Here is a 528,156-nt window from a genome sequence, read left to right on the forward strand (position 1 = left end):
TAAATAGTGAAGAATATAAAAATTAACCGCAAAACTGATTGAAAATAGATTCCATTCGCTAAAAATCTGTTACCAATTCCACTGATGAAAGAGTTACTCTGTACCTAAAAACAGATTCTGCCAAAAGAAATTTCTCTATATTATAAAAGAAAATTATTATATTTAAAAAAAAAGTATTATCCTTTGAGTTTCATAACAGAAGTTATTTAAATGTATTCCGTAACATGTTCCGTACGATTGTTTGATATTAACAGAATTAATTGTAAACGGTTCTTACCCTCTGAGTAAAGAGGTAAGCAGCTACAAAACGACGGCTCTTGTCCCCGTCGTCAAGAACGCACAGTTTTTACAGAGTGCTCTATTGGTGTCTATATCAATCTTTTGTAGCTACACCGTTTACTATACTATGCTGTACACTACATGAAGTATTTATTTATCTTTCCCGTTCTAGACTCCGGTAACAAGAACCGTGGTTAGAGGCAATAAAACTTTTTTGATATATTTTCTTATTATTTTTTCCAAAAAAAAATATGACATATTCTCGTAAAAACTATTTGTTATACAATACTTTTATCGATAAACAAAAATTCGTCATTAGCTTTCATTAGTAATCATCATTAGTATTATTATTATTTTTTTTGACAACACACTTTTATTAAAAATAAACCGGTAAATACATTTAAAGCGTCTTTAAGATAAGAAGCGAAATAAAATAAAGTTATATAAAAAGAAACAATAAAAACGCAGTAAAAAATAACAGTTTTTCATTAATTTTTAAATTACCGACTTTCTTCGTATTTGTTTTTCAAATTCATAGAACATGAATTTAATTTATTTTTAGTTTTTCTTATAAAGTTCTTTTTTTAGCCTCCTAGACCACCGTCAGGTATTGTTGTCAGAGAATGAGATGGAATGGTAATTTTGTATCGTGTGAAAAAATGCCATTCCTGACCGAGATTCGAACTCTGGATGAAAGGCTGAGACCGCTACCACTCGCGCCACGAACATTCGCTAAGTCTTATTTAAAACAGATAAATCCCAACAAAAGTACTATTGTAAGAAAAAAATTTACTTAAAAGAAAAGGAAGGCGACGTTTTAATAACAAAATAATAAAATGGCATTCTGACTAAGGCAAGAACAAGGATGAGAGATGTCTTTTCCCAAAGTTTATATATATATATATATATATATATACATATACATATATATATATATATATATATAAATTCTGAACTGACGGTGGTTTTATTTTGGGATCTGGGGTTGTGAAACGCGAAGATATGTGGAAATTTTCCAGAAATCAAATCATGGTACCCATTACAATAGTTAGCTTTGTTATGAAATCTACCTAAAACATTAGATTGTCCAAAAATATAATGAAATAAACTATTTTGTAATTTAGTGGGTTTTACCCATTTACAACCCCCTCAAAATTGCATGATTCATTCGGTTTGAAAAATAGATATTTTACGTAAAAATAAAAACAATAAATTATTTTTAATTATTAAAGATCTTTTACTGATTTTAAATAAAAGTCCATTTAAAACCATGACCTCGTTTATATTAGATTATACATCGGACCTTTAATTATTAAATACCACGTCATTATTTGCAAGTCATTTAAAAATTAAGTGATGCGTTGATATTAAAGTGCAAGCTGATCTATCCTATTCGTATTGCATTATAATATAATATTAAATTTAATATTAAATTTTATGTTAAATTTAAATACGTATATTATTCATATTTTTTTTATAAATTTCGTTTTTATAGGATAGGCATTTTTAATGTTATTACGGTCTATTAAATAAAATGTTTTATCTCTTTAATTTTTAAATAGCAAATGTAATAATATCTTTTATTACTTTAGACCGGAACGCTGGTTTATAATTCTATTTTGTAATATGTCGACATTAGAAAATAAACAACAAATATATATATATATATATATGTGTGTATGTAAGTAACCTTTTACTTCAGGGCTATTATCTTTTTTTCTATTTAGCCTCTGGAACTACCGTATACCTCAGAGAATGAATGAAGATGATATGTATGAATGTAAATGAAGTATAGTTTTGTACAGTCTCAGGTCAACAATTCTTGAAATGTGCGGTTAATTGAATCCCAACCATCAAAGAACAATGGTATCCACTATCTAGTTTTCAAATCCGTAAAAACGTTATTCTTGCCTTTGCTAGGATTTGAATCTTAGAACTCTCGACTTCGAAATCATCTGAATTATTGTAATCGCGAAAAATTTCAGATTTCAACGTAAATATCCATTTTGACCATCCTTAAATCCATTTTGACTAGTTTTGGCGTGATGTCTGTACGTACATATGTACATCGCATAACTCAAAAACGATTAGCCGTAGGATGTTGAAATTTCATATTTAGGACTGTTGTAAGATCCAGTTGTGCACCTCCTAGTTTGAGTGCAATCGACTGAACCAAAAGTGTCCAAAAAAGCCCAAAATCCAAAAAAAATTGAATTTTGGATTTTTTCTTAGCTGCAGTAATAAGCTCTCATTGAGATATTTTCAACGATATATCATAAGTGGTACTTATTTTCATTGGTTTCAGAGTTATACCCAATGAATTTATAATTAATGAAATATTTGGATCTTACAAGGAGAAGGCACATCGGTTCGAACCTGACTTCATTTCCCATTTTTTTTAACTTTGTTTTTTTTAATGTATTGATTTATTAATAATTATTCACCTCTGATTGTAAAAAAAAGTTTTACAATAAATAATAATTCAATAACAATAAAAAAAAAAAATTAGAAGTTATTAGTGAAATAAAATTTGATGTACTTTTAAAAATGTATATATGTAATTTAATAGGCATACAAGCAAGTCATGTGGTACCCACATCAGATTTTTTTTTAATTTATGCTTATTTCTATAAATTACAGGTTTAAAAAATTATTCCAGAAACATTTCATAAAATTTATCAATCAATTATAAAAATAACAGTAATATAATGCTTCTCTTTTTAAACTGTGTGAAAATTCTGCGAACTTTAGAAATATATTTTCAGTAATTGTTATTGGTTAATATTCAATATTAAATGACAGTTTTTTCATCAGATACTTATAAAAAATAATTTTGATTTCGTTAAATTATATTAAAGAATTCTTGTGTAAAATACTGCTTACGTTACAAAAATATTTAGATCATATTTACCATTAACTTCACAATACATGTTAAAAGTGATTTGCTTCACATATAGCTTGTTAGAAGTTTCATTTCATTTGCAGCCACTTTTCATTATATTTATTCACTCGGTTTGAAATTTTACTTTCATGTTACTTTAGAATAAGTAATGTTTTGAAGAAATAAACTAATATCCCTAAAGATCTAGAGGTTTTAATAAACAGGTTTTTTAAGATAAAGTGATGACCAAAACTTCTTACATTTCATTAAAAATATGAAGTTTAAGTGTAATAAACTGCGGGACTAAGACAAAACAAACTTCTTTTTTTTTAATGCTTTTATTTAGTCGCATCAACAATTACAGTCATTAGCAACTAAAGTTAGTAACACCACCAGGTAGTGTTACATAAAACAACAAAAACCACAAACAACAAAAATAAACATAGACATGTAACAAAAACAAATACAAACTAAAATACATAAATCAAACAAAAACCACTAAATTGTATTCTTCATTCCACTGTAGGAGAGGAACCACAACACATGTTTTATACCTTCTTTCCGGTTTAGTAGAAATTTCATATCTGATCCCAGGTCTAAGTTTTGCAAACGGTTCCAAAGATTGAGCAATCAAAGAGCAGATGGTGCACAGACCATTTGACCATGCAATCCTCACAGATCTTCTGAGGAGAGCCAAATAATGAGCATGGATAAGCCTCGTGTGTCTAATCCTTAGCAGAGTTAAGATGACTTGGTCTCTTCTGTTGCTTGGGGAAAGAGGTTTCTCAAGCACATTCTCCCGGATGTTATGTAATGCCATGGGAGGACTCAACAGCCAGAACCTATTCCACTTAGCCCGCAATATTACACGGACTGATCTCATGAAGTCTCTATCACATGTTGATTGTACTCAGAATGCCATTTATTGCAGCTCTCTTGGCTGCTTCATCAGCCTGTTCATTCCCGAGGATGCCACAATGGCCAGTGACCCATACCAGTACCACAGTCTTATTTATCCTTGAAAGGACATCGTGAATAATCTGGACGATGGATTCAGAACGTCTGCAGTTCAAGCTCTCAAGTACACTCCTAGAGACAGTAATTATTAGGAAGCTGTCATCGCTATGGGTTTTGATAACTTACAAGGTGGAGTAAATCGCATAAGCCTCGCAAAAGAACACCGAAGAACAGGCATTAAGCTTATATAATATCTCGGTGTCAGGGAGAACAATAGAACAGTCACATAAAACAAACTTAATCATCTTCAGTTTAAAAAAATAAAGGACTTACTACATAGCAGCAGAAGATTGTATAGCAGACATCTATTTTACATGTATATGGTGATAATTTCATGAAAATTGTAGATTTTTAGTACTTTACATATAATTATTTTGATAGCATAATTCTCATAACCACCTACATGTAACTAAGCCTCCTGACAAAAATAAACTTGGACCAAAACCTAAATCCTATATTTATCAGTAAAAGAATTAACAAAAACAATTTTGTGAACTTTTTCACGGTCTGGATTTTAAATTCGTAAAAAATACTATTGTGGTAAGTATGAAATTTTAATTTTTTTTTGTTCTCTTGAATGAAGTAGCTGTTAACTTCTCAATTTGGAAAAAAACAGAAAATGTGAGTTTTGTAAGCATAGTTTTCACACAGGTTGGAAGAGGTATTTTAGATGTGGGCAAAGGAGATATAATGTTGCTGCTTCAAAATACATAAATGAACTCATCTAACTGTATCTTTCTTTCTTTCTTTAACTGTAGCTGCCAGCAAAAGCCTGTCATCTCACCCCATGGCTTTGTATTTTTGTGTAATACTTATTTACATTTTATATTAGTTTAAGTTCCTTACTGAATTACTTATTTTGTATAGTATATTTTTATTTATATACATTATAATAATAATATTTATCTCATACAAAATATTTAGCCAAGATATTTGTTATTTACAATAACAACTACAACAGTGTGTGAATTAATCTGAACGCAGATGTTATTGAATAAAAAATAACTTAAGAAAAAAAATCATAACTGTACAATTTGTGAATATCTAGTAATTAAAATGTCTTCCTTTATTCTTAACCCCTTACCGGTTATGTATTTTCACTTAAGATTTTATTTTATTTTTTACTTATAAACTTTTTTTGACTCATAAACTTTATTTTAATCATGATTACAATACATAAAATACAATTCATGCAAAACATATTTTATTATGTTTAAAAAAACCTTATTACTTAACCTCGTTGAACATGTTAATGATTAATGATCTTTTCATCTTACCCATAAATATCACTAAATTATACTTTATACTGTAATTGAAATTATTGTCTTTACTACTAAAAGTTTTATTCTATTGCGATTATTTTTAATAGTTTTTTAGTATATGAAATATTTTAAAACACGGAACTACACACAGTCCAACACGCACTCCGTATACTGGTATCTTGAGTCTTTCTGCTTTTTATTGTGTGAACACACTACACATCTTCTTGAAGCATTTGCTCTCTTTCTGTTTTTTAGGTACGTACTCTGGAAAGTGCCTTTCCTTCAACCTCGGAGGATTCTCTTCTGGTTATGGTTTTCCTCTTTTTAGTTTGGCTAAAAAATGTTTTTCAGCAATTGCTTTTACCAAAGCCTTTCTAAATGCAGATGAGCCTGGTGTGTCTAATCCTTAGCCATGTTAAGATGACTTGGTCTCTTCTGTTGCTTGGGGAAAGAGGTTTCTCAAGCACATTCTCCGGGATGTTATGTAATGCCGTGGGAGGACTCAGCAGCCAGAACCTATTCCACTTAGCCTGCAATTTTACACGGACTGATCTCATGAAGTCTCGCTCACATGTTGGAATTAATACTGTCAAATGAATTACATGTTGAAATTAATTAATACTGTCCTCCACATTTTTGCTGCAAAATATGTGCATTGAATATGCACATATTAAGGAGGTGTTTCAATTCCTTTTTGTACCAAATTTTATGCCTTTTTCATTCAAGAGAGTATGCCCCAAGCATTTTATCAATAGATCTATTTTATCAATATCCCCTATATAAACGTTGTAATTATTTGTAACTGTATATATATAATGGATTAAATGAACACAAATTAAAGTTTTATAAGACATTAAAAATATGGTGTACGGACCACGCTTTCAGGTTAGCTCTAGGAGCTAGTAAGGACACTGATTGCTAAACTGTTTCGAGGCTCAATAGCCATTTGTGGCACAGACATTCAGTCTTATGCTTTAGGAAGACCGAATGGGGTGGTGGCAGGAGAAATATCAAGCAAACCAAAACATTAAAAAACTGAACATTACAGAACTTAACAAAATTTAACCTTTCCGTTTTTCCCTCTTCCCTTTTTTCCTTTTCCCCGTCTTCTCTTTCTCACTATTTCCCTTTTTCAATTTTTTGCAAAAATTTATTTTCATGTAACTAATATTTATCCTTAATATGAGCCAAATCAGACCATAAATGCAATTTTTCCAAATAACTCAACCCCAGCGCCATCTGGCGGGTCCATTTTTTGCAGAGGTATTTCTTTCCATATAAATAACACATATTCTGAATACACAGAGTCCAATCATATCATAAATACAATTTTTCAAAATACTCGATCCCAATGCCACCTAGCGGGTCCAAACTAATTCAGAAACCTTCGTGAAAATGGGCTTCGCCACTCATTAACAATAACAAATTTTCATTTTCTTCAAAAATGGTAAGCATTCGTCGACAAAATTGTAATCGCTGGGTGAAATCTTGATCGTTTAACTGCTGCACGACGACTATCTTGTAAGGATGGAAATGCAGGTCTGTATGCAGAATTCGTCTTACCGTACTTGTGCTCATTTGAAGCGCTGCTGAATGCCTCTGAATAGAGCGGCGTGGGGTTCTGACATTAGCTTCCCTTACTCGTTTTCGATGTTCTCCGGAGTGCTAGTAGTTCGTCGGGGACCCCGTTTTTTTTCGTCAATATTGAACCGCTTGTTCGAAGGTTGTTCACCCATCGCAATATTGTGTTACGAGAAGGGACACTTACATTACGATGGATATTAAACTGACGGCGGAAATCTCGCTGAACAGCAGTTACGGATTCGTCATTTCACACAAAACTGTCAAACGCGTACAGGCGTTGGTCTAGCGTCCACGGCTCCATCTCAACGACTAAAATGTAAATGCTATGAACAAAGGAAACGTCAGACACCAGCCACGTGCCCCTCCCACCACGAACGCCCGAGTACAACCTTCAATGTCTTATCTTTCAAAGAAATAGGAAAATCCTGACTACAATAGAAATCATCGGAATACACACAATATACCATTTGAAGCAGGTCATGCATCAAAGTAATTCAACATTTGTTGCGTGCCTGTAACTTGCATTATGGGTTAATTCTCTTTCACTTTCGGTATACAAAAGTAGGTTATTATACATCCTGTCTTTGATTCAAACAAAACATAGATTTTGATGCCAAATCTAGATTGGTTGTTTCTTATATCTGGATGACAATCAATCTTCCTTTTCATAACAAAAGGCTTTCTTTGATACTTTCCTCTCTGGTGTGTAAAGAGAAAAAAATTTTAATTTTCATATTCTAAGACAGGTTTTATATCTGTAATCTTTTGTTTTTTTTTAGGTGGAACACTATTTGCAGAATTAAAAATCTAGATAAATATTTCAAAATTTTGTGTACCATAGCATCCAAAAAACCTGAGGTAGCAAATAGTAGTTTTTTAAAATAATATTTATCAATTTGGGGTTTCCAAATCATTCCATGCAAAATGTAGACTTAGTAAAAATATTTCATTTCAATCTGTTGGTTTTTACCCGTGTAATCATAAAAACTGCTTCAGAACTTTATTTGATGGAAAATTATCAGCATATATATTTGTTTGGATTGTAATTAAATCAACCAATTCATCAGTTATAATGAGATTAAAAATACTAAATACGTTATTTGGCTGAGGATTAACAAAATTTATGCCTGATTGTCCACTAAATTTAGAGGGCCTACAAAAGGAATTGGAGCGATATAATTTACCCATTTGATATTGCTTGTATGTTTTTGAATAGGCCTATTTACATCATTTGCACCAACCTCATTAGCATTATCATCTTAGGTGATAATAACAACAATATGTCTTTACATGTATCACTAACCTATCACTATTATTATCGCTATCAGATTGTAACTGGTTAAAAATGTCAAAATATTCATTTTTTTTAAGTAGATGCCATCTTAAACATAAGAAAACAACTTACATAAAGGTATTATAAAAAAAAACCGCGAAAACTAGCGGTTATTAGTTTATAAATTAATTTATAAAGTGTAGAAATAACATTCAATTTCAAAGACAAGGGTACAACCCGAAATAAACATTTAAAAACTCGTAAAATCACTCATGAACAAGATGAAAACAAATCGCCATACAAACCGTTCGTGGTGTTTTACGTATGATCAAAATACCTTAGAATGTTTTGAAAACTCATTACTAACATAGTGTACTACTGCGGAATAATGATCAACTACATTGAAAAATATTCACCAGAATATTATGACAACGAGTGAATTAAAATCAGACAGACACTTAACATCGGAATATTCTGACAAAGGACTTTTCATATTTGCTACTTCAGAATATTCCGTCATAGTCCAGATAGGGGTTAACATTCATCGAACTCATGGACTACTTTAGTAACTATCTAACCAGAATAGGAAATCCGATAAAAATTAAACTAATGACAACAGACATTAACTCTTCTGCATTTAAGATTACACTTAACATTCACAGATTACTTCAGCAACTACGTAATCAGAATAATAAGACCGAAAAAATTAAACCAATGTCAACAGACATTCCCTCCTCAGTATCTAAGATTTCTCATAAAATTTACCACCCTCAATGATGACTTCAGTCACTATCTAATCAGAATAGGAAAGCCGATAAAAATTTAACCAATGACAACAGTTATTGACTCTTCAGATTACCCCTAACATCCACTGCCCTCAAAGATTACTTCAGTAATTATTTAATGAGAATATGAAAGCCATAAAAATTAAAACAATGACAACACACGTTCACTCTTCAGTATTTTATATTACATTTAACCTCTTACCGGTTTTGTATTTTAACATAAAATAATGATATCTTGATCTATTCTTTTTTTTTACTTATAAACTTTATTTTGACTAATGATGGTCCAGTATACATATAATAAATGGTAATTTTTCATTCAAACACATTTTATTACGTTTACAGAAACCTTATTTGTTTAACCTCCCTTGAACCATGTTAATGAATAATGATCTTGTTTTATTGCCCATAAATATCACTAAATTATATTTAGCTGTAATCAAAATTATTTGCCTTTACTACAAAAAGGTTTTGTAGTAATATTGTGATTGTTTTTAGTAGTTTTTTAGTGTATGAAACATTTTAAAACATGGAGCTACACACAGCCCAACACACACTCTGTATACTGACTGGTCTTTATGCTTTTTATTGTGTGAACACACTACACATCTCCATGAAGAATTTGTTCTTTTGAGATGGATTTTATCAATATTGTAAATTACTATTTATTTTCTTTAATACAAATTTCTGAAAATTATCAATATTAGTTTTTTGTTAATTCTTGGATGATCTTTGCTTGAAATTCCATTTGCTACTAATTGATTTTCTTCCATCAATAATTTTGTTAATATGTAAAGTGATATCCATAAAGATAAACTACACAATCCTGAATGTAATATTCAGGAATTTTCATTAGATATGTTTTTAAATATAATCATAATGTTGCATTTACTTTGACTTAATAAGTTTTACTGATTTGTCTAACAAGCGAGTCACTTTTGGTTAAGACATTTTGAATTAGAATTAAAAAATGCCTTTTTCTGTAATATTGAAAAGACCAGTAAAGTACAATAGACAGACACAGTAACAAGCAATGCAAAATGATTGAAAACTGAACATTTGTCTTCTACCGCATAACAGTTCATTCCCCTCTCTATCCTATACTGACTGTCACTATGCCACGCATTAACATCAACATATATCCAAAGGGAAGCAAAATGAACTATTGCATTTTAACAAAGTACGGTTACAAAAGTTAGACTTACCCTGTCTTTTTAAGTACTCTGTCAAGTTGAAGGATTGTGTTTATGTGTATTTTTCATAACAGAAGGGAAAATTAATCCATTGTTTTTTCCACTATCTGTTCCATTCTTATGATTTGCTGTCTTTATTATAGTTGCTATTTAAGTAAATTATCTGAGTTACAGTACAAACTAGTAAGTGTTACTTTCTCTGAGAATAATAATGGTCGCTATACAACCAGTCCTTGGGTGAACAGAGTGAAAGTGTCACTTGAAAAGCAAAATATAACTTGCATTTTTTTTGTGCTTAGCATACTGAGATGCAACTGTATATCTGGCTAAGTGAAGATTCCAATAGTAAATCACTTTAGTCTGAAAGCTTGGCATGAGTTATTTGTTATTACTGAGAATGGTTATGTGATATCGGTACTGATCTGTAAATCATGTCAAGCTGCAGTATGTCGCTTGATGTAAACTTTCTACTAGAGTTTCTAGATGAGAGAGTTAAACACTCTTTTATGTTCTCAAGAACTTCTGTGGTATATGTTGGTAGTTGACATGGGCCCTTTTGATTCTGTAAATACCCACTCATGAAATTTATATATCAAATATAATGTTTTTTACTTATTAGGAACTATAGATCGGAGAAGTTTCAACTGAAACTCATCTTTCACATGTTTAAAAGATCTATACATGAAATAGGCTACAATTAATACACACTCATTTGTATAAATAATCATATGGTTGACACAAAATAAAAAAAGGATACTGAAATGACACTTGTGACAAAGTTATTAGTGCGGCTTAATCCTGAGCACAGGGTTTATATGTGATTTAAGATAACGCAAGACTACTTTTGCTACAAGTTATACATATTCTTATAAGATCTGAATTCTTTTTTAAAATACTTGTTAGCATAAATAATAAATCTTAAGGGAAATGTAAAATATTAGACATAATTACATAGCGTATTATATTATATTTTAAATTTCAACATTATATTTTAAATAAATAGTTACAGTAAATACATTCACATAAACATAGAATTTATAAATTTTTTTAAACATAAATATTATTGCATTGATATTTGATTTATATATTATACATCATTTCTACATTAATAACAAATTTATTATTTACAAAGAATATACTTTATATCTTTGGTATTTATTATCACATTGTTTTTTGTTTTTATAACATTATATTTTAATAGGTAACATTTATTTATTTATAATTTAAGAACTAATCACTATTATATTAAGTACAGAACAACTTATTGTAGGCCTGAACTGGCCCACTGACACACTATCTAATATTTTCTTGGCTACATACCTAAAGTACTTCTACTCGGTCATAAAATCTTTTTGATCCCCCTTTCTGTTTCTTTAAAAGTTTCAGTCAATTTATTTGTAACAATATTAACACTCTTGGTAATCCTGGTGATCTGTAAACAATCCAAATCACTTGTGTTTCAGAGAAATATTCTACTGTTAATTTTATTAAATTTTTCAAAATTTAATCGTAACATTACAATTTGTGTAATTTCTAGAAGACCTTTTAGAGCTGCATAATTAGGTCAGTAGAACCTGTCACATTTTTCAATGGCTCAAATATTGTACATAAAAATTTGTTTACTGATCAGTGGGTTACGTAGTATAAATTCTACATAAAAATTACACTGAACTTACTTTCTTTGAAGAATTACAGTGAATCCTCTGCCTTATAATCCTGCATGAATGACCTTATGAAATGTAAAACATGCTAAAATCTTACATAGAAAACAGAATGTCTGTTTGTATGTGACACAGTAAATTTGTAATCCTTTAATCAACTGATACCAAAAATAGAGCCTAATATTGACAAAAAACTTATAAATATACTTCTAATATCTTTGTACATTATAGAGTTTAATTTTTTTGAATAATATTTATAATTACTAGTATATACTACCGGTAAATATGGTAGTAGTAGTATGGTAATATATATATATATATATAAAATAACATAACATGTTGTAATTCATAATTATTGCCCAGCAAAAACTACTGATAAATTGATGGAAATTTGTACACATCTTCTGATGAAGTAATTGCACAATAAGAACATTTTTTTGAAATTCTGAATTTAAAGGGTTAAAATGGGGTAACAGAATGAAATTTATTTCATTACTATTTTATTATTTTTTGAATTTCTCAGTAACAAATGAAGATATCAACTTCATTTTTGGTGTGTATAATTTTTATGTGAATATCTGAAAATCAATTTCTAGTTTTCTGAAATTGATCTTGAAAGGGGTGAAGAAAGGTAAAAAAATTTTGAACAATGATTGCAAATTTCCTTTTTTCTGACTATACTAAATGAGATATTCAGTACGTTTGGGCTTGAAAATACTCTTCAGATAAATATCTAAAAACCATTTTTGGATTTTTTGAATTTTATTTTTTAAGGAGTGCGATGGTGTACAGCACAGTGACTCAACCATCACAACCACTGCCACTGCCACTGTATATTTGATACAATTTGCTGCACCTGCCTCTGGTTATTTGACTTAAAACATAAAATAAAATAAAAAATTGATCATGACGGGAAATACAAGCAACCATATATAGCAGGCAAAGCCGGAAAAGGATGCTAGTATATAGTATATATATAATATCACCAGTAAGTGATATGCAATACACATATGCTAGTTCCCTATTCTACATCTGCACCAAAGACGACATTTCCCATGGGCATTGGTAGTTGAAATTTTACTGATGCATTACTTCTAGTGCAAATGATTCTTATTATCTTTTCTTTTTGTTAATTTTTTAAACATAATGTTTTATAAAAAGATAATATGTGACTAGAATGTTAAGTTTTTTCACATTTCATATTAATAATTTATTTTTTATTTTTTATTAGTAAAGCCAAATAGTTGTAGTTCCTTTACTGATCATACTCATTTCAAAAGTAATTTAAAAATAGTTACTGATTTTATTAATATTAAAAAAATAAGAAAATGTACATAAAATTCAAGGGCTTTTACAAAAAAACAAAAAATTGCTAAACTTTCTTATTAAGTAAAATATCGAATTTGTTTTAAGCCCTTACAATTCTTCGGATAAGAGCCTAAAACTTATCCAAGTAAAGTTTTTTGATATCATTAAGCATTGGCCCAGGGAGTGGAAAAAATGGGGTTTAAAAGACAAAAAAAAACTCATACATCCCTTAATAGGCACAGTATTGAATCTGTTTAAAGTGGTTGTTAGACCCTAAACATTTCCTAAAATTTTTGTCTGAAACAATTTTTGATATGACCAACCCTTACGACAAGGAATGACCAAAATGTTGCTGGAATTGTAAGATGGGACTTGTCATATGCTAAACTTTTGAAACTTTTTTCACATGCAACCATTGTCGTACTGAGTAAATTTGAAGTTTTTCTAAACTTTAAGGTGGAAATCTTTTTTATCCCCTTCTTAACACCAGTGAAATCTACCTCTGCCTTCTGGCATGCCGAAAGGGATTTTTTTTATTTTAATTATAACACTGAAATGAAATTTTATTCTCACATTTTTCTAAGTATATTATTGCAGTTACAATTTTAAAATGTAATAAAATAATAAATAAATAGAAATAATATAACACTTTGACTAAAAATTTGAGCTGTTCTGCACATTTATATACATACTTTAAGAATATGACAAAATGAAATATTTCTCACAATTGCAAGCAACCATTTTGAATCCCTCTTATACTGCATGCAGTAGAGCTTTCTGTATTTACTTTTTAAGTTGTTCTTTCATTATTGATTTCTTAATGGGCGGGAATTAAGCCTGACACCCTTTAATTTATTTATTAACTATTCTTCTTATTGTCCCAGTTCAGGTCTGCATTTTTTAAAATTAAAAACAAATAGTTAAATTTCTTACATATATATATATATATATATATATATAAAATATAAATCTTGTTGCAGAGCCTTATAGTACTGCTAATCTATTTTTATATCAAATATAATTTTTATTTCTTTACACGTTATAGACAAATTACATTTTTTTCTTACTGAAAGTGAATCTGAAATCAGAATTTTTCCATCAACTTTCATTAAAAAAAAAAATAACATTCAAAATTTAACATAATTGCTAGTAATCATATTTTTTAATTGTAAGATTATAGTTATAAATGATATTATACTATCTCAATACAGTATCATTATTTGAAGTGAATAAAATTTGTGAATTGTTTCATTATTTGTCATTCATAAATGAAATGGTCAGTTTTTTTTTAGAAGTTATATCGTGATAAATTGGTAATAACATTACAAGAGAAAAACAATTCATTTTAATAAAATAAAACTAAAACTGACATAAAAAAGAATACACTAAAAATAAAAAAGTAATAATTTTTCAATTATTCTTTATGTTTTGAAGCTAGCACCAATTTATAAAAAAGGCTAATAAGAGGATGATAGTTCTTAATTAGGCATAGAATTGTAAAATATAAAGATAAAAGAATTAAACTATTTTTTCCAGTTGATAATGTAACTTTTTAATTCTGCTTTATTTTATATCTTTTTAATTTTATTTTCATTTGCCAGTTTGGATACCAAGAATATTATCAAAAAATTGCTTATATATAAAAAAATAAACAAGCAAGAACTACTTAGGCAATGCAAAAATTACAAAGATGAGAAACCTATATCTTGATAAACATAAAAGAGAAATGCACAGGAATGATATAAAGAGACTCTGAAATGTAATATAATACTTTATTTACTCTTGCATTACTTACTGTATTTTGATAAACATAAAAAAATGAATGCAGAATGATGAAAAGATAGAGGTTATACAGAATGTGAGCCAAGACCAACTGGAATACATATTTTACTTTTACATTGTTCTCTAGCTAATCTTCACATGGAAATATTTAACATTGCAGTAACACCTGGCTATATATCATAATACTGCAATAATTATAAAAATAAAGCCAGTAAAGAGTTGCATAAATTTCCTGACTAAGTTATCCCATTCCAGCTACTAAGAGTTTCACCTCTGACAGATATTGAGGAGGAGAATTACAAATACAATTAATAGCTGCGCTACATGTAACACCACTACGGAAGGAGTTGCTAATTAATTTTGAAAGATCTCTTAGAAAAAGTTTAAGTTTTCTGAAAGTGAGCTGTCTAATAATTAGTATTTTTTACACTTCGTTATGCTATTCCATTTATTACTTATTAGTCTGAAGAGAGAGAGTTTTACATTAATACTGTAGAATAATGAAAAAACACGAAGAATTAAAATTTACTGTGGACTGCTTGGTAGAAACATACTTTAACAACTGGGATTAAAATCATTTAAAAGCTTTTAAAAGAGAGTTTAGAATTTTGTTTGTAAAATAGAAATTTCAAAAATTATGTGATGGAAAAAAATTAAAAATGAGATTTGTTAAAGATGTAATGTTAATTTCTTTGTTCAGTGATGTAAAACTTAATTCTTGAACATATGTTTAAATTTTCTGGGCTTCAAATTTCTAATCACAAAGTTATTAGGGTATCTTGGAAATATTTGTTATTTTATACACAGCTAAGTAATTTAATATACCTCCATTCATTTTGCATTTCACATTTGGATATTTCTTCAAATTCTGGACTAAGTAGGTGATGAATACAGTAAATGTCTTGGCGAGGATTATTTCCATAAAGGAAAATCAATACAAATCTGTATGGAAGAGATTAGTTTAGACTTTAATTCCTGACATTTCTAAAGGAGTAAATGTGCGTCGATAGAAAAGTTTTAAAGAAAATATAAATACTGGTGATATTAAATAACAATAATTTTGTAAAATTTTAATTTTTTTTTTTTTAAAAAGAGTACTGAAAAATTCTGTTTACAGATTTATAATCTACAAAAAAATGAATGTAAATAAAGGTATTACCACACAGAGAAACACTGAACAATTTTATTTTGCATGGTACTAATAATTAAATATTTTAAGGTAAAAAGTAACATCATTCTTTATTTGCTAACTCTGGCTTTCCTTCAGGAAACAAATCTAGGCATGTCTAATGCTGCTAAGTCAAACTATAGCCCAACTAATTTCCAAATCAAATTGGTTGTACAAAATAAATGACTAGAAGAGGAAAGAAAATTCTACATTAGAAGTTAAAAAAGTATTCATTCAATGAATTGTAACCAATTAACTTTAAATATATTTTAAATTGTTGCAATGTGCTTTTCACGTAATGTAAAATTGCTAATCACATGTGTAATATTCCCATACCATTCCGATTACTAGTTAATTCATAATTAGTTTTCAAAGCACAGAAATGGATTCTCAGATCTCTGTTTGGGTTGTAAATAAGATTTTAGTAGGTCAGATCAATTTTTAGTAAAGAATTTTGACATTTTCATGTTTATTAAATGCATGAAACTTGTAAAAAAAGAAAAAAAAGATTAATAATTTACTTGTATGAAACCAGATAACAAAACTATATCCATATTACACAACCTCCACTTTAATTGGTACGAAAAGATTTTATTTTACATCAGTTTCTATTTTAAATAAACAAATTGGTGATTTAAAAAATTTTTGTGTAGATTAATTTAAAATTAAATTAAAAAAATTCTTCTTAAAGTGTGTTTGTTTTTTAATTAGTTTAAAACAGTTCTATTAAGATAAATTTAAATATTTTGTGAGAGTTGAATGTATTCTTAAATATTTTTGCATAAATTCAGAATCTAATGCTTTTAAAATTGTTATGTTATTCTGTAAAAATTTTTTTTACTTACTTCAGTAGCTGTATCAGCATTTCATAAAATTATTATTTTTATGCATTAATATGGACTATAATCCCATTAATATTTACTATTTATCAATCTTATATATTGTAATGATGTTCCAACCAAGGTTTTTCAATAATTTCCCTTAATCTTTCTGTAGAAATAATGGAGCAATTATCATTGGAACAGTCTTTCCTAATGTTATCTATATAAGGCATAATTATATTATTATTTGATTAAAGTAATTTATTTATTTTATTTTCTTTCATTTCTTCTCATGAAAAAAATTCTTTTTATTGTTTTTTTGTAATTATGTTTACAGATGTGTTTCCCAGAATCCAATAGTTATGTTTTGCAATTTTTTGGTACATCTAGATTTTTTTTTTATCAATCTGATACTACTTAATTGATTCTATTTTTTAATGGAAGCCTCTAAAAAAGAGTTTAATCTTGCAATAAAATTTAAGATTCTTACTGAATCAAACATAAAATGTTTGGTTTTAGTCAGTAATACTACTGACAAAATTACCTAGATGACTTATCCAATAATAATTTGCATGTATTTTTTTTTAAAGCTATATTGAATTAACCTTTACAGTAATAAATAATATACTGCCATCATTTGAATTAACAGTTTTTGACACTTTGCACATTTTTTTGCATTAATTTTTTGTCTACTAAAAAATATCTACGTTACATATCTCTTCCAAATTGATTTTCATTTTGTTTTATTTGGATAAAGAAGTGTTTAACTGCATATGAATAGAATATAAAATTATATTACTACATACATATAAAACATTATACTAATATTTATATACCTTATGAATTTATTTTAAATACATTAATATTAATTATACAACAGTAATGAAATAATTCTATATTTTTATTTTATTAGATTAGATTGTCTAGTAGTCAGTACAACATTATAGTATTATAAAACTAATTTATTTTTCTTATCATGATGTATTTACAAGATCTGATTTGAAAAACTAATTAATTTATAAAATAAAGACACTTCCTCAAAATTATTATTAAATAAATTGGAATTATTCAATAGATCCAGAAATAGGGGTGTAGTAAGGGCAGATCATATCCAGATTAGATTTTAAGTAATAATTTTAACTAATAATAAAATCCAGATATTAAGGAGTAAACAATTATTCATAACATTTGTGGACTTTAAAAGGCTTATGACTCAATCGGTAGAGAAATCTTATTTAAAACTACATGGAATATAGCATTGATTACAAGACTATTAAAATCAGACTAAAAGAATTAAAGACTAAAAAAAAAAAATCTATTAAAATTAACCTTAACCGAAACACTTTTAAACAAAAATTTATAGAAATCCATGACCCATTTTAGATTTTTACAGGTCTAAGACAAGGTGATGATTGATCACCACTGCTTTTCAGTTTGGTGCTGGATAAAATTATGAAAAAGCTTTTAGAAAAAGAATATTAGTCACATACAGTTAGGACCTAAAAAGATAAAATGAACATAAGCTGTTTAGCTTTTGCAGATAATCTGTCTCTTTTAGCAAGCTCTGAGGAAGAAGCAGTTTCTGATGTAAGTACTTAAAAAAAAATAGCATAAAAGGCAAGCCTTCAGATATCCTTCTCTAAAACAGAAATAATGACAAATATAGAAAATTATTCTCAATAATATAAATACAAAATACAGATAAATAAATCTGGTTAAAAAATGTAAATATCTGGGTAAAATTATCATGAACAATGGTGTGGGTAAAATAGCATTAAAAAACAGAAATATTAGTCTAGAGAAATAAATATGTTGACAAAGGACATCTATAAAAAAAGAATCTTTCAATCAATGCCAAACAGAGACGTTACAACAAAGTGATAAAACCAATAATAAAGTATGAGATAGAACAGTTAGTATGACTAAAATAGAGAACGTACTAAAAATAAAAAGAAGGATTCTGAGAAAAAGTATATGGACCAAATAAGACAGAAGAAGGTTAAAGATTGAAATCGACATTGAAATTTATAAAATCAGTAAGATTTAGAAAAAAACATTTTAAAGAGAAGATTATGTTTCTGGGTCACATGATCTGAATGGATCCAGAAGAATTAAACAAACACTTTTTATTTAATTTTGGCATCCTAAACATTTATGTGGGTATATTAAGAACTGAAGAAAAGTAACATTTCTAAAAAAACTATCATATAAAAAGAAATTTAGAAAATTAGACAAAATACAGAAATTCCTATTGTAGAAGAGAAAGATCAGAAATATGAATGGTCTAAAAACAGAACAGAAACCAAAGTAAAGTGATGAGGGAAATATCTAAGAAAAGAAAAGGAGAATTGAAATGATATTCATGAGGTTCTTAGAGAGCCAGTTTGTGGAAAAAAATATTTAAATAATCGATGTATGGCCAGACTCCAGTCGCATTATATTTACTATAGCTATCCAGCAGGAATGATGATGGAACCGTTTAAGATTGTGTTTTGTCTTCATAATTATATTCCAATACAGAGTTTGTAAAGTTCATGCCTGTTAATTCTGTTTACTATAAGTGTACTTAGTAATAAAAACAAATATTTTCAAAATATAAATTTTACTTTGTTGCAACATGTCCATTTAACATTGAATAAAATAGGATTTTATTGGCTATTAATTTCTATTTATAAACAATTATGGTAGTCAAAAATGATAAAAAATTCAATTTTACTAACATATGTTTAAAAAAAAAAATGGTTATAAAATATGATCACATAAATAAACAAATAAGCATATATAGAAATAATCAATCGGTCAGCAGAACTCTAATAAATAAAATTAAGATTATATAAAACATCTATCATTAAAATAAAAATAACCTTTACAAAACTAATTTCTTTTGAAATATTAAAAATAAAACTATATTTAAATTCACTCTAAAAGTACAAACAAAAGCTTTAACCACTCAATTTGTTTTAAAGTGTTCTCTCAAGTATTTTTATATTACTAGGTGATTTATTATTTCTTATATAAAAGAGAATGTCCTGATTGATTCACTGACTCATAATCAACGTACAACTAAAACTATTATAGGTAGAGACTTGAAATTTTCAGGGTACCTTCATATCTTTAAGTAGGCATGCACTAAAAAGGATTTTGAGAAATTTTGATTTTAAGGCGTTCAAATCAATAAAAAACTAAATTTTGTGTTAACAGCACTATCTGTTGGATGTAAAAACAACATACGCTATACTAAATATTTTACGATTCCATTGCAGTGATTCTGATATGTGTGTCTACTATAGACTAAAAAACTACTGGACCGATTTACACTTGGGGAAGAAGAGAGAAAGAGAAAAATTGGAAAAGGGAAATAGGGAAAAATTGAAAAAGGTAAAAGGGAAGAAGGGGAAAATGGAAAAAGGGGAAAATGGGGAAAAAGAAAGACAGGAAAAGGAAATGTAAAGGGAAAAGAGGAAAGAGAAAAGGAGAAAGGGAAATGGGGGAAGAGGAAGAGGAAAGGGAAGTAAGGGAAAGAAAAACAGGAGAAGGGAAGGGAGAGCAAAGCGAGCCATGACCCTCTGATCGTGACGGGAAGCGCAAGTAACCATAGAGCATGGATGAAGCCACGATGGGGATGCTAGATTTGGGATTGAAATAAATTTTTTGTTTATCTTTATTGGACTTTTATATTGAATTATTTTAATTTATTCATAAAATGGATTGGTCTAACAAATATTGTTCAATTTTCTTATCTTCCTTTTTTTGTTCTCCTTTATTTAAATTTTGGGCAACAATTCATTGTTTATTGTATATTCCTTCAGTATTTTTCATAAAAATTTTTATTTACTGTTTTATCAGGATTTAATGAAAATGAAAATATAATGTTGTTGATTAAATATTTTTTATTTATAAAAAAATAAGTTTGCTATTAAAAAAGCATTGCAAGTGAAGCTACATCTATATTGTGAGTGAAGTTGCAAAGGGGTATGCTAGTAATGTATATTTTTAAACAATTAACCCTTTGTTATTTCTCCTTCTACTTTTATAGCTATGGATATTGATGTTATGTACAGTTAAAACAATAATTTTGTTTAACATATTTTGACATGTGCAGCAGAAGGAATTTGCCTAATTGCGTAAACAGAATTACAAATAATGCATATTTAATCAATGAAAGGTCTTAATTAAGCACAGAGGAGTGCTTTCTTGGAGATTTATTTTGAATTAACACCTACAAACACTGTTAGAAAGTGTAGGATAACTCAACACACTTATGCTTCAAGAAACCAACCACCCGCCATAATATAATAATGTCTGTGGATGCCTTGAGGCATTCATGTTGTCACCAGGCAGTCATACAAACAAGAGTGCAGTGTATAATTTGGTGAGATTGTTCTTCATTATAAAAAATGTAAATAATAGACAAAAAAATATATAAAAAAAATTAATTTAGAGAAATAATTTAAAAAGCAAACGTTTTTTGGATAAAAGAAGAAAGAACATCAGAAGAAAATTGACAGACGAAGAAAACCGAATGCATTCTGAGAAAATGAAGGATATGTGGATAAGAAGATAAAAAAGCAATATTAATTTCCAATCACCCTAACCAGTAGGCGTCTTCAAAATAAAAAAAATATATTATATTTTCAATGGAATGATAGAGATGAAATATTCAACTCCTTGAAGATACATTAAAGAATAATTTAAAACGGGATATTCTCATGTTGATGTCTCAGGAAAGAAAATTATATCTTATGCATTAAAAAAACTGTGTTTGAGATATGGCTTAGCTTCACTGAAACCATTTTGTTTATACAATGCTTTCGGAAAGTCACTGTGTAGAATGCTTTAGAATTATGTGGTGCATTCTGTATTTTCGGTATTAGGTTGGCTGCTCTGTGGGTTCGTTGGGCGTTGCTCAGTAATAAACCAAGACGTCAGTTGTTGAGTTGCGATTAAACATGCTTTGTTTCATCTCATTTATTGGAATCAATAGTTACGAGATATGTAATGGTTCTTTCGGTAGAGGAATGCATTTTTCTCATTGAACACTTTTTTTGTGAAGATGACAAGTATACTGATTTAGTAAAGTTTTCTATGAAATTTCCAAATACTCCTGCTTCTTACCGCAATGCATTATGAACTCTCATTAAAAACTTTCAGGCAACATGCTCTGTTGAAGACGGTGATTGAAGTGAAAGACCACCTAAACGAACAGAAGCTGCTTGATATTTCAAAAGTCCATTAAAGTCAATGCGTAAGTTAGCACAACAGCAAGATATCAGACTTGATACCGCTCGTAAAGCTGTAAGAAAAGAACTAAAACTTTTCCCCTACAAAGTAATATGTGTTTAAGAAATGAAACCTACAAATCATGTAAAAGGCTAAGTTATTGTCAATAGTTTTTAACACATGAAGCGTGGTTTCATCTGGGAGAGCATATTAATTCACAAAATACATGACTATAGTCGGCACTAACACCCATGAATTACATGATGTGAGTAAAATGCGCATTGTGGATCCAATCTTTTTTGAAAATGCAATTAATACTGATCCTTATTGTGCTGTTTTAACAAACTTCATTAGTCAGTTACAGAAATGTAAATCAATCATGGCTGGTTTCAACAAAATGGCGCCACAGATAACAAGTCAATGACTTTTTATAAAATGTCTTTGGTGAACAATCATTTTGAGGGGTTTGTGGCTTGCATAATCCCCCGATCTAACACCCTCAGATTATTTCTATGGGGGGCAGGAAAACTAGTAGTGTATTGAAAACAAACTATGCACGATTGATGAAATAAAAACTGCAATAATGGTATATGTACGAGACATTCCAGTACATCAGCTGGTTAAAGTGTTTGAAAACAAATTGAAAAGTTTACAATGTTATATTGATGAAATATTTGTTATTAATAATTATTACATATAGTAACATTAATGAGCTCTGTTATTTAAGTTGTTGAAAACAGTCTGTAAAGTGAAGAGTTGGAATAACATCGATAAGTTGTAACAATAGTTGATCTGTGACATAGCAGTACCAATATTAAAAAAAATCAGAACTCTACATTTGAATGACTGTGACACTTAAGTAATTTGGCAGTTGGTGTTCAACTAAACAAACTATCTCAAGACTGATCTGCATATGTGTAATTAAACCCAATCACACAATTGTTACTAGTTTTATATTCTGTTAAATACATTAAAAAAAAGTTTTTAATATTTTGTTCTGAATCAAAGATCTAAAAAAAAAGGTTTTTTCAGTTACATGCATTCAATAAGGCAATTCTTACAGTATTTCTGTGCTGATTTCAAATCTGAAAATCAAAACTGAATACTGCGAGGGGGGGGGGGGTTATAACAGAATTAAAGAAAACCTAAAAATAAATAAATATATAATTTAAAATCTTATTGTATTATTGTTTAAAAATATAATTAAAATGAATATTTATCATCTTTCAATTTGAAATTTACGTACCTGTAAGAGAAAAAATTAAAAAGAGAAATTACTTTTAGGAGAAAAAATTAAATTGTTAAGATTTGCTAATAAAACTGATCTAAAAGAAATCTTTTTTCAGTTACATGGATTCAATAAAATGTGTCTTGTGGTATTTTTTTGCACCAATTTCAAATCTGCCAAGCAAAATTGAATGGAAAACAGAATTTTTAGGAACATGGATTTAAAAAAAACCTTTTTTTTCTTTTAGGAATTATATAGCCTATAATATAATATTATCTTTCTTAATATCTGATTTTTTTTGAGTGTTTTTTTTAGTTTTCTTTTGCATTAAACTTCTGAAATGTCCCTTTTCAGTCTCTAGCAGTAATTGGGAAGCATATTCAGCATCCATTTTCTCTGGTAGCATGTTTCCATCATTGATATATCTGGTGAAAGCATTCACCATGCTCATCACTACATCGCCAAGGTTATGTGGAAAAACTCCAAACATGAATGCAACATGTGTCTTTTTAAACATATAGCATCCCAGTTTTTTTATAGTTCTTAAAATCATTCACCAATCCTATACAGCTTTTTATTACCCAGGAATGATTTAACAATATTTTGAAATTGTATGCTTGCTTTTCTCTTAAAATCCAAATCCTTTATTAGTTTACATATCTGTGGCCCAACAATTATTCCTTATTTGATTTTTGCTTTGCTGTTCCTATCAAACTTACTATTAAGGTATAAAAAATCTTGGCAATTACGATCCACTGCTTTAGCAAAAAGTGGCTCCCATTTAGCCAGCTGCTTAGTAAAGTTCCACAAGAATTTCAGCCGATATGAAGGGTTCAAGACTTGTCTTCATCTCCTATTTTACATCCAGACTGGAGTTCACGTGATTTTTAACTGAAGGAGTAGTACTTCATCATTGAGATTTAAAAGATAATTCATACACAAGTGAATGGTTAGGATGATTTACATAATTATGAGGCATATATAAAATTTCAAACAATACACAAAAAACAATATGTACAAACACAAAAAAAAAAATACATGTTTCTGTCAGGAATAAAACAAAAGATCAAACTCGTATTGGTATTTACATGAAAATCATAATGAAACTGTTTCTCTGGTCTCAGTTATTCCACAGTACAGGCAATGACTGAAATGATTACATAAATTATGATGTCATTAATAAATACTATTCATTAAATCAATTAATTTTATAAATTTACTTCTCCTAGAAGAAATGGGTGTAAACAGTTAGTACTGATATCATTTTGTGTTATCTGTTATCAGTGTGATTAATATCACACTGATAAATCACACTCCTCCAAATTATTCCACTTTGAGCCAATTTTAAATAACTTCAGACATTCATATTTCATTATTAATATAGTCATTGACTCACAATAAATCTTTATATTGTTTAATAGAGAAAATAAATTGTTTTAACAATTTTTATTTTTTTACAAGTGACAATTTCAAAAAAATGTCCTTAGGACGAATTTTAAGCGTGATATTTACATTCAAAATAAAAAAAAATATATATAAATAAACCAAAATACATAAAGAAGATAAATACGAATAAGGCAAAATTATTTGTATAACAAAACTCTTGTAAACCTGTTATTCAGCAAGTAGATTATATCATTTTTAAATCTTATTTGTAGTCAAATAAATTATAAATACAGTTGCTATAAATATAATAGATATAGGCATCTGGGCATGAGATAAAAATAGTTATTCTCAAGAATAACACACATCCCATGCCAGGCTTAATAGATAAGTGATATTCCATTGATCAGAATCTAATACACACCATGACAAGACTACTGAATTGATAGTAATATTCAACCCGAAAAGAAACACCTTCATTCTACTCATCATATGTACTATGAATTGACTGTATAATGAACATCATTACTCTCAGAGAAAGAAAATCAGAATAATGTCACTTATACCTTCAGACGGTCTACATACATCACATTATAAAGAAAGACTGGGACAGATAGTGTAAAACAACAAAGTAGTTTACTCCTTTCTATGGGAAAACAGTGGATTAGGTATACACATACTGTAGTCCACTCAACAGAGAAAACAAAAAATATTAAATTTAGTTTACATTAAGATCTTGTATATACATTTACAAAATATACTAAACAGGAATGATTACTATTACTATTATTATTACCTTCACTATTACTATTATTAGAAATATTAGAGGTAATAACAATGAAATTATTGGAGGAATCATTAGTATTATTATCATTACCATTATCCAATACATAAAACATTTAATTTATGGTATATTTATTAAAAATATTATTACAACAATTTAAATTATAAAATAGTATATATGTATGCATATATACACAAATAAACGGTATATCTATACACATAACTCTATGAATTGCACTCTTACTGCAAAGTATTGAAGTAGTGCACTATATTGAATTATGATGAGTGCCTTAATAGCATTTCAAACATGGTTCATATAAATGTCAAAATTTGGATGGTAATACTAGCAGTGAAAAACATTAAATAATAAAATGAAATTTTATCAGAGAAGATAACTGAAATGCTGACAGACAATATTTCATCACTGTAAAGAACCTGTTTTATAAAGTTGTGTCAGTCACTGGTCTTTGTCATTTGTGTTAATCACCTCTCAACTAATTCTTTAATTTTACCTTTTTTTTTATTAAAGTTAATTTTGTAGATTAAGAAAAGCTATTAAGTATTTATATATGCATATAAAAATAAAATGTTGCACAAAGCAACAGGTGCTGCCCCATCTTATAGTTTCATTTCCTACAACTAACATTCCAAAACTTGTTGACCCACACCTTTTCTTTTTCTACAAGCTGCTATTGTTTTGGAGTCGAGTACGCCTGCTATGTCAAAGTGTCTAAAACTACATGCAGTGAATGAATTTTTCATAGCGGAAAAAGTGAGTACTATTTTCATTCATTGTCACCTAAAATTCATTTATGATGATGAAACTGTTGAATGAAGTACTGAAAGTAGGTAGGCAATAAAACTTGTGAATCATAAATTAACAGAGTAAATATTGAGAATGAACATTGTAGTGGTCTACTGGTTTCTGTGAGTGATAAGAAGTGCCAACAAGATATGAATGAATTGATTCAAAATGACCAACGCTTCATATAACAACATTTCACCATGCAGATGGGCAAATCAAAAGAACGAGTAGAACACATATTGCACAACTGGGTTACCATAAAATCTGTTCATGGTGGGTGCTCTTGTGAAGTTATAATTTGAACCTTTTCCACATCCTTCAAATTCACCAGTTTTGGCTACCTACATGTTTAATTTATTTTTGAAATTATAAATGATATCAAGGATATTTATTTCAACATGGATGATGTACTGAAGGGCACAGGAAGGGCATTAATCAAACAAAGACTGCCAGCATTCTTCATTGAGTAAATGAGAAAACTGATTCATTGTTGGGAGAAGTTACGGCTTGGTCTTTATCTCTTGACATAAAATTATTTTTTTTTAGTTTGTAGTTAATCTGTATATGAGAGTTGTACAGAAAACAATATTTGTTTGGCCATGATCCTGGCAAATTCAAGTTTAGGTAGTCTCAGTAACTTGTTTGAATTTTTTGCTCTACAATTATTTTGAGGCTGTTTTATTTTTATGGTGCCTTTTTAAAATTTTAATAAAGTTGAAAAATCCCTGGGGTTGTAGAATAGTAATTTCTGCAATACAATTTCTTAATGGCATTAATACATGTCTAATAAATTTCATTAACATATTACAGAAGTTTATAGTGATATATGAATGAATCAAAGTGTGATGATGGTGTTAAATATTTAAAGGGGAAAAGAAAAACATAGTGAAAAATAATTTGATCACTTCTCTGTCATTATGGATGCTGTGCTGCATCATGTTGGGGATAACTTCATCAAGTAATGTCTGAATCACACGCTTTATAAAGTGTTTCATAATTGTTATTACGTTCATGAAAAATTCCCATCAATTTTTCACATGAAAATTCACAAAATTGTCACTCTTCTAGGGTATTTAAACACTTAGATGGGTTCCATCCATAGTTACTGATTAATACAAAGAAAATACTATATGTATAACTGAAAAGGAGATACATTTAATACGACATCTTTGAGATGGGGAAATCCCATCTTTGAGAATTATAGGAGAGGCTATTGTCTTCTGATGTAATCAATAAAAAAGCACTAGGTTTTAAACAGTTGGAAAAAATGACTCCTTGAACACCCATTCATTCTGCGTAGCTAGAACTGAATGGCCATTTTTTCACAAACTCATTAGGAGGGGTTCACTATGTGAGTGACTTAAGAGTCGGTATTTTCAAATGACTGAAAACAGATGAGTGTGGAGAGGGTATACAAAAACATATTATACACTATGATAAGTTTCTAAATGTACAAGATGGAAATAAAAAAATTATATGATATAAAGAAGGAAAATAAAAAGCATAGTTAAGAAATTATTTACTATTTTTTTATTGTAAAATGACCATTACTTTTGGCTTGTGCTTGTACATGAAAAAAAATTCAAAATAAAATTATTTAGTGTAACTTTTAAGAAAACATTTTTCATTGTTTAAAATATTGTTCCAGTCTTCTTGGTAAAACAGTATTGTATGATTTGGTCAACCATGAAAAATTTTTGTTTAAAAAAATTTATGATTAAAACTAAGTATATTACGTTTGAAAAAATAAACCATTTTCCGAATTTCAAACTTAGGATAAAATACTAAACATGATCCTGAAATAAAAGTTATTAAAAATTGTATTGTGAATTAACCTTCTGTAGTGTGTTAGTGCTACAGAAAGGGACAGCCAAGAACCCATGCTTATCAAAAATATTTATATCACTTTCTGTGATTAGTACATGTTATAACTGTGTAATTATACAATGGTTTTTCAGTGGAATAGTATTTATTGACAGATTATAATCTAAAATGTTTATTTATTTATAAAATTAAAAATCTTACTTTCATCTATCAGGTGGTGCAAAAGTAAATCTGACTGAAATGTGTAAAATGTGAGTTCACTTTAAAACTGTTATTAGTTTGCAGTTTTGCTGGCAATTTATTTTCACTTCTTAAATTCACCATTGCATAACATTAAAAAACCGATCAAAGTATACCTGAAATTTGTCTGTTATTATTTATATTTAGAAAATAGCGTTTTATTCGTTACAAAGTGGAAACAATAAAAAAAATGAACATATTTTTAGCTTAAATACTGGAACTAAAATGGTTTAATAGAATAATTGTTGAATTAAATAATTACTTACACCATATAAACCACTTAAAGAAATGTTTTGAATAGTATAGTTCAGTTGCAGACTCCACAAGAGAGGAAACTACAATTTAAAACTGTAACAAGAGAGGAAAACTGACAGTTTTACAGACAGTCATTCAGAATCCAGAAAAAAAATGGCAAGAAGGCTTGCTATAGAACAAGAGGTTTTAAGATCTAGTTTGTAGTTTTGGAGAGTTATAGTAAGTTGTAATTTTCAGACCTGATGTTAAATGAAGCAAAATCTCAACTTGTTTTGTAATAACATTTTTTTCATAGATGAAGCAACCCTTAAATTATCTGCCCAAATAAATAGGCACAATAATTGTATTTATTGATATACAAAAAACAACCATTAATTTTGAAACTCTATTAATCCAGTCTGTTGAAATAGTTTTGGAGTGGAATATCCTGCAAAAATGTGCTCAGATCATGGTATTTTGAGTTATAGTAACAGAAGAAATGTAACTGGAACTATTAGTTACTTATACTGTTCTACAGCCAGAATGAGTTTTGATAATTTATACTTTCACCATGTTGACACTCTCTTATCATGGTTGCATTACTATATTAATGAAATTTTTGACAGCAAAGTGATCGGATGACAGGGGTTCATAGAAATACCACCAAGATCACCACACTTCATGACCTATAGACTTTTTGTTTAGAGTGTTGCATAAGATAAGAACATGCCGTAAACCAAACCACACTTGAGAACTAAAAGATGCAATTATTGATCTCATGGAAAAAAATTAAGATTGTAGACTTGTTAAACAGATTGCTCTTGCTGAATATTTCACAGTGTCTACAGTAGTCTGTAAATAAATAAGGAAGACAGTTTGAATACAAATGTCAGTCAAAGTAAATTGTATGTTGGTTTCATTCACTGGGTAGGAATTTTGTAACAGTTTGTATGTTAAAAATTAATTTTATACTGCATTTAATTAATGGTAAACATTCAAAAAAACAAATTAATTTAATGATTCTACAGAAGCAGAATGTGAACTAAATATTGGTAAATTAGATCTATGTTTATAACTACTGCTTAGAGAAGATGGTATTTCTTCAATACGTTCAAGGTCATGTGCAGCACCAGCTGAATTCTGTTTAAATAATCTTGCTGACTGCATATTATGAGATGATGATTTTATATTTTGCGGTTCTGAACTTAAAATATCTTCTCTATCCATACTAAACTGTCTTTTTAAAAACCTAGATGATAGATTACTTGTGCGTGTACCACTGGTAATACTTTTACCGTTACTTGGTGATAAACAACGGTAGTGGTTGTATGGTGTACTTAGATCATTCACATCAACACCGCTTCCTCCAGTAACACCACCAGTACTGCCTATACGTCTATGACCTAAATTCATTGAAGACAGATTCGATGAACTTTTTGATGTATTTACAAATGAAACACCAAGAATATCAACATTAAAATCTGATGTAGATAATGGTGTAGATATACCTGACCGTATACTTGTTGATGAGCGAAGTTCATTATTTATATTACCTTTATTATTACTGCTAGTAATATCTAAACTATCTGATGTATTTTTAATAACAGATAACACATTTTTATTACTACAAAAACGTTGATCGTCTTGATCAAAATTATGTCCACCCATCATAGAAGAACTACTTCCGCCATGATCAAACGTCATCTGCCGTCTAGAACTCCATCGTTTACGATTATTAATATTTGAACAACTATTGTTATCGATAGATAATAATTCATTATTATCATTATTTTTATTAATCTTATTTTCGACTAATAATCCAGGATCTAATGATAACTGATATATTAAATTGGGACGACTTGATTTATCTTTTTCTTTTGTCGGGGTCAATGTAGTTTGATTTATGTTGAGTACATCGTTCAATTCGAATGAACTATTACTGTCTTCTGATTTAAATTTCTTTGGTGTGCGTGCTCCTGATGAAGATGTTCCTGCTGCTTCAACTGGACCACCAGTACGACCATATAATATTAGACGTTCATCTAATCTAAAAAGAAAAAGAAAAAAATATTAATCAGAAAACTGTAATGTGAAAGATGTAACCACCAAGTCAACTTCTTTGGTGAAGTGCTAGTATTTTTGTTTTTCATCTGGAAAGTTCCAGGTTTGAATAAATATGAGTTGGCACTGGAATTTTTATCACTTGGTACAAAAATTCAATTGCATATCCCATCCGTAAGTTTCAGGGTTATAAGATGTAAACTATAAAGAAATAACTCACATTGGAACAACAATCCATATTTAAAAAAAAAAACAAATTATAATTCTTATGAAACACAAACATAAAGAACAAGCCAATCATATGGTATTTCTTTGGCATCAGAACAAATACTTTGTTGTCCCAGGTGAAGTTCCTGGGACAACAAAGTATTAAAAGTATAAATATCTGTGAAGTTCCTACATAAGTGATAACTATTTGTTTCTGGAAAAATCTTGTATCTGTTTACCCCTTCACAGATATTTCTTTTTTGTCATAAAATTATGGTTATAAAATATTTTATAATATTTTTGGACACACACGTATCTATCTTGATTCTAAATAACCACAATAAAAGTGCAGATTTTCATTGGATTTCTAGCCTTGTTTGAATCTATGGAAATGAATGAACTAATCTAGCCACCAAGAAATATTCCACTTGCTCAACCATATTAATATCATGAGTGGGTGATCTAGTCCAATTGCACTGGCTGTGAAAAACATTAATTAAAGAGGCATGTGACAATGATTGCCATTGCTGACAATAAGCTACGGCAAATAAAAGATATTCTATAGTGATGTTAATTGTTAGTGACAGCTGCTGTGCAGTAATCCATCAGCTGAAATTAGGATACAATGGGTAACTCTTTAATTTTAACGATAGCAAGATTAATTTTTGTATTTTAAAGTATTATTTTAAGAGGGACATTTTCTATACTATCATTTTCAGATTATTTGTATTTATGATTTTGGTTGTTTTTAATGTATTCCATTCTTTAATTTTTCTTAATGATTTTTCAATGACTTTTTTAGCACACAACCGAGTTTCTTGTTTTTTTACATCTGAGGGAGTCACTAAAGAATCATTTATTATGTTTTACTCTTTTGTCTTTGTGTGCTGTTGTAGAAAAATTTAATTTTGTAAGTTGAGGCTACTTCCAGTTAGAGTTTTATTCAAACTATTATATCTTCTTGTTTTCAGAATAATAAAAACCTGTTTAATGGTTCACCACTTTATTTAGGAGAGTGTGAGTTCATCTTAAAGACAAAACCTTTCAACTGATATAAAAGATGCTGCATTTGATCCAAGCGCTCAAATAACAAACTTAACTTACATAATTTTTTCCTCAAATAACAGTTCATATCAATGCGGATGATTAACATTTGAATTCTAGTTCAATCCAGTTAATGATATTTACTTTTAATAGTAGCATTACGTTTAATTGTATTTGTTAATTTACTTTTAATTGAATTAGAAAACGCATGGTACCAGTTTATTATATTTTAATCAACAGAGTTTTTAATTATTCTCACCAGATTTGGATTAAATAAGCATAATTATTGTGAGGTATTATTGACAGGTACTATTGTGAGGTATTAAAATCTCAAAGTCAAATTTCATTAAGCATGACATTAAGTATGAAAAATAAACTATAATTCCAGATAATAAATTTCTCTTTAAAATTACTCCTTTTAAAGAATTTCACTTTAACAGACCTTATTATTCGTTTCATTTTATACCATTATTTAAATGAATGAGTAAACGTTTTTTTTTTGTAATTTCAAACTTACTCAGTAACCATTAATAAATTAATATATGCCAGTTCTCAATAATATCAAGCAAGTAAAAAATTTACTTCTTTATTATTAAACTATAGTTATTAAAATATACTTACCCATGACTTTCTCTGGAAGCATGTAAAAAATAAACATGTAAAAATAAATTTTGATAACAATTATAGTTAGAATCACACTTTAATAATCTAATCTTAATTTTGTTTGCAAAAAATGAAGTTAATTATGAGTCAAATTGTAACGCGATGTCATGTCATGCAGTGTTATAATGTATCTAAAACCATCGAATCCTAATCAGGGATTGCAATTTTTCATATATAAAATTTCCATCCCATATTCCCACTTAAAAGCTTTGAGCTTATGTGGTGAATTAATCATTACCCAATCAAATTATTGGTTTATTAGTTGATCAAGCATATAAGCCCATTTTGAATGTTATTTGTCTAATTATTGAAGAATCCTTGTATTTTGATTTTATTTTATTATATGATTAATTTCAATGTTGATTATGTGAAGATTACTTTTTAACATAATATGTAATAACTATTTTAATTGTTTTACTGATGATGCAAATGAGGACTTCAAAAATATTACAATAAAGTATTTTGATAGTACTCAAACAAAATGTAAATAAATGAATTTTGATAGGTTTAAAAAAAAAAAATACTCTGATAAATTACCCAATAGGTGGTGGAGAAGGTAATTCTTTATTAAAACCTTGTTTTCCTAGTAACCAGTACGTATGCATTTTCCCTTTTCCTTTAAGCTCAGTTTCACCACGATACTCCAAACAATAACCGCTAGCTTCATCCAATTTTTCCTTTGTGGCTGCAGATATATGAATTCTCCATGCTGATCCTGAAAATAAAGAAGAAAAAATTAACTAACTGTTAACATTTAAAAACCTTTTTAGTCTATATTTAAATCTTTGACTGAAAAAAAATAAAAGTATGTTAAAGCAAGTAGCACTTACAACATTAAATCTGCTATAAATTCTGTATATTTTTTTCCAATCAATTTTTATTTTAAATACGAATACTTATCACAATTTTAACATATTGCAATGCAAAGACTGTAATTTAATCTTTTAAGTGTGGGCTAATTTCTAGACAAGTGTTTTAGATTATACTATTTATTTTCAGACAAATTTTTATAAAAGCTAATAATTAAGTAGATTAAAATCTAATAAATCTAATTAAAAGTTATCTTATTAAAAGTTAGTTAGATTTAAAATTAATTAAAAGTTACCTAAAAATTTTACACCTCTTCTTTACAAAAAAAAAAAAAAAAAACATTAAATTTTCAGTAAATTATAATAAATTTATTACTTTTTTATAAAATTATAAACAAGAAAACATAAAAAAAGACCACCTACATAACATAAAAATAACTCTAACAAAAAAAATAAATCAATTAAAACCCTGTAAGATACTTGTGATTAAGCTTTACAAGTGATGAAGAGCAGAAGGAAGCAGTTCTGTTTCTGAATGGATTGCCTCATACCTTTACTAATTTATTTAATTTATATTAAATTTATCTTTTTTGTAAAAATAACTATACAGTACCTGACGATTCCATTCTTGATGCCGTGTTAACTGTGTCACCAAACAGGCAGTAACGAGGCATTGTCAAACCAACTACACCAGCACAACATGGTCCTTGAAAAAAAAAAATAAATAAATAAAGCAATACAAAAGAAATTTTGATAAAGGAAGGTTCAAAATTAATTTACTAAATTCAAAATACATCAATTTATTAATAAAAAAATGCATTATATATGTATATGAAACTGGCTTAAGCTGAGTCCAAACTTTTGGACTGACTTTATGATTGTTTTTTAATATAAAAACCATTAGAAATGTTATTTATATTGGGAAACAATTGACAGTTTTCTTAAAAAATAAATTACAATTATAAAATTATCATATTTATTTGATTAATGAATTAATTCATTACAAAAGCTTACAAATAAGCTAGTATGAGGGAAAAGGTACCATAATATAAAAGTAACGACTTTCAAATATTTTTAGTTTTATAACAAGGAAAAATTCAAAGCTCAAAATTCAGGTTAAAAAAGTTCTACTTCAGAAGTGAAATCAAAGAAAACACATTTTTAGTTTTAAAATTTACCTGTATGAAGACCAATTCGAAGACGTAAAGGTGTATATGGTAAATGTCTTATTTTAAATTGTCCACTTTGATGTAAAAGATCTAATGCCATTGTAGCTACTTGATCAGCATGATCAGTTATTCTTACAGGTAATCCACCAACAACCATGTACGCATCGCCAATTGTTTCAACCTACAAAAATATTAAAACCAAAACCTACTATTAGTCTTTTGATACGATTATACTTTAAATTGTTAAATGTAAAATTATCATTATCTAATGATAATTAAAAGTTACCATTGATAATGTTAATTTTATATTTAACATTAATATGTGGTGTTATTAGATCCTCCATCAGACACCTCCCCAGGTGGTGAATAGGGCAAAGCCTTCCAGATATGGATGGTACTGGGGAAATGAAATACTAAGAGCAGACCAAATACTACATAAATCCACCAGTGTCTGTTCTGGTATCCAGTGGCTAGTGGTCAGCACTGTTCACCTAGTTGGTGCGGCTGTTCTTAATCCTAGAAGTCAATGTTATTAATCCTAGAAGTAGCAGTAGTAATGTTCTCTATTGATAGGATGGGATGTTTATAGAATTTTGTAATTTTTTAATTAGCTTTGGCTATTTGCATATATATATATATATAAGTAGTATAACAATCTTTTTAAAATTAATTTTCTTGAATTTTTTTAAATAGTAGGTATGAAAGTTTTATATATTATCTGTGATAATTAAAATATAAAATAATATAAATATATAACAAATTTGTTTTTTGAAATTAAATTGAAAATTTATAACTTTGAATACAAAAAGAAAATGATAGATACATTTTATAGAGCACATTTTCGTGGTTACTTATCTAAAATTTTACAGTATTTGAATGTGTGAAGAATAGATTATAATTTACAATAGAAAGAGAATTTTTGGTGGACACAAACTCATCACTAAAGGTTTGTGATGGTATATGTTACTAGGGCAAACATCCACTACACAAATATCTAGGTTCTTATTTCCAAGTCTAATCTAATCTTATTTCCAGGTGGGATTACTTCATTCTGTGTGTAATTTTTTCAACAGATTACTATCACTGTAAGTATATAAATTCATACTATTGTCTCATAAATAACCTAAAATGTATTCAGAAATAATTTCAAATTCATAATTTCTGACATAGTCTTTGAATATGTGGAAGTGTTTCTGTCAGTATCTGAAACATCTGAATTATTAGTTTCATTGTCACTACAGTTGAGCAGTGTAAATAGAATATTATATACTTTTAATGATTCATTAAGCATTTTAATAAATAAATAAATAGTAAAAAAAGAAGAAAACGGAAAATAAACCAGTTTATACGATATGATGTTATCACCACAATGGCAAATATGCATGTGAAATGCAATCTTTTTTTTACTAACAACAGCTATTACATTAACAGCTTTAAAATATTCTCACTTGCATAAAAATACAATTACTTCAATAAAAATATGTTGAATCAAGACTACAAATAAAGAAAATGCCATGATATCTACCGTTTGTGCTTCTAACTTTTAGAAATAAAGATAAATATGTTGATTTTTTCAGCAGTTACATTTCAAAAAATATACCATATGAGGGGTATTTGATAAATCTATGTATTCAAGATGTGGTGCTTGTAGTATATTAGTGAGCTCATTCTCTCACTTCTGCTAGAAGTACACGTAAAATTTCAATGAGATACATTCATAATTCCGCTGTTGCCAGTCTTTTGTTCAATCAAGAGTTATGATTTCGGTAAAATGTACAAAATAAATTTTGTGATTAAACAATACTTTTTGTAAGGTAAAACTGGCCTTTATAAAGCTAACTGGCCTATATATGTACATATATATAAATATACTTATATCAAAAAACAACAACTTAACTACCAAAACACAGTAACAGAAAAACGTAAAAAAAATAATACCAAAAGTCAACTTTCATGAGATCCCACATCATTAGTTTGTAAATAATTCTACAATTGCATCCAAAAACAAATGAGAATTAAAAACTAAAAAATGTTGAAAAATAAACCCTAACAACCACAAAACTTGAACAACACAACTACACTGCCAGTTCCAGTTGGCAGTGACCAGTTGGATTCCAGTTTTTAAGTTTTTATTTTTTGTTTTTGTTTTTTTGATGTAATTGTAAAATTATGTACTGACTGATGATGCGGGATCCTGTGAAAGTCAACTTTTTGTATTATTTTTTTAGGTTTTTCTGTAACTGTGTTTTGGTGATTAGGTTTAGGATTTTGAGTTTAATTGGCACAGTTGTCAGATTGTTGATAAATTATTTGAATTTTTAGAAAGCTCTATATATATATATATATATATATATAATGGTAAGTCAGTTCCATTAATTAGAAAATTTTAGAAGCGTTTTGGTTATTTTTTGAGTGGCCAATAAGCACAAATGATCCAGATGGCCTGTTGAAATTGCAATTGCTGAGAATATTGAAAAAAATCATTATATGGTGATGAAAGATAAAAAAGTAAACGTGCATGATATTGCTAATAGGCATCGCAAATGAATGGGTGTTTTTCAAGAATATATTAAAAAACTGCCTGCAAGTGGGTGCCGTGTTTGCTCACAATTGACCAAAAGCACGAATAAGTAAATATTTCTAAGGCTGGTTTAGGGCTGTTTCAGTGTAATGAAGACAAATATTTTACCATTTCATAACAATTGATGAAAGCTGGTTGCATCACTACTGGCCTAAACTAAGGAATAGTCAAAACAATGGATTGCAGTTGGATAAATCGTTCCAGAAAGTGTTTTGTCAGTAAGAAAGATGATGACCATTGTCTTTTGGGATGTTCATGACATAATCTTCATTGGCTATTTGGAGAAGGGTAAAACAATAACTAGGCAATATTTGCACTATGCTGGATTGTCTGTATGAGGAAATTAAAGAAAATGTGGGAATATGTGATGAATCTGAAGATTCTTTTTCTATAAAACAATATACCGGCTAACTCTTTTGTGATTATAACAGCAAAATTATTCAAATTACATAACAAAATTTTCTGAATCTCTCCCTCCTCACCATCGAATCATTATCTGTTTCTAAATATGAAGAAGTGACTTGCTGGAAAGAGATTTATTCATAACAATAAAATTATTGCTGAAAAATCTGCCTATTTTGAAGACTTGAATTAATCATACTATAAGTATGAATAAAAAACTTGAGCATTACTGGACTAAGTGTATTCATTTAAAAAGAGATTAAGTTGAGAATTAAAAAATATTTTTCTTCAAAAACTGTCTTCTTTATTTTTGCATGGACTTATCAAACACATCTTGTATTTATAAAAAAATTGACACAGGATAAACACATGCGCGCGCGCGCGCACACACACACACACACACACACACACACACACACACACACATTAAAAGACATTACACATTAACATTTTCATTAAAAGAGTAGAAATGTCAATTAAATGTAATCTTTCCTTTATTCAAAATGTTTTGTATCTATTTTATTCTAATACAGTTTAAGGTATACAATAACTAAATATCATTCTATGAATTTTTGCATGGGCTATTTTTTTACCTCATAATATTCTTATTTGTTTTTTACTTATTTTTTATTTTTATTCTTAGGGCACAGTTTTGCTTAATTTTTTCAACATTAATTTGTAAATTAATCAGCAGTCTTTTTAATAATTTTTATATTAGCACCTGTTTACCAACAACTAGTTTAACTACTGCATTGGAACTAACTGCTTTGTTCACATTATGAGTTTCTGAAAACCAAACTCTGAGAAGGATGATTAAATGGAAGCCAGGCTCTAACAGCCATGCCACTCCACCTATTGTGCAAATGCAACAATGAAAAATAGACAGTCTCACTTGCAGCTTGTATAAAGACAAGACTTCAGGACCTAATTATTAGAATTAACAATCATTGATAACTCAAATAAAATTATAATAAAATTCACCTTATATACATTGTAGGCATTAATCGTAGCATCAAAACAAGTGTACAAATCATTAAGCAGATCAACTACTTCAAATGGTGTGGAATATGCAGATATTGTTGTAAACCCAACGATATCAGAAAAGTATATAGTTACTTCACTAAAATCTTCTGGATCAACTGGCATTCCCAATTTTAATTTTTCAGCGACTGAACTGAATTTCAACATAAAATAACATAAATTTTATTATTACATGAAATTCTTATAATAATTATCACTAATACCGAGGTCTGTTCAAAAAATACGTATACTAATGTCATAAAAGAAAATGTACTTTAGAAGTTACTTGTCTGGGTCCCCTTCAAAGTACTCTCCTCCCCGAAGCACACCCTTATCCCAACGGTGTTTCCACTTTTGTAAACAGTCCTGGAACACTTCTTTTGTGATGTTCTTCAGTTCCTTCATCGCATCTGCCTCGATCTTGGGAATTGTCTCAAATCTTGTTCCTTTCAAAGGTCTTTTGAGTTTGGGGAACAAGAAGAAGTCACAAGGAGTGAGGTCAGGCGAGTAGGGTGGATGGGGAAGAACAGTGATTGAGTGTTTGGCCAAAAACTCACGAGGTCTGAGGACTGAATAGGCTGGAGAGTTGTCATGATGGAAAAACCAGTCACCACTCTTCCACATTTCTGGCCTTTTCCACCGGATAGCATCCTGCAGACGTTTGAGAACTTCAATGTAGTAAGTCTGGTTCACTGTGGAGCCTTAGGGGAGGTAGTCATGGACTACGCCCTGAGCATCAAAAAAAACTATCAACATCACCTTCACATTGAAACAAATTTGGCGAGCTCTTTTTAGTCTAGGAGATGTTAACCCGCCCACCGGGACGATTGAACCTTCGTTTCGATCACCCAAGATTCATCACCTGTTATGATCCTCGACAAGAACTTTTCATCTTCTTCTGAACGTTCAAGCAATTCTCGACAAGCCTGGACACGATGGGATTTTTGGTCGTCCATCATCAGGCGTGAAACAAATTTCGTAGCAACACGGTGCATCTTCAATTTTTTGGTCAAAATCTTGTAACATGATCTAACTGATATCCCACGCTCTTCAGCAAGCTCTCTGATGGCCAGATGTCGATTTGTCTGAACGAGGGTGTTGATTTTATCTATGTGTGAGTCTTCAGTTGACATGGAAGGACGTCCAGGACGCTCGTCATCTTCAATCGACTGATAACCATCTTTAAAACATCCATGCCACTTAAAACATGTCACACGCTTCATAGCAACGTCGCTGTAAGCCATCTTGAGCATATCAAAAGATTCACTCGCAGATTTTCTGAGTTTAATGCAAAATTTCACAGCAACTCTTTGCTCGTTCAAGTCGCTCATTCTAAAATCCATCAAACAAAAAAACACACTTCACAAACAACCGCGTAGCTAAGCGACCAATAATGATATTTGCAATCAAAAAACAGCATTGTATTGTAATCAGCTGATCTGTATGAACATAGCGACGCCAAGCGGATTTGACTGGAACCAACTGGACCTGAGCAATTCAAACATCTACGTATTTCTTGAACAGACCTCGTATATTACAATATAATTTATAAGTTATTTTTTAAAGAATAAATAAATGTAAAATAACTGTTGATTTAACTTTGAAGTATGAAATATTACGGTTCTATAGCCATTTTTAATATAAGTTAAATTACTAAACATTTGAAAAGTTTTTTCACTAATTTATTTAAAATACTCGTATAATTAAATAATTTTCTTTAATGGAAAAAATATCTATGAATTTTTAAGTATTAGTATTGAAAGAAAAAAAATCCCTGATTTTTCTCTATACCATCCAATACATATGTAAATATGTGCTCTAAGTAATTTTTAGTAGCATCTTCTGAATTGTGAATTATTATGTAGTCATTTTTTAATAATTTTTAATTTAATATATTTTATGTTGTAAAATATAATTTTTATTGTAATTCTTATCGTTATTTCATGTTTATATTTAAATAATTAATATACGCTTTAATCATATCTACTTTTCATCTTATAATTAATATTTTTATATTTACTATTTATCTTATAACAATCTGATTTGTAAAATGATTATTATGTTCAGATTAAAATAAAAGACTTATTTATTTGATACAGAATGGTTCAGGTATCACTGGATTATAAATTTTTTAACTGTTTGCAATAAAGTTAACAATAACCGATGAGTATTGCTGCTTGTCGTGTAAATGGGTGACCTTAGGAAACATTAGGAAACATACAGTAATGCATTCATTGTTCTACCCAACAATGTGCACTAATATCAGTTGGAAATGTCAATCTATTCATTGCAAGTATTATGCAAGATTATAAAGTTGCTCTAATCTTAAGAAGATTAGACATAATGTGTAAATCTTAGTGATGGTATTGCTTGCCATGCAGGTGGAAGCATTGTTCATGGTTGGGATTGGCAGAACATAATGAGGAGGTGATCTACTCTGCTTCAGTCATACTTGATGGGCCAGCAAGGACGTTAGTAATATTCTAATTTAAAGATTTTTATTATTTTAATCATTATATCTGACACTAGTAAACAGTGATGAGATGTCTTCAGCAATGAAGTGGCAGTTAACAATTAACTTAAGTAACTGCAGGTTTACAGAAAAACAGTAGGAATTTGGTGAATATCATCTTTTTATGGAAGTCATAAAAAGGTTTGTACAAGGTCAAATCATGTTGTATGAACTGATCACAGAGTTGGTTGAAGTAAACCAGCGATACAAAATCAAACTAGTTTGAATTTGAAGTCATCACACTAGGCCTCTGAGTAAACCGTGAGCTGCACTTACACTGCTTGATGCTATCTATATATTTGACATGACCCTATTGTATTTCTCATAGGGGCCCTTTAGAACAGGCTTATGTTCACAGTAGGAATATTAAGTGGACTTAAATCTAGTAGCTATTACATTAAACACACAAGAATGAACTATGATTAACCGAATACGTATACGATACTTATTTACAAACTGTTCCTACAACTCACTATACAGAGGCAACTCTGCAACATGTGTCCTAGAGTGTTGTAGCTATACTGTCATAACTAGTAGCGCTAGTGAGCCATGAGAGAATCTGAAATTTCCTAAACCCTTTATTATTTGGTCCTTTCTCGTAAGCCAAAATATTGTGGTGTTTCATAAAAACAGATCTGCGGTCTGGTTTGACAGAGTTGAATATCGCTATTTTTTTAGAAATAAGTGATTTTTTTTTTAAGCAAAGGTTTCAAATCTAAACAAAATATAAGCACATACAGGATTCAGAATTTTTAATCTACTGAAAATAGAAAAGTATACGTCAATGTTAATTTGGGGTTTAAACATGTTAAAAGACCAGATTTGTCTTAATGAATGTATATATATTATGAGTCTTAAAAAAAAAAACTATAACTGTATTTTCATCTTTGTTTATAACATACCTTGGTAGCATTCGATTTAACAGTTGTTCTGTTTTCTTTTTTTCCATATCAAGTTGTTCTGTACGTTCTCTTATAAGATCTTCAAGATTATTTGAATACTTCTCCAACATTTGAAACATTGTATCAACAAAATTTACCTTCCTGTAAATAATTTGATATTTTTTATAGATCTTCTTTCATCAAGAGAGGCAGCAAACACATACATGCATATAATTATATATCTATATATAAAAAAAAACTAAAGATAAAATTTAACGTGTAAATAATCTGGGTAAATAAAAAAAATATTTCAAAATTGACTGTGTATCAAAAAAAAATCATCGCATTTCAAAAGGCATTTTTTTTTAAATGAATGAACATAAAACCTTGTGGTGAATTATAGAATACATGTTTAAATATGAAATTTTACTTAGAATTTTACAAATGCTCAATGTGACCTCTTCTTGATGCACAGGATATATGTACACAGTATTTAAACTCACCCCATATTTGAGCAATCATTTCTGTTAATCCAACAAATTTTCAAATTCTTTACACTTGGACTTAATCTAATTAGACATTCACTTTTGTTGTTTCGTTATAATGTGTGAAATATTTTATTTTCCCACTTTCTCACTGATTAAAATCCTTTGTGTTTTAGATTGATTGTTTGTAAATTTTACTTTTATATTTTGTAGATCAGAAGAAATATTTTTTGAGAAAATTCTTTGTTGTTTATTTTTAAAAAAAATAAATATTAAAGTGGCAATGACTGTGAATGACGATAGCAATTAACAAGTGCCAACAACAAGGCGTGAAAAAATACCAGTGTTGTTTGATTTCAATTATCTACAAAAACTTTTTCAATAATCATGTTTTAGTTTCTGATATTTCTTCCTTATTCATTCCATTCAACTTCCAAGATACTAACTGATATATTTTATATGTTTTAGAACAGTCAAATTGAAAGAAGTTTACTTTCTTGTTAACGATGGGGAAATTATCTAAAGTCAGTGACTTAAGTCAATTTTTAAGAACTGTACAACAAGTATATTATAAAAGCATTGCTAATTTACACTTACCGGCCATGATTAAGAGTTTTAAAAAGATCATATACAGCATTCATATCAGGTCTCATATCAGCTTGTTCCGCCCAACATTGACGCATTATATTGATCGCTTCAGGTGGTGCTGCACCTTTACTAACTGAAGGCCTTATCAGTGGAGGTGGCTTTTTAACTTTTTCAATGATTTCTATAAAAATATTCATAAATTACATTTTAATATAGGCAACCTAAATATAAGCTATTGTTATATTATAGCTGTAAAATATAAACATGAACCTACCTGCAATGTCTATCATATTATTTCCAGTAAGTAAAGTTTAATATTTTTATGCGATTCTATAACAGAGATGCAATTTTAATTTCATTTTCTATTGAAAGAGATGGAGCAATTTAATAAGACTTAATTATTTTGTATAATTATTTATCAATATTTAATTTAACGGATGAGTTCAACAGTTAAAATCAATTCAGCCATTAAATAATGAAATAGATTTAATGAAATTATTTAGGAACAAAACAATTGAATAGTACCAACATTTTGTTTAAGCACTTAATTTCTGTATTGCTGAAAGAATGGAATGATCTAGCAATGACTGAAATAATTTCTAATAGTCTTCTTTTAGTATGATCTTCAGACTTGATGCTATATTTAAATAAAGTTTTCAATATTATCAAAATGATACTCTTTAAAATGGGGTAGATGATTGAGCAATGTTTATTCTTAGAAAAAATGCCTAATAACTACTAAACAAGTACATTATTGTGAAGAAGGAACTGTATCAGCAAAAAACCAAGAAGATATCTTCTAATTGTACTTCCTCTACTTCTACAATTTGGGAACAGTTCTCTAAAATTTGGGGAATTGTTTCTTTCAAAGAAACAATTTGAAAGAAATCTAGACTGTCTTAACTTTAAAAGTTTCTTTACCAGTTTTTAATCATACAAACAATCTGAATATTTGTGCATAAACATTTTTTTCCTACACTTTTGCCTCATCAAATAAATAATTTAAAATAGCATTTGATATTTGCTCTCTGTTCTATAGCACCAACATGACAAGTTTCTCATTGACTAGACAGCATGGAATCATCTGAATGGTGATTAAGTTAAACTAGATGATAGAAGACTGAAAAATAAGGTCAGCAATGAATTGCATAACTTTCCTTGTTATGCTGGTCAAGTTATGGAATTAATTTTTTCAATTTAATCATAAAGCTCTACTTGTATCTTTATGATAAACTATTCCTTTTTATTGAAAAACAATAACCAAAATTATGAATTCTTTTCCTTGTTCTATGCAAAAATATTTATTTCCAATTTTATGATACATAGTTAAATAAATAAATAAATACAAAAAAGTGATTATTTCTATACTTGTAGAGGACTTGAAAGTTGAAAAAATGTATTTTTTAAATAATTTGGAAACTCCGCCATCAGTGGATAGATATTAAATTACGAGTATTTTAGTGACTATTGTTTAACAAAATATGTTTTTAGCGTTAAACATTTTAAAATGCGAATATTTTTTTTCATTTTTGGGGCTCTCCCATACTCAAAGGGAAACATTCAGGTAAAACTACTTTTTAAGAAAATAATCATTAAGTGGTGATAAAAAATATAAAAAAAAATTTTTAAATTGTTTATAAAATATAAAGATATAGCCATTGTTCTAAATAACAAACTTGTAATTTTTCTAGGAAGGAGGTAAAAGGTTTTGGATAATTAAAAAAAAAAAATTTCTAAAGATAAGGGTTACCAAAATATTAAGGTTTTTATATTTCAAATGTGATGGGTATCTAGTGTTGATTTAAGATACATTTTAAAACAATTTTTTTATAGTTAAAAGTATGTTTTTTTGTTATTACATACCATTGGAGTGGGATGGGTAAAATGCTTTATAATAGTTTGAAGGCCTACTGATGTAGAAAATATAGATTCAAAAAACTCTCATTTACTCCTTTTCTAAAGCGAGATAAAGCTAAAAAAGAAAAAAATATTTAAATTCATTTTTTGGGGATTAAATAAAAGTTTGTTGTAATTTATGATCTTGATAAAAAACCTTCAACTTCTGTATGAAAAATGTTTTCTGAAGTGCCCCAGTAAAGATAAAAAACTGAAATTTTATTCTGAACAAAACACCCCTATCTCTTCTTCTAATATTTTTATTTTTTGGTTGATGATTTACACAGAAGCTCTGAAGCTTGCATGTGGAATATAGAAATTTGTGCACATGAAAAATGCCTTGCTTAATTAGGATTCAAAACCTAGAACCTCTGGTTGAAAGACCAAGATGCTACCACTCCGCCAAGGAGATGGGCAAAATTTTTATAAAAATTAATTACCTTCTTTTGAAGTTGGTACATCTACTAAATTTGAAAAAAATTGATCAACTGAGTCCAAAGACTAAATACAGGCCAACAAACATACGTACGTACATACACTCAAACATCTGTCTGACAAAAATAGATATTTTGGACTTAGAAAAATTGAAATAAAGTTTTTTGCAAATTATTTACAATTTATTTAAATCTAATTTTTTTGTTAAACATCTTTTTTTTATGTCTCCTTAGTAAAACTTAAAACACAAAATTTAAAAAAAAAAACAATTTTTTAGATTTTTTTTGACAATATATATACTTTCTTGTTATGGCTGCAGTGCTATAGCAGTACATATCACTTAGCCTCCGGTAACTACCGTTTAGATAATACTTCAGAGGATGAATGAGGATGATATGTATGAGTGTAAATGAAGTGTAGTCTTGTACAGTTTCAGTTAGACCATTCCTGAGGTGTGTGGCTAATTGAAACCCAACCTCCAAAGAACACTGGTATCCACAATCTAGTATTCAAATCCAAATTGACTTTACTAGGACTTGAACGCTGGAACTCTCGACTTCCAAATCAGCTGATTTGGGAAGACACGTTCACCACTAGACCAACCAGGATACTAAACATTGTGTCTTTTTCTGTTCTCTCAGCAAAAAACATCTTAAAAAAATAAAAGTTTAAAATCACTAAATGCAAAATAAAATTATGTAAATTTTGATAAAATTAATTAATTTAAAATCAAGTGGATAATTTGCTTTTTATATGGCTTCAAACTTGAGAACATATAATTTCTACACTGACAGTAACTACTAACATTTTTTTAAAATTAAGGTTATCAACTTGCTTTCAAAACTACAAAAATTAAATAAGATCATAAAACATATTAATTAATAAAAAACAACCAAGAAGTACAAAAGTTTATAGCAATTCATTAAATGCTATATAGGAAAGAGTGGATGTACATTCACAACACATAAATAATATACAAATTTTAATATACTTCAACATTATCAAATTTACAAACATAATAAATTGATATAAACAAGATATTAAATGAGCAAACTTGTATAAATCAAATATATCACTTTACATAGTACTTGCTAACCTTTTTAAAGCGCAATGCTACTAGTAAATTTACTGAAGAATGAGCAGCACAATAAGTTCTGAAAAATCCTTTAGAATAATAATTTCCATGCATTTTGAAAATGAAAATGTTAATAACTATTTTCTTTATTTAAGTTGTTTTTCTATTTTAAAAAGACTTGAAAACTGAATATTTAGTACTGCATGTACAGTAATAATTTTTAACAATAACAACTTACCTTCAGGTGAAAGTGCCAGCATACAAAATGGTTCACCACGTACTACAACTTCTTGCATTATAATCCCAAAACTATAAACATCGCCTGGTTGTGTACCTTGCAGTCTAAGAGATTCACTTCTTAAAAGTTCTGGTGCTGTCCATAGAAGATCTAAAAGGAAATAATTAAACATCATATTTTTTATTTAAGGATTTTCAGTATTCATAATAAAAATTCAATTATTTATAGCAAAATGATTAATATTAATTAAGAAATTACGTAAATGAGCATGATTCACATGAGTAAAGAAATATGAAAGAGTTGGTCAAGTCATTAATTAAAATAATATTATTAATAAGTATGGTATTAATCTGAAAGAAAAAGAATGAAGTATGCTGTTCAGATTTGTTGTCAGAATATGAATAATCTTCGATAGAAAGATAACATCAATCTCTTTTGGAGTCATCAGTCAGCCAACTGACCGATTTGATCCTACTGTCCATTCTGATTGTGTTCTATTTTTTCAACCTCAGCATAATTAGTACATCATACATCTTCAATCATCTGTCTTATACATTGTAGTTTTTGTCTTTCTTTACAGTTTTTCTTTTCTACAAATCCTTCTAGTACCAAATTATATGGATTTTTAATACACAGCCTAATTTATCTTTATAAGAGTCCGCCAATTTCTTTCTTCTTAACAAATTTTGTTTTAAGACTTCTTCATCTTAAATTTTATTGACTCAATTAATTTTCTACATTACTTTTCAAAGGCCTCTATTCTTTTTTTGTTTGTTTTTCCTATTTCCATGTTTCACTAACATAAGATGCTAAACTTCAGAAAAAAAATTTAGATTAATTCATTTCTAATTCTTAGATCTATATTGGGTACTAACATACTTCACTTTTGTATGAAATCTCCCTTTGCTCATGCAAGTTTGATTTTTATAATTGCATTACTTTAATATTTTATTTCTTTATAATTCTACTTCATAAATAACTAAATTCTCCTACTTTTGATGTATTGTGTTTACCTGTCCTAGTATTTAATTCCTTATTATTCTCCTTTCTATGACATAACATAACCTTTGCTTTATTTTTATTAAATTTTAGATAAAAAGTTCTTTCCTAGTAATGAAACCATGGTTTTCAGTATTTCTTCTGACACATCTTTGATTTCTGCCAAAAACATGGTGTTATATTAATGAGTCGTAACATCTTTTCTTTTTTCTCTTTGGATAGTTTCTCTGTTCTCAAGTTTTTCATCAGTTCGTGTATTGTTTCTTCTCTATACAAACTGAAAAATTTATAATTTAAAAAAATTTGTGATAAAAATTCAGTTGAATATAAGCATAGGAAAACAAATTTGAATATAGAGACTATTTAAATCAACTTGTCAATACAAGTTGATTTAAACAAGATGATTTCATCAATATCTTATGAAAATGTAGCTGCAAAATCATCTAGTTATTTTGGAATGCTTGATAGAGAGTGAGAGAAAAAAAGAAAGAAAGAGAGAGAGCGAGTGAGAGAGAGATTGATGGAGAAGAGAGATTGAGGGAGAAGAGAGAGAGAATGTGTGTGTACAAAAAATTACTAAACTTAAACCAAATTTATTTATAAAAAACTACCTCCATTAAGCCAATATGTAAGAAATGAATTATGACAACCTTGAAATACTGAGTTACTATTATATGAATAATTATACGATATATTCATAAATTTCATTAAAGATGAATCATACTTTCTAATGGCTCATCAAATTTATTTTAACAATCAAAGTTATTCATTAGTTTTACTCTGTAGTAACAGAGATATCTGACAAAAGGAAATGTGGTTTAAAGATCTGATCAAATAATTGAGTGACACATGATTTCTATAAATAATGTGTTATAAAACACAAGTTCAAACAATTTTGATTTATAAATTTGAATAATTAATAATTCTTTTTTCTTTTAAGAACTAAACTACATCAGTTTTCAATCCTGGTTTATTTTTTTAACATCAGTCACCTGCTTGATTTGATGCCTTCTGTATCTTCTACTCTCTGATTGTCTTTTAATTCTACCACCTTACATCTTTAGCTATTTGCTATATGTATTCTTTGTAATCCCCTGCAGTTCTTAACTTTTACACTTCTTTCAATTAATAAATTAATGAACACTGAATTCCTTAACATCACTAACTCTTTACAAGATTAGTAGGCCTTCTGATCTAGCTCTTCTAAGCATAGCATCTTCTAAGTAAGCATTTGTCACAGGCTTCTTTTTTCCCCACTTCATCATAAAATCTTTTCATTTTGGACTTTGCCAACCAACTTAATTTTCAATATACTTCTATAGTAGTACATATACAACACTTTGTTCTTTTCCTTTCTGGCTTTCCTACTGACCATGTTTTACTATCATACAAAGCTGCATTCATTATAAATATTATTGAGAATTTTTTTCTACCAACTAAACCTATGTTTCATACCAGTAAATTTCTTTGCTAGATAAAAGTAATCTAGCTTTGTATATTTTGCTTAACAATTTTTATTTACTTCACCCTTATTTGTAGTTTTACTACTTAACTAAAAAAAATTCTGTAACTACTAAATTATTATATTTTATATTCAAAATTCTGATTATCTTCATTTTGTTGCGTTCTATTATCTTTATTTTATTCATCTTAGTAAGTAGTAGATATGTTTAATAAAAGAAGAATAATAAATTTAAAAAACACTTCAAATTTCAAAAACGGTATGGATTCATCGACGAGGAAAATCTAATTTGAAAATAAATAGTGTAAACAAAGGTAATAAAATGTGCCAAAGAAGATAATAATCTATTATAAATTACGATAGGTTTTCATCTACACATATTCTTTCAAAGCGAATTTTTTTCCCAGCATTGAATCCAAACCATTTACCACTTTTTCTCAATTCGCTCTTTTGTTTAGGGAAAATAATTAAAACATCAGCGAATTTTAACCCTTTGGGAGCCAAGTAGGATAAACTGCTGCTAGAGGTACAGTTTACAATTAATGCAGATGACTAAACGTTAATCCCAGTTGAGTTATGTCTGTTTATTAATCCTTATTTACCGCTTACTAGATCCATGAAAGTCATGTATGCAGATAGATATTGCTCTTACTGCACAATATTCTGGGAGTTTGTGATAGTGATTGGGAAGGATCTGAGATCACTTTGTATTTCGATAAGTGAGATCTGAAACCTAACCCAACTGTGACATAACCCCTGAAGTATCTTGATGTGATACTTGATAGAACCCTAACTTAAAGCAACATGTTATAAATACCGCTGCAAAATACTTGAGGTAACATAATTTGTAAGCTGGCAGCAAATTTATAATTAAATGCAAGCATACTTTCAACATCAGTATTAGCAGTATTCTGTGATTAAGTACTGTGCACCTGTACGGTTGAATAGCTGCCATACTGGTTCCCTGGATATTGAGTTAAATAAAATCATGAGAACAATTTCTGATACAATCTCCTCTACCCTGAATACACAGCCCCTATTACTAGCTAATATACTTCCATCACATCTGAGAGGCCAGAGTGCCCTTGCACTATACTGGAAAAAGATTACCGATGGCAGTCCATGAGCAAGTGCTGTGCTTTAGTCTACCAAGACAGTTGTGGTGCAGACTTAATCGTGTAAGAACTGAATATGATAAATGTACTTTATGAACAGGTGGGGCATGTCACCTACACTGGTTCTGAGTGTGATGAGCCATTCCAAACTGCTGAAGATCTTCCCACTGTGAGCTTATACAAGGGAGATCCACAAGATGTATATTATGCTACCCCACCTGGAGTTGAATGGCTGAAAAATTGAATTTTAATTTGTAGCTATAATGAAACTTTTAATTATGCCTATGTAAATATTATATATAATTTGCTATTATAATTGTTTGAATATTTAGTTTTAATATTTTTGACACAGCTGATCTATGTAACACATGATAAATAAATAATCCTTATTTCCTCTTGATTTTTACAAAAAAATTATAAATAAAACATATTTAACATCTACATAAAACATTTTTTTCATACATGTAAGATGCAGAAACAAAATGAAGAAAAAAGAGGTAATTAAAGTTTGATAACATATAAATGTATGGATAAAACAACTTTTTCTATGGGTGTGAACATGTTGGTACACCTCTTTTTACTGCTTTGTATCTACTGTACTATTCTTTTGACAATTTTAAATAACTATTTCCCAATATACAGGTTATACTCTTTTCAAATATATATGAGTTAACAAAGAAAAACAAATCAAACAAAATTTTTTAATTTTAATTAGATTCTATTAATGAAGTAAATTTATCATATAAATTTTTAGAGGAAAATTATTTTTTTAACATCATATCATTCTTTTTTGTATTGATGTATACTGTATTGCACCAACTGCAATAAGAAATTAATATTTTGTAGTATTAAATATAATAATAATATTAAATTGACATCTAAATGTAATCTGTAATTTTAAATATTCAAACTAAATACCTCTTGCTGTTTTTTGTGATGGTGCAATATTTTGACTAGCGTAAAATGAAGGAAGACAATAATCAGTCAATTTTAATACCCAGCGAGCATCAATTACACAATTTCTTGATGTTAAATTGCCATGGACACGATGAGGTACTGAATGTAGATATCTCAATCCCTGCAATAGAGATATTTAATATACTTTTTACATAAATGAATATCACTAATGGATGAGTTTATAATTAATATTAAATAAATGATAAATATTTAATACAGAACACTGTTTCAAAAATCTGTCAGGAGTTTCACCCATAAAACTAGTATGATCCAAGTTTTATTTGTAAGTCATTCGTTATTAATGGCAACAGTTACATCTAAGACTGCAATCTAAAGACAAAAATTCGCAGCAGGAGAGCCAATACTTTCTAAGGACAAAGAAGCTGAGGCAGGTCAGGAGAGTAGCATCATTTTATTTATCACAAAATTGTATAGTAATGAGTCAGTCCCTTTGGGGTCACATTGCTGGCAAGTTCTACTGTAAAATTTTGAAGTATACGAGAGAGCAAAGAGTATACATTTGGTGCAAATGGCCTGAAATTTTGGCATAAGGGCGATTGGATCTTCTATCACAAAAATGTTTCTGACTGCACAGCTTAAAAAACATGTGAATTTTTTGACTGCAATTTTATTCCAATGTTACGATTTATCCAGAGCATATAGATCATATAAAAGTGTATATAATCTTTTTTAAAAAATTGTTAAACTAGCTTAGATTATGAAGTTACATAGCTGATATAGAAAGCTAACTAACTATAGAATAAGGTAGAGCAATTCATTTGAAAGCAATCCACCTTCCATAAATTTCATAGGCTCCTGTACATCATGAAAACAATAAATACAAAATATTAAAATTGCTGGTCTTTATATTTTACTTATAGAAAAAGTATAAATTACCTCTTTATCTTTGACAACAGATGTTTGAAGTGAACTCCCTGAGTATCTATAGATGTTTGGCATCAATCAGACATACTCAGATGCATATGATATAGTTTAGAAAGATTTAAAGCCTGAACATCATTTGTGATACTACTTTTCAGTTCATCAAAATTTTTGTTGTAAATTGACACTTAAAATAATTTCAGAGGTAAAAGTCACATGTAATAAGGAAATATTTATGTGTCTCAAGAAAACAGTATTTTAGCGAATAAAAGAATACAACTACTTTTGCCACTTATGGAAGACTGATTAACTAATTACAGTCTGTTACACAGGTATAGCCATGACTTTGTTTATTGATGCTCACACATTAGAAGATAAAATAAACTAATTGAACCAAGATTCTTTTGTGAGTCTGGTATATAAAAAATAATGATATTGAACTAACAAATACTCAGACATTAAAAAAAATAAAAATAAAATTGGCATGATAAACACTTACTCTAACCAAATCTGTTAAAAGAGAAAGACGAAAACTCCAATCAAGTTTTATTTCATCTTGTATAAGTACATCTTCCAAAGAACCACGACTGCACCATTCCCAAACTAAAGCAGGCCTTGTTGGTTCCATTAAGCAACCAATAAGAGGATTCAGATTTTCATGTCTTAATCCATGTAACTGTTTATAACAAAAAATTAAAACACTATGAGCACAAACATTTAAAATCACTGGATAAGGAAAAAGTAAATATTTTTTAGGGGAGAGAAATTATTATTCAAAATAAGTTAATGTTTTACTCAAAGCGCAAACTGTAATAAAATATAGCTAAAGTGTTATCAAATATACTGATAGATAATTTTGAAAGATTAAAATTGTACTGAAAATGAAAAAAATTGTTTTTCCACTCCAGACTCAGTATAATGAAACTTATTTTTTAAAGCCAACACCAAATTTTATATTATGTCTGCACAAAATACAGATAACAAAAATTTGATTGAATTTGTGCAATTATAAAAATATATATATTTTATTTTATTTTTTTAAATTGAGCAACTTAAAAGTTATTTTACTCTTTTCAGTTTCTCAAAGCTGAAATATGGGCAGGCCTATAAAACAGACAGCTCATAAAAAAATAATATTCTCTTGAAGCAAAACAGGATCGATCATTTTTGCCCATTACTTTTTTCAATTGGTTACTACAGTTAAGTGATGGAACTAACCACTGCTAACAATTCATCTATCAATTAAAAAAGGAAATTGTCATAATCAAAGCCTCTAATCAAAAGTTTTGCCAGGATAACATAAAAACATAATACCTGTCATAGTTTTTCACCCATTATTTTTTTAAATGATCCAGCATTGTTTAAAAAATATTTCACCCAAATTGGTACATTGGTGAAAAGTTAGTACAAGAGTAAGTGTGCATATGGCTACACTTGGTATTTTTTGCCCATTACTTTTTCAAATAGCCTAGTACAATTAAGCAATGGAACATAACCATTGTTAGCAACTAACATAGAAATTAAAAAAAAAAAATCATTAAAATTTAAGCTTCTGATCAAAAGTTATGCCCAGATAAAATATATATATATATTCGGCTAAAGTTGATTACTTCCTCTTTTTGAAGTAAGATCTTCAAAAACAAACCCTTTATTCAAAATGATAGGAATTTTATGTACTACACATTGTGTGTATAATATTGATGCAATTGAGGAATCTCAGGAATCCATCAAAACTACCAAACGATGTAATTCCAACAGAATCAACAATTGTGATGATCTTTTACACGTAATAAAGTTAGCGAAGGGGGTTGTAAGTAATGTGCACCTGTCAGTGACAGTCTCGTAAACAAAGATGTGGATATAGTCAAGATATTCAAATGGCCAGCACTTAGGAAAGACCAGACAGATGATGGAGAGCAGCCAGATGCTCTTTAATGCAATTTGATGATGTCATTATTTTATAAACAGAATGAATACTTAAGCTTATAACAAAATTTATAATATGTCATAAACATTATTAAACTTGCTCAAATTATTTAACTGTAAATCTTGACTCTATGACAGAATCATAGTATCTCTACCTTTCATCCGGAAGGTTCTTGGTTTGAATACTGGTCAGGTTTGATCATTTTTCATATTCTACAAAACTGATTTCTTATCATATAAAAAAAAATAGAGGTAGATGCAACTGGACATAACTGCAGTCATTGGAATATGAAATAAATAAGAGAAAAGAGAGTATGAAAATGATGAAGTAATTTATTTGTATAACCACCAAATTAGTAAAATATCCACTCACCTTAAAATGTTGGTAGCACTTATGTGTTATTGCAGTAAGGCTTCAGCTGAATGATTCATTTTAAAATGGAGGAAAATTTAATTTTAAAAGTGTTACTAAGTATAATAAAGTTATAATAAAAAAGTTATAATAAAAAAGTTATTATAAAAGTTCCTTTTTATAATAAAATTTATTATTTGGGTGAAAAACACTGTAACAGAATGAAAACACTGCCAATACTTTAAAGTGCGTGGGTTATTTTACTGATTTGTTGGTTGTACTGACATATTATTAATTTGTTATGTTAGTTTCTGTTCAATAAAAAAAAGATAAAAATTAAAAAAAATAAAAAATATAATAATTTGTAGTAATAAATTATTAATTTTTAATATTATTAATTAATTATTAATTTGGTACTTACAGATATCAAAACATCCATTGATTTATTTTTTAGTTCAAAAGTTCCACCTTGACAAGGAAGCGCTTTAAGTTGAACTAAGTCACCCTGAAATAAATAAAACTGTAAATTAATAAACAACTGTCAGTAATATCAGTTTAAAGAGACGAAAACTCAATGAAGTTAAGGCATATTTAATACATGAAATTTTTATAACCTTACAAAAAGGGTTACAAAGACAGACTTACAAGGCCTTACAAAGAGGAAGGCCTTGTCTTCCTGGTCACTTTGAAATAAATATTCATTTTATTAATGCATTTTATTTGTGCATTATATAAGTTGAAAAGTTACTCCATTATCTCAATTGTATATTTGATGATGTATTATTATACAAAAATAATGTTTGCCCCAATTATTCTGACACACTTGCTACCAAAATTAGTGTATTCAAAATTTTAAGAAATTTTGCAGGAAAGTTCTTGTTAGGAGAAATGACATGTAGTAATGACTTTTCATAGAATTTTTCATTTCAAAAAGATAGTAATCTCTCTTATGCAGATGTGAAAGGTGCAGTGGAGGGTGTACTGCTGCCAAGTCACAGCTGCTGACAAACTGAAAAATCAGCCCCACGTCCATACCTGATATTACCAACCATTTTCAACCAATCTCTCAACATTATGAATATTTTACTCTTAATGTTTTACTTTATCTTTAAGCCTAATATTTATCACTGAAACTATTCTATATTATATAGCATCATGTACTTTTCATTAAACTATTAAATACCTAATCTTTTGTCAGTTGTAAACTTACATAATTTCCCACTCAAATATATTTTATAGAGCTATTGAAAAAATACATAAAAAGTGTAGGAATTCAGTGCAAGTACCTTCTCAACATTTATTGGTCAATTATATCAAGTTTTCCTGTTAACAGTGCTAATAATATTGCTGCTAATAAAGCAAGATTATTTTTGGTACTGGCTAAACCATCTACTGTTAATTACGATCGACAGTTGTGTTTTGAACTTCATTTTAATAATCAGTTTATTAATTCAGTTTTGTTGTGGAATTCAATTTGTAAAATTCACTAAGACAAAATGACTGAGATTTACACCTCAAAGAACTACAAAGTATATGTATTTTTTTCCAGTAAAGTGCTTCCTTGGTGAGTAAAAATCAAAATATTTTTCATAGCCAGAAGTTGAGAACACTCCATGAATATTTAATGTTTAGATTAAAAGAAACTTAACTTACATCTATGATTTTTCATAGATTTTTTCATAGTTTAACTTCTATGATTTTTCATAGAATTGACTTTAATAAATCCTGCGATACTGATTAATATCAAATTGTTCTGGAATGATACATCAACAAATAAATGTACAACTGGGATAAATGGGGTAACTTTTGAACTTATATAATGCACAAATAAAAATGTATTCTGTCAGTATATATATATATATATATATATATATATAATTCTAGGTGGCAAAGCCAATATGAAAACTGAAAATTTGGTGAAATAAATTGGTTTGTATGAATCTGATAACTTTAATAACTATACTAGTGTAGATATTATCTAAAAAATATAATCATTTCATGATAAACAGACTGCGATAAAGTTTTTTTACATCATTGTGCAATATTTATTATTTTCAGGAATGATGCAATATTACATATAATTTTATTTATTATTTTTTTAAATACTTTATTAAAAAAAAATTAAATTGTATGTATATAATAATGTGTGTTTACAATTTAATGATTCAGTTAAATGAAAAATAAAATGTGATAGTAACTAATCTACGAGGGATATCTCTAAAGTAAAGACCGCTGGGAAATTTCTCTCCTTGAGGTTGGTGAACCTATGTTGTTCATGGCCATGCTAGTAATGTACTCACTGCATTGTTGGCCATACACAGCAACCAAATGCCCATGCAACCAACTGCTTCATGGGCAGTTGGTTGTTGTGTATGATAATGTAATGTAATGAATAAAATAATGATAAAAAATGATAATGTAATGAATAAAAGAAACGCCCGAAAATGGTGTAAAAGGTTTAGAAATAACAGACTTAATGTGTATGATGAAGAAGGTTCGAGGAGGTCCTTGATAATCACTGAGGACTTGTTGAAACATGTCGATGATAAAAACAGAAAAAATCATTGCTCAACAATTTCCGACTTGGCCCTTCTTTTTCCTGATGTTTCAACAGCTGTTATCAGTCGCATTGTTCATGACCATTTAGGCTTCAGAAAGGTTGTGCATGTTGGGTGCCGTAAGTCTTAACAGAACATCACAAAAAATTCCGAATGGGATCTGCTTTGGGATTTTTGATGCGCTACACAGAAAAACATTATGAGTTCCTTAATTCAATTGTTATCAGTGATGAAACATGGATTTCGTATTACACGCCAGAGTGAAAACAGCAGTCAAGTGAATGGCGTCATCCTCAATCATCAATCAGACTGACAAAGGTCAAGCCACAGCCATTTGGACGCAAATTGATGGCCACAGTCTTTTGGGATCAGTTTAGCATTCTGTTGATTGATTTCATGGCACATGAAACGACTACAAATGCAGAATCCTACTACAAAATTCTACGTATGTTGTGGTGCGCCATTCAAAATCGGCGACGTGGGTGGCTGACTGACGGCGTCACCCTGCTGCATGATAATGCACTTCCACACATTGTAGGTCTGACATGTGATTTAGAGAATATTCAGATGAGAAATTTACAATCATACACCATATAGTCTGGAATTAGCTCCTTGTTTGGGAAACTGAAAGAATATTTGAGTGGTAAGCAATTCGCATGTGACGATGAACTTTACAATGCTGTTAATCAGTGGCTAAATGTACTAGTGGTAGAAGAATATGATGAGGGTATATTGAAGCTGGTGTATTGCTATGATAAATATCTTAATTCACGTGGCGATTATATAGAGAAGTAGTATAAGGTATCTAGTTTAACAGAAATAAAAAATATTTTTACTATGAAACTGTCTTTAGTTTAGAGATAAGCTCTCGTATTTTACATAACAAATAAAGACTATTTAATGCAATAATTTTGAATAATATGCAGTATATAATAACAATTATGACATTATCCAATTAACCATTAAAAGCAACAATATCATTTTTTACAAGATTCTTTATCTCAAGAACATCTTAAACAGGATTAATGCTGTGCCCTTATCTGGATAAATACTTAGCTTTATCACATTATATATAGTATTTTATTTAAAGAATTAAAAAACCTGTATACTTACATTATACCTAGCTCGTGGATCAGATATAACAGGTTTATTCAAGCTATGAACACTATGAAGCGATCCAACAGAACCTTTTAATAAATCAGGTTTCTCTACTTCGGGTCCACCAAATTCTTGTAATTGTTGTAACCAACAACATAACATCGTTTCAATTCCTTCATCAACCTAAAAATAAATAAATAAGAAAATATAAAAAAAAAACTTATTCATTATTAAACAAAAATATAATTAAAATTGCTGTTTATAATCTTTCAATTACCTCCTTTAAAAGGAGAAAAATGAGAAGAGAGCAGTTATTTAAGGAGAGGAGATTAAAATCTTAAGATTTGCTAACAAGACTGGTTTATAAAAACGTTTTCTCTGTTATATTTCAGTAAGGTGTGTCTTTAATATCTTTTGTGCTGATTTCAAATCTCACTTTTCAATATTGTGATGGGAGATGAAACTCGGATGCATCATTACAACCCAAAAGAAAAACCAACAGAGAGCACTGAATACCAGCACTATGGTACACCACAATAAAAAATATTCATAACACAACCTTTTGCTAAAAAAAATCTTCTGTTAAAACACTTTTGGAGATTTGTGCCTGACAATCCACAGGGCCGATAATTCTGCAGCTTCATAATGCTCGGCCATACACATCATGTACAACTGCCGCAGCTCTTGTGAAGTTGAAATTTGAACTTATTTCACACCCTTCATACTCACTTGATTTTCACTTCTTTATGCAATTAAAGAAGGTATTCATTTCACCAGAGATGATGAACTGAAGGATGCAGTGGGTTGTGTATTAAGGAAAGACTGCCAGCATTCTTCATTGACAAAATAAGAAAACTGGTTAATTGTTGGGGGAAATATATAATGTATTTCACGTCACATGAACAAGGTTTCATTTATTTAGGCATCATAATTTGCTTGACACCAGGTATTGGATGACTGAAAGTTATCACCAGATGTTTGAGGTCGACTTCACGGTGAGAAAACCAGTTTATAGTGATTGCTGTTTCTGATAATCATGTAGCTGGGCCAATATTTTTTTAACTGGAGAGTCAATACAGAAGTGTGCTGAACAATTTTTTAAGAGTTCTACTCTAGGTAACAGATCGGAATAAGAATACGGATTCTTCCAACAAGATAGAGTAATGTGACACACATTAAGCGATTCACTAGTGTGCATTCATGGTTTTTTTTACAGAAAATGAATGGTCAGAAGAGGATGATGGCTTTCGCATTCCCCAGCCATGTCTAGTTCAATTTTTTCTTTTGGATAAAGTTCATGAATCAAATTATTACTTGTGGATCCAGGATAGAGTACATGAATCAAATTCTCACACTGTTGATGATCTGATAGTGAACACTAAACAAGAAACTGATGGTATTGATCACAATGTTTTGCATCATGTGACTCTCAATGTATAATTCAAACATAAAAGTGCATTGTAACGCAGGGCACTCAATTTGAACATATTTTATAAAAATAAGGTAAATACACAAAATTTTGTTAATGTAAACACAGAACTTAATTTAATTTTGTTTTAATTTCTTTTACAAAATGTTACTTGTGCAACTATGTCTACAGTAATTTGGTTTAACAAACATTATTCTGAGTATAAAAAAAATTAAATGCTTAATATTAAAAATACTTAATAGGATAATCCTGAAAGTCATACAATTATAAAATTAATAAACCCCAATAAAGCTACTGAAGCATTTGATTACACACATTAAACTAATCTAATAAACAAATTTAAATTTATATTAGAACAGAAAAGGAAATCATGATTAAAAAAAGAATACTTTTTTGATTTTTAGTCTCTCCAACTATACAAGAATCTGGATCTGAGATGTTGATTTCAGATATAACAAATTTTAATGCATCCTGTATTTTGGTAGTACTATAAATAACTCTTCCTACGCTTCTTTTGACTTTCTTAGAATTTATTCATAAAAAAGTGGTCAATAGGAAACCAAAAAGAAAGAATGAGGTTTTTGAAAAGTGATGCTATTAGAATGAAGCTTGTTCTTATGAAGCTATTTTATTAATTTCTTAATTTATGATATAGGATTCAACCTTTATTATTTCCTTTAAATAGCTGAAATTATTTTGTACTGATAAATAACATTATTCTCCTTTTGTGCCTGACAATCCACATTTGTAAAAGCAATATTCATGAAAAGATTTTGAAAATTATTTATTTTTATTTTCCTGGCTACAAAACAATGCTGATTTATTGCTATGCTGCAGCAGCAGCAGCAGCAATAAGCTATAGCCAAGAAAGTATAGCAATTAGCAAAATTTTGGTATCAACATTTCGGAAATACTGATATTTCAATAACCCTTAATCCAAAATAAAGTTACAGAAAATCCAGATTATAAATGATTATATGTATATGTGTTGGGCTGTATTTTGATTAATATCTCACACTTGGTTCAATATTAATCCTTCGAAAATGACTCAAAAGAATTTTATAAATTGGGAATTTATGGCATTAAGTTTTGGAAAAAATTAAAAAAGGGAGAGGTGTAGTTTCACCATTTTTAATTTTTAAGTTTTTGTACAATTATTGTAGAAAATTGAATTTTAATATGATGAAAGTACAATTAAATTATTTGAATTCCAGAATTTTAAGTCAGTTGGAATTATGGATGGGAATATTCATATATTTCAAAACAATTTTTGCCTGATATTTCAAAAACCATTAGGTCAAAAAAATTGAAATTTGGTGCAAATATTTGGCTATGTATATATATCAGTTTATTATATATATCAGAAGTAAATAATTATTCTATTAAATAAATTTTTAAGCCCTAAAAAAACAAGGGAACTGAATGAGATCTGAACTTAAAATGTCAGTATTTTAAAATTGTAATTTCAAGTTTCATAATCGAACTGTATAAAGTTGGATTTTCAATCTTAATTAATAAATAAATATTAATTTAAACGATATGGACACTTTCTTTGTTTAAAAAACAAAGTCCCGTGCAACTTGATGTAACAATTTAAAATTTTTTTATATTTTTTTATAATTTCTGATAATTTATTTGTATTTCAAGTTGTTGTTATTTCAAATGTTATATGAGGTAGCTGTAAAGCAAGGGGGTCAAATAAGAACCAATTTACTTTATTAAAAATGTCTATCATTTTTTTTATTTTTAGCAATTATACTCAAAATAAAAAAAATTTCTAAGAATTTTAATTCTTTTCTCAAAAATTATTTTAATACTGCATTATTTTAAAAGTAAAATGTCATTTGATTAAGGGGTATTATTTATTATTAATTTTTTAACTTGCAGAACATGCATACCTGTACATAGTTATCCCAAAGTAGAACCATTTTTATTTTTTTTTTATAAATTTTCATTTTACCTTCAAAAATTAATTTTCCTTTTGTAAGGTAATATACCTTCCAAAATTTTAAAACAAAATTTATTTTATTTTGAGTTTTTACAGGTTGAAAGAGATTAAAGTTGTAGGATATTGCCACTAGAAATTTTGTTTCTTTTTTCTAACAAGGTACGCAGTTGAATACCACCTATTTGTTCTACCTTTTATTTATCTTCGTTTTAGATCTGGATCTTCATATTATGTAACCACCCATTGGGGTTAAGGACCATCATCAGTATGTTCTGCTATTTAGCTGGTCCTCCTCATACAGCATTGGCTCTCCATTCTTTTCTATTTTTAGCCAAGCTTTTTGTAAGAATATAACTTCTTTCTACTTTAATATCATCAAATAATTTCCATTTTTGTCTTTTTTCCCCTTTCTTACCATTCACTTTACCCTCTACGACAAACCTTAATGAACAATCCTTCCTTAACACATGCCCAATCCAGTTTCTTTTTCTTTCTCTCAAAGTCCGGAAATGATCTACCCAGTCCAATTCTCTCTAATATCTCATTATTACTAATTCTGTCTGTCCACTTTATCTTTTCCATTCTCCTCCAGATTAACATTTTGAAAACTTGTAATCTTTTCTCATCTTCCTTTCATAAAGTCCTCATCTATGCCCCGTATAATGCTACACTCCATACAAAACATTTGGCAAGTCTTTCCCTCAGATATTTATCAAGCTTACTACATAACAAGCTTCTCTTTCTATTGAAAACTTGTTTTGCCACTGCAATTTTAGTTTTTATTTCCTATGTGCGTATCATATCATTAGAGATAATGCTCCCAAGATATTTAAACATTCCAACTGTCAATTTCTTCTTCTTGTAGTTTAACTATCTTTTTTTTTATCCTTGTCAACCATCATACATTTAGTTTTCTTACTATTGATTTTCATATGAATGTCCTTGCACACTTTATCTAAGTTCTCCAGCAATCCTGTAAGCGCCTTGATATTTTCTGCTAGCAATACAATGTCATCAGCAAATCTGATGCATTATATTCTCTTTTTTCTAAAACATGCAGCTAACTTTCCTTTCCTGTACTTCCTATGATCTCCTCAAGGTAAATGTTAAATAGGATAGGTGAAGACAACATTCCTGTCTTACACCTCTTCCAATCTTGCCTTCCTCCATTAAGTGATTAGGAAATGACTTAACAGATTTTCACTTCTCACACACTCAAACTTTCACTTCTTGTTCAAGGTACAAACTAATTATTATTAGCTTTCTTTCCTTTCCAGTCAAAGGTTAAGGATAGGTGTTATAAATGTGAAACATTTTGTAATTTTTCAACGGGTGGACAAAGTTTGATGGGAAGTAATTTTAAGACGAAATTAAATTATGGTAACATCTTTTAAGAATAAGTTTAATGGAATTTGTCAAGACACTGAGAACTGTTAATTAATTTGTAACAAACATTACTACACCAGATAAAATTTTAAGGAAAGAGAAAGATTAGAAAATATTAAAAATATTTAGGATTTAGTAACAAGTAAATATTTTAGAGTTAAAAAATAAGTATAGAACAGAGATTTAATCGAGAGCTGTATGAAACCACACAAGAAAAAAAAAATAAATGTGTATATACCCTTCTTGTATCAGATCCATGTGGAAAAACAAAGTCAGCTGGAGTTAATAGAATTTTACAAGGTCCTTTTGACATTTGTTTTTTCAGATATTGTCTCCTGAAACAAAATAATAAATTAATCAACTGGTAAATAACTAAGTTAGGTTCTAAAATAATTGTTTTTCAATTAAAACTAAGAGAAAATTGACTTGATAATTGTACAAACCGTGAAAAAATTCTTGATTAAATAAATTCTTCCACTTTTTTAATATAAATTATATAATGTTTAAATTACTTTTTAAACATTATGAAAAATTATAAATACTTTTTTTAAACTAACAGTGTCTTGGCCTTTCATCTTGACATCCTGGATTCAAATCCCAAAATGCATGGATTGGATTTTTCATACACTACAAAATTTCTATTTCATATTCCCATGCTCAAGCTTCGAGCTTATATGATGAATTAATTATCCAAAAAAAAAAAAAAATTGAAATTGTTCTACTAAAAGATCTTTTGCAGCTAATTATGCAGCTTCATCTTCGGTGGAGTTATCTTTACAATTGTAGTTTAAGATGCCCATCTTTAAAAATCTCTTTAATATAAAGTAAATTAATATGTTTAATCTTCTGTTTGTAATGGTTCTTCATTTAATATATATTTTTTTTGTAAAATTTAACGCATTTGTAAATTTCATAATTTTAAATTGATTTAAGATCTCAGTTTATATTCTATGTGAAAAGAACACAATGTTGTTTTAATATTAATAATTTATTTTGTAATGACTTGATCAATATAATGTATTTTAATGTTCTGATCAAGGAAAAATTTATTTAATCAAAATCATCTGATCTAGTCAGTGTATGCTAACCACTATAGTAACCAACCAGTCTGTTAATAGTAACTAGTTTGTGTCAATGAAATTTATTTCTTGTTTATATATTTCTTTAATGAATACTTTCCCTGTTGTTTATAGTTAACTTTGATTACTTGTTACTTTGTAACAAAGTATAAAAGTGCTTTGTTACAAAGTACTTACTGGATAAAATGCTTACTTTGTTATTAAAAAGTAATTTTTTAATTTGTTATTTTTTATACTCAATAAATTTTGAGATTCATATTTCAATAATAAGAAAGATTAATTCAGCAACTTTATTGTCGATTGAAGAATTAAAGTATTGAAAAGTCAGATTAGGGCTTGCTGGTTTTTTTATTTTTAACCGTGTACAGCATAAAATTAATCTTTTTTTTAATTAAGTTGAGTCATTATTTCCATGATATCATGACCAACAAGATAACAAAATACAACAATGCAATATTAAAGTAATATTTTATGTAATAATTAGTAAAAATAACAAAAACTGGTAATGTAAATATAATAATAATAAAATTTAGAAGATTTGACTATAGTGAATTTGCCATCACTAACTATTTCTACTTTAATAACTAAAAAAAAAAAATTGTATTTTAAAAATTACTTTTTTATTTTAAAAATTACTGACTTAGCAATGAAACAAATTATTGAAACTGCCGATGATTACAGAAAATATAGTAAATGCTATATAATGTGATCACGATGATGTTATGAAGTCAATATTATTAATAATTTTGGCTAAGTCACGATCATCTGTATATTAGAAGGAAGGAAATATTTTGCTTATAAAAATCAAGCTTTAATTAACTATTCTCTGCATTTGTCTTATTGATAACACAATCATAATTACTTACCAATTAAATTCTAAGCATTCAGTTTGTGTTATTTGCGTAAGGTGGTACAAGGATAATGTCATGAGAACAAAGACCACATAATTGCGATATAAATGAAGGAATATTAATGGCCTATTTATGGGCAGTACAAATCATACTAACTTTACTTTGATTTGACTCTACATTAGAGTTTAATGAGCTCTTGTATGTATGAAGTTAATCAGCTGTATTTCAGAATCTGTGAATATAAATTGTGTAGTGTGTTTACTGTATTGTGAAATTTCATTTTAATTAGACCAAATTTGTAGTTATATGTTGTATAGATTTGTTGTTATTAGTAGTCCATTAGAACTATTATAAAGGATTTTTGCTTTGATATTTATAATATTTTATTTTTTGTGTACCAGTAGCCCTAAACTACAGCAGAAATGGATTTACAAAAAAAGTGCACGATTATTAATCCAAAAAAAAGAATGAATTTTAGAGTGTTTAAATCACACAAAATAAATCAATGTACAAATGACCTAAAACAGCCAGTGCAGTAAAAAATGTTGTGTCCAGCTTTAAATAAAATTTAGAAAAATTATAAATGATGACATACAAGGTCTATAAATAACGCAAACTTTCTTTTTCCATAGTAAAGAACTATTCACCTTGTCTGAGCCAATACTGTAGCACATTACTGACCTGCTCATTGTTGGCGAACTCAGTGCCACGTAAAAATGCTTTGAGAGGATCAAACAAGCAAACATTTAATGATGTGGCGTAGGAACTGTAAGGTGGATTTGGTAACACCTCTCCTCATTTTGTATGGTTTGGGGGTGAGTGTTTTCTTGCAGAAGAATTATGCCTTCTGAGAGAAAACCAGGACGTTTTCCTTCTATTGCGGGTTTCACTTTATTTTCCTCCATTTCACAATATGTTTACTGTTGATTGTACGTTGTTGTGAATAATAAAAATAAATTAATCCTTTAAAGTAACAAAACACCTTTAGCATCGCTTTACTGATTGGCAAATAGATTTAGAATTTTTCCTGGCGGTCAAACTCAAATATTTATACTCTGTATTCTATGTTTGAATTCCAGTTCAAAGTGATGAATCCAAATTTCATCACGTGTTATTATAAGTTCTAAGAAAACCAGAGCTTCTGCAAAATACCTTTTTTGGACTTCCATGCAAATGTGAATTCGGGAGCCTCTATGATTTTTGACTTCACTTGGAACAAATTTTTTTTATCATGGATAATGAAATATATTGTGCTGATAACCACATTAAATTTTTCAGATATTTCCAAATCTTTATTCATTTGTTCTTATGAATAAAATCATTAATGCAATTTTTCAAAGCATCTACCTCCCGGAACCAGATCCCCAATTAAGCATGAACACGGTTCCCGGAGGTGCCTTTGCCTCTAGTCGCCAGACGAGGGAAATGCCGGGCCCGACTATGCCGTTCCCGGCATCCATCACCCAGCAACCGGGACTTGGTCTTTTGTGCTTCGCCTCTAACGGGGACACCCCCGGAGTAACGGCCCCGCCGGGACTCAGTCTTTTAGCTCAGGGACTCGAGAGTCTCCGCACTTCATCACCACCGTTCACCCGTGTAAGCACGGGCGAACGGCAGTTCCGTACGGAGCTGTCCCTCACCCCCTCGCTTCACGATATTTCAGTTGCAGTATTCCCGAAACAAACCCCGTCACAGAATTCCACCGGACTTCGTAACATCGTTCCAACGATGGTCCCCATCTCGAGATGCCCAGTAACGGCAGTACAGTCGCGGCGTTCCTCGTCCCACTACGGGCACTGGAATATCACGTGTTCCGGCCTGTCTAACTCTCGACAGTAGGGGTAGAAAGGGTCTTCAGCTCTTCTTCGTCCACAAAGGTATGAACGAAAGACCCGATGGCCGGTCAGGAATTGTGCCAGCTAGAATCCCAGTTCGCCAAACTTCCTCTCGGCTCACGGCTCAATGAGCGCGATCAAACGATGCGTCCATTTCCCTTTCGTGGATGCATCCCACCTGGCTTGCCAATCCCGGTAGACAGTTGTGTTGGCATCGTTCTTAGACACACCCTGATAAATTTGCACACGAGCCGCCACCAGCTACTGTAGTGGCGGCATGCCAGTCACCACCAGCACCGCCTCAGTCGAGACAGAGGCGTATGCCGACGCCACCTTAAGAGCCATACGGCGCTGTACTCCCTCCAACAGTCTTCTGTTACGCCCTATCGCCATAGCTCTCTTCTACACTGGTGTACCATAAAGAAGAATTGAGTTCGCCACATGCGCGTACAGCCTCATCTTCAAGGTACGAGGCCCTCCAACGTTCGATAGTAACATAACCAAATTCTTGACAGTCTGTCCAGCTTTCTCACTCACCGCCTGGACGTGACGAGTGAATGACCGCCTACGGTCCAACCACATTCCAAGATATTTGGCGGCCTCTCGTGATCGGACCATCGCTCTTTCCATCGAAATCGGGAAAGGCATCAGTCGCAGCCTTCCCGCCATTGAGAGACAAGTAGAGATTTATCGCAGGACAGATGGAGTCCCACCCCGGCCATCCACTCACCGACCATCGCGGCACGTGTCACCTTCTCTTCGGTCTTTGCCATCACGACCAGGGCTAAATCATCAGCGTAGGCGATAAGGGTGACACCCCGCGGGTATCGCGACCGGAGGACTTCATCAAACACGATATTGCCTTGGATTATACAGCACATAGATCGGTGTTTGACCAGGAAATATCACCGAAGAAGAAAAGAAAACAACTGAACGCGAAATATAAGCAACTGTAATGGATACTGAGGAGAAACTTGCCACTCACATTGTTAAATAAAATTCTGATATACAAAGTTGTCCTACTACCAATTTGGATTTACGGTGTGAAGTTGCGGGAAACAATTAAAACTAACGTCGTTTATCATACATTTCCAAAACAATGTAATGAGAACAATTACGGAGACGCCGTGGTTCTCATGGAACGATGAGATACACGAATACCTAGAACTTCCCTCTGTTGGTGAGGTTGTGAAATAGTATAGTATTAAATACCAACGATATTCAGAAAATCACGTCAACCACCTAGCAATCAATCTGCTTGATAACAGCGAAGACGCCCGATCGATGAAATGTCTCCACATGCTAGACTTAGGGAATACTGGACGACAGATTGCAATTATTATTACCAATGCTATTATTATTGTTTAGTTATTTACTCTTTAGTTAATTACTATTGTTACTATGTCACTTTATTATGTGTTTATTGACTCACTAACGTAGTTTATTGAGCTTATTTACATACAAGTGTACATACGTGTTCACTCATTTATTTATGTGATAGTTTGTGTATTTTTATTGATTATTTATTTGTTCATCGTTTATTTTTATGAGCCGTGGAAATGAATGCGGATATATATTTGTACTTATGAATTTTGCTTACTGTTAACTTTAGTTATTTTTTTTATCCTTAAGTATTGATAGAATTATTACAATAGTTCATTAAGTACCCCCGTATCATGTGATTTGGTTCCATTTTAGGAACAGATTGTAAATAAACTAGCTGTGGTACAAAAAAAAATAATTTGCACGGTTAATACACTTTTTCGCCACTCTTTTAACATCAGCGAGTGAATTATGCGAGTGAATCTTATTACAACATGCTATTCTTCCACGGTAAAATAAACAAAAGAGGTTATAATATTGGACATTTTTTTCTATCAGTTGATATTTTTTTATATCAGGGTGCCAACTTAACATAAAAAGTATCTTTTTTATAACATAAGTTAATGAAACTGAAGGAATACATTTAAAGCAATAAATGTGTAAAATAATAAAATATATAGATTAATTTTCATTATTTATATTTATGAAAAACAAGGGAAGTATTTTGTAGTTTCTCCACGATTATTTGTTTTCTTGGCTGAGATTTCATTATGACAACGCAAACGTTAGGATAGAATGGTTTTGATAGAACGACAAGTGTACTCATAACCTATATGAAACCGTAGGCTGTGGCGTACAGAAAGCTTTATTACTTTCATGCTCCTGTTTTTATCAGATACGCTAGATCAGAATAATCGTATATCAGATAGACAAAGTTATAGTTGATATCAACCAATGTTTCGTTTCAATTTAATGCTATAATCACTGAAATATATATATATATAAATATAAATATATATAATAAATATATATATATATATATATATATATATATGTAAATGCTTTGTCAGTTTAAGCTTGTCATCTATATACAGAAAAAAAATGTTATTGTTTATCATCATTCTTGTTATGTAATTTGGGAAGTAAAATTACTAAAGATGGACGAAGCAGGAGCGATATAAAATGCCGAATAGCACAAGCTAAACGAGCCTTCAGTAAGAAATATAATTTGTTTATATCAAAAATTAATTTAAATCTCAGGAAAAGATTTTTGAAAGTGTATGTTTGGAGTGAAACTTTATATGGAAGTGAAACTTGGACGATCGGAGTATCTGAGAAGAAAAGATTAGAAGCTTTTGAAATGTGGTGTTATAGGAGAATGTTAAAAATCAGACGGGTGGATAAAGTGACAAATGAAGAGGTATTGCGGCAAATAGATGAAGAAAGAAGCATTTGGAAAAATATAGTTAAAAGAAGAGACAGACTTATAGGCCACATACTAACGCATCCTGGAATAGTCGCTTTAATATTGGAAGGACAGGTAGAAGGGAAAAATTGTGTAGGCAGGCCACGTTTGGAGTATGTAAAACAAATTGTTGGGGATGTAGGATGTAGAGGGTATACTGAAATGAAACGACTAGCACTAGATAGGGAATCTTGGAGAGCTGCATCAAACCAGTCAAATGACTGAAGACAAAAAAAAAAAAAAAAAAAAGTTATGTAATTATTTTGAAATAATGTTGATAGCAAGGTAGACTGGAGATAAATTGGTTTAAGTGAGACTTTACTGCACTCTCAACTTAATTTATACAAAATATTCTCGTCTTGTTGTAATATACGAGGTCAATTTTAATGAATGCCGTAATAACCTAGATTTTCTAACCTAAAAAAATATAACGTTTTTCTATTCCACTATACTACTCCAACATTAATTTAAATGTTTATACTGGATGATCTGCTTCATTCCTTTTAATAGTTCAATTTAACTTTAATTTAATTTTTAATCTTTAGTTATTTTTTTTTTTATGAGCTTACTTCATGTAAATAAATACTGATTTCATCTAAATGAGGAATGGAATGGAATGCAAAGTTGGCGGGAGTTTATTACTCCCTACTTTATCGCAGAACCTGGACAGAGTCCCTTGCTGCTGGATGATTCTAATCGGGCTTGGTTTTTAAAAGGGTTATTTTATATCTCGGATCTAATTTTTTCAGGTTTTGTGTATTATTATTTTAGTGAATTTAAGACGGATTTAATTGCATTCCAATCCGTTGTTGAACCAGCGTTATCGAACCCATTTCATGGGCCGACCGCGGAAGGCTAGGCTTTTAAAGCCTGTCCTCCCGACGTAATTCCCCTTCAGACCGTCCACTGAAGTCCTTTCGGTGCTAACTCTTAATAGGCTAAATGAGGAATAATTTGATATTTTTAACAGTAGTTTGACATCAATCATCTGAGTCCAATCTTTTTTTTTGAATCAAACTGATATACGCCTTTTTTAAATGAATATAAACGATTGGGGAAAACGTTTCATTGTATTTTAATCCAAAAGTAAACGTTTTTTATATTTCAAATGAAGTTTGTTAAACCAAATATTTTCCATCTTTATATAGCCATTTTCGGGGTAAAATCATAATCCATTACTGTAAAACGTTTTGGTCCACTGTGATTTCCGGACGAAAAACTGTAATAAGTGATTTTCACACACCTCTTTTGAAATCAATTTTAAGAGTTTTATAGAGAAAGAAGCAGATGGTAGTCTAACGGTTCAAGGGCAGGACTATACGGCGGATACATCAAAACTAACCGGCTAAACTCTAACAATATTCGAGAGGTCAAAGGATGTACGGGGTCTGACATGGTAGTGATAGAATACGTAAAAATTTTCCTATCGATCAGTTCTATCGATTATCTCGATCGCTTGGTACAATCCTTCCGGTTAATGGCGGTTCCGCTGCAACAACATCGGGCCATTCGACGAGGGATGCATTGTAGAGCGGATGCTTCTCTCAGAGTCCGGTTGGAATGCTGTATCCAAGATGTGTTACGATATTCTGAAAGTGAAGATAACTGAAGAAAACCGGCGTGGACGTGTCTCTGCGTGAGGAAGATTCGTTGGATCGCTTGAGAGAGGTGGACAGCCGGGCAGCTGAGGCATGGGGGTCCTACAGGGTCGCCTCTGTCGAAGAAGCTGTCGGGACTCCATTGAACTCGGGCAGAAGATAAAAGACAACCACGATGTGGATGAGTGTGTATGGGTGTACAACTGTGAGTGGAGCAAGTAAGGTTCGACTGTGGTCGTTATTCTTTTGGAAAACAGGCTTTTAAGCTTATACTAAGCTGCGTGAGGCTTTGGATTACTTAAGTTCTGTCTCTGTAATGGGATACAGGCTTGTTGAAGTCTAGCGGCTAAGGCATCTACGCTCTTTAAATTTGTCTTAGTGTTGCCTGGTCGCTGGGGCTGGGATCATTGTGGTTTCGGTTCTGTGCGGCTTGGCTTCCTTCCTCCAGACGTCTGTTGACGCAGTGAGGCGATATGTTCCGAGTGATGCCGAAAGGTTGGTAACGAGCATGCCGCTGACAGGGGGAGGTTTTAGTCGGTCCTGGCTCGATCGACCCGGGTCGGTCTGGCTGGAACCTGACATAACCACATACGGGCGCGTTGTGGTATCTACGAGCAGATTTTTTGGCCTTCTCCTACGTTAAACGCCCCCCCCCCCAAAAAAAAAAAGTTGTTGACAGTAGAGGCTAGAATCAATCGTTTGACCAGGCGACAGCAGCTCATACTGAACAATTCCTTTGCTATTCCATTATACGTAATACAGAATCACTTCTTAGAAATGTGGTGCTATAGTAGAATGTTAAAAATCAGATGGGTGGATAAAGTGACAAATGAAGAGGTATTACGGCAAATAGATGAAGAAAGAAGCATTTGGAAAAATATAGTTAAAAAAAGAGACAGACTTATAGGCCACATACTAAGGCATCCTGGAATAGTCGCTTTAATATTGGAAGGACAGGTAGAAGGGAAAAATTGTGTAGGCAGGCCACGTTTGAAATATGTAAAACAAATTGTAGGGGATGTAGGATGTAGAGGGTATACTGAAATGAAACGACTGGCACTAGATAGGGAATCTTGGAGAGCTGCATCAAACCAGTCAAATGACTGAAGACAAAAAAAAAATAATTGTAATCGTAATTGTAATTGTAAGAAATGTTTATTTTTCTATTTTTATCCGTTTTCAAAGCTCAATAACTTTTAAATAAATAAATTAATGCGATCATGACCTTTCTAAAAATACTCGGCGATATGTTCGCTTTCAAAAGCACTCAAATGTTGACAGATTTGATTAATATTATCAGAGTTATGCAACCCTAAAACAATCTATCGAGAGAATTCAAAGAAACATTTTTCCCAACCCCGATATTTCATTAAAAATAAACAAACAGAAATTTATTAAACCTGTAATAAATATACTGTAATTACAAAGTATGTTATTATAATAAAATACGATATCTCAGATTACAGTTTAATATAATATAAAATTGACTTTAAATCCGTTTATAAAACAATATAATGGTGATATGTATTATTTAATAAAGAGGAGGAAAGTGATGTACTGTGTATAAAGGGTGAAGTGGTGGATTACTGTGATGGAATGAGTTGTAACAGACAGTATGTGACTGACACAATGGATTTACTAGCAATTCAAGAGGGTTTATTGAGATTTATTTCCCTTCTAACTTAGTCTATACTGTCACCAACAGAACGTTATTGTCTCTCACATGGCATAAATTCAAATTTCAATATTTTTGTTTATATATATAAACATTAATTTTAATTGTGTTCTATATATATAAATATCCACGCGTAAAACAATAGTACAGTTAAGTCATCTATTTCAGTGGTTTTCAAATTTTGTTATATACGTATAATAATACAGTAAATTTTGTTAAGTGAAAAAAATTAAAAAAAAACAAAAAAAACCGATAATTTTTTCTACCATTTTGTATAATTCATTGTAGAGTATACAGAGAGTATCATAATTTTCTTAGGAGTTACAAAAATTCAGTACAAAAAAAGTATTTCACTTACATAAATGAAAGTTGTACGCGGTGATGCAGGGAGTCAAAGATTTTTTGTTAAAATCTATAAATGTTCAATATGTGCTCCTCTGGTGACACGGAACAGATCAACATGAAAGTCTAGCTCTTGCCAAACTCGTTCTAACATGTAATTTTCGATAGAGTTGATCGCATAGATTATGCGATCGTTTAGCTCAGCGATATCGTGCGGCATCGGTGGGGTAAACACTTTATCTTTCACGTAACTCCAGAGAAAGAAATCACACGGCGTGAGGTCTGGTGATCTTGATATATATTTCGCATATATATCGATGTATAATAAAATAACAAGTATACACCTGTTCACCACGAGACATGCACTAAAAAATCGAGATTTTCCGCTAGTGATCGGTACATTCCGGTACTAAACTAAGGGGAGCGAACACACAACAGACACACATACAAATGCCGTTTAATAGGGTAGGACAATAAAATACAATATCCCAAATTACAGTTTAATAAGGCGACATCCGATTTTAGGTTTTTTTAATTTTCTTCTAATAACATTATTCAAATTTGTAGTAAACCGTGAAATTTACTTAAAATGTTACCTTATAAGGTAATCATACAATGGGTTACTGATTTTTACGCCGATTAATTTTTAATTGGTGTATTCGGTACCTTGCATCACCGAGTAAATTCATCAGAAGCTCCAGAAACACTCTGCGGAAATCGATTTCTAAAATAATTTACTAAATTCGTTATTTAAAATCGATTTCCAAAATCATTTGTCATTATATAGGGTTATCATAAAAGAATGGTGCGGTTTCAGTAATTCATAGGAAGATTTTAGGGAAATTTCTAATGTTATATTGGTATCCCTGAAAGCCTCCAACCCAAAAGTTTGTTTATCAGCAGTTGTAACCACAAAGTCAGTTCTTATATTGTTGTTGCGGTGATTTTAGCGAGTTACTATGTTCTCGGATAAAGACAAAGCAAAGTGTATTTTATTGATGGCTGAATTAAAATCCGTAATTTTAGTTCAACGTGCGTTTCGACGTGAATTCAGAAGAGATCCACCACGCAAAAATAACATAACACGTCGGTTCAAACGATTCGAAGAAACCGGATCGGTTAAGAAACAGAAATCAACCGGCAGACCAGTGTACCGGACGAAACGGTTGAAATAATTAGACGATCGGCAATTAGAAGTCCTGGGAAGTCCATCCACCGTCGAAGCGTCGAATTAGGTATTCCAAAATCAAACAGTTCACCAAGTTTTACATAAAAAACTGAAATTACACGCTTATAAAATCCAGATACTGCAAGAATTAAAACCTGATGATGGTGTAAAACGTTACGATTTCGCTGTTGAATTGTCGGACAGAATAACTGAAAACGAATCATTTTTAGACGATATAATTTTTACAGACGAAGCTACATTCCACGTGAATTGATCCGTTAACAGACACAATTCACGAATATGGGGCTCTGAAAACCCACACGCAATTATTGAGAAACAACGCGATTCGCCTAAAGTTAATATTTGGTGTGGTGTGAAAAATCGTGTAATAGGGCCTTTTTTCTTTGCTGAAAAAACAATTACTGGAGTTGTGTATCTCGAAATGTTAACCGATTATTGCTTTCCTCAGCCGGATGAACACGAAAACATTCATCGATTTCATTTCCAACAAGATGGTGTTCCTCAATGCATCGGTCACGGACGCTTTGAACGAAAAATTTGGAGATCGATGGATAGGCCGGCAAGGACCCGTACTTTGGCCTCCAAGGAGTCCAGATCTGACACCTTGCGATTTTTTCTTGCGGGGGTACATCAAAAGCGTTGTTTCTATACAAAAAATTCGCGACCTAAACCGCTTAAAAAACAGGATTAATTAAGCAATGACAACCGTTAACGAAGAAATGTTAACTAATGTTTGGAGAGAAGTTGAGAATCGTTTGGACATTTGTCGAGCGACTAAGGGCGCACATATTGAAATTTATTAATCATGTAAAAAAATGTTTGAGACGACAAATTTGAAAAATAAAAAACATAAACTATAAGTAATTCTGGTTTAATTTAAACCATGTTCAAAACCGCACCATTCTTTTATGATAACCCTGTATTTCATAATTTATTTGATCGATTTTAAGTAAAAACAAAAGTCATTGATATTTAAATTTCCAATACCAGCTTTGAAATAAAAAAGCTGTTATAAAGTTGTTATATTTTACTAGCACTGATTATTTATTCCCATATAGTGGAAAAATTACGGTACATGAAAAAAGTTTAAAAAATTCTTTTTATGTTAAGATTTTTTGGGGGGAGGAAGAGATGAATTATGATTAAATTTTATTATACAGTAAAACTTCCCAATATTGGACACGGCTGTTTATTTTTCTGTTTAGCCTCCAGAACCATCGTAAGGTATTACTTCAGAGGATGATATGGATGAAATGAAGTGTAGTCTTGTACAGTCTGAGGTCGACCGTACCTGAGATGTGCGGTTAATTGAAACCCGGCCATCAAAAAACACCGGTATCCACGATCTAATATTTAAATCCGTATAAAAGTACACTAGAATTTGAACTTCAGAACTCTCGACTTTGAAATCAGCTGATTTGCGATGACGAGTTCACCATTAGACCAACACGGTGGGTTATTGGACACAGCTCGGGAACAACAATCTGTCCGTTATTTAGAGGCGTATGCTATTAAGAAAAATATAAATATAGTATTATGTTAGGTTATCGAACAGAAAAAACCCTTTGACAGGATTTTGTGTAGATTAAAATTAAAAATAATTTAGTCGCTAACTAAAACGACTTTGTAAATTCAATTATTTTTTATTGTCTCTGAAAATAAAACACCGACCTCTTAAATTCATATTTGAATAATATAACGAAAATACTACTGCTGTAATCAACCGATAAAATAAGAGAATAAAATTAACTGCTAATAGAGAATTTCCTTCTACACGGGCACCAAATTGTCATCGAAATCACCACCATCACCGCAAACGTTTTTATATGAAACGTTATGTCTAATTCGGAATTTATCTAAACGACCCCCTGACGCTTTAAATTCATCGCAACCGAGTTCTTTAGCAATTTTTAGGGCTTTCTCTCGTATGAAAGTTCTAGAGACTAGAACGTTATAAGCACGAATCCTATAAAACCACTCATAAGTCATATTGTCAACCGCTATGCCCAGCGTTTTAGGAAATGTCTGTTTGCTTAACCGATTGTCATTTTCATTCCACGACTAGAATATCAAGTTTGCTTTTTAATGTAACGCTTATATGTGTTTTCCCATCATCAAACGTTTTGCCGTATCGTGCACACTGAATATTTCATTTTCGTAAACATTTAAAACCGCTATTTTTTTCTTTTAATGTCAAGCGTTTACAATTTTGAGATATTTTAAGTTGCGGTAACGATTTTTATAAAATAACTGAAAGTAACCGTAAAAAATGTACTAAAGAAATCAAAACAGTGATATACCGTAACAAAAATATTACAAGCGTTCAATTTACAGTATACATTTGCACAACTGAAGACGAATCAGGCTGGGTGAGGAATTGATTAAAATCATAACATCAACGTCTAAGCGAGTTGTAACACATTTCACAACAGATAAACAAATTAGACGCAATGAATATAAAGTAAAAAAAGGAAAATTACATTTTTTATTCCTGCTATCTGTTTTTCAGAATTGAATGAACAGTTTTTACAGGTTAATTCATTGTCTGTGTCCTTATTTAGAAGTACTTTATCCATTAATACCGATGTAAAACTGGCGGAGTTCTAAAAGTGTCCGGTATTAAGAGAAATCCGTTACTGTGAAGTCTCCGTTAATGGAAGTTTCACTGTAATTAATTATTAAAAGTTTAAATGAAGTAAACTTTTTAAAAATTCAAACATCATTATTTTTAAAATTTTATTGGCTCCCCCATCCCGAATCTTGCCCCCAATTTTTTTTTGAGCACTTGCACTATTACTACTTTTTGGAGAATCTTAGCGACATAAAATTCTGTTAAATCTTAGGAAAGTATGAAAGAATCGGTTAAAAATACGCAACAAATAAAACGATAGCTTTTTCGATTTTTGGGGAAAAGTAGAATTTGGGAGCATAATTTGTTTTAAAATGATAGAATAAGCGTATAGGAATGTATAAAGTGAGGTTATCTTCGAAAAATTTTGAGAAAATTGATCCCAAAGAAATTATCTTCCCCGTCCCCTGGAACTACTGACCCCAAACTTTTACCGACAAATTGTCCCGTATACACGAATCTGTATGCCAAAATTCATCAACATCGGTCGATTAATCCAAAATTTATTAAACTTCAAACACATACGAACATAACCTCCCACTTTTTTTGTTTTTTGGATCTCTGGGTTATGAAAGGTTGAGACGTGCAAAAAAGATCCTTACCTCATTTTTTAATGGAGTCGAACAAAACATCGACCACAAAACAATTTAAACCATCTGAAGAAGTCCGGATGTAAAAAAACATTTTGATTGGACGTCACATGTTTTAACAATGAAAAATTTATAGTATTTAATTTCCGTCTTTAAATCGTTGTTAAATGGAATGAAATCGAACTATTTTTGAATCGGCTCATTATGTGCAATGAAAAATGGATCACGTACGACAGTAATAAACGGGAAAATCCGGGTAATGTCAAATTTTGAAAATCAAAGCGACTAATGAAACGTTTCAATCACAAATGCGACAAAAACCGAGTTTCATTGTTGAAGTAAAAGGCATTGAAGGAGTTTTTTTTTTAATGTTAATTTACTTTAAAAATGAATTTAATGGAAGTAAAGTTTGAATCTACGTAAATAAAAAAATTCAATTAAGTTGCTTTATAATTGATTGTTAACACTCCACATGTATAATGATTTTAATAATCTGAAAATAGCGGATTTGTTTTTGGATTATCTGAACTGGTTTTTAACATTTTTTTTTTAAGCTTTGAACTTGGAAGAACTTTTCTACAACAATTTATTAACTATTATATTTCACCGCTAATTAAATTAATTTAATAATAAATTCATTTATTTTCAAATTAGTGATTAGTAATCTCATTAGTAATAATGAGATACTTAGATAATATTAATCCGTATTAGAATATAGATTCAACATTCAGTACGCATTAATCAATAATTACAACATCTAAAATTAACAGATTGCAGCGATAATGTAAACCTATCTCTAACTACAGTCTGAGAAAAGAAAGAATGCATCTAAATTTAGACTTCAGTAATTTTTCATAAACCATCTTAAAAATATGCAATATATACCGACAAAGTTGTTTCCCGTCTACAATATTTAATAAACAACTTATTCAAACAATAGTAAACGCAATGCTTACATTCTCAAGGAAAATGCAGGAGACAGCTTTTTTTATTGCTTGCTTTTCTTTAACTCGCAATGTTGTTTTTCATGTTTGTCCTCAAATCTTTCATCCTTAATCTAACGTACTTTCTGACATTGCCGATCGATAAAATTTTGCAAAGTTACTAATGTCGGGTGACAATACAATGTCCCACCATTACGTTTGCAAACATCGGGGATAATTTAAGGGTGCAAGTGTAATAATTTAATGTATTTCCTGACATTGCCTATTAATGAAATTACGCACAGTTACTAAGGTAACTGTGAAAATAAAATGAAATAAAATATTCCACCATTACTTTTGCAAACATCCCCTGTACGGGAGTATATTAAGTTTGTAAATTAAGAGTGCAGATGTAATAATTTAACGTACTTCCTGATATTACCGATCGATGAAATTTTGCACAGTTACTATGGTCGGGTGACAATACAATATTTTACCTTTACTTTTACAAACATCGCCCCCCATACGGGAGTAAATTTGTGAAATGTATAATCGACAAAAAAAGTTTTGTTAATTTACAGTTGAATTTCAATAATCAAAAACTTCACTATTTCGTTGCTTTGTATAGTATTTGATTGAAAATTTGTTTGATATTTTATAATTTCAATATATGATGTTATCTTTTGAAATCCATATTTACCTTCTAATTAAACTCGTGCAATGTATAATAATAATTTGACTAAACTATTACTAAAAATTATAAAGCAAGTTTTTAAAAAGTATTTTAAATTTTTGTAATATTATTATATAAGTTATTTTTGGCCACAATAGAGCGACTGGTTTCCGTGATGTAACTTACAGGTTTTTACAAAGATTTTAGACTTAAAGATATACAGAGTAGCTGATTATAAAGGTTAATCGGCTACTATTATTTACTCAAAAAAGTGTCAAATGTTTTAGAAGTTCTCACTGAATTTCAAAATTCTCACTTTTGATTTGTGCAGCATTAACATAAAACGGTAAACATAAATGAATATTCAACTAAAGAAAAACGTTTTCACATGTTTTGGTGCGTGAGTGTACAGATGCAAATGAAAACTACGAAAAGGAATAGATTCGCTCAGCGTTTTGGTAAAAAAGCATCCGTCAGTATTAACACTCTGAAACTGGAAGGGGGCGAAATTTTCAATACACTCGATTTGAAATGATTTGGACATCTTTCCATCGATTGAAAAGCTGATATTGTAAAGGAAATCTATTAATGATCTCCTTTTAAGTCAAATATTCGCCGTCAGCAAAGTCAAATATAGGTAAAGTATTCACCGCTCAACTGTTAAGAAAATAATGAAAAAATCTGAGGTTTAAACTCTTAAGTACTCGTATTAATGAGCTTTCTGTTAGGCTCGTGGTTTTAAAATAAACTTGTTGCAAAGTTCTTCTTAGGTAGTTTTTCGTTTAATAATGAAAATTAGTTTTCTTGTCTGATCACCAAGTAAGTAATAGATCTTAGAATTTATCTCAGTAATAGTTACTGGAAAGTGTATTTTTGCCGCAAAGAAAATTCACAATTTTATAAGAATATCATAAAACGAATATTCTTGTTAACCAAGCAATTGCTTATAGAATTTCACACTGTAAAATGCTCAATAATTATTTTATTTATCGATTTAGTATGACTGGTTTGGTATGGAGTGAACTACACTTTTATAACGAGGTAGAGCTCTAAATTATTGTATTTAGTCATATTTTATTTAGTCGGTATGAACATTTCGAATGGTAGCAGCTCTGAAATTTGGTGGCCGTCTAAAAGTAGACTTAAAAACGTGTGAAAATTCCTTTCGAGGGATAATGAAATAAAAAATTTTCATTTACAACTAAGGATTATTGTCAACTAAAAACTGCTATTTTAGTATGTTTTTATGACTTTGATACTTCAACATCGAAGAGATTGTCTAAAGGCGCTTGGCAAGTTATAAAACTGTTGGTAGACAAATAAGGAGCTGTTGCATATGCAATTTAAAGTAAGTTTTATTTGTAAAAATATTAAATATCTAACGGCAAAAAATTCATGTTTATTTCTTTATATGGAAAATAACTTTTTGGTCGAGGTGAAAAATTTGGATAGCAAGTTTTGTAGATTGTGCGGTTTACATTGGAAGCAACTCTACATTCTATCCAATTCGGTTGATCCAACCGACCAATTCCCTCGCACGTGACAGATTTGAAGCCAGTCTACATCCCACAATACTTCTAATACAACTTGTCAGTTGTTGAGTCCATTGAATGAACGCTCTTTATGTCATTGACTCAGTCTAAATTTCAAAAGATTGAAATCTCATTAACTACTTTAAATTTCACTTCAGGCTCGAGAAAGAAACGAAAGGTTTTTCAAAAAATCTCATGTGGATACCACATGACTTCCTTGTACGCCTATTAAATTACATATACACATTTTTTTTAAAATGAAAAGAACGTAAAATTTTATTTCATTAACAACTTCTGGTATTTTTTCATATTTTTTTTATTATAACTGAATTATTATTTATTGTAAAACTTTTTTACAATGACAAATTATTAATTATTATTAAATCAATATATTTAAATTAAAAAAAAGGAGATGTAGTTGGATTTGAACCGATGTGCCTTCCCTTTGTAAGATCCAAATATTTCATTAATTAAAATTTCATTCGGCTATAACTCTGGAACCGATGAAAATAAATATCACTTATGATATATCGTTGAAAAGCTATCGATGACGTCTGATTACTGCAGTCAAGAAAAAGTCCAAAATACAAATTTTGTTGGATTTTGAGCTTTAGACACTTTTGGTCCAGTCGATTGCAATTGAAAGAGGAGGAACACAACTAGATGTTACAGAAATCCTAAATATAAAATTTCAACATTCTACGGCTAATTGTTTTTGATTTATGCGAGATACATAGGTACGTACAAACGTCACACCGAAACCAGAAAAATGGATTCAGGGATGGTTAAAATGGATATTTCCGTTGAAATATGAAAACCAAAATTTTTTGCGATATCAAAATTTCCTTTACTTCGTACAAGGAAGAAAAAAAACGATAGGGATGTTTTAAGTGTAAAAAGTGGAACACCACAACAACCGGGACGTGAAAAAGAGGTTTATTCCTGAGATAGAACCGTGGCTGGGGAGGAAACACGGCGACGTGAAGTACTACTTGTCACAATTCCTCTCCGGTCACGGAGGATTTGGTGTATACTTACAAAGGTTTAGAAGAAGGGATCCCAAATTGCGTGTACTGCGGTCAAGAAGACACTCCATGCCACAACGTTTTTGAATGTGCACCTTGGGATCTAAAAGCAAGGTATAACGTACAAGAGATTATCCCGGAAACTACAACAAAGTATATGCTGAGAGGTAAAGAAGAATGGCTGACAATAGAGAGATTCGTGGGTGGGGTTATACGAGCAAACGAAGTGGATTACAAGAAATGGGAGGAGTTACTTTAAGAAAAAAAATGTAAGATGATTTTACTATTAGTAGTAACACGTTTCATAAAATATATTTTTACGTAGAAAACTAATTTTTCTAAAAAAATAAGTATTCTTTGGCATTTAAATAATGTTTAACATCAAGATTCAATTTTTAAATTGTAATCAAAAAAAATAAACTGAATTTATATTGATAAATTTTTTTTTTGTTTCAGTCATTTGACTGGTTTGATGCAGCTCTCCAAGATTCCCTATCTAGTGCTAGTCGTTTCATTTCAGTATATCCTCTACATCCTACATCCCCAACAATTTGTTTTACATACTCCAAACGTGGCCTGCCTACACAATTTTTCCCTTCTACCTGTCCTTCCAATATTAAAGCGATTATTCCAGGATGCCTTAGTATGTGGTCTATAAGTCTGTCTCTTCTTTTAACTATATTTTTCCAAATGCTTCTTTCTTCATCTATTTGCCGCAATACTTCTTCATTTGTCACTTTATCCACCCATCTGATTTTTAACATTCTCCTATAGCACCGCATTTCAAAAGCTTCTAATCTTTTCTTCTCAGATACTCCGATCGTCCAAGTTTCACTTCCATATAAAGCGACACTCCAAACGTACACTTTCAAAAATCTTTTCCTGACATTTAAATTAATTTTTGATGTAAACAAATTATATTTCTTACTGAAGGCTCGTTTAGCTTGTGCTATTCGGCATTTTATATCGCTCCTGTTTCGTCCATCTTTAGTAATTTTACTTCCCAAATAACAAAATTCTTCTACCTCCATAATCTTTTCTCCTCCTATTTTCACATTCAGCGGTCCATCTTTGTTATTTCTACTACATTTCATTACTTTTGTTTTGTTCTTGTTTATTTTCATGCGATAGTTCTTGCGTAGGACTTCATCTATGCCGTTCATTGTTTCTTCTAAATCCTTTTTACTCTCGGCTAGAATTACTATATCGTCAGCAAATCGTAGCATCTTTATCTTTTCACCTTGTACTGTTACTCCGAATCTAAATTGTTCTTTAACATCATTAACTGCTAGTTCCATGTAAAGATTAAAAAGTAACGGAGATAGGGAACATCCTTGTCGGATTCCCTTTCTTATTAGGGCTTCTTTCTTATGTTCTTCAATTGCTATTGTTGCTGTTTGGTTCCTGTACATGTTAGCAATTGTTCTTCTATCTCCGTATTTGAACCAAATTGGTCTTCTCCTAACACTTCTTCCACTCTCCTCTCAATTGAATAAATTGAGAGGAGAGTGGAAGAAGTGATAAATTAAATTTATTTAATTGATAAATTTAAAAAAAAATATTTTGTAATGCTTTCAGTCACCATGTAAGTTTGCAAAATCAACTGAGAATTTTATAATGAAAAAGTTTAATAAATAATTTCTATCTTATATTCTAATATTTTCTATTCTTATTTTTATAATAAAAATTTAAAAACTTCAAAGAACGGTTTTATTTACACGCTAATTTGAAATAAATTGTTTGCATAAAATTTTAAACAACTTTACAGAGGAAATGTTTGATAATTTGTACACAAAAAAGAAAAAAAAAAAAAAATTTAAACGGTTATTGAAGCGAGAAAAAGGAGAGGGTAAATAGAATGAAATATTTCTAGTATACATAATGTTAATAACTAAAAGAAAAGAGTAATAAACGATGAAAATGTTAGCAGAAAAGTTGTTCATTATTTATATACACGTGCACGTCATTTAGATAACGTAATGTATATAAAAATCTGATGGGTACAATACATCACTTCCTTATACTTCTATTAAATTATATTAATACATTTTTTTAAAATGAAAAGTACATAAAATTTTATTTCATTAAAAACTTCTGATATTTTTTAATTTTTTTTGTTATTATTGAATTATTATTCACCGTACATTTTTTTTACAATGAGAGGTTAATAATTTAATCAATATGTTTTAATTTAAAAAAAAAATTAAAAAAGGAGATGAAGTCGGATTTTAATCGATGTGCCTTTCCCTAAGATCCAAAAATATTTCATTAATTAAAATTTTATTTGGCTACAATTCTGAAACCGATGAAAATAAGTACCCCTTATGATATATCGTTGAAAAGCTCTCGATGAGGGCTTATTACTGCAGTTAAGAAAAACTCCAAAAACCGATTTATTTTTTAATTTTGGGTTTTTTTGCACACTTTTGTCCAGTCGAGGTGCACCAGTAGATGTTACAACAATCCTGAATCCAAAATTTCAACATCCAACGGCTAATCGTTTTTGAGTTATGCGAGATACATACGTACGTACAAACGTCACGCCAAAACTATTCAAATGGATTCAGCGATGGTCAAAATGGAAATTTCCGTTGAAATCTGAAAACCGAAATTTTTCCCGATCACAATACTTCTTTTACTTCGTACAAGGAAGCAAAAATACGTACATGTAATATGTTTTATATTAACAATTCAAAATGGAAATTAAAATAACAGTACATTTATAATTTAACCGATTAATAATTAAAATAATTTACCTCGCTAATATAGCTGCAAATATTAAAATTATAAGAGATAAAATGCTGCAAACGAATATTGAAATAATATGTATCCCTCTAGGAAAAATACCTGCAATCAACATCAACACACAAAGTATATTAATTATTTAACACAATCATCATTATTTAATAAATAATACAACTTGACAATGCTGTATTGCTCATTTTATATAATATACATGCGTATAAATATAAATATATATTTTTTTTTGATTCAATGCTGTGCGTAAATTAGGATGACTTATTTTTTAGTAAAAGTAATTAAATTCTAGGTCAGATTAATTTACCAACATGAAAATGTAAAAGGAGGTTCTCAATCGAATCAGTATGAATGTATATTGCTCTTATAGGCATGAATAAAGATCACAAATGATTTGACCGACATTGTATCGTAGAATATCTTGAGTATATATGTATAGAAATAGAATAAAAATGTGTATTTTATTTTCCTGACGATATACAGTACCCTAATGAAAAGGAATTAAACTAGATAAAACAAATAATTACGTTGAAAAAAGGAATATGATCGTATCTCACATCTTTTCCTTCCTTTTCATTCTTTATTTTGGAGATGCTACTTCTGATATCGTTCAAAAGAGTTGTAGAACCGTTAATAACTTATTAAATTACATTAAATTATAATCGGGTCATTAAACGACTGAACTCTAATTTAACGGAGTTGTTGCTCGTTAAAACAATTTAAAATTAATTAAACGATAATACATCAACGATTTATACGGCTCTGAATCTCTCCGCAATAATAGTTTAGTAGAAAAAAATAAAAAGATTCCTACGGAAATTCTTCCTGCTTATAAAAACCAAACAAACCTGGAAAATACAAACTGATGATAACGTAAAGAAGAAACTGAAAAATTCTTAATATCGATTAAAAGGAAAAAAATTCAATTTTATAATCGCTTTAGAGAATTAATAATAATAGATTAACAAAGAAAATAATAGATCGCTTCTTACATAAAAAAACGGAACAAAATTGTTCTCAGTAACATCTAACGATTTAAAGGAAAAAAAATTGATCGTAAAAGATATTAAAAATAGAGAAAAAATTATAAAAAAAAAATGAAAGGATTCGACAATAAATACTTTCCAAGAAAATAGTAGTAAAATAAACACAAGAATGATGAAAAAAATCACTCGGAAAGAACGAAAAAATAGGAAAAACATCTTTACAAAAAAAAAAAAAAAATAAATAAATAGTGAGAGTTGGCGCACAGTTCTTTATTTTGCCAAAATAAAAAAAAAAACACACTAAACATCAATATTTTTCTCACTTTTGGTACACACAGCTTTTTATTTATTAACACGCTTACATACGTGCATATATGTGTTGATATGTATTTGGATACATGCGTGTAGGTATAAAATATTAATCGATATTAGTCCGTCGCTTTGCATCAAATAAAACGGACGATGTTAGGAGGTTGTAGAACAACGATTAAAGGTAATAAAGCTGAATATATTAATAAATAAAAAACAAAAATTAAGAAAGAAATTACCGTAATAATTTCCTTCGGCACAAACTTCATCTTCACAGAACGCAGGATCATCAGTATTATAACTACTATAATGTACCGTCGAAGCCATCTGATTTTTTAATCTCGCCCACTCTCTCGATCTCAATACTAGTGGTTCTACCCTAAGTTCTACTCTTTTACCGTTACCGCTGTTGAACAAAAATGAATAAATTATAATTTAAAATTTTATTAGTTTAAAGTAAAAAAAATATAATATTATGTATAATACCTGAAGCAGGTGTACCAACAGGCACACAAGTACACCTTAATCATAACAACGATAAGCAAAAATTCACATTAATTATCTGTTTTTCTTATCGGCGAGTACGTACGTAATTTTCAGTATTTTGCTTTAAATTTTCTGGAAAAATAACTGACTTCTTGATAGAAAATGTAACGGTACACTCGCCGTACAGTTCGCACTACTATGGACATGCTCCTGGATTTTTTCGGTGAAAGAATCATTTCGAAAGGATTGCAGCCATCGAGATACCCTGATCTAACCGGTTCAGATTTCGTTTTGCGGGATTACTTAAAAGAAATTGTTTATAGGAGCGATCCTCACACCATATAGATATACACCTTGTAGGAATAAAGTCGTGTACTTGAAGACTTTAATACGGCTTTTATGTATAAAGACCGTGTAATCAGCCGAATAAGAGTTCACAAGTACCTAAGTGTAATGTTTGATGAAAAGATGATGTTTAGCTACCGTACCAAACAAATAGTGGCGGAGCCGTCTCTGTGATGCACAAGTTTATGAGAATTGCACGGGAGGACTAGGGCTGCCAGTTGTACACGGTGTACCGAAGAGTCTTCGAATGTATGACCACTTACGCGGCGGCCGTACGAGCGCATAGTTTGGAAAGAAATAGAGTACTTATTCTAAATTTAAGGAGAGTTCAGCGCAGAGCTCTCATTTTATGCACTGGTGTTTTTAATACGACCTCCTACGAGGCTTTTACTTTATTGGGAAAAGCTCTTCCAATCGATTTATTGGTAAAAATTTCGGGCAGTCATGTAGAAGTTACGAAGAGCTCTGGAGGCCAAGGTGTTTGGGATGCGGTTGTGCACCGGAGTGGGACGGTGCTCACAATGCTCTTTGATATAAATTTCGTACAGTTGTCCAACTTCTGCTTGCGGAGGAGGCTTCAGAGTTTCGCGATGGAAGCACGGCAGCGTGAATGGAATACCACGACTAAGAAGGTCTTCGTATAATTTTATACAAGACTTGGGTGAATGATACCTTCGAGATCATTTTTAAGGGCAAGGAAGGCTTAAGAGCTCCCCAACGAAGTAAATTTGAAACGATATTTCTTCAGGTTCCAGCCTTCCAAGGCTTGGGCCGCTCTGAAACTTAGAGGTCAAGGAGAAAATTGACCACACATAAGCAGCGAGTCATTGTGGCGTGAGCCGCACTGTCGGACCGTGTGGGAGTCCTTGCTGCAGTTGCGTTGTTCAACAGGAATCGATAGTTTGCTTAAGGGAGGATTCTAACCGCATCCCTGGAAGAAGATACCCTTGAGTAACGATCGACTATCGATCTATAGCTCCAAGGAGCTATAAGGACGGACAGGTACTTGCTGGCATACAGCGTCCAAGGCGCGGCAGCGAAGAATTGCTGTCTTTATTTAATTAAATCGACGAGATAAATTTTTGATTTACGACGCTCATATATTTTATTATAATACGGGGTGCGAATTCCCGTTTAGAAAATGTATGACATGTGAACGGCTGAGCACACAAGCAGCTGACGTAGGCTGTGCTTATACCGTTCGCACAATTAGGTTAGCTCCAGTAGCTATTAGAAACTAGGTCGCTTAAACGTTTCAAGGTATAGTAGCTCTTCGAGGCACGGATGTTCGGTCTCATGATTTAGGGCGACCGAATGGGGTGGTGCCGGGGGAAAGGCCAGTAAATCCAATACACCTTATAGGAATTGAAGTCGATCATTACCGATGTCATCAAAGCAAATAGACAGGGTACAGCTAGCACCAGTAGCCAGGAACACGGAAAAATGGGTCGAAGCAGACAGGTATCATTTTCAACATATTCTGACAAAATTATGTGTTTGCCGATAAACTATTATTTACAAACTAAACTACGTACCTTTCGGAAAAAAATAACGTATTAAAATTTTGCAAAAATTGGAAAAACGGGTGGGGTATTTTGGTCAAAATAATATTACAAATCGGGGAATTTTAGAAAAAGGTTTTTCTTACAAAATTTGTAGCTTTTTTTAACAAGGTCACAAATTACAAAAAAACTTATTTTATATTCATCCTTCTCCACAAAAAAAATTAATTCGCTACTTATATCTAGTTTCAGAAAAGAAGTTAACGGAGTTTTACATCTATATTTTCTACATCGATAGGCCTTCAAACCGTTATAAAAGTATTTTTCCCGATGAAAACCGGTCAACTTCCAATGGTGGTAACAAAAATATTATTTTTTTAATTTATAAAAAACTTTTTAAAGTTCATTTTAAAACTAAATCCGACTCGCAAGTTACCTGTACCATTTAAAATGTAAAAACATTAATTTTTCAATAACTCTTATTGTTTAGAAATTCGTGAAAAGAAATTAGCCAAAGATGTTCACCCTCTTCCTAGAAAATTACATGTTTATTTATTTAGAATTGTGATTGTATCCTTGTATTTTTTAACGATTTTAAAAAGTAAATTTTTACTTCCTTTTACTTCGTATTATGAAAACAAAAAAAATTTATGTTTCCAGATTTCAATGGAAATATCCATTTTTACCATATCTGAATCCATTTTGACTAGTTTCGGAGTGACGTCTGTACGTACGTACGTATCTATCTCGCATAACTCAAAAACGTTTAGCCGTATAATGTTGAAATTTTGGATTTAGGACTGTTGTAACATCTAGTGGTGCACCTCCCCTTTTTATTGCAATCCACTGGACAAAAAAAAACCAAAATCCAAAACATTTAGATTTTGGACTTTTTTTTTAACTGCGGTAATAAGTCCTCATTGAGAGCTTTTCAACGATAAATCATAAGTGATACTTATTTTCATTGGTTCCAGAGTTAGAGCCCAATAAGATTTTAATTAATGAAATATTTGGATCTTACAAGGGGAAGGCACATCGGTTCGAATCCGACTTCATCTCCTTTTTTTTTAACTTTTGTTTTTTTAATTTATATATATTGATCTATTAATAATTATTAATCTCTGATTGTAAAATATCTTTACAATAAATAATTCAATAATAACAAATAATAAGAAATATATGTAATTTAATAGGAAGTCATATATGGTGTAAACGTCAAATTTTTAAAATCTATTTTCACCGCTTTGAGATTAGTTTCTTAAAAATTAATATTAACCTAACGCTTGCCATTGAGTACGGGAACCCTTCATTAACATAAGAAAGTTTTAATTTTCTAAATACTAGGGTGTCCTATATAAAACGCAACCCAACCTTATAGGTATTGAAAACCTTATAGGTAACCTTGTAGGTATTGAAATAATAAAAAGGCATGTGTAAATGTAAATGTAATTTTTATTATTACCATCCATTATCTTACATGTAGAGTAAATGTTGGAAGTGGCCGCCATCTTCTTGAATACAAGCTTCAATTCTTTTTACAGCGTTTCTTGCAACTTTTTTCAAAGTCATTATTGACTTTCAATTGTTCAAGTGTTCGTGGTTTGTTGCTAGTCATTATTGACTTTCAATTGTTCAAGTGTTCGTGGTTTGTTGCTGTTGGCTTTTTCTTTGAGGTAACCCCATACAAAAAAAAATCTGCCGCAGTCAAACCTGGAGATCTTGGTGGCCACAAGCCTCGACCGATAACACGATTACCAAAGAATTCCTCGACGAAATCAGAAGTTGAACCTGCGTAGTGCGATGTCGCACCGTCATGTTGTAGCCAGCAGTGTCTGTCTTCCTCTTCCAAGAGTGCAATGAACTGAAATAAAATATCCTGATATCGTTTTGCATTAATGGTGCACTCGAAAAAAATAGGACCGATTATTTTCTTCCGCGATATCGCGCACCACACGCCCGACTTCAGCGGATGTAATAGTTTTTCGCGATAAACGTGGGGATTTTTAGCACTCCAAATTCTACTGTTTTGGCTGTTTACATAGCCGTCCAAATGAAACCGTGGTTCATCTGTAAAAAATAACGAATCCATAACATTAATTCTCTCACGTAGAAATCGACGGAACCGTCGACAATATTGTAGTCGTTTTTCTTTGTCGGGCTCAAGAATCCATGAACCGTTAGAATGCGATAAGGTCGTAATTGTAATCGTTTGGTCGCCCGACAAACAGTCGATTTAGACAAATTAATTTCAGCAGACAAACGTCTGATCGATTTATTTGGCGAGGCGAGTAATCGGTCTTTGATTTCAGCGACTGTATCTGTATTCAACACTGACGCAGATCTTTTGTGTTCCTTGTTATTAACAGAACCAATCTCTCTAAATTTTGCGACTAACCTTAATACTGATGTTTTGTTAGGAGCCGGTTTATCCGGGTACTTATGGCGAAACAAATCTTGCACTGCAACCGCTGATTTCCTACTGAAATACAACTCTACAATGAAAACACGTTCATCTAGCGAAAACACCATCTTGTCCCTAGCAATACACTGAACGTTATGATTGCATTGTTGTTACTATCGGTAGTGTTCTACTGCGTCGCCGCGATGTTCAGATGTTGGACGAGTCCATTTCAGTAACGAGTAGGGGAGCAAGCTTGCTTTTTGAAATTTCATAGATGAGTGATTGATGGGTTGCGTTTTATATGGGACACCCAATTGTTTTTATTTTATCAATTCTACATCAACGTTAGTTTTTATTTTGTGTCGTTCTCATATATAGAAGTTCACGGTTATTATTATCTATACAGTTAAAAAAAATTACAACAAACATTTATGATTGTATTTTATTTTTAGATTTCGCATTCTGTTTTCATAATTTATTAACAATTTCAAAGGAAGGTGAATCCGTATATAACGGTAGATTATCCCAAAAGCCTTCACAGAAATAAAATTTTTGTTTTAAATAGTAATAAAATTGAAAAATTTTAATTTTACGATTATGATTTGTAAGAAATAAAAAATAAACTACGAGAGTAAAATAAATAATTTTATTACCAAGTTGAAACAAAGATTAAAAATTTTTAAGTTACAAATACGGAATCTAAAAAAAAAAATGATAAAAAAATAAGTTTAAATAAATATATAACAATTACATTCTACAAATAATCATTTTTAAAAGAATAGTTTCACAGAAGCACAAAATGTTTTAATCGAGTAGGAAAACAATACGTAAACAAATGAGCGTATAAAAAGAGAGTAAGTTGTACTGATGTGCAGTTTTATTTTCATGGGATTAAAGCATCAAAGCCAAATGAAATTATACAGTTGGGAAATAAAATCGTTAAAGCAATCAAGGGGGGAATCGATTTAGTCATTAAAAGAGTTAAAAACACAAACCGTAACCTGTAACCAGAATAATGTACAAAATCTCCACTTAAGATAAACCACTTTTTTCAAAATGTAAAATGTAACTCCAACTCAATATTATTTTAAAAAGATTTAAAAAAAATTCTGCCTTCATTTATTTTGATTTCACATAAGGTGTAATGAAATTAAGTTATTTTATCTTCAGTGATTTGACTGGTTTGATGCAGCTTTCCAAGATTCCCTATCTAGTGCCAGTCGTTTCATTTCGGTATACCCCCCTACAACCTACATTCCTAACAATTTGTTTTACATATTTCAAACGTTGTCTGCCCGCAAAATTTTTTCTGTCTTATGTCCCTCAAATATTAAAGCGAATATTCCAGGATGCCTTAATATGTAGCCTAAAAGTCTGTTTCGTCATTTAACTATCAATTAATAATATTGATAGTCATATATGTTTTAGTAGTTGACGGGGTTCACCTACTAATTTTAGTGATATATGACAAGTGGGCGGTGGGACAAGCAAGCGAGTGGTATATGGTACCACGCTTATTCCGCTGACGCTTTTAGGTTAGCTCTAGGAGCTATTTAGGACACTGGTCGCTAAACTGTTTCGAGGCTCAGTAGCCGTCTTTGGCACAGAAATTCGGTCTTATGTTTTAGGGCGACCGGATGGAGTGGTGAAGGGAGAAATTCCAAGTAAACCAAAATTTCAACTGTATTTTTCCAAATGATTATTTCTTCATCGATTTGCCGCAACACCTATTCATCGATTTGTCACTTTATCCATCCGTCTGATTTTTAACATTCTCTTATACATCCGCATTTCAAAAGCTTCTAATCTTTTCTTCTTAGGTAATCCGATCGTCCAAATTTTACTTCCATATAAAGCTACGCTCCAAACACTTACCTTCAAAAATGTTTTCCTGTCGTTTAAATTAATTTTTTATGTAAGCAAATTTGTGAACCTTTGGACCTTTCTGAATCCTAATTGATCGTGAACGATGCGACTGATAACAGTTCTTAAAACATCAGAAAAAAAAGGGCCAAGTCGGAAATCGTTGAGCGACGATCTTTTAAGATCACTAGCGGAAAATACCGATTCGTTATACATATCTCGTGGTGGTCAGGTGTATACTTGTTATATTATTATATATCGATATATCGCATATATATCGATGTATATGGAAAATATAGACTAATAATATATTTTTTTATTTACGTGATTGTTTTTGTTCATAAAGTAATGAACTATAACCAAAAGGTAGGCAACAGAATGAACCGATCGCTAGCGAAATTCCCGATTCTTCAGTATCAATTTCTGGAGTTAAATTTGTTATTTAACTTTCGTTATTCAAATTTCATCATTCAAAAGAAAATTTTTTACACAAGAGGTATTCAATTTTGCACACGTAATAATCCTATTCCAAGACGCCGCCCGCTAGGGCAACCCGCCCGGAGGGCCAAGCTACAGAGGTGTACCTTAGCCACGTCCTCCACATTTAGTAATTAAATAAATAAATACAAAAAAAAACGGATCATTTCTATACTTGTGGGGGACTTATTGAAAATTGAACGGTGGACTATGTTTTGTGATGTTTTTTTTCCAACAGTTATAAATTGTAATTACGGTAATAAATGTTAATGTTATCCATTTAAAACAAATAATTATTAAATATAAAATTACTTATCTGATTACTTTTAAATTTTCCTCAAAACCTCAAAAAAAAAAAATAAATAAAAAAATAAAGCAAAACCAACATTTTTTAATATTAGTATATTAGCGTCATATTTAAAAAAATATGTTTTCGACTTCTTGAAAATTTCGGAGCTCATGGAGCAGGGAGCTTTTTTTAAATAAAGTATTCACTAAATTGATTTTAAATAAATTAAAAATTTCTTTTTTAAATCTAAACATTCTTTTTCATATTCGGGAGCTTTCCCAGCAGGAGAGGGCTATTAAGTTATTTTAATGACTTTATTGTTTAATAAAATACATTTTGAGCATTTAAAATTGCAAAAAAAATTCATTATGGGGGCTCCCACGTTTAAATAATCAACGTTTAAATATTCAAGGGGAAGCATTGGGAAAAAATTGATTTTTAAGAAAATAATCCCAGAGTGGTGATAATAAATTAAAAAAATCTGATGTGGACACCACATGACTTCCTTATACGCCTACTAAATTTACACATTTATGTTGCACTACTTAATACACATTTTTGCTGCACTTCATTTAAACGTATTTCATTTGAAAGTGAGATACGATCCAAAACTTCTTTAAGAATGTGGACAGTTACTCAATTGCATTGTAGTGGACACCACATTGCATCACATTTTTTTGCGGTGTCCGTATCAGCATTTTATATTGGTTTATATATTACTTTTTTTTCACGTCGCTGAAGTAGTTATGTGGTGTAAGCGAGAAAATGTCGGATCCGTAACCATGGACACATCGGTTCGAATCCGACTTCATATACGTACATTTCTTTTACCTTTTTTTTTTTTAATTTAATTTTTTATTGATTTATGAATAATTACCTCTATAAAAATGTTTCAATTAAAATGAAAAGTAGATAAAATTTTATTTCACTAATAACTTTAAACACTAAAAACTAATATTTTTATTTTTATTGTTACTATTGAATTATTGTTTATTGTATTTTTTTTACAATCAGAGGTTACTAATTATATGTAAAAAGAAAGTTACAAAATGAAAATGAATATGAAATCGGATTCGAGCCAATGTACCCATGTAAGATCCAAATATTTCATTAATTAAAATTTCATTAGGCTATAACTCAGGAACTAATGAAAATAAGTACCACTTATGTCGTTGAAAAGCTCTCAATGTAGACTTATTATTGCAGTTAAAAAAAATTTAAAAATCCAAATATTCTAGATTTTGGGCTTTTTTTGGCACTTTTGGTTTAGTCGATTGAGATCAGAAGGGGAGGTGTACAACTAGATGTTACACAGTCGTAAATCCAAAATTTCAGCATTCTACGGCTATTTGTTTTTGAGTTATGCGAGATACATACGTACGCACAGATGTCACGACGAAACTAGTCAAAATGGATTCAGGGATGGTCGAAATCGATATTTCCGTTGAAATCTGAATACCGAAGTTTTTTGCGATTACAATACTTCCTTTACTTCGTACAAGGAAGTAAAAATGATATACAACTTCTTTATACTGTAATTTTATATATATATATATATATATATATATATATATATCTCATGTAGATAAAAAAGTAAACTCTCAAGAATCAGTTGAATTTGATTTCAATTTATTCCAGTGGTAATAAAACAAACAAACTGAGAGGAAATACTGATGAGCATTGTAGAACTCTACAAGTGTTGGGCTTACTTTAGTTAACTCAACCAAAGAGAGGTAATGTGTGTGTGTGAATTTGTGTATGCATGTGTGGGCGTGCGCTCATGTGCACGACGGTGTGTGTCCGTTAGAAAGAGAGAAAACAGACAATCTTAAGAGAAAGATGAGGCATTGTGGTACTCCAATAAAGTAAATACACAAATACGATGAAATGAAAAGCACTGGATGATAACTGATAGGCGATTCAGTGAACTCAATTGTCCTGTGTCACAATGACTACGTAACAGAATTTAAAGGTTGCCATGGTAACCGTAATGTAACTGCACTTTGTCTACCCGAGGGTATTCAATCATCCCTTCTCGTTTAATTCTTCTACTGTAGTCGTTGGTACCACTGCAATTCTAGGTGAATATATTACCGTTCATAATTTTACAGTAATTATGATACATTAATCGGCATTTTAGTACTTAGTAGTAAATACTATATAAAAGAACACACATTCATTTCATTCATGTCTGTACAAACACACATTATTATTATTATGCACAATTCATATATATATACATACATACACAGTATAGAATATTAATTAACCACAAAACATCAAATCATTTACGGTAAACCAACAAAAATATTATCCACTAAGCATAAATATATACCGACGGTAATAAAAGAGAATTAAACAGTTATAATAAATTATTTTTTCATACGACGGCTGTTCGTTTTCAACCTCCGATTGGCTGTAAAAAAAAGGACACGTAAACATAACCAAATGATTTTATTACTAAAAGTTGAGTATTAGCTAAATTATTTTTCTACATAATAGTCAAAACGATTGAGTCATTTGTCGTATCGTGACACCAGCTTTCCGATGCTTTCTTCACAGACGTTTGCCGCCAGTGAGGTAAGGTACGTCTTGACAGCCTCCTCAAGTTCTTCGTTGGTGGTGAAGTGTTGTCTGCCCAACCGTACCTTCAATTCTCGAAAGAGATGGAAATCGCTAGGTGCTATGTCTGGACTATACGGTGGATAGTAAAAACTTCCCGATTTAATTATTTGAGAAGGTCTTGTGTAATGTTGGCACAGAGCGGTGGTAGATCAAAAAACCGTATCGGACGAAAGCATTCCTCTTAGTTTTTTTGCTGGTCGCTCTGCGGAGGCGACGTAAAGATTCACAATAAACTTCCTTTGTTATTGTTGTCCTCTGCTCCATAAAGTCCACCAACAAGACTCCTTTGTGGTCCCAAAAAACTGTAACCGTTGTTTCCCGTTGCTCAGTGTCTGTTTGAACTTTTTCGGGTTTGGAGAAGAAGGATGCATCCACTGCTTACACTATTCTTTGGTTTCTGGATTGATATACTGAATCCAATTCTCATCGCCAGTAACGATAGACTTTAGAAACTCTTCCTCCTTATTATCGTAACGCGTGAGAAACATTAAGGCTGACGCCATTCGCTGCGTTGCGTGATCGTCACTCAATATTTTTAGACTCAACGTGTACACAGTTTCCGGTATCCTAGGTCTTTAATAAGAATTGTGTATAGAGAAGACCCTGAAATTTCTGGAGAAAGTTCACTTATAGTAAACCTTTGTTTGTCGCGGACAAAATCATCAACACGCTCAACCAGGAGGCGTACAGTGCGACAGACTTGCGTTCCTACCCGCCTTCGTCATGGACATCGATTCGCCCTTCTTTAATTTGAGGCTACACCGTTTCCGTAAACTACTATCGCTCATAAAGTTTTCATCATACACTAGGCTCATTCTGCGATGGATTTCAGCAGCTATACATCCTTCTGCTTTAGGAAAACGTATCCCACTTTGCAAATCACACTTGACAGTAGCATCGATCGTAGCGGCCATGTTCAATCGCTCGTAGCTCGGCTCAGACTGTTGAAATGAAGCCGATAATGGGAGAGGTTATGGTGGAGGGGTAGCGCAATTGTACCGCGCGCAGACCTAGTTCCCGTGTATTTATTGTTTTCTTAGTTGAACAGTCAGACGTTGAAAAAACAATAGCCCTCGTATTTAACGATAAAAAAGCTGGCAAATTGACTTTCTCGGTCGTCCGATCAAGTTACCAAAGTAAGATTTAACCATCAACATTCCCAAATTTTGAATAAAAAGGTTTTTGAATTTTAGGGGCTTCCTTACTCTATGAGGAATATTTTGGGAAAGTTTATTTGTGAAGAAATTATCCGTAACTAAAATAAAAAATAAAGTGAATTAATTAAAAATATTGAAAAAGTTACGTGTAATATTTATGAAAGTAATGAAGAAAGAAAAATTGTTTGTCATTTTGGAATCAAAATATAATATAGCCGCCAACGCTACTTCAATTCTAATATCCCTTTAGGCGATAAAAAAAAATATTATTAATTAATTAAAATTCGGCCAGAAAGACCGAGAATATATTTTTCAGACGTGGGGAATAAATTTTAAGAAAAGCTTTTTTAAAAATATTTAAATATAAGTTAAACTAAACAAATTTGCTTAAAATTTTCTCTAAATCTAACACCCTTACAATATAGGTCGTATCTTGTTTCTTGCTTGATGATACTGGAAGTTTTTCAGAAAGGGTACACGGAGTATTGGCAGTAACTACTAGAAGAGGAAGGTAGTAACTAATTTTTTTTCAGCCCGTTTCAAACAATTTTTAGTATTCATACTATCGTGATAATCGCCACTTTTTGATTTGACTGCCCAAGTTAACATCGTGTTTGGAATAAAGCCCGTTTCATCTCCGGCGTGAATTATCATTAAGCGTTCACCTTTATTTATCGGTAAATGAAATACTGCAACACTGTTGTCAGCCCATGACTTTGCACGGTGAACTGTGGTGTTTTCATGGTGTTTTCACGGTGTCACTATGACATTGTAAACAGGGTCTATTCCTGTTTAGAGTGATGGACAGACTTAGGTCTCACTTCGCTCTGGGCTGATATCACCTGTGTTATTATGTGTTTGGCATGCTGATACGCAATAGCATATCAACATATTAAGCTGATATTCAAATCAATATGTGATTCTTGACTCTGTTCTGTTCTTCACTCTGTTAATAGTAATTACCTATATAACAAACATCATTTATTTCAAAGGATGCTTACTACACCCTTTGTACATTAAATGCTTTATAAATATCACAACCGTAAAAATATAGAAATATATGGTGTAATTCAACAAATTAATAAACCTCTTTCTGTTGGAAACGATGAATTATACATGTTGTTTGTACTCTGTAGGGGAAAAAAACATAATTGTTTATCAAGTGACATTTTTTTTATTTCTAAAATCATGAAAAAATCGGGTGGGGCTGTGTCGTGTTGCACGGCCGTTAGTTTAACGTAAAAGGTTACAGACTTTGGATGAAGTTCCTCCGAGTTATAGAACGACCAATGGGAGAGCCACCACCGTATTTTTTTACCAGAACTGAAAGTCACTGATGGAAAATTTTAGTTCTTTCATTTGGCCAACTTTACAGATAAATTGATCATCGGTATGTCAGCGAGTCACTTTTAGTGTATCGGATTGAAATAAAAACGAGACATTGACTGCGTACTAAATTTAATTTTAACATAAAACAGACACTAAATGGGACATGATATTTATTTCGACGACATATTTGTTCAACATCGGTCTGTGATATGAGAAGTAATAGACATGGCATAATAAGCAGCGGTAGAGGTGCTCGCGCCGTCGGCGTCGTTAACTGAGCGCGCCGTGCCAACTTTGCGACGCTCCCGAAACAGTTTCGCTCGCTCGGCACCAAAAATTGGGGTACTTGTGAGTGGCACCTTCCCTTTTCAACGATATGCGTAATTTATATTTCCAACTGGCTTTTACGCGGACTGAGGCTGACATATTGAATTTGTACACGTTTGCTTTAATTTTTTACGCATAAATATTGTCCAAAATACACTTATTATTACTTAAATCTATCTTGCGAATCACTGCGCTATCGTGTCTAAGTCGTGAGGTACATCGAGTGGAAATAAGCGAGAGCGCCAGTTTTGGCCGATCTGCGCTGTGCCCCCTCCCCACCAACCCACTCGCCAGTGACGCAAACTCAAAGTCGTATCGACGAGCTGATCATGTAAGTTATAAAATGACACCGCATGAGACTAATAGTTAGGAAATTATTAAGGCAGGACGATATAGACCTTTTCGTTACGTTAAAAATTTCTGTTCTGGTACCCGAATATTTCGGTGTGATTTTAAAAACGTTTCACGTCAAAAAAATATTATAAAAATAAAAAAAAAATACCCGATTTTCCCGGAAAAGCGAGTATGTTAAAACGTGATGGTCTTAATGAGCAAAAAATATTAACGTCATATAAAATTTATCAATTTAAATAGTATGTAATTTTAACTTAATTTTCTTTTTTTAATATTTTGAATTTCATTTAAATATATATATATATATATACATTCTTTCTTTGCAATCATTAGTGTTTTTAAAATTACAAAAAAAAATTAAATTTGTCAAATTATCATGCACTCATGCTTCTAATTGTGTCATAATTTACTAGGAGGGGTTGAAATGTAATGCTCAGTAGTTCATAATTAGCAAAAGAAAATATACATAGTCAAATGAAACGAATATAACTTAAAGAGCATTTTATTTGCTACAGAAACTTACATTTATTTTTCAACAATTCAAAAAATTTTTTTCGTGGTGAATCAGTATTATCATTTCGTCAATGAGTAATGCCGGCAGTCTTTCCTCGATCCATGACTTTACTGCGCCCTTCACTTCAACAGTGGGGTAGAATGAATATATTCAATATCCCTTTTATAATTGTGGAAAAAAATGAAAATCACTGGACACCAAATCTGGTGAGTATGGAGGGTGTGGAATAATTTAAAATTCTAATTTCACAAGAACCTCGGCGGTTGTAGGTGACGTGTGCGGCAAGCATTATCGTGTTAAAGAATTATCGGTATCGTGAATTGTTCAACATGACACACACGTCTCCTAATATGTTTTACTATTTTTACTATAAACTGCTGTAAAATCTACTGGCTGTAAAATTTAAAGCCAGTCCAGCTTCCAGGTACAGTCGGTCACTCACAGTTGGAATCAAGAGGACTTTTTTTTGCAGAGTTATGTTTTGAATTTTTTTATTATGGCAACCATATTTCCGGTATTACATGTTCTATCGCTTTTTTCTGAGTCATAATGATGCGACCGAGTTTTTTTACCTTTACTATGTTGAAAAAATGTGATGTGGACAACACATCACACTACACTTCCTTTCTTTCTTTTTCCTGTTTAGCCTCCGGTAACTACCGTTTAGATAATTCTTCAGAGGATGATATGTATGAGTGTAAATGAAGTGTAAGTCTTGTACATTCTCAGTTCGACCGTTCCTGAGATGTGTGGTTAATTGAAACCCAACCACCAAAGAACACCGGTATCCACGATCTAGTATTCAAATCCGTGTAAAAATAACTGGCTTTACTAGGACTTGAACGCTGGAACTCTCGACTTCCAAATCAGCTGTTATGGGAAGACGCGTTCACCGCTAGCCCAACCCGGTGGATTACATCACACTTCCTTGTACGCCTTTTAAATTACATTTACACATTTTTTTTAAAATGAAAAGTATATAAAATTTTATTTCATTAAAACTTATGATACTTTTCATATTTTTTTTTATTGTTATTATTGAATTACTATTTATCGTAAAACTTTTTTTACAACGAGAGGTTAATAATTATTAATAAATCAATATATTTAAATAAAAAAAAAAAAAAAAAAAAAAGTCTCATTCGAACCGATGTGCCTTCCCCTAACATCCAAATATTTCATTAATTAAACTTTTATCAGCTATAACTCTGGAACCGATGAAAATAAGTACCACTTACATATTGAAAAGCTTTCAATGAGAGCTTAGTACTGCAGTTAAGAAAAAGTTCAAAATCCAAAAAAAAAATGGAATTTTGCCTTTTTTTTGGACACTTTTGGTTCAGTCGATACATACGTAAGTATAGACGTCACGCCGAAACTAATCAAAATGGATTCAAGGATGTTCAAAATGGATATTTCCATTGAAATCTGAAAACCGAAATTTTTCCCGATCACAATACTTCCTTTACTTCGTACAAGGAAATAAAAAAAGTTGTCTCCTTCGTCACGGTAACGTTTCAGAAACTGTTCACAAGTTTTTCTTTATTGTTTGTTCTTTACTGTGAGTTTGCGTGACACTCTTCCTGAAGCGTTCATACGTTTTCTTAGTCGTGCAAAAATGTATAACACTCGTTCATTCGATATGTCTGTCTGGGTGTCGATGCGACGGTAATTTTGAATCGATTTATCCACCTCCTTTTGATATTTCTCATCGATCCCAGAAACCGATCTATTATTGCGATGTTCATCCTCGATATTCGCTTTAACCGCTTCGGGCGCACGAAATTATATTTCCCACTTATACACAGTACTTTGACAATTTCATCACCATAAACGGCTTTTAGATTACCGTTCATTTTTTTCGTCGTTAAAACTTTCATCTCAGGAATGGTTGGCCTGAATCTGTACAAGGCTTATACCTAATTTACATATCATACAAACCATATTCGGACAATGCTCAGAAATCTGCGAAATAAACCGTAGATTTATACCCCATCTCATTGAGCCGTTCAGGGGTTGTTACTCGATAGTTGAACAGATCACAACGTATACATTAGGAAATATAAATAAAATAATTCGCTGCATATTGTTTTAGAGTCATCGACTAGCCGGCGTACTTAACACCATTACAATCGAAACAGAGAAAAAATAAGATTTTGCGAGTAAAAGAATTTTAGAATGTTAAAAATTGAGGAATGACACTACAAGATGGCAACAGTTGTCGCTTTGTGCAATATTTCGTTCTTCTGTTACGTTCTAGTGCGCATTACATTTCAGCCACCCCTCGTATTTTTATCTTAAAATAAATTAAATAATAAAATACTGAATATGATACTTACACGAAAGTATCGGTTTTTGACCAATCCAATACTATAAGGGATCTCCATTTTCCAGTAAAAGATCCGAGCAGTGATAAATTTTCTTTTTGCAAAATAATTTCAGTCTTATTATTATTACTATTACTACTATTACTATTATTATTACTATTATTAACTTCCAACCAGTCTAAAAGAATATGCCTTTGATTGTTCAATAATATCGTATCGGAAATATTCCCTGAATTATTATTGTTATTTATTGTATAATTTAAAGCTGTAATTGAATTCTTCAGTAAACACCAGTATCCCAGATGAGCCTAAAACAAAAATAATCATAATTAAACTATTTATTATTTCTTTTTAAGAGAGCATTAAAAGATTTAAATGGCAGAAAGGCTCCTGGAATAGACGGAATACCTGTAGAATTACTGCGCAGTGCAGGGGAGGAGGCGATTGATAGATTATACAAACTGGTGTGTAATATTTATGAAAAAGGGGAATTTCCGTCAGACTTCAAAAAAAGTGTTATAGTAATGATACCAAAGAAATCAGGGGCAGATAAATGTGAAGAATACAGAACAATTAGTTTAACTAGTCATGCATCAAAAATCTTAACTAGAATTCTATACAGAAGAATTGAGAGGAGAGTGGAGGAAGTGTTAGGAGAAGACCAATTTGGTTTCAGGAAAAGTATAGGGACAAGGGAAGCAATTTTAGGCCTCAGATTAATAGTAGAAGGAAGATTAAAGAAAAACAAACCAACATACTTGGCGTTTATAGACCTAGAAAAGGCATTCGATAACGTAGACTGGAATAAAATGTTCAGCATTTTAAAAAAATTAGGGTTCAAATACAGAGATAGAAGAACAATTGCTAACAATTACAGGAACCAAACAGCAACAGTAATAATTGAAGAACATAAGAAAGAAGCCGTAATAAAAAAGGGAGTCCAACAAGGATGTTTCCTGACCCCGTTACTTTTAATCTTTACATAGAATTAGCTGTTAATTATGTAAAGAACAATTTGGATTCGGAGTAACAGTACAAGGTGAAAAGATAAAGATGGTACGATTTGCTGATGATATAGTAATTCTAGCCGAGAATAAAAAGGATTTAGAAGAAACAATGAACGGCATAGATGAAGTCCTACGCAAAAACTATCGCGTGAAAATAAACAAGAACAAAACAAAAGTAATGAAATGTAGTAGAAATAACAAAGATGGACCGCTGAATGTGAAAATAGGAGGAGAAAAGATTATGGAGGTAGAAGAATTTTGTTATTTGGGAAGTAGAATTACTAAAGATGGACGAAGCAGGAGCGATATAAAATGCCGAATAGCACAAGCTAAACGAGCCTTCAGTAAGAAATATAAGTTGTTTACATCAAAAATTAATTTAAATATCAGGAAAAGATTTTTGAAAGTGTATGTTTGGAGTGTCGCTTTATATGGAAGTGAAACTTGGACAATCGGAGTATCTGAAAAGAAAAGGTTAGAAGCTTTTGAAATGTGGTGCTATAGGAGAATGTTAAAAATCAGATGGGTGGATAAAGTGACAAATGAGGAGGTATTGCGGCAAATAGATGAAGAAAGAAGCATTTGGAAAAATATAGTTAAAAGAAGAGACAGACTTATAGGCCACATACTAAGGCATCCTGGAATAGTCGCTTTAATTTTGGAAGGACAGGTAGAAGGGAAAAATTGTGTAGGCAGGCCACGTTTGGAATATGTAAAACAAATTGTTAGGGATGTAGGATGTAGAGGGTATACTGAAATGAAACGACTAGCACTAGATAGGGAATCTTGGAGAGCTGCATCAAACCAGTCAAATGACTGAAGACAAAAAAAAAAAAAATTATTTCTTTTATTTATTATAGCATGTACTATGTTAAAATTAAACAAACAAAATCCTAAACGGCACGTCTATTGAAAAACAGATATTTATTAACGTTTTCATAATTATTTTAAGACATTGAAATTAAAGATAAATGTGCATAGTTTTTTTTTCTTTATATTTTCACTTACTATACAGGAACTACAGTAAAACAAGCAGGTCAGCTGCCGAAAAGATTTTAACAAAGATGTACTGCTCAATAAATTCTGTAGAATCTAACACATCATTAGGACCTAAAATTAGGAAGATATAATTCAAGGATAGGAAGAGAGAATGAATGGTGAGAAAAGATGTTGTATTCATGAAGTAACCGCATCATAAAACAAAGGATGCGTTATAAAGAGTATTTAAATTTCTCTTTTAGTTAACGAGACACACTTTTTGACTTAAATCTCCAAGGAGATCAGGTATATTTCTAGTCCTAACTGAAGAAGCAGGTTATATTGATCGATAATTTTGCAGCGATATCTTAAATATAAATTACGCTAAAAATTGTTTTCCTTTAAGAATTAAATGCCGATCAAGACAGTACGATTCTTGGAAAGAAACAACTTGGTGTCTTCAGGAATTTTGTAGCGTATAAAGGCATCCAAATCTTCATCGGTTCGGTCAACTTTGTTAAGGCAAAATATTGGTATATTATACGTCATAGAATGAACAAAATTATAGGTATGACGCAAGATATACCCGTTAATAACAGGTAAAAAAAGTTTCTAATGGGATTCCCGTAGGAAAAAATATATAATTATTTTTTTTAATTTTTTATAACGACAAATAATCAGATCGATTATTATCGTCTAAAAAAGATGCGAGAAGTATTATAGCGAGTTATGAATTACTTCTTTTAGAAAGATCTGAAAAAAAAATAGCCGTGGAAAATTAATATTTTGATTGTGGAATTATCAATGGAGAATATCAAAATTAACAGAAGAAAGATTAAACTGATGGTTTTTGCAAAAGAAAAAAATCTGATGTGGATATCACATGACTTCCTTGTACACCTATTAAATTTGATATATACATTTTTAAAAGTACGTAAAATTTTATTTCACTAATAACTTCTGATTTTTTTTCATATTTTTAAAAAAATTGTTATTATTGAATTATTTATTGTGAAACGGTTAGATTTATTTAATTTATTATTAATAAATCAATATATTTAAATTCAAAATATATGAAAAAAAAATCAGAAGTTAGTGAAATAAAAGTTTTTGCTTTTCATTTAAAAAAAAAAAGGAAATGAAGCTGGATTCAGACCGACGTGCCCTTGTAAGATCCAAATATCTCATTAATTAAAATTTTATTTGGTCCTAACTCTGGTACCGATGAGAATAAGTACCACTTATGATATATCGTTAAAAATCTCTCAAAGAGAGCTTATTACTGGAATAAAAAAAAAAGTCAAAAATCCAAAAAATTTGGATTTTGTGCTTTTTTGAACATTTTTGGTTAAAGTCAATTGCAATCAAAATGGGAGGTGAACAACTAGATGTTGTAGCAGTCCTAAATCCAAAATTTCAACAACCTACGGCTTATCGTTTTTTAGTTATGTGAACAAAACAAAAGTAATGAAATGTAGTAGAAATAACAAAGATGGACCACTGAATGTGAAAATAGGTGGAGTAAAGATTATGGAGGTAGAAGAATATTGTTATTTGGGAAGTAGAATTACTAGAGATGGACGAAGCAGGAGCGATATAAAATGCCGAATAGCACAAGCTAAACGAGCCTTCAGTAAGAAATATAATTTGTTTACATCAAAAATTAATTTCAATGTCAGGAAAAGATTTTTGAAAGTGTATGTTTGGAGTGTCGCTTTATATGGAAGTGAAACTTGGACAATCGGAGTATCTGAGAAGAAAAGATTAGAAGCTTTTGAAATGCGGTGCTATAGGAGAATGTTAAAAATCAGATGGGTGGATAAAGTGACAAATTAAGAGGTATTGCGGCAAATAGATGAAGAAAGAAGCATTTGGAAAAATATAATTAAAAGAAGAGACAGACTTATAGGCCACATACTAAGGCATCCTGGATAGTCGCTTTAATATTGGAAGGACAGGTAGAAGGAAAAATTGTGTAGGCAGGCCACGTTTGGAATATGTAAAACAAATTGTTAGGGATGTAGGATGTAGAGGGTATACTGAAATGAAACGACTAGCACTAGATAAGAAATCTTGGAGAGCTGCATCAAACCAGTCAAATGACTGAAGACAAAAAAAAAAGAAAAAAAAAGTTATGTGAGATACAGACGTCACGCCGAAACTAAGTAAAAATTAATGACGTGGTTTATTATCATTAATTTGTAATTAGATATTATTTGTATTTAGTGTTTACAATAAATTCTAATTCTAGTGTTTATCAATAGATTTGGTATTTATTCAATAAATATAAAATTTACATATATTTAAATTTCTATTGCTTAAATAATGTTAATTTTTAACACTATCAGATTATTCTAATATATAAAATAACAGCTAAACGGGCTCAATATTGTACAAACAATTGATCGCATCCAATTAAATTTTTAATTTCTGTAATGAAAGATTTAAAAAAAATTCTATAAGGAAATGTTTTTAAAAACTTACTTCAAAACATTTTCAGCCATGTTTATGACATCCTCAGTGACTGGGACAGTTGTTTAACACTGACTGTCACTGCTAGGTTTTTTTTTACTTCCTTGTACGAAGTAAAAGAAGTATTGTAAGCGCAAAAATTTTCGGTTTTCAGATTTCAACGGAAATATGAATCATTCCTGAATCCATTTTGACTAGTTTTGGCGTGACATCTGTACCTATGTATCTTGCATAACTAAAGCGAATAGCTGAATAAAATTTTATATCTAGGACTGCTGTAAGATCTAGTTGTGCACCTCCCCTTTTGTTTGGAATCGACTGAACCAAAAATGTGAATACAGTGAGTCCTCTAAAATAAAGTGGGGTTTCAATTTTGAAACATTACGATTATGGACTTTTTTAAATGCAATAATGAGCCCTCATTGAGAGCTTTTCAATGATTTATGTGATACTTATTTTCATCGGTTCGAGTTATAGCCAAATAAAAGTTTAATTAATGAAATATTTGGCTCTTGTAAGGGAAGGCATATCGGTTTGAATCAGACTTGATCTCATTTTTTTAATTTAAATATATTGATTTATTAATATTTGTTAATCTCATTGTAAAAAACAATAACAATAAATAATAATTTAATAATATCAATGAAAAAAATCAGAAGTTTTTTGTGAAATAAACTTTACGTACTTTTCAATTTAATTCAAAGAATTTGACAATAGTAGTATTATTTTTAAAATCAGCAAACTATGTTTCATATCGACAAAAAAAAAAAAAAATTTTCGCTAATAAAAAACGCGGTAGAAATGCGAAAAAAATTCCTGCAATTAAATTATCGTAATTTTTGTACTGTTTACATTTTTTTTTTGTTACAGGCATAAAAAATATCCAATCGTAACGGTTTTTTTTTGTCAGAATCTGTTAAATCTCTCTAATATACTGTAATTTTTTGAAATTTTTTTCCCAAGAGGGTAGCATAAGAATATGAAGGGAGGCGATCAGATACCAACATATTTTCGCGGAGCGCTAATCAACCGCGGATCATTGTGATGGGAAAAGGTTAAATTAAAAAAAAAAGTTAAAAAAAAAAAAAAATATGTATGTGAAGTCGGATTCGAACCGATGTCTGGATGCTCTCACTTACAACACATATCTACTTGAGTGACGTGAAACAAAATTAATTTATAAACTAATATAAAATTGTAAGGAAATTTTTAGGACCATTTTTCTTGAGTATAATTGAGTATTGCGTGTTAGCATTTGGCGAAGAAGACACGTAAACAGTGTACTATACATACAAGCAATATGGTTCAAATCGGTGTTCTGAAGCCCGTGTCTTCAGCTTTTTAGCTGCAGTAATATGGATCTTAGGTGCCTTATACTGATTTAATTTTTTATAGAAGGCGGTCACTATAGTTATTTTATTTCAAAATTATAAATAATTTGGAATTTTACTCTATCCTAATATTTCATGAATTCATATAAATATTTGATATTAATAAAAACTAATATTTCGGCAATTGTGTAACTGTCCACTTGTATTAAAGAATTGGAGGATCGTGTTTCACTTTCAAATGAAATAAGTTTAAATGAAGCGCAGCAAAAAATGTGTATATTTAATTTTATAGGCGTACAAGGAAGTCATGTGGTGTCCCCATCAAATTTTTTGTTTTATTGGGCAGGGATGCATTAAAAATGTGATTGAATGTGTCTGATTCGAATAACTGTGTTCGTTAATTCGGTATACTATTGCAGCATTTCTGTGGGTGATGACTGTTAAAAATCAAAATAGAAATCTAATTTTAAATTTAAAATAAAATATTTATGAATCATTTTTGAGTGGATTTTATTTTCTAAGTCATCTCAATTACTTTTTAGCTCTTACTTTTTGTATATTTAAGCGTTTTGGTAATTTAAGTAATGAAAAAGTAAAAAAAAAATAAATAAGTAAAATAAAGTAAATTTCAGTTTAATTCTTAAATGTTTATGTAAGTAAATTACTAATGGTTATGTAAGATTTATTTACTCAGGTGCTACATTGACCTTGTTGTGAATAAATATAACTAGAGATTTGTTACTGCATAGTAAACCTGTTTAACAGCTTAAAGTATATTTACGGATCTCTAGCTCTTTGCTTTGGAATTAATTAATTTCAAAGTATATATTAGGAGGTACAATCGGTGTTTCTCATTCTATCTTTTCTTAATCGATTAAAAATGACAAATACAATCTAAGTCTACTCTTGAACAGTAAAAAAAAAATTATAGACTTTTTTAATGATTTTTATTCTATGGAATGTGCTCTTTTTTACTATGTAATTATTTTATTCTCCGTCGATCACAAAAATTTTAATAAAATAAAACATATGCCTATTTCCACGGCGGCAATATTTTGTATTCTCTCCGTGTAAAATACGAAATTCAATAGCTTGTATCTCACGAATGAAAAATGATAGAAATATGAATAATTGACAATTTCAAAACTCGTTTATTATTCCATTTAGTTTTAATTTTATCATACAGGTTACGCCACTTCCAACTTCATAGGACATTGCCAATATCGTGCGATTCAATCAACAGGTGCTATGGTGTATTGCAATCTTTAATCTCCATTTTCCGAAAACTTTAATTTCTTTGCTTCGTTAAAACTAAAAAAATCATAACTTTAGTTGTAATTGAGATAACTGCGTTTTTTTTTTTACAATGTACAGAAAATATTAGTGTAGATGTATGCGATAACCCTCTTGCATACATAATTACGATAGGGGATTGAAATTAAAACAGAGGCTGTCATATTTTATATTTTTTTCGGTACTTACGTATTAACGCCACCGCAGCTACAGCTTTATTTAAAAACTAAGTAGTCAATCGGATTTCGGTGGGAAATGAACAGTCATTTTAATAAATGGTTATTTATATTTATTTATTTTATAAATATAATTTAACCAAACTTAACCTACGCTCGTTTCGCTCGCTAACCTTGACTAATTAACACCGTAATTTTTTGAGTATTTATTTAATAAATTCAGTAATTATTGCAATTATTTATTATTTAAATAATCAGAACACTCCTGTTAATTAGTCAATGTTAGAGAGCGTAGGTTGTTTGGTTAAATTATATTTATAAAATAAATAAATATAAATAACCATTTATTAAAATTAATAAAGAGACTGTTTTGAATCTATGTTAAACTCTATATCGGCCCATTTTCCACCGAAATGTGATTGACTACTTTGTTTTTAAATAAAGCTATAACTGCGGTGGCGTTAATACGTAAGTACCAAAATTTGTAACAAAAATTCTACTAGAATTTTTTTTTGTGTATACATGGCATTAGACACTTATTTTCTCTTTATTTTTTTTTCTAAGTTTTATCTTTGGTAACAAATGAGAAAAATCTATTTTTGTCGGGAACTGTTTTTTCACCCCAACCCCTATTTTAGGGGTTGTAGTGAATGTAACTATCTGAAAATTTAGAAAAGTAGTCTTCACTGTAAGCTAAATAAACTGACCAAGTATAAAATTTCTATTCCTAATTCTAAAGAAAAAAATATTTTCGTTAGTCCCCCTCCTTACAAAATCTAATGTAGACACCACCACATGACTTTCTTGTACGCCTATCAAATTAAATATACACATTTTTTTAAAACGAATAAAATATAACTTTTTATTTCATTAATAACTTTTGATATTTATCATACTTTTCTTTTTTTACCGTTATTATTGAAATATTATTTATCGTAAATTTTTTTTACAATCAGAGGTTGATAATTATTCATATCAATATATTTAAATTAAAAAAGGAAATGAAGTCGTCATCGAACTGACATGCCTTCCCCTTGTAAGATCCAAGTATTTCATCGATTAAACTTTTATTTGGTATATCTCTGGAACCAAAGAAAATAAGTACTGCTTGTAATATATTGTTGAAAAGGTATCAGTGAGGATTTATTAAGAAAAGTGGTTAAGAAAAAGTCCAAAATCCATTTTTGTTCTGATTTTGGGCTTTTTGGGACGCTTTTGGTCCAGTCGATTGCAACCAAAAGGAGAGGAGCAGGTCAACTAGATATTACAACAGTCCTAAATCAAAAATTTCAACATCCTACGGCTAATCGTTTTTTATTAATACGATATTGGTACGTAAGTACAGATGTACGCCGAAGCTAGTGAAAATGGATTCAGGGATGGTCAAAATGGATCTTTCAGTTGAAATCTGAAAACCGAAATTTTTCGCGATCACAATAGTTTCTTTACTTCGTACAAGGAAGTAAAAATAGAGTAAACCTAGACCGACAATAGTTTCCTATATTGAAAATTTTAATTAAATTCCTTTTTTTTTGTTCCGACCATTACGGATTTGGTTTGCATAGTTCTTTTTCTTTTCTCAAAAGGTAAGTTATTCTTTTGTTCTGTTGTCGCCTTTCTTCCGTGCATCTATTATCGTTTCTTTCTCTCTGAAAACTTAAATTCCAGAATCACTTTTCTGAATTTACACGGATAAATTTTTACACAGATCCTTAGAAATGTTATTGTTTTTAGATCTGTTTCTATTTATTTAAATCATTTGATCTTTCTGGTTCTGCTTATGTAGAAATTATTATTTGTTTTGTTAATCTTCGGTTGTTTATTCTGCATAAATTTCAATAAAATTTTAATCTTCTCTTATCGAGTTAGGTCCCCGTTTTTTCTGTATATTTGTAAATCTCTTTTTCACTTCCAATTTGTAAATTTTATTTTCGTATTTTGGTCCAGAAAGTTTAATTTTTCAACTTTTACTATTTCTTGTGTTGAAAAAATTTGCAGCCATTCTGCCACGTAACAGTGTTTCTGGTAGGATTACGGTTTTATAGCGCCTCGATTTGGAGTTATATGGAATTATAAATTTCTTTTTGTTAAAAAAATAAATTAAACAAAAATCATCGCTTTTTTATACTTTCCTTATCGTTCATCGTTTCTTCCTTACTCTATTCTAGGCTAAAGTTGAGCCAACGGTTTGTATAATTCAGTCGAATACTTCCATATATCACACAATTTTATAGACAGGCTAGGAATTTCCTTAAGAAAGCCTGAAATCGGTATCGAAACTTATTTGCGTTACGGTGTTTTTGGTTTTGATAGGGATGACTTTGCCTACAAATCTGTCTAGGAGTTTCCTATCTAATATCTGTATAAAATGCCTAAGTTGATGTTGTATTGCTTTTTTGGTAAAGCCGGAACTCCTACGTTAATACAAAAGAATACAGTACAAATAATTTTTTTTGGACAGGTAATTTTAACAGTTATTATCACGCTGGCTTGGCGAACAGAAACACCAAGTCTATATGGGGGCTAATGGATTAATTATTATGACACTGAGACAGTATGGAAATGTTTTTACATCTGGGTAGAAAATCATTTCCTAAGTTAAAAGCTAAGTTACTGTGAAAATGATTTATTGAAAAACAGTATTCATTATATAATTATGAAAACATCAGGGCTGATTAATGGTGTTTGTGGAATTATAACCGTTACTAAATAATTTATTTAAATTTTAATCTTACTAAAACACAATATTGTATGACCGCTATACAAAAATTGGAAACGGAAAAAATTATTCCGTCCCTTTTTTAATTAAAACAAAATTTAACGCCACCAATATCCATACATAAAACCGTTTTTAGCCATTTTTGAAGAATTTATATCGAACCAGTCCGGAGATGTTAATCAAATTATAGTCCAACATACATGAAAAAAAAAGTATGTACATACATCTTTCAGAAATTTTAATAGTATTTTTTTACATTGTTTGGAATCAGGTGGTCGTGAAACGTTGACAATAAAAAACAGTACATCATATATTTTGATCGATCTATATAATTTCCTTTCATTGCTTTAGGTATTATATAGCAACAATATAGGATGTCCATCAAATCTTTCTACGATTACAAAAATTTATTACAAAAAACCATTACGGTTACAGCTGTGCGGTTTGTGACAAAAGAAAGAAAAAAATATCAATGTTTTTATATCGGTTTGTTGCAAGTAGAGGCAGAATAGAGAAAACTGTGATTAATCCTTTATAAAATGGCGTCAATTCAGGAGTAAGCGAAACGTGTGTTACGGTATCACGAATCGAAATCACCGATTACTGTGCAGTAAATTTTAAAAGGGAATACAAACGACCAGCAACCGAAAGCTAGAGTATCGTTGCGTGGTACGCGTAGTTTAAGTAAAGTGGAAGTGTAATCGACCTTCCGCGAACAGGGCGGCCATCCGTTAGCGAAGAGAAGGTTGAGGTTGTGCAGCAAGCATTTCTATATAGCCCTTTCAAATCTACCCGTCGTGTACCTCGTGAACTAGTTATTCCCCGGTCAACAGTGCACAAAATTTTATATAAGAAACTATAAAGTTCAGATATCGCAACATCTACAGCCAGATGATGGACCTCACCGTGCTGCGTTTGCGACCGAGATTTTGCAACGGATTGATAACGACAAGTATCTGAAGCGTGTGTGTTTTTCAGAAGAGGCTACTTTCCGTACCTCAGGGAAAAAAACGGGCGTAATATGAGAATAAGGGGCTCAGAAAATCCGTACTTTACCGGAAAAAAAATTAGAAATTCCCCTAAACTGAATGTGCGGTGCGGTTTTACCTGGATATGCTGCAACATACGCATGTTCCCAAATCAGCTGATTTGGAAGTCGAAGAGTTCCAGCGTTCAAGTCCTAGTAAAGCCAGCTATTTTTACACGGGCTTGAATACTAGATCGTGGATACCGGTGTTCTTTGGTGGTTGGGTTTCAATTAACCACACATCTCAGATATGGTCGAACTGAGAATGTACAAGACTACACTTCATTCACACTCATACATATCATCCTCATTCATCCTCTGAAGTATTATCTAAACGGTAGTTACCAGAGGCTAAACAGGAAAAAAAAAGTACAGAAAAGTGGATATGCTGCAACGCTTTGCTATACCTTAACTAAATGACTTCAACCTAGGGTGGTTTTCCAGAAGGATGGCGCACCACCACTTGGGGATTACTAGTTCCAGATTTTTTGAATGAATTATTTCTTGGCAGATTCATTTGGCGCGACGGTTCCACTCCTTGGCCATCACGATCACCACATATAATTCCCTTAGACCTTTTTCCTCTGGGGTTATGTTAAGGACAGAGTCTATGCAACACCCACGCCTGATCTGGACACATTGAGGCAGAGAATAACTGAAGCTGTTGCTAGGGTTACCGAAGAAATGTTGACCGGTACGTGGCGTAAATTAGATTATCAAATGGACATTGTACAAGAGACAAAAGGCGCACATGTTGACGTTTATTGAAACGGTATAAAAACCGTCTTTTGCCAAAAACCGCACAGTTTTATCTGTAATAAGTTTTTTGTAGTCACGGAAAGACTTTATGGGCAACCTAAATAGTTTTAGCCAGGAAAATAAAAATCATTGTCAGATTTTTTTAGTTCATATTTACTTCCTTGTACGAAGTAAACGAAGTATTGCGATCGCAAAAAAATTAGGTTTTTATATTTGCGCGGAAATATCCATTTTGAAAATTCGTTAATCCATTTTGACTAGTTTCGGTGTGAAGTCTGTACGTACGTACGTACATATGTATCTCGTATAACTCAAAAACGATTACCCAGCCGTAAGATGTTGAAATTTTGCATTTAGGACTGCTGTAGTCCTGAAAAGGGAGGTGTAGTTGTGCACCTCCCTTTTTGATTGCAATCGACTGAACCAAAAAAGCCCAAAATAAAAAAAAAAATTGATTTTTGACTCTTAACTGCAGTAATAAATCCTCATTGAGAGCTTTTCAACGATATATCATAAGTGGTGCTTATTTTCTTTGGTTTCAGAGTTATAGGCAAGTGAAATTTTAATTAATTAAATATTTGGATCTTAGAAGGGAAAGGTATATTCACTTTGAATCAGACTTCATCTCCTTTTTTTAACTTTTTGTTTAGTTTAAATATATTGATTTATTTATTAACCTCTGAAAGTAAAAAAAAATTATGATACATAATTCAATAAAAAAAAAAATATATATCGAAGTTATTAATGTAATAAAATTTTATGTACTTTTCAATTAAAAAAAAAAAGTGTATTTGTAATTTAATATGCGTACAAAGAAGTTATGTGATGCTCACATTAGACTTTTTTTTAAATTTGTAAATTACTTTTTAACGGTTAGATTTACAATACAATTTTACGGGGCAAAAACGCAATATGTTTTTTAAAAGATTAATATTTTAAGATATATTAGTTATCAGAGCAATAGTCCGAGATTTTGTGTCCCTCCATGAAGGTTTTTTAGACTGATAATAATTTACATTGATGCAATAAATTATTTCTACATTACATATATTCCTATAATTTATAATATTTTGTTAATCATACTACCTGTCTTTATTTTTAGTCAGAGATAGAAGAACAATTGCTAACATGTACAGGAACCAAACAGCAACAGTAGCAATTGAAGAACATAAGAAAGAAGCCATAATAAGAAAGGGAGTCCGACAAGGATGTTCTCTATCTCCGTTACTTTTTAATCTTTACATGGAATTAGCAGTTAATGATGTTAAAGACCAATTTAGATTCGGAGTAACAGTACAAGGTGAAAAGATAAAGATGCTACGATTTGCTGATGATATAGTAATTCTAGCCGAGAGTAAAAAGGATTTAGAAGAAACAATGAACGGCATAGATGAAGTCCTACGCAAGAACTATCGCATGAAAATAAACAAGAACAAAACAAAAGTAATGAAATGTAGTAGAAATAACAAAGATGGACCACTGAATGTGAAAATAGGAGGAGAAAAGATTATGGAGGTAGAAGAATTTTTTTATTTGGGAAGTAGAATTACTAAAGATGGACGAAGCAGGAGCGATATAAAATGCCGAATAGCACAAGCGAAACGAGCATTCACTAAGAAATATAATTTGTTTACATCAAAAATTAATTTAAATGTCAGGAAAAGATTTTTGAAAGTGTATGTTTGGAGTGTCGCTTTATATGGAAGTGAAACTTGGACGATCGGAGTATCTGAGAAGAAAAGATTAGAAGCTTTTGAAATGCGGTGCTATAGGAGAATGTTAAAAATCAGATGGGTGGATAAAGTGACAAATGAAGAGGTACTGCGGCAAATAGATGAAGAAAGAAGCGTTTGGAAAAATATAGTTAAAAGAAGAGACAGACTTATAGGCCACATACTAAGGCATCCTGGAATAGTCGCTTTAATTTTGGAAGGACAGGTAGAAGGGAAAAATTGTGTAGGCAGGCCACGTTTGGAATATGTAAAACAAATTGATAGGGATGTAGGATGTAGAGGGTATACTGAAATGAAACGACTAGCACTAGATAGGGAATCTTGGAGAGCTGCATCAAACCAGTCAAATGACTGAAGACAAAAAAAAAAAAAAAACTACTTGTCTAACATAAGAATCAACTTTTCTTCCGGTTTAACTTCATTACAAATAATCTTCATTAAACAATAAAAACTATAACATCATAAATCTAATTTAAAATATAATAAATAAAAATATTTCTTAAATTATTTAACAATACCTGAAGCGTTTCATTGTGCGATACATTGAATTGGTCCGTAAATCCTGATACACATGAAGCGGTCAGTAACAGTACAGCCTTTCTTAAATTAAACGATAGAGATGAAATAATCATTTCCCCAATATGTACGTGGAAAGGATAATCCAAATTTAAAAACACAATAGCGGTACTCGGTAACGTAACCGCTTGTAATTTTTCAAGAGAAAATACTATTCTTTGTGTTATCAGCGAATCGATCGGCATACAAAGAATTACAGCTGAAAAAAAGAAAGAATAACATAATTAAATAAGTTACTTTTATTTTTAATGTTACTCCTGAAAAATGAAACAATTAATTTAACATGCCGGGTTTACTAGAGAAAGTTAAGATGTGATTTTCCACCGCTTTTTTCCATTCGCTTCAGTAAAGAGGGATATCAAAAAAGATTTCCATTATCGGATGATTAAATAATAGGTTTAATTAAAAATCAATACGTATAGTGAAATTATAATATATTGAGTATCTTCTCTCTCTTTTTTCTGTTTAGCCTCCGGAACAACCGTAAGGTATTACTTCAGAGAATGATACGTATGAATGTAAATGAATTGTATGTAATCTTGTACAGTCACAGGTCGATAATTCCTGACATGTATGTCGATTGAAACCCAACCTCCAAAGAACACCCACACCCGCCATCTAGTATCTTAGTATATTACATCATGAGAACCCTTTTTTGGTTGGTTAACGTTTAAATGATTCTTTGTTCTCATCCATATGCAATTCTTTATTTCAGTAACCTCAATTTTATAGCGGTAATAATTCTTTCTTTCTACTTTATACAAATGTACTGTTTATCCTAACTCAACAGAGACTTATTTTTGAGTCTTTCTATCGTTGGATCGATGATTCTACCTTCTAACATAAATGACCTGATCTGAAATCTGCAATTCTTCTACATCTATATAGTACTATACAGTCAGTACTTTTCCGCTTTGCTAAGCACAAATAACAAATGATCTTTTATTATTACGCCGTATTAACAATATTTGTAATCGTACATTTGTTTACTTCCTATTTTTAAATGCAAATAATATTTTACAGGGGTCGTTCGGAAAGTGCTCGACTTGAAAAAAGAAACGCAAAACTTTTAAGAAATATTCTTTTCAACTTAGTTACCTCCCAATTCGATACATTTAGACCGAGAACATTCTTACTTTTTAATACCCTCGGTATATTGTGATTTCTCCAACTCCGTAAAATAAGCGGTTCTCTCAGCTTTGACGTCATCATTTGATGACGTATCGTATCTTCGTCAAGAAAAAGCTGTTTCTTCAGGAGCATATGTAATAGAGTTTTAAAACAGCTCATACTTGGCTACCTCAGTGTCAGTATCAATAATTTTCGAACGATTCTGATATTATTCTGTTTGTTCGATAAAAATAAACCACAGTAAATACAGAAAAATATACGCACATTATATAATAAATAAGCTTGTTTATTATGCAAACTGAAGACATATTTATTTACATATAGCAAGATTTGCTGAGATACGTCCGTACACAATTAATACATGTAGTATGAAGCGAATTCAGTGTATTGAACTTAAGCTAGTATGATTTTTACATTTAAAATCTACTCTGCCGTAACTTTTGTAGAAGTTTTGTCTTGCAACTTGATAAGACATATCACAGTGGATTAACGGTACAAATGATTGCTCCACTGTTTAAAAAAACAAAAACAAAACAAAACTTTATAGGATCCGGCAATAAGATTCAAAATGATTACGCAAAAGAATCGCAAATGATTACGATTAACTAAAGGCAAAACCAATTTCATTACAAGAAAAAAGAAAACAGAGTTACCCATCCAAATCCAAAATGGCACTGCTTTTATAGCGAAATAGTTTTCAATTTTGAAAGTAAATTTTATGAATACAAAATTAAATATTTCAAGTGTTGTAATTTTTATGTTTTTTTTTTTTTTTGTAAAATTATTTTAGTTTTAAGACAGAACACTTTTAGAACTGAAAATGAAGTAATTTACAGAATCTTACTTTGCTTTAAATCCCCGTAACATAAAAACTAGTTTTAATAAACCGTTTTACATTTTTATATATGTATATATAGAATTGAATCATATTATCGCGTGTTCGTGCTCGATCAGGACAATGAGGGATTTACAATTGAAAATGTTTATATAATTACAATTTATTAGTTAAAGAACATAAGTAAAACAAGAGAAATAAATAATAATAATACAGTGATTACATATAAAACAGAATTTAAAGTAACTGTCAGGATTTATTTACAGGTAGTAAAATATAATTCACTCCCATTGACAAAAGACATTAAAATAACCGCTAATCAAAACACTTTTAACAACTAAGTAGTCTTGTATCAACAACAATAGTACAATATATAAGACAAGTATAAAGTTCTTTCACTCCAAATACCTTTACTCTTTACAAATAAAACTACCCTATTATATATTCATTTATGTATTCATTTACTAAATGAAATTTAGTACATTATCTCTTTCACTTATAGTCTTACAGTAACTCACCGAACCATTTCTTGTTTTCATGTACTGAAATTACTTCGGATGTTACCTTAATCGCGTCAAACTTGTACATAATAGAAATTCTTTCCTATACAGATCTCCTTGCAGAATACTCTTGCTTCCAACTCGCATAATAACCCCTCGCTTAGTCTTCTCTCGTAGAACTCATCTCGCAGACTGACTGTCAACTGGTCTTCCCTGGAGTATTTATACTCTCCTCTTTATCTGCTGGACCGGACCTAAATCAAAACGAGAGAATGATGGTCCGCCCTCATATTTTTTCATGAGATCCCTACCCTGATCCGGTACACCCTTCTCACGGAGCAACATCTGTTTACGTGTGTCAGCGGGCAGTATTACAAAGGACGATTGTTAAACAGACCTATTAGCTATACTAAAAGGGTTTCTTGTAGTACCTTTCTCCCGTTATTATATTTTCTACTACTTTCTTCTTAATCGGCAGGAATCCGTTACTCAGGTCCGTTATACCGGTTTTGTTACAATATATTATTAATAATATTTAGCTGATTTCGCATGGTCAGTACATTAGATACCAGGCGTACATTATAAGATTTGTGACCTAAACGAATTCTTTGGAGACAGAGAGAGGAGATATTAATCTCTTCTGTTGAAATTTTAATAACTGACCATTCACAGCTGGATGGAGGGGGAATATTATTTAGATATTTATTTTAAACAACAAAGAGGGTGAGGTATTAACATTGTTGTTGCAACACAGTCTATATTAATAAACATTTAATGAAACATTATAAACATGTTTTAAATGAAACATTATATTAATAAACATTAAATGAATTCATTATTGAATGAACACAGTCTACGTTAATAATTTAAAATATAAATACATGAAATAATAGAAAACTACATAAGTTAGGATAACAAATAAATCAAATAATTACAAAATGAGTAACAGCGTTACTAAGTAACATGTTAACGAAAATGTTTTGAATACATATTTATGTTCGAACTAAATGGAACATGCAGAAATCGGAGGCTTCTTAAATTACATACTATTATTACTGTCTTAACAGTCTTAAGTTTTGTCATGGTGCATGTGTGCGTACTTGTTACATCTAAAGGGTAAGCTTATCTAATTCCGACTGGAATGGATGTTGCTGATGTCGTAATCAGATTGCACGACCTAGCTTTAGTTAAGACGATTTATTCCTATTTGATATTACATATTTGTATAGAAATGAAGGCAAAACAGGAGGTGGGATTTAATTTTGTACCTACTTGGAAGCCCCGTTCAACCTGAAAAATGATTTTTTCCTTTTAGTAAAAACGATCTAATTAAAGAGAATATTCATTTTTAGAAATTTAATTTCCAGTTCATCTATCTATTGTCAATAACCGAAAAAGGATAATTTATAATATTATATAAGTTTGAAAAACGCGTAGACGAATTTTTCTTGGCCCGTATAAGTGCAACATATAATTTTTTTTTTAATTTAACTTTTCGCAAATCATTAAAAAATATATTTATATATAAAGAATAAGGGGAATTTGGATAAAATAATTTGTTTTTTTACTTTCCGTAATTATATTAAATGACGAATATGAAAGTATCTATATATATATATATATATATATATATATAAAAATGTTTAGTTCGTTTGTGTACGGCTTCAAAAACTGAAAATGTTCTGCACCAGCTCAAATTTTAGCACGATATATAACCCGCATCAAAGATTGTTTTCATCTATTTTTAATAAATCTATCTATTTTTAATTTGTACATTTTTAATTTGGAAATGTAAACAAAGGAAAACCAATCAGATCAATGCAAGATGGCCGCTGTCAAACACAACGACCAATCACAAAGAGCCCGTATGGCCGTTGCCAATGTAAACAAAATCACAACTGATTAAGTAAAAAAATTCTTTGAGTTATATTTAACAGCTAAAACATCTGTATTTTATTAAAAAAAAAAAAAAAAATACCAAAACAAAAAGGAAAGCCACCAAGAAGGACATCCGCAGTTGGTGATGATATGAATGATTTATAGCGTATGAAAATGCCATGCCTGACCGGGATTCCACCTCGGAACCACCGGATTAAAGTCCGAGACGTTACCACTCGCACCACGGAGGCCGACAAACATATTCGTTAGGAGCCGAATAAAAACACGACTTACCAATATGGCGTTGTGTGTCAAACCAATTTTATACGGACTATTTTTTTTTTTTTTTTTTTTTGTCTTCAGTCATTTGACTGGTTTGATGCAGCTCTCCAAGATTCCCTATCTAGTGCTAGTCGTTTCATTTCAGTATACCCTCTACATCCTACATCCCCAACAATTTGTTTTACATACTCCAAACGTGGCCTGCCTACACAATTTTTCCCTTCTACCTGTCCTTCCAATATTAAAGTGACTATTCCAGGATGCCTTAGTATGTGGCCTATAAGTCTGTCTCTTCTTTTAACTATATTTTTCCAAATGCTTCTTTCTTCATCTATTTGCCGCAATACCTCTTCATTTGTCGCTTTATCCACCCATCTGATTTTTAACATTCTCCTATAGCACCGCATTTCAAATGCTTCTAATCTTTTATTCTCAGATACTCCGATTGTCCAAGTTTCACTTCCATATAAAGCGACACTCCAAACATACACTTTCAAAAATCTTTTGCCCGGACTTTTTATACGGACTATAATTACTTTTAATACGCGAAACCCTTTGCAATGGTTGAAAATTAACTTAAACCTCTTCAAAAATTATTCCTTTTGAACTAAGCCGCATTTTGATATCATTGTTTTTCTATAACACGGCTGGAATTCGTTTAATGATAAGAAGCGTTCTCGAAGACATTAACCGAATTCTCTTCCAAAGGACATAATACACCGCTAAACTATTTCTAAATAATTCAAATTCGTGTAATTTTTTTACGAATCGCGTTTTTATCAAAATCTCACCTTTTTCTCAATTCACCTGCGGGGTTTTGTTTACTTTGGAGACCGTAAATCATTAGTAGATTCATTCTCGAGAATCACGTTGTACACTGAAGCAGCACAACTTCTACTTAAGTTAGCAGTTTATTAACATCTGAAATCAACGCCGTTTGATTATTCTGTAATTTGTTTCGTTTGTGTACGCTTCAAAACTCAAAATGTTCTGCACCGATTGAGCTCAAATTTCAGCACGATATACAACCCGCATCAAAGATTGTTTTTATCTATTTTCCGCATCAGTCACATACCCGCGACCGCGAGAAAACAGTTTTTTTAACGGTCAGCTGTGTACCAGTGACCGCGCCATCTGCCGGAAGCGAGGGGACCACTCGCCATACTAGCTAACGACAACCGCAGTCCCATGTGAAACAATACCTGTTTCCAATTACATTGTTTATAAACAAAAAAAAAAAAAACGTATCCACTTGCATCTGATTCAGATTATTATACAATCGGAATTAAATATTTACTTTAATCGAGGTACTTTTGTATGATCGTGTCGTGATTGAGCTGCGCCTTTCACCAAGCTCTGAATTTATTAGAAAACGACCGACAGTGGGATATATGTATTAATGACGCGTGCAACACTGCACATCCAAACCAAATTCGCGTATTATTCGCAATTATATTGACCGCTTGCGTCCCTTCATCTCCCACAGAGTTATGGAAAAGATATCGATCGCATATGGCTGAGGATATTTTGCATAGAGTACGCCTAGAATATACCAATATGACCGTGGAATTTACAGAAGGAATTTACAGCGAAGCATTGATACATATTGAAGACAAGCTATTACAAATAAAGTTCTTAGTCAGTTGGGAATGCCATCACCCACCCGAGCTGCGATTGCTTCATTTGATGTAGATTTACGCCGTGAACAGAGTTACAACATCGGTGATCTTCAGTCATATGTCCAATCAAACATTCCCAAATTAACGCGTGAACAGAAAGGCATTTATGATCGCATAATGCAAATGATAAATGACGGAGTTGGGGGGGATCTTCTTCTTGGATGCGCCAGGAAGAACTGGGAAAACATTCCTCATTAGATTGATTCTAGCAACGGTTCGATCAAAAAATGACAATTATCCTGTTGCGGAATATTAATCGGCCAAAACTCTGCAACGGCACGCGACTTGCAGTTAAGAAATTGATGAATAACGTAGTGGAAGCAACGATTTTAACGGGGCCTTTCAAAGGTGAAGATGTCCTCATTCCTCGAATACCCATAATCCCGACCGATACACCATTTTAATTTAAAAGATTGCAATTCCCAATTCGATTGGCATTTGCAATCACAATCAATAAAGCTGAAATTGTGTGGTTTAGATTTAGATGCGGATTGTTTCTCACATGAGCAACTGTATGTTGCGTGTTCCCGAGTCGGAAACCAAATAGCCTTAATATCTACGCAGACAGTGGAAAAACAAAAAATATTGTATATCCACAAGTATTGCAAAATTAAACTTCTATGAACGGTACGCTTTGTTTTGTTTCTCATTTCTCATCCATGCAACCACAGTGTACCACAACGAAGCGTGGCGGGTAGAGCTAGTTATATATGATAATTTAGTAACAAATTACAAATAATTGTCTTTTTAATTCCCACCCTTCCAAAATATATATATATATATATATATCATTGAGTAAAAATAAATTAATTTAAAAAAAAGTAAATTTTAAGGGTGTAAGCTTGAAAAGGCTATATGTTAAAAAGTAAAAAGACTAAAGAATATAACTGGTGCCAGTTTTTAGAAAAAAAGTGTTAAAATGAAGGAGGACGTAACGGATAGAATTGTTGAGACCTACAAAGAAACATTTGGAATAAAAAAGAAAAAAAAGAAAAGGAAAGAAATAGTAAGTTAAAACAGGGTAAAATAAGAAAATTAAAATTGATGAAGTTGGTGGAAATGGATAAGAAGAGATGAATTATAAAAAAGTGGGAGATGTACGGAAAAAAAAGAGTTACGACATTTCAACTAGACTGCCAAACTACAGTGGTGCGCTCTAGTTGGCTTGAGTTGAACTAAAAGTTAACGGGTAAAACAAAAGCAGTGAAAATAAAGCTGCTTTCACAGTTGTCACGGCCTTTATTTTCTTCATCGTTTTCTTCGCTTTACTTTATCAAACTTTGTTTTTAGTTTTTATTTTCAGTAAATGTTACTGAATGGAGGATAAGTTATCTAAAAATGACACATGCCATTGAATTAACAGTACACTAAATCCGTTTTGCTTTTTAACTTTGACAATGATGAACCTTAACGTAAAATTTTACTTTACTTTCTCTTCATATAATTATTTTATTAAGTATAAAGGAAGATGAAGTCTGACTTTTGATTTATGCACTGCATTAGTGCAAATACATGTACGTAAATTAAGAAAAAAAATAATATAAAAGTTAATTTAAGAACTTGTTCTTATCTAAATCTATTAATTTAAGATAAGCATGATGAAATAATTTATTCACATTTTTCAGGTATAATAATATTAAAAATAATAGTAAAAGAAAGTAAATTTTATTCATTTTTCACCTACATGATAAGAAGATATATATGAGAAGTTTTTCACAACTGTTTTAATTCTTAGCAATTCAAGACAACATATATAGTTAGATATAATGGGGATCGTAATGAACCTGGAGTTTGTTCAAAGAATGGAGTTCTCTTATGTTCTACGGTTGGCCCAGTTTTATTTTGCAGAAAACCTTGTGTAGTAAGTAATAAAGATTCAAATCATATCTTTGAACAATTACTTATAAAGAGTAATTTAATCTGTATATCCGTTGGTGGTTGGTAAATAAAAATTAAATATTTTTTGAATGTAAAGAAAATTAATTTTTTCTACGTCTGAATTATAAGATTTGAATTAAACGGTTGGAACCTGTATTATAATGAAGGTCATTATGAAACAAATTTTCATTATGATACAACTGTTCAACCGATAAAAGCTTACTCTTTTCAACCGCTAACATATTAGAAGCAGGTATTTTTTAATGAATCCCCTGTTTTAGACCACCGTCAGTTCAAAAGTTTATATGTATATATATATATATATATATATATATATATATATATATATATTTCACTTTCTTCTAGACACGATAACTGCTGTAATTTTGCGCCAATCAGTTTCAAATTGATAACTAAAATATAACGATCCAAAATCTCGATCGAGTTCGTTAAAGGGCAAAATCGGACCATGGGGGTGGAAATGGGTGGCCTTTTCAAAAAAACAAAATATCTCTATAACTTTCTTATTAAGTAAAATACGGAATTTGTTTAAAATTGCTACTATTATTTGGATTTCTTTTGTCTTCAGTCAATTAACAGGTTCGATGCAGCTCTTCAAGATTCCCTATCTAGTGCCAGTCGTTTCATTTCGGTATACCCCCTACTACATCCTACATCCCTAATAATTTGTTTTACGTACTCCAAACGTTGCCCTGCCTGCACAATTTTTTCCTTCTACCTGTCCCTCCAATATTAAAGCGAGTACTACAGGATATCTTAACATGTGGCCTATAAGTCTGTCTCTTCTTTTAAATATATTTTTCCAAATACTTCTTCTTCATCGATTTTCCGCAACACCACCTCATTTGTCACTTTATCCACCCACCTGATTTTTAACATTCTCCGGTAGCACCGCATTTCAAAAGCTTCTAATCTTTCCTTCTCAGGTACTCTGATCATCCAAGTTTCACTTCCATATAAAGCTACGCTCCAAACATATACTTTCAAAAATCTTTTCCTGACGTTTAAATTAATTGTTGATATAAATAAATTATATTTCTGACTGAAGACTCGTTTCGCCTGTGCCATTCGGCATTTTATATCGCTCCTGCTTCGTCCATCTTTAGTAATTCTACCTTCCAAATAACAAAATTCTTCTACCTCCATAATCTTTTCTCTTCCTATTTTTACATTCAGTGGTCCATCTTTGTTATTTCTACTACATTTCATTACTTTTGTTTTGTTCTTGTTTATTTTCATGCGGTAGTTCTCGCGTAGAACTTCATCTATGCCGTTCATTGTTTCTTCTAAATCCTTTTTACTCTCGGCTAGAATTACTATATCATCAGCAAATCGTAGCATCTTTATCTTTTCACCTTATACTGTTACTCCGAATCTAAATTGTTCTTTAACATAATTAACTGCTAGTTCTATGTAAAGATTAAAAAGTAACGGAGACAGGGAACACCCTTGTCGGACTCCCTTTCTTATTACGGCTTCTTTCTTATGTTCTTCAATTATTACTGTTGCTGTTTGGTTCCTGTACATGTTAGCAATTGTTCTTCTATCTCTGTATTGAAGCCTATTTTTTTAAAAATGCTGAACATTTTATTCCAGTCTACATTTTATATCCACTTAACAGTCCCTATCACGAACCATCAGAGTTATTTTTTGTTCGGTCCACTCGAAGAATTTTTACACGGCACTGAGTTCGCTAACAACGAACAGGTCAAGAATTCGATACAAGAGCAGCTCAGAGCCCGAGGTAAAGGCAATAATTTATTTTTAGGAAAAAATCTAATGTGAACATCACATAACTTCCTTGTACGCCTATTAAATTATATATACACAATAAGAGGTTAATAATTATTAACAAATCAATATATTTAAATTAAAAAAAAAAAAGTTTAAAAAATAATGGTGATGAAGTCGGATTTGAACCGATGTTCTTTCCGCTTATAAGATCCAAATATTTCATTAATTAAAATTTTATTCTGCTATAACTTTGAAACCAGTGAAAATTAATACTGCTTGTGACATATCGTTGAAAAGCTCTCAATGATACGGTTTAAAAAAAGTTTGGATTTTGGGCTTTTATGGACACTTTTGGTTAAGTCGATTGCGATCAAAAGGGGAGGTGCACAATTAGATGTTACAACAGTCCTAAATCAAAAATTTCAACATTCTACGGGTAACCGTTTTTGAGTTATGCGAGATACGTACGTACGTAAAGACTTCACGACGAAACTAGTCAAAATGGATGCTGGGATGGTCAAAATTGATTTTACCGTTGATATCTGAAAATCGACATTTTTTGCGATCACAATACTTTCGTTTCTTTGTACAAGGAAGTAAAAAGAAAGCTCATAGAATGATGGAAAACGTTTGTAAATGTAACGCGGGATTATTTTGAAAAGTACCGTTACTTTCATTATCAATGAATAAATAATAATTTTTCAACACTTCTTTAATCATTTCATTATTTATTATTAGTTATATTATTTGTGAATAACAGTAATATAAAGTTCATTTACTTACTTAATATTTAAAAATTTATAAATACTGTAAATTTTTTCAAGTACATAATATGTTTTAGTTTAGTTTTTATTTTTGTCGACGAATAAATAAAAGGAAAAAGGATTTTAAACGTATTATGTATTCACAAAATATAAAGATTGTATCTGAGCGATACAGATTATAATTAACGGTATAAAATTTAATAACCTAATTAGAGGATTAAGATAAACATAAAATGAAAATATAATTAAAAATCGATATAAATTTAATTATAACCTGTAATTAGCCTAACTGATAAATCGTTCTTTGTTTATAAACCAATAAGCCTTCACGTATTACATTGGATTATTATACTTAATTTCCAGTATAAAATAATTAATTAGCATCAGGTCAAACAAAGGATTCTTTCACACAATTCGATTGTCGATGGTCAATAACCTAAATATTTACAATATTAATATAATAAAGAAATAAAACCATTATAAAGCAGATTTAATAATGGGAATTACTATTAACATTATTATTATTATTACTACTACAGGCTAGTAATTAATTAATATTACTCGTCAAAGTTTATTTAGCGTAAACACATAATTCTACCTAGGGTATTTGAAGTGATGTTGGCATTGCTAGTAGTATATTATACCGCGACAGGACGTCATAGGTAATGAGAAACCATCCTGTATCAACTAAGCTACAATCTAACCTACCTTTTCTTTTTTGTTTTTTTCCCCCTACTCCTATAGGTCAGTCTGGACTGTTGGGTATAACTCCACCCAGAGGAGTATCTGGTTACTCTAACGAGCCTTCCCACCAACCGGCTGTATATGGCTGTATATGGCTGTATATGGTAGGTCGGCTCGCCGGTCAGCTCTTTTGAGGAGTCTTTATTGTGCCCTTTCTTGACGCCGTGTCCGGACATATCTGCCCAAAACACAGCGTCGGGTCTTTTTTCTTTTATTGTGCCTACGATCCCCTGGAGTCCCCAGAGGATCATAGGCGCTGGCACACCTGGGCATACCAGCCCTCACCTCTGGGGCTGTCCTCCCGTTCCTATACTAATAGCCCCGGCACCGCTCCTCTTAATTTTTACCCCTGATTACCTCCCTGGCATATGTGTTGACTCTCCTCCACTGTTCCTCGCTTTGTAACATGTACTTCACAAGAGTATTTGGTGTGCACTGTGCAATACCCGCCTTATTCCGTTGTATGTACCACTTTTCGGCATTTGAAGACTGTATGTTTAACTGAGTCCTCGTCTTCGAAAAACATACATGACGGTGACGCGCGTCTGCCTATTCTATGCAAGTAATCTTGAAAATTACCATACCCCGTTAATATCTGCACTATGAAGAAGTTTACTTCACCAAACTTCCTACCTTCCACGCGTCTAGGTCATATATATTTCGCTAGGTCCATTGTGCCACCCCTCTTGCGCGCCACCTGTTCTTCCATTCGGTCACCGTACGTTCTCTAGCGTCTCTCCTGCTCAAGCCGTGAGCTATAAACAGCCTTTCCCCCACTTGAAGGTCGACTGGCGGAACTGAAGCGAGAACACAGAGGACCTCGTACGATACCGTGCGGTAGGCGGAAACTACTCCTATTAGGGCTCTCCTGTGTACGCTGCTAACTCTAGTCAAATTCCTTTTTATGCGCAAGGATGTTTCCCACACTGGTGCTACATATAAGATTGACGATGTTATTGTTGACACAACCAATTTCCTCTTCGACGCCCTTGGAGCACTTTGCGACGTTAGTAAAGCGTTCAATGCTTTCACCATGCCTTCCGCCTTCTTGCAACAGTTGATGATGCGGCTAGTAAATTTGCCGTTCTTATCCAGCAACACCCCTAGATATTTTAGGGGGCTTGTCTCATGAATCGGTTGGTCTCCTAGTGCTAGATTTACCGGTCGAATTTGTCTTTTGCCTGTCATTAGAATGTACCTGCATTTCGTAGGTGCCAGAGTCAACCCTTTTGCCCTCAACCAGTTATCGATTGTTGTGGAACAACAAAAGAGATTTCCACCGATTCTTAACACAGCCTGGTTTCAACAAGACGGAGCAACGTCACATACTGCATGAATATCGATGGCAGCTGTACGCCGATTGTTTGGACAACGTGTCATTTCACGAAACGGTGACATTAGATGGCCTCCCAGATCGCCTGACCTCTCAGCTTACGATTAGTTTTTGTGGGGTCACCTTAAAAGCAAAGTGTTCCACAGTAGACTTCCTACAACGGAAGAAGAACGGAAGAACCATGAACAATTTAACGAAGAGACTTCGTGAGTGTTTACGTAGAAGAGGTCGACTGCAAGATGTCATCTTAAAAAAATAAACTAAAATGTATGTATCCTAAAATGGCAACATTTGTACAATTACATGAAATAAAATTCATTTTCTAAAAAAATGTTTCATTAACGTTATTTCATTTTTTTAATTTCCCGTTTCTTTGATTCACTCTGTATATGAAAAATTATTTCACATAAACTAACCAAAATGGATAAATAGGGATCGCTATTTATTTCTGTTTTTAATTGAAAGCTATTTAGAGAATCATGCGCACGCGAAGGTGGATACATGTTATTTATCAAATATTATATGTATTGAGCCAGTTTATTATTACTATTATTATTATTGTAAATAAATCTTTAAAAATAATTTTTGATATTAAAATAAATAAATTAAAAAAAAAAAATAAATCTTATCATTATGAAAGTTGACTCAGCCATGGTTTTTAATCATTAAAATAACAAAATAATTTTAATCATTAAAATAAGTAAAATAACACTTCCTTTTATTTGAGAGAGTATTTAAAAATTAAATTAATTCTACGAATCGAAAAAAAGATAAATTATATATTACGAATTTTAATTATTAATGTCCATGAAATTTCAAAAGTCAAGCTTACTCCCCTAGTCGTTACTGAAATGGACTCGTCCAACATCTGAACATCGCGGCGACGCAGTAGAACACTACCGATAGTAACAACAATGCAATCATAACGTTCAGTGTATTGCTAGAGACAAGATGGTGATTTCGCTAGATAAACGTGTTTTCATTCTCGAGTCGTACTTCAGTACGAAATCAGTGGTCGCAGTGCAAGATTTGTTTCGCCATAACTACCCGGATAAACCGGCTCCTAACAAAACATCAGTATTAAGGTTAGTCGCAAAAATTAGAGAGACCGGTTCTGTTAATAACAAGGAACACAAAAGATCTGCGTCAGTGTTGAATACAGATACAGTCGCTGAAATCGAAGACCGATTACTCGCCTCGCCAAATAAATCGATCAGACATATGTCTGCTGAAATTAATTTGTCTAAATCAACTGTTCATCGGGCGACCAAACGATTACAATTACGACCTTATCGCATTCAAACGGTTCATCGACTTCGTGAACCCGACAAAGAAAAATGGGTACAATATTGTCAACGGTTCCGTATTTCTGCGTGAGGGAATTAATGTTATGGATTCGTTATTTTTCACAGATGAAGCACGCTTTCATTCGGATGGCTACGTAAACAGCCGAAACAGTAGAATTTGAAGCGCTGAAAATCCCCACGTCTATCACGAAAAACAATTACACCCGCAGAAGTTGGGCGTGTGGTGCGCGATATTGCGGAAGAAAGTAATTGGTCCTATTTTTTTCGAGTACACCATTAATGCAGAACGATATCAGGATATTTTATTTCGGCTCATTGCACTCTTGGAAGAGGAAGACAGACACTGCTCGCTACAACATGACGGTGCGACATCGCACTACGCAGGTTCAACTTCTGATTTCGTCGAGGAATTCTTTGGTAATCGTGTTATCGGTCGAGGCTTGTGGCCACCAAGATCTCCAGATTTAACTGCGACGGATTTTTTTCTACGGGGTTACCTCAAAGAAATAGCCTACAGCAAAAACCACGAACACTTGAACAACTGAAAGTCAATATTGAACAAGCTGTATTAAATATCCAGCCACAAACTTTGAAAAAAGTTGCAAGAAACGCTGTAAAAAGAATTGAAGCTTGTATTCAAGAAGATGGCGGCCACTTCCAACATTTACTCTAAATGTAAGGTAATGGATGGTAATAATAAAAATTACATTTACATTTACACACGCCTTTTTATTATTTCAATACCTACCAATTAAAGGTTGGGTTGCGTTTTACATGGGACACCCTGTAGTTCTATAATTATAAATTGTACGATTTTATTTAAATATAATATTTTTTTCATTTCATTCAGTGATTCTAAGTAAAGCGCACGCGCATACCCTATTTAATTCGTACGTGTATGACGGTACTTGCAACGACGGTCGGCACTAAATAATGTAATATTATTTCACGACTTACGTTGAAAAAATGTCGCTTGTACGGTCGGCAGACCGGTGCATGCGCAAGGCTTAACATACCAGGTACAGAGTCGACCGAGCGATCGAGTTTGAGACCCGGCCAGAGCGAGTTACTTTTTTTATAGTTTAAATATTATTCGTTTATTTAAATCTACCTCTCACCTGTGACGTCACAACATAGCAGTTGATTAGAACAGAATTTTTTGGGGTGGGAGTCGATTTTGCAAAAACTATTTTTGTAAATCGTTATTTTTTAATCTTTAACAAATGTTCCTGGGAGAAATGACCTTAATCAGGTAAAATCTCGAGGGTGACCTTGCTCTACAGCCTCGCTCCTCTTGATCTTTTAAGTTGAAATTTTGATGGCATCAATGCCTCATATATAGACCGAGTTTGGTCAAAATCGGTCCAGTAGTTCTGGAGGTATAAGATGAAGACGACTCTGATACCGAACACACACATACAGAAAATTTCAATCCGGTTTTCTGTTTGTTTTTTGAGTTACTTACTTGACAAAACGTGAAGTTCGGGTGAAAACCGCATTTGCCCGAATTGGACCGATTACAATTCTTTTCCTTCTATAGCTCTGCTATAGCACTATCTAGACGGGAAAGTAAAAAGGTTTTTCTTTTTTATGAGTTATGCTTAATGATTATTGAAGTAAAATGGAAAACAAAATAAGTTCAAAAAATTTTACAAAGTTTTTTTTTAACTTAAAATACACAACTAGATGATTATTACGATTCTTGAACGATCATCTACAAGCTTAGAGAAAAAATTATAAATAAAGAAATATGTAAATCACTTGTAAAAAAAAAAGTAATAAATATCAATTAACAAATAAACGATATCTGCGAATCATAAAACGAGTCTTTTAACCAACGGGTTTAGAAGTAAAATAAAAACAAAAAATATTAAATGTAATTATTAACGTATGATCGGAAATAATGGGATCTTTAATTTTTAACGTGACTACTTCTAGGAAACTGTTCTCTGTTCTCAAAAACGTTAAATCGTAAAACTAAATATAAGAAAAGGGCGAGCGAGAATTTATTTATTGATTTTTAAAGACAATGCATGTCATTTAGTGTACGTGGAGGGAACATAAAACAAGATCGAAATTAGAATAAAAGAGCATTTGGCTTGCTATAAATATAAAAGACTATAGAACTCTAGTATAATTAACCTTTTCTGAAAACCTACCACTAGTGGCGGTTTGCAGAACTTAAGCCTTAAGGCTTAATTATAGTTCCCCAGTTTATGAAAAAGATACAAAACTTTGTATGGAACTGTGCACTTCACGGTTACTCCGGCGTGGTGTTTGGCTGTAGTGCGCATACGGACTTAAGAAGTTGCACGCGAGGCTGCGAGGGAGAGAGAGAGAGCACTGTCGCTCCCGCAGTGCCGACCCTGCGTGCTGGTGAAAGGTAGTTTTTTTTTTTTACTACGCATGTGTATAAAAAGTTCCTTGTCTGTACCCTTTTCTAGTTTAGTCGAAAGCGGTTTAATTGTTTTTTCATAAGTGATGGTGGAAAGCAAGAGCCCTTTGATTCCCAAATCTGTCCAAAAACACGCCTAATATTTACCTAATATTTCATTAGTTAAAATTTTATTTGGCTATAACTCTTGGACCGATGAAAAAAGTACCATTTACGATGTATCGTTAAAAAGATCTCATTGAGGGCTTATTACTGCAGTTAAGAAAAGGTCCAAAATCCAGATTTTTTGGATTTATGCTTTTATGGACACTTTTGGTTCAGTCCATCGCAATCAAAAGAGAAGGTGCACAATTAGACGTTACAATAGTCCTAAATCCAAAATTTCATCATCCTACGGCTAATCGTTTTTGAGTTACGCGAAATACATACGTACGTACAGATGTCACGCTGAAACTAGTGAAAATGGATTCGGGGGTGGTCAAAATGGATATTTCCGTTAAAATATGAAAACCGAAATTTTTCGCGATCACAATACTTCCTTTACTTCGTACAAGGAAGTAGAAAGAAAAAATTGGAATCTAAAAGTGGAAAAAAAATTGCTGCCATGATCTAGAAAAAGCAACAACCCCTTCTACATTACACTTTTGAAATTGGTATACGTATGTATTTCAAGCGTGATGCTCCATTTTTCAAAATAACAGATTCGGTTGGCATATTGTTTTCAATATGAACACATCAAATATAATCCATTTGTTATTAGATTTTAATGAAAAGGCAGAAAACAGTAATTAATATTGTACGACCCACAGTGTTCCAACTGAATTCACAAACATGAGCAAATTATTATTGATCAAATGATGCTGGATATGACGCGTAGAAGTAAAGGCAGTATTATAATGAACATTCTGTTACGTATCGCCTAGAGTTGATATTTCTGTCCCGATTGGTAATTAGTAATTTGTTAACCAGACTCTAACTCGTCAGTTCTACAACGAAAAATTTGTAACACCTTTATATATTTTTAGTTTTTTGTTTATCTGTACTAATTGTTAACCTCCAGAATATTGTTACACTCTAAACATCAGCTGTCCGTTATTATTCTTTAAACATTTTTACCCGCTACACATCTCTCTATCTCAAATTAATCAAAATTATGTATCGTTAATACAAATACGGGTACAACTTCGGGTAAGACCAAACTGAGAAGGCTCAAACTGGACGAGATCATCTTTAACTGCTAGGGGTGCTAGCACCCCTAGTAGTTGTGTATATTGCTACTTTAATCTATTATCAACTGTAAACTCGTCTTGTAGTATAGTTTCGTTGTTTGCAGATGTGCTTTTCTAAGATGCATTTTAGTTCAAGAAATCTGTTGCTATTCTGAAAGCTTATGTGCATTTTTGGATCTTTTCAAGAAACGCGTCAAATAAATGCGGAAAAAGTATCAAAGAGTAGCATATACGACTCGATTAAAAAATTACAATTTCATAAGTATAATGTAGAATGATTGGTCCTGTCTTCTTGATCTTGGACACATTTTTTTACAGTTTTACGTTTCAATTTCTTTTCTTTTTTTTTGCTTATAGATCAATTACGATAAGTTTAATTTCATAAAATGTTAAATACTTTTATTTAAAATATTTTTGCAACATTTAATATTTTCCCCAGATTGGTGTTCGTGGCAATAGATACGATGGTCAGTCAAATAAAAACCAGAATATTGTCTTCACGGCTGGTGCGAAGAGGCATGTTGACGTTGGTGATGCGGGTAGAGAATGAATGCTTCACCCGGCTCGCCATTCGCGCCTGTCTGTCCGGTTAGTAGCGTCGTTTCAAAGCAAAAGGTTCCATCGTCGATTGCGCAACGTATTATCGTAAAGTATTTCACGAATAAGGGCGTCAAACCTTGAGAAAATTTGACTATATTAAGTGCTCGGTTTGGGGATATGACGCAAATCTAAAGAAGGGCACAAAGCTGTAGAAAATGTAAGTAATAATAGGCTTTGAAGGATATATGTGTATCGGATGATAAGATTTTATCGGTCTGTAATCTCACTGAAGACGATCGCATCTTAAAGTTGATGAAATCGCTTCGGAAGCGGGTACAGTTTTGCTCGTATCTTTTCCGTTATCTTAAATCACCGGGTTTTAAAAAATCTTTTGGTTTTAAAAAGACATTTGACCCGAAATCGGAAACAGGTTCCACGGAAAATCTATCAAAGGCTCCTGAATAGATTTTGACGACAGGAAATAATTTTTTGCATCGAATATTATTACATGTGATAAGATGATTTCATCCGTATATTCCTGAATAGAAGTCGGCGTGTATGGAGTGGCGTAAAACTGAAGTTCGTTGCCCTGTAAGAGTCTGTCAACTGGAAGAGCTCTCCTTATTTTCTCTAAAAGTTTAAATAAGCCAAAAAGTTCTGAAAACCTAAAAAAAATCGATATTTTTAATCTTTGATCGGCTCCCTCCTAATATTGCCATATTGCCACGAAGTATTTTTTGGGAGGTCGCTTGCACTACTAGTATGCCTAGAAAGACATAAAAAAGGTCGGTTAAAAATTATAATAAGTAAAAGATTTTTTTGTTGTTTTTGGCGTAAGAGGAATTTTTGGGAAAAATGTTTTTAAAATTTATAAGAAAGCATGTACGTCATGTATCGAGCTTAATATACAGTGGGGTTATGTTTGCAACATTTTGATAAAATAAACTCCCCCCCCCCCCCCATAAAAAACCCACCTCCTGGAGATATTGACCCCAAAATTTTATCAACAAATTTCCCTGTATACACGAGTCTGAAAAAAAAATTTCATCAAAATCGGATTATCCAGTTAAAAGTTATTAAATTTCGCGAGCACACACGTACTCGTACGTACGTACTACGTTCATACATATGTACGTACGAACATTATCCCCTACTTTTTTTTTTGTTTTTTGGGGTTAGTGGGTCATGAAACGTTTAGAAATGAAAAAAACCCATACCCTATTTCTTGACTGATAACCGTATTTTCTTTCTGGCACATAGCTCTAGAGCTATGATGCCAGAAAAGTAAAAATTAAGATTCAACAAAAAAAAGAACATATATTTTTTAGAGGTGAAAAATAAATTGTAAAAATATTCAAATATAGGTTAAGCTTAACAATTTTGGAAAAGTTTTCTCTAAATTAATATAATTTTTTTTTTTTAAATCGTTAACATTTCTTGATAGATCTTATTTATGAAGTATAAACTTTCAAAAACTTATTGAAAATTATTTAAACCGAAGGGAAATAAAGCAAAAGAACAAAAAAAACATATATTTTAATCTTAATAGATTTTTTTTTTATTACCAACTTATGCATTATAGTAAACAAATTTTATTTAATAAAATTTTCTCAAAAATATACCTCTGAAGAAAATCGAAATTGGATTTTTCGCGATATCCTCTCCCCCTCCTTAACGAATTTTTGAAAATAAGTTGATAGGATCAGTACTCCTTATATTTACATATTTGAGCGAAATTTAAAGAAAATCGGTTTAGCCACTCCTGCGATATATGTACGCACATTCATAAAGTACGCGTGTTTATCGGTCTAGATGAACTAGTTAATATAAAACGTAAATACAGAGTGTCCCGTATAAAACGCAACCCAACCTTATATTGGTAGGTATTGAAATAATAATGAAGTTCGAATAAAAAATAAATACGATGAAGATACATCGACTCTTTCGGAGTATACGGTTAGTAAACAATCTTATTAAATATTATTAATGAAGTAAAAAAAAAAAATAATAAAATAAAAACAAAGAGATGAAAAGGTTAAGAGGGAAAAATTAGGAGGGGGAATAAGTATGTTGTAGGAGAAGGGTAGATAAAGTGGGGAGGGAAGATGAAAGACTTTTGTTTATATCTAAGTTCTTTTATTTCTTTTCGTAGCGAACTTTTTAAGAGAATTTTTTAAACGAATTCATTATTCACTATCTATGATGTTATTTATAATTATTTTTTTTAAAAGAAACAAGCAAAATCTATTATGGTAAGAAACAGACTACGTATTTCAAAAGATGGCAACAAGTTTAATTAAGTTTCTTTTATAATCTCTACTCTTTGAAAATTGTTTTACCATATAATACACAATAAAATATACCTAACATATTTTACACCAATTTTTTATTTTTATTAATCGGTTATTTGACTGATTTGTGCAATTCCCCCCAACTCTTTAGGAATTCAGTATTTAATCCCAAAATATCTGATACATTCTATATGATCATTGTACTTTTTACTTTCCCGGCGAATATATCTAAAATAGATATAAAAATTGGGTATCGGGGTTTTTCCTAATATTTACGTTTTAGGGTCCGAATAATTCATCTAATCCAAAAAAAAACATACGAGGGTAGGTCAATTATTATCCGCAATTTAGTTATATTTTTGTTTATGTCGGTAGTACTATCGTTTTGCGTAGATGATGTATGCGTGGTTTAATTGTTGTGATTTCTGTGCAGGTTTGATGCTGCTAGGTTAGTTCCATTATCGCTACCCTGCCGTTAACCGTGGCTGCTCCTCTTTCTGTTTGCACCAAAGAAGAGCAACGTTCAGCGATCAGTTTCTTGCGGTCGGAAGGTGTATCAGGGGCCGAAATTCATCGGAGACTTTCGGTACAGTACGGGAACAGTGCGTTGCCGCAACGGATTGTCTACGAACGGGTTGAAAAATTCATAAACGGTCGCACAAGTGTTACGCACGACGAAGGAGCCGGACGATCGCTTACCGTTACAAATGAGGAAAATATTGAGCGTGCATGCGACACGGGTTTCTTAGACAGACGATTAACTATCGATAAAGTGGCACATCGTCTGAAAATTATTCACGGTTCTGCCTACGAAATCATCCGCAACAGATTTGGGTTTCATAAAGTCTGTGCAAGACGGGTCCCAAAACGACTCGCACAGTCGCATAAAAAAACGCGCTTGGACATCTGCCAAAAACATTTGGGTCGCTACGGTAACGAACGGGACATCTTCTTAAACAGAATCGTCACCGGTGACGAAACACGGATCCATCGTTACGAGCCAGAGAGTAAACGGCAGAGTATGAACGGAAACATACAAATTCGCCCTGCAAAAAAAAGTTCAAGACCCGACCGTCCGCAGGAAAACTGACGCTTACGGTTTTTTGGGACTCATAAGACCCGGTACTGGAACATTATGAGGAAAGGGGCACGACAATAAACAGTGCGCGTTACAGTGAGATGTTTACTGGCGAGCTGAAGCCTGCAATTCGAAGCAAACGCCGAGGACTGCTGTCGAAAGGTGTTGTGTTGTTGCACGACAATGCCCGTCCACATACTGTTGCCCGCACTGCTGAAACGCTCCAGAAACTCGACTTTGAAATACCGCTCGTCCTCCGTATAGTCCTGATCTTGCCCTTCTGACTACCACTTGTTTGGTCCACTCAAAGAGGCATTAAGGGACCGTCGATTTACCTCGGACGAAACGGTGAAAGAAGTGCATTTCTGGTTCGCAGCTCGACCGAAAACCTTCTTTTATGAGGGCATCAGGAAGCTTGTGCAACGATGGACCAAGTGCGTTGAAATGCAAGGGGACTATATTGAAAAATGATGTACATGTAAGTTTCCTATTTGTATTACAATAAAATTTATAACTACATTGCGGGTAATAATTGACTTACAATCATGTATGTGGGTCGCATGGCTTTTGGCTTTCTATCTCTGGATTGACCGAACAGATTTTCTTAAAATTTAGCTTACACATTTTTATATATGAGGAATCGATCACATAAATTGTTTTTTCAAAATTCGTATCGCGAAAAAAACTATTTTCACTTTTCTTCAGAGGCATTTTATATAAACCTTTATTAAAGAAAATCTATTACCGACAAAAGATATATTAAAAAAATCAAAATTTTAAGTCTATCATATTCGGATTAAATATTTTTCTCAAAAGTTTATACTTCTTAAGTAAACCTATCGAGAAATGTTTACAATTATAGATCCGTAACCTAAAATTCAGAAACGGTTTTTTGAAAATTTCCTTTTTCTTATTTCATTTAGCCTTTAATTGAAAGGAGTGTTAGATTTAAAGAAAACTTTACTTCAACAGATTTTTAAGCTTAACCTATATTTTTAGAAAAATTTTGCTTAAAATTTATTCCCCACCTCTGAAATATACATACTCGGTTTTTCGGCTGCAATTTTTTAATTTTTATTAATAAAAAAGGTATTTTTTATTATTTTTCCTTATAACTTAAAGGGGTATAAAAATTAAAGAAGCTTTGGTACTTGTATTTAGTTCTGGTCCCAAAATAAGAAGCGATTTTTTCATTACTTTCATAAAAATTATACCTCATTTTTTCAATATTTTTAATCGATTCTCTTTTAAATCATTGTTTTTAGGGATCACTTCTTTATAAATAAATTTTTTCAAAAATTTCCCCACGGAATAAGGAAGTCCCTGAAATTTGAAAATTTTGGTAATTAAATCTTATTTCGGTAAAATCATGACTTGACCGGCGTAGCCAAGAAAGTCATGCGATATAGTTGCGACTTTTTTTACAGATTTCTACACTACCTTTCACATGACCAAATAATTAACCCTGGAATCCTTAATACAGTGCGATCATAATTGTTACTCGAAATAAAATGGACATCTATCGTACATTTGTAAGTTTATTTACTGTAGGGTTCATGGGGAAACAGACATTAGACAAGTTGAAAACGCATACATCACTTGACTCGGCTTCCTTTTGTCAGTGGTAATAGTTAATAATAGTACAACAAGCAATGCCGTTTTCATAAGCATGTATTTATTGTGGAATATATTTTTAAATCACTCGGTTTTATTCTGAATGGCAGAACGTGTTTATGGCTTATTTTCTCGATAGGCAACCTAAAAAAATCGATTATTTTCGTTTAATATTTAGATTTCGTGAAACAGAAAACTGTTTCTTCTTTTTTTTTAACCTCCGGAATCACCGTTAGGTATTGCTTTAGAGGATGAAATGAATAACAAGTAGCGTGTGAAAATGTCATGGCTGACCGGGATTCGAACCCGGGACCTCCGGATGAAAGGCCGAGACGCTACCACTAGCGCCACGAAGGCCGGCCGAAACAGAAAACTTAGCCGATCGTAAACGTCACCGCTACTCATCCGTCATTATTACACGTAGTTGTGTCAACAGAGACTCAGGGAAAGGCCTTAACCTCAAAAAAATTCACTACAGCAGAGTTATGTTATTCGAACGGGTTCGGCAAAGTCTGTAGAATAGAAATTTGTCCTACCGGACATGAACGAATAACTATTTAATTTGTTTATTAATAAATTAAGGAAATATGTTTTATTTTTTCTCAAATATGTTAAATCGCATGTAAATATAAAAAGCACGAACAGATAGCTAAGGAAATTTTTCATAACTTCTCCCCCACCGAGTAATTTTTTCTACGAGACAAATAAGGACGATAGCGAATTTTAAAATAAGCACCAAGTCACACTACGATTTTGAAAACTGGGTACCTTCTCGTATACAGTAAGATTAAATGGAGGATTAATCTTTTAACAATAATTTCTTATTTTCCTCGTAGAAAAAATGTGTTTGGAAACTTTTTTATGCAAATTTGTATTGGTGGTATTTATTTTTTCATAAGATTACAAAATATTGAAAAAATATTTTTTTAAAAACCACGTTTTATCCATAAACAGCAAAAAATTTGAATAATTTTGCAAAATAAATCATATCTAATGTTAAATACTGATAAATGGCATATTATTTCATAAATCTACGAAGCTGCATAAAAATATTAGTTTTCGTTAATTACTTCCTTGAACGAAGTATTGTAAACGCGAAAAATTTTACTTTTCAGATTTCAATGGAAATATCTGCGTACGTATGTATCTCACTCACATAACTCACAAACGATTAACGGTAGGATGTTGAAATTTTGGATTCAAGACTGTTGTACATCTTGTTCTGTACCTTCCCTTTTGACTGCATTCGACTGGATCAAAAGTGTTCAAAAAAGCCCAATATAAAAAAAAAAAAAAATTGGAATTTGCACTTTTTCTTAACTACGTAATAAGCCCTCATTAAGAGTTTTACAACGATATATCATAAATGGTACTTATTTCCACTGGTTCCAGAGTTACAGCCAAATAAAATTTTAATCAATGAAATATTTGGATCTTACAAGAGGAAGGCAAATCGGTTCGAATCCACCTTCACATACATATATTTTTTTTAACTTTTTTTTAATCTAAACATTGTGATTTATTAATAATTATTAACCTCTGATTGTAAAAAAATTACAATAAATAATAATTCAATAATAACAATAAAGAAAAAAAAATGAAAAAAAATCAAAACTTATTAGCGAAATAAAACTTTATGTACTTTTCATTTTAATTGAAACATTTTTACAGAGGTTAATAATTATTAATAAATCAATATATTTAAATTAAAAATAAAAATTAAAAAAAGATATATGTGTATGAAGTCGGATTCGAACCGATGTGTGCATGGTTACCTATCCGACACGTTCTTACTTACACCAGGTAACTGCTTGAGGGACGTGAAATAAAATTTATATAAACTAATATAAAATGTTGATACGGACACAACAAAAAATGTAATGCAATGTGGTGTCCACCACAATGCAATTGTGTAACTGTACACTTTATTAAAGAATTGGAGGATCGTATCTCACTTTCAAACGAAATAAGTTGAAATGAAGTGCAATAAAAAAGATGTATATGTAATTTAACCGGCGTATAACGAAATCACGTGGTGTCCACATCATATTTTTTATAACGGGTAAATATAGAAATAATTATCATTTGATATTCTATACAGCCAAATAATTAGTTTTTATTTACGTCTCGTTATTTTTAGGTAATTTTCAAACTCTTTAAAAGTATAAATAATTTCAACTTACTTTACAGCGATACGGTAAAATCAAAGTTGAAAACATAAGTCGATAAAACACAATCTAACAAGTATACAAAAAGTTAATGAAACAAGCTTTCCTGTAAAATAAATTTCAATACGGTAACAAAACGTTCTTTTATAACATTGAGAGATCTATTATTAGCGTATCGAGACCTTGTCCTTTAGATCCTACCGACCAGTAAAGATACTCTACGGGAATGTTAAGTACATATTACAATTTAACTGTAAATATAAATTTATAACGCACATAAATAAATCGATTCCTACAAAATGGGTAAATACGAATATACGATCGCGATAAGTAAATTGTTATAAATAACAGATATCGCATACAAAAACGCTGTATTCAGATTCTATACGGTTATCTTAACCATCCCTTGGGATTCAGACTTCGATGTATTTCTAAACGTTAAACAAATACGCCCGTATGTAACTTCATATATTTCTATTTATCTTATACGCTTAAGTTACTTTTCAAATGTTCTCGTTATTTATGCTCTCAGAATATATATATATATATATATTTAAGGACAAACCGAACATTCCCTTTCAATAAATTACTTTACGCACTTACAAACGTACATCACAAAATGTACGATGTATAAAATAGGATCGTAAAATTTACGCGAGAGAAAATTTTCATTTCATTAAAATAACAACTACTTTATACGTAACGCCAAGTTTTGAGGTAAAGTCGGGTCTAATTCAATAAATTACACGTATAAACTTTTAATTAAATAATTTGGTTTTGTAATTAATTCACCAGTCGGATGAAATTTACGCAAGCAAATGAAAAATTGCAAGGATTCAAACCCGAGACCTTCCAGATGAAGTATTAGACGCTACTCTAAGTGTTAATTTATTAGTTAACATTTACTTATTTAGTTTTTAAAACATTTTAACGCAATTAAATATCAATTACGACCTGTGCTCTCGGAACACAGATTAGATGGGTTGAATGTCTTTAATCGATTTGAAAGAGAGAGATTCTAGCAGCAGTCAACTACTCTAAAATACATTTATTCTGACTCGTAACCTTTAACAACTACCCATCAATGATACTCCCTCTATGAATTATGAGATTCTGCCGCTGGTGAGGGGGCTTGAGTGATCAATGATACAGGGTAGCTGGACCGAAGGTGCAACCATATCGGAGAGGTATCTGTTGAGAGCCAGACTAAGAAATGATTCCTGAAAGAGGGCAGCAGCTCTTTCAATAGTTGTTAAGGGCGTAGGTCAGGAGGACTTAAACGACCATATCAATATCAATCAATCCTCTTGAATACTGCGCAGCTGAAAGCAATGGAAAACTACAGCTGCTTTTTTTCCAAGTAAATGTAGCTCTCTGCTTTTTCATACAACAAAGATGGAGGCGCCTTCCTTGGTAAAATATTCCGGAGGTAAACTAGTCTCCCGTTCGGATCTCCGAGTGGGGACCACTAAGGAAGGGGTCACCAGAAAATTAAAAAAAATAACTTTCTACGAGTCGGAGCGTGGAATGTTAGAAGTCTAAAAAAGGTTGGTAGGTCAGAAAATTTAAAGAGGAAAATGGATAGGATAAATGTAAATGTAGTAGGAATTAGCGAGGTTCGGTGGGAAGAGGAAAACGACTTTTGGTCAGGTGATTTTAGAATAATTGACTCACCTTCAAACAATTGGCAGGCAAGAGTAGGTTTCGTAATGAACAAGAAGATAGGAAAGAGAGTAGAGTATTCCAAAATGCATAACGATAGAATCATTGTAATAAGGATAAAATCAAAACCTAAGCCGACAACGATTGTTAACCTCTATATGCCTACAAATTCCCATGATTACGATGAGGTAGAGTATGTATACGAAGAAATTGACGAAGCAATTAAACACAAAAAAAGGGGATGAAAATTTTATAATAGTTGGTGATTGGGATGCAAGCATCATAAAAGACAAGGAAGGAAATATTGTGGGTGAATACTGGCTTGGCAAAAGGAATGAAAGAGGGGACCGACTTATAGAGTTTCGCACGAAATACAATTTACTAATTGCCAATACCCAGTTTAAAAATCATGATAGAAGAATATACACATGGAAAAAGCCAGGTGATGCTGCAAGATATTAGATAGATTATATCATGGTTAAGCAAAGATTTAGAAATCAACCCGTCGACTGTAAAACTTACCCTGGAGCAGACATTTATAGCGACCATAATTTAGTGATAATGAAATGTAGATTGGGGTTTAAAATCCTGAAGAAAAGGTATCAGATGAATCGGTGGAATTTAGAGAAGTTTGAGGAAAAGGAGGTAAGGAAGATTTTTGAGGAGGGCACTGCAAAAGGTCTGAGTAAAAAAGATAAGGTAGAAAATGTAGAAGAAGAATGGGAAAGGTTAAAAAGGAAATTCTTAAATCAGCAGAAAAAAACTTGCGGGGAACAAAGAGAACTGGTAGAAAACCTTGAATTTCAAAGTTTATATTGCAGCTGATGGATAAACGTAGAAAATATAAGAACGCTAGTGATGAAGAAAGTAAAAGGAACTATCGACAATTAAGAAACACTATAAACAGGAAGTCAAACTACCGAAAGACGGTGAAACTACCGTCTTTCAACCAGAAAGACCAGAAAAGTGTTCAGAAAGGGAAAGAGAAATGAACATTGGTAAAATAGACGGAGCATACAGGAAAGTTAAGGAAAATTTTGTAGTACATAAAATAAAATCTAGTAATGTGTTAAATAAAGATGGTTCACCGATTTATAATACGAAAGGCAAAGTCGATAGGTGAGTGGTATATATTGAAGAGTTATACGGGGGAAATGAATTATAAAATAGTGTTATAGAGGAAGAAGAGGAAGTTGAGGAGGATGAAATGGGAGAAACAATACTGAGATCTGAATTTAAGAGAGCATTAAAAAATTTAAATGGCAGAAAGGCTCCTGAAATAAACGGAATACCTGTAGCATTATTGCGCAGTGCAGGTGAGGAAGCGATTGATAGATTGTAAAAACTGGTGTATAATATTTACGAAAAAGGGGAAGTTCCGTCTAACTTCATAAAGAGTGTTATAGTCATGATACCACAGAAAGCAGGAGCAGATATGTTATTTTAATAAAAATTAGATAAATAAAAGAGATTAAATAAAAGAGTATATTTTAATAAAAATTAAAAAGCAAAAATTGTAATTACATAGTAACGGATTTCTTCATTTGCACGCGCGCGTGTGTGTGCGCGTGCGTACTCTTGCATTACTTATAAAGACATATACACATATAGTTTTATCAAGCTGGAACGTTCGATTTTATTAAATAGAAAGGTTCATCAACCCCTTTGTGTACCGCCGGTATGTTAGTTCAATCTAGTTTTGAAGGTACAGTTTTATTTACTGTAATACATAATTTGCGGTACATTTAAAAATATTCAGATTATGATAAAAGCGAAGTGTTTAATAAAAAAAATAAAATAAAATAAATGTGATAAGTAAATTCTTTATAGTAATAAATGCTTTAATAGAAAAACAAGAGTTAGATAGCCAATGATAAAATAAAACAATAATTTATAAAACTGTATAGTAGTTCATACGCTGACAGAGGACTACTGTATAAGATGAATTTTAGAGGTAATTATTTTTTTGTTTAATTTTTTTGCGATGACTCATCAAGTAAAACAATCTGTCAGACTGTGACTATATAACGATGGTGTGAGGGAGTGAGGGGGGAAGAAACAAACACAGGTGGCTTCCTTCGTTCTGATTGGCTACCGTCTACTGATCACGCGATGGTACAATTCAAATACAACTGTGAATGTGCGTACTTGTGTACATGTGTGCGTACGTGTGTGTATTGTTGTCTAGTAACAAATTAATATTTCTTATGTAGACGTTCGATATAATTAAATTAAATCAAGATTTGTCGTTTACTTTATATTTATTATTACATTTTATTTAAAATAATAATTAATCTCCTCTAATTTTAATAAACTTTTTAAAAATATTACAATAAAATTTATCCGTTTTATTAAGTAATTTACAAAAAAAAAAAAAAAAGATTCTAATATTACATAATAACAGATAAAATTTTTCCTGTTTTATTTACAATTCGACCTCGTAATACCCTACACGTGTATTTTAACGAGCGAAGTATGCGGTAGATGAAATTAATGACATTAAAAAAAAAACAAATTTTTGCCCAGAATCAAAACCGAGACTGGTAGATTTAGAAGCCAACATGCTAAAACATAATCGCATTTGTAATATTTATAAAATATTTCGCCTAGAATCAATTTAGTCTCCATTAGTTAAATTTATTTATTTACAGCTAATTAAAAAAAACAAAAAGGATATTGAAGAGCTAAGGTTCGATATTATTGACTTACATCCGTGCTGCTTATACGTGTATTTAAAATACAAAATAAATAAATAAATATGATTAAAAAAATAAAAATAAAAAAGCCGGGTGGTGTGAGAAAAAAATGAACCGAAAAGCTTTATTTTAGTCAGTATTATAAATGCGAGTACGGTATTTGCAGTTTAACCTTCCATATTTACCTTTTCCTTGTTTTATGTTTGTATATGTTCTTAAAATTAACGGCCGCTTCCATTCGGCTGTTACTGCGAATCTTGGTGTATTATCTTTAACGCGGTTTATAGATGAAGCCTAATTCTATTCGACTGGCTAAACCGATTCGTAAAACACAGGTTATTTAAGCCGCAAAACATTCGAACGGCCAGAAACATGATATTTAGGTAGTTGGAGAACATTTTTAGCACTTGATATGGAAGTATTTCAAAACCTATTACATTTTTTTAGCACCATAATTGTTAAAATGAACACGTAAAGAATATCATTAGTTTTATAAGAAACACCCGTTAAAATAATTTTAATACTAATTACCGATAACGACAAAAAAAGTGGAAAAATATCTTATAATCGGTTAAATAAAGAGTATATTTCTTCGTTTAAGAAATATCACGCTTTTGAATTCCAGAAAAAGTTTACAATAGAGACATCAAAGGAACTTTCTCCACAAAATAGAAAAAAATAATAATCGAAAAGGCCTATTTTTAAAGAATAAGATTTCAACTTAAATAAAATAAATATGAATCGAACTGGAAAATTTCTCCTTTTATTGAAAACTATTAAAAAGATGACAAAATCAATGAAAATAAAACACCTCGTTAAAATATTAAAAATTAAAAAAGAAACTACGAGAATATTTTTTATAAGAAACGTATATGTTTTTCATTTATGCAACTTATTAAATTACTATAATATATTGTTCAGATAACTGATGTTTTATAAATAGAATAATTTGTACATTACAGAAGCGTCGGATAATTAAATTTCTGTGTAGATATATTTTGATTTTACAGTAATATACAAAACCCTTGCGCTACGCTTCGCTGTTAATAATATAATTATACGCAGTAAAGTTATAGTAAATTGAGGTGCGGATAATCAATATAAAGTTAAAATAATAATATCCGTTAATTAAATTCTGTATTTATCACAAATATAATCCTTTTGATTATTCTAGTTTCTGTATTAATTATATTCAAATTTGAAACTAAATTTAAATTTTATTAAATTATTATGCGTTACGTAACTTGCTTTAACAACAGATTGCAGATTATTCAAATACATTCTGTACTATAAATAATAAAGAGGGTAAGCTAATAAAACAGGCGATTTTAAAGAAGTAAATATTTTTATATTTAAAAAAGAAATTCTTCTTTCAAATTGGCGGCTCATTTAATATCTTTTAGTTGCACTTAAAAATATTCTAAGTTTTGAACCCTACTTCTTGAAGGGGTCTACTATTTCGAAAGTCAAGTTCTTCATTTTGAGATTTAACGTCAAGAAACATATCCACACAAATTTAATTAATTTTATTATTCAAAGAAAAAAAATTGTTACCAAGTTTAATACTTTAAACAAGTTACAAAAAAACAAATTTTAAAACGTTTCCTAGGGATGGATCAACAAATAATATATTCTTCAAATAGCCCCATAATAAAAGTCAAATGATGTGAGATACGGTGATATCACAGGTTAAGGAATAACGCTGTATCTGAAGATTAAGTGTTCTGGAAATTATCCTTTAACTGTATACATAAATCGCTCAGGACCTTTCATAATAATAAGCAACGAGCATATTTACTTCGCTGAAGAAAGTAACAGAGATAATAATTTACTCTAATAAGCCTAGTATGAAAAGCTTGTTATTTAAAAATTGTTGTCGTTTTTGGAAGTGACCTTTATTCATGTCAGATCAGGATTTTGTCATTTAACAAAAAAAAAACAAACTCTTGCGCAACATAATTATCAATCAACATAATCTCAAATTGAGATTTTGTTTTCTGTTGTCGACCTTAATTATTGAGCGTAACTCAACCGGTCTTCATCAAATTTTTACATGCTAAACTTCTGATACACTACTACAGCATATTTATGTTTCAATGAAATTGATTTAGTAGTTTTGAAGGTTTTCATGTCATAAAATTATATACATAGGCCTCTCTATACGAGAGATTATCTCTAAAGTAAAGACCGTTTCATTGTAAAAAAAAATTCTCAAAACATTATTTTTTTTTTTTGTCTTCAGTCATTTGACTGGTTTGATGCAGCTCTCCAAGATTCCCTATTTAGTGCTAGTCGTTTCATTTCAGTATACCCTCTACATCCTACATCCCTAACAATTTGTTTTACATATTCCAAACGTGGCCTGCCTACACAATTTTTTCATTCTACCTGTCCTTCCAATATTAAAGCGACTATTCCAGGATGCCTTAGTATGTGGCCTATAAGTCTATCTCTTCTTTTAACTATATTTTTCCGAATGCTTCTTTCTTCATCTATTTGTCGCAATACCTCTTCATTTGTCACTTTATCCACCCGTCTGATTTTTAACATTTTCCTATAGCACCGCATTTCAAAAGCTTCTAATCTTTTCTTCTCAGATACTCCGATCGTCCAAGTTTCACTTCCATATAAAGCGACACTCCAAACATATACTTTCAAAAATCTTTTCCTGACACTTAAATTAATTATAAATATTTTTTATTTCTTTTAAACTACATACCTTAAACTACTAGTCTATATAATCGCCACATAAATTAAGATATATATCGTACCGATACACCAGCTTCAATATACCCTCATCATATTCTTCTGCCGCCAGTCCATTTAGCCACTGATTAACAGTATTTTTTAGTTCATCGTCACTCGCGAATCGCTTTCCACTCAAAAGTTATTTCAATTTCCCAAACAAATGTTAATCATTAGTAGCAAATTCCAGACTATATGGTGGGTAATCGTAAATTTCCCATCCAAATGTTCTCAGTAAATCAAGTGTCGGATGCTTCCTTTCTTTTTCCTGTTTAGCCTCCGATAACTACCGTTTAGATAATACTTCAGAGGATGAGTGAGGATGATATGTATGAGTGTAAATGAAGTGTAGTCTTGTACATTCTCAATTCGACCGTTCCTGCGATGTGTGATTAATTGAAACCCGACCACCAAAGAACACCGGTATCCACGATCTAGTATTCAAATCCGTGTAAAAATAGCTGGCTTTACTAGGACTTGAACGCTGTAACTCTCGACTTCCAAATCAGCTGATTTGGAAAGACGCGTTCACTACTATACCAACCGGTGGGTTAAAGTGTCGGATCCGCAACGTGTGGACGTGCATTTTCGTGCAGCAGGACGACGCCGTCGGTCAGCTGCCCTCGTCGCCGATTTTGAATTTCGCGCCGTAACTTTCATAGAGTTTCCCAGTAGGTTTCTGCAACTGTAGTCGTTCCACGCCGCGTGAAATCAATTAGCAGTATGCCAAACCGATCCCAAAAGACTGTGACCAGCGATTTGCGTCCAAATGGCTGTGGCTTGGTCTTTGTCGGTGATTTAGGATGACGCCATTCACTTGACTGCCGTGTATTACGAAATCCGTTTTTCATCGGCGGTAACGATTGAATTAAGGAACGCATCACCTTTTTCTGTGGAACGCATAAAAAATTTCAAAGCAGATCCCGTTCGGATTTTTTTGTGACGTTCCGTTAAGGCGTGCACAAACCTTTCTGAAGCCTAAACGATCGTGATTAATGCGAGCGACAACAGCTCTTGAAATATCAGGAAAAGAAGGGCCAGGTCGGATATCATTGAGCGACGAACATTTCTGATTTTATTATTGACGCGTTTGAACAAGTCCTCGGTGATTACCGAAAGCCCCCCCCCCAAACGTTCTTCATCGTGCACATTATTTCTGTTATTTCTAAACCTTTTACTCCATTTTCGGAAGTTTCTTTCATTCATTACATTATCATTGTACATAGCAACCAACTGCCTATGAATTTCAGCCGGCTTAACGTTTTGACGGTTTAAAAAACTTATGACCCCACGTATTTCACAGTCGACGGCAACATGATCTTCCTATTCATTTTATAACGTAATAACTCATACGAAATCAAAAATACTACAACGCGACAAGTTACAGACAGCAATGCAGTACGTAAATTACTAACGTGGCAATGAACGATACAGGTTCTCCAACCTTAAGGAGAGAAATTTCCCAGCGGTCTTTACTTTAGAGATATCTCTCGTATGTAAGGAATCTACATTATAATTGAATAGTATTTTCGTACGCCTCATACCTCAAAACGTAAAGAAAATTCATTTCCACCCTCTCCACCAATCAAAACGTGCGACCGAACGTAATACCGTACTTTTCTTTGAAAAGTCGATTAAAACACGTGACCGAAAGTTTACAAATCATGCTTGTCTAGTCTATGGTCATAATGAACGATTGAAAATGAAACAAGTAATTTAGTATAGTTAAACTAAACTGCAACCAAAAATATCGTAACTGTAATAATGCTTCCAGAATAAGAAGCGACAAAAATCTAGAAGAAATAGGCTTTCTTTCTAGAAAGAATTTATAGCAAAGCGTAGAAGGTGCGGTCAACAGAAATAATTATACTTGACCAAACAAAACAGCGGTTCGGCTACAGTTAATACAAGTCAGGTCCTAGGCTCAGACATATAAATTCTGCCGAGGAACAAAGAGTTATTCATTTTATTTTCCATTCGGTGTCTGATAAATGGGAGGACAATGAGTAGGAGCATTGTGAGTGAGTGTGTGGTTACAAATTAGCGAAGACTGTCCCAGTTTTTGACAGTGGTTAAGAACGGGAAGCTGCTCGCTAAGTTCTTTGTGAACAGGGGGTAAAAAAACATTATTCATTTACAAAAGTGTAACCTATTTTCTTTTTGTAAAGATTAAAAGTAATTAATTCTTACATAAAGTGAATTGCTGATTTTGTAATTGTTTACTTACTATTTTCAATTCTGTGTTGGTTTCTATTAGTTATTGTAAACTTTCTACTAAAATCGGAGATGCTCTTTTTTATTTTTATTTGATCTATTTTGTATATTATTTGTATAATATAATTGTAATCTATTTGTATCTATTTTGTATAAGTTATTTGAAAATAAATAAATTATATTTTTATGAACTGAATACGTATGGTGTCTCTAAATATCTTTGTCGAACTGCGAACAAGCGAAAATATGATCCAAAAAAATTACGATGAAATTATAAACCGTACGGTAAGAGTCGCAGATATCATTTCTTCCGCTCAAAAAATAAAAATTTTTGTAATATATATATAAAACTGTTTTTAACAAAACTATACTGATATCAAAAATGGTAAGACACTACATTTCTATTACAAATTTCTATTAAATATTAGAAAATACAATTCTTATGATTAATCGTTTAATAAATGAAATCGGGCCGGTAAAAATTTTGTAACAAATTTTTATTATTTTTTGTTTATTATATGGAACGCTTAAACATTGTTTATTATCTATTGTCTATTACATATATTTTTTTTAAAGAAAATTCTAAATTAATAACAAATTTTGATAATAGAAATGTAGTGTCTTACCGTTTTTGATATCAGTATCGTTCTGTTAAAAACAGTTTTATATTACAGAAATTTTTGTTTTTTGAGCGGAAGAAACGACATCTGCGAGAATCTTAGCGTATTGTTTCCAATTTCATTTTAACTGTTTTGGGTATCACTGCGTTTGTTAGATTATCATTTTTTTTTTATGAATCACTGGTTGTTATCTTATGGATTTGTTATTAAAATTTATTGCCTTAGAACAAACAAATTGAATTTCAAGGGAAATTATTTTTGTCGATAGTCATATCATTCACTTCATAACATATTTTTCCTTTTTAATAAAACTAGTATAATCTCTTGTAAACTATACTCTTAATTTTTTTTTAATTAAGTGATGGGAATTACAAAAAATTGTTTCATCTTCAGTACTTTCATTTAAATGAGAGCATTTATTATTAAAACAAGGTGTAGTATATTTTCTTTTAAATTTTTTTATTTTAAGTACATTATCATGCTTTGTATGCTACCTACTAGCGGTGCGATTCGTAAAGGTACATTAATAAAATGAATAAAATATTCGAGTCCCGCGATTCAACAAATGGAAAAAAAACGTTATCTAACAAGATTCGATGTATTTTTTGAAAGTATTCTTTATTACAAATAACTGCACTGACACGTAATGCTATTTTATTTTTTTCTCATTTTCATTTCACTGTTAGGTTAGGTCACGATTAGAACTGTAAACGTAGTTCGTTGACTACGTCACCTCTTACCGACGAAGTTCTAACGAACTCCGTGATATTTACAAATTAATAAATCAAACCTTAAAAAAAACAACAGAGAAAATTTACTAATGAGAAATAGATACGTTTTGGTATTGTAAAATTCATAAATTACAATAAAAAAAAAAAAAAATAAATCTACGAATATTATTTATCACGACGGTAATGATTGTAGATAACTTTCTTTTTCCTGTTTAGCCTCTGGTAACTACCGTTTAGATAATACTTCAGAGAATGAATGAGAATAATATGTATGAGTGTAAATGAAGTGTAGTCTTATACATTCTCAGTTCGACCATTCCTGAGATGTGTGGTTAATTGAAACCGAACCACCAAAGAACACCGGTATCCACGATCTAGTATTCAAATCCGTGTAAAAATAACTGGCTTTACTAGGACTTGAACGCTGGAACTCTCGGCTTCCAAATCAGCAGATTTGGGAAGACGCGTTCACCACTAGACCAACACCGTGGGTTTGTAGACAACTTAACATTCAATAAAATCACAAGTAAAAATAATTTAAAATTTTCACAATATTCTATATTTCCGCCAATATAATCATAATTGATTTGAGTATTATTTTCGACCCTTCCGAGCATTGTTATTTTAACATTCGTAGGTGACGCGTTTCGGAATTTCTCCATTCTCAAAACTACTTTTAGAACTGGGTCTTCCTAAGTCGGGTTCCTCGAATGAATAGCAATGTTAAACTACTCTCTGGTGTATTTAAACATGTGTATGTTTAAATACACATCATTACTCTTAGAAAAATCAAATTTTTAATAATACTATTTTTATTTATAACCGTTAACTTACGTCACTTTCATAATAAAAAGTGATACAGGTTAGTATAAAATAACAAAAATTAATAGTTATTTTTGTAGGAAATAGTGTATCGATGTATTGAAAAAAACTTTTTTTATCATAATTTGAGCGGGAATAACATCTATTAAGAATTAAAGTAGATAAGATGAGAATGAGAAAAAAGCAAATTATTTGCAAACCTGTTCACGTATATAAATAGTTCTATTTTATCTATTCTGTTTTATTTAAAAAAAAAAAAAAAAAAAAAACTATGGACTGAAAAGTTATATTAATACATTAATAAAACGATTATTGCCACCGATGTCAGTACGTGATATGTATATAAAAGTCAGTTGGCGCCTTTTCTTTATTTTATCTCATCCCTATCTACAATAATTTTCAACCGAAATGATAAAAAGGGATGAGGTTGAACTAAAGAAGTTTTATATCCTTAAAAAAAAAATATATATATATATAGATGTGGAAGAAGTTAAAAAAAAAGATAATAAATGGAAAATGATTGGTGGAAGGGAAAAAATAAAATTGAGTAATACGATAAAAAAAAAGAAAAGAAAGAGAGGAAACAAGTTTCCCCTCTGTAGTTTACATAATTGTAAAAAAAAACCTGACTATAAATTATAAAAAGTTGATAAACAGTGGCCTGCTGATGATCTTTCACGATATTTTTAGAAAGTTTAATAATTCAATTTAATTCTAGTTACATATATTTTTTTTTTAATTAAACTTTTAATTTATTTTCATTTAAATATTGGCAGACCTATAAAAAAAGTGGCTTTTAAAAGTAATATAAAAATTGAAAAAGTATCTTCATAAATAGTAGGTTTTTGAACAATAGACCTCCACCATTTTCTACTAAATTTTCTAATAATCTAAACTCCACGAGTACATAAAAACTAAATTAATAAAGTGAAAATTAAAGTAAAGAAAAAAAATAAGATTTTCGGTATTTATTAACTGTTATTATAGCCGGTGTCAAAAATAATCTTGCTGAATTTTATCGACATCACTACGACTATATAGTAGGAACTCCCACTAAATCCCCCTGGTATTTTTTACTTTTCCTGTTATACAGTTATAAATAACAATTGAGCGCAACCCGTAAAGAATTCTATCAAACGTGGAAATCAATATACCGAGTGTCCCACAAAGAAACGGATAAACTTTCAGGACATGTTCAACTGGTGAAAATAATGAAAAAAGTACATATAAACATAGGACTGGAAACGCTTTATTTTAGTGTTACGGGTAAGAGAAACGATTTCGCTCGGATTTCAGCTCTTCTAATAAAAAGAAGCCTTACTGCAATTTTTGCAAGCCAAATTAAAGACTAAAGTTACCGGTTTCTTATGTAATTTGAACTGGAAAAAAGGATACAACAGGTCCCAAAACTGTAACCGCAGTAGTTTTTAAGATATCTGACGTAAAATATAAAACTCGGTGATGAAAAACATACTTTTTTTAGGTTTGTATTACAAATAGCTTTGTTAAATCTATATAAATAAAAATGTAAATGTTTGTTTGTTAATAATCTAAAATTTCCAAAAGTTCTTCACCGATCGCTTTGAAATTTCGTACAACGTTGCATTCGAATACGCGTGTGTTTTTATTCCTAATATGTCATACCAGTGACAGGTAAAACATGTTTTTTTTGAAAACCAGCGCTACCTGTTGAACGTAAAAACAACTTACGTTATACTAAATATTTTACGATTCCATTTCAATGTTTCCCATATGTATGTCCGTTATAGACTAAAAAACTACAGGACCGATTTACGCGCGGGGATAAAGAGAGAAAAGGAAAAATTAAAAAAGGGAAATAAAGAAGAAGGTAAAAAGGGGAAAAGGAAAACGAGAAAAGGAAATGGAAAGGGGAAAGGAGAAAAAATAAAAATGGAAAGATGACGTGGAAAAGGGAAATGGGGGAAGTAAATAGAAAGGTGGAGGAAAAGTAAAAATGGGAGAAAAGTAAATACGTTAAAAATGAAAATGGGAAAAGGGGGAAAATGGAAAAGGGAAAAAATGAAAGGGGGAAAGTGAAAAGGGAGAAAGGGTAAAATGGAAACGTTAAATTTTGTAAAATTCCTTAACGTTCATTTAGTTATTGTTTTATCAAACTTTCAATGTGTTCATTTAATCTATTTATATATATATATATATATATATATATAGATCAAATGTAATATAGTATATTTATATATATATGTTTACGCCAATGCGTAAAGCAGTTTTAAGTTAATTTCAACTGGTTTGGTATTTGACTTATTTTCATCTAAAATTTAACAGTATTTGGATGTAATGATTATTTTAATTATAAATAAGAAATTTTTTCATACACTGAAATTTATGCTTTCCATTCAACGTGCATATAAATATATGCTCAGCTGATTTTTATTTATGACTTTTGTATTGATTATTTATTAAGATTTAACTCTGTATTATTTCATGTTTATAATGTTTAAAAAAATAAAACGTATACATGTTGCATTCACTCGGCTCCTGATGATTCACTCGGCTCCTTTCGGATGCACTCGGGTTCTATCGACATCACTCGGCTCTTTACAGTTCACTCGGCTTCATCTAACACCAGAGATTCCCAAACTTATTTTTCTCATAGACCACTTTAAAAATTTTGCTGATTCCGGTGGCCCCCTGCAGATACATTTCTACCATATTTCCAGTCGACGAAAAATGTGAAGATTAGATCTAACTATGAAAATTTGCGTTACGGCTGAGTTCCACGAACTAACAGCTTCCGAAAAAAAAAGTGAGAATTGATCGGTTAATTTTTGATCGACTGTGCTGTGATTGGATGTCAAAAAAGTAAAGTTGGCCGATCAAAAAATATGCTTCCATCCAACTTTACAGTTTTGACATCTACTCACAGCACAAGAAAGCAATCGATTCTCACTTATTTTATTTAGAAAACTTCCCATTCAGAGTGGTAAAAAGCAAAAGAAAAATAGTATATTTTTTTTGTGTTGCATTTATTCAAATATGTAATCATTACCCTATTAATTATTATTGTTATCATAGTGCAATGAAATATAATTAAAATTAAACATTAATAACGTAATGTAACTTCTACAATGACAATCACAAAATAGTTAAAATTTTAATGAGAGGGATGTACTTGGATTGACAGCAAATTATCAATACTTGGCTTCAGTTTTGTTATGAATAAGCGCAAATCTCCCCGTTCAAAAACCAAATTTTTGATAAAATACGCTATTATAAAATAAAACTATTTGTATCATATTTTTCATATCATAGCCCTCGTGCCTATTGTCATCCGTCTAATCGTCATCCGAAGAATTAATGGAACTAAATTAATCGAATTATACAGAGTTATCTTAAAAGAATCGTGCGGTTTCAGTAATTCATAGAAAGATTGTAGGGAAATTTCTAGATGTTATATTGGTATTAAAACTGCGCCACGCTTTTATTTAACTAAACAATTTCATTACTTTTAATTTTAACATTTAATAATTATTAAATTTATTTATTTGATGTTTATATAATTTATTTTTTACTTTTCAGTGCATTTTTATATTTGTTAATATATTATATTTTTTTGTTTAAAATTCTCAATTTAATTTAATTCTTATTTTTTACTTTTTAGAGGGTTTTTTAATTTGTTTCCTTTTTTTTATTAATGTTAATAATATTAGTTAAATAAAATTTTTTTTTTTAAATAATTTTTTATATGTAATCGAATATATTTTTGTTTTTTTGTATTTTTTTTTAACGTGTATATACGTGATATAATTTACATAAGCTTCCAACAAAAATGTAACGATATCTGGAGGTCCCGGGTTTGAATCCCGCTCCCGCATGGGATTTTCACACGCAAATAAATCGCCATTTCATCTCATCTTCTGAAGCAAATACCTAAAAATGGTTCCAGACGCTAAAAAAAAAGTTGTAAAATATGATACAAAGACGATTTATTGTTGAACTGCTCACCCACTCGCCTTATAATATGGATATTTTAAAACTTAAATCCTCTCTTACAATTAAATAAATACAGTTGTAACCGAACATTCACTTCGGAACAACGGTTATTAAATTTTAAACAAATAAATATTTTAATTTTTTAAGACAAAAGAATCTTACATCTATACATTGTTATGAATCAAAACTCTAAATTAAATTTATCGTAACTAATTTTAAAATACCTCTAGACGGCGCTTGTTTCAAAGGAAGAAGGCTATCGCTAATATAGGAAGCGGTTGATTCTGGAGGTAAAACTATATGATGTCGTACTCCAACGCCGCTTCCCTTCAGTACAGCTTCGATTCTCAAAGCTAATCTTGGCCACCAACCTAATTCTGGAAAAAAAAGAAAAGGTAAATTTTAATACTAAAAAAGTTAGTAAGCTTTTATTTAATTTAATATATAAGTCGGTGTTTATAAGAAGGAACGTCTTTATTTTAGCTTCGAACGCGTTAAGCCATCGCAAGAAAATACGTTGCTTACCAGTAGTATCAATTACTTCAATTTATTTTACGAAAAGCGGCTGAAATGAAACGCACACCGGAACGTGACGGGAGAACAAAAATTAACCGAAAAGCAATAGGTGCTGTTATCTTGTAATACCTCTAGTGCTGTTTTCATTCCACTAATACTAACATTCCAAAATTCGTCAATTCGTGCCCTTTAATTACTTCGTTGTACGAAGTAAAGGAAGTATTGTGATCGCGAAAAATTTCAGTTTTCAAATTTCAACGGAAATATCCATTTTGACCATCCCTGAATCCATTTTGACTAGTTTCGGGGTTACGTCAGTACGTACGTATAATTTTTGCTTAACTCAAAAACGATTAGCCGTATGATGTTGAAATTTAGGACTGTTGTAACATCTAATTGTGCACCTCCGCCCCCCCCCTTTTGATTTCAATCGACTGGACCAAAAGTCAAAAAACCCCAAAATCCAAACAATTTGGATTGTGGGCTTCTTCTAAACTGCAGCAATCATTGAGGGCTTTTCAATGATATATTATAAGCTGTACTTATTTTCATTGGTTCCAGAGTTACAGTCAAATAAAATTTTAATTAATGAAATATTTGGATCCTAGGGAAGACACATCGGTTCGAATTCAACTTCATCTCCTGTTTTTTTTTTTTTTTTTACTTTTTTTCATTTAAATATATTGATTTATTAATTATTAACCTCTGATTGTAAAAAAAATTACAATAAATAACAATTCATTAACAATAAAAAAAAAATGAAAAAAATATCAGAAAATATTAATGAAATAAAATTTGACGTACTTTTCATTAAAAAAAAAAAAAAAAAAAAAATGTATTTATGTAATATAATAAGAGTAAAAGGAAGTCATGTGGTGTACACATCAAATTTTTTTATATCGATCGACGTCCCTATGAAGTACAGTACGCTTGCTAAGTCTAAACAACGTGTAGCCATAACATTTTTACAGAGAACAAAGTGAACGCTAGCGATATAAAAAAATCGATAAAAAATCAGTAAAAAAAGAAATATATAATAAGCCGATAAAAAATGAACGCTAGCGAAAGAAAATCTAAAATCCGAGATCGATCGCAATACTGTGAGTAGATATATAATAAAATTTTTTCCATCAGACGTTGGTAAAAATAATATCGACGTTGAAACTCGCGGTGATTTAACAGTTTCTATAACCAATAAGAAGGATCAAAAAGCGGTAGAAATATTTCCTTTTTGGCGCTGCTAAAACATCTCAGGAAACGCGTGACGCTGACGATTTAGGAAATGAGTCTTAGGCGTAAAATAAAATTTTATATCGTTTCCTGTTAGAAAGCTTTTTGATAAATCAGAAGTCTTATAATTACAATTCATTAACTTTACAATTAGTGGATTAGTTTGTTATTTATTTAAAAATAAATTTTAATCTCTTTGCTGTAATTACGATTTTTATCCTGCCGAAAGTATTATTTTTATAAATCTGCATATTTTTTAACGGTCATTATAAGACAAACATTATACTTGAAATTAACATTTAATTTTAATATTAATAAATTTAATTGCCAGTAATCTTATATATATATATATATATATATATATACAGTGTCCCATATAAAACGCAACCCAACCTTACATTGGTAGGTATTGAAATAATAAGAAGGCATGTGTAAATGTAAATGTAATTTTTATTATTACCATCCATTACCTTACATTTAGAGAAAATGTTGGAAGTGGGCGCCATCTTCTTGAATACAAACTTCAATTCTTTTTACAGCGTTCCTTGCAACTTTTTTCAAAGTTTGTGACTGGATATTTAATACAGCTTGTTCAATATTGACTTTCAATCGTTCAAGTGTTCGTGGTTTGCCGATGTAGGCTTTTTCTCTGAGGTAAACCCGTAGAAAAAAATCTGCCGTAGTCAAATCTGGAGATCTTGGTGGCCACAAGCCACGACCGATAACACGATTACCAAAGAATTCCTCGACGAAATCAGAAGTTGAACCTGCGTAGTGCGATGTCGCACCGTCATGTTGTAGCGAGCAGTGTCTGTCTTCCTCTTCCAAGAGCGCAATGAGCCGAAATAAAATATCCTGATATCGTTCTGCATTAACGGTGTACTAGAAAAAAATAGGACCGATTATTTTCTTACGCGATATCGCGCACCACACGCCCAACTTCAGCGGGCGTAATTGTTTTTCGTGATAAACCTGGGGATTTTCTGCACTCCAAATTCTACTGTTTTGGTTGTTTACGTAGCCATGCTGTGAAAAATAACGAATCCATAACGTTAATCACGCAGAAATCGACGGAACCATTGACAATATTGTAGCCGTTTTTATTTGTCGGGCTCAAGAAGTCGATGAACCGTTTGAATGTGATAAGGACGTAATTGTAATCGTTTGGTCGCCCGATGAACAGTCGATTTAGACAAATTAATTTCAGCAAACAAACGTCTGATCGATTTATTTGGCGAGGCGAGTAATCGGTCTTTGATTACAGCGACTGTATCTCTATTCAACACTGACGCAGATCTTTTGTGTTCCTTGTTATTAACAGAACCGGTCTCTCTAAATTTTGCGACTAACCTTAATACTGATGTTTTGTTAGGAGCTGGTTTATCTGGGTACTTATGGCGAAACAAATCTTGCACTGCGACCGCTGATTTCGTACTGAAGAACGACTCGACAATGAAAACACGTTTATCTAACGAAAACACCATCTTTTCTGTAGCGATACACTGAACGTTATGATTGCATTGTTGTTACTATCGGTAGTGTTCTACTGCGTTGCCGCGATGTTCAGATGTTGGACGAGTCCATTTCAGTAACGAGTAGGGGAGTAAGCTTGACTTTTGAAATTTCATGGAGCAGTGATTGATGGGTTGCGTTTTATGTGGGACACGCTGTGTATAATGAATGTCTGTTTGTTTGTCTTGTACGCATTTCTATACCATTCATCGGATTGCGATGAAACTTTCGTGAGTTGTTGTGCGCACACCCGTGAAGGTTTCTGAATTAGTTTGGATCCGCTAGGTGGCGCGGAAGTCGAGATATTTCAAAAAATGATATATATGGTCCGATTTGGCTGATATTCAGGATATACAGAGTGTTTCTAATATAGTAGGCTGGCTATACTTTTTCGGATTCTACTTGTAAGACTAAACAAAAAATATCCTTAGGAGAAATTGCAATTTCTTCTTCGTTCTCCCTCTGCCCACCATTTTGTTATTTTTATATAAAAATTTATATCTCAATTTCGGATAGACGAATCACATTATTATTTGGTAAGCGTCTTGGTAATAAAGTTTTAAAATTATCAAAAAATCAGGAATTAAATACCTTTGCAAATTACAAAATGGTGACCATTTCTATTTTTTAATCCATTATATCTCCCTAAATATTAGTTTTATTAAAATTTATTTTATTGTCTAAAGCCTATTATTTTGAACACATTGACATTTTATTTTTTTTAAATCGGTTGACAAATAATCGAGTTACGGAATAAAATTGATTTAATTTTGTGTCTGTTTTCATGTCCACCACTTTACGTTCAATTCGATGGAATATTAACTGTTGTTAATTCTAGTATCGTAAATTAGTATCAAATTAAGTAATAATTTTCTCACAATACTAGAACTAATAATTTAAAAAAAAAGTAAAACAACTACTTGTGATAATCTTACGTTAATTATTGAAGAACATTAGGTGTAATTAAACGGTTAACAATTGTTAAAAATTATAAGAGATGTTCAGTGTCCACCATTAGAAATTACACAAGTCTCCCATCTTTTTCTGAGAGATTGTCTTAACCGTTTTAATATTTCCGGAGTATTCATAATTTCTTGAAATCCATTTTAGCTCCTTTGTCGAAGATCCTCAAATTTGAGTACTGGAATTGAATAAACAATATGTTTCAAATGGCTCCACAGGTAGAAGCGAAGAGGATTTAAGTCAGGTGATCAGGCAGGTCAGGACACTGGCCCTCCCCGGCGTATTCATTTGTCATGGAAAGTTTTCCGCAGAAAATCTGATACCGACTGACTGAAATACGCTGGAACTCCATCGTACATATTTCCTCTTAACTATAGAGGTAGGTCTTCCAAAAAATTTGAAAGATTTTCGGTTAAATGAGCAAGATAATTTTTTTGATTTAAAGGATTTGGCAAAAAGGGAAGGAAAAAGGTAGTAATTAAAAATACCTGCCCGTATGTTCAGGGAAAATCTTTGTTGATACCTTGAGGATTTTTGTCGCTCCAGATACGAAGGTTGTGATAGTTTTGAACACCATTCCTGTTGAAGGACGCTTCATTTTTACATTGTTAACATGATCAACAGTAATTGTCACCGTGTAAAATTATTAAAAATTAATATCATCTATTTTATTATTATTTAATATTAAATTTTATTGTGAGAAAACGATTACTTAATCCGATACTAATTTACAATAGTAGAATTAATAATAAATGAAAACAATTCATATTTAATCGAATTGAACGTAAAGTGGAGGAAATGAAAACATCATTTTCTGCCACAAATCGACTATTTGTCAACCGATTAAACAAAAATAAAATGTTATTCTGTTCAAAATAAAAGGGTTAATATTTTAGAAAATAATATAAATTTTTATAAAAGTAATATTTACGGAGATATAAAGAATTGAAAAATATACACGACCGCCATTTTGTAATTTGCAAAGATATTTAATTCCTGATTTTTTTATAATTTTATAACGTTATTACCACGACGCTTACAAAATACAGGGTCATTCACTAGAACCGGATGTTTTTAAAATAATCATAAAAAATTGAATATTTATTTTAAAAAAGTTTTATTGGTAATGAAACACATGTTAAATAAAAGCATTTGTTACTCATAAACGAAAAATTATGTCCGGCAAGTGATGTCCATTTTGGGCAATACATTGTTGTAGCCTTTCACGGTAACTGGCCTCAATTCTTTGCAGCATGTCTACATCAATCTGAGTGACGTGATGACGAATTGCGATCTTTAGGTCCTCCAATGTACGCGGTTTATCGCCGTACACACGCGATTTCAGAAACCCCCTCGGAAAAAAATCACAACTACTCAAGTCGGGGAACCGAGGGGGCTAAGAAATGTCGCCGAATCTGGAAACGATCCGTCCCGGAAACAAGTTACGGAGAACAGCCATCGTCGCCCTCGCTGTGTGCGCTGTAATAACGTGCTGGAATAACGCATATTGAAAATCGATTCCCCGGTTTCGTAACTCAGGGATGAAAAACGTATTCAACATCGCAATGTAACGATCGGCTGTTACAGTTACGGCAGCGTCATTTTCTTCAAAAAATACGGTCTAATAACACCAATCTTTCCTATTGCACACCAGACAGTCACCTTTGGGCTATGAAGTGGTCTCTCGTGAAGCCGATGTGGGTTTCTTTTTGCCCAATACCGGCAATTCTGTTTGTTGACGAAGCCATTCAGATGAAAATGGGCTTCGTCACTCATTAACGATAACAAATTTTCATTTTCTTCAAAAACGGTAAGCATTTGTCGACAAAATTGTAATCGCTGCGTGAAATCTTGCTCGTTTAACTGCTACACGACGGCTATCTTGTAAGGATGAAAATGCAGGTCTGTATGCAGAATTCGTCTTACAATTTTGAGCACAAATTTCGTATTTGTGCTCATTTGAAGCGCTGCTGAATGCCTCTGAATACAGCGGCGTAGGTTTCTGAAAATGGCTTCCCTTACTCGTTCGATGTTCTCCGGAGTGCTAGCAGTTCGTCGGGGACCCGGTGGTTTTTTCTTCAATATTGAACCGCTTGTTCGAAGGTTATTTACCCGTCGCGATATTCTGTTACGAGAAGGGACACTTGCATTACGATGGATATTAAACTGACGGCGGAAGTCTTGCTGAACAGCAGTTACAGATTCGTAATTTCGCACAAAACTGTCATACGCGTACAGGCGTTGGTCTAGCGTCCACGGCTCCATCTCGACGACTAAAATGTAAATGCTATGAACAAAGGAAACGTCAGACACCAGCCATGTGCCCCTCCCACCACGAACGCCAGAGGACAACCCACTTCAAAAACATCCGGTTCCCGTGAATGACCCTGTATTAATGCCTCTATCCGAACTTGAGATATAAATTTTTATATGAAAATAATAAAATGGCGAACAGAAGGAGAACGAAGGAGAAATTGTCATTATCCATTAGGGATATTTTTTTGTTTAATTTTAGAAGTAGAATCCGAAAAAGTATAGCTAGCGTACCATTTTAGAAACACTCTGTATATATTAGTTACGTGAAAAGAAATATTTTTGCGAAAATGAGAAAGGGAAGAAGATTGGAAGAGGGAAAAAAAGAAAAGGTTTAATTTTGTGATATTCCGTAATTTTCAGTTTTTTTAAATGTTTTATCACACTTTAATTTGTTTGTTTAAACTCCGGGTCAGTCAGTAGTCAAGCAATTTTTTCCGCAGAGGATGAGATGAATGTTTTGTAGCGTGTGTGAAAAGCCTGACCGGGATTCGAACCCAGGACCTCCGGGTGAAAGGCCGAAATGCTACCACTCGCGCAACGGAGGCCGGATGTGTTCGTTTTTCTACATATATACTCAAATCTAGCAATAGCGAAACATTGTCGGGTCAGCTAGTTTTTTTATAATTTTCATTTAACGAAATAAAATATAATGATTATCGAGGAACGATTAACTAAAAGTTTTAGTTCAAAGTTAAAATATTATTTAAAAATCTATATTAAAAGAGCTAATTATTTTTGGTTGGTTCTCCACTTTTCACACGTTTCCTTCCTTTCTTGTATCCACGTTTCTTATTTATTTTGTTTTTAACTCGGTCAAATTACATCACTACAACCTCGCTACGGATAGCGGTTTTTACGAAATGAAATACGATATTTCTTTACAGGATTGATGTAATTACTGTTTAACTTTTTTTTTGTGTTTTGTTATTCTTTATTCACGATTATATTTTGGTACATAAAATAAATGTAAAAACGATTGGGGGAATAAAATAATCCGTCGTTTAATTTTTTAGTTAATTTGAAACTAGTTATTAAGCTTGAAACTCATTTATAAAAATTTAATATGGCAAAAGCAATAAATGTGTGCAATAAAACGGACTTGACAATTCTTTATAGTATCTTTCTCTGGTAAAACATAAAACTTTCTTTAAATAAACGACTAGTTTATTAACTACTAAAAAAGACTGAAATAAATTATATGTATATATGGTTATATACACGGTTTGATAACACGTTTTGCGTTTCTCTTTCATACAAACGATTAAGTGGAATTTAAATACGGTGCGCAATTCTGATAAAAGAATTAACAGATTAATAATAATTTTCGTTGTTTGAACCACAACTTAATTTATTAATAAATTAAGAGCTTTGTATTACTTAAATTATTTAACAAATAGCTGAATTCTTACTTACCGAGCCAATCAAAATAAATAAAAAAAAATCCCTTTTGGCACGTTGGCAAATGGAGGTAGATTTAACCGGTTCTAAGCAGGAGATAAAAAAAAATTTCCACCTTAAAGTTAAGAAAAATTTTAAATTTACTCAGTACGACAATAGTTGCGTGTGAAAAAAGTTTCAAATGCTTAGCATACAAGCCCCATCTTCTTACAATTACAGCAACATTTTGATCATCCCTTGCCGTAAGAGTTGGTCATAACAAAAATTGTTTCAGACAAAAGTTTTAGGTAATGTTTCGAGGACTTTAAATCGATTCGATAATGTGCCTATTAAGGGAGGTACGATTTTTTTGTGTCTTAAAAACCCCATTTTTTTCACCACCTGGGCCAACGGTTGGTGACAACAAAAAACTTTACTTAATATGTTTTAGGCCCTTATCCAAAGAATAGTATGAACTTTAAACGAATTCGATATTTTACTTAATAAGAAAGTTGTAGAGATATTTTATGTTTTCGAAAAAGTTCTTCCACTTCCCCCCCAGGTCAGATTTTGACCGTTGACAAACCTGACCGAGATTTTTGGAACGAATTATTTTTAATGAACAATTTGGAAGTGATTGGTGCAAATTTACGGCAGTTATCGTGTCCACAAGAAAGCGGAAAAAATATATATAAATTTTTAAACTTTCGCTGGTTTTGGGGTCTAGGGTATGTGAAACGCGAACATAATCGAAATTTTCCGAAGTCGAATCATGGTACTCATTACAATAGATAGCTTTCTTATGTAATCTGTCTAAAACAAACATAATTTTGTAATGTATGCAATATATATATAATGAAGACAGAGAGAGACTTTTAACAAGGCACGGAACTCTACATCACTTTTCAACAGTTCATAAAATAAATGTAATTTAGAAAATGCTTCTACCTCGAAAATTTATTTTTCGGTCTGAGATAACTTGGGTTGTAGTGCAGATCACTTTTTATATTGAAAAATCATGAAATAGCCACGGTTCAGATTAAAGTATTAGCGGACCAGAAGTATTTTACGTCAAAGTTTTTTATTTTCAATGCCTTTTAAACGGCATACGGCAACCCTAAATTGTATGTAAAAACTTTTGAATCGCCTTTTATTGAAAACTAGGCGCTCGGAGAGCGGTAGGCTGGTACTACAAAATAGATAGTTTCGAGACAAGAGCGTTTGCTAAATTTCGCATCGCACAACGAATCATCACGCCGATAGGAATATCGAAAAAACGAGCAGTCGCCACGCACAACCGTGCTACCGTAAAATCTGTTCGCCGCGGGTCTCGAGTGTATTCATAGAAAATAGCAAACATCAACGAAAGGAACGTTGCGAACGACTACCGAAACGCTATCGCGACGAGGATGGTTTTTTTAATATCGAGACGGACGAATCGTTACTAGTTAGAAGTAAGACGGCACGCCGTGGAATACCGGCGATTCAGTTCACCGTAATCAAAAAAATTCAAAACACAACACTGCAAAAAAATCTCTTGAAATACGCGACAGACTATCTGAAAGCCGGATAAACTGTAAATTCTGAGCGATAAGAGAGACGTTAAAATATTTCAGGAACGCGTGTATTGCGTTCGATAATCCAAACGGTCGACACGATAACGTACGGACACGCATATCCTGTACGATCACCGAAGTCTTAACATTTTAATTTGAACTTTTTCCACGCTTTTCATAATTGTCACGTTTGACGCCGTTCAAATTTCATTCTTTTCCACAATTAAAGATGAATATTAAAAGTACTCGCTTCGCTATGGACGATGAACTGAAGTCCGAAGGAAGCAGGGAGGACGCGGATCGAGGAAAGAACGTCGGCATTCTTTATCGACGGAATAAGAAAACCGGTTTACTGTTAAGAGAATGATGCTGAAAGCTGTGATTATGCGGAAAAAACAAAATGTAGCTAATTAAATACGGTTTTATGTTATTTTTGTTTTATTTGATTATTTCTTTTTCAATCGCGAGTTACGAGAGACTGTGCGTTATATTTTAGCCACCCCTAGTACTACGGTAATAATTTAATTTAATTCATTTATTTATCCGGACGTAAAACATTTCAATTATTAAATAAAGAGTTTGCAGATTTTCCAATTTATATTTGCTTAAATTAGAAAACCGGCCAAATTACGAATCGTTCAAATATTTAAATAACAACGGATTGTTATCGATATTATTATTAATACGAGTCGATATTTTCGGTAATTTTTGGTTTTTAAAGAAAGCAAAATAAACTACAATATTTAAAATACAATGTACTAAATGATAAGTAAACGCTGTACAAGACAGAAGAGGTGCAACAAGAAACATGCCAGTGGGTATAAAGATGCCTCGCAACAAAATGAACTTTATGAAATAAAATATCTATTTTTTTCTTTTTTTTTTTTTTTTTTTACAAAATGGGAGCGGAATGTAAACGCGTAAAATGTAATAAAAAATAAAACAATATTTTCATTTTATTTTTGCGTTCCATTTCAAATTAAAACAAAAGATCTTTTGTTTCAAGACTACTTATTTACTTCAATTTATCTCTGTTTTTATTGTTTGTACGTAAGCAATTTTAATGCGATTGTTTTATGAACAATGTAATCTGATTTAATGACGCTTAAAAAAATTAAAAGAATAAAAAATTAAATCTTCTTCTTTGATCATATATAATTTTACGCCCAGGAATCATTTTATAGAAAAAAAAATTTCAAGTATAATATTGAAAGAAACAAATAATCAACGTCCTAAAAAATATTTTTCAAATTTTTTAATAAGACTCGCTCCTTCATTTCATGAAAGCAGATTTTTTATTTTATTTATACCAAATTATTTAAAAATACAAGTAATTTTCTTTTTTTACGGAAAAAGTCTTATTCTTACGATGAATTTTTAATAAAATTATTTAAAACGAAAACGAAATTTTCTGCTCAAAATAATTTTCAATAGATCCTAATGAATAGGGAATTATTTACAGCTTATTTTTACTTTTTGGAATGCAATTAAATCCGTCCCTAAAACACAAAATACTAAGACAAAACTAGAAAAATTAGACCCGTCATTGAAAATAAACCTTTTAAAAACACGCCCGATTAGAATCATCCAGCAGCAAGGGACTCTGTCCAGGTTCTGCGATTTGTAGGGAGAAATAAACTCCCGCCAACTTTGCATTCCATTCCATTCCATATTTTTACTTTCTCGGCTAAACCTCTATTACTAATATGTAGCAGCTCGCTAAAAATTTTGAAGTCGGGTTTTTCCGAGAATCGACATTCTACGATCCAAAAATTTAAAAACGTAAAAAATCCATAGAAATTTCCGGAAGACGTATGTATATGTTTCATATAGGCCGTACAGGCGCAATTTTTATCTCAGAACTGCTCAACGTAAATTATTTGTTAACGGCTAAAAAAATACGTATGGGAATCGACGGTATTGAATTCTGAATAAAATTAAAACATCTGATGTGAACACCACATGTCTTCCTTGTACGTTTATTAAATTACACATACACATCATCTGCTGCGCTTCATTTAAACTTATTTCATTTGGAAGTGAGATAAGATCCTCTAATTCATTAATAATGTGTTGCACAATTGCTGTAATACAGTATTAGTCCTTATTACCATCAAATATTTATACGATTAGTAATTCAACAATCTTAAATGAATTATTAGGAAAGAGTAAAAGTCCCTTTATTACTCGTATTATTAGATCAGTATTATTCGTATCTTCGTGAGTTGTTGATTACAAAAGTTTCAGATTTCTGGTATGTCGTATAAATAAAAGGTAATAATAATTAAGCTATTCCGTTCAATAAACTTATACCGGTTCTTATACCGTTCTTATATATACCGGTTACAAATGTTAATTGCGACCTTACTATGTAAAATAACCGGTTTTTATTACCGGATTATTTTGCCGATAATCAAAATTGAAAAAGAAGCAATAATACAGGAAAAAGAAAGTTAGCATGAAGAAATCTCAAAGAAACGACAAGAAGATGAAGAAGAAGAAAATGTTAAGAAAACGCGAAAATAAAGAGAAGATGATAAATATAAAGAGGAAGAAAACGTTAAGACCAAGCAAAGAATAAAACGATTAAGACAGGATGACGAATGTAAATAGAGAGAAATACGGAGTGATACAAAGAAACGGGAAATTTTGAAAGTTGTGTTGGTAGCCGTGGGCGATTGGTACCACTTGATAAGTGGCGCCAGCCTCTCTAACCTAAACTGCCATTTAGTTGTCATGGATCCTTGGAGTGGTGCGCAACGTGCATTTGCTATCAAAGCGTTTTACAAAAACAATGACAGTGTGGAGGGAGCGCGTAGAGAATTTCGCCGTCATTTTAATCTGGGACGGCACGACCGTGTTCCATCAGCACGTGCAATTAAAACACGGATATCTAATTTTTTTAGGAAACCGGTTCGGCAATGAAAAATAAACCTCCAGACCGTGAGCGAAACGTCCGTACACCACAGAATGTTCAATCTTTACAAGATGCTGTCACACGAAGTCCACATCGGTCAATCCGTCGTCTCTCAGCATCTTTACAATCGCATAATTCAAGTGTTCGAAGAATGTTAGTGAAGGAGTTGCAATACCATCCGTACAAGTTGCAGATCGTCCAGGAACTGAAACCGAACGATGCAGTTGTGCGAGCACAATTCTGTAATGTAATGCTTCAAATGATAACGAAGAATTTCTTCACGAACTGTGGATGTCAGACGAAGCGCATTTCCACCTCAGTGGATTTGTTAACAAGCAAAATTTCAGATACCGGGCACAAGAAAATCCTATGCAGCTACACCAGCGTCCGTTGCACAGCCAGAAAGTGACCGTGTGGTGTGCTATGTCATCTTACGGTGTTATAGGCCCTCATTTTTTTGTGGATGACAACGGTCTCGCGATTACAATGATGTCGGCTCGTTACGTAGCCGTGCTTGAAACCTTTGTTGTGGAACAACAAAAGAGATTTCCACCGATTCTTAACACAGCCTGGTTTCAACAAGACGGAGCAACGTCACATACTCCACGAATATCGATGGAAACTGTACGCCGATTGTTTGGACAACGTGTCATTTCGCGAAACGGTGACATTAGAAGCCCTCCCAGATCGTCTGATCTCTCAGCTTGCGATTACTTTTTGTGGGGTCACCTTAAAAGCAGAGTGTTCCATAGTAGACCTCCTCAATTCCAGTTGAGATGTTACGTCAAACCGTGAACAATTTAACGCAGAGATTTCGTGAGTGTTCACGAAGAAGAGGAGGTCACCTGCAAGATGTCATCTTTAAAAAAATAAACTAAAATGTATGTATCCTAAAATGGCAACATTTGTACAATTACATGAAATAAAATTCATTTTTTAAAAGAAATCTTTCATTAACGTTATTTAATTTTTTTAATTTCCCGTTTCTTTGAATCACTCTGTATAAAGAGGAAGAAAACGTTAAGACCAATGAAAGAATAAAACAATTAAGACAGGATGACGAATGTAAATAAAGAGAAATATTTGAAAACTAGTGAACGTGTACGCAAATTAAGATCAGAAGAACTATATCAAACCAAAGAGACTCATCGAAAACAAAAAAAAAAAAAGAAAAAAGAAGTGAAACGTAGTGAATTTAATTTATAAGTTTGTATAGTCGATCGATTAATCCAGGAGATTAATAAAGATAACATTTTTAAGTAAAATGTGCCTTTATTATACATATATTATTTTTATCGATTAATTAAATAACCGTAGAAGCTTAAAAAGAAGCACGTACGCGGAAATGTGAAAATGGAAATTTATAGCGTACGAAAAATACCACGTTTGACCGGATTTCGAATTCGGGACCTCCGGATGTAAGGCCAAAACGCTACCGCTCTGCCACGGAGATTAATATTTTAGTTGCACAAATAGTAGTTTTATTAGATAAAAAGTTAAGACATTTGTTGTAAACAAAATGATACTGATTTATTCAAATCGATTGTTAAACTGTTAGTTGAAATATAGATAAAACTGTTTAAATGGATTGCTACATTTATGCATTTAACCGGCAAAAAATTGTCATACTGCACAATCTCTAGGGTCATCACTCTTACCGACAAGCGTGTAATATGGTATCCGATTTAAATTTTTTTTTAATTTTCTTCTAATGTTATTAATTAAACAACCTTTTTTATTAAAGCGCAAATGTTATTTTAAATGTTTCCGAATGAGGGAATCATACAAAAGGTTATTATTTTCTTTTTTTTAAATTTCTGGTCTGTTTTTTTTAGTAGTTTATAAAACTGTTTATAAAATGATGTTATACAAGCTAGTTATCAAGCAAATAGTCGATTGGAATCCAATTACGAGGGCTATTCAGAAAGTAAGGAACGTTTCCACCTGTCGCCGCCAGGCGCACGCCAATCGCGTATATTTTGGTGTGCTCGTACACGGCACCTCAGTCACCGTGATGGTGCGGTGCGGGAGCCGAGAATCGACAAACCAGGCTTAGGGGCCTCCATATCGCATGAGCCATAAACGGAATAGCGCGTCAGAGGCGTTTCCGGGGTCGCGAGTGTTTAAATTTTTCGCGAGTGATACGGTCTATAGACGTTAAAATACGGTAAGTCGTAGTCAAAACAAAAACGCGGTCCTCACTTTTTTCCCGCGTGTGTTTTGTTTCTCTTGTTTCAGAAACGGGAGAAACGTGGATGTGGAACGACTCGTCGTGCCGTCTTGGGAAACGGCCTTCCTTCCTCTCATCCTGCCACTCTAAAATAAAATAAAAGTCAAATATTTTTTTTTTTTCGTGTGTGTGTTCTGTTTCTTTTGTTGCAGATACCAACAGCCACCACAAAAAAACAAATGGTTTCTTCACTGCGCTGCGGCCAAACGGTCCCCCCAACCCCTTCCCGGACACACGTGTGTCTGAAGATTAATAATTACGTAGAGTGAATGATTTCTGTTTACTTCTTCTAAGAAAACCGCCGCCCCAAAACCGCGATCGCGAATAGGTATCACCATTCTGTAAGTTCCCTATTACCTTCCTTTCCTTTCAAGAAAGAAGAAAGAGCGAACGAGCCCAGCAGCCATCAGCCCAGCAGCCACTGACAGCACGGAAGAAGGAAGAAACCTGCACTTTCCCCCGTTCAGCCCGTCGGGGCATCGGGAATTTCAAGGTTAACGGTATGTAACTTCGGTTACTACCAATTCTTGGAAAGTGCAGGCCAAAGAAGAATGAAGAGGTCTTCGGAAGAAGAAGAGGGAGAAGAAGAAGATGAAGAAGAAGGAAGACCCACTACTCGTCTCAACATCACGGACTGGAGTCCGGAACAGAGCCCAGCAGCCATAGAAGAAGCGGATGAAGAGCTCCTACACAACCTCTCTTTTTAAAACTTACAAGTAGAGTAAAATAAACCAGCAATTGCGACTCCTCCGGAGTAGGGGTCGCATTGCTCCCTCCTCATAGTTAGTGCCCCGTTGTGGCGTATTCCTGCTAGCCTATTAAGCGTTAGCACCGAAAGGGCTTCAGTAGACGGTATGAAGGGGAACTGCGTCGGGAGGACAGGCTTCATAAGCCTAGCCTTCCGCGGTCGGCCCATAAAATGGGTTCGATAACGCTGGTTCAACAACGGATTGGAATGCAATTAAATCCGTCTTAAAATCACTAAATAATAAACAAATCTTTAAAAAATTAAACCCGCCATTTAAAATAACCCTTTTAAAAAAACAAGCCCGATTAGAATCATCCAGCAGCAAGGGACTCTGTCCAGGTTCTGCGATAAGTAGGGAGAAATAAACTCCCGTCAACTTTGCATTCCATTCCATTCCGGCACCTCAGTCAGCGTCCAGCCGTGACAATGGGAACATCTCCGCACTGCCCGTTTTTTTATAAATTACAAATTTGAAAGGAGTGCTGCAATCGAAAATCCCGCCAGTTGTGAGGTGCGGTCTGTGATTCGTTTTTTGTCGGCAAAAACCTTAAAACCGATATAAATTCATCGGGAACTGTGTGAAGTGTACGAGAACAACGTAATGAGTGAAAGTTCTGTCAGGAAGTGGTGCATTCAGTTTAAAAATGGCCGAACAAACGTTCACGATAAAGAGATGAGTGGACGTCCGAGTATTGTGACTGACGATCGGGTCTCCAAAGTTGACGAAACGATTCGTGAAAACCGCCGTTTCACAATAACTGAGCTTTCTCCATGTTTCCCACAACTTTCACGGACTTTATTGTTTGAAATTGTTTCACAGAAGCTAGGATACCACAAATTTTGTGCAAGATGGGTGCCAAAAACCACAGTCATGGAGAAGCACTACTGGATCGAATCGTAACAGGAGACGAAACCTGGGTGAAACGTGTGAATTGTAAGACAAAATTACAGTCCATGGAGTGGGGGCACACAAGTTTCCCTAAAAATCCAAGGAAATGTCTGCAAACTTTGTCGGCAACGAAGATCATGATAACAGTGTTCTGGGACAGGCAAGGTGTTCTTCTTATTGATTTTCTCGAACGTGGTCCAAAAATAAATTCTGAGCGGTACTGCCAAACATTGTAAAACCTTAGGGGAGCTGTCCAAAACAAGCGCCGAGGAAAATTGTCATCCAAAATTTTGCTTTTGCATCACAATGCCCGAATTCACACGGCAAACCGTACAGAAGAACTCTTGAACTCGTTCAACTGGGAAGCTTTTCATCATCCCCCCTACAGTCCAGATCTTGCTGCAAGTGATTTTTACTTGTTCCCGAAAATGAAGACCTGGCTAGCAACACAGCGTCTTGACGACGATGAGGAGCTCCAAGTACGCGTAACCGAGCGGTTGAGATCACAGGCGGCAGGAATTTCAAAGCTTGTCCACCGCTATGATAAGTGCCTGAATTTGTATGGTGATTTTGTTGAAAAGTAGTATTTTAGTCCCTCTTTCACATGTATATAATAAAAAGTTTTTCTTGTACTTGGTTTTTTAAAATTCCAAAACGTTCCTTACTTTCTGAATAGCCCTCGTATTATAAAAAAGAAATTAAAATTTGTTGATATTTTTTTGACAATTTCACTATAAATACAGCATAATATTGATTATATAAACGTTGTTTGATCAAAAAAACAAACATTCATATATCCCGTATCCGTTCCTATATCATTCATCCGATTGTTGTGTGCGCGCCTAAGAAAGTTTCTGAATTAGTTTAGACCGGCTAGGTGGCGCTGGGGTCTAAATATTTCGTAAAATTATTTTACGAAATAGTAAGTTCCGTAATGAGCAGTTTTTTAATGTTTTATCAAACTTTTATTTGTGTACATTTAATATATATATATATATATATATATATATATATATATATATATATATATGTATATACATACTCAAATCTAGCAGTGACGAAGCATTGCCGGGTCAGTTAGTTTTTTTTTATATTGAAGATTTTAATTTTTTCGCAAAAACAATTTAAATATCGCATAATTAAGTCGTTAATATTTAAAAAATCGTATAGAATATTTATGTAAAAATTTGTCAAGATCGAAGCCAGAAAAATTATGCAAAAATTTACCATCTTTTATTTATATTTACTAACCATCATTTATTAAAAATTTTCACAATAGTTTATATTTCCGCTAGGGTTATCATTATAGATTTTAAAGTTATTTTTTGTCCTACCTAGCATTATCTCTCTAACGTTCGTAGTTGACGCGTTTTGGAGTACTTTCACTCTCAAAAATAAATTACTAAAAGTAGTTTTCATATCGGAGGTATTCCAAAACGCTTTGACTTCGAATGTTAAAGAGTGATAATGTTAGGAAGAGTTTTATTATTATTTTTACTTAAATAATTAACGTGGATTTAAACCGCCAATTTTTACTTCGTTACACGAAGTAAAGGAAGTATTGTGATCGCGAAAAATTTCGGTTTTCAAAGATTTCAACGGAAATATCTATTTTTACCATCACTGAATCTATTTTGACTAGTTTCGGGGTGACGTCTGTACGTAAGAATATACGTATGTATCTTACTTAACTCAAAAACGACTATCCGTAGGATGTTGAAATTTTTGATTTAGAACTGTTGTAACATCTACTTCTGTAACTCCCCTTTTGATTGCAGTCGACTGGACCAAAAGTGTCCAAAAAAAGCCTAAAATCCAAGGAATTTTTATATCGATATATCATGTGGTACTTATTGTAATTAATTCCAGAATTATAGCCAATTAAAAGTTTAATTAATGAAATATTTGAATCTTAAAAGGGGGAGGCACATCTGTTCGAATTCGACTTCATTTCCTTTTGTTTTTAATTTAAATGTCTTGATTTATTAATTATTAACTTGCGACTGTAAAAAAAAGCTAATAATAATTCAATAACAATAAAAAAAATATGAAAAAAAAAATCACAATTTTTTTTTTTTGTCTTCAGTCATTTGACTGGTTTGATGCAGCTTTCCAAGATTCCCTATCTAGTGCTAGTCGTTTCATTTCAGTATACCCTCTACATCCTACATCCCTAACAATTTGTTTTAGATATTCCAAACGTGGCCTGCCTACACAATTTTTTCCTTCTACCTGTCCTTCCAATATTAAATCGACTATTCCAGGATGCCTTAGTATGTGGCCTATAAGTCTGTCTCTTCTTTTAACTATATTTTTCCAAATGCTTCTTTCTTCATCTATTTGCCGCAATACCTCTTCATTTGTCACTTTATCCACACATCTGATTTTTAACATTCTCCTATAGCACCGCATTTCAAAAGCCTCTAATCTTTTCTTCTCAGATACTCCGATCGTCCAAGTTTCACTTCCATATAAAGCGACACTCCAAACATATACTTTCAAAAATCTTTTCCTGACATTTAAATTAATTTTTGATGTAAACAAATTATATTTCTTACTGAAGGCTCGTTTAGCTTGTGCTATTCGGCATTTTATATCGCTCCTGCTTCGTCCATCTTTAGTAATTCTACTTCCCAAATAACAAAATTCTTCTACCTCCATAATCTGTTCTCCTCCTATTTTCACATTAGAGAATTTATTAGTGAAATAAAACTTTATGTACTTTTAAAAATGTGTATATGTAATTAAATAGGAGTACAAGGATGTCATGCGGTATCTACATCAAATTTTTATCTTATAATTTGTTTTTATATTTATAATTTATCTTCATCTATATAAACAGAATAAAAAAATTATTCAATTTTCGAAGTACTCGTATTTTAATAAAATATATAATTATGTAAAATATGATTAGAAATAATTTTTTATAAAAAATTTTGATGTAAAAAATACTATTTGAAATTGGATTAGAATATAAATTAAAGCTTAAGTCTATTTTTTTCAGACAAATAGATTTAATAGATAAAATGAAAAAATAAACCAAAATTTAAAAACATTTAATCAATAAATCAGAAAAATTGATTAAATTATTAGAATCCTATATTTTTGCAATGTACGATAAAGTTATTTGGGTAACATAGAAATTATAACTATTATTAATTCGGAGGAAAGAAAAGCTTTAAAATATATAAAAGAAATAAATCTAAAAAGTAAAGCTAACGTTGGCGATAAACTCGCAAACTTCTAACAACAACGATAACAAAAATAATAACCGTAAAAGAAAACACGGAGTGCTTTGATATTTGTGAGGGAGCGGGAAACGAGGGAATGCAAGGACAGAAACCAATAAAGAATTTTTGAAAGAGGGTTTGAATCCGAGTTCATTGAACGTTTAAGCTCTGTTTGTTACCTTTTGAGAACATACAAAAATAAAGGGTGAATAAAATGAAGCTAAACTAGAAAAGAGTATTTGACTAGAGAAGTTGATCAATCTAACTTCAATCTTTACTGGACTCATTCTATACACTATTTACTTATAGGCTGATATATATATATATTTATATAAAATTGTTTTTGTAGAGAGAGAGAGAGAGAGAGAGAGAGAGAGAGAGGGGGGGGGGGGGGGTGAGTGTGTGTGTATGCGCAGAAACGACCAAGCAAGATACATTCAGCACGGGTAGATTTAAAATTATTTAACAATACACCGGGTGATAGTTAAGTAACTAAATTGCTTTATACTGCATATCTGAGAGGTGTTTGGATACGGAAAGAAATGGGGTTCCACTTAGGAATGGAATGGAATGCAAAGTTGGCGGGAGTTTATTTCTCCCTACGGATCGCAGAACCTGGACAGAGTCCCTTGCTGCAGGATGATTCTAATCGGGCGTGTTTTTTAAAGGTTTATTTTAAGTGACGGGTCTAATTTTTCAAGTTTTGTTTTATTTAATATTTAGTATTTTAAGGACGGATTTAATTGCATTCCAATCCGTTGTTAAACCAGCGTTATCGAACCCATTTTATGGGCCGACCGCGGAATGCTAGGCTTATGCAACCTGTCCTCCCGACGTAATTCCGCTTCAGACCGTCCACTAGAGTCCTTTCCGTGCTAACGCTTCATAGGCTAGCAGGAATACGCCACAACGGGGCACTAACTATATGGAGGGAGCAATGCGCCCCCTTTTCCGGAGGAGTCGCAATTGCTGATTTGTGTTAATTTTTATGTAAGTTTTAAAGGAAGGGTTGTGTAGAAGCTCTTCATCCGCTTCTGCTATGGCTGCCCTTCAGGACGCATCTCTGCTGGGCTCTGTTCCGGACTCCAGTCCGTGATGTTGGGACGAGTAGAGGGTCTTCCTTCTTCTTCATCTTCTTTTTCTCCCTCTTCTTCTTCCGATGAACTCTTCATTCTTCTTTGGCTGCACTTCCCGAGAATTGGTAGTAACCGAAGTTACATACCGTTAACCTTAGTATTCCCGACGCCCCGAAGGGCTGAACGGAGGAAAGTACAGGTTTCTTCTTTCTCCCATGCTGTCAGTGACTGCTGGGCTGTTGGCTGCTGGGCTCGTTCCCTCATTCTTCTTTCTTGAAAGGAAAGGGAATAGGGAACTTACAATTTGGTGGTACCTATTCGCGATCGCGGTTTTGGGGATTCCACTTAGTTAAAAAAAAGTGATATTATAGCGGGTTTTAAATTTTATCCGCTATATTTGGTCCGCCATATTGAATCAAACTTAATTTTTTTAAATAGTAAAGTTTTATTTTTAAGTAGGAAATATGACACATGATTTCGATTTAAAATTTTAAAAGAAAAACAACGGTGAAACCCATTATTCTGTTAATACATTCGTTATCGAATTACAGAAAAAGAGTGTTAACAATAAAATGAGGTAAAACGCGCTGCGCTGCATGAATAATTTTATTGCGTTTTACATTCATAACCCTTACAATAGCGAATTTTAAACGTGATACAATACCGATAATAATAAACAACAACTAATATAATTAACAACACAACATCAAATTAAACGGCTATATCAACCGATAATATTATCTAAATAAAAATTAACTTTCAGTGTTAATATCAGCTGATGTTACTTACCCATCTGTTAATATACAAAAATTCGGTTTGTTGTAACAAAGCGATTACTTTTCCCCCTTTTTTTTAACCTCCGGGATCACCGTTAGGTATTAATTCAGAGGATAAGATGAATGACAAATTAGTAGCGCGTGAAAATGCTATGCCTTACGGGAATCGAACCCGGGACCTCCGGATGAAAGGCCGGAGCCTTTCAAAGCAACAACTTAATAACTTTTCATTTTACCTTTTTACTTTTGTAATAGTAAAATTTGATAACGGTAGTAAAAATTAATTTGTAGGCCTAGCGGTTCAGATTTGTTTATCGGTAAAAGTTTTATTATTAGTTTCCTCGTTCTATTAAATATTAAATTTTCAAGTAACAATGCATTCGTTAAGTGAACCCGAAAGAATAACTCTGTCTGTGTAAGGGTTTTTACACCAGGCGAGTGAAAAAATTTGCAAAAAGAGATCGGAGTTGTGGCGAAACAATTCACGGTTCCTTCACCGTGACAATGCGTTCGCACACTCGGTTTTGTCAATCTGTGAGTTTTGTGCCAAAAATCAGATGACTGTCCTCTTTCAGCTTCCATACTGACCAGACCTGGCTCTTTGCAATTTTTTCTTATTTACAAAATTAAAACCGCTAACGAAAGGACACCGTTTTGACACTATTGATAACATTAAAGCAAATTCGTCACGGATCTTAAAGGCAATTCAAATGAAGCTATCCAGTACTGCTTCGCAGAGCGGAAACACTTGGGAAAAGTGTGTGAATAGGGAAGAAGAGCACTTTGGAGAGGACAAAGACCAATAATCTGCAAATCTAATAATAAAGATTAAAAAAATAAAGTTTGGTGATTTTTTGATCGGACCTGGTAGACTAAAACAATTAGCGATTCGTAAAATTTTACGAATGAAATTAAAAATGAAAGCGTATTTGAATTACGCGTTTACATCGATAAAAGTTTACATATTTGCAATAATCATCGTTTACAACATACGGTGTTCTGTCCGGTAGCATGTCCCTTACGCCACGCCGTTTCCATCCGTTTCTGTCTTCTCTTTCGTCCCCTTGCGGTTCTTAATCTTCATATCATCTATTAACATCCATCATCCTTCTTCTTTCTCGTTTAATTTTTCTTACTACTTACCCTTCCGATGCGATCGTAAAGATTCCACTTCTCAAATTACATGTCATAACCGGTTTTTATTCTCTTTTGTGTAATTCTCGCGTAAGTGCTCTTTCTGGTCTAATCTTGTTCATTACTTTTCCACTTTATCCATCCTTTACATAAACTTCAATTTAGTCCCTCTGTTTTGCTTCCTTACAAGACACTATCGACATATCGTTTAGCTAACTTCTTTCTTAATTGTAAGTCGAGACTTTTATTGCACATAGTCCAACCAAATTACACTTAGAGAAAAAAAATTGTTACCTGGACAAGTGGAAGTTGTAAAGAGACTTGTAATAAATGTAAAAAAAAAAAAAAAATACGTGAGCGTGGTGGAAGGGTGATTTGGGAGGTCCAATACAAAAGTTGTAGATCATGTAAAAATCTACAACTTTTTTAGAGGTCACTTTTTAACATAACCTCAAACTTTTTGAGAAAAATACGAGAAATCTTGTTTTTTTTCCTTTTCTTAATTTTAATTTCCCCAAAAATAATTTAATTTTAACGGAACTTGGTGAAAGTATACCTTTCCGTGTATTAAATAACCACAAATTTTCTTTTGACGTCAAATTTCGCCGGAAATCACAATAATATTATTTTTTCACCCCCAAATCAACCCTCTACCTTCACTGCTCACGCATTTATTTTGTTTTTACGTTTATTATATGCCCCTTTACCATTTCCACTAATAAAAATTCAAGTAACAATTTTTTCCCTTGTAAATGAGTTATTTCGATCGGTCTAATAGTGATTTCCTTTGTCATGTATATACGAGGTGTGATCTAAAAATACGGTGAATGAATTTTTATAGCGGTAACTGCCGACGCTACATCCACATGCTGTAATCTGTCCAATAGCGTGGTCAACTGAGACAGGCAGGGACAAGTTGTAACACGTTCGAGCTTGCCAGTCAGCTGCCAGAGCCGCTAAAGTGAGATTGTGTTTATCGTGTCTGTCGCGCAACATGGATTTTGAAAATCGTGTGTTAATTTGCACGGAGTTGAAGGGTCGTCTTCATGCAGAGCCTCATGGCCAAAATTGTAACTGGAGATGAAAGTTGGGTCTATGGCTATGACCCTGAGATCAAAATACAGAGTTCCCGATGGAAAATCAGTTCATCTCCTCGCCCTAAAAAGGCACGTCAGTCAAAATCCAACATCAAGGTCATGCTCGTTGTTTTTTTCGATAGTGAGGGCATAGTGCGATCAGAGTTTGTTCCAAGGCGAACAACTGTAAACTCTGAATTTTATAAGGGTGTACTGCAACGTTTGCGAAACGACGTACGAAGAAAGCGACCAGAAAAATGGACCAATGGCTCCCTTCTTCACCACGACAACGCGCCGTGTCACACCGCGCTTCTCATTCGCGAGTTTTTGGCCGAAAAATGTGTTCCTGTCTGTCCACATCCGCCATACTCACCGGATTTAGCACCATGCGACTTTTGGCTCTTCCCAAAAAGTAAAACTGTGCTTAAAGGGAAACGTTTTGACACCATTGCTGACATTGAGAGGGCCACGACCGAGCAGCTGAAAGCCCTTCCAGAAATGCCTCCTAGGAAATTGGATTGCTAACCAAGGACAGTACTTTTAAGGAGATTACATCGAATTCTATGTAACCTTATTACTTTTTTTAATAAAAAATTATTCACCGTATTTTTTGATCACACCTCGTGTATATAAATATATATATATTTTTTTTAAAATCCTTCTATTCCCACTAAATTCTCTTTGCTGTTTACCAACATTACTTTAGTTTTTCCTATATTTATTTTCATTCCGTACTTTTTGACTCCTTAGAACAACCCCGTAAAATTCAAAAACCGATTTGAGTAAAAATATTATTAACATGTTTCGGAGCAGTAAAGGAATTTTATCGGCAGAATTTATGAAACGATATTAAAGCGCAACGTGAAACGTTGAGAAAGCATAACAAAGAGATGCAAAATAAACGTCTAGGGATACTAACAAAGGAAATAAGTTTTACGCGTAATACGGGCCTCACACCGCTGATAGACTGAGGGTGTAGTAAACGAATTTACGTAGCAAATATTTTATCGTCACCTTACAGACCTGATTTTCATCTGGTTACAAAATTCAGGAATTGGGCCGGTTACTTCAAAAGGAATAAACAACTCAGGGGTGGGTACTTTGGCAGCGCCGTTCTTTGAAGAAAGATTAAAGAAGCCGGTGTCTTCATACAAGTGCTAGAATTTGATCGGGGATTATGAGAAGAAATAATACAAGTATGTTTGTAACTTTCGTAAAATAAACTTCTTAAAATTTATTTTGTTTATTTTTATTACTTGGTGGATGTCAGTGCAAAAAAAGTATCGTTTACTAAGGATGGATGAAAATGTTATTAAAAATATTTTAACGGAAGTTTTTAAATTCTTTTATTATACAATTTTTTCTGGTTTGTCTTTGCAAAAATTTAATTTCAAAATTAAAAAAATCTGATGTGAACTTCCTTGTACGCTGATTAAATTACATATACACATTTTTTAATATGTAAAGTACATAAATATTTATATCATTAATAACTTCTTATATTTTTGTATTGTTGTTATTGAATTATTATTTATCGGAAAATTTTTTTTACAACCAGAGGTTAATAATTATTAATAAATCGATTTATTTAAATTAAAAAAAAAAGTTAAAAAAATATATGTATATGAAGTCGGGTTCAAACCGATGTGCCTTCAACTTGTAAGATCCAAATATTTTACGAATTAAAATTTTATTTGGCTATAACTCTGGAACCGATGAAAATAAAGACAACTTATGACATATCGTTGAAAAGCTGTCAATGAGGGCTTAAGGTTAAGAAAAACTCTAAAATCCGAATTTTTAGGATTTTAGGTTTATTTGGACATTTTTGGTCCAGTCGATTGCAACCAAAATGGGAGGTACACAACTAGATGTTTCAACAGTACTAAATCCAAAATTTCAAAATTCTACGGCTAATCGTTTTTCAGTTATCCGAGATACATTGGTGCATACAGACGTCTCGTCGAAACTAGTCAAAATTCAGGGATTCAGAGATCAAAATGGATATTTCCGATGAAATCTGAAAACCGAAATATTTTGCGATTACAATACTTTACTTCGTTTAAGGAAGTAAAACGTACTCCGTAAGAATTACATAAATTTCAAAAACGCTTGTTAAGTGATACGCAAACTTACGTTTGTATTTTTTTTTGACAAAATTGGGGTACAAAATATTTAATCGCTTTTTTATAATCAGAAATATCAACTCATCAGCCGCTTAATAACGATTTTACTTCCTTGTACGAAGTAAATGAAGTATTGTGACTTCAAATATTTGTGTGTCAAAATGCATCTTTCAAAGAAAGATGCATTTTGACCATCCCTGAATTCATTTTGACTGGTTTCGGGGTGACGTCTGTACGTACGTATGTATGTATCTCGCATAACTCAAAAAAGATTAGCCGTAGGATGAAATTTTGGATTTAGGACTGTTGTAACATCTAGTTGTGCACCTCCCCTTTTGATTGCAATCGACTGAGCAAAATGTGTCCAAGAAAAGCCCAAAATCCAAAAAAAATTTGATATTTGACTGTTTCTTGTTTGCAGTAAGAAGCTATTATTGAGAGCATGTCAACGATATATATGTGGTACTTATTTTCATCGGTTCAGAGTTATTTGACTATAGCCAAATAAAGTTTAATTAATGAAACATTTCGTTGTTACAAGAGGAAGGCACATCGGTTCGAATCCGACTTCATATAGATATTATTTTAAATTTTATTTTTTTAAATTAATTATATTGATTTATTAATAATTATTAACCTCTCATTGTAAAACCATTTTGTACGATGAATAATAATTAAAAAAATTATATGAAAAAATATCAGAAATTTTTAATCAAATAAATTATTTTTTACTTTTCATTTAAAAAAAAAAAATGTGTAAATGCAGTTTAATAGGCCTACAAGGAAGTAATGCGGTGTCCACATCAGATTTATTACATATAGCTTGTTACAAATAAGATATTATATATAGCTACTCTTGATTAATATATCTATAAGACCGGTATATATATGTATAAAAAACCGTAAAGATTATTTTTTTTTACTTTTCTTTTAATAAATTTTATAATGAATTAATAAATGAATTTGAAAGATTAAACAACGGGAAGGAACAAAAAAAGATGACCAAACGTTTTCATCATTATTACAAAACGAATTTTTTTTTTTACCTCCGGAACCATCATAAGGTATTACTTCAGAGGATGAGATGAATGATTTGTAGCGTTTGTGAAAATACCATACTTGACCGGGATTCGACCGTGGAACTTCCGGATGAAAGGCCGAGACGCTACCACTCGCGCTACGGAGGCCGACAATATTTAAATTTAACGAAAAATATATGCGATAAGAACAGTCAAGAAGTCAAACGACAAAGTTATAAATGAATCGGTTAACTGTAAAGTGGTTAAGAGATTTTGTATTCAGAAGTTAACGAGTTAATATAATAAGAAATGACACAAAAACAAGCCTCGCAGGAGAGATAGCTTACATTGTGGAGATTAGTAAACCGGATTAATTTTATATACGTCGCCTACTGTTTGCTTTATTTCAGCATCGATTTACAACACCATGAATATTATCCTTCAACGGATTAAACAAGCACGCCCGAATGACACACACTCACACGTCTCTACAGGTTTATAATATAATGCGAGATCCACTTTAATTGCTGTTGAATATCTACCAAAAGGAAAACAAACGATAAATCTTTTTAGCGTTATTTTTCTAAAAAAATTCTGGTGTGGACACCACATGACTTCCTTGTACGCCTATTAAATTACATATACGTAGTTTTTGGTGCACTTCGTTTAAACTTATTTCATTTGAAAGAAAGATACGATCCTCCAATTCTTTAATAAAGTGGACAGTTACACAATCGCAGTGTGGTGGCACCACATTGCATCACATTTTTTGGTGGTATCCGGATTAGCATTTCATATTAGTTTATATATTAATTTTATTTCTCGATGCTTAAGTAATTATGTGGTGTAAGTGAGAACGGGTCGGATCCGTAACCGTGCATACATCGGTTCGAATCCGACTTCATACACGTATATTTATATATATATATTTTTTTTTCTTTTTCTTTTTTTTAATTTAATTTCATTGATTTATTAATAATTATTAATCTCTGTAAAAATGTTTAAATTAAAACGAAAAATACACAAAATTTTATTTCACTAATAACTTTTCATTTTTTCAAATTTTTTTTCTTTTTTGTTATTATTTATTAATAATTTATTATTTATTAATTATTATTATATTAATAAATCAATATATGAAAATTAAAAAAAAATTTAATAAAAGAACACAAGTCGGATTGGCACCGATGTGCCTTCCCCTTGTAAGATCCAAATATTTTATTAGGCTATAACTTTGGAACCGGTGAAAATAAAGACAAGTTATGATATATTGTTCAAAAGTTGTCAATGAGGGCTTAATAGTGCGGTTAAGAAGAACTCCAAAATCCAAATTTTTAGGATTTTGGGCTTATTTGGATACTTTTGGTCCACTCGATTGCAACCAAATGGGGAGGTGCATAACTAGATGTTACAATAGTCCTAAATCCAAAATTTCAACATTCTACGGCTAATCATTCTTGAGATATATGCATAAGAAGTGACGCCAAAACTAGTCAAAATGGATTCAGGGATCAAAATGGATATTTCCGTTGAAATCTGGAAACTGAAATATTTCCTGATCACCATGTTTCCTTTATCGTACAAGGAAGTAAAAAGACCTTAGGGATTACTATTAACTTTTGATAAGACAAATAAAATCCTGAAAAATATTTACCACGATCTGAAAATAAAAAGTGTTCAGAAATCCGCTTACATTAGTAATTAACGACAATTATTAAATCCATTTTTATAGATTTAATAACTATCGTTAATTACTAATGAACGTTAATTACGCGCGAATGAATTGTATATAACTTATTATGTATACATAAATAGTTCCCAAATTTCTCAATGAAAGTACTTTCTACTCTTTGCAATGATATTAGTTATCCTACCGAAGTTATTCGGATATTACTTTCGTGTTGTTACTTCCCCGGCAATAAATATATAGTTTGTGTACTAGCTATATCGATACGGAAAAGTAGACTGATCGATCAAAATGTTACATATGGGTTTTTTTAGCAAAAGTCGACGTTTCATAACTTCCAATAACCGAAAAACACAATAAAAACCATAAAAAACTTCGGGATGATGTATATATATATATATATATATATATATATATATATATATAAAGAGTGTCCCATATAAAATGCAACCCATCAATCACTCATCCATGAAATTTCAAAAGTCAAGCTTACTCCCCTACTCGTTACTGAATTGGACTCGTCCAACATCTGAACATCGCGGCGACGCAGTAGAACACTACGATAGTAACAACAATGCAATCGTAACGTTCAATGTATTGCAAGAGACAAGATGGTGTTTTCGCAAGATGAACGTGTTTTCATCGTTGAGTCGTACTTCAGTACGAAATCAGTGGTCGCAGTGCAAGATTTGTTTCGCCATAAATACATACATAAACCAGCTTCTAACAAAACATCAGTATTAAGGTTAGTCGCAAAATTTAGAGAGACCGGTTCTGTTAATAACAAGGAACACAAAAGATCTGCGTCAGTGTTGAATACAGATACAGTCGCTGAAATCGAAGACCGATTACTCGCCTCGCCAAATAAATCGATCAGATATTTGTTTGCTGAAATTAATTTGTCTAAATCAACCGTTCATCGGGCGACCAAACGATTACAATTACGACCTTATCGCATTCAAACGGTTCATCCACTTCTTGAGCCCGACAATAAAAACGGCTACAATATTGTCAACGGTTCCGTCGATTTCTGGGTGAGGGAATTAACGTTATGGATTCGTTATTTTTCACAGATGAAACACGGTTTCATTTGGATGGCTACATAAACAGCCAAAACAGTAGAATTTGGAGTGCTGAAAATCCCCACGTTTATCACGAAAAACAATTACACCCGCAGAGGTTGGGCGTGTGGTACACCATTAATGCAGAACGATATCAGGATATTTTATTTCAGTTCATTGCATTCTTGTAAGAGGAAAACAGACACTGCTGGATACAACATGACGGTGCGACATCACACTACGCAGGTTCAACTTCTGATTTCGTCGACGAATTCTTTGGTAATCGTGTTATCGGTCGAGGCTTGTGGCCATCAAGATCTGCAGATTTGACTGCGGCGGATTTTTTTCTACGGAGTTACCTCAAAGAAAAAGGCTACAGCAACAAACCACGAACACTTGAACGATTGAAAGTCAATATTGAACAAGCTGTATTAAATATCCAGCCACAAACTTTGAAAAAAGTTGCAAGAATCGCTGTAAAAAGAATCGAAGCTTGTATTCAAGAAGATGGCGGCCAGTTCCAACATTTACTCTAAATGTAAGGTAATAGATGGTAATAATAAAAATTACATTTACATTTACACATGCCTTTTTATTATTTCAATACCTACCAATATAAGGTTGGGTTGCGTTTTATATGGGACATTCTGTATATATATGTCGTCGAATGGCTTCGTCGGCACGTGGCACCCAATACCAAACCTTGTAGTACCATTCAGGTGTTATAAGGGAAAAAGACTGATGTTTTTTTGAACATCTTTTTAGAACAGAACGATAAAGACAGACTAAAAGAATTTTTAATTTTAACTGTAATCAAAAAACTAAAAACACCAAGTTTAATGAAACTTTAAAGGATATGAGGGAACTGAATATCACGTAAGAAATAATCTTAAATAGAAAAAAACATTTAGAAATATTATTTTAGAAAAAAAGGGTCTCCGGGAAAAATCGAAAAAGAAATATGATAACAGATGGAGTGAAGAAGAGAAAGCGAAAACATAAGAAAGAATGAAGAAATATTGGGAAGAAAGGTTGTCAAAAAAAATAAATGATGTGGTCCTAAGGTGGCAGATTCAACAAGAAAAATGTTGAATATCATTAGATACCGTATGAAAACAATGTAAACACGGTTTTTTATTAAATATAAAAAAAACGTATAGAATCTGATGTGGACACCACATGACTTTCTTGTATGGATATTAAATTACATAAACACTTTTTTTTTTTAAAATGAGAGGTACATAAAATTTTATTTCATTAATACCTTCCGATATTTTTTCATGTGTTTTTTTTTAATTGTTATTAAATTATTATTTATTGTAAAACTTTTTTTTACAATCAGAGGTTAAAAATTATTATTAATAAATCAATATATTTAAATGAAAAAAAAGGAAATGAGTCGTTTTCGAACCGATGTGCCTATCCATTGTAAGATCCAAATATTTCAATAATTAAAATGTTATCTGATTATAACACTGGGACCGATCAAAGTAAGTAGCACTATGATATATTATTAAAAAGCTCTCAAATATGGCTTATTACTGCAGTTATAAAAAAAACAAAAATCCAAATTTTTTGGATTTTGGGCTTTTTTGGACACTTTTGGTCCAGTCAATTGCAATCAAAAGGAGAGATGCACAACTAGATGTTACAACAGTCTTAAATCCAAAATTTCAACAACCTAAGGCTAATTGTTTTTGAGTTATGCGAGATACATACGTACATATAGATGTCACGCCGAAACTAGACAAAATGAATTCATGGATGGTCAAATTGGACACTTCGACTGAAATCTGAAAACCGAAATTTTCGCGATCACAATACTTTCGTTACTTCGTACAAGTAAGTAAAAAGGAATAAAAACGTGTATAACTGGGTGTTGCCTTTTGTAACACGCTGTATCTATTGTGAAATAAATAAGTGTGAGAAATCTTCAATTGAAAATACTACATTATACGTTTTATATGACATAAATAGAATAAAGTAAACTTAGCGTAAGTAATTTATCCTTTGAAATTCAAACCGATGAAATAAAACGAACAGCAAACTGAATTATATTTATTCATCCTAATAACGCTTCTGCTAGTAGAACGTTTTTACTAAAAAAAATACAATCCGATTTTACATATACGATCAAAATAAATTACAAAGCATTCTAAATTGATAACCCTATCGGATTTACTTTAACTCTTGAAATTGTACTATTTTACTAAAATAGATTCTAAAAGAATCACAAAAAATAATTTTTTTTCAAGCAGGAGGATTGAAGTTCGTCGACAATTAAAAGTATGAAAATAAGCAATTCCATTTTGAAAGACTGCCCGAATATTAGTCAACGGAAACATGACAGTTACGTTTATTTTAAAAGCTTACAACTGTAACAATTTTCTAAGGAGTCGCTGCGTCGCCAAGTCGAATGATGAAGGTTTATTAACTTCCCTTCATCTCCCTTTTTTTTATTTGATATGATTTTTTCTTCCAATTACTTTCCGCCACCCAAGTAATTTAATAATCTTCACCTCACCATTACATCATCATAAATAACTACGCTATTTTATTTCGTACTAATTTATTTTATTTAGAAAAGAGAATATAAACATCGGTGTTTGTTAATTATAAATAAATTTTATATGCAAATGTGAAAGGTTTTCTGTTCCATTACAGAAAAACTTACTTTTTTTGTAATGTAGAAATTGAAACACAATTTAAAACAAAACTAAAATCTTACTCTTTATTCAGAGTAGAAGTTTTTTTTTTAGAAGCGGTCATTGAATGAAACCAAACGTCTGAATAATTTGAAAAACAAACCTTAAGTAACAGCAGTTATTTAAGTCGATAAAAATATTTAAATTTTAATTTTTATAGAATCTGTTGGGGAAGTTATGAAAAACTGAATTCCACTATTAGGAACAGACGCGAAAAATCTACCTTGCATAATTTTTCCCAGTTTCTAGAGACTTTTTTTTCAGTTGTTTCATCGCACATGAATAACGCAGAAACAAAAAAAAAAAAAATTAAAATTTTGAATAATTCAATTTTTCTTGTCAAGCCTTTCGAACTCTTCAAATAAAAGCTTTTCCTTTCGTGACACAAAAAATAATTTCCGTAAATTAATAATATTAAAAACTAATCTTTTTCATGGATAAAAAATGCAACTTTAGAACATGACTATATTCCCTTTTGTATCGGACAGAAGCGTCTCTAAATTAATCTTACAGTGACAGTAACCCCATCGAGTAACTTCTACACAGACTGACAGTACGGATCTGGCCACAAAGCCTCACTGTTAATGAGAAATCAGTTTTCCCTTTACAGTTTCAGGCCACTGCGGTCCGAGGATCTTTAGTACCTCTTAGAGTAGCAGTATATTCAGACATCAAATACGAGCCAACTCGATTATCCCTCAGCTGAAAGTACATTTACAACCGATACGCTAAACCTGTTTAAATACTGAGCCTAACCATACTGTTTTTAAAGAGCGTATACCGTTAGTCTTGCTTTGTTAGTTTCACGACAAAAAAATGAACACAAGATAATTTGAAATTTTTCATTTTTTGTTTTGCCAATAAAAAAGTGAAATTAAAATTTCATTAATTTGGGACACAAAAAATCTTTTAAAATTCTGATACAATCTTGAAAACTACCTATAAATTTATAATCAGGTGGGTATTAAAGGTAATTAATATTTTATTACGAAAGAAATTTATGAACCAATATTAGCAGCAAAGGCGTGCCTTAGGCATACCCTCTGTATCAAGGCCCTCAGGACGGGTTGCCCTGGTGAGCGGCGTTCCGGGATGGGATTATTAGGTGTCCAAAATTGATTGCTTCTTTATAAAAATTTTTTTTTGGATGATGAAAATTGACTGTCGGCACGACATTATCGGATCAACATTAGATCTCCGTGAGAGTTGGAAAACCCGGGCCGAATAAGTAATCGTTGAAAATTTCATCGGGTACCTGGCAAGAGAACGGAAAAGAACGGAGAAAGGGAATTTAGGGTTCCGCGTGGTCTTTCCTATGTCTTGGTTCTGCTCTTGTGTTACAACGTCTGATGTTTTTGTAATGTTTTGTTTATTTAGTTTTACTTTTAAATTTATTTTTATTTCTTGTTTTATGTTATGGTTGCGTAATCCATCTATTAATCATGAAACCTTCGGCGGGAAGAGGAAAACGACTTTTGGTCAGGTGATTTTAGAATAATTAACTCACCTTCAAATAATGGGCAGGCAGAAGTTGGTTTCGTAATGAACAAGAAGATAGGGAACAGAGTAGACTATTTAAAAATGCATAGCGATAGAATCATTGTAATAAGAATAAAATCAAAACCTAAACCGACGATTGTTTACGTCTGTATGCCTACAAACGCCCGTGATGATGATGAGGTAGAGTGTGTATACGAAGATATTGACGAAGCAATTAAACACATAAAAGGGGATGAAAATTTTATAATAGTTGGTGATTGGGATGCAAGCATCATAAAAGACAAGGAAGGAAATATTGTGGGTGAATACTGGCTTGGCAAAAGGAATGAAAGAGGGGACCGACTTATAGAGTTTCGCACGAAATACAATTTACTAATTGCCAATACCCAGTTTAAAAATCATGATAGAAGAATATACACATGGAAAAAGCCAGGTGATGCTGCAAGATATTAGATAGATTATATCATGGTTAAGCAAAGATTTAGAAATCAACCCGTCGACTGTAAAACTTACCCTGGAGCAGACATTTAAAGCGACCATAATTTAGTGATAATGAAATGTAGATTGGGGTTTAAAATACGTATCATCTTCATTCATTCTCTGAAGAATTATCTAAACGGTAGTTACCGGAGGCTAAACAGGAAAAAGAAAGAAAGAAATGATTGGGGTTTAAAATCCTGAAGAAAAGGTGTCAGATGAATCGGTGGAATTTACAGAAGTCTGAGGAAGAGGAGGTGAAGAAGATTTTTGAGGAGGACATCGCAAGAGGGCTCAGTAAAAGAGATAAGGTAGAAAATGTAGAAGAATGGGAGAGTGTTAAAAAGGAAATTCTTAAATCAGCAGAAGCAAACTTGGGCGGAACAAAGCGAATCGGTAGAAAAACTTGAATTTCATATTTTATATTGCAGTTGATGGATGAACGTAGAAAATATAAGAACGTTAGAGATAAAGAAAGTAAAAGGAACTGTCGACAATTAAGAAATACTATAAACAGGAAGTGCAAACTGGCGAAAAAAGAGTGGATTAACGAAAAGTTCATTTATCTTTCAGTAGTGGAAAGATAAATGAACATTGGTAAAATAGAAGGAGCATACAGGAAAGTTAAGGAAAATTTTGGGGAAATATTTATGTAAAATTATTTTACATAAAATAAAATCTAATAACGTGTTAAACAAAGATGGTACACCGATTTATAGTACGAAAGGAAAGGTTGATGGAACATATTGAAGAGTTACACGGAGGAAATGAATTAGAAAATGGTGTTATAGAGGAAGAAGAGGAATTCGAAGTGGATGAAAAGGGAGAAACAATACTGAGATCTGAATTTAAGAAAGCATTAAAAGATCTGAATGGCAGAAAAGCCATTCAGAAAATAGACGGAATACCTGCCGAATTATTGTGCAGTGCAGGTGAGCAAGCGATAGATAGATTATACAAAACTGGTGTGTAATATTTACGAAAAAGGGGAAGTGTGACGGGAAGAGTGTTATAGTCATGATACCAAAGAAAGCAGGAGCAGCAATTGTGAAGAATAAAGAACAATTTGCATAACTATTTATGCATCAAAAATCTTAACTAGAATTCTGTTCAGAAGAATTGAGAGGAGAGTGGAAGAAGTGTTAGAAGAAGACCAATTTGATTTCAGTTAAAGTATAGGGACAAGAGAAGCAATTTTAGCGCTCAGATTAATAGTAGAAGGAAGATTAAAGAAATACAAACCAACATACTTGGCATTTATAGACGTAGAAAAGGCATTCGATAACGTAGACCGGAATAATTTTTCAGAATTTAAAAAAAAGTAGGGTTCAAATACAGAGATAGAAGAACATTGCTAACAATTACAGGAACCAAACAGCAACAGTAATAATTGAAGAACATAAGAAAGAAGCCGTAATAAAAAAGGGAGTCCAACAAGGATGTTTCCTGACCCCGTTACTTTTAATCTTTACATAGAATTAGCTGTTAATTATGTAAAGAACAATTTGGATTCGGAGTAACAAGATGAAAAGATAAAGATGCTACGATTTGCTGATGATACAGTAATTCTAGCCGAGAGAAAAAAGATCTTACATTAAACATTAATTTAAACGTCAGGAAAATATTTTTGAAAGTATAAGTTTGGAGTGTCGCTTTACATGGAAGGGAAACTTGGACGATCGGAGTATCTGAGAAGAAAAGATTAGAAGCTTTTGAAATGTGGTGCTATAGGAGAATGTTAAAAATCAGATGGGTGGATAAAGTGACAAATGAAGAGGTATTGCGGCAAATAAATGAAGAAAGAAGCATTTGGAAAAATATAGTTAAAAGAAGAGACAGACTTATAGGCCACATACTAAGGCATCCTCGAATAGTCGCTTTAATATTGGAAGGACAGGTAGAAGGAAAAAATTGTGTAGGCAGGCCACGTTTGGAATATGTAAAACAAATTGTTAGGGATGTAGGATGTTGGTGGTATAGCGAAATGAAACGACTAGCACTAGATAGGGAATCTTGGAGAGCTGCATCAAACCAGTCAAATGACTGAAGACAAAAAAAAAAACATATATATTTTCCCCTTCTGAAACATAATACTACATAAATACTATGTATTTGTTATAGTTTCCTAAAAAGTTAGTATTTGTTTTTAAAGTGGCGTCGTATTAAAAAAAATAAATACATTTCAAGAAAAATTGAGAAGTATTAGTTAGTACATTTTTTTTTGTGTTTTATCCTTTAAAAGATTTTAAATAATTTTAAGATTTTGATAATTTTTATTTAAAATATTTAAGGTGGTTATTCTTCAAAATATTTGAGCCGATGTACTAATTGGCATCCGTAGGAAAACCCAATGGAATGACTACAATTAGGATATGTTTACCGAAAACATAGAGATGGAGGAATTTGAAATTTGTAATAAGAAATACTGGACAAGAAATGAATTTCTATCTTAACTGCAGTATTCAGGAATTTAATAAGATTCATACTTAACGGACAATCCATAAGCAAACGTAAATTCCAATATAAATTCAAACACCACACACATTGCTGTTAAGGTTAAGAATGATTGAGGAGGGGATGGCTTTTCTTATTATTGTTGTGTGAGAGGTTAAAACAATTTAATATAAAGGAATCTAAATAGCTGTTGAGAGAGTTAAACGAAACAACTAAATTCAAGTAGAAATACGGCTCAAAATGAGTTGTTATTAATCAAAATGTTATGTTATTCTTACAGTTGAGGATGGGACGAGAGTGCTAATTACCCTAAAAACTAAAGTTTGTAAACAAATATATTAATAAACAAGAAGTTTAAACTTAACAATAAAAAATAAATATTGCTGCAACAAACAAAAACTAACACGTTGACTGCCACGACTGTCCAACTAAAAGACACACACACAAATATATATATATATATATATATATATACACACACACACACACACACACACAATACATATGAATTTCCCAGAATGCTTTTTTCAGTGAGATTACGGGCATCAACTGCTATAGTGATTAAGCCCTAATGGAAATTTGTAAAATATGAAAAATGCCATGCCTGATCGGGATTCGAACCCAGGACCTCCGGATGAAAGGCCGAGACGCTACTACTTGTCATACATTAACTAAAATTGGGTAGGCGCACTCCGTGTATATTAAAGTGTATGAGTCATTAATACAAAAATTATCTCGTCAAAAAGAGCAATTTGCTGCCACGCCTAGGTCGCTGAACGCCAGCAAGTACCTGTCCGTCATTTACAACGCTTGGAGCCATTTCTCGAAGGCAGCCTCCTATAGTAGTGCGGTAAGAGTCATTTCCCCAAGAAACTACTGATGCCGATTGAACAACGCAACCGCATCAAGAAACTCCCACGTACTCCGACAATGCGGCTCTCGCCACATTGACTTGCCGCTTGTGAGTGGGCAATTTTCCCCTTGACCTATAAATTCCAGGGTAGCTCGGTTTTATGGCCATCCCAAGACCGAGGCAGTCAATGAACATCAATGACCGGATCCAGTATATGAACATCATATGTTCATTTGACTGGATCTCCCTGCAGACGTACAGCTCATAAGTTGCCAGGCGGAACCTGAACAGATAATGTTTAAAATTAACATGGTTGGCGAGCACCTTTCTTTTTCTTTTTCCTGTTTAGCCTCCGGTAACTACCGTTCAGATAATTCTTCAGAGGATGAATGAGGATGATATGTAAGAGTCTTGTCTTGTACATTCTCAGTTCGACCATTTCTGAGATGTGTGGTTAATTGAAACCCAACCACCAAAGAACACCGATATCCACGATCTAGTATTCAAGTCCGCGTAAAAATAACTGGCTTTACTAGGACTTGAACGCTGGAACTCTCGACTTCCAAATCAGCTGATTTGGGAAGACGCGTTCACCACTAGACCAACCCTTGTTGGTTGGCGAGCACCTGGAATTTTTAAGGGCAACGGGAACGTTGCAATTAAAAATGAACTTAAGGTGACCCCCCAGATCTTGAATATATTTATACAAGGATCGTCCCTTAGTCGTGGTATTCTATTCATGCTGCCATGCTTCCATCGCGAGGCTCTGAAGCCTCTTCTGCAGGCGTGAGATGGCAACTGTTCGAAATTTGGATCCGGTGCACCGGATCCAAATTTCGAACAGTTGTGATCACCGTTCCACTCCGGTACCAGCCCGGCTTAAAACCGCATCTCAAGTAACTCGTCCTCCATACCTCTTTGCAATCTCCACATGGCTGCCCGAACTTTGTAATGGTTCCAGAGTTATAGCCAAATAAAATTCTAATTAATGAAATATTTGGATCTTACAAGGGAAAGGTACATCGGTTCAAATCAGACTTATTTTTTTTTTTTTTTTTTTTTTTTTTAAGGGTTTTCTTAAATTTAAATATATTGATTAATAATTAAACACCGATTGCAAAAAAAAAATACAATAAATAATAATTCAATAATAACAAAAAAAAGAAAATATTTCATAAAATACTAACGAAATAAAATTTTACGTACTTTTCATTTAAAAAAATGCGTATATGTAATGTAATATTCATACAAGGAAGTCATGTTATGGTCACATCAGATTTTTTTATTTCTGGAAATGTGTTTAGGAAAGATTTTTTGAAACAATTTTTATAAAATATTCTACTTACGATAACATATAACAATAATAACGGAGAGACCGAATAATTCGTGTTATTTTATAATATTTGATTCGCTACAAATGATTTAAAAGATAAAAATTTTATAATATCTAAGTTATTAAAATTCTCTTACGGGTAAAAATGTTACATGCCTCTGCAGTAAAAAAAAGCATAAATCTAATTTAAGAAAGGTTCAATTTTAAAAAAAGTTGTTATTTATCGAATGAATGGCACACCACTAGTGGGCCATCCATTAGTGGGATGTAGGTAATTAATTCATTTTAGCTCGTCAGGGGTGCTGTTTTCCTTCAAGTCTATTGCTTGCCGATCCCAGCATGGGCTCCTTTTCTAGCGAATCCCTCAAAATCAGGTCGTAAAAGCTGCCTACCGTTAGACCCCCCTCGCCTTTCATAAATATTTCTATTCTTTCCTTCATAGTCACTTCTACTACTAGAATCAATTGAACTCCGCACATGTACGTGTTTTACTGTACAATATCTGTATCGGCTAGGTAAATCAGTTCCTCTCTGTCACCCTTTTCATCTGTCGCACGCGCACGCAAAAGTACACATAATTTACTTAATTCATACTTTCTCATCAAGGCAATTGAATCCCTTATCCTTTTTATTCAAATTACTATTTTTAATAAAATGATAATATAGCACCGTACAGAATATTAATCGATTAAATTTCTTACAAAATGCCGATAGAACAACAGCGAAAAATCCATCCATCATCCTTCTACGTCAAGAAAGGAAACGCTTACCAATAACGTAGAAAATATTTCACATATATATTATCCTTAATGTAAATAGGTACGAAAAAAATATTTTATTCTAGTCGTTGCTACCTATATTATAATAGTCTATAAATTATATCTGTACTAGAGGACCCGACAGACGTTGTCCTGACGTGGCATTGTTCTGTAATAAATGCACAACACATAAATATAAGTAACTTATTTAAGTTAAAATTAGCAGGAATGTGGACGAAATTTCATTAATATGACTATTATCAGTTTGTGATGGTTGTAATATTGTAATGGGTTTATTGATTAATTATGTTAATATTTATTTATTGATTAACCATACTACGTTAATATTTATTTTCACTAAATATTGAGATGTATGACGAAAATTGAATTAAAAAATCGAAACGTCGTAAAATTAATAATTAGTGTAATTAATAAATTTTCATCCACGTTACTTCTAATTTTCACTTAAGATCATTTTAAAAAAGTACCTCTTGCATTTTTTTTTAAATTTAATAATTTTGAAGTTTCATAGCTTAATTAATCAATTAATAAAAAAATTAAAGCACTGTAAAAAAGCACGGTAGTTAAAATTTTAGTAGAAATTTTTCTCATTCTTTATTTTAACATCTATTTTACCAAATTTTAGATAATTGTAAATTAACAACCATTTTAGAAAATTTTTTATAAAATTAATCGGCTAGAAAAATTATAACTTCAATTTTTTAAATATACTTTAAACTATATTTATTTTACAAACTGACATTTTTATTTTCAAAGAGCCGTTCAATACTTCATAAGTTGCATAGAATCAAATGAGAACTGACAATTTAAATTTGTAGGTTAAGTTGATTGTTATTGAATGCACGTGTATACAATATTAAAATTCATGAAAAATCATGTAAAATACTCACTTCAATACAAATTTGCACAATGTATATTTTTTAAATTATACTTTAAAACGTTATCTCAATAAATAACAATATAATATTTTCAATAAGCGCGCAATTCTAGCACGCTCGGCAATTCTTAGCTATTGCTAGATTTGAGTATACGTACAGATTAAATGAACACAATTGAAAGTTTCATAAAACCTTAAAAAAAACTGAACATTAGGAACTTCACAAAATTTACCTTTCACAGAATGTAAATAAATCCAAATGGCAAAACAACAGCACTACCGATCGGATAAAATTCACACCACTCTCTAATCACAGTATTCGGTGGAAAATAATTTTTAACGAAAAGGGTTGTGGTTCCAAAATCATTACAATTAATACTGAACATTAAGAAACTTACGAAAAATTACGGAACTTCATAAAATTTAACCTTTCACTTTATAAAAGTCAGAATGTAAATAAATCCAATTGTAAGAACAGCACTACCTATCGGATTTAATTCAAACTACTCTCTAAACACAGTAGACAGTTAAAAATACGAATTTTAACGTAATAACAATCATTAAGCTACGACGCAAGTAACTGGTATGCGAAAAAGCAACAAAATAAAAAAAAATTCCTAGAATCCGATCGCAGCACCAACTACCGGTTCCAAAAATTAAAAAAAAATCTAAAACGCGATCGCAGCGCTGCCTGCCGGATCCAATTGTGAACCTTAACAATCCCAAGTTCAACAACAACACATAAATAAATAAATTAATTAAAAAAAAAAACATTTTCTATCGGATCAAATTCTGAATCTAAACCATTCTCGAATCAACTTAATCACACACACACAATTTCATCAAAGTCAGTCCAGCCGTTTAGGAGTTCAGTTTGATACACACGCACAGAAGAAATATATATATATATATATATAAAGATTAAAATAGTCATTGCTATCTTAAAAACTACTAGAGGTACAATTTTGGGACCAATTTTATCCCATTTCCCAGCTAAAATTACATAAGAAACCACCAACTTTACTCCTTAATTTGGGTCCCAAAAATTACAGCAGGACTTCTTTTTAATAGAAGAGCTGAAATCCTGTCCAATCTTTCGCTAGCCGTAACTCGAATACAAATCGTTTCCAGACTTACGTTTATGTGAATTTTTCTCATTGTTTTCACCGATAAGAATAATTTCTGAAAATTTCTCCCTTTCTTTGCGGGACACTAAATAATTTTGTTTATTTCCATTCCAATTAAATTTAATTAAAAATTTATTTATTATAATAAATAAAATATTATTGAATCAAATTTTATTAAATAAACTTGGCCGATCTCCGCGTCCGAGTTGTAGCTTGTCGGCCTTCCATCCGGAGGTCCCCCAGGTTCGAATCCCGGTTAAGACGTTTTTCATACGCTAAAAAAATTTAAATTTCACCTTCCAAACACAAACTTCATGCTTCTAGGGCAAGAACATCAAGCCAAAATAAACCGCCAATTTGCAAAAAAAAATATTTTCATTAAAATTCTAAATCTTCACTTTTATCGACTCATCCATTGTAAAGAACATTTTTTTCAATTAACAAGATTTAATCTTTTTATAACAATTTTTTTTTTTTTTTTTAAATATAAAAGTGAATAATTTTTTTTTTCTAAAAACAGAAATATTTTGCAGCAGCTATTTCTTATTTGTAGAAGAAAATTTGTTTTAATTTTTCAAGATTTTTTCATTCTTACTAATGAAATTAATTAATATAAAAATAAAATGTTATTAATATAGTTTATAGACAACCATCTATGAGTCGGTGAACGTAATTAGTGTTCTGTTTTGTATAGAATTAATTAGTTAATGAAGATGTTGAATTTATAACGAAAGTTGTAAAGTTTTACCACTTCAGCCGCCACCACCACTACTGAGCAGATGACAGTAAACTATACAGCGATTCAACTTAACTGTAACGTCAGAGTTTAATTTCGCTTATAGTTTAAACGTAAAACTTTATATTTAACGACAAGAAAAGTTTCTTTATTTGAGAAATAAAACAAAAATTTGCGCTAACTTAATTTTTTTAGTTCCATTATTTAAATCATATTCAGTAATGTTTCTATTTATCGATTTGTATGTATCTTAATACTAAATATTACGTATTTAAAAACGGTTTTACTATATAACCTTTGCGTATATGTTTCTCAACTGTATTTGCTTAACGGTAGTAATAATTCATATTTATTACATCACGAGAAATCCATCCGGTATTAGACATTTTTATTCCATTTTCAAACGCGGGTTATTAATGTCTTTATTTTACCATTCTTGCCGTTTATGTTATATAACCGTACCTTTTCATTTCATTAATTTCTTAATCGTACTTCATGATTATTCTTGTATAATTAGTCGTTCGTTTTTATCGGTAGTTTAATTTGTTTAAATCAAATTTGCAGATTTCTGTGGCGGAGCGGTAGCGCCTCGGCCTTTCATTTGGAGGTCCCGAGTTCGAATCCCACTCAGTTGTTGAACTTTTCATACGTCCATGCACAAGATTCGAGCTTATATAGTGAATTAATCGTAAAATAATATTACAAAAATTATTAAAGATTTTTGAAAAACTTGTCGTACATTAATCAAATTATTATCATTCGTTGCAGAGTTTAATTAGTAGGTTAATTTGCATTTTAAATCCTAGCCGTTTTTCAGATATTTCAATTTTTTACTAAGCATTTCAAACTACTCTCTAAACACAGTAGTCCGTTAAAAATACGAATTTTAATTTAATAACAATACTATGCTACGACGCAAGTAACTGATATGCGAAGAAGCAAGAAAATAAAAAAACTTTCCTAGAATCCGATCGCAGCACCAACTACCGGGTCTGACTGATATGCCAAAAATAAGAAAACAAATTTCTAAAACGCGATCGCAGCGCTGCCTACTGGATCCAATTGTGAACCTCCAACCATCCCAAGATCAACAGCAACACATAAATAAATAAATTAATTAAAAAAATATATCCTATCGGTTCAAATTGTGAATCTAAACCATTCTCGAATCCCCTTGAACACACACAAAAAATTTCATCAAAGTCGGTCCAGCCGTTTAGGAGGAGTTCAGTGACATACACACGCACACAAGAAATATATATATATATATATAAAGATAGAAAAAAAGGAAATTTTCGTATGTGTGTCCACTATAGACTAAAAAACTACTGGACCGATTTACGCGCAGAATAAAAGGGAAAAACTAAAACTGGAAATAGGGAAAAATGGGAAAAGGAGAGAGGTAAAAGGGATAAAGAAAGGTTAAATTTGGTGTAGTTCCGTAATGTTTGGCTTTTTAATGTTTTATCAAACTTTCAATTGTGTTCATTTAATCTATATATACTCAACAGCAAAGCACCCGGCAATAGTGAAGCAATGCCGTATCTGCTAGTAATAAATAAAAAATTACCGTATTTCAACGACACAAAACGATTCAGAAAAAATTGATTTTAATTTAATTAGTTCAACACGACGTCCTATCGCAGAAGGTCATTTTATTAAAAATCAAGGATACATTTTCAGTGGGTTTTATTATCGTTAAACGATCCTTATAAAATATAAATACAATATTACAGATATCAGCGGTAATAAATGCATTTATTAACTTTTAACCATTTATTTTCATATGGATAGCCCTGTAGGGTGCTATAATTGTCTGGACATTATTTTAATACAGACTGATGAAATAAAAATAAGAATTATTAAATTTATCGTTTTTATATCAAGTAATTAAAATTTATTGAAAAGTTGACCGGTGGGATGTAGGTCCTTTAATGTCCTTTAATCAAGACTACTTTAATTATAGGTCGATTAACAGTATTAAAGGGACATCAAACAGTTTTATATGCGCTTCCATAAATACTAGTTTTCTGTACCAAGTACAGAAATAAATAAATCTTTATTCTGATCGGAATAAATTATGTATTTATAAGATAAATTATAATAATAAAAACATATTATCAGATAAGATATCCCTTTCGGCACGCCAGAAGGCGGAGGTAGATTTACCGGTGCTAAGTAGGGGATAAAGAAAATTTTCACCTTAAAGTTAAAAAAATGCTTCATACTTACTCAATACGACAATCGTTGCATCTGAAAAATGTTTCACATGTTGATCATACGACAAGCCTTCTGACAATTCCAGCAACACTTTGGTCATCCCTTGCCGTAAGGGTTGGCCGTATCAAAAATTGTTTCTGACAAATGTTTTAGGTAAAAACAAGTTGTGTACTAACACAAGTGGTAGTGGTAGTGGACTAACGACCACTTTAAAACTGATTCGATACTGTGTCTATAAAGGGAGGTATGATTTTTTTGTAATTTTCGAAACCCCATATTTCCGTCCCTTGGACCGACGGTTGGTTACGTCAAAAAACTTTACTTTGGTAAGTTTTAGGCCCTTAACCAAAGAATAGTAGGTACTTTAAACGAATTCGATATTTTAATTAATAGGAAACCTATACCGATATTTTTTTTTCAGAAAAGTCTCCCCCATTTCCATCCTCATAGTCCGATTTTGCCTGTTATCGAATTCGACCGAGATTTTCGGTCATTATATTTTATGTATCAAATTTGAAAGTGAATGGTGCAAAATTACGACAGTTATCGTGTTCACAAGAAAGTAAAATAAATAAATATATTTACAAACGTTTGAAATGAGGTGGTTTTGGGGTCTGGAGATGTGAAACGCGAAGATATGTCGAAATTTTCCGGAACTCGAATCATGGTACCCATTACAATAGATAGCTTTCTTATGAAATCTACCTAAAATAGAGCTAATTAAAGGCTATATTAATTATTTAAATACAAATACGTGAAAAAAAAAATTACAAAAATATTTCACAATTCAAAACCCGCTATTGAAAATTATCCTGAGCACATATATATGCAGACGTTGAACGGGATGAAAAAAAAAATCAGATTTTTTTACTTCCTTCTACGAAGTAAAGTAACCAACAAAATTAATATGTAAACTAATGTACAATGTAGATACATACACCACAAAAAAATGTGGTTTCCACCACAATGAAATTGTGTAACTGTCCACTTTATTAAAGAATTGGAGGATCGTATCTCACTTTCAAATAAAATAAGTTTAAATGAAGTGCAGCAAAAAATGTGTATATGTAATTTAATAGGCGTACAAGGAAGTCATGTGGTGTCTACATCAGAATTTTAAAATGAATATTAATTAAAAATTCGTCAAAAGAGTAATATTGATTTTACAAAAGAATACCTTTTTATAAATTAAATAAATTGGGGAGAAGATTTCTCAAATCTTTCAGACATTATTAAAAAATAGTAACGGAAGAACAATTTTCCTAATCTATACGTCGCAATCTGTTCAATTTGTGAAACAAAAGCCACCCTCCTTCCCGATTTTATGATAAGGTGATAAGATGATACATATGACACGTAAATGAGGTGTAGTCTTGTACAGACACAGGTTCACCATTCCTGAAACGTGCGATTAATCAAACCTCGACCACCAAAGTACACCGGTATCCACGATTTATTATTCAAATCCGTATAAAAGCAACTAACATTTACAAGGTATTGAATCTCAGAACATTCGACTTCGAGAATCAGCCGTTAAACAAAAGATTTGCTTCTAGGCCAGCCCGGTGGACAAACCGAAGCATAATCAGGTTCATTCTTGTAAGCCAAAATATTGTGTTTAATTATATGAAAACAATTCCGTTGTCTCGTAACGGTGGATCATGTTTTTTTTTTTAAGAACAAGTCACTCTTTTTTTAGAAAAGATTGAAAATTCATAAACATAAACACAAGAATTAATTAACATATTTAATTTTTAAAATTAATTTTAAAAACCATTAAAAAATTAATTTACCTTCCAAAATATTTGAAAAACAATTTTAAAGTTTCTTAATTATAATATTCTGTAGATGTGATGCCCCCACTTAATTTAATATTAATCATTAACTTCAGATATTTTGAAACAACAACCCTTTTAAATATCACTGAAATTTAGAGACTCCTTTATTTCCGATTGAAAAAAAAAATCATAACATATCTATATATATAAAAATGTTAAGTTCGTTTGTGTACGGCTTCAAAAACTCAAAATGTTCTGCAGCGATTGAGCTCTAATTTTAGCACGATATATAACCCGCATCAAAGATTTTTTTCATCTATTTTTAATAAATCTATCTATCTATTTTTAATTTGTACAGTTTTTTAATAAATAAGAGGCTAATAAATCAGATGGAAATGTAAACAAAGGAAAACCAATCAGATCAATGCAAGATGGCCGCTGTCAAACACAACGACCAATCACAAAGAGCCCGTATGGCTGTTGCCAATGTAAACAAAATCACAACTGATTAAGTAACAAATTTCTTTGAATTATATTTAACAGCTAAAACATTTGTATTTTATTAAAAAAAAACACCAAAACAAAAAGAAAAGCCACCAAGAAGGATGAGTTACAGTAAAAGAATTAAAACACCCAACTTTCTTATAGCCCAGACAGACTTAAGACTATGCAAACAAAAAAAAGTCGAAATAACCAAATACACAGAAAATAATATCCCTACATAATGACCAAAAAATCCTTTGTTAGGTTATTTTTTTACATATATATGACCAAACAATCGTTTTTTGGTCATTTAGCGTTCTTTGCTATGTAAAAGCAAAGAACAAAATTCACAAATAGTAACACTGAAACCGTAGTACCTTAGTAACCTTAGTAACCTTAGTAACCTTAGAAACCTTAGTAACACTAAGTATTCGTTTTTTTCCTAACCTCCGAAAACACCGTTATGCATTGCTTCAGATGATGATATGAATGATTTTTAGCGTATGAAAATGCCATGCCTGACCGGGATTCCAACTCGGAACCACCGGATTAAAGTCCGAGACGTTACCACTCGCGCCACGGAGGCCGGCAAACATATTCGTTAGGAGCCGAGTAAAAACACGACTTATCAATATGGCGTTGTGTGTCAAACCAATTTTATACGGACTATAATTCCTTTTAATACGCGAAACCCTTTGCAATGATTGAACATTAACTTAAACATCTTCAAAAATTATTCTTTTTGAACTAAGTTATATTTTGATATCATTGTTTTTCTATAACACGGCTGGAATTTTTTTCGTTTAATGATAAGAAGCGTTGTCGAAGACAATAACCGAATTCTCTTCCAAAGGACATAATCCACCGCTAAACTATTTCTAAATAATTCAAATTCGTGTAATTTTTTTACGAATCGCGTTTTTATCAAAATCTCACCTTTTTCTCAATTGACCTGCGGGGTTTTGTTTTCATTGGAGACCGTAATTCATTAGTAGATTCATACTCGAGAATCACGTTGTACACTGAAGCAGCACAACTTCTATTTAGGTTAGCAGTTTATTAACATCTGAAATCAACGCCGTTTGATTATTCTGTAATTTGTAAGTATTACTCTGTTTTTGTAAGCATTTAAAATGATGTGTTTTTTCGCACGACTTAAGGGTTTTTTTTCGCAGCCCACAAATCTTTATATATAAAAATGTTAAGTTCGTTTGTGTACGCTTCAAAAACTCAAAATGTAATGCACCGATTGAGCTAAAATTTTAGCACGATATATAACCCGCATCAATGATTGTTTTCATCTACTTTTCGCATCAGTCACATACCCGCGACCGCGAGAAAACAGTTTTTTTAACGTTCAGCTGTGTACCAGTGACCGCGCCATCTGCCGGAAGCGAGGGGAACACTTGCCATACTAGCTAACGACAACCGCAGTCACATATGAAACAATACCTGTTCCAAATTACATTGTTTATTAACAACAAAAAAAAAACGGATCCACTTGCATCTGATTCAGATTATTTTACAATCGGAATTAAATATTTACTTTAATCGAGGTACTTTTGTGTGATCGTGTCGTGATTGAGCTGCACCTTTCACCAAGCTCTGAATTTATTAGAAAACGACCAACAGTGGGATATATGTATTAATGACGCGTGCAACACTGCATATCCAAACCAAATTCGCGCATTATTCGCAATTATATTGACTGCTTGCTTCCCTTCATCACCCACAGAGTTATGGGAAAGATATCGATCGCATATGACTGAGGATATTTTGCATAGAGTACGCCTAGAAAATACCAATACGACCGTGGAATTTACAGAAGGAATTTACAGCGAAGCATTGATAAATATTGAAGACAAGCTATTACAAATAAAGTTCTTAGTCAGTTGGGAATGCCAGCACCCACCCGAGCTGCGATTGCTTCATTTGATGTGGATTTACGCCGTGAACAGAGTTACAACATCGGTGATCTTCAGTCATATGTCCGATTAAACATTCCCAAATTAACGCGTGAACAGAAAGTCATTTATGATCGCATAATGCAAATGATAAATGACGGAGTTGGGAGGACTTTCTTCTTGGATGCGCCAGGAGGAACTGGGAAAACATTCTTCATTAGATTGATTCTAGCAACGGTTCGATCAAAAAATGACAATTATCCTGTTGCGGAATATTAATCGGCCAAAACTCTGCAACGGCACGCGACTTGCAGTTAAGAAATTGATGAATAACGTAGTGGAAGCAACGATTTTAACGGGGCCTTTCAAAGGTGAAGATGTCCTCATTCCTCGAATACCCATAATCCCGACCGATACACCATTTTAATTAAAAAGATTGCAATTCCCAATTCGATTGGCATTTGCTCAAATTGTGTGGTTTAGATTTAGATGCGGATTGCTTCTCACATGGGCAACTGTATGTTGCGTGTTCCCGAGTCGGCAAACCAGATAGCCTTTATATCTACGCAGACAGTGGAAAAACAAAAGAATAGTGTATATCCACAAGTATTGCAAAATTAAACTTCTATGAAACGTATGCTTTTTTTGTTTCTCATTTCTCATCCATGCAACCACAATGTGCCTCAGCGAAGCGTGGCGGGTAGAGCTAGTTTTTAATAAATTTTGATCAACTATCTTTTTTTTAATAAAATTTTATTGGGTTTTGCGATAGACTAATTCTAAATCAAGTTTTTTAATTATGACCCGTTGGTATTAATATATAAATTATTTATATAATAGTTTCCACTTACCAGCAATCTTTAATAATAATTTTCGAACGCTTTCGGATTCATTCTCAGGAACAATGATGTGTTATACATTATAATTATTTACTTCACATATCATTAATTATACTAAATTTAATTTTATAAAAATATAAATATAACAATTATATTTGGTTTTGATGATAAATTGTTATATTTATATTTTTATAAAATTAAATTTAGTATAATTAATGATATGCGAAGTAAATAATTATAATTTGTAACACATCATTGTTCCTAATGATGAATCCGAAAGCGCTCGAATATTACTATTAAAGATTATTGGTAAGTGGAAACTATTATATAACTAATTTAATTCTAAACTGTCACTTTTTGAGAATATTATTGTCATTATCTGGTGTTCTTCTCGGCGGGAGGTCGTTTCCACCACTGCTGTCTCCATCTATTCCTGTCACAAGCCTTATCTTTATCTCCTTGTAGTTTCCAATCTTCTCTATTATATTAATTTCATCCTTCTTTTTTCTCGATTACTTTCTCCTTCTATAGACCCTTCTAATGCAGCGTAATGTTTTCAGTTCCGCTAACAACATGATCTAACCGGTTTCGTTATATTTTGTATACTTTCGGCATAGGTACTCTGTTTTCTTTAGTCTTGTCCGTCAATTCCTCATTCCTGACATTATCAGTCGATCTTACTTTCTCCACATCCACATCTTAAAAGAATCAATCCAGTCCTTCTTCCTCTTTTTCGTTTTCTATTCTTTATTTCCATATAATATCGCCGTATATGCAGCGTATTAAACATCGGCGGATTTGTACATTGCAAGTTATATTAAATTCGCGACCGGCAGATTTCCTTTTAAACTAACATTCTGTTTCTAGAAACTGTTAGTGCCAGTGTAGAACGGTCTGTGCAGTAACAGATGCAGTGCTGAGATACTGTCGACCAAAACCACGTTGTACAACCGATTCGCAGTCGTTGAACAGAGAACACAGAACGTTTTGGGATGTAGACTAAAGGAAGCGTATTTCAAAGGAAGCACCTGCCGGCAACCGAATGAAACTCTATAATCTTCTTTTTTATATGATACACGGTTCGTTCGTTAACAATGAACGGTTGAGGAATTAAAGCCTTTTGAAATGGGACGAATCTTTTTTATACGTTCTCCGTTTATTTCTCCTCTTTTAACAACTGTGGATGAGCTGTGAATCCGCATAATATGGGAGGGGGGCGCAATATAGCTCGAGTATAGGACGAACTTTACTATCAAGTAGATGTACGAGGTTTTTTCAGAAAATAATAGAACCTTTTTAATTACACGGCACCGGAACTATTTAGTGATGTGCCGTTGGCAGCATTGTGCTCCGGATAACTTCCTGAGTAACAAAATGCTCTTCTATTGTTGATATCTCGTTTAGTTTTCGTGTTATTTTTATTTGAGTGTAACGTGTTTAATTGTTAATAACGATTTTCGTAATGTGCGATTTTTTGATGATTGAACTCTAGTCTCAATTTTGTAGCGATAAACCTAGCTTTCGTCTCCCGTTATGATCCTTTGCGTGAATGTTTAATCGTCACTGGCGTGTTTAAAAAGTTACCGAAAAACGTCCACTCGATGTTATTTCTGCTGTTCGGTCATCAAACGAGGAACAAACTTTGCTGCGACTCGATGGACGTTCAATTTTTCAGTCAGAATATCACGGCACGATCCAGTTTAGATGCTAACCTTTTCTGCAAGTTCTCTGACAGTCGATTTGTACGCACCAGATTGTTGATTTTCTGAACGAGGGTGTCATCAGTTTAAGTCGAAGACCTTCCTGGTCGAGGGTCATTTTTAATTGACTGACGACCACTATTAAATCGTGAAAACCATTCTTAACGTTGCGTATGACCTAGAATATCATCTCCGTAAGCTTGTTTCAAAAAGTTGAAACGTTTCTGTGGAATTTTTTTTCCAGTTTCACGCAAGATTTTACATTGTATTGTTGCTCCCGAAAATCGCACATTACAAAAATCGCTATTAACACTTAAGCACGCTGCACTCAAATAACAATAACAGAAAACTAAAAGAGATATCAACAATCCCAGAACATGTGGTTACAGAGGAGGTTATGGGGAACACAATGCTGCCAACCGCACATCACTAAATATCTCTGTTGGTGCGTAATTAAAAAAGTTCGGTTATTCTCTGAACAGACCTCGTATAACGTAAATCCGAATCGGGCCGTATTCAGCATTTGTGAAAACTGTAAATAAAATTTTATATTTAAATATGTAATTTAGAATTTACCACACGGTTATATGTTCATTTGTTTAAAAAATTTAAAATCCTTTTGAAATCGGATTAATCATTTTGATACAGTCTGTATATTAGATATGTTTGTACGTGCAATTGTAAGCGCGCATACGGTAACTGTTACTCTACGTACGATTAAGTCGATGTCTGTACGTAAGTAGAGAAAACTATATTTATTTCTAGTGGTAATAAATTACTCCGTAGGATAGAACTTTTCAAATAACTTAACCTCTTTTCTCCGCCCGTACCTCCACTCACATCTTCCACTTTCCTCTTCCAACTCTTTCTGTACCTACACGTCACATTTTCCATTACAAACAAAAATATATCGCTCGCTTTAGTATCACCACTACGACTAACACACCAAATCAATTCCTTTTTCAACCCTCCCCTACAACTACGTCTTTCTAATAAGTTTCATTAAAAATTCCAACCGCATCCCGTTTTCAATCAGGAAAACCACATATTTTTTTCTTTCTCTATTCATTTTAATTAATTACTATTTGATTTATAATAGCATAATTGCAACGCTTGAATGTATTCTTTATGATTAATTGGAAACCCTAAAATAAACTCGTAGAAAAAAATTTGTAATGAAATCTGAATTTATTAAAAGTTTTACTTTTATTATTAATAAAAATATTTTTAAAAGCTCAGCCGGAGTTGAATTTTTTTTAAACAATAAAAAAAAATTAATTAAAAAACTGGAGAGTATCGTATCTTTTTATTTTTATTGGTAACGAAAACGATTCTAGAGTAATGAATTTTTAATTTCCTTGAAATTTTTACAGCTGCTGTAAAAATAAAGTATGGAAATCAGTCAAAACATTTTACGTATTTTGACGTTTGTTTATTTACATATCTTTCATATTTCAACTTCCTTTAACTGAAAAATATAAAAATAATCCTATGAAAGATTACAACGGATGTACGTACGTATATTGGCATTTATTTCGATAAATATTTCTGGACTACCGACACGTAGAGTCAGAAAAAATGAAGAAGCCAAATTGACATCCCACGACAACGAACTCGGCCCAGCCCCGACTCAGCTGATGTAAGAAAAAGAAAACGAAGAGGAATAAGAAGAAAAATCAGTGCGGCTCGCGTATAGGCACTGTGGAACTGCTGCAGCACCTATTTTCATTTAATATTATCGATAACATTTAATATAATGAGTTCTTTTTTCTTTATTTCTTTCTTTACACTTCTATAATATATAATCCTTAACTTTAATATCTATCTCCCAGTTTATGAAAAATATATAACATTTTTTGTATGGAAACGTGCGCTTCACAGTTCCAACAGCGTGTTATTTGGTTGTTGTGCGCATGCGCACATAGGAAGCTGTACGTGAGGCTGCAAGGGAGAGCGAGAACTGTCGCTCCCGCAGTGCCGACTCGGCGGGCTAGTGGAAGGTTTTTTTTTTTGTTTTCAGTCAAAATTTCACCCTTCTAGAATTTATAGAAACAAATTGGCAGCTTTCAAATAAAAATATGTTTCTGAAAAACTACATTTCCACTTATTGGTACAAAGATAAGGAAATATTGTGATCGCAAAAAATTTCAGATTTCAACGGAAATATCTTCTTTGACCATCCCTGAATCCATTTTAACAACTTTTTGCCTGACGTCTGTACTTACCTACGTATTTATGTCGCATAACTCAAAAACGATTAGCCGGGATGTTGAAATTTTGGATTTAAAACTGTAGTAACATCTAGTTGTGCACCTCCCCTTTTGATTGCAATCGACTGAACCAAAAGTTTCCAAAAAGTCCAAAATCTAAAAAAAAAACTGCAGTAGTAAGCAGCCCTCACAGAGAGCTTTTCAACGATATATCATAAGCGGTAATTATTTTCATTCGTTCCAGAGTTATAGCTAAATAAAATTTTAAGTAATTAAATATTTAGGTCTTACAAGAGGAAGGCACATCGGTTCAAATTCAGCTTCATATCGTTTTTTTTCTTTAACTTTTTTTTAAAATTTAGATATATTTATTTATTAATAATTATTAACTTCCTAAAAAAAAAAATACAATAAATATAATTCAATAATAAGAATTAAAAAAATTTTAGAAGTTATTAAATAGAAATAGGGTTGTTAGTTGTTTGATAGAAATTTATGTAATTAATTAGTACATAAAGTACTAATTAAGTACAAAAACATAACTACATAAAAGTATTGTTATATTAACAGTAGTAAAAAACATAACTAAATATTTTGCTGCTATTATCCGATAAATATTAAGAGTCTAAAGCAGCCCGTAGTCATTTTACTGGACGAGCCGGTACCTCAAATTTGAGTTTCTGGAGCGTTTCAGCAGTGCGGGCAGCAGTATGTGGACGGGCATTGACGTGCAACAACACAAAACCTTTCGACAGCAGTCCTCGGCGTTTGCTTCAACTGCAGGCTTCAGCTTGGCGGTAAGCATCTCATTGTAACGCACACTGTTTATTGTCGTGCTCCTTTCCTCATAATGTTCCATTACTGGGGCATGTGAGTCCCAAAAAACCGTAAGCATCAGTTTTCCTGCGGACGGTCGGGTCTTGAACCTTTTTTTGCAGGGCGAATTTGGATGTTTCGCTCTGCGAAAATCGCCCGGTGAAAATGAGTTTTGGGGTTTCCTTATATAAATATATATATATATATATATATATATATCACCATCCCCATCGCGGCTTCGTCCGTGCTATATTGTGTTACTTGCTTTCTCATCGCGGTCAGAAGGTATTTAACCGGTTACGGCTCGCTTCGTTCTTTTTTGCCGTCTAGACAAAGAGTTTAACTCCTTGAATACCACTGTATTCATTAAATTCTTGTTTGTGAGAATAATAATAAATAAAATTAAAGCCTATTAAGTTATAAAAAAGTATCGGTAATGTAATTTTTCAGGGCAGCAGTTTGATCAAAACAGGAGCCAAAACTTTCACTGATTCAAGAATGTGGGTTCAAAACAGTTAGTTATCAACTTAAAAAAGTATTAGTTATAAAAATGCGAATTTAAAAATAGATATTTTCTTTACGTTACCTGACAAACACCGCTAGGAGGTAATCATACTTCGTTTTTTTTTCTTTTTACTTTTACGAAGTACAGGAAGTATTGAGATCGCGAAAAATTTCGGTTTTCAGATTTCAATGGAAATATCCATTTTGACCACACGTGAATCTATTTTGAATAGCTTCGGCGTGACGTCTGTACGTACGTATGTATAACTCAAAAACGATTAGCCGTAGGATGTTGAAATATTAGATTTAAAACCGTTGTAACATCTAGTTGTGCACCTCCCCTTTTAATTGCAATCGGCTGAACCAAAAGTGTCCAAAAAAGCCCAAAATCTAAAAAAAAAGATTTTGGATTTTTTTTAACTGCAGTAATAAGCCCTCATTTGAGTTTTTCAACGATTTATCAAGCGGTACTTATTTTCATTATATCCAGAGTTATAGCCATATACAATTTTAATTAATGAGATATTTGAATCTTACAAGGAGAAGGCACATCGATTCAAATCCGACTTCATCTCCTTTTTGTTAATTTAAATATACTGATTTATTAATAATTATTAACCTCTAATTGCAAAAAAAAAATATATATACTATAAATAACAATTCAATAATAACAATAAAAAAATATCAGAAGTTAATAATAAAAGAAAATTTTATTACTATCCATTTAAAAACAATCGTATATGTAATTTAATAGACGTACAAATAAATATGTGGCGTCTACATCAAATATTTTCCAACGCCCTCACTGTTATGAGATCGTTGGAAAGTCGGTCTTTTTGCGCAAGAATTTTTTCTTATAGAGAAACAAATAGGCTACAAGAAAATAAACTGTTATCATACGTTAATTTTTTCGCAAAACGAAAAAATTATGCAATTTAAAAAAAAACTTTATTAGATCGTGTAACGTGTAAATTTCTTTATTTCGCACGTACTATTGCATCGATTTTGATGAATGTATTTTATTTTACTTATTTTTTGTTTATATATCAGAACTTCTTTTTTACAAGCTACATTGTTTGGCAATTTGGCGAGGGGTGCCGTGGGTATGAACTACTATAAAATGAAAATAAACAAAAAAATATGATTTATTTGAAAGCTATCATCATACGTGTCATATATATATAATGTCAGTATATATAAAACAAAAGATAACAACATATCCTAACATTTCAATTTTCGATACGCGTATAATAACAGATTTTTAACCTTCAGGGGATAAAACAATTCCATTACACATTTTTTACATTTTGGTAATAGAAAGGTACAAATACACAGTACGTCAGTTTTCCACCGAACAGTAATGTAAAACTAATATATGTTACATGATATCACGTATTTTACATGCGATATCCATTTACGAATACTTGTTTCCCATCTGTTTAGATAAACTAATTTATTTACGTATCAGATTGTTATAGGTATTTTGCTACGGTTTTTAATACGTTAGATTCTGAAATATTCCTTCTTCGCACGGGAATTTCAAATACCGAATTAATGTCGTTGTATATTGGGTTACCGTATATGAAGATACAGAATTAATTTCTGTTTTTACTCTATTTAAATTACGTAAACGTAAATATTTTATTTTGTAATAACAGAAATAATAACATAATTATGAAAAAACTAAACCTATTAAAAAAAAGAAGTATATATACTTGAAGAAAAACAAAATTTTCAACTACCCTTTTGTTACAATCTTTGAAACTTATTCTTTTGAAAATTTTTAATGAATTTCGAAAGCACGAGGTATGTATTACATAGTTTACGATAGGCATAAAATACGCTATACGATAGGCTTTAAAGGGTCAGATTGCATAATTTGCAGTTAGCACCCCTACAAACAAGCAGTTAAGATGATACCCGATTTCATATTCAATGAAATCACAATGATTATATGTCTATATGAACCATACAATGAGTATATGCACACGCAGTACGTATATAATGCGCTCTGCTTTTCCTAACACAAAAACATATAGAAACACCGATTTTCATAATTTTTTTTCTAAGATTCAGTACAATTTCATTTTATCACCGGTTAAATTTTGTACTTTACACTTTAATATACACAGTACGTTTAGAATCGGTTACTATTCGTAGATTCATTATTTTATCTCTTATTGACGGGTTTCAGAATCACTCCATCGTCAAAACCTATTGTAAAAATGAAAAAAAAAAAACGATTCTAATTACGGAACACATTTAATAAAAGAAGGTCATATCCTAATCGACGAAATTAATTCATAAATGCGTTAAAGGAAGAACAATGAACATTTTAGAAAATCTATAAACTTTTAAATTAAAATCTGTACAACAAGTTTTGAGGATGGAGTGGTTTCAAAACGCGTCAACAAGAGATACGAGAATAAAAATAAGAAAGGTAAGCAATACTAGATATAAAACTATAGCGATCTTAGCAGAAATGATATTTAGGAATCTTAACAAAAATATTATAAATTATTATTAAATCCATTATCTTTACGGATAAAATATAATTCTTTACATGAAATATAGATATAAAGACGCTGAATCGAATATTGAGGACAAATATTGTATTAAGATACAGAGAACTGTTAGGCAAAAAATTAATCAAAAAAATCAAAACTAATACTTATTTTGAAGTTTATTTATTTTTTTAGTTTAGTTCAATATTGCACGGACTGGAAATATTACGAACAACTCAATTATAAACGAGCTAGGTATACGGATGAGGTTGTCCGCAATATGCTTCCGAGAATCCTTCGCTCTTTCGGCCATATAGTCCGTAGGTTCGGAGAAGCTACTCGTACAGGGAAAAACCGAGGGCAGCAGGTTACGCGGAAGACCGCCGAAAAGATGGCTGGACCAAATTCAAGAGGCGACCGGAGAAAAGTTAGGAGTTAGGCGCATCGATTTGAATGGCAGACGACCATGAGCTACGGCGAAAATATGTCAGCTCGATATGAATCGGGTAACCATCTCTGAGATATGAGAGGAAGGATCATTCATTGATGATGATGAGTTCAACGTTACTTTACTTGGGCGAAAGGAGGGACGAAACGGCTTAAAAACTACTGTAGGTGACCGCATCTTTACTTTAGCCACAACACACAAAAATAATAATAATAATAATGATATGAGAATCATTGTATATCACGTAACAAATGAAATAATTATAAAAACGTATAACTCCAATGAGCATATATTATTATACTATATACGTTGGTAATGGGTACACAAACGTAAAACTGTGCAATTAATTAAACTCATTAATTAACATATAATCTATTACGCCACCATTAACACTAACTGAAATTACAATAGCGTAAAATAGAATAAACCAAGAAAATCGTCATATTATATTGTTGATTACTAGCGAAACAATTAAACAAATTGAATTTACAATGTTTAATTAAACAAAAATAAATGGACAAAATTAATTATTTTCTATGTCCGGTACAGTAGAGAGTTTCCTCCTTTAAAACCTAGAAAATTGACAGGTCGACACCTAACCTGTCCATTTATATTTTAATGAAATTTGCAATTTGATTAGTCGTGGCCCTATTTTAATAATTGTTCTATATTAAAAAGAATATATATATTCATTTATTTATATATTGTTATAATTATATATATATATATATATATATATATGCGTATAACTGAAAAAAGTGTAAAAACCTCTTTGATGAGTGAATAAATTTTTCCACATTGACGCTTGGTTGTTATTCAAATTAAAAAGTAAAATATAATTTTATAATCATAAAAATTTGATGTGGACACAACATGACTTCTTTGTACGCCTATTAAATTACATATACACATTTTCAAAAGTACACAAAAAATTTCATTTCACTAATAACTTTTGATTTTTCCATATCTTTTTTGTTATTGTTGTTATTGAATTATTATTTATTGCAATTTATTTTTTTACAATCACGGGTTAATAATTATTAATAAATCAATATATTTAAATTAAAAAAAAAATTAAAGAAAAAAAAAAGTAAATGAAGTCTGATTCGAACTCCGAAGATCCAAATATTTCATTTATTAAAATTTTATTTCGCTACAACTATGGAACCGATGAAAATAATTATTACTTATGATACATCGTTGAAGAGCTCTCGATGAGGATTTATTACTGAAGTTAAGAAAAGGTTTATAATCCAAAAAGAATTTGGATTTTGGACTTTTTTTGGATATTTTTGGTTTAGTCGATTGCAATTAAAAGGAAAGGTGGACAATTAGATGTAACAACAGTCCTAAATCCAAAACTTCAACATCCTACGGCTAATCATTTTTGAGTTATGCGAGGGACATACGTACAGACGTCACGCCGAAACTAATCAAAATGGATTCAGGGATGGTCAAAATGGATATTTCCGTTGAAATCTGGAAACCGAAATTTTTTGGGATTACAATAAATCCTTTACTTCGTAAAAGGAAATATAAAATTAAAGAAAAATCTTGCTAAAATACAATTTTTTGTCATTTGGGTTGCTCGACTTTACGATCACCCATTATATACAGAATATTGTCAGATTTTCAATTTTGAAAATTATCGTTTAAAAAAAATTGAAGTGTAAACATGTTTCACATGATTAGCATATGAGAAGTCTCTTTTTACAATTCCAACAATATTTTGGTCATCCCTTGCCGTAAGGGTTGGTCATATCAAAAATCGTTTGGGTAAAAACGTTTAGGTATATTTAGAGGACTAACAACCACTTTGAACGGATTTGATCCTGTGCCTGTTAAGGGAGCTATGAGTATTTTTGTCCTTGAAAACTCAATTTTTTCATCCTTTGGCCCTTATTCAAAGAACAATAGGAACTTAAAACGAATTCGATATTTTACTTAATAAGAAAGTAGAGCAATACTTTTTTTTTGGTTTTGTTTGGTCATCCTTTGTTGTGAGGTTGGTCATATCAAAAATCGTTTCAGCAAATGTTTTAGGTAATGTTTAAAGGACTAACGACCACTTTAAACCGATTCAATACTGTGCCTATTAACGGAGGTATGATGTTTTTTGTCTTAGAAACCCCATTTTTCCATTCCCTGGGCCAATGGCTGGCGAAATCAAAAATTTTACTTAGATATGTTTTATGCCTTCATCCATAGAATAGTGGGAACTTTAAACGAATTCGATATTTTACTTAAAATATTTATAGCAATAGTTTGTTTTTTCGGAAAAGTATTCCCATTTACTTCCCCATAGTCCGATTTTACCGAGATTTTGGGTCGCTATATTTTATGCATAAATTTGAAAATGATTGACGAAAAATTACGGCTGTTATCGTGTCAACAAAAAAGTGAAACATATATATATATATATATCTATATATTGTCGCCGAATGGCTTCGACAGCACGTGGCACTTACTAACCTTATGGTAGCCCTGAAAAGGGCTGTTGTCGTCAAATGGCTTAGACGGCTCGTAATTCGTAATCTTGTGGGGCGGTTTTTTTCGTTAGCTCTGAGATGAGCTGTTGGGTCCGGAGACCAACTTCCGGAACCAACAGCTCAAGCCGGGGAGTTGCGTCTCGTCCATTGAAGTCAGACCGGGCTTTCCCTCACCGGCAGTTGGGTCCCCGCTACAGCGTGGCAGTGGTGGCCCCAGACCTCCGCAGTGTCGGGTCGGCGTCGGTCGTCCTTCACCGGCTGGTGTTGAGTCCGCCGGCCAGTACGATTGAAGGACTGGAGCGGGAAGGTAGCGTCCGCATCCACCGGCTCCCTCAGCGGGCTGGCCAGGCCTGCTGCTCCGGCGGGGATGTTGGCATCCGCTGGGAGGTCCCACGTTGGGGCGGCCAGGGAACTTCTGTCTTCTTCCATCTTCTTGGTCTTCTTCAGGTGGTGGTCGACGATGAATTGAAAATTCACTCTCTGCGCGATCTTTTATTGGAGCCTGAGAGTGATGGGGTTGCAGCACCGCTATGGTGGGAGAGCTGCGCGGTGGGGGTGAGGCTGTATCAGCGCATACGTATACAATCCACCCGCTCACATCGTTGCTACAGTGTTCACCGCCGATATTAAATTAGGCATATATGTGGTTTTTTTTTTGTCTTCAGTCATTTGACTGGTTTGATGCAGCTCTCCAAGATTCCCTATCTAGTGCTAGTCGTTTTATTTCAGTATACCCTCTACATCCTACATCCCTAACAATTTGTTTTACATATTCCAAACGTGGCCTGCCTACACAATTTTTTCCTTCTACCTGTCCTTTCAATATTAAAGAGACTATTCCAGGATGCCTTAGTATGTGGCCTATAAGTCTGTCTCTTCTTTTAACTATATTTTTCCAAATGCTTCTTTCTTCATCTAGGTACCGCAATACCTCTTCATTTGTCACTTTATCCACCCGTCTGATTTTTAACATTCTCCTATAGCACCGCATTTGAAAAGCTTCTAATCTTTTCTTCTCAGATATTCCGATTGTCCAAGTTTCACTTCCATATAAAGCGACACTCCAAACATATACTTTCAAAAATCTTTTCCTGACATTAAAAATAATTTTTGATGTAAACAAATTATATTTCTTATTGAAGGCTCGTTTCGCTTGTGCTATTCGGCATTTTATATCGCTCCTGCTTCGTCCATCTTCAGTAATTCTACTTCCCAAATAACAAAATTCTTCTACCTCCGTAATCTTTTCTCCTCCTATTTTCACATTCAGTGGTCCATCTTTGTTATTTCTACTACATTTCATTACTTTTGTTTTGTTCTTGTTTATTTTCATGCGATAGTTCTTGCGTAGGACTTCATCCATGCTGTTCATTGTTTCTTCTAAATCCTTTTTACTCTCGGCTAGAATTACTATATCATCAGCAAATCGTAGCATCTTTATCTTTTCACCTTGTACTGTTACTCCGAAACTAAATTGTTCTTTAACATCATTAACTGCTAGTTCCATGTAAAGATTAAAAAGTAACGGAGATAGGGAACATCCTTGTCGGACTACCTTTCTTATTACGGCTTCTTTCTTATGTTCTTCAATTATGACTGTTGCTGTTTGGTTCGTGTAAATGTTCGCAATTGTTCTTCTATCTCTGTATTTGAACCCTAATTTTTTAAAATGCTGAACATTTTATTCCTGTCTACGTTATCGAATACTTTTCTAGGTCTATAAACGCCAAGTGTGTCGGTTTGTTTTTCTTTAATCTTCCTTCTACTATTAATCTGAGGCCTAAAATTGCTTATTATATATGTGGTAACAGTAAATAAATGTATATATAAACTTTTAGACTGACGGTGGTTTTGGTACCCGTTACAATAGTCGGCTTTCTTATGAAATCTACCAAAAGTAAAAAATTACGTTTTTTTAAATTTTTCCCATAATATAATGCCACCAACATCCTACGTAGAACCTTTTTGAGATATTTTCGAAGAATCTATATTTAACCGATTCAGATATATTAAACAAAATACAAGCCAACACTCGGACGTACTTACATATATCTTCCGGAAATTTCTGTAGTTTTATTTTTCAATTTTTTGGACTCAAGGGGTCATAAAACGTCGTCATTAGTAAAATTATTCGATATTGAAATTTTAAACCTTTCCGTATTCTTTCTCTATAAAGCTAAACCTGCTGTATGGAAACGATACAGATAAAGCTAGGAAAAGTATTACGAATGTTTTAAATAGAGGCTAAATTAAGATTTAATAATTTATTCATAATTGGTTTTTTTTGTTGACATAGTACTGTCTTAAGGAATAGAAATTTAAAGAACAGAAAATATATTTATGCGGTATCTCAATTCTATTCTTTCTTTATAAAGATTATTTTATAACAGTTTAAATATTATTATTAAACTGTATCGACCGCTTATATTGAGGTATTAGAATGAGATTTGTGGAATTGCAGACATACTGACTATCGGAGAATTGGGAGGAGGAATTAAGTTAGTTTTGGAGTAATGGAGAGAGTGTCTGGAACGTTAGTGGGAGGTAGGGGGATTGACGTTGTTGTCGTCGCGTAATTTGAATCAAATCGACCAGGTTTATATATATATAATTTTTTCCACAATTCAACGTTTATTCCCACAACAGAAAATCAATATAACATGAATTGGAAAGGAGTTTGTGTTTTATTCTATTATTATTATTTTTAATTCACTCACATATCAAATAACTGCAAAATCCCATTAAATTCTATAACATAAAGCATAACAATCCTACTCCGCATAGTTTAAATACCACAAAAGAATTCAATACAATGAAATATCTGTTTTTGTCAAAGGAATTGATTTTAAAAAAAAGTAACTGATATGTTACGTATAAACAATAATATTTAATCCTCACACCACATCTTTAATTATAACAGTATTTTTATTTCATTGTATTTTTTCAATAACAGGATATATAAAAAAGGTCGATGGGAGAAATGGATCGCATTACTTTACTTTGATAAATAAAATACTCTTTTCTGTATTTGTTAAAAGGTTTATGTTTAAGTAGAATGTTAAAAATCGCAGAAATTCGAAAATGGACGAAAATATGCTTTTAAAAAGCATATTTTAATAGCTTTTTAAAAATATCCTCATGCCTTTTAATTTGTGAGAGAAAAACAATTACATATACAGAATGTATCTAAAATGTTGAGCTGGATATATTTGTTGGATTCTACTTGTAAAACTAAACAAAAAATACCCTTAGGAAAAATGTCCTTCGTTCTACTCGTGTCCATCATTTTGTTACTATCATATAAAAATTAATATCCCAAGTTCGAATAGACGAATCACGTTAATACAGGGTGTCCCATATAAAACGCAACCAATCAATCACTCATCCATGAAATTTCAAAAGTCAAACTCACTTCCTTAATCGTTACTGAAATGGACTCGTCCAACATCTGAACATCGCGGCGACGCAGTAGAACACTACCGATAGTAACAACAATGCAATCATAACGTTCAGTGTGTTGCTAGAGACAAGATGGTGTTTTCGCTAGATGAACGTGATTCATTGTCGAGTCGTACTTCAGTACGAAATCAGTGGTCGCAGTGCAAGATTTGTTTCGCCATAAGTACCCAGATAAACCGGCTTCTAGCAAAATATAAGTAATAAGGCTAGTTGCAAAATTAAGAGAGACCGGTTCTGTTAATAACAAGGAACACAAAAGATCTGCGTCAGTGCTGAATACAGATACAGTCGCTGAAATCAAAGACCGATTACTCGCCTCGCTAAATAAATCGATCAGACGTTTGTCTGCTGAAATTAATTTGTCTAAATCAACTGTTCATCGGGCGACCAAACAATTACGATTACTACCTTATCGCATTCAAACGGTTCATCGGCTTCTTGAGACCGACAAAGAAAAACGGCAACAATATTGTCAACGGTTCCGTCGATTTCTGCGTGAGGGAATTAATGTTATGGATTCATTATTTTTCATAGATGAAGCACGGTTTCATTTGGACGGCTACGTAAACAGCCAAAACAGTAGAATTTGGAGTGCTGAAAATCCCCACGTTTATCACGAAAAACAATTACACCCGCAGAAGTTGGGCGTGTGGTGCGCGATATCACGGAAGAAAATAATCGGTCCTATTTTTTTCGAGTACACCGTTAATGCAGAACGATATCAGGATATTTTATTTCAGTTCATCGCACTCTTGGAAGAGGAACGACAGACACTGCCAGCTACAACATGACGATGCGACATCGCACTACGTAGGTTCAACTTCTGATTTCGTCGAGGAATTCTTTGCTAATCGTGTTATCGGTCGAGTTTCTGGCCACCATGTTCTCCAGATTTGACTGCGGCAGAGTTTTTTCTACGGGGTTACCTCAAATAAAAAGCCTACAGCAACAAACCACGAACACTTGAACAATTGAAAGTCAATATTGAACAAGCCGTACTTAATATCCAGCCACAAACTTTGAAAAAAGTTACAAGAAACGCTTTAAAAATAATTGGAGCTTGTATTCAAGAAGATGGCGGCCACTTCCAACATTTACTCTAAATGTAAGGTAAAGGATGGATCGGAACTGCGGGTCAGTAATGTAAATGCTACAAAACCTTCAGAAACGACTTCTGAATAACTTCCTGCGTCTTTTAAAATGTTTAAGGGATTTTTCATGCAGATGGATTACGTCTTTTAAGAGGGGAACCAAGAAGTTTCCTCCTAGTTACAGGTTTCACTTCATTTTAAAGCGTGCCATAATGTACTCGTTGTCGACAGTATATTTTTTCCAAATAATTGTAATTATTTGAGCCTATTTAGTACTAAAACACGGTAAACATCACTTTATCGTCAAAGGTTATGAATTTTTTCCAGGAGGACTAACTTAAGACATTTCAATTCCACACTCTGACGTTTGGATTCTGGTTCAAAATGCTGAAAGTAAATTTGAATAATAGATCGTGGATACCGATGTTCTTTGGCGGTCGGGTTTCAATTAAACAAACACCTCAGGAACGGTCGAACTGAGACTGTACAAGACTACACTTCATTTACATTCATACATACCGTCCTCAATCATCCTCTAAAGTTATATCTGAACGGTAATTCCCGGAGGCTAAACAGGAAAAAGAAAAGGGCGACGATGAATTTAAAAATGTTGTTAATCAGTGGTTAAATGGACTGGTGGCAGAAGAATACGACGAGGGTATATTGAAGCTGATGTATCGCTACGATAAATGTCTTAACTCACGTGGCGATTATATACATCAGAAGTATAAGGTATATGGTTAAGGAAATAAAAAATATTTATTAGTTTTCAGAATATATGTTTTTACAACGAAACGGTCTTTATTTTAGAGATAATCTCTTCTACATTTACACACAACCACCCACCCACCCGTTTACGATGTACCCTTTATTCCATTATATTTCTGTCACCGTAGCATCAGAAATGTAATGACCGATTTATTTCTGTATATTGAATATCTGTAAACTATTTCATATTCATACTACTCACAAGCACGAGGATAACGAAGTCCGGAGTTCAGGAAGCGGAGAACCCTGGTTGGACGGTCAAGCGAACCAAGCGAGTCCTGACCGCCTGCCGAGACCGATCGGCTTTTTAAAGATAAAAAAGATTTTAGACTTTAATTTCACGTAATAAAACGCACGAATTTATAATCCTTAATGTAATAAAGTAGATTTAATTTAAAACCGCGTACTGTAATTGTTTTTAAGACACCCTATATTAAAGAAGCGTTAAAAAGTTATGAATCTGCCCCGTACCGTAATCGAAAAACTGATACTTTTTTAATTCTATAAATATATCTTTGTATATAAAATAATCCCTTACTTACGTATGCACACGGTCGAGTAGGCGAAAGAGCATGCACGTTTATATTTTCATGATTTTACTTTAATACTGTAATACGTTATAAACTTAAAGCGCGCTGTTTTATAGCATAATGCAGGTAAGGTAAGGGATGACCGCTTAAGCTGTTTCACGAATTTAAGCGATGTGTGTATGTGTGCACTTTGTTATCGTAAAATCTTACGTAGATATATTTCCCCTTCTCATAGGTACTACCTTGTCTTTGTACTATAATCTTAAACGTATTCTGTTGTAACAACAATAACTGTATTACTAAAGAAGATAAAAGCAGTCCCCTCTCAAAGAAATAGTAGGGGTAATCTTTTTTATAACTCATCCGCTCCATACGTTCAACACCTGTATGCTTTTACCGTACCGGTAAAGCCATCCACCTGTTTTTTTTTTATGTAATATTTATGATACATCAGATTTGAATGAAATTTTTAAATTAAAATGTTTTCGAATTTTATCGTACTACCGTCCAAAAGGAATTTATAAGAAACGTGAATCAGTAGTTCATGAGCTTCCCGTTCAGAAAATTTTAAACATAACTATCGAAAAATTATGTAGCAGAGTAAAGTTAAATAACATTTTCGTGGTAAATTTTGTATACAATTAACATTAATAAAAATTATTCTGTAAAATATATACGCTATTTGTTTAAGCTTTTCCTGTTTGTTTAATAATGGAATTAGTACTTACGTGTTAGCCCGTCGACCAATAAATGCAAACTTCTAGGTTATTGTTAATATCACCCGTATAACAGTTATATTAAATTTATTACAGTTTATATTTATTTATTTTATAAATATAATTTAATAAATATAACTTTTTTTTTCTTTTTTTTTTTGATACTCTACTCCCCTGGGTCGGTCCGACTGGTTGGTATTACGCCTCCCAGGGGAGTGTCTGCTATACTCTAACAAGCCTTCCCGCCTACCGACTGCATGTCCGGCATGGCAGGTCGGCTCGCCGGTCAGATCTTTTGAGTACTTATTTTTGCCCTCTTTTCTGACACCACGCCATACCATGATTTGTCTTGACGTGGTGTCGGGTCTTTTCTCTTTTATTTAATTTAATTTTGCAATTATTCCCCTAACCTAATTTCCCATGGAGTCCCCAGTGGATCCTTGAAGCCGGCACACCTCAGCCTGCCGACCCTTACCGCTGGGGCTGTCCGCCCTTCCCTATCACTATCCCTAAAAACCTAGTGTCCTCTCATTCGCATCCTTCAATGATATAACCCCCCTCGCGAAGTCCGCCACCTTCCTCCAATTATTCTCGTTGACCATCATATATCTAAAAACTTCTATGGGGCTTTTCCCATCGATTCCTGAGGTGGCCCTGAGTGTTTTCCATTTACCACACTCAAAAAAGGTGTGGTATAAAACTTTTTTATAAGTTAAATATTTTTCAAGTGAAAAGTGAAATTTTTTATTATTTTTTCTTGTTTTGTTGGGTTGTATTGTGACTGGAATGGATAAATAACTATTGTCTTTACAATACAATATAACGGAGTGAGTTAAACTTAACATTTTTTAAGTGAATAAGTTATTTGAAGGTTATATATTATATAAGTTATAGTAAATCCAAACTTAACCTACGCTCGCTAACCTTAACTGATTAGCACAGTAACGTTTTGAGTATTTAAATAATAAATTCAGTTTATTATTAATAATAATAATTTGTTTACATCAAAAATTAATTTAAATGTCAGGAAAAAATTTTTGAAAGTGTATGTTTGGAGTGTCGCTTTATATGGAAGTGAAACTTGGATGATCGGAGTATCTGAGAAGAAAAGATTAGAAGCTTTTGAAATGCGGTGCTATAGGAGAATGTTAAAAATCAGATGGGTTGATAAAGTGACAAATGAAGAGGTATTGCGGCAAATAAATGAAGAAAGAAGCATTTGGAAAAATATAGTTAAAAGAAGAGACAGACTTATAGGCCACATACTAAGGCATCCTGGAATAGTCGCTTTAATATTGGAAGGACAGGTAGAAGGAAAAAATTGTGTAGGCAGGCCACGTTTGGAATATGTAAAACAAATTGTTAGGGATGTAGGATGTAGAGGGTATACTGAAATGAAACGACTAGCACTAGTAGGGAATCTTGGAGAGCTGCATCAAACCAGTCAAATGACTGAAGACAAAAAAAAAAAAAAAAAATCAGTAATTAATGCTGTTATTTATTGTTTAAATAATCAAAAAATTACTGTTAATTAGTCGAGGTTAGCGAGCGAGTTTGGTTGATTTATATCTAATCTAAAGTTATAAGCAACATTGCTTATATTTTTAATATGTAAAATGTGTTAATGATCCCGTAACTTGAAAATATTTTATAGTTACGGGCTAATAAGTAAGTATCTGGAATTATTTTGATAATTTACTCATTTAATCCATCCGTAAAATTAAAAAAAAATTTGGGGAAAAAAAAATTTATTTAGACTTTTATTCAACACACATTATAAATAATTTATTAAAAAACTATCATCAAATTTCAGAATATACCAATCAGAAATCCACTGAATTAACATTGTTAAAAAAAAATCAAATATATTAAAATTATCAAGGAATTTAAAAATAAAAATAAATTACTAAAATAAAAAAAAATAAAAAAATTACTTAACTTTAATTTAAGAAAAGAATAAATAAATAAAACATCTAGAATTAATGAATTTAATTTAAAAAAATGTAAAACCGACATGAAGAGAATGAAATTTAATTAAAAAATAGGCGTAATAAAATTGCTAAAAAAACATTACCTTACAACCGTCTCTAATACTCCCAGTTATATATTTAAGCGTGATTGATAACTTAAATATTGAAAAAAGTTACAGGCAACACTTCCCAAGCGTAAATATGATTAAAATATTGTTTACAAAGATGCATTCTAGCGTTAAAAATGTGTAATAAATAGATTAAAAATAAAGTAACGTATTTTTATTTTTATAAAATATAAACGATGAATCAATTTTTTTTAACCTTCTCATTTTATAGAAAAAAAAAATGTTATAGAATAATTATTGATTAAAAAAAATTAATAATAAACCATTTATTTCTTTTTATGGTTGAGCATCATCCGTAAATATTAAAAGAAAACTAGTGGAGGTCGTTTATAAATGCTTTACCATTTTGACACGTGCAGGAATTGAGAAGCGCCGATCGATTATAATAATAAAATTGTCGATTACATTTCTTAATTTTCAAGGATTTCTTAACTTACTAATCGCAAAGAAAATTTAATCTATTTTCTAAATTTTATATCTAAGAACTTTATCCGATAGAAAATTATTTAATCGGCGAATCAAAATATTACAATAAGAAAAACGATGTAATGAAAATATAAACTCGGAAACGCTTACTATACACTAAAGTGTGAATTTATCTGAATAATTTATGGTAAAATCCTTTTCTATAGTTTAAAAAATCAAAAATTAATACGTCATTTGGATAATAAGGTAAAAAGTTTTAAATGAAGAAAATTACGAATACGGTGTACGACACAATCGTTAGTTCGAACACTTTATTTATTACTAGGTAATTCTTATTCAAAACTAGCAGACCCGGTAATACTTCGCTATTCCCAGATATAAAAATATACGTGTGCTATTCAGAAAGTAAGGAACGTTTTGGAATTTTAAAAAACCAAGTACAAGAAAATCTTTTTATTATATACATGTGAAAGAGGGACTAAAATACTACTTTTCAACATAATCACCATACAAATTCAGGCACTTATCATAGCGGTGGACAAGCTTTGAAATTCCTGCCGCCTGTGATCTCAACCACTCGGTTACGCGTACTTGAGCTCCTCATCGTCGTCAAGACGCTGTGTTCCTAGCCAGGTCTTCATTTTCGGGAACAAGTAAAAATCACTTGCAGCAAGATCTGGACTGTAGGGGGGATGAGGAAAAACTTCCCAGTTGAACGAGTTCAAGAGTTCTTCCGTACGGTTTGCCGTGTGAGGTCGGGCATTGTGATGCAAAAGCAAAATTTTGGATGACAATTTTCCTAGGCGCTTGTTTTGGACAGCTCTCCTAAGGTTTCTCAATGTTTGGCAGTACCACTCAGAGTTTATTTTTGCACCACGCTCGAGAAAATCAATAAGAAGAACACCTTGCCTGTCCCAGAACACTATTGCCATGATCTTCCTTGCCGACAAAGTTTGCAGACATTTCCTTGGCTTTTAGGGGAACTTGTGTGCCCCCACTCTATGGACTGTAATTTTGTCTCACAATTCACACGTTTCACCCAGGTTTCGTCTCCTGTTACGATTCGATCCAGTAGTGCATCTCTCCATGACTGTGGTAGGCCTCCGAAAACGTCAAACCTGTCCCCATTCGTTGTTCTTTATGGTGATCTGTAATCATTTTTGGCACCCATCTTGCACAAAATTTGTGGTAGTCTAGCTTCTGTGAAACAATTTCAAACAATAAAGTCCGTGAAAGTTGTGGGAAACATAGAGAAAGCTCAGTTATTGTGAAACGGCGGTTTTCACGAATCTTTTCGTCAACTTTGGAGACCAGATCGTCAGTCACAATGCTCGGACGTCCACTCATCTCTTTATCGTGAACGTTTGTTCGGCCATTTTTAAACTGAATGCACCACTTCCTGACAGAACTTTCACTCATTACGTTGTTCTCGTACACTTCACACAGTTCCCGATGAATTTCTATTGGTTTTAAGTTTTTTGCCGCCAAAAACGAATCGCAGACCGCACCTCACAACTGGCGGAATTTTCGATTGCAGCACATATTTAAAATTTGTATATAGAAAAAACGGGCAGTGCGGAGATGTTCCCGTTGTCATGGCTGGACGCTGACTGAGGTTACGGGAATGGAATGGAATTTAAAGTTGGCAGAAGTTTATTACTCCCTACTTTATCGCAGAACCTGGACAGAGTCCCTTGCTGCTGGATCATTCTAATCGGGCTTGTTTTTTTAAAAGGGTTAATTTTAAATAGCGGGTCTAATTTTTTCAAGTTTTGTGTAATTTTAGTGAATTTAAGACGGATTTAATTGCATTCCAATCCGTTGTTCAACCAGCGTTATCGAACCCAGTTCATGGGCCGACCGCGGAAGGCTAGGCTTATAAAGCCTGTCCTCCCGAGGTAATTCCCCTTCAGACCGTCTACTGAAGTCCTTTCGGTGCTAACTCTTAATAAGCTAGCAGGAATACGCCACAACGGGGCACTACCTATAAGGAAAGAGCAATGCGTCCCCTTTTCCGGAGGAGTCACAATTGGTGGGTTATTTTATCTTTCTTGTAAGTATTGAAAAGGAGAGGTTGTGTAGAAGCTCTTCATCCGCTTCTGGTTTGGCTGCCCTTCAAGACGCATCTCTGCTGGGCTCTGTTCCGGACTCCAGTACGTGATGTTGAGACGTTGAGGTTCCGAGCACGAGCACACCAATATATATGCGATTGGCGTGCGCCTGGCGGCGTCAGGTGGAAACGTTCCTTACTTTCTGAATAGCCCTCGTATATAGATTAAATGAACAGAACTAAAAATCTGATAAAACATTAACACAATGAACATTACGGAACTTCACAAAATTTAACCTTTGCATTTTTCCCTTTTACTCTTCTTTCTTTTCCCTTTTCCTTTTGCCATTTTCTCTTTTACCATATTTAAATTCCTTTCCCCCAACCCTCCTTCCGTTTCCTCCCTTTCCCCTTTCCCCATTTCCTATTTTCCCTTTCTTTTCCCGTTTCACTTTTTACTTTTCCCCTTTTCCTTTACTTTTTTATCCCTTCCTCTTTCCATTTCCATATCCCTGTTTTCTTCTTTTTTTATTTTTTTCCATTTTCCCTTTCCCTTTTACTTATTTCGATGTTCCCTTTTCCAATTTTCGCTATTTCCCTTTTCATTTTTTCCCTTTTCCCTTTTTAACCGCGCGTAAATCGGTTCAGCAGTTTTTTAATCTATAGCGGACACACATATCGGAAACATTGAAGTGGAATCGTAAAATATTTAGCATATCGTATGTTGCTTTACGTGGTTTGGTAAAAACATGTTTTTACCTGTCACAGGTGTGACATCTTAGGTATAAAAAAACACGCGCGTATTCGAATGCAACGTTTTAATAAAATTTCAAAGCGATCGGTGAAAAACTTTCGGAGATTTAAGATTTTGAACAAACGAACATTTACATTTATTTATATAAATTCTAAATAATAATTCTATGAAAATGCTTCAGATCATTTTTTTATTTAATTTTAGTTTGTAGAAATCTTTTACTAAATTTATTCAGAGCTGAAAATCTTAAAAATTTATTCTCATAAAATTGTAAGAAAAACCTGGTTTATAATTTTAAAAAATCTTTCTATGAAACCCGATCGTAAAATTCTTATGCCTGAAATTTATTTTTGCTAAAATCCCTTTCTGAAAATCTAAGTAAAAAAAGCGCATTCAGCGTACTCTGATGGTGAAAATTGAATAAAAATATCTTTATGAAAACTTAACAAAAGGCAAACAATCGTTCATCAATGCGGTTAACATATTTTGCATTTCCTGATTGCTCTATCAATTTATAAAATTTGATTAATCTTTTTATAAATGCGGGAAATTTTATTAATCACTTCCAACGTTTGTATATTTAACATTAACATTAATTAGACGAGGTTAGCGAGTGAAGCGAGCGTAGGTTATGTTTGGCTTATTCTGTATACGCAACGAAAGTTGTCGACATCAAAGAACTAAAAAGAAGAATCGAGGTGTAATTACTGGAATAACTCCAGATATTCTTCGAAATTTGTGGTTTAAATTGATTGTCTAAACATTTTATTCGCTACAAAAGGCGCTCGGGTGGAACTTGTTTAAAGTTAATAAATATTGTAAACAAAACTGTTTTAAATTCCCTGTTCAACAATAAAGTACATTAGTTTGTTATTCTTTTATTAACATCTAAAATGCGCTGAATAATTTACGATCCCTCTGTTTTTTGAGCATAAATTTAACGGTTACTGTTGAGATTTCAATCGTGTAAATTTTTATCCTTTTTTGAATAATTTTACTATTTAAACCTCTATACCGGATAAGTATAAGTACTGCCATACCCTGCCACGGGGCCTCCCATGAAAGGCAGCTGAAAAATTTTAAAAGGAAAAAATAGTATTAAAACACATTTTAAAGAGCACTAATAAATAAAGGTTCTGAGAAAAAATCCTTACAAACCCTAACCACAATAACGGCCATGAAAGTTTTTACAACTAGCTCAAAAAAGTCAAAAGCTCAAAGTCTCTTTTAAGTTAAAAGAGAAAAAGCAAAAAAAAAAAAAATTAGCAAATGCTTTATCAAATCACCTTCTTTATCACCAAAAAAATGTATCGGTATCAGTTAAAAGCATTTACTAACTTTCATTATTCTATATTCATAAAACACGAAAATAATTATAAAATAAAAGATAGTGCTGGATAAACTCCATAACCCCACACGACCCGCCCTCTCACACCTTGAGGGTCCCTCATACCATCATCGGGTAGCTCCGACTCGCCACTCTTACATGTGGGTAGACTACAACACTCTAGACATAGAGGCTACCTCTGTAGCCCTAGATTTAAAATTAGTAAATTTTCATCCCCTTTTATGTGTTTAATTACTTCGTCAATTTCTTGGTATACACACTCTACCTCATCGTAATCATGGAAACTTGTAGGTATATAGACGTTAACAATCGTTGTCGGCTTAGGTTTTGATTTAATCCTTATTACAATGATTCTGTCGCTGTGCATTTTGAAATACTCTACTCTCTTCCCTATCATCTTGTTCATTAGGAAGCTTACTTCTGCTTGCCCTTTACTTGATGCCGAGTTAATTATTCTAAAATAACCTGACCAAAAGTCGTTTTCCTCTTCCCACCGAACCTCGCTAATTCCTACTACATCCACATTTAACCTACCTATTTCGCTCTTTAAATTTTCTAAACTAACAGCCTATTTTAGGCTTCTGACATTCCCGCTCCGACTCGTAGAATGTTATTTTTAATTTTCTAGTGACCCCTTCCTTAGCGGTCCCCACCCGGAGAACCAAACTGGGGACTAGTTTTCCTCCAGAATATTTTATCAAGGAAGGCGCCTCCATCTATGTTACAGAAAAATGCAGATACATTTTTTGGGGAAAAAACGGCTAGTTTTCCGTTGCTTTCAGCTGCACAGTACTCAGAAGAATGAGTATGATGTTGATATGGCCGTTTAAGTCTTCCTGATCTACGCCCATAACAGCTACTGAAAGAGGTGCTGCACTTTTTCTTTCAGGAATCATTTCTTAGTCTGGATCTCAACAGATACCACTACGATATGGTTGCACCTTCGGTCCAGCTGCTCTGTATCGCTGAGCACCCATGCCCTCTCACCGTCGGCAAGGTTCATAGGCGGGGATCGAATAAATAAATAATAATAATTCAGTAAACGTTAATGTAAAGTATTTGAGTTATAACATGTTGAACGTAATAAAGAAAATTTAGTTTAAAAAAAATATTTTCCATATATCGATGGAATATTTTTACTTTGTTAAAAAAAAACAAAAAACTATGTAATCATTAAAATGGGTTGGTAACTCATTAAAAATGAAAACTGTACCGTTATAAGGCCCACTATATGCTGATGTTTTGTGTTGGTTTCACAAAAACGAATCTGTTCTCTTATTTGATAGAAGCAATATTGCTATTTTTATTTTTTTTAAAGAAGCGATTATTATTTTTAACAAAGGTTAAACATTCAAAAAAATAAAAGAGCAGACATCGAGATAATGGACACAAATGGAAATAAACAAAGTTATTGAACCAAAAGCCCTTTTGATTCAAATATACAGTTCAGAAATGAACGCTTACGGCGAAATATTTATTTTTCAACGAATGAAAGTTATTGCACAATAAAAATTTCTCTTAATTCGCTGTTAACTCAAGAATGATAACCTCGGGACTTTCATAACCTAATCTACTCGTTAAAATAATGGAAAAAGTTCATATAAACATATGTCCTACCTAAAATGCTTTGAATGCGAGTTCCGACAGGTGAAAAAGTTCGCTCGGATTTCAGCTATTCTGGTGATATGAGGTCGTACTGAAATTTTTAGGACTAATTAAGAGACAGAATTATAAATTTATTATGATTTATGTTTTTGAGAAATCTGGGGTGAAACTCAATAAACGGGGAATAAAAATCACTGTTTTTTATGTTTGACGTATAATAACTTTGTTAAATGGGTAATAAACACAAAAAAATTTCAAACAAAACTTGTAAAAGAATAGATTTATGTATGATATTTGAATAAAACAAAGAAAGAGTAAAAAAATTCGAATTTTATTTAGAAACAGTACATCACTACATTTGTCAGAAAAGTACTTATTTAATGTAAAAAAAAAAACAAATTCAACCAATACCAACCTACCGGGTTGGTCTAGTGATAAACTCGTCGTCGTGAATTTACTGATTTCGAAGTCGAAGTTCTCAGGCCCATATCCTAGTAAAGGTAGTTTCCTTTTATTCGGATTGGAATACTAGATCGTGGATTCCGGTGTTCTTTGGTGGTTGGGTTTCAATTAACCACACGTCCCAGAAGTGATACTGTGACGCGGTTTGTGTCAGGAATACTGCAACTGAAATATCGGGAAACGAGGGATGAGGGACTGCTCCGTACGGAGGTATGGTTCACACGTGCTTGCACGGGTGGACGGTGGTGGTGAAATGCGGGGACTCTCAAGTCCCTGAGCTAAAAGACTGAGTCTCGGCGGGGCTGTCCCAAAGGGACGTCCCTTTGGGACAGCCCCGTTAGAGGCGAAGCACAAAGGACCGAGTTCCGGTTGCTGAGTGATGGAGGCCGGGAAAGGCATAGCCGGGCCTGGCATTTGCCTCGTCTGGTGACTAGAGACAAAGGCACCTCTAAAATGGTGGCAGGATATACTTTTTCAGATTCTACTTGCAAAAACCTAAAAAAAAAATATCCTCAGGAAAAATGGCAATATCTCCTTCGTTCTCTCCGTCCGCCAGTTTCAATTTCAATTTCGGATAGACAAATCATATTAATATTCGGTAATCATCTTGCTAACAAAGTTTTACAATTAGCAAAAAATCAGGACGCAAATATCTTCGCAAATTACAAAATGGCGGCCATATTTATTTTCAATCCGTTTTATGTCCATAAATATTAATTTTATTACAATTCATTTTATTTTTTAAAAGCGGTTAACAAATATTTGAGGTATGGCAGAAAATTGATGTAATTTTGTGTCTGTTTTCATGTCCTCCACTTTACGTTGAATTCGATGAAATATTAATTGTTTTATTTTATTGTTAATAGTATTGTAAATTAGTATCAGATTAAAAAATAATTTTCTCACAAGAATATACCTAATAATTACGACACAAAATAACATCAATTTTCTGCCGTAACTCGATTATTTGTTAACCGGTTTTAAAAAATAAAATGTTATTTATTTTAAAATAAAAGGCTTAATATTTTAGTAAATAATACAAATTTTGATAAAAATAATATTTACGGAGGTATAACGGATTGAAAAATAAACATGGCAGCCATTTTGTAATTTGAAAAAGTATTTAATTCCTGATTTTATGCTAATTTTAAAACTTTATTACAAAGACATTTACCACATATTAATGCGATTCATCTATCCGAACTTGATATGTAAATTTTTATATGAAAATAACAAAATGGCGGACAGTGGGAGAAAAAAGGAGAAATTGCCATTTTTCCTAAGGATATTTTTTGTTTAGTTTTACAAGTAGAATCCGGAGAAGTATAACCAGCTCATTATTTTAGAAACACTCTGTATATTAATTATTTAAAATATGAACATATAAAATATTAAATATCAAGTAAATACGTAATGATATTAGAAATAAAAATAATTACTACAAAATAAATCACAATTCATAAGCCGTTACCGAAACTTTTTTGAACAGATATTTACGTAGACGTTAAACGGAATCTAGAAATATCAGGATTATCGACATTTTTTATTAACTATTAAGAAATTTCTCTGAAGTTGAAGTAATGTGTCGAGTTACACGAAAACAGTTCTGTTGTTTGACTTGGTAAAAGTGGATACAGTTATTTTTAAGTATGCCTTTTAAGTATTCCTTTTTAACAAAGGCTTTTTATATTTATTCATAAATATAAATACACGAATAACTTAACGATATTAGTTTATTTAATAATTGCCTAATACATAATACATATTTATGAATTCGGTTAACAACGAACTGACAATGATCACATTCGAAACCCCATGAACTGACAAAACTGCCGTTTTGTATCTTGAATATTCGTTCTAAAGAGTCATAAGAAATATACTTCAGGCGAAATAGACCTTTTTTTTTCTGTTTAGCCTCCGGTAACTACCGATTAGATAATTCTTCAGAGGATGAATGAGGATGATATGTATGAGTGTGAATGAAGTGTAGTTTTGTACATTCTCAGTTCGACCATTCCTGAGATGTGTGGTTAATTGAAACCCAACCACCAAAGAACACCGGTATCCACGATCTAGTATTCAAATCCGTGCAAAACTTCAGGCGGAAATAAACCTATTCGTAATAAATATTTAGTAACGATAAAAGCAATGGCGGCTCCCATATAGGGACTGTGGAACTGCAGTACCTCCTATTTCCCTTGATATTATCGATAACATTTAATACAAAGAGTCCTTCTTTCTTTAATTATTTCTTTATACTTGTACAATACAGAGTGTCCCATATAAAACGCAACCCAACCTTATATTGGTAGGTATTGAAATAATAAAAAAGCATGTGTAAATGTAAATGTAATTTTTATTATTACCATCCATTACCTTACATTTAGAGTAAATGTTGGAACTGACCGCCATCTTCTTGAATACAAGCTTCGATCCTTTTTACAGCGATTCTTGCAACTTTTTTCAAAGTTTGTGGCTGGCTATTTAATACAGCTTGTTGAATATTGACTTTCAATCGTTCAAGTGTTCGTGGTTTGTTGCTGTAGGCTTTTTCTTTGAGGTAACCCCGTAGAAAAAAATCCGCCGCAGTCAAATCTGGAGATCTTGGTGGCCACAAGCCTCGACCGATAACACGATTACCAAAGAATTCCTCGATGAAAACAGACGTTGAACCTGCGTAGTGTGATGTCGCACCGTCATGTTATATCCAGCAGTGTCTGTTTTCCTCTTACAAGAATGCAATGAACTGAAATAAAATATCCTGATATCGTTCTGCATTAATGGTGTACCACACGCCCAACTTCTGCGGGTGTAATTGTTTTTCGTGATAAACGTGGGGATTTTCAGCACTCCAAATTCTACTGTTTTGGCTGTTTATGTAGCCGTCCAAATGAAACCGTGCTTCATCTGTGAAAAATAACGAATCCATAACGTTAATTCCCTCACGCAGAAATCGACGGAACCGTTGATAATATTTTAGGCGTTTTTCATTATCGGGCTCAAGAAGTCGATGAACCGTTTGAATGCGATAAGGTCGTAATCGTAATCGTTTGGTCGCCTGATGAACAGTCGATTTAGACAAATTAATTTCAGCAGACAAACGTCTGATCGATTTATTTGGCGAGGCGAGTAATCGGTCTTTGATTTCAGTGACTGTATCTGTATTCCACACTGACGCAGATCTTTTGTGTTCCTTGTTATTAACAGAACCGGTCTCTCTAAATTTTGCGACTAACCTTAATACTAATGTTTTGTTAGGAGCTGGTTTATCCGGGTACTTATGGCGAAACAAATCTTGCACTGTGACCACTGATTTCGTACTGAAGTACGACTCAACAATGAAAACACGTTCATCTAGCGAAAACGCCATCTTGTCTCTAGGAATACACTGAACGTTATGATTGCATTGTTGTTACTATCGGTAGTGTTCTACTGCGTCGTCGTGATGTTCATATGTTGGACGAGTCCATTTCAGTAACGAGTAGGGGAGTAAGCTTGATTTTTAAAATTTCATGGATAAGTGATTGATGGGTTGCGTTTTATATGGGACAGCCTGTATATAATACCCATCGGGTTGGTCTAGTGGTTAACGGGTCTTCCCAAATCAGCTGATTTGGAAAGTCGAGAGTTACAGCGTTCATGTCCTAGTAAAGCCAGCTATTTTTACACGGTCTTGAATACTAGATCGTGGATACCGGTGTTCTTTGGTGGTTGGGTTTCAATTAACCACACATCTCAGGAATGGTCGAACTGAAAATGTACAAGACTATACTTCATTTACACTCATACATATCATCCTCATTCATCCTCTGAAGAATTATCTAAACGGTAGTTACCGGCTAAACAGGAAAAAAGAAAGCCTGTATATAATGCTTAAGCTTAATGTCAGTAGCTATTACCCAGTTTATGAAAAAAAAAAACAAATATCATTATATGGAACTGTATGCTTCACAGTTCCAGTGGCGTGGTGTTAGGATGTTGTGCTCATGTGCACGTGAGGCTGAGAGGGAGGGAGAGCACTGTCGATCCCGCAGTGCCGACCCTGGCGTTGCTGGTGGAAGGTAGTTTTTTAATCCGCATGTGTATGGAACATTCCTTATTCGTTCCCTTTTCTAGTTTAGTCGATGGAAGCAATATGGAAAAGGTTTCCTGTTTTTTCCATATCTACCAGAAGATGGCGAAAAGCAAGGGCGTTTTGATCGCCAAATCTGTCCAGAAACAGACTGGAAGGGCGAAAGAAAAGGTAATTAGTAAAAGCTAATTATGTATTTATTTCTTTGTACATAGAAATTTAAATTAAGCACCGTTGGACTATAGTGTTTTTAAGCGGACATTTTGTTATTATCTAATAATACAAAAAAATATTATCTGTATTGACATTATATTATTTATTCGGTTAAACCGAATACGGTTTTTAAGCGCATTGTTCTTAAAAACCCTCTACCGTATTCTTGAATGTGATAAAGTGTAGAATTAGATTATTATCCTGCTTCCAGTTATTCTATTTGATTCAATTTTCGGTTATTTTTTTGTAGAAAACTTTCACCGTGGCCTTGAAAAAATCCCAAAAAAAGTTTCTGAAACAGCACCTACACTAATTTTAGTTACGAGACGCCACTGGAAGCGTGTTTAGTTTTATTAAGACGCTTCAAAGCAAAACGGAACGAATTGATTTTGTTACAAACAAAATCGATATGATCATCTCAAGAAATTTATTATTAATAGAAATTTTATTTACAAAATTAGCAATTCAGCAGCAGGTTTATCTATATTTAAAATTAGACGGTTATGATCCGTCCGGTAAATAATTTTTTAAACTCCTATTGTAAAATTTCTAATTTATTTTAAATCTTATCTTCAGATTTAGAACAGTACGTCATCTTAGAAGATATGTATATGTTTATATACACACATAGATACGTGGATAAGCATTTAGGTTGGAAGAATCGAGGGATTAGAATGACAGGTATCTTGCAACATATTAATGAAAAAACAGTGAATTAAATGATATAGTACTGATTAAGAGAATGATTGGATAACTTAAACATAAAAAAAAACTGATATAATCCGCCATTGTGTTTAAAAGATAAGAATTTTTGCTATATAAGTTCAATTCTTTCGTATTGTTGGGTTAGGTTATTTCATTTTAATGAATAGAAAACCTCATCGATATATTTTATAAATTTCCTCTTTCATTTATTCTTAAGCCTTTTTCTCGTTTTCTTTTCTTTTCTTAACTATCTGTTACAGCCAGGATTAAATATGAAACCAAATAAATATTTCTTGGATAGCGTAATAATAAGTTTAGCAGCAACATTTCTATTATTGTTATTATTATTTTATATTATGAAAAACAAAATCGTTCCTGGAATAACAGAAAGAGTAGAACAAATAATTTTAGTAAGGATTCTTTTTCTATTTAGGTCGCAACGTAAAATGCGCTTAATGAAATTAAGAAAGATTTAAAATATGTTAATAAATCTTCCTTATAATTAAAACCACGTGTAATCAAAAATTGTGTTCACTAAATCATAGGATTTGAAAGGTTTAAATTCTAGTAACGGCAGTTACGTTTTTTTCGGATTTGAATACTAGATCGGGGATACCGGTGTTCTTTGGTGTTCCGGTTTCGATTAATCGCAAATCTCAGGAAGATCGATCTGAGACTGTACAAGACTTCATTTATATTCATACATGTCATCGTCTGAAATAATACCTTACAGCAATTTCGAAGGCTGAACAAAATAAATTATATATAACTTATCTCTATGAATATTATACTCACAAAAAATTAAGTTGATATATTCATTTGTTACGAGAATTTTAAAAAAAAAATAGTAAATTTCATAGTTACTCCATTTTAATCCTTAAACTGTGAATTTAAAAAAATCCTTTGTTAGTGTTCAGTTACAATGTAAGATGGTGTATATGATTTTATTGTTTCGTTTGCAAGATACGGCAACGAAACATTTCGCTCGGATTTCAACTACTCCGGTGAAACGAGGTCGTCTAATATCTTTAGGTCGTTAATTAGAGGGCAGAATTAGTAATTTTTTATGGTTTTCCATTTGAAAAATCAAATAAAATAGGTAAGTAGTTTTCTCTCAATAAATTGGGGTAAAAAACCCCTGTTTTTTATGTTTAACGTACATTAAACTTTGTTAAATGGTTGTAAACACATAAAACCTTTAAACAAAACTTGTAAAGAATTTAATTCTGAATAAATAGGCGTAACATAAGTTGAATAACACAAAGAAATGTTAGAAAAAACAATACGCTAAAATAAAGTGCATAATACGTATCGGTTTACAATAAATGTTCAAAAATGAGCCTGCCATTTTCAACACATTTCTTGGTACGATTTTGTTATTCTTTTTAGTTCTTCATGGCTGTCCTTAAGTTGCTCAGCCGCATCCATCATGCAGAAAATTAATTCCTCACAAGAATGTACTTTTGCTTCGTATAAAAAATATTTCTCGTCCATCCCCAGATGCAAAAATCTATAAATATTAGATCAGGTGCTTTTCGTGGCCAGGAATTTAAACTTCCACGACCGATATATTTCTCAAGGAAATGATGATTTAAGTGGTTGTAATTGGCACAAGAGAATTGACGAGGCCCGCCATCCTTTGGAAGTATATTTTGTGTCTCAACGCTAGTGGGATATCTTCAAGCATGAAATTGAGGGAGATGAAACGCTAGAGAGACATCTTCAAGCAAAATTTAACCGATTTGTTTAATAACGTTTTCTCTAAAATGTCTCTGAAGAGAATCGAAATCGGTTTCTTCGCGATATTCCTCACCTCTTTAACGCGTATTGAAAATAAATTAAATACGATGTCCCATATATAGAAATATTTCAGCTAAATATAAAAAAAAAATAGGTTCGATCAATCCTGAGATATAAAGACAAAACCGGTGCGACATTCATAAATACATATACGTATGTTTCTTTTTCTGTCTAGATGACACAAAAAAACATAAAGATTTATGTTTTACCCCAAAACGTAAAGATCTGCAAAAAACTTGACGCCCCACTTTTGACACGATCATGATACTTTTTAATATAAATATTCAAGCTATAGCTTGAATGTATTTTATTAAAGGTATATTGTATTTTTATTAAAATATAATAAAATCAATACTTCGTCAATTACGCAACACAACTTTATCGTATTTGTTGCCGAATTAAACATTAAATTTGTTCTAAATAATAGTTTTTTTATCGAAATAATAATTACATAAAAAATTACCGCTAACTGGAAAATAATTTGTTAAAAAAATCTCAAATTCGGTAAGGATAAAAGGTATATTTTTACGTTAAAATATATTATTATGTTAGGGTATAAATACAAAATACCAGAAGAAATGCTTTATTATGTCAAGAGCGTGGATAGCCACGCTATCCACGTGTAGGTTTAGTCGGTATTGCGCAGGTATACATACGCTCTTAATAAATACTAATATACAGGGTCATTCACGGGAACCGGATGTTTTTGAAGTGGGTTGTACTCGGGCGTTCATGGTGGGAGGAGCACGTGGCTGGTGTCTGACGTTTCCTTTGTTCATAGCAATTACATTTTAGTCGTTGAGATGGAGCTGTGGACGCTAGACCAACGCCTGTACGTGTATGACAGTTTTGTGCGAAATGACGAATTCGTAACTGCTGTTCAGCGAGATTTCCGCCGTCAGTTTAATATCCATCGTAATGCAAGCGTCCCTTCTCGTAACATAATATCGCGACGGGTAACAACCTTCGAACAAGCGGTTCAATATTGAAGAAAAAACCACCGAGTCCCCGACGAACTGCTAGCACTCCGGAGAACATCGAACTAGTAAGGGAAGCCATTGTCAGAAGCCCACACCGCTTTATTCAGAGGCATTCAGCAGCGCTTCGAATGAGCACAAATACGAAATTTGTGTTCAAAATTGTAAGACGAATTCTGCATACAGACCGCATTTTCATCCTTACAAGATAGCCGTTGTGTAGCAGTTAAACGAGCAACATTTCACGCAGCGATTACAATTTTGTCGACAAATGCTTACCGCTTTTGAAGAAATGAAAATTTGTTATCTTTAATTAGTGACGAAGCCCATTTTCATCCGAATGGCTTCGTCAACAAACAGAATTGCCGGTATCGGGCAGAAAGAAACCCACATCGGCTTCACGAGAGACCACTTCATAGCCCAAAGGTAACTGTCTGGTGTGCAATAGGAAAGGTCGGTTTTATTAGACCATATTTTTTGAAGAAAATGACGCTGCCGTAACTGTACCAGCCGATCGCTACATTGCGATGTTGAATACGTTTTTCATCCCTGAGTTACGAAACCGGGGAATCGATTTTCAAAATGTGTTATTCCAGCAGGATGGAGCTACAGCGCACACAGCGAGGGCAACGATGGCTGTTCTCCGTAACTTGTTTCCGGGACGGATCGTTTCCAGATTCGGCGACATTCCTTGGCCCCCTCGGTCCCCTGACTTGAGTAGTTGTGATTTTTTTCTGTGGGGTGTGTACGGCGATAAACCGCGTACATTGGAGGACGTAAAGATCGCAATTCGTCATCGCGTCACCCAGATTGATATAGACATGCTACAAAGAATTGAGGCCAGTTACTGTGAAAGGCTACAACAATGTATTGCCAAAAATGGACATCACTTGCCGGACATAATTTTTCGTTCATGAGTAACTAACAAATGCTTTGATTTAACAAGTGTTTCAGTACCAATAAAACTTTTTTAAAGTAAATATTCAATTTTTTTATGATTATTTTAAAAACATCCGGTTCCCGTGAATGACCCTGCTCCAACACTGCTTCGGCATTTGTTAAATGGATTCCCCACCTCTAAAAAAAAAAAAGATGTAAATACAAGTAAACTTATGATGTAATAAAGACAGGTACTCTTTTAAAATAAAATTTTCAGTAAGGAAATAAAGTTAGCTATCTTATTAAAAGGTTACCGATAAATGAAAAAAACACCTCCAAGTCAGGAAAAAAATTTTTGTTTTAGCGCTTATGGAGTTAATTACTAAGCACCAAGCCGAGCGGTAAAGATGTAATATGACTAGTATAACGGGATATAGTCACACACCATTAATGTTATTCTCTCGCTTGACTTAGAACAGGGAAAGGGATGAGATTAACTTACGTTAGTCAGTAAAGGATAGACGTAAATAAATAATCGATTTAATATTTGCTTAAGATGCATAAATTTTTAATTAACTAAATATACCTCGTAACTAAAGAATATAAATTAACATGTTATACGAACATTTTACCGTTTAATTATTGTTTAAACGAGATTTATAATATAAATTAAATGAAGTCAACAAGCTTTAATAAATAAATTGATATTCATTAACTAACAAATAATATACATTATTTATTATTAAATTTTTAATTTAAAAAAAAAAAGAAAAAAAATATTTTTAGTTAAAGCTTTGTTTATGAAATAATAACCGGTAATTAATTTTAATATAGAGGTACGGTATTTACATATAATTAAGAATGATACATTTTTAAAACTTAATAATCTGATGTGAGCACAACATGACTTCCATGTACGCCTATTCAATTACATATACACATTTTTTTAAAATGAAAACTACATAACATTTTATTTCATTAAAAACTTCTGATATTCTTTCATATTTTTTTTTTTTTATTATTATTATTGAATTATTATTTATCTTAATTTTTTTTTGCAATCGGAGGTTAATAATTATAATAAATCAATATATTTAAATTAGAAAAAAAGTTTAAAAAAAAGTGATGAAATCTGATTCGAACCGATGTGCCTTCCCCTTGTAAGATGCAAATATTTCATTAATTAAATTTTTATTTGGGTATAATTCTGGAACCATTGAAAATATGTACCGCTAATGATATATCGCTGAAAAGCTCTCGATGAGAGATTATTACTACTGTTAAGAAAAAGTCGAAAATCCAAATTTTCTTTGATTTTGGGCTTTGTTGGACACTTTTGGAACCGATTGCAATAAAAAGGGAAAATGCACAACTAGATGTTACAACAGTCTTCAATCCAAACTTTCAACATCCTATGGATAATCGTTTGTTTACAGATTAGAGATATACATACGTAGGTATAGACGTCACGCCAAAACTAGTCAACATGGATTCAGGGATGGTCAAAGTGGATGTTTCCATTGAAATCTGAAAACTTAAATTTTTCGCGATCACAATACTTCCTTTACTTCCTACAAAGAAGTAAAAAGGAAGAAAAATTTAAGCAAATATTGATGTTTTACTTTATTTTTGACAAAATAGTTTTATTATTATTAAAAAAATAAAATTAAATGAAAAATTATTTTTGCAAGTAACTAAGTCTAATTTAAATTGAAATATGAATAAAGAAAAAAAAAACGGAATAAATATTAAGATTACAGATAAAATGTTCCAAAAATTTTAAAATAAATATTGCTATTTATGATGGTGTAAAATTACAAAGGATTGACAAGAAATGAAAATCAGATCGACAAAAGTACGTGCGGTATTCACATTCTAAAAAATAAGAAAGCAAATTTAGATTTAAGAATTATAAAAATACAGCGTGTGAGCAATTTAAACCTTAACCGACTCGAACTGCAGTTAGGAATCCACGAACACATTTAAAATAATATCTATTATACGTGTCGTTCACGAAAAGAATAAAAAGTTCGGTTAATCAAGCTCGTGAAATAATTAATAATGTACACGATTTACGAAGAAAGAAGCTACAATATTAGGCAAATTAGAAGATGACAAAAATTTAATAAGCGTTCAAAAAAATGAAGAAAGAACTGCTGTGGCTAAGCTTGTGGGATTTTAAAATCAGAAGTTCAAAAATTCCGAAAAGAAAAACAGGATCTTCTTAAATCTACATCGCAGTTGTGTTTGTTCTACACACCAAAAAAGTATAAACAACGTTCAAAACCGGTTAGCGGATAAGATAGTTTACATCAATGCGTTGGAAGACGATCGGTTAACGAGTTTCAAGCAAAACATAACGAATTGCCTATATTAAATAAATTACGTGAAGAACTTCAAAAGAATATTTAGTTTAAAGGTTCTACAACTAGACGAGCAGCTATCCTGAAAGAGTTAGGGTTAAAGTGTGTATTATAGTATATACTATACACTAAGAAACGTTGAAAGTGATCGTTTCTCCGATACGATCACTTTTTCCGAACGCGCCAAAATAAGTATAACTTCAAAAATCTGAAACTGAGTATAAGAACATGAAACCATTAATCGATGAATGACGGTTAAATTTATCATACATCTAGAAAATTGTAGTGGAAGTGACTATTCCGACGACGAAAGAGAAGATGCTGAGTTGCACAGGAACTGGACATATATTCAGAATGTTAAGTGTGTTTATAATAAATAAATAATGCAATCTACAAAGAAAAGTATTTGAAAATTATAAATATTGTAAAAATCATAATTGTACAGTAATAATTGTGCATAAAATCGGAGGGCTACATCAGCAGATTGAAATGTCATACAGAAGTGTCCGCAAAGCCATGAAGAAATTAGAACTACGTCTGTACCGCATTGAAATCGTGCAGGAATTGTGAGAATCCGATTGCAGAAAAATTATTGCGTGTCGGATTAATATATCCATTACATCTATATATACAAATATAAATGTTCGTTTGTCCCGTATATGTTCCTCTACCATTCATCCGATTGCGATGAAACTTTGTGAGTTGTTGCACTAACGCCCTCGAAGGTTTCTGAATTAGTTTGGACCCGCTAGGTGGCACTGGGGGAACCCACCGGGGTGAACGCGTCTTCCCAAATTAGCTGATTTGGAAGTCGAGAGTTCCAGCGTTCAAGTCCTAGTAAAGCCATTTATTTTTACACGGATTTGAATACTAGATCGTGGATACCGGTGTTCTTTGGTGGTTGGGTTTCAATTAACCACACATCTCAGAAATGGTCGAACTGAGAATGTACAAGACTACACACTTCATTTACACTCATACACATCATCCTCATTCATTCTCTGAAGTATTATCTAAACGGTAGTTACCGGAGGGTAAACAGGAAAAAGAAAGAGGTGGCACTGGGGGTCTAGATATTTCGAAAAGTTGTATTTGCGGTCCGATTTGGCTCATATTCAGAATACATATTAGTTATGTGAAAAGAAATATTTTTGCGATAAATGGACCCGCTAGGTGTCGTTGGCGTTGAAATATTTAAAAAAAAATTATTCACATATTAAGTGTCCGAGGAAGTCGATAATGGCATAGACAACGATCGATATAGGCCATGGCAATCGATATATCGATATCTCTCGATAGATATAACTACGTAAATTAAGTAAAAGAAGTTTTAGGTTATTTATTTATACGTTTTTTTTTATGATTTCTAATTTTTTATGAGTTTAATGAATACAGAGGGGCCCAAGGTGCAGAGCCTCTTGATTATACGAGAAGGGCAAGCGAAACTGGCCTTGACTGGCTAAACGTCTCTGATCGCGACGGGAAACGCATGTAACAATATAACGCGAGCGAAGCCAAGACGGGTCTGTTAATAGTATATATTGGTAAAAAATGTAGTTAAAAAAACAAACAGGACAACGAAATTTAAAAAAGAGACAAGTGAAATCCGACACCCGTTTCATTTGCTTAATTTAAAAAAAGACCGTCGGTAACGGTCAGCTCATATCACGTGAGAACCGATCAGTGACGATATTACAAAAAAAAATGTTTTGAAGAAGATTTAAAAAAATATATTATAAAATTTGGTTCGGTTTGTTGTCGGCAAAAGTTAAATAGTTTAAAATTAATTATCGCTAACCAAAAACACAAAAAAATTACAAATAGATATTTTCAAATGGAACTAGGAACTACTAAAAATAGAAAAAACAAAACAAAAAAAAAGTTTTTCAAAAAATAAATAAATTTTTTTAACGGCCACGAGTTAAAAAAAAATAAAACACATAAAATATTATAGTACTTAAAGATTGATTAATGTTCACATGTTGCTCCAAATAAACATCAATTATTAACGCATCCTTAACGCGCATTGCCTTAGGAAATGTATAGAATTTGCATCGTTTCAGTTTAAATGTTGTACAAAACAATTTCACGAATTCTAAATATTTAAAATTTCTTTATGTTGTTTTGTTTATCAGATGCTTTACATCGCTAACAATTTAAATGTTAAATTCAAAATATAAAATAGAATTTATTACGAAGTGAAAAAGTAGAAATTTTATTTATATAGATTTAAAAATCGTTCAAATTAAAAATAAATATAAACTCGTAAAGTATAGTAAAAATTTCGTGTTCGATTCCCACTTGCTCGTTTTTTTTTTGTCTTCAGTCATTTGACTGGTTTGATGCAGCTCTCCAAGATTCCCTATCTAGTGCTAGTCGTTTCATTTCAGTATACCCTCTACATCCTACATCCCTAACAATTTGTTTTACGTATTCCAAACGTGGCCTGCCTACACAATTTTTCCCTTCTATCTGTCCTTCCAATATTAAAGTGACTATTCCAGGATGCCTTAGTATGTGGCCTATAAGTCTCTATGTGTCTCTACTTTTAACTATATTTTTCCAAATGCTTCTTTCTTCATCTATTTGACGCAATACCTCTTCATTTGTCACTTTATCCACCCATATGATTTTTAACATTCTCCTATAGCACCGCATTTCAAAAGCTTCTAATCTTTTCTTCTCAGATACTCCGATTGTCCGAGTTTCACTTCCATATAAAGCGACACTCCAAACATACACTTTCAAAAATCTTTTCCTGACATTTAAATTAATTTTTGATGTAAACAAATTATTATTATTAATAATAAACTGAATTTATTATTTGAATACTCAAAACGTTACTGTGCTAATCAGTTAAGGTTAGCGAGCGTAGGTTAAGTTTAGTTTTACTATAACTTATATAATATATAACCTTAAAATAACTTATTCACTTAAAAAATGTTAAGTTTAACTCACTCCGTTATATTGTTTTGTAAAGACAATAGTTATTTATCCATTCCAATCACAATACAACCCAACAAAACCAGAAAAAATAATAAAAAATTTCATTTTTCACTTGAAAAGTATTTAACTTATAAAAAAGTCAAATAACTTAAGAAATCCGTAATCCGTAACCTGATTGTCCAAGTTTCACTTCCATATAAAGCGACACTCCAAACATACACTTTCAAAAATCTTTTCCTGACATTTAAATTAATTGTTGATGTAAACAAATTATATTTCTTAATGAAGGCTCGTTTCGCTTGTACTATTCGGCATTTTATATCCCTCCTGCTTCGTCCATCTTTAGTATTTTACTTCCCAAATAACAAAATTCTTCTACCTCCGTAATCTTTTCTCCTCCTATTTTCACATTCAGCGGTCCATCTTGTTATTTCTACTACATTTCATTACTTTTGTTTTGTTCTTGTTTATTTTCATGCGATAGTTCTTGCGTAGGACTTCATCTATGCCGTTCATTGTTTCTTCTAAATCCTTTTTACTTTCGGCTAGAATTACTATATCATCAGCAAATCGTATATTACTTGTCCGTAAGTACTTGTACTTATAAGTACAATAAAGTATATTGAGTATAAAGTATTAATATATTAGTAAATTTTTTTGCATAAATTCGCAAAAAAAAAAACATTTTTTTTTACGGGTGAAATGTTGTACGTCAGATTTTTTTGCAGTTGGATTTTCATGATCCTGTCTAACAGAAAAAATAAAACAAAATACAATTTTATATTAAGAAATTTTGGAAAGTTATATAAGGTGTAATATATGGACCAAAATGGATAATAAAACTTGGCACGATGTTGAGAATCAAGCCGGTTAATGTTTGTCGCAATTAGCCACAAGGACAGGATGATATAAACCTCATGAGCTCTCCATCTTAAAATTTTTTCACATAATTTTATTTCCCCAAAAAATTAAAAAAAAAAAAAAAAAATTGCACGATTTTTAAGTTAATCTGTTAAGGGGGATAATGGATTACTACTATACGTAGAATAATTTTAATATTTCTATAACTTTTTGTAATACGATTTTTTATTATCGCAAAAGTATTTCGCATTAATACTTTTTGTATTATTTTTCGGTTAACCGGCCACCAAAAGACCAAAAAAAAGATATTCGAATAACTACGCCTTATTGCACCTTTAATTATTCTGAACCTTTATGGCGCTAGATCATTTATATCTCCAAATAAATTAATTGTTAGGCTGTTCAATATATGTTTATTTAGTATATAGATTGTAAATTATTTAGATAGGATATCCTTTATATTTTATATCGCATTATATTGAGTGTACACGTTAATTAATTAGTGTTTTCATTAGAATCACGATTATATTTATTAAAAGTTAAGTTACGTATATGAAAGAACGATTTAGACTCGTCGCGATGTTCAGATGTTGGACGAGTCCATTTCAGTAACGAGTAGGGGAGTAAGCTTGACTTTTGAAATTTCATGGATGAGTGGCGAACAATTGAAAGTCAATATTGAACAAGCCGTATTAAATATCCAGCCACAAACTTTGAAAAAAGTTGCAAGAAACGCTGTAAATAAAATTGAAGCTTGTATTCAAAAAGATGGCGGCCACTTCCAACATTTACTCTAAATGTAAGGTAATGGATGGTAATAATAAAAATTACATTTACATTTACACATGCTTTTTTATTATTTCAATACCTACCAATATAAGGTTGGGTTGCGTTTTATATGGGACACCTGTATTTGAACCCTTCGGTCGATCCATCTTCAAGAAGAAAATGTATTTAAAATTTCACGCACCTGAAGATCGAAATGAGGCGAGACTCCGCCTTGTTGAAACCGAATGTTTTGGAAATCGTAGTCGACAACGTTTTTGGAACGATGCGGTCGAGAAGCGAGGTCTCATATTTCACTGCGTTTACGTTTCCGTCGATAAAAGTAGACTCTATCGATCGTCTACCCACAGTACTTGTATGTATGTTTAATTTGACTATTGTGGATGTTGTGGATATTGTGTATGCGCCTTACCGTTGTCGATTAATGTCGGTCCAGTATCAACAATTGTGGCGATCACATTACCGTTTAAAAAACATGTGACCTAGTCGCTAAACACTGTATTGTTTAATAAATAAGAATCTGCACAAGTATTGTACACTCCCCAGAACTCAAGTCTTCGAATGTAGGCGTCTTCATTAAGTAATCGCACCGGACAAATTTTGAAGGGTCTGAAATTTTCACTTTTTAACGTTCGAATCCGTAAATTCTGACTAATGTTATGTTCTCGTGCTGTTGTTCGAGTCGCAAATGAGGATTCTAAATAAATTTTTTTACTTCTTTTAATTAGTTTTTGTGTCAATAGCAATCTTATCTAAACGTTTTAAAAATTTTTTTAAATAAAAAAATTTCTCTGCCTGCCTGTTGAAAAGGGTGCTTACAAAAAATAAATATATATGTATATATTTTTTATTTTTATAATTTTAAAAACATTTATATACAGGATTATTATCTCTTTTTACACAAATAATAAATAAAAAAAAAAAAACACAAGAACGAAGATTGTAGGATTCCTTATAATAAGTTAAACCCTAGAACCGGAGGCGTAATTTGCTTTTAGCTTTTAGATAAAAAATAAGCAAAAGAAGTGTATAGTAATAATACGCGGATAAATTCGCCGAGAAACTGTAAAACAAAACAAACAACCGAACCCACTTAAAACAGCATCCGGGTAAAACAGGATCAGGCTTTCTCCCTCCAGTCGCTGGAGATCTATTCCTTCCAAAATTTCACGGAAAATCACGGTATCATAATCCAGGATTATAACAGTACGTTACTAACCCGTGATTTTGCATAGAGCGGCTTAAATATGTACTGGAATAATTTTATAAATTGCTTTTCCTATACGTACTAAATAGCCGCTTGTTGTTCAGAGAGGTTTTCATAATGAAAACCTATATTTCTCTTCAGAATTTTGTTATATTTTGTAAATGTATATATATATTTTGTATTCAACTATAATATATAAAGGGCCGTTTATAAAGATCCATGCAGGAACTCAAAGGATTTAGTTTTATATTTAGGGTTTCCAAAAACATAAATCTATTTCCTTTATATAACATTGCAGTAATGTTAACGTTATTCATTTATTAAAACCTTTTGTATCATACAGCTAAACAGAGAGCAATGGATAATATTTATCCAGACTTTATTAGATTTTTATTGTTGGTTATTATAAATCATTTTTATTATGTTAAAAACAAAATAAATCTATTTTTTGCTATTGTAAATTTTTATTTTCTTGTTTTAATTTATAAAACCATTTACCACAGGTTTATCTTTGAAAAATAAAATCAGTATATTTGATTTCACAAGAGTGTTGCCTATAACCAACATAAATCAGTATGTACGTTGAGTACAATAAAAAATGCTCCAGAATAAATGTCAGTCTAAAACCTGCGTAGAAAGAAGGATAATAAGGTTTACAAATTAGGTAAAATTTTTACCAGAGGGTAATCGACAGATTATTTCAAAATAAGAAGACGGTATAAAAGAATATAAGATAAAAATGTACGTAAGGAAAACTAAAGCAATAAGGGTAGCAGACGATAAATCAATGAATTTCAGCATAAAAAACGAAATAATTCAACTGGTAAATTTATATAGGTAATATCTATAATAACAGAAGTTTACAAAAGTAAAATTAAAATAAAAATATGAATGGACAGTCCTACGGAAGTATTTAATATGAGTTAAAGAAGCGGCTTGTGAAATTTTATGTTAGTAGAGGGGTTCTGTACCAATATGAAACGCGGACACTAAGAAGAAGAAAAAAGAAACATTAAAGAAATTTACAATGTAGGTAAGGAGAAGATTAGAGAAAATGGACGGAAAAAGGAAAAAATTTTCCTTTCGGCACGCTGTAAGGCGGATGTAGATTTCACCGGTGCTAAATAGAGAATAAAAAAGATTTCCACCTTAAAGTTAAGGAAAACTTCAAATTTACTCAATACGACAATGGTTGCATGTTTATCATACGACAAGCCTAACCTAACGTTTCCCGCAAAAATTTGGTTATCCCTTGCCGTAAGGGATGGTCTTATCAGAAATGGTTTCACACAAAATTTTAAATAACGTTTAGAGGAATAACGACCGCTTTAAACCGATTCGATCCTGTGCCTATTAAGGGAGGTATGATATTTTTTGTCTTCGAACCCCCCCCCCCCCCGGGACAATGGTTGGTGATATCAAACAACTTTATCTACATAAGTTTTAAGGTCTTTTCCAAAGATTAGTAGGCAGTTTAAACGAATCCGATATTTTACTTAATACGAAAGTTATAGATATATTTTGTTTTTTCGAAAAAGCCCTCCATTTCCACCCATATGGTCCGATTTTTCGCTTTAATGAACTCGAACGAGATTTTGGATCGTTATATTTTATGTATCAATTTGTAAATGATTTACGCAAAATTAAGACAGTTATTGTGTTCAGATGAAAGTGAAATATAAATGCATTTTTGAACTCACGGTGGTTTTGTCGTCTGGAGGATGTGAAACGCGAAGATATGTCGAAAGTTTCTGGTAATCGAATCACGGTATTCATTACAATAGGTAGCTTTCTTATGAAATCTACCTAAAATAAAGGAACGAGGAATTTGAATATTCAGTAGCAACAATTCAAAATACGAAATTTTACTGACAAGGAAAAATAAAGATCGATTAAAAACAACGGTAAAAGATCGGTAGAAAAGAGAAGTCGGAAAGGAGTAAAAATTATAGAAAACTAAAGGAAAAGTAAGGGTTACCACGATCGTTAAAGTTTAGCAAGGATAGGAGACGGACATCGCGTAAACTACCTACTAAAAGCAGAAATCGATCTGATTACGATCAAAATTTTACACCGACTGATATCCAGTGTATTCTAATAAACCAATACGTTTAATGTTGCCGTGTTATTTTGTATAAAACGAGAAGAACCGTTTGTGATACGTATGTAGAATAGTTCAAAATTATGCAGCCAGAGTCAAGAAAATGATTATGAATTAAAAAATCTGATATGGACACCAGATGACATCCTTCTAAGCCTATTAAATAAGACACACATTTTTTGCTGCGATTCATTTAAATTTAATTTTATTTCAAAGTGAGATACGGTCCTCCAATTCTTTAATAAAGTGGACAGTTATACAACTGCATTGTGGTGGACCTCACATGCATTAAATTTTTTGTGGTGTTCGTATTAGCATTTTATATTAGTTTATATATTAATTTTGTTTCACGTGGCTCAACTAATAATGGGGGGAAAATGAGAACGTGTCGGACGTTAACTATACAAACATCGCTTCGAATCCGACTTCATATACTTCATAATTTTTTTTAATTTAAATATATTGATTTATTAATAATTATTAACCTCAGTAAAAAAAATTGAATTAAAATGAAACGTACATAAAATTTTATTTTACTAATAACTTCTGAATTTTTTCATGTTTCTTTTTTTACTTTTATTACTAAATTATTATTTATTGTTATTTTCTTTTTCAATCAGTGGTTAATAATTATTAATAAATCAATATATTTAAATTAAAAAAAAAAAAAAAAAAAAGGTAAAAAAGATCACATATATATATGAAGTCGGATTCGAACTAATGTACTTTCCCCTTGTAAGATCCAAATCCTTTATTAATTAAAATTTTATTTGGCTACAATTCTCAAACCAATGAAAACAAGTACCCCTTATGACATATCGCTAAAAAGCTCTCAAGAAGGGCTTATTACTGTAGTTAAGAAAAAATCCAGAATCTGAATTTTTTTGATTTTGGTCCAGTCGATTGCAATACAAAGGAAAGGTGCGCAACTAGATATTATAACGGGCCTAAACCCAAAATTTGAACATCCTATGAGTCATCTTTTTTGAATTATGCTAGATACATACGCACATAAGTATGTACGTACGTACGGAATGGAGGGATGTACGTATACTAGTCAAAATGGATATTTACGTTGAAATTTGAAAACTGAAATTTTTGGCGATTACAATACTTTCTTGTACTTCGTACAAAGTACACGATTACAATACTTCTTTGTACGATGCAAAAAATTTCGGTTGTCTGGTTTCAACGGAAATATCCATTTTGACTAATTTCGGTATGACGTCTGTACGTATGTATGTTATAAGTGGTACTTATTTTATTGGTTCCAGAGTTATAGCCAAAATAAAATTTTAATTAATGAAATATTTGGATCTTACAAGAGGAAGGCACATCGGTTCGAATCAGATTTCATCTTCTTTTTTTAACTTTTTTTTAATTTAAATATGTTGCCTTATTAATAATTATTAACCTCTGACTGTAAAAGAATTTTTACAATAAAAAAAAGTATAAAAAATATCAGAAGTTATTGGTGAAATAGAATTCTTTGTACTTTTAAAAATGTGTATATTTAATTTAATAGGCGTACAAGGAAGTCATGTGGTGTCTACATCAGATTTTTTTTTAAATAGAATTAAAACAACTATTAGTTAAAAACTTAAATAAAATCGATATTTCGATTTTAACTGTTCGTTAAAATCGAAATAACATTCTCATGCAGAAACGACGACAAACAGTTAAAAAGAGATAGGATAAAATGAATACACAATAAATTCTTATGCTTTGAAGCACCAAATAAATATAATAAACAATTTGTAATTTTTTTTTTTTTAAATTAACTTTGTAATTAATCAATAAAAATTAAATATAAGAAAAATGTAACACTTACCAGATGTAATAATCGATATAGTTTTCCATCGAAAATGTTTAAATATTTCTAGCAAAGAAGTTGCTGTTATATCATGCGGTGGTGCCAAACCGATTACGGATCTTTCCTCCATTATTGACTGAAATTAAGAAAGAAAAAAGAAATTACGAAAAAATAACCAACAATTAATATTTTTATAATTTTAATATTATAGAGGTTGGGGAAAACGGTTTCTACGTATCCTTTCGGTAAATGTCTTTAGGATCGCATAACTCTGGTTATATTAATCAAAATCTGTCAGCACTTACAACCAAGTATTTTTTAGAAAAGTTACGATACATTTGTTTATTTATTTAAAAGTTATTGCCTTTTGAAAATTAGGAAAATAAAGCACAAATTCAATAAATTTTAAAATGTTATTATAAAAAAAGGAACAATGCGATTTCGCGTAAGTTTATGGACTTGTTGCGGTATCAGTACGTGTGGTACAAAGCCGGTTCAAGCGTATTCAATATCAACATCTTGGTGTAAATGGTGCACTTCGCTCTGGTCGGCCGACGATTGAAAATGTCGATGAAATTTTGAAAAAAATAGATCAACATTGGCACATAACCAGTCATGACAATTCGAGGCCCGATGTTTACTAACGAACTAAACATCGATCACAAAAACGTTTTTATACCGTTTGGATATAAACAGTCGATATCTCGGTGCTACACGGTTTAATAATAAAAAAATTAATGCATCGAATTCCCATCTGTGAATCCTTGCTAAGATGGAACGAAATCGAGCCGTTTTTGAGACGTCTCATTACGGGAGCTGTAAAATGGATCACGTATGAAAATAATATACGTAAAAAATCGTGACCGATGCACAGTAAAGTTTCGAAAACGGTGATAAAGTCAACCTACCGGGTTGGTCTAGTAGTTAAACTCGTTATCGTAAATAAGCTGATTCGAAGTCAAGTTTTAAGGTTCAAATCTTAGTGAAAGCAGTTACTTTTATACGGATTTGAATACTAGATTTTGAATGCCGGTGTTCTTTGGTGGTTGGGTTTGAATTAACAACACATCTCAGGAATAGTCGAGCTGACACTGTACAAAATGGCACTTCATTTACTTTCAATTCATCCTTTGAAGTAATACCTTCGGGTTCCGGAAGTTCCGGAGGCTAAACAGAAAAAAAGGTGACAAAGCCAAGATTGACGCCCAGAAAAGTGATGATGTGCGGTGGGATCGGAAAGGAATCGTTTCTAGGAGCTGCTACCGCCCGATCAAACGACTGAACGAGATGTTACTGTGCCAAACGATTGACTTTGAGTCGTCAACAACAAAGGTTTACACCAAATGATCGAAGAAAACTGAAAAAGTTTGATTATAATACAAAAATTACAATTATATTAGATACAAAAATACAGTAAACCCCCCCCCCCACATGTACTTTTGAAAAGAAAGTACAAAGTTCTAATTATATCTACATTTTTACAATTTAATAATCATTTTAGTTTTTATTGAAAAATGCAATATAGATTATAAAATTACAACAATTAAGCATTACAATATTAATAATAAAAAAATCCCTTTCAGCATGCCGGAAAGCGGAGGTAGATTTCACCGATGCTAAGCAGGGGATAAAAACAATTTCCACCTTAAACTTAAGAAAAACTTCAAATTTACTCAATAAGACAATGGTTGCATGTGAAAAAAAAGTTTTACATGTTTACCATACGACAAGCCCCATCTTCTTACAATTCCAGCAAAACTTTGGTCATCCCTTGCCGTAAGGGATGGTCATATCAAGAATTATTTCAGAAAAAAATTTAAATAATGTTTAGAGGAATAACTACCATTTTTAACCGATTCAATGCTGTGCCTATTGAGGGACGTATGATTTTTTTTGTCTTCGAAACTCCATTTTTTCACCTCCTCGACCAATGGTTGATGATATCGAAAAACTTTACTTAGATAAGTTTTAGGCTCAAAAAAGTAGTAGGAACTTTAAACCAATTTGATATTTTACTTAATACGACAATTCTAACGATATTTTGCTTTGTCGAAACCCCCCCCCCCCCCGCATTTCCACCTTCATTGTCCGATTTTGCTCATTAACGAACTCGTCTGAGATTTTGGGTCGTTATATTTTACGTATAAATTTGAAAGTGATTTGCGGAAAATTACGGCAGTTATCGTGCCTACAAGAAAGTGAAATATGTATATAAACTTTTGAACTGACGGTGGTTTTGGGGTCTGGTGGATGCAAAACGCGAAGATATGTCGAAATTATCCGGAAGTCGAATCATTATACCCATTACAATAGGCAGATTTCTTTTGAAATCAATTTAACATAAAAAAATTTAGTACAAACAAAGTTAATTTACTCTATGAGTGTATACTTTATGAGGTTGGATCCACTGCTAGATTCCAACTATCAAGGTATAGGTAGTGGAAATTCCAACTATCCGTATTTTTATAGCTTTTTTACTTATGACAATATAATTAAAATGTGTGTTAATATACTCGTACAAAAATTAGTGAAAGAGAATTTATTTAAAAATTTTTAATTCGTTCTATAACATGCCAAATATAAAGTAAACTTTTTAACGCAATAAAAAATAACGATAAGATATCTATTCCTTTGATCGTGACCGGCGTTTTGCTTAAATGCGTAATTTAATACTGCGTTTTCTATCATAAATACTTTCTAAAACCCTAATTTGGCTTAATTTTACCATACATTACGATTTATTCTAAATATTTAAAAATAAATAAGACGCTACTGTCATTAAACATAGATAAATCGGTCTGTTTGGATATTCATTATTGATATAAATTATTGAACATTCAATAAATATTCAACAAAGGTTTTTTTTAATTTTTACTTTCTATATAAAAATAATGTTGTGGTTGGCATTTTGTATCGGCATTATTAAAAAACAAAAACACAATTGAAAACCAGCATCCAAAAATAATACCACTCCCGCCAGCCTCCTTGGCACGAGTGGTAGGTAACGTCTCACCCATCGGGTAGGTCTATTGATTAACGCGTCTTTCCAAATCAGCTGATTTGGAAAGTCGAGAGTTACAGCGTTCAAGTCCTACTAAAGCCAGTTATTTTTACACGGATTTGAGTACTAGATCGTGGATACCGGTGTTCTTTGGTGGTTGGGTTTCAATTAACCACACATCTCAGGAATGGTCGAACTGAGAATATACAAGACTACACTTCATTTACACTCATACATATCATCCTCATTCATCCTTTGAAGAATTATCTAAACGGTAGTTACCGGAGGCTAAACAGGAAAAAGAGGGGGGGAAAGAGGGGGTAGGTAACGTCTCGGCCATTCATCTATAGGTCCTGGGTTCGAATCCCGGTCAGGTACGGCATTATTCATACGCCACATTTCCATATCCCACGCACTAATTTCAAGCTTATGTGGCGATATAAGTTGTTTTTCCGATTGCTTTGCAACTTTTGGCCGGAAAGGTTTTGAAGTTACACTTCTTTTGGCGCGTTAGGAGAAACCGATCAGAGTGTATTTTCAGCATGTTACGGAAGTTTGTAACACACCAAGAATTTTTGCGCGCTAAGTGGATCAGTTTGTACGCATATACGTGTAGTTTCTAATTCAGTCAGTCGTTCAATGTGATTAAGTGATTATCACGTTTGTAAACATAACAGATATCGAGTCGTAATAAATATATATTTATATACACGGATATTTTAAACCGTGAATATTGTTGTTCATATTCATAAAACTTTATTTATATTGTAGGGTATATTTATCAAGATTTGAGGGTATACTTATGTAAGTATTATTTTTTGAGTAAAATTATATTTGTTAATGACAGAAAATAGCACGGATCAGATAAATTCTTGATTTTGGATAAATAATTTTAAATTTACGAAAATCAAATTTTTGATAAAATACACTATTATAAAATAAAACTATTTGTATCATATATTTCATTTCATAACCCTCGTGTCTACTCGATCTTCATCCGAAGAATTAATAGAACTAAACTAATCGAAATATATTCGATGAATTTTGTTTTAGATGTCAACGAATACTTAAATACTTTTTAAACTGTATAAAATAAATATTATTTAAGTGTTATATATTCAAACTTTTATTCGTGGTATTTAATTTCGTCTATCGGTCGTTTGACTCGGTTAAAATTTGTTTGAATGCGTATAAATTTTTTTTTTATTCACGCCAAAGAAGTATAACTTGTTACGTGCATACGAGCTTTTTTTTACCTTTAATACGTACATTATATATGTGTTGGAAAGGAAATTAGACACTATTTTGGAATGCGATTAAAGATCTAAATTCATGTAAAATTGTTCTAATATTCGAAGTTTTGATCTCACCCCGTAGGAGAAGAGACCCACCGTGTGACGTTTCCGGTCATTACGTCACCTCCTCCGTACCTAAACCTGATAGGCATTACCGGAGGTCATCTTCAAAAACCTCAGAGATTGATATATTTCAGTTTCGCCTCGGCCAGGATGCTAACGATGGGAATGCCCAAACGACATTCCTATCGGTGTACTATTAACTGAGGTGAACTCGTGGAAAACAAAACATATCTCAATTGAAGTCTTAAAAAATACTGAATTACCTGAATGTCAAATGAAGGAACTGACCCGATTAGGTAAAAGTGAGTTTATTGATCGTGACAAACGAGTCGAATTTGAATGCTGTATAATAATGATGAATTTGTTTTTTTTTAATTATTGTTTTCTTGTATTTTATCGTAACATTATTTTATTATTTTTTACAATTTTATTTGAAATTCACGCCAGGTTCGATTGCAGTACTAAGATCTGCCGAGACAATTAAACGGTAATTTTATTTTTTATATACATTATTGGAGAAGAGAAGTGAAAAAAACCCTTTTTTTTACTTTTCATCAATTTTCAACATCTTAATATAATAATACAGTCATGTATACTTAACAGAATAAATCATACAATTCCTAGTCGGGATATTTTTTTATTTTGCTTATGTAATTGAAAACTAACCCCGATCACTTACAATATAAAATCAAATACTACATCAAAATGACTAATTTCATATATATATATATATATATATATATATATATATATATATTAACCTCCCGGATAACCATTAGGTATTGTTTCAGAGGATAAAATGACTGACAATTACCATTTGAAAATGTCATGTCTGACCGGGATTCGAACCCGGGACCTCTAGATGAAAGGCCCAGAGGCTACCACTTCCGCCACGGAGGCCAACGACTAATTATATTTACTCAAAATCTCATCGGTTTGTGAAATATATGTTACGTTTTCACAATCGAATTATAAAAAAAAATTACGATTAGTCAAACGCCATATCAATTCGTTTACACTTAGATTGATTAATCTAGTTTTTTCCATTTGAATTTGCAGGAAAAAATTGAAAAAATTTTATTATTTGGTATATTCTGTTACCTTTTAAACCAGGTAATGTCACGTATATTTTTTTCTCGGAAAAACTAACGGAAGAAATTTTGTTACATTGTTGAATTAATTATTTGATATTAAGTTAAAATTTTGAACAATATTTTTGCAGTCTTCAGTCATTTGACTGGTTTGATGCAGCTCTCCAAGATTCCCTATCTAGTGCTAGTCGTTTCATTTCAGTATACCCTCTACATCCTACACAATTATCTACCCTCTACAATTAGTTTTACATATTCCAAACGTGGCCTGCCTACACAATTTTTTCCTTCTAACTGTCTTTCCAATATTAAAGCGACTATTCCAGGATGCCTTAGTATGTGGCTTATAATTCTGTCTCTTTGTTTAGCTATATTTTTCCAAAATCTTCTTTCTTCATCGATCTGCCCAACACTTCTTCATTTGTCACTTTATCCACCCATCTGATTTTTAATGTTCTTCTAAAGTACCGCTTTTAAAAGTTTCTAATCTTTTCTTCTCAGGTTCTCCGATCGACCAACTTTCACTTCCTTATAAAGGTATGCTCCAAACATGTACTTTAAAAAGTGATTTCCCGATGCTTAAATTAATTTTTTATCTAAGCAATTAATATTTCTGACTGAAAGCTAGTTTCACTTAAACTATTCGGCATTTCATATCGCTCCCGCTTCGTCTATCTTTAGTAATTCTAATTCCAAAATAACAGAATTCTTTTACCTCCATAGTCTTTTCTCGTCCTATTTTTACGAGGGTTATTTTTTTCAAGGTCCGATCGGTCACGAAATTAAAGCCACAGTGAAAATAAAAAAAAATTTATTTGTAACAAGTACTTACATAGTTACGCTATTTCTTTACATAGTCGCCACTCCGATTTAGACATTTGTCGTAGTGTGGTACCAACTTTCCAATATCCTCGTCATAGAACAGAGCCGCCTGTGTTTTCAGCCATGTTTCTATTCTGGTCTGCAGCTAGATGTCTGTGCCAAAATGTCCTCCTAGCCGGCGTTTCATGTGAGCAAAGAGGTGAAAATCGGATGGAGCCAAGTCCAAGCTGTATGGTGGGTGATCAAATATGAGACTTTAGTGATGGTCGTGCCACGTTCCATTCTCATTGTTTTGTGATGGTCGGACAGCATCTTGGGAACCCATCTCGCACACAGTTTGCGGTACTGAAGTTTCTCACTCACAATGGTGTAGAGAGCTGACGTTGAAATTTCAGGAAACGAATCACTCAATACAGAAATTGTGAACCGACGATTTTCTCGAATCGCCTCATCCACTCGCTCAACGAGATCATCGGTTGACACTCGCTTCCTTCTCTGACCGCCTGCATCATGAACATCTGTACGTCCTGCTTTAAAGTTCCCGCACCATTGTCGCACTTTGCTTTCACTCGTTGAAGTTTCACCGTACACATTACTTATTCGTCGATGAATTTCAGCCGCATTACACCCCTCAGCCTGAAGAAATCGAATTACCGCACGCACTTCACACTTGGCGGGAGATGCTGTTGTTGTAGACATGTTTACGTGCTAGCTACGTGTTTAGATCTAAATAAAGTGACGCGGCGTGATTGAAGGCCATACTAGAGACGCTGCCCAACACATATGCACAAATGTTCATCCAATTTTTGCGCGAGTTTTTATTTCGCGACCGATCGGACCTTGAAATAAATATAACCCTCGTATATTCAACGGTTCTTTTCTACTACATTATATTACTTTCGTTTTGTTTTTGTCTATTCTCACGCGGTAGTTTTTACGTAGACCTTTATCCATGCCGTTCATTGTTTCTTCTAATTTTTTTTACTCTCCTTAATAATTCTCTCCTTTTTCCTGTTTAGCCTCCGGTAACTACCTTTTAGATAATTCTTCAGAGGATGAATAAGGATGATATGCATGAGTGTAAATTAAATGTAGTCTTGTACATTCTCAGTTCGACCATTCCTGAGATGTGTGGTTAATTGAAACCCAACCACCAAAGAACACCGGTATCCACGATCTAGTATTCAAATCCGTGTAAAAATAACTGGCTTTAATAATTCTAATAATAACTTCCTTAATAATTCTATTGGAATTTAAAATTTAATTGTAACCTATCATTTTCGATTGTTATTTTTTTGATTGTGTTACGGCTTTTATAAGTTTTTAAATTGAGAAAAAATAGACTTCCGTACATTACGTATTCATTAATCACATGTTACTAATAAATTACTGGAATATTTTTTTCTGGATCATTACCAATCGGTATATAATTGCATTTAATCGTTAATTACTGGTCAGTCAACTACTCTTCCAAGCCTCCTTCATTTTTAAACTGTGTTGCTTCTTTCACTCTTCTGTCCTAGTTATTACTACAATCCATGTTTCCTTTTTGGATCCCTTTATATTCTGCTACTTTTCTTGAATATTTTTCTGTTCTCTATGCGTATATGTTTTATATCTATAATTTCCAGATTTTTGTTTTTTTTTAAACTTTCTTCGGAAGTTTAAACTAGGGGCTGACGTGTAAAGTATGTTGGGGAACAATGCAATGATGTTATCGAATGTCTTGCGCTTTGTTAAGGCCGTACGTCTTGATTGAAAAATTTGATTATTCATATAATTACTTCCTTGTAGGAAGTAAAGGAAGTACAATGATCGCAAAAAATTTCGGTTTTCAAATTTCAACAGAGATATCCGTTTTGACCATCCCTCAATTCATTTTGGCTATTTTCGGCAAGACATCTGTACGTACGTACGTCTGTATCGATAACTTAAAAATGATTAGTCGTAGAATGTTGAAATTCGGATTTAGGGCTGTTGTAACATCAAATTGTACACTTCCCCTTTTGATTGCGATCGATTGAACTAAACGTATTCAGAAAAGCTCAAAAACCCCAAAATTTGGATTTTGGACTTTTTGTTAACTGTAGTAATAAGCCCTCATTGACAGCTTTTCAACGTTATATCATACGTGGTACTTATTTTCATCGGTTCCAGAGTTATAGCCAAATAGAATTTTAAATATTGAAGTATTTGGATCTAACAAGGAGAAGGCACATCGGTTAGGACCCGACTTTTTTTTTAACTTTTTTTTTTAATTTAAATATATTGATTTATTAATAATTACTGAAATAAAATTTTATGCAGTTTTCATTTTAAAAAAAAGTATATATATAATTTAATAAACTAAAAGAAAGTCATATGGTGTCTACATCAGATTTCTTTTATCATCTATTTATAACGAATGTTAATTTTTTTTTTTTAACTAACCTTTTTAATATTGTATTCAGTACGGTTTTATTTCGCTTATAATAAATGTCGTGGGCTTTTTCCATTTATGTTTTGTTTTAATATCACTGTTGTTTAGTTTTCTAATTAATTTTTAATTTTTTTTTTTTTTTTAGTATATATGTTGACTATAAATAACGTATCCGGGCGCTGATGACGACACTTCGTTGTGCGTCCAGGAAAAAAAAATTGGTTTGTCTAAACCGTTTGATATTAGTTTTGTTTCCAGTACATTCGTCAAAGATCTATACTCGGTAAGTCTGTTATAGCTCATTCTAGTTAAATGTCTACGAAACGCTAATCTTAATTATCGAATGGCGTCGTCTATCGGGTTATCTGATTTGATGCAGAGTTCATTGTTCTTTCGCATTTTCCAACCCTAATCCGTTTTCCTTGGTCCAAGTATCTTTCTTAGTAAGCATTTTTCAGTAGTTTCGATTTTGTCTGATTTAGTATTACGCAATCTACACCGTACAGGGCTTTAGGTCGGATTACTGAGCAGTAATATCTAACCTTACTCAGACTAGATAATCATTTTTTGTTATACTTACTCTTAAAGGCACAGGCTTTATTTTACCGAACCTTATTTTAATTGCTTCTTTATGTAATCCGTTCCGTTAAATGATTTCGACTGCGTACCGTATTTTTTTCTATATTTTGATTCTGCAGAGTTGGGAGCTTGTTTTCTCTTCGTTATATTTTCCGTTTTTTTCAAAAGATATCTGTAGTTCTCTTTTTCTACTACTACATAACGGTGGAGAAATTCGTAATGACAGGACATTAAGCCGACATAATTTTAAATATTTGACGACCACTGTTATATAAAAAAATTTACATGAAGAAGTTTTAGTTCTATTAAGATTATAACACGCATTTTTTAAGTTCCTCATGATGGAATTTTATCCGAAAGCGCTTGAACGCATAAAAAATTGTTGATTTTTAATTATTAATTATATAATCATACCGACGGGCCACGTTTAATAAAATTCTAAACCTTCTGCTACGAATTAAAAGTTATCTGAAAAAAGCTTAACAATCATGTTCAAAATCTCTTTTGCAAAAAGTATATATTTTTTTTTTAAGTTTTTTCGAATAAATTGTTTTTTCATTCTCTTTTAATTGCATTGAAAAAAACTTGTTTTTAAAAATGTTTAAATAATTTGTTGAATTTTATTACCATCCGTTTTAAAAATAGTGTTGTAATAGGGAATTTATATTAAAATAAACGAAAAAGATGGCAAACCAAAAACAGATAATCACATTATTGATTGCGTTCGCCTGTTGACTGTAACGTCAAACGGAATACCGTGTAAAGAATATTGAATATTACTTTTCAGAAATCTTATTAGTTTGCTGAATATTATCATACCCGATAACTTTTAGTTTTTATTGTCTGGAAAGTATGTTACGTTTATTACAATAGAATTAAAATATCGGGTAACCGAGCGGTCAAGAGTTAATATAAAGTTCATTCGCTTTTCATATAAATTACTAATACCTGCAGTTCCCCTGCAGTTTACTCGCGTGAAATTAAGATTTGTACCTAGAATAATTTTGTAGAACATTAGATCTTTGTTAAAATTTTCGCGTAATTTAACGGTTGATGTTTTACAAGGAATATTGGCAAACCGGTCTTGTTTACTTTGGTAAAATATCAAATTGTTTCACTGGTTGGTTTTATCCATCGAATGTTTGTGTACTCTAAAATTTGTTGAACAAGGATGTTTAGCGTTCGCGGACGAAGTGTAATTTTAGATGAGTAGAAAACAATATAAAAAATTTATTTAACTTCATTAGCTGTTTTCGTTTCAGGTGCAGTAATGATTATATAATTAGATGAGTTCGCTCTGGATTAAACCGCGTAAAACAATCCATGAGAGAAAGAATATCCGCGTAGATCAATACCCGCCACCTTCATTGTCTTCTCTTGGGATTTGTTAATAGTAATAAGACACAACTTTACTGAAAACTGAACTCTTTCGACTCAAAAATACATCCTGATGGTATAAAAAATTTTTACGGGATAAACAACAATTGCCCTTGGCCGTAACTGGCGAGCACTGCAGCCTTACTAATCTTTTACTGTATATTATTAGTTTCTTTTTATTCGTTTTTAATTTCTAACCAAGAGTTGGAAGATGACCCTCAAAGGGAAAATTGTTTTATATATATATATATATATTTTATACTCTGTATAAATATATTCGTAAAAATAATGGAAAAAGTTCATATAAACATAGTTTCTAAAATGCTTTCCGAGTTATGGGTAGCAAAATATTTAGCTATCCCGGTGAAATTAGAAAATTTTTAGGACTTAATTAAGGGGCAGAATTATAAACGTCAAATGGTGTTTGACCTGAAAAATCGAATAGAATAACTACCAGCACCGTATCTAGAATAGCTTTTTAGAAATCTGGAGTGAAAACAAATAAAACGGTATAAAAAATCCTGTTTTTAAAGTGTGACGTACAATAACTTTGTTAAACGAGTAATAAACACGTAAAACCTATAAAATAAACTCGTACAGAATTTAATTCTGAACAAAATAGTGTGAGGTGATTACTTCAAAGGCAAACAGATCACGTTCAAACTAGAAATCAAGGAAAACCCTTCGCTAACGATAGCACAGTTTACAATACGCGATATATTTAATGTACATTACAAAATGATTAAAACATTAACACAATATTAAAAAAAATACAATTAAATTGTAAATGGTAAGAGTCTCGGAGATATCATTTCTTTCGTTAAAAACAAAAGTTTCTGCAATACAAATAAAACTGTTTTTAACAAACAACGATACTGATATCAAAAAAAGATAAGACAGTACATTTCTATTATCAAAATCTGTAATTAATATAGAATTTTGTTTAAAAAAAAAAGTGTTAAATATATGTAATAGACAATAGATACAATAATAGATAATAAAAAATATTTATATATGTAGACAAATAAATATTAAATATTTATATTTAAATAAAATACAATTACATATTGTATAATATTTACAATTAAATATTTATATGTAATACATATCAGATTTACAGAAATAATACAATTCTTATGATTATTCGTTGTTTAATAAATGAAATTGGGCCGGTAAGAATTTTGTAACAAATTTTTATATTTTTTGCTTATTACATGGAACGCTTAAATATTGTTTATTATCTATTATTGTATCTATTGTCTATTAGATATATTTAACACCTTTTTTAAAACAAAATTCTAAATTAATTACAGATTTAAATTAATTTAATTTAAATAACAGATTAAAATTAAATTCCTATACAATAAAAAAAAAAAAAAAAAGTAATTAAACACGCAACTATATTTATTACACGCGGATCTGATTTTTTGAGTCGGGCTACATAATTTTTTGCGAAATATTTAATATAACTGAATATAATATCGGTAGATTAATGAATGATAAATATATTAACGGGAATAAAAAATTTAATGATTTTATGAAGGACGGGAAAAAACAGGATAGAATTGCAATTTCTAATAATACGTATGATCGGGAACATAAATTTGGAGCAGATGTGGTCAACACTACAAACATTGAATTTAATAATAATGAAATTAACATTATAAAATAACAAACGAATTTTGAAAATGATATTTTATTCAAACAAATGTTAAACAATAATTATTGATCGGTATGTTGGCCAAACTGCTTTTATACCATGAACATAACAATTTAGACGCTTTTATGTACTAGTATAGATTTTATAACTTGACGATTGATTTTTATATTTATGGGAATTTTATTTTATTTTTATTTTAATCTACATCAAATTAATACGATTAACTTTATCGGATGTTCTGAAGATGGAAAAATAACTTTCGAAAACGCTAGAACATAATAATTAATTACATTACATTGGTCGGTAAGTGGAATTATAATTTATATATTATTATATTATATATAATTAACGGGCCATGCTAAATAAAATTATTTTAAAGTTTATATCGGACAGACAGGTATATTTTTTGAAGAACGTATAATGGATCGGAAATCTTACTTTTTCCAATAACAAGAGGGATTCAAATTTTGCCTGTCATTTAATTGATGAAAACCATTTCTTTCGTCAAAAACAAAAGTTTCTGTAATATAAATAAAACTGTTTTTAACATAACGATACTGATATCAAAAAAGATAAGACAATACATTTTTATTATCAAAATCTGTTATTAAATTAGAATTTTCTTTTAAAAAAAAAAACATGTTAAATACATGTAATAAACAATGTTAAAGCGTTCCAAATAATAAGAAAAAATAAACATTTGTTTTAAAACTATTAATGGCCCGATTTCATTTATTAAACAAACAATAATCATAAGAATTGTATTATTTCTGTAAATGCGATATGTATTTCATATAAATTAATTTATTTAAATTATTTTTAAAGAAAATTCTAAATTAATAACAGATTTTGATAATAAAAATGTAGTTTCTTTTCTTTTTTGATATCAGTATTGTTTTGTTAAAAACATTTTATTTATTATTATTATTCTTTTACGGCCAACATGGGACCACTTAAGTCAATTTTAGATGGATCTTTTCTGAGAAAAGCGTGTTATTTTACTCTTCCGTGCTGCCCAGTATTTCTTCATCCGTTCAGATCTTGCTTTCTTTTCTTCATCCGTAAACACCCTCTTCGTTGTATTTTGTCGTTTGTCTGTCTTTCGTTTAAATCTAATGTTTTTGTCTTTTAGCTTTGTAATTTTTCCAGTTTTATAATGTAGGTCGGTTAGGGAAATTTCCAATTCTTTCATGTCTTCTCTAATTTCTTCGACCCATCCTACTTCTAGCTTTTGGAACCAGAGCTTTTCAATGATATTTCTTGACAGTCTTGTTTCCGGTGTCCTTATGAGATGACCAAAGAAAGAGATTCTTTTTTTCCGCAAAGTATCAGTAACAGGCTCTATTTCTCGATACACCACCTCATTTGGCACAATCCACCATCGGCTTTCTTTTTGGTGTTTTTTATCGATACACGTTCTGACAATTCTCCTCTCTATTTTCAGAATTTTATCGATTCGGTTTTTCTGAGTGATTTTGAAAAGGATCTCGCTTCCGTAGGTGACTTCTGGCTGAACTACAGTTTTATAATGTTTAAGTTTTGTTTTAGTCGAAAGGCATTTTTTGTTATATGTTGACCGAGTTAATTTTTGGGATTTAATCATTTTATTTGTCCTGTTTTGCCATGTCACTTTTTCATTTAAATTATAAGTTATTATTTCCCCTAGATATTTAAATTGTTTACTATTTTAATTTTCTGATTGTTTACCGTAATGTGCTCTATTACCAGAGGATCTATGGCCATTAGTTCAGTTTTTTCGAAAGAGATATGAAGCCCAAATATTTATCTTTTTAATTCGCATTTATATTTTCAAAACACGACATTTGCGTACTACGTCAATTATTCGGACAATAAAGGAGTATTTTTTAAAATCCTCGTCAAACTAAATATTTTTTTCTTTTAAAGCTATATATCTAAATTTAATTTAACATAAATCTTTTGTGCTAGGTTTTGAAAGCTCATGATTTGCGTTTTGGCTTCTTGGATATTATTTGCTAAAAGAGCGAGGTCATCTGCAAATCCTAAGCAATTTAGTGTGATGGAGTTTTTCTTAGTACCCATTTTTATATTTTTGGGATTTATTTCATTTTCCATTTTCTCATGACAAATTCGAGGGCGCAGTTAAAAAGGAGTAGTGAGAGGCCGTCTCCTAGCCTCAATCCAGTTTTTATGTAGAAGGGTCGAGAGAGTTCACCTCTGAATTTCACTCTGGACTGGGTATCGGTTAAAGTTAATTTTATCATGTTCACGAGTTTAGGGTGAAGGCCCAGGTTTCTCAGAATATTCAGCATGGATGGTCGGTGTATACAATCATAGGCTCTTTTAAAGTCGACGAAGGTGATTATTAGTTGTTTTTTCCGTCTTTTATATAAGTCCATCATAAGTTTTAGGGATATTATTTGCTCCGGGCAACCTCTCCATGGCCTAAATTCCCCTTGGTATTCCCCAAGTTCCAGTTCAAGTTGGTCTTTGCATCGGTTGTATATGATTCTCGACAGGATTTTGTATGTGCAATCCAGGAGAGATACGCCTCTGTATTTTTCCGGATTAGTTTTATCCCATTTTTTTATGTAATGGATGAATGAGGGCTGTGGTCCAGTGTTGTGGAAGTTTTTCTTCGTTCCATATTTTCACGAAGCAGGAAGTTTTGACTGAATAAACTAAATAAACCATTTTATTTATATTATAGAAATTTTTGTTTTTCGAGGGGAAGAAATTATATTTGCGAGACTCTTACCGTACGGTGTACAATTGCATATAATTTTTTTTTATATCATTGGGTTTTGTCAGATTATTCTTTAATTTTTTTAATGAATTACTGATTGTTATCTTATGGATTCATTATTAAAATGTATTCCATTTCTAGAACAAACAAACTGAATTTCACGGCCCATTTTTTTTTTGTTGATAGTCATATCATTCACTTCATACCATATTTTTCCTTTTTTAATAAAACTAGTATAAATGACCTTTACGAATCGAAGATCCGTGATGTAGTAACGCACTCATTACTTTCTAAGTGTAACCTTCGATTTTTATCATTAAATTCGATTTTACCAACCGAATTTATTTCTGTTTTATTTATTCCTTTTTTAATCAAATTAGTATAATATCTTGTAAACTAATAGTTTTATTTTATTTATTTATTTATTTTTTTTTTTAAGAAATGATGGAATTAAAAAAATTGTTTCATCTTCAGTATTTTCATTTACTATTAAAATAAGCTGTAGAATATTTCCTTTTAAAAATGTTTATTATTTCACGTACATTATCAAGTTTTTGTACGCTACCTAGTACTACCAAGCACTGCTACCTAGCGGTACGATTCGTAAATCCACCTTCTTCACTGACATATTCGAGTCCCGCGGTTCATCAAATGGAAGAAAAACTCGTTATCTAGCAAAATTCAAGGTAATTTTTGAAAGTATTCTTTATTACAAATAGTAACTGAACTGAAATATAATATTTTCACGCGTATCTTTTCCCCCATTTTCATTTCACTGTTAGGTTAGGTCATGCTTAGAACTGTAAACGTAGTTCGTTGACTAACAACTTCATGATTACGCGTTGTTGATCAGCTGTTGTTATTTTATTGCCAACTTTGAAATAGTAATTTTTCAGATAATTTATTTTTCGAATATTACTGTCATTAACAAAAAAAATCATTATCTGTTATTTGTAAGCCTTTCACAGCATTTCCGAACGTTTCTTTCATTCATTACATTACCACCGTACAAGGCAACCAACTGCCTATGAATTTCAAATCATTAAGCCTAACGGGGTAACGTTTTGATGGTTTTAAAAAACATAAGACTCAAGTATTTCACAGTCGCAGCGGGCGGTAACACTGATTTTCTTATTCATTTTGTAACGTAATAACTCATACTAATTTTATTCTAATTAATAAAGATTTTATACTTATAATTTTCAGACAGCTTGGATAATTTAAAAATACTATATTGCATTTAATACTATATTACGGTCCTTTGCTGTTGCTTACGATGACCGTATCGTTAGAAAAATAAGGTTATGTTACGTTAACATTATTTCTTTTTTTAATAATAGTAATATTGATCACCACTGAAATTTATTCATAACATAAATTTGTTGATATATATATATATATATGAGAGGTTATCTCTAAAGTAAAGAACGTTTCATTGTTTCGTTGGAAAAACACTTATTCTGAAAATTTTATAAATATTTTTCTTTCTCTTAAACTACATACCTCACACTACTTCTATATATAATCGCCACACGAATTAAGATATTTTTCGTAGGGATACACCAGCTTCAATATACCCTCGTATTCTTCTGCCCCTAGTCCATTTAGCCACTGATTAACAACTTTTTAAGTTCATCGACACCCGCGACTCGCTTACCGCTCAAAAATTCTTTCAATTTCACAAACAAATTGTTATCAGGAGCTAAGTCCCGACTATATGGTGGGTCATCGTAAATTTCTTATTCAAATGTTCTCAGTAAAATACGTGTCGGACCCGCAACATGTGGACGTGCATTATCGTACAGCAGGACGACGCCGTCGGTCAGCCGCCCACGTCACCGACTTTGAACGGCGCGCCGTAAGTTACGTAGGGTTTCACAGTAGGCTTTTGCATTTATAGTCGTTCCACGTGTATGAAATCGATCTCAGCAGTATGCCAAACCGATCCCAAAAGACTGTGGCCATGTTTTCGGTCTGGTTGGTGATAGAAAATGACGCCATTCACTTGACTGCCGTTTTCTGTCTGGCGTGTAATACAAAATTCATGTCTCATCGCCGGTAACGATTGAATTAAGGAACGCATCACCTTTTTCTGTGTAGCGCATCAAAAATTCCAAAGTAGATCCCATTCGGATTTTTTTGTGACGTTCCGTTAAGCCGTGCGGCACTCGACGTGCACAAACCTTTCTGAAGCCTAAATGGTCATGAACGACGCGACCGGAAACAGTTCTTGAAACATCGAGAAAAAGACGGCCCAAGTCGGAAATCGTTGAGCAACGATCTTTTCTGATATCATCATCGACGCATTTCATAGTAATCAAATATAGTACAACGCGACAATATAGTACAACGCGTACAACTTATAGAAAACAATGCAGTGTGTACGTTATTAGCGTGGCCAAGAATGATACGTTCGTTAACCTTAAAGAAAGAAATTCTCCAGCGGTGTTTACGTAGAAATATCCGTCGTGTGTAGAGCATATAATGTATTACATAAATATAATGGTGTGTGTGTGTGTTTGTGTGTATATGTATATATATATATATATATATACAAACACACACACACCATTACTGTAAGCTGATTGATATTATAAAACGTAGTCAAGATTTTATTTGCATTTTTCGCTGCACGCTTCCGCATTGAATCTGTTTTTAACTGTTGGTTGTATCATATGATGAAATAAATTATTTATTATATTAAATTAAATTAAAGTTCATGCAACTCGTCTGTGATTGAGTGCAAAAGAGAAACGCGCGTTCAATATTTTTTAGCAGAAGAATATACTGCAACATAATCGTCATTGTTAGGCATTACAGGACGGTCCGACCGATGCCGGTATAATTCTCGAGTAAAAGCAGCTGGTCTGCGAAAAAAATCTGATGTGGACACTACATGACTTCCTTATATGATTACTAAATTACATATACACATTTTTAAAAGTACATAACATTTTATTTCACTAATAACTTCTGATTTTTCCCATTTTTTTTTTTTATTGTTATTATTGAAGTATTATTTATTGTAATTTTTTTTTTACAATCACAGGTTAATAATTATTAATAATTCAATATATTTACATAAAAAAAAAAGGAATGAAGTCGAATTCGAACCGATGTGCTTTCCCTTTGTAAGATCCATATACTTCATTAATTAGAATTTTACTTGGCTATAACTCTGGAACCGATGAAAATGACTACCACTTATTTTATCGATGAAAAGGACGAATGAGGGTTTATTACTGCAGTTAAGAAAAAGTCCAAAATCCGAATTTTTTTATATTTTGTGTCTTTTTGGATATTTTTGGGCAAATCGATTGCAATCAAAAGGAAAGGTGTTCATCTTTATGTTACAGCAGTCCTAAATCAAAAATTTCAACATCCTACGGCTATCGTTTTTGAGTTATGCGAGATATATACGTACGTACGTACACAAGTCACATTGAAGCTAGTCAAAATAGATTCCGTTAGGGTCAAAATGAATATTTTCGTTGAAATCTGAAAACCAACATTTTTCGCCATCACAATACTTCCTTTTCTTCGTTTAAGGAAATAAAAACAGACTGGATGACAGTAGATGGTCGTTAAATAGTAGAATTCTTTTTATTTAAAGTTTGTCAAACGAATATACGTCCACAAAATGATATATCAAGGATCTCTGTATGTCTTGTATTGCGGTTACCGATCGGGAAAATTATTTAAGTGAATAGTATACTGGATAACCCGATAGACGGCTCTAGTAAACCGTTGAAAATAGCGAATCGCCTTACTTCAGATGAAAAAAAACGAAGATAGAGCGTACATAAATCAAAGGATATTTGGCTGCTCACTAATAGACTAATAGTTGATTGTTTTTTACCCACCCACCTCCCTAATGATAGCTAGTAGCGATCCGTAGAATCTTCGTGGGCTTCCGCAAAATTACAAAGCAGATGTGAGTGTGGAATAAGCCGCGCGTAAATGAAATCGAATTTATATGAATTCGCAGGAAAATTTATAAGTATTCGCCGGGAGAAGATGTAAACGCAATTTTTGAACAAATAGTAACGGATATCGTCGCCGTCTGTTCACCTCAATGAACACGAATTATACCGCTACATAAACATTTATTATAAAAACTTTCTTTTTAAATGTTAAGTACACAGTGTTTTGGTTAACAGAGTGTCACTTACATCAAACGAAGGAACAGACGATGAGAAAGACGAATTGAACTCAGGCTCTTGAGATTTTGATGTGGAGAAAGTAAGATGGGCGGTTAAAGTAGGAATTAATAATTAATAAATAGGATTAAAGTTGAAAACGCATTTAAGCGAGAAGTATGAAAAAGAAATTAATTATGTCGTGAGGTTGGAGAAATTGTAATTTTGACAACCGCATCGGAAGGGTTAAAAGAAGGAGAAAGGAAGCGAGGAAGAGAAACAACAAATAATAAACGAGGTGAAGTCTGGAAAACTACAAGGAACGAAGGAGAAGGCTATGTATTGAGACAAAAGATAGTGTAAGGGACCTGCTAAAAGGCAGAAATACAGGTTGATGATTATAGTAAAATAAAGTTCAAAATGAAGAATTCTTTAAAAGATAAGAATTAAAATTCCAACCACCAAAAAAAAAAAAAAAATTAAAAAACCAATACACAAATTCAAGGTAGAAAACATACATTTTTATGCTAACAATATTTAATTTTTAAGGATGAAAATATCTTCTTTTTTAATTTTAATATTACATTTAATTGCTCATCTGAAATTTAGATAGACCTTATGTGATATAAAGTGAACAAACAAAAAAAAAAAGTAAATCGTATACGCCGCTTAGCACATAAACATTACTTAAAATTGCACGAGGCTCTACGTAACATTTAGAAAGTAACGTAATGTATGCTTGCGACTTTTGATACAACACAAACACGTATATGGAAGTTATATAAAAGAATATCCCGTGGAGAAAAGTAAAATAGGAGACTTGGCTGCAAGTGGTCCCTGGCATATCGATTTTATCCCTAGGGAACCTAACAAACCGCGTATATAGGTGCCGGTTTATAATGTGGAATACCCGTATAAAAATTGAATTTAAAACCTTAAGCTCGATGTTTTTAATCCTTTTAAAGTAAATAATTTATTTTGTATTTACTAGTAAAGTCCAGCATTAGAGAAAGCTTCGCTCGCTATTTCCATCATTTTTTATGTTTTATGTTAATATAAATTTATGAATATAAAACAAGTTGTTTATTTTTATAAACAACTTGTTTTGTATGAATAAGCCTTTTTAGGCTTATTAAAATTTATAAAATAAATATTTGTTTAAAAATAACAGAAAAACGAATTAAAATAATTAAACAAAAAATTTTCGTTAAATTTTCATTTGCTATAATCAGCGCCCCCAATACAAACAAAAAATTATCAAAAATCATCTTTAATATAGTACAATGAAAAAACAATCTGATGTGTACACCCCATGAGTTCCTTATACCCCTATTAAATTACATATAGACATTTTATAGAAGTCCTACGCAAGAACTATCGCATGAAAATAAACAAGAACAAAACAAAAGTAATGAAATGTAGTAGAAATAACAAAGGTGGACCACTGAATGTGAAAATAGGAGGAGAAAAGATTATGGAGGTAGAAGAATTTTGTTATTTGGGAAGTAGAATTACTAACGATGGACGAAGCAGGAGGGATATAAAATGCCGAATAGCACATGCGAAACGAGCCTTCAGTAAGAAATATAATTTGTTTACATCAAAAATTAATTTAAACGTCAGGAAAAGATTTTTGAAAGTGTATGTTTGGAGTGTCGCTTTATATGGAAGTGAAACTTGGACGATCGGAGTATCTGAGAAGAAAAGATTAGAAGCTATCGAAATGCGGTGCTACAGGAGAATGTTAAAAATCAGATGAGTGGATAAAGTGACAAATGAAGAGGTGTTGCGGCAAATAGATGAAGAAAGAAGCATTTGGAAAAATATAGCAAAAAGAAGAGACAGACTTATGGGCCACATACTAAGGCATCCTGGAATAGTCGCTTTAGTATTGGAAGGACAGGTAGAAGGAAAAAATTGTGTAGGCAGGCCACATTTGGAATATGTAAAACAAATTGTTAGGGATGTAGGATGTTGGTGGTATAGCGAAATGAAACGAATAGCACTAGATAGGGAATCTTGGAGAGCTTCATCAAACCAGTCAAATGACTGAAGACAAAAAAAAAAAAAAATAGACATTTTTTAAAACTGAAATGTACAAAAATTTTTTCATTAATAACCTCTGATATTTTTTATTGTTATTACTGAATTATTATTTATAGAAAAACTGTTTTACAATCAGAGGTTAACAATTAATAATAAATCAATATATTTAAATAATAAAATAGTAAAACAAAAGATTAAGTCTGATTCGAACCGATGCGCCTTGCATAAGATCCAAATATTTCATTAATTAAAATTCCAGTTGGCTATAACTCTGGAATCCATGAAAATAAGTACCGCTAAAGATATATCGTTGAAAAGCTCTCAATGATGGCTTATTACTGCAGTTAACAAATATCCAAATTCCAAATTGTTTTGGATTTTGGGCATTTTTGAACGCTTTTGGTTCAGTCAATTGCAATCAAAAGGGGAGTTGCACAACAAGGTGTTACAACAGTCCTAAATCCAAAATTTCAACATCCTATGGCTAATCGTTTTTTAGTTATGCAAGACGTACCTAAAGACGTCACGCCGAAACTAGTCAAAATGGGTAGAGGGATGGTCAAAATGGATAATACCGTTGAAATCTGGAAACCAAAATTTTTCACGATCACAATACTTCCTTAACTTCGTACAAGGAAGTAAAAATAAAGAATAAATTTTAAAGTTTGAAGAAAAAATTATACTATATACAGAGTTGTCGCCCGCACGCGCTTTAATTATCCTATGTTATACAGCAATTTTTATTTTTTCGGCAGTCGTGTTTTTAATTTTTAATATTTATCTTTTGTTTCAGTTTGTAGTAAATTGTCAATAACTAAATAATAAAATTCAAGATAAAAATTTGTACACAATATAATTCTTAGAACATTTATGTAATTACAGTCAATAAAAATTGATATTTCAAGAATTTGACGGCAAAGTCCCAAAAACTTCGAAATACGCGGTATATAAAATAAAATTTCATTTAAAACTGACCGAATTAAAATTTCTTTTATAATTTATATTATTTAACATATATCTATTTTCTTAATAAAATTTCTTTATGAAGAACTAAAAAGAAAACATTTAATTTAAATCTGTACAAAATCATTTAAAACCTTTTGAAAATCAATTGGTTCACATAACTTATTTTGAAAAAAAAAGAATTAAATATGAATTCATCGGATTTAGTGATAGAAGGAAAATGATGGCGAGGAGGTGGTGTATTTAAACAAAGAAAGAGAATACGATTAACTAAATTAAATCTAGGCGACGTAATAAAAGAACTTATTAAAATATTTAATATACTTATTCAACATTAGCGCACAGAACACACCCCTATTAAAATAGTCAATCGGGAGCAGTTTTAAGTTTTATTGTCGTAATAAAAAACACTGGTGAGTTATGTGACGTAAGGAGCTAAGATCAATTTTTTGGCTTCACTTGTTTAACGCACTACTCCATTTCTTTCAATTTTAAACGATCGTTTTATTTTATACATCCTAAATTATCTGTACGTACGACGTTCGTTAAATAATTAAAAAATAAATGTTAACAGGGAAAAATCTACTTATTCACGGAGTTCGTTAGAACTTCGTCGGTAAGAGGCGACGAAGTCCACCAACTACGTTTACAGTTCTAAACGTGACCTAACCTAACACTGAAATGAAAACGGGGAAAAAACAAAACAGCGTGAAACATTATATTTCAGTTCAATTAGATTTGTAATAAAGAATACTTTTAAAAAATACCACGAATTTTGTTAGACAACGTTTTTTCTTCCATTTGAAGAACTGAGGGATTCGAATATGTCACTTTTCCTCAAAAAGGTGGGTTTACGAATCGCGCCGCTAGGTAGCAATACTTGATAGTACTAGGTAGCGAACGAAAACTTAATAATGTACTTAAAATAATAAACATTTTTAAAAGGAAATATTCTACAGATTGTTTTAATAGTAAATGCTCTGATGTAAATGAAAGTACTGAAGATGAAACAATTTTTTTAATTCCCATCACTTCTTTAAAAAGTATTAACACTATTAGTTTACAAGAGATTATACTAGTTTTATTAAAAAAAGTAGTACGTAAAACAGAAATAAATTCGATTGGTAAAATCGAATTTAACGGTAAAAAGTGAGGGTTACACACAAAGTAATAAGTGCAATATTACATCACTGATCTTCGATTCGTAAAGGTATACTAGTTTTATTAAAAAAGGAAAAATGTGGTGTGAAGTGAATGATATGACTATCAAAAAATAAAAAAAATTGGCCGTGAAATTCAATTTGTTTGTTCAACCAATAAATTTTAATAATAAATCCATAAGATAACAATCAGTAATTCACAAAAAAATAAAAGAATATCTTTGAAATTGGGCCTATAAGAGTTTTATAACATATTTTTCTTTTTTTCCTTATTATACGGAACGTTTATTATCTATTGTGTATTACATATATTTAACACGTATTTTTTTAACGGATTTTCATAATAGAAATATAGTGTCTTACCTTTTTTGACGTCAGTATCGTTTTGTTAAAAACAGTTTAATTTATATTACTGAAATTTTTGTTTTTTAAGAGGAAAAAATTACATCTTTTGTTTTGTTTAATCTCCGGGACCACCGTAAGGTATCGCTTCAAAGGATGAGATGAATGATTTGTAGCGTTTGTGAAAATGCCATGCCTGACCGGGATTCGAACCCGGGACCTTCGGATGAAAGGCCGACACGCTACCACTCGCGCCACGGAGGCCGGCAAGAAATGATATCTTTCTTTCTTTTTCCTGTTTAGCCTCCGGTAACTACCGTTTAGATAGTTCTTCAGAGGTTGAATGAGGATGATATGTATGAGTGTAAATGAAGTGTAGTCTTGTACATTCTCAGTTCGATCATTCCTGAGATGTGTAGTTAATTGAAACCCAACCACCAAAGAACACCGGTATCCACGATCTAGTATTCAAATCCGTGTAAAAATAACTGGCTTTACTAGGACTTGAACTCTCGGCTTCCAAATCAGCTGATTTGGGAAGACGCGTTCACCACTAGACCAACCCGGTGGGTTAAGAAATGATATCTACGAGACTCTTACCGTACGGTTTACAATTTCATTGTAATTTTTTTGGATTGGATAAATTGAAATTACCTGACGTTCAAGTCGGCTACCTCGATATAGAAAATATCACCTGTTTTCGCTATTAAAAATGTTGTTTGTTTATTTCAAAATGTCGGCTATAAGAATAGCATATTTCATGAGTATGTATTTTATATAGCATATTATATTAATATGCTATTCTTAATAGCGTGTTGTAATACGATTTTTATTTTTTGGAGGTGTACTCGCGGACGATAAAAGTAAAACGTACAAAGAAGTGTATTAATTGTAAAAATTTTTGTAACTGGATCGAATAGTTTAAATCGGGCAGAACAACTGATATCAACTTTCCTCGTTGCGAAAGACCGCAGTAGTTTCGTTTGTCCCGGAGTAGTTTCATTCGGAGGTTTTAGGTTCCAGTTCCGGTCAGGCATGACATTTTTTCACACGCTATAAAAATTGTCATTCTTTCATCCTCTACATAAAATTTTATGTATTTTCTACGTTCATCCATCAGCTGCAATATATCGTCTGAAACACAAGGGTTTCTACCAGTTCTCTTTATTCCGCCTAAGTTTGCTTCTGCTGATTTAAGAATTTCCTTTTTAACATTCTCCCATTCTTCATCGACATTTTCTACCTTATCTTTTTTACTCAGACCTCTTGCGATGTCTTCCTCAAAAATCTTCTTTACCTCCTCTTCCTCAAGCTTCTCTAAATTCCACCGATTCATCTGACACCTTTTCTTCAGGTTTTTAAACCCCAATCTACATTTCATTATCACCAAATTATGGTCGCTATCAATGTCTGCTCCAGGGTAAGTTTTTCAGTCAACGAGTTGATTTCTAAATCTTTGCTTAACCATGATATAATCTATCTGATACCTTGCAGTATCGCCTGGCTTTTTCCACTTGTATATTCTTCTATTATGATTTTTAAATTGGGTGTTGGCAATTACTAAATTATACTTCGTGCAAAACTCTATAAGTCTGTCCCCTCTTTCATTCTCTTTGCCCAGCCCGTATTCACCCACTATATTTCATTCCTTGCCTTTTCCAATGCTTGCATTCCAATCTCCAACTATTATTAAATTTTCATCTCCTTTTACGTGTTTAATTGCTTCACCAATCTCTTCGTATAGGGGTTCGACATCGATAATTTAATTATTACAACTTATTTTACCGTAGGGTGGAAACGATGAGATAAAACGGTAAGCGATAGCAACCGAAATATTTGAACAAAAACCAGTTGATTTTGTCCGATAATTTAATTATAACGATTTGTTTTCCAGTGGTCTTTTGTATACGAGCCGATGAAATCACAAGAGATGATGAATGCGTATAAATTATAAGGAAGGAGAGAGATTAATTCAGAATAAAAAGAAAAAAAAATTCATTAGAATTATCAGGGTACCTATCAAAAAAGAAAACAATACGTAGCGGCCGTAAAAAAAAATGAACAAAAAACGTTAATTACAAAGTAAAAAGGGATCGAATATAACAAAGTTTAAAACTGACTTATACTTCACCGGCTGCAGCTTTCACTCTTCCCTTTATCCATTTACCGATCTATCATAAACCCTACCAGATTTCTCATACTCTACAATATCGTCTATATGCTTATTTCCCCCCCCCCCTCCCCCGCCAACTTAAACTCTGTTTAAACACATTTCAGAGTGGGGGTACATTGTACATTGAATTAATGCATGATTAATGAGTACCTAACCGCAACATCTATAATCACCTTTTAATCCTAACAACTCCCAACGAATTTAGTTCTCTTAATCTATGTACACTATATATATATATATATATATATCATGTGTATATATATATATATATATATATATATATATATATATATATACACATGAAAGTAAAGTGGGAGATAGATTAATTGAAATAATCATTATAAAGTTTGATATATTGATATATTCTACTAGTTATACAAACCAAGGTAAACCTGTCGTACTTTTTTATGGTTAAAATTTTTATGAATTTTATTAAGCATGGCCCGTTGGTATTAATGTATAATTTATTTATATAATAGTTTCCACTATTTATAATAGTGAAACTATCTATATAGTTTCCATAAATCCTAGGAAAAAACACCAGTTGTGGAACGAAAATTGCGATAAAGCCGTAACAGATAGGCATAATGCTTGGTTGAAATTTCAAAGCGATAAATCTGAAGAATTTTATTGTAATCTTATTAATCAACGAAAAATCGCATACAAAATTATTCGTAATGTAAAGAGAGAAAATCAAAATAATTTAATTAATCAAATCGAACAGGACTTTAATAAAAATAATTCTAAAAGTTACTATAAACTGTTTTATAATCGGTTACAAAAATACGAAGCTCCAACATTAATGCTTAATGATAAATCTGGTAAAATTGGACATAATAATAAAGAAAACGCGGAAATCCTTGCAGAAGTTTTAAATAAGCTTTTGAACTGCGAAGAACCGAACGATTTACTAGAAATAAGTGTTAAACAGAAATTAAAACGCCAGAATCAAACAGAATACCGCCGACTTATAAAGAAGTAGAAAATGCACTTATAGAACTTAAAAATAATAAAGCAAGCGGAGAAGAGCAAACAGTTGCAGAAATTTGGGAAAATGCAGGAGAATCAGTTAAGAAATCTTTGCATAATTCTCTTGTTAAAATCTGGGAATCCGAAAAACTTCCAGGATATTGGACGACAGCTATTATACACAAAAAAGGCGACAAGACAAATCCAGACAAATATCGTGGAATCTCGTTATTAGATTTTACGTATAAAATTTTATCTAGAATTATTTACAATAGAATTAAGGACCGACTAGAAAGCGAGCTAGGCGATTACCAAGGTGGTTTTCAGCCTTGGCGCAGTTGTCCAGATAAAATTATTACTTATAGATATTTATAATAGAAAGCAAAAACAGATGATTATTTCTTTTATTGATTTCAAAAAAGCGTACGATTGCATACATAGGGCTTCGATGTTAAAAATTTTGAGAAATCTCGGATCGGATCCTAAATTGGTAAATATGATCGGTTTAACATTTACAAATACAAAATCTAAAGTGAAGTTTCGTGGCGAATTTTCCGAACCTTTTTACATAAAATCCGGACTGAGACAAGGCGACGGACTTTCGCTTTTATTATTTAATCGTGCGCTAGAATTTCTGATGCGCGAACGGTTTAAAATTAATCCAAAAAATATTCACATAAGATACAAAAGAGATAACTTAAATTTAAATCGCCTAGGATTTGCCGACGACATAGATTTATTAGCTAATAGTATCGCAGAAGCCAGAATACAAATAATAAGTATAACAAATAATCAAGAACTTGCGAATAAAATTGCACTACAAATTTCTTACGAAAAGACTAAAATGATAACTGTAGATCCTTTAGTTATTAATTCTGTGAACATTAATGGAAACAAAGTAGAACTTGTAGAAAAATTTAAATATCTTGGAGAGATCATTACTTGTAATCGTAACGAAAAACAAAATTGGACCGAAAGACTTAATAAATTATTTAAAGCTCTACAAGTAACCAAAAATACTTACCACAAAAATTCGCCATCGATTAACACTAAAATTAGACATTACAAAACCGTGGTTAAACCGGTAATTACTTACGCTAGCGAGACTTTATTTAGATTAAATCAGAAAAATAGAACTGAACCTTTGCTTAAAGTTGATCGCAGGATTCTAAAATATAAACATGAAAATCGGTACAGATAATGGCCTAATAAATTTCTGTACGAAAACTTGGAATCCTTAATCGATACTATGAAAAAGAAGCGAATTTCTTTCTGTGTACACTTGTTAAGATTACCGCAGGATAGGATTACTAGAATTATCGATCGATTTTGGTCTTTAAAAAATCCTCCATTATGGATCAAAGAAATTAAAGAAGACATGCAAGAATTAAATTTGAATTACAAAGGTTTACTTAATAAATCCGAAAAATTAAAATTTTTATTGAAGATCGGAATAACAACTTTAAAGTAAGAACTTTTAATTATACAAAAAGGGTTTATTCAGAAGAGGATCGTAAAGCAAGATCATTAAGAATGACTAAATATTGAGAGAAAATAAAAGCTAAGAACTTAAAGGCCGAAAGTTCGGCAAAAAAGACTTGAATTATTCTGACTAAAGTGGTCTTTGCGGCCTTAAAAAAAAATAAAAAATAAAAATAAAAACAGTTTCCACTTACCAAACAATTTTTAACATTATTCGAACAATAGTAAGGTTCTAGTGCTTTCAGATTATTAATCCATCCTCAGGAACAATAACGTGTTATACATTACAATTATTTACTTTACATATCATTAGTTATGCGAAATTTAATTTTATAAAAATATAATTGTAACAATCGATCGTCAAAAGGTAAAATAAAGTTAATGATATCCATCATGTTCGTATCAAGGTCTCTATTGTTGCGAACCTTAGTATAAATAATTTAAAATTGTTAAATATTTATAACTACGCATACTATAACAATTATATCAATCTACTCTATACATATAATAAAAAAAATCTGTTGCGGACTCACATGACTTCCTTGTACGACTATTAAATTACATATACACGTTTTTAAAAAATGAAAAAACATAAAGTTTTATTTCATTAATAACTACTAATATTTTTTCATATATAGTTTTTCATTATTATTATTGAATTAATTTGCCTTTTTTTTTGTCTTCAGTCATTTGACTGGTTTGATGCAGCATTCCAAGATTCCCTATCTAGTGCTAATCGTTTCATTTCAGTATATCCACTACATCCTACATCCCTAACAATTTGTTTTACATATTCCAAACGTGGCCTGCCTACACAATTTTTTCCTTCTACCTGTCCTTCCAATATTAAAGCGACTATTCCAGGATGCCTTAGTATGTAGCCTATAAGTCTGTCTCTTCTTTTAACTATATTTTTCTAAATGCTTGTTTCTTCATCTATTTGCCGCAATACCTATTTATTTGTCACTTTATCCACCCGTCTGATTTTTAACATTCTCCTATAGCACCCCATTTCAAAAGCTTCTAATCTTTTCTTCTCAGATACTCCGATCATCCAAGTTTCACTTCCATATAAAGCGACACTCCAAACATACACTTTCAAATATCTTTTCCTGACATTTAAATTAATTTTTGATGTAAACAAATTATATTTCTTACTGAAGGCTCGTTTAGCTTGTGGTATTCGGCATTTTATATCGCTCCTGCTTCGTCCATCTTTAGTAATTCTACTTCCCAAATAACAAAATTCTTCTACCTCCATAATCTTTTCTCCTCCTATTTTCACATTCAGCGGTCCATCTTTGTTATTTCTACTACATTCCATTACTTTTGTTTTGTTCTGGTTTATTTTCATGCGATAGTTCTTACGTAAGACTTCATCTATGCAGTTAAGAAAAAGTTCAAATTCAGTTTTTTTTTTAGCTTTTTTGGACCCTTTTGGTTCAGTCGATTGCAGTTTAAAGTGGAGTTACAGAAGTAGTTGTTACAACGTTCCTAAATCCAAAATTTCAACATCCTACGGCTAATCGTTTTTGAGTTATGCGAAATACATATGTTCATACGTTACACTGAAACTATTTAAAATGGATTCAGGGGTGGCCAAAATGGTTATTTCCGTTGAAACCTGAAAACCGAAATTTTTCGCGATTACACGTACAAGGAAGTAAAAAAAAATGCATCGACCGTTTGGTTTTTGATTCTCTATTGTCCTTAGGCTGTCATACACCGGTTGGACTGAAACGAACCATCTCGAACTTCAGTTAATTGAGCGTCATTTTTAACGCTGCTTCTATTATTACTACATTTATTGGTTGTTTACGTTACTACTCTCGTTTGTTGATATCGGTTTACTGTACGTGTTTCAGAGCAGTAAAGTTTCGTTGTTTGCAATTGTGTTCTACTAAATTGCCTCGTTCGATCGAGGAAAGGCTTCTAATAAAGGCAATTATGAATCTATAAAGAAACTTATTTCCCGACACTAATAAAATACAAGCCTCCAAAAATGCTTGTTAAGCCTGAAAAGGCTTTTTACCTTTTTTTTATATGCGGTCTCAATCGTTTCGAGAAACGGATCAAATTTTTACAGAAAAATTTCCGAATGTCAGTATCTCAACAAAAAATAGTATACTTGATTCTGCTAAAAAAATGACGTACAACGAAGTCGGTTTTAAAAGCAAAATAAAATAAGCGATCTTCTGTTGAAACTCTAAAAATCATAGCTGATATTAAAAAAAAACAATTTCTTCTATCCGATAATTTATCTTTTCTAGATTATCACAACGAAGCAGTATAAAATACATGTCTTTTATGTAAGATACTTCATAATTTGTATTTAAAACCGTATCGTGTAATAATTGTGCAGCATAAAATTTCTCATTCTAAATATGATGACTCGAGCACAAAAGTGTGTCGCTGTGCAGGACGCTCACTTTAGAAGTTTGTAAAAATATGGTAAATACTTAAATTTCTGCTAATGGAAATACAAAAGTTAATTTATCTTTAGTATTGATTTTTTTATTTAATTCTTAAAATGTTATATGTTGCAACCGTGTTTAATTTGTAACAGTTCGGTTTAACGTTTGTCGCTCTGTATCATTAAATACAATAAAACTTGGTTATAACGAGATTCAAATATGCTCATTACAACCGAGTTGCCACTTCGTAATCATAAATTTTTACGCCGTCATTACCTATTAAAATACAGGATGATTCAAAGAAACGGGAAATTTTAAAAGTTGTGTTGGTAGCTGTGGGCGATTGGTACCACTTGATAAGTGGCGCCAGCCTCTCTAATCTAACCTGCCATTTAGTTGTCATGGATCCTTGGAGTGGTGCGCAACGTGCATTTGCTATCAAAGCCTTTTACAAAAACAATGACAGTGTGGAGGGAGCGCGTAGAGAATTTCGCCGTGATTTTAATCTGGGGTTGCACGACAGTGTTCCATCAGCACATGCAATTAAAACATGGATATCTAATTTTGTGGAAAACGGTTCGGCAATGAAAAAGAAACCTCCAGGCCGTGAGCGAACCGTCCGTACACCACAGAATGTTCAAGCTTTACAAAACGCTGTCACACGAAGTCCACATCGGTCAATCCGTCATCTCTCAGCATCTTTACAATCGCATAGTTCAAGCGTTCGAAGAATATTTGTGAAGAACTTGCAATACCATCTATACAAGTTGCAGATCGTCCAGGAACTGAAACCGAACGATGCGGTTGTGCGAGCACAATTCTGTAATGTAATGCTTCAGAAGATAAATGATAACGAGGAGTTTGTTCACGAACTGTGGATGTCAGACGAAGCGCATTTCCACCTCAGTGGATTTGTTAACGAGCAAAATTTCAGATACTGGGAACAAGAAAATCCTACGCAGCTACACCAGCGTCCGTCGCACAGCCAGAAAGTGACCGTGTGGTGTGCTATGTCATCTTACGGTGTTATAGGCCCTTGTTTTTTTGAGGATGACAACGGTCTTGCGATACAGTGACGTCGGCTCGTTACGTAGCAGTGCTTGAAACCTTTGTTGTAGATTTCCACAGATTCTTAACACAGCCTGGTTTCAACAAGACGGAGCAACGTCACATACTGAACGAATATCGATGGCAGCTGTACGCCGATTGTTTGGACAACGTGTCATTTCACGAAACGGTGACATTAGATGGCCTCCCGGATCCCCTGATCTCTCAGCTTGCGATTACTTTTTGTGGGGTCACCTTAAAATCAAAGTGTTCCACAGTAGACCTGCTACAACGGAAGAACTGAAGGCAAAGATCCGAGAAGCAATTGCGGAAATTTCAGTTGAGATGTTACGTCAAACCATGAACAATTTAACGAAGAGACTTCGTGAGTGTTTACGTAAAAAATAAACTAAAATGTATGTATCCTAAAATGGCAACATTTGTACAATTACATGAAATAAAATTCATTTTCTATAAAAATTGTTTCATTAACGTTATTTAATTTTTTTAATTTCCCGTTTCTTTGAATCACTCTGTATAAAGAGGAAGAAAATAAAACAATTAAGGAAAGAATAAAACAAGACAGGATGACGAATGTTAATAAAGAGAAATATTTGAAAACTAGTGAACGTGTACGAAAATTAAGATCAGAAAAATTATATCAAACCAGAAAGACTCAAAAAAAAAAAAAGAAAAAGGAAGTGAAACGTAGTGAATTTAATTTATAAGTTTGTGTAGTCATCAAAGTTGTGTAGTTAATCAAAATTTTTCATTAACATTATTTAATTTTTTTAATTTCCGGTTTCTTTGAATCACCTGTACAAAAAAATATACGATAAACTTAAGAAGAAGCTATTTTAAAATAAAATATCGATGTGTTTTGTATTATAGACTAAAAAATAGATTTTATATTTAATACAATTTGAAGACGCCGATAAATTTTGCTTTTAACCAAAACTGTTAGCGTTCAATGAATTAGCAAAAAAACTAGTAATAAGTGTCCAATAAAACTCATCATTCAATATTTAAAAAAATTATTTATTTTTACTATAAACTTAACGGTTTTAATTAAATTATATTTAGCATTTTGACGTGAAACGTCTTTAAAATCACACCGAAACATACGGGTATCCGAACAGAAATTTGTAGTGTAACGAAAACGTCTATATCGTCCTGCCTTAATAACTCCCAGACTCTTAGACTCATGCGGTGTCATTTTATAACTTACACGGTCAAGTCACCGATAAGACTTTGAGTTTGCGTCACTGGTGAACAGGTTGTGGCTGAAGGGGGACAGCGCAGAACGGCCAAAACTGGTGCTCTCGCTCATTTTCATTCAGTGTAGCTTACGACGTATACGTGTAACGGGGCGATTCGTGTGTTTCCGTTTAAAGTTTGTCGAGACAAATCGATTTAAGTAATTATAAGTGTATTTTGGACAATATTTACGCGTAAAAAATTAAAGGAAACGTGAAAAAGTATTTAAATTCAATATGTCAGCCTCAGCCCGAGGAAAAGCCATCCGGAAATATAAATTACGTATGTCACTTAAAACGGGAGGTTATGGGCGGCGCACAGGTACCTCGCTGTTCGTTGCCGAGCGAGCGAAACTGTTTCGGGAGCGTCGCCAAGCTGGTTCGGTGCGGTCAGTGAACAACGCCGACGGTGCGAGCACTTCTACCGATTCTTATTACGCCTTATATCTTTTACGTCTCATATCACAGATCAATGTTGAACAAAACTGTCGTCGAATGTTAGTCGAAATAAATATCATGCACGATTTAGTATCTATTTTATGTTAAAAGTAAATTTAGTACGCAGTCAATGTCTAGTTTTTATTTCAATTCAATACACTAAAAGTCATTAGCTAACATACAGACCGACTAATTTACCTGTAGAGTTGGCCAAATGAAGGAACTAAAGTTTTCCATCGGAGACTTTCATTTTTGTTGAAAAAATACGACGGTGGCTCTCCCATTTAACTCTACAGATAAGATGGTCGATCTGTAAGTTGAAGGAACTTTTTACCCTAAGGTCTCTAACGTTCCACGTTAAACCAACGGACATGCGCCCCGACACACTCCCACCTATTTTTAAGAATATTCCTTCCAATAACAAAATGTTTGTTTAATAATTCGGTATATTTATAGTACAATCATGCGTTTGTATACGCGCGCGCACACACACAGACACACAGAAATGAAGAAAGAGAGAATGATCGATTGGTAAATTATCACCTGCAAGAATAGAAGAATTTTCATTAAAGAAAATACATAAAAACTAATCGGTAATTTCATCTTCAATTTTATATTTTATTTTTAAATCTATTCCTATTAAATTATTTATGGATTGATGTTTTCATTCAATTCTGTTATATAAATATTATAAACTAAAATTTCGTTTCCATTATTAAAAATAACTTACGTAAATACACTTATCGTAACTGCAATCAGTTTTTTATGTACTAATCCACTATATTACAAAAAGCAAAAAAATTACTAATAATAAAAACAAACAAGAAGTACGTTTATTAAATATAAACTCCAGGTATTTAACTTTAAACTTAAGGTAAACTCAATTTTGTAGTGCAAACAAACGTACGATATAAATTTAAAAAAAGTAACGGCAGAATCAGAGATATACACATTGAATAACCGGAAAGAAAAATTACGGTTTAATATAATATAGAAAGGAGTAAAATAATATTAATAAAAATAAAATGGAAGAACTAATAAATAAACTAAAAGAGAAATAAAAAAGTTTAATAACTATAAAATATTTAAAATAAAAAATAAGATTTTTTGTTATATATCTTTGATATTAAAACAATTAGTATTGAATTATTCCTGTAACCTTCAACTTAAAATCAAAGCGGCGTAAAATGAAATAAAAAACCTATTCTATAAAACGAGTAGATAAGTGACATGAAAATTAATACGAGTTACAGAATTTATTAAAAAATTAAATTGGGCTTTATTTTTTAAAGAGTGTATCACGAAGTTCTTCCAGGACTTCATAATCTATTCTTAAAAATAAAGAAAAAGGTTCACATAAACGTATGTCCTAAATGCTTCGTCGTTTGCGAGTTACGTCTAGTGAAAGATTTCCCAGTATAGATAATATTAAAAACAATAAACCGGAAAATTCTAATTTTGCTAAACATATTTTAGATAATTATGTTATAAATACATTTATTCAAATTTTATATATTTCTTACAATCATTTTAATACACGCAGTTTTGAGAAATCGCACATATATAGTAACCAAAAAAATTAATTAATGAACAGAAATTTTTTAGGGAACATAAATTATTTAAACAAATACTAAACACAAACATACAGAAATAATAATCCTAACAACTAAAATATCATTCCTGATAACATGATTTTTTTTTAATTTCATTTCAATCCACTAGAGTGTGTTTTTTTCGTATGTAATCTCCCCACACTCCCGGAGCCGGATCCGCAAGTAAGCGTAAACTCAGCTCCGAGGGGTGCCTTTGCCTCAAACTACCTCGTTATGGCGCTAGTTCTCAACCAGGAAGCCGGTATTCGGTCGTGTGTTACGTACCGTGCCACCAGCGGGAGAACTCCAAAGGATTCCCCCGCCGAGACTCCGATTTTGACGCCTAGCCTCTAATAGAGAACCCCCGGAGGGATCCCCACCGGGACTACGGTCTTGCAGTACCCCCCCCCCCCTACACAATGGCGTATACAAGGAAGTCCTCACTCGATCATTCGTAGTCGGACGTCGGAGCCTCCACCACTCCCGAATGGTCCTGTCCGCTACAGACACCGCAGATTTGTTGTGTGAACTCCAGCGGATTCATGACGTGGGCGAAGTCGCCTTACATCCACGGCCTCTAGGCGCACGTCCATGCAATTTGCATGAGACACCGAGGCTCCTGCATACAGTCTTTTCGCCAGTGGCCAGGCTCGCCACAGGTAAAGCAGTGGTCGCTGCGATCTGGTCCAAGACACAATTTGGCTTCGTGGCCTGGCTTCCAGCACTAAAAACATGTTATCAACGGTGCGACTCATCACTCGGCAGGCCACCCAGCCGATTCGAATTCGTCCAACTGACATAAGCTTGTCCGCCAAGATGGGCGGTACTTCCAAGATGATTATTTGCGTCACCACAAATGCAGGCCGCATGGATATTATATTTAGTGAGACCGACTCCCCTGTAACCTGGCGAAGTTCCTTTAGGAACTCGTCCTTCGTAATGAGTTCGTCCACTTCCTTAACGACAACTTGGACCCTCCGGCTGCCTCTTCCCGTAGAGCCATAGTGACACCCTCTACCTTTTCGGCGATGTCCTTGATCAGTTGTTCAGCCGCACCACTATCGGCTCGTACCCGGAGATATGGGTCTGCTCCTATCGTGGGGAGACCCCGACTTCATCCGGTGACACTACCCCCTTGACGGATCGAAGGGGGTCGACGTAGGTCTTACCTTCTGCCCTAACCACCACCGTTGTTGTCGGCGGACCCACGGGTGGTTTCTTGTTCTTCAATCACGATGCTGACGGTACTCGTGAAAGGCACACATAATTTTTGTGTAAGCTCCACCCGCTTACACATGTATTCCACGGAACGCCGTAGAATCTGCCCAAGCCGACCCGAGAGCCCACAACAGCAGACTAGTCGATCCTGTCTATCTTGCATCACTTGCAGTACAGATCTGTAAATGACCGTGGTCACCTCGCTGACGCGAACTGCCGAATCAACCGTTAAAACATAGTCGGTCCGGCCCGTCTCAATTTTACATCCGTTATCCACTCCAGATAGATCACTCGCCCATGGATCTTTGCCCACTCGGGCCAGGTCCCGAGTTCATGAGCCTTACAGAACACCGGTGCGTGTTACGGGTGTTCGACTACCAACGCCATGTTTATAATCCAACCAGACCCAACATCCTCTGGCATCTCAGCGGTGTCCTCCACTAGAGTTGAAGATAGGAAGACCTGCTGTGGCCAACGTCTAAGAACTAACCACTCATTGTCTGTCTCTATAACTTCGCAATCAATGCTCGTCAGAGCTCGTCAATCGACGACCAAGTTGTACAGCCCGTTATAGACTTCCATCCGGAGTCTGCGACGCCATATCAGTGATGATAAAATACGTTTGTGTAACCTCATCTGCTGCGCTCTGCCGAATAGATGATCTCTCCTGAGGCTCCACAGGTATATCATCCAAACCGTCTGCGAACTCCTCCAACATACGAACACGACTATTCATGCGCTCGGAGCACTCTTTGATCTCAACTTAGGTGGTCGTATAAGTAAGCTCGACTTCCTAACTTTTTGCGGCAAAAGTCATGTTATGAACAAAACATTTCTTCCACGGTTAAAGGCTATTTGCCATGCGACCCGTACGATTCCCTCCTTCTGGCACCTCTTCTCCTATAAATGAGACGTACATAAGAGATTCAGATCTCTCTAGATCAGAGCCTTTCTCCGGCAACTTGCTTTTGACTTTTTCTTCCTCTCACTTGCTGGTGGGGAACCAGGCAGCCTTCGCTTCCCTAAAGATTTCAAAGGACGCTTCTCGCCATCCATGACGTCATCCAACCGGAGCGGAAGAGCCAGAAAGTCCTCCTCGACATCCTCGTTCGTCGACGCAATCAGACCGACAGCCCTCTGCTGCCTCCGAGTTATCTTCCCTCTCGTCTTCTTCCCTTTGCGCTTTGTTAATAACCGTCCCGCGCGCTGAAGTTCTTCCATCACCGCTTCCCCCAAGCTATCACTGTCACTACTGTCCGATAGAACGATTTCCACCTGAACCCTACAAGACTCCTTCCTAGTGGTTCGTCGCCCCACCACAGGAGAGAAACCCTCTTCGTCTGGTGGAGGCACTCCCTCTGACTGATGAGGGTCAGTCATAAGAGTAATAACAATATTGAAACAGAATTAATTAATCCAAAAGAAATTAATTAAGTGAACGAAAAATAAATTAAAGAAAAATTAATTTAAATAAATCAAAAGTGAACTTTAGCTCAGGAACTCCTTCAACTCGACAGTCACTGGAGTAGCTTTATGTTCTCTTCAGTATACCGTTAACATTCAAACAGTCATGACTGAATACGTATTTTAACATTTGACTTAATTATTTTAACTTTTAACATAATTATAATATTTTAACTCCTGATGATGGTTTAAAAAACCGAATGATCTTCAGGATTTAATACTTATTTGCTGATAAGATGAATATATCACTTATTTGTTTTATTAAACAATTTATAACGAAAGTAAAAAAACAAATCAAATTATGAAATACTAAATTATTTAGCACAGAATTCTATAGACAAAAATAAATATTGTATTGGGTCAAAATTTTTATTAATTGTGTTATGAAATCTCCCCAGTCCAAAAATTAAAAAAAAAAAAAAAAACGACAACTTAAAGGTAGGGACACGTAGGGATGATTATGTAATATTTGCAAATATTTTATTTAATATGTTTTGATAGGGTGAACGTACGAGTAAAATCATAATATATAGTATAGCGATTTGTGTGAATGGATTACTAGAGTTACTAAATATTTATGAAAATCAGACAACATGAGTAGGAGTATTTCCCCTTTAACCTATGACTATATTATCGACCTATGTGTATTTTGTCAGCAGTATCATTTCAAACTGTTCAGCTCTTTCGAAAACTGTTAATAATAATAATAATAATAATTTATTTATTTATTTATTTTGTTTTTTGTGCAACAGAACAGCTTTACAAAGCCTTCAAATGTTGCACAGTATTACATTAAAATATATACAATAGTTACAATATCTATAAACAGTTATAAGTAGCAATTCATATATAAGTTGAAATTATATATACTATAATATATTATATATATAATATATACTATAATAATATATATTATAATATATACATATATTATAATATTAATAATAATAATAATATATATATATATATTTTTTTTAATCTTAGTTCAAACCCTAAAACGTTAAAATGTCATTGAGCTATCTATATAAAGAAAAATGTAAATGTTCGTTTGTTCAAAATCTTAAATCTCCGAAAGTTCTTCACCGATCGCTTTGAAATTTTGACACAACGTTGCATTCGAATACGCGTGTGTTTTTATATACCTAAGATGTCACACCTGTGACAGGTAAATACATGTTTTTTTCTGAAAAACAGCGCTATCTGTTGGACGTAAAAGGAATACACGCTACACTAAATATTTTACGATTCCATTTCAGTGTTTTCGATATGTGTTTCTGCTAAAAATTAAAAAACTGCTCGACTGATTTACGCGCGGGGAAAAATGAAGAAAGGAAAAAATCGAAAAAGACAAAATTCATAAAAGGTAAAAGGGAAGAAGGGGAAAATGGAAAAAGTAAAAGGGGAAAAGGTAATGCAAAGGGAAAGGAGAAAAAACAAAAGCGGAAAGAGAAATGGCGGAAGGAAGGGGAAGGGGAAATGGGGGAAGGGAAGAAGGGAATGAAGAAACGGAAGAGGTAAAAATTTGGGAAAAGGGGAAAAGAAAACGGGAGAAATGACAGGGGAAAAGGGAAGAAGAAGATTACATTTTGTGAAGTTCCGTAATGTTCATTTTGTTAATATTTTATCTAACTTTCAATTCTGTTCATTTAATCTACATACTTATATATATATATATATATATACACACACACGAGTATATAAACTCAAATCAAATCTAGTAATAGCGAAGCATTGCCGGGTCTGCTAGTATGGAATATATGGAACAATTTTACACACATTTATTATTAAAATTCTTTGTATGTGTGCAGTTAAAACAGTAAAATATTATTCAAAATCGTTAATAGTTTTCATGATCCTGTAAACGAACTGAAAATTGTACATCTAAAAAGAAGTTTAAATACAATCAATATATCTATTATTATACAGATAAAATTTCATAAATTGCGTTTATTCATAATATTGAAACAAAACTACGATTCAACTTTTCCTGTAATATAACTGTTGAATCAAAACTATATATTTTATAAAATACAATTTGTAAAGTTTAGATTAGTTTGTATTTTATTGGGATAGTACAGTTATGTAAACTTTGTTATTTATCTGTACTAGAAATAAACCCGGTAGCTTCTAAAGTTAACTTCACTAATTAAACTTGAAGTTTAAAACTAAAAACAGTATATACATATGTTGTATATATTAATTATAGTAAGTGTATTAAAAAAAAATCTTGTTTTTGTTAACCTATATCTTACAAATCACATGAAAAATCAGGAAACAAGAAGATACTCAAAAAGTGTTTAAAACTTTAAAAAATTCTTGCGCAGTTCGACTTTCGTTATTCTATTATGTACAATATTTTCTGTTAATCATATTTATAGGTTTTTACGCATGAAATATATAAAACAAAGATTAAATAAGAAAACTAGAAAAGGTATAACTTTTTCTTATTCGGTAAACTGAGTAATCTGTTTGTCGTTAAGGGCTAAGTGGAATTTAAAAAATAACTAAATTTTATCTTCAAACCGCAGCTTTTAGGTTAACGGGAAAAGAAATATACTGATTACAGGATTTAAAAAAAATAATATTACATAAATATAGCATTTACCACGAATAATGCATCAGGCATAAATTTAGATCTAATGCAGAAGGAAAAGAAAATTACACCAAAAATGGAGTATACCAAATAAAATGAAACGAGACGTACTGGAAGTTAGTTTGTCTGTCATTTCTCTCCCAGCACTCCATTCGGTCGCCCTAAAGCATAAGACCGAATGTCCGTGCCACAAACGGCTACTGTGCCTCAAAACGGTTCAGCGACCGATATCCAAATTAAAATTATTCCGCCAAGGACAGCAATTTCCTGCCACGCCTAGGTTGCTGAATGCCAGCAAGTACCTGTCCTACATATTATAGCGCTTGGAGCTACATTTGACCGATGGCCAGCCATTTCTCGAGGGTAGCTTCCTAGAGCAAGCGGGTAGGAGTCTTATATTCCTTATTCCTTAAACTGCTGATGCCGACTGAAAAAGCATCGGCATCAAGGAACTCCTACACGGTCCGACAATTCGGCTCACGCCACATTGACTCGCCCGTTATGAGTGGCCAATTTTCCCTTTCACCTCTAAGTTCCAGGTTGGCCTGAGTTCTGGTCCCCCCAAGAGCCGGGCAGCCGAACATCATATGTTCGTTCGACTAGACCTCGCCGCAGACGCACAGCTCATCAGCTGCTAGGTGGAACCGAAAAAATTATAGGCAGAAATTCGCGTGGTTAGAGAGCACTCGGGCTCCCGTTGCCCTTAAAAACGAACTAGAGGCGTGTCTTATTCCCAAGTCCTGTATAAATCTATACAAGAACTTACCCTTAGTCGTGGCGTGTTATTTTTGCTGCCGTGCTTCCATCGCGAGGCTGTAAAGCCTTCTCCGTAGGTGGGAGATGGGCAACTATTCGAAATTTAGAACCGGTGCATTGCCGTTCCGCTTCGGTACAGGCTTGGCTCGAAACCGCACCCCAAATAGCTCGGCCTTCCTATCGCTTTGCAATTTCTACATGTCCGCCCGAACTTTCACCGCTAAATCGATTGGGCGAGTCTTTCCCAATACGGTAGTAGCCTATTTGAAGATTGTTTTAAACACACCAGTGCATACGATTAAGGGTCTTCGCTGGGCACTCCTTAAATTTTGAATAACTGCTCGATTTCTTTCCGACCTATACGCCCAAACGGACGCAACATAAGAGATCATAGTTTTGAAAACACCTCGTTACACAATCTACAAATGACGGCCCGTAAACAAGACGTATATAGGACAAACGGGACGAACATTTAAAACAAAATTTAATGAATATACAAGATCATATAAATACGAGAAAAAAATTCAAATTATGCAACACATTCTATAGAAAAAGGGGGTTTCCCAATGAAATTATAAAATCGATGAAAATATTGCATTACCCAGAAAAAGGAAAACACGGAAACATTCAAAGTATTGTAAAAAGGACAGGAGATAAAATTAACGAACAAATAAACAATCGCTCCGATGTAATAATTCAAAATTTGAAATCGTTATAATAAAGAAGCATAAGTATTAGTTTCAAAAAATTGTATAACCGTTAAAGCCGGAAGGAGAAAGCAGAAGAGGCCGTGTCAGTAGGAATGTGAGTGGGAGCAGTTAACAACGCTGTTTATTTGAAGATTCCAACTCTAGAGGGCTGTTACAAAAGTAGTTGGGAGAATGAGAACATACTCCGAAACGCGTGAACTACGAACGTCAGTGACAATGCTTGGAAGGGTAGAAAATAACACTCAAATCAAAATCTATTTTCTGTTTATAAGAAAATTAAATTATTTTAATAGTAATTCAATGAAATCACACAAACGGCAAGTTTAAACTCTCTCACCACTGTGACTTACTGCATAAGCGCGTATGAAAAATACACCAGTACAAAATCAAGGATATCTGTAAGCCTGCTTTCTCAGCCACCCGTTTCAAATTTTTTACCTGTTGAATCGTTACTTTCTCGGTTTCTACTAGCGAAGCTAGGTCATCCGCAAATGCCAGACATCTGACTTCAATTCCACTGTGTTTCTCCCTATCCTTATTCCTGTTTCGTTATTTTCCCAGAAGGTCTTTAGTATTATGTCTAGGAAGAGGTTGAAAAAAGTCGGTCTCCTTGTCTTAATCCTGTTTTAATTATTGCTTTCGTTTTAATAACCGTCTTAATCTATCTGTTTATTCAGTTATTATTTTGCTTGATGAGTTAATTCACGTGAAACATCGAAGATTGTGCGTGGGAGTAAGGAAATAGAAATTATTTAGCCACTGAAAATGCAGTGTCCGACCGGGGTTCGAACTCAGGACCTCCGGTTGTAAGTACGAGAAGCTATTATTCTGCTGCAGAGATCGGGATTTATTATTTTTAAACTTTAACGGGTAATAATCTAATTTTCTTTGTACAGAGAGTCCCATATAAAACGCAACCCATCAATCACTCATCCATGAAATTTCTAAAGTCAAGCTTACTTCCTTACTCGTTACTGAAATGGACTCGTCCAACATCTGAACATCGCGGAGCCGCAGTAGAACAATACCGATAGTAACAACAACGCAATCATAACGTTCAGTGTATTGCTAGAGACAAGATGGTGTTTTCACTAGATGAACGTGTTTTCATTGTCGAGTCGTACTTCAGTACGAAATCAGTGGTTGCAGTGCAAGATTTGTTTCGCCATAAGTACCTAGATAAACCGGCTCCTAACAAAACATCAGTATTAAGGTTAGTCGCAAAATTTAGAGAGACCGGTTCTGTTAATAACAAGGAACACAAAAGATCTGCGTCAGTGTTGAATACAGATACAGTCACTGAAATCAAAGACTGATTACTCGCCTCGCCAAATAAATCGATCAGACGTTTGTCTGCTGAAATTAATTTGTCTAAATCAACCGTTCATCGGGCGACCAAACGATTACAATTACGACCTTATCGCATTCAAACTTCTTGAGCCCGACAAAGAAAAACGGCTACAATATTGTCAACGGTTCCGTCGATTTCTGCGTGAGGGAATTAACGTTATGGATTCGTTATTTTTCACAGATGAAGCACGGTTTCATTTGGATGGCTACGTAAACAGCCAAAACAGTAGAATTTGGAGCGCTGAAAATCCCCACGTTTATCACGAAAAACAATTACACCCGCAGAAGTCGGGCGTGTGGTCCGCGATATCGCGGAAGAAAACATGTAGTAACCTTAATGTCTTCAGTTTGCTCATAACTGGACCGAATGTATGCAAAATATTAATGCGATTATATAAATTAAATTTCCACTTACAAACAATTTAAAAAATTAAATACTAGTACTTTCGAAGTTGTTACTCCATCTTCAGGTATTTACTGAAAGATGTTGATTTAAATTCATATCAATAATCGTTTTTAAATTAAATTGTTACGTTCATAATAGTCGGTCGTCGAGAATAAAATTAATTCGTACGTCAATACGACAGTAACGTCATGCGTGTAAGATGTTTGCGACTATTATCCTTATTATTTAGATAATAGTCCCAACCTTTAGTTTTAAAACCTCTTCCTCGACATAATACTAAAGACCTTCTGGGAAAATAACGAAACAGGAATTTAGATAATAGTCCCAAACATCTTTCAAACATGACGTTACTGTCTTATTGACGTACGAATTAATTTTATTCTTGACAACCGACTATTATGAACACAACAATTTAATTTAAAAACGATTATTGATTTGAATTTAAATCAACATCTTTCAGAAAATACCTGAAGATGGAGTAACAGCTTCGAAAGTATTAAGATTTACACTTTTAAAATTGTTGATTTTTTAATACCAACGGTACCAAATGCTTAGTAAATTAAATCTAAGTATTAATAGTTTCAATAATACTGTTATGCCAATTATTCTGCTGATATCTACCTGACAACACGTATGAAGCCAATTAAGAATTTTATGTTTTACTCAAAAAAAAAAAATTTCTACTTTTCAGTACTTTTAAAAAATAGATTAATCTTCTTTAATAATAAAAGAGATTACGCATAAAGAAGAAAAAAATAAATAGAAAAAATTAAAAAAAAATTAGTCTATCAAGAAAACTTTACTTCAATATTTACATTTTATAGTTTAATTTCTTTTACTCTTTTTAATAAAAAAAACTAAAAATTAAGCTGTCCACGTTTTAAAATTTAAATAAAGTTTAAAATAGCTAACGATTACGATTAAACATTAATTATTTAAATAATACAAAAAGTATAATAGTTCTTATACGTAAGAAACGCAAACATTAAATATCATCAAACAAAATTTAAATGAAGATTACCCTACCGTTAAAAATTTTAATTAAAAAAAAATTATGAATATTTATTTAACCGTTTTATTTAACTTTCATTAAAAAAATTTCCGTATTTCAACTGTAAAGTAATCGTAATTATATCTGAGCAGGGATGTTGTAATCCGACAAGATAGTTCATTCGGCCACTAAAGGTCTAGCGTAGGAGGAATAAAATGTTACGAAAGTAGATCTATAGAGAGCGTGAGTGAAAAAGGAGGAGGTATAGTAAGCTATGTAAACATATTTTACATACCAAGAATAACTTACGGTAAATTTTTATCGTGGTAAAATATGAGAACATCCAATAACCATTTTAATAAATTAAAATATTTAATTATAAGTGCATTTCGATCGTTAACCGGTTATCATCAGTAGTTAGAAAAGAGATAGCGATAAATAAAAATATACATTTCAAATCGACTTAAAAAAACAAGTTACCAGTATTGATAAAATAATAATTTTAAACTAAATAATAACAAATAATCTTTTGATTTCTGGAAAAGAAAAACAAAGATTTGCTTCGATGTACTAAATACAGCTTAACACGTTGGCTGCCGTGATGATCACCGGGGATCTCACGTTAGTATAACTGGCAGGCCGTGAGATCCACGATGGTTCCTCAGTCACTGTTCAGTTTAGTTCATTATAAACGTTACTCGGCCTGTTGTGAATGATTGTAATGTGTTTCACGGCACAGAGGAAATGTCAGTAAATTTTTCTATCGATTGCTGCCATCTAGCGGATTTTTTTTCTACTTGTAATAGCTGAACAAAGTGGATAACGTTTCTAAGGTTATGTCCGTTTGTTTACAGTATGTTGAATAGTTATAGTGCTTGCAATTTGGTATGCGTGTTTTATTTTGAACTACAAGTAAGTAGTATATAGTATATAGAAAATATATAGTACATAGACAATGGATCAGCCGGGAACTAGTGGCACCCGGCCTGAAAGAAAACGATCAACAAAACGGTTGTTGGCGGATCTAAAACGATTCGGATTCACAGTGTGATGTGGAAGATCTCTATTCTCTATTTTCAGAATCGACAGAATCTGAAAGAAAGAGAATCTCGTCAGAAAGAGAAACTGATGTTAAAATAGAAAGTACTTACCTGAAGATGTAATGCTGCAGAAAATAAAAAGGTGCGATATCGTAGGTAAGGAAAACAGCAAAGGTGTCGTTGTTGGGAAATGGAAGGACAAACGGGAAGTTCATTTTCTTTCAACGAAACATACATTAGAAACGAGTGAAACTTGACGTTGTAACCAAAAAGGTGAAGTTATAATGAAGCCGTTGGCTATTCAGGACTACAACAAAGGGAAACAAGGTGTTGACCTATCTGACCAAATGTCCAGCTAGTGTACTCCTCTAAGGAAGACAATCAGGTGGTACCATAAGATAGTGTTCGAATTGCTTTTGAGCACAGCCGTTGTGAATTCGTGGATAATTTTTAAACATTTCCATTTGAAACAAATTGAAATCAACGAATTCAGAGGACAATTAGTCCTTGAAATGTTGGGCATCGATAAAGATGGAAATCCTGTGCAACAGCATGTAAACATACAACCATTACCTGATCAACATAAATTACATACCGCTACAGTTACAGACAACAATAACAGGAAGATTAGACGACGTTGTAAAATGTGTTATGCAGAAGGATCTAAGAAAGGACGGGCTGTTGCTCAAAAAACTGTTAAACTTATTTCGACAAAGTGCATTGTATGTGACATATATATGTGCATAAATTGTTTTATGTACAAACATAAGAAACAATCATTAAGTTCACCATTGTAAACTTTCGCCGTTGTAAACAAAAATAAAATATTTGTGAATAGCACCGGTGATCTCACAGCCCTGCGATTATTTAGTATTGTCTAAGGGCCGTTAGGATCACCGGTGATCTCACATTTTTTCAAAAATTTGGGGTTTTTCATTGTATTTATAATATATACGTATAATATATATATGTATAATATACATCACTATTAATAATACTAATAGCATATCTTTCACGGCCCCTGGGGAATGTTTTTTTGTTATACATTGCGGCAGCCAACGTGTTTTAAAAAAATTTCCGTCCGAATTTATATCTACGTTTGGATTTTCTTGTGCAATGAACAGGACATTAGAACAGTGACCTAGAACAGTCTAGGTCGATAAATTTTAAATGCGGTAGACTTTTGTTTCTCAACTTGGGAATCGCGGTGATATGAAAGGGTGGTCGCGAAATTAGCCTTCAACTTTAAATGTAAACAATAATGAAATAATTTTGTATAAAGATGTTACTTTATAAGTAAACGTGTAAAAAAAATTCCTTTCGGCACGCCGGAAGGTGGAGCTAGATTTCATCGGGGCAAAATAAGGGTAGGCGAACTCCAATTGTACGAGCGCGTATCAAACATTACTTTCCACGTTTTCAAGTTATCAAGACTTCCTTATGATTTTTCCTGAACTGCTTGACAACACACCTATTTGTGGATTAGTGGAAGATTCTAGGTTTGTTTCTGTATCGATAAAAAGGAGACAGTGTTTTCAGAAAGTTTTATTTAAAAAACACGTATAAATGTAACAACAGTGATGTTGAGAAGACGATTTGAAAGTACAATAGACCTACATTACCCACGTAAAATATTGCCACTTGCAAAAATTAAAATATACACAATACTAAGTCACGGCAGTTTAAATGCGTTCACTTCAAATTCACTCACTACAACGGTTTCATATGTAAACAATTTTCACATGTTTAGCATATTGGAAGCCTCTTACAATTCCAACAATATTTTGATCATCCCTTGCCGTAAGGGTTGGTCATAACAAAAATCGTTTCAGACAAAATTTTTAGGCAGTATTTAGAGAACTAACGAACACCTTAAACGGATTCGTTCCTGTGCCTATTAAGGAAGCTATGATTTTTTTTTGTCCTTGAAACCCCATTTTTTCCACCTCTAAGCCCTTATCCAAAGAATAGCAGGAACTTTAAACGAATTCGATATTTTACGTAATAAGAAAGTTATATAATTATTTTGTTTTTTTTTCGACAAATAACCCATTTCCACCCCCATGGTCCCGATTTGGCTATATAAGAACTCGACAAAGATTTTTGGTCATTATATTTTATGTATCAATTTTCAAGTGACGGGTGCAAAATTACGGTAGTAATCGTGTCTAAAAGAAAGTGAAAATAAAAAAAATATATCAAAATATATATATATATATATATATATATATATATATATATATAAAAGTTTGAGCTGACGGTGGTTTTGGGGTCTGGAGGATGTGAAATGCGAAGATATGTCAAAATTTTTCGTAAGTCGAATCATGGTACACATTACAACACATAGCTTTGTTATGAAACCCACCGGGTTGGTCTAGTGGTTAACGCGTCTTCCCAAATCAGCTGATTTGGAAGTCGAGTGTTACAGCGTTCAAGTCCTAGTAAAGCCATTTATTTTTACACGGATTTGAATACTAGATCGTGGATACCGGTGTTTTTTGGTGGTTGGGTTTCAATTAACCACACATCTCAGGAATGGTCGAACTGAGAATGTACAAGACTACACTTCATTTACATTCATACATATCATCCTCTGAAGTATTATCTAAACGGTAGTTACCGGAGGCTAAACAGGAAAAAGAAAGAAAAGCTTTCTTATGAAATCTACCTAAAATAAATTAATGAGGTAATTGCGTTTGTTTTTCATTTAAAAATTTCTCCATACGTGGATCTATTTAGTAACACAAAAAAGAAAATTATTTTCAAGAGACAAAAAACGATATATTTATTTTTTAGCGCAACGATAGACGAGGAACCCTTTTCCCAGAGGTAAGACGTAGCAGAAGGGATTAATATTTTCAACGACGACGACCAGTACGTTTCTAAATTTTCAGATATGAATTGTAGTTGTAACGTCATAGTTGTAGTTAACGTTAACGTTGTGCTTGTTGTTGGCGGACATTTCGATAAGTCGAAATGAATAAGTCGTGCGTGAATTTCAACCGGTAACTTTGTAGCGGCAACAACGTTTTCGCTAAATGGATTTAGTACTCATCTTTTCGAGAAATCATTTTTATCTTCGGGGAAATACTCTACCGACTGAACTTTTAGCTCACGCCAATATTCACGCTATCCAAATTGTGGTGAATAATATTGTCTTCTTCATTTAAATTTTTCTCAATATTTGTGTGGTAACAGGCGATTATTCTAGAAACCGAGCTTCTTAATGAAAGCACGAAATTTGTTTGTCATTAATAAAATGTGTTTCACACGTCCTTTTAAATTCAAGTCGTTTAAATGCGAAAATACGAGTACATCTAGTCGAGTAAATGGGGGAAAAAAATATCAATTTTTGTAGAAAATTAGTAGAGTTTAGGTAAGTACATGGGGTTCTAGATTAGGGTAAGTATAACTTGTTTATAAACGACAAAATGGCGGCCTTTCAAAGGTTATAAAAATCGATTTTTAAGTTTTTTAGGCCATGGTAAACTTCCTAAGCAAAATCGTTCAGAATAAAAATGGCCGAATGGATGTTCGTAGAATGTTTTATTGCATATTTGGCGAAAGAAAGGATCGTTGAAGAGCTGTGACGTTCAGCTTGGACATTCTTTCTTTGTATTTATATTTGCTTTTATTGTTATTTTGTTTTATGTTTTTTTTTTTATTTTTTACTCTTTGTTTACCCCTGCCTCCCGGAGCTGAACCCGTAATTAAGCATAAATGCAGCTCCAGGGGGTGCCATCGCCTCAAATTACCTCGGCAGAACTCAAGGTCCCACCCAGGTAGCCGGGTGGTTTGTTTTATGGTTTGCTAAATTGTTGCTGGTTTTGTTTCTGTTCGGTTATAGATTTGATTGTTTTTAATCAGTAATTTTGCGTTATTGTTATGTTACATTATTTAGTGTTACGTTCTGTTTGTGTTCTTGTGTTGAACACAAGAACATTCGTCGTGTGTCGAACTCAATTTTACCTTTCTGGTAGGTAGAATTCAGTTCCTTCGTTCTTAGAAAGTCATTCGGTCTTATCTGAGACTTGGCTAGATGTGTTTTGTTTGGAGTTTATTATGCAGTTGTTTCACCGATGGGAATGTGGCATTCGCATCGGCGGCATCCGGCTGAGGCTTGACTGAAAGATGTCATTGCCGAGGTACTGAAGGTGACCTCCGGTAAAGCCTCCGGTACGAAGGTGTTGGCATGGCGAGCGAAACCATCACTTGAAGGGTATCTTCCCCTATGGGGTCAGGATGTGGCATTTTCAGTACCTATAATTTAAGCCCTTAAACGTTCAATTTCATTAATTAGTTACAGTAAAAATTCCGAAAACTGTTGAAAACTTGTTGTGAAAAAGGCAGTTTTTTTGCAAAGCTAATATTTATTACAAAAATAACTATTTTACAATTTTTATCGCTTTAAAAGTTAACTCTTGGAATTTCGATTTAAATGAGTTTTTACAAAAGAAAATCGGTTTATTCCGTGCTGGGATATTGTAATTTTTTTACAAACGCATTCTTCAGGCAACTGTAATTACTTTGGCTTTCAAAAACCTTTTCGTGTCCGTTTCAAGTGCAATCTATTCTTCAAGACTTGAACTTTCAAACGGTGAAAAATTTTAACCGAAAAATTAATGGAAAACTTGTTTAAAGTTCATCGAAAAAATGAAGGAAAAATAAAACGTGCTTCCGCGGTAGCCGTGGAGATTAAAGCGGTTCGCGCAGTCGGGCGCGAATAAAGCTCATTTCTTCAACTTCAAATCATCGGAGTACTAGAAAATCGCTCTATCTTCGCGAATTTTGGATGAATCGAGAACACTTTTTTTAAACCGGGGTAGCTCGAAAAAATAATAACTATCGCGTAATCATTTTATACATATTATTCCAGATGTAGTCGGCGTTTATGTACTTACCGCATTCTTCATTCTTGTAGATGACAAAAACTGATATATTTAAATAATAATCATCGTAATGTGTTGTAATTCGTGAATAGAAGTGCACTGTCTAATTCTGTCTGTGTAAAATCCGTCTGTGCAAACACAGACAGAATACTGTTTATAAACACTGTTTGTTTATGTAATATTCGGTCCAAGTAATATACGTTGATCGGTACCAATTATAAAAAGTTAAAAGAATTAAAAAATTCACTTGAAATCAGTTGTTGAATTATCTGATCGCGAATATCGGCAGCCTTGTCATCGATTCGTCATGATGCGTATCGTTAGTATGGCGAATTAAAAAAAAAATTTTTTGCTTCTTCCGCGCCTATTAAAACACTGACCATAGCGATTATGTGGGGTTTGAACAAATTTTTTCTTGACTTCTGGGACGGGACCACCGTTAGGTGTTTGTTACTTTAGAGGAAGAGATGAAGGGACAATTTTTGAAGCGCGTGAAAATACCATGATCGGGATTCGAACCCGGGACCTCCGCATGAAAGGCCGAGTCACTACCACTCGCGCCACGGAAACCGGGGGTTTGGACTTCTTAGCTACTCTTATGCTAAAACATACTAGTATTTAATATTAGTTTTTGTAAAATCTTATGCTTTTACAAAATAAGATGCATCAAGTGTACTTTTATCAGTACGGTTGGATTTACAAATAAAAACTCTGTGATCTCTCAAAGTATGTAATTTTCTACCGAAAAATTCCAGCGGTTTACTTCTGTGATTCGCATATTTATTTTCCAAGTGTCGAGCTAATTTTGATGGCTTCATGCTTTCATCGGAGAGGACTTGAAAGCAAACAATGCACTGTAGCTTTCCATTCAGCGAGTTAAAGCCATAATTTAAATAACTGTCATTGTACGATCTTCTCTATTTACCGAACGATTAGCTGGATGTAGATGACTCACTTCGTTTTTTCATAAATTTATCCGTTTTATATAAGAATACGATTGAAAAAAATATATATTACACCGTTTGACAGCACGTTTAACAACCGAAAGTTCAATATTATTATTTACAATTAAACTACGCTTTTTTTTTTGTCTTCAGTCATTTGACTGGTTTGATGCAGCTCTCCAAGATTCCCCATCTAGTGCTAGTCGTTTCATTTCAGTATACCCTCTATATCCTACATCCCTAACAATTTGTTTTACATATTCCAAACGTGGCTTGCCTACACAATTTTTCCCTTCTACCTGTCCTTCCAATTTTAAAGCTACTGTTCCAGGATGCCTTAGTATGTGGCTTATAAGTCTGTCTCTTCTTTTAACTATATTTTTCCAAATGCTTCTTTCTTCATCTATTTGCCGCAATACCACTTCATTTGTCATTTTATCCACCCGTCTGATTTTTAACATTCTCCTATAGCACCGCATTTCAAAAGCTTCTAATCTTTTCTTCTCAGATACTCCGATCGTCCAAGTTTCACTTCCATATAAAGCGACACTCCAAACATACACTTTCAAAAATCTTTTCCTGACATTTAAATTAATTTTTGATGTATACAAATTTTATTTCTTACTGAAGGCTCGTTTATCTTGTGCTATTCGGCATTTTATATCGCTCCTGCTTCGTCCATCTTTAGTAATTCTACTTCCCAAATAACAAAATTTTCTACCTCCATAATCTCTTCTCCTCCTATTTTCACATTCAGTGGTCCATCTTTGTTATTTCTACAACATTCCATTACTTTTGTTTTGTTCTTGTTTATTTTCATGCGATATTGTTCTTGCGTAGGACTTCATCTATGCCGTTCATTGTTTCTTCTAAATCCTTTTTACTCTCGGCTAGAATTACTATATCATCAGCAAATCGTAGCTACTTTATCTTTTCACCTTGTACTGTTACTCCGAATCTAAATTGTTCTTTACCATCATTAACTGCTAGTTCCATGTAAAGATTAAAAAGTAACGGTGATAGGGAACATCCTTGTCGGACCTTTCTTATTACGGCTTCTTTCTTATGTTCTTCAATTGTTACTGATGCTGTTTGGTTCCTGTACATGTTAGCAATAGTTCTTCTATCTCTGTATTTGAACCCTAATTTTTTTAAAATGCTGAACATTTTATTCCAGTCGACGTTATCGAAAGCCTTTTCTAGGTCTATAAACGCCAAGTACGTTGGTTTGTTTTTCTTTAATCTTCCTTCTACTATTAATCTGAGGCCTAAAATTGCTTCCCTTGTCCCTATACTTTTCCTGAAACCAAATTGGTCTTCTCCTAATACTTCCTCCACTCTCCTCTCAATTCTTCTGTATAGAATTCTAGTGAAGATTTTAAAAACTACGCTTTTAAAAACTTAAATAATGGCACCAGACGAACGCTTCGCATTTGAAAATAAACTGACGGTCTGCTATCCCTTACGACTCTTATAAACTGCTGAGAGCATGACATGTTCAAAGTTCTCACTTGCATATTCGATCATCACTCTCTCACGGCGAATATTGTACAAGGATACCACATTACAAGGAGCACGTACACATAAATTTGGAAACTATAAATTCCTTCGGATTGTACTTGTAAAACTAAACAAAAAATATTCTTAGGAAAAATGGCAATTTTTCCTTCGTTCTCCCGCTGTCCGCCATTTTGTTATTTTATATAATAATTTATATATCAGGTTCGGATGGATGAACCACATTGATATTTTATAAACATCTTGGTAATAAAGTTTTAAAATTATCAAAACATTAAAACTTAAATACACCTTCGCAAATTAAAAAATGGCGGCCATGTTTATTTTTCAATCCGTTAAATCTCCATAAACATTAGTTTTATAAAAATTTATGTTATTTGCTAAAATATTAAGCCTTTTATTTTGAACAAAATTACATTTTATTTTTTTAAATCGGTTTACAAATAGCGGAGTTGTGGCAGAAAATTGCTGTAATTATCTGTCTGTTTTTATATCCCCAATTTACGTTCAATTTCATTAAATATTTATTGTTAATTCTAGTATTGTAATTTAGTATTAAATTAAGTAATAACTTTCTCACAAAAATATACGTAATAATTATAACACAAAAATAAACATAAATTTTCTCCCGTTATTTAATAAAAATAAAATAAATGTTTTACAAGTAGAATCCGAAAAAGTGTAGCCAACCCACCATTAGAAACACTCTGTATATTCTGAATATGAGCCAAATCGAATCATACGAGGTGTAATCAAAAAATACGGTGAATAATTTTTTATTAAAAAAAGTAATAAGGTTACATAGAATTCGATGTAATCTCCTTCAAAGTACTGTCCTTGGCTAGCAATACACTTATCCCAACGTTGACTCCATGACTGGAGGCATTTCTGGAAGGCGTCTTTCGGAAGGGCTTTCAGCTGCTCGGTCGTGACCCCCTCAATGTCAGCAATGGTGTCAAACGTTTTCCTTTAAGCACAGTTTTAACTTTTGGGAAGAGCCAAAAGTCGCACGGTGCTAAATCCGGTGAGTATGGCGGATGTGGACAGACAGGAACACTTTTTTCGGCCAAAAACTCGCGAATGAGAAGCGAGGTGTGACACGGCGCGTTGTCGTGGTGAAGAAGGAAGCCATCGGTCCATTTTTCTGGTCGCTTTCTTCGTACGTCGTTTCGCAAACGTTGCAATACATCCTTATCAAATTCAGAGTTTACAGTTGTTCCCCTTGGAACGAACTCTGATCTCACTATGAACTCACTATCGAAAAAAAACAACGAGCGTGACCTTGATGTTGGATTTTGACTGACGTGTCTTTTTAGGGCAAGGAGATGAACCGGTTTTCCATCGGGAACTCTGCATTTTGGTTCAGGGTCATAGCCATAGACCCAACTTTCATCTCCAGTTACAATTTTGGCCATGAAGTCTGGATCTGCATGAAGACGACCCTTTAACTCCGTGCAAATTGACACACGATTTTCCTTCTGTTCGTCACTCAAAAGTCTGGAAACAAATTTTGCACTCGCTCGTCTCATTTGCAATTCATTAGTTAAAATGCTTTGAACGGATCCGTACGAGATGTTAAGGTCTTCCGATAGCTCTCGAATAGTCATTCGCCTGTTTGAACGAACCATTGTTTCCACTTTTTGCACATTTTCAACTGTTTTTGAGGTTACTGGACGTCCCGCACGCTGCTCGTCTTCAACAGACTTTCCGTTTTTAAATTGGTCATACCACTTGTACATAGTCTTCCAAGTTACCAAATTATCGCCGTACACCGATTCTAACATTTCGTGAGCTTCTTTGGCACTCTTTTTTGCGACTTAAAACAAAACTTAATGTTAATGCGTTGTTCAAAATCCATGTTGCCCGACAGACACGATAAACACAACCTCACTCTAGCGGCTCTGGCAGCTGACTGGCAAGCTCGAACGTGTTACAACTTGTCCCTGCCTGTCTCAGTTGATCACGCTATTGGACAAATTACAGCATATGGATGTAGCGTCGGCAGTTGCCGCTATAAAAATTCATTCACCGTATTTAATGATAACACCTCGTACATGCACAATTTCCAAATATCTCAACTCCAGCGCCATCTAGGTGATCCGGTTTTTGCAGAAGTATTTCTAATTATGTAACACATATTCTGAATATGAACCAAATCGGACCATAAATACAATTTTTCGAAATATCTGACTTTAGCGCCACCTAGCGGATCCAAACTAATTCAGAAACCTTCGCAGGCGTGCGCACAACTCACCAAAGTTTCATCACAATCGGATTAATGGTATAGGAGTGCATATGTGATAAAAAAACATTCACTTTTATATATATATACACACTTATATACACTTTTATATTTACATATATATATATATATATATATATATATATAGAACATTAGTCTAAGATTACCTTTTTGGAATTTCGAAAAAAATTACCAATAATGTGCCTAATATTTTTGTTTCCTTCTCTTCTTCTCTTGTAGATAGATTATCCAATACTGTTTAGTTATTTATCGCTAACGTTTCCACTGTGAACAAACAAGGCTTCAGGTCTGACTTCTGTGTTTTAATATTTAATTGAAAACACAGTGTTTCAAGGAAGTGATTTTCTATTTATATATCTTCAATCGATTGAAATCCATGTCCTACATTCTCTGTTATGCTGTTCTGTTCGGATGCGTCATACTTTTACAAAAACCGTACGATTTAAAAAAAAAATCTTCCTGTGCGTTCTACCTAATCCATTTTCCTACAAATTTAAAATGTTAAATTTTGACAATATTCTAACTATTGATTTCTAGATTTTTCAGTGCGTTCTTAATGTTGATGATAGTTATATTTCTTCGAAGGGAATTTTAATTTCCAATTTAGCCACTTTTTTCTGTAATTCTTAGATTTTTGTCTCAACTTCCCACCACTCTTTAGTTATAAAAGCTTGTCATCTGTGAAAGCGAGATAATTACACCTCAATCCTTTGCCTTATTTTTATTCCGGAATTTTTGTTAAGTTGTTCTATTCTCTGAAAATTTTCTCAAGCGCACAGTTAAACAACAGAGATAAAAGTCCATCGTCCTCCTTCACACTTCTCAGGGTTTTATAAGAAAAAGCTCTTATAATTGTCCACGAAATTTTCCTTTGAGTAAGTGTTAATTAAAACGGACTATAATGTTTGCGATTTTGTCTCTAAACAAAATTGTTTTAAAGTCGGTATTAAAGAAAATCTGTATAAGGAATCATATGCTTTTTTGGAAATCTATGAAAGTTATTACGTACATTTGTTTGAAAGTTTGAGATAATTCATAATTTCTTTAAGTCTAACAAGTATTGATTTATTTATTTTATATTTATTTATTTTGTTTGTTTGTTTTTGTAATAATTCATTTTACGTTTTGTTTATACATTTATCTTTACATATTCATATTTCTTCTTTCTTTTTCTGTTTAGCCTCCGGAAAAACCGTAAGGTATTACTTCAGAGTATGAATGAGGATGATATGTATGAATGTAAATGAAGTGCAGTCATGTACAGTTTCAGGTCGGCCACTCCTGAGAAGTGTGGTTAATCGAAACCCAACCACCAAACCACCGGCATCCACGATCTAATAATCAAATCCGTATAAAATTAACTGCTTTTACTCAGATTTGAACCTTAGAACTCTCCAATTCGAAATCAGCTGATTTACGATGACAAGTTAACCACTAGACCAGCCCGGCGTGCTACATATTCGTAAGTAGCTCCTTTATATGTGCCGAATGATGAATTTAACAATTTGAAAATTAATGTGTTTATAAAAGTTTACTGGTCTAACAAATTCAGTCGAGTTTTATTTTATTGTTATTTTTCTTTTCTTTCTTTTTTTTTGATAAAAATGGAGCAGTGGTGGTAGAAATATTTTAAAATAGAATCAATGATGAGAGCGATTAAATTTAACCCTTTATTATAAAAGTTAATAAATAAATAAAAAACTGGAAAGATGAACAACGTTTTTGTTTTTCTTCTTTTTCCTCATTATAATGAGTATTTAATTACACTACCAACATGGTAAAAAATAAATATCGTATAGATTATAATTATTATCATCAAAATTAATTATGTTATACATCAAAATTAATTAATTTAATTATACAATAAGAAGCAAATCAACTGTATTAAAATTCGCAGCTTAAAATATTGCATTTCTGAAGAAATTTACATCGATATTTATATAATCTTATTTTTTATTTTATGGAAATTATCTAACGTCCATTACACTAATGGCTGAAATCAATCTCTACTCGGTTATTGGCGGACAGTGCCTTTGAGCATACTGAAAATTATTAGCGCGAGACATACAATTATTATTAAATTATAAGCGTAATTTTTTTTCTTTCAAATAACCCCAAAGATAAATTCCATAGAAAATAAATCTGGTGGATTAGAAAGCCCTAAATCACAGGAAAAGACTTTGAACAATTTTGAACGGGTTAAGTTAGAAACGTAGTTTGTTATGTTACTGCAGGTTAGAAGTTGACGTTTCTTTATCTGCAATATATATTGTTAGCCATATTCAGGTAGCGTTACCTAGTTGAGAGTCATGACGACTGGGTATATGTTTGAGCGAGGCAAAATGGAATAAAATAAAATAAAGAAAATTCGGTCTTCTTGCGCAGAACTGCAAATAATTTTTCTGTAGTGCAGACAAAAATTTTTTAGACGATCAAAATGGGAAACGATTACGTGATTGTTGTGTATACATTATCGCTGCAACATAAAGTATTTCTGACCTACTGATTAATCCCGATCTAAAAGCAAATTTCCCGCTTCAATAGATTAATCGACTCAGGATTGCAAAATCTTTTATTCATTCTTTACATCACGAACCGGCCGACCGTATCAAGATACTGATTTTCTCCATTTTTACTTATTTTTACAAAAGTAAAGGAAGTATTGCGATCGAGAAAAATTTCGGTTTTCAGATTTCAACGGAAATATCCATTTTGATCAACCCTGAATCTATTTTGGCTGGTTTCAGCGAGACGTCTGTACGGACGTATGTATGTACGTACACACGTATGTATCTCTCGTAATTCAAAAACGTTTAGCCGTAGAACGATGAAATTTTGGATTTAAGACTGTTATAACATCTAGTTGTGCACCTCCCATTTTGATTGCAATCGCCTGGGCCAAAATGATAAAATCCCAAAATACAAAAAAATTGGATTTTTTTATTTTTTCATAACTGCAGTAATCAGCACTCAATGATAGTTTTTCAACGATATACGTAAAAGAAATTATTAAATTTTGTATTAAAATTAAATTTTAATTAATGAAATATTTGAATCGTACAAGGGGAAGGTACATCGGTTTGAATCAGACTTCATTTAACCTTTTTTTTTTTAATTTAAATACATTGTTTTATTAATAATTATTAATCGCTGATTGTAAACAAATTTGTTTAACTTTTTTAATTAATTTTTTTTAACTTCGTTTTAATATATCTTTATATTATTGTTTTATATAATATTTTGATTTACTATTAATTATTAACCTCTGGTTGTAAAAAATGTGTATATGTTATTTAATAGGAGTACAAGGAAATCATGTGGTATCCACATCAATTTTTTTTAGCAACTTTGCCAGTTTATGATTGTTTACGAGGCAATACGGCCAAACGAGTATTTTATTTTATGAGAATTTGCATTAACGTTTCTTACCTTGAAGAGAATAACTAATGCGTAACGATTTTTATAAAATGTTTTATTTTAAAATCGTGGTAGGTTCAGTTGTTGGGAAGAGCGCCAACTGTTATTAATCACTTGCGGTACTGCACGCAGATTTATCTTTTCCATATTGGAAAAATGTAGGGAAAAACGTTGTTCATCTTTCCTTGAACATACTACTTCCTAAAACTAAATTTGTCGATTATATATTTTATATTGAAAGAACTGGACGATAACAAAACTAAAGACACGGGGATATCCTGGAATTAAACGCTTGAAAAGCATCAATGTAATGTTCGGTAATTTGGAAGTATTGTTTATGATATTGTAACAAGACTGGTATAACAGACCTGAGCAACGGATTCCTTCCAATTAAGAAGAAAGTAGTAGAAAATATAATAATGAGAGGAATCCAGAAAGGGGCTAAAAGAAATCCTTTTAGTTAAGACAGCAGGTCCGTTTAAAAATGGTTCTTTGTAATACTGCTACCGACACAACTGTACAAATGTTTGTAACGTGAGAAACGTTACCGGACCAAGGCAAGGAATCCATGGAAACAGAAAGGCTCGGTCGATCGTTCTTACTCTTCGAGTTGGGTCCGATCCAGCAGATAAAGAAGGTAGGAGTATAAATATTCTGGGGAAGACCAGTTAAAAATGAGTTCTGCGAACCGGTATAGCGAGACGTTACGATATCAGTTCAGCGAGGAGAGTCTGCGAGACATCTGTCACAGACTCGCATTCTGCGAAGAGGACAGTTTAGGTGCGCATTTCCAGTGTGAATTGATACAACTGAGGTGACCACACGAGTAATTCGAAGCGCACGGAAACAAAAAACGGTTCGGTGAGTTACTATAAGATTATAAATGAAAGAGATAAATGTACTAAATTTCATTCGTGAACTGTTAGCGTAGTTTTATTTGCGAACAACAAAGGTATTTGCTGTAAAAGAACTTTATACTTGTCTTGTGTTTTATACTATTATTTGTTAATACAAGACTAGAGGTTAAAAGTGTTAAGAGGTCGTACAAGTGTTAAAAGTGTGTTAGCGGTCATGCTATGGGACTGAATTCTGCTTTTCCTTTCTATTTATCTACCTGTAAATAAATGCTGAGACTACTTTAAATCTGTTTCGTATGTTATTATGATTGACATTTTTGATTATTTCCCGTTGTCATTATTATTGAATTGTCTTGTTTTACTTATGTTTTTAAACCGATAAATTGTAAAACATTCTAAATCGTCAATTTATTATTAATATCCTGCTCGAGCTGCAAACATACGACAATATTGTTAATATACAGAGATTATTTTGTTGCACTACTATGATTTTCCATAACGAACTACGATCGAAAATTCTATTTTGATTTCATTTTATTAAATCAATCTTGTTTTTGAACTTGAAACATCAGTACAAAATGAACGAGAATTACTTTTCACTGAAGTACTACTATTAGATGATAATCTATTTATGATTCATCTACATCGTATCTGCCTTGAGGAAGGTCTTTACACCACATCATCTTCATTCTACTTAATTCTAAACTAAAATCTTAAAATCCTTTGCTCTCATTTCCTTCTAGATCGTCTCTCATTTTTATCTGTCTTTTTTTACATTTCTACTGATTCTTCTAGCACTGTTTTTATCAAATCTTCTCATTACATGTTAGTTTATCCGATTAGCTTTCCTATTCTGAATTATTCTTATTGATCTTCTATTCTCGTTTACTCTCCTCATTTCTTCTTCACATTTCACTTTTTTATTTAATATTTTTTAATCTCATGTATACTGAAATTTTAAATGCCTCCAATCTTCTTTTTGTTATTTTCTTAGTATCCAAGTTTCACATCCTTACAGATGTTTAAGCCAAATGTAATAATTCAGAAACTTTTTCTTCAAATCTTTATTCTATTTTATTACATAATAACCGTTTCTGTCCGTTAAATACTTTCGTAACAATCGATACTCGGGTTTTTATTTCATTTTCTATTTTAAAATTTTCTGTTGACGCAGTACCAACGTATCTCTATCCTTTTTATTGTTTAACTCTTCCTTTTTTACTTATTGTTTCCTATGCTAATTCTTTAGCTTTTGTAACAAATTAAAGCATTTCTTAACTATTCTGTGCCTTTTCTCCTAAAAAAAAAACGTGTCCTTTATAAATTTCATATATTTTCCTTACTTTTGCAGTCATTCATCTTCTTCATTTTTTACTAAATCTTCAACATAAATTTTAAATAAAGTTGATGATGGGTAACACCCTTATTTTACTTCTCTTTCTATATAATCCTGCTCAGTTTGAGTATCCTTTACTTTTATAGACTTTCTCCAATTCAGCTACAATTTTTAAATTAATCGTTTTTTACTCGATCTACACTGGTTTCTTAATAATTTCATTAGTTAACAGTATACGAAGCTTAATTAGTTATAACTTACTTTGTTATAACTGGAATAATTTGTTTATTTCAGTTCTAAATGTTTTTTATAGAGTCTTTACAAGCAGTATTGGCAAATTATATATAATTCTTTAATCAAACATATAATGTTATATTAAGGAATCTCTAAATTTTTCTTTGATAAACCAACTCCTCTACCGCATAATTTGCAATTTATTTAAATCGATTCTTTATGTTAAAAAAAAAATCTTTTTCAAACGTCTTTTTAAGATTGGAAACTTAAGAAAATCACTAAGATTTTTTTACCGATCTATAACTGTACGTTTACAATTACGTTTTGCGTTTCGTTACAGTTACAATAGCATATATCGCTATGTAAATGAAATGTAGTAGAAATAACGCTGATTATAAAAATAAGAAGAGAAAGTATTATGGAGGTAAAAGAATTTTCTTATTTCGGAAGTAGAAATTACTAAAGATGGACGAAGGAGGAGCGATATAAAATGCCGAATAACACAACCGAAACGAGCTTCCACTCAGATATATAATTCGCTTATATCAAAAATTAATTTAAACGTCAGGAAAGCATTTTTGAAAGTACCTGTTTGGAGCGTAACTTTATATGGAAGTGATACTTGGACGATCGGAGAACCCGAGAAGAAAAAATTAGAAGCTTTTAAAACGCGGAGCTATAGGAGAATGTTAAAAATCAGGCGGGTAGATAAAGTGTCAAATGAAGAAGTATTGCGGCAAATCGACGAAAAAAGAAGCGTTTGGTAAAAGATAGTTAAAAGAAGAGAAAGACTTAGAGGCCACGTATTAAGGCATCCTGGAATAGTCGCTTTCGTATTGGAGGAACAGGCAGATGGGAAAAATTGTGCAGGTAGGCAACGTTTGGAATAAGTAAAATAAATTGTTAGGGATAAAGGATTTAGGGAGTATACCGAAATGAAACGACTAATGCTAGATAGGAAATCTTGTAATTAAACCAGTTAAATGATTGAAGACAAAAAAAAATATCGCTATAACCTGGAACGTAAATATATAGATTGAAGCCAATTTGAAAATCATTACATATCTACGATATATACGTAAATACATTTTTTTTTTTTAATTTATTAAGGTTTTCAAAAAATTTAAACAGATCATTAACTGATCACTTAAATTTACGTTAAAATTTGAAATTCGACAATCATTTCAATTCAAATTTAATACGTAAATAGTAAATGGCGACGCCCATTTGCATTGTTACAACAACCCTAGTCCAACAATGTATTCTTAAACATTATTAATATAAGAGTTAAGTTTTCTTTTTACTTTTAAAAAGTTTTAAAGTCTTATTTTAAAGAAAAGAGATGAAAATAGTAGAAGACACAGAGACATATTTTGATAATATCTACCCTTAATACAAAGAGATATAGTTTAATTTAATTCAGTTAAATAACAAAATAAGTAAAACCAGACGTATATATTGCTTGAATACTAAGTACCTAATTAAAGAGGAACTAAGATCTTAATTTAATTCAACAACCGCTTTAATTTTATCCTTTCTCCTCCACCCATCATCAGTATTTTATATCATGTTTCTTTTATGCCAACTTATCTCTTCTCCTGCCGTAACTTCTTTATAATAGTGACTGTAAATGTTTCTTACGACACCCAAATTGAAAGCCATTCCCCATTTATAATATACCGTTCAAATAACGAAGTACTTATAATTTTAGTCGTTCAACTTTATTGTAAGGTGGTGTGCCGACAAGAAATGCTGAATTGAAGAAATTTATCGCTTTATTCTGCTGTAATATGCGAGTAAGATTTTTAATTATTACGTTAAGTTTACTTATACAAAATCTAGTATGTAAATATCAATAAAATAAATCGATATAATTTCTTATGATAAAAATAATAAATGTGTATTTATTATTTATTTAGAAAAAATATGTATATATTTTTTTTAAACATATTTTTATTTAGTCGCATCAAAAATCAGTATAATGTAACTGGTAAATATGTAGCCTTGAAAAAACTCGGCCAACAATATCTGAGATGTGTGGTTAATTGAAACCAACCACCAAAGAACCGATATCCACTGTATTTAGCGTTCAAATCCGTATATATGTAACTGTCTTTACTAGGATTTGAACCTGAAAACTTTCGGCCTCAAAACCTGTTGGTTTACAACGACGAGTTAACCCCGATGGATTAAATTATATCTATCTATATAAATAAAAATGTAAATGTTCGTTTGTTCAAAATCTTAAATCTCCGATAGTCCTTCATCGATCGCTTTGAAATTTTGACACGACGTTGCATTCGAATACGTTCGTGTTTTTATATACCTACTATTTATATACGTAAGATAGCACACCTGTGACAGTTTTTTTGAAAGAGAGCGCTATCTATCGGACGTAAAACTAACACACTCTATACAAAATATTTTACGATTTCATTTCTATGTTTCCGATATGCGTGTCTTCTACAGACTAAAAAATACTGGACCGATTTAGCGCGAGGGAAAAATCGCAAAAGGGTAAAAGGGGAACGGTAAAAAGGGGAGAAAAGGATAAAAGAAAAAAGCGGAAATGGAAAACGGGGGAAAGGAAAAACGGGAAAACAAAATGAAAAGAAAACGGAAGGAGGAAAGTTGAAGGCGAAAGGGAAATAAGGGAAAGAGAAACGGGGGGAGGAAAATGTGGAAATGGAAATGGAAAATGGTGATGGGAAAGGGAATATGGTAAAAAAGAAAATGGGAAAAGGAAAACGGGGTAAAGGGGAGAAAGGGAAAAGGGAAAAAGGGAAAGGGAAAATTTTGTGACGTTCCGGAATGTTCATTTTGTTAATGTTTTATCAATCTTTCAATTGTATTCATTTAATCTATATATATATATATATATATACTCAAATCTAGCAATAAAAAGCTAATATTTTTATATAAAGAAAAAGACGGTTTTTGTTTGTTCGGGATAAACAAGAAAACTACTCGATCAATCGCAGCCAAATTTTCATCCATATGTTTCTTGTCATAACTGAAAAGCTTTTTAGATATATTTAATCTAGAAAAAACAACGTATGTAATAGTGAAGATTTGCCGATTGAAGCGCAAACTTTACTGAAATGAATTAATGAATTCCGAGTCTCCATCTTTGTGTGAACTCGACGATTGATTCTGAATATCTAAAAACCAATTTCTATATTTTTGAAATTCCAGGATTAATTTTTTGAGTTTCAAGGATTACAATTAATTTTTGAATTTTTTCGAAACCCTGTTATTTTTTTAATTTCTTGGTAACAAATGAAGAAAAAATCAATATGATTTTTGATGTGTGTAATCTTTATGTCAATAAACAACTTTCTAGATTTTTGAAATTCGACCTTGAAAGGTGATGAAGAAAGTTAAAAGTGGTTTTAAAAAATAGATTGTAAATTTTACCAATCCCAAGTATAGTAAATGAGATATTCAGTAGATTTGGGCTTGCAAATACGCTTCAGATAAATATTTAAAAACCATTTTCTGGTTTTTTTTTTAATTCCGATTTTTTTAAGGGGTGCGAAGGTATGCGGAGCTGTAGCTCAACCACTACAGTCATTGCCACCGTTACTGTGTATGTGGTTGCACCTGTCTACGGTTTCTTGACTAAAAAACATAAAATAAGAAGATTGACCGCTAGGGAAACGCAAGTAAATAACCGTAGAGCACGGACGAAGCTGCGACGGGGTGCTAGCTTTTTATATACGTAAAATAGAATTATAGCAAAGTAAAGTTCAAAGCAAAATAAAAATAAAAACAATCGTTCAAACATTCATATAAATAATAGTAACACATCTTTGGTGTGACAGCGAAGCAGTTTACCAGGTTGACTAAAGATCATAAATTACAGACAAGAGGAATATTGCGTAATTAAAAATTAAATTTCTGTGCACATTGCCCGCTAAATTTTAGTGCGTCCTGGACAAAACTAGCCGATTTGGTCCGGTTGTCTTCATTCCATATATGAATTATATCCTGTTTTCCGAATTTATTTGTTCCGAATCAAAAAATAATATTCCTGATAATCCGACATGAACCAAGAAAATGTACAATATTTTCCTCCTTTTGGGACTTACATAGAGAGATGGTGCGTCTTTCAGGCCGCATATGGTCCGCTGTTTTAGGATAGCAACCCGTTTCATGCTCTGAAAACCATATTAATAAGATTTCTGTTAATTAAATAATTTATGTAATCTCTTTCACCCAAACTTAAATTATATTTGCGATATCTTGCCGGACTATCGTTCTTAAACCATACTTCTTTGTATTTCTCCTTCATTTTCTTTAGAAAAAAGTTAAATTGACCTTTTCATGTCTCTGTCTTGTCTATAAAATACTATATCTAACCGCAAATTAGCAATAGACATCCGGCCTTTTTGGCATCCCACGTCTCAATTCACTATAATTTTCGTTATGTTTTTGGTTAACCCAAAAAATTAACGAATACGTAGTTAAAATATATTTTTAATACCTGTGTATAGATAAGTTGAGATTTGTTTTCAAATTGTAAGATTTAATTTGGAGTGTTTTAATAGATCTCCCAAATTTCTTCTTATAAAAAAACTTGTGATTCCACTCAAATTTGGGCCCCGTATAACACTACTATCAACACGCAGTAGGAATACTGTACTCGATGTAAGTTTTTAATATCAGCGAAACACTCTCTTTTTCGCTGTTATGGAGATATCATTTCTAAGAAATATATTTTGTCGCAGATTATTTATAACGAATTTTGCTGCAGCCAATATTTCTTAAAAACAGCCTGTAAATTTTAGGTAAGTAGTGATGCAAGTCCACCGTTTTCCGTTTGCTCTCCGCGCCCCTATCGTAATTAGCATTGTTTAGATTTTTGTAAATTAACTTTAGTTTCGAAATATTCAAAAAATTGTTAATAATTTTCCAGTCTTGCGTGACGCACGTCACGCCTACGAAATCGTAATCGATTTCTTCGGACTACCTGAAAATTTTTCTTCGAGATGTTCGTCAGCAGCTTCAGGGACGCGTGGGAGTCTTATTAATTTTGTGTGTTTAAGAGAACATCCTGTTTTAACGAAGGTTTGGTGCCAAGAGTAAATTTTAAGCCTACTAGACCTACTAGGAAGCTCCCTACTGTACTCTCTACGAAAATTACGTTGAACTGCAGTTACCAACTGTAAATCGTAAAACCAAAAACCACAGCGAGCACGTTCCGCACCAGTAAATTTATTCATTTTTCATAACACTGGTGACAGCCCTGGAGGCCAAATTAGGTACTAATGAACTACGTGACTTAAAACTTGATGTGTTTTTCTATGAAATGAGACCTCAACCGAATCTTTAAGTTATTTAAATAAAGTTTTATACGCTTTTAAAGTTGTGAAATCCTTAATCGTGAAACCAAAACGCACAGCGAGCACGTTCCGCACCAGTAAATTTATCCATTTTTCATAACACTGGTGACAGCCCTGGAGGCCAAATTAGGTACTAATGAACTACGTGACTTAAAACTTGATGTGTTTTTCTATGAAATGAGACCTCAACCGAATCTTTAAGTTATTTAAATAAAGTTTTATACGATTTTAAAGTTGTGAAGTCCTTTTTGAATCATCCGGACTATATATAAAATATAAACAATTGAATCGCTTCAGATAAAATTATTATAAAAAATGAATACATGTTATTAAAATAAATTTACGGTTTTAAATTTATGAATTATGAATAAAATATTTATTATGTATAAACTACATAATTTAAAATTACAGTAATCTTGTCTGATAATCAAAATATTCATATAAAAAAAAAACAGCAATTGGCGAAAAGCATAGTGTTATCAAATAAAAAGTCAAGAACCACGTTCAAAAATTATCATAGATAGCATATTAAAAAAAAGAGAAGAAGAAAATAGAATCTCGTCTAAAACCTAACAATAGACATCCCAATTTGTAATATAGGTTTACCTATAAAAACATGATTTTCATCATGAAATAGAAAGCTTTGCAGTTAGAGATGACTGTACCAGTTAATTTTATTTCAACGAGTCCTTGAGGCCAAATTTTGTTTATTTACCGCATTTTGTTTATTCTGGGAGGAATTTAACAAAGTAAATGTACATCAAAAGTAAAAAAGTGTGTTTTGTGACACTAAAAAACAATGATTTTCCTAATAAATAATATTTTATAATATTTAGTGATTTCAAATAATCAGTTTGAAACTATCTATTAAATGATACGTAAACTGAATAATAATAATTATCCGGTAACATAATTTTTGTTTAGTTTTCCGAAAATTGTATAAATTTTCTAACAATTGAATAAGAACTATTTATCCAACAATTAAATTACTTTTAATGCTATTAATTCCACCAAATAAGCCTTAAAAGCTTCTATATGGGAATATGAAATCGAAATTTGTAGCGTATGAAACATACCACGCCTGACCGGGATTCGAACCCGGGACCTCCATATAAAAGACCGAGAAGCTAACACTCCGCTACGGAGTTCGGCAATAATTATTTTATTAAAATAAAAAATAAAAACAACTTTATCTTCTTAATTAGGCTATTAATAAAACTAATTAAAAGATATTTTTCGTAGTTTGTACCTGCCTTTATAAATTAGGTTAATTTTCTTTATTTTAAGTTATACATTAAATTTCCATATTTTTAATTATTCTTTGTTTTGAAAAGAGTTTTTAATAATTTATTTCTGTCGATAAAATAAAATAATATTTTATTAAAATTAGGATAAAATCTAATTTTTATTCAAAATAAACGTTGAAAAAAAACCTTACACGAGAGATAAACAAAAACCGTAAAAACAATTTTGTTAGAAAGGAAAAGAGGTTTTAAACGAGGAGAAAACAGCAGATGTTTGTTGTGTCAACGTACGTGTGCGAGTAAGAGAAAAACCCGGCGGCATAGAGCAAGATGAGGAAGGAAGGTACGTTAGGCGGCGTTACGGGAGTGGGTGGGTGTGATGGTGCGGAATGGATGAATCTTGTTGAAATTCCGCACGACCGTTAAAAACCTCTGTTGTATCGTGTATTCTTTACATTACACGCCTTCAGCACACCGCATAGACTACAAGCTAAGCATCCCTAACTTTACCGTCAAAACTGTAAAACCTTCATATCACGTCACATACTAAAACGAGTAGCCGAGAAGATAGAGCGGGCAACAATTTATTATCGTAATACAACCCCACCATTAGCGTTTGCCAGAGTAACGATGATGTAACATTTATAGCAAACCATCCCCGCCGAAGAAATTTTATCACTTTATTTCTACTCGTCTTGTTGTATTAAGATTTAACAAAATCTACTGATCAGTATTACAGTAGATAACAATAACTAGGTAAAATAAAATAATACAACAGAAAAGCCAATAGTACCAAGGGAAAAAAAATTTACCCGATGGGCTAAAGTTCATTGACCCTAAAAAAATCATTCCATTCTTAACTCGATCTTTGGATAGTTGTTATATTTGTGCGTTTATAAGGTTGTTATAATTAACCTTTTCAGATCATGTAGCCTTGAACTGGCTATGTACGGCGTCAGTTTTAAAACGTTGTTACAAAATCATTTTATATGGCATCTAAGTCTGTTATTTTGTTTTATATTCACAAAGGAATCAGTTTTATTACACAATTTGAACGACGTTTATACGATGTAAAATGTTTTATTTAGACTAGAAAGAATATGAATATAGACTAGAAAGAATATTCTCAGAAATGTGCTTGTGTGTGTGTGACTTGTGTATTATAATTGCTATGAGGTTTACGGATTTATTTATTATTTACAAAAATAGCTTATCTTACTAGCAACATATCGATGCATTGAAACACATAATAAATTATGATATATGGCACACAAAAAAAAGAAGGAATTTGTTTGACACAAAAAAAGTGTGATGAACCCGATAGGAGCAGATCCTGTTTTACCTGTGGCAAGGAAGGCCACAAAACAGACGGATAATTACAGCAATTTTCTGCCACAACTCCGCTATTTGTAAACCGATTAAAAAAAATAAAATGTAATTTTGTTCAAAATAAAAGGCTTAATATTTTAGCAAATAACATAAATTTTTATAAAACTAATGTTTATGGAGATTTAACGGATTGAAAAATAAACATGGCCGCCATTTTTTAATTTGCGAAGGTGTATTTAAGTTTTAATGTTTTGATAATTTTAAAACTTTATTACCAAGATGTTTATAAAATATCAATGTGGTTCATCCATCCGAACCTGATATATAAATTATTATATAAAATAACAAAATGGCGGACAGTGGGAGAACGAAGGAAAAATTGCCATTTTTCCTAAGAATATTTTTTGTTTAGTTTTACAAGTACAATCCGAAGGAATTTATAGTTTCCAAATTTATGTGTACGTGCTCCTTGTAATGTGGTCTCCTTGTACAATATTCGCCGTGAGAGAGTGATGATCGAATATGCAAGTGAGAACTTTGAACATGTCATGCTCTCAGCAGTTTATAAGAGTCGTAAGGGATAGCAGACCGTCAGTTTATTTTCAAATCCGAAGCGTTCGTTATTTAAGTTTTTAAAAGCGTAGTTTTTAAAATCTTAACTAGAATTCTATACAGAAGAATTGAGAGGAGAGTGGAGGAAGTATTAGGAGAAGACCAATTTGGTTTCAAGAAAAGTATAGGGACAAGGGAAGCAATTTTAGGCCTCAGATTAATAGTAGAAGGAAGATTAAAGAAAAACAAACCGACATACTTGGCGTTTATAGACCTAGAAAAGGCATTCGATAACGTAGACTTGAATCAAATGTTCAGCATTTTAAAAAAAATTAGGGTTCAAATACAGAGATAGAAGAACAATTTAGATTCGGAGTAACAGTACAAGGTGAAAAGATAAAGATGCTACGATTTGCTGATGATATAGTAATTCTAGCCCAGAGTAAAAAGGATTTAGAAGAAACAATGAACGGCATAGATGAAGTCCTACGCAAGAACTATCGCATGAAAATAAACAAGAATGAAAATAATTAAAACAAAAGTAATGGAATGTAGTAGAAATAACAAAGATGGGCCGCTGAATGTGAAAATAGGAGGAGAAAAGATTATGGAGGTAGAAGAATTTTGTTATTTGGGAAGTAGAATTACTAAAGATGGACGAAGCAGGAGCGATATAAAATGCCGAATAGCACAAGCGAAACGAGCCTTCAGTAAGAAATATAATTTGTTTACATCAAAAATGAATTTAAATGTCAGGAAAAGATTTTTGAAAGTGTATGTTTGGAGTGTCGCTTTATATGGAAGTGAAAGTTGGACGATTGGAGTATCTGAGAAAAAAAGATTAGAAGCTTTCGAAATGCAGTGCTATAGGAGAATGTTAAAAATCAGATGGGTGGATAAAGTGACAAATGAAGAGGTATTGCGGCAAATAGATGAAGAAAGAAGCATTTGGAAAAATATAGTTAAAAGAAGAGACAGACTTATAGGCCACATACTAAGGCATCCTGGAATAGTCGCTTTAATATTGGAAGGACAGGTAGAAGGAAAAAATTGTGTAGGCAGGCCACGTTTGGAATATGTAAAACAAATTGTTAGGGATGTAGGATGTAGAGGGTATACTGAAATGAAACGACTAGCACTAGATAGGGAATCTTGAAGAGCTGCATCAAACCAGTCAAATGACTGAAGACAAAAAAAAAAATTATATATAAATTATTTTCTTCAACCAAACATTATTTTTTTTTAATTTAAGGAACTGTTACCTATATAAATTATAATATGTACCAGAAACATTTTTTTTTTTAGAGATCATTTATTAGATATACGTTTAATCCCTTTTTCCATTCAGAGTGAAAGAGCTTGATACTACATATTCTTCCTCTGCTAATCAGGACATCATCCTATTTATAAATGACCCCGTAATGCAACACTATTACATCTAGAATAATATAATCCCAGGAATAGAATATAATCTCAGGTCAAATCACATTTTCTGCAAATGTAATTTATTTCTCATAATCTGTAAATCTGTAAATAAATTTTACGTAAAATAAATTTTTCATTTAAATTGTGAACAAATGTACGTGTATTTTACGACTGTTTCTATAACGTTGTATTCTGTGGTGTATTAATTTGTTTTGACTAAGGTAATGCGCAACATACTTATTACTTAGATTTATTTAGTCGTTCGTATTCGATCAATATGCGGTTTAATAAACGATGAATTCTCTTCTTTTGACAGATACGATTCAATGTAATGAAAATACAATAAAATATTTACAAAATAAATGTATATTACCCATCCCTTGTATATCTGTCATAATGGAAATGAAATGAAATTCTACTGCATGGATGATAGGTAACACTGGATTTGCATCAAGAGTGATATAAATACAACAAAATTCGTAACAATACTTTTGACGTGAATTCTTTAAAATCACACCGAAACATACGCGTACCAGAAAAGATATATGTACGTAACGAAAAGGTCTATATAGTCCTGCCTTAATAACGCCTAAACTATTAGTCTCGGAGTCGTAAATGCGGTGTCATTTTGTAACTTACATGGTCAGCTCGCTGATACGACTTCGAGTGTGCTTCACTGGCAAAGGGTAGGCGGGAAGGGAGCACAGCGCAGATTGGCCAAAACTGGCGCTCTCGCTCATTTCCATTCAATGTAGCCCACGACTTAGACATAATAGCGCGATGATTTATGTATTTGTGTTTAGACTTTATCGAGATAGATCGAATTCAGTTACAATAAATGCAATTTGAACGTGTTAAAAATTAGCGTAAACACGTAAAAAGTATAAAAAATTCAATATATCAGCCTCATCTCGCGAAAAAGCCAGCCGGAAATATAAATTACGCGTATCGTTAGAAAGGAGAGGTTATGGGCCACAAACAGGTATCCCGATGTCCGGTGCTGTGCAAACGGGACTCTTTCGGAGCGTCGCAAAGCTGGCACGGTGCGCTCACTGAACGACGTCGACGGTGCAAGCACCTCAACCGTTGCTAATTATGCCTTTTGTCTCTTACTTCTCATTATTATAGACCGATGTTGAACAAAATTGTTCGAATATTAGTCGAAATAAATATCACACACCATTTAGTGTCTGTTTTATGTTAAAATTAAATTTAGTACGCAATCGATGTCTCGTTTTAATTTCGATCCGATACACTAAAAGTGACTCGCTGACATGCAGACCGACCAACTTATCGGCACAGTTGGCCAAATGAAGGAACTAAAATTTTCCATTGGAGACTTTCAGTTTTATTCAAAAAAAAAATACGTCGGTGGCTCTCTCACTTAACTCTACAGATAAGTTGGTGGTCAGCTCGGAGGAACTTCATCCAAGGTCTGTAACGTTTCACGTTAAACCGACGGCCGTGCGTCCCGACATAGCTCTACCCAAATTTTTAAGAAGTATCAAAGTTGACTCTTCGGAAAATAATTTTATTCATTTATTATCGAGCTAAAGATTTAGCGACCAAGAAATTTTGCGAAAACGATTTAAAGATAAATCGTAATATAAAAGCCGATCTATAAAATTATTTACGTGAAGTGTGTGCAGCTAATATATTACGAAATCTCATATAAATTTACCTATAGGTCCAAATATACCAGTAGAAATCGACGTTTCAGGAAAAAACTAAACCAGCCTCCTTTTCTTCCAACAGTACGTATTTTGATGGTTATTGTCGCAGACCAACAATATTTTTATAGTAGAATATAAAGGTGCGTATCAGTCGTTAACAATTATTGAAAATAATATCTCTTTCCGAATCAACAGTTTTTTTTAGTTACATGAATTAATTCACCGCGTATGATTGAAGCTTAGCATGGGAATATGATAATAGCAGTTTTATAGCGTATTACCAGAGCTAACCGGGATTCAGAACTGTTGTGTCTTCTATGTTTAAGTCGGTTGCACGTGTTAGCCGTGAATACGTCGTGTTTACAATGAAGTCCTCTCGGATGAAAATAACATTCAACGATGGAACAAACAACTTAAAGAAACGGGAAGCCCACTAAAGCAAACGCATCCAGAACGGCCATCAGTGTCTGATGAAACGATTGAAATAGTGCGAACAGGTTTCTTGGATAGCCCGAAGAAGTCCGTTCGGAAAAGTTCTAGACAGTTGAGCGTTCCTAAAATAACTGTTCATAACGTGATAAAAAGAATGATACGATTCGATGCGAACAAAATTCAGGTGTTACAACTACTTATTCACAATACAAAGCGAAACGATTTGATTTCGCTGTAGATATTCTGAATAGGTTAGAGTAGAATGATGATTTTTTAAACGGTTTATTTTCAGTGATAAAGCAATGTTTTATGTTTCTGTACGAGTACATCAGAATTATATTCATATATGAGGTACTGAACCTCCAAACCAGCGTAACGGTGAATAAGTGAATGTGGTGGTGCGCTTCGAAATTTGACGAGACAGAGTTATTGGTCCTTTCTTTTTTTTTTTGCTGAAAAATCAATAACGGGAAAGATCTTCCTGGATATGTTAAAAGGATATGCAGCGCCCAAATACCGGATAATTCCATTTTCCAGTCAGAAGAAACTACTTCACATTTTGGTATAATCGTGCAGAATTTTCTTGACGAAACATTTCCTCGGCGATGGATCTCACGAGAAGGATGAATCCGCCCTCCACGGTCCCTACGAATCTTACCGCCAAGGATTTCTATTTTTGGGGTTACGTAAAAAGAAAAGTGTATTCCGTTCAACTTCCAAATCTAGACCGTTTAAAAGAAATCATTGAAGCTGTTTCTTCTATTACACCCGATGTTCTTCGTCACGTATGGCAAGAGACCAACTATCGTCTTGACGTTTGCAGGGCAACAAATGAAGAACACACCAAAATCTACTGAATAGCTAAAAAACTAGGAATGTTTCTCTTTCATTTAACTTGCAGTTCACTTCTCTACAGTGCTTTCATCCGAAGCTATAACCATTTAAAACCCCACTATTATTTTATGGATATGTTTAACATATATATAAAAATGAATGTTTGTTTGTTTCTCCAGTTTGCGCTCCTATGACATTTATCCGATTACGATGAAACTTTTGTTAGTTGTTGTGCGCACGCCCGCGAACGTTTCTGAATTATTTTGTACCCGCTAGGTGGCGCTGGGGTTGAGATAATTCGAAAAATTGTATTTATGGTCCGATTTGGCTCATATTCAGTATATGTGTTACCTAACATGGCGAGAAATACCTCTGAAAAAGATGAACCCGCTAGATGGCGCTAGGGTTGAGATAATTAGAAAAATTGTATTTATGGACCGTTTTGGCTCATTTTCAGAATATACATTAGTTACGTGAAAAGAAAAAGTTTTGCAAAAACTATATTCGCTAGGTGGCACCGGTGCCGAGATAATTACGAAATAAACACATATACAAACAGACTTTCTTCTTCTATATATATATATACGAGGTGTGATAAAAAAATACGGTGAATGAATTTTTATAGCGGCAACTCCCGACGCTACATCCATATGCTGTAATTTGTCCAATAGCGTGATCAACTGTGACAGGCAGGGACAAGTTGTAACACGTTCGAGCTTGCCAGTCAGCTGCCAGAGCCGCTAGAGTGAGGTTGTGTTTATCGTGTCTGTCGCGCAACATGGATTTTGAACAACGCATTAACATTAAGTTTTGTTTTAAGTCGCAAAAGAGTCCCAAAGAAGCTCACGAAATGTTAGAATCGGTGTACGGCGATAATGCGGTAACTTTGAAGACTGTGTACAAGTGGTATGACCGATTTAAAAACGGAAATAAGTCTGTTGAAGACGAGCAGCGTGCGGGACGTCCAGTAACCTCAAAAACAGTTGATAATGTGCAATAATTGGAAACAGTGTTTCGTTCAAACAGGCGAATGACTATTCGAGAGCTATCGGAATACCTTAACATCTGGTACGGATCCGTTCAAAGCGAAACTACATACGAAGAAAGCGACCAGAAAAATGGACCGATGGCTTCCTTATTCACCATGACAACGCGCCGTGTCACACCTCGCTTCTCATTCGCGAGTTTTTGGCCGAAAAAAGTGTTTCTGTCTGTCCACATCCGCCATACTCACCGGATTTTGCACCCTGCGACTTTTGGCTCTTCCCAAAAATTAAAACTGTGCTTAAAGGAAAACGATTGACACCATTGCTGACATTGAGGGGGCCACAACCGAGCAGCTGAAAGCCCTTCCGAAAGACGCCTTCCAGAAATGCCTCCAGTCATGGAGTCAACGTTGGCAACGTTGGGATAAGTGTATTGCTAACCAAGGACAGTACTTTGAAGGAGATTAAATCGAATTCTATGTAATCTTATTCCTTTTTTTAATAAAAAATTATTCACCGTATTTTTTGATCACACCTCGTATATATATATATATATATATATATATATATATATATAAAAGGCAATGTTCGTATGTATGTCCGATATAAACTAAAAAAGTATTGGACGAGTTACGCGCGGGAAAAACGGGAGAAAGTAAAAAAGTGGATAAGGAAAATGGAAAAGGTGAAAAAAGAAAAGTGAAAATGGGGAAACGGGCAACTGAATAAAGGTGGAACGGGGGAAAGTGAAATAAGAAAAAAAAATTGAAGGTTAAATTGTGTGAAGTTCCGTAGTGTTCAGTTTTTTAATGTTTTATCAATCTTTCAATTGTGTTCATGTAATATATATATATATATATATATATACACTCAAATCTAGCAATAGCGAAACATTGCCAGGTTTGCTTGTATATAAATAAAAACAAAATCATCATTTTATTAAATAATGAGAACATTTACCTGCGGGCAAGAAAGAGTAATAATTGGTTTCTTGTTCTGATAAGCAATTCTTTCAGCCATCGGACAAAAATATGAAGGTATGGTAGCGAATATAGCAACTGTATTCCTATCTTCAATAACTGCTTCAATCATTTCCAGCATTGACAATGATGTTGTACTTGTACCCGCATCACACGAACCTGAAAAATATTAAAAAAAAAAAATTAATTAAGGAATAAAATCGAATTAAACAGTTATAAAAGAATTCATGTGGACATCACATGACTTCCTTGTACGCCTATTAAATTACATATACAATTTTTTTTTTTTTAAATGGAAAGCACATAAAGTTTTATTTCATTAATAACTTCTGATATTTTTTTTATGTTTTCTTTTTATAGTTATTATTGAAATATTATTTAGGTAAATTTGTTTTTTTACAACGGTTAACAACTATTAATAAATCAGTATATTTAAATTTAAAAAAATTTTAAATCGGTTCGGATTCGAACCGATGTGCTTCCTCTTGTAAGATCAAAATATTTCATTAATTAAAATTGTATTTGCCTATAACTTTGGTACCGATTAAAATAAGTATCATTAGTGATGATATATAGTTGAAAAGCTTTCAATGAGGGCTTATTACTGCAGTTAAGAAAAATCCAAAAATCCTAATATTTTTTAATTTTGGGCTCTTTTGGACATTTTTGGTTCAGTTTATCGCAATAAAAACGGTAGGTGCACAGCTAGATATTACAACAATCCTAAATCCGAGATTTCAACATCCTACGGATAATCGTTTTTGAATTATGCGAGATACATACGTACGTATGTACAGACGTTACGCCGAAACTAGTCAGAATGGTTCAGGGATGGTGAAGATGTATATTTCTGTTGAAATCTGAAAACCGAAATTTTTCTCGATCACAATACTTTCTTTACTTCGTACGAGGAAGTAAAACCGCGGCAGATAAATTCGATATATTTAAATCAGCATAATAAAAGATACTATATATTATTAGCTATCCTTATAAGAGTGAAACGAATTTTAATCTTGCTTGCTTACTCGATCGAATTAAGAAGTCACGACAATAGTGTGAGGCTCTGCAATAGTTACTCTATTTACAAAAGAATTATCTGTATGTAGAATCCTTCTTTCCTTCCTCCAGATTACATTTTTAGCCTATCCTTAGCACATGCGACTCCCTCCAGAGAAGGTAGTCCATCGCATCCTGCAACAACTTCTGTCCCATCAGACGTAATCGTACTATACCGATAGAGCTTCAACGGTCAACGGACGGACTGAAGAAGAATCGTGCCGGGTGAAAGACGCAAATACATTCATCGCTAGTCTTCCAAGGTTAGTTCAAGTAACGATTTCAAATTGATCTGTAAGGATCGACACGCAATCCACGATTCTGGGCTGTAAACAAAAACAAATATATTACAGAAATTAAACAAAATAAATACCCGGTAATAGAAAAAACCCAGCAGTAACAGACTGTTGTCCAGGTTATATATATCCAAGCCCACCGGGTTGGTCTAAAGGTGAACGCGTCTTCCCAAATCAGCTCATTTGGAAGTCGAGAGTTCCAGCGTTCAAGTCCTAGTAAAGTCAGTTATTTTTACACAGATTTGAATACTATATCTTGGATACCGATGTTCTTTGGTGGTTGGGTTTGAATTAATCACACCTCTCAGAAATGGAAATGGTCCAACTGAGAATGTACAAGACTACATTTCATTTACGCTCACACATATCATCCTCATTCATCCTCTGAAGAATTTTAACTAAACGGTAGTTCCCGGAGGCTAAACAGGAAAAAGAAAAAGGTTATATATATCCTCCTACTATCCTTGCGTTTGTTACGTTCCCGATGTCCTTCGAGAACACTATCTGCCGCGATAATTTTTAGAAGAGAAATACTACTTCAACTACTATGATATATGTATTTACACTTACTAAACTTTGTTAATTAATTTATAATAACGCTATACTTATATTCCTTTCCAAAAATAGTATATTTGTACGAGTTATTAAAAATATTCAGAATAAAATCTAATAATACGTAAATGAATTATAAGATATATTATTTATTTGGTACTCGTAAATAATAATATACAGTTTTCCGTTTAAAAACGCCATCCAAGGACTACGTTAAGATATTTAGTTCCAGCGTTTTATCATGTCTAGAGTCATAATTTGACCCGTTTTCTTTCTCCTTTCTCCGGTCCAGTTCTTTCCGCACCGTCTTGTTTTTCTAGATTCTTGTTTTCAAGATTATAAATTAACTTTCTAAAGAGATCCTTTTTAAAATCTATTTTTTTTACAACTCCCATCCATTTTGTATTCTTCAATTAATCATTTTAAATCTGCGATCAAAACAATTACAGTTTTTTTTTCCTGGCTGCCTGAAAAAAGTTTAATAAATTTCTTTATTACTTTTAGAAATTTTGGTATTTTTAATATCAGGGATACATATTTTTGATAGGATTTTTCTTCTTTATTAAGTAGTTTTTCTATTTAACATTTAAAAATTCTGCTGCATATAATCTTTGTGGTTTTATTAAAAAAAATTAGAGTTTCTGATTTCATTTATGCTGGTGACCAACATTTTTAATAAATTAAAAATTCTTAAATTTCCAAGAATTTATATTTAAGAACGAGAAAAGTTTTTTTAAAAAATAAGTATCAATTACCCCTCAAAAAAAAAAGAAAAAAAAAAAATTTCTTGTATTGACTAAAAGATTAGCCAAAACTCTTCAGCCTTCCTTAGAAAATTGTAAACTAAACAACTTTGTTTAATTTTAATTATGGCTGTTTTTTAAAACAATTTATATCCACATCAGATTTTTGTTTTATTTAATAAAAAATTGTTTTGATTACATATATAAATCTTTTAATTTTAATTTTTTAAGCTAAAATGCTCAAAAAAAAAAATTAAGCAGTAACTAAAATTTTAAATACTGATCAAAATTTGAAAAAGTATGACTTTTAACAAATTATGGGGCTTAAGCATCAAACTGATTTCTTTAACGATTAAAATATTTAACATTTTAACATTTTAACATTATTTAACATTATTATTTTTTTATTTAACATTTAACATTTATTTTAAATGGATTAAAAATGAAATAATCGATTTTTTTACATTTGGAAGATTCTCAATCAAGGTAGTGAATTAAGTTATTTTGGTTATTTTATTGTTTAACCAAATCCGTTTTTAGCATTAAAAATATGAAATCGTGAAATTTTTTTTCACTTTGGATGTCCATACTTGAGGGAAAGCGTTCGAGTAAAATTAATTTTTTTATAAAAAAAAAAATTGTCCTTCAGTGGTAAAGATAAATTTTATATGTTAAGAGATGGACTAGATTTAAAATAAATTAAAAAAAAATATATATTTTCTGCTTTTACAGGCCATTGGAATGGGATTGGCAAAAAAAATTATAATGGTTTGAAGTTGTATCGATGTACAAAATGTACATGAAAACAACTCCCCCCCCCCTCACTAATAACTCCTTTTTTGAAGCAAGATTAGAAAAAAAAATATATATATATATACATAGTAATTTTTTTGGGGTGAGGGTGAATATTAAACAAAATTTTTAGGTAATTTGTGATCTTGATAAAAAAAACTTCAACTTTTTCAGGAAAAACGTTTTGCTAAAGTGATCCAGTAAGAATTTGAAATATCGGCCAAAATATCTCTACCCTTTTTGCAATTTCTACATAAATTAAATACTTTCTTTTCCTTCCCCTTAGATAGGATCTGTCTACTAAGTTTAAAGAAAATTTGTTAGTTAACACGGTCTAGTTTTACAAGACAAAATAGAGAGTAAGTATATATGCACAAGCCCATAAATAAATTTTTTTGGGTATTAAAATAAAAAAAGTTTTACTCGTACAATATTTACAATTTATTTAAATCTATTGACATGACAGCGTCTTATAAATCGATGAACGCCGGCAGCACGCACGAAAAAGCATGACTCATTGTCCCGTTCCGCCTGAGCCGAGCATACGAGCGAGAGCGCGGCACGAGCAAGAGAGAGGCACGATCGGCCTAAGCGTTCGGTTTGTGCCGCATCTCTTCCACTCGATTTCAAATTAACAATTTATTGTAATTGATTTGATTTCAGTTGATTTCTATAATTAATTATTCATGATTTTATTTAAACAAATTATTTAAGTTAAACTTGCAAAAACTATAAATAATATTTAAAAATTGAATATTAATGTTTTTTAACCAGAATTTCGATTTACTTAACACGAGTTTTAAAAATATTTAGAAGTTTTAATGACAAGTTGAACCGCCAAACCGTCGTGCAATGGAATATATTATCATGTCAAGCAGGTTTTGGCGGGCTTTTCAAAAACAGCAATCTCATCAATTTGATTTATTATTTTAATTTCATCGTTTTAAACTGACACTTTATCAACATTGATTTGATATAAAAATTGATAACATCAATTTAAACTTGCAAAAATTATTAATATTAATTATTATAATTATTAAATGGAATATTAACGTGTTTCATTAGCTAATTAAACAATTACTCGATTCAATTTGTTTGTTTAAACAAGTAATTTTTTAAAACATCCAAATCATAGCGCCCGCGACATTGTCGGTCTTTGCAAAACGTTGTCACGCTCAAATCTCGTGCGAAACGTAGTTCCACACAAACCAATTTCTTCTTTTTTTTTAATGATTCCTTAAGGGACAAAATTGGTCTTTTAAAAAAAACAACAATTTTTTAGTCTTTTTTTATCGATACTTCTCATCATAGCTGGAAATGTTCAACTTAAAAATATATATAAAATATACATAAAACTTATAAAGAACTTTATCTAAAAAAAACGACAAACGGTCTTTGGTGAAAACTGAAGCCTGAAAATTTATAAAGAAAAAAAACGATGAAAGAAACTATATAGCTATTTATACGCATCGAATTGAGAACTTATTTCGTTTTTAAATCGTTTTAATATAAAAAAAAAGTCATTTTGTATTATAAAATAGGATACTTCAATCTCTCCTTTGAAGAATTTTAATAAAAAATGCGGTTGTGATAATAAAAAAAAAACAATTTAATATCAAATAATATACGAGTATATATGGAAAATTTTATAAAAGAAAAAAAAACTTTTTACGGGTGGTGAAACAGGGATCAAAGTATTTTAACAACTATATAACGTAAAGGTGAATACGATACGGGAAATAAGCGTCGCTCTTACGGTTGTTGCAAGTTTAATAAAAGGTACTCAAATCCATTCAACAACCAACGTAAAAAGATATTAAGGACAGTTTAAAGTAGAAGCATTAAACGGTTTTTAACTCGGCATTTTACATATTTTATTTAAAGCAGTCGACTAATTGTAAATTGGCTTGACGAACGCTTTTTACTCGGTTGCTACATTTTTCTTTTTAATATAAATATTCTGCACGATATTTCATAATACTTTATTCAAATTACAAGTTATACACCACATCCCACAGCTTTATACTGCATTTCTAAGAGGTATTTGGAGACAGAAAGAAATGGGTTCTACATAGTTTAAAAAATCTGATGTGGAGCTCATATGACTTCCTGGTAAGCATATCAAATTACATATACACATGCTTTTTTTTTTCAATACGTTTTTTTTGTTTTTTGTCTTCAGTCACTTGACTGGTTTGATGCAGCTCCCCAATATTCCCTATATAGTGCTAGTCGTTTCATTTCGGTGTACCCCCTACATCCTACATCACAAACAATTTGTTTTACATACTCCAAACGTGGCCTGCTTGCACAATTTATTCGTTCAACTTGTCCCTCCAATATTAAAGCGACTATTCCAGGATGCCTTAATAAGTGGCCTAAAGTATGTCTCTTCATTTAACTACATGTTTCCAAATGCTTCTCTCTTCATCATTTTACAATCAGAGGTTAATAATTATTAATAAATCAATAAAATTAAATTAAAAAAAGAAATTAAAAAAAAGGAGATGAAGTCTTATTCGAACCGACGTGTCTTCCCCTAGTAAGATCCAAATATTTCATTAATTAAACTTTAATTTGGCTATAACTCTGGAACCGATGAAAATAAGTACCACTTATGATATAGTTAAAACATTTTAATTTTTTTGACAAAACCATTCATTAGTTATTTTTTTATTTCAAGTTTATAAATCACTTCTCTTACTTAAATAGCTAAAACTTTAATGTTCATCTAAAAAGCGTTAAATCATTTTCGTTTTTAATCTAACAACCGATTAAATCATAAATTATTTAACCGGTGGAAATTTATCAACTTATCCGATAAAACACACAACTTACTGTACAGACTTGTACAAATGTTACATATACTAAAATAAGCTTTTATGTATCTATCGTATTCCACAAATTGCCAATATTCAAAGCTCGTACATCGTCGATCAAAGGTAAATACAAAGATACCGAATACCGATTCAGCGGTATTACGAATAGAGTTCCACTTAATCTCTTCCCAAATAATTTATTCTGCACACGAATGATCGTGCAGGTCACATACAAGGATGTACAATATAGTTAATCGTATATATTATACGGGTATAGCCGTTAACAAAAAGGTTGTAATAGATTTAATTATAAAATAGTACGAGGTTCGTTTAACAATTAAAGGGACCAACGATAATGGAGGAAAAACTACTTAATATAATAAAATGAAACCTTCTGAATTTCAAATCGGTATACCTGACATAGAAAATATCGGCCGTTCCAAAAGAACTTCTATTATTTTAACTTGTTTTCTTTATAAAAAAAATAAAGAAAACAAGTCAAAACAGGTCGGCTCTGCTTGTAATATATACCTTGGAAGAACAGCGCTATGTGGTGGTAAGAATTTTATTTTCTGAACGTATAAAACCGGATGAATTTCACTTGGGGGTGTTAAAAATAAAGTAGAACGGTAAAAAGCTCAGTAATGGTAAAAGTTTTTATACGCGGGTCGTAAAATGGAAATCTGGCAGAACAAGTTTTACTGATTTTCACAATTTCGGAAGACGGAAGTTTCGATTGACCCTTTTCAAAATCGCATAAATAATCTTGTTCGCAACAACAAACGCAAAATTCCTTGGAAAATTACTGAAATTTATAGTATAGCAAGTAATGGAACTTTAGTAATTTCAATGATAAAAATTTAAGGTAGTCAATAGATTTATTTTATTTTTTTATTTCATTTCACTACAGAAATTTATCTTCAAAAACTTAGAGGGTTTTTTGTTTTATACATTTTAACCCTACTAGATTTAATATCTCCGCAAAACATATAAAATAATTATATATTCTAAAAATATACCATATATTAACTAATAATTATTCTATTATCATTATTTTACGTAATTTTCAATATCGGTAACAAGCTGAATTACCGCAAAAAGTTTCGCGATTATGTTCCGAGACGGTCGACTAAAAATCACAGACACCCGACTTTACATTTGTACTGAACTTAAACTACAGTTTTTTTTTTTGGAAGGTAAAAGTAACTGTTACAACGATAGATGTAAACATATCACCTGTTTGCGGCTCGATCAGAATATTGAGAGATTGACAATTTAAAACATTTGTATAATTACAATTTATTAGTTAAAGAACATAAGTAAAATAAGACAAATCAATAATAATAATAATAATTTTTATTTATTTATTTATTTTTATTTTATTTTTTTATATAATTGTGCAACAGAACAGTTACAAAACCTTTGTATGCCGCACAATATCACATAAAGTCACAAAAGAACAGCCACAAGTCAACAACCCACATATAAATTAAAAATACAATATTCAAAACACAATAATAATAATAATAATAACAATTATGCAGTCAAATACAAAAAATAATTAGAACTTTAAAAACGGTAGCTACGGAGTGATAATAAAAACACATAGATGAAATCATAAAACCCACCGGGTTGGTCTAGTGGTTAACGCGTCTTCCCAAATCAGCTGATTTGGAAGTCGAGAGTTACAGCGTTCAAGTCCTAGTAAAGCCAGATATTTTTACATGGATTTGAATACTAGATCGTGGATACCGGTGTTCTTTGGTGGTTGGGTTTCAATTAACCACACATCTCAGGTATGGTCGAACTGAGAATGTACAAGACTAACACTTCATTTACACTCATACATATCATCCTCATTCATCCTCTGAAGAATTATCTAAACGGTAGTTACCGGAGGCTAAACAAGAAAAAGAAAGAAAAAGATGAAATCATAAAAAAAACAAAAAAAAAACATTAGTAATACATTCCAAATAAAACATGTTATAAGCAATAATCCTTAAAAAAACAACAATAATTTTAAAATCATGAAAGTGAGCATCACACCAAGGACAATGATCCATCGCCACGTAACCCTCTCAAATTTTTAACGAAGGTTGCCTCATCTTCCCAAAAGCTTAGCTTATCCTGGAACTCCACTGCAACACTGGTACACCGCTCAATCGGAGACACAGTGGAACCAACCGGCGTCACAAATTGCCTAAAAGACCCCACTGACCTGGCCTGGTTCCGCAAGACAACATGATAATGCGTCGGAAGTCTGTTGTGCAGAGCTTTATAAAAGAAAACCAAGTCAAAGTACGTTCTTCAGATAACCCGGAAAGGCCTAATTGTCCCAACATATCCTCTATTATTATTATAATAATAATAATAAACAATTCACAGTAATAATTTGAATAATAACAGTAAGAGCAACAGCAAACAATAATAATAATAAATTATAAATTTCGTAAATAACACGAGTTATGTTTGCTTCCAAAGCGTCAATCGTTGTTGATTTATCAGTATAAACTATACACTTCTCATATTCTCAAAGAAAATAATCCACTGGCGTTAGGTCCCGTGATCTTGGAGGCCAATTTACCGAGCCATTTCGTGAAATAATTTTGTCGCTAAATTGTCGTTTCAATAAATCATTGTTTCGGTAGCAGTAAGAGGTGCGGCACCATCCTGTCGAAACCAAAACTATTGCAGGTCAATGTAATGCAGCAAATTTGGAAACAAATAATCACAGATCATCGATCTATAACGATCACCATTGACGTTAACATGCACTTTGGGGTCATTTTTAAAGAAATAGGGACAGATGATACCGCCACCATGGAACAACCCATAACATACAGGGCATTTTTCAGGATGCAACGGAGACTCGTAAATTTTCTGAGGATTGGTCTTACTCCATATACGTTAATTATGCTTGTTGACATAACCGTTTAACCAGAAATGAGCTTTGTCGCTAAACAAAATTTTTCGATAAAAAAGTGAATCGGTTTCCAATCGATTTAGGCACCGTTCACCAACTAAATGACGCTTATTATGGTCTTGCGGCTTCAGTTTTTGACCAATCGCATCTTGTATGGGTGTCGACAAATATATTTAGGTAAAATTTTCCACATAATAGAAGGACAAAGTCCAAGTTGTTGAGAACGGCGACGAATAGACACATTCGGATCTTCTTCAGCACTATCACTAATAGTGATAGTACCGATATTTTCGTCTGTACGTACAGATCTTTGTCTTGTTAGTTTTTCATCGAGTTGAGTAAATGTTTCTCGAAATTTTATTAATAGTTCAACGAATAAGCGTTCAGCGATAGTTCAGCGAACAGAACGTTGATTTTGGAAATATATTTCCACAATGTGTAAATGCTATTGCGGCTTCAATTTTTCCACGATCATTGCCAAAGCTCACAAATCTGAAATGACAAAAAAAGTCACCAAAATCTTGATCAAAAGTTCTACCAATCTAACAAAAAAACACCCGTATATACAGAAAACTTTAAATGAAGTTAAAGAACAACTTTGCAGAGGAACGGTAGTACATTAAACGATTTACACGGATGTTACGATTTCCACGTAACATTGTTATTATTTATGCAATGTAAAGAAAGACAAAGTTAACGATCATGTAACGAAAAAAACATTTCACTCCCTCAATTCAACATCCTGCAAAACATAATACAAAGATTTTTAAAAAATACATGTTTGTATGTACGGAAAAAGTACGTCCAATTGACCATGTCAAACGGGATAAATTAATGGAAATGTTAAAAAAGAAAATCATTACATCGGAAAGATACAATAAGATTAATAAAGAATTTTACCTGAAAGAAAAGACGGTTATGAAAATAGACATTGTTCAAACCGAGCGGTTTGATTTAGAAATTGCAGAAAGACAAGGGGCTGCATATCATAGAATCTATTTAATATACTCGTGTGTTGAAGACGCTATAAAAAGAAATCATATTTTAGCAGGAAATATAAAACTCAGTATACGAAGAAGAATAAATTATACATATTTCGAAGATCACAAAGTTTCTTCTAAGCTATAAGCCAAAGGATATTCAAAATTAGAAATTACTATGACAAAATACGGAATCAAAATCAAAATTACAAAAAATAAAAAATAAAAAAGATAGAAGACAATTTGCACGACAAATATCTGCCCGAAGAAGAGAAAACTGAACATTTAAAACAATACAACGTATATACTGTGACAGAATACACGGATATCGGAGGATATATTCATCTCAGAGCCTGGACGTCAGTCCCTTTGGTGTCGGATCTTTATTATTATCGAGCCGGTATTTATTTATTTAATGACAAATTTATAAATTTCTTTTATTTTTGGACGAAATTAGGGATTGTGTTCCGATCCTTTGCAAATAGATTCGAATATACTCGCTTATTATTTCGGTTATCTTTGGGAGATCACCGAGGTGCGTTTTCTCCCAGCTCTATTCTCCTTTACTCCATCCATTGAAGACCTTTCGGTGCTAGTGCCTTTTGTTGCAGTAGAAATGCACCCGTTTTTTCCTGTTTATCCTACGGGAATTACCGTTCAGGTATTACATCGGAGGATGAATTAGGATGATATGTACGAGTGTAAATGAAGTGCAGTCTTGTATAATCTCAGTTCGACCGTTCCTGAGACGTGTGGTTAATTGAAACCCGACCACCAAAGAACACCGGTATCCACGATCCACAAATCCGTATAAAAATAAGCGACTTTACTAGGACTTGAATGCTGGAACTGACGACTGCCAAATCAGCTGATTTGGGAAGACGTTCACCACTAGACCAACCCGGTTGGAAAAGTAGGAATGCACATGATGGGATCCTAGTTTACGGAGGGTCCAATGCACTTTTTTCGCGGAGGGCGTCCTTTACGCTGGCGGATATACTGTATTAACAGAAGATTGCAAAACTGAAAACGAAATAAATAAATAATAATAATAACTCCAAAGGAAGTATTGAAGTATTTAATATAAAGAAATACTTATTATACAATGAGGTAGAAATAAACTTGAAGAATCATCTTGTACGAACGTGAAAGAAATAAGAGGAAAAGAAAAATTTTTAAATGTATATCTAAGAGATTAGAGAGAATTAAATTAACAGACGAATGAAAAATGAAGTTACTAGGAGAGTTGATAAGAATAGAAATTTAATCGGAAATATCCAGGATAGGACAGCTAAATGGCTGGAAGATGTCATGTCAGGAGAAGGATTATCAAAATAACAGTAGAAGATGCAAAAAAATCGTAAAAGAGTAATAATTTTAAAGAAAATGGAAGTTTTCTGAAACCCAAAATTTAGTTGAAAATAGAAAAGAATGCAGACAGACTAGCTGAAAAGGTTCTGCCTAAGAGTAGATAACGATATGATGATATAACGTGCTGTCTCGTAACAGAAAATGCCAACACATTAATTTTTTCCTCAATATTATCTTTCTCGGTTTTATGAAAGTAATACATATAAATTATCACAGGTACAAACGGCACCCCAGCTGCTCTCTCTCAGTGCAAAAGAGCAACATAAAATTACAACGTTTTACGTTCACGGCGAATGTATATATATCGGGGGTTATTTTCATCGTTGAGCCTGGACGTTAGTCCTTTGGATTCGCGTCTTTACTATTATCGAGCCGGTATTTATTTATTTAATGGCGGTTATAAATTTGTTTTATTTTAGGAGAAATAGAATAAACCTTAAAAATAAAGAAAAAAGTACGGTGATCGTGTCAAAATGGGGTATCGGATTTTTTGGAAAATTTAAACATTTTAGGGTCCAACTAGTCCATCTAGACAAAAAAAACCCAGATATATGTATGTGTATCGCACTGCTTTTGGACATCTATAGTAGGATTGATCAAACCTATTTTCTTACAGTTTAGCTCAAATATTTCTAAGCACGGTACATTGATAATATAATTTTTTTATCAAAATTCGTTCAGGGGATGAGGGATATTTGGAAAATCCCAATTTCGATTCTCTTCGTAGGCGCTTTAGGGAAAATTTTATTAGCAAATTTATTACCTACATCACATATCTAAATAATGCAAAAGAAAAATTAAATCTATCTACCTCTTGAAATTAAAATATATGCTTTGTGCTCTTTTGTTCTATCTCCCTTAATCGAAATATTTTTTAAAATTTATAGTTTAGATATAGAGGGTTTTAAACATTTCCATTAATAATACATTATCGGTTAAAAAATGTTAAGTTCAATTAATTTTTAACATAATTTAATGACAATTTTTCCAATAATTAATGCAATTGAAAAAATAAACTTTATTTGTTTTCACGTTCAGTGAACGTTTACAAATACAACGTAGTATATTAAAATTCAATTAAAATTTACCCATCAGCATTTTCATTTCTACTGATTTGTTTTTTTTGTTTTTTTTTTAATACTTTTACATTTTTTTTACTAGAATTCTATATAGAAGAATTGAGAGGAGAGTGGAGGAAGTGTTAGGAGAAGACCAATTTGGTTTCAGGAAAAGTATAGGGACAAGGGAAGCAATTTTAGGCCTCAGATTAATAGTAGAAGGAAGATTAAAGAAAAACAAACCGACATACTTGGCGTTTATCGACCTAGAAAAGGCATTCGATAACGTAGATTGGAATAAAATGTTCAGCATTTTAAAAAAATTAGGGTTCAAATACAGAGATAGAAGAACAATTGCTAACATGTACAGGAACCAAACAGCAACGGTAACAATTGAAGAACATAAGAAAGAAGCCGTAATAAGAAAGGGAGTCCGACAAGGATGTTATCTATCTCCGTTACTTTTTAATCTTTACATGGAACTAGCAGTTAATGATGTTAAAGAACAATTTAGATTCGGAGTAACAGTACAAGGTGAAAAGATAAAGATGCTACGATTTGCTGATGATATAGTAATTCTAGCCGAGAGTAAAAAGGATTTAGAAGAAACAATGAACGGCATAGATGAAGTCCTACGCAAGAACTATCGCATGAAAATAAACAAGAACAAAACAAAAGTAATGAAATGTAGTAGAAATAACAAAGATGGACCACTGAATGTGAAAATAGGAGGAGAAGAGGAGGTAGCGGTGGAGGTAGAAGAATTTTGTTATTTGGGAAGTAGAATTACTAAAGATGGACGAAGCAGGAGCGATATAAAATGCCGAATAGCACAAGCTAAACGAGCCTTCAGTAAGAAATATAATTTGTTTACATCAAAAATTAATTTAAATGTCAGGAAAAGATTTTTGAAAGTGTATGTTTGGAGTGTCGCTTTATATGGAAGTGAAACTTGGAGTATCTGAGAAGAAAAGATTAGAAGCTTTTGAAATGCGGTGCTATAGGAGAATGTTAAAAATCAGATGGGTGGATAAAGTGACAAATGAAGAGGTATTGCTGCAAATAGATGAAGAAAGAAGCATTTGGAAAAATATAGTTAAAAGAAGAGGCAGACTTATAGGCCATATACTAAGGCATCCTGGAATAGTCGCTTTAATATTGGAAGGACAGGTAGAAGGAAAAAATTGTGTAGGCAGGCCACATTTGGAATATGTAAAACAAATTGTTAGGGATGTAGGATGTAGAGGGTATACTGAAATGAAACGACTAGCACTAGATAGGGAATCTTGGAATGCTGCATCAAACCAGTCAAATGACTGAAGACAAAGAAAAAAAAAACCTTTACATTTCATTGTAACGTGATACAGATTTCATAAATACAGCACTGTGTATTATTATGTATCAACCTGGGATTTAAACCACTTTATACTCCAGCTTTTATTAGTAATTTTATATTTAAGCCGCTGGTACGGTAAATTTGTTATATTACAAAACAGAGGTATTTTCACTTGATTAAAATAAAAATATCATTGAAAAACTTGAATAAGAAACACTAAGTATTCTTATGTAACAGTGGGTTGTTAACTTAAGTTCTATATTATTAGTTTTATGCTGTTTATCTGCGTTTGTATTTGATTTTCTTTCTCTTTTTTTAATTTTCATCAAGACTTTGTTTATTTTTTTCTTTAACATTTTTTATTAAAACGTCTTTTATTAATACGAGTTCTATTGTTATAACTTTGTCCGCGTTTTAATAAATAAAAATTAAAAAAAAAATAATATTTTTTGTATTTAAAAATTACTTTAAAAAAGTTTTTGTATTTAAAAAAAAAACAAGAAAGTTTGGGCATACTTACAAGGACTTCGTCCTTGACAGAGTTTTGTTTCAAAGACGCAGAAGAGTTTTTAAATATTAAAGACTATATTGTTATAAGTTAAAATCGGAAAAAGCAATTATAAAATAAAAAATGGAATTGATTTTGTATTTTACAATCAGTTAATTTTAAATAAGGAATTTAGAAATTGATTTCTAATCTAACAGATGATTCTAAAGGTTCTGGTAAAATGTCACTAGGTGATTTACAACGACAAATATAGCACTGTTTAACTTACATAAAATTAATAGTGATTGCATGATTCCCTTACAAGTAATTATTTTTATTAAATATTACGCTTTGATATAAAATCTGTTTATTTATATGTACATATAAATTTTTGTTTATTTATATGTAAAATCGGGTACGCATTATCCGATTGTCTGCGGGGGCCTAAAACAAAGTACAATTAATTAAGATCTCACGTACAGAAATCGTTGGTGTAACTTTGTGCTTAACGGTTAGTTATAACCTACCCGTTTATCCGACCGACTCAAAATTTCAGTTCCGGCGGCAGGTGAAATTTAAAACAGACGGTAAATATCCTTTTCCTCATTAAGTTCAAAATTTAACGGTATAAATTTTATAGAAATAATATTTATTAATTGAAAGAAATATTTCAGCCTAATTTCAAGTTTTAACGTTCATACAGTCAGAAGATATTCATCAAAATACAGGCTAAGATACATATATACATAAAAGATAATACAGAGTTATCATAAAAGAATGGTGCGGTTTCAGTAATTCATAGGAAGATTGTAGCGAAATTTCTAGATGTTATATTGATATCCTTGAAAGCCTCCAACCCAAAACTTTGTTTATCAGCAGTTGTAACCACAACGTCAGTTCTTGTATTGTTGTTGCGGTGAGTTTAGTGAGTTAATATGTTCTCGGATAAAGACAAAGCAAAGTGTGTTTTATTGATGGCAGAATTAAAATCCGTAATTTTAGTTCAACGTGCGTTTCGACGTGAATTCGGAAGAGATCCACCGCACAAAAATAACATAACACGTTGGTTCAAACGATTCGAAGAAACCGGATCGGTTAAGAAACAGAAATCAACCGGCATACCAAGTGTACCGGACGAAACGGTTGAACTAATTAGAGGATCGGCAATTAGAAGTCCTGGGAAGTCCATCCCCCGTCGAACCGTCGAATTAGGCAATCCAAAATCAACAGTTCACAAAGTTTTACGTAAAAAATTGAAATTAAACGCTTATAAAATCCAGATACTGCAGGAATTGAAACCCGATGATGGTGTAAAACGTTACAATTTCGCTGTTGAAATGTGGGACAGAATAAGTGAAAACGAATCATGTTTAGACGATATAATTTTTACAACCGAAGCTAAATTCCATGCGAATGTATGCGTTAACAGACACAATTTACGAATATGGGGCTCTGAAAACCCACACGCAATTATTGAGAAACAACGCGATTCGCCTAAAGTTAATGTTTGGTGTGGTGTGGTGTGATGATAAATCGTGTAATAGGGCCTTTCTTCTTTACTGAAAAAACAATTAATGGAGTTGTGTAACTTGACATGTTAACCGATTATTGCTTTTCTCAGCCGGATGAATTCGAAAACATTCATCGATTTCATTTCCAACAAGATGGTGCTCCCCCGCACTTCAATGCATCGGCCAAGGACGCTTTGAACGAAAAATTTGGAGATCGATGGATAGGCCGGCAAGGACCCGTACTTTGGCCTCCAAGAAGTCCAGACCTGACACCTTGCGATTTTTTCTTGCGGGGGTACATCAAAAGCGTTGTTTATACACAAAAATTCGCGACCTAAACCGCTTAAAAAACAGGATTAATGAAGCGATGACAACCGTTAACGAATAAATGTTAACTAATGTTTGGAGAGAAGTTGAGTATCGTTTGGACATTTGTCGAGCGACTAAGGGCGCACATATTGAAATTTATTAATTATGTAAAAAAATGTTTGAGACGACAAATTTGAAAAATAAAAAACATAAACTGTAAGTAATACTGTTTTAATGTAAACCATATTCAAAACCGCACCGTTATTTTATGATAGCTCTGCATAATCCACTTTACCAGCACGTTGATATGTTCTTTAGATATGTTGATATGTTCTTTCGCCTTGCTTGGAAGCATTCATTAGGAGTTAAAATTAACGATTGAAGTCAAAATTTTAAAAATCATAGTTAAAATTTAAAAATAGTCATGACTATCCAGTTCTTCTAGTATACTCAGTACCTTATAATAGTAAAAACCGAACAGTCATGACTGTTTTTAAATTTTAACTATAATTTTAAACTTTTAACTTTAATCATCAATTTTGATTTTTATCTCGTTTTGACTTTATCACCCGAGAGGTGGATCAAAAAATAAGTTACACCTTTGCCGTGATCTTGAACCGAAAGGGATATATTAATATCTTTTAGTGGCAGCACCGGTTGAATAGTTGTCTTCACGCTCCCTAGCAGCAATTCTGTTCGACATTCAGTACGTGTGTCATTGTCAATACTGCATGTCATCTAGAAGTTTCGTCCAGCACAGAAGTGCGTTCAATAGTCCGATTTTTGCGGACAAGAAATTACAATTGTTTTGAAATTCATCGCCAAACGGTTGAGGGATGCCGTGAGAATGCAATGTCATGTCGTCCCGTGATTACAAAATGGTGCCAATATTCAGAAACGGAAGAACAAATGCGAGTGCCGAACTGCGTGTGCCTTCAACTGCAAACACGACGAGTAACGCCGAACGCGTGAATGAAATGATCTTGAGTAACCGGCTAATTAAAATTAGAGAGATTCCAAGTGAACTTAATATAGGTTATAGTAGTGTGTTTGCGATTATTTACAATCGGCGTGTGCACGATGGTGCCACATCTGATGACCGGCGATCACAAATATCAACGTTTTGCGTCTGCTCTTTCTTTTCTTCAACGTTACTTCAGGACTTGTCCACAGTTTTTGAAACAAATCATCACAGAGGATAAGACCTGGTGCTTCATTATACTGCTGAGATTAAACGAGCATCACGTGAATGGAGACACAAAATTTCCTCCCAGCCAAAAAAATGAAAACATCCCCGCATGTTTGAAAGGTTATGCCGACAGTCTTTTTCGAATCTGAGAAAGTTGTTTACAGAGAATTTATGCCCCGAGGAAAGACAATCAATGCAGAATCTTACTGTGAGACTTTAAAAAGATTGTGTAAAACCGTTAAAGCTCGAATATCAGGAAGATTGAGCGATGGGGTCGGTTTTCCTCACGACAACGCTACTCCTCATATAGCTCAAGTGACAAAGGAGTTAATGCAAAAATTCAAATATGAAGTGTGGTTTTATCCGCCTTGTAGCCCTGACTTAGCACCCTGCGACTACCACCTGTTTGCTCCTCTTAAGCGAGACCTGGGAGGGGATCGATTCGCTAATGATGATGAACTAAGAGCGGTCCTTAAATGGTTGAAGGAAATTGGACGAAAGTTTTACGAGTGGAATTGAAAAAGTTGTCGCAAGGTATGAAAAATATTTAGAAAAACTTTGTGATTATGTCGAAAAATAGATAAAAATATGTATAGTTCTTTGTTCAATAAAAAAAAACAAAACATTGTCTCATAAATATGTGTTTGTTTCATAGAGGAGATGTAACTTACTTTACGATCGTCCCTCGAACATCCTTCCAGAATTTGTCACGGGTTTTTTCATGTTTTTATTTTTCGGTTCGGAAAGTTCATGAAACAATTTACAAAACCCCACGCAAAATATTTACCGATTACATTACATTTATTTATGCTGTAGATATTTACCTATTATAGGAATAATAAAATTAATACACCTGTCAATCTTTTTTAAATTGCAGATTTTTAAATTTACGGAAATGTTTATTCAATTTTCTGAAGAAAAAAAAAATGTTTTCTACAAATATTGTATAGTATTTGTGAAGCCTGAATATATTATTTCCTTTAATCACTTCTTTTTTTTTTGACACAATTAAATATCTACAATCTAAATTCCCTCGTAACAATAAATAAATGTGTTGAATATTTATAAATGACTTGAAGGAGACGTCAGTACCGATTAACTTTCAAATATTCTGCTTATTATTTTACTGGTATCTAGTAACTGCTGCCCGTTGATGATAATTAATTGAATTTTTTACAGCGTGTAAAAAATGACATGCCTGATCGACACTAGAATCCAGAACCTCAAGAAGAAAGGCACAAATGATACCACTTTGCTATGAAGATCGGGTTGTTTGCATAATAAAAATAATTTATTCGTACCTTCAATAGATAAGTTGAAAAAAATCATGAAAATTATCAATTATTTTGTAGGTTCTTTTAATATTCTGGTTTTTTTCTAATTTGATTTAATTTTTTTTTCCTTATATTTTTTCTTTGCTTAATCTTCTTAACTTGTACGGCGTTTCCACTCTTATATACAATTTAAAGATCGATTATAATAATTACAATATATTTTTGCGCTTCCGTATTTTCAGCTGTAAAGTAGATAATATTTACGACGTATTTTTAGAGAGAGATTATTAAATTTTTCAAAATACCATAATCTAATCAGGGTCACACGTACAACATATTTTTATTCGATTACATATTTATATATTTATAATTTTTTACGTATAAATAATTTACTTTTATGATTTTAATCTAATCAAAAATAAAACAGATAGACGGAAGGATTTTTCTTACAAAAGGTTTTTTTTTGTCTATGTTTTTCATCTTCCAAATTTTTAAATAAATATTCTCTGGAAGTTCATATATTTAAAGAGAATGAGAGACGTTTCCTAATCCCTTGTGTATCATCTTTCTTTTTTGTTTTCTCTCTCTCACTCTCTCTCTCTCTCTCTGTCTGTCTCTCTGATTTTTTCTTTGCTTCGTCACTAAACATTCAGATAGATGAAATTGGACGACCCAAATGCAATACTCTACGGTCACCGCTCCCTCTTAAAATGATATTACACACACACACACACACACACACACACACATATATATATATATATATATATTGTATGAATATCAGTTAAATAAAGATATTACTTGAAATTAAGGATACAACTTATCAGTTTTGTTCATACTGTTGTAAAAAAAAGACATAAATCATAATCAATCTTGTGCGTAAGCGTGTTTGTGTTTGTGTATGCGCGCGCGCGCGCGCGCCTATTGTGTGGTTGAGGGGTTGGAGTTGTGCGCTTATACCACACCCATTACACTTATTCTTTACTAATTTATCAACCTTGACCTTTACAAGGTGTCAGATGAATCGGTGGAATTTAGAGAAGCTTGAGGAAGAGGAGGTAAAGAAGATTTTTGAGGAGGACATCGCAAGATGTCTGAGTAAAAAAGATAAGGTAGAAAATGTAGAACAAGAATAGGAGAATGTTAAAAAGGAAATTCTTAAATCAGCAGAAGCAAACTTAGGCGGAATAAAGATAACTGGTAGAAAACCTTGGGTTTCAGACGATATATTGCAGCTGATGGATGAACATAGAAAATATAAGAATGCTAGTGATGAAAAAAGTAAAAGGAACTATCGGCAATTAAGAAATGCTATAAACAGGAAGTGCAAACTGGCGAAAGAAGAGTGGATTAAAGAAAAGTGTTCAGAAGTGGAAAGAGAAATGAACATTGGTAAAATAGACAGAGCATACAGGAAAGTTAAGGAAAATTTTGGGGTACATAAATTAAAATGTAATAATGTGTTAAACAAAGATGGTACACCTATATATAATACGAAAGGTAAAGTCGATAGATGGGTGGAATATATTGAAGAGTTATACGGAGGAAATGAATTAGAAAATGGTTTTATAGAGGAAGAAGAGGAAGTTGAGGAGCATGAAATGGGAGAAACAATACTGAGATCTGAATTTAAGAGAGCATTAAAAGATTTAAATGGCAGAAAGGCTCCTGGAATAGACGGAATACCTGTAGAATTACTGCGCAGTGCAGGTGAGGAAGCGATTGATAGATTATACAAACTGGTGTGTAATATTTATGAAAAAGGGGAATTTCCGTCAGACTTAAAAAAAAGTGTTATAGTAATGATACCAAAGAAAGCAGGGGCAGATAAATGTGAAGAATACAGAACAATTAGTTTAACTAGTCATGCATCAAAAATCTTAACTAGAATTCTATACAGAAGAATTGAGAAGAGAGTGTAGGAAATGTTAGGAGAAGACCAATTTGGTTTCAGGAAAAGTATAGGAACAAGGGAAGCAATTTTAGACCTCAGATTAATAGTAGAAGGAAGATTAAAGAAAAACAAACCGACATACTTGGCGTTTATAGACCTAGAAAAGGCATTCGATAACGTAGACTGGAATAAAATGTTAAGCATTTTAAAAAAATTAGGGTTCAAATACAGAGATAGAAGAACAATTGCTAACATTACAGGAATTATTATTGCTTACAGGAACCAAACAGCAACAGTAGCAATTGAAGAACATAAGAAAGAAGCCGTAATAAGAAAGGGAGTCCGACAAGGGTGTTCCCTGTCTCCGTTACTTTTTAATCTTTACATGGAACTAGCAGTTAATGATGTTAAAGAACAATTTAGATTCGGAGTAACAGTACAAGGTGAAAAGATAAAGATGCTACGATTTGCTGATGATATAGTAATTCTAGCCGAGAATAAAAAGGATTTAGAAGAAACAATGAACGGCATAGATGAAGTCCTACGCAAGAACTATCGCATGAAAATAAACAAGAACAAAACAAAAGTAATGAAATGTAGTAGAAATAACAAAGATGGACCACTGAATGTGAAAATAGGAGGAGAAAAGATTATGGAGGTAGAAGAATTTTGTTATTTGGGAAGTAGAATTACTAAAGATGGACGAAGCAGGAGCGATATAAAATGCCGAATAGAACAAGCTAAACGAGCCTTCAGTAAGAAATATAAGTTGTTTACATCAAAAATTAATTTAAATGTCAGGAAAAGATTTTTGAAAGTGTATGTTTGGAGTGCCGCTTTATATGGAAGTGAAACTTGGAGTATCTGAGAAGAAAAGATTAGAAGCTTTTGAAATGCAGTGCTATAGGAGAATGTTAAAAATCAGACGGGTGGATAAAGTGACAAATGAAGAGGTATTGCTGCAAATAGAAGAAGAAAGAAGCATTTGGAAAAATATAGTTAAAAGAAGAGACAGACTTATAGGCCACATACTAAGGCATCCTGGAATAGTCGCTTTAATTTTGGAAGGACAGGTAGAAGGGAAACATTGTGTAGGCAGGCCACGTTTGGAATATGTAAAACAAATTGTTAGGGATGCAGGATGTAGAGGGTATACTGAAATGAAACGACTAGCACTAGATAGGGAATCTTGGAGAGCTGCATCAAACCAGTCAAATGACTGAAGACAAAAAAAAAAGACCTTTACAACCACCTTACTATGTTTGTTAGGGTTTGTTGTACGTTCCTCCTTTCAAAAAATTATTTTAGATGATTTTATAGATACGTATATTATTTTACGTTCGAATAACCATGAGAATTAAGTTTTAATTTTTTAACTTTCCCGTTTGTAGCTTTATTGTTGCTATTTAATAGCGATAGTTTTAAAAGGAGAATATATAGATAGGTCCTAAATTTTGATATCGGTTTTCTTTGCAAACATCGACCGTTTTACGACCTTCTGAATACAAAAGACTTAAAAAAACACATTATAGGTAGGTGTATTCACACGTACGTATTTTGATTAATATTTTCGGACCGGATCGTTATAAATTCTTCAAAAACGGATCAAAAGGTTTCTACATTTGAGGCATTGATGGAATATTATTTGGGAAAAAAATTAAAGAAGAAGAAACAGTTCTTGCCATTTTGAAATTTTGACTTTCTGCACAGCGGTAACAAAAAATTGAGCTTTAATATGATAAAAGAACTTATTAAATTATATAAACTCCCATTTTATTATAAGTCAATAGGATTTAGGGATAGGGAATATTCAACGTTATTTCTCTCTCTCTCACTCTCTCTCTCTCTCTTTTTTCCTGTTTAGCCTCCGGTAACTACCGTTTAGATAATACTTCAGAGGATGAATGAGGATGATATGTATGAGTGTAAATGAAGTGTAGTCTTGTACATTCTCAGTTCGACTATTCCTGAGATGTGTGGTTAATTGAAACCCAACCACCAAAGAACACCGGTATCCACGATCCGTGTAAAAATAACTGGCTTTACTAGGACTTGAACGGTGAAACTCTCGGCTTCCAAATCAACTGATTTGGGAAGACGCGTTCACCACTAGACCAACCCGGTGGGTCAACGTTATTTCTAAACGGGCTTAACCTCACATCTCGAAAACCTGTTACCGAAAAGAATTGAAATTTGACACAATATTTTGTTATATGTTTCCCAGCTTTGGCTTGCTTTTCGACCCCCATCGGACTAGGGCGCATTACAGAATCTGTACTTTTTTATTCACTTCCTCGGAAATAGCCGCACAGAATTACTTATTTGTTTAATATGACCGTTTGTTGATCACTTCTACGAAATTAATTTGGTTTTTTAATATAAAAAAAATTAATTTGATAATAACAACTAACATATCAATTAATAGATATTTCAAGGTAATTTTTATTTCTAAAAATAACTAAAAATTTTATTAGTTAAATGAGTATAGACAATTTTATTAATTAAAATATAGTTACTTGGTTACGATTCCGTGCTGTGGCGCTTACCGCGTACTATTAACTAGTTTCACAATCGATGCGGTGATATTTTTCCTTTTGGGTTTGCCCGTTAATGAGAACGAGTTTTAAATTAATTTTGAAACAAAGGACCTGTTTATACGACTGGATAAAAGGAGAATGTTTTTACTTGACCGATTTAAAGAAAAGTACAAATCAAAACCGTTTATGTATGTAAACAAATATGTAGTATTATACCTACATATAGCCTTTAAAGTACTACAACCATTCATTTCCCTAACATTCGTTTACAACTTTTTGTCCGGTGAGGTATTCAACACGGGTTAATTATCTTACAATATAAGAAAATAAATAATTTAGATGTTTCGTGTAAATTTGAGAAAGAAATAGCGTATTCTAAAGTTGTCTACACGATAATTAATTCTTGGAATTATATTTGATAGCGGTTTTAGTTTTGATGAGCATCATCAGTTTATTTTAAATCACAATAATCGGCAGCTGAGGTTTATAATGAAACGTAGTAATGGTTAAATAGGAATAATTCGTGAACAGCCAATCCCGTTGCAAGGATGGGGTCACCTGATACAGCCGCCATCTTGTGACGTCATAAGAAAAATGTGTTAAGGAAAACGTGAAAACGTCTTAAGAAAATTGTAAAAAACGTATAGACGTATCTATCCGTTGGAGAACGGATGAAATACCGTGCAGGCTTTATATGATATAATAAAAAGAATCTGGGGGCGGAGTGGAGTTGATAAAGATTAAATGCACATCATCAAGAACCAATAACGACCGGGGGTTAATAACCGACTAGGCGAAGGACATAAAGGAGCGGAGAAGAGCCTTTTAGCTGGAGAGGCTCTAGTGACAGTTTATTATATGGTGTGAATCAAGACAGAGGCTGAAAAGATGAGAACCAGCGAAGACTGAGAAGATGAGGACGGGTGAGCGAGTGGTTAAGGACAGCCTCCTGCAGGGCCGTCGCGCGTCCAAGCTTGTCTGGGTGGGCGACCGGTGATCATGCACGGGGATTCTGGATCCCCCGAGCTCGAGACACCTCCCGGGGTTGAGTAACGCTTAACTGCGGGTTCAGCCTCAGGAGGGGAGTCCGATGAGGTAAGAGGTTTAGTCGGTAGGGCGCTGGCATGTATACGCGCTCTTAGTAACATCTTGCGGAACCTGTTAGGGAGCCCGATACTCTACCCGTAAATGGGGTTCCTCCGACTCACCGAGAAAAAATACACAATCAAGAAGGCGCGCGCGCCTGTGTGTAGGCGAACCGATAAATAATAGCATTATTTAGATTGACTAATTTTCTGTACCGAATTTGTGTATGTGTGTATGTGTGTATGTGTGTATGTGTGTGTGTGTGTGTGTGTGTGTGTGTGTGTGTGTGTGTGTGTGTGTGTGTGTGTGTGTGTGTGTGTGTGTGTGTGTGTGTGTGTGTGTGTGTTTGTAACCATTTTTGCGTGCGCGCGCGTGTTTTTAATGTACACATAAAAAAGATACAGGTGCGGATACAGGTACTTGATGTGCGGATCAGTAGGTCTCGTTGACAAATAATTAGGTTGACAACACTGCAAGAGAAAAGGGAAATTATAAGATAGCGGTTCACGTGTCTAAAATGCTGTGATGCGATCGGTTCGTGACGCGAATCCGGCACTACTACTCAGGTAACGTACCATCTCGAACTCAGACCGGATCAATTAATCCGGCAAATAGAAAAATGAATAAAGATCCAGTAAGGAATATTACATATAAAATGTCTGAAATAGAACGACTCGTGAAAACTAGATTTTCTGAGTAGACATACGAAAACTGCTTTTGAGATGCGGGTGTGGAGAAGGATAAAACACGTAAGATGGAAGGTAAAGTGAGGAATGAGAAACTAATTAACAATTAAAGAAAAAAGAGCACCTATGTGGAAATTACACAAAAGAAAAGAAATCTGGTCGGGACATGTGGTAAGCGGGAGGGGAATCTTCCGACAAAATTGCATCAGAAGGGTCAATAGAAGAAAAAAGGATGCTGGAAGATGAAAGATAAAGTTAATAGATGTCAATATGAAGAACACGATGATAAATTTGTTAATTTACGTTAACGAGCAATTTTCATTAAAAAAAAAAATAATTAAAAAAATTTTTAATACAGAACGTGTATTTTTATAAATTTTAAATAATTTCATTTCATTCAATTTTAGTGCGTATTTTTGTATATCGAATAAAGTTGTTACACGTAAAATTTATTTGTTTTAAATGAAATAATACGGTTCATATCTATTAAACAATTAATAATTAGAAAAAATACATATTAAATATTAATTAACTTAACAAAAACAATTCTTTTGTTATTGTATTTGCCCGTGTTCCCCTCAGTACTAATATCTCAAATTCAAAAGTATAAAAACCGTTTACCAACAAGAATACAGAATTTAATAATGCTTTTTACCTTACGCTTATTATTTTTAAATAGTAACGCTTTCGTAGTTTTCCCTCATCACAACTTAAACTTTTCTATTTTTTTTCTCAAATCACACATTAAATTCAAACATTAAAATTATAACGTAAAAAATATGTAGTCAAAATATTTTTTTTTTTTTTGACTTGCTGATATAATCTTTTCAGAGACGTAAACAACATATCAGTTTACCCAAATGTAACTGTGCCTAAACAAAAGCAACCACAACCAATAAAAAACAAATTTTGAACAAGTTACAACACGTATTTTTACTTCCTTGTAGGAAGTAAAACAAGTATTGCGATTGGAAAAAATTTCGGTTTTCAGATTTCAACGGAAATATCTATTTTGACCATCCCTGAATCCATTTTGACTAGTTTTGGCGTGACGTCTGTACCTACGTATATATATCGCATATATAGGTGTATATATCGTATATGTACCTACGTATGAAAAACTATTTGTGGTAGGATGTTGAAATTTTGGATTTAGAGGTTTTTGTAACATCTATTTTTGCACCTCCCTTTTTGATTGCAGACGACTGAACCAAAAGTGACCAAAAATGCCCAAAATCCAAAAACATTTGGATTTTGGACTTTTTCTTAATGCTGTAATAAGTCCTCATTGAGAGCTTTTCAACGATATATCATATGTGGAATTATTTTCATCGGTTCCAGAGTTATAGCCAAATAAAATTTTAAATAATGAAATACTTGGATTTTACAAGGGGTTGGCACGTCGGTTCGAATCCGACTTCATCTCCTTTCTTTTTAATTTAAATATATCGATTTATTAATAATTATTAACCTCCGATTGTAAACAAATTTTTACAATAAATAATATTTCAATAATACAATAAAAATATTAAAAAAAATCAGGAGTTATTAATGAAGTAAAATTTTATGTACTTTTCATTTAAAAAAAAAATGTATTTATGTAATTACAGACGTAAAGGAAGTCATGTGGTAACCAAATCAGATTTTTAAAGATGCCGAATCTTGTTTAGCTATTCCTAAAGGCAAATTTGGAAAATTGTATAAAGAAAATTTCATCATTGTATTGTTATTCCTGTTTCTATCATTGTTATTTGAATATAAGGAATTAATGACTTTTTAAACATTGGTAAACCATCCATTATAATATATATAAAAAAATTCTCATCGCCTTCTCCCATTCATTTTTTAATTAAATATTAAGATACTATTTTTTTTAAATAATGTTTTCTCTCATTTTTACATAATATCACATAGAAATGAATTTAGTTAACATGATGGTAATTTTGTTATCTTTTGTGTAATTAAATAAAATATATAAGTCGTAGAAATATGTTACATATCATTGTAACGAATGTATCTAATAAATGTCAACATAAAAGTGTAATGCAGGTTATATTTGAGGATTCCATTTCTGTTTTCCTCTCATATCCTGTATGTTTTGTTCCGTTTTATATATTCCCCTAAAAATTCATTCCCAGAGGAGTTTGTTGTGTAACCTTCTCTACGAAGTTTATCCCTAAGGATATTTTCATCTTACTGTATTTTATTTTGTTGTCTGTGATGCAATACACACACACACACACATACACACACACACACACACACACACACACACACACACACACACACGCACAAACACATTATGCTGGATATTCTAATACTTGGATAAAATTTTACGTGAAATATAAAAAAAAAATTGGTATATTTAATCTGTTAGTAAAATAATATCGTAGCAGTGCTAAAATTTTAATTATAAAATTGATATAAACAAATTTTACATTCATACGGAATTATACATAGTTTATGAAAGAACGGACACCAACAGCTATTGTCATTTTCTCGGTGAAAATTTATAGCATATGAAAAGATACCATACCTGACCAGAATTCGAACACAGGTCCTCCGATTTAAATTTGATTTAAATCAATTTTCAAACTAAATCGTAAAAAAAATTTCAAAATCAACCGATTTAAATCAAATCTGATCGATTAGATTTTCTTATCTTATATAAACTATTGAAAAAATGTAAAATTCAGCGTTATATAATTAACTCAGGGTTATAATTAACTCGGGTGTGTTTAGTATTTTAAACTAGAATTATATTTCCACACATTAAGGTCATTCGAAAAGTTTTTGGCCTGCACAACAGAGATGATGCAAGCGTAACTAAATGACATTTAGACCACTGGTTCTCAAATTTTTCCGTGTCGCGGCGCCCTTTTTGAATTAAAATTTTTCCATGGCGCCTTACCCTAAGTAAAAGTATGAACCTAAGACTACTCGTACGTAAAAGATAAAAATAAATACACAGTTTGGGAATCACTACTCTAGACTACTGATTCTCAAACTTTTTCGCTGCCTACATTGAGAATCAAAAATTTTCTAGCGCCCCAAAAACTTTTAAATTTACCATCTGTTACAAATAATAACTGCTATTGCTATTTTTAAGATGCGCTCTTAAAAACAACAGTTGCGATTATTGCTTATAAACGCGGCATATCCTATTTGTGAGTAGAAACTTACATTTTATTTTGAAATATCAGAAAAACATAATTTTTGCCTTTTTTTTAATCAGCCACATCCTTCCTTTCTTTCTTTTCCTGTTTAGCCTCCAGTAACTACCATTTAGATAATACTTCAGAGGATGAATGAGGATGATATGTATGAGTGTAAATGAAGTATAGTCTTGTACATTCTTAGTTCGACCAATCCTGAGATGTGTGGTTAATTGAAACCCAACCACCAAAGAACACCGGTATCCACGATCTAGTATTCAAATCCATGTAAAAATAACTGGCTTTACTAGGACTTGAACGGTGGAACTCTCGGCTTTCAAATCAGCTGATTTGGGAAGACACGTTTACCACTAGACCAACCCAGTGGGTCGTTGTTTCTAGTCTAACCTCATCGACCGTAACTAGAATTCTTCTATTCTTACGTCGGCCTGCAACAACTACGAGCTGCGTTTTTTGTGGAGTCGTAGCTCCCTTGTCGACAACCACATACCTATCTGTCTTCCGGTTCTATTCCCCTTTTCTTCCACTTCATCTTCTGTGGATCCATCAACGAGCATCGCCAAATTGTCGGCGTACGCAACGAGTGTCACCCTCTCCGGGAACCCCAACCTCAAGACCCCGTCAAAAAACTAGGTTTCAGAAGACGGGGCTTAACACAGATCCTTGGGGGACCCCCTCATACATCCAAAAAATCTAATTGTCATTCCTTTACGATCTAAAAATTGTCATATTATTATAGGTATTCATATATCTTTACTTAAATCTATATAAATGTATTTATTTTATTTTAAGTTTCTAAGAACTTTTACTAAGTTACAAAGCAATTTTGTAAGAAATATGTACTTTATAAAAGATGAGAATAAAACTATTATTATTATTTTTTTTTTTTTTTTTTTTTTTTGTCTTCAGTCATTTGACTGGTTTGATGCAGCATTCCAAGATTCCCTATCTAGTGCTAGTCGTTTCATTTCAGTATACCCTCTACATCCTACATCCCTAACAATTTGTTTTACATATTCCAAACGTGGCCTGCCTACACAATTTTTTCCTTCTACCTGTCCTTCCAATATTAAAGCGACTATTCCAGGATGGCTTAGTATATGGCCTATAAGTCTGCCTCTTCTTTTAACTATATTTTTCCAAATGCTTCTTTCTTCATCTATTTGCAGCAATACCTCTTCATTTGTCACTTTATCCACCCATCTGATTTTTAACATTCTCCTATAGCACCGCATTTCAAAAGCTTCTAATCTTTTCTTCTCAGATACTCCGATCGTCCAAGTTTCACTTCCATATAAAGCGACACTTCAAACATACACTTTTCCTGACATTTAAATTAATTTTTGATGTAAACAAATTATATTTCTTACTGAAGGCTCGTTTCGCTTGTGCTATTCGGCATTTTATATCGCTCCTGCTTCGTCCATCTTTAGTAATTCTACTTCCCAAATAACAAAATTCTTCTACCTCCATAATCTCTTTTCCTCCTATTTTCACATTCAGTGGTCCATCTTTGTTATTTCTACTACATTTCATTACTTTTGTTTTGTTCTTGTTTATTTTCATGCGATAGTTCTTGCGTAGGACTTCATCTATGCCGTTCATTGTTTCTTCTAAATCCTTTTTACTCTCGGCTAGAATTACTATATCATCAGCAAATCGTAGCATCTTTATCTTTTCACCTTGTACTGTTACTCCGAATCTAAATTGTTCTTTAACATCATTAACTGCTAGTTCCATGTAAAGATTAAAAAGTAACGGAGATAGGGTACATCCTTGTCGGACTCCCTTTCTTATTACGACTTCTTTCTTATGTTCTTCAATTGTTACCGTTGCTGTTTGGTTCCTGTACATGTTAGCAATTGTTCTTCTATCTCTGTATTTGAACCCTAATTTTTTTAAAATGCTGAACATTTTATTCCAATCTATGTTATCGAAAGCCTTTTCTAGGTCTATAAACGCCAAGTATGTTGGTTTGTTTTTCTTTAATCTTTCTTCTACTATTAATCTGAGGCCTAAAATTGCTTCCCTTGTCCCTATACTTTTCCTGAAACTAAATTGGTCTTCTCCTAACACTTCTTCCACTCTCCTCTCAATTCTTCTGTATAGAATTCCTGTTAAGATTTTTGATGCATGACTAGTTAAACTAATTGTTCTGTATTCTTCACATTTATCTGCCCCTGCTTTTTTTTGGTATCATAACTATAACACTTTTTTTGAAGTCTGATGGAAATTCCCCATTTTCATAAATATTACACACCAGTTTGTATAATCTATCAATCGCTTCCTCACCTGCACTGCGCAGTAGTTCTACAGGTATTCCGTCTATTCCAGGAGCCTTTCTGCAATTTAAATCTTTTAATGCTCTCTTAAATTCAGATCTTAGTATTGTTTCTCCCATTTCATCCTCCTCAACTTCCTCTTCTTCCTCTATAACACCATTTTCTAATTCATTTCCTCCGTATAACTCTTCAATATATTCCACCCATCTATCGACTTTACCTTTCGTATTATATATTGGTGTACCATCTTTGTTTAACACATTATTAGATTTTAATTTATGTACCCCAAAATTTTCCTTAACTTTCCTGTATGCTCCGTCTATTTTACCAATGTTCATTTCTCTTTCCACTTCTGAACACTTTTCTTTAATCCACTCTTCTTTCACCAGTTTGCACTTCCTGTTTATAGCATTTCTTAATTTCCGATAGTTCCTTTTACTTTCTTCATCACTAGCATTCTTATATTTTCTACGTTCATCCATCAGCTGCAATATATCGTCTGAAACCCAAGGTTTTCTACCGGTTCTCTTTATTCCGCCTAAGTTTGCTTCTGCTGATTTAAGAATTTCCTTTTTAACATTCTCCCATTCTTCTTCTACATTTTCTACCTTATCTTTTTTACTCAGACCTCTTGTGATGTCCTCCTCAAAAATCTTCTTTACCTCCTCTTCCTCAAGCTTCTCTAAATTCCACCGATTCATCTGACACCTTTTCTTCAGGTTTTTAAACCCCAATCTACATTTCATTATCACCAAATTATGGTCGCTATCAATGTCTGCTCCAGGGTAAGTTTTGCAGTCAACGAGTTGATTTCTAAATCTTTGCTTAACCATGATATAATCTATCTGATACCTTCCAGTATCGCCTGGCTTTTTCCAAGTGTATATTCTTCTATTATGATTTTTAAATTGGGTGTTGGCAATTACTAAATTATACTTCGTGCAAAATTCTATAAGTCGGTCCCCTCTTTCATTCCTTTTGCCCAGCCCGTATTCACCCACTATATTTCCTTCCTTGCCTTTTCCAATGCTTGCATTCCAATCTCCAACTATTATTAAATTTTCATCTCCTTTTACGTGTTTAATTGCTTCATCAATCTCTTCGTATACACACTCTACCTCATCATCATGGGCGCTTGTAGGCATATAGACGTTAACAATCGTTGTCGGTTTAGGTTTTGATTTTATCCTTATTACAATGATTCTATCGCTATGCATTTTGAAATACTCCACTCTCCTCCCTATCTTCTTGTTCATCACGAAACCTACTCCTGCCTGCCCATTATTTGACGCTGAGTTAATTACTCTAAAATCACCTGACCAAAAGACGCCTTCCTCTTCCCACCGAACCTCACTAATTCCTACTATATCCACATTTGTCCTACCCATTTCCCTTTTTAAATTTTCTAGCCTACCAACCTTTTTCAAGCTTCTAACATTCCACGCTCCGACTCGTAGAATGTTATTTTTTTAATTTTCTGGTGACCCCTTCCTTAGTAGTCCCCACCCGGAGATCCGAACGGGGGACTATTTTACCTCCGGAATATTTTACCAAGGAAGGCGCCTCCATTATTTCTATGTGAAAATGCAGTATTATTACATAATGCATAAAATGCATTATTATTTTTATTTACACTATATATATATATATTGTAAATATATATATATATATATATATATATATATATATATATATTTACGTATACGTAAAGTACAATATTTTACGTTTGTTTTGTTAATAACAGTATTAAAATTCAATTAATTAATATAATATGACAGTGGTTTAATGCAATCAGTTACAGCAGAATGATTGAACTACAATTCTGCTTTAGCAATACTGAACGAATAATTTTGTTTTGTCATTACGGTATCAAATTAATTTTAAATTATTATAATTTAATGAAATAACTTTCTGATAAAATTATTCTTTTTAAACAAATATATATTTGCATAAATGCTTCACCATTAATAAACATTCACGTAAAATATTTAATCTACAAGTAATTTTAATTTTGTAGAAACTCACCTTCTCGTAATGTTAATTAATTGAATGGAGGGATTAGAAAGAGGGTGGGGTAACAGTATTTAACAGGAGTTGTATAAATACATTAGCTTAATGATTTAATCTCGGCTTGCTACATTTAGTTACATTTTACCGGAAGAAACAGATTTTCATTCTCTTAAATTACACAATCCGTTGAATCGTACCTGTACTTGATTCCTTTAAAGATTTTATTGAATAAATATATCTACTTTGTTAATTGTATATTTTTATTTTTTTTAAATAATCATAATTTTACTACGAGAGGTTATCTCTAAAGTAAAGACCGTTTGTTGAAATATTTATTGTGCAAACTATATAAATTTTATTTTTTTCTTAAACTTCATACTTTATACTTTATTTTTGATTATGAGGCGCCCACCATGGACTATCCGGTAGTCAACCACCCCCGAAGTTCCTAGGCCGAAGCCTAAGCCCTTCGTACTTTCACGCTAGATGCACTCGCCAGGATCAGATGTACCCCCTCTACCCTCCTCGGCAGAGCATCCGGTTTTAATCGGGAGTAGTCTCGGGCCGGCACACAAATGTCGACCAGGTCGCTTTCTTTCAACGTCGTTAGCCATCCGCTGTGGATTTATTCCGTCCTACATCTACGACGTACGAAACGACACGTGTATGATCAGTTTACAATGCAACACCATTACGATGATCTTCAATTACGGGCCGCCCTTCCCTAAACAGAGTCCCGACTGGCTCAGACAGGATACATGACCCGACGGCCATACAGCCCTAACCAGCGGGGCTGTCTGTGACTTATCCCGATGGTTGTCGCTGTCGGAAGAAATCAAAACAGCTCTATACGCAGACGAAACGGCACATTATTATCAATCCGGAAGTGTAGATTACGCGATCGAGAGACTCCAACGGCAATCGGATCTAGTAGAGCCGTGGCTCGATATGTGGAGAATCAAGGTCAACGGTGAAAAATCGGTGGCAGTGATGTTCACATACAAGACACGTGCTCCAGCCAGGCGCTGGAAAACTCAGGAGAGAAAATACCCTTTGGGAAAACAGTTAAGTACCTGGGAGTAGTCCTGGATAAACGGCTTACCTTAGGAGAACATGTTAAATATGTGACCGAAAGGGCAAAGGCAGTCAGGGCCTCACTATACCCAGTACTGAACAGCGCCAGCCCATATCCACAGGCAACCAAATTGCTCATTTTTCGGCTAAACGTCCTGCCGATTCTAACATATGCTTACCCGGTATGGGGAGCTTTTTTGAAATTACAATCACGCTTCTAAAGAAATTAGAAGCCGTCCAAAACATAGCGTTGCGGACGATATTTGGAGCACCGTGGTTCGTCAGAAACGTAACTCTTCGCTACGATGCGGGACTACATACCGTATCCGAGGTGGGGGGGCCTGCACCACCCCCACCTCGGGGTGACTGTTCGGGAGAGCGGCCGTGTCCGAACACAGTAATCTCCGGGACATCTGCCGAAAGGACCGTACTCCACAGGGTATAAGAAAACGGCCTCATTCCGTATTAAACGAACCACCGTGAAGAGGCGGTACGAGAGTCAAAAAATGACAAACCAGGCTTAGGAGCCTCTATATCGCGTAACCTATAAATGGAAACCGCGCGAAAATTCCGGCCGCGAAAGTGACAGTTTTCGCACTTAAATTTTGTTAAAACTATAAAAAGCTAGACAACACCCCACACCGTCCCTAGAAGAGACCACAATTTTATTTAGTCAGCATATACGAATCCCTCCGAAGAACGGGGCGCATTTATCCCTTCAAATAATTAGGGCTCCGTTAGAAGCACTCCTGCTAGCCCATAGGTGCTCGTACCGAAAGGACTTCAGCGGATGGACTGAAGGGGAATCACGCCGGGATTACTAGGCTCAAAAGATTAGTCTCTCACTGTCAGAACCGGTAAATAAATTACACGATGGTCCATACGAATAGGAACGCAGATTATCAAAGCCGTCCGTAAATAAAACTTAAAATTTATAACCGTCACTAAATAACCGATGAAATCCGTCCGATAATGGAAAGATACAGCAGCAAGGGACATTGAAACTCCCGCCATTCTTGCGTTCTGTTCCGTAATAGTAACGTTGAGTAGCTTCAAAATTTCCATTACAAAATCCATAAACAAAAATTATATCGGCATATTCCTCATTAAACGGCATTTTTACACGATGATATGATAATATTAAAACGTATGATAATTTACGACGACAGATTTAAAAAAATATCCGCAATGAAATTTAAAACGATTTAACATTTATTTTAGAGTTACATTTAGCTGTAGAAATATTAAAATACTACGCCAAATTATTTCACTTTGCTACGTAGAAAATATACCGTCCTGCTAATTATCACATTTGTTTCGATTATTAAAACCCTTCTAATTTCGACCATTTACTTTTTATTAACTAGAAATTTATGAGGATATATTTCTGAATTTACAAAGATGTCCATGTAAGTTAATTCCTAAAAAAACAACATTATTGCTTGATAATACATAAAAAATAAAATCTTCGCTTAATAATATAAAAATAATATTTTTGTTACCTTACATTTAACTGATACGCAGTTTTTTCATAAATCCTCTTCGAAGTAACTATTTCTTTCAAAAAAATTATCATTTTAACCTGACCGATGCATTTTTCCATCGAATCATTCAGTTTTCTGGTCTAAATCGGATGCAGAGGAACAAAAAAAAAAGAATGAACCTTCTGGTACAGTATGATATTCTAGAAATAAAAACAAAGAGAAATTACAAAAGAGAATGAGATTAAGGATTTCAATAATCATAGAAATTTATATTTAACGTACATTTTTTTACCGCGAAAAAGAAATAAACATTTATTTACGACAAGGTAGATAATTCACCTGCTAAAAATAACATTATAATTTCCGACTAGTCGATGCAGAAACGTAATCTAATATTCTATTATCGACTTACATATATACGCAATGAAACCGCAAAATATTGCGCAACGGTATGCCATTTCTTTTTGCGTTACAACATATGGTAAGCTTCAGAAGGCTTTTGGAGAGGAGGTTACGTCAAAAGGTCAAGTTTTTCGGTGGCATAACATTTTTAGCGAAGGCAGAACCAATGTTGAAGATGAAGACTGCAGTGGACGACCATCAACCTCACGGACAAATGACAACTTGACCAGTGTGCGTGAAATCGTAGGATCTGATCGAAGATTATCCGTGAAAATGATTGCAGAAGAACTCAACATCGATCTAGAAACGGTTCGTCTAATATTAACTGATGATCTTGGTATGAGAAAGATTTGTGCAAAAATGGTGCCCAAAAATCTCACACAACAACAGCGAGAAACACGGAAAAATGTGACAGCCGATCTGTTAGAGCAAACGGAAATCGATCCAGATTTTTTGAGCCGTGTTATCACTGGTGATGAAGGTTGGTTTTTTCAATACGATCCGGAGACAAAACGCCAAAGTTCGCAATGGTGCTCAAAGGGATCACCCAGACCAAAAAATGCTCGCATGTCAAAGTCAAAAGTGAAATGCATGCTTGTGTGCTTCTTCGATTCCAAGGGAATTGTTCATAAAGAGCGGGTGCCTCCTGGACAAACAGTTAACCGATATTTCTACAAAGAAATTTTAGAAAGATTTCGTAAACGAGTTCATCGTGTCCGTGCCAACATTGCTGATAATTGGATTCTGCATCACGATAATGCGCCATCCCATACTGCTTTGTCAGTACAGCAATTTTTAACCTCAAAACAAATTTCAGTACTACCACAGCCACCTTATTACCCAGATATCGCTCCGTGCGACGTTTTTCCATTTCCAAGAGTCAAAATGGCGGTCAAGGGACACCATTTTCAAACAACACAAGATGTCCAAAAAGCTGTGACGAGGGTCTTGGAGGATATTATAGAAGATGAGTTCCAGAAATGTTACCATCAATAGCAGAAGCGCTGGAATAAGTGTGTGCAATCAGAGGTGAACTACTTTGAAGGAGGCAACACTAAACATGACTAAAACGGTAAGCAACATTTTTTTTTCACATCAGTCTCATTACTTTATTGTCGCACCTCGTATAAAGGCATATTCGTATTTAAAAAGATAACATACTGGGAAGATAAAAGACCGAAAATATTTTGCAAATACGATAAAGCACGGTTATGATAATATAATTTGAATTAATATTATAATTTAATTGTTCCCACATTGTGTATTTGTGTAATGTTGGTCCTGTTTTTTAAATGTACAAAGTCTAGTGGCCATTCAGTTGCGGCCTGAATGAAAAATTTCCAGGGTATTTCTTGCGATTAGCGATCGTTTGATAAAACGTCAAAAAACGTTAGTATCATTCAGTGAAATTTGCAATATTTCCTTTTTTTGTGACGTAACCTCTTGTAACGACCAACATCACTTTCCGGTGAATAATCAAAATTAAACAACGCTGAATGCCGCTTGGTTTTTTGTCCTCTTAAAACAAACTACGTGAAATTTGTTATAGAATATCTAATTTCATTTTCATTTCCGGGAATATACATATCTTATTTTGTCGAACGCTAAATTTTCCGATGTGGTTTTAAAAATTATATAATATATAATTTGAGTATACGGTACTTTATTGCCTAGAAATTTTATGCTTGGTTTGAACCTGTCAAAAGTTAGAAGATATATAGAAATATATCGTTTCATACATTAAATTCAATTATTGAAGTACTACGTATACGGCTTTATATACACACATTTAAACATTGAATCGTAAACGGATTTGGATTGTTTAGTTAATAATTTTGTACGCTTATCGTGTAAAGGAACGCGAATATTAATTTTTTCGCTTCTGTTTGGTAAAATTAATTTATTGTACGGATGGGTCTCGGTCAGTGAGCGGGAAATAATGTAAAGGTTTGTGATTGAGTATGAAGTAGAATTAACAGGAATCAGGGGAAATGTACATTATCGGTCAAAATATGTAGTCTTCCTTTTGGTTCAATTAATTCCCATCATTGAAAAAGTTAAAACACTGCGTAAATGATTGGTTGAAATTTTCTGCCATATTAATTATCAATTCCTCATATACTTGTTACTGGCTGGAATTTATGGCTTTTCGTTTTTCGTACGATCAATACTATTAGTAATTTTAATTGGATAGGAAAATACGCTATTCTTATTGATTTGTATAAAAATAATCTGTTCGGGTACAGTAAAATAAGTGTGAACTGTGATATGCTGGGATGAATGTGCATTCTGATTGGTTTATTCACTGTATTCTGATTGGTTATGTATTAAGCTAATCAGTTGGGGCGGCGCTATTTAAGTGTGAACTGCGATATGCTGGGATAAATGTGCATTCTGATTGGTTTATTCACTGTATTCTGATTGGTTATGTATTAAACTAATTAGTTGGGGCGGCGCTATTTAAGTGTGAACTGCGATATTCTGGGATGAATGTGCATTCTGATTGGTTTATTTACTGTATTCTGATTGGTTATGTATTAAATTAATCAGTTGGGGCGGCGGTATTTAAGTGTGTACTGCGATATGCTGGGATGAATGTGCATTCTGATTGGTTTATTTACTGTATTCTGATTGGTTATGTATTAAACTAATTAGTTGGGGCGGCGCTATTTAAGTGTGAACTGCGATATGCTGGGATAAATGTGCATTCTGATTGGTTTATTCACTGTATTCTGATTGGTTATGTATTAAACTAATTAGTTGGGGCGGCGCTATTTAAGTGTGAACTGCGATATGCTGGGATGAATGTGCATTCTGATTGGTTTATTTACTGTATTCTGATTGGTTATGTATTAAATTAATCAGTTGGGGCGGCGGTATTTAAGTGTGTACTGCGGTATGCTGGGATGAATGTGCATTCTGATTGGTTTATTTACTGTATTCTGATTGGTTATGTATTAAACTAATCAGTTGGGGCGGCGCTATTTAAGTGTGAACTGCGATATACTGGGATGAATGTGCATTCTGATTGGTTTATTTACTGTATTCTGATTGGTTATGTATTAAGCTAATCAGTTGGGGCGGCGCTATTTAAGTGTGAACTGCGACATTCAGGGAGGAATGTGCATTGTCATTGGTTTATTTTTATCTGAATTATATTGGGTAGATTAGAAACGTGTTCGTCTCGTATATCATTTTTTTCCACAGGTTAGATTACCGTTACGAATAGGCAAATAATACATAAATGTTTATCTTGTTGCACCATAATTAAGCAATAGTGATTGCCGTATCATGATCTTTTCCATATTCCTACTTTATCCTCTTCTATTAAAATATATAATAAATACATTAATAACATGTAGGTGTGTTTTTTTTACCATTACTCGTAAAATACAAATGCATTTGAAAAGAATAATACATAAAACGAAGTACACAGTTTTCATTGTTGGCCCGCAGTTAGCCAACTTATACAATAAAAGTTTTTAAATATTTCTAACTTAACCTACATTTCAATTTAGTATTTTACGTAATTATTTCGTTTTACTTATCTAAATTATTTAATATACAAGCCAAAAAATATTTTTATAAATACTGTATCTCTTTTAAAAATATGTCCAGTAATTATTTTTTTTGTCATTTTAAAAAGAATTTTTATTATTTACTGAAAGAATAATACAATTTTCCGTCTGTTTTGCTTCAATAAAATAACCAATTTTTTAAATTTTCTGTTGGCTACATTTACGTTAGTTTTCTCAGAATTAAATTGTCTACCAGTTTTGTTACTATATATTCTACATTTAACAAAGCAATTATCCTACAGACCTAAAACAAATATGAAACCAATTTTTGTGTTTTATGTCGAATATCTTCAAAAGTACGGTAGTTACAGTTCTTGGTCCTATTTTATCCTATTTCTCAGCTCATATTACATAAGAAACCACCAACTTTACTCCTTAGTTTGGTTCTTAAAAATTATAGTAGGTTTTCATTTTATTAGAAGAGTTGAAATCCGAGCGAAATCTTTCGCTAGCCGACACTCCAAAAAAAAAGCGTTTCCAGACCTATCCTTATGTGACGTGAACATTTTTCATTATCTTCACCTGTAGAACATATCCTGAAAGTTTCTCCCTTTCTTTATGGGACACTCTATATATGTTAGTATCCCACTCGCGGTTTCGCCCGCACTACATTGTTTGTTGCGTTTCCCATTGCGCTCAGGGAATGCATAGCCAGTCAGGTCTCACTTCGCTTGCCTTTCCCATCTAGTCAGGGGGCTCTACCCCTTGGGCTACCCTGGGTTCATTAAACTCATGCTTTTAAGAATAAAAATTAAAGCCTGTTTAATTTATGAGAAATACAGGGTGTCCCATATAAAACGCAACCCATCAATCACTCATCCATGAAATATCAAAAGTCAAGCTAACTTCCTTACTCGTTACTGAAATGGACTCGTCCAACATCTGAACATCGCGGAAACGCAGTAGAACACTACCGATAGTAACGACAATGCAATCATAACGTTCAGTGTATTTCTAGAGACAAGTTTTCGCTATATGAACGTGTTTTCATTGTTGAGTCGCACTTCAGTACGAAATTAGCGGTTGCAGTGCAAGATTTGTTTCGCAATAAGTACCCAGATAAACCAGCTCCTAACAAAACATCAGTATTAAGGTTAGTCGCAAAATTTAGAGAGACCGGTTCTGTTAATAACAAGGAACACAAAAGATCTGCGTCAGTGTTGAATGCAGATACAGTCGCTGAAATCAAAGACCGATTACTCGCCTCGCCAAATAATCGATCAGAAGTTTGTCTGCTGAAATTAATTTGTCTAAATCGACTGTTCATCGGGCGACCAAACGATTACAATTACGACCTTATCGTATTCAAACGGTTCATTGACTTCTTGAGCCCGACAAAGAAAAACGGCTACAATATTGTCAACGGTTCCGTCGATTTCTGCGTGAGGGAATTAACGTTACGGATTCGTTATTTTTTACAGATGAAGCACGGTTTCATTTGAATGGCTACGTAAACAGCCAAAACAGTAGAATTTGGGGTGTTGAAAATCCCCACGTTTATCACGAAAAACAATTACACCTGCAGAAGTCGGGGGTGTGGTGCGCGATATTGCGGAAGAAAATAATCGGTCCTATTTTTTTCGAGTACACCATTAATGCAGAACGATATCAGGATATTTTATTTCAGTTCAGCGCACTCTTGGAAGAGGAAGACAGACACTGCCGGCTACAATATGACGGTGCGACATCCCACTACGCAGGTTCAACTTCTGATTTCGTTGGTAATCGTGTTATCGGTCGAGGCTTTTCGCCACCAAGATCTCCATTTTTGACTGCGGCGGATTTTTTTCTACGAGGTTACCTCAAAGAAAAAGCCTACAGCAACAAACCAGGAACACTTGAACGATTGAAAATCAATATTGAACAAGCTGTATTAAATATCCAGCCACAAACTTTGAAAAAAGTTGCAAGAAACGCTGTAAAAAGAATTGAAGCTTGTATTCAAGAAGATGGCGGCCACTTCCAACATTTACTCTAAATGTAAGATAATGGATGGTAATAATAAAAATTACATTTACATTTACACATGCCTTTTTATCATTTCAATACCTACCAATATAAGGTTGGGTTGCGTTTTATATGGGACACTCTGTATAAGAGTATTGTAATTTCTTCAGAGCAACACTTTGATCAGTACTCGATTTTCTGTCGCGGTTCCGCTCACGAAACACATAATCAGAATTACAAACATAAATTACCATCATAATGTTACCAAATCTCGTGCAATAGAACTGCAAAATGTAAAAAAAAAATTTTTTTACTCCTTAAAATAGTAATTCAAAACTCCCGAAAATGGGTTTCTAGAAAATTACCTTTTTTTCCTCCTGCTTTCGGCATTCATGCAATACTCAACCAGAGGCGGATCTTTTATTCACCTCATTCGCTTGCCTCAAATAATTCACTTAGATGGGGTAACCGGGCTAGGCTATGCCGTTTCCGTGCCCCACCACAGTAACCGGGACTCGGTCTTATCTCTTGTCTGCCTCAATCCACGAGGGAGGAAAACCTAGTCCGGCTATGCTGTTTGCAGATTCCCGTAGTAGCCGGGTCTTGGTCTTTCTCTTCCTTTTCTTTATACTTTCTGTTCCCTGTTCCAGTCACGAAACTCTAATTCTTTGCTCTGAAGAATTTCTGTGATCAAACCGTAATCAGAAAAGTACTTGAAGAGTATTTATAAGGGCAAAAATCGATTAAATAACTTGTTTAGTGTAGTCGGAAATAGAAAAAATCTGCAATCATTCTTCGAATATTTTTACCTTTTTTCACCCTATCAATCTCGAATTTCAAAAGATCTTTGATCAAAAGATCAAGAAGTCAAAAGATATTTGACTTTTACATATTCAAATGAAAATTACACATACCAAAAATCAAGCCGGTGTCTTTGATTTGTTACCGAAAAATTTACAAAATAGTAAAATTTAATGTTACCCCATTTTAACCTTTTAAACTCGAATTTGTTTTTCATATTCACACGAAGATGGTGGTATACCTTCCAAAGATGGAAGGTGTTGTAATACCAAAAATCAAGTTGTTGATCGATAAACTCAAAAAATAACCGGAAAAATTCAAAAATTTATTTGAAGCCTTTAAACTCGGAATTTCAAAAAAATCTAGAAATCGGTTTTTGGATATTCACATGAAGATTACGCACACCAAATATCAAGTTGACATCATCATTTTTTATCGAAAAATAAAAAAAAAGTAAATTTAATTGTTACTCCATTTTAGCCCTTTAAACCCGGAATTAAAAAATATCCTTTCTTAGTGTGCCCTCGCACACGTTATGAAGAACGCGTATACAAATTTTCATCAATTTATTTTCAGTAGTTCAGTAGTAGTTTTATTTTCAGTAGTATTTTCAGTAGTTTTTTTTTCATACGGTTTGCGGAAACCTTAAGTGAATTTTCTGGGAATTTATTAAGAATCAGTTACATGTTCTTTTTAAAAGTATATTATTTTTTCTTATAGAACACGTCCTGAAATTTTTTTTAGTTTTTTTGTGAGATACCCTGCGTATAAACAACGTAGTAACAATATTAAAAATTCACAACTGTATAGGTTTAAAACAAATTTCTTTGCGTGTGCGAACTATTTTCAATTCTCCAAAGTATAGTCTGTTCATATATAAAGTATATGTATTTTACCTTTTTTTAAAATATAAGATCTTTTTAATAATAATAACAAGCAAAGTTCTTTTCCTTCCTTTGTTTACCTTTATTTTATAGAACTAAACTTTATTTTTATAATATACAACTACAATACAACGTGACAGAGAAAGTAAATAATTACATAAAACATGATGCAAAGTAAACTATAGAGAAAATAAGTTTGTCTTCACTTTCTTTTGTTTTTCTATTCGTTTTCTCAACCCTCTACTAATATTTCCGTTTATTTTTTTCTACATCGTTACTTTCATTATCCTTCATAAACGTTTGGCATGAATCAATTTAGATAATGACAGCTACTCGTACAAGTTTCACGAACGTACTCGTTTATTTATAAAAAATAAAATAATAAAAATAAATATCAGTATCCACCTTTACCAAACAAGCGTTTGTAACACTCGACGTAAAATAAAGAATCTAATTATACTTCTTTGGCCGTTTAAAATATCCTTTTAATTTTTAAATGGAATTTATACGGTTTGCGGAATCCTGAAGTGAAGGGATTATGACTCAGTCAAATTGGCAAAACGTGGTCATTCAAAACGGCATATTTGTTCTTTTATTTATTAGTTCACCGACTTGTACACGGGAATATAAAATGAAAATTTTGTAACATATACAGAATGCCATGCCTGACGGATTTGAACGCGAGACTTAACGAATGAAAACTTTTTTTCTCAAATCCTTTGTAATTGTTGAATTATTATAATGTAATTTGTAATCGATGGAAAATTATGAAATTATAATGTATATTTAACTTGTAAACCATAATAAAGTAAATTAATTACACAATTAAAAATAAACTGCAATTAAAACAAAGGATTTTTTTTAGTTAATGAAAAAACGTTGTACAATATTATAAAGAATACAGAATTATTAAAAATCTATCAAACATATACAAAAAAAAAACATAATAAAATCTATTGATACAGTACAAGTATAGAAACTACTACTACTACTACTACTACTAGTAGTACTAGTATAGAAACTACTTTTTTATGTTAAATTATTACTAATAGATCCCATTCCTACTAAAAGAGAATTACTAAGCATGATGAAACAAAAAAAAAAAAAATAATTTGAACATTTATATTAAACTAATTTGAAAATGTTTAAAAAAAATTTGTTTAATGTTATTAAAAGTTTGTTTAAAAACTAACTGAATGAAATCAATCGGTTACCGCTTCAACCGCTTGTTTATAAGATGCAGAATGGAAATTTTCTATGTATTAATATGCGTAATTTTAACATTCCACTAGATAGGGAATCTTGGAGAGCTGCATCAAACCAGTCAAATGACTGAAGACAAAAAGAAAAATAACATTCCACTTTAACAATTTCAGTCACATCGCAGCTGTTTATCGATCAATTTGAATAAATGACTGCGTCGATTTTGTTCTCAATAAAATGTTTAACAATTTTTTTTGTAAAAATATTATTCGATAAAACTAATATTTAAGGAAATATTAATTATTAAAAAACTTAGATATACCCGCCGTTTAGGAATTTTCAACGGTAAATTTTTCAAATTTATTTATTTTGTAAATAATATTTTTCTTATTCTTCTTTTGATCTCTACGATTGGATCGGATCGATTTCTACTCCCGACCGCTACAATGATTGTCTGATTTCACTAATAAGACGCTTCTATGCGTAGCGATCCACGGCCGTTTTTCTGGTTTCATTAATTTAGCCTTATATCATCGATCTGCTTGATCCACGTTTTCTATGGAGCTGCTTGTTGGAGTCTCCAACGGGTGGGTGGTACATGCCAAAGGAGTTTGTATGGTAGTCGGTTTCTACTCATTCTGCAGACGCGATCAAACCAACGCGTTCTTTGTTTTTGAATTTGATCCTCGATTGTCGCCTGTTGTTCGCAGCGACGGCGGATATCTTCATTTCGGATGCGATCGCGAAGTGAGACTCTGATGACCTGGAGTACGCATCGCGTTTGGAACACTTCATGTTTGCTCAGGTCTTTTCTTTTTTCCTGTTTAGCCTCCGGTAACTACTGTTAAGATAATTCTTCAGAGGATGTTATGTATGAGTGTAAACGAAGTGTAGTCTTGTAGATTCTCAGTTCGACCGTTCTTGAGATGTGTGGTTAATTGAAACCCAACCACCAAAGAACACCGGTATCCACGATCTAGTATTCAAATCCGTGTAAAAATAACTGGCTTTACTAGGACTTGAACGCTGGAACTCTCGACTTCCAAAGCAGCTGATTTGGGAAGACGCGTTAACCACTAGACCAACCCGGTAGGTTTAAATTTTATGAAGCTGGTACATATTTCAGTCACGTTCATTCGAAGGTATTACGACTATAACATCTTCAGTTCCTGTGGTATGTTGTTTTTATTAAAAAACATCTTCCTCCGTTTCATCCCTTATAGACCGAAATTTGTATAAGTCGTTCCTGAGTGAGTATCTACGTTATAAAAACAATCTACCCTACTAGAGAGCTTAGGAGTCATTATTACATTACACAACTCTTAAAATTAACGATGACGGTTGAACATAGCAACCTCATCGAGGAACTTCCACACGTCCGACAATGCGGCTCTCGCCACATTGACTCGCCGTTTGTGAGCGGCCAAGTTTCCACCCGACCTCTCAAGTTCCAGAGTGGCTCGATCTCTGGCCCCCCCAAGGGCTGGGCAGTCAAACATCATATGCACGTTCGACTGGACTTCCCCGCAGACACACAACTCATCAGCCACCAGGCGAATCCGAAACAGATATTGGTTCAGGTTTACATGGTTGTTGAGCACCCGGGCATCCGACGCCCTTAAAAACGAACTCGAGGCATACCATCCCCCCAGATCCTGTATAAAACTATACAAGGATCTTCCCTTAGTCGTGGTGTGCCATTCAATCTGCCATGTCTCCATCGCGAGGCTCCATAGCCTCTTCCGCAAGATCGTGGCTTATAAAATCGATAAAAAACAGCTCGATTCCTTCCAGCGAGCAAAAATGGAGTACTAGTCAGTAGACGCAACGATGAGAGAGACTATCCTGTTTTATTTTTGAACATTTTAAGTTCTCCTGATCTTCCAAAACACAGTCTTGTAAATTTGTAATATTATTGCCGAACCTTAGTCCACCAAAACTCTGAAACGGCACGAAACGAGATGGAGAGTAAAAGCCCTCCGGTTGTGTCTAAGGAGCAGTTGATCTTTATTCCGATGATATCTCTTATACCACCCGAATAATTTTTTTTGATTCAAAAGATGTCAGCTTCCCTTAAAGTTGTCTTTTGTAACGTCAATAAGTCCCAGGGGTCGACTCTAAAGGTGGTAGAAATTTACCTACCTGAAAACTGCTTCTCTCATGAGCTTTTACGTGGTACGTTTCAGAGTGGGCTCATCAAACTTTCTGGTCGTTCTCGAATCTGAAGGTAAAATCGTTAAAACGTAGTTTTCAAAAAAAATGTTCAAATAATTTTTTTTATAGCGCTACTTATCCGCCTTAAAGAACAGATCATCTGGGAACGCTAAAATTCGCTGGTCAACAAAGTCTGCAGTGAAGGAATATTCTCAAGATAAACCCAAACCCCTGGAAATAATTTAGTAAGAAAGTAATATCCCGCCGAACTGAATAAACCAGATTGTCAATACGTAAACCACCTCGAAGTAAATTGCTTTCGAAGTCGAACGTTCTCATGATTCGAGTCCTAGTAAACGTTGTCCTAGTTAAATTTGACCTACGACTTGTAGTTCTAGTTAAAAATTTATACGGATTTGAATACTAAACACAATGGATACTGGTGTACTTCGGTGGTTGGGGTTTAATTAACCGCACATTTAGAAACGATCAGCCTGAGTCTGTAAAATACTACCTTTTTTACACGTCATACGTATTATCCTCATCTCATCGTGGCAAGGGGGCTTGCTTTTATACCCCAGATTAAAATGTACATTTAGCGATAAAAAAAATTACAAAATATTAATAATAAACTTTGTAAAAATCAATACAATAATTTTTATTTATTTAGCTGGCAACACAATTTTTATAAAAACTGTAATATCACGTGCCTTACCGTGTATAATATTATTAAAATTAACAATATAAAAAAATTTCAGTACGTTTAAAATTTATTCACCGTAAACAATACCTGGCAGATATTTTAAAATAAAGAGATAGTATGCACGTGCGCACGCACAAACAAAGAGATTAAGGGTAAAATATGAAATTTTATGAGCGGTTTTTTTTATATATATATATATATATTAAGCTTACTAAGCAGGTGTTTCTTTATCCTAATCGTTTTAATTCCGCTCCAACTCACGTCAGTTCATGAGTGTAAATTTTACAGAAAACAAAAGGGTAGAGAAGTAAAACTAATGTAACCCATTCATCTTTTATTTTTTCGTAAAATTATTATTATTTTTTAATTTTATTTTAAAATAAGTTATAACAAAAAATCTCAGTTTAATACCAACAGTATATTTACTAAACACTAAAATTTGTAAAAATATTTACAAATATTGAAATTATGATTGATTTTTATCTTCTATTCCCGTTACTTGATTTTACTTCATTTTTTACTCTTTTTCCACTCTGTGTTCATCACTTCTTTTTATTTTTTCTTAACGTCCGATGTTTCAGATCCATAAAAAAATATATTCCAAACATAACGCTTTTTCAAAAATTCGCATCTTTAATTTTGATTCCATCTTACGGCAGTTGAACGAATGAGAGAAGAAACCTGCACTTTCCCCCGTTCAGCCCTTCGGGGCCTCGGGAATTTCAAGGTTAATGGTATGTAACTTCGGTTACTACCAATTCTTGGAAAGTGCAGGCCAAAGAAGAACGAAGAGGTCTTCGGAAGAAGAAGAGGGAGAAGAAGAAGATGAAGAAGAAGGAAGACCCACCACTCGTCTCAACATCACGGACTGGAGTCCGGAACAGAGCCCAGCAGAGATGCGTCCTGAAGGGCAGCCATAGCAGAAGCGGATGAAGAGCTTCTACACAACCTCTCCTTTTCAAAACTTACAGTAAGATAAAATAACTCAGCAATTGCGACTCCTCCGGAAAAGGGGACGCATTGCTCCCTCCTTACAGGTAGTGCCCCGTTGTGGCGTATTCCTGCTAGCCTATTAAGCGTTAGCACCGAAAGGACTTCAGTGGACGGTCTGAAGGGGAATTACGTCGGGAGGACAGGTTTCAAAAGCCTAGCCTTCCGCGGTCGGCCCATAAAATGGGTTCGATAACGCTGGTTTAACAACGGATTGGAATGCAATTAAATCCGTCTTAAAATACTAAATAATAATAAAGAAAACTTGAAAAATTAGACCCGCTAACAAAGAATAAACCTTAAAAACACGCCCGATAGATTATTGGAATTAACTTTTGATCCACCGAATCCAGATAACTGAAAAATCTAAAAAGGTTTATCGTACGCATTGAACATATCACTCTAACGCAGAGGTTCCTAAACTTATTTTTCTCAAAGACCACTTTCAAAATTTTTCTGGTTCCGGTGGACCCCCTGCAGCTACATTTCTACCATATTTCCAGTCGACGGAAAATGTGAAGATTAGATCTAACTATGAAAATATAAAAACGTGTTACAGAATAAGGGTTACAACCGGGAAATGTTATGTTCAGGATCGGTTTTTAAGTCGACTCCAATAGTTTTTTTTATATATCTGAAAAAAAATTTAGACCAAAAATTAATAAATCCTTAAACGGAAGAGATTTCTTTTAGGAATAAGCCTCGCCTTTTATACCTACTTTTTTTTGTCATTTGTGCATTTTTTGTTTACTGACGTGTAAAATAAATTGTCAAATAAATAAATAAACAAAAAATAAAATAAAAGTAAGTATAACAAAAAAGCAGGTAAGTACTTACTACTTTTCCGGCACTGGCAAACGTTAACATCTATTCTTTACTTTACTTTTCTTTTCGAAATTCCGGAAACAAATGAGTAACGTCTATCCTTGGCAATCGTATTTATATTAGTGAAGAATCAAACAAGTTCATGCAAGATTGCTAGCATACACACCACAAGTCGTATTTCGTCCCTTAGCACGTCTGAACAAGCGTTGCGGACGGCGGCGGCGGCGCTTTGCAAGTCTCGACACGTTCGTTGTACTGAATATGGAATATCCAAGTTTTTACAAATAATAGTCACTGAGCTTCTCAAAACATTATCTCCCTAGATTGATACGCAAATTCAAGCCAACATTTTAGTTCTTCACTATCGAAACCAGATGAATTTTCGTGGACCGCCGCTTACGAATTGTGAACCCCCATTTTTTTGTCACGCCAACGTAGACCCCCGTCGAGTCTCCCGTGGACCCCTGGGGATTCACCTGGACCACTTTGGGAATCAATGCTCTAACGTTTAACAGGCAACATACTCCATAAATAAACAAAAATATAAAAAATATATTTCATTAAAATTAAAATATACTTGAACGTACATACAATATAATAAAAAAACAGGGTAGTAATATGTTACAAAATTCCAATGCGTAGATATTTAGTAATAAAAGAAACATTAATTATAAAATTTATCTGAGAGGAATTAATAATACATTACGCAACGAGCCTACAATGATACCCAATAATGGATGATCTTTACAGTGTGATTTACCGGCTCCTTAGCTCATTCTTATAACAAAAAAAGTTCATATAAATATCAGTTACGGTTCGCGAAAGATTTCGTCCTGATTCCTGGGCAAAGAGTGAAATAAAACCGAAATGAAATTTTAGGTACCAAATTAGAAGTAAACTTATGTTTTTTTTTATTTGAGGTTTCTTATGTTTTTTGACTGAAAAATAGAAGAAAACAACAGGTTCCAGAACCATATTTTCAGTAAATTTCATCTTATCTGACGTAAAATAGAAAGATTTGTTGTCTAGAAACTCGTTTTTTTTAACGTTTTTAATATCAAACCTTTGTTAAATGACTTAAGAAACGGGTAAAAATTTGTTATCAAAGATTGTAAAGAATTTAATCCTGAGTAAATTGATGTAATAGCCTAAAAAAAAATAAATTTCAAGAAATTTGACTATTACTAACGCTGACGGTAAGAAAACTTATAAATGTTATCGACTACAGAAAATGAAGTTAACATACGATTGATACAATGTTAAAAAAAATCTGATGCGGACACCATATTTGTACGCCAATTTAAATTACATATATACATTTTTTTATTTTAAATGAGAAGTACATCAATATATTTAAATTTAAAAAAAAAGTTAAAATAAAAAAACGTGAATTCTGATTGGAAACGATGTGCCTTCTCCTTGTAAGATCAAGGGGAATTATGATATACCGTTGAAAAGCTCTCGATGAGAGGTTATTACTGCAGTGAAGAAAAAGTCCAAAATACAAATTTGTCTAGATCTTAGGCTTTTTTGGACACTTTTGGTTTAGTCGATTGCAATCAAAAAGTGAGTTGCAGAACTAGATGCTACAATATTCCTTACTCCTAAATTCAAAATCTCGACTCCTACGACTAATCGTTTTGGAATTATGCGAAATACGTACGTACGTGCAATCGTCACGCCGATACTAGTCAGAATGGATACAGGAATGGTCAAAATGGATATTTCCGTTGAAATTTGAAAACCGAAATTTTTCTTGTACGAAGTAAAGGAAGTGAAAATAAAATCGTAATCGATTCATTTAATAAAGTTTACATAAATTAAAAAAAGTCTGTCCTACTTCAATATATTTTGCTGCACGCTATTGCTGGCGTCGCTTTCCGCAATTCTGTACGACTTTCTTTAATTTGTGTGGCGGCATCTGTAATACGAACCACCAACTCTTCACGCGTATGAACTTTTTTCTTTTAACAATACTTTTCATCTAACCCTCTCTTTTTCCTGTTTAGCCTCCGGTAACTTCCGTTTAGATAATTCTTCAGAGAATGATATGTATGAGTGTAAATGAAGTGTAGACTTGTACATTCTCAGTTCGACCATTCCTGAGATGTGTGGTTAATTGAAACCCAACCACCAAAGAACACCGGTATCCACGATCTAGTATTCAAATCCGTGTAAAAATAACTGGCTTTACTAGGACTTGAACGCTGTAACTCTCGATTTCCAAATCAGCTGATATGGGAAGACGCGTTAACCACTAGACCAACCCGGTAGGTTTTTCATCTAACCCGACATACAAAAATCTAACGGTGGTAGATGAGGTGATCACCGTGGCCAGGAGTGTGTTCAATCTATCAGTCGAAATCGCTGGTTACCTTAAATGAATAATTTACGAAGCGATGCGTAAAATTAAAATTGTATAAATAGTACGTTATGCAACGAGCCTAAAATGTTAGCCATTAATGCGGTCTTGACACGAGCCTAGGCTCATGTCGTAAACTTCATAAGAGTGCATTAATGGGTATTATAGAGAATTGCGTACCGTATTTTTTCAACGGCTGAAAAAATATTGGGATTATTGATTTAAATCGATGATACAATACGTTGTTTGCGGAATATTTTCAAAACATTTTCTGAACAATACATCTCTATAGCAATTGGTTATTAGTTCTGCCTTTTACATTATTAGTATAAGTTCTACCTTTTATTTAATACTGATCGATGTTAGAGACATTTCTTTCTCGGAATCCGACATAATTAACAATAGGATAATCAATTTAAGATATAAATTTAATTCCCTATCGGTGTACTTTCAAAATAACCTCTGTTTGCTAACTACTTAATTCATCATAGATTAAAATCGAAGTAAAAAACAGCCGATAAATTAAATAATACCCGCTTCTGATCGATCAGTAGTTGAAAACCACTTCTAATCGATTGAATACTTATATCATAACAAAAATCTGTTTAATAATAACCCTCGTTATGATACAGATTCCAGCCAAGTAATTAAAACGTCGTAATACAGACGTAGGAAAAATTCACTACCTTACTATTTTATAAAAAAATCTGGTGCGACACCACATGACTAACTCGTACGCCTATTAAATTACACATACGCACTTTTTGCTGCACTTCATTTAAACCTATTTCATTTGAAAGTGAAATACGATCCTTCAATTCTTTAATAAAATGGGCAATTACAGAATTGCATTGTAGTGGACACAACATTACATCACATTTTATGTGTTAGTATCTGCATTTTATATTAGTTTATATATTAATTTTGTTTCACGTCCCTCAAGTAGTTATATACTGTGAGAACGTATCAATCCACGCACACATTGGTTCGTATTTCAACTTTTTTTTTTAAATTTAAATATATTGATTTATTGTTAATTATTATACTCTGTAAAATATTTTAAATTAAAATAAAAAGTACATAAAATTTTATTTCACTAATAACTCCTGATATTTTTTTTTATTGTTATTATTGAATTATGATTTATTGTACTTTTTTTTTACAATCAGAGGTTAATAATTATTAATAAATCAATATATTTAAATTTAAAAAAAAAAAGTTTAAAAAAGGAGATGAAGTCGGATTTGGCTTCAAATATTTCATTAATTAAAATGTTATTTGCCTATAACTCTGGAACCAGTGAAAATAAGTACACCACTTACGATATATCGTTGAAAAGCTCTCAATAAGGACTTATTACTGCAATTAAGAAAAAGTTCAAAATCAAAATGTTTAGATTTTGAGCTTTTTTGGACACTTTCGCTTCAGTCGATTGCAATCAAAAAAGGAGGTGCACAATTAGTTGTTACAACAGTCCTAAATCCAAAATTTCAACATCCTACAGCTAATCGTTTTTGAGTTATGCGAGATACATACGTACAGACGTCACACTGAAACTAGTCAAAATGGATTTAGGGACGATCAAGATGGATATTTCCATTGAAATTTGAAAACCGAAATTTTTCGCGATTACAATACTTCCTTTACTTCGTAAAATGAAATTTAAAAAAAACTCATTTACGTATAGATTAGATGATTTTTCTTCTTTCATTACTTTCATGATAATTACGCTTTATTTTTTCAATATTTAAAAAAAGTTAAATTTTACATTCATTTATTTTTGTCAGGGTTCACTTCTTTACAAATGAATGTTTCCTAAATTCTCCCTGAAGAGTAAGGACACTAAAATTAAAAGCATTCTATTAAAAAATTTGACGGTTAATTATTTATTTAATAATCATCTACATAAATATTCGTTTGTTGAAAATCTTAATCTCCAAAATTTCTTCACCGATCGCTATGAATACTAATCACGTTGCATTCGAATTCGCGCGTGCTTTTTTATACTACTATTTATATACTAAGATGTCACAGAAGAAAATCGAAAGGGGAAAAGAGAAAAAAGAAAAGGGATAGAGGGAAAACAGGATGGGAAAGGGAAATATAAATTGGGGAAGGAAAGGGAAAGGGGGAAGGAAAAGGAAATGTGGTAAAATGGTAAAAGAAAATGGGGAAAGGGAAAAGGGAAAAAGCAAAACGGGGAAAAGGAAATGGTGGAAAGGGAAAAGGGAAGAAGAGTAAAAGGAAAAAAGGAATGGTTAAATTTAATTTAATTTTTAAATTTTAATTTTGCTAATGTTTTATCAAACTTTCATTTGTGTTAATTTAATCCACACACACACACACACACACACACACATATATATATATACAGGATGTCCCATATAAAACGCAACCCAACCTTATATTGGTAGGTATTTAAATAATAAAAAGGCATGTGTAAATGTAAATGTAATTTTTATTATTACTATCCATTACCTTACATTTAGAGTAAATGTTGGAAGTGGCCGCCATCTTCTTGAATGCAAGCTTCAATTATTTTCTCCCGCGATATCGCGCTCCACACGCCCAACTTCTGTGGGTGTAATTGTTTTTCGTGATAAACGTGGGGATTTTCAGCACTCCAAATTGTACTGTTTTGGCTGTTTACGTAGCCGTCCAAATGAAACCGTGCTTCATTAATGAAGCCATAAATGAATCCATAACATTAATTCCCTCGTGCAGAAATCGACGGAACCGTTGACAATATTGTAACCGTTTTTCTTTGTCGGGCTCAAGAAGGCGATGAACCGTTTGAATGCGATAAGGTAGTAATTGTAATCGTTTGGTCGCCCGATGAACAGTCGATTTAGACAAATTAATTTCATCAGACAAACGTCTGATCGATTTATTTGGCGAGGCGAGTAATCGGTCTTTGATTTCAGCGACTGTATCTGTATTCAACACCGACGCAGATCTGTTGTGCTTCCTTGTTATAAACAGAACCGATCTCTCTAAATTTTGCGACTAACCTTAATACTGATGTATTGTTAGGGCCTGGTTTATCCGGGTACTTATAGCGAAACAAATCTTGCACTGTGACCGCTGATTTCTTACTGAAGTACGACTTGACAATGAAAACACGTTCCATCTAACGAAAACACCATCTTGTCTCTAGCAATACGCTGAACGTTATGATTGTATTGTTACTATCGGTAGTGTTCTACTGCGTCCCTGCGATGTTCAGATGTTGGACGAGTCCATTTCAGTAACTAACGAGTAAGGGAGTAAGCTTGACTTTTGAAATTTCATGGATGAGTGATTGATGTGTTTCGTTTTATATGGGACACCCTGTGTGTGGGTATATATATATATATATATATATAATATACATACTCAAATTTAACAGTAATATATAAAATAAAACCTTCTAAGGTTTCCAAATTAAAAAAAAAAAGTGAAATAATTTAGTTTTTTCGATCTCAACCTTTATAAAACTAATTTTGGTGAATATTAGCGTTTTTGTCTTTTTAATATGACAACAAAATTGTTGAAGGAAATATAATGACTGTTTTACTATCTATTTTATTTTACAATTTCGTAGAATTCTTTATCATTTTATTTTTTACATTTTTTTTTACTTTTTTTATTTTACTAATTTCTTTTTTTATATATTTGTAATTTTTTCAATTTTTTTGCGGTTTTACTATATTATTTTTTGGCCGGTTCAGCGTGAAAGTTATGCGATACTTTGCCAGCTTTTTTACCACAATCGTAATTTGAAATAAGTTAATAGAACTGTTCAATAAAAATACTTTCCTTAATTCCTTTAAAATAATTTTTCATGAAAAGCTAAATATTACAATGAAATTATATAGTTGTATAGAAAAAGCCGTTAGAAATACAATAAATCACTTTCCATTTAGCGTTATTGTGAAGCGAACCTTTAAAACATATAAAAGAGAGGATATATTACACGGAAAGTAATGTTAAAGAAGAATCAATAAAAAATAATGATTTTTTATGTATAAATATTATTTACTTCTTTAGGACTGCTGTCAATTTAAATACAAAAACTGATAAATCAATTTTAATCTTAAATTAATAAAATAATAAGAATGAAATAATTAAAGTTTTGAAATGTCATTTGATTTATTTTTAATTTCCTTTAAATAATCCATCCCACACGATTTAATATATTTCTCTCCTTTCTCTAAATAAATTACAAGTAAGTAAAAGAACACCTTCTTGAAGCCATATTTTAGTTTTATTTTCCAAATTAATTTATTTATAAATATAAAATTACAGAATATAATGTTGTAAAAAGTTATTTACATATTTTTATATCAAAATTATTATCAGTATGGAAACTAATTTTTTTTTACTTTACAAAAAGTAAATAAATTATGTATTGAAGTAACATCGTTAAATTTTGATAGAAACGTTTAAAATTGCAATTAAATAAAAGTAATAAATAAGACAAAAAAATAAATAAAATAATCAAAAAATAAATAAAAACATTTTTTATAACTATAATTTTAATATGGACGTAACAGTACTGTCGAGACCTGTGGAGCAAAATTGGTACGTAGATTTCTAAACACGGCGTTAAAGAAGAAGCTACAATGTATTGTTCAGCAAAATATTGCTGAAGTGGATGGGAAAGAAAACCAGGAAATGAAGAAATGAAACATGTGTATATATATATACACGAGGGATATCTCTAAAGTAAAGACCGCTGGGAAATTTCTCTCCTGAAGTTTGGCGAACCTGTGTCGTTCATGGCCACGTTAGTAATGTACACACTGCATTGTTGTCTGTAAGTTGTCGCGTTGTAATATTTTTAATAACGTATGTGTTATTACGTTATAAAATGAGTAGGAAAATCGATGTTGCCTCCGACTGTGAAATACGTGGAGTCATACGTTTTTTAAACTATCAAAACGTCAAGCCGGCAGAAATTCATGGGCGGTTGGTTGCTGTGTACGGAGATAATGTAATGAATGAAAGAAACGTCCGAAAATGATTTGAAAGGTTTATAAATAACAGAGTTAATGTCCACGATGAAGAACATTCGAGGAGGCCCTCGATAATCACCGAGGACTTACTGAAACGCATAGGTGATGAAATTAGAAAAGATCGTCGCTCAACGATTTCCGACCTGGCCCTTACTTTTCCTGATGTTTCAAGAACCGTTATCGGTTGCACTGTCCATGATCATTTATCCTTTAGAAAGGTTTGTGCACGTCTTAACGGAACGTCACAAAAAATTCGAACGGGATCTTCTTTGGAATTTTTTATACGCTACACAGAAAAAGGTTATGAGTTCCTTAATTCGATTTTTATCGGCGATGAAACATAGATTTCGTATTACACGCCAGAGAGAAAACGGCAATCAAGTGAGTGGCGTCATTCTCAATCACCATCTAGATCGACAAAGGTCACAGCCGTTTGGACGCAAAATGTTGGCCAATCGGTTTGGCATACTGCTGATTGATTTCATGACATGTGGAACGACTATAAATGCAGAAGCTAACTGCGAAACTCTACGTAAGTTACGGCGCGCTATTCAAAATCGGCAACGTGGACAGCTGACCGACGGCGTCGTCCTGCTGTACGATAATACATGTTCACGACACGTGATTTACTTAGAAAATTTGTATGGGAAATTTACGATCACCTCCCACATAATCCGGACTTAGCTTCTTCTGATTACCATTTGTTTGGGAAATTGAAAGAATTTCTGAGTGGTAAGCAATTTCTGGATGACGATGAACTGCTAATCAGTGGCTAAATGGACTGGCGTCAGAAGAATACGACGAATATTAAAGCAGGTGTATCGCTACGATAAATGTCTTAATTCACGTTAAGATTATATACAGAAGTAATATAAGGTATGTAGTTTAAGAGAAATAAAAAATATTTATTAAGTTTTCAGAATAAATTTTTTTACAATGAAACAGTTTTTACTTTCGAGATAACCTCTCTCTCTCTCTCTCTCTCTCTCATCCCTCCCCCTCACACTATATATATATATATATATATATATATAATAAATTTATAATATATTACACAAATCAGATAAGGAATGGATAGGTTTATTCCATGGATAAAAAAGGAAATGACCCAACATTTATTAAAAATATTCATGGGAGAAATTTACAATAGTCTATAACGAATTGGTTGAACGGTAATAGTTGGCTCTGAATGTCAGATAACAATATATATCACACAGTATATAACGAAGTTTTCCTTGGAATTTGATAGCCTACACGTAATATAGACCTTTATATTCTACACGTAAAAAGAATGGAAAAAGTTCATATAAACATACGTCCAAAGATGTTTCGTTTGCAAATTACGGCTAATGTAAATCCTAATCCTATGATTAGGACTTTCATGCTATGAATAGCAATGTATTCATAGCATTCATAGCTAATGAACAGTCCTAAATCCAAAATTTCAACATCCTACAGCTAATCACTTTTTGAGTTATGCAAGATACACACGTACGTACAGACGTCACGCCAAAACTAATCAAAATGAATTTTTCCGTTAAAATTTGAAAGCTGAAATTTTTCGCGGTCACAAAACTTCCTTTACTTCATACAAGGAAGTAACAAAGTCAATGATGATAAGTTAAAAGATTGTTTTTATTACATTCATTGAAATTTACAAAGATGCCCTATATAGATCCAACTGTGGAATCAGGCAGGTATTATATGAAAATATTATAATTGTTCTAACTTACGTTATAAAATATAATCATGTAGTAGTAATTCAAATTATATTCTGTATTAAGGCGTTTAATCTTAAATTAAATGAAATCAAAATTATCGGGGTAGTTTTTATTTTGCAATAATTAATATTAATTTTGATACGATTAATATTAATTAATAAAGAAATTTAATGTAAAATTATGATGGTATACAATTATTGCACGTCGTGTAGTGACAGCCATATTCGGCGCACTCATCAGTTACCAGGGACAGGAAGGAGTGAGAGTATCAAAGATCCTTTCACCCGCACCTCACCACCATCGTTCCTGACGGACTTCCACTGGCGTCTACAAGGATGACGACTCCAACCTGACACGACTTCGATAGATACAGATAACTATATATATTTTTAACAGTTCATTTTACAGTATAATCTCAACACTGATATTACCATAAACCTGGGAGCAGGATTATCCCCTCGACCTCCTAGTTTTCCTGTTATCCTTTCATCAATTTATCTTTTTAAATTTTAAACTGAAAGAATTTTTGTTCTATATTATCAGGCTGTCTAAATAGTATTGAGACTTTGATGGCCATAATTGAGATTACATTTATTGTTGTCGAAAAATGAAATTATGAGATCGCATATGCACAGTCTTTTTCTATGACCTTCTGCCACATTATCCGGAAACACCATAATCCCATCGCTATAAAACTACTGCGAATTCTGGGCAAAAAATTGTGACACGTGGTTTTCACAGGTCTCTCTGAAACTAATCTAACACCATTCATGGAGTTCTGCAGAGAACAATGTTAGTCTGACGGTGCCGGTCTAGTCTGACCGTGCCAGGTCCGGGCTATACGGTGGATGCATATAAACCTCCCGGTCAAGTTCTCTCAATTTCTGAATGGTCGTTAAAGATGTATGCGGTCTGGCGTTGTCAGCGTGGTATAAGACACCCTTTCTGTTGACCAAATCGCCGTTTCTTTTGAATTGCTAGGTGTAATCACGCTGATTATCAACAGTATACGTCTGAGTCTGTCGTTCTGCATGGCGGTAGCAGCTCGTGATGCACAATGCTCTTCCGATCCCACCAAACGCACAGCATAACCTTCCCGGGCGACAGTGTGAGCTTTGCTACAGACAGTGAAGCTTCTCCTCGCTTCGACTACGATCTTTTTCGAACATGGTTGTCGTAGGTAATCCGCTTTTCATCGTTCGTATCAACCGTTTCAGAAACGGCTCGATTTCGTTGCTTTTCAGATGATTCGCTAACAGAAATTCGATCGAGTAAATTTTTCTGAGTCAGATCATGCGGCACCCAAACATCGAACTTCTTCTTATATCCAGATTTCTCCAAATGATTTAACAATGTCTGGTGTGATGGATGTTTAGATCATCGGCGATGTCATAATCTCTTACATGTCGACTTTTAAATTCGACTTTTGCTTAAATATTATTCACTTTTTCTGTGATCGGTCGACCGCTACAAGGACCATCTTGGACATCAAAAATTTCCAAAAGAAAGCGACTGAATTATCTTTTGGTTGATTTCTTCGATAACGTATCTTGTCCGTAAACAGCACAAGTTTCTTCACGGGCCCGCGCAGCATTAGCGCCTTCATCGAAATAAAATTGTAATTCGTAGCGCAGTTTTATGGAAAGTTTCTAATTTTCACGGCGCAATACCTTACGTCTGGTATAAGAATTTAAACACTTTTTTCACATCTACTAGTTTTAACTGTCAAAAGACGTTCAGCCTGAGCCACTAGGCTCATATACCCTTTTCTGTTCTTTTTCCTGTTTAGCCTCCGGTAACTACCGTTTAGATAATACTTCAGAGGATGATATGTATGAGTGTGAATGAAGTGTAGTCTTGTAGATTCTCAGTTCAACCATTCCTGAGATGTGTGGTTAATTAAAACCCAACCACTAAAGAACACCGGTATCCAGATCTAGTATTCAAATCCGTGTAAAAATAGCTGGCTTTACTAGGACTTGAACGCTGGAACTCTCTACTTCCAAATCAGCTGATTTGGGAAGACGCGTTCACCACTAGACCAATCCGGTGGGTTGACTCATATACCCTTCTTCTTCTTTTTCCTGTTTAGCCTCCGGTAACTACCGTTTAGATAATTCTTCAGAGGATGAATGAGGATGATATGTATGAGTGTAAATGAAGTGTTAGTCTTGTACATTCTCAGTTCGACCATTCCTGAGATGTGTGGTTAATTGAAACCCAACCACCAAAGAACACCGGTATCCACGATCTAGTATTCAAATCCATGTAAAAATATCTGGCTTTACTAGGACTTGAACGCTGTAACTTTCGACTTCCAAATCAGCTGATTTGGGAAGACGCGTTATGACTCATATACCCTGAAATTTGGAACTCTAACGCTATATCTCATGCGCAAAAGGCTAACTAATTTTTAGACTACCTATTATTTTCAATGTTGAAGATCATAATTAAATTCAAAATTCAAATTTATATTTTCAAAATTAATTTTTTTTTACATCAATCACTATAGGACTGTATAGAATAATTAATTTCTGACTAGTTCTTTAGCTTTCCAATATTCCTCCATTCTTTTACTGTGCCGCTTCCTCCTGCCTTCCTATCACTTTAAATTAGTGCATTCTTTTTTCTCCTTCCAGATCCCTTTGAATTCTACGATTTCTCTCCTAAGCACACTTCTGTATTTTTAAATTCGTCACGCTTCTGTTTGTTACCCTAAGGCTCTCTTTTAATTGCTTGAACCATTACACTTATCAAAGTTTATCTTCGTAAGTCTGCTTGAATCCATTCTTGTTAGATGTCCGTAGAATGGTTCTCTTAGGTATTGCTTCCGTGAGTATATCTACCGCCCGGTAATCCTCATTCTTCCTTAATTTCCAACCGTCGTTAGTTTTTACGGGTCCTAGGATTTTCTTTAGTATCCGACTATTAGCAAGTTCCAGCTTATCTATTTCCCGTTGATTCAGAGCTAAGAATTCTGTCGCGTGCAAAATTTCAGGTCGGATTACCGTGGTACAGTCGTTGATCTTGTCCAACCTTGAGATTAGTTTCTTATTGTACACTCCTTCGTTAGATCATAGGATTTTTTTATCTTATGGATCCTTGCTTTATTGTTCATTCCATTTGGTTGTGTAACTACACCCGATCTCAGTGGCATAGAAGTAATGTCTCAGCCTTTCATCCGGAGGTCCTGAATTCGAATCCAGGTCAAACATGCCATTTTTCATTGGCTACAAATCTCCATTCTCGTAGGGGAAAATGACCAAAGCAGTGATGCTCGTCATATTAAAAAAAAAACTTAACCCAAGTATCTAAATTTGCTCGACTTTTTAATTCTTCCGAGCTCTGTACGTAAAAATTTTGAAAAGATTCTACGTGACGTCAACTGCTTACATTCTTTAACTTATTTTATTAAAATTTATTTTCAATCGTTCAATAAGTCTGTGTATTTAATATTTTATATCATCATAACATCATTTTTTTTAATTAAAACTTTTATCTTAAACTTCAACAATAATATTTTTATTTTCTATTAAATTAATTTAATAATAATACATTAATATTACAATAATATATATATAATCAAACGATCGTTAATTAATTTGATATTAAATAAAAATTATTCTGTAAAAAAGAACAATCATTCATTCTTCTTAAGAAATCATAACTTGTCGACTTTAAAGAAAAATGAAAAACAGAATGGTTACCCGACCGCTGATTTTTTTATGTTAACTTCACTGCATTTCAGTATGCCAAACACATAAAAATGCATGTAATATTCAACTCTACACGTGATATATTTATTCTGTATACCACTGGGACAAGAAATATTGTAACACTGTTTACACCAGATGTAGATGTTCTGAATAACGTGCCTATTGTATCTGAAATACTGTACACATACCGTAAAAAATAACCAAATGCATCGGTAAAAAAAAAAAGAAGAAATCTATAAAGAACGAATCTTTTATATCTTTTGTTTTTATTCTATAAGAGAATCCTTTCGCATAAGCGGATAATAATTTTAAAAAAAGTACTAGTTGTAAATTATTAATGACTTTAATGGATTATACTACGATAAATGTATAAAAATTTCATAAGAATTACAGAAGAGTAATTTAAAAGAAATTAAATGGTTATGTAAAATTAAAAAAAAAAGTAAAAAGAAAACCGCTAAAAGAAAGATCGGATGTTCTAATAAAAAAAAGTTGAAAGATATAATGAACAAGCGTTTCTCTTCAGGCACTTTTTTCATTTAGTCCGTCTAATCTGTTATCAGCCCGCTCTACGCTAATCGTTTTACGTAGCACGCCTTTCACGAACATACAAATTTATAAAATACTACAATTTCTCTTTTTTCTTGCCCTTAAATATATTTTTTATTAAAAACGAATAAACCGGAGTCTGAATTTCTAGGTATGAAACTCTGTTGTATGTTTATAAAGTATATATTTTAATAAATCGATACGTAATAATGACAAAAAAAAAACTGAAAGAAATTATTACAATTCTGCCTTTTTTCTGTTTAGTCTCCAGGAATTACCGTTCGGGTATTACTTTAGAGGATGAATGAGGATGATATGTACGAGTGAAAATGAAGGGTAATCTTGTACCCTGTCAGTTTGACCGTTCCTGAGATGTGTGGTTAATTGAAATCCGACCACCAAAGAACACCAATATTCACGATCGAGTATTCAAATCCATATAAAATTGCAAATCTGCCTACTGTGGGCCTCACCCTCGACATCTACTGCTGTAAATGGAACTATAAATTACCGGGTGATTATAAAAGGCCTTTAAAATTTTTAAAGCACTGAAAATCTCTTTAAATAACTTACAGATTCGTTTGAAGTCTAATTTCATAGCAGCACATATCAAATTTTGACTTACGCAATTAATTAGTACCGAATTCCGCCACCAGTGTTTTAAAAAATGGATCCTTACAGGTAGGGAACGTGTTTGCTGTGCGTTTTTGTTTCACGATTTGCAGTTCAACGTAATCTTCGTACAAAGTCCGGCAGAGGGCCTCCGAATAAGCGTAAAATTACGCTCGGCACCAAACCTTTGCTGAGTCACGTCGTTCTATTAAGACATATAAAATCACCAAGACACCCACGCGTCTCTAAAACTGCTGTGGAAATCAAAGAAAGCGTTGCACGTAGTCCTAAGAGATCGACTCGACGCGCGTCAAGAGATACTGTCATTCCGCAAACGACCTTTAGCGCCTATTAAGTAAAAAATTACACTTAAAGCCTTACAAACCGACCGTGGTTCAACGCATTACAGATGAATTTTCTCGACAGCAGTTTTGTGTGGAAATGATGGATAAAATTGCACACGATTCATTTTTAGACGATGTAATTTTTAGCGATCGGTCAACGATTTACATCAGCGGCAATGTGAACACCGTAACTGCCAAATACGGGTAGCTAAAACCCAAGTGAAACTTTAGAACGCATTCGTGATAGACCTAAAGTCAATATTTTTTGTGCCCCAATCAAACAAAGACTGTACGGCCCGTTGTCCTTCCAGGAGACGCGCTTCAAATTTCTCAGTTAGACGATTATGACCAAGAAGGACGCCATTACTATCAGCAAGACAGGGAACCACCTCCGCCTGGAAGTCCAAGATTTTCTTAATACCCGATTCCCAAGTCGGTGGATCGGTTGACCAACTCGATCCCTTAGTTTAACCTCGCTAGATTCTTTCTTGTGGGGGTTTCATTAAAAATTGGGTATACCCCTTTTCCTTCCGATCTTGTAGAGCTAAGACTTCGAATTAACGCCGCAACTGCAGAGGTAACTCCCGATTTGCTGACTACAGTCCGGAATAAAATCGACTTCAGGTGGGATGTATGTCGCATTACAAAAGAAAGCTTAACCGAACCAAAGTGAATCTCGGGTGACAAATACGATGTATTTTTCTACAAAATGAAACCTCAACCGAATCTGTAAGTTATTTCAACAAATATTTAAAGTTGTGAAGATTTTTTTGAATCACCCGGTATGTATATACGCGTGTTTATATATATATGAAGGTGGGTTGCTACACTTAAATTTAAAACGTAACAAACCAATCTACGGAACTGTTTATATAAATTCACACATTGGCTCCCAAGAAATCACCTTATTTATGGTTACGTTAAAAGTTTTAATAAGTTACGGAACCATTTGTAAAATTTCCCCCACCAATCTATTTAAAATATAATTAAAAGATTTTTTATCCGTAAACAATGTTACTTTTTCGAAGAATTTTTAGATAACACCAATTAAATAATAATAATAAACATTTATTATTATTATTATTTAATTAGGCAGATAAATGGCAGATAAATGTTAAGAATACAGAACAATTAGTTTAGCTAGTCTTGCGTCAAAAATCTTAACTAGAATTCTATACAGAAGAATTGAGAGGAGAGTGGAAGAAGTGTTAGGAGAAGACTAATTTGGTTTCAGGAAAGGTTTAGGGACAAGAGAAGCAATTTTAGGCCTCAGATTAATAGTAGAAGGAAGATTAAAGAAAAACAAACCAACATACTTCCCATTTATAGACCTAGAAAAGGCGTTCGATAACGTAGAATAGAATAAAATGTTCAGCATTTTAAAAAAATTAGGGTTCAAATACAGAGATAGAAGAACAATGCTAACATGTACAGGAACCAAACAGCAACAGTAATAATTGAAGAACATAAGAAAGAAGCCGTAATAAGAAAGGGAGTCCGACAAGAATGTTCCCTATCCCCGTTACTTTTCAATCTTTACATAGAACTAGCGGTTAATGATATTAAAGATCAATGTAGATTCGGAGTAACAGTACAAGGTGAAAAGATAAAGATGCTACGATTTGCTGATGATATAGTAATTCTAGCTGAGAGTAAAAAGGATTTAGAAGAAACACTGAATGGCACGGATGAAGTCCTGCGCAAGAACTATCGCATGAAAATAAACAAGAACAAAACAAAAGTAATGAAATGTAGTAGAAATAACAAAGATGGATCACTGAATGTGAAAATAGGAGGAGAAAAGATTACGGAGGTAGAAGAATTTTGTTATATGGGAAGTAGAATTACTAAAGATTGACGAAGCAGGAGCGATATAAAATGCCGAATAGCACAGGCGAAACAAGCTTTCAGTCAGAAATATAATTTGTTTACATCAAATATTAATTTAAATGTCAGGAAAACAACTTTTGAAAGTATATGTTTGGAGTGTCGCTTTATGTGGAAGTGAAACTTGGACGATCGGAGTATCTGAGAGGAAAAGATTAGAAGCTTTTGAAATGTAGTGCTATAGGAGAATGTTAAAAATCAGATGGGTGGATAAATGAAGAGGTTTTGCGGCAAATAGATGAAGAAAGAAGCATTTGGAAAAATATAGCTAAACGAAGAGACAGAATTATAGGCCACATATTAAGGCATCCTGGAATAGTCGCTTTAATATTGGAAGGACAGGTAAAAGGAAATAATTGTGTAGGCAGGTCACGTTTGGAATATGTAAAACAAATTGTTAGGGATGTAGGATTAGGGGGTATACCGAAATGAAACGACTAGCACTAGATAGGGAATCTTGGGGAGCTGCATCAAACCGGTCAAATAACTGAAGAGGAAAAAAATAATAAACATTTTTCTCCATCCCGTATTATATATATATTCTCAAAATAATTTTTAATAGTCCCATCTGAGTCTTTTTTTTGTAATATTTTATGTTTAATGAATTTCTGTAGCATTATTTCTTGTTTTTGTATTCAAGATATTAATGAAAACTTTAATTACAATTTTTTAGACTTTTTGAAGAAAATTACGGTATTACTTTCAGTTGCATGACGGGATTGGAGTTAAATTGAATTTCTTTACGTTTTGAAGTATGAGGTACGAAAATAATATTCACTTAAAATGTGATTTCGTTATATATACGATGGTCAGACAAACCAAGAAGATAGGTTCTACTGACCACGCAGACACAAGCCTACAGTATTACAAACTGCACACCATGCACTAGATACACCCAACGTTCCTTTTCAGATTTATTGTCGGCAAGTCCTGAAAGACTTGCCGACAATCTTGAACCTTCGGTCCGAATTTACCACGTAAATATGGAAAGCATAAGTTATTCTAAGAGCCAGTATTTATCAAAATGACTGAAGAACGTTAAAATTGATCTGGTCGCAATCCAATAAACACATTGTAACACTGCGGAACAATTACGGAAAAGGGACAAAATACCTGGATACGAATAACTTGGTGCCACATACCATGATGCATACAGCGTCGCTACTTACGTTAAACGCGATATAGAAAACGCCACTCTCATATTCACCTCCACGGGCAAAGAAATTCATAATGTTGTCGTTAAATCGGAAGTATAATAGTGTCCAATATCTATAAACCACCAACTGTCTCATGGCCAACCTCAGTAATACAAATACCTCACCTTGCGGTCTACTTGGCTGATTTTAATAGCCACCACGAGCAGTGGAAATAAGGATTGTGATGCAAACGGTGAGGCTCTGGTGAGATGAGCTGAGTATGAGAATTTTACTCTTGTCTTTGATGCTAAAGACCGATTTACTTTTAAATTAACGGCTTCGAGGCGAGAGTATAACCCGGATCTATGTTTCACCTCAACTGACAGCAAAAGTCAGCCGCTGCTAGGCACCCGAAAAATTCTCTACGACTTTCCCCATAGCCATCACCGTCCAGTTATTATAAAGGCAGGTAGCAAAATTTCACTCGTGACCTCTGACCTCGCCCTAGATGGAACTTCAGAAAGGCTAATAGGGAAAACTTTTCTAAGGATTTGGATAAATGCTAGGCTGGATGCCACCAATCAGAAAAAACTATAGCAGATTTATTGGAGCAGTAACAAGTACCGCTAAGAAGTGCATCCCTAGAGGATTTCACAGAGAATATATCCCAGGGTGGTTCCAAAACAGCGAAGTTATCTACCGAAGCTTACTTGAGACGGGCGATCAAGAGCTGGCAGACGAGCTTCTCTATAGCCTCGATGCTGCAAGACAACAGAAACGGTCAGAAATAGTGGGAAGCCTGAACTTCCAGACCTCGAGTCGTCATGCATGGACTCTGCTAAGAAAATTAGGAAGCGGATCTCTTATTCAGAGACAAAATGCAAATGTTTCCCCAAACACCGTAGCGTGTCACATAGTGGCAACATCCAGAGCACCAAGAGACAGAGCGCACACAATTGAGATAAAACGCGAACTAAGAAACTTGAGGAGAGAAGCGGGGGAGACTGAGTACGCTCACCCTTTTACAGTTGAAGAAATTGACTCGGCGCTGAAAGATGTCGCACTAGGAAAAACACCAGGATTCGATGGCATCAATCCGGAATTCCTATTAAACTGCGGAAAATACGCAAAACTTTGGTTGGCCAGATTTTTCACTAACATAATGCATTTCTAGATCGCCTTCGATCTAGAAAGCCACCTATCAAAACAGCAATTGTTGCCACAGAGGAAGGATTTAACCTAACTGACGCCTGGCATCAAGAATGGACCAAGCAGAATAACCAAATCCCATGTATTAATCAAAAGCCGCCGTTTATGTTTTGTATATTTCTTGTGCACGAAGTTTTAGGTACATTTCATAAGAAAACTACCTATTGTAATGGGTACAATGATTCAACTTCCAAAAATTTCGACATATATTCGCGTTTCTCATTCCCCAGACCTCAAAACCACCGGCAGCTCAAAGGTTTATATGTACATTCATATACATCTATATATATATATATATATATCACAATTTCTAAAATTGTGAGCTGGATACAGTTTTTCGAATTCTACTTGTAAAACTAAACAAAAAATATCTTAAGGAAAAATGGTAATTTCTCCTTCGCTCATCCCCTGTCCGCCATTTTGTTAGTTTATATAAAAATGTATATCTCAAGTTTGGATAGACGAATCGCATTAATATTCGGTAAGAGTCTTGGTAATAAAGTTACACACTTAGCAAAAAATGTGTACTTAAATACCTTCGTAAATTAAAAAATGGATGCCATGTTTATTTTTCAATCCGTTATATTTGCATAAATAAAAGTTTTATCAAAATTTATGTTATTTGCTAAAATATTAAGCCTTTTAGTTGAACAAACTGACATTTTATTTTTATTATGGGTTAAGAAATAGCCGAGTTATGGCAGAAAATTGATGTAATTTTGTATCTGTTTTCATGTCCTCCAATTTACGTTCAATTCGACGAAATATTAATTGTTTTTAGTGTTAATTCTAGTATTGTAAATTAGTATAAAATTAAGTAACAATTTTCTCATAATGATAGACCTAATAATTAAAAAAAAAAAAACAACTACCTGTGATAATCTTACATAGATTGTTGTACAACATTACGTACAAAAAAACAATTGTTAAAAGTTATAAGAGATATTACAAGAGTTCACTATGAGAGATTACACAAGACTCCAGTTTTTTCTGAGAGATTGTCTTAACCGTTCAAAAATTTAAGGAATATTCCTAATTTCTTTAAATCCATTTTGGATACTTTGTTGAAGATCCTCGATATTGAATATTGGAATTGACGAAACGATATGTTTCAAATGACCTCACAGGTAGAAGTCAATTCGAAAAATTATTTGTTTAATTATTATATAGAAGAATTTTAAACAGAATTCTGATTTAAAAAAACGACATCGTTTTAAGCGAAATAAATAAATAAACAGATGAGCAATGAAAATAAGAATATTCTACAATTTTTACCTTTCTTTATTACGAAGCAAACTAGTTACATTTTTTTAAACTGCAAGCTCATCGGCAAAGATATAATGAGGCGACCAGTAAGGTTTAACTCAAAAGGTAACTGGAGTGAATCTTATTTCACGAAATCGGTTAGCTTAATTTCTACACATTCTCGTGAAAATTCCCTTCTCGTTAATAAATTTCCATTTTAAAAAGCAATTAACGTTGAAAGCGTATCAAGAACGTTAGGATTAAATTAATTACACTGTTTCAGGATTGTTGGCCTTGTTTGTAAATTATTTTAAGGTAGTATAAAAACATCACAATGATGTTTAGAATAATTTTCTCCTAGCTTCAAACGATTTTATTATTTTTTTAAACGTAAGCAAAGTTTTAAGTTTTAAAAATCTACTCTTATATATAAAACAAGATGTAATATTTTCCTAGATAAAGTATAAATTTAATAATTTACAATATTACAAAAAAGTTTTAGAAAATAACTTTGTTTTTAAAATAAGCTTTACCCATTACTGTTTCGAGTCAAACAATAATATGAATTTTATAATAACGTACAGTCTACGTAGTTATAAAGTTTTAAAAAATTACATACAAAAACTTAAAAGTTGTACCTTATTTTCTTTCTTCTTCAAGCCGGTTGCTAGTTAAAATGTTTCAGAAGCAAAGTTATGGAAAAGTTAAATCACGGCGTATTTCTATCTGGCGTTCACCGATCTCTCATCTCGCAAATGAAAATAATATTCGTAAAATTTTTGCGTATTCCTTATATTAACGTTATGCAATTTATATCTCGGAGAAACTTTTTCATAATTTAAACAATTTCATAAAGACTTTTACGGTTACGTACGCATACGTACAACCTGTTCTCGCTTTGTTCATTAAGCTCTGGTGTTTCTAAACGAACTTATACTTCCGTTATTAATTAACATTAGAAATTATAAAAAACTCATTAAATAAAAATGTATTTTTTTATTTTTATTTAATGAGATGTACGGATCGACTTCAACAACGATAATTTAGACCGAATGGAAATTTGTAGCGTATGAAAAATGCTATGCATGTCCGGGATTCGAACCCGGGATCTCCGGATGAATATTTCGAGATTACAGGATTATCAAAGAATAGTAAGAGAATAGAAAATAGAATCAAACCAATCATATCTGATAAATGATGAATCCGAAAAAAAATCTGATGTAGAAGCAATATGACTTCTTGTACGCCTATTAAATTACGAATACATATTTTTTTAAAATGAAAATTACATAAAATTTTATTTCATTAATTTCATATTTCTTTTTAAATTTTTTATTGTTATTATTAAATTATTATTAATTGCAAAAATTGTTTAACAATCCTATCAATGATTGATATAAATAAATCAATATATTTAAATTAAAAAAACGAGGTGAAGTCTGATACGAACCGATATACCTTCCCGTTGTAAGATCCAAATATTTCATTAATTAAAGATTTATTTGGCTATAACTCTGGAACCGTTGAAAATAAGTATCACTTACGATATATCGGTTGAAAAGCTCTCAATGAAGACTTATTACTGCAGTTAAGAAAAAGTCAAAAAGTAAAGTTTTTTGATTTTGAACCTTTTTTGACACTTTTTGTCCAGTCGACTTCAATAAAAATGGGAGGTACACAATTAGATGTTACAACAGTCCTAAATCCAAAATTTCAACATCCTACGGCTAATCAATTTTGAGTCACGCTACATACAAGCTGGTCAAAATGGATTATGGGATAGTTAAAATGGATATTTCTGTTGAAATCTGAAAACCGAAATTTTTTGCTATTACAATATTTCCTTTACATTATACAAGGAAGTAATAGATCGCTTGATATTTTCAGATACTAAAAAAATTCTGGGAACGAGTTTATTCTATTCCTGTACCATTTCTCGGGTTGATCTGTAATTACCTGAAGGATTTAAACTTTTCTGAAGGAAAATATATTTAAGTCGGTCGACGCAATATAGTTAATGATAAATATGCTACTCTACCTGAGTAAAAATGTCCGGATTTCCCAATGGATGCTTACGAGATGAAAGCACAGTACCTGGAGGGAGCTCTTATCTAATTTTTCGTCTCGTACCCCGGATTTTCCACGGGTATATAATTTTCTCCTACTAAGGCGAGAACTTCTGGCCCTTATTCTACTAATAAGGGGGAGAGAGTACCTCTCACATTTATTTTTCTAGTGATATTTATTTACCAATTTTTATAAAAATCACACAAATATGAAAGATATTAACAATTTTTCCACTAAACGTTTTACATTGTAATTTGGAAAATAATTTTGCCAAAAGTTTTTCGAGACTAACCTTCGTCATTTTAATAAAACTCAAAATTCTTACGAATCAAAGTTTCATTAAATCTAGCTAACATATGACCCAGATCCCTACCGTATATCTCAACATCCGCTTTGAGACCCCCGATATATACTTTGATAGCATTAATTTACGACACAAAAATCACCGTATGAATAGAAGTCAAATAATTTTTTATCCATTTATAATGAAACCACTAAACTAATTTCTCAATGTTTTATGATTGCTTGAAATCATATCATAAAAAAAAAACAATTAAATAATATTAATGAGAAAATTTTAGTTCATTGTGAATAGAATATAATAAATAAAATTAAAAAAAAAAAAATATTAAGCAATGGAAGAGTGTGGATTTGCTTAGAAAGAGTCTAAAATCACAAAAATCTGCTTTCATAGTATTTTAATGGTTCCTGAATAATGCCCTAACAAGGAAGATATGAGCATTAAAATGAACAGGAAAAAATTAGTTATCCGAGTCGATGTATATTTCAATATTTTTTGTTGAACACAAAACTGGAGCATAAACAAACAGCCGGCATCCGTGACGCGAGTGACAACGTCTCAGACTTTCATCCGCAGGTCCTAGGTACGAATCCCGGTCAGGCATGGCACTTTTCATGGGCTAAATATTTCCGAATAGGCTAAATGACAACAGCGTCGATGCTCGCACATCTCAATAAAAAAAAAACCCTTTTGGCACGCCGCAAGGCGGAGGTAGATTTCACCGGTACTAAGTAGGGGATAGAAAAGAGTTCCACCTTAAAGTTAACAAAAACATCAAATTTATTCAATACTACAATGGTTGCATGTGTAAAACTGTTTGACATATTTAGCGTACTAGAAGCCCCATCTTACAATTCCAGTAACATTTTGATTATCCCTTGCCGTAAGGATTGGTGATATCAAAAATTGTTTCAGACAAAAGTTTTAGGTAATGTTTAGAGGACTAACGACCACTGCAAACCGATTCGATACTGTGCCTATTAGGAGGAGGTATGATTTTGTTCTGTCTTCGAAATCCCATTTTTTCCACCCCCTGGGCCAACGGTTGGTGATATAAAAAAACTTTACAAAAATAAGTTTTAAGCCCTTATCCAAAGAATAGGAACATTAACTAATTCGATATTTTACTTAATAAGAAAGTTATAGCGATATATTTTTTCAAAAAAGTCCATTTCCACTCCCAAGGTCCGATTTTTTTCCATTAACGAACTCGACCGAGATATTTGGTCTTTATATTTTATGTATCAATTTGAAAGCGATTGGCGCAAAATTACGACAGTTATCGTGCCAACAAGATAGTGAAATATATATATATATAAATCTTTATATATATATATCTATATATAAATCTAACGGTGGTTTTGGAGTCTGAGGGATGTGAAACGCGAAATTAAGTAGAAATTTTCCGCAAGTTGAATCATGGTACCCGTTGCAATATGTAGCTTTCTTATGAAATATACCTAAAAAAATTACTTCGATTACCTTAATTGCGGTAATTACCTTATTTAATTAATGAAATAAGGCAATTAAGAAGAGCGATCTGGATAATAAGATGGAACCGCGTTAGAAATGTTACAGTGTAAGAAGCTTGGATTGTTCGTAAGGATAAATAGAAAAAACATCAGGATAAGTTAAAAACTTTGAAAAAAGGGGTTTTGTCAGATTAAAAAAAATCTACAGAAGGGAGATTTAAAAAGCGGATTATGACCAAAAATACTAGGTGGTACTAAAGAGGAATGACAAAGACGAAAAAACAAGAGGGAAATTTATAAAACAACAATAAGTACGAGTGAGGAATTTTGATACAGGACTTTAAATGGTTTAGTCCGTATTAAGGCTAACTTTAACCTTTTGAACGATGTTTTTAAATGAGATTTTTTTATTGTTTTTTTCTCTTATTTTAATGTTTCGTAAGTACTCGTTTGTTTACTACTTGTTTTCCTGTTCTTTAAAGCAGCTTAGATAACTATTTTTTTCACAACATAAAGAATGAAGTAATTACTTATTTTACACTATTTATCATATTGTTTTTTTTTTTTGTAACGCATAAAAATATCTTGTATTATAAGAGTTGCTTTCTCTTACAGTAATGATGCTTAATACATAACCAGCCCTAGGGGAATAAATGTCAATTTACAATGAATTTCGGTAAGGCTAGGGTGCTGATATGTAAAAACATGTTTTTCAACGTCACGTGCGTCGAAGAGGCGACTTATCACCTCGGTGATAACGTCGTCTCTGTTGTACGCCGCCCCGGTATGGGCTGATGCGGTTAATGTCCAGCGCAACAGAAGAAAACTGACTAGCAGTCATAGGAAGTCGCTTCTGGGGGTAGTTTCGGGGTACCGAACGTTATCGTATGATGCACTGTGCGTGCTTTCTTCGGTGCCCCCGATAGAATTGCAGATTAAAGGACGAAAACTAAGGGCGTCCGGTGTAGCCAAAGATGAGGCCAGTTCTATTATACGAGAACAATGGAAGGTGGCATGGGCGGGTTCAGCAGTGGCCGTATGGACAAGAAGAATTATCCCGGAGCTGGATGCTTGACTAGATCGCTCTCATGGTGAATTAGATTACCACACAACGCAACTCATGTCGGGACATGGTGCGTTTGAACAATACCTGCACAGGTTTGGCAGGAGAGACTCACCAATCTGTTGTTACTGCGATGCGGTTGACGATGCCGAACATACTATTTTTGAGTACAGACGATGGGAGGAACAACATATAAATGCATACCCGACCGGAGCAGCTCTCGGAGTGGCTCTTGGCTATGTCCGGAAACTGGAATAATTTCGCAATATTTGCAAGAACAGTTATCAAAATAAAAGAAGATGAGGCAAGACAACTGGGATACTGAGGGTTGTAGTTTATAGCAGGGCTGGGCGGACAGCCCCGTTCCTGAGGGCTCACATGCCCTGGTGTGTGGGTTCCCGTGATGGAGCGGGGACTCCTGGGGTCCGTTAGGTGCGAATGAATGAAAAGACCGAGACCCGGCCGGCGGTGTGGGTTCCCGGATACGCTTTGGCAGTTTCGGCTCCTGCGCCGTCGGTTTGAGGCTGGCAAAAGGAAACCGAGACCCGGTCTCCGGTGGGGGGGCTGGGAACGGCATAACCGGGCCTGGTTCTTACGTTGGAGATTAGAGGCAGGCAATTAAAAGATCCGGAAAGGACACGTCCCCGAGTCGAGTTAACTTAATTGGATGTCCGGCTCGGGGATGTAGGCAAAAAAAAAAAAATATAAAAAAAAATAAATGTTTTTCAACGTATTTTTGTTCCTCACATTCCCATAATAAATATATAGACTAAATAAATATAGATAAATAGAATAGACATTACAAATAAATAGAATAAAATTTCTATTATTCTTAAAGATTCCTATCATTTTTGGGTGTCTCTTCTACGATGCGTGAGCTGAACGTTTGCTCCTCGCCAACTGCTGTGTCTAGCGTACTAGTCATTGTATGGTACTTTGCATTTTATATACAAATGCGACATCTTATTAGTAATCGTATGATGTCATCCGGTTAGATAGTACAACAAACTCCGCTAGTCCGTCACACCTAAGCCAGCCGACAAAGACGGGGGGCAAACCTTAACCCACCGGGTAGGTCTAGCGGTGAACTCGTCATCAGCTAATTTCAAAGTCGAGAGTTCTAAGGTTCAAATCCTACTAAAGACAATTACTTTTGTACGGATTTGAATACTAGATTGTGAATACCAGTGTCATTTCGCGGTAGGGTATTAACTTACCACACGTCTCAGGAAGGGTCGACCCCAGACTCTACAAAATTACACTTCATTTACATTCACACATATCATCTTCATTTATCCTCTGAAGTAATGTCTTACGGTGGTTTGTTGGCTAAGCAGAAAAAGAGAGAGATGGGCAAACCTTCACCTATATTAGGGTAACTTATGGCCATCACGTTTGTGAATTTATTTCGTTTATTATTAATTATGGCTGTGGTTTTTTTTTTTTGTAAACGGTTTATATGTGTATTTTTACTTGTTCGAAATAAAGGAAGTATTGTGATCGCGAATAATTTCGCTTTTCAGATTTTAACGGAAATATCCATTTTGAAAGTTCTTGAATCCATTTGAAAAGTTTCGATGTAACGTCTGTACGTATGTATACATCTCGCATAACTCAAAAACGATTAGCCGTAGAGATTTTCTATTTAGGACTCGTTGCAACATTTAGTTGTGCACCTCCCCTTTTCACTGCAATCGACTGAATCAAAAGTGTCCAAAAAAGCCCAAAATCCTAAAACATTTGGATTTTGGTTTTTTTTTTGTAACTGCAATAATAAGCCCTCATTGAGAAATTTTCAAATATATATCAAACCGGTACTTATTTACATCGATTCCAGAGTTATAGCCAAATGAAATTTTAACTAATGAAATATTTGGTTTTACAAGGGAAACGCACATCGGTTCGAATCAGATTTCAACTCTTTTTTTTTAACTTTTTATTTCTAATTTAAATATTTTTGTTTATTAATAATTATTCACCTCTGATTTCAAAAAAAACTTTTACAATAAATAATAATTAAAAAATAACAAAAAATAAAAAATATCAGAAGTTATTAGTGAAATAACATTTCATGTACTTTGAAAATGTGTATATGTAATTTAATAGGCGTACAAGGAAGTCATGTGATGTCCGTATCAGATTTGTTATATACTTTTAATTAAATAACAGTTTATCATATCGTACAATTTTGTATTTACGTTTTTCAGATATTCAAGTCTTAGATTAATAATAAATTTAATTATTATTAATCAAAAATGAACAAACAAAAAAAAAATTGCTCTAACAAAAAATTATAAAAATTGCTCTAAATTTTTAAAAAAAAAAAATATATATTTTATATAAACATAAATATATTAAAATTTTACATTAATTATAACAACGAATTTTGAGAAATAACTTCTTGAAATTTCGTAAAAACAGGCTAAATTAATTGGCTAAATTATTAATAAAGTTAATTTCACAAAACAAAAAAAATAACAAAAGTTTGCTTGCTTGCCAGAATGTGTTTAACGAAAGCGTATATTAAACTCGGTAAAATATAATCTCAGCAATTAATATTCTTGTAGAGAGAAGATTTAAATGAATATAGCCCTTATTTTTAAAAAGATGATGTTAGAACGTTATCGGTCACTTCTCCTACCATACCTTAATAAAATAAAGCAACTGTTTTGGCTTTAAGAAATTATAATAATTAATACCTTTTTATTCTTTCTTTTTTTTATAGAGGTGGAGCAACCCCATTTACAGGCACCAAGACAGTGTCGGACTCGCTTCCGCAAGATATTATTAGGTGCGTATGTGTTCCTGCGCACTACCGACTAAACCTCCACCTTTGGCTATCCACCACTCTGGGAAACCGTTTATGCAGCATTACTTCAGGAAGAAGGAAATACCCGTTCACACAATCGGACACCGCAATCAAAGGAACGTCAATACGCAAATAAACACAGCTGCGATCACACACGCGACATATAGATACAAAACACAAGCGACTCAGCACAAAAAAACCACGATTACGCCCACACACAGACAAACACCAAACGCACAAAACAGTCAAGCAAACTGCGGTACACATACACGCCCACACACAGCCAATATCATGTATACTCGTAGGTACTTACTAGATCCTTACAGAGAACTTACAAGGACGTCCACAGTCTAAGCATCAGAAAAGGGAAACTTACCTACGGGTCCGAGCCAGCGAAGTGACCACAGATTCATTGCATTCCCCCTTGTGGGGGGCCACGCACAAGGTCGTGGGGCTCCCTACAAGGTTGGGGGTCCCTGAAAAATCGAACGCTGCCCTGTTCGCCGTACATAACCCTTCGGCTCGTAGCCCCCTTTTGGCCTTCTTCAGCGGCACGCAGTTTGTCTACAACTGCTTTAGCAAATCTCGCCACCGCATGCCTGTTCTCTTCTTTCGCTAATAATACCTTGCGCAATTAGATAAAAACGGTAATAATAATATTAATATAAAACAATTAACGAAATAATAATGAAAACCGGCTTACCCATCGGATATCGGCTCTACTGTTCATCCGCTTACTTATTGGTAGTTGGTGATTTTCCAGGTAATTAGCCAGAATTTTTATTATCCGAATCCGGCAAGCAAAAGAGAGTTGTATATTTGGCTTTTTATCGCAACTATAATTAACGTAGGAATCATATGACGAGTAAACATATGCACCAAATTACTGAACGGCGGTGGATTGACGTTTACAAATAAAGTTAGATTATTACTAAACTTTTCTTTTTAACTAATTTTTTAACATACGTTATCATAGCGAGAACGACAAGGTATCCTTTTTGAGCTTTGTATCTCGTACTTTCACCGTTTATTATTAAAAAAACTACTACATCAAACGCCTTAAAAGGAATAAACGAACGCGTCCTGTTATCTTATCTTGTATATATATATATATATATATATAAATATGTCTTTGTTTGTCACGTTTGCGTTCCTATACCATTCATCCGATTGCGATAAAACTTTGGTGAGTTGTTGTGCGCACGCCCCCGAAGGTTTGTGAATTAGGTTGGACCCGCTAGGTGGCGCTGGGGTCGAGATATTTCCGAAAATTGTATATATGGTCCGATTTGGTTCATATTCAGAAAATGTATTAGTTACGAGAAAAGAAAAAGTTTTGCAAAATCTATACCCGCTAGGTGGCGCTGGTGAGGAGATATTTACAAAACAAACAAACAAATGTACAAACAGGATTTGTTCTTCTTCTATATATATATATATATATATATATATATAAATGTTTAGTTCGTTTGTGTACGGCTTCAAAAACTCAAAATGTTTTGCACCGATTGAGCTCAAATTTTAGCACGATATATAACCCGCATCAAAGATTGTTTTTATCTATTTTTCGCATCAGTCACATACCCGCGACCAGTTTTACGACCCGAAAACAGTTTTTTAACGGTCAGCTGTGTACCACTGACCGCGCCATCTGCCGAAAGCGAGGGGAACACTCCCCATACTAGCTAACTACAATCGCAGTCACATGTGAAACAATACCTGTTCCCAATTAGATTGTTTATAACAAAAAAAAAAAAAACGTATCCACTTGCATCATTCAGACTATTTCAGATTCAGATTATTATACAATCTGAATTAAATTAATCGAGGTACTTTTGTGTGATCGTGTCGTGATTGAGCTACGCTTTTCACCAAGCTTTGAATTTATTAGAAAACGACCAACAGTGGGATATATGTATTAATGACGCGTGCAACACTGCACATCCAAACCAACTTCGCGCCTTATTCGCAATTGCTTCCCTTCATCTCCCACAGAGTTATGGGAAAGATATCGATCGCACATGGCTGAGGATATTTTGCATAGAGTACGCCTAGAAAATACCAATATGACCGTGGAATTTACAGAAGGAATTTACAACGAAGCATTGATAATAAATATGAAGACAAGTGCTTAGCTATTGCAAATAAAGTTCTTAGTCGATTGGGAATGCCAGCACCCACCCGAGCTGCGATTGTTTCATTTGATGTGGATTTACGCCGTGAACAGAGTTATAACATCAGTGATCTTCAGTCATATGTCCGATCAAACATTCCCAAATTAACGCGTGAACAGAAAGGCATATATGATCGCATAATGCAAATGATAAATGACGAAGTTGGGGGGACCTTCTTCTTGGATGCGCCAGGAGGAACTGGGAAAACATTCCTCATTAGATTGATTCTAGCAACGGTTCGATCAAAAAATGACAATTATCCTGTTGCGGAATATTAATCGGCCAAAACTCTGCAACGGCACGCGACTTACAGTTAAGAAATTGATGAATAACGTAGTGGAAGCAACGATTTTAACGGGGCCTTTCAAAGGTGAAGATGCCCTCATTCCTCGAGTACCCATAATCCCGACCGATACACCATTTTAATTTAAAATATTGCAATTCCCAATTCGATTGGCATTTGCAATCGCAATCAATAAAGCTCAAGGTCAATCTTTAGAATTGTGTGGTTTAGATTTAGATGCGGATTGCTTCTCACATGGAAAACTGTATGTTGCCTGTTCCCGAGTCGGCAAACCAGGTAGCCTTTATATCTACGCAGACAGTGGAAAAAGAAAAAAAAATATTGTATATCCACAAGTATTGCAGAATTAAACTTCTATGAAACGTATGCTTTGTTTTGTTTCTCATTTCTCATCCACGCAACCACAATGTGCCAAGCGAAGCGTGGCGGGTGGAGCTAGTTATATATAAAAGGCAATGTTCGTTTGTGTGTCCGCTATAAACTAAAAAACTACAGGACCTATTTAAGCGCGGGTTTTTTTTCAAAAATGGTCCGCGTTTTCCAGAGAAGGTTTAATGCTATTGAAATCCTCGATCTGACCAAATAGAGAGAAAGATAGGGATATTTTGACTACTGTGTTTAGAGAGTAGTTTGAATTAAATCCGATAGGTAGTGCTGTTTTGACGATTGGATTTATTTACATTCTGACTTTTTTAAAGTGAAAGGTTAAATTTTGTGAAAGTCTGTAATGTTCATATTTTTAATGCTTTATCAGACTTTCAATTGTGTTCATTTAATCGATATATATATATATCAATTGCGTAGCATTACCGGATCTACTAGTTACTTATAAAATTTTAGACAGGCATCTGTAACCGTTTATCTTTTCGTTGAATTGTTATACGATTTGGAAGACCGTATTAACTTTAGATCTATCTATAAACACAGGACAACATTGGTTACCTTCATCGTCGTTTTAAGCGATGAATATGATAATCGATTAAACATATTTCTAACCTAGATTTATTATTTAATTTTATTTGTTAAAAATTCGTTATTTTAGTGAGAAATTCTTCTGTCAGACAATCAGTCAAACGTAGCCAAACTACGAGGGTTTTTAAATAATTAAAGAGACAAACGATTAGTGAAAAACTACTGTTTATTCGATGACAATAAAATTTACGTTAAATTTCAGCGTAATCCCCGGCTACCTTTAGGATATCTGATGGTGCGAGATGGTGTCTACGACCGTAAAGATGGTGCAGAATCGACACGGACTACCGACCCGATTTTTAAATGTCTTCACGTGTCTTTTGAGCGTATCGGGGTGAACGCTATCGTTCAGAAGAATTATACTTTTTGAGATAGAACCGGGATTTTTATCTCGTATCTCATATTATTTAACGGTATCGACAAACGGTTAATCTCTTTTTACTTCCTCGTACGAAGTAAAGGAAGTATTGTAATCGCGAAAAATTTCGATTTTCTGATTTTAATAGAAATATCCATTTTGACTAGTGACGGCGTGACGTCTATACGTACGAATGTATATCTCGCATAACACGAAAACGATTAGCCGTAGAATGTTGAAATTTTAAATTTAGGACTGTTGTAACATCTAGTTGTGCAGCTCCCCTTTTGATTACAATCGACTTGACTAAAAATGCCCATAAAAGCCCATAAAAGTTTGAATTTTCGACTTTTTCTTAACTGCAGTAATAAGCCTCATTGAGAGCTTTTCAACGATATATCATAAGTGATACTTATTTTCTTTGCTTCCGTAGTTATAGCCAAATAAAACTTTAATTAATGAATGATTTAGATCTTACAAGGGGAAGGTACATCGGTTAGAATCAGATTTAATTTCCTATTTTTTTAATTTTTTTATTACATTAAATATATTGATTTATTAATAATTATAAACCTCCGATTGTAAAAACGTTTTTATAATAAACAATAATTCAATAACAAAAAAAAAAAAAAAAAATATGTAAAGAAATCAGAAGTTATTAGTGAATAATATTTTATGTACTTATGAAAATGTGTATAAGTAACGTAATAAGCGTACAAGGAAGTCATGTGGTGTTCACATAAGATTTTTTAATTTATTAATAGAAGAAACAACTAAAAAAAAAAAAAATACAATGATAGTAATAATGCATTAAATGATCAAATTAATTAAATTATACATTTAATAATCTATTAAATGTAACAAATATTTAATGGCATTCAGGAACAAAAAGAAATCCTGAATGCAAATAAAATATACTACCAAAACCACATATTAAGACATAACTAACATAAAACATAGAAGTTATACTCATACCGAGTAGCAGGTCTATTTTAATAAAGACATGAACTGTAAAATAGAAACATTATTATAATTAAAGTGAACTCGTTATTTATTCGGGCATGTGCTTTTATACAAGCACAAATATATGATAGAAGAGGCTAATTAAAAAGGATGTGCGTTTACTTACACCCGTTAGCTGTATAAATGTTTTACCCAAAGTAGTGTACAGTTGCAGTTTATAGACGTACTACGATACATGAAGATTGTTTATTTTAAACAGTTCGTTTAAATTTAATAGCCATTGTGTATATATATATATTTCTTTTTTTTTTCTTTTTTAATTGAAGATACAACTAAAAAAAAAAATACAATGATAGATAGTAATAATGCATTAAATGATCAAATTAATTAAATTATACATTTATGTGTATATATATTATATATATATATATATACACTATGTAAGTTCAACACTGTTCCACGTATATTTATTAAATATCCACTAAATCGTAAACTGAAAAAAAAAAAAAAAAACAGAATATAAACCTCATTTTTTCTAAAGTAAATAACCTACATATTTTAGTACAGTCAATTTGTATTTTTATTTGAAAATCCTTACCTACCGATTGATGTTTTTTTTCAATATGTTAGGGGTGATGAGGGAAGCTTAACTCCAGATTTTTAACATCCCCCTGTATAGATTTTTGAAAAACTCAAAACATTTTTGAAATGCGTTTTTCTCCAAATTTATTCATTTTAGAGTAAAGTTTTTCAAACAAAAAATGTAGAGGACATTCTCCTCTACAATTAATGTCTTTGAAGTTATGCCGTATTATTTGAAATTAAAATACTAGGTGGCGCTGAAGTTGTAAAAAACGTGTTTTTTCGGTTTTTTCAGCGGAATAAATTGTTTTACGTCTGTATTGTATTTGAAAAAGTTGTTAATTTTAAAAAAACAGACAACTTTTATTTAAATAATTTTCTTGTACGACTTACCGTTTTGGAGCTGTACCTTGTGAAAATGTGAATTGGGCACGTGTTCGAAACCGGTCTACTCGTTTACAACGTTTTTTTACAACTTCAACGCCACCTAGTATTTTAATTTCAAATTATACGGCATAAATTAAAGACAGTAATTGTAGACTAGAATGTCCTCTACATTTTTTGTTTGATAAACTTTTCTCTAAAACGCATAGATTCAGAGAAAAACGCATTCAAAACCTTTTTGAGTTTTTCGAGTTTTACAAAACTCTATGGGAGGGGATGTTACAAATCTGGAGTTAAGCTTCCCTCATCACCCCTAACTGGAAAAAAATCAATCGGTAGGTAAGGATTTTCAAATACAGCCTATTTTGATGACAAATTACCTGTAATATTTATCGTTACGAAAAATAAATATAATTTATTTTAAAATATATAAATATATTAAAAAATAAATTACGCCGGTGATTCTCAAACTGTGTGTCGCAGCGCCCCGGTGAGCCGCGGCCTCATCACAGGAGCGCCGCGATTTATTGTAAAAGCTTCATAATTAATTGAACCAATACATTTATAATTATTTATTTAAATAAAGTAAAAAAATAATAAAGATACACGAATTTTATTTATTTTTATCTATTACAGTCATACTTTAACTTAGAGTAGGGCGCCATGGAAAAATTTTAATTAAAAAAAGGCGCCGCGATTCGGAATCGTTTAGGAATCACTCGTTTAGGCTATTTCTACATATATATAAAACCGTTATAACAGACCTAACATAAAATACAAATCATTCTTAACACCGATATAATCAATATTAAGAATAACTAAGTTTCTATGTTACTACGATCACTAGGAAATGTGAATGAAGTAGTTTCCCATTTTATTCTTGTTACTGAGCCGCGTATATTTTTCATACATTTAACCTTAAAAATGTTACCTTAAATATTTTTCTGCAAACTAAATCGGTTTGATTATCCTAAGAGAAGTTGGCATAATAAAATATCAACAAATTTTATTTTACGGTCGACCAAAAAATTATCGTTATCATTAACGGGAATTAATATCTATACGATCAGAAGTTATGCGTCTGACTGAGAAGTACGATGCGACAATTTTATCATTAACTTAAGTTAGATGATTGCAGTCCATCCATAGTGTTTTGAATTACTCTTTTTTCGGTATGGCCTCCGGAACCAACATAAGGATGACATGTATAAATGCAAATAAAGTGTATTCTTTTACATTCTCAGGTCGACCATTCCAGAGACGTGTGCTTAATTGAAACCCAACCACCACACAACACCGGTATCTACGATCTAGTATTCAGATCCGAATAAAGGTAATTGCCTTTATCAGGATTTGAACCTTAAAACTCTCGACTTCAAAATCAGCTGATTTGTGATGACGTGTTCACCATTAGACCAACCCGGTGGGTCTCAGGAACCACCGACCAGACTGTACAAGACTACACTTCATTTACATTCATACATATCATCCTTATGGTGGTTCCCGAGGCTAAAGGGAATAAAGAAAAAAAGAAAGTTTAAATTATTTGAACTCGGTTTAAATAATTTTTTTAAACTGCTAACACAGAATTTTCAATCCTTTTTTTAAAATTATCTTACGATAAAATACAGTTCTGTAATCTGCGAAAAGGGTAACCGAGATCGATTCTAGATTTTTGAGATAGATCATTAATAAAGAATAACAAAAGCAACAGACCGAAGACAAGTTATTTTGTAGTAATCCGTGTTTTCTTTCTCTTGGAGAAAGAATTTACATTTTACACGTATTCGAAAGATTAAATTTCAGACACCATCGGTACGGTATGGTACATTTACTAATTGTGTAAGCAGTTCTTTTCATACCGTAGAAGTATTTTATCGGTATAAAAAATGAGCAACTAATTCAAAAGCTTCACTGAGATCTTAAAATAATTTTTAATGGAATCTTTTTTTATCTACGAATTTAGAAAAAATTCTGACCGGGCAAGGTTGTGCCAATTATTTCCTAAAACCGTGCTGAAAGTTTGTGTATATAGAAAATATTAACAAACAACCAAGAAATGTTAAAATCGGATTTTTTTCAAGAAATATTAAAAGTGTCATTATCTTTTCAAACACTTTAGAAAATACGAACGACAAAGAAATCGGCCTATGATATTGTAAATTAAGTGCCGAATATTTCTTAAGAAGTAAAATAACACCAGAAGTTTTAAGGTAATTTGGAAATATTCCTTTGTTAAGATTCATTAATTAAATTTCTAAAAGGAAAAATCGATATAAATAAAAAAGTAAATGTTCGTTTGTACAAAATCTTAAATCTCCGAAAGTTCTTCACCGATCGCTTTGAAATTTTGACACAACGTTGCATTCGTATATGCGCGTGTAACTACCGTTTAGATAATTCTTCAGAGGATGAATGAGGATGATATGTATGAGTGTAAATGAAGTGTAAGTCTTGTACATTCTCAGTTCGACCGTTCCTGAGATGTGTGGTTAATTGAAACCCAACCACCAAAGAAAACCGGTATCCACGATCTAGTATTCAAATCCAGTGTTTTTATATACCTAAGATATCACACCTGTACAGGTTAAAACAAGCTTTTTTTTAAAAACAGCGCTATCTGTTAGACGTAAAAGCAACACACGCTATACAAAATATTTTACGATTCCATTTCAGTGTTTTTGATATGTGTGTCCGCTGTAGACTTAAAAACTACTGGAGTGATTTACGAGCGGGGTAAAAGGGAGAAAGAAAAATTGGAATAGGTAAAAGGGAAGAAGAGGAAAATGAAATGGAAAGGGAAAAGGAGAGAAAAGGTAAAAGGGGGAAAAAGGAAGGGGAAAAGGAATTAATGAAAATAGAAATGGGGAAGGAAAGGGAAATATTGAGGGGGGAAATGGTGGAAAAGGAAAGAAAATAGGTAAAAGTGAAAACGGGGGAAGAGGAAATATAACGGGGGAAGAGATAAAGGGGAAAAGGATAATGAGAAAAGGGAAAAGGGAGAAAGATAAAGGGAAAAGAGAAAGGTTAAATTTTGTGAAGTTCCGTAATGTTCATTTTGTTAATATTTTGTCAAACTTTCAATTGTGTTCATTTAATCTACATATATATATATATATATATATATATATATATATATGTAGATTTACATATATATATATATATATATGTAGTTTTACATACTCAAATGTAGCAATAACGAAGTATTGCCGGGTCTGCTAGTTTATAATAAATATTAATGGTTTATCATTCCTAATTTCCAATTGTATGTTAAATAATGCGATTAGAGAATAGAGAAAAACTACAAATACTACAAGGATTAAGCAGGAAGAGACCCGAATAAATCGGTATAGATTGTCTAGCCTTTGCATATGACGCGACATGACGCAAATTCACTTGAAAATAAGCCCTAATATATCAAAGAATTATAAAAAGAAGCACTTAAATTAGGATCACAAAATACTTTGAAAAACGGAATTCGTGACAAACATCAGCGATGAACCTTATAAACTTAAAAAAATAACGCGATTTCTAAAATAAATTGTCTTAAATTTTAGAAGAAAAAATACGATAAAATATAGAGTACAAAAAATGGAAAAAGGCATCGAATAAAAAACCTACAACAGCTAAGTTTCTATTTTGAAACACAAAACTAAGACGCTTTCGAACAACGGTTAGACCTGAAATACTTTATGCCGCAGAAACTCTTATAAACTAACTGAAACTGTTTATCTTGAAAAATTATAAATGATCGAATACAGAATTTCCAGAAAAATACTAGCACCTAGAAGTAACAATAATTCAGAATATAAATTAAGATCGGAGAAAGAAATTTAAAACGATGAAATTTGAATAAGTAACAGATTCGACGAGAAAAAGATTACAATTCTACGATGCATACGAGAATGGATAATAACAAACTAACTCAGTAGATCTTTCATTTGATCAGCTGTTACAAATCCAAATAGGAAAAGGGGAAATATGATAACGGTGGAGACATTCATTAAGACAGGAATTTTAACGCAAAATTTTAACACATGACGACCATATACGAAGTCTGTAAATAAAGTAATGAGACTAGTTTTAATGTTGGCAGCCAAAGTGGCAACACTGTAAAGTTAATAGTAAACATGTGGTTATATGAACAAACGATTTATATTAGGTATTAATATTTTTAGTCTATTGTTACTAGGTGAGACGTAAAGAAACTTTTTGTGAAAAGAGTTTTTGTTGTGCGTTACAAAAATGAGCGATATTAATTACGAACAACGTTGTGCAATCAAGTTTTGTGCAATCAACTCGGTGAGAATACTACTGAAACTTTTTCAAAATTGAAAAGGGCGTACGAGAGATGTCGCTCTGTCAGGAGCTCTAGTTTTCAGGCGGTTTAAAGCATTTTCAGATCGCCGGGTAACACTTGAGCTTTGGAAGAGCGTTAACGTCAAAAATGACGACAATGCCGAGTGAATCAGGGACTTGATACGGTACGACCGACGATTAACTGTCAGAATTGCAGAACAACTGAATTTGAACTGCACCACAGTCCATCAAATTTTGAAAAACGAATTGGACGTGAAAAATGTTTGTGCAATATTGGTTCCAAAAAACTTCACTGAAACATTGGCTTCAGAAAAACAATAGCGTGGAAGTGTGCTTCGATCATCTAGGGCGAATTAAAACTGATCCGGATTTTCTAAAAAAATGTTATTACTGGTCATGAATCTTGGATATTTGAGTAAGACCCAGAAACAAAATGTCAGCGCAAGAAGTGGCACATTTCAAACTCACCATGCCCCAAAAATCAAAAATGACCAAATCAAAAATCAAAACCGTGCTAATTTATTTCTTCGATAGTAATGCATTGTCCATAAGGAGTTTTTGCCTACAGGACAGACTTTGTTTCTTTTTCTGTTTAGCCTCCGGGAATAACCGTTCAGGTATTACTTCAGAGGATGAATGAGGATGATATGTATGAATGTGGATGAAGTATAGCCTTGTGCAGTCTCAGTTCGACCGTTCCTGAAATGTGTGGTTAATTGAAAACCAACCACTACAGAACACCAGTACCCACGATATAGTTTCAAATCCGTATAAAAGTAACTGTCTTTATTAGGACTTGAACTCTGGAACTCTCGTCTTCCATATCAGTTGGTTTCGGAAGACGCGTTCACCACTAGACCAACCCGGTGAGTGCCTACAGGACAGACTGTAAATCGATATGTTTACCGAGAAATTCTTCAAAGACTTCGGAAAAGGATTGCATGCGTGAGACCAGCCATCATGACAATGCACCTTCTCACACTGCATTCTCAGTTAATGAGTTTTTGGCAAAGAAAAACATTCCTGTAGTTCCTCAACCACCTTATTCACCTGACTTGAGTCCCTGCGACTTTTTCCTGTTCCCGAATTTAAAAGAACACCTCAAAGTACACCATTTTGGAACAGTAGAAAACATTTTAAAAAATATAACCGGCCATCTGAAGGATATTCCGGTTTCTGTGATCCAAAACTGCTATTAAAAGTGGGAAAAACGTTTGAAGCGTTGCGTGGCTTCGCAAGGGAACTATTTCGAAGGTGATGAGTCCATGTATAATTGAACTGTAAATAAAACGTTTTTCTGAACCGGTCTAATTACTTTATTTACAGACCTCGTATTTTCACTCTTTACATATTATTCTTATGACGAAAAAGTTTTACTTAATAAATATTTTTCAGTTCCTGAAGATAGAATTCATTTCCGAAAGTGCTAGAACGCATTAAAAAATTGTTGGTTGGTAAGTGGTTTTTATATTTTATTTATTTATTTAACAGGAAAAGATATATAATGTTGCAATTAACACAGACGCACTAAGGGGAAAAAACATCGGTAAAATCTAGTTTCCTATTCCTTCTTCTACGAAAAGAAGAAGAAAACACAGCTTGCAACACCTAAGGTACCTGAACGAAAACTAAGGTACACGTGATGGCATAGAAGAAAGGAAAACGGAAGAGACAGAAACAGAAAAAGAGAAAAGGTAGTGGTGGGATCACAAAGAAAATGTCTCAAAAAATTCCTATTCTACTCTTCCGTTCGAGTCTATTCCCTCTGACACAAAGATATGTTATCGACATGAACCCGGTGAAATTGGTATGTCTTCATTGCAGCACACGAGGTGTAACTGACGGAAGTGCCCGGAGAGAGGGAACTAATTTCTGAAGATCCGCTGCACTTTCTTACTACAAACTCGCGCCAATGTGCTAGATGTTTGTACTTTAGCCGCACCTGAAGTAAAACCGACTAAGCACTCGATCCAGAAGCTCATACCAGGTGGTATTTATCGATTATTTATACGGACGAAGCTTTTATTACGCGGTTGAAACCGAACAGGAGTGAAAACGATATTTTTAAGTTCAATATTGAATTCTTTAATTTTCATTTATTTACTTTACCTTTAGAGGGGAAGATTTTTTCCGGTACGAATAGACTCATTCGTTTATAACGAACTTAATTCAGTTCAATGCGTTGGTCAAGGACGCTTTGAACGAAAAATTTGGAGATCGATGGATAGGCCGGCAAGGACCCATACTTTGGCTTCCAAGGAGTCCAGACCTGACACCTTGCGATTTTATCTTGTCGGGTTACATCAAAAGCGTTGTTTATACACAAAAAATTCGCGACCTAAACCGCCTAAAAAACAGGATTAATGAAGCAATGACAACCGTTAACGAAGAAATGTTAACCAATGTTTGGAGAGAAGTCGAGTATCGTTTGGACATTTGTCGAGCGACCAAGGGCGCACATATTGAAATTTATTAATCATGTAAAAAAATGTTTGAGACGACAAATTTGAAAAATAAAAAACATAAACCGTAAGTAATTCTGTTTTAATTTAAACCATGTTCAAAACCGCACCATTATTCTTTTATGATAACTCCGTATATCGACTACTATTCTGCTGTTCTACATGCCAAGCTACGAAGTTTTAGCTTTTCTAGCCTACATCCGGATAAGTCTGAGTTCGAATCTCGGTTTCGTCTTTGTAATTTTTTTCCACATCCCTATAGAGTTTCTATATCACGGCAACCTTTTAAACTTATATGCGATAGATTAATAACCTACGAAAAAATAAATAATAAAAAAAATAAAAAACGAGTAACAAAGAATAAAAGCACAATAATTTAATTAGAAGAATACGAAGTAGAGAATATATAATAGAGAGACAGTACGAATTAATAATTAAATCAAAGAAAAGTAAAATAAAATCAATAAGGTAATATCAATTAACAATTTTACTTTACATCAGAGAAAATGTCTCATTTAAATTCAGTACCGCGATGAATAAACCTTTATCCTTTCTTTTTTCCTTTAAGAAGACGAAAAAGTGAAGGAAATTTTTGGCTCTTATTTCATTCTTCTATTGTTAAACTCAGTATCTTCGCTATTTTATTATGGCCTCATCTTTATAAAATCCTTTTTTTTTTGGTACGCTTTTGTGTTTCCTTCTCTCGTAAATCTTTGTCTTTACTTAATGTAATATCATATTATTCTATATATTCCGATATATTTTATTATCCTTGCTGGTACAATACAAATATTCTAAGATTCTATTCATCTCTGGAATGTGTGTGTGTGTGTGTATCCGCGCGCGCGTGTATGTGTTTTAATAAACTCATTCATCATTTTATTACTAATGAATTGTTTTTCTTCTAACACAATTTCCATATACAATCCATCTAAGTAATATTTCTTAATACCGAATAAAATAAAACGTTTTAAATTTTAAGTAATCAAAAGGTCGAGATACTCCTGTATTTGAAAAATAAAAATCTGACGTGGACAACGCATGACTCCTTTGTACGCGTATTAAATTATATACACTTTTTTTTAAAACGAAAAGTACGTAAAATTTTAACTCATTAATTTTTTTTTCTTGTTATTATTGAATTATTATTCATCGTAATTTTTTTTACAATGAGAGTTTAATAATTTTAATAAATCAATATATTCAAATTAAAAAAAAAAATTTAAAAAAGGAGATGAAGTCTGATTTGAACCGATGTGCGTTCCCCTAAGATCCAAATATATCATTAATAAAATTTTATTTGGCTGTAACTCTGGAACCGATGAAAACGAGTACCCCTTATGATATATCGTTGAAAATTTCTCGATAAGGGCTTATTACTGCGTTTAAGAAAAAGTCCAAAATCCAAATTTTTGGGGGTTTTGGGCATTTTTGGACACCTTTGGTTCTGTCGATTGCAATCAAAATGGGAGGTGCAAAACTAGATGAGGACTGAGGAGATGAGACTGACCTAGATGAGCGCAGATATGATAACTGTATAGTGGATGTAGCAACACCTCCCGACCAGATTTTTGCGATAACGCAGACGTTAACGTGCAGGAGGGACATTTCCTCCTTATTCCGGGTTTCATATTATTTGTTAGCGCATCGCAATAGTACTAGCGTTTGATTGTTCTTCCAAATTACCGAAATAAATTGGAATTTTACGGTCTTAAATTCCCGTTAAAATTAACTTTACAGGTTGACGGATATTTTATGAATTTATTCCTGGCGAGTGGATGATATCGTTCCGTACTCTGACGTTGGATTCGAGGTATTATGCGATCTAAAAAAGCATTACTATCCGCTAACTATCGCTAAGCTCCGAACAAATGCGAATCCCGGGTTACTTTTATTTTGAGTCGGAACCTACCTAGAACACTTTTGTACAGACTGTCCCATATAAAACGCAACCCAACCTTATACTGGTAGGTATTGAAATAATAAAAAGGCATGTATAAATGTAAATGTAATTTTTATTATTACCATCCGTTATCTTACATTTAGAGTAAATGTTGGAAGTGGCCGCCATCTTCTCGAATACAAGCTTCAATTTTTTTTACAGCGTTTCCTGCAAATTTTTTCAAAGTTTGTGGCTGGATATTTAATACAGCTTCTTCAATATTGACTTTCAATTGTTCAAGTGTTCGTGGTTTGTTGCTGTAGGCTTTTTTATTGACGTAACCCCGTAGAACAAAACCCGCCGCAGTCAAATCTGAAGATCTTGGTGGCCACAAGCTTCGACCTATAACACGATTACGAAAGAATTCCTCGACGAAATCAGAAGTTGAACCTGCGTAGTGCGATGTTGCACCGTCATGTTGTAGCCGGCAGTGTCTGTCTTCCTCTTCCAAGAGTTCGATGAACTGAAATAAAATATCCTGATATAATTCTGCATTAATGGTGTACTCGAAAAAAATAGGACCGATTATTTTCTTCCGCGATATCGCGCACTACACGTCCGACTTCTGCGGGTGTAATTGTTTTTCGTGATAAACGTGGGGATTTTCAGCGCTCCAAATTCGACTGTTTTGGCTGTTTATGTAGCCATCCAAATGAAACCGTGCTTCATCTGTGAAAAATAACGAATCCATAACATTAATTTCTCTCACGCAGAAATCGACGGAACCGTTGACAATATTGTAGCCGTTTTTAACAAGGAAGGGTGCGTCAACAACGCACCCTTCCGAGTGTTACAGGTATTTTTCAATGAAGTAGCAAGGCATCTATATACAAGACATATTCATAAAGTAAGGGCCGTCGACTTATATTTAAATATTAGCGTGTCTGAACACAGTTTCACGCACGCAAGACCACCTATCGCCTATTTAAAAAGCCACTGCAGTTGTTTTGATAAAGTAGTTGTTTGCCTGCCGGTCATTGCAAATCATAATTTCCGCGACAATCGTTTCTCCCGCCAGTTGTTAAAGTGATTCGAATTCAGCAGTTGAAAGAGGATCTTCAAATGCTGAAATTGGATCTACATTAATTAGTGAAGAAAAGGTTAAACAATGGTGTCGAGACTTTAAAAATGGCCGCACAGATGTGCACGACGAATAGCGAAGTGACAGGCCCAGTATTCAGCGACGAAATCGTTCATGTGAACTGAAAACTGCGATGTGATCGGCAATTCACGATTAGTGCTCTGACTGATGAATTTCCGCATGTTGGACGCACCTCTATCTACACGAATGTCACAGAGAAGCTCGGCTATCACAAAGTGTATGCAAGATGGGTACCGAAAACGCTCACCGACCAACACAAAAAGAAATGAATGTGCAGTAGATGAGCGTTTTTGAACCGCTATCGATAAGATGAAGGGTTTGTTTTCCCACATTGTTACCGGTGACAAGACGTGGATATCCTACACCAATGCAGAATCGAAACAAGAGTCAACAAAATGGCGCCATTCAAGTTCCCCAAATCCGAAAAAGTTTAATTAATCTCCCTACTAGAGTCGAAAAATGTTGGCTACCGTTTTTTGGGACGAATAGGGTCTTATTTTGGTTAATTTCATGGAATTTAGATCAACAATTACAGCTGACGTGTATTGCAAAACGTTCACCAAACTGAGACATGCGATCCAAAATCGACGGCGCGGAAAACTGTCGTCCGGCGTAATCCTCCTTCACGACAACGCGCGTGCTAACACCGCAACCTTAACCAAAAAGAAGATTTAAGATTTTCGTTGGCAACTTTTTGACCGTCCTCCATATAGTTCCGACCTTACATCTAGCGACTACTTCCTCTTCTTGCATTTGCAACAGTGGTTTGGTGGACAACGGTTTGAAAACAACGATTAACTCAAGACTTCTGTTGTCAAGCGGTACGATTCCCAGGCGGCGAACTTCTATGCAGAGGGGTTATAGAAACTGGTACAGGGTTACGAAAAGCGCTTAGAACTGAATGGCGATTATGTGGAAAAGTGAAGTAGATTTGCAGTAAACTAAAACTGTAAGTAAAAACCTTTTCTCAAGAGTTATATTTTTCGATGACCAAAACTTTATCACCTTATTTTACGAATATACCTCGTATATAAAACTGAATGTTTGTTTGTCTCGTACGCGTTCTTATACCGTTCATCGGATTGCGATGAAACTTTGTTAAGTTGTTGTGAGCAAGACCGCAAAGGTTTCTGAATTAATTTGGACCTGCTAGGTGACGCTGGTGTCAAAATATTTTGAAAAATGTTATATATAGTCCGATTTGGCTCGTATTTAGAATATGTGTTACTTACAAGGAAAGAAATACATCTGCTAAAAATCGACCTGCTAAATGGCGCTGGAGTTGAGATATTTGGAAAAATTGCACTTACGGTTCGATTTGGCTCATATTCTGTAAATGCATTAGTTACGCGAAAGGAAAAATTTTTGCAAAAACTATACCAGGTGGCGCCGGTGTCGAGATATTTACGAAACCAACAAACAAATATGCAGACTTTCTTCTATATATATATATATATATATATATATATATAAATAAAAGGCAATGTTCGTATGAGTGCCTGCTACTGACTAAAAAACTGCTAGACCGATATACGCGCGGGTTTTTGCAAAATGGTCAGCGTTATCCGGAGAAGGTTTAAAGCTATTGAAATCCTTGATCTGACCGGTAGAAAGAAATTTAGGGATATTTAAAACCGACTGCTGTGATTAAAGAGTCGTTTGAATTAAATCCGATAGGTAGTGCTGTTTTGACGATCAGATTTATTTATATTCTGAATTTTAGAAAGTGAATATTTAAATTTTGTGAAGTTCCGTAACGATCAGTTTTTTTAATATATTATCAAACTTTCAATTGTGTTCATTTAATCTATATACTCAGATACTTAAATCTAGTAATAGTAAAGCATTGCCGGTTTTGCTAGTTTTTCAATAAATGTCATTAATTATTCTTTAAAAAACGACCGCGTTCCATCAGCACATGCAATTAAAACATTGATATCTAATTTTGAGGAAACCGGTTCGGCAATGAAAAATAAATCTCCAGTCCGTACACCACAGAATGTTCAAGCTTTACAAGATGCTGTCACACGAAGTCCACATCGGTCAATCCGTCGTCTCTCAGCATCTTTAAAATCGCATAGTTCAAGCGTTCGAAGAATGTTAGTTAAGGACTTGCAATACCATCCGTACAAGTTGCAGATCGTCCAGGAACTGAAACCGAACGATGCGGTTGTGCGAGCACAATTCTGTAATGTAATGCTTCAGAAAATAAATGATAGCGAAGAGTTTGTTTACCAACTGTGGGTGTCAGACGAAGCGCATTTCCACCTCAGTGGATTTGTTAACGAGAAAAATTTCAGATACCGGGCACAATAAAATCCTACGCAGCTACACCAGCGTCCGTTGCACAGCCAGAAAGTGACCGTGTGGTGTGCTATGACATTTTACGGTGTTATAAGCCCTTGTTTTTTTGAGGATGACAACGGTCTTGCGATTACAGTGACGTCGGCTCGTTACGTAGCCGTGCTTGAAACCTTTGTTGTGGAACAACAAAAGAGATTTCCACCGATTCTTAACACAGCCTGGTTTCAACAAGACGGAGCAACGTCACATACTGCACGATTATCGATGGCAGCTGTACGCCGGTTGTTTAGACAACGTGTCATTTCACGAAACGGTGACATTAGATGGGTTTCCAGATCGCCTGATCTCTCAGCTTGCGATTACTTTTTGTGGGGTCACCTTTAAAGCAAAGTGGTCCACAGTAGACCTGCTACAACGGAAGAACCGAACGTAAAGATCCGAGAAGCTATTGCGGAAATTCCAGTCGAGATGTTACGTCATATCGTGAACAATTTAACGAAGAGACTTCGTGAGTGTTTACGTAGAAGGGAGGTCACCTGGAAGATGTCATCTTTAAAAAATAAACTAAAATGTATGTATCCTAAAATGGCAACATTTGTACTATTACATGAAATAAAATTCTTTTCTAAAAAAAAATTTTCATTAACGTTATTTAATTTTTTAAATTTCCCGTTTCTTTGAATCACCCTGTAGTAATTTATATCCTTTTTTTATATAATTTAACAGCCAAGTAAATAAAGAGGTAATCTTTTAATTTTGAAGTAATTATCCACCGTGTTTAATTTTCTATAAGTATTTTTACTGTACATTATAACAGTTTATATAATAATAAATTTTGGAAACAAAATTAATAACCTAGAAAGGAATTTATTATAAAATAATAATAATAAAACTGTAGTAATATGAAATAATATTCTATATAATAAAACGCAACGTAGTTGAAGATTCATGTTATAACAGCCAAGAGGAGTTAAGTTGGCTCTAACTTTATCTTCACCGATCGAGTCAGTTTCATTTCTACTTGGAAAGGACTCTTAATCTAACCTGTCTTCGCATGAAACATAACCTTAATTTAATGTAACTCCCATTAATCTACTCGCAGTACCAGTATTCCATCTTCTCACCCAAAATATAACACAGTAATGGCTTTTCTCTTAAAAACTTATTAACATTGCCAACGGAACTAGAAAACGTTGCGACACAATTACGAAAATAAAGGATAATTAAGGACAAAGACATAAATTTAAGGTAAAGAAAAATCATTTTAAAAAATATTATTACTTTTTCCATAAACAGCGATTACTTAATACATCGATCGATGATACACGTAAAAATAAAAAAAATTGAATATATATATACGCGCGCACACACAGAGCTAGAGAGTGAGAGAGAGAGTGTATCACGAAGTTCTCTCGGGAATTTCATTACCTGTTCTACTTGTAAAAATAATGGAAAAAGTACAAATAAACATAAGTTCTAAAATACTTCGTTTGCGAACTGTAGCTAGTGAACGATTTTGTTCGGATTTCAGCTGCGCTGGTGAAATAAGCGGCAGGTTTAGTGATTTCTTACGGATTTTGATCTGAGAAATCTTATAAAATAAGTCCCAGAATCATATCTGTAGTAGTTCTTCAGAAATCTGAGGTGAAAACAAAAAAAAAGACGTAAAAAATCCTATTTTTTTATTTTTGAGGTACAATAAAGTTGTTAAATGGGTAAAAAATACATAAAACCTTTACTCAATAATTGTAGAGGATTTAATTCTTAATTTTGCATAAAAATTAATTTGAGTAAAACAAAGAAAAGTCAGAAATGTACTTATTTAATATAAACAAAAACTAAATTGATTTTTGGTGATTTGTAAAAACAAAATTTAATGTTAAAATATTTTGTTAAAAAAAAAAAAAAAAACTAGAAATTACACCAGAGGTTCCCAAACTTATTTTTCTCATAACTACTTTCAAAATTTTGCTGGTTCCGGTGGACCCCCTGCAGCTACATTTCTACAATATTTCCAATCGACGGAAAATGTGAAGATTAGATCTAACTATGAAAATTTGCGTTACGGCTGAGTTCCACGAACTAACAGCTTCCGAAAAAAAAGTGAGAATTGATCGGTTAATTTTTGATTGACTGTGCTATGAGTGGACGTCAAAAAGTAAAGTTGGCCGATCAAAAAAAATGCTTCCATCCAACTTTACATTTTTGACATCTACTCACAGCACAAGAAAGCAATCGATTCTCACTTATTTTATTTAGGAAACTTCCCATTCAGAGTGGTAAAAAGCAAAAGAAAAATAGTATATTATTTTGTGTTGCATTTATTCAAATATCTAATCATTACACTATTAATTATTATTGTTATAATATTGCAATGTAATATAATTAAAATTAAACATTAATAACGTAATTTAACTTCTACAATGACAATCACAAAATAGTTACAATTTTGCTTCTCAAAACATTATCTGCATAGATTAATACGTAAAGTCAAGCCAACATTTTAGTTCTTCACTATCGAAACCAGATGAATTTTCGTGGCACGCCTCGAATCATGATGGCACCCCTCCCTACTTCTCTTGTGCCGTTTCCATTCACTTTAATCATAATTTCCATGAGAAATGGATCGGTCATGTAGGTCCGCATTCCTGGGAAACAAGATCGCTTGATCTAACACCTTTAGATTTCTACGTCAGGGGATGGATTAAAAGTATTCTATCCGAAATAAAATTCATTCTCGTGAGGAATTAATTGTCCGAATTATCGATGCGGCTGAGCAACATAAGGACAGCCCTAAATAACTAAAAAGAGCAACAAAAGCGTTCCAAGAAATGTGTTGAAAATGGGTTAACTTATTTTGAACATTTATAATAAACTTCTACGTGAAAATACACTTTGGTCTGGTGTACAGTTTCTAAATAAAATTCGAATGTTTCTTTGTTTTATTCAACTAATCTTATACGGTTTTATTCAGAATTAAATTTTCTACAAATTTTTGTGTAAAAGTTTTATGTATTTATTACCGAATTAACAAATTTATTGTACGTCAAAAGTAAAAACAGGGTATTTTACTCCACTTCATTGGTTTTCACCTCAGATTTTTCAGAAACTACTGCAGACACAGTTCTGGAATATATTTTATTAGATTTTTCAGATCAATAACCATAAGAAATCACTAAATCTGCCCCTTAGTTAACAATCTAAAAATTTCAGTACGACATCATTTCATCGGGGCAGCTTAAATCCAAGCGAAATCTTTTACTTACTGTAACTAGTAAACGAAGCATTTTAGGTTATATGTTTATCCGAACTTTTTCCATTATTTTTTTATCAACCGGAACAGGTTATGAAAGTTTCGAGAAAACCCTGTGATACCTTCTGTATATTCGAAGATCGTTCAATAACCAAGGAAACAAATGACTGTAGAAAAAGTATTGTTGAAGATGAAATTAACGTTACTTTTCAACATAATTCCCGGGTACGATTAGGCATCTTTCTGTGACTTTTCTTATTCCAGTAATAAAAAATTATTCACCTCAATGTCACAGCCATACTCGTCCTGTCACAGCCAATGTCAATGTCAGTTGTCAATGTCACAGCCAAAATTCTTGACTTGCTTATGCTGTCGAAATTAGGCTACGCGAAAATGTATGAAAGGAACAAACAAAACAAAAATTTAATGATGCGAATTCGTAAATGATGCGGTAATATCTTTCGACCCGACTTTTGAGTTCCTTTTCGTGTTGTTTTGAACGGAATGAGGGAAGCGTGACTGTAAAAATGTATTGATCCTTTTGAAAGGGAACACTTCCTCTTTATTGGGGATTTCACTTTTTTTTCTAGAGTATCGAAATTGTATACTACTGTTGATTTTACGTTAAAAATGTTTGCAATAAATTTCGGCCTTTATAGTTCTAAAACATCGTTAATATTTCTTTACCGGCAGACGCGTAGATTGTAAGTTTTTTTCCTGGTAGCCGAATTTTGATGTTTCCATTTCATACTCTATCATTCGGATTGCAGCTCAAAGCAATAAACCAGTTTCCTAACGAGTTATCACGGGGAAAAATCAACCGCTAAAATACGGTAGTTTAAATTCCCTACCAATGTGAATTCTTTTGATTTTGAGTCACACTCCGGAACTCTCCTTCAACACGTTTTGCGGTAATTCAGCATATTATAGATAATCAGTGGACAAAGCCGATCTTCGCACTACAAATTGTATCAATTTTCCAAATTTTTATGCGCCTGACATTATAAATAATATCCTTAATTTGCCGAAACTTCTAACAGTGCCCCGATAAAATACGATGAAATCCCGTACCAGTTTTTCAAGGTCGATTTAATCTGTTCATTCAATTCATAAAAATTTTTACGACTAATATACTTTTTATCATACTATTTTAACGTCGACCTATTATCTTACACCTCAAAAAAAAATCTTATAACAGCACGTTGTCCTTTCTGAGTAGACGTTTCAGGAGCAGCCGACATTTTGAAATAAAAAAAGGAGGTTATAATAATGAAAATATTTTTGAGTAGCTGATATTTTCTATGTCAGGTGTGCCAACTTGAGTGTCAGACAGTTTCAGTTCATCAACTAAATAGTTTTTCCACCGTTACCGTTTCTCTCTTTAATTATTAATGACCTTCGTATGTGTGTGCGCACGCGCGCGCGCGTGTGTGTAATCCAATATGCAGGGTTGCATTAAACAATGTAAACAGCTTTAAATTTCAAATCTGAGGTGTACTAGGAGGTAAAAACAAGTTCAAATACGAAATTACTATTTAGTTACGTAATTACATAGTTACACAGTCTAATTACATAGTCAACATAGTTAGTACTTACTTATTTACGGTATGTGTAATAGTAATTTTTGTGAGTAATTCAATATAAACTCTACAGTTTTTCTTCCGATAATTAGCAACTCAAAACGAAATTAGAACAAAATTTAACAAGTGTGAAACTTAATTGTTTCAATAAAGCGATCCGTAAAAAAATTGTTGTCTGCTTCTCGTTTTTTTCAATTACTGTTTTTTCAAGTAATAATTTTTTCAACCAGGCATTGTTATTTATTTTAAATTAAAATTTGATAATAAGAAAAAATATCTACTTCTGGAGCTAGGAAATGCAATACCAGATAAAAATCCACATTCAGATAAAAATTATACTCTTCTCACGATAACCAATGCACATTTTAGCCCAAAATTCTAGGATGATCGGAAAATTTTTACCTAGATCGAACCAGAACGCAACTTAACGATTTCTTAATCAATAGTTTAAAATGTATACCACAATTAATGTTGTATTTTCTAAACGGTTTAAAGAATTAGCCGATAATACGTACACGATTTTCAAATGAAAGTCGACTAACTACGAGTATTATGTATCATATCACGCGTATGTATTCAACTCTACTATAAATTATACCACCTCCCACAGGAGATGTCTAGATCTGTAGAACAACATTTTATTCTATTAAAAAGATAATAAATAAATTACTTTACCCTTTAACAAATTATTTTACAAATAACGGACTTTAATACATAACATATACGATTATGAACTACCAAAAAATAATAAAGAAAAGCAGAAATAAATTTTTAAAGTTAGCGATTGTATTTTATTTAATATCACAACAGATAACATAAAAAGTAAAAGTCACGAAAACATCTTAGTAGAATCTTAGCGTCGTTCGTCGTTATGGCGGCGTCTTTATAGTGATTAAGACGCCGTGTGTCCTCCGCTCAGTCAGGAAGGTGGTTTGGGTGTGTGGTATATAATCAGGGAATTATCTCGATTTCTTTAGCATTTTTTTTATCCGACATTTTAACAATGTTTTCTCCCAACCTTTCATATATTTTTATAGAACGTTAATTTAATTATAATTACATAATCGTGCAACCGTTTATTTGTTATTTTAATTAAAAGTTTTAAAAATCTCATACATCCATAAAGTAATGACGGTAAAAATAAATTTTTTTATCGTAAACTGTTTATAAAGAAATTAGCTGAACCAGCAATGCTTCGCTATTGGTAGATTTGAGTATGTATATATATATATATATATATATATATATATATATATATATATATATATATATATAGAATAAATGAACATAATAGAAAGTTTGATAAAACATTAAAAAATTGAATATTACTGAACATCGCAGAATTTAATCTTTCCTTTTTTCCCTCTTTCCCTTTTCCAATTTTCTTCCCTTCCCCTCTTTTCCTTTTCCCTTTTTCTCTTCTTCCCTTTTTCACAAAAAATATTTTTTTTCACGGTGCTAATTTATATTCTAAATACGAGCCAAATCGGACCATAAGTACAATTTTTTGAAATATTTCGACCCACGCCATCTAGCGGGTCCAAACTAACTGAGAAACCTTCACTGGCGTGCGCACAACACTCACGAAAGTTTCATCGTAATCGGATGAATGGTACAGGAAAGCATACGGGGGGCAAACAAATAAACACTAATTCATATATATATATATATATATATATATATAAGATTATACGTATCTGTAAAAATGATGACCGAATTTCGCGTTACCGATTGAACGATTAATCACTACGTAAAAAGGAATAAATAAAAATCTTTATTTATTTATTTATTTAACATCCCCGTAGATATAACGTTATAACTGATTATAACCGTCTACATTGTTTTTATTTTATAAAGCGATATTAAATTTTTAGTGTGAAAAAAGGTTATGGGATTCGAACCCAGAACTTTTCAGACAAAAAGTATAGTTGCAAACATTATACGATAAACGACTTAAACAGACCCCCATTATATTTTATATTTATTTTCTATAAAGAACTAAATACTGCGAATTTTTCAATTCTTTATAAAATTTTGTTTTTAAGAAGTAGGCGTGAAATCAAAATTATTAATGTCGCTAATGACTATAATTGTTGATGCGACTATAAATAAAAGAATTTTAAAAAAATTAATTAAACTAATTTTTAATTACGTGCCCGTTTTAAAAGATGAGAATTTAATGGAAATTAACTTTTTTTCATAGAATGAATTTTATTATTCTTTTATAATACTTTCCCAGCTTTATAGTTGCGCTATACTCGTACAGCTAAGCAATATAGAATATGAGAGAAAATAAGCTAATCGGGTGAGATTCTGCACGTTCTAGGTTTTTTCAAACGATAACGTTTCATTATTCTTCCTCTTCTAGATCCTTTCAAGTAAATTTTCGAATATTCGTGGAAAAATTTCCGATCGCCAGCGTCCTAAAAAAGAGTAGTTTACACGACTCGACTAATAAATGGCGTACAACGATTTCAAAACGAAATAGGTGACCCAGAGTTAGATTTCCAGACCCCTTGGATGACATTCAAAGAAAGATTTCTGCCGGTCCGAAAATATCTATACCTATGTTATCACAACGAACCGGTGTCAAATATGCCGCTTGTGAATCTTACTTCTTGCCGTAAGATTCTACACGATTTAAATTCGGAACCGTATCGTGTAAAGACTTAACAGAACAGACAAACCGAAACGTCATAATTGTTGCCACCGGCTTTTGAAAAAGATTATCGATGGACAGATTGCTCTATTTCATATCATTCGAGGCACGGTTCAATTTATACGGGCGTGTTAATCCTCAAAACATAAGGTATCGGATGATTGAAAATACTCATTGATTGTTTGAGCGCCACTTCAAGATGAGAAGATGTGCTATTTCTGGTAATCATATATTTGGGCCGATATTTTTTGATCGGACTCTTAAGTACAGAAGTGTACCGTACTTTTTTTGAAGAATTCTACGTTCGATCAACAGATCGTGGAAACATTACGGGTTCTTCTAACAAGACGAAGAAACGTGTCCCACATCAAACTATTCATTAGCACGTGTTTATGCATCTGCAGAGGGCGATTGACTCCGTATTCCAAGAATTTGTCTACTTGAGATTTTTTCCTACGGAGTAAGTTTGAAAAATAATGTCTGTAAATCGATCTTCCCACTATCGATAAACTGAAGGTGAACATTCAACAAGAAATATAGCATTAAGCGTAACACATAAGAGCATCGCTACGCAGGGCGCTTGCTTCGAACATCTTTTGTTAAAATATAATAAATTTGTAAAATTTTGTTAATCTAAATACAGAATTTAATTTAATTTATGTTTTCATATCATTTATAAATCGTTGTATGTCATAGCTCTGTTTGGTCTGTTGAGTTTCGGTTTTAAATTGTTGATAAGTTATAATTTGGTTCCGGATGTCTTTAGAAAAATTTCAATTTCAATTAAAAATATCTTCTAGGATGCTTTTTTCTGTTTAGCATCCGGAACAACCGTAAGGTATTTCCTCAGAGGATGATATGTATGAATGTAAATGAAGTGTAGTCTTACACAGACTCAGATCGACCGTTCCTGAGAAGTGTGGTTAATTGAAAACTAACCACCAAAGAAAATCTAACCCACCGGGTTGGTCTAGTGGTGAACGCGTCTTCCCAAATCAGCTGATTTGGAAGTCGAGAGTTCCAGCGTTCAAGTCCTAGTAAAGCCAGTTATTTTTACACGGATTTGAATACTAAATCGTGAACACCGGTGTTCTTTGGTGGTTGGGTTTCAATTAACCACACATCTCAGAAATGGTCGAACTGAGAATGTACAAGACTACACTTCATTTACACTCATACATATCATCCTCATTCATCCTCTGAAGAATTATCTAAACGGTAGTTATCGGAGGCTAAACAGGAAAAAGAGAAAACCACCAAAGAATACAGATATTCAAATCAAATCCGTAACTGTCTTTACTAGGATCTGAACCTTAGAATTGTCGACTTCGAAATCAGCTGATTTACGATGACGAGTTATCCGCTCTATGAATGTAATGTATTTTTTCCTTTAACCGAAAATTTCTCCTAATTGGTAGAAAATTTTCAATTGCGGTTGAAAGTATTTCAGCCCGTACTTTCAACCGAAGAATTTCAGAATTTTCAACCGTCAGAAATTCCTCTATAGAATAAAAATCAGTAGTCGGTTCATTTGATACAGAATATTGCTTGAATAAATATGTATATAAGACTTGAAATGTAAATGTTCGTACGTTCAAAATCTTAAATTTCAAAAAGTTATTCACCGATCGCTTTAAAATTTCTACACAACGTTGCATTCGAATACGCGCGTTTTTTTGTATATCTCCTATTTATATACGGAAGATGTCACACTGTGACAGGTGAAAACTTTTTTTTTTGAAAAACAGTGGTACCTGTTGGATGTAAAAGCAACACACGGTATACTAAATATTTTACGAATCCATTTCAAGAATTTTGGTATTTGGGAAGTAGAATTACTAAAGATGGACGAAGCAGGAGCGATATAAAATGCCGAATAGCACAAGCGAAACGAAGAAATTATATATTAGTAAGAAATATAATTTGCTTACATGAAAAATTAATTTAAATGTGAGGAAAAGATTTTTGAAAATATATGTTTGGAGTGTCGCTTTATATGGAAGTGAAACTTGGACGATCGGAGTATCTGAGAAGAAAAGATTAGAAGCTTTTGAAATGCGGTGCTATAGGAGAATGTTAAAAATCAGACGGGTGGATAAAGTGACAAATGAAGCGGTATTGCGGCAAATAGATGAAGAAAGAATCATTTGGAAAAATATAGTTAAAAGAAGAGACAGACTTAGGCATATACTAAGGCATCCTGGAATAGTCGCTTTAATATTGGAAGGGCAGGTAGAAGGAAAAAATTGTGTAGGCAGGCCACGTTTGGAATACGTAAAACAAATTGTTAGGGATGTAGGATGTAGACGGTATACTGAAATGAAACGACTAGCACTAGATAGGGAATCTAGGAGAGCTGCATCAAACCAGTCAAATGACAGAAGACAAAAAAAAAATTTCAATGTTTCCGATATGTGTAACCGCTATAGACTAAAAATCTATTGAACCGATTTACGAGCGGGGAAAAACGGGAAAAGGGAAAAATCGAAAAAGGTAAAAGAGAAGAAAAGAAAAATGGAAAAAAGATAAAACGGGGAAAAAAGGGAAAAAGAAATGGAAAGGGAAAAGGGGGAAAATGAAATAAGGGAAAGAAAATAGTGAAGGAGAGGGTTAGTAGTGGTGGGAAGGGGAAATGTAACGGGGAAATCGTGGAAAAGAAAATGATATGCTAAAAAATGAAAATGGGAAAAGGGTAAAGGGAAAAGAGAGAAAGAGAAAAAGTTTATGATGTTCCATAATATTCATTTTGTTAATGTTTTTTCAAACTTTCAATTGTGTTCATTTAATCTGCATATATATATATATATATATATATCTAGCAATAGCAATAGCGAAGCAAAATCTAAAATAGCGATAAAATCTAGCAATATCGAAGCAATGCCGGGTCTGCTAGTATTAAATAAAAACATTCGTACTCGTGGAATTAAAAAACAATCTCCTTTTTATATGTTGAAAATAAATAAATTTTTCATCCATTAACATTTAAAGTTCCCAAATACAAAAAGTATTTGGATTTTTATTTAAAATTCGTACGGCTATTGACCTAGAATACAATCATCTACAGTAATTAAAAATTTTCTATATTTACCGTTATTTTTATAATTTCTAATTATAATAAAATTAAAAAAAAAAAAACAATTAATGAACTTACCGGAAGTATTGTGATAATGAAGTTCCCAGTCGGTATTGATAAGATGTATTAATTCTTGTGCGTTGAAAAGGAGGGAGGTGATATCGAAGGATGTCGGCGGTGGGGGACAGATTATCAATATTATTCGAGAACCAGCCAATGAAGGCGATAGCCAAAAACTTATAGCGATTATGGTACTCAATGCACCTGCCATAAACATGCCGCCACATCCCTCTTCCGCCGCCACTACCCTCCTGAAAACATTAAAAGAGTTATTATAACTTAATTAAAATAGATTTTTCTTAAAAAAAAGGATTCTGATAAAAATCATAATTACTAAACTGGATTAAAATCTACATTAATTAAAAAAATAATAAACCCTTTCACGAACAATCTGTAACTATGGATAAATCATTGTAATATGTTTTTTTTTTCAGGTACATGTACCGATGCTATTCATATGATTCGTGCGTATTCTCAAAAAAAATACTACACGGTTTCCCATATAAAACGCAACCCAACCTTATATTGGTAGGTACTGAAATAATAAAAAGGCATGTGTAAATGTAAATGTAATTTCTATTATTACCATCCATTACCTTACATTTAGAGTAAATGTTGGAAGTGGCCGCCATCTTCTTGAATACAAGGGTTTCTTGCAACTTTTTTTAAAGTTTGTGTCTGGATATTTAATACAGCTTGTTCAATATTGACTTTCAATCGTTCAAGTGTTCGTGGTTTGTTGCTGTAGGCTTTTTCTTTGAGGTAACCCCGTAGAAAAAAATCCGCCGCAGTCAAATCTGGAGATCTTGGTGGCCTGGCCACAAACCTCGACCGATAACACGATTACCAAAGAATTCCTCGACGAAATCAGAAGTTGAACCTGCGTAGTGCGATCTCGCACCGTCATGTTGTCGCCGGCAATAGGACCGATTATTTTCTTCCGCGATATCGCGCACCACACACCCGACTTCTGCGGGTGTAATTGTTTTTCGTGATAAACGTGGGGATTTTCAGCACTCCAAATTCTACTGTTTTGGCTGTTTACGTAGCCGTCCAAATGAAACCGTGCTTCATCTGTAAAAAACAACGAATCCATAAAATTAATTCCCTCACGCAGAAATCAACGGAACCGTTGACAATATTGTAGCCGTTTTTCTTTGTCGGGCTCAAGAAGTCGATGAACCGTTTGAATGCGATAAGGTCGTAATTGTAATCGTTTGGCGAGGCGAGTAATCTGTCTTTGATTTCAGTGACTGTATCTGTATTCAACACTGACGCAGATCTTTTGTATTCCTTGTTATTAACAGAACCGGTCTCTCTAAATTTTGCCACTAACCTTAATACTGATGTTTTGTTAGGAGCTGATTTATCTGGGTACTTATGGTGAAACAAATCTTGCACTGCAACCACTGATTTCGTATTGAAGTACGTCTCGATAATGAAAACACGTTCATCTAGCGAAAACACCATCTTGTCTCTAGGAATACACTGAACGTTATGATTGCATTGGTGTTACTATCAGTAGTGTTCTACTGCGTCGCCGCGATGTTCAGATGTTGCACGAGTCCATTTCAGTAACGAGTAGGGGAGTAAGCATGACTTTTGAAATTTCATGGATGAGTGATTGATGAGTTGCGTTTTATATGGGACACTCTGTACTATTTCATTTTGCTGTTCAGATCGTATATAATAGTATATAAATGATTTGGAGTCGTGCTACTTGGTTATAAGGTGTAAATGATGCCTAAAATCTCAAAATATTACTACTTGCCGTACATCTTCTACAATTCATCTTTATCTCCGGTTAATCTTATCTGTAATCTATTTATTGCGAATCTTAAAAAGCACCAGAAATTTTAATTTAATGTCATATACAGGATGAGCAACATAAAACCGAACCCGTAATAAAACCGCTAGCCAACACTATTTATGAAAAACTCTTTTACGACTAGCGCTACTAGTGGATGTATATGTTACTGCTGATTATTGCTGTCGTTTGTCAGGTGGTTACGTGTAAGTGCAGTATACGTATTGTTGCAGTACAGTTGTGTTTGTGTAAAACGCCTTACTCAATCCAGGATAGGATGACTGTACTTGAGACCTACATTCGTTCAGCATCGTTTGAAGAATTGCGTCATTCGTAGAAAAATTTCCGAATGCCTGTATACCAGCGAAGAGTAGAATGCACGATTAAATCGCCAATAAAAAAATGGCGTACACAGGCCACAGGCCGTGGCCGATATTGAAAGAATTACTGCCGGTCCAAAAAACATCACTACCCAAGTCATCCCAAAAATCTGGTGTTAAATACACATCTTGTCTTAAAATTACGAATTTTAATCACGAATTAAAATTGAGACCGTACCGGGTTACAACTGAAGCAGACATACAAACTGAAACGACTTGATTATTGCAACCGGCTTCTCAAAAACGTTGTTGTTGGTGAACGGATAGACCCGACATCGTATTTCATGTCAGACAAAGCGTAGTTTAATTTATCCGGCCGTATTAATTCACACAACACCAGGTATTGGATGGCGAGGAATCCTCACGAGATATTCAAACGCCCAGTTCACGATGAGAGAATTGGTGTTTGGTGTGTCCGGTAATTTTGGTGTCTTTTCCGGAAATCGTATAGTGGGACCAATATTTTTTTGTCGGATTAATTTCTTTTATTAAACTACGAATAATCATAAGAATTGTATTATTTCTGTAAATCTGATATGTATTACATATAAATGAAATCGGACAGGTAAGAGTTTTGAAACAATTGTTTTTATTTTTTGCTTATTATATGGAACGCTTAAAAATTGTTTATTATTTAATATTGTATATCTATTGGCTGTTACATATAAAGGGTGACTCAAAGAAATGGGAAATTTTGAAAGTTGTGTTGGTAGCTGTGGGCGATTCGTACCACTTGATAAGTGGCACCAGCCTCTCTAACCTAACCTCCCATTTAGTTGCCATGGATCCTTAGAGTGGTGCGCAACGTGCATTTGCTATCAAAGCGTTTTACAAAAACAATGACAGTGTGGAGGGAACGCGTAGAGAATTTCGCCGTCATTTTAATCTGGGATGGCACTACCGTGTTCCATCAGCACGTGCAATTAAAACATGGATATCTAATTTTGAGGAAACCGGTTCGACGATGAAAAAGAAGCCTCCAGGCCGTGAGCGAACCGTCCGTACACCACAGAATGTTCAAGGTTTACAAGATGCTGTCACACGAAGTCCACATCGGTCAATCCGTCGTCTCTCAGCATCTTTAAAATTGCATAGTTCAAGTGTTCGAAGAATGTTACTGAAGGAGTTGCAATTCCATCCGTACAAGTTGCAGATCGTCCAGGAACTGAAACCGAACGATGCAGTTGTGCGAGCACAATTCTGTAATGTAATGCTTCAGAAGATAAACGATAACGAAGGGTTTGTTCACGAACTGTGGATGTCAGACGAAGCGAATTTCCACCTCAGTGAATTTGTTAACGAGGAAAATTTCAGATACCGGGCACAATAAAATCCTACGCAGCTACACCAGCGTCCGTTGCACAGCCAGAAAGTGACCGTGTGGTGTGCTATGTCATCTTACGGTGTTATAGGACCTTATTTTTTTGAGGATGACTACGGTTTTGCGATAACAGTGACGTCGGCTCGTTACGTAGCCGTGCTTGAAACCTTTGTTGTGGAACAACAAAAGAGATTTCCACCGATTCTTAACTGGTTTCAACAAGACGGAGCAACGTCACATACTGCACGAATATCGACGGCAGCTGTACGCCGATTGTTTGGACAACGTGTGATTTCACGAAATCGTGACATTAGATGTCCTCGCAGATCGCCTGATCTCTCACCTTGCGATTACATTTTGTGGGGTCACCTTAAAAGCAAAGTGTTCCACAGTAGACCTGCTACAACGGAAGAACTGAAGGCAAAGATCCGAGAAGCAATTGCGGAAATTCCGGTTGAGATGTTATGTCAAAACGTGAACAATTTGACGAAGAGACTTCGTGAGTGTTTACGTAGAAGAGGAGGTCATTTTTATAAAATAAACTAAAATGCATGTATCCTAAAATGGCAACATTTACATGAAATTTACAATTACATGAAATAAAATTCATTTTCTAAAAAAATTTTTCATTAACGTTATTTAATTTTTAAAATTTCCCGTTTCTTTGAATCACTCTTTATTTAACACGTATTTTTTTTTAAGGAAAATTCTTAATCAATTACAGATTTTGAAAACAGAAATGTAGTGTCTTACCTTTTTTTATATCAGTATCGTGTAGTTAAAAACATTTTTATTTATATTACAGAAATGTTTGTTCTTTTGAACGGAAGAAATATCTGCGAGAATCTTACCGTATGATTTAAAATTTCATTGCAACTTTTTTGGGTACCACTGCGTTTTGTTAAATTATTATTTTATTTTTTTATGAATTATTGATTATTATCTTAAGGATTTATTATTAAAATTTACTGCCTTAAAATAAACAAATTGAATTTCACGTCCAATATTTTTTTTTGATAGTCATATCATTCACTTCATAACATATTTTTCCTTTTTTAATAAAACTAGTGTAACGAATGGACTTTAACGAATCGAATATTCGTGATGTAATATTGCACTTTACTGTGTAAGTGTAACCCTTGATTTTTATCGTTAAATCCGATTTTACCAATCGAATCTATTTCTGTTTTATTTATTTCTCTTTCAATAAAACTAGTATAATCTCTTGTAAACTAATACTTTTTTTTTAAAAGAAGAAATTTGTATTAAAAAAATTGTTTCATATCAGTAACAGCATTTACTATTAAAACAAGCTGTAGTATATTTTCTTTTAAATTTTATTATTTCAAGTACATTATCAAGTTTTTGTACGCTACCTAGTAGTATCAAGTACTTCTATCTAGCAGCACGAAACGTAAAGTTACATTAAAAAAAGAATAAAATGACATATTCGAGGCCCGCGGTTCATCAAATGGAAAAAAAAGACTTTGCCTAACAAAATTCGAGATATTTTTCGAAAGTATTCTTTATTACCGATCTAATTAACCCACCTCTTACTGACTAAGTTCTAACGAACTACATGATTTTAAAAGCACAAAACTGATTGACTGTGCCGGTAAAAGATACGAAGAAAGTTTTCAAAAACTAATATCAACGAGTGGACAACCCGAACAGGAACACACGTAAGTGTACGCGTGATTGCGAGTTGACAAAATTGAAATTGACAAATAGCGAAATAGATAAATAGTGTTTGCACTTTTCTCACAGAAGTTTTTTTTTTCTTTTTTACCGACACATAATTTTGAAGCTTATGCGTAGGATATAAAAACGGAATTTTTATAACGTATAAAAAAATGTCTAACCTGACCAGGATTCAAACCCGGGACCTCCACCTGAAAGGCTTAGATGCTGCTACTTTGTAAAAGAGATCGAAAATTAAAAATTTTATTCAAAATATAATTTATTTGGAATGTTTTTTTTTTTTTTTGACTGGTTCAAATTATCTTCCTTTATCTAAAAATTAATATATACGTGCATATACCTATTCATATTTTCATAAACAATTTTTGGGTCTTCATTTCAACTTGTTTAAATATTTCATAATATAAAATGAAAATTTAGATGTTAACGAAATACCGACTATTTATTTTATAAAGTACTATGATAGACTTTATAAAGCATTTTCTATTCATTGAATATCGCTAGTTAACAAGTTACCGGCAGTGTACGAATATTTCCAGGATAAAGCCGACATTTTATTTTCTTTCTAGCCTCCTACACCACCGTTAGATACTGCTTCAGAGAAAAGATGAGACGGTGCAATATTAAAAGGCCGAGACGATACTACTTGCCCACCCCGGCAGTATACTAGAAATAACTTGGACAAAACCAAACTACCGGGTAAAGTATAATTTTCCTATTTGCTTGATTAAATTCTGGGTAAATATGTTCGGTTGACAAATTAATTTTCTAATATCATTATTATTATCGTTATTCCTTCTTGCTTTCAAGTCTAATGATACTCTCCTATAAAACATTACGTTTCATTTGAAAGTTATAATTTTTATTTTGTACGAAATAAAAAAAAAGTTTTCGAGGAGCCATGCCTATGAAGAATGTAGCAAAACTACACGGCGTATACTCGTTATACAGAGTTATCATAAAAGAATGGTGCGGTTTCAGTAATTCATAGGAAGATTGTAGGGAAATTTCTAGATGTTATATTAGTGCCCTGAAAGCCTCCAACCCAAACGTATGTTTATCAGCAGTTGTAACCAAACGTCAGTTCTTGTATTGTTGTTGCGGTGAGTTACATAGCGAATTACTATGTTCTCGGATAAAGACAAAGCAAAGGGTGTTTTATTGATACCTGAATTAAAATCCGTAATTTTAGTTCAACATGCGTTTCGACGTGAATTCCGAAGAGATCCGTCGCACAAAAATAACATAACACGTCGGTTCAAACGATTCGAAGAAACCGGATCGGTTAAGAAACAGAAATCAACCGGCAGACCAAGTGTACCAGACGAAACGGTTGAACTTATTAGACAATCGGCAATTAGAAGTCCATCCCCCGTCGAAGCGTCGAATTAGGTAATCCAAAATCTACAGTTCACAAAGTTTTACATAAAAATCTGAAATTACACGCTTATAAATTCCAGATACTGCAGGAATAGAAACCCGATGATGGTGTAAAACGTTACGATTTCGCTGTTGAAATGTCGGACAGTATAAGTGAAAACGAATCGTTTTTAGACGATATAATTTTTACAGACGAAGCTACATTCCACGCGAATGGATGCGTTAACAGACACAATTCACGAATATGGGGCTCTGAAAACCCACACGCAATTATCAACAAACAACGCGATTCGCCTAAAGTTAATGTTTTGTGTGGTGTGGTGTGATGATAAATCGTGTAATAGGGCCTTTCTTCTTTGCTGAAAAAACAATTAATGGAGTCGTGTAACTCGACATGTTAACCAATTACTGCTTTCCTCAGACGGATGAACTCGAAAACATTCATCGACTTCATTTCCAACAAGATGGTGATCCCCCGCACTTCACTGCGTCGGTCACGGACGCTTTGAACGAAAAATTTGGAGATCGATGAATAGGCCGGCAAGGACCCATCTTTGGCCTCCAAGGAGTCCAAACCTGACACCTTGTGATTTTTTCTTGTGGAGGTATATCAAAAGCGTTGTTTATACACAAAAACTTCGCGACCTTAACCGCTTAAAAAACAGGATTAATGAAGCAATGACAACTATTAACGAAGTAATGTTTGGAGAGAAGTTGAGTATCGTTTGGACATTTGTCGAGCAACTAAGGGAGCACATATTGAAATTTATTAATTATGTAAAAAAATGTTTGAGACGACAAATTTGAAAAATAAAAAAACATAATGTGTAAGTAATTCTGTTTAAATTTAAACCATGTTCAAAACCGCACCATTCTTTTACGATAACCCTGTATTTTTATTTTCTAGTGTTCGATTCACGTACTAATAAGCTTGTGAACATCAGTAATTTATAAATAGACTATACAAACACGGAGAAAAAAAAACATACTTCATATCCAGTTTTATATCTGTTCCCTTTCAACATTATTCAACCGGAAAGAAATTTTTTCACTTGTATAAATAAAAAAAAAGAATCAGCTTATTTAATTAATATAATGAAAGAAACTATTAAAAGTGACACAATCGATGATATTACAGTCACAATTTAAATAATACACATATTAGTAGATTCAAATAAACAAACATACCGGATTGGTCTAGTGGTGAACTCGTCATCGCAAATCATCTGATTTCGCAGTCGAGAGTTCTAAGAATCAAATTCTAGTAAAGACAGTTACTTTTATACGGATTTCAACACTATATTGTGGATATCGGTGTTCTTCGGTAGTGGGGTTTTAAGTAACCACGCGCCTAAGGACCAGGTCGACCTGAGACTACACAAGACTACACATCGTTTACATTCATACATATCATCCTCATTCATCCTGTGAAGTAATACCTTACGGTGGTTCCGGAGGCTAAACAAAAAAAGAGAGAGACACAAGAGAATACGTCGTTTGTTAACCTCGCTGTAAAAGTTTAGATATTTTATAACCGGAAAAGTTTGTTCAAACTGAATAAAAAAAAACCATCGTGCATCTCTTTGAATTTTTTTTTTTTTTGCTCGATGATATCACCACGTAAGGATATTTATTAAATTATACTTTGTTACGCTTTAAAAATTTTCAGAAGGATTAAAAAATAAAAAGATTGTCGATGCGACTATGAGATCTTTTCGTTCTTTACACGAAAAAATTATATAAGTAGACAACTTTTAATTAAAATAAAATTATGCAAAATTAACGATAGATTCCAAAAAAAATGTTTGTTTTTGTAAAATGTATTGTAAATGTTTGTTGAAGTAAAAAAAAAAAAGGTGCCGATCTTGTTTTTTTCAATTATTTTACAAATTATTATAAAAATTTATAATTATTATTTCACCAAAAAATATCTGAATGAGCTTGGCACGGATCCGAAGACGGGAGACAAATCCCTTTACGCAAATTTAATAAAAAGTGTTTAATAATAATCGTCGAGCAAAATAGATAAAGATTAAAAAGAATCTGACAACAAAGGTGAAAAATTTTACTGGAATCGATTATTATTCTTATATAATGGAAAAAAACACTAGTTGACATAAAATTTGGAGCCGAAAAGGGAATAGGTGTTCTATATAGTATTTTATATGCCGTTTTACTGTTTTGTGTTTTCCTTTCTTTCTTTTTCCTGTTTAGCCTCCGGTAACTACCGTTTAGATAATTCTTCAGAGGATGAATGAGGATGATATGTATGAGTATGAATGAAGTGTAGTCTTTTACATTCTCAGTTCGACCATTCCTGAGATGTGTGGTTAATTGAAACCCAACCACCAAAGAACACCGGTATCCACGAACTAGTATTCAAATCCGTGTAAAAATATCTGGCTTTACCAGGACTTGAACGCTGGAACTCTCGACTTCCAAATCAGCTGATTTGGGAAGACGCGTTTGCCACCAGACCAACCCGGTCGGTTGAATATGTATCCCGAAACAACCATCACGTAACGTTCGTAAGTTACAATCTCTTAAATTTATTTGTTTCATCTCATTCGTGAAACAAACAACTCAAATAAATTAGTACAACTGTATATTTGCTTATTCACATCTGAATTATATTGTGATGGGTGCTGTAGACCTATTATTTGATATATAACAGTCGATTGATGTCATTTCATGTCAAGCCAGACATGTATAAACATAAACATGTCAGTAAGTCAAGTAATGAGTAACTTAAAGCGATGGATTTTCTTCAGTATGAGTTCAGCTCTTGGAATGACTTGTTGCGTTATTTAGTTGTGGTAGTGGTTTTATTATACAAATATTATAAAGATTGTTTCATAAGTGATACCATAAATATATTGAAAGATTTTTATGATAGAAAAACTTTTGGTACTATGTTATTAAACATTAAGTTGTGTATGTGTGTGTGCGCGGGCGCTGTGTTTCCACGGTGAAACAATTTTATAAAGTATTTTAAGTAATTAATTATTTGTAAATTAAAACATAATTAGTTTTATAATTAATTTATTTCTGTGGAAATATTAACGTTTACTTTCAATCATTTAAAACATTTAAAATTTTTCAATCAACAAAAATCGGGCTTGTAAAATTTGTCAAATATTTTTGTTAAAGATGCCCCGTTGGTATAAAGTTAATATACAAAAAAAAACGCTTACGAATAACTGGATTCGAAGGGTTCAAGCACTTCCGGCCCTAAATTAAATTCCATCTTCAGGAACTCTCATATTCGTTCTATTTGTAACGGTTTTGAAACTGTTGTCTCAAGTGTCTGTGTCAACAGCTGTTAGATAACAGTTGAGACCACCAAATTGACAGGACGTTTACGTTGACACAGTTTTATACATATCAGTACCAACTGGTACGTTTTAAGCAAATAACAAGGTTTTTTATAATTTAAATGTGAAGTTTTAATTACCGTTACAAATAGGACGAAAATGAGTTCCTGAAGATGGAATTTAATTTAGCGCCGAAAGCGCTTGAACCCTTCAAATTCAGTTGTTCGTAACCGGTTTTTTGTATATTAACTTTAATTATTTTTGTTACGTTTGCGGCCTCGACTATAGCTATCCTCTCCTGGATTGAATAATGCATTTTACACGTACACAACTGCACTCACAATACCGCAACGACACGTAATCATCTGACAAACTGCAGCAACAATCAGTAGTAACATATATATTCACTAGTCGCGCTAGCTGTGTGAGAGTCTTCCATAAATACTATTGGGTAGCATTTCATTACGAGTTCGGTTTTATGCTGCCCATTCTGTATTACGCGCACCCTTTTGTTACAAACGATAGCTTAGATTCTACTATTACATTTCTGAGTTGAACGCGGTTTTACGTGAAGCAAAAGTCGATTAATCTACGGTAACAGACGGCGTTCTGGTGGAATTTTTTAAGTCAGCACCTAGAAAGTTTCTATTTGTTGTATTATTTTTTTTTTTTAATCGCGTCTTTGATTCAGGTCATACATTCACTAGTTTCTCAAAGACCATAATTTTTTCAATTCATAAAAACCGGACCTTACTAATGGACAAAATTATAGAGAAATTTATTTTATTAGTTAGATTTGTAAAATATAAATTGTTGAGACGGTTAAATAAACGGATGGATAAAAATAATATAATTGATGAGTGTCATACTGGATTAAGGAGGGATTATTCCACTACTGAAAATACTTTTAATTTTTATATACGAGCATAGGAGCAGTAAAAAGATTTATTCTGTTTGTAGGTTTTAAGTCTTTCTTTCGATGCGTTATTTTGTAAGTTGCACGAATCGGGTTTGGCCTATTTTTTTAAGGATAAGGGATTGTACTTTAAGTTCACAACCGTCCCTCACGAGTTACATAAATATATACAGGCGTGTATTGAACACCCATACATAAATGGAACCTCCCATTTTTCCTCCCACCTGGGCGAATGGTTGGTGATATCAAAAAACTTTACTTAGATAGGTTTTAGGCCCTTATCCAAAGAATAGTAGGAACTTTAAACAAATTTCATAATTTACTTAATAAAAATGTTACAACAATTTTTTTTTGGAAAAAGCCACCCCATTTTCATTCCCATGGTGCGATTTTTGCAATTAACTAACTCAACAAAATTTTGGGTATTTTTAGGGAACAATTTCAAAGTGACTGACGAAAATTACGACAGTTATCGTGTCCACAAGAAAGTGAAATATGTATATATATAAACTTTTGAGCTGATGGTGGTTTTGGGGTCTCGGGGATGTGAAATCATCCGGAAGTAAATTCATGGTACGCATTACAATAGGCATGTTTCTTATGAAATCTACCTAAAAGAAGAAAAAACATCAAAACATAAAGTAGATTAGAATAAAATTAAAAGCTAATCTTTAGCTGAGCAATGGTTATTTAAACAAAAATATTATTTATTACTCAATTTTCTTTTTCATTGTAATAAAAAAAAAAGTTAAAACATTTTTTAACGGACGGTATTTCAGAACATTGAAGTTCAAAACCACACTAATCGAATAATTTAATAAGCGATGAGGACTTCAACCGGTTCAGAAAAAGCGGTTTCGAGAAAATGGGTGTAAAGTTCATAAGTGTCACGATCATAAATAACACCGATCTTGAATCCAAAGCAACAAATATGAAGCGTCTACACCCGTGCATGTTATCGACAATGATCTCGAAATGTACATTATTTTTTTGCCGAAATATTTGTAAATGAGTAATTCTTTTAAGTCAATTTCCGTGAAACTGTACTACTTTTTATTTCATTTTCATATCGCGGACGTGAATTACTTCTTCATTTTCTTTTTGCATCGACAAAAATAAATAAAAATGCTCCGTAATCTAATAGTAAAAATTAAAAAACTTAATAAAAATAAAAAAACTCACAGGTCGTACTTTGCCGCAAACGTTTCTGAGATACGAAAACTTACTGAATAATTAAAAATGTCGAAATGTACATATCAAACCGTCGTAATACTCATACTGTTCACAATAGAAAATTTTTTTAGAAAAGATAAGACAGCTGCAAACCTAAATAACCGTGGCAGAACTTGAGACGTCAGGTCATTCACCGCGCTTCAAAGTTCTACCTGCATCTCTAATACTTTGACTCGCTATAAAATCGCAAACATTAGGAGTTTCAATTTAACAATTTACAGATATTTTTGAAAAGTATATACAAAATGTCCCATATAAAACGCAACCCATCAATCACTCATCCATGAAATTTCAAAAGTCAAGCTTACTCCCCTACTCGTTACTGAAATGGACTCGTCCAACATCTGAACATCGCGGCGACGCAGTAGAACACTACCGATAGTAACAACAATGCAATCATAACGTTCAGTGTATTCCTAGAGACAAGATGGCGTTTTCGCTAGATGAACGTGTTTTCATTGTTGAGTCGTACTTCAGTATGAAATCGGAGGCTGCAGTGCAAGATTTGTTTCGTCATAAGTACCCGGATAAACCAGCTCCTAACAAAACATCAGTATTAAGGTTAGTTGCAAAATTTAGAGAGACTGGTTCTGTTAATAATAAGGAACACAAAAGATCTGCGTCAGTGTTAAATGCAGATACAGTCGCTGAAATCAAAGACCGATTACTCGCCTCGCCAAATAAATCGATCAGATGTTTGTCTGCTGAAATTAATTTGTCTAAATCGACCGTTCATCGGGCGACCAAACGATTACAAGTTCATCGGGCTCAAGAAGTCGATGTAATCGACTTCTTCGGTTCCGTCTATTTCTGCGTGAGGGAATTAATGTTATGGATTCGTTATTTTCCACAGATGAAGCACGGATTTATTAGGATGGCTACATAAACAGCCAAAACAGTCGAATTTGGAGCGCTGAAAATCCCCACGTTTATCACGAAAAACAATACACCCGCAGAAGTCGGACGTGTAGTGCGCGATATCGCGGAAGAAAATATCGGTCCTATATTTTTCGAGTACACCATTAATGCAGAACGATATCAAGATATTTTATTTCCGTTCATCCCACTCTTGGAAGAGGAAGACAGACACTGCTGGCTGCAACATGACGGTGCGACATCGCACTACGCAGGTTCAACTTCTGATTTCGTCGAGGAATTCTTTGGTAATCGTGTTATCGGTTGAGGCCTATGGCCAGGCCACCAAGATCTCCAGATTTGCCTGCGGCGGATTTTTTTCTACGGGGTTACCTCAAAGAAAAAGCCTACAGCAACAAACCACGAACACTTCAACGAAAGTCGATATTGAACAAGCTGTATTAAATATCCAGCCACAAACTTTGAAAAAAGTTGCAAGAAACGCTGTAAAAAGAATTGAAGCTTGTATTCAAGAAGATGGCGGCCACTTCCAACATTTACTCTGTAAGGTAATGGATGGTAATAATAAAAATTAACTTACATTTACACATGCCTTTTTATTATTTCAATACCTACCAATATAAGGTTGGGTTGCGTTTTATATGGGACACTCTGTACTTCTAGAAAACGCAAAAAAATATACACTGTTTCTTGATTCGACAATGTGGAAACCTTCTTTAAGGCAATTCAGGGCCGATTTAGTTGCGGTCGGACTGTAGCAATGTAAATACGAACACAATCTTTAGGGATCGCCATTATAATGATGGACTATAATAACTCTAAAATGAGCGAAAGGAAGGAGGTAATGAAATATCCATTCCATTATTATAGCCGATTATCATAGTCAAAGGTTCACAAGATATAATAGCAATGCACGCCTATTAAACACAGAAACAATTTAAATGGTTTATAGCAGTATTAACATAACACATGCAATGCTATTAAAGTAATTGTTATGTTTAAAATAGGGTAACGATAATAAGTTGTAGAACAAGAACAGTAATAAAATTTGAATTATAATTTAAATTTATACAATATTGATTTAATAAACAGCAGTCATTTTGTAATAAAACTGATAAAATTACCGTATAATTCAATATTATATTATAAACAACTCATAGTATCACAACGAAATACAAATAATGAAACGATGATTCAAATAGGTTTTTTAATACAATGATAATTTCATTAATAATAAAGTTTCTGATTTGATTCCCGATCAGATTTAGCAGATATTATTATTTAAGATACTGACAAAAGATAATAGTATAAATAATCTTTTGTTGAATCGTGTAGAAAAATTATTTACTATTATAAGCAATTTTACATATAAATACCAAGTGAACCAAAAGTTATCAGAATTTTTTTGAAAATTATTAAAGAAATATTAAATTTTCGATATTCCTCTTATTGGTGAGGTTGAAGATTACTTCATTCCATGAATTTCTTTAAAGATTAGAAAAAATTCTTTCAGTAGGCCCTTAGATTTCACCGGTGCTAAGTAGGGGATAAAAAGGATTTCCACCGTAAAGTTAAGAAAAAATTCAAATTTACTCGATACGATAACGGTTGCACGTGAAAAAAAGGTTCAAATGTTTAGCATACGAGAAACCCATCTTACAATTCCAGTAACATTTTGGTTATCCCTTGCCGTAAGGGTTGGTCATATCAAAAATAGTTTCGGAAAAAGGTTTTAGGTAACGTTTAGAGAACTGACGACCAATTTAAACCGTTTCGATACTGTGCCTGTTAAGGGAGGTATGATTTTTTATCTTCGAAACCCCATTTTTTCCACCCCCTGGGCCAACGATTGGTAATATCCAAAAACTTTACTTAGATAGGTTTTAAGCCCTTATCCAAAAAAAATATAGTAGGAACTTTAAAGGAGTTCGATATTTTATTTAATAAGAAAGTTATAGCGATATTTTATTTTCTTCTAAAAAGCCCCGCATTTCTACCCCCGTGGTTTGATTTTGCCTATTAACGAACTTGACCGAGATTTTGGGCGTTGTATTTTATGTATCAAATTGAAAGCGATTGGCTTTAAATAAAAACCCGTGCAAAAATCGGATGAACCTTTGCACATATGTGATACGCAGCATCTCTAGTATGGCCTTTAATCACGCTGCATCACTTCGTTTAGTTCTGAACACGCAGCTAGCACGTAAACATGTCTACAACAATAGCATCTCCCCCGTAAGTATGAAGTGCGTGCGGTAATTCGATTTCTTAAGGCTGAGGGGTGTAATGCGGCTGAAATTCATCGACGAATAAGTAATGTGTACGGTGAAACTTCAACGAGTGAAAGCAAAGTGCGACAATGGTGCAGGAATTTTAAAGCAGGACGTACAGATGGTCATGATGCAGGCGGTCAGGGAAGGAAGCGAGTGTCAACCGATGATCTCGTTGAGCGAGTGGATGAGGCGATTCGAAAAAATCGTCGGTACACAATTTCTGTATTGAGCGATTCGTTTCCTGAAATTTCAAGGCCAGCTATCTACACCATTGCGAGTGAGAGACTTCAATACCGCAAACTGTGTGCGAGATGGGTTCCAAAGATGCTGTCCGACCAACACAAAACAATGAGAATGGACGCCCCCTAACGTTTCTCCATAATGTAATAATACCATAACATAATTCCATAATGAAGGAGAAGATTTTTTGAACAAAATTTTAACAGGGGACGAGACACAGGTCCATTTCGAAACCGAAGAAACAAAAGAACAATCCAAACAGCGGATGCATTCTCATTCTCCCAGTAAACCAGAAGAAGTTGAAGCGAACCTTCTCCAACAGAAAGCGTATGGCTACTGTGTTCTGGGACCGGAATGGAATTCTCTTGGTGGAATTCATGGAACGTGGTACAACTATCACGATACCCTCATACTGCGTGACTCTTCAACGTCTACGAAGGGCGATTCAGAATAAGCGGAGAGGAATGTTATCATCAGGCATTGTTTTTTTCCATGACAATGCTCGGCCGCACACTGCAGCTGTAACAAAGAAGCTCCTGCAGCGTTTTCGTCGGTAAGCGTTTGATAGTCCGGACTTGGCTCCATCCGATTTTCATCTCTTTGCTCAAATGAAACGCCGGCTAGGAGGACATCATTTTGGCACAGACTTAGAGCTGCAGACCGGCGTAGAAACACGGCTGAAAACACAGGCGGCGCCGTTCTATGGACGAGGGTATTGGAAAGTTGGTATTACGCTAATAAATAAATTTTTTTTTTATTTTCACTGTGGCTTTAATTTCGTGACCGATCGGACCTTGAAAAAAAATAACCGTCGTATAAATGTATATATAAAGCTTTGAACCGGTGGTGGTTTTGGGGTCTGGGGTATGTGAAACGCGAAGATATGTCGATATTTTCCGGAAGTCGAATCACGGTACCCGTTTCAATAGGTAGCTTTCTTATGAAATTTCCCTAAAAACACGTGGCAGGAGACCAATTTTTGATAAGGTGTTTATCAGAAATTCAATATTAATTACTGAAAATGAAAATTTATACCATCGTGTAGATTATACAGAGTGATTCAGGAGGATAGGGCAATACTTTGACAACTCATTCTAGAGGTTAAAAATAAGAAAAAAGTTCATATAAATATAGGTCCGAAAACGCTTCGTTAGCGAGTTATACAGGATGAAAGATTTCGCTCGAGTTCCTCCGGGTAATTTAAAGCTTTCTGAAATTCTGGGAAGGTCAATTAAGGGGCAAATTGTTTCTTATGGTTTTTGAGCTGGCAAATCTAAAAAATAGATCCCAGAACTGTATCTCTCTTAGTTTCTAAGATATCCCATGTAAAACGCCAAACATAGCGTCAAAAAACACATTTTTTTTACCTTTGACGTACAATAACGTTGTTAAATTGGGAATAAATCATACATGTTTTAAACGTAAACTGTAGAGAATTTAATTATAAGAAGATTAATGTAAATCAATCTCATCAATCATTTGGCGATTTGCAATAGATATCACTGTTGATTGCGCAGCCTCAGCGTAGTAAGTCGATAAGCTAAATTGCTTTTTTGTCGTAAAATCTTTGTACATGATCTCCCGAGTGGAAAAAATCGGTTTTATCTTATCTTTCAGAGCGACAAAGTATGCCCCCTTTCCGAAAATTGTCATTTCGTTTTAGCGGCTATAAATGACACCCGTATCTCATCCCTATATGAGACTATACGGGTCAAAAAGTCATCGCCTTATTTACTGGACCGAGTTAAAAACACCAATGCGTTACCCAACCGTTTCATTTTGTATTTCCATAAGCATTTTAGGCCCTCGAACTGCACACAATTTCCGGTAATTCAAATTCTCGAGATAATTTCATAAAGATGCAAATCGGAAATCTTTGGAAAATACACGGGAAGAGATGCGATGATGAATTGTCTTATTTTTTAAATTTCTTTTTCAATTTGCACGCACCAAATCGCAGGTAATCTAAAGACGGTTGCCGCTCCATTTCATCATTGTAAAAGCTTTACAGTTCTTTATTAAATAATCACACCCGTTTCCATGCAATTAAATCACTAACCGCATTTGTTCCATGAATGTTACAAATGCGATATGAATTTCAACCGGTTAATTGTTTCTTGCATGCAAGAAATGGATCACAGATTGAATTTGACACACCGCAGGTGCCTCAGTTTTTTTAAATATTATAAACACACTCCAATAATCGTACAGACTAGAAAATTGAACAGTTTCGGCCCGTAGCTAAAATTAGTGGGAGTGCTGCACCAGGAAATTTTTTTGGACCTTTTCAAAGCCACGGTTAAAGTTTTCTGTAAAATAAAAAATCCGATAAAACAATGAATCAAATAGAATAGCTGGGAACAGGATAATAATCTAATTCTACCCTTTATCACATTTAAGAATATGGTACACGGTTTTTAAGCTCATTGTGCTTAAAGACCGTATTCGGTTTAACCGAATAAATAATAAAATGTCAAAACAGATAATATTTTTTAGTATTGTTAGATAATAACTGAATAAATGTCCGGTTAAAAACACTACAGTCCAGTGCTGCTTAGTTTAAATTTCTATGTACAGAAAAACAAATACATAATTAGTTTTTTTACTAATTACCATCTCTTTTGCCCTTCCAACGTGTTTTTGGACAGATTTGGCAATCAAAGAGCCCTTGCTTTACCCCCTCTTCTGATCACTATTGAAAAACCAAGTAAACCGCTTTCACATTCCTTCCACCGACTAAACTAGAAAAGGAAATGAACAAGGAACGTTTCATACACACGCGGAGTGAAAGAAAAAAATACCTTCCGCCAGCCCGCCAGGGTCGACAATGCGGGAGCGACAGTGCTCTCTCCCCCTCACAACCTCATGTGCAGCTTCTTGTGTGCATGTGTACAACAGCCAAACACCACCGCTGGAACTGTGAATAGCACAGTTCCAAAGGAAGGTTTTTGTATGTTTTTCATAAACCGGAGGATGGCTTCTAACATTAAGGTTAGGGATTATATATTGTACGAGTATAAAGAAAGAATTAAAGAAAAAAGGACTCGTTATATTAAATATTGTTGATTATATCAAGTGGAAATACTGGCGTTGCAGTTCCACAGTGCCTATACGCAAGCCGCCACTGCAACTGAATAAGAACGATATAAATTTTTTTTTAAATCATGTGAGTCAGCGAGTACGCGTACAATATCGATGTTAGCGTTGCAACGGCAGTATTTAAAAATAGAATTCACTTCTCTCGATTATATTAGAAATTAAGCGCTGAATATTGTCTTGAAAAAATAAATTTCTGCAGTTTTATTTTTACGGTCGCAGGTAACGTTTTTAAATGCCTAGATCCATTTCTGTTTTTTTTAGCTTATGACAATGGAATTTCTGATGGAACCATCCTATAATAACGAACGGATCAACAATGTAAAAAAAAAAAAACTTTTTCGAAGAAGAAAATTAAGAAGGACAGTTACTGCCACTAGTACTGATATACAGCATAGTTAGGATACTATTGGGACTGTTTGCTACAATGAATAACAATTTGTTCACTGACGATTCAGACGGACAATCCCCTGCGCGAAATTGTATATTCATTTTTTACGTTCTTTCTTATTTTTAGTTCATATAAATTAAACTAGATCGATTACTTTTATTTTATTTTATTTTTCTGGACGAAAAACGCTTCGGCGTTATCATCGTCCGAACACGATGTATGTGTTTTACAAACTACGTTAAAAAAATTCATAATTAAAAATTAGAAGAAAAAAAACACTCAGAACAACAAAACATGAAACGTTAATACAAAAACAATACAATACAAAAATAAAAACTTAAAGTAGAAAGTTAAAAACAAAATAAAATAAACCAAAATATTAAGATAAAGACAATACAAAAGAGTTAAACTAAATGTTAAAATACAAAAACATACAACTACCACAAAAAAATTGAAAACCCCTATTCAAAAATACGTAAAATATTAGCACCACGGAGAAATAAATACACCTGGTGTAAAAATTCTTTATTATTGCCCAGGATTTGACGAAAATTTGTGGGCAATTTAAATTTACGACGCAAGGCCGCATTCGTATCCACTCCACAAAAATGTGGCGCACAGTCAAGCAGCAGTTGCATCGGATGCATACAGGTGCGTATACTGCTGACATCAGATACCCGTGATTAGCTCTCTTAATGTCCTATCCGCAATCGGCGGAGGATCACTTCCTCACGAAGAATTTTCCTGTATGAGGAGTCCCGTAGCAACACAGAGCCTTTAATGTACCGGAATTTGGTATACGAGGTGCGACAATAAAGTAATGAGACTGATTTTTCTTTGCAAGACGTGGCAACCCTGCAGCTTGCGTAGGCACACCATCTTTGACCTTGGTCTATAAGCTACTTCTAGTCCAAGCGGCACATTGATGCAACTGCTCGGTCGTAAGTTGTGCTGTAATAAGTGAAAACGTGTTTGTGTCTCTCGTCAGAAATGAAACTGCAAAATATTGCGCAACGGTATGCCATTTCTTTTTGCGTTAAATCGGGTGAAAACGCGACGACAACTTATGGTAAGCTTCACAAGGCTTTTGGAGAGGAGGTTATGTCAAGAGCTCAAGTTTTTCGTTGGCATAAAATTTTTAGTGAAGGCAGAACGAATGTTGAAGATGAAGACCGCAGTGGACGACCATCAACCTCACGGACAGATGTCACCTTGACCAGGGTGCGTGAAATCGTACGATCTGATCGAAGATTATACGTGAAAATGATTGCAGAAGAACTCAACATCAATCGAGAAACGGTTCGTCTAATCGAAGATCTTGGTATGAGAAAGATTTGTGCAGAAATGGTCCCCAAAAATCTCACACAACAACAACGAGAAACACGGAAAAATGTGGCAGCCGATCTGTTAGAGCAACCGGAAATCAATCCAGATTTGTTGAGCCGTGTTATAACTGGTGATGAAGGTTGGTTTTTTCAATACGATCCGGAGACAAATCGCCAAAGTTCGCGATGGTGCTCAAAGGGATCACCCAGACCAAAAAAAGCTCGCATGTCAAAGTCAATAGTGAAATGCATGCTTGTCTGCTTCTTCGATTCCAAGGGAATTGTTCAAAAAGAGTGGGTGCCTCCTGGACAAACAGTTAACCAATACGAGTATTTCTACAAAGAAATTTTAGAAAGACTTCGTAAACGAGTTCTTCGTGTCCGTGCCAACATCGCTGGTAATTGGATTCTGCATCACGATAATGCGCCATCCCATACTGCTCTGTCAGTACAGCAATTTTTAACCTCAAAACAAATTTCAGTACTACCACAGCCACCTTATTCACCAGATATCGCTCCGTGCGACTTTTTTCTATTTCCAAGAGTCAAAATGGCGGTCAAGGGACACCATTTTCAAACAACACAAGATGTCCAAAAAGCTGTGACGAGGGTCTTGGTGGATATTACAGAAGATGAGTTCCAGAAATGTTACCGTCAATGGCAGAAGCGCTGGAATAAGTGTGTGCAATCAGAGGGAAAGTACTTTGAAGGAGACTACACTAAACATAAGTAAAACAGTAAGCAAAATTTTTTTTGTCACATCAGTCTCATTCCTTTATTGTCGCACCTCGTATACCGTAGCCGTCCAGCTATCTTGCCACATTGCGCGAAGAGTGAGTTTCACACGGTTAATAAGGTCGATTAAGATAATAACAAAGATAATAACAAAGAAGAGATAATAATAATAATAATAATTAATAAAGAACGATTACTTGGAAAAACTGATTATCAAAACAGATTATATTACATAAATAATTGAAGTTCTAATTTTTATAAAAAGCTGGGTATATAAATGTAGAAATAATATTTTTTAAATATTTTAAAACGTATATTAAAAAATAATTACCTTTTTGTTTCTCTGCCCTTAGAAATGATGACAGCTTAATTTTTCCTTCTCTTAATAAAGTTTATATACTTTTTTCTTTTAAATCGGTTTATGAATTTTTTCTTCAATTTCTTCTACCTTATTTTTTTCTATTTAATATTCGTTTTGCGATCATCAAATTGTAAAATTCACTGATAATTTACAAGAAAAGAAAAATTGTTGTAATCATTTATTATCTGATTATTATATAAAGAAATAATAAATTTACGTAATTTAAAATAAAATTAAAACAAAAATAAATTACGTACCACAAAATACCCGAAGTTTACAACACGAAAATCTATAGCAAAAATGTACTTTTATAATAATAGTATAAAACAAAAACATCGATTCCATATTACAAACAATATTTTTTTTCTTTCTCTTCAATTTTTATTAGTAATGTTAAATTAAAAATGTAACTTTTTCAATTAATTTTAAATGTGTATTCAATTTCATGATCATTTTTATCTGCAAAGTCTGCAATGATTTTTTTTTTCTATTTATTTACTTCTTTTTTTTAGTTTCCAGTATTCCAAAGTGCATCTGAAACAAAGAAAAGAGGATAGGTAAGTAAGTAAATTCAAATTCCGATAAAAAAAGAAAAGTAAAACACTAGAATACAATAATAACAATTTTTATCAGAATAAAATTATGAAATAGCTGATAATTTTCGTTATTATTTTATGAAAATATAGGTCAATCACGTTGAACAAACACCTAAGTCAAGATATGGAAAACAAAAATATAACAAAAAAAAAGGAACCAACTTACAATTTAGCGCTTTCAATTATAGTTATTTCAGGAAACGAAGTGGTTTTCAATGATCCTAATCTTTTTTTAAGTTTGGTTTTGAAGCCTCGTTCTTCATAAAATAGGACGATTTCGACGATTTTTCTTTATTTTCTAGAGGAAATTCCTTTCGCCTTCCTTCTTCTGTTTTATTACAGAAGATACACTTTATATAAAAGAATAATACAATTTTTTGTATAAAATGTTACATATTTACAACGCAAGGCATACTTAAGCAGCAGCATAAGCAGCGTTACAACGTAAGCAGCGTTAAGTATATTTTCAAGAAACAGCATTCTAAAAACCATACGTATATTATATCCACTAAAAAGTAGAAATAATAAAAATTTGTAAAAAATTTGTAAAACACCACCCATAAATTAAACGCTCAAAAATGTAAAAAATAATTTTAGGACGATATCTCAGAATGACTTTGACAAGCTTTGATAATGATGTGTAAGATTATGCGAGTCATAACTTCAAATTAAAAATTTGATGTTTTTGCCAATTTCTTCATATGCGTGATAAATGGCTTAAAGAGTGGGGTGCAAAGATTTTTACTTCGACATGAGTATTTGATAGGCGTACAGGGAAGTTTTGTGGTGTCCACATCAGATTTTTTTTTTACTAAAAGATTAAGGTACCTTAGGGATAACAGAGTTACCACCGGGTTGGTGTAGTGGTGAACGCGTCTTCCCAAATCACCTGATTTGGAAGTCGAGATTTCCAGCGTTCAAGTCCTAGTAAAGCCAGCTATTTTTACACGGACTTGAATACTAGATCGTGGATACCGGTGTTCTTTGGTGGTTGGGTTTCAATTAACCACACATCTCAGGTATGGTTGAACTGAGAATGTACAAGACTACACACTTCATTCACACTCATACATATCATCCTCATTCATCCTCTGAAGTATTATCTAAACGGTAGTTACCGGAGGCTAAACAGGAAAAAGAAAAGGGATAACAGAGTTATAAATCTGGAGAGTTCTTATTGATAGATTTGTTGAACGGGCAAGTGGAGAGTTTTGTAGTGTACTTAGCAAAGAAAAGGATTGCTGAGAGGATCTAGAGCTCTGCTTGTAATTAAAATGTTCATCAAATTAAATTCTCTACAAGTTTTAGTCAAAATATTTGTGTGTTTTTGTTCCCATTTAACTAAATTACTTTGTACGTCAACCATAAAAAACAGGATCTTTACCCCCTTTGTATTTTTTTTCCTGTTTACGCTCCGGGAATTACCGTTCAGGTATTACTTCAGAAGATGAATGAGGATGACATGTATAAGTGTAAATGAAATGTAATCTTGTACACTTTCAATTTGACCGTTCCTGAGATGTGTGGTTAATTGAAACCCATTCACCAAAGAACACCGGTATCCACGATCTAGTATTCAAATCCATTTAAAAGTAACTGCCTTTACTAGGACTTGAACGCTGGAACTCTCGACTTTTAAATCAGCTGATTTGGGAAAACGCGTTCACCACTAGACCAACCAGGTGGGTTAAAGGATTTTTTACCCCAATTTATTAGTTTTCACACCATATTTCGCAAAATCTACCGCAGATACGGTTCTGCTACCTATTTTATTCAATTTTTCAGGTTAAAATTCCGGGTCTTGGAAGCGGTACGGCTATCCTAGATGGCGGACAAAAATTAAAAACCCACTGTTCCGTTCCATGTTGAGCCGGTTGCTGCTGCAGTCTAGCATCTACATGTGCTGGCCGGAAAATTATTCTAATATGGCCATTCTATTGGTTAGCTGGCATTTCTCCCCCCACCACCCCATTCGGTCAGCCCTAGAGCATAGACCAAATGTTCCGTACCAAAAAACGACTACTGTGCCTCTAAAAACGGAATAGTGACCTCGATCCTATCTGCTCCTCATGAGCTACCTAACTTGCGTGAGCGAATTAAGCAGGGTGCAGTACAGCACCCGCTTAAGTGTCTATCTAAAAGGCAGCAATTTAGGCTGCCACGCCTCGGTCGCTGTATGCCAGCTAGTACCTGTCCACCATTTAACAGCGCTTGCAGCTAGTTTGGCTGGTGGCCAGGCATTATCTCAAGGAAGGATTCCTACAACAGACCTTAGGAGTCATTATTACATTACACAACCCTTAAAATTAACGATGACGGTTGAACATAGCAACCTCATCGAGGAACTCCCACACGGTCCGACAATGCGGCTGTCGCCACATTGACTCGCCGTTTGTGAGCGCCCAAGTTTCCCCCCGACCTCTAAGTTCCAGGGTGGCTCGATCTCTGCCTCCTCTCCAAGAGCAGGGCAGTCGAACATCATATGCACGTTCGACTGAACCTCTCCGCAGACACACAACTCATCAGCCACCAGGCGAAACCGAAACAGATATTGGTTCAGGTTTACATGGTTGGTGAGCACCCGGGCATCCGACGCCCTTAAATACGAACTCGAGGCATACCATCCCCCCAGATCCTGTATAAAACTATACAAGGATCTTCCCTTAGTCGTGGTGTGCCATTCAAGCTGCCATGTCTCCATCGCGAGGCTCCATAGCCTCTTCCGCAGACGGGAGATGGGCAACTGCACAAAATTTAGTTCCGGTGCATTGTGATCACCGTTCCGCTTCTGTTCTGGCCCGGCTCGAAACCGCATCCCAAATGCCTCGGCCTCCCGACCTCTTCGCAACTTCCACATGACTCCTCGAACTTTCACCACTAAATCGATTGGGAGAGCCTTTCCCAATACGGTAGTAGCCTCGTAGGAGGTTGTTTTAAATACACCAGTGCATACTATCATGGCTCTGCGCTGGGCACTCCTTAAATTTTGAAGCAGTGCTCTATTTCTTTCTAACCTATGCGCCCAAACTGGTGCCGCGTATGCGATCATACTTTCGAAAACGCCTCGGTACACCAATTCTATGACCATTCAATGTTAGAATTCCGTGGAAGGCGGTCGCATTTTTCATTTCGTCCGTATGGACAATTAGTGTTAGTTACATTCTGCGTAAGAATCCCGCACAGTGCGATCGTGTTTTCATTTCAGTCGAAGGGGACTCATAGTTTCTTGATAACGTTCAAGTTCAATTATGACTAAAGTGTCATACATTCTTAAGCTTAATGTAAATATTGTAATTCAATCAAAATGTCAAGGGTGACAATAAATTAAATATAATAGTTTAAGAAGAACATAGCGTTGCTTCATTTCATCATCTACCATCTCATCAAAAATACAGTCCATACTAACTTTAAATTTTACCACCCACCATAATACAAATTTTTTTAACTACGCAGAGCCCCATTTCTTTCTGTTTCCAAATACCTCTCAGATATGCTGTTTCCATACTTAAATATATATTTTTTATCGGAAAATTTTACTCTTATTGATAAACATAAAGAAGTAAGCGTTTTATTACGTACTGCATTAGGTAGAGAAAACGATCAGGCCTTTATTCAAAACGCAATATAAATGATAATATATTTAAGCGTTGGCTTAAAATACTCATTTGAATGACGTATTGCAATAAGATATTTATTTTCCTTTATCCCCTATAACCTATCCTGCCCCCTTCTTCTCTTTAGTACGCAGTGAACTGAATACATCAATTATACTTTGTCGATCTGTCTGAAGCTCAATAATTCGCTTCATAATAAGCGTAAAATACTGACAGTGTACAAATACGGGTCACATTTCATTCTCTAAATCAATTTTATATTAAATCTAAATATTTTCATTTCGTAAATGATATTTCTTATTAAAAAAATAAATTAAGGTTATCTTTAGAAAAGTCCCATTTTTTAATTACTTCTAACATTTTCTTGTTATAGGATTTGTTGTCAAATAATATCCATTTTAAAAGTATTACACCAGGGGTAAAATCGGATTTGAATCTTTAAATTAATAACTATTACATTAATTACTTAGAAAAATAAAAAATTACCGCAACGATTATGTAACACCGTACATCATACAATTACCATTTTTGACAGCTTTTTGCGAGGAAAATTCGTTGAGTAATTATTATCGTACAAGAATTACACATCTCTCTCGCATGCGGGTTAAAATATTTAATAAAATTTATATTAATAAACTAGTAGACCCGGCAATGCTTCGCTATTGTTAGATTTGAGTATATATATATATATATATATATATATATAGATTAAATGAACACAATTGAAAGTTTGATAAAACATTAACAAAATGAACATTACGGAACTTCACAAAATTTAACCTTTCCCTTTTACCCTTTCCCCCTTTTCCGCTTTCCTCTTTCTCGATGTTCCTTTTCCCATTTTCCTTTTTACCATTTGTATTTTTACCATATTCACTTTCCCTTTCTCCCATTTCCCGTTTTCCTCCTAATTTCCCTTTCCGGTCACCTTTCCCCCTCTTACTTTTCTCTTTTCTTTTTTCTATTTTCTGCTTCTTCCCTTTTACCTTTTTGATTTTTCCTTTTCCGATTTTTTTGTATTCCCTTTTCCCATTTCTCCCTTTTTCCCCGCGCGTACATCGGTCCAGTAGTTTTTTTATTTTATAGCGGACACAGACAGATATCGAAGACATTGAAATGGAATCGTAAAATATTTAGTATAGCGTGTATTGCTTTTACGTCCAACAGATAGCACCGCTGTTTTTTTAAAAAAGGATGTTTTTACCTGTCACAGGTGTGACGTCTTAGGTATATAAAAACGCGCGCGTATTCAAATGCAATGTTGTGTCAGAATTTCAAAGCAATCGGTGAAAAACTTTCGGAGATTTAAGGTTTTGAACAAACGAGCATTAAAATTTTTATTTTTATAGATGTTTCATCGATTAAACAGCAACTTTTGTAAACTTTAAGAAACCGTACATTTCTATTTACAAAATCGCTTTTCAAGATTTGGAAGAAATATTACGTAGATAAAAAATTATTAATATCACTAAAGATACATTAACAGGAACATTTTCAAAAGTAAAGATATTTACCAAATTTCCAAAACGATCAAGATATATACTGGATGTAGACAAGTTGACAAACAATCCACGATCCTTTTCGACTGTGTCTTTGAGGAAATAATTAAACGATGGACAAAAAAGTGGAAGGAGCAAGAAATTTACGACCCGATAAAATTCGGAACAAAATTTAAATATCTTGCAATTAACCATCTATGGACGATTTGGTGGAGATACTTAAAAATATCCGGAAGAAGAACAAATTAAATTAATAGAGTTAGAAAAATTATTCGGAAAAGGTAGACCAAAAGATATAAAAATTGTAGTACTTTACAGGGTTTGGTTATTTATTGTTATAGTGTGGAAAATAACTATAATTAAAAAGGTTACCGAAGATTACTCTTTTTGAGGTAGGGGTAGTTTAGGTGAAGTTTTATTGTAATATTATCATTAATCAAAAACAAGTTTAAAAAATTCAAATAATCGGTTTTTTTTTAAAAAACGTTTCTTCTTTCCCACCTCCAAAATCACTTTCCAAGTTATTGCTTTTGTTTTTCTATCTTTACTGTGTTAAATGGAAGAAACTAAAAAAAAATCAGTAAAAAAATGTATAACCAATAATAAGTTTTCTTTGCATGTGCAACCTGATGTAGACGGATGGGATATAGTTCGGACGGACAGACAGACCGGATATATAGACAGCTCAGTTTGTCCGACGAATATGGCTGTTCAGTAATATTCCCTGATAACGAGAAAATACGTATATATGCTTAGCGCCTACTCATTTGCGTTATTTTGCGAGACCTACGCAATTTACTCTGCCTTAAGAGTTATTGAGACCCGCAGTGATGATAACTTCCTGGTTACAACCGACTCAAGGAGTGCACTTAAGAGCTTGAACTGCATATGATTTGAGCCCGTCATTCAAATTACTTATGACACCGTCTCAAGAGTAAACGAGACAGTGGTGTTCGTTTGGGTGGTCAAGGGCCATGGCGGCATCCTAGGGAACGAAGGAAGAGCTGATGATGCTGCTAGGAGAACGGCAACAAATGGCCCACGATTGGAATTAACGTGCGAGATTGACTTCAAGAAGGCAGTCTGTATCAAACTACGTACTCGATGGAATAGATTCTGGGTGTTGTGCCCTCCCACGGCCTTACATGGAATCCGCGAGAACTTCTTCTGGAAACCTTTTATATTCATCCAAACGCGGCTGAGGTTCGGGCAAACAAAGATAATCCACGCCTACCTCCTTGGCTCTCTGTAGCAGAACTATGAGGATTGCAATTTAAAATGTTCGGTAAACCACTTACTTTTAGAACCGGCATTGTTCGGGACTATTCGTCAACAATTAAACCTGGGCTTATATGCAAAGGGTTTACTTAATGGAAGAAATACATCAAAAGACGGGATGAAAAACACAATTTAACGGTTTTGCTTACGTGAGATCCTTTATGGAATACTGTGAAAGTATTCTTCCTTTATTCTTTTTCCTGTTTAGCTTCCGGGATTAACCTTTCAGGTATTACTTCAGAGGATGATATGTATGAACGTAAATGAAGTGTAGTCTTGTACAGTCTCAGGTCAACCTTTCCTGAGATGTGTGGTTAACTGAAACCCAACCACCAAAGAACATCGGCATCCACGATCTAGTATTCAAATACGTATAAAAGTAACTCATTTTACTAGGAATTGAAAGCTGGAACTCTCGACTTCCAAATCAGCTGATTTGCGAAGACGCGTTCACCACTATACCAACCCGGTGGGTTCAGTGAAAGTAGTCTAGTGGTAATTTTCTAATATTATTTACCCATTTGTTATTCATGTTCCATTTTGTATCCAATGTTTGGTATTTAGTGACTGATTACACCAATATTCCCGTACAAAGTATTACCATACGGATTACTGTGTGCGCAGTGAAAATAGTCTAGCGGTTATGTTCCTGCTTCTATATGTGTTATCCGATGTTTGGTGTTTATTGCCTAATTACTACGAGCATAATTTTATTTAAATCGCTGTGACTTTTTTTGTAACTACAGACAAACAATGAAAAATATTTTTATTATAATTAAATCTTAATTAACACATTAAATTACAATTATAATACAATAAAATTATAGAGAATATATTAAAATGTAAAAATGAAATTAGGAATTAGAAAATGTAGAAAAAATAATATTATATATATATAAGATACTAAAATGACTTGTTCAGCCTTTAAATGATGCAATATGATTTTTTACAATAACATCAAAAAAAGGATAAAGCGTGTTTACCTCGCTGATTTTTAGAAGATGTACGTGAACAATCCCGGGCTGGTCCAGTAGTTAAACTCGTCGTCGAAATCAGGCGTTTAACAGCGGATTTTTGAAATCGAAGGTTTTGAGATTCAAATACTAGTAAAGTTTGGGTTTTATACGGATTTGAATGCTAGACTGTGGGTACCGGTGTACTTTGTTGGTTCGGGTTCAATTAAGCAATCATCTCAGGAAGGGTCAGCCTGGGTCTGTACAAGACTACACCTCATTTGCATGTCATACACATCATCATCATCATCATCATCATCATCATCATCATCATCATCATCATCATCATCATCATCATCATCATCATCATCATCATCATCATCTCATTAGGGTATTGAAGGGTTACTTATTTTTCACTTTCTTTCTTTTTTTTGTTTAGCCTCCGGTAACTACCGTTTAGAAAATTCTTCAGAGGATGAATGAGGATGATATGTATGAGTGTAAATGAAGTGTAGTCTTGTACATTCTCAGTTCGACCATTCCTGAGATGTGTGGTTAATTGAAACCCAACCACCCAAGAACACCGGTATCCACGATCTAGTATTCAAATACGTATAAAAGTAACTCATTTTACTAGGAATTGAAAGCTGGAACTCTCGACTTCCAAATCAGCTGATTTGGGAAGACGCGTTAACCACTAGACCAACCCGGTGGGTTTACTTATTTTTCACTAGTTGAACTGATTTCAACTTACCACTAGGAATAAAAAAAAAAATTAATAGATTTTTTTACGAATTCAATATTTTTCACAGCTTATATCTGGATAGAATTAAATAATATTTTGTAAACTTCAATCTGTTAAATTATTTTGACAATTTAAACCTAACACGTACTTTATATAATGAAAGTTTGTATCTCAAACAATTGCATCGTTTTCGCATTGCCGATTACGTCATTTCTGGATGTAAATAGCGCCTACTACCCGCATAAAGAAGATTTCTTTTCTCATTATTATCCATCTAATTAAAACGGTTAATAATCTTTCTACCTACATCTGAGACAGTCTCAAAATATTTAATTCGTTTACATATTCAATCGTTGCAAAACTCAAATTACTCTGCCATATTTATTATGTTTCTCAGAAGAATATTTCTTTCATTTTCGTTATTATCGCCACTAATTATTAGTTATTAGCTATAATATAATTTAAAAGATACTCGCTAAAAATTAGGCCGAAAACGAAGTTGAATAACGGCAAAAATAACTTGCGTTCACATCAGAAAAATTAGACTAACAAAGAAGTTATTATGTAAGGCTGACTAGACAGAACTGTATTTGAGTAACGATGAAAATTCATGAAATGAGGATGAATATTCAGACAACAGAGATGCGAGAATTAGATCCTTCTTTGCATGTTCAATTTACTAATCCCTTTCTTTACGTCTATTTACTTGTGAATTAGCTTCGAGTTTTCCGTTACAATAAATGATCAGAACGGTGCGTATCACGTTTAAGATTCTCATCGCGACGCAATGACGCAAAAATCTGATGATGATCCTGACACTAGTTATTTATTCTTATATTGTGAAAAAATAATTATACACGAATTTAGTATAAAAAATTAAAAAATTCTGTAATTTTTTACTTTAATCGGCTCTCCCGCTCACAAATATTGCCTTCAAAGTATTTCTTTTGGGTCACTTACCCTACTACTAAACTTAGGAAGACGTCAAAAAAATTAGGTTAAAAAATATGCAGTAAATAAAAAGATATCTTTTATCGATTTTTGAGGGAGAGAATCTGGGATTAAAATTTTATCCAAAACGGTAAGATAGGCATGTACGCATGTATTGAGCTTAATGTAAAGCGGAGGTTATTTTTCAAATTTTGAGAAAATTGACCCCAAAGAAATTATCTAACCCGCCCCGTGGAGATATTGAACCCAAACTTAAACCAAAAAATTGTCCCATGAATACGATCTCTATGCCAAATATCATGAAAATCGGTTTATCCAGTCAAAACGTATTAAGCTTGTAAACTAATACACGTACATAAGTACATACGTATGTACAAGCGGCACAACCGACCTCTCGATGTCTGGTGTCACAGCGGCGACAACCGCAATTTGAATCGTTCTATTATCCTTTTAGAACAGCATTTGCTTCATCACCTAATAGCGAATGGGTCTTCGTAAGATGTAGTGTTGTTGAAGTCGAGTGGCAGAACCGCCGTCGGCGAGAGGTAACTGCGCTACTGGTTGTCCGCGCAGCCGTGAGATGTGATACTGTCTTGCCGTGAGCGGTCTTTGAATGCGATGGAGTAAATGTCACGCGGTTAATTTAGAGCAATAGTTTTTAAAGTCGGTTGGCGGAATCGCTGTCGGCGCGGTGACTGGGCATGGCAGTCCATGCAGCCGTGAGGTTTGGAACTATCTTGCTGAGAGCGGTCTTCAGGTATGATGTTTATAGCGGGTGATGGGATGTAGATTTTGTTGTTACGTATAACTCAATTTGAACGGTGTAAGTTTAGCGTTGCATTGACTCGTTACTTAGTCGACGGGTGAGGGATTAACAGTCACAAACATCGAAACTAAAATTGGACTAGGCGCGGGGTTCGCGCTTCGGCGGACTCGGTTATGTAGTTCAGAGGATGATATTGTAGGAAAAAATGAGTGAAGATATCCGAAAGAAGCCTAAAGCGAAGGCGTTGGCAGAGATAATAAAGTTCAGAGACAGTAAAAGTTCAAACCTTTTGAATTTTCAAAAGGTTGGAACGAAATTCAAAATGGCGATGTGTGCTATTTTTGAGTGCAATAACAATAATAATAAACTCAAAAATAATATTTATAACCTCGATAAGAAGATTATTTTTCACTCGTTCCCAAAAGATAGTACGCAACAAAAATCTGGATAACAAATGCGGCAGACAATACTATTATAATGTCGTCAACGAGACGGTTGCAACATACATTTTATAACAGATTACTATGAGGGAGAGTTAAAAAATGAACTTTAAAATCACGAAAAAAATTTAAAAAAGATGCTTTTCCTACTGAGCACTCATCTAAAAAAGGAACTGACAGTTGATTAACCGGTTAACTGACAGTTGCTTACCTTGACGGATTCTTAGAGAGCCGAAAACGTTGTACTAAGTACATCTAAACAAGGTGAAAAGCTGCTTACTGAAGGAATAATATCAAGTTTGAAAACAAAAATTTATAGGAGGAAATCTCAAAATTAAAATCACCGAATCTGCAAGATAAATACCTTAAAAGAATATCCACTCAAGATATTCAGAAATATTCATTCAGGAGCGTTAAATCCGATCAAACTATATGCATAAACGGGTTGTTTTTTTAAATTTCCCAAGGCATTGTCTTTACACTCAGTTGGGCTACGTGCTTATACCTCTAGAAACAAAAATATCTATTACCGGCAGTTTCGACTTTAAAAAATTGGGCAAGCAAACTTACAATCACTCCAGATGTGCTGTGTTGTTATAATCGTTATAAGTATTTCAAATGACTGCCATTAAAATTCATTTGAAAAAGTTTGTATTCTCATAGCCGATGAAACGAAGGTTAAAGAACAATACAAATTCGATGAAAAGACCATACGCTTCTACAACCCGCTTTATATGTCCAAGTGATCGAAATTTGCGGTTTATTAAAAAATTGGAAGCAACCTGTTTTTTTTATAATTATGACTGCAAACTTACGAAACGCATAACTCAGTTAGAGACTGTTGGATTTACTACTGTGGCCGTGACTTCTGACTTAGGTGGTAGAAACCGAGGTTTGTGAAATGAACTGAGGGTTAATACGAGGAATAGTTATTTTTCAAATCCTGTTACTGACAAAAACACTGATGTATTTGGTGATGCTCCACATCTCATTAAACTTTTACGAAACCACTCTTTGGATTCTGAGTTGTCGGTCGATGGTAAAATGTTAACAAAAATTACTTTCATTGAACCGACGGAGAAAACTGGGTCTTGAGCAATAAATATTGCGCATAATGTCGCTGATCAACATTTCACTGTAACAGGTATACAAAGATAAAAAGTGAAATTTGCTACCCGGCTGTACTCACACCAATTCGTGCGTCTTAAATAGAGTGGGATCCTTAGGTCTGAAAACTGGGAAGAGGTGTCATCTTTCATGAAACTGATGAACGACTGGCACGAAGTTTTCAATTCTAAGCTATCAAGAATCCAATCCAGGAAGAGAATGACTGCATACGGATTGGAATTAGAAATCCAAAATAAAATTCTCCTTGATATGGAGTCAACGGTGAAGACGATGAGAGTCGGACAAAAATGAGTCTCTTACACTTTCAAAAAGGAATACTTATGATTATTTATTTGCTAAGAATGCTATTAGAAGGTACTCAAGTTAAATACAAAATTAGCTACATAGTGAACAACAGGCTAAACCAAAACATCCCGGAGGACGTTTTTAGCATCATGAGATTCAGCGGAGAATTCCACAATAATCTTCACCGCTAGAATTTAAATACAGATTAAGAAACTACATTATAGGAAGAAACGATAGGGTTTTATATTCGACAGCAAACGTAGAAGACAATTGTGAAATCACGGTTACCGAAAATGCTTTCTATTCTATTTCATCCTTACACAATAAGAACAACGCAAACGAAGAAACGACAATCACTTTAAATATATTTTGTGATTTACTTGACGACGTCGTGAAGGGTACAAGGATTCTGAAAAAATTGTATACGATGGGTGGATTCACAGTGAACAAATTTAAAAATAAATATCCGGAATCGGGTACAGTTATTTGCACCCAATTTTCATCTTTTCCGGGAAAATATGCCTACGTCGAGCGATTGTTAGAGGGGTGTTTATACAACAAACTATATACGGATTTTTTTACAAAATCTTTGAAAAATTTGGAATATTTTTCAATGAATAGACTTGGCGCGTAAAGAAAAATTCCCTTTCGGAATGCCGGATGGCGAAAGTGGATTTCACCGGTGCTAAGTAGTGTATAAAAAAGATTTCCACCTTAAAGTTAAGAAAAACTTCAAATTTATTCAATACCACAATGGTTGCACGTGAAAAAAGTTTCAAATGTTAGCATACAAGTCCCATGTTACAATTCCATCAAAATTTTGGTCATCCCCTACTGTAAGGGTTGATCGCATCAAAAATTATTACAGACAAAAGTTTTAGATAGTGTTTGAAGAATTAACGACCAATTTAAACAGATTCGATACTGTGCCTATTAAGGGAAATACGATTATTTTTGTCTTCGAAAGACCATTTTTTTCCACCCCCTGGGCCGTGGTTGGTGATATCAAAAATCTTTTTTTGCATACGTTTTTCGCCCTTATCCTAAGAATAGGAAGAACTTTAAACGAATTCGATATTTTACTTAATAAGAATGTTATAGCGATATTTTCTTTTTATGAAAAAGCAAGGTCCGATTTTGCCCATTAACGAACTTTACCGAGATTTTAGGCCGTTATATTTAATGTATCAATTTGAAAGTGATTGGTGCATAATTACGGCAAATATCGTGTCCACAAGAAAGTTATATATATATATATATATATATATATATATATATATAACTTTATATATATATAAACTTTTGAACTGACAGTGGTTTTGGGGTCTGGGAGATGTGAAACGCGAACATATGTCGAAATTTTTTGGAAGTCGAATTATGGTACCAGTTACAATAAGTAGCTTACTTATGAATTTTTTTTTACTTCCTGGACCACCGTTAGGTATTACTTCTAAGGATGAGTTGAATCGAAAATTTTTTGTAGCGCGTAAAAATGCCATGCATGACCGGGATTCGAACCCGAGACCTCCGGATGAAAGGCTAAGACGCTAAGACGCTACCACTCGGGCCACAGAGGCCGCTTATGAAATCTACCTAATTTTATGAAATTTCTACATGAAAAATCAAGAGACGTTAATGCTTCAGATGACTTAAAAATCTCTTCTTTAGATACGTTACATTTTTTCCATTAAGAAACGTAATACTAATATAACCGACGGTAAATCACAGAAAAGAAACGAGAATACTTTTCCTTAACTTCAAAATACTCCGTTTACCTAAAAAATATCTAACGTCCACGACATTTACTCTTAATGTACTTTTAATGGCGTATAATCTTAATGTAAATTACTTTTTAATTTATAAATTTTTAAACATTTGCATTACGCTATTGAACTGTTGATGAAAGAAATTATGATTAGCGATAATGAAAACATGATCGTAACAAAAATAAGAAATGAGATGTATATTATTTGTTTTCCTACGAATATTTTCAAGAATAGTCATTCATCATCATTTTTTTAAGTAATCAACTTCATATAATACAAATAATATGAAATAATAATAAAACAAAATTACAATATACATGTAGAAAAACGATAACGTGTTTTGTCCATTTCTTTTGGGACCGGGCCTATAATAAATAAGTAAGAGTTACTTTCCTCTTATCTAATTAAAAAGGATCGACGTAGCAAATTATAATCATATAAAATTGTACGGTTATAATTTCAACGAAAATAGACACAAGTTATAACACATTTTAACTGTTTGACAATACAAACGGTGAGTCAATCTTCTACTGGCTACAAGTTGTCAGGGAATGACGTCAAGTGCGGGAGTGAGATCTCACATGCGCGAGAGATTATGTGTAATCGTAGTGTAATGCGTACCATATGTCGTGCGTCACAATTTACAACGGCAGTATGTATGTACGCCCCCTAATGTTTTTGTTTTATTTGGGTCCCTGGGTTTTGAAACACTGAGGAATGAAAAATTCATAATCCAATTTTTGACTGGTACAATACGTATCTTAAAAGTAAAAATCATAAAAAACTAATCGTAATTAAAATGAATAAAACGATTGTTTCTAATAAGTATTTAATTTGAATAACATTAATATTTGGTGTAATTTTAAAATTTTAATAAGCGATTTTATTAATTTATTTAGTTTTTATTTATTGTAAATAAAAAGTTTAGTTATAACTATTTCCGATTAAAGAGAATTAAAAATGAAACAAAATAATGAGAGAATGTTAAGGAAAAACGATAGAAAGCAGATGGAAACAGTGAAAATGAAAAGAAAAGTAAAACGCTGGTCTCGATACGTTTAGAGGGAATTCCGGTTACAGCAGAATGAGAGCCCAGGAAAGCTAAGTAAGTGTGGGGGGGCGCTATTGAAAAGTTGGGCCCGGCGCCAATACTACTCATACCATTTCTGACCTAAACCACCCGACACCCGCCGCTACGTGATTCTAGTTTCATCCCCTCCACGTACCACCAGTTGCTGAAAAGGATTGTGTTAGTTGGAATTTTAGTACGGTATACATGAGATATATGAAAGAAAAGTACAGTCGCTTTCAAAAATAGAACACGAATAGATTTAAAAGAAGAGGTGGAACAGTGAAAGCATTTATGTCATAAATACAAAATTCTACAAAACTGTATATACACGTGCATGTATATATATATATATATATATATGTGTGTGTGTGTGTATATGCACAAGTACATTTATATCCGCGCACAAAACCTGGCGCCACTTCCCGAGTTTTAAGCTTTTAATAGTATTAGTATTATCAATAATTCTTTCTTTCTACAACCAAGAAATCAATCTTTTACCTATATTAAAAATAAAACTATAACAGGAAGAGGAAAACATGCATAACAGAGTATTAATGTACAAAATTTTCTTATAGAATAAACAATAACTAAAAAAATTTTTTTTTATATTTATGAAGGAAATTAAAATTAGTTAAAAAATAAATTGGTTACTGTAGCTAAAATTTTAGTTTTTTATATATATTAACGAAAGATCAAGCCGCATACTTTTATTTACCAATTTATTTGCCTTTATACAAATTCAAAACCAAACGATATTTTTCATAGTAAAAAGATAAAATAAAAACAAATTAAAAAAATATATAATAGAAAATATTAAATAAGTATAAAAATAATAAAAAAAAATAAAAAATTACAATTATTTTTAGGAGGCTCGGCTGATAAATTTTACATACTAGCATGCTACACGGAGACAAAAGGTACTATCGAGTTTTTCGTGGCAGCACGTGATAAGTTAAAATCCCCCTCTACAAAAAAGTGATAATGCGTTGAAATCCGTTAACCGGTATGTTTTCAGTAGCGGTTAAAATTGAATTGAGTACGGCCAATATGTCGACACGGTTAAAACGGCGCGCAGTCATCCACTTTTTAACAGCTGAAAATGTGAATCAACGAATATTAATCGTCGTTTAAAAGCGGTTTACGGTAGTGAACCTATTGACAGGAGTACTGTGAATAGGTGGGCGTTGTAATTTCGCAAATGTGAAGTTGGTAAAGCGACAATTGAGGACGCACCTCGCAGCGAACAACCAGTTTCTGTGACTGACGAGAAAAATTGAAAGGAGGTGAACGATTTGCTTCAGAGACCGGCGAATCACCCGGCAACGCATCGCTATTCAGTTACACATTTCTAAAGAACGAGTAAGCCATATTATTGAGCGATTTGGTTATCGTAAGATCTGTGCACGATGAATACCGCGTAAACTCTCTGATGGCTCTCCGCAAGTTGGTTTAAGCCTATTCCGCATCCGCCGTAATCGCCAGACTTGACTCCGTGCGACTTACACATCTTCCCTCATCTCAAAAGTAATTATTACACTACCGATGATGAGGTGAAGGAGACTGTAGCCGCTTCGATCCGAAAAAACCGCCAGAATTTTTCAGTGACGGAATGTAAAAACTGGCGACACGTTGGGAAAAGTGTATCAGGATAAAAGGGGATTATATTGAAAAATAAATACTGCATTTTGTAGCTAAGGTATTGTACTTTTATTCGTTCTCGTGCTACGCATATATGTGCAAAATTTATCAGCCAAACTTAGTATTATCTATCATTAAATATACTTAGGGACCAACTGACAGAAATAAAGTTTTACGCTGTCTGAAGCAAAAATAAGAGAACACAGTATTATAACTACAAAGTGTTCAAAAAGTGATGCAACCTTATGGGAAAATGAATAACCTACAATAGTTGTTGAAAACGGCCTCCATTATGCGATTTAAATAATTGAATACGACATTGCATGCTCTTAAACACATGTTGTAATTTTTGTTGAGGAATTGCAGCGACATATCGTTCAATTTAGCTCCACGATTCGGGAACGGTGAGGGGATTAGTTTTGTAAGTGACATCGTTAAGGTATCCCCACCAGAAAAGATAAGGAGGGAATAAATCAGGAGACCGAGGGGGCCATAGCCCCTCTGAAATCGCTTGTCCACGAAAATACTGATCTATGAAAATCATGTGTTGTTGGCTGTAGGAGCCGTAGAAACCACGTAGTCCTGCTGAAACCACGTAAATTCTAGCCGGTCTGCAGGTATAGTGTTTAAAAATTGTTGCACCATCTATATGTAACGCTAAAATAAAATAAATTGATGAAAATTTATATAAATGTTATTTTTACAGTGTAAGTGTAGCGTAGGAAAGGGTTTTTAAATTCCAAGTTTAAAAGTTTAAAACGGAATAACAATGAGATTTATTTATTTTCTTAATTTCTCTGTACTAAATAAAGATATCAACTTGATTTTTGGTGTATGTAATTTTCATGTAAATATCTAAAAACCATATTCTAGATTTTTCGAAATCCAACCTTAAAAGGGGTGAAAAAAGGAAAAAAATTTAACAATATTTACATATTTCCCCTAATTCTGCGTATAATAAACAAGTTATACTCTAGATTGGGGCTTGCAAGTGCTCTTCAGAAATATATAAAAACGATTTTCGAATTTCGATTTTTTAAGAGATGCGACGGCGTACCCCGTAGCGGTTCAACTGACAGAGCAACTGCTATTGAATACACGACGCGACTGGCTGCATCTGCCTCCGGTTACTTGACTAAAAGACATAAAATAAAAGTAATTAAAAAAAATGAGAAACGAAATGTCACTTTCTAGTGGTGTTTGTCTGGTAACGATAAATCCTGGGAAAAATACATTTTTACCCGTACTTTGAACGGGTAATCAGTTATATCTAATATTTTATGATAGAGACGGACTGTTTTGAAACTCAATTTCTAGATCACTCAAATACAGACCAAAGTATTGCTGTGAAGAAATTACAGTACGGTTATAGTTTTAGGTATATTTAATAATAAAACTACCTATTATAATGGATACCATGATTGGACTTTAGGGAAATTTCGACGTATCTTCGCGTTCCACATCACTCAGACCCCAAAAGCACCGTCTGTTCAAATTTATATAAACATATATAATATATATCGTATTTCACTTTCTTGTGGACACGATAACTGCCGTAATTTTGCGCCAATCACTTTCAAATTGATACATAAAATATAACAACCCGAAATCTCGGACGAGTTCGTTAACGAGCAAAATCGGAACATGGTAGTTGGAAATGGGGGGCTTTTTCGAAAAAAGAAAATATCGCTATAACATTCTTATTAAGTAAAATATCGAATTCGTTTAAAGCTCTTACTATTTTGTGGATAAGGGTCTAAAACTTATTACAGTAAAGATTTTTGATATCACCAAACATTGGCCCAGGGGGTGGAAAAAAGGGATTTCCCTTCTTTCCAAAAAAAGGCACAGTATCGAATCGGTTTAAAGTGGTCTTTAGTCATCTAAACATTACCTAAAACTTTTGTCTGAGACAATTTTTATATGAAAAACCCTTACAGCAAGGGATGACCAAAATATTGCTAGAATTGTAAGAAGATGCTAAACATGAGAAACTTTTTTCCACATGCAACCATTATCGTATTAAGTAAATTTGAATTTTTTCTGCACTTTAAGGTGTAAATATTTTTTATTCCCACTAAGTACCGGTAAAATCTACCTCCGCCTTCCGGCATGACGAAAGGGACTTTTTTTTATAAATTGAACAAGCTTTAATTTTATTTATTATTATTATTCTCGCCGGCATGAGTTTAATTAACAAAGCGGGGTCCAAGAGGCGGAGCTCTCTGGCTAGGCGGGAAGGGCGCGTGAAGCGAGCCCCGAGCGGCTAAACATCCTCTGACCGCGACATGAAATGCAAGTAACCACATAGCTCGGGCAAAGCCGCGACGGGCCTGCTAGTATATATATATATATATATATATATATATATATATATATATATATATATATATATATATATTTATAGAAGAGGTGTATGTGTTTTCAAATCTTACTCGCGTCTAAATGAATCCATGTATAAACCAGCAGAGTGGATTTTCTTTTAATAAAAATTGCATTGACTTCAGATACCACTCAAAGATTTTTTTTGTATTTCTTATTGTCTGCAATATTACTTAACAATTGTGGTTTATATAATAATTACTATATATGAGGGTTATTTTTTCAAGGTCCGATCGGTCACGAAATTAAAACCACAGTGAAAATAAGAAATTTTTTATTTGTAACAAGTACTTACGTGGTTACGCTATTTCTCTACATAGTCGCCACCGATTTAGACATTTGTCGTAGCGTGGTACCAACTTTCCAATACCCTCGTCACAGAACGGAGCCGCCTGTGTTTTCAGCCATGTTTCTACGCTGGTCTGCAGCTAGATGTCTGTGCCAAAATGTTGTCCTCCTAGCCACCGTTTCATGTGAGCAAAGAGGTGAAAATCGGATGGAGCCAAGTCCGGGCTGTATGGTGGGTGATCAAACAATTCCCAACGAAAACGCTGCAGGAGCTTCTTTGTTACAGCTGCAGTGTGCGGCCGAAGATTGTCATGGAGAAAGACAATGCCTGATGACAACATTCCTCTGCGCTTATTCTAATTCACCCACCATACAGCCCAGAATTGGCACCATCCAGAATTGGCTCCGTTCTATGACGAGGGTAATGGAAAGTTGGTACCACGCTACGACAAATGACTAAATCGGAGTGGCGACTATGTAGAGAAATAGGTAACAACGTAAGTACTTGTTACAAATAAAAAAATTTCTTATTTTCACTGTGGATTTAATTTCGCGACCTATCGAACCTTGAAAAAAAAATAACCCTCCTAATTCTTATCATTATCGGGCACAAAATTCCAACTAAACGAATTCTTTGTTTTTTAACCAATCATAACGTGAGAGTAATTCTTATTATCAGTCCTGAAATTCCAACCAATCGAATTCTTTGGTTTTAACCAATCATAAGGTGAGAGTAATTCTTATCATTAAGAGACATAAAATTCCAACCAATCGTATTCGTTGTTTTTTAACCAATCATAAGGTGAGTGTAATCTTATCATTATCGTCCTGAAATTCCAACCAATCGTATTCATTGTTTTTTAAACAATCATAACGTGAGAGTAATTCTTATCATTATCAGTCCTGAAATTCCAACCAATCGTATTCTTTGTTTTTTAACCAATAATAAGGTGAGAGTAATTCTTATCATTACCAGACACATAATTCCAACCAATCGAATTCCTTGTCTTTTAACCAATCATAAGGTGAGAGTACGAGGGTTATTTTTTTTTTAAAGTTCCGTTCCGTCACGAAATAAAACCAGTGAAAATAAAAAAAAATTTATTCGTAACAAAGTACTTACATAGTTACGATATTTCTCTAGCGTAATTATGTAAGTACTTGTTACAGATAAAAAATTTTTTATTTCCACTGTGGTTTTAATTTCGTGACCGATCGGACCTTGAAAAAAAATAACCTTCGTTTATATATATATATATAATATATTTATAAACTGTATATAGTTAATATAATACATTATATTTTAGTTTAATAACAAATACCCTGATATCATTTTGTTGTTTTCTGAATTTGGATGAAAACTATGGAACACTTAATAGTAAATAAATATATATGTATCCGATTCCAAAAAATTTTGTTAGCTTATAAACTTCAGCAATCTATATCGAGTTTCTGTGTTCCTTTTCATCAAATCTACAGATGTCTTAAATCTTCATTTCTTGTTTATTTATTTTATTTTTTTTTTGTAAATCACCTCATAATATGAATTAAGACATAACACAATTGAAAATAATAAAACGGTTAAAAACACGAGATAAAACGCTCTAATTTATCAAAAGTATATAATTTTTAAATTCTTTTGTAAATTTCTGCTTCTATTATATCCATCTCTTAAAAAAAATGTAACGAAGAATTAAAATAAATATAGGAAAAACCTGAAGTAATTGAAGTAAACGATAAAAAAATATTTAGTAATAACTAGAAATGAAGGAAGAATAGAGAAAGTAAAAAGTTATAGATATTTGGGAATTACAAATATCTGATGACATGACACAGCACAATGAAAATAAAAGTAACGATAACTGTTCAAATTAATTTGTTTTCTTTGTCCTCTTATTTAATGTATACATCTCCTGCCATCTTCTTCTTTCTTCTTATTTGTTAATGAACCAGCCGATTTTAATCGTTGTTAAAATTAATTACACGAATTTAGTTTCCTTTAAGACGTATTAGCATCATCACTAGATTTTTATTGTACTAGCTAAACATATTTAATATTTATTTAAAACGTGAATAAAGCTGAACTTAACCGAAAACATAATTTATTATAAATCATTGCCACGTTAAATTAATGAAGTGTAAATTTTGGATGCAAATAAGGAAAGTGATTATTAGTAATTGGTTATCCGGCGTTACTTAATATGTACAGTTTACACAACCGACGAATTGCTCCGCGGCTGAAACTGTTGTACAGTAAAAAATGACAGATATTTGGTGATTACAAATATTTGACGACATGGCACAGCGTAGTGGAAATAAAAGTAACTGTAACAACGGCAAATGAAAAAGAGGAGATTACTACGTAGTAAAATTTGGACCTCGAGTTACGCGGAAGAGGTAAGAGAAGTGAAGCATGTACGACGAGGATGACTAAGAGGTTTTGGATTGAGACTTTTAACATGCGGTTACGAAGAAGGATAGAGAAAGTAAGAGGTCGGATAAAGTGAGGATAATGAGAGGAAGTCATGAACAGGATTAAAAAAGAGGAGGCCTTATACGGGAACTTTAAAGTTAAGGTGAAGATTGTAAACTACAAGGAGAAGACTTGCTTGGGGTAGAAATGGGTACAGGAAATTGCGGCTCAAAAAAGTAACAAAATACTTTATCAGTTCCCGTTTGCAAATTTCGAAGTAAAATTTAAAAATCAATGATTTGATGGAATTTTTACTTCGTTGTACGAAGTAAAGGAAGCGTTGTGATCGCAAAAAATTTCGGTATTCAGATTTCAACGGAAATATCCATTTTGACTAGTTTTGGCGTGACGTCTGTACGTACGTACGTACGTATGTATATGTATCTCTCGTATAACTCAAAAACGACTAGCCGTAGGATGTTGAAATTTTCGATTTGGAACTGTTGTAACATCTTGTTGTACACCTTCCCTTTACATTCGAATCGACTGGACCAAAAGTGTCCAAAAAAAAACTCAATTCCAAAAACAAATTGGTTTATGGATTTACTCTAAGTGCACTAATAAGCTCTCATGGAGAGCTTTTCAATAATATATCATAAGTGGTACTTATTTTCATCGGTTCCAGAGTTATAACCCGATAAAATTTTAATTAATAAAAAGTTTGATCTTACAAGGGGAAAGCATATCGGCGAGAATCCGACATCATTTTTTTACTTTAAATATATACATTTATTAATAATTATTGACCTCTGATTGTAAAAAAAATTTACGATAAATAGTAATTCAATAATAATAAATAAAAAAATATGAAAAGAAATCAGAAGTTATTAATGAAATAAAATTTTATGTACTTTTAAAAATGTGTATATATAATTTAATAGGCGTACAAGGAAATCATGCGTTGCCCACATCAGATATTTTTTTATAATTTGATGCTGATTTTAAAAAAAATATTAAACTCTAATATAAAAAAATATAAAAATATTAAAGTCCTTTGAAACTATGAGGGTTTACAAAAAACATACAGAGCGGTCTTAATTTTATCTTAGATTGGTTTCATAAATGGAAAATTAAAATGAAATTTGATAAATCTCTTCACACTAAGTTTATTACGGGTAAAGTAATAGCCCAACCCACCGGGTTGGTCTAGTGATGAACGCATCTTCGCAAATCAACTGATTTGGAAGTCGAGAATCCCAGCGTTGAAGTCCTACTAAAGGCAATTACTTTTATACGGATTTGAATACTAGATCGTGGATACCGGTGTTATTTGGTGGTTGGGTTTCAATTAACCACTCTTCTCACGAACGGTCGAACTGAAACTGTACAAGACTACACTTCACTTACACTCATACATAATAAATATAAATAAGTATAATAATAATATAAATATATAATAAATACTAAATATAATATATAATAAATACATAATAATATAAATTAAGTATAATTAAGTTAAGTTAAGTAATAAATATTAAATTGTATTATAAAACCATGTTAAATTAAGTATGATTAAGTTAAGTGTTATAATTATTAGGATTACTCCATTAATTATTAATTCTGTAAAAGTGAAAGAAACAAAGAAATTATTATTATTATTACATATCATCCTCTGAAGAAATACCTGACGGTGATTCCCGGAGGCTAAACAGGAAAAAGAAAAAAAAACAGGAAAAAACTAATAACTCAAAGGAAAAATTAAATTATTTTCCTCATAAAGCAGTAAAATATTCTGGTTTCATTTAATCATGTACCTAGAATAAACTTTCACAAGCAACAGTAGATTTTTCTAAAACTCTATCATAATTAAATTGATGTTTTAGTGGGCGTGTTGCCTAATTGGCCTATTTATTTTGGTCTGTCATATTTCAAGTGGTTGGCTTTATCATTAGCATGTTCGTGTACTATAAAGTTTATTCACCGAGGATAAAATCCTTTAAAATCCTGAATATTTGAGTAATATTTTAAAGATGGTAAAATTAAACAAACTTTAAATATACAGAATTTCACGATTACTTAAGCGGCAACCGCTTAAGTAATTTTACAGCCGTTAAACAAACATAAATGAAATGAAAATTAACAAGCTCCTATCTCAACACGATATATATTTTTTGTATAAGAACACCATGTGTGAAGCTTTCAATAAACATCCGTGGAAGCAATTAAAAAATTTTTATTTTTAAAGGATAGAGATATAAATCACAATTTTAAGGACATTAAAAAAACAAACGTTTTGTTGTAAAAACATCGGGTTACGAAATCCTAATAAAATGACGGCGATTTAATATTTTTCCCAGCTAGTTTAAAGCAGTCTCCAGCGTATTCCAAGTACCGGTCTCATACCGAAAGACAAATCAATTTGAAGCGGCAAAATTTGTATTTTTACATTTTTAACGGTTGAAACGTTACGTTTACACGTTTTTCAATCACCATTGGTTATACAGGAATATGAGATACACGTATGTTTTTATTTTATTCTTGTTCTCGATAGAATGTTCTCGGAAGTGTTGGACAGATTTAAGGGATCGATTCAAGACAACAAATTAAACAAAAAGGTTCTTACGGACAAATCCCCAACCTGGATTTTCCCTCTGTCCGTCATTTCCTCCCAATACGATAGCTTTACGGAATGTCCTGGGATTTAATCCAGACAAAACCGATACGAAACTTAAGGGATTTAACCAGACTTAAGGGACCGATGCAGAGCATGAAAATAATCAAAAATACTTCAAATAGATAAAATATCGCTTTATTTTTCCTCGTGTATCGTTTTATGTTATTTCAATAAAAATGTATACTTTAAAAGCCGTTTAAAATATTTAAATGGAATTTGTTATTCACGTACCCGACAATATTTTCTACAAAATAAAAAAGTTTAAAAATTTCAAAATTAGGGCCATTTAAAATTTTTAATCGTTAATATTTCGTACAAGGATGTCCGCGAAAATTCTCCTCTTCAGATTTCAACGGAAAAATCAATTTTGACCATCCCTGAATCCAATTTCAATTTTCCATTTTGTCGGGGTCAAGAAGTCGATGAACCGTTTGAATGCAATAAGGTCGTAATTGTAATCGTTTGCTCGCCCGATGAACAGTTGATTTAGACAAATTAATTTCAGCAGAGAAACGTCTGATCGATTTATTTGACGAGGTGAGTAATCGGTCTTTGATTTCAGCGACTGTATCTGTATTTAACACTGACGCAGATCTTTTGTGTTCCTTGTTATTAACAGAACCGGTCTCTTTAAATTTTGCGACTAACCTTAATACTGATGTTTTGTTAGGAGCTGGTTTATCCGGGTACTTATGGCGAAACAAATCTAGCACTGCAACCGCTGATTTCGTACTGAAGTACGACTCGACAATGAAAACACGTTCATCCAGCGAAAACACCATCTTGTTTCTAGCATTACACTGAACGTTATGATTGCATTGTTGTTACTATCGGTAGTGTTCTACTGCGTTCCCGCGATGTTCAGATGTTGGATGAGTCCATTTCAGTAACGAGTAGGGGAGTAAGCTTGACTTTTGAAATTTTATGGATGAGTAATTGATGGGTTGCGTTTTATATGGGACACTCTGTATAAATAGTTTATAAAATATACGTAATTTAATAGGCGTACAAGGAAGTTGTGTGGTATCAACATCAGATTTTTTATATCAGTATTAATATTTATTAAAAAACTTTTAAGCCTTTTACTGTGAACAAAATTACACGTCATTTATTCAAATCGATCTATAAACGGCTGCGATATAACTGAAATTTTAATGGAACCGAAGAATTTTGAGTGAAAACATTCATCAAATTGTCAAGACCGTGTTATCCTCAATCTGCACTTCGAGTTAGGTGGTATCCAATTTTAGATTTGTTTTCTTATAACTACCAATAATTAGATTTTACATTAAAACGTTAGATTTAATCATAATCTTTCCTTGTAAGAAAAATATAAAACTGATTATTAATTTTTACATTCAGTACCAGCCAGTGAAATAGATGAAATATCGTCAAACATCTGGAATCGTTTTACAGGAATCTATTTATACAACGTTTTATTAAATTCATTATCCAAAAATCGATTGACAGAATCTTTTAAATTTGTTTTCATAATATATTTGATAGAATCGAAGTAAAAAAAGTCATCAATATTTAAAAACCTGATGATGTATGTGAAATAAAAGTATTGAAATTTAAGCAACTTTGCCAGATCTTTTATGGTTAAATAGTTTCTTTTATAATTTATATTTAAATTATATGAATTTTACTTTTAAGCAGATTTCTTTTTAATGCTGTTTTACATTTTACCCTGTTCTTAATAATCTGTACTTTATGTTTCTTTTACGGCTGCAAATAAAATTATGATTATTTTATTATTATTTTTAATGAATACGTAACAGGGCAGCTCGAAAAAATAAAACTGAAATTAGCCTTATAATTTAATTATCGTATTTTAATCCATATTTTATTGTACTGTTTATACATCTGTAAATAACAGTTCGTTTAAAATGGCAGTTTTTTTTTACGAGGTTCTTAATGTCGATCGAGTGATTTACTCCTGTATATTGTACTCGTAAAAAGCTCCCCTCCCCATTTCACTACGGACAGTAAAAATACCGTAAATTACCCGTACTTCCGAATAAAAGCCCATAAGAATTAATGAATATCCCGTAAGCACATAAAAAAAAATTTATTCACTGTGAGATTTTTTTTATATCGGTACACAATGAATAATTTGTCGATAGACCTTTGCACGCGCACTTATCGGGGTTGAATTAAATTAAAGTTTTAAATCAGATTTTAAAATAATATTACAAAAAGTATTCAAAATTTTTCAAAACTTACTTTATACTTTTTAGTCGTACTTCAATCAAATTATTGTCATTGCAGGAGTTTAATCAGTAGGTTAATTTGGATTTGAAAAGATATCGTATATTGAAGCCCCGCATAGCCGTTTTGCAGGTTTTGACATTTTTTACCCCCGTACGCGGGAATGTATGCAAAAGCAATGGTAGAATACTGTATTGTCTCCCGGCTTTAGCAACTGTGCAAAATTTCATCGACGGGCAATGTCGGGAAGTATGTTAAATTAAGGGTGCAAGATTTGAGAACAAACATAAAAAAAAAACACATTGCGAGTTAAAGAAAAGCAAGTAATAAAACTGTAACTGGCCAAACGGTACTTAAGTCAAATTAAATTTTTCGAATGAATCTTATTACGTCAAATTAAATTATCAATATAATAATATAGGGAATTCATAAATAAATAAACACACACACACACACATAGATATATATAAACGAGTATATGCTTATTAGCGTCTTGCGTGTTATTGCATGTATTCATACGTACTCACGTACGTATGAATAACATGGTTTTGTTGTTAACAATTTTTGTTTGCGGCAGATGACTCATTTGTGTGTAACTGATTGCACACTTTTTGGTGGGTCGGGTAGAGGTACTGTCATTCCGCTGGAGTGGTAGTGATAGATTGACGAACCATATGAAATGGCACTGTCTTACTTACACCTATTTTAAAGAATTCGCCCGCTTGCGTGTTAACATCGGTCTACGTTCACTGGACGTCTTGTGCTTAGAATTAAGCGTTATATATTTCCAATAAAATTACAATGAAATTGTAAACCGTACTGTAAGGGTCTCGCAGATATCATTTCTTCCGCTGAAAAAACAAAAATTTCTGTAATATAAATAAAACGGTTTTTATCAAACCGATAGCGATATCAAAAAAGGTAAGACGGTACAGTTCTATTAAAAAAAATACATGTTAAATATATGTAATAGACAATAGATACACAATAATCGATAATAAACAAGTTTAAGCGTTCCATGTAATAAGAAAACATTTGTTACAAAACTGTTACCGGTCCGATTTCATTTATTAAACAACGATAAGAATTATATTATTTCTGTAAATGCAATATGTTTTACATATAAATAAAATCCGGCCGGTAAGAGTTTTGTAACAATTTTCCCTTTTTTTCTTATACATGGAACGGTTAAACATTGTTTATTATTTATTATTGTATATCAACTGTCTATTACATATATTAACATGTTTTTTTTCAAACAAAATTCTAAATTAATTACAAATTTGATAATAGAAATGTAGTGTTTTAACTTTTTTGATATCAGTATCGTTCTGTTAATAACAGTTTTATTTATATTACAAATCTTTTTTGTTTTTTAAGTGGAAAAACGATGTCTACCGATACAAGATATCTACAATATCAAGATACCGTTTAAATATATCTACGATATCTATCGTACGGTTTACAATTTCATTGTATTGCTTTTTTTATATTAGTGCATTCGTTAGATTATTCTTTTATATTTTTTTATGAATTACTGACTGTTATCTTATGAATTTATGATTAAAATTGATTGCCTTAGAGCAAACAAATTGAATTTCACAGCTAATTTTTTTTTTTTTTTGTTACGTCATCATTCACTTCAAAGCATATTTTTCCTTTTTTATAGAAATTTTTTAATAAAAATAATATAATGAACTTTACAACACGAAAATCCATGATATAATATTGCACTTATTACTTTGTAATTGACACCCTCGAATTTTATCGTTAAATTCGATTTTACCAATCGAATTTATTTCCCGTTTTATTTATTCATTTTTTAATAAAACTAGTATAATCTCTTGTAAACTAATGATTTTATTGATTTTTTTAAAGAAGTGATGGGAATTAAAAAAATTATTTCATCTTCAGTACTTTTATTTACGTAAGAAAAATTTACTATTAAAGCAAGCTGTAGTATATTTTCTATTAAATTTTAGTATTTCAAGTACATTATCACATTTTGGAAGCTACCTACTACTATCAAGTACTTCTAGCGACGCGATTCGTAAAGGTACATTAAAATAATGAATAAAGTGACACATTCGAGTCCCACGGTTCATCAAATGGAAAAAAATATGTTCTCTAACAAAATTCGAGGCACCTTTTCAAAATACTCCTCATTAATAATCTAAATAAATTAAAATATAATGTTTTCACGCTAATTTTTATTATTTTTCCCCATTTTCGTATCACTATTAGGTTAGGTCATATTTAGAACTTCGTCGCCTCAAATCGACGAAGTTCTAACGAAGTCCGTGATTATTATTACCGCTATCATAATTATTATTAATAAAAATCGAATAAGTGTGTTGTGATATTGCGGTCGTTCAGTGAAGACTGTGAAGCGTGAAGATGAAAAACAGTGGACAACCTCTACTGCCTTACGGCATAAAACTTAAAAAGACCGATTTCTTTAATTTTATTTTTTTTACCGATCCACGTACTTCCCCGTTATTGATATAGCAGCATATATCGCCAAAGCCGAGAAAAAAAAAAACAAAAAAATAAAGTTTTTCTGCGTTAAAATTACATAAATAGTTATAATTCACTCGCTATATTTTTTTATTGAAAAAATTTTCCACCGACTTTAACCAATTCTTTTCGAATAATAATTAACGTCTCTAAAGATTAATATAATCTTAATAATAATTTTAATCTGTCTAAAACAACACATGCGACCAAAAATAAATGTTATAAGTTTAGATTAATTTAACTGTGGAGGCTCGCGTACAGGCACTTTTTTTTAGACCATTCTTAAACACCTCCAAGGCAACCGGTCCTCGCCGTTAAGCAAAACTCAGTCACCTCGAAGTTTCGTGGCAGCAGACTGCCTTCCCTGACTTGCCTCTTCTGAGGTTCTCCCACGGGGTCCTCCTAGTTTCATCAGGCTATGTCGACCTCCACATCCGGGTGGCCGGCACCTCCTTACGCTAGGAGGCTGCCGTCCCCGTTCCTAACCTACCCGTTCCAGGCATGCGTTTCAAATGCCCTTCACTGACCGCGATCCTTATACACCTCTAGGGTCCCTTATGTCATCATCAGGGAGTCCCGATTCTTCCACACTTGCATGTAATTGAGCCTGGGCACCCTAGGCGTAAAGGCTGCCTCCCTGTTTCTATACGTCGCCGCGTTTCGAACCCGGTTTCTTTTTTTCCCATAAAGTTAACTTCCTCCTCCTAATGTTTCCTTCCTTTTCCCTTACTTACAGCAGCTAGTTTCCCTAGCCATTCATCCCCTGCTCTCCTTCTCCTTCCCCTCTTCTCTTCCCCTCGTCATCCTTTCCCAGTTTCTTCCCCGTTTGCAATAGGGGAAAGTTAACCTATCTTCTCTATCGAGGGATTGCAGCTAATACATGCCGAGTGACACGCGTGCCCTAGACACACATTTTATGGAATACCATTGAACACATAATATCAGTTTAACACTTAAAACGACAATACTATTTAACAATCAGCGCAGTACGCAAGATCTACATATATATGGTTAAATTCTTAATACTAACGATTTTATTTTACGCTCTTCTCTCAGTATAGCTTCTACATACAGTATACTCAAAAAAATATTATACATTTACATCAAAATAATAGAGCGTTGCAGTTACAATATTATTAACTACTAATGATTTACACAAAATCCACGTATGTGTTATTGAATTCGTAAAGTTAACAATGAGAATATACATTTACAATTGACAGCATATACACAAAAATACAGTCATAAAACAATTGATAAGTAAATTACAATATTACGCTTCCTCTTTGCCCTCTTCTCTTCCCTTGTTACCCCATCCTCTTTTTCTTTCCCTTTTGCAATAGGAGAAAGGTAACCTACCATCCCTAATGCGGGGATGCACTTAGTACATGCCGAGTGATATGCGTGCCCTAGCGAATTTACACACAATATACAGAATAATACAAAATCTTATTCGTTTAAAATGGAATACCGTTGATCACATAATATTACACAAGATACAACTTAACACTTAAAATGACAATACTATTTAACAATCAATGAAATACACAAGATCTGCGTACGCATTATTGAATTCCTAATACTAACAATTACAAATTCATTCATTTATGCTCTCCTCTCATTACAGCTTTTAGCGTCCTTTGTTTTGAACAACATACGGTATACACAAAATATAATCGTACATTTATATCAAAATAATTGAACACTGAAATTACAATACCGTTAACTATCAACAATTTACCCAAAATCCACATATGTGTGTTTCGCGTATAGGCACTGTGGACTGCAACATACCCTATTTCCACTTGGTATTATCGATAACATTTAATATAATGAGTTTATTATAATGAATTTCTTCAATTCTTTCTTTATACTTGTACAATATATAATCCTTAAGCTTAATGTCAGTAGCCAACCCCCGGTTAAGAAAACGATAGAAAAATATTTGTATGGAACTGTTCGCTTCTCAGTTCCCGCGGCGTGGTGTTTGGCTGTTATGCGCATGCGCACATAGGAAGCTGCAGACGAAGCTGCGAGGGAGAGAGAGCACTGTCTCTCCCGCAGCGCCGACCCCGGCTTTCTCGTGGAAGGTAGTTTTTTTTTTACTCCGCATGTGTTGTACTTAAAAAACCGTGTACCATATTATTGATTGCGATAAGGTGTAGAATTAGATTATTATCCTGCTTCCGAATATTCTATTTGATTCATATTTTTTCGGTTCTTTTATTTTACAGAAAACTTTATCCGTGGCCTTTTCATGATTTTCTTCTTTTAAGATTTTATCGAGTTTCTGAATAAATTTTCTATTTATAAATATTTGTTTCCTTTTACACAATTTTAAAACGAAGACTAAACGTTTTTTGGAGCAGCACCCACAATAATTTTAGCTTCGAGCCGCCAGTGTTGCCAAATAAAGAACGAAAAATAAACCTATACCAAAATTTTTATATTTTTCTTTAATTCAAAGATCTTAAAACGAACAGAAATATACAGGTCAGATACGGTTAAACTTTTAATTATAACAAAACCAATTAAAGTAATTAACAATTAAAAATAAAATAGTAATATTATTAGATAACAATACCGTATGATTTATGTCATCTCTCTGTCATATATCCTTTATAACTAAATCAACTAAAATCTAATTTGGCTTTGGCCGCTGAACAATGTCATCTGCCAGAATACATTTACATTATTAAAAGTTGATGACGTGGAGATATATGCTAATTGTTTTTGACACCCGACGCAACAAATCCGTCAGAACGGTCCTAAATTCTAATCACCGTTCCTTTAATCCTATGCCCATCCAAGATATCATTAATCATTTACTACAACACCCTCTGTTTGTTTCAATCTGAAAAAATAATCTGTTTACAGCTAAAATATTCAATCCCGCTTCTCTGCTTCTCTTAATTTAATTTAATAATAATTTAATTGTATAAACTAAATTTCCACTTACAAAAAAATTTAAGAAGTGTAAATCCTAGTACTTTCGGAGCTGTTACTCCATCTTCAGGGATTTTCTAAAACATGTTAATTTATGTTCAAATCAATAATCGGTTTTAAATTAAACCGTTATGTTCATCATAGTCGTTCGTCAAGAAAAAAATTATCTCCAACATAACAGTTTAATTTAAAAACGATTATCGATTTGAATTTAAATTAACTTCTTTTAAAAAATCCCTGAAGATGGAGTAACAGCCTCGAGAGTACTAGGATTTACACTTTTTAGATTTATTGGTAAGTGGAAATTTAATTTACAACATTGTATTAATACCACCGATGTCAAATTCACGGTAAATTAAATCTAAATAATAATTAATTTTAGTTATAAATATTTTTATGTATTATATAAATTTAGATCTTCATTACACTCAAGCTATAAAATATTTCCAAATGGCTAAACATGCATTATCGTTTTTTGGATTTTGTGTTAAATCGATTTCACGGCTAAATCTCATCCGCCCAAGTTTATTATAAAAGTGCTGCTGTGACGTTTCTACATATTTTCTTTCCGAATATTGGTTAACTGCTCTCAATTCGGATGTAATTATCACAATCGCGTTAGCCGATTTACATAATGAAATTATAATAGCAACAGCAAATTATTTTTTACCCGCTTCATAAAATCTCTTTGGAAATCATCCAATTAATAAAATTTTACACTAATGACGGATCTGTACAAGAGAATAATTTTGGTACGGAAACAAAACACGTTTGAATTCAAAAATTTATTTGAAATAAATCATCAAAAGACATACGAACAAAAATTTGCCATCCAGGAAACCGACTACGCAACACCTGGTATTATCTAATTGTAAGAATTAGGCATTTATTTCAAAGAAAAAATATTATGTAGACATCACATGACTTACTTACACAATTATTAAATAAATAAAATATACACATTTTTTTTAAAATGAAAAGTACATAAAATTTTATTTCATTATTATTAATAAATCAACATATTTAAATTTAAAAAAAAAAGTAGTAAATGGAGGCTGATTCAAACCGATGTGGCTTCTTCTTGTAAGATCCAAATACAGGATGTCCCATATAAAACGCAACCCATCAATCACACATCCATGAAATTTCAAAAGTCAAGCTTACACCCCTACTCGTTACTGAAATGGACTCGTCCAACATCTGAACATCGCGGCGACGCAGTAGAACACTACCGATAGTAACAACAATGCAATCATAACGTTCAGTGTATTACTAGAGACAAGATGGTGTTTTCATTGTCGAGTCGTACTTCGACAATCAGTGTTGCAGTGCAAGATTTGTTTCGTCATAAGTACCCAGATAAACCAGCTCCTAACAAAACATCATTATTAAGGTTAGTCGCAAAATTTAGAGAGATTGGTTCTGTTAATAACAAGGAACACAAAAGATCTGCGTCAGTGTTGAATACAGATTCAGTCACTGAAATCAAAGACCGATTACTCGCCTCGCCAAATAAATCGATCAAGACGTTTTCTGCAGAAATTAATTTGTCTAAATCGACCGTTCATCGGGCGACTAAACGATTACAATTACGACCTTACCGCATTCAAACTGTTCATCGACTTCTTGAGCCCGACAAATAAAAACGGCTATAATATTGTCAACGGTTCCGTCGATTACTGCGTGAGGGAATTAATGTTATGGATTCGTTATTTTTCACAGATGAGGCACGGTTTCATTTGTATGGCTACGTAAACAGCCAATCAGTAGAATTTGGAGCGCTGAAAATCCCCACGTTTATCACGAAAAACAATTACACCCGCAGAAGTTGGGTGTGTGGTGCGCGATATCGCAGAAGAAAACCTGTAGTAACCTTAATGTCTTCAGTTTGCTCATAACTGAAGGAATTCTTTGGTAATCGTGTTATCGGTCGAGGCTTGTGGCCACCAAGATCTTCAGATTTGACTGCGGCGGATTTGTTTCTGTGGGGTTACCTCAAAGAAAAAGCCTACAGTAACAAACCACGAACACTTGAACGATTTAAAGTCAATATTAAAATAGCTGTATTAAATATCCGGCCACAAACTTTGAAAAAAGTTGCAAGAAACGCTGTAAAAAGAATTGAAGCTTGTATTCAAGAAGATGGCGGCCACTTCCAACATTTACTCTAAATGGAAGGTAATGGATGGTAATAATAAAAATTACATTTACATTTACACATGCCTTTTTATTATTTCAATACCTACCAATATAAGGTTGGGTTGCGTTTTATATGGGACAGCCTGTATTTCATTAATTACAATTTTATTTGGCTATAAGTGTGGAACCGATGAAAATAAGTACCACTTATGATATATCGTTGAAAATCTTTCGGTGAGGGCTTATTACTGCAGTTAAGAAAAAATCCAAAATCCGAATGTTTGTGGATTTTCGGCTTTTTGGGTATTTTTTGTTGAGTCGATTGCAATCAAAAGGAGAGGTGCACAAGTAGATGGTACAACTGTCCTAAATCCAAAATTTCAACATCCTACGGCTAATCGTTTTGACTTACGCGAGATACGTACATACAGACGTCACGCAACGTAGTCAAAATAGATATTTCCGTTGAAATGGTTTGCTCCGTTGAAATGGATTTGGTCAACTTAAAATCCCGGAGAATTCACATTTATACCGAACTTATACGATGGTTTTTAGCTAAAGGTAATTCTTTTTTTTACATGGAATAATAATTTGTGAAGAAACTTGGATCGACAGTTTTGATCCGGAATCAAAACATCAGAGTACGAAGTAAAAATATCAGAGTTCACGCGCCAGGTTTTGAGACCGTAAAGATCCATTTTATTGCGATTACTTGGAAGAAAACCCTACAAATAACAGCGAGTACTACTGTGGCGTGCTAGAAAATAAAGTTAAATCTACAATAAGGAAGAAATGTTCTGATTATCTATCAAAAAACTTTATTATTCTGTACGATAACGCTCGCCGCCGTATCGATCAAAATATTCGGGAAGATATTAACATTTTTGGCCGGGAGGTGTTTTTCCATTCACCTAAAAAAGTCGAATATCGCGACGTCACGATCTTTTTTGTCATCTTAAAGATTTTTTAAGCGGCGAAAATTAACCGATGCGATACAAGAAAGGCTCAGACACCGAAGTAAATAATTCTTAACCACTGGAATAATGAAGCTCACAGAAAGATGCGATAAATGCCTAAATACAGTCGGGAATTTTGATGAAAAGTAGCGTTAGTTGCAATATCATTGTATAAATAGTAATTTTCTACCCTTATTCGTCTTTTTAAGTATTGAACGACTAACAAAGACTAACAGAGTAAATTTTTATTTATTAATTATGAAATACGTACGTAAGTAATTATTCCGTCATTAAAGAAAATGTTTTTGATGAATGGATTCCAAGAAACTGAAGTTTGGGAACAGGCTAATCATCATATTAAAATGAGAAAAAACAAAAAAAAAGGAATTAAAAAAATTTTATAGAAACAACTTTACTATCAACGGTAAGTAAAATGATCAAATTGTGGTTTGCGTTTTATAGGGAGGAGTTGTAAATTTATATGTATAAAAAAAGAGCAAAGCACAATTTTATCACTTTATTATGTCCTTTTTTTTTTCCTTTTACATTTAACAAAAATAAACAGCGTACCACGTCGTTTTTATTCTCTTTGTAACATATTTAGAAAGAAGAAATAGCACAATATAAGCGTAGCCAACTGTAGCATCAGTTACTGTTTCCACATCGCTTCATCTATATTTCCTCGCCACTATCCAGACCTCTGTATGTATATAAAAATATACTAAAAAATATTAATCTAACAATTTATGTAAATCAAAACGTATTTTAAAACGGATATGTTTCGTTTTTTTCCAAACACTCTGTACATTTAAAAAAAAAAAAAAAATAATGATAGTAAAAGGGTAAAACATTTTTCCATAAATATATACATAATTAAATTAAAATTATAGAATTATCATATAAATAAAACAACAAAATAATTCGTTTTTTACCCATCAATAAAAGATGAATGTTAATCAACCCGAAAACTTTTAATCGACCATAACTTCAATAGGTCGGCCTATAAAATATTCTAAATTATTTACAAACAAAAATACAGTTATCTGCAAGGTAGTTATTTTTAATGTTAATAAAATAAAGATATCAAAAAACAAAATATTGAAGCTCTCAGAATATTTACTCTTTTCTTTTCTTCTTCTTCCGTTGTGGTCGCCTAAGAACGTGTAACAATTTTATTTCCTTCTCCTTTGCCCTTCCTTATCTTCCAGTACTCTTCATCTTTACGCTATGCGTTTTTTTCCTTTCCTCAAACAACTTTGTTCCAGTTCTCTTATCTTTCCTATCTTCGAATCCTTCTATTTCTTACGAAACATATCTTTCTCTGTTACATCATCCTCTTTTAAGTTGTTTTTTCCAGATCTTTTTTGATATATTGGATTGTAATAACTTCGTTTCCCAACGGTACTTAAAAATTTGTTTCATTTACCTATTGTCGTCATTCATTCTACTTAAGTGACTAAAGAAAATCAGACAAAGAAAATCAGGCAAACATCTTTGACTGCTGAACCGAATTATCAAAAACGATAGATGGAAGTCGACTCATTATTCTGATCGCATACAAATTCATTACCGCACATAAATCTCATGAGTAATTATACCAAAATACTTCTGTGATTACAAACGGTCGGAAATTTTCATGTTAATATCCAATACCAAAAGAATTTTACGAATATGATTTTGAATTTGTAATTAATGATTTTTCCTTCTTTCAATCATATAGTATGTCGGATATAAAATGTAACATGATAAAGTGTTGTTTAATCTAAACTAAAAATACTTTTAGAATATGACACAGATTTAAACGGGATTTTAATCGATAGTAATCAGATGACCACTACCCTTTTAAAAAAAAAATAATCTTGAAAGTTTTAATTTGGAGAAATAAAGACAGTTTTCCATAAATTTAATTTGAATTACCGTATCGAAAATTCTGGAGATTAATTACGAAATGCACAAGTTACGATCTGGTAAACTGCAATCACCAAAATATTATAGGTCTTCTATTAGGATATTATTTGTATTAACATTGGAAATAAAACAAAGGATTTAGGGTAAAACTAATAATTATACCCAAACCTCAAGATTTATAAATACGATAAAGATGAAACAATTTTTCATTTTTTTCACAACTCCCTCTTGACACATGATATATTATTATTAAGCGTACAAGGTCAATCGAGTTGAAGTGTGTTGAATGAGAAGAGAGTAAAAGGAATAATCCTTATAAGACATTCTTTTCTAAAGAAAGAAAAAAAAACATTCAAGTATTTTATAAAAATCGATATTACATTACTTATTAAGTGTTTGAATAAAAGAATTAACCGACGTCATCTTATTGTCCCTTTTTCCCCTCTCCTTCATCGCTTTGTCTTTTATAACAGTTACTCTTCATCGACATCGACTCTCAGACTTGTTGAGTTTTTAAATGAGATATAGGAAGATGAAAGTTAACAACCACTTGACACATTTTAACTTTATGTTCACTCTTATAATATAATATAAAAAAAAAAAAAAAAAAAAAAAAATTCATATACATCTAACAACATTCTTTTTTTCATTATATAAAGGGATTTTCTCAACCGAGTGGAAAATTTGAACATATAGTGTCCCGTGAAGAAACGGAGAAACTTTCAGTATATGTTCTACTGGTGAATATAATGAAAAACGGATTCAGATAAACATACGTTTTTTTGTGGTTGTTTGTTCTCCCCTGGGACGGCTCAACAATCAAGTATTACTCAGCCCAGGGGAGTGTCCTTGCGACTCTAATCAGACTCCCAGCCTAGCGGCAGTACGTCCGGCATGGCGAAAGAACACACTGGTATGTAATTTTATATAAAATTATTTTCCCGTCTGCAATGCATGAAAAGCTACTAAAATTTAATTTACGTTAATTACGGTTACTTTTTATCAGATTAATGACGTCCATTATAAACCTTTGTCGTTTGGTGAACACAGTAAAGACGTTATTCATACAGCTTAGTATCACCGACATACCTAGGAGCTTGAAACGTCGATATGCGACAGTATATTGGGCTCGTAGATGAAAATAGTGAGAACTCACTTCGATCCTAACTTTATCTAGGATATATTTTGGTAACTGTATCTAGGACACAATATATATGGTATATATATATTACGGTAAATTTAAATAATCCGGTGATTATGTACATTTACCGGTGAATTTGATTAATCGCCTCCGATGTTGGAGAATTTAATAAATAAATTGCTATTTATTTATTAAATATGGCATAAAGAGGAATTTCCGGAAGAATGGAAAACCGCAATAATTCACCCTTTACATAGAAAAGGTGATAAAACCAACCCCGACAACTATAGGGGAATTTCCTTACTAGATTGCACTTACAAAATTCTATCCAGAATAATTTACAACAGAATCAAAGACCAACTGGAACAAGAACTAGGGGAATACCAAGGAGGATTTAGACCATGGCGAGGCTGCCCAGAACAAATTATAAATTTAAAATTAATTATAGGGTATCATAAACTAAGGAATAAACAACTGGTAGTGACTTCTAAGGAATAAACAACTGGTAGTGACTTTTATTGATTTCTAGAAAGCATATGATTGTGTACATCGAGAATCCCTGCTAAAAATCCTGAGAAATTTAGGGCTTCACCCAAAACTAGTCAAATCATCGGACTAACACTAACGGATACCAAATCCAAGGTTCAATTCAGGGGAGAAATATCTGATCCATTCGACATCAAAACAGGACTGAGACAAGGAGATGGACTGTCACCGCTTTCATTCAACTGTGCCCTTGAATTTATAATACGGGATTGGAAAAAATTAAATAAAAATAACGTTAAAACAGGAAAAGGTATCTCAGTAAATTGCCTAGGATTTGCGAACGATTTAGCCCTATTATCCCAAAATATAGAAGAGGCCAGATACCAACTGTGAACACTGGAAGAGATTGCAGGAAAAATTGGTCTAAAAATTTCATACGAAAAAACCAAAATTATGGTGAGAGACCCGCTATGCATAAGCTAAGTAAAAATAAACAATAATTACATAGAACTAGTAGAAAACGTTAAATATTTGGGGGAAAACATCACACACAACCTCCAAGAAAATCCAAACTGGAATGAAAGAACAAATAAACTCATCAAAACCACAATAAAAACACGAAACATCTATAACAAAAAATGCATGTAATCCATAAACACAAAAATAAGACATTATAACTCAGTTATCCGACCAGAAATACTTTACGGATGCGAAACCATATTTGGACCGTACCAGACAAGGTTTACCGACGAACTGGAAAAGATTGAAAGACAGATTCTACGACGATACATCGGGAAAAACGTTAAAAAAGACGGGATTTGGAGAATTATTTCAAACGAAGAGATTTACAAAACGATCATCCCGATAACTAATAAATTTAGAAAGAAGAGAATTCCCTTTCTAGGACATATTTTCAGAACGGAAGAGACCAGACTTATCAAACGGATAATCGAACTTTTCTGAAACAAGAAAAGCAGACCGAACTGGTTATACGAAGTACAGAAAGACTTGGAGGAATTAGACATAACCCGCGAAAACCTAAAAACGAAAACCGGAAACTATGAGAAATTAAAAAATAAAGAAACAAGATTCCTATCAAAACCCAAGAAAACAATAAGCCGGATGTACTCTGAACAAGAAAAAGCAAGAAGATCTGAAACCCTTAGAAATTACAGGCAAAAAAGAAAAGCTGAAAAACAACAAATCAGCAAGAAAAGAAAGAACTTGCCAAAAAAATGAACTAAAGTGATCCATTATGGTCTTAAAAGAAAAAAAAAAAATTTATGGAATTTTTCAGAAACACCCTTCTCCCCCCAAAAAATTAATTTTTTATTCAATCAGCCAAAAATCGATGTATTTTTAATATCCAATAAGAATTAGGTGGGAATATTTATATATCAAAATAAAAAATCAAATTTGGTGGTTTTTCGTTCCCCCCCCCCCAAAAGTTTGCAAGTATTTCATCTGGAGACAACTGAATATAGCAAGAAATATTGATATTAACAATAACCAAGTTGAAGAAACAACCAAGTATAACCATTTATGTTGCCATTATTATAACCGTTCATAATTATTTATTTTATATATATAATTAACCAAACTTAACCTACGCTCGCTAACGTTGACTTTAATACAGTAAATTTTTTATTATTTAAATAATAAATAACTGTAATTATTCCAGTATTTTTTTTATTACTTTTTTTTTGAAAATGCCATGTCTGATCGAGATTCGATCCCGGATCATCCAAATGAAACGCCGAGACGCTGCCGTTAACGCCACGGAAGCCGGAAATTATTTATTATTTAAATAATCAAAACATGACTGTTAATTAGTCGAGTTACGCGATCGAAGCGAGCGTAGGATAAGTTTGGTTAATTTATATCTATAATTATAAGCAATAATGCTTATATTTTTAATATGAAAAATATGTTAATATGCAGAATGTTTAAAATAACTGGTATAAAAGAGCATATTAGCGTGTTATTGGGTTGTTTCTCCAACCGGGTTATTGTTAATATCAATATTTCCTGCTATTAAGTTTTTTTTTTATGTCTGGGGGGAACCGAAATAGATCCCAATTTATTAAATATATCGGTCATTTTATATATTTTCCATATTAATATATTTTACATATTAAAATAAAGCTCGACTGTAAGCAGTAATTATTGAATTTATTATTTAAGTAATCAAAATAATAGTGTTAAGAAGTCGAGGTTAGCGAGCGAAGCGAACATATGATGGTTAGATTATCATAAACCAACCAAACATAATCTACGCTCGCTTCGCTCTCTAACCTCGTCTAATTAACGTTAAATATATAAATTATTTTATTCTACAACATTGGAAGCGATTTTTCAAATTCACCGGTAATTATGCATAATCACAGAATTAATCAAATTTAGAGAAACGTATTTGTACGATGAACACAATTCTTTTTGAATCGATGAAAATAAATTAAGTTTTTAAAAGAAAAAACTAAATTATGATCTTTAATATTGAAAATAGAAAAAAATTCTCAAGTTTGAAATTTCAAAAAAAAAAGATATATCGATAGAAAAATACGAGGTATCTAAGCCACGGTGGTTGAGTGGATCCTGCTATCAGGGTTGTGCTAATATTAGTGCTGCAATTATAGTTATAAAATGAAATATCTGTATCGATCAAAATCGCGTTGCATAACACCGGTAGAACATCAGTTGATATCAGCGGTCACTGAAAATTATAGCAAAAATGTTCAATTATCGACGAAAAAGATTTTATTATAAAATTTAATTCTGTTAATCTTTAAAAAAAATTAATAATTTAAAAATAATTAATAATTTTTAAAATAATTAAAATTATGAATATTTTACGTTCGATGAATTTCGTGTAAAACAAATTTATACTAAACCCAAACAGAGGGACGTATTTTATAGTTCAGAAGGTAATTAATTATTAAACAAACACATCACGTAGGAATACTACGAAATAATATTCTACTGGAATTAACGGGAAATGTTCTCGGGGGACTTTATCAATCTCTTTAATTGAATCACGCTCGACAACAACTTCTCTTCAACTTCTCATTCAGAAAATAGAATAATAAAGGAAGGAAAATGTCTGTGTTAGCAGATAAATACAAGAGAGAGAAAGAATGAACGCGTGAGAAAATACGGAGAAGGGTTTATTTACATGACCTACGATCAGTTTCTCTTACCAAAAAGGGGAGGGAGAAAGTGTCATGGGAGGGAGAGAAAGAGAGAATGAGAAATATTCTCATTTCCCCTTAACAAGTGATATGATTTCCTTTATCTCTACCGTTCTAATATACTATTCTTATACAATGCTAAGCTATTATCATCATAATTGCTAAAATTACTCCTGAAGTAGTAAACGTGGCACTCACTTATCGTACTAATTAAAGCAGGGCGTTTGGGAGCCAATGTAAGGAAATTCTTTTTAGACAATTAGATTAAGATTTTAAATGCTTAACGAGAAATCATGTTTAAACAAAATCAATACGAAAAAGAAAAAATCCAAAGTAAAAACCAATAAAAGCAAAAAAAAGGAGAGTTTTCTTTTTTAAATAAATAATACCCGTAATACGTTTTACGGGTTTAATCCACGAAAATTCCAAAAAAATACCATCAGAATTAATTTGACACTGGGAAGCTAAACATCCGAATTATAAAAGCAAATCCTTGGAATTTTTCGAAGGAAAATAACATACTTTGAGAAATCAACAACCTTCTATTTGTAAATCAAGCCGTACTGATAAAAGTACACTAAACATTTTATCTAGTAGCATTAAAAGTAGCTACGATGTCCAAACTCAATATAATCGCAAAAACCTCATATCGCCTGCTACAATCGATACAGTCAGTGTTTCAATTAGCCGTAGAAGAATAAAAATGAAAACAATTCCACCTTTTAACGACACAGTATCAAGGCGAATCGAATCCACGAATCAGTATCAAGTCCACCGATGTTTGCAATCACATAATTCAGCCGGTGAGTTCAAGGGAATTTTTTAAGTAATCAATAAGTTCTCCGTTCTTACATTTTGAGAGATATGATTGCAGTAGGGACACATCATCAATCAAAGAGAATACGAGGTCTGTTTAAGAAATACGTAGACTGTTTGAATCGCTCGGGTCCGGTTGGTACCAGTCAAATCCGCTTGGCGTCACCATGTTCATACAGATCAGCCGATTTTGATTGCAAATATCATTATCGGTCGCTTAGCTACGCGGTTGTTTGTGAAGCGTGTTTTTTTTTTTGTTTGGCGGATTTTAGAATGAGCAAAGAGTTGCTGTGAAATTTTGTGTTAAACTCGAAAAATCTGCGAGGGAAACTTTTGATATGCTCAAGACGCTTACGGCGATGATGCTATGAAGCGTGCCACATGTTTTAAGCGGCACGGACGTTTTAAAGACGGTCGTCAGTCGATTGAAAACGATGAGCGTCCTGGATGTCCTTCCACGTCAACTGACGACTCACACGTAGACAAAATCAATACCCAGGATCGGGCAAATCGACGTCTGACCGACAAAGAGCTTGCTGAAGAGTGTGGGTTGTCAGTTCGATCATGTTACGAGATTTTTACCAAAAAACTGAAGATGCGCCGCTGGTTTTTTCATCACGACAACGCTCCAGTCCGTTCAGCCCTCAGAACTCGTGAGTTTTTGGCCAAATACTCGATCACTGTTTTTCCCCACCCGCCCTACTTGCCTGACCTCGATCCTTGTGACTTAGTCTTGTTCCCCAAACTCAAAATACCTTTGAAAGGAAGAAGATTCGAGACGATTCCCGAAATCGAGGCAAATGAGACGAAGGAACTGAAGAACATCACAAAAGAAGCGTTCCAGGACTGTTCCCAAAAGTGGAAACACCGTTAGGATAAGTGTGTGCGTCGGGGAGGAGAGTACTTTAAAGGGGACCCAGACAAGTAACTTCTAAATAAAGTACATTTTGTTTTATGATGTTAGTGTACATATTTTTTGAACAGACCTCGTATGTCGTTTTGAAAATCAATTCGCGATCACGCAACAGAACAATATCTTTTTGATGATTTTTATGAAGCTAGTAAAGACTATAACATAGATTGGACAAAATGCATCGCAGTATGTAGTGATGTGCAAAAGCCAAACAGGAAAGAATAGTGAATTAAAAAAAAAAAAATTAAAACATCTTCTTATACCAAAGGCGGGGTGGATGTACTGATCTCTTCACAGACATCCTCTTGCCACAAAAAAATATGCGGAAAATTTCAAACAAATTCTTTGTAAAGCTGTAAAAATGGTATATTTTATTAAAAATCTACCGTTTCAGATTAAGTTGTTTGCTAAACTGTGCGATGAAACGGGGGAAAGAAAAAATATCTCTACTTTTCCATACAGAAATCAGATAGGTATCGTGGGGGAAAGCGTTAACCCGGTTATTGGAATTGCGAGTTGAATTAATAATATTTTTTCCACGATAAACAAACGGTATTCTCCATGTTTTTAGAGAGTAATGAAAATATGTTGTCGTGTTACTTACTGATGCATTTTCGCATTTAAACGACTTGATTGTGAATTTACAAGGACGTGATAAAAACATTTTATTAATGACAGAAAGTTCACGCTTTCATTAAAACGTTTGATATCTAGATTATTCGCCTTCAAAGCAAAAGTTTTGATTTGTTTTCATTCGCTTCCGATTATATTGAGAAAAATTTAGATGAAGAGACTATTATAAAATATAAATATGAAAGTTCAGCTTACCAGCAATTATAAAATGTTTAAATATATTCTAGCGCTTTCGGACGACCTTCATCCATTCTCAGGAATATCCATACAATTAAGTATAAAAACGACAGGCCCGACTGTCGTTCCTGAACCCCACCATCGGGGCCGGGACTCGGTCTTGATGCCTTGCCTCCAATGCGAGTATTCCACAAAGGGGGCCCGGCCGGATTTCGGTCTTAACAGCTTGAGGGCGACGAAATCCTCGCTATATATATATATATATATTTAGCCACGCTAGGTGGCGCAGGGGTCGAGATATTTCGAAAAATTGTATTTACGGTCCGATTTGGCTCGTATTCAAAATACGTATTACTTACACAAAAAGAAATACCTCTGCAAAAAATGGACCCGCTAGATGGCGCTGGGATTGAGATATTTAGAAAATTTTCATTTATGCTCCGATTTGCTCGTATTCAGAATATATATTAGTTATGTGAAAAGAAATGTTTTTTGCAAAAAAAGGAAAAAGGGAAGAAGGGTGAAAGAGAAGAAGAGAAAAAGAGAAAAAAGGAAAACGCAAAGAGTAAAAGAGGGAGAGAGAAAAAGGGGAAAAGGGAAAGATTAAATTTTGTGAGGTCCGTAATGTTTAGTTTTTTAATGTCTTATCAAACTTTCAATTGTTTCATTTAATCTATATATATATATATATATATATATATATATATATTCAAATCTAGCAATAGTGAAGCATTTCAGGGTCGGCTAGTTTAATATAAATTTTGAAATATTTTTAAAAATTTTTAAAAATGTTTTTGTTCCAAAATTTAATTTTTTTTTTTTAATTAAAAAAAAATCTTTTGTCACCGCAGACCCTTGGAGCGGGACGGGCAAAAATATTCATAACGGTTTGAAGATTCAGCGAAATAGAAAATATAGATGTTTAGAACTCCCATTAACTTATTTTCTGAAGCGTGGTAACTAAAACAATTAAATATACAGTCAATTTTGGTAGAAAGGGGTCGAATACTAAAAAAAAAACTTTTGTTAATTTGTGATCTTGATAAAAAAAAAACTTCAACTTGTGTAAGAAAAGTTTTTTACTCAATTCCCCCGATAAAGATGTGAAATTTTATTTCTGGTAGAACACCCCCACTCCTTTTTCTAATTTTTGCAAATATTTCATCGTCTTTCTTCTCGAAAGTAATACCTGTTTACCTAGTTTGAAAAAATCGATCGACTGAGTCCAGAGTTATAAGACCAAATAATGGCCAAAATACATAAGTATTATACAAACTTCGTCTGCCAAAAATATTTTTTTTTTGGATTTGGTAGCATTGGAATAATGTTTATTTTCCCTGATTATTTACAATTTATTAAATTTATTTTTTTGTGAAAAAGTTTTATTCGAATGTCTCCTTAAGTAAGAAAACTTTAAAAAATAATTTTTCAGCTCTTTTTTTTACCGATCTATATATTTTCCGTTTTAACTGCAGCAGCATATATCGGTATAACCGAGAAAGTAAAAATAAAACAATATATTATCGATACACTGGAACCAAATTAATAAAATCCTATTTTAAATAATTGGATTTTTAAATAAAACAAAGTAAGACAAAACTGATGTGAAATGAAAGTTGATTAATTAATCGTTAAATATTAAAATTTAAAAAAAACCGACTAATTGGTATCGCACATAAAAACCATCTTTCTTGATTCGTATACTTTAAGCAGCTACATTACTTATTCGCAAAAATGAATACATCCGTAGAGCGACAAAGATATACAATTAATACGAACGCAACTTGTCAACAGAATGACATTTGGGGATAGTACCGAGTCAGTATTAATATGCAACTGGTTCAGCCTCCCTCACGGGAGCGCTAAATGTCTTCGCCACTTTGACGTACATCAATTATTATAAATTATGAAAACTTTTGTTATTTAGAATACAACATTACAAACGATGTGCCGAGTTAAGCATCACAACGAATGCGAACTGGTATAATTCGCAAAACCTTATTACGGAGAAAAATTATACCGCTATCAAGATAGATTAGGAGTTAAAAAAATATTAATGAAGGAAACTAAAAAATTAAAAAGAAAAAAACGCTTTTTTAATGAAGAATTACAGAAAAAGACTAAAAATTATACGGTTAATACGTTTCTTAAAAAAGAGGTTCTTAAGGCGAAACGGAGAAGATAGAAATTTACAACAGAATCTTATATGTTAAAAAAAAATCTTTCTGGTCTTGTTCTTAGACGATTACGATCGGGGAATTTTATTATACAAGAGGAAAAAATCTGATGCGGACATCACATGACTTTTTTGTACGCCTGTTAAATTACATATACATGTTTTTCGCTGCACTTCATTTAACTTATTTCATTAGAAAGTAAGGTACTATCCTCCAATTCTTTCATGATGTGGACAGTTACACAATCGCTGAAACTAAAGAGCAGTTACACAAATTGAGATCAGAAGAACTATATCGAACCAAAGAACGATTAAATGATCGGCAACAAAAAACAAATAAACGAAATGATGATCGACCCCGACTTAGAGAAAATATCCGAGTAATAAGTAAATTTTATTTTTAACGAGTAAAATTTTTTGCAATTTATTAAAGATCGGGCATGTACTCGTATGTCACAGTGTATATTTTGTTCTTGTGAGGGTCTATTTTTCAGTCACTCTATAGTTAACTTTAATGTAGATAAAATTAAAGAGAAATTCCAGAATAATTAAATAGAAATTAAACTAGAATATCCAAAAATGTTACGATCCTAAATTATAATTTTGAATTAATAATAAACAATCAGATGTTTCACCAAATCTGTGATATATATATATATATATATATATATATATATATATATATACACATATTTAATAATGCCAGTTAAAGTTACATATACGCATTTTTAAATATATATAAAATCTTATTTCACTAATAACTTTTTATTTTTTTTATATTTTTATTTTTTATATTATTTATTTTAGAGATAATTTATAATCACGGGTTAATAATTATTAATAAATGAATATATTTATATTTTAACATTTTATATTTATATATAATATATTTTCCGAATATTTTTACTTAAATCCGGACTGAGACAAGGCGACGGACTTTCGCCTTTATTATTTAATTGTGCACTAGAATTTCTGATGCGCGAACGGTTTAAAATTAATGCAAAAAATATTCACATAGGATACAAAAGAGATAACTTAAATTTAAATCGCCTAGGATTTTCCGACAAGTTAGCTTTATTAGCTAATAGTATCGCAGAAGCCAGAATACAAATAACAAGTATAGTAGAACTTGCGAATAAAATCAGACTTAAAATTTCTTACGAAAAAACTAAAACGATAGCTATAGATCCCCTTTAGTTATTAATTCTGTGAATATTAACGGAAACAAAGTAGAACTTGTAGAAAAATTTTAATATCTTAAAGAGATCGTTACTTGTAATCGTAACGAAAAACAAAATTGGACCGAAAGACTTAATAAATTATTTAAAGCGCTACAAGTAACCAAAAATACTTACGACAAAAAATCGCTGTCGATTAACACTAAAATTAGACATTACAAAACTGTGGTTAAACCGGTAATTACTTACGCGAGCGAGACTTTGTTTAGATTAAATCAGAAAAATAGGACTAAACCTTTGCTTAAAGGACGAAAACTTGGAATCCTTAATCGATACTATGAAAAAGAAGCGAATTTCTTTCTGTGCACACTTGTTAAGATTACCGCAGGATAGGATTACTAAGAGAATTATCGATCGATTTTGATCTTTAAAAAATCCGCCATTATGGATCAAAGTAATTAAAGAAGACACGAAAGAATTAAATTTGACTTACGAAGATTTACTTAATAAATCCGAAAAATTAAAATTTGTTATATTAAAGATCCGAATACCGATTTTAAAGTAAGAACTTTTAATTATATAAAAAGGGTTTATTCTGAAGAGGATCGTAAAGCAAGATCATTAAGAATGACTAAATATTGGGAGAAAGTAAAAGCTAAGAATTTAAAGGCCAAAAGATTGGCAAAAAAGACTTGAATTATTCTGACTGAAATGGTCCTTTGCGGCCTTAAAAGTAAAAAAAAAAAAAATGAATGTATTTAAATTAATCAAAAAGTTAAAAAAAGAAAAGGTCATGAAGACTGATTCGAACCGATGTTTCTTCCCTTGTAGGATCCAAATATTTCATTAATTAAAATTTTATTCGGGTATAACTCTGGAACCGATGAAAATACGTACCGCTAATGAAATATCGTTGAAAAGCTCTCGATGAGAGCTTATTACTGCAGAAGAAAAAGTCCAAAATCTAATTTTTTGGGGATTTTGGGCTTTTTTGGACACTTTTGGTCCAGTCGATTGCAATCAAGGGAGGTAGGTACAAAACTAGATGTTACTGCAGTCCTAAATTCAGAATTTATTTAACTATCAGATCGTTCAGTAAATCTGAAGGTCTGGATTTTTCAGACGCTAAAAATTTTCATTTCTATATTCCCGCATACAAAGCTTTAGAGCTTCTGTGATGAATTAATTAATCAAACAAAAAGATAATAAAACAAGAATACTATTCAAATTCATACGTCACTAATTATCATACTGCTGAATTACTTAACATCTTGAATCATTCATTTTAAGCCTGGAGTAAGGTTGCGGCTAGTTTAAAATGTGATAATTTTTTAAAAGCGATTTATATATTATTAATTTTATTGACAATTAGCATCCCCGTCGCGGCTTCGCTCGCGCTATATTGTTACGTGTGATTAATTGTGTGTCAACCAGTATTTTGTCGTTTTGGACAAATATGTGCTAAATCGGATCATAAATACAATTTTTCGAAATATCTTGACCTCAGCTTCACTTAACGGGTCCAAACTAATTCAGAAACTTTCTCGCGCGTGCGCACAACTCACAAACTTTTAATAAAATATTATTTTATTAATTATGCAACCGAATGCAAGTTTGTTACACCACTTTTTTTATTTATTTTTTATTTTTTACACTTTATTCACTAATGCAGTTTTTCACAGTCCTTCATCTGACCACCTAAGAAAATATGTTAAAAGCTTAGATACTTTTGCTTGCGAGATCGTCAGGTTTTTCCTTTTTGCTTAGGCAAGTTTTTACTTGAGAGATCTTCCGGAAGAATAAAAAATGTAAAATTTTGTAATATGTATCTTGTTCACACGGGTAATCTTTTATCTTCTATATATATATATATATATATATATATAAAGTAGGAAGTCAGTTTGTATATATGTTTGTTTCATAAATATCTTGAGACCAGCGCCACCTCGCGGGTGTAGTTTTTACAAAAATCTTTCTTTTCATGTAACTAATAAATAGTCTGAATATGAGCAAATCGGACCAAAATTTGGATAAACGCAATTTTTCCAAATATCGCAACCACAACGCCATCTAGGCGGGTCCATTTTTTGCAAAAGTATTTCTTTCCATGTAAGTAACACGTATTCTGAATATGAGCCAAATCGATCTATTAACACAATTTTTGAAATATCTCCACCCCATCGCCACCTTTTTTTCCTTTCTTTTTCCTGTTTAGCCTCCGGTAACTACCGTTTAGATAATACTTCAGAAGATAAATGAGGATGATATGTATGAGTGTGAATGAAGTGTAGTCTTGTACATTCTCAGTTCGACCATTCCTGAGATGTGTGGTTAATTGAAATCCAACCACCAAAGAACTGCGGTATCCATGATCTTGTATTCAAGTCCGTGTAAAAATAGCTGGCTTTACTAGGACTTGAACGCTGGAACTCTCGACTTCCAAATCAGCTGATTTGGGAAGACGCGTTCACCACTAGACCAACCCGGTGTTGCACCCCAGCGCCACCTAGCGGGTCTAAACTAATTCAGAAAACTTCGCTGGCGTGCGCACAACCTACCAAAGTTTCATCGCAATCGGATGAATGGTATAACTACGCATCTACGCATACGGGACAAATAAACAAAAATTCATTTCTACTTCCTTGTACAAGTAAAAGAAGTATTGTGATCGCAAAAAATTTCAGTTTTCAGGTTTCAACGAAATACCCATTTTGACGAACCCTGAATCCACTTTGACTAGTTTTTCGGCATGACGTCTGTAAATACGTACGTACGTATGTATCTCACATAATTCAAAAACGATTAGCCGTAGGATGTTGAATTTTGAATTTAGGATTGTTGTAACATCTAGTTTTGCACCTCTCCTTTTCATTACAATCGACTAAAGCAGGGGTCGGCAACCTGCGGCTCGCGAGCCATATGCGGCTCTTTGGATGTGAAGCTGCGGCTCTTTAATTCCATACGCAAATATTATTTATTTTATAAAAAAAAAACATTTAAAAATCGTTCTGAATCGATTATCGAGGATTAGGCGCCGATTCTATCGCTTTGCCACTTGTACTCGCTTTTCACCGCACCCCTCCCCCGTGACACGCGTCGTCACTGTCGTCAGTCCGTCAGAAGCTCTCGAATGACGCCGTTGTCGGATGTTTCTATGTAGGTTTTAATTCGCTTTCGACGCAAGACAATTTGGCGTCTTCACCAGTGCTTTGGCTGTGACGTATAGTTTGTTGTTTCAAGTAAAAGAGTTAGAAGCGAATTATCTTCTCAAAGTTATGTATGTACATATATATAATAATAATAAAAAAACCGAAGTAAAGATAGGTAACATAATAAATATTATATTTTAAAAATACATATTATACATATTTTTTCCCAAATAAGATACCTAACTACTTTTTTGAAGTCAATAAGAATTGTCAACAAAGAAACAAAGTACTACTGTTGGATATTACCGCGAAAGTGTTTTTATTAAAATATCCATTTAATAAATTACCTATTTTATTATTTATCTATTTTATAGCTTTTGTTATTTAAAAATTAGAGTTAAAATAATAATTATAAGTGTAAGTACCAATAAATTATTGTTTAATAAACCTATTTTCGAAAAACTTTTGTGGATCAATAAAAACTTTGAAATTTTTTAAATTGTAATTTTTGACTCTTCTTACTCAAAAGGTTGCCGACCCCTGGACTAAACTAACGTGTCCAAAAAAGCCTAAAATAAAAAAAAAATTGGATTTTAGACTTTTTTTAAATTGCAATAATAGGCCCTCAAAGAGAGCTTTTCATCGATATATCGTAAGTGGTACGTACTTATTTTCACATTGGTTTCAGAGTTGTAGCCGAATAAAATTTTAATTAATGAAATATTTTGATCTTACAATGGGAAGGCACATCGGTTCAAATCCGACTTCATGACCTTTCTTTTTACTTTTTTTTAAATTTAAATATATTGATTTATTAATAATTATTAACCTGTGATTGCAAAAAAGTTTTAAAATAAATAATAATTCAATAAAAAAATATCAGAAGTTATTAATGAAATAAAATTTTACGTACTTAAAAAAATGTTTATATGTAATTTTGTTGGCGTATAAGGGAGACATGTAGTGTCTACATCAGATTTGTATATATATAGATTAATGGAGAGATTTGAAAAGAATACGGAAACATTCTATGATCATTTATTCATAGTTATCTCCATCGATTATAACAATAAATAATGTGATCGATCATAAACGACCGTTTAATTACAGATGAATAATTTATCTTTACGTTTTTTTTATATAACTTCAGCGTATTATGATACATAATATACACGAATAATTGCGGTTTTCATATCAAATTTCGATATGGAAAATATCAACAGGACTGATCGGTCATTATCGGTTTTTTACAGTCACATTACAGGACGATCCATCGCATACTTTGGGAGTTCTTTAAAAAGTTTAACGTTAGTGGAAAAAGTCTATCTCAAACAGATAAATTTTTAATATGTTCACCTTAAAATAAAACTTCAGCAGTCAAATTTTAAAAATCTGATTTACTCATTTACTTTCGCGCAGAAATTATAATCACTAACGAGTGACCGTAAGCATACCACCTTATTTATTATATGATTGGAAATGATGATAGAGCTTAGTCAGCGTGTTTTTTCCCTTACTTTGTTCTTGATGAGGAGAATCCAGACAGCTTTTGATTAAACGGGGAACAAATCAATACCATATAAATAACGGCAGCACCATCGTTGTTCCGTTATGTAGATTGGGTAAGACAGCAAATTGCTTTTATGACGTAGCTTTGAAGATGATCCAAATGCTAAAGATAGTTACATTTTTTATCCAATAGCATTATCGGTTTTTTTTTAATCTAAAGGACTTTCATACCGATATACCTTACTAAGAAGTATTTTAATTTAAAAGTTACATTATGGATTACATAATCCGTCATCTAATATGAACATTTATAGTTTATTTTTATTTCTTTGGTTTTTTCATGTTTTTTACGACTTTTACCTGGCTTTAAAAGATCATAAATGAAGATTTAATAATTTAATAAGTGTATAATTCAGTTCGAACAAATAATTAATTACAATTAATAATTAATGAAAAGTTTTTACGGAATCATCTACCTTAGAGATACGATGTAATCGATTACATCTAATATTCGCTGACTTGTTTAATTTTTTACCAGTAACTTTTCATTTTTTAAGATATTGTCTTTTTTTAGTTTTTCTATCTTGGAGTGTTGTCCACGTTTTAATTTTTTCTGAAATCTTTAGTTTTCATTTTTTAATATTTTTCCAGTTAAGTTTGTTTCTATCATTAACGGTTTCTTCTGTTACGCTTAGTTCTTCTAGATCTTTTTGAACCAACCCACCGGGTCGGTCTAGTGATGAACGCGTGTTTCCATATCAGCTGATTTCGAAATCGAAAGTTCCAACTTCAAATCCTAGTAAAGGTAGTTAATTTTACACGGATTTGAATACTAGATCGTGGAAACCGGTGTTCATTGGCGGGTTTTTTTTATCCCATCCCCCTAGGACCGGACCCGCCGCAGAAGCACACTCGGTCCCAGGGGTACCACTGCCTCTAACCTTCCGGGCGACCATGCCGAAGCCGGCAATGCCGTCTCCGGCACGGGGTACCCCCCGGTCAGCCGCGACTAGGTCTTCTCAATTGTCTGCCTCAAATCAGAGGTATACCACACGGGACCTCCGATCGGGACTCGGTCTTTACACTACTCACCCCAGGAGTCCCCGCTCACTCATCGGAAGTGCGACACCTCAGCATCGCACTCCTCATGAACGGGGCTATCCAGCCACACCCTAAACTAACCCACTAGGTAACATCCTCTTCCTCTCCAACTCCCTCCATCGCCTTCCTTTTCAAAATGTTGCCCACCATCTTACCAATTATGTTAAAGTTTCTAGGGCTACGCAACATTGCCTCTATCACATTATTTGGTGTTATGGCACCAAAAATAGCCAGCACTTCCCTCCTAGCCTCCTCCCATCTAAAACAGTTAAACACCGTATCGCATAGCCCACAATACCTACACCCTGGCGACCTCTTCCTCTTCCTATCATAGAGGAACTTATTAAAACAGCCATGGCCAGTCAATAATTGTGTCAATTCATAATTGACCTCACCGTGTTTCCTGACCAGCCATGGCTTTATCTGCGGCATTAGCATCCTCGTCCAGTTACCCACCTGACTCCTTGACCACCTTTGCTGCCACTTATCTAGCATTTCCCCTTTCGCCTGACTCTTCGGTTGCCCTTCCGCTCTTCCTACCATTTCGTCCGCTACAAGATCCCACGGCGGCATCCCAACTATCACCAACGCCGCCTCGGTTGAGACTGTACTACACGAGCTAACTGCTCCAATAGCGATTGGATAACAATTTTCGCTTGTACGGTTGGCAGAATGGTGTAGCCGGGAGGCTTAACGCCCCAAATCAACCGGACGATCGAGTTCGAGATCCACCCAGACCGACTTACTTTTTTACGATTTAAATATTATTCATTAATTTAATTCTACCACTTACCTGTGACGTCACAAGATAGCAGTATTTTAGAGCATTTTTTGGGATGAGGCGCGATTTTGCAAAAACTTTTTTTGCTTATAATTTTTTTTAATCGTTAACAAATACGCCTAAGAAAAATATGACCATAATTAGGTGAAATCTCGTGATACAGAATGACCTTGCTTTACAGCCTCACACCTTTGACCTTTTAAGTTGAAAATTTAATGGCATGAATGCCCCATATATAGAAGTAATCTGGAAGAATTTGGTCAAAATCAGTCAGGTAGTTTTGAAGATATAAGGTGATTTATATCCGGACACCGAACACACACGCACACACAGACAGAGAGAGAGTGAGAGTGAGAGTGAGAGAGTGAGAGAGAGAGGAGAGAGAGTGTCACACACATACGAACATTAACATCTGGAAAATTTCCATCTGGTTTTTTGCGTTCCTTAGATATGAAACGTCAAGAAGCGGTGTGAAAACCACATATGCTCAAATCGGACCGATTACAATACTTTCCCTTCTAGAGCTACAGCTCTCTCTCTCTCTCTCTTTCTGTTTAGTCACCGAAACCACCTTAAGATATTATTTCACAGGATGAAATGTATGATTGTGATTGAAATGTAGTCATGTACAGTCTTAGGTCAACCGTTCCTGAGACGTATGGTTAATTGTAACCCGACCACCAAGGAACACCGGTATCCACGATCTAGTATTCAAATCCGTAAAAAGTAGCTGTTTTTACTAGGATTTGAACCTTAAAACTGCTTACTTCGAAATCAGGTGATTTACGATGACGAGTCACTAGATCAGCCGATAGCTGATTCACTAGACCAGTCCGGTGGAGTAGAGCTACAGCGCTATCTAGACGGAAAATTAAAAAACGTAAAGTTTGAAACTAAAATAATTATGAATTCTAATCAATATCCTACACGTAAAATGTAAATAGTTCAACAATAAGTAACGTTTATATTATTATAATAGTAGTAAGTATTTAAAATAAATGAAAGGTTTTTTCTTCTTATCGATACCGTCAAAGAAAATATTTCTAATGTAAGCAGAAACACGATTACCTACTTAATATGTTCCTTAAAGAGACTACCTTTTCAACAAAGTCAATAACTCAGAAGTTAAAACGACGACAAAATGAAATTAAAGAAGCCTTCTGTGTCATCAAAGGGAGGTACGATCGATTTAGAAATCAAATTGGATTACATAACATTAAAATAGTAGATGAAGCGCAAACGAAAACATTTCAGCCGATGAAAGCAATTAATTGTTTAAAATAATAGAGAAAGACTACTAATAGACTATACAGCTCTACTGATGTTCAGTTTAATTAAGGAAGCACCTACTAACAACGTTTGCAGGCGAAATATATATATGCTCTAAGAAGAAGAAAGCATACCTGATTTAAACGTCAATAAAGACTTCGTAACTAAATCGATATATAGTACAATATCCGTTCATAAAATACTGCGCGTTAAATTATTATAAATAATTAACTTATAATTAAATAAATATAACATAATTAACGTACGAGGATAAGTCAATTATTATCCACAATTTAGTTTTATTTTTGTTTACGTTGGTAGTACTGTCGTGTTGTGTAGATGACGCATGAGTGTTTTAACTGTTGTTATGTCTGTGCAGGTTTGATGCTGCTAGGTTAGTTCCATTATCGCTCCCTTGCCGTTAACCGTGGCTGCTCCGCTTTCTGTTTGACCGAATTACCGTGACCTGTTAGACCGAAAGTGTAACAAAATCGGGCAAACGTTAGCCTTTAACCTGTTAACAAACATTCCGTTTGATTTTTTGAAAATCGGACGATTCTTTTCCGAGATGCTATAACAGCACCCCGTTTGTTACCGGTTAATGGTGATGACTGGTCTAGATTCTCACGATGTGGTCGTATCAACTCACACGCAGTCCCCACGGGAAGCCCATTATTGTTAAAAAGAATCTTTTTACATTTATTTTATTTTATTTTACTTAACGTAAATTTAATTCTATTAATTTTTTTAAAATTATTCATTCGATAAGATTCGAATCGTTCAGCTCAAATCCAGCTGTCAGTGATAGAGGCTCACACAGTTCATTAATTCAGTTGATTAAATTTGTGCTTCAACCGGGAAATATTTGACTACTATATATATATATATATATATATATATATATATATATGTGTGTGTGTGTGTGTAAATAATTTTTGTTTTATTTTACCTTCATTAATCTCATAGAATATTGATTAATTTTGAACCTATATAGTCCAACTACCTACGACAACTGGTAAGTTTAGAATTTTATATATACACATACATATTTATATAGCGTATGACACTCCCGGTAACGTAAGGATTCCAACGCGGGGTCGTACATCTAAATCGGTTCAATCGTCGAGCTGCTACGGCGGAACAAACATACATACGTACACCCTAATTACATTACACTCCTTTATGGGCAGTCGGCTAAAATAAAATTGTAAATTAGGAAAACTCGATTAATCGATTCCGGTAAATGTAAACCGAACTTTTTTCAAAAAAGGATTAACCTAAAAACTTGTAGAGCGGATATTTGGAACGTAAAAGAGATTTATCTAAAAAAAGAACCGGTTTTAAAATATATTAGAAGAATCGAAAATTAAGAAAATTTTTAGAATTTTTGAAAAAAATTAAACAGGTAAATTGAAACAGCTGGAAAAATAATCGACAGCAAAATTTAAAATAATCGTTTGAGAAAGTAAATTTAATCAGACGAAAGAAAATGTTACTAAAACTTTTATGAAAAGGTTGGAAGACCTGGATCCAAATGATAAAATAGAAATTTATAGCTTTTGTATAAAATGTCTATTTAAATTGGAGTTATATTGATCGCATGGAATTAGCAATAAAAGACAGAAACGTATTACCGCTTAAAAGGGAGTTTTTTGAAAAAAATTTATAGATATTTTCTCGAAACAGGAAATGCTAAACAAATACGTATTCCTAAGTTTCCCTTACAGATATTCTAAAAGGACTGAATTTTATACTTGGTTATATCCAAAATAAGATCCATTTATAAATTTGGTAATAGATAGATTGCGTTCCAAAAGCCACACGTATTAGTAACTATATTACAATAATCTGGTTGAAAAGCAAGAACTGGAAGAGATAGAGAGGAAATTAAAACTAAGTAGAATGGACAAATTTGTGGACGGTTTGAAAGAAGGATTAGATTTAACTGTTAATTACAGCAGAGGCTAAGGATAAATTTATTTTAATATTCCAGTATGCAGAACCTGTCTGATTATCGGTTAGAAAAAAAGATTTGTGATAAACATTAATCTATATTTAAATTTTAACTTAAAAATTAAGATAGATAAATTTAGAACTACTCGCTACTACAAAGAATAAGGAATGGTAAAACGAAAGCTCTTTGTTTCTTTATTCTAGGCAACTAGTTAGTAGCAAAAAACATAAACATTTGTTACAAAACTCTTACCGGCCTGATTTCATTTATATGTAATACTTATAAAATTTACAGAAATAATACAATTGTTATGATTATTCTTTGTTTAGTAAATGAAATCGGGCCGGTAAGATCTTTGTAACAAATTTTTATGTGTTTTGCGTATTATATGGAACGCTTGAATATTGTTTATTGTCTATTACAAATATTTAAAATGATTTTTTTTAAAGAAAATTAATAATAGATTTTAATATTCTGCGCTGCTACCTACAGCAGCGTGGTAGGAATATTTTCCCTTAGGTAAACTACTGATGTCGGTTGAACAAAGCAACCGCATCAAGAAGCTCCCATACGGTCTGACAACGCGGCTCTAAAGACATTAACTTGCCGCTTGTGAGTGCCAATTTTCTTCTTGACCTCTATGTTCCAGGGCGGCCTGAGTTCTGCCCCTTACTCCTCCTCCAAAAGCTGGGTAGTCGAACATCATATATTCGTTCGAGTGGACCTCCCAGCAGACTCACAGCTCATCAATTGCCACGAAAGAAGAACGAAGAATCACAAAGTGACTCACCACCACGGATTGGAATCCGGCCTACCGAGTCCAGTCGAGACGGAGCATGAATAGCAGCCAGAATCAAGAAGTCCCCTAACTTCCCCTCACCGATTACCCACCTTCCTTTCCTAACTTACAATTTTACTTCAATCAGCACATGCGACTCCCTCTGGAGAATGGAACGCATTGCTTCCTCCAAACACTAGGGCCTCGGAAGGCGTAGTCCTGTTAGTTCAATAGGCCGCAAGCACCGAAAAGACTTCAGCGTACGGAGTGAAGGGGAATCATGCCGGGAGTACGAGGCTCTTATTCCCCTAGTCTCCCACGATCAGCCCCGGTTAATTATTTCGCATTGGTCTAAAGGACCGGAACGCAAAAACCAACTCCGTCCATAAATAAAATATGAAAATCTACAATCGCTACTAAATAAATAATGATCCGCCCGATAAACGAAAGATACAGCAGCAAGAGACATTCGTTAAGGCTCTGCGATTAGTAGGGAGATAATAAACTCCCCCCGCTAACCTTGCGTTCCGTTCCGTTCCGAAGGCCCGACACCCAAGGGTAAAAAAATCAGCCAAAGCTAGGATACATATAACCAAATATTTGTATCAAATTTAAACTTTTTTTGGTAAACGAGTTTTCGAGATATGAGGTTAAAACCGCTTAGATGTAGTTTTGAATATCCCCTTCCTTAAATCCGATCGAAAAAAAAATTGATAATAATTTAAGAATTTCCTGTATAGTTCTAAAGCTCAATGTTTTAACGACTCTATGTAAAAATTCAAATATTAAAAACTACCCCTTCCTCTTTTCAGTTTTTAAAGAATCTATGTTGAGTCAGTTCGGAAATATTATTAAAATACAGGATATCACACGTATAAACATCATCTGTTAATTTTTATGGTTTTTTTTTTTTACTTTTTTAGAGTCAAGGTATTGTGAGACGTGAAAATTCGCAAAAAATACCCGAAATTGAAATTTTGGACCTATTTATATATTTTCCATTATAGCTACTGAATAAATCGTAGCTATAAAATCATTTAAAAGAAATTTTTGGGAGCAGCGACATACAATAAATGTAAACAATAGGAAGGAGGTTGTAAAGGTCGATGTTGACAAATTAGTAAAGAATAAAAGCGACCGCAATAGATATATAGGCATAACTCCAACCCCCAAACCTTGCGCACGCACGCGCACACAGAGAGAGAGAGAGTAATTGAGGGAGTGAGTGAGAGGGATTGAGTGGAGAGAAACACAAACATGCTCACGCACGAGGTTGAATTTGATTTATGCTCTTTTTTTTACAACAGTATGAAAAAAACTGATAAGTTGTATCCTTAACTTCGAGTAACATCTTTATTTAACTGAAGATTTTTATAACATATATATATATATATATATATATATAGATATATATATAAATATATTATTAAAAGGGAGCGATGACCGCACAGTATTGCGTTTGAGTCGTCCAATTTCATCTATCTGAATGTTTAGCGATGAAGCAAAGTAAAAAAAGAGAGGAAAAACAAAAAAAAAAAGAAAGATGATACACAAGGGATTAGAAAACGTCTTCTCATTCTTTTTAAATATATGAACTTCCACAGAATATTTTTTTTAAAAGACTGGATGATGAAAAACTTTACAACAAAAAAAGTTATATAAAATAAAAAAAAAGTTTCGTTATCAATTTGTTTTATTTTTGATTAGATTAGAATGGTAAAAATAAATTATTTATTTATCAAAAATTAGAGATATGCAAGTACGTGTACGTGTGATTCGGGTTAGAATATGCTATTATGAAAAATTCAATTATCTCTTACTAAAAATACATCGTAAATATTATTTGCATAAGTACAGCTGAAAATAAGGAAGCAAAAATTTGTGGTTGTCTTTATAACCGATCTTTAAATTGTATACAAGAGTGGTGACGCCACCCAATTCGATACGATCAACCAAAGAATACCGTATGTAAAAATAATAAAATCAGAAAACAACCAGAATATTAAATAAATAATAAAATCAGACTACAAAAAATCTACAAAAGAATCGATCATTTTGATAATTTTTTCATCGCATCTATTTACTGAAGGTAAGAATAAATTATTATGAAAACAAACTGTGTTGAAATTGTAACATCTGTGCCTTTCTTCCGGAAGTTCTGGGTTCGAGTTTTCAACTCGAACCCAGAACTAATTATTTTTACCTGGAAAAAAAAATTAATTTCATTATTCATCAACAGGCAGCAGTTACACGGTACCAGCGACAATAAACAGAATATTGAGAAGCTAATTGGTATTGACGTCTTCTTCAGGTCAATTATAAATATTCAATACATTTATTCACTGTTACGAGCGAATTTAGATTGTACATATTTAATTGTAAAAAAAAAAAAAGAAGTTATGAAAGGAAATAAAATATTCAGGCTTCACAAATACTATACAACATTTATAGAAAATATATTTTTTTTTTGTTCAGAAAATTGAATAAACATTTCCGTAAATTTAAAAATCTGCAATTTAAAAAAGATTGACAGGTGTATTAATTTTATTATTCCTATAATAAGTAAATATCTACAACATAAATAAATGTATTGTGATCGGTAAATATTTTGCCGGGAATTTTGCAAATCGTTTCATGAACTCTCCGAACGGAAAAATAAAAACATGAAAGAAATTCGAGATAAATTCTATAAGGATGTATACGAGTTGTGTGACAAAAGTAATGAGATTGGTAACACTGTGAGCAATCTGGCAACGCTGTGTCTACCGGTCTGTGCTAGACCGGTTTGTTCATCCCTTCCACATGCTTAGTACGTCTTCCAACTCCGTTCAGCCAACACATTATTTTTGACAGCTCCATCAATGAAATTGTGTTTTTGTTTCGCGTTACGAAAACGGAGCATCGGAATTTAAAGCGACGTTGTGCGATCAATTTTTGCGTTAAACTTGTGGAATCCGCGAGTATTACCTTTGAAAAAGTTGAAAAGGCCTACGGGGAACATTGCTTATCAACAGCACAAGTTTTCCGCCATCACAAATCATTTTTGGAAGGCCGAGAACACGTTGAAGATCAACCTCGCTCAGGGAGACCTTCGACTTCAAAATCTGACGAAAACGTCAAACGTGTGAGGGTTCCTGTGAGATCAGACCCTCCTTTAACAATAAGGATGATGAGTAAACGGTTAAATTTAAACACTTTCACCGTACATCAAATTTCGATGGACGATTTGGAAGTGCGAAATCGATGCCGATAAATCTCGCAACTGAACAGAAGGATGATCGAAGAAACGTGTGCGTTGATCTTCTTGAGAGGATTGACAACGACCAACAATTCTTCAATCGTGTGATCACAGGTAATGAATCCTGGATATTTGAGTACGATCCTGAAACAAAGCGGCAAAGCGAAGAGTGGCACACTCCGTCATCTCCTCGACCGAAAAAATGTCGAATGAGCGAATCAAAGATCAACACCGTGCCGATTTGCTTTTTTTAACAGTAGGATTATAAAGTATTTGTTCCTCCAGGACAAACTGTCAACCAAGTGTTTTACAAAGGTGTCCTTGAAAGGTTCAGAAAAAGAGTGATTCGCGTGAGACCAGACATTGCAGAAGTGGATGCTTTATCATGAAAATTTTGCCCGTGTCACACGGCCATTTGCATCAGGAATTTTTGACCTTAAAACGCATTCCTACGGTTCCTCAACCCTCCTACTCACCTGATTTGACTCCTTGTGACTTTTTCCTTTTCCCGAAATTGAAACGTGTCTTAAAACACGTCATTTTGGAACTCTGGAGAACATTCAAAAGACTGTGACCGACCGGTTAAAAGCCCTACCAGTTGAAGGCTTCCAGCGCTGCTACCAGGAGTGGGAACAACGACTCCGCCGGTGTATAGCTGCCCATGGGAACTACTTTGAAGGAAATAATATTGTTGTTTGAATAAAATAAAAACTTTGGTAAAAAGTCAGTCTCATCAGTCAGTCACTTTTCTCACATACCTCGTTTATGTACCTCAGCTTGTATTTTTGATAAATATCTTCTGACTGTCGGAACGTTAAAACTTGAAATTTGGACGTTATATTTCTTTCAATAAATAAATATTATTTGTATAAAAATGATAACGTTAAATTATGAACTTAATGTGACAAAGAAGTAGGATTTTTACCGTCCGTTTAAATTTCACGTACAGCCGGTAATAAAATAAAATTATAATTCGGTCGGACGAACAGGTGGGGGATATGATTAGCTGAATTGTTTTTAAGATCTTGTTAAATATTTCCAAAAGGGATCGCTAAAAACTCACAAAACCTGGAAAAGTATTCGTCTACGTTAGTTCTAATTTCTGTTTATAAACGTTTTGGACTTTATTCGACATGAGTATACGGCGTACCCAAAAATAATTGTTTTTAGTTTGTATTTAATATTTCTAATACAGCTTAACTATTTAGCACAAAGTTAAGCCAAAGTATTTGTGTAAATGAGATCTTAATTTTTATTTAATTTTTGGCCCCGTGCAGCCAACCGGAAAAGGAGTATCCGGTTGCACATTTTACTAGTATTCTTTTAAAATCATTAAACAATTTTTATATTAACGCAAGGGGTTTAATCAAAATAATTTCTTTGAAGGGGAATCGTACAACGAGATATTAGATAAGTTAAATATTGCTAAATTCGGTGCTCTATATCAGCTAGTGAAATTTCACCAATACCTTTAAAAACATCCGTAGAAATCAAATTCTAAATTCGTTATTTAAATTTTTTTTCGATTTTAAGTTATAACAATATAGTCTTTAATATTTAAAAAACCCTTTGGTGTATTTGAAGTAAAAATCTGTCATGGATGAAGCCGTGTAAGTATGCACCCTTTCCTGTTTTTTTTTTTAAGAAACCTTTTTAAAAGTGATTTGTAAATACAAAACATTTTATTTTAATTCAAAATTTTTATTTATTAAAATACGAATAAAGTTACAAAAATCTGATGTGGACCCCACACAACTTCCTTATACACCTATAAAATTGCGTATATATACAGAGTCATTCACGGGATGACTGGATGTTTTTAAAATAATCATAAAAAATGTAATATTTACTTTAAAAAAGTTTTATTGGTAATGAAAACTTGTTAAATCAAAGCATTTGTTACTTACTCATGAACGAAAACTTATGTCCGGCAAGTGATGTCCATTTTGGGCAATACATTGTTGTAGCCTTTCACGGTAACCGGTCTCAATTCTTTGCAGCATGTCTACATCAATCTGGGTGACGTGATGACGAATTGTGATCTTTAGGTTCTCCAATGTACGCGGTTTATCGCCGTACACACGCGATTTCAGAAACCCCCACAGAAAAAAATCACAACTACTCAACTCGGAGGACCGAGGGGGCCGAGAAATGTCGCCGAATCGGGAAACGATCCGTCCCGAAAACAAGTTACGGAGAACAGCCATCGTTGCCCTCGCTGTGTGCGCTGTAGCTCCATCCTGCTGGAATAACACATTTTGAAAATCGATTCCCCGGTTTCGTAACTGAAGGATGAAACACGTATTCAACACCGCAATGTAACGATCAGCTGTTACAGTTACGGCAGCGTCATTTTCTTCAAAAAAATACGGTCCAATAACACCGACCTTTCCTATTGCACACCAGACAGTCACCTTTGGGCTATGAAGTGGTCTCTCGTGAAGCCGATGTGGGTTTCTTTCTGCCCGATACCGGCAATTCTGTTTGTTGACGAAGCCATTCAGATGAAAATGGGCTTTGTCACTCATTAACAATAACAAATTTTCATTTTCTTCAAAAACGGTAAGCATTTGTCGACAAAATTGTTATCGCCGCGTGAAATCTTGCTCGTGTAACTGCTGCACGACGGCTATCTTGTAAGGATGGAAATGCAGGTCTGTATGCAGAATTCGTCTTACCGTACTTGTGCTCATTTGAAGCGCTGCTGAATGCCTCTGAATAGAGCGGCGTGGGCTTCTGACAACGGCTTCCCTTACTCGTTCGATGTTCTCCGGAGAGCTAGCAGATCGTCGGGGACCCGGTGGTTTTTTCTTCAATATTGAACCGCTTGTTCGAAGGCTGTTTACCCGTCGCGATATTGTGTTACGAGAAGGGACACTTGCATTACGATGGATATTAAACTGACGGCGGAAATCTCGCTGAACAGCAGTTACGGATTCGTCATTTCGCACAAAACTGTCATACGCGTACAGGCGTTGGTCTAGCGTCCACGGCTCCATCTCAACGACTAAAATGTAAATGCTATGAACAAAGGAAACGTCAGACACCAGCCACGTGCCCCTCCCACCACGAACGCCCGATACAACCCACTTCAAAAACTTCCGGTTCCCGTGAATGACCCTGTATATATATATTTTTTTTTTTTAACGAACATTATATAAAATTCTATTTTATTAAAAATTCTGAAATTTTTTATTTTTTTTTACAATCAGAGGTTAATAATTATTAATAAATCAATGTTTAAATAAAAAAAAAAGTGTTAAAAAAAGGAGATGAAATCTGATTCAAACCGATTTGCCTTCATCTTGTAAGATCCAAATATTTCAGTAATTAAAATTTTATTTAGCTATAACTATGGAACCGATGAAAATAAGCACCACTTATGATAGTATCGTTGAAAAGGTCTCGATGAGGGCTTATTACTGCAGTTAAGAAAAAATCCAAAATCATGGTTCAGTCGATTGCAATCAAGAAGGAGGTGCACAATTAGATGTTACAACAGTTCTAAATCAAAAAATTTAACATCCTACGGCTAATCGTTTTGGAGTTATGTGAGATACATACGTACGCACAGACGTCCAAAATGGATATTTCCGTTGAAACCTGAAAACCGAATTTTTCGCGATCACAATACTTTCTTTGGTTCGTAAGAAGAAGTAAAAATGAAAATGGTATTAATAAAAGCCGTTTGAATAAAATGTGAAGGAGGAGAAACAACCTTGATGAAAATTAAAAAAAGATAAAGAAAAACAAACAAAAATGCAGATAAACAGCGTAAAACTAATAATAAAGAGTTTTAAGTTAATAACCACCCTCTGCAATAACAGAATAACTAGTATTTCTTGTTCAAGCTTTTCAACAATTTTTTTGTTTTAATATCTAGTGAAAATATAGATGTATAGTATAAAATCTTTACCGTGCCACCGTCTTAATTTCAAAATTAATAATAAAAACTATAGTAAAAAGTGGTTCTCGTTGGTACATAATAATACACAGTGCTGTATATATGAAAACTATATATCACATTACAATGAAATGCAACGATATGAAAAAAAAGTAGAAATGAAAATGGTGATAAGGGAAAATTTTAACGGAAATTAATTTAATATACTACGTTGTATTTATAAACGTTCACTGAACGTGAAAAACATTCAAGTTTATTTTTTCAATTGCATTAATTATTGGAAAAATTGTCAAGAAATTATTTAAAAAATTAATTGAACTAAACATTTTTTTTTATCGGTAATTATTTATCGAATGGTAACGTTTAGAAACTCCTACTTAGAAGGTGGAAGTATATTAACTAAGCCAACGTACTTCAGTTGTCTGCTTTGTTAAAAAAATTAATCTACTCTAAAGTCACTAATATATATTAAAAAACAAGAAACATAAAAAAAAAAAACTATAATTTTTTCTAACAAAAAAAGTTTTATTTTTAATATTCGTAGAACTACATGGCATTTCGATTGTTAAATTATCGTTATCAATAATTCTCCTCAGATAACGAGGAAATTGTATATGTACAATATGTTTAAAAATAATTAATTATTCATTATTTGTAATTTAATATTTATTGATCATTATTTCATTATTTTCAACTTATAACGACTCCTTAACTAAAAAAATGACCATCTAGTTTTAAATTTTAGATAAACCTTTTTTGCAAGAAAACGACAGAAAGTTACGACATATCATTTTACTCGTAAAGGATATTAAAAAAAAAAAAAAAATCTGACGTAGACAACAAATTACATCCTTGTACGCCTGTTAAATAACATATACACTTATTTTTTATTAATAAAAAGTAAATAAAATGTTATTTCACTAATAACGTCCGATTCTTTTTCATATTTATATTTTTTTACTGTTATTATTGAATTATTATTTATCGTATTTTTTTTTATACAATCAGTTGTAATAATTAATAACATATCATCATACGTATTTAAATAAAAAAAAGTTAAAAAAAAAGTAGATGAAGTCTGATTCAAACCGACATGCCTTCCTCTTGTAAGATCCAAATATTTCATTAATTAAAATTTTATTTAGCTATAACTCTGGAAACAATGAAAATAAGTAACACTTGTGAAATATCGTTGAAAACCTCTCGATTAGGGCTTATTACTGCAATTAAGAAAAAGTCCAAAATTCAGATTTTTTTTTTGGATTTTGGGCTTTTTTGTAAACTTATGATTCATTCGATTGCAATCAAAAGGGGAGGTGCACAACTGGATGTTACAGCAGTCCTAAATCCAAAATTTTAACATTCTACGGCTAATCGTTTTTGAGTTACGCGAGATACATTCGTACGTACAGATGTCACGCCGAAAATAGTAAATATGGATTCAGGGATGGCCAAAATGGATATTTCCGTTGAAATCTGAAAACCGAACTTTTTCGCGAGCACAAAACTTCCTTTACTTCGTTCAAGGAAGTAAACCACAAACAAAAATTTTAAACAGAATATAAAAATAAAAAATACAAACGAGTCGAATCGAGTAGCTCATCTCCTATGAAATCGATTAAAAACAAACTTTTAAAAAAAATAAAATTAACTCGAACAAAGAAATTGCAATACTATATACAAATTAATATTATGTTATTTATTCTTGATAATTCTTATTAATTAAGTTCGTATATACTGAGTTGTTGTAAAAGTCCGGTCAAATATTAATCAAGTGTAAAATTTTGTTAACCGCCAAAGGAATGAAACTTAGAGTAAACGAAGCCACAACAAACTGCATGAAAATATTTCTGTTCGGTCGAGGAGATTTCCACGAAGTTGTTTCTTTGTTGTAAACGTGTTTTACGGGAATACAAATTTCTAATTATCTTGTACTTAAACTGTGAAAACGACATGAGAAACAGTATCAAAGACAAAAATAAAGTGAAACAAAGTATTTTACTATAAAATTAAGGTTTTCTTTAAAAATATACGTTACATCCCCATCAGCAAATAATAACGATAAATCGGTATTCATTTTATACTGCATAACTAATCGATTAAATTGTTTGTTCTTTGTTTTAAAATTTTATTTACTGTAATTTCCTTGACATACGCTACCGTTACCTTATCTGAGAGCAAGGACCACGTGGCACGAGTGGTACCGTTTCGGCCGAAGGTCCCGGGTTCGAATCCCGGTCAAGCATGGCATTTTCACACGCTACAACAATGTTCGTTCATCTCGTCCTCTGAAGTAATAACTAACGGTGGTCCCGGAGGTTATAAAAAAATAAGAAAAAAAATACCACCGGGTTGTTCTAGTGGTGAACTCGTCATCGCAAATCAGCTGATTTCGATATCGAAGTACTTTTTTATCGAAAATCGTACTTCAGCACGAAATTAGTGATTGCAGTGCAAGATTTGTTTCGCCAAAAGTGCCCAGATAAACCAGCTCCTAACAAAACATCAGTATTAAGGTAAGTAGAAAAATTTAGAGAGACTGGTTCTGTTAATAACAAGGAACACAAAAGATCTGCGTCAGAGTTGAATACAGATACAGTCACTGAAATAAAAAAGACCGATTACTCGCCTCGCCAAATAAATCGATCAGACGTTTCTCTGCTGAAATTAATTTGTCTAAATCGACTGTTCATCGGGCGACCAAACGATTACAATTACGACCTTATCGCGTTCAAACGGTTCATCGACTTCTTGAACCCGACAAATAAAAACGGCTACAATATTGTCAACGGTTCCGTCGATTTCTACGTGAGGGAATTAACGTTATGGATTCGTTATTTTTCACAGATGAAGCGCGGTTTCATTCGGATGGCTACGTAAACAGCCAAGACAGTAGAATTTGGAGCGCTGAAAATCCCCACGTTTATCACGAAAAACAATTACACCCGCAGAAGTCGGGCGTGTGGTGCGCGATATCGCGGAAGAAAATAATCGGTCCTACTTTTTTCGAGTAAACCATTAATGCAGAACGATATCAGGATATTTTATTTCGGTTCATCGCACTCTTGGAAGAGGAAGACAGACACTGTTGGCTACAACATGACGGTGCGACCTCGCACTACGCAGGTTTATCTTCTGATTTCGTCGAGGAATTCTTTGGTAATCGTGTTATCCGTGGAGGCTTGTGGCCACTAAGATCTCCAGATTTGACTGCGGCGGATTTTTTTCTACGGGGTTACCTCAAAGAAAAAGCCTGCAGCAACAAACCACGAACACTTGAACGAAAGTCAATATTGAACAATTGCAAGAAATGCTGTAAAAAGAATTGAAGCATGTATTCAAGAAGATGGCGGCCACTTCCAACATTTACTCTAAATGTAAGGTAAGGGATGGTAATATTAATAAAAATTACATTTACATTTATACATGCCTTTTTATTATTTCAATACCTACCAATATAAGGTTGGGTTGCGTTTTATATGGGACAACCTGTATATTTGTGAATTACATAAACAAAAACTATAACGAATACGATTTTTGTTCGTAATTAAATCGAGGCTTTTTATTTAAATAACTGAACCGGCACGTAATCAACTACATAATATAATTCAACCTAACCGTGGTGCTTCACTAAGGCGGCAATTATTCGATAATAATAACAACGAAAGGCTTAATACGAGTAAAAAACAAAGGTACACCGATGATGAGATAAGAAGATACAGCGGATGGAGATCTGATGTTAATGGCGAACCAAAGGATATAGAGGATTACTTGACGTTAAAGAAACCAGAAGAGATTTGTTGTAGTGAACAGTTTTTTCAACAGAAGAAACACAGAGAAAGAATTAATTTTTTTTTTTAAACTTCGGCTAAGCACACCGGACTGATCCTAGCGGTTAACTTGTCGTCGCAAATAGGTTGCTTAAAAGCTGATTTTCGAAGACGAAATTTCTGAGGCTCAAATCTTTGTAAACATTAATCGCTTTTACAATTTGAATATTAGACAGTGGATGCCGGTGTGGTTTGATGCTTTACGTTCTTTCTTTTTCTGTTTAGCATCCGGAAACACCGCAACGTATTACTTCAGAAGGCGATATGTAAATGAAGTGTAATCTTGTACAGTCTCAGGTCGACCGTTCCTGAGATGTGTGGTTAATTGAAACATAACCGACAAAGAACACCGGTATCCACGATATAATATTCAAATCCGTATAAAAGTAAGAGATTTGAACCTTAGAATTCTCGACTTTGAAACCGGCTGATTTACGATGATGAGTTTACCGCTAGACCGACCCAGCGGGTTAACTTTGATAGTCGGAGTTCGATTAACAATACGTCACTGAAACGGTCGGCCTGAGTTTGCACTAGACTTCCCCTCATCTACATGTCACATATATCATCCTAATCCCTTTAGGTCGTGGAAGTGGAAAAATTCGATATATAAAAGTCGCGGTCAAATTTAAAACTACAGATTGATCGACTATCAACTTACAAACTGTAATTAGGCAGTGACTTCAGAAAGTCGAAGTCTTAATTAGTGGATTCCTATTGATTTTTAGTTTTAGAGCGTTTGATCGTAAATCATTTTTATTTTTATTTTACTTTATATATTAATTTTTAATTCGTTGTACGAAGTAAATGAAGTATTGTGATCGAGAAAACTCTCTGTTATCACATTTCAACTGAAATATCCATTTTGACTATTTCCGGCATGACGTCTGTACGTACGTATGTATCACGCATAAAAAAAAAAAAACGATTACAGTCGGATGTTGAAATTTTGGATTTAGGACTGTTGTAACATTTAGTTGTGCACCTCCCCTTTTGATTGAACAATTTCAATTTTTAACTTTTTCTTAACTACAATAATAAGCCCTCATTGAGAACTTTTCAACGATATATCATAAGCAGTTCTTATTTTCATCGGCCAGAGTTACAGCCAAATTAAATTTTAATCAATGAAATATTTGGATCTTTAAAGGGGAAGGAACATCAGTTCGAATCAGACTTCAACTCCTTTTTTTTTTAATTTAAATATATTGATTTATTAATAATTATTAACCTTTGATTGTAAAAAAAAATTACGATAAATAATAATTAAATTATAATGAAAAAAATGAAAAAATCAGAAGTTATGAATGAAATAAAATTTTATATACTTTTCACTGTAAAAAATGTATATATGTAGTTTAATAGGCGCATAAGTTAGTCATGTGTTGTCTATATCAGATTTTTTTCTTTTATTAAAACAAATTAACAAACTACACTGAATTTTTGGATAGGCCGTTTGCAAGTACCGTAAAGACAAAATACAAAAAATAAAAGAAATTATAAAACGTGAATTACGGCTGTCTAGAATTTACAATTCGTTTTACATTTTAATTTTTCTTAAAAATATAAAAATATATATTTTAAGTACTCTTAAAAATTAAGTTACAACGACACTACCAGAGAATCCTTCTCGGTATTAAAAAATAATCATCGAAATCATTAACACTTGGTGAAAAATAAAGCTTATACATAAATTAAAAACAAAAGCAATAAGTAATGTAAATAAAACAGTAACTAAGAACACTCTTACTTATTGTAAACCCTCAATTACAAAGTTTTCAAGAAACCTATACCTAAATTTGAAAAAAAACTTTATATTGAAAAAAAAACATTGGAAGTCATTCTTTGATTCATTGACTTAAATAAAAAAATTAATAAATAAATAACAAATCGTTTAACCGGTTATAAAAAAGGGGAAAAAACATTCGTAGTTTTTAATAAAAATTGTGATAGAACATTACTTTTCTCTTACATCAACAATACATTCAGTACACTTTAATTTCTTTTGATAAATTAAATAATCGGTCGACTTTATAAAATTACTGACGAAGCAATTCAGCTATAATCTACACAAAGATATTTATGAAGCGATGCAAAATAAAACTAAACAAAAAATTAAGCTATAAAACATGACAAGCTGTCGATTTAATCCGTATAACTCACGTAGTTTATAAATTTATTTATAAATTTTTCTCAATAAAAAAAAAACTGACAACACAGTCAGAACTTTCCTGTCACGCAGCTAAAGCCGCGTTTCGGGAAAATCGTACAACTGCGGGTTGTTTCTGATGCACGGCTTACACACACGATTTAATTTTAATATTTATCATTTTATTCAAATGTAATATATTTTTTTATTATTAAATTCAACGATTCTAATAAAAGCGCGAGCGTATACCGTATTTAATTTGCGCGGATATGGCGTTACTAACGGCGACGATCGGCACTAACTAAACTAAGTAATTTCACAACTTACAAATTTCGTTCGTACGGTCGGCAAACTAGCCGCGAGGCTTAACGGACCAAGTACCGAGGCGACCGGGCGATCGAGTTACTTTTTTAAAATTTAAATATTATTCGTTTAATTAATTCTATCGCTCATACGTGACGTCACAACGTAGCAATAGTTTAAAGTATTTTTTTAGAATAAGGGTGCGATTTTTGCAAATATAGTTATTTTTTAACCGCTAACAAATACGCCTAAGAAAAATATGACCTTAATTAGCCGAAATTACGAGACACAGACCCCGGTTCTACAGCCTCACTCCATTGACCTTTTAAGTTGTTAATTTAACGGCATCGATTCCCAGTATATAAAAGTAATCTGATTTAAGTTTGGTCAAAATCGGTCCAGTCGTTCTGGAGATATAAGATGAATTAGAGACCGACACCGAACACATACACGTACATACCAATATTAACTTTTCATCCTGGAAAATTTTCATCCTGTTTTTTTTGGTTCCTTAGGTGTCAAAACGACAAGATCCGTTGAAAACCGCATACGGTATAAACCGCAAATCGGACCGATTAGAATACTTTCCCTTCTAGAGCTATAACATTATCCAGACGGGAAAGTAAAACGATATAAAAAACAACGAATAAATTAGAAATGAGTAAAATGATTTGGATTCATATGTGAAAGATAAATTCAGTTTAAATGAAAACATCTGAAGTGGACACCATATGATTTCCTTATACGCCTGTTAAATTACATATACACGTTTTTTCTGCACTTCATTTAAACTTATTTTATTTGAAAGTGAGATACGATCCACCAATTCTTTAATAAAGTGGACAGTTAAACAATCGCTGAAATATTAGTTTTTATTAAAGTCAAATATTTATACAAGTATTAATTCAACAATCGTGCCTAAAATACTAGAATAGAGTATTCCCTTTATTACTCTAAATAAATGTAAGTCTTATATTTGTCTAATACTACTACAAATTGAAAACAAAAACGAATTATCTGATGTTTCACCAAATCTAAAATAAAAAGTACATAAAAATTTTATTTCATTAATTTCTGATATTTTTTTATTGTTATCATTAAATTATTATTTATCGTACATTTTTTTTACAATCAGGTTAATAATTATTAATAAATCAATATATTTAAATTAAAAAAAGGATATCAAGTCTGATTCGAACCGATATGCTTTCCCTTACAAGAGCCAAATATTTCATTAATTAAACTTTCATTTGGCTATAACTTTGGAACCGATGAAAATAAGTACCACTTATGAGATATTGTTGAAAAGCTCTCTATGATGGCTTATTACTGCAGTCAACAAAAAATCAAAAATCCGAATACTTTTGGATTTTGGGCTTTTTTTTGACACTTTTGGTTCAGTCGATTGCAATCATAATTGGAGGTGCACAACTAGATGTTACAACAGTCGTAAATCCTAAATTTTAACGTCCTACGGCTACTCGTTTTTGAGTTATGCGAGATATGTACGTACGTACATACAGAAGTCATACCGAAACTAGTGAAAATGGATACAGGGATGGTCAAAATGGATATTTCCGTTGAAATTTGAAAACCGACATTTTTCGCGATCGAAATTCTTCCTTTATTTCGTACAGGGAAATAAAAAACAAGAACAAAGCAAAAGCAATAATATAATGACTTAATAAATTATAAATACTGAAATTATGAGAAAACGATATTGTGGAAGCGATGATTTTTTTTTTGTTATAAACGAAATAATGTTAAAAATATGGAACGAGTAAGGCGTATACTAAAACCAGATAGGCGCAATCGGTATAGATTTTACGTGGAAAAATTTCCGATATCAAATATAATTTAAAACTTCTTTAAAAGATACGCTTACACAAAATAATGCAAAACTATTCAAAC

The 528,156-nt window shown here is 32.8% G+C and overlaps 1 protein-coding gene across 1 annotated transcript; it reads right to left on the reverse strand.

Moving 5' to 3' along the window:
• Positions 1–29,665: 29,665 nt before the first annotated feature.
• On the reverse strand, positions 29,666–454,534 carry LOC142332979 (retinal guanylyl cyclase 1). The gene is made up of 22 exons (XM_075379736.1): positions 454,378–454,534; positions 433,077–433,309; positions 328,645–328,823; positions 252,844–252,961; positions 156,845–156,997; positions 115,700–115,956; positions 101,699–101,994; positions 85,930–86,096; positions 84,395–84,485; positions 63,148–63,244; positions 58,162–58,329; positions 54,912–54,995; positions 52,712–52,888; positions 51,292–51,451; positions 46,798–46,947; positions 43,163–43,334; positions 42,102–42,242; positions 38,649–38,841; positions 34,694–34,865; positions 34,129–34,221; positions 33,244–33,421; positions 29,666–30,778 (listed from the first exon to the last, which is right to left on the reverse strand). Exons 2-22 carry the CDS (start codon positions 433,273–433,275, stop codon positions 29,740–29,742), a joined length of 4,284 nt encoding a protein of 1,427 aa, XP_075235851.1. The 5' UTR covers positions 433,276–433,309; positions 454,378–454,534; the 3' UTR covers positions 29,666–29,739.
• Between the last annotated feature and the right edge of the window lie 73,622 nt (positions 454,535–528,156).

Source organism: Lycorma delicatula, chromosome 12 (assembly GCF_047948215.1).
Source record: "Lycorma delicatula isolate Av1 chromosome 12, ASM4794821v1, whole genome shotgun sequence".
Classification (NCBI taxonomy): Eukaryota; Metazoa; Arthropoda; class Insecta; order Hemiptera; family Fulgoridae; genus Lycorma; species Lycorma delicatula.

Coding starts and splice junctions, on each gene's coding strand:
- LOC142332979 (XM_075379736.1), bottom strand. CDS start 433,275: ATGTTTATGGCAGGTGCATTGAGTACCATAATCGCTATAAGTTTTTGG. Junction 156,998..252,843: donor TATATCGATTATTACATCTG/GTAAGTGTTACA, acceptor TTTTTTTTCCAG/AATTAGGTTGGTGGCCAAGA. Junction 63,245..84,394: donor TTTGCAGCTATATTAGCGAG/GTAAATTATTTT, acceptor ATTTTGTTTCAG/GAGACAATATCTGAAAAAAC.